Here is a 570121-nt window from a genome sequence, read left to right on the forward strand (position 1 = left end):
AGCACAAAGCAGAGCGAGCTCTTGGTGCGTTCCCCTCGGGGGCTGGCTGGGATGTGGGATATTCCCCACACACACACAGCTTGTAGGGACTCATTTCTTTGGATCCCCTCAGGCAGCCAGCGGGAGTCTCTGTGTCCTCCAGTTGCGGCGCTTGGGCACGGAGCAGCATCTCCTGCCTTGTCCTGCTGCTCGGACGGTGAAACACAGGTAACGCATGCGGATTTTGGGGGTGGGAACACATGTAAAGCAGGGAGGGGTTGCTCCGCATCCCTGTTCCCAAAGGATGCTCTGCTCTTGGGGATCATTTCCCTTGCCGTGGCTTGCGGGACTGGCTCTGGGGAGCAGAAAGGTGCTGGTGGCTCCCATGGGTGTTTTCCTACCTCAGCTCTAGGTTGCATGGCCATGCCTGGTGCTGCATCCCTGGCTCTGCAGCACCGATGGGGAGAGGTTTTGTCTATTGCTCGGCTTCGAGGAGCCGTGCATTGGTTTCCATTGCAAACCATCTGCTGTGATGCTTTCCTCCCTTCCTCGCTGGGGAGGAGCGGGGCCCGGGTGGCGAGCGGTGACCAGGGGAGCTGCAGCACAGCAGAGGAACAGCATTTATTTGCTGCGACAGCTTTGCAACAGATTCCTTCGGCGGCGCCGACTGCAAACTGCAATCCCAAACTGTCGGCCGGCTCCTTCTTCCCAGCCTGGGAGTGTGAGGAAACCAATTTGTTTGGGTTGGAAAACAGTATTAAAAAGCAACACATTTTGTTTTGCAATACACACAGCTCCTCCTGCCAACTCCCATTCTCGTTTCTTCAAGTGAGCGCAGCTCGAATCCCTTCCAAAGGGATCTCCATCACTTCTTTTTTTGTGGAGGTAATTGGAAGGGAGCCGTTTCAAAGCGCTCCATAGGGAGCCGTCGGTCCCAACATCCAGCTGCAGGGGAAAGAAGGATGAAAAGCTTTTGGGTGTCTCCAAACCGGGTGCCTGCAGTGGGGATGCCCAGCCCTGGTAGTCTGGGATGTCTGGAGCAGCAAAGGAAAGTGGCTTTTCCCTCATTGCATCGGGATGCTTTGATGTCTGGAGCTCTCCAGTGTTTTACTGGCTGCTGCTTCTCCCCAGATCCTTGGCTTTGAGGAGCATCCTCCGGGTACCAGCAGCTTCCTTTACTCCTGCATGGGGGGATTGCAGCCTCCTGCTTTGGTCCGAAACGACAACCAGGACCTCCAGGGATGGGCTTGGAACAACATATGAGGGACCCCTGGGGGCTGCAGGTGGGGTTTGACCCCAAACCTCAGGTCTCCATTCCCTCCTATGAGCATGCACACCCCAAGAGGTGCTGCTGGTGGAATGAAGCAGCTTTCCACCCAGGGCTTTGGGAATGACCGTATTCCATACTCCACAACACTGGCACAGGCAGTGAGGGAAATCCATCCCACCATAAGACATCCATCTATTTCCCAAGCAATGCATCTTGCATTCCTCAGTGCTGGCGGCGGAGAGGGGAGGCTGGCACCTCTTCAGCTCTTCATGTTCTTTATGGAGCTGCCTCTTTGCTCTCCATGCCAATGTGTGCCTGTGTCTCCAAATCTCTGTCTCCCAACCTGCTTTGGTGCCAAACTGGTTTTTCCAAGTCAGTGTCTGTGGTTCCTCAAATGCCCTTGGGTTATTTGGGTTGTAAATGGGCATTAACCATTGCTGTGTAATTAAGACACCCCATTTCATTAGGGGAGTACCACAGAACCTTTAGAATCAGGACTATTTCTATGTATTTACTCCCCTTGTGTTCTTCTCAGTGACTGGAGTTCCACCTAAACCAGTCTCACTATGAAACTGTTGGCTCTGAAATAATACCAGGGGCTAAGGCCACCTCCCTGTCCCCACATCTCTCCTTTGGGCCGTCCTCTCTGCATTGGTTTTCCCCCCATGAGCTTCTCAAGGCACTTGATAGAGCTGGTGCTTGGCTCCATGGCTTGGCTCCATCAAGAGTTCCAGGCTCTAATGTGTCTGGAGCAGCTCAGTTGAGATGAAGGGATGGGTTTACAATGGGGCTGGACTGGTTTTCTCCCACCCCATAATCTAAGGACCTTTTGGAGGTGGTTTCTCCCCAAAAAGCCCATCCTGATGTGCCTCCAGCTCTAAGACAACACTACAACAAGACCAAGGGAAACACTTTGCTTTCCCTCCAAGCACTCCTGGGTGATAGATGCATTTCAATATAGGAACAATAGCCATCCTGCCAAGCTAAACACGAGCTGTTCCCAAAGCTGTTGGCATTCTGCTGGGGTAAACAGCCACTAACTCTGAGCTGCAGCAAAGAGGTGCCTTGCTCTTGAGCTAGAAGGGAGCTTGGGCCTGGAGCGTATCCTGCTTGGAGCATCCAGGTTGCATCATCGTATCATCATCATCGTCATCATCATTGTATCGTCATCATCATCATCATAGTCGCTTCTGCGTTTGCCCTTGGAGCCAAAGGGACTTTGTGCATTGGGAAATGGAGGTTTCCAAGCACAACGTGGTGAGCACCCTGGTTTGCCCCAGCGAGGCCAAATCCTGCCCCGTGGCAGCTTTGCCTGGAGCCGGGGTGCTGAGCAGCGTTTAATAGGGAGGTAACTCCCCAGAGGTACCTGAAGTTGCCTCCGTGGGAGCTGTGAGGATGACGTCCAACTGAGCCGGGCTCTCCTGTGCTGGGTTTGGAGGAGCTGTTTTGATGGGATGCTGATGGCTCCTTCCTCATTGGGAATGACGGGCTCTCTCCATGTCCTCGCCGAGTGGAAGCTGCTGCTTTCTGTCATCATTAAGCAAAAAGGGTGATAATGGCTTTAAAAGAGAGCAGCCAGGGGTTGGTCCTGCTGGGTATGGCACAGCCTGCGCATCCCCAGTGATGCTCGCAGCCTGCAGAGGTGGCATCTCCGCCATGGGTCGAGCAGCGTTTTGGGTCACTATTGCGCAGGGTTGGGGCTTCCTCAGCTCGTCTTCATAAAAGAAGAGGTTAAAAATACACACCAATAAACGCCAGATTATCGAGGTGGGATTAATATCAATTTTAAACACCCCCTGCACATGAATAACGACCCGCCATAGCCCAGCTAATGAGATTGGGGCCTCAGCAATCAAGGCGAAGGATTAGAAATGATGAGGATAAATCCCAAATGATAAGAGACGTTGCCCAAGTCTATCCTTGGAAGACCCCACAGCATGGGGCTGGCTGTGGGGGGATGCTTCAGGCTCTTTCTGACCTGGCTGGGGGCTTAGACATCAGCTGCTGAAGTGTTGGAGCCCCAGACCTTGTGACACCTCAGCGGTGCACATCCCACTTGTCCTGCAGCATCCTGTGTGCTCCCATCTCCATCCATTCTCTCACCTCCATCCCTGCTCCAAGGCTGGTTTATGCCACCCTTAGATGTGTTACTCTGTCTCCCCGCAGTCCTTGGGTACCCCCATCAGTCTTCTCCCGCATCCATCCATAGTCTCCAGCTGTGCTCTCCCTTCCCAGCTCCCAGTTTAATCCCCAGGAGTGTTTTTAATGCCTCTGCATGTCTCTAAGCTCTTCTGTACCCAGAAGCCAAATGCTCCTTGTAGGATTCAGATGTCTCCCCTGTGGATTAGATGGGATGGCTGCAAATTCCTTGTAATTTCCTCATGCAGGGTCCATTATCCACTGCTGGGAGGTGCAGGAGGAGGAGGCTCAGGGGCAGCCCCCCCATTTCCCATCTGTATAAGACTGAGTGATCCCTTACTGGGGCTCTGATGGAATTATTCCCCCCTCTGCCTGCTGAGGTTTGGTTCCTTGCATGGTGCAATGGAGGACACCTCATCCCTGCGCTGGGGCAGGAGAGGACCACAGCCTCCCCATCCCTTGCAGCCTGGGGGGAGCTCTCGCCATTCCCAAGTTAGCTTGAGACCTGCTGCCAGTCGTATCCAACCAAGCTGGTGCTTTCAGGTCCTTGGAAGCGTTTGCCTTATCCATATGGCTTTAGGGATGGAGAGCATCAAGTGAAGGCAGCCCTGTGCATCCCACATCCCCCCAGGGCTGATGCCGCCTTCCCAGGGCAGGGAGCCTGGATTTGTCTTTCTGATGCCTCAGTCAATGGCATCGATTGGGCTGGAGAGAAGAATCAATGGTCGTTTGTTGGGAGGGCCCAGTGCTGGGTGCAAGAGGGAGTTATGGGAGCAGCAGCGCCCATTGCCTAGGGAGGGATGGACAGACAGACAGCAGGGAGGGCGAGGGGCTGGCTCCTGCTTCCCAGGCAGCCAGGATGCCCTTTGGCACCCAAACATCTGTAGGCTGATAGGAACAAGGGGGGGGTTACTCTGTTAAGGGGTTGATCCTGAAGTGAGGTGTTTTCCCAGCATGTTTTCCTCTCCCTCTTGCTGCTGGAACAGCATCCCCATCCCTGGGAAGTGATTTTCCCCATGCAGGTTAAAGGCTGGATGCTGGGAGGTGCAAGGGACCCATTGCACTCCCCGACAAGCAATGATGGGTGATCCTGGCAGACATCGGGTCTTGGTAGGGGAAAATGGGACAAATTTCCCTTTCAATCCAAGGAAATAGCTCCAAAAGCCTGGATTCGGGCTGTAGCACTTGGGTGCTGAAGCTTTCCTGGCTTCCCCTTGTCCTTCCATCCACGGGGAGCAAACCTGCTGCTTCCCCCAGCTCTGCCTTCACACTGCAATGGCCTTTCTGCTCCTCTCCAGCAGGAATTACGAGTCCATCTGGATTCCAAAGAGGTTTCTTGGAAAGCTGTTCCTCGCAGAAGGAGGAAGGGGGCTCGTGCTTAGTGACAGCCCCAGCTTTGTCCATGGGGACGCTGGAGAAGCACATCCCGCATCCCGGCTGGGCCGTGGGGGATGTCTGCACACAGCCAGGCTTGGGGGCTGGATTTCAGCGCTGGGTGGGAGGAAGGGAAGGGAAATGAGGATGTAAACTTGGGGAAAAGGTCAGGCGTGCTATAAATAAGTGGCATCCGGGGAAGGAAATGTCAGCGTGTGGCAGGAGCAACACAGCAGTGCCCGAGATGGGGAGGGAATGGTTACCCAGGGGATCAAATCCATGGGAGTCAGGGCCAGGGCAAGAGTGGGGGGGTTCTCCCTGCATTGTGTGTCACAGGTTGTTATTTGGGATGCTCTTGCAGCAAGGAAGGTTGGGAATGTATCAGCCAGAAGCCACCCAGGCTCTCTGTGTCTGATGGGGGATAAAACTGAGGAGCTGAGGGGTCGGCACTGCCAGGACCATCCTCAGCAGCAAAGGATGGGCAGATGGGATATGCAGGAGTGGGTGAGCACCCCTTGGGTGCGGGTTTGCTTTTGGGGATGGAGTCAGCGCCCATCCCCAGGGCATCCCTTGCCCTTCCCAAGGGAGCAAGTCCTGCTCCTCGGGGGGCTGATTGCACATTGTGCCCAGAGCGGTCTGACTGCTGCTTCATCATCATCCCCCCCTCCCGCAGCCCTCTGAATGCAGGGCTGATTGCTGCTGGCAGGGAGGGAGCAGGGGGAAGCTGTCTGGGAGCCAAGCCCAGCTGCAGGGAAGCGATGCCGGAGCCGCTGGGCTGAGTTTGGATGGAGCTGAGGATGAGCCAGCTCCCGTCTCCAGTTTGTGCCAGGCTCCATTGAAGGTGACCTGTGGGGCAGGACCCCCCCCCCCCCCCCGTGTCCACAGCACAGCCCTGGGGTGCTGTCAACGCTCCATGCGATGCCTTATGTGTGTGTAAAGGGGTGAGTGGGGCATCCCCCTGGACCTGCAGGCTGGTGTCACTGCATTCCTGATACCTGGCTTGGGATTCCCTCCCTATGGCTGCAGTGGCACCGGGACATCACCCCTTCACCCCCTGTGAACTGACCCAGTTTGGGGCTGTTGTGATGCTCTGAGCTCAGGATGGGGCACGAGGTGCTGAGCCTCCTGTCCTGGGCTGTGTGTTGGGTGGGGGGAGTCAGCACAAGCTGTGTCTCCTTGAGCCCTTCATTGTGGCCTCTGGGCTGTGGCCGGAGGGGACCCATGGAAGGGCCGTGGGCTGTTTCCACTCTGCCTGGGCGCAGGGAGGTGAGGATTTGCCCACCCAGTGTGGGGCAGGGAGCAGCATCGGGGGGCTGGGCTTACTCCCTTCCCCGCATCCCCTTCTATTTGCTCCCAGCAGCTTGGCTTCCAAAGGCTCTCTGGGAAAGCGATCCCGCAGGGAATGGTCCGCTCATCCCCTGCTGAGCCCCAGTCGGGGATGTGGGGCCGGAGGGAGCAGAAGCGCCGAGGCTGGTGCAGCTTGAGCAGGGAGGTGCGAGACTTCATCCGCTGCCCTCTGAACAAAGGCAGCTCTGAGCCTCCTCTGCCTCTTGGCACGCTACAAGAGAGCCCTTCTCTCCGCAGCAAAGGCTCTTCCCAAGCCTTGGCCAGGCTGCAACCCCTTCCATGAGCCCGTCCCCAGCTGGGGGGTTATTTGGGATGCTATTGCCGCAGAGCAGAGCACGTCCTTGGTGTGTGTGTGTGGGGGGGATGCCACCGCATTGAGGCTCCTGGGGGAGCAGGGCTTGTGCAATGGGGTGCCCCGGGAATGGCGAGGCAGGTGGATGGCAGGGATGTCAGCAGAGTGTGTGAGCAGGGGCTGCAAAGGATGCCAGGGCGAAGAGGTTGGAGCATCACAGGGACAGCATCGCTGCCTCAGCCCCGCAGTGAGTCACCTCCCCAGCGCAGCCGGAGCGGTCCAGCCTGTTCTTCCCTTCTCCTCCGGGAGCTCCGTGCCTCAGTTTCCCCCATGGTGTGTGGGGGGGAACAGCTCCGGGCTGTTTGGGGCCCGGTTTTTAGGGTGTTCTAAGACAAAGTGTGGTTACTCACAGCGATGACAAAGTCCCCCAGCCCCCAGGAGCACGTGCTGTGCCTATTCCCAACGCAGGGAGGTGTGTTCCCGGTGCCAGAGAGCCCCAGTGAGTAATGGGGTGGGTGGCAGTGCCGGGGGATGCAGTTGGTGGTGCTGAGCAGAACATGCTCCAGCATCGTTTTAGGGTTTGGGGGGGGGGACACACACGACACACACGACCAGCCCCAGGGGATGTGCTGCACTGTGGGGCAGTGAGATGGGGGGTACAGCACCCAAACTCATGTTAGAGGCTGGAGAGGGACCCTTAGCAGGGACTGCAGTGATAGGACAAGGGGTGATGGGTTCAGACTGAAACAGGGGAAGGTCAGGTTGGATGTAAGGCAGAAGCTCTTCCCTGTGAGGGTGCTGAGGAGCTGGCACAGGGTGCCCAGAGGAGCTGTGGCTGCCCCATCCCTGGCAGTGCTCAAGGCAAGGTTGGATGGGGCTTGGAGCAGCCTGGTCCAATGGAAGCTGTCCCAGCCCCTGGCAGGGATTGGGACTGGATGAGCTTTAAGGTCCCTTCATCCCAACCCAGGCTGGGGGCAATGGGTCCCTGCTGTTGTCTTGCTGCCCCTTGCTTGGGGGAGCAAACCCCATCCCACGGTGCCTGATGTGGGTCCAGGGTCTCCCACTCCCCCCCCCCAGGTTCCCAGGGAGCAGCGAGGCTGAGCCTGACAGCACTGGCTTCCCCGGGGATGGTGCTGGGATGAGGATGCCCTGCACCATGGAGAGCCGTGTTTTGGCTGCAGAAGGAGGTGATAAGGATGGGGTATCATTACTTTGCTTTGAGGTTGATAAGACAAGACAGACATCACTGCTGCTTGATCCAGGGAGTGCGATGAGTGAGTATTAGTGGGCTTGATGAGTAATCAGCTGTGCTGGAGACCTGCTAACGGGAGGGAGAAGCTGTGAACGTGACTCAGCTGACCCCTCGGTGCTGGGGTTTGCTGTGTGTCTGCTCAAATACCACAGGTGGATCATTCCACGACTTGGAATGTGGAGCCGAGAAAGGCCTGGCAGGATGTTCCTCCTCGCTTGCCAGCCCCTGGTGATGAGCCACCGGTGATGGGAGAGGGAATGAGCCTAACCCCGGCTCGGCGTGAGCTGAGCACTGAGCCCATCTGCCTGCTCCAAAGGTCTCTCTGTGTCTCCCGTGGCAGCCTGGCTGTGTGCAGCGTCGCTGCAGGCTGCCTCAGCAATTCCCTGCTCTGCTCCTGCCTTTCCCTGCCCTGGCCGGGCATCCCGGCTCCAATCCCGCATGGAGCAAGGAGGAGGTGGCAGCTGGGTGATGTGGGATGCTGTGAGACACCGAGTCCCACTTTCGGGCTGTGGGCCGTTGCCTCCCCACTGCAGGAGGAGATCAGGTGTTGTGAGACTCGTGACTCCACCATGCAAATGCTGTGAATAATCATGTACTTGTGCAGGGAGACTCAGCCCCGTGTGGGCTGGAGCATCCCGCGGCCGGGGGGGATGCAGCTGGGTCCGGATCTCCTGCTCTCCACACCGGATCACCGGCAGAGAGGAGCTGGGAAGAGAGCACCGGTGACCCACAGCCCAGGAACCCCCCATTATCAGCCCTTCTCCAATGGGAAGTCTTTCTGCTGCCCCATGTGAAGGTTCAACCAGAGCCTTGTAATGGAAATCTCTGCATTTCCAGCCTACATTTCTATCTCATTCCCAATTTTCTTAAGTCTCAAACCTCTGTTCCTGATCCCAAGAGCCGAGCCCCAGGGCTTGAACACAGATGTCCATGTGTTGCAATGGGAAGAGCTGCGTCCCCATTGTCTCTTGCTCTTGTGTTCATGTCAAGAGTCCAGGTTCCTGCCTCATCTGTCGGAGTTTTAGGAGAAACAAACCCAAAAGCAATTGCTCCACCTTGGAAAGAGAAGGTGCCAGCTCCATGGCTGCCTGCATCCCATGGGAGCTGCATTCACTGTGCCCCACAGGGTTGGATCTTGGGTTTATGTGGGTCTGAGGTGTCCACGGCTTATTCAGCTCCTTCTCCTTTCCTCGGCAGCTCCCATCTCAGCTTCCTGCCTGCTTCCCACATGGACATGGCTGAGGACCGGGATGCTCCTGGCCCTGCCTTGCCTCGCTGCCTTCACCCTCTCGCGGCTCTGCCACCGCAGGCTGACGTGTAAGTACATGGAGTGCCCTGCTCATGTAAATAAACCCAGCTATAAATAGAGGGAGAGAGGTGTGAAAGCAGTGGGGAATGGATTTCAGAAACCAGCAAATTAGGCAGGAGAAACAAGAGCCTCAACCCGAGCCCATAACTCCGGGTTCTGGAGGATGCTGCTGCGGCCCCCGCGCCGGGGTCAGCTTTGGGAGCGACACACCAGGAGCATGGCTGTGTCCTCCCCATCGACCACGGGCTCCTGATGCCTCCCAGGTTGGGCTGAAGGTATCAGTGTTGTTTGGTGTCTATTGTTCTTTAGATGCTGGAGAGGGGCTCTTCGTCAGGGACTATAGCGATAGGAGAAGGGGTGATGGGTTCAAACTGAAACAGGGAAGTTCAGGTTGGAGCTAAGGAAGAAGCTCTTCCCTCTGAGGGTGCTGAGCAGGTTGCCCAGTGTTGAAGGCCAGAGCCTTGGTCTAGCGTGATGCATCCCTGCCCATGCCAGGGGGTTGGAATTGGATGGTCTTAGGGTCCTTTCCAACCCAAACCATTCTGGGATTTCTATGAGTCTATGAAAATGGGGCAAAACCCAGCTAAAGGCATGAATATGATCTAGATGGGAACATGGACTCCAGCTGGACCAGAATCTATCGACTCTGTGTGGCTGGGAAAGGGGTGAATGGAGGCCTCATGGCTTTGAGTTTGCTCCCTCATGGGCCGTGGGTGATGCCTGGGAGGCTTTGGGTGCTTTGGAGCTGGTAGGGCTGGAGCAGGGAGGATGTGAGGTCTGGAGAGCAAACCCAGCCCAGCACGAGGGTCATCCTTGGCTCTGCCACCCCACCTTGTAGATCTGCAAGCTTTCACTTCAGACCTCAGGACTAGGAGCTGAGTCAGGCTTTTCCGAGGCCTTGGGTTTTGCTAGGGAAGCAAACTGCTTGGGAGCCTGCAGGAGCTTGGGCTGGAGGATGCTCCTGTGCCAGGGCTGCACCCAGGCCTGACCCTCGTGGGGCAGAGTGGGCAGAGGGGGTGGGATGCTCCTCAGACACCTGCACCCTCTCCGAGGGTTGGTTTTGGTGCCTCTTTCCAGGACGTGCATGGGAAGAGGTGGGAAGAGCAGCAGCTGCTCAGACCTCTCCCCACATCCCTTCCCAATAGTGTGGGCACAGGGAAGTGATGCTGCGCCAATGCAGGGGCCACATCTGGAGGCAGGGAGGTGATACTGAGCTGGTGCAGGGGGAGCACATCTGGGGACAGGTAGGTGATGCTGAGCTGATGCTGGGGGCAACCTGTGTGCCTGTCACTTAGGGGATATTCAGTGGCCCATTTCTCCTGCTGGCACGCTCCTTGGGGAGCAAGCCAGGCTGTTTGCCCATCTGGAATCACCAGAGGTCTTTGCAGGGATGAGAGGTGGGCTGAGATGGGGGAGCACAGGGGGGGGCTGCCCGTTTGCTACCTCCTTTAATTGAATTGCCCCCCAGTTCTCTCTTTTCAGGTGGAGGGGTGGGCTCAGTGTGGGACAGGGTGACACAGCGGTGTCAAAGGGTGCAAGGGGCTAGGGATGGGGGCAAGTGGATATGACACAGGGTGCACGGCCCTGATCAGGGGGACAGGTCCATTCCCCTGTGCTGACGGGGGTACAAGGTTGCAGTGGCACCAAGTAGGTGGCAGGGATGTGACCGTAGTGGTGCAGGGTGGCAGGGAGAGCTGGCACAGCTTGTGGTGGTCAGGGTGATGTGGAGCTGGGGCAGATAGTGGGGAGGTGACCCCGAGTGGGAGCAAAGTGGGGCTCTTGTGATGGAGAGGTGGTGTGTGGCAACAGGGGCAGGCGGCAGAGGAGGGGACAGGGCAGGGGACACATCTGGGGACAAGGTGATGCTGAAGCAGGGCAGGGGGAACATCTGGTGGCACGGAGGTGATGCTGCACTGATGGACGGGACCATCTGAGAACAGGAAGGTGACTGTCCTGGTGCAGGGGACACATCTGGAGACAGATGGGTGATGCTGCACTGGTGCAGGGGACGCAGCTGGGGACAAGGGGCACATCTGGTGACAGGTTGGTGATGCTTTGCCAGTGTGGGGATCACATTTTGGGACAGCGAGGTGACTGTGCTGGTGCAGGGGCCATGTCTGGAGACAGACAGGTAATGCTGCACTGATGCAGGGGCCACATCTGGGGACAGGACAGTGACTGCACTAGTGTGGGCAATACATCTGGGAACAGGCAGGTGATGCTTTACCAGTGCTGGGGAAACATCTGGAGACAGGTGATGCTGAGCTGGTGCTGGAGCCACATCTGGGGACAAGGAGGTGATGCTGAGCTGGTGCAGGGCCATATCTGGGGGCAGGCAGGTGATCCTAAGCTATAGCATGATACACATGGGGACAGGAAGGTGACTGTGCACTGCTGTAAGTGCCACATCTGGGGGACACAGCGGCGATGCTGAGCCGGTGCAAGGGCCACATCTGGGGACACGGAGGCGATGCTGAGCTGGTGCAGGGCCACATCTGGGGACATGGAGGTGATACTGAGCTGGTGCAGGGGCCACATCTGGGGACATGGAGGTGATGCTGAGCTGGTGCAGGGCCACATCTGGGGACATGGAGGTGATGCTGAGCTGGTGCAGGGCCACATCTGGGGACATGGAGGTGATACTGAGCTGGTGCAGGGGCCACATCTGGGGACAGGGCGGTGATGCTGAGCCGGTGCAGGGCCCACATCTGGGGACACAGAGGTGATGCTGAGCCAGTGCAGGGGCCACATTGCTGGGGCCACAGAGGTGATGCTGAGCCGGTGCAGAGCCACATCTGGGGACACAGATGTGATGCTGAGCCGGTGCAGGGCCCACATCTGGGGACACAGATGTGATGGTGAGCCGGTGCAGAGCCACATTTGGGGACACAGATGTGATGGTGAGCCGGTGCAGAGCCACATTTGGGGACACAGATGTGATGGTGAGCCGGTGCAGGGGCCACATCTGGGGACACAGATGTGATGCTGAGCCGGTGCAGGGGCCACATTTGGGGGCAGGCAGGTGATGCTGAGCCGGTGCAAGGGCCACATCTGGGGGCAGGCAGGTGATGCTGAGCCGGCGCAGGGCCACATCTGGGGCCACAGAGGTGATGCTGAGGTGGCGCGGGGCCACATCTGGGGCCACAGAGGTGATGCTGAGCCGGTGCAGGGGCCACATCTGGGGACAAGGAAGTGATGCTGAGCCAGTTCAGGGCCACATCTGGGGACACGGAGGTGATGCTGAGCCGGTGCAGGGCCCACATCTGGGGACATGGAGGTGATGCTGAACTGGTGCAGGGGCCACATCTGGGGACACGGAGGTGATGCTGAGCCAGTGCAGGGCCACATCTGGGGACAGGGCGGTGATGCTGAGGTGGCGCAGGGGCCACATCTGGGGACACAGAGGTGATGCTGAGCCAGTGCAGGGCCACATCTGGGGACACGGAGGTGATGCTGAGCTGGTGCAGGTGCCACATCTGGGGACACGGAGGTGATGCTGAGCTGTTGCATGATACACATGGGAACAGGAAGGTGACTGTGCACCGCTGTAAGTGCCACATCTGGGGGACACAGAGGTGATGCCGAGCCGGTGCAGGGCCACATCTGGGGGACACAGAGGTGATGCTGAGCCGGTGCAGGGCCACATCTGGGGACACAGAGGTGATGCTGAGCCGGTGCAGGGGCCACATCTGGGGACACAGAGGTGATGCTGAGGTGGCGCAGGGCCCACATCTGGAGACACGGAGGTGATGCTGAGCTGGTGCAGGGGCCACATCTGGGGACATGGAGGTGATGCTGAGCCGGTGCAAGGGCCACATCTGGAGACATAGAGGTGATGCTGAGCCGATGCAAGGGCCACATCTGGGGACATGGAGGTGATGCTGAGCCAGTGCAGGGCCACATCTGGAGACACAGAGGTGATGCTGAGCCAGTGCAGGGGCCACATCTGGGGACATGGAGGTGATGCTGAGGTGGCGCAGGGGCCACATCTGGGGACACAGAGGTGATGCTGAGCTGGTGCAGGGGCCACATCTGGGGACAGGGCAGTGATGCTGAGGTGGCGCAGGGCCCACATCTGGATACACGGCGGTGCTGCTGAGCCGGGCACTGTGTGCACAGGCAGGTGACCGCACCTTGCGGGCCCCGGCCGGCTCGGAGGTGACCGCTCGTCGGAGGTGACCCCGCTCCGCTCCGCTCCGCTCCGCTCCGCCCGCCGCTCCCGGCAGTGCGCATGATACTGCGGCGCAAGGGGGGCCCCCCGTGCGCGCCAACCCACCTTGAATCGGGCCCGGGCCGCGCCGCTAACCAATCACCGCCCACTCCCCCGGCGTTCTGACCAATAGGAGGCGGGCGGGGGCGGCACCGAGCCGCTAAAGGGAGCAGGCTAGGCTGCGCCCCGCAGCGTGCGGCGGAGGGCAGGTGCGGCGGAGGCATGGCTACGGGCGCGGGCATGGGCGCAGCGGCCGGCGGCCGGTCCTGAGCCGCTCCTCCGGCCCCGCGGAGGCCCGGGGAGCCGAGCCTCTCACCCCGGACCGGACAAACCCTGCCCCGCCCCGCCCCGGCCGGGCCGCCCGGCGGGCGGAAGATGCTGCGCACCGGGGACCGGTAGTACTATGATTTGGTATGTGGCCGCTTTGGTAGCAAGTGTGCTCGGTGCCCGCGGGCTGCCCGTGCAAGGTGAGTGGGGATAACGGGGGGGGGGGGTCCCCCGCCGGGATCTATAGGGCTGCGTATGCATGTATATCCTTCCTTCCACCACCACCACCCCCCCGCCCGGTTTGCCGGCTGCGGCTGCGATGCATGCACCGGGGTGGGATGCGCGCACCGGGGTGGGATGCGCGCACCGGGGTGGGATGCATGCACCGGGCATCTTGCGCCGAGAGCGAGTCGCGCTGCGGGGTTCGCATCCTCCCCGGTGCCCGTGGAGCGGGGCCGGGCGCTGCCCGTGTCCCCGCTGCAGCGGGGAGGGAGGGAGGGAGGGAGGGAGTGAATGTGTGTGTGTGTGGGGGGGGGAATGGCGGGTCCGTTATCCCTTGCACCCAGCGCATCTCCTTCTGCCGGTGGTTCGTGCCGTGACCTCCCGGAGGGCAGCGGCTGCAGCAGGGGAAGTTCGGGAGGCAGGAGGTGGTGCGTGAGCCCGGTTCTCCGCTCGAAATTCCCTGTGGCAGAAGGCAACCGGGTGCGAGTCCTTGCTGGGGGCCACCCCTGGCTGGGGCCGGAGCGCAGGAAGGGAATGAGGAGCGGTGCTGGCTCCCCTGTTCCTTCTCCCAGCTTGGGGAAGCAGCCCACAGCGTTTGCCCTTCCCTGCAAGGGGAAACGGGAAAGGGATTCGGTGCCTTTCCCTGCAGCGCCTGGGTTTGGGGGTGACTTTGCTCCCCGCTGCCCAGGGGGAGGTGGCCAATAACCCCCCCTCACCACTGCAGGCTGGGCTGCTGCGCCGGGTAAACTGAGGCACAGGGTTGTCCAAGGTCAGGAGGGAGACAGCAGCAGGGAATAACCCTGATTTTCCTGCTCCGGCTTCTTTTTCCTTGAGCTGCCTCCTCCCTCCCTCCCAGCCATCCCTGCAGGTGAAGGGAAGCTGCTTGCTGCTGGTGCAGCACCGTCTCCATCTCTGCCTTGCCGGGCACGGGGTTATTCCTGCATCCCAGTGGTCCCAAACCGGGATAAGACCCGGGATCTGCACCCTGGTTGTCCCCGAGCCCTTTTCCATGGGGATTCAGCAACTGCTGGCTCCCCGCTCTGCAGGGAAACGCTGCCTTGGTGGGCTGGGATGGGGCACATCAGCATGTACCGGGGGCACTGCAGCATCCCCCCTGCATCACGGTGCTCCTTGAACATGTGGGGTCAAATCTGCATCTCGCCGCGGTCCCTTGGCATTCCTGCCTGGCAGCGTGCTCCTTAGAGGCGGGGGCAATGTCAGGAATGTGGGGGGGATTTCAGGATGGGGCTGCCCTTTTGGTGCCGAGCCGCCTGTAATGCGTGCTGCAGCGTGGCGAGGCGGTGGTTTGCAGCAGAGGGATCCTCTGCTTGGGAGAGGAACAGAGCGCTCGGGAACTTGGAAATACCTCGGATGGGGGCTCCGGAACCGGTGCCAGGGTGGGTGGGTGCCGGGAAGCCCGGGTGCGGGGGTGCCGCGCGTACGGAGCGGCGCAATACGTGGTGAATGAGTGTGCCATGAGTGATGCCCAGGTGGGTGCTGCGTGGGGATGAGGACTTGCTGCTGCAGCCCCATGGCCACAGTGATGCTCCCACCCTGCATCACCCAGGGACGAGGCTTCGGAGCAGGGATGGGGCTCGCCATGGGGTGATGCCCTCATCGGGGTTTTTCCCCCTTTCCATGGCCTTCCTCTCCCGCATTGCATCCTCCTCTCCTCAGCCCCCCTGCCTGGCCTGGCTCTCCGAGGGCTTCCCAGGCGTTAATCGGCTCAAGGGAGGGATGGAGGGCGCGTTATCCCTTCTTACGGCATGGGGGGAGGAGAGCCGGGATGTGACCGCGCCGGGAGTGGGTGTTGGAGGAGGGATCTGGCCTCCTGGCATTCCCAGCCGTGCCGTGGTGCCGAGGGGCTTTTCCTCCCTCTCCCACGAGAGCGCCGCGGCGCCGCGCCGTCAGGGCGAGCGGGGATGCTCATGGATCCATCGGGAAGGAGGATTCGGCTTCGCCAGCGCCTGGTGAAGGCTCCCATGGAAGAGATCCCTCTGGATATCATGGCAGGTGATGGTGACCTTGATGGTCGGAGCGGCTCGCTGCGGGGGTGCCGGAGCTGCATCCCTGACTCGCTCCTGGTGCAGAGCTGTGGCACATGAGGGTTGGTGCCTCTTTGGCCATGGAGGGGTTTGGACCAGCAGCCACCATCTTTGGCTCCATTCTCCTCTGGCAAGGGGATGCTTTGGCACTGGGAGCGGCCAAGGGGTTGGCTCAGCTCCCAGTTCCATCCTTCCCTGGAGGATTTTTGCTCTCCTGGACCTGTTGGATGGGAGGGATGCGTCTCAGTCGCCGACTTGGCTTGCCAGAGGGGTTTTGTGGTGATGCTTTCCCTGCTTGGTCGCCTTTTGGCTTCGCTGGTGATGAGTGAACCCTGCAGATTCCCTTCTGGATCTGCAGCAGGATGGGTTAGCTCCCATTCTCCTCCAGTTCTCTGTCTTGGAGGTCATGGCTGGAAGAGAAGCCCCACAGATGGGTTGGGTGAGCAGTGGGTCCAACCTTGTGCCGGAGCCCTTCCCTTTCCCTTCCCCTGCAGTAGGCATCTCCCAAGCTGGGGCCAGCTGGCCTTTGGAAAAACAACTCCCATCCTCCCGCTTCCCGATGGAGAAGCTGGCGTTGGTGGGAGGGCTGCCTGAGAGCCAGGAACAGCATGATTCAGGAGCTGCTGGCGGGCAGCTCAGAGTGCTGCCTGCATCCCAGTTGCGAAGGCATCATCGGGGTGGCACACGCTGCTCTATGGGGAAGGCGATGCGGGTACGGGTGTGCTATAGGTCTGGTTGGGGGGCACAGTGCTCGCTGGGTGCAGGTCTCCCTTGGGAGCAGTTTTGGCTCTGGCCTCCCTCTATGGCATGCGGAGGGGGCTTGTGTCGAGCTGCTGGGATGGTGTTGTGGTCCCTCAGGGCATCCCTTGTTCCTGGGGATGTGCTTCAGAGCCTCTGTGGATGGGACATTGAGCCAGCCCTCCCAGCTAATCCCGCTCCTCCGTGGCCCCGGGTAACCTTGAGGCACGTCACTTGACCTGCGCTCCGCCCTCCATCCAGATGGAAAATCGGGTTTAAAACGCAGGAATTGCGCTCAAAGCCCAGATGCTGCTTTTCCAGCTGGGGGGAGGGAGTGAGGGCTGTGCTCCCAACCCCCAGAGCTGCCCCTCTCCAGGGATGGGTGCTTTGGGGGGGTTTGTGGGGACTGGGGTTGGTTGCTCTGCTTCCCTGCTGGCCTCCATGTGCCGTGCTGGTGGCCTTGTCCTCGGAGATCCCTGCCGTATCCCGCCTCCACTGATGTGTCAGAGCAGATCTTGTCTCCGCTCGGCAGGGAGGAGAGGTCCTTGCTCCTGCTCCATCAGATGTCCCCATGGGGGGATAGGGATGGGAATGAGAGCCTTGGGGTCGTTGCAAGCAGATTGTGGGACCTGCTTGCCTGTAGCAAGGTGGCGGCGGGATAGGGAGGGATCCGCTCTGACCGTGCACAGGCAGGGCAGCATTCCCATCTGGAAACGTGGCCACATCCTCAGGAAGGGTCCCGCTCCCGATCTCAGCTTCGTGTCACCTTAAATCTCTGCTCTTGGGATGGGAGGAACCGGATGCCCAGACCCGGGTGAGGGTCTCCCCAGCCTCAGCATCCTCCCGGGGAGCCCCTCGGCAGCAGCGTTCCCTCCTCTCCCATTGGGATGCTGTTCAACTCCACCTCCGCAGCTTGTATCCTCGCCTCCTGGCACGCAGCGTGCTTTTATTTCTCCTGGATCTGCTCGGATGACGGAGCCTGTTGATTTACTTGTTTTCCTTTACGAGGCATCCCCCGGCTCCACGTGAGCTCCTGCCCCAAGGTGGGATCTGGGGCTCGCATCCCCTCTGTTATCCCTCTCCCCAAGCTGCACGTTGAGCCTTGAAACCCCTTGGCTGGGGAAAACCAAGTGGGTTTAAAAATACCCCGTCTGTTTGCGCTCTGTTTCTGCTGGCGTCTGCAGGTTGTTTCCAAGCATTTCCCCATCAACGTGGGGGTGAGAAACGCTGCTTCGAGTGGAGCTGCAGCCTCCAGGGCTCGCGTGCCTTCAGCGGATCGGCTTGGGGAAGGGAAACCTGGTCAGGGTTGGCAGCTTGGGAAGTGAGGCCATCAAAGGTCTGTGAGGCATCTCCCTGATGCCTTCCTGCTGTCTCTAGCAGTGGGAATAGGAGAGCAGAGGGCTGATGGTGGGGCTGGTGGCAGCTGGGCAGAGCCAGGGGCTGGTTCCGTGCTGTGGTGCATGGGGAGGTGATGCTCAGCCGTGCGTGCCATTCCCCACCGGCACCGCGGTCAGACACCGGCGCCGCCAGCTCCAGGGAATGACCTATTTTTCCCTGCACCCTGGCATGGATCCACCCTCCTCCCCTGGGACTTCACCCATAGGTTCACTGGGGGGGGGGCTGTGTGTGAGTGTCACTCCCCGGTGCCCATCCCTCGGGCATCAGGGCGGCCTCGTGCTTCAATAGCTGGGTAAGCATCAGCATCCCAGGTTCTGCTTGGCTTGATGTAAGATCCCACCTTGGTACCCCAGGAGCTGAGGGGCTCCATCCTTTTGAAGCAGGACTGTCCCTGTGAAGGCAGCAAGGTGCTGGGGACCTGTGTGTGTCCTTGGATGCTCTTGAGCAGCACGTGATGGCAGCTTGTCCCCTGTGAGCACAGGAGCACGGTGGGCAGGGAATGGGGGGGGGGGGGTCCTAGCCCTGCACTGCAGCCCCCTAAATGGGTGCATTGGGCTCGGTCTGGGTCCTCACAGCTCCTTGCTGGGGTGGCAGGGGAGGGCTGCCACCGTCCCTGCTGACAGGGTGTGAATGCCTGAGCTCATCAGCGATGCAGCGATAAGGAGGGATGGGGAGAGAGGTGCAAAGAGCGGTGTCAGGGTAGGCAGGAGCAGGCTGCGTGTGTGCATGCCTATTGCACGCGTGGGCATGCCTATTGCATGCGTGTGCATGCATAGCACACGTGTGTGTAGCAATCCCCTCCAGCTAGATGGGGTCCTGGCTTTGCAGGACCCCTGTAGTGGGTGTGCAATGCAGCATCTGCTCCTTGCAGATGGTTCAGAGCATCACCCTCCCCATTGCCACCAGCCAGCCCTCCTGGTTGAACAGCCACTATAACAAGTCCCTGTACCTGGCTAGCAGGTGATGCAGGGACTGAGGATGCCTGGATGCAAGGAATGATGCCTGGATGCAGGGATTGATGCCGGGATGCCTGGCCGCCCATCGGGCTGTGCATCCCTGCCGTGCTGCACCATGCGCCACGGAAGGGGTTTTGGCTATGGGGAGCTTCAGGCTCCTCTTTGCCGTGGTGGGACTGGGCTGGAGAGCCCATGGGGTGGCACAGTGCGCGCCTCTCGCCGGTGTGAGCTTGTGCCAGAGCCAAAAATAGCCGGTGATGCTCGGCTCCCGCGGCGGGGATGCGGTGATGTCACTCGCCGCCAATCACCGACGGCCCCGAGGAGCAGCGCGGAGGAGTGGGAACGTGCTTCCCCGAGCATCCCCCTTCCCCTGCATCCCCCTTCCCGAGCATCCCCCTTCCCGAGCATCCCCCTTCCCCAGCATCCCCCTTCCCCTGCATCCCCCTTCCCCTGCATCCCCCTTCCCCTGCATCCCCCTTCCCGAGCATCCCCCTTCCCGAGCATCCCCCTTCCCGAGCATCCCCCTTCCCGAGCATCCCCCTTCCCGAGCATCCCCCTTCCCGAGCATCCGCCTTCCCGAGCATCCCCCTTCCCCAGCATCCCCCCCCTCAGCATCATCCCCATCCCAGCATCCCCCTTCCTCAGCATCCCCCATCCCCAGGATCCCCCATCCCCAGCAGTATCCCCTTTCCCCAGCATCACCCTTCCTCAGCATCCCCCATCCCCAGCAGTATCCCCTTTCCCCAGCATCATCCCCATCCCCAGCAGCCCCCTTCCCCAGCATCCCCCCACTCCATGCTGCATGTGCCAGGGAAAGAAAAGGGGGGTCCTTTCCATCAAGGAGACCCCTGTGCCTGCAGTTCTGGGCCTTGGCTCCAGCCCTGGGTTTCCCTCTCTAAAAGGCCATGCTGAGGATGCAGCTTTGCTGGCTGGGTGATGCCAGGCTGCAGCTGAGCAGGGAGGCACGGCTGGGGTGGAGCGGTCCCTGCCTTTGATGGGGACACCAAAGCCCTCTTTAATTACCCCAGCAGGGTGCCAGGCTTGATCACCAGGTTTCAGGCCTTGGGGCTCTTGGGGATGCCCCAGGATGGATGGGCTTGGCTGGAATGTCAATGCTCTGAGCCTGCTCCCGTGGGAAAGCCAGATCTCCGGTCTGGCAAAGGTCTGTGGGTCAGTGGTCCCAGAGGATGTAAGGGCACAAACAGGACAGCAGAAGCAGCCTTTAACCCGCCACGGGGATGTGGGGCAGCCCCGATGGTGCTGCTAAGTGGGGAACAGCACTGAATGTGCTCTGTGCACCCCCTCCGTTGAGAACAGGAGGTCCCCGCCATGTGGGGTCACTGGGCATCACCTTGCCCTGGTGCAGAAGCTATCACCTCGGGGTCCCATCCTCCATCCATCGCTGGTGCTGGGGTCCAGTGGTGGGCTCAGCCCCGGTTTCATCCTTTGCCCCTTGCAGGTGCCCTCGGCTCAAGGGAAGAGCCTGAGTTTGTGACCGCTCGCGCTGGCGAGAGCGTGATCCTGGGATGCGACGTGATCCACCCGCTCACGGGGCAGCCCCCTCCCTATGTCGTGGAGTGGTTCAAGTTCGGCGTCCCCATCCCCATCTTCATCAAGTTTGGGTTTTACCCTCCCCATGTCGACCCGGAATATGCTGGTGAGTGTAGGGGTGGCGAGGGGGATGTGGCAGGGGTGCACGGATCCGCTCCATGCGCTCCTCCGCCGGGAACCGCGCGGGCTCTGCCTCTCCTTGCTTGCTTTCCACCCAGTTGGTTTTAATTAAGCAGCAGCACTAGGAAGCCAGCTGGGCTGCGTGGGACAGGAGCAAGCGAGGCAGAGAAACCCAGGGTGACACGTGGTGGTGGCGGCGGCTGCTGCTGCTGCTGCCGCCGCCACTGCGCTCCAGAGCATCTGTGAGCCGGGAGGAGGGATGCAGGGATGCTGTGGGGATGGAGCCAGCCCCACGTGCTAGGTGGAAGCAGCAGGTTGGAGCTGCAGAACCCATGTGGCCGCTTGCCAGTGTGCCACCAGCCCCACGTGGCTGGTGGGGATAAGCCTTGATGTGGTTGGTGTGGTGGGGGAGACCCATGTCGGTGTCTCAGTCCCCTTGGGTCTTTACCCTGTGGGGCTTCCTCTGCCCACATTGCTCCCCTGAGGGAGGATGCACCTTAGCTTGGGCTGAGCTCTGCCACACTCAGCTCATGAATGAGCCCAGTGGCCTCTGTGCTCCCCAGATGGGAGCTATGAGGCTCAAACCCATGGGTTTTGGGTGCTTTTGACCCCAAAGGAGATGCTTTGGGTGTCCCCAGTGGTGATGCTCTGGTGCGGGTGGGCACTGCGCTGATGCTGATGGCTGTGCTGTCCCCACAGGCCGGGCCAGCCTGCACGACAAAGCCTCCCTGCGCATTGAGCAGGTCCGCTCCGAGGACCAGGGCTGGTACGAGTGCAAAGTGCTCATGTTGGACCAGCAGTACGACACCTTCCACAACGGCAGCTGGGTCCACCTCACGGTCAATGGTGAGCTGGGCATGATGGGCTGCATGGTTCCTGATGGATGCTGAGCCTTGATGGTATCTTGGAATCCCAGACTGGTTTGGGTTGGAGGGACCTTGAAGCTCATCCGGTTCCACAGGCAGGGACCCCTTCCACTGGAGCAGCTTGCTCCAAGCCCCTGTGTCCAACCTGGCCTTGAACACTGCCAGGGATGGGGCAGCCACAGTTCTCTGGGCACCCTGTGCCAGCGCCTCAGAACCCTCACAGGGAAGAGCTTCTGCCTTATCTCCAACCTGAACTTGCCCTGTTTCAGTTTGAACCCATCACCCCTTGTCCTATAGCTCCAGTCCCCGATGCAGAGCCCCTCTCCAGCATCCTTGTAGCCCCCTTCAGACACTGGAGGCTGCTCTGAGGTCTCCACGCAGCTTCTCTTCTCCAGCCTGAACAGCCCCAATGCTCTCAGCCTGGCTCCATATGGGAGGTGCTTCAGCCCCTGAGCATCCTCGTGGCCTCCTCTGGCCTTGCTCCAACAGCTCCATGTCCTTAAGCTGAGGACACCAGAACTGCACACAGTGCTCCCAATGGGGTCTCAGAGAGCACACACCTTGCAGACAAGGCTGGAGCCATCGAGGGTGGCTGCTCCAGCCAGGGTGTGCCTTAACAAAGGGACATGCTTTTATGAAGGTTTCAGCAGTTTAATTATGAGGTGCTTGTTGAAAGGGCAGACATCAAGGAGCGGGGCTGGGAACAGATCTGCTCCGAGCAGGCGGCTCAGAGCATCCCATCTTTGTTCTCTTGCAATCCAGATTTACTCAAATGACTTCTCCATTTTATTAAGGCTGCGGCTTAAACCCAGCACAAACTGTTCTCTGCATCAGGAGAGAGGGCTTGATGTGGAGCCCAGCAGCAGGGCTCTCTGCCTCTCCTGCTGCAGAGGAGATGTGGGCACCACCAGCAGCTCCTTGGTCTTGCCTGACCTTGAGTGACTAATTCAACCTTTCAGGGGGGTGCTGGGCTGCAGCATGGACCAGAGCCGCCTAATTGAGCCCAATTAGTGAGCAGGAGCTTTGCAAGCCATGCACTGCCCCAGCCTGGCCCTGCCCTGCTGCTGCCTCCTTTCTCCTGCTAATGAGCTCACAGGGTAGGATGGTGCCTGCTTCACCTCCACTGCATGCAGGGATGCTGCAAACCAGCATCCCAATGGGCTGGAAGTGGTTGCCAGCACCTCTGACTCCCCATGGGCTCGAGCCCCTTTGGAAAATGGGGTGTTTTAGCAGGGGTTATGCAGTAAGGGGCATACAGTGGCTTAATAACAACCATAATCCTCCTGGCTTGAAGAGCTGCTTGCAGGGGGAAGGTTGTGGCTTCCCTCTCAGTGCATTACAATGCTTCCTTTTCTTAGGGGGAGAAAACAGGAATCATCTGGGGAGAAACAAAGTGTAATTCTTCTTCTTTTCATCCCCAAGCAGCTTAAATTGCCAACCTGTCTTCCTCCAAAGCGAGCTTTAACAAGTGCTGGTAATTGGGGGCGGGCTGTAATCCTGCCAGCCTCTGGAATCAGGAAGGAGCCTTTCGATCTGCACTGCGGTGTTTTCCCATGTTTTGACAATAGGAAGTTAATGTGCAGCCAGGGGGGAGGCTGTGCTGCAAGCCTGGAGCTGCTGGGGAGGAGAGGGGACGGGGCTGGGGCGCGTGTGGCAGGGAAAGGGATACCCTCGGTGGGTGTTATCCCCATCCCTGCTCCCTTTTGGGATGGTCCAGCCCCCTCCATAGGGATGTGCAGCGTGTTCCCTCTGTCCCTGTGCCTTCCGCTGACCCACAGCGGCCATAGGGGGGTCACAGTGGTGTCCTCTGCCCCCCAGCTCCCCCCACCTTCACGGAGACACCGCCGCAGTACGTAGAGGCAAAGGAAGGCAGCAGCGTCACCTTGACCTGCATGGCGTTCGGGAACCCCAAGCCCATCGTCACCTGGCTGAGAGAAGGAGACCTTTTGGGTGCTAATGGCAAGTACCAGGTAGGTAGATCGGTGGTGGGAGCTGTCATGGGGGTCCTGGGCATCCCACTGCTGGGGATGGTGTCAGTGGGACCATGGTGGCCACAGAGCTGGGTGTTCTTTCTCAGCATCTCCTTGCCGTGATGCCTGTTTCCCCCCATGTCTCTTCCCACCCCGTCCTCTCATGCTGCATCCCTTTGGTACAGGCTAGAGACCCCCCCAGGCTTTATCCCACATCCAAACTGCTCCCTGGGGACTCCAGCAGGGGCTGTAGCCTGGGAATGCAGTGTCTTCAGGCAGGGATGGATGCAGGGATGGATGCAGGGGGGAGGTTTGGGCAGGGAGGATATCCTTGCCTCCCTCCAGGACCCTGTTTGCATCCCGGAGGTTCCCAAGCAGAGATTTCCCCCCCTGAGCTGTAATTGGTAAATCAGGCATTGGAATCAGCGCAGGCACTAATGAGAGTAATTAGGAATCATTTGTTACTAATTGAAATAGAAGGAGGAGGAAGGATGGGGCGGTGGGGGGAAGCCAGGCTGGGAGCGTGGCTCCTTGTGCTTGGGGGTGCTGCTGCCCTGAGGGTGACAATCCCTCACCCATCCTTCCTCTGCTGTGTCCCCAGGGAGGAATTTGGCTTCTGCAGGGTGTCCCTATAGGAAGGATGGTGGCTGAGCCGGGTTCTCCCCCTTGTATCCCAGCCCAGGGGTGGATCACTTGGGAGCAGGGGATGGATCCGTATGAAGGGCTGATGGTGCCGGGGGCACCTGGCAGGAGCGGTTTGGAGCCTGCTTCCTGCCAGTCACTTCTGCAGGAGATGAATGCGTTGTGATGGTTTATTTATTCATTTATTTATTTATTTTTTTCCCTTCCCCTTGGCATCCTGCAGGAATCTGTGTTGGTTTATTAATATCCAAAGCCTTGCCGAGCCGGGGAAACCCGTTTCTCATCCAGCCCTTAAAGCGCCGGTAGCGCAGTGCTGCAGGGAGGGAGGATGCTGAGCTGCGGCTCTAGGATGCATCCCTCTCTCCCAGGGCTCCTTCCCTGTGCTCCAGGGTTTTCCCTTGTCGTTCCCAGGTGAGCGACGGGAGCCTTACGGTGCTCTCTGTGAGCCGGGAGGACCGGGGTGCCTACACCTGCCGGGCATACAGCATCCAGGGGGAAGCTGTGCACACAACGCGCCTGCTCGTTCAAGGTGAGATCTTCCAGCATGGACCCTCCAGCTCCTCTTCATCCACCGGTTTATTCCATAGGGAAAAGTCCATGGACCGCAGGACTGCGGCGCTGTCCTGAAGTGACCCGCGAGCCTCATGGGCTCAGCATCCTGCAAGCTGTAGGATGGAGGAATCTGCTTCAGCATCCTGCCAGCTCCACATCCCATTTGTGGGATGGAGGAATCTGCTTAACTGGGGCATGCAGTGGCCGTGCCGGGCCCCTTTTATTTGGGAAGCAGGGAAGAGCTTGAGGCTGTCACAAAGCCCCTCGTCAGACAGCGGTGATGCATGGCAGGGCCTCCTGCTCCTTCTTTGATTAAATAAATCTTTAATTAGGTCAACAGCTACCAGCAGAGAGAGGAGCACGGGGTGTCCTCTGCTCTGCTTTAGCTGTGGTGCTGAGCTGTGCATCCCTCTGGTTTTTCCCGTGGGTGATGTGGAAGTGCTCAGGATAAAGGGAAGCATGAGCTCATCTGGCCTGGGAGGAGCAGAGCCATGTACCATGGATGCAGGGCCCCCTCCCTAAAGCTGTAGAGAGTATAGCATCCCACACTGGTTTAGGTTGGAAAAGACCTTAGCATTATCTCGTTCCAACCCCTGCCATGGGCAGGGACATGTTCCAATGAATCAGGTTGCTCCAAGCCCCATCCAGCCTTGGCCTTGATGGGATGGGGCAGCCACAGCTTCTCTGGGCACCCTGTGCCGGTGCCTCAGCACCCTCACAGGGAAGAACTTCCTTATATCCAACCTAAACTGCCCCTTGTCCTATCACTGCATTGTCCTGATCAAGGCTCCCTGTCCGGCATTAGGGGGAAAACGGGAATAACAGGGCCAGCGCGCTCCTGGAGATAACCCCCTGCGCTCCATGATCCCAGAGCAGCTCCAAACCAGTGATGCTGGGATGGAGCTGAGCCTGCGCAGCCTCTGCAGGGCCATGTGCTGGTGGGGGTAACACCTATCCGTCCCTGCCTCCAGGACCTCCATTTATTGTTTCCCCTCCGGAGAACATCACGGTCAACATCTCCCAGGATGCGCTCTTCACCTGCCAAGCCGAGGCGTATCCCGGGAACCTCACCTACCTGTGGTACTGGGAGGAGGAGAACGTCTACTTCAAGAAGTGAGTTGGAGCTGGCTGCGTGTCCTTATCCTCCTTTTCCCGCTCCGGGGTCATGGTGTCCCCATGATCCTCCTCCTCCTCTCTTCTCTCGCAGTGACCTGAAGCTGAGGGTGCGGATCCTGATCGATGGGACGTTGATCATTTTCCGTGTCAAGCCAGAGGATGCTGGAAAATACACCTGTATCCCCAGTAACAGCCTGGGCCGCTCGCCATCGGCCTCTGCCTACCTGACGGTGCAGTGTGAGTGTGGGTATCCTAAGGGATGGTGCTGGGATTGGTAGTACTGGGCTCTGAGGCAGCCCAAGAGGCTCTGTTATCCCTGAATCCTATTACAGACTGGTTTGCGTTGGAAGGGACCTTAAAGCTCATCCAGCCCCAACCCCTGCCATGGAGAGGGACACCTTCCACTAGAGCAGCTTGCTCCAAGCCCCTGTGTCCAACCTGTCCTTGAACACTGCCAGGGATGGGGCAACCACAGCTTCTGGGAATCCCAGATTGCATCCCACATGTGTTTGTAGGGTGCAGGCAACAGGAAAGCAAAGAGCCTGAGCATCCTGTGTGGCTTCCACCTTTGATACAGGTGGGTTTTGATTAGGCAGGCATCTCCCCACCACGCTGTCCTCATCTGCATCGCATTGGGCAGGGAAACACCAGCTCAGGGCTCTCGGACCCAGCTGCCTGCTTGTGTTCCCCAGTGTTTATTATGGGGGCATGTTCCTGTGGAGGAGTTTTCTGCTTTGCATGTTGTATTCTGCAGGCTGTAACCGATCTAAACAAGCAAAGGAGAAGGGGCTGGAGCAGGAGCGTTGCTGCCCACGCTTGTTCTCTGGGCTCCCCAGGCAGTAATGGGTAGTGTGCTACGGGTGTCCTGTGGCATTTGACAGTAATGGCCTCAATTGCTGCTGCTCTCAATGGCAATATTACTCTGCTGTAAGAGGTTTATTTTATAATGATAGATAGGCTTGAGCAAAGTGGGCTCCTGATTTGAAGTGTTTTAACTCAATAATGCTGGTTAGTGGGAAGCCCCACACTGGTGGGGAGCTGCCGTGAGAAGGGCCGGTAGGTTCAGGGGTCTCCCTATGGGGATGGATGAAGGGGTGACCAGGCAGAGGTGCTTGGATACACCCGGCTGGAGAGCCTGTGGCCTCAGGCCATTAACTCTGCCCTGCTGCTAATCCAGGACCACTCATCAGGGCTGAAGGCTGTTAAAAATAGCTCTAATGTCAGGAAAAAGAGCCTTTGGGCAACCTGCCCTCCAGACAGCCCTGCAAGGGGGGCTGTTTGTGCTGCAAACCCCTTTCCCCCACAGCAAACCTCATCTAGACCCGGGCTGACCCCTCAGGAGGGAGAATTCCCACCCCCTGAAGCAGCCCTCGCATGGGGACACAGCTCTGGGGCATTACTGAGCCGGGCTGGCCCCTTGCCAGTGACCTAGTAGTGAAAGGCTCGATCCCATTACCCTCTCCCATGCTGCCAGAGCCCTTGATTACATTTCCTAAGAGGTGGAGTGAAGCGGGGGGGGGGGGTAAAGCCCATTCCATATGCAGCGCTTGGCAAATCTGGGTTACGGTGCCATTGCCGGGGGCACCAGCTTGGGGTTCCGTGTTTTGGCAGGCAGGGAGGGAGCAGCACTCCCAAACTGGGTGTTTTTTACCCCAAGGAAGCGCATCTTCCATCCCTTCCTCCCAACCACCTCACCCTTAGCCGCAGCTTTGCGTTTCTGTATCCGCAGCACAGGGATGCTGCAGCCCAAAAACGCATTCATCCATCCCTTATGGCAGTGTAAGCACTGTCAGGGTTTCCCCCCTAACCTCACGCTGCCGGTGTCTAGACAAGGTTGTGGAAATACTCTTCTTATTAAAAGTAACTTCTTTTTTCCTCCTTTTTTTATCAAGCTGCTTATTAAAGAAAGCCTCGATTCCCTCCAACCCACTCACACTTAATTAAAAAGCTCTTAGAAGCACTGGTAATGACACATCCTAGGCTGGAGCATCGCGAGACTGTGTGGGTGATGCAGCGTGGGGGGGTTAAGGTGCATATTTTAAGCTGCTTGCATCCTGTTGGGAAGGCAGGGGGTGCCTGATGCTCAATGTGACCCAGGCTCGATGAGCCGCGAGTACAAACAGACAGGAGGTAAAGGACTCGCTGTAGCCCAGTCATGGATCCCTTCTCCCATCTCTATTGCTGCAGCTGGGAGCTGGGATAGTTTTCACTGCTGCTGTGCAGAGCCAGGCAGGCTGGGTGTGATGGAGCATGCTGAGCAGGGCATGACTCAACGTGGATGTGCCAGCAGATGGGTTTAATGCTGCTTCTTAAATGCATCGTTTAATGAGCCCCAGGTAGGAACACCCTGGGCATGAGTAAAGCCCCCTCGAAATACCAGGTATTACAGTGGATTTGTGTGTAGGAAGCCTGGAGATAACAGCCTCCGGGAGCCAAGGTGGTGTCTGGGCTTGGAATTCATTATCAAAGTGCTGGAGATCGCCTGAAGCTGGGTGGTGGAGGAGAGATGGGCTCTTTCCCCACCCTGACACGGTGATCTCTCTTCTGCTCTCCCAGATCCTGCCCGCGTGGTGAACATGCCCCCCGTCATCTACGTCCCCATTGGGATACACGGATACATCCGCTGCCCGGTGGAGGCAGAGCCCCCCGTCACGCTGGTCAAGTGGAACAAAGACGGACGTCCCCTGCGCATCGAGAAGGTAAGGAAGCCCCCGGGGAGGGACACAGAGGGATTTGGACCCCGTGTCCTCTGCATAGCCAGAGAGCATCACCCTGTGTGTCCATCAGGAGAGAAGAAACCCCATAGGATCAGCAGGGCTGGAAAAGACCTTTTAAGATCATCAAGTCCAACCTTTACCCTGCCAAGTGCATTAATCCATCCCATGGGTGGATTGATGCTGCTGTTCCTTATCAGCTGTGGGCAGAGTGAATTCGGGTTCTTGTGTAGACGTGATGTCTGCATCTCCCAGACCTTGTGCATGCAGCCCTCCCAAGTCACATCTTGATGGCCCTGTTTTTGTTTCTCCAATGGGAATGGATGGTTAAAAGACCCTTTTAATAGGTTTCTGCCATCCTATAATCACAGTTTGATCAGCTGAGCAAGGATATGAGCCATTAAATATTTAAAGGAAACGCTCAGGATCTTATAGTTCCTTAAATATTAATGATCCAAATTTTTAATTGCATTTAAACTTGTGGGCTCCTGCTCCTTGGTGCCCTCAAGCCCCTCGGGTGAAGTTGTCTCCTTGGTGCCACCAGGATGAGTTTCACTTCAGGGGGTGATGGATTGGGATGTTAAGTCTTTTGGGCTACTTGTGTGTTGGGAATGGAATCGGGCATCTCCTGGGGCATTGCTGAGGGGGGGATTGGCTGAAGGGAGAATAAGCAGCAGTGGTGGGTGTGGGATAAACCAGCTCCCTCTTTCTCACTGCTGCAGTATTCTGGCTGGAACCTGCTGGAAGACGGGTCGATCCGGATCGAGGAGGCAACTGAAGATGCTCTCGGCACTTACACCTGTGTGCCTTATAACGCCCTGGGTACAATGGGCCAGTCTCCCCCTGCCCGACTGGTACTGAAGGTAAATTTGCCTGCTCAAACCCTTGCTCTGCAGCCATTGGATTGTGTCTTCTGCCAAGGGATGCTCTAGGGGTTGTGCTGCAGTGAATCTGTGTGTGCTTTGTGGAGATATCTCCTGCTGTAGCCAGGCTTTCTTAACGTAGAATTGCAATGTGCATGTGACTCCTTCTGCCTTCCTGTTCAGCACAGCACTGCAGGGATGGATGAGGTGGGGTTTCTAATCCATGGTGCTTATTTGGTTGTTAATTCAGTGCAGGGATTGAGGATTTACTTTGCTTCTCTGAGTGCTTCTCTGTGAAGAGAGCTCAAGAAGGGCTTTGTGCCCCCAAAATCGGTCCATTACTCACTGTAGCAAAAACCTTTGCTTTGAGCCTTATATCTCTTACCTGTGCTGAGAAAGATGGATGTGGAGCCTCATGAGCATCCTGGAACACCAGGCAGGTATAGCTGGAGCAGTGCCACAGGTTGGGCCACAGCCAGTGTATGATGAGTGTAAGGCTTTGGTAGTGCTGGACCAGGAAATGTGTCCCTGGGATGGCCTTTTTGCAACAAAACACTTGGGCCCTGCTGTCCTGGGCTTGGGTTCATGGTGGACTTTATTAAAGGGATGATTTGAGCTCTAGAGATGCTCCATGTGCTCTTGCTGCATGCAGAGCCTGAGGTGGACTGAGGTCCCAGTGCAGTTCCCACTGTGGCTGGGGTGGGATTTGCTTGCCTCTTCCTTCCCCGATCACCAAGTCCATGCTTGTGAACAGCAGTGATTTATGGTGTCTTGTTGAGATTCATCTGATAACGCTTTGTGTATCGCAAACGCACATCCACTAAAATGGCTGTTGATGGAATCTGATGTGATGTGGGTGGGTTTTCTTCCCCCTGTTGACCTCCTTAAAACTTAAACAAGAAGCCATAGTGCGGTGGCTCTTCAGAGGAAACACCCTCTGCTGTGGCTTTCCTTGCAATGCCTCAGACCAAATTGATTTGTGTTGGAAAAGGGTTTGTGTTGGTGGTGGGCAGCTCCTTGCACATGGTGGAGTTGGCAATGGGTTGATGCTCCTTGGTGAGAGTCATCAGTGGGTTGATGCTCCTTGGTGGGAGTCGTCAATGGGTTGATGCTCCTTGGTGGGAGTCATCAATGGGTTGATGCTCTTTGGTGGGAGTTGGCAATGGGTTGATGCTCTTTGGTGGGAGTTGGCAATGTGTTGATGCTCCTTGGTGGGAGTCATCAGTAGGTTGATGCTCCTTGGTGGGAGTTGGCACAGGTTGATGGATGCCTTTTCCATTGGCTGCAGGACCCCCCCTATTTCACGGTGCTACCAGGCTGGGAGTACAGACAGGAGGCAGGGAGGGAGCTGTTGATTCCTTGTGCTGCTGCCGGAGACCCCTTTCCCATCATCGCCTGGAGAAAGGTACCCGGCCTGCCAGACAAATCTGCAGTGCCTTTGGCTTTTGGTGACTATTGCAGACAGAGAAGCCACACTCTGTCCCGGTAAGAACAAACTGCAGGTACAGCTGCTTCGCTTTGGGCTGAGCCACTGCCGTCCTGTCCCGCAGGTGGGTGGGGGAAGCCCAGTTTGTGGCCACCAAGTCCTTGAATCCCATGAAACCAGCACAGGAAAAGCATCTGCCGAGCTGAGCCCTGCCCCTGTCTCCCTCCTCTTCCTCCTCTGAGGTGGTCACTGGCAGGACGTGGCCACCATTCCCATGTGGATCTCCCATCTCTTGTGCTACCAGAGGACCCTTGTCTGTGTTTTCCTAAGGGGCTGGACCTGTTAGCAGCCCTGTGGCTTTGAAGACCTTGAGAAGAAGCTGTTTTGATGATGCTGAACTCAACATAATGACTGTCCCTTTCTGTGCCATGCAGGCTGTGGTGGCACAGCCAGAGAGCAGTGTCCTCCTGAGCCTTCCCTTTGCTTCCAACCTTGCTGCTCCCATGAAAGCCACCATGCAGGGACCCCGTGTGCTCTCTGTCCCCCTGTCAGAATCTTCTTGCCAAGCTTCATGTCCCCTTTTCAGAGCTCCTGAGAGTGACGCGGTCCCTTGTGTCATCCAGTGGGCAGCAGCATCTTCAGTCCTTATGGTGTGAGATGCTGGATCTCTTTGAGTTCCTTTGACCAGCACGAGGAGGGCCATGGCCTGCACATGGACCTATCTAAACCTTGCTAGCCCTTTAGTCTTTTTCTCCATCTTATTTTTCTCTTCCCTGCCCCTATTCTTATTCAGGTCTCTTTTCAACCCTTCTTGTGCCTTCTGGCCATCCTCTTACTGTCATGACCTTGTCCTTATCCCTTCCAAGTGCTGTTGGGGCTGGCTTGGGCTCAGTTTCCCAGTGCCAGAAGCAAGCTCCCCATCAGCCCACCAGCGCTGACCAGTCTCTTGAAGAACCCCTGAAGATTTGAGCTTGGCACTGGTAATCCCATGTGCTTTGTGCTCATCCTGTGCGTCCCGGCGTGGATCAACAGAGCCCTCCGCATGAAGAACAGCTGAAGAAGACTCGGGACAATGTGGGATTTGCATCATTTGGGTTTACGAGCCTAGGAAGGAGCTGTTACAAGATCCATCTTCCAGGCATCTCCCTCCATCCTCCTGTGTCCCCATGGGGCCCTCTCTGCCCGCACATCAGGGTCCTGCTGCTGGTGCAGGGGCAGGTTGGGCACCTGGGGACAGCCCGGAACGGTGTTTGCTGCTTTGCCCCTTCCTCGGCAGCGGTGCCCATGCGGGTACCATGGGGCTCTCCACTCGTGCCGAGTGCCGAGCACCAACCTCCCTCACACCTTCCTCTCGCGTTGCCCCGCCAGGTCCTCTCGCAAGCGGGGGAACCGGGTGCCCTGCCACGACCGGAGAGACCAGCTCCCTTGCCGGTGGCCGGCGGTGTCCCCTGGGCCACGCAGGTAGCTTAGTGTGACCCCACTGCCGCCTCGCCCTGCCCCACAACCCGCCGCTGAGTCCTCTCTCTTTCTCTCTTTGCCCGGCTCCTTGCCCAAGGTAGGGAAGCCCAGCAGGAGCAAGCACAACACACTGCCCGGTGGCACCCTGCAGATCCGCTCCCTCGGCAAGGATGACCACGGCGAGTGGGAATGCGTCGCCACCAACATCGTCGCAAGCATTACTGCCAGCACCCACCTCACTGTTGTAGGTACGTTACTGGTGGCACCTCGAGTGAAGAAGGTGAGAGCAACCATGCTGTTAACTGGCGGAGCTGCCTTTTTCTGCTCCCGTTTTGTCCTGCTGCTGTTTGGAGCAGGAATTCTGGGTGGCCTTCGGTTGGGGCAAGAGGAGTCCATGTGGAATCGTGGCTGGGAGCTGAAATGATTCATGGGAATCGCTCCTTGTGGAATCATGGGGGCTTCCAGCCCTCTTGCTTCTGCCAGCTGGCAAAGAATCATGGAATGGTTTGGCTTGGAAGGGACCCTGAAGCTCATTGAGTTCCATAGGCAGGGACACCTTCCACTAGCCCACGTTGCTCCGAGCCCCATCCAACCTGGCTTTGAGCACTTCCAGGGCTGGGGCAGCCACAGCTTCTCTGGTTTTGCTCCCATTGACCCCCCCTCCCTTTGTCCCTTGCAGGCACAAGCCCTCATGCCCCAACCAGCGTGCACGTGGTGGTGGCCATGACCTCAGCCAACGTCTCCTGGGAGCCCGGCTACGACGGTGGATACGAGCAGACATTCTCAGTTTGGTACGGCCCTCTGTGAGTCATCCTGGCATGCTTTGCTCTCTGCTTCTTTTCCTTTCCAGCTGACCAGAGCTTCCAGCAGTGGGGAGGACGGAGGGGGGGGGTGGGTTTGGGGGAGGAGGGTGGTGAGGGTGGCTCTGCACCCATGGGTGTCATTAGGGCTGGGTTCCCATTCGGAGAGGTTGGGTGGTGGTGGGTTTTGTGCTGCTGATGATAGTACAAAGGGAGACGCTTTGCATTCACGTAATTTTGCCCCTGGCATCTCATTTCAAGATAAACTGTTTATGGAGCTTAACAGGCAGGGAGAGGATGGGAAATGCAGCCTTTAGAGAGCGCGTCCTGGAAGAGCTGTGACTAAGCAGAAATGATCTCTTCTTGCTCTCTGGCTCCCTGGAGGTGATTAAATCCCAGCTCGCTTCACAACCAGCCACTGCGAGATGAGGGCTGGGTGTGAGCCTGGTGGGGCTGTGCTCCCATCACTCCTGTGCTACCTGGTACCCAAAGCCAGTGGGTGCCTCCCTTGGGACAGGGGAGGGAGCAATGTAGCTGCAGTGAGGCTGGGGCTCTGCACTTGCTCTTGTCTTGCATGTCCTCAGAAACGTGGGGGGGGGGGGTGATGCCTTCCCTTCCCAGGCTTGGGCTGGTGTTCTTCAGCCTTTCTTCTTGCTCTTTCTTTCCTTCCTTCCCTTAATTTGCCCTGATGGAGACTGCTGAGAGTGGAGATAGGGCAGATGTCACCTGCAGCGATTCCTGCTGTGCTCCCCCAGTCTGCTGGGAGGTGGGGAGAGGAAGGAATGGAGCAAGCAGAGCAGTGCAGACCTTGCTGTGATGAAAATGCCCTTGGGAAGGAGCAGTTAAACCTCTCTGCTCTGGAGAGATGTGACAGCTGCTGCTATTCCGGCTCTGCAACCTGCTGCTGGTTTCCTGCCTCATCCAGGCTCTTCCAGACCCCTGGGGAGAGCAGCCAGCAGCAGAAAGGGTGCTCACACCAAGCTTTCCATAGGGAATTTATAGGGTGTTGTGGGGATAGGGAGCCAGAGACCTGTCTTGCCCTGATTGCAAGGGTGTGAGCCTTGGGTGCTATGCTGCTCCTTGGGACCAGGGATCTGGGATGGTGCTGGGTCATCTAGTGCCATGTAGAGAGCTTGGCCATCCCTGTGCTTTCCTCCATGCTGTGGCTATGGGATGCTCAAGCAAAACACAGCTTCATCCTCAGTGGAGCTGATGGTTCCTCCCTCTTCCATGGTTATCAATGCTGGAAATGCAAACCCTGCTCCCCAGAGGTAGCCAGGGCCAGCGCAGCATCCTTCCTGCATACACAGCATCCCTCAGCAAGGATGCTGTCGCATCCCTGGGGGGGTTGGTTCTGCATTTACCCTCCTCTCACCCCAACTCAGCTCCTTGCTGTTGTGTGTCCCCCTGCAGAAGGGATGCGGGAGGGGATGGAGTTAAATGCCACATGGAAACCCACTCCAGGCACTGGCTGCTCCACTGTGGTGGTAGTGGGGATCCTGGGAGGTGTATTCCCAGCTGGAGCCGTGGTGGGACAGAGGCTTTCCCACTGGGTTTGGTGGAGCACGCTGCAGGTGCATGGCTCTCCACCGACTTCCTTGTTTCCATAGCTTGCTGCTGCTTCTCCTGCCTCACCTTCTGCTCCCTTTACAGCAGCATCACTTGTACTTGCTCCATCTTTTACTTCCCACTTGGGAGATTTACTTGGCTGTAAACTGGTGGTTGCAGATCTATTCAGAATAGACCATCTGCAGCAATCCTTCCCAAATCCTCTATTGGACACCACCAAAACCTGCAGCCAAAGGCTGGAACTCGCTACAGCATCCCTCTAACATAAGCACCAGTAGTTGCAGCACAGCGATGCTCCTCTGGGACATGGTGCTTCCCAGCAGGGTGATGGCTTGTGGCTGCATGCTTGTCTATGCTGGGTTGCACTGGGATGGCTCTGGGAGCTCTTTTCACCCTGGGTTTGTGGGTTAGAACCCAGCAGAAGGGCTGTGTCCTGTGTGCCCCACAAGTGCTGTGCTGCTAAAGCCCAAGTGATGCCCTGGGCTGTGCTGGCAGCCCCCGACTTGTGTAGATGTGGCAATGGTGGTGATTTAGTTGAACGTCTCTTGTGGGGTTGCATGGACAGGGATAGAGCTGAGGGAAAACTCAGGTATAAATGGGAACAGGGCCAATCTCCATCCCAGCAGCACTCACCTTAGGAAGAATGTTCCAGCTTCTACTTTCGCCCATGGGAATCTGATGGAGACAACCTCAGAGCAGGGCTGTTGGTGCTGACCCTGCTCATGGGGGTGCAGGGCAGGGGGGAGGCTGGTGGCAGTGTCCATATGAGCTGGTGTGGCACAGCGGGATGCTGACCCTGGTTATCGCCAAGCCAGCTCTTGGGTGGCTGCCCCATGTCCATACACATCACTGCTCTCAAAGCAAACCATCGCTCAGGAAAGCTCCATATTCACTCCAGAAGTTAATGCTGCCTTTTGGTCCTCCCTGTCAAAGACCCCTTTCCCTGAGGATGCTCCCTTCTCTCTCGGCAGGATGAAGAGAGCCCAGTTTGGCCCCCACGACTGGCTCTCTCTCCCTGTGCCAGCTGGTTCCAGTTGGCTACTGGTGGATACCTTGGAACCGGAGACTGCGTACCAGTTCAGTGTCTTGGCTCAAAACAAGCTGGGTACCAGCTCCTTCAGTGAGGTGGTCACTGTGAACACTCTAGGTAGGTCCTCCATGGGCACGAGGGGAGGGATTCAGGAGGGCTATGGCGATGTCCTGTCTGATGGTGATCAGCAGCACTAGTTTGAGGGTTCATGGAGGGTCCTAAATGATGCTTTTGGACTTTGTGGGGTGCATGGGGCTCCTTAAAGCTTGTCCTAACGGGCAGTGCTGGAGAGCTGTGCTGCACCAGTCACCTTTCAGATCTCTCTTAAGTTCAGCTGGGGTCAGGAGGGATTAATGGAGCCCCAAATCACTTGTGTGCAGCTCAGTTGGAGCTCTCATGTGCTGGTACCTGCTTTGGAGCTGTCTCAGGAGGAGGTGGGAGGAAGCAGGATGTTTTCTAAGGCCTTTTTCTTGGATCCACTGCATTGTTAGTCCTGCTTTTTGGAAAGACACTGAGATGGGATGCCTCAGATAGGCCTGAAACTCCAGCAAGCTGAGAACCGCTGCTTCCACCGTGCTCTGTCTGCCCTTATGGGAGAGCATCCTTCACCTCACCCCATCTCAACAGTGTCCCTGTCCCATCTGCTTTGTCCCCAGCATTCCCTGTAACAACTCCAGAGCCTCTGGTGTTGGTTACCCCACCGAGGTGCCTAACAGCCAACCGCACACAGCAAGGCGTCCTCTTGTCATGGCTTCCTCCTGCTAACCACAGCTTCCCCATCGACCGCTACATCATGGAATTCCGCGTCGCGGAGAGGTGGGAGATCTTGGATGATGGTATCCTGGGGACCGAGAACGAGTTCTTTGCCAAGGACTTGTCCCAGGTAGGCAGGGGCTTCCCACCCCATATGTATGGTGTTGTGCTGTGTGCTGCAGCTCTGGGGATGCTTTAGGGGTGGCTCGGGGTCTTCAAGGTTGGAGGCTGCGGTGAGGGACCTGATGGATGCTCTTGGTGTTTCAGGATACCTGGTACGAGTTCCGTGTCCTGGCGGTCATGCAGGATCTCATCAGTGAACCCAGCAATGTTGCTGGTGTCTCCAGTACAGGTAAGGGGTGGTTTGTTCTTCTACCACAAGCATCTCTGCTTCTACAGGTAGCGCTCAGGTCATGCAGCAGAACTTGCTCATGACACTGAAGGGTGGTTGTGTGCTTTTGCTGTGGGCTGGCTGCATGGTTGTGGTCATTGTCCTGGGAATGTTGCTGGCCCCATCTGTGTTTGGATGCAAATGGCGCAGCACCGGAGTGGGTTAGTCCTTCCCAAAGAGCATTATGTTGCAGTGTGACAGCTCTGCAGGGTGCTTGGAGGACAAAGACCAGGCACAGCGTAGCCTGGAAATGGGAATGGAAGGTGCAGAGAGGGAAACGTAGCACTGCAGTGCGGAGATTCAAGGGATAAAAAAGCTTTGGAGCTGGAGACGGCAGCATGCTGCAGCTTGTGCATGGACCTGTATCCCAGCCCAGCTCAGATGATGCTTCTGGAGCAAGGGGCAGGGGAAGCGATGGCGATGGGAAAGGCAAGGGGGAGATGGGAATGGGGAAAACCCTGGGATTATGGCTCTGATGGAAAAGCCGAAGAGCAGCACAGCTCTGCTGCGGTCTTCCTCTGCCCCCAAGTGGTGCTGGCACAGTGAGAGCCTGCCTGCTGCAGCCTGCCTGCTTCCCTGCTCCAGCTCCTCTCCCAGAAGCTTTCCCAGGGGGTTTGGCAGTGCCTGCAGAATGTGTGTGTGATCTTCCCAGCTGGAAGTGGGGCAGGAGCACCGGGGTTTGTGGCCTCTTCCCTGGGTGTCTATTAGCTAAGGCAAAAAGGCTTTTTGCTTCATTGGGCACCCTGTGCCAGTGCCTCAGCACCCTCACAGGGAAGAGCTTCTGCCTAAGAGCTCATCTCAGTCTCCCCTCTGGCAGGTTCAAGCCATTCCCCTTGGTCTGTCCCTACATCCCTTGTCCAAAGCCCCTCTCCAGGTTTCCTGCAGCCCCTTTAGGCACTGGAGCTGCTCTAAGGTCTCCCCTTCAGAAGCCTTCTCTTGTCCAGGCTGACCCAAGCCAGCTCTCTCAGCCTGGCTCCAGAGCAGAGCTGCTCCAGCCCTTGCAGCATCTTAATGCATTTATGTGGTGCAAGGTCACCAAATCCTTTGTCAGTGTCCTGCAGCAGCACTGGATGCTCTCCCTAGGTAGGCTGAATGCTCAAAGAGGTGATCCTGCCCCTCTGCTCTGCTCTGGTGACACCGCACAGGTTGGAAGGGGCTTGGAGCAACCTGCTTTAGTGGAAGGTGTCCCTGCCCATGGCAGGGGTTTGGAACTGGATGAGCTTTAAGGTCCCTTCCAACCCAAACCAGTCTGGGATTATCATTCCTAGTACCAGTCACCTTCACAGTTGCTGTGACGGGTCCCTGGAGAAGACAGCAGTGATTGTGCATGATGACACCCAGTTGTCGTGGTTTCCCCCCAGACGTATTCCCTCAGCCTGACCTGACAGATGAAGGTCTAGCCCGCCCGGTGCTGGCTGGCATCGTTGCAACCATCTGCTTCCTGGCTGCTGCCATCCTCTTCAGCACACTCGCCGCCTGCTTCGTCAACAAGCAACGCAAACGCAAGCTCAAGCGCAAGAAAGGTAAGCCCATCCCCTCTCGTGTGCTTCCTCCCTCCTCCTCCTCCTCCTCCTCCTCCTCCCTCCTCCTCCTGTCTTGTGTTGTGGTGGTAACCGTCTTCCCTGTCTGTCTCTTCTTCTGTGCGTGCGCGTCCTCAGGTGAAGCCCTGACTTCATCCCTCGTCTGTGCCTGAAAGAGCCCGTGGTCGGGAGCGGGAGAGGCAGGGTGGGTGAAGAGGAGACACAGGAACTAGCCTGGTGATAACTCCTAGAGATGGGGTTTAGGGTTGGGGTGTTGAGCCCCTCTCCTCCTCGAGGTCCCATGGAGCTGGGCTCTCTAGTTCCTTTCTGCCCAGCCCTAGTGCCCCACAGCCACATTACACTAGCGAAGACCCCCGCAATGGAGACCCTGCTGCTCTGCTTCCCAAAAGCTGGGGCTGCAGCCACCATGCAGGAGTGGCTCATAGGGACAATGGTGGCTGGAGAGCCAGGAAGGGCAGCAGCTCCTCTGTCCTGGAAGACTAGATGACCTTGGAAGGTCCCTTCCAACCCATGTGATTCTATGAGCTAAGATGCGGCAGCAGGATGGGGCAGGACCCTGTGACGGGAGCTGTGTGTTGTCAGCAACCATTAAAGCGCTGGAGCAATGAAACCTTGGCCTCTTGTTGAGTGTCTTTTGTTGTCTTGATGTTGAGTTTGTGTTGTCTCTGCTGTGTTGCGCCTCCTCAGCTTTCTCTCTTCTTTCCCCTTTTTATTCTCTTCCAGACCCTCCTCTCTCGATAACCCACTGCAGGAAGAGTTTGGAGTCCCCGTAAGTATCTGTCTTAGATGCGGCACCAGGCTGTGGGTCTTCAAGGTGCCTCCTTCCTTACAAGTTGTTGCAAAGCTCAGATGGAAATGTCTCACCTTGTTTGCTTGCTCCTGACGAGTGGGTTTGGGTGTTCCCTGAACTCGTGGGAATACAGCAAGAGACAAATGGGCTTTGGAGCAGAAAAGAGGGACAAATGCAGCTAAGCGATGACCCCGTTGGATCTGTGAACACTGACCAAAGCTGGAGTTGACTGATGGAACTCAATTTCACACCCAGCTTGAAGGGGCTCCTTAGGAGAAGGGTTATCCTGCTGCATATGAGTCCTTCGTGCAAGCCCGGTGTAGGTTTTGGGTGACTCTCTGTTGATTATGGTTTTACTTGGGAAATTCAGGGAATCTTCCACCTGCATCCTTTCTTTTCCCATCAGGAGTGTCCCGCTGAAGCCTCTTCCCACACGTGCCCCAAGGTGGTGGATTGTGGTGTTTGCAGCAGCCACAGCTCCTTGCAGAGCCATCAAAAGCATGTATAGCTGCTAATCAGCAGGAGCATCTTCATGGGAGTCAGATGTGGACACCTCATGCTTTGGCTCCTGGATCGCTGTAAAATGTCCCAGTGCTGGTGGATCTTAATCTTGCTTTATTTTGGTTCATCCACTGCACTGGAATAACCATGCCTGGGCTGGCTTTGTTGGATCTGCTGCCTTTTGCCTTTGAACCCTCTTTGTCCGAGGCTTTCTGGATAGGGATGAGTGAACTATTCTGATGCTCTCTGCCTTTGAGGCTCTCAGCCTTAAGTTGGAGTGTTGAGAATGGGGTAGAAGGTTGGTCTGAAATGATCCATCAACATCTGCAACTGAGATACTGAGTTCTGCAGGAGGGAAACGTTTGCCTGATGTCCCTCTCAGGGGCTTTCTCTGTGTTGATAGCTCAGGTGGACATAGGAAACCTTTGCAGGAGTTGGAAGTCAGCTCTGGATCTGTCTTTTGTCCTTCTGGGGCTGTGGAGCTGGTTGCAAGGTGCTGATGGAGCTGGTTGCAGGGTGTTGGTGGAGCTGGTTGCAAGGCATTGGTGGAGCTGGTTGCAGGGTGTTGGTGGAGCTGTTTGCAAGGCATTGGTGGAATCTGGTTGCAGGGTGTTGGTGGAGCTGGTTGCAGGGCATTGGTGGAGCTGGTTGCAGGGTGTTGGTGGAGCTGGTTGCAGGGCGTTGGTGGAGCTGGTTGCAGGGCATTGGTGGAGCTGGTTGCAGGGTGTTGGTGGAGCTGTTTGCAAGGCATTGGTGGAATCTGGTTGCAGGGTGTTGGTGGAGCTGGTTGCAGGGTGTTGGTGGAGCTGGTTGCAGGGCATTGGTGGAGCTGGTTGCAGGGTGTTGGTGGAGCTGGTTGCAGGGCGTTGGTGGAGCTGGTTGCCTTGGTGAGGGTGCTAAGCTCTCTTCCAGCGGAGCAGGATGATGGGCATTGCTGCTGGTCCTCTGACCGGGCAAGACTTTGCCATCCTGGTTTCTCCCAGTGGTTCCTCTTTGGAGAGCTGGTAGCAGTCTGTTCTCTGGATCCAGCTGGTGGTTCTTCTGCTCGAGAAGACCTCCTTTCCCCTCCGGGTGACAGTCCCCTCTTGGTTTTTCTCCCTTGTGGTCCAGGTTGTCTTCCGGCAAGGTGAGTCCCGAGAGCATCCGCACGCTCCGTCCCCCTTCAGAGTCCTCTGATGACCAGGGCCCACAGGCCAAGCGGATGCTGAGCCCCACCAAGGAGAAGGAGCTTTCCCTTTACAAGAAGACCAAGCGAGCCATCAGCAGCAAGAAGTACAGTGTCTCCAAGGCGGAGGCCGAAGCCGAGGCCACCACCCCCATTGAGCTCATCAGCCGCGGGCCGGACGGCCGCTTCGTCATGGACCCATCGGAGATGGAGCCCTCCTTGAAGACGCGGCGCATCGAGGGCTTCCCCTTCGTGGAGGAGACGGACATGTACCCCGAATTCAGGCAGTCGGACGAGGAGAACGACGACCCCGTCGTCCCCACCTCCGTCAGCGCCCTGAAAACCCAGCTCACCCCTCTGTCCTCCAGCCAAGAGTCCTACCTTCAGCCACCAGCATACAGCCCCCGGTTCCACCGGGCGCTGGAGGGGTCCGGTGCTCTGCAGCCCACCGGCCAGGCTCGCCCACCAGCCCCACGGGCTTTCCACCACCAGTTTTACGGTTACCTCAGCAGCAGCAGCCCCGGGGAGGTGGACCCACCGCCCTTCTACATGCCGGAAGTCAGCCCGTTGAGCTCGGTCATGTCCTCCCCACCGCTGCCCCCCGAGGGGCCCTTCGGACACCCCACCATCCCCGAGGAGAACGGCGAGAACGCCTCCAACAGCACGCTGCCCCTGGCCCAGACACCTACGGGGGGCCGGTCCCCTGAGTCGTGGGGCAGGGCTGAGTTCCCCTTCGGCAGCCTGGAGCTGGCCCCTGCGCCGTTCCCCCACCAGCTCCAGCCCTGTGAGGGGGGCGAGGGCACCCAGCCCACCGGTTGCCTTCCTCGGGGGCCACCCCCTTCCTCCCTTCAGGTGGTCCCCGCATCCTACCCGGGCATCTTGCCCTTGGAGGCACCAAAGAGCTGGACCGGCAAGTCACCCGGCAGGGGACAGCCTTCTGTGCCCACCACCACCAAGTGGCAGGACAAACCTATGCAACCCATGGGATGTCAAGGGCAGCTAAGACATACCAGCCAAGGTATGGGCATACCCGTGTTGCCTTACCACGAACCGTCCGAGCCCGGCGTTCCCAGCGGCACAAGCACATTCAGCCTGGATACCAGGTGGTACGAGCCCCAACCCCGACCTCGGCCAAGCCCTCGGCAGGTCAGGAGGGCCGAGCCCAGTTTACATCAGGTGGTGCTACAACCTTCGAGGCTTTCTCCTCTGACCCAAAGCCCCCTCAGCTCCCGGAACAGCTCCCCGGAGCTGACTGCCCGTGCCCGGCCCCGGCCGGGTCTCATCCAGCAGGCTGAGGTGTCGGAGATCACCCTGCAGCCCCCCACGGCCGTGAGCTTCTCCCGCAAGTCCACACCGTCATCAACGGGATCCCCGGCGCCCAGCAGCCGGGGCGACAGCCCCAGCTTCCAACCTACCACCGCCTTCACCTCCCTGGCCACCACCGGCTACTCCGCTTCCCAAGGGTCCTCCTTGCCCGTGGATACCATGGATGTTTTCGGAGACATCCCTTCTCCAAGGAGGGCCAGTGAGGAGATCCTCCAACCGGAGCCGACATCCACCACGGTAGCCGCCACGGGGTAAGTGTGTGAGCCCCGTGGTGCCTCCCTCCAGCCCCTTCCCTGCTTCCCTGACCCTGCCTCACCCATTCCCTCTGATTCCTTCCCCGCCATCACCATCCCAACTCGTAGGGACTCTCTTGGGCGTGCTGCAGCATCCCTTTTGGAGATGGCATCTCGCGGGCTTTGCTAGGAAGAAGCTTGGTGGCACCAAGGGGTTGCATGGCCACTGCCCAAGAGAGCTGGGGTTTAGGCGACCTTCCCAGTCGGAACGCTTGCCTTCTCCTCCCTGGCTGCTCCCTTGGGAATGTGGGAGCGCCGTGAGGACTATGGGCTGTCTACCAGGCGTGCAATGACCTGGCTCCCGGCTCACGTAGGTAAGTGTCCTGGTGTCACTGGCGGTTGTTTCCTCTTCTAGCTGCTGGCTCTTGGCTTTCTTCGAACGTTAGGGCCGCCGCCGCCGCGCCTCTGTCTTCCTTCCTCTTCCTCTTCCTCCCCGCGGAGTCTAGAGAGCTTTAATGCATGACACGGTCACCGCCCCACCTGCAAAAGGGATGCTGCAGCCCCAGGACGCGGGCAGGGAGAGCTCGAGGACTTTTAGCCACAGCAGCAGCATGTCAGGAGAGGAGGACATAGAAACAGTAAAGTAACCCCAGCGGAGATCGGGAGGCTGCCGGCACGCTCAGATCCTGCCCTAAGAGAGGGATGTGGCTGCACTAGACAGTAGCGGCTGGTTTTCCAGGTACCAGGGTTGCTCCAGGCAAAAAGCGTCTCTCTCTTTCTCCTTTTCTCTCTGTATTTCTCCTCTTTCCCTCTGTCTTTCCCAGCTCCTCAGACCCCGTAGCCGTGCTTTCGTCCCATCCTTTCGTCTCGCTTCATTTTGGCTTGTTGTCTGGCGGGGCTTGAACCCCCTTCCTCTTGTGGCAGAGAGGACCTGGGGGGCCGGGGCCCCCTAGCCCCACGGAGCCGGCGCGGTCGGAGGCGTGCGGAGAAGAGGAATGTGTTTTGGGGAGGGGGGAGGCAGCGTTTCACCACTTCCCCCATTTCACTCCCTCCCTCTGGTACCTGGAAGCGTTATGGCCTTAGAAAACCCCTCTGGCGCAGGGGGAAGGATGGAGGGCTCGGGGGAGAAGATGGGGAGGGAGAGGAGCTGAACGAGCCTGAAATGACTTCTGTGTGCCTTTTGGGAAGCACAGCTCCGGAGTGATGCCGTTAAGCATCTATAGGTCCACGTCTCCAAGCCAGGGCCAACCCTAAGGAGAGCCAGCTCCAGGACAGATCCGTGTTAGAGCCAGCACTGTTGTACGTGCTTTTACGCAGTGTATCCATTCGCTTCGTTGAGTACTGTTTTGGTTTCTTCTTTGTTTCCTTTCTTCTTCTGTTTCTTTCCCCCTTTATTCTCCAGCCTCGTTTTGTTTGTGGTTTCTGTTTGGTTTCTTTCCCTCCTTTTTTCCTTTGGAGTTGTTGACGTGCTGATGTGTTGCGGAGCTCGGCTCCTTGCGGGTGTTGATAACTGCTTTGTTTTTGATTAATCTCAGCTATCTGGGCAGTGTTGTCGAGACAAGCTTCTCCTCAGCTCAATAGGTAAGGGTGATCCATGTCCGAAAGGATGGTGTGGGCGCTGTGGAGGGTGGCTGGGAGCGGGGCATGAGAAGGGGGACACGGAAGGGGCTTTTCCAATACCATCTCTTCCTTTAAAGGGGAATAAGGAATCCGAAAACACTAGGAAACACCTCTGGACACACAGTCTCTGTGGCTTTTGGGTTTCCCCTCCCAGCAGCACGCTGCTGCTCCCCTGCCTTTGGGCTGGAGAACCCGGTGGTGGCAGCAATGTCTTCACAGTGGACTTTGGGATGAGCCAAGCTGTTGTATTCCCATGGCCACCATTCCTTTCCTGGAGGATGGCACCCTCGATCCCGGTGTTGGTTGTGTAGTGTCAGGGAGGTGTGTGCTGTGTCCACGTGATCCAAACCAAGAGGAGCTCAGGGCCACCTTCTGAAGCCAGGTAGAAGGCACAGATGGAGCAGACAGTGCCCTCGGAATAGGGTTCCACAAGGCGCTCTCCAGTTGCAGTCCAGGACATGGGGAATTTTGCTCCCATCAATACCTGGACCTGTTTTGTTCTTCCCACATCCCCTCAGTCACGGAGAAGGGGAGAAGCCAAGATAGGCTGTGTGGTTGGCAGCAGCGTGGCTGCAGTTTCAGGCTGCTGGGGAGGTGGTTCCTCATTCCCATTGGGAAACCTTGAAGAGTTCTTCTGATCCAGCTGTAATTAAAAAGCCCTAAGCAGATCTCGGAAGACTCTCCTAAGAGAGAGGCTGCCTTCACGGGCCCTGTTTCCTGGATGACCATGGGCACCCCTGGGACTGTGATGGAGTAACTGGGAGATGGCTTTCAGACCTTAGAAGCAGAGGATGTCACTAAAACTGCTAAAGGCAGATGGGGTAACATTTCTGACTACAAGGACTGGGAATGCTGACCCCTTTGGCTGTCACCCAGCCTGGTTATGAAAGGAGAGGTTGGATTGCACATGGTGGGTCCGTTTCTAGGGCTTGGCTGTTCCCAGGCTTCTTTAGCACAGGTCTGACAGAGCTTTTCTGCCTTGGATGGACAGAGTCAAGGTCTTGGCTGATGCTCTTCTAACAGCCTGAGGACCCTTGTTGGGCTGGAAAAGAGCCTCATGAGAGAGAGATGGGATCAGGTACATGTTTCCAAGAGAGAATTCCTCCAGCTGACCTGGAGGGTTGTTGTGGGGTGGGCAGAGCAGGAGAGGTGAGGAAGGAGCAGGTACAGGATGTGTGCTCCATGGAGGAACCATTCTCTAGTTTGAGCCTTGTAGCTTCCAAAGGTCTGGAGTGCTTGGCCACCTTCTTCTGTTTTCCCCTGCTGATCCCAGAGCAGGGTATTGCATGAGGAACAAAGCTGGGACCAAGCCTCGGGGAGATCTGGGCTGTGCCAGGCTTCTGGAGTAATAAAGAAGCCCTCAGTGAGGACGTGGCTGTTTTCACTCTTCCTTCCCTGTGGTGCTTCCCTGCTCCGGGAGCATTAGGGACACAAGTAACATGGCTTTAATAGAGCAGAGGTGGATCCGGGCTGGTTTAGTGTGGCTCTTGCACAGATCCTGGTGGGCTCCTGTCTCCAGATGCCGTGGGCTGATGGGTTTTTAGGAGCAGGGTCACATTGCCCAGCAGGATGCTTCCTGAGGAGTAGCCATGCATCTTATTCCAAGATGCTGCAGGGGACTGGAGCTGCAGGAGAGACTCCAGAGTCATTATTCCCCCAAAAGGGGAAGCCAGAAGGATAAATCTCCCTTTAATAAGCAAGGAATCCTGTAAAGAGCCCAGCCAAGTAATTTCTTAATGATTTGGGGTCATAAAATTGTCAGTGCATGCAGAGCACAGGGATTTTTCACCAGACCAGCTGGACTGCTGTACTGCAGTAATAAAAGCTGAGGGAAGGAAAGGGAGAGGCCATTCCTTGAGGATGCTCCATCCCTGGCAGTGTTCAAGGCCAGGTTGGAAGGGGCTTGGAGCAACCTGCTCTAGTGGAAGGTGTCCCTGCCCATGGCAGGGGGTTGGGACTGGATGATCTTAAGGTCGTTTCCAAACCAGTCTGTGATCCTATGGTGTGTGGGCTCGGTGGTGGTTGCAGGCTTTTCCCTGGGTGAGAGGCAGGGATAAATAATGCCATTCCCAAGTCAGCACAGGCAGTTTTCCCATCTTCTTCTCTCCGGATGCATCTCCTAATGGGCTAAAGCAGGGCTGTCGCCTCCGTGCAGAGGGAAACCCAAAAACCACAGACAAAGCACCAAGCACCCATGCCCCTCAGCACCACAGCCTGCCCTGGCTGATCCCTTCAGGACCCCCCTTTTCCAGGGCAGTGCTGCTGATGCCAGGATTTGGGAGGCTCGGCCATGGCGTAGCGTTGAGTGACAAAGGGACGTGGGTGCCAGGCGTGCGGGAGGAGGTCACCCCTCGCTCCCCGCTTGAAAGAAACCAGGTTCCCCTTTAAAGACTGTCCATGTGCTGCTCCTCTGCATGTGTTCCATGCCTCCTCCCGCTTGGAGAAGTTGTGAGTCCGCTTGTCTGAGTGCGTTTTTTTTTCTCTTTTCTTTCTGGATTATTACTATGATTTCCTTCTTTTCAGTCTCTTTTAAGTTCCTTCTATATTTTCTCACTCCCGTTTTTCATTTCTCTTCCTCTCTTCCCTTGCCCCATGACTTTATTCCCCCCTCTTCCTCTCCAGTCCAGCCCCTTTTCCCTCACCCTCTCTCCTCTCCCGTCAGCATGGTGAAGTCCGTTGTGTAGATGAGTTGTGGTGTCTGCAGACCTGGAGAAGGGGACACCCTTCTCTGGTGTGTTCCCAGCCTCTTCCTCCCTCATTGTGGTGCCTTGGCAAGGGGCCGTCACCGCTGTGTTTCTCTAGCGCCTCTTGTGCCGAAGGATCTCAAGTGTTGCATGATGGCATTCCAGGATGGAGGCAGCAGCCTCGGGACAGAGGGGGCATTCCAACTTGCAGGACATCTTATTGGATCATGCTGGACTTTGGGCGTGAGATGGAGCCTTGAATTGAACTCTTCATCTGAGGAGGATGAAGGGTTGAAGAACGTGGTGGGCTCTGGTCCAAGTGGTTGCTCTGTCTGGTCCAAGTGGATGCTCCATCTGGTCCAAGTGGATGCTCTAACATGTCCAAACTATTCCTGGATGTCAACATCTTGACTCAAGGAGAGCAGGAGACAGGGAATGTGTATTGAGACCTCCCCGAGGTGAAATACATGTATTGTGCCTTGAATCTGCTGGACTCTTCCATTTTATATGGGTTCCCCCTTTTGGGTGGAAAGAGGTTAATGATGCTTTCACGGGCCTTTTCCCTTGTGTCTTTGCCTTGTATGTGGAAGGAGGTTTGAAGAAGAGCAGCTGAGATGTGTGTTGGTTTGGATAGCTCTTTTCTCTCAGCTACCTCTTCCTGTCCTGGGGTTCTCAGTACCTTTCTGGTCTCTCCAGTACTTCCCTGTCTATGCAGTTCAGACCCTTGCTCATTCAGAAGGGTTGTCCTTTGAAGACTTGAGAAAGCTTCTGTTCTGGGTGTTTGTGGGACCTTGACCTGGAATTCACGTGTGCTTCTTGAAGCTCCTTTCCTTGGTTCTGCAGTGGAGAATTTCACCCACCTTCCTGAACCTCATCATCATGTGTTCAAGAGACTTCTGGTGCATGGGCAGCTGCCCAAGATATGAACTCTGTGGGCAGGAACAGACTTTTGGCTGAGCTTAAAATGCAAATGAATGTGAAATAATTGGAGTCCTTGGAAGAAATAAAGGGTGGGTAGAGCAGATACGATTTGGCTGCTGAGTAGCATCGTCTCGTCCTCCTCTGTATCTCTTCCTTGCCAGAGGTCAGACTATTTATGGTGACACATGGGTTCATCTGCTTATGTTTGTGTGTATAAATACAAGCCCAATTATGGAGAACAAGTGGAAATGAGCTTCAGGCAATTTCCCCCTAATCCCTCGCGTAAATCTGTCTCATTTTGTCAACGTGCCACAGGAGCATCTTCTTAGAAGGAAAAAAAGCATGGAAAGAGCAAGAGCCTTTTATAAGTTGGGCCTTACTAACAGCAGCAAAGTTAACTGGATGGTGGGAACAGGCAGTAGAAGGTAAAGATGCTGATGGGCAGGATGGTGGCACACATGGGAGATGGAGTGGGGCTGGAGCAATTGAGGTTGCCATTAGCCAAGTACTTGCATGAATGTATTGTGCAAACCAGAGAATGGTGGATAGAAGTGGGAAAAGCCTCTTATTGACTATTCAGGTGGGAATTACTGCAGGAAGTCCTATGTTGTTGGCCTTCTGGGTCAATGTGGTGTTACTCTGAACCATCTTATGTGTGTGGTGTACAGCCCAGTGGCTGTTGGTGTTGATGCAGCTCAGTGGGCAATGCCCCAATGGAGCTTGGAGCTGCCACTTGCAGCATCTTGTTGCCCTTGGGAAGATGATGTTGAAGAACTGCAACTCTCTGGGCTCATAAATGTCATCTTGCCTATGAGGGAAAGCTCTCACTTGGATCCAGCCAGCAGCTTGTCTGACGAGTTGCTTCATCTTCTGTTGACGTGCTGCTCTGCTGGGAGCTCGAACAGAGGCTCTCCAGGAGCATTCCATGCCTTGAAGTTGATGGGAAACATGAAAAGCAGCTCTTCATACCCAGTGTTTGGGTTTCTGTTGCATCTGCTGTGCCCCAGCTGCTGCATCAATTCGCACTGTGCTTTTCTCACTGCTCTCCAACGCGGCTGGAAGATCTGAGAGGCTTTGCAATCACACACCTTCAGAAACCAGCTTCAAAACCAACCCCTCCTGCTCCTCAAGGGGAAAAATCCCTTGGGAGCTCTCTGCCTGTGCCGCTTCAGCTGAAGCATCAGTCACTTGGGATCTGAGACATGAAGAGTTGCTGGCACATCGGGCTCCACAGCAGTGGAAGACTTGCAGAGGGAACCCTGCAGGGTGTTTTCAGGGCCTGCAAGGCTCCTCCTGGAATCTAATGGAGATGAGAAGCTTCAAACACATCGCAGGGGGATGTGGTCTTATACCTTGTGCTGGGGCTCTGTGCTTACCCATTCCCTACTGCTGGCACACAGAGTTTTGGCGATGCTGGATGGGTCCCATCTTACTGACCCACCAGGAAGATTTCATCCACAGCTTCTTGGGGACACTGAGGCAGCTCCTCCACATGCTGCTGGGTGCAGGGCGTGTGCCTTGTGGGGTCTGCTCATCCCAACCCCATCACAGACACCTGAAGATGCAGGAGTTGCCATGCTCTGTGTGGCAGTTTGGAAAAGGTTTGGTCACTGACCTCCAGTTGTGAAAGCAGTAGAGTGTTGTGTAGACAGGCTTGTTTGATGCATGCTGGTTCAAATCTCCTCTCTGGAGCCTGGCTTTGAACACTGGCTCTATTGCAATGAAGGATGTTTTGTGGGTGCTTTCCCTTGTCATCTCTGGACACCTTGCATGCAGGTTGCTCTGTAACAACTCAAGTTGATCCCAGGTTGTTACCTGTAGCCTCAGGCTTCTCCTTCTGCAGGTGCTGGTGCAACATCGAGGGTCCTGAAAGTAAAATAGAAGAGGGAAGGAAATGGGAAAGCAGCAAGAGGGGGGGATGCTGGGATGTGTTATAGGCAAGAACTGGGCTGACTGTTGTCCAAAGGGAAAGGTTTTCCTTGCTACCCTGCTGACAGCAGTCAGCTTTCCAGCTCTTGGGTGGGAAAACAGGTACAGTGAAGAAAACAGAGCAGAAGATCCCTTTGCAAAGGGGAGACCACTTAACCTTGAGCTGATTCCTGTAGAAGAGTTACTCAGGGGCTGGAGCTGGAAAACTATCACTTACAGCTTTTTGCTGTCCTGCGGAAACACCTATTTGCAAATCCCCTCCTTGTCCCTCACGGTAAAACCTCACCATTCCAACATCCTGTCCCACAGGGCAGGAAAACCCAGCTCTGGGTGGGAAAGGAGTAGATGCTCCCGTGCTGTTGCGTTTCTGTTGTTGCTTATAGCAGGGACCTGGGAATGAGGTTCCTGGCTGTCGGCGTGTGCCCTTTGTGTCCCTGTCTGTCGTGTGGCACTCGGTTATCCTGGCCATGGGAGCAGGGCCGGGCAGGATCCTGCCTCCCTGCTGCTCGTGGTGCTGATGTTGTCCACCATGGGTGGCTCGTGGTGCCCGTCTCGATGCTGCCGTGCCGCTTCTGCCTGTCTTCTTCCTCTCTTTCCATCCCAAGGGGTTCCCCCCACCGCTTCCCAGCAATACCTTATCGGACATAGGATCTGCCCCGTCCTTTTTGGTTTAGCTGTGCTGGCATGGCAGGCAGGTGAGCTGGGGGTGCTGGCAACGCTCTTGCTGGACGTTGCTTTTGGGACCGGCAACGTGGAGGAGATGTCGGGGGCCGGCGAGGCCCCGGGTTTCTCACCTTTTCCTTTTCCATGGCACAGCTGGCTGGGGTCAACCGATCCCCCACCGGGGACATCCAGAGGCCGGAGAGTGGCTGAGAGCCGCTGACAATGCCTGTCTGCTTTTTGCTCCCTAGAAACTGTCCATCTCCGCCCGCGGACGCTGCTGCACCTGAGAGGCTTGAAGCTCTGAAATACCAGCGGATAAAGAAGCCCAAAAAGTCATCCAAGGGCTCCTCGAAATCCAGAAAACAATCCAGTGAGTGCAAGGGCACCGTGGTCCCCATCAGCATCCCCTCTGCCCTCCCATGTGCAAAGACCAGGCAGGTCCCTGCTGGCTCCAAACCCATCCGTGGATGATGCCCTCACCCCCTATCCCTAAAGGGACGGCTCCCTTGCTCACCGTGTCCCTCTGCTGCTCCTCCCCACATCCGAAACAAGTTCCCCTTCCATGCATCTCCAGTCTGGTTTGGGTTCTGAGTGTTAACTTTCCATGATGCCCTTCTCACCAAGTGATTAGATTCAGGGCCGGGCTTGTTTTAACCTCTCTTTTACAGCATGCAAAGCACTCTGCTTGCTGCTGGTGTTGCCGCTGGTCCCATCTATCTTGGGTCTCAGGCACTGGAACAGGCTTCCAGGGAAGTGTTGGAACCACCATCCCCGGAAGTGTTCACAAACCATGTAGACAAGGCCCTCAGTGGCATGGGTTAGTGATGGGGAATGGTTGGACTTGATCTTAAGGGTCTTTTCCAACCCAGTTGATTCCATGCTCCTATGATTCCATGCTTCTCTTCCCCCGCAGACGGCTCTGCCTCCCAGGTTCAGCACCTTCCCAACTCTCAGGTACTGTGGCCTGACGAAGCTGTCTGCCTCCGCAAGAAGAAGAGACACCCTCGTCAGGACCCCTTCGCCCGCCTCTCGGCGCTGAAGGACGACCTCTGCCACCGGCAGCTCCCTGAAGACCAGACAGCCATCCTCAACAGCGTGGACCATGACGACACCAGCGGCCACGCCACCTTGCTTTAGCCTAGCGCCGGCCCCACGTGCTTAAACAGGACGGGGTGGAGGGAGCCAACATCGCGCCGCCGGGGGATGGAGGTGATGGGGGACATGGTGGGGGACGCCCCTACGCTGGTGGCTTGTGGTGCGGATGAGCTGGGGGCATCTTGGGGCAGGTTAGGGGGTGGAGAGGATGCCTGGGATCTGCTTCTCCCCCACTGCTCCGGGTGGCTTTGGTGGTGGGGTGGGAAGGGGGAGGCATTGCACCTCGGTTTCGGGAAAGATCTTTAGGCTTAAAAGGCATCAATGGAGCTTTTGATGCCGCTTCCATAGTGTGAGGTTAGGGAGGAAGTGTGGGGTTGAGCAGCTCGATCGCTGGAAGAAATTAAATGGCACAGGGTGTAATTAGTTGACAAGAAGCCAAGAACCCAGCCTGGAACTGGTGATCCCATGAATCCGATTATGATAAAACCATGACCAAATAATCCCAGGAAAGCTGGAATTGTGAAAATCGCCCTGCCTTCCCCTTCCCAGCCTCCTTTTGTGTGAAGATAACAGCAACAAAACCATCCGTGACATCTTTCCTTACCTGTCTCTGAAAGGGAAAACCAGAAAGACCCTGAGCCTTTGAACTGGTCTGAGATAGAATCGCAGACTGGTTTGGGTTGGAAAGAAAGGTCATCCAGTTCCAACCCCCTGCCATGGGCAGGGACACGTTCCACTACAGCAGGTTGCTCCAAGCCTTGTCCAGCCTGGCCTTGGACACTTCCAGGAATGGGGCAGCCACAGCTTCCTTTGGCAGCCTGTTCCTGATGTGAGGAATCATTTCTCTCTGTGTTTGAGCGTTTGTTAAAGCATGTGAGCATGCAGGTATGGGACTGCTGTCAACCAAGGGTCTTTGTGCCCCAGGTCTGGTGTCCCTCAGCTTTGATGAGGGTGGTTTTGATTTATTCCTCCTGACACTTTGTGTTATCAGTGGTGCACTCAGTGCTATGTGGTAATGTGATTTCTTCCTGCGGTAACGTCTGTAATCCTGACTCACAACTGCCAAACAGGGGGGACGCAGGCGTGCAGACCAAGGGGGTTTGGCCACGGGGTCCCAAAAGCCTCCATCAGCAGATGCTGAACCCAGTGCAAGCAGCTGGAAAAGCCCCAGCTCTGCAGATGGAGATGGATGATGGCTTCTTGGAGCATCTGTGCAAAGCGAAGCCTGGCCTTTCACATTGGCTTCAAACACATTGCTGCTGGTTTCACTCTTTTTCCCCACTTCTTTCTCCTGCTCCAGCCTGGCCGTGGAGGCTGTGAGCCCCACCGGGGTTGTGTCCCTCCCTTTGCTCCATCCGAGGAGACCTGCTGTTCCCCTCTTGGTAATGCTGTTGTATCTCTTCACCAGAATGCATTTCACCACACGTAGGGTAGGTTTGGCGGCTGGTGGTTTTCTGGATTGCACAGGCCTTTTGTTTTCCCTTTAGCAGGAAAGGTGTAGCCTGTCTCCGAGAGCAACCGGGCTCCCTTTCCTGCTCTGCCTCCACTCTCTGACTGCGTGGCCTTGGGCAAGTCACTCAACCTTTCTGTGCCTCAGTTCTCCCATCTGTAAAATGGGGATAAGTCATATTTGAGCACTTTGAACAAGCACTTCGGTCACCTACAGACCGCAAGTGCTGCCTAGATGCTGAGTGCTGGTACCAAGTGATCCCTCCCTTTAAGAGATTTAGAGGTTTTGGGGGTTTTGAAGTGGTAAAATCAACCACTGCATCCAGATTTGCACACTTCTTCCTCTGAGTGCTAAATCCTCCAGCCTGCCTGGGAATAAACCACCGCGTGTTTCATGTGGATATTCTTGCTTCCAGCGGATTCGGGCTGTCTAGAAGAAGCATCAGGAGAATCCAAGAGCCTTTAGGCATGGTTTTTGCCCCAGGCTCTCCATTTGCATCTGAAACTTTTGTTTATTCCCAGGTAGAATTGCCAAGAGATTCTCCACAATCTCGCCTTTAATTCTGCTTTGCCTTGGTTATTGCTCTTGCTGCTGGTTGAACCTCCAAGGGCTTAGATGTTTGGACAAAGACGTGAGCTCTCAGCTGGGCTGCAGCACTCCAACCACGCCACGCTCCCTGGGAGCTTTTAGGTTGGAGTGTATTGATCCTCCAGCCTAGAAATACCTGGGTTTGGAGGTTGTGCTTCCTCTTCCAGCAGGACACTGGGCTCCCTGCAACCCCAAAAGGCAGAGCGCTGTGTCTTTTCCAGTCTCAAAGCCCTCACTTAGGTTTGAACCACTTGACAATGAATCCTCTAACTCGATAACGTGATATCTCGGAGCTTTAACATCGTGTAGGTGGTCTTCAAACCGTGAGCAGGTTTGTCTTGGGAAGGAGGGAGGGTGTTGTAGGAATGCCCCTCTCCTTCCAGCCTCTACCAGGGCTTTCTATTGAGTACGTGATGTTAAGAACCTCAACTATCAGAGTGAGAATTCAACCTCGCTAACGGTATGACTGCCAATTTCTTTGCTTTGAGTGTGTTTTTAGGGGGTTTTCCCTAGAACCCGCTCGGATCTGAATTGATTTAATGCCATTCCCCCGCTCGCCAGCGGGAACACTCTGCCTGGGTAACTTCAGCTCGCCGGCAACGTCAGTGGGCTGCTCCTGATGGACAGGTGACAATGGGGGCCGGGGGGGGAGGCTTCGTGCTGACTTGCTCTTCCTTTTGCTCTTGTTGCCTCAACCTCTCTAACAGAAGGCTGGGGTTTTTTTTATCCTTTGAGTGCTTTCCAAGGTGTTTATGACGCCCGTTCCTATGGGCAAGGTGATGTCTTCGGGCTCTTGAGGTCGCTACCTCGGGACTGTGCCCCTTTCCCGTCTTAAGGAGCTCTAGAGGCTTTGGAAGGTTGATGGAGCGCGCCGGCTTGCTGGGTCAGTCTTTTTGAGAGTTGTTTTCCTTTTGCAGGTGTTTTGAGCCACTGGGCCCCCTGCTTTTCATGGTCTTCGACCTTTAGAGGCTGGAGCTGCAGCCCTCTCTCTTTCAGCCATGCTGCTGGAGTGGGAAATCCCGCCCGGGCGCCTCATGGAAGCGGCTCTTCCCTAAAAACCATCCTTAACTCCTTTCCCTGCTAGACCGAGCTACCTTCCGATAGACTCGGGCTGTGCTTTGGCAGACGGGCTCACCTCTTGCTTTGGCAACCTCCTGGCTTCTCCCAGCCCTCTGGTTTCCCCTCTCTCCTCCCGCGGACCTGGGACATCGAAGCTGTGTCAGACGATGCCAAACGCTTCCCCCATTTCATCCCTGTTTGAACTCCGTTTCGCTTTGGTGGTTTGCAAACACAGCTGCTGCTGCTGCTGCTTCATCTCCTTCCTTTCATTTTTCTCCTTCATGCTGCAAAATATATCATGTTTTTTATCTCCCTGGGCCCAACTCTCTTATTTGCTAAGCTTGTCTGAGGTAGATGGCTCTTCCTTTAGCAGTAAGCACACGATTCCTCCTTGCACGTTCTGTACTTGATGCATTTCATTAGGTCCTTTGGCAAATCCTGGGCCAAAAGTGAAGAGATGCCTCTGAATCACAGGAATATTTGGCCCTGGGCTCCACCAAAGCGTCACTGCAGTGGGCACCAACCTGGCTTTAGGGGGTTCCTGCTGTGAGGTGGCCATGGTGGGGATGCTCTGGTGCTGTTCTCCATCACCATCGGGGTGCAGGATTCGGCTGCTGGGTCACACCGAGAGGTAGGTACGGGAATGTTGCTGAGATCCCTTGGGAAGATGGGGTTGTTATGGGATGCTGTTCCTCACACCCTCTCCATCAACCTCGTGCTGTCCCATTGCTTTTCCAGCAGGAGCTGCTGAGCAATCAGCCATGGATTTTTAAGTTGACTTTGCCATGCAAACCCACCGGTGGTCTCGGTTTTGCAGCATTGTTGTGAAGGGAAATGCACGTTGGTGTAAATGGGAGAGAGGGGATGTTTATGGCCCACTTATGGGGCCTGTTTCTGTGCCTGCCATTAACTGCCTCCACAGGAGCGATGGGGTTGTAGGGTGGAAGGTCTCAGGGTCTCTTCCCAGCCCTGCCATGGGCCTGGGATGGAGACCGTGGCAGGAGGCATGGTTTGTGGTCTCATTGGGTACATGTGTAGGTGCTCCCTGAGCAGAGTGGTCCCCATGAGCTCAGGTGATGGTTTTCCCAGGGTAGGTTACTCACTGCTGCTGCTGTGTGTTGGTGTGATTTGGAGGTCGGGTTTGGTCGCTGATGGGCTCCCCGTTGCTGATCTGGTGGTGTCCCCTCAGTGCCACCCTTAGGAGGTTCAGCCCTTCCTTTGGAGGTGATGGTGTTTGGGTGTATGGATGTATAGGGAATATAAAGGGAATATCAACTTTGCTGGACCTGCTTCCAGGGGTGGAGGTGTGCTCTCACAGCAGGCGTAGTCCTGCAGGGCTTAGTGATGGTTAGATATATGCTTGTCCCTTGCAGCCTGTCTTTGGCAGTGATGCAGATATGGGAGTTCCCTGAAGTTCTGGGTTGGTTTCAGCTGTGGTTCTTGGTTCGGGGTGTTCTTCAGCGAGGCTGGACCAGCTGCTGGCTGCCTTCAGGCATTGCCACTTGTCCCATGTGGCAGAGTCGATGCTGTTTGTGGCAGGAAATCTTTCCAAGGAACTGGAGTCAAACACACTGTATATATGAGCTATAAATACATAGAGAAGCGTAGGACAAAGGTAGATGTATGCAGAAGTCCAGTAGATTTGCATGTTGGGGGTATGTTTGTCATTAGGGGGAGAGTATTTAGAGCTGTGCTGAATGGGGGGTGGAATTGGGATGGGCAAAGCTTGGTGGAAGGGTTGGGAGCAACAGGATTTGGGAACGGACCAGGCACTGCAGCCCTGCTGCACACAACCAAATCCTGCTTTTGATACTCATTACCCCCCTCCCTGTTTGGTTTTGGTGCTTTATTCATTGTATGGGACTCACCCTGGGCCGTCACATGGAGAATCAGGAGTGCCAGGTCCTCCCCTCTGCGTGTGCATGGCGTGTGAAAGGGCCATCATGTTGGTGCAGTGGCTTAAAGCAGAGGCAGCACCACGCAGGAACCCTTCCCTTACGTCGCTCTAGACGCCGCTCTGGTGCGGAAGCATCTGTTCTTCCCAGGAAAAGCATGAGTCAGAAGGGATGAGAAGGGATACGGCTAAATTTGTCCCTCGGGATGAGGAACGCAGTGCCAGGTGGGCCCAGCAGTGGCTCCTCGCTGGCACAAGATGTTCTTATCGATGGCTTTTCTTTCCTTTTTGCTTTTTTAAACCTCATTAGCAGGACTGTTAATATCTGTTCTGTAATGAGAGCAGAGCCTGTACTGGCACCATGGGACTGGCTGAATTCAGGCTGGCTGCTCTGCGGGAGCCCATCCCCATGCTGTCTGGGCTGTTAAAAGACAATGAGATGCTTGCTCCCATTACCCCTCTTCACCTTGGTTGTCTTTTTGGCTGAGTATCTTTACTCCTCCCTGCGTGTGTTGGCTGGGAAGTGCAGTTTGCTCCTCTTGGAGGTGAGGGCTGGAATCTACAGGAACAGGGATGTCACCTCCAATCTGGCAGCAAAAGAGGAAACTTGATGTCAAACTCCATTCCCATCAGTGATGTGGAGCTGCTGCTTCCTGGGAAAGGGCTGGAGGTGGGAGCCTGTTCGCCTTCCCAAGCAACTGGGATGAGTGGGGGCCTCCCAGTGCCGTGTTTCCCTGTTTTTCCCTATTTATATGTGCTTTGACTGGGCAGGTTTCTGCTAAGCTGGCAGTTCCTCATCACTTGTGTTGGCAGTGGGCATCTTGCTGGGTGACCTCGGGCCCTGTGCCAACGAGCATCCCCAATCCCAGGGCTGCATCCCCAATCCCAAGGCTCTGGCTGCCTTTTGATGCGTGCATGGATGGATAAAGGACCATACTGGGGAGAGGGTGGGCAGGAGAAACAGGGGCCAGGCAGGCTGGTCCAGGCTGTAGAGGGGGTTGGACATGGAAAGCAGGTGCTGTAGTGGTAGTTAAGGATTTATCCTGGTTGGAATGGGGTGGGACACATGCTATGGAGGAGACTTTGCCCAGATTTTTGCTTTGCCATCAAAAATACCAATTTCTCTCCTAGAGGAGGCTTTTATTCTTGTTCTCCTGAGGTTCCAGGGGACCAAGAGGGCTGCAAAGGGGGTGCCCATCATGCCAGGATAAGGCATTCCTGTGGTCTGGAAGCTCCTCTGATTTCCACCCCTTCCCCTCGGCACTTCTATTATAAAACAAAAGAACTAATTTCCAGCTGAGCCCCAGTATCTCTTATCTAAAGAAACGATATTGGTGTTTGGAACCTGCGTTGTATATACAAACCTGAAACAAATAGATAGTTACTTTCTATTTTAGAAGGGGGGGGAAGAGGAAATATTTAAGTGAATTCCTTAGATGTAGGTGTCAGAAACCTCTGTGCAGCGGGAGAGAGGCTGGCAGAGGTGGGGAGAGTGGGAACAGCGGGAGCAGGGCGAGTAGTTTGCCATCCTCTTGCGCTTTGGCTTCTCTGCTTCTCCATCCACCTATAAATAGACAAAAAGATATATATACAAATCTATCTATATATATATATATAAATTCTATATATCTAAGTCACATAGCTGTTTTATTTTTGTATCCATGCCTAGTGCTGTTTGAGCAATATGGTGGCCAAGGAGAGGAGGGTTGGGTAAGGCTGGGGGGCTCAGAGGGCTCCATTGGCTCTGGCTGCTCTCCCAGCATCGCTGCTGTTTGCTGTTTTGATAGGGAAAAACATGGAAAAGGGAGGGAAAAGGGAAAAATCCCCGGGATTGGGGGGAGCCTGGGCACCCCGTTTGCCGCCAGCTTGCTGGTAAGGAAGTGGTTTTCCCACTGAGGGCTGTGTCTTGCTTGGATTTTATTGCTTCTCCAGATGAATTTCAGCTCCAGGGGTGCTGTTTTCAACGGGAAGGATGAGGCCTGTGGGGTGGCACAGGACGGGGGACACGCTGTGGGGACAGGCTCCCCACGCCACTACCTCGCTGGGTGCCAGCGGGCACCCATCCTCGCCGCCTTGGTGTTAATCCTGATGGATCCCATGGCTTATGGAGCTGCCTGGGTGGCCGTGGTGAGGTCCCCTTAGGTCCCCGTGCCTGGCTGGAGCAGGGCACCTTCTCTGTAGGCACGTCAATACCTCTATAACAAACACAAGATCTCCAAGCATCAGGGTTTTACTGGTGCCGTGCAGGCTGCTGGTACCCGGGGAGGGATGCGAAGCTTCATTCCCAGTGTGTGGAATGGCATGGAGCCCTGGCTTGGTGGGCAGCAGGCACCATGGAGAAGGTGCTGGGGTGCTCAGGGCCTTTCCTGCAAAGCAGTATGGACCCGCTATCCCCTTTCCCTGTGTGGTGAGGGGAAGAAGAGCCAGTTTTGGGACCGAGCAATGCCAAGGAGTGGCAAACCATCCCCTCTGCCTCCTTTAGGGCAGGATTTGGGGATTGCCTTTGGGCAGCGGTGCTTCTGCTCCCCTCCAGCTTGGTCCCATGGTCCTTACCACTATGGGGTGGGGGGGACCCAGATGTTTTTGGGGCTCAGATGTCTCTGCATGGAGATGGGATGGCGGGGCAGACCCTGGGTACTTCATGCCTCTGGGACCAGGCAGAGGACCCTCACTGTTGTCATGGGCTGAGACACGAATGTAATGCCCAGGAGCTGGTCCCCTCATGTCCTCCGTAGGTGTCACCTGTATTTTCCATGATATTTCTGTCTTCTTTGTCGGGATCGGGATGGGGAGGGTGGGGGGGAGGGGGGTGGGGGGGGGGTTGGTGGTATATTTCTAATATCAAGCCAAGAGTTGTTCAGCACCAATTCTTGATATCGAAGCAAAAGCATGTTTGGTGGGACTAACTTGCATTTATTAGAGGTAAATACATAAGTAAGTATTTTCTATGTTAAAACAAGGCAAAGGATGGGAGGAGGAAGAGGAGGAATGAGACTTCTCACTGGTTCGAGGGGCTGCGTTGCCTCCAAGCAGTGGGGCTTTGGGGTAGTGCTGGGGTGGGTTGGGGTGGGTTGGGGGGGGGGGGGGGGGGGGGGGCAGCTTTCTCCTTTCCCTATTTCCCCTGGAATCACTTACAGAAAAAAAACAGGAAAAAGAAGAAGGAAACACAAAACTCAGATGTTTACAAAGCACATTTGCCACCGTTAACCCTCTGGATGCCAAACAGACACGTCAAGAGCTGCTCCTCCCCATGTGCCATGGGATGGAGGGGTGGCTGCACCAACGCCATCATCCTGCTTCCCTTGGGATCATTGACTCTGGTCGTATCTTTTCCTTTGGTACACTCAGCCCTGCTTCCTCCATCCACCTGCTGGCAGGAGCTTGCTTTTTGGGGGGGTGTTTGCTTCCTCTGCCCCCTTTCCAGCCTCTTCCTGCTCGGCTTTGGGAGCGGTGGGAAAGCACCTGTCTCCACTCGGGGAGGTTTTGGCTTGGTGGGAGGCGCTGGACCTGCTTCCTGCCTTCCCAGATGCACTTTAAGGCCAAACTCCTCCTTTTTCTTATCTATGGGGCTGGTAGAGAGCAGGCAGAGGATGCTCCTGTGGTCCTGGAGGGCTGCAGGACCTTCCCTAGGCTGTGTGGGCTCCGGTTCCTTTGCCTTTCCTGCTTGGAAAAGCCCCATAGAAATAGAAATCCTTCTGGACACATCTAAGTTGCCGTAAGTTACTCGAACCATCCTTTTGGGCTTTCAGAGATTGCACATGTGCAATCCCTGGATCCTGGGGGAGCATCTCCAGCTCTCCTGGGTGAGCATCCCTGCATCTCCAGGGAAGCATCTTCACCTCTCCCATGGGAGCATCCTTGGCTCCCCTGGGAAGCATCTCCAGCTCTCCAAGGAGAGCATCCTTGGGTCTCCTGGGGGGCATCCTTGGAGCTCCAGGGGAGCATCCCTGGATCCCATGGGGAGCATCTCCACTTCTCCCAGGGGTGCATCCCTGTCTCCCCTGGGGAGCTCAGACTTTTTACTCCCCTTTGCTAGGTTTGTAGAGTCTCTGAACCCTCATAGATCTCCCTTAGGTAGCTCTTGATTTCATTCCCTCCTAACTCCATAGTGTTTTCCCTAAGGCTGGATTTTCTTCTGGACCCACCAGGTCTCTGGTTGCTTGCAACATCTTTTCCCACTTCTTTAGGAAGAACTTCTTGCCTGTGGATAGAAAGACTAAGACCATCCAACCTCATTTCCATTTCTTGAATGTCCAGTATTCCGATCTATAACACACATTAGGGTGCTCTTTGGTGCTGTTTCAATGGGAACCAGTGGAACTGCCTTTTTTTTCCCCCCATAACAATAAAGGAATCTTTAGGACCGCTGGTTCCATCCTGTTTCTCGTCGTGACTTTTCTTTCCTCTTTCTTAGTTCTTTTTTTTTTTTGGGGGGGGGGGGGGTGTGTGTTTGGGTTTTTACTAAACAATGAGTAGCTCTCAGCTGCTGGAGCTTTGTGGTGTTGATTCTACTGCCTTGTGCACTGCGACCTGCTGCCTGCATGGGCAGGATGGATGCTGCGAGCCGGGTGGGCTGTATCACCCCTTGGGATACAAGAGGATCCCAAGGAGACTCCGAGGAGGAGTTGGGGTCGAATCGTTTCGGTTTGCAGTTGCACACAGCAAAAAGAGCATTGGAGGGGAGCCCGGATGGCAACTAGGGGGTTAATTGTTGAACTTTCAGGTATGTTCCTCAAGAGAAAAATAATAATAATAATAATTAATAATAATAAAAAGAATAATAATAAAATAGAGAAACAAACCACTATTTTTTCAGTCAGCTTTTTTTTTTCTGTAAAGGATTTACAAAGAAATCTGACATGATGGTGCTGTACCAAAGCCTTATATGAAACTTATTCCGTGCTCTATATAATCTCTCTGTATCTGTAATTGTTGCTCTCGGCCTCTGTGCTCACGAAGGCCACTAAAATGCTATCAGGAGGGACCGACGGTGGCGGCGTGCTCGGCATTCCCGGGAATACCCAGCTTCCTACCCGGAGCTGGGCTGGGACCGCAGGGAGGGGAAGCCAAATTGCAGCATCACTCCCCAGGTACGTGATGAGGGGCACAAGTGGGGGTCCCTCACCCCAAACTCTCTTTCCCACTGGGTGCTAAGCCTGCCCTGGGCAGGTAACTGAGACCTCGCTGGGAGCACTGATGGCTCCTCCTGGGCAACCTCCGAGCTCACCTCCAAGGGGATAACAACCCATCGAGACCCTTTGCCATGGGGGTTTTACATCTTCCAGCTCAGCCCAACCTAAGCAGGGCTTGGCCAAGGCAGATCTCTCCTTGCTCTCGCCCTGCGAGCCCTATCCCTGCCCTTCCCCATCTTCCCTTGGGGGTGGACGGGGAGCTGGGGCTGCTTTGATAGCTCTAAGCAATAATCCCACTCTGCCAAGAAAGTTGGGTCCCTTTGGCTCTTGGACTGTTGTCAGTTAATGAGTAAAGGCTCAAAGCCAACACCAATTGGACAACGTGAGTTTGAAGCCCTGCCTTACTGGGAATACTGGTCCCTCGGTCTCTGCCTGTTGGGATTTTAAGGCCTTCTGAGCACTTGATTTTCTCGCCAGTCCCATTGCATGTTCCTAGACTGACTTTTTATGTTGGTTTTCTTTCAATGTCCCCACGATGAGAGAAGTTCTGGCAGTGTTGCAATGTTACGTACAAGTAGCCATGCTGTAGGAGAATGATGGGTTTTGGAATCGATTAACTTGCTCCTCATGTAACATTACCCTGCTTCAGAAATGTTTTGTATTTTGATATAAATAAACATTTGCTAAAAAAAGAAAAGAGGCTTTTTTTTTGCTGTCATTGGTTTGGATTTGCCTGTGGAGATGGTTGTGGAGAGGATGCTGCTTCTTTGGGATGCGGGAAGGATCACCCCCGTCCCCTGTGCATCCCATTCCCTGTGCACCTCCACATCCCCATCCTGTGCACATCCCTTTGCTCCTAGGCCCATCTTGACGCCAGATCATGACCTGGCTCTGGGTTGTGCAGGTTTGGGTGTGCAGCAATGAGGGTAGCAGCCCGTCAGGCCAAAATCCACCTCATTCCAAGCTGTGGAGCTCTTGAGGCCACCCCATGCCTGGGAAGCAGGACACAAGGCTGTGTGCAGCCTGCTGTCAAGGTGATCCCCCTTGCTTTGTCATCAGCTTTACCATCCAGCATTCCCCTTCTGCTTTGTCTTTGCTTTACATTCATCAATATTACCAGCTGATCCTCCAGTCCCCCTCAGTGGGTTTATTAATATTGCCCTCTGATCTGCAGGAAGCAGCCATGCTTTATATTCCATCCCCATCCCCAGCTCCTTCAAGCCCCAACACCACATTTAATTACATTTTCCTCCTTGGCTCAAGCAAACACAAACTGAGCTCCTGCAATCCCTCCCCTGCACTGGAGCTGGTGCCTGGTAGAGGTGGACAGCATCCTCCATCGCTTTAATAGATGGGGCTGGTGCCCATCTTTGGGGCTTGCTTGTGGGAGATTGATGTTTGTCATTCCCTGTGGGTGGCATTGAACTTGGCAGGGAAAAAGGTTTGCCCATGGGGTTCAATGTGGAGGGCTGCTGATTAGCAAGCAACACAGGAGCCTTGGACCATAAATCAGAAGCTTTGCTCAGGGCAGATGCTGCTCCTGCCACGTCCCACCCTCTGTGTGGTGGATCCAGGATGGAGTTAACTCGAGGGATGGATGCTCGCATGGATGCTCATGTGCAGAACAGAAACGCCTCCTGGGGCTGGATCTGCCCTTCTTGGCCCAACTATGATTCCATGGGGCAAGAAGAGGCAAAGACCTTTTCTAACCCCCCCCAGGGTGGCAGCTTGGAGCCCTTCTCACCATACTGCTGGGTGCAGGATCTGGTCTCTGGGGCTTTAGTGCTTTTCCTCTACCAGCCACTGCCTGAGGACTGTGTTTGCCAGAGTCAATAGAATAGAAATTAAGCTATTTATGTGGGGACAGCAGCAACTCCTATGGTGTTATCCTAGGAAACACGGATGTTGGGATGAAGGAGCACAAGGAACGGCTGTTGGCAGCCCCTGGGATGAGGAGAAGCTCAGCTGGGGCTGAGCGAGGACGGTACCAACAGCAGCATCCTCAATGGAGCTGCTGCCAACCAGCTCCTTGGCTTCCACACACTGCCTGAAACAAGCCTTTGATGGTTCTGTAGTGCCTAATATTTTTCCAGCTGAGAAGCTGGTGGTTTTTATTCACGTCCATCCATAACAACGGATGAGATTTATTCCTGGGTGAGCAGAGCTGCACCATGGCTCCATGCAGAGGACCCAAACCCCCTTTTCTCCCCACTAAACTCTCCCCTCCGGGCAGTCCAGTCTTGCTGTTTGCAAAGCAAAGCAAGCTGCACATTAACTTTACATTGACTTTCTCTTAGCAGAGCCCCGGGAGGTTGCTCCAAGGTGTGCAATCTGTTCTTTGGGGGCTTTATAAGCTTTTAGTAGCTTAAAACACAACTAAGTTGGCCCTAATCTCTCATAAAAGCAGGTCTTAGCCCAGTGCTTTCCTTTGCTGTTGTGTTTGTCTGATTGATGGGAAGAAAATGGGCCTCAAATCTCCCTTTGTAAAATCCCAGCTCAAACCCATCCATGGTGTTTGCAGGGAGAAAAAACACTGGGAACATCTATTTCTCCAGGCTTTGCTCCTTTGTTTTGTAAGAGCTTATCCAAGCCTGGCTGGGGTTTCCTCCCAGAGACATCCATGGAAATGGCTTGTGTGGGGTGAAGATGAAGGTGTGGAAGTGGGTGATGGAGGAGCAGGAGAGGTCTGTGCTCGTCCATGGGTCTGCCAGGATTATAATCCCCAAGGAGCGATTCTGATGGGCACTTGTGGTCTCCAGACCTCAGCTTTCACTCTCTGGTGGGTCCGTGAATGCTTTGCACTCCGAAAGGTGGATTTCTGCATCCTGAGTGGGAATAAGCATCCTTCTGGATGTCAGGGGGAACATTGCCTCCTGCAACACCCCCAAAACAATCCATAGGAGATGCCGTTGAGGCCAATGCGGCAGGACCAGCACCATTTTCATGTTACTGGTGAGTTTATGTAGAGGACTGGCTGCAACATGCGAGCACTGAAAAGTGTATTTGTCTTTGTGTCTTATCGATTTATTTCCTGTCTCCTGCATTGCAAGCTCCAGCAGCTGCAGCAAGGAAGGGAAAAGAGCCCAAGAGGCTGCTGGAGTCGGATCATGTCCCCATCAGGGCCAAGGGTCCCTCTGGGTTTGTCCCCTTGCAGGATGAAACCATCAAGCTGAGTGCTGAGAGCATCTTTGGAGTACTCTGAGGATTGGTTTGGTGGAGCAGGAGCCTAGGAATGATTCAAAGAGAGGGGTTTGTTGTGGCTGGTGATAGCAAAGATGCTCATGAAGGGTGATGTGGATGGAGGGGGTGTAAGCAGGGTGTGTACGAGCAGTGCAGCCATGGGATGCAGGAGAATCATTGCAGCCTGGTTGGGAAGCTGTAGCTGTCCCTGTTTCCAGTCTCATTGCACAATACTTGGACCAAAGGGAGATGCTGGGCATGGCTGTGCTGATGCAAGGGGACCAAACCCTGCTCCCACTCAACAGGAGGGATCCCATTCCCCATTTTCCCAGTAGTTTGCTCTGAGAACCATGGGTGGCATCATCATGGCTGGGAGGACATGAGCGTGTGTGTCCTCATCCGGGTAGAAGCACAACCATCTCTCCCTTGTCTCTGTGTCCATCCCTCTGCCCTTTCCACTCATTAACTCCACCATCTGCTCCTTCATTCATCTGCTATCCCCATCAATAAATCACCCCTGCCTTCCCCCTCCATCCATGCATGGAAGTACCTTTGGGTTTCCCCCTCATCCCAGACCCCCAGGACCATGTTTTGAGCTTGGAATTCAGGAGGAAAGCTCCCACGTCCCTGGGAGCTTTATTTTACCTCTTGTGATGGCTCTGGAACGCTCAGGGACATGGGAACGCGTTGGGAGCTGCTCCATCTGCAGGTGGATGGGTCGTGGGTACCACTCACATCCACACTCCACCTGCTTCCTCCTGCATCCATGGAACTGTCCCTGTTCCTCCCGGCTCTGCCCTTTTCCCCAAGGCAGGAAAGGTTAAGCCGAGATCACCCAGCCCAGATTCCTGCTCCCTGGGGCTAATTACGGAACAATATTAGATAAGAGTCAACATATGTTGTAAAAGGCACTATGCATCACTGCCTGACAGCTCCTAACAATGTGCTCATGTAACAGCTGTCAGCCTGCAACGCTTCGAAATGAGTAATATGGTGATTTATGGATATCAGACCTGCCCTTAACACTCACCAGCAACAACACACGAAGCCCTAAAGCTGTGGCACGAGATGGGCTTGGCTCAGCCTCCTGCTTTCTCCAGTGATGCTTCGCTTCCAGATGTGTCTGCATGGATGCTCCCTGTGCAGAACTATCGCTTCTTCTGCCTCCTGCTACCAGCAGCAGGAAGAGCCAGCTCCTCTCCATGGGCTCAGATAGGTCTCAACTTCATTACTATGCTAACTATAAGATGATGTTTGAAATGCAACCAAGAAATACACACCAGAGCCCTGTTTTCCCCTATTCCCTGCCTGTTCAGGGCTCTGGATGCTCAGACCTTTGATTAAATCGAGCTCCATGTCATTTTGGAGCCCTGGGGTCAGAAGGGAGATTTTGTCCACTTATGAAACCCTTGAACCCCAAACCACGTCCCTTTTTTCCCTGTTATCCCAAAGGCTCTGTATTTTGGGGTAAAATAGAGCAGGGGGTGCAAACTCACCAGCTGCATTTGGGAATGGGGAAGCTCCTCTTCACCTTTCTTAGGCATACTTGGAGGGATGCCCTTAGGTATGGCTGTGTGCAGGGGGTTTTGCTCCTTGCTGCTGCAGTGCTTTGGCTTGGATCTTTGGTGCTTTTGGCTCTGTTTGGGCAAGAAAACCAACTTTTGGGAGGTGTTTCTTTGCTGGGTAGAGCTTGGCTCAGGTAGGGATGCTGGGGAGGCAGGGGGGATGTGGTGAGCTGTGCTGGAGAGGCTGCTGGTGTGAGAAAATAGCCCCAGACTCATGTTATTTAAAACGTATGTATGTGTTTGCCTTTCCTCGTTGGTTTTAGCAAGCCTTAAGGCTCGCTCGAGTTGGGTGCTGATGGTATTTACTGGTGGGAATGGGTGGTTTTGGTGAGAGCTGAGATCTGCTTCCATGTGGGAAGGGCTGCAGCAGGCAACGTGACTGGGGGGGATACAGGCTTTAGGCAGCCCTGCATGTGTGGAAGGCAGTGAATCCAACATGAATTAGAGGTGGGGATGAGTTTTCAGCTCTTAATGTCATGAAGACATCATTTTTCCCCTTTGCTTTTCCAGCTGGTGATTTCCAGCGGGATTTGCATCACCCTCTTTGGTTTATTCCAAATCCCTTGTTTTCTTGTATGTGTGTACTTTTCTCCAACCTAACAGTGTGGCTGTTTTCATGGTTTCTGGGGGTAAATATGTCTTTTGGGCAAAAGACATGAGCTAAACCTGCTCTGGCACTTGGTGCTGGGCTCTCATAACCTATAACCACACCAAGTTCCCTATGCTGCAAGAGGAATGTGGGAATCCCACTAAAACTGCTCATTTCATCAAGTTTCGAGGCTATAATGCGACTGGTAATGCAGCTTTATACAAAGTAATAAAGAAAATAAGGGTGATGGCCTTACCCCTGTGTTTTAATCTGCAAAACAACCATGGAAAAGGCCATTTATGGAGCTTCTGAGTGGGTTGGATTGAGCCTTCACAAAACCTCACCTAAACTAAGGCTCCGTTGCAATGTGCTCTTTATAGGCTGGTATTTACCAGCCTAGCAACTCCTTTACTTTGGAAGTGAAACTGTATTTCATGTTTTCTAATACATATTCATTATTTACCAACTTGTTTCCACTTGAATTTTTGCCGTTTTATGCGATTTCTCATGGGGATTCTTTTAATATGCAGATTTCATCTAAAATATTTCAAAGGTGGGTATTTTGGCTGTGTAATTATCCCTTTCTATTGTGTTTAAGGCCAAATATAACTTTTAAATTCCCCAAACTATGGCTCTATTTTGGGTTTTTCCTACTGGGATGGTTGTATTAATCACAGCTGTGTGTGAGACCTGCATGCAGGCGCTCCTGTGTTTCCAGCCCTCAGCAAGCTGTAGTTGAGAGCTGATGGCCCCTCACAGGTGATGCTGATGGTTCTTTATAGGTGATGCTGAGAGGGCTTGCAGCTAGCTGGCATTATACTCCCACATGAATTGGGATGAATAACGGGGTTTGGGACCAGGGAAGAAGTCGATGGGGGTGACTTTGGAGCACATCATCTCACCCTGTGTTAGCTGCTTTGTTCCCTAAATAGAGCTTTGGCTCCTAATTACTACAGCTACTTCCAACCTGTGAGAACACTTGGAACAATAACCAAAGCCAGTCGAGAATGGGTTGAGCCATCTCCATTTCCATTCCCAGGATAAGAAAACAGCTCCAGGCTGCTTCGTTTTGCCCCAAGGGCTAAATAAGCCCCCATGAGTGTCTGCCTTGCCCCTTTACACTGCTGCTCTGATGGGGAAGGTGAGCTGGTGACCACTGGAGGAGCGAGAAGCTTTCTGCAGTGAGGCATTCACAAACCAAGTGTGTGTTAACGGGCTTCATCAGGGCTGGACCAAAAGCCCTATGGCATTTGTAATGCAAATCACCCAGCCATGCCTTAATCATGACCACCGGGAGACAATTAGGGTTAAAATAGAGATTTCTCCACAACAAGGGCAAACAATAGAGAAATAATAAGAAGAAAGGCTTGGTTTGGTTCATTTCCAGCAGACTGTTGCTTTGGTAGCTCTTAGGGCTTGAGTTGGGCTGCTTCTGCTTGGAAAGCATCCTCAACCCAGTGCTTCTGCCCTAATATAGAGGTTAGTTTGAGGAGGAAAGGGGGGTTTTGGGTGAGCTCCCTCAGTTTGAAAGTCAGGGTTGGCTCTTCTTGCAGAGAGCCCAGCAGTGAAATGGGTTAGAAACAAGGGAAACAAATCGGCTCTTGTGGAACGTGATGGCAAATGTGACCTAAAGGAAGAAGGAGGTGAGGAGGAAATGGTTTTTCTTTGCGTTTTGATCATATTGTCGGTTTTACCGTCAAAGTAAACTGGGTGTGGGACAAAAGCCTTATTCAGTGCTGCCCTGAGGCTATGGAAGGAGAAAGGGGCTGGGAGAGCACTGTGGGGCATGGGGAAGTGCTGCTGGGACCCACTGGAGCCAGGCTGTGATGCCCTTTTTTCCCCACCAAGCTACAGCTTGGGAATGATGCAGCCAGGATTTATCCCTATGGACCACACAACCGTTTTCCCTGCCTTTTACCTTCCTTTTGCTCCCTGCTTTCCCCAGACAAGCGCTAAAAGCAAGGAATAGGAGCGTGTGCCCATTCTCCATACTTGCTATGCCCTTCCTAAACCCAAACCCAGTGTCTGAAGTCACCACTAGGACTTTGTAGAACGCTTACCAAGGTTGCATTTAAGACTGTCCCTGTTTTAAAGACAGGGAAAAGACACCACCAACAGTGCTCTTATCTTTACTTAGAGTTTATTAAACCTCTGTACCTCTATACTGCATTGTGAGGGGTGCTTGGATATGGGGTGAAGCTGTTTTGGGAGTGTAATAAAGGACAAAGTCCTTTCTTTTTCTTGATACCTTTAATATATATTTTTGCTACTTTTGAGCTCCAAACAGGAGAATCTTGCACCAATTTTCTTCATTTACATGGGGGGAAGCGTTGCACAAACCCAGTTTGGGATGTCCCAGGGCCCTTCCGTTAGAGCTGGGGGGGGCTGTATCCCTGCAGGGATAGGGGTGATGTCCCACCTGGCTTAGGAGGTGCAAGGAGAGGAATGCTCCTTGCAAAGGGAAACGAAATAGTAGGAAAGCTGCAGTGATTTGCAGCAGGATATGTTTCGGAGCACATACACTGCCCTGCTTAGAGCTTATGCAGCTCGTATTGCATCACTCCTTCCACAAAGCGCATTAATCTCGGCTTAATAGACATGGTGATAACAGCAATGAGTTGCATCCGTGTTCATCACCTCCGAGCACCCATCCCACCCCTGTCTGGGCTGTATCACACTGTGCCATCACTCCTTACACAGAACGGGGGGGGGTCTGGGCATCACCAGCCATGATTTGGCCAGAGGAGGGTGCTCTCTGCTTAGAATTACCCCAGCCTCTGCCTTGATTCGACTGCGAGCACCTCGCAGCATCCTACAAGGTCCCTGTGCAGAGGGGTCCTGCTGCCTTCCCTCCAGCCTGGGTGCTTTGGGCAAGGGGGATGTCAATCTCCTTGTACCCACCCCAGCATCCCCATCCCAGTGTGCGATTTAGGATGAGCGTAGGATGAAGGTAAAGCGAAAGAAAGGAACATCCCTATCACAGTATGGGGTTCTGTGTGGGATGAGCAGGGGGAGAGGATACAGCAAATGAAGAGAACAACCCTATTCCACTGTGGGGCTCTGCTTGTGATAAGCAGGGAGAGAAGGTAGAGCAAAGGAAGGGGTATCCCCATCCTAGTATGGGACTTGGGATGAGCACAGGGAGAAGATAGAGCAAAGGAAAGCGGTATCCCCATCCCAGTATGGGACTTGGGATGAGCACAGGGAGAAGATAGAGCAAAAGAAGGGGGCATTCCCATCCCAGTATGGGACTTGGGATGAGCACAGGGAGAAGATAAAGCAAAGGAAGGGGGCATTCCCATCCCAGTATGAGACTTGGGATGAGCACAGGGAGAAGATAAAGCAAAGGAAGGGGGCATCCCCATCCCAGTATGGGACTTGGGATGAGCACAGGGAGAAGATAAAGCAAAGGAAGGGGGCATTCCCATCCCAGTATGAGACTTGGGATGAACACAGGCAGAAGACAGACCAAAGGAAAGGGGTATCCCCATCCCAGTATAGGAATTGGGATGAGCAGGGAGAGAAGATGGAGTCAACAAAGGGGGCTCAGCTACCAGGGAGGGAGTGTGAGTACATTCATCATCAAGAAAGGCAAAAACAAGAGGGAAACCAGCAACCCAGCATCACCAAGTTGACTGAAGCAAGTGTTTCCAGCCCTGCAGGAGGGAGCCGGGCTGACTGGAATGCTAAAATCCCCTCGATTTGCATCTTTTCCAACAGGAGCCGATAAAAGCAAATACTCCACTGCCAATAATTATAATATTTTAATTGCCTTTCTTCAGGCTTTTTGTTTTTTCCTGAGCCAGACAAAGGCTGCATCCCAAACCCGCAACACAGCATCCCTCCTGGGGGAGCTTTGGGTGCCTTTTGCCTCTGGGAGGGTCCTATGTGTGACCCACAGCACCCTGCAGGGTCAGCTCTGGGTGCGTACCGCAGCACCCACTGTGTGCAGTGGGGTGGATTTTGCCCCTCTTCCTCCCAATTCCATGTGTTCCTCTCGTGATTTGGCAGCATTTTGGCTATAGGTCACCCTCTGGTTTTGGGATTGCACCCCGAGCATCACATATTTGGGCTCACACTGGAGTCCTTTAATCGCCATAAATCCAGGGATCAGGAATGACTTGGTTTATTTAGGTTTTCATTGAAGGCAAGGAAATGAGGTTTGGTTGGTGATTCCTTTTAGGGTTTGTCTTTTGGAAGTGTTTCAGCATGGTGCAAACCAGCACTTTCATGTCTGGACCCTAAACCAGTGATGGTTGGTGGGGTGGAAACTGGGATGGAGCAGGAGGGGATTTTTCCTTCCTTGATGTCAGCATCCTTTCCCTTCCCAGGCATGGAAACAGCCTCTGGGTTCCCCAACCTCTTCCCATCCCTTCCCCATCCCATTTCCAGGTTCACCAACCTTGATGTGAACTGGTACCTTTGGGCCTGGAGCAAACGGGTCATTGTGTTGGGATGGGGTATCAGGAAGGTCCCTTCTTTAATGGCTGAAGACGGGGTTGAGATGAATTTGGCTGCAATTTGGGGGCTCGAGGGCTCTTCTTGCACCATGGCACATCCTCCGTGCATCCATGTGCAAGAAGGTATTTGCAGGGTGAGGGACTCATCATTTAAACTGTTGAGCAAAACAAATAGATGTAAAGCAAAGCCAAAGGCAGGGCGCCGCAGGAGTAGGCAATGCTGTTTGCTTTTCAAACAGACACACCAAAAATACAAACAGTAGCAGGAGGGATGGGGAGATTAAAGTGGAAACAGCAGAAATCCCACCAGGAAGTGGTGTTTTCCATTTTGGATATGCAGGAGATTAGCAACACTTTGTTGCCTGCTACAAATGTCCCTGTCCCCCTGGGAAACTTGCTTAGAAAAGCTCTTTTTGGGAGGGGGAAATAATTCATATTGAAATCCCTTGCAGGGAATGCTGACTTTTGAAATGGGAGCTGCCCCTGCTTGCCTTTTCCATGCAAAAATGGGATATTTGGAAGGAAATGAGATGCTTTCCCTGCAAATCTGGATATTGTTATAAAGCTGATATCTATTAACCTGATATCAATGACCCCCTAGCTCCGTCCTGCACCATCTGCTTCCACGCACAAAGCTATCCCTGCAATAAGTTATTTGCAGGCCCACACAATTCCAGGTGGATTTCTGCTCCCATTCAGACTGGCAACAGCCCTGAGTTGGGGCTGCAGTAGCCAGGGGATGTGCCATGGGTTTTAGCCTATAAAAGGCAGGGAATTGCTTCTTGGGATGCAGGCAAGGGAGAACTTTGCTTTAATGCATAGGAGCCAGGAACTGCATTTCGTAACAGCTCCTTGCCTTTGCTCCTGCTTGGGATCCAAACCCAAAATGCTGTGGAATCTTGAAGTGTTTTCCTAGTGAATATTCCAGGGATGTGCAAACAGCATTGCAAGGGCCAGGGGGGATGTATTGGCTTGTCCATAAGGCAACAGGTTCACAGCTGGGCTGTAAACTGTGGTCCTTGGGGCTTTTCAGTGCTTTTCAGGGTAGCTGGTGCCTGAGCATCACTGGAAGGATCTGTATCCACTGCCATCCTTGTACATGCTTTGCTTGTAAGGGGATGTTTTCATTCTGGTGTGTTTTTAGGATCTCTGGATATTAAACTTTGGAAACTTCTGAAGTGTTTTATTGCACTTTAGAATCAGAAATGACGTCTGTTTTGAAAGCAGAAAGTTAGTGTGTGCTAAGCAAAACTGGGAGTTCTGCTTCTTTTGCATTGGAAGCTCTGCTGAAATGGATGGTTTCACTAAGGGAAAGCTGAGCTTGGTTTGCTTTTCAGTGTTGCTTTTGCTATTTGGTCTGGTAACACCTTTTTCTGGTGCTTTGAGTCACTACTGAGCCCCTGGCGCTCCTCTCTGGTGCTGTCATGTATCCAAAGTGAGCTTGGAAACAGGCAGAGCTGCGCTGGGAGCTTGTCTGCATGCGGGATGATGCTCGCTGCATCCCCAACCTGCAGCCCCCATCCCTCCTCCCTTTGGGAGTCCACGTTTTCCTTGGGGCCTGCCGGGATCCAAACCACGTGCTGGGTGGGAACGGTGTTAGGAACAGCAGCGGGGTGGCTTTGACAAGCAGATCCCACCATCATCCTCACCTTCCCCACAAGCATTTGGTGGCGGCGGTGGCTGCGGGGGGCCGGCAGCGCTTGTGCCCACCCCGCTGCAGAAGGCTGGAGACAGCATTTGAATAATGAATTCTGTTTAAGACTGAAAGCTCGGAGATCCATCTGTAACAAGACTCGGAATAATTACAGCTGATGATTGCCTGGTACCTCAGCCAGAAAAAAAACAGAACAGATTTTGGCCGCCAGCAATTACAAGCAGGCACCCGCTCAAGCACACGGAGAACTTTGGGAATGAATTCATGAATGCAGCGGGGTGGGTTTGAGCCATGGGGATGGTGGTTCGGGGTGCAGGGCTGTGGGAAAGGGGTGTCTGCATTCATACGGCTCCCAGGTTCCTTCTCTGAGGGGCAGGGGTGTCCTCTTAGGGGATGCGTGTTGTCCCCTGCACATCTACAGCATCATTTGGGGCTGGGAGGTGCAGGGCATCAATACCTGGACCAGTGCTTGTGTGGGGCTGTGAGAATTGGTGGTCCTTGCCCATGGCAGGGGGGTTGGAAGTAGATGTTCTTCAGGTCCTTTCCAACCCAAACCAACCTGGGATCCTATGAAATAGGAGGATAAAGGACCAAAGTGGCGTTGCGATGAAGCCGTTCGCAGGAGCAATGGGGTACCTGGAGGTGGCAGGAGCAGTGACAAGTTTTGGGCCAGCCATTTGCCCTGTCTTCCTTTGGCTTTGTCTTGTGGCTTCATGGGCAAGGGATGAGCAGGGAAAGAGGGTTCCTCTCCCCAGCACAGCAGCAAAGCCCTTTAATGGCTGCCAAACCCATGTGTGCTGTCCCCAGCATCTCGGATTTGCCTTGCCTATAATGGGGATAATTTATCAGCTAGTGAATAATACGCTTTCCTCCTTTCATGTCTCCTCCACCTATCATTTCAACCAAGTGAAAATTGTCAAATTAGACTATTTTCCTTGACTGCTCCATTTAGGAGCGGGGAGGGGGAGATGAAGGCTTTGATAACCGCGCTCTGCCGATGCCTTGTAAACCAAGCAGCGAGTAAAAATGTTCCTGCCTGAGACTTGAGGGATTCCCTCCTTGGTAAAGCCCCAGCATTCCCTGCTGAGGTTACATGCTCCTGATTTGTAACAGGCTGTTTTCTTTGCCCCTTAGAGCGTGGCTGGCTGAGGCCTGGGGGAACCTTGGCTTCGCAAGTCACTTGGGGACTGTAAGTACATGGCGCTATCGCTTCTTGCCATCCGCCAAAATTGCGTGTGCTTTGAATTGTCCTGGTGTAATGCATCTATATTCATCACTGCTCCCTTATCTTGCTCGGCTCCAATCTACAAGGATCTGCTTAGTTCTCCTCTGTACCTTTAATTCTCCTTTATCTCAACTGGTGTCACCGCCGAGCCTGAAGACGGCAGGAGCATCTTTACTCCTGCAGCTGTAAAATCCCTGCTCTGTGCCCAGCCCTGCTGCTCATCCTGGAAGGACTCATATTGGCATTGAGGATGTGATGGTCTGTTGTGCATGAGTGCTCTGTGCTGCCCTGATGGGAGGGATGATGCCAGTGATGAGTCCACTTGGGAGGAGGAAGGTTGAAGAGCTCTAAGTGAGCAAGGAGACCTGTGGCATCCCTGGATATCTGGGGGCAGGAAGCACATGGCCAGGTCCTGTGATGCTTTTCCTTAGGGAATCCCGGACTGGTTTGTGTCGAAGGAGCCTTAAAACTCATCCAGTTCCACAGGCAGGGACACCTTCCACTAGAGTAGGTTGCTCCAAGCCCCATCCAACCTGGCCCTGAACACTGTCAGGGATGGAGCATCCTCATCTTGCACTTGAAACCTTACATCCAAGCTAAGGTGAATGCCAAAAAAGGTCTTCCTGGTCTTTCTTTGTGTTTTGAGTTGATCTTAGGTTGCCAGTGGGTTTTTGCAGGTTCTTTATTTCTCTTGTTATGAAGACAGGAGGTTTTAAAATGTTGGTGTTAAGATGGAAGGACTCAGTGATCTAGGTTATTTCCTCCACTGGAGCTGGTTAAATATAACAGGACCTACAAAATGACTTGATGTCCAGTTTGAATTATGCCTCACATACCTGGTTCTGTCTCTCTGCACCATCCTGTTTTGGGCTCAAACACAAGGCGCTGAGTCTGCCATCCTGATCCAGTGCTCTTCCCTCAGCCTCTCCTAGAAATCTCCATTGAAACCCTTCACCTTCCCAGGATATAGGAGCTGTGTGGGCAATATGGACTGTGCAGCATCACTTAACAGGGACCCAGATACATGGAACAGCTGGTTAATCAGTTCAAGTGGCCGGGCCACCAGTTTATGGTATATTAAGTATTCTTTGATTCCGTTTAATTGGGACATTGCAGAGACCCTGATGTCCAGTAATAAAGACAGTGGGAAGCTGATCAGACAGCTCATAAACACTCCATTAATGTCACTCTGTACAGCCCAGCAGTGACTTAAAACACGTCCAAGTGTGGCTGAGGTGCAATGGAATTGGGAAGGCAATTTCCAGCGCTCCCAGTGTGTGCGTGTGTGATTGAAGTGGGTTTAGGAGTTGAAGTGCAGTATTTCGGGGGGGGGGGTGCAGCCGCTTTACACAGCACAGAGCGAGTTCATTTTTAATTCATAAGGGCAATTAAAGCGCACTAAGAATAAAATTCATAAGTCTGGAGCTAAAAACTGACCGTGGTGCTTGTGAAAACTCTTTCTGCTCCTCCTGATGTGGGTGTTTGGTGTGCCTGGAATAATAACCACAGCCAGTTAGTCCCCTTTTCCCTCGTCCTTGTCAATCCAATGCAGGCTTTATTAATCTTACCTACATGTGCCCTTGCGATACTCTGCAACCGCGGTCTTATAGAGCTTCAGCAGCAGGTTTAAGTTTGGGTTTTGGCTGCGAGGCCTGAGAGATGGGGCTGAATTGGGTGAATTCCTGCCTGTGGTGTTTGCTCAGATGCATAAATAGGGCCTGGGAACCATCGTCATCCACTTGAGATGCAGAGAGACAAAGGCACGACTTGGGAATAGGAGTGGTGGCTGTGGCAGTACTGGGAGCCCTGGAAAGGAATTGTATGGAGAAGTGCTAAGGAGCAGTGTTTGTGTGCTCCTTCAGCTCTTGGAAGAGGCATCTTGGTCTGCAATACCTCCCTGTGGCACTGGTGGAGGCAGGTCTCAGCTTTCCCTTCTCCCAATTGCTTTCCAACCCTTTTCCTCTTGGTCCATGTGGTAGCGTGGCTGGAGGGGTGACAGCCAGCTCCTCATTTCCATAATGATCTCTGGGTCTGCTAATGATCCTATTGCTCCTGCACAAAGCAAGTCTAACAGAGAACCTCTGCTCCCGGGGGGCTCAGCTTTGATCAGGGGATGTATCTGGTCCCCTGTGTGGTTGGAGGGGGACAGTTCCCTGTTGGCTGCTTTGTAACTCCAACCATTCATCGCTGTCAATAATGGATTCATTTAAGGGTCTAATTCCCCACCCCCTGCCTTATTCCTTTTCTTTTTTTACATCTGCACACTCACTCATGCAAAAAATTACATGATTTCAGAGGCTCAGCTGACTCTGCTCTTGGATTGTGAGGGCTCCTTAGTACCACCAGCACCATTCAATTAGCTCTGGTGCACAAAAGAGACGTGCTGGAATAATACAGCCTTTAGCTGAAAAGGGGCTTTGTCCCATGGGGAGCTCCATCACTTCCCGGCTGCATGGCACACGCTGGTCCTCGATGCTCATCCTTTGCCTGCGTCCATTGGGATAGTGATGAGGACCAAGTAGGGGAGGTTGGGACAAGTTTGGGCATACCAATAGATGTAACAGGCAGAGATTTAGGTGCTTAGTGCCGCTGGCTCCCAAACAGGCACTTTGAGGGTGCTTGGTTGTGTCTTCTGCAAGACGCGAGATGAGTCCAGCCCTTTGGAGCATCCTCATCCTCCCGACTGCAATATCAGTCCCCAGTGTGTCCAGGCTGGAGAAGCCCTGGCATTCCCTTCTGCATCCTCAGCTCTTTGGATGTGCCCTGGAGCACACAAGGTGTGGAGAGGGCCCAATCTGTTGCCTTGAAAGGAGGATAGGAGTTACTTCTTCCCTTCATCTCTGTGCTTGATTAGGAGCTGATAAAAAGCCAAAGGCAGGTCTGTGCTCCAGCAGGACATCAGATTCCACTCCAGCTTTGCCTGGGAACCATGTGGATGAAATATTAAGCAGCTTGGGCACAACAGGCATAATGAGAAGAGTAGTTAAAGGTCTGGCATCCTTTGGGGCCACGTGTGATTGATCAGCCCTTGCAAACATAAATAACAGCCCTTTAGATCTATGTGGCAAGTTTAAATGTTTAATACAGCTGGATGTATGGTGAAGAAGTTGTCACCCTCTGCTCCGTGCCCGTGATGCTCCAGGTGAATCCATCATGTTCTCCCTCCTGGAAACTTCACATCCCACTGGCAGGCACTTTGAAATTCACATCCCATCTTTAGCTTGCTACAGGACTGGGGATGCTCTGACTCCCACCAGGGAGAGGGGACAGCCCCAAACTGGGTTTGCTCCATGGGACCCCCAGGTGTGCAGAGGGAGTAGGGATAAGACCTGCCATGAGGCTGATACCCCACATCTAACCATACAGAGGGGCTGTCACCCTTTGTGGCTTTCCTAGCCAAGGTTATAGCATTGGATGAGTTTTGGGAAGTCCTGCCTTCCAAAATGCCATCTGCACAGGGTCCATGCTCCTGCTGGAAGCTCTTGGGTAGTTGCAGTCTGCTGTACTTCAGCCCAGGTAGTTGCTACTGATATTTAGTTCTCATGGGGTGTTTATAACAGCATCGGTGCTTTTAAAACTAGAGCTGGCAACAGATCCCTGCGGTGGCTCTGGAGCAGGAGATGTGCTGTTCTCAGAGGCTTATTTCACCTATGAAGGAGGATCCATAGGGAGGTAGCAGTGATGCTCAAAGGTATGGTCAGAGGGAGACACCTCAGCATTGCAGAAGGTCCATCCCTGTGCCATGGCAGGACAGTGGGTGGCTGAGATACCCAAGAGAAGCCCAGCGAGCAGCCTTGGGGACAGCAGGCATCATGCACAGGATGGTGGCAGGCAGAGGGAGCCCCAGGCTAGAAAGCAAAGGGAGTGAGCAGGGAAAGGTGTCCAAGCCATCCAGATGTGCACGGATGCAGTGGTGGAAGCTGATGCTGCCGTCTCCGGTGGTCCCAGCCTGGCAGAGCTGTGACATCCATCCCTCTTCAAGCACTGCTCCCCATCTCTATAGGAGAGCTCATTAAAAGCAAGCATCTCCTGCTTCTGCAGCAATTGAGAGCGATCACTGGAGCTGCAGGGTGCTCTTTAAAGTCTGATGGGTAAGGAGAGAAGGTAAAAGCCCAGGGATGAAGGCCAGCAGCAACGATTAAACAGCACTCAGTAGCAAGCAGGTTTGCCTTGGGCATCCTGGCAGGCATGCAGCCTTCTAGGTAGGATGATGCTGACACGCAGGTGTCATCTACTTTGATTTCCTGATGGCATCTTTAACCTTTTGGAGGCTGGGAAAGCCATCCAGCCCTGCTGTTAGTGCTGGTGAGGATGGCTGCAGGTGCTTTGGGTGAGTTAGGTCATGCATGGTTGGGTTTTTCCCCCTGTACCTGAGGTAAGCTCTGGTAATGTCCTCTGTGACACCCCACAGCACCACCTGAGGAGATGGAGAGCTCGTGGGGTGAATGTGGCCCTGTTTGCATTACAAACCTTCCCACTGGTTTTAAACACTCTCTGGCTGCCAGAGCTGGGCTCTGATGATGACTCCTCGCTCAGGCTTCAATGAGGGATTGCATCCCTCCTGTGCTCTGTGTGTTGCCTCTGTTCCTGTGATCACCAGCAAAGATGATGCTGGAGACGTCCTCTCTCATGCAGATAATATTCCTCCTGCTTTGGGCTTGAGCAGACGAGGTGTTGCGGGGTGAATGGGTGCATTTTGCTTTGTGGTCCAAGGTGTGTGGAGCCCAAAATGCTGCTTCTGAGAGCAAAAAGGGCTTCAGAGGGGAGTGTGAGGAGGCGGAGCAAAGCTGCTTCAGAAGATGATGGCTGTATGTAAAAGCACTGGGGAGGAAGGCAGAAGGTAAGGTCATAACATCACCCAGCTCCATGCAGGAGGCAAGTGATGCCCAGGCATCCCCAGTGTGTTTCTCTCCCAGGTTTTTGGGTGGCACAGTGCTTTTGGCCACGTTTTTGCTCTGCCACAGGCCCTGGATGCTGCTTCCTGACTCATATCACCTCTGTAGGGCTGAAATCATGGTACAAGTGGCATCTGATGCTCGCTCTCTGCTCCTCTTTGCATCCTTCCTCTTGTGACTGCATGTAAAAGCTGCTTTCATCTCCTGCCTCCTTTAGCATCCTCCCTCCCTTTTTTTCTTTCCTTTTTTTTCCTATAAAAAGAAAGATTTTGGGAAATGAAGGGAGAAAGAGACAAAAAAATAAAAGCTCAGATGCGAGGGTTTTTTTTTTTTCGCTCATGAAAGGGAAAGCAGGGAATACAACAAATTAAATAGCCACCCGGCGAGAAAAAAGGGATAACAGTGGAAAATGAGGAGGGGAAGGGCTAGAAACCAGCTGAAAAAAGCAGGTTGGTGCTGGAAGGTGCCAGCCAGGGTTGGTAATGGAAGCGTAGAGTGTGGTCCTTGCGCTGAAGTCCATCACTTGCTCTCTGCCTCGCTACCCCAAGCCTGCCATCCTCTGTTAGCTCCTGCAATGTTGTACCTGCCAGCTCGGTTTGACCAGTGATGAGGAAGGACCAGATTAATTAGGAGATATCTCTTTTATAGAGCCAGCCTGGCTCTGCAGGAGGACCTATTTAAAGGGATGAAGATGCGCTGCAGCAGCTGCCATATCACTGGCTAGGAGCGTGCTCACTCACCTAGCTCCAAATCCATTTCCTTTTGCCCTCTACCAGTAATTCCCAGCATATAAAAGTGAGGCGAGCACTGAGCTGGGCTGGTGAAAAGCAGGAATAGATGAGGAAATGGGAGCAGGATTATGTCTGGATGAATGCTGGGAGTTTGGAAAACTTCTTATAGCGCTGCCAGTGGGAATGGGGCTGTGGGGTTTCCCATATCCAGCACAGACCCAGCCATCAAGGGGTGGTGATGGGAGCATCATTCCACTGTTGCTAGGCTCATTAAGGCCCAGCCTTGCCTTCAAGTGACACAGGTAATGAATCCTCTGCAGGGTGCCTGCTGGCTTTAATAAGCTGGAATGAACTGAGGAAGGGAATTAACCTGGCAGCACTGGTTCGTGCTGCAGCGGGATGCTGGGGATGTCTCCTCCCAGGCCGTGCTGGGAATCTTAACACTTCTCCAGCTTCCCTTTGTAAAGCACCCGCAGGTTCCAGCCCCAGTGAGGCGGTGGGGAGCAGGCAGGGAGGCAGCACCCTTGTTTCCATGCTGCAGGGCACCCTCCTGCCTGTTTTCCCCCTGGATGAGTGATGTCAGCGAGCTGAGATTGGCACATCCAGATGTGCAGCATCCCACTCGAACCGGCTTCCCTCCTGCTGCCTCTTGCCACCAGCCTCCCTCCTGCAAAAGGGACAGGGAGGGTTTAAGGAGCCGTGTGTGTGTTTGGAAGGTGTTTCAGGCCGTGCATAGGACCGCTTTTGGTTCAGGGTCCTGAAGGCTGCTTTATGATAGCACACGGAGAGCATCGTGCCTGCAAACCCTGCTCTTAAAGTGCTTTCGGTTGGGTCTTTTAGCTTCCGTTTTAAAAGGCTTTGTAAGGCAGCCCTGCTGTGGGGCACACTCAGTGGGGCAGGAAATGCGCTTCATCCAACCGGATGGCTGCATGGGAAAGGTGCAGACCCCAATACTTGGCTGCCAGGGGTCTGGGAAAGTAGGTCCCATGTTCTGAGTTGCATTAACACTGATTGCACAGTGCTTTTTGGGAGCACATGTGATGAAGAGCTTTCCTGCTGTCCTTTTCCTGCTGGTTTTGGCTGGAATCGAGTTACTTTTCTTCCTAGTAGCTGGTAGAGTGCATTTAGGATGAGACTTGTTATGATACATCCCCCCTGTTCCATATCATCCTCCCTTCATCTGGCAGGTCCCTGGGAGAAGATCATTCTGGCAGCTGGGTGAGCCCTTGTGGACACCAGGTTGTGTGGGTTATCCCTTGGGACATTGGGATCTGTGGATAAGAGCCCACAGCCTGTTCCCTATGGGAATGGCTGGCTGAATTGCACGCCTGGCTCTGTGGGTGAAGGGGTGAGGGAAGGGTGGTGAGGGATGCTCCCTGCTGCAAGCACAGAGCCCTGTTTTGGCCGTGCTGTCTCCGTGCACATGGTGCATGCATACAAATGTGCTCTTCCTGCAGTAGAGGAGCCTTTCCCTGACTGGTCCCTGAAGAACAGCCATAGGTTTTGAGAACCCCTTGATGGCCTTGCTTGTAATTATAATGTAATCGGTGTAATTGAGAGCCCAGGGGCTGATTTGCATGTTCTTCATGTTATTGAGGCTTGTGGGGTTATCCCTTGCCTTCCCCTGCAATTAGTGAGGTTTAGTGATGCTGGGGTTGGGTCCTTCCTCCTGCCCATCAATGGGGAGCAGGAGATGAAGGGGCTGAGGTTTGAAGGCGTGGAGCAAACAGTTCCTTGTGGCACCAGGGCCTGGGTTTGAGGGCCACCAGAGCCATCCATAATTGATAACACCCAGGCTGTAATGAGCTCCCAGTCCAGACTAGGAAATCATTTGCAAGCTGATCTGGATTTCCATGGAAAGGGCTTGTTCTCTGAAGGGTTTTCAGGCTTTTGGCTAATGCTCATTCAGAGCACGAAGGGGGTGATGTTTAGACCTCTGGGTGGATGAGTTTTAGGAATTGAAGAGTGGATGTCATGTCCTAGGGCTATCTCATCCACAAGATGCTGAGCTGGGGACTGAGCTCCTGTCCCTTGACATGGGCATGATGCTGGTGGCAGATAGAGCCTGGATAACCCCATAGGGTTTTGAAGGGGGTCATTTATGGTGAGTGGAGAGGGTTTTCCACTACTCCAAGTGCTGGTGTTGAGTTTTCCCTAGGAAAAATCTGGGTGAAACACACATTTTAGTTGGGTGATACAGAAACACGAGGGTCCAGCCCAAAGGGCACATGAGGTTGGGCAGGGTGGTTGTGCCTGGCCCACTGTAGTCTTAAAACTCACAGGGGCCCAGTCTTTGCTGGGTAACTTGATGTTCTTAAAGGTCTTTTCCAACCTGGTTGATGCTATGAAAGATGCAGGATTTCAGGGAGTTGTGGGGGGGGGTTCCTGCTTGTTTCTTCCAGCCCAGTTTGCAGAGGAAGAAAAACAATCAGAGGCAAGCAGGCAGGGAGATGCTCTTAAATCCACCGGGGCTTTGAGAGGATATTGTTTGTGTTTCTTGAATAATGGCTTTTGATATGAAATAATAGATTGTGCCCGTTTTGATGGCCGATATTACATTTATTTTAAATGATATAATCAGCCCTCAGCGTCTCAATTGATTTAGTCAATTAAGTTTTTAACCTCATGTCTTCAGTCTCATCTGTGAGTAATTTAAATGTGGTGGGTTTAATGAAAGAACATCTACCTGTTCATTTAGCCAGGCATATGATTGCCCTTTGGATCTCTGGTGGTGGGAAATGTCTCTTCTGCATGGCAATGTTTACCAGGGATGAGGAGACAATAAATGGATTGGCATTTCCAGAGCAATCCAACTATACCAGCCACAGCGATATATTGAAAAGGCTTTTAAGCAGGACAACGGGCTTGTCTCTTAATGCTGGGGTTGTGCTTAACCACAAGGGGTGATGGCAGCAATGAACCATCCCAAGCTGATAGATGCACAGCAGCTTGGAGGGACCAGCCTGAAACCCCCTTTGCCTGGTTTAGAAAGCTGCTTCAGCCCCTCTCATCACCCTCACTTTTACCTCGTGCTACATTCAACACCAGAAAAGGAAGCTGATGGTTTTCAGCCTCCCCTATTGTTGCTAAGAGAAATCAAGATAAATGACCCAGGGCTCCACAGTTACTGGTTTTGCTGCTTTCTCTTCCCCATTGTTGGGCAATGAGCCTTTGCATGGGATGGGTGGTGGGTGTCCCTTGGTTTGCTCGCAGGGGGGTGTCTGTGATGAAGTGATTTGAAACCACACTTAGAAACGTTGGTGTTGACTTTTTGTTCTCGTCTCATAGACTGATATTCCTAAAATAACATTTTCCTCCTGTTTTTTGAAGCAGAAATACTCCCAAGGAGCATTTTCTGTGGTTTTCTCACAGAAGGCAACCTGCCTCCCCCTGAAAAGAGTTGTTTTAGAGTTTTCAGTGCAAAATGCGACCTGGTTTTGATAAAGCGTTTCTATTCATGAGCAGTAGCTCATAGCGACTCGGAAGAAACAAATAGCTTTTGGCAGCATAAACATCTGTGTCGAACAAGGGGATGGGGAAGGTTTGAGACTTGATTTGGTGCAGTTTGCCCATGGAATTTCAGCAATATGAGTGTCAGGGGATGTTTTCCCATCCAACCTAAGCCCAAATCTGATGCTGGTGAGAGCTACAACACTGTTGTGTCAATGATCTTCTTGGCTGTTGCAGTGCCTCGCTCCTTGGAGATCTATTTCACAGTCTCATTGTTAATGGTGCATCTCTTCTTGACCTGGGATATGAAGGTCCTTGGTGCAGGGCAGGTTCTTACTCTCCTCTAGGACACTACCTGGTGTAAATGGTCAATAACACCAAGAAGAAGATGAATGAGCATTAATGATGTGTGATTAATTCACCAGGGTCCTTCCCACGTACCCCATACTTGCACTGAGTCCTCTGCTGCAGTGGAGTACATCTCATCTTGCAGATACCTGGTGTGAACCCAAAGCTGTTGCTCCGGTGCTCTGAGACCAGGTTTTCAGGCTGATGCTGCCTCTCTTCTGCCCAGACTCTCCCAGATGAAGTTTTGGGTCTCATTTCCTTGCTAGTTTGAGTCTCTTCCTCTCCCTGCTGCCATAGATGTGCCAGAGATGATATGGTTTCAGAATATGACCAGAGCTGGCCAGCTGGTCCATCCCCTCTATTCTTGCTTATAAGGAGGATCAATAGTGCTTGAAGGCTGCATAAAAGGGTGTTTCTATCTCTGGTAAGGAAAGAGTATGAGCCAGGGATGCTCAGAGCTGCCTTGGTACCTCCACCTCTTCCCCCACATCCTCTTGGATGCAGCTTCACTCCCCTGCACGTAAGGGAGATGGCCCACACTGGTTTCCTTTAAGCAGGGATTCAGCTGTGGCTCTGAAAGCGGAATTAGAAGTAGGACTTAATCATACAAGCTCTGGAAATGTGGGAGATTAGATCATTTTAAGGAGAGTGGTTAAACACTTTCTTTGCTGTGCAGGAACCTTCCGGGGATTGGAGAGTGGAGAACTGGATTTAAAGCTTAGAAATTCCTTTTCTTTTTAAAGAAGGGTTTGTTTTTTTTTCCCCAGTTGGACAGGAAAGACTTTAAAGGGATGGTTAAAAAGAGGGAGAGATAGGGAAGGATGTGTGGAATGGAGACACGTGTTGAAAATAGACATGAAGCATGGATTGAGTTGTCTGGCCACATTAAAGATGTTTAAGGTCCCTTCCAACTCAAACCATTCTATGATTTGATCTTTGAAGTGCAAGTCTGCTCTGGAAAGTCATTATTGTTGATGGGGAGACCTTTCAGGTGCTCTGTGTTGTTTCTTGCCACCTTTGAGGACAGATTTACTCCATGTAGAAACAGATCTTTGGTAGCCTCATCCTCTCCCCTGCCTGCTGCAGCCTCCAATACAGCAGCTGAAGACAGCAGAGGATGCTGGTTGCTGTGGACCCCCTAAGCTGGGGGCCCCAGGGGTGATGTTGAAGCTGATATTGGTGCTGTGTCTGTAACTGGGGTTTTGTTTCTCAGCTAGGCATTGCCTGCCAGCTCCTGGTCCTGTTTGGTTGCCTCTTAGCTTGCTCAGGGACGTTTGCTTGTGTTTCTTTAGCATTTTTCTTCATTTCACAGAGCTGAAGAGATCGATGGGAAGGTAGGGCTGGGATTTCAGGCTGCCTATAGCATGGATCTGTGACTGATGACCCAGCTCTGCTGCTGCTCTCGAGCATGGGAGCTTGCAGGGCTTGGTGCAGGTGGGATACTGTGTCCATCCCATATGTGCTCTTCTCCAGAGACACCCACATGGGTTGTGATGCTGTGACCACCCCAGAAGAGAGTGGAAGGTTGGGTTTAAAGCCTCTCAATGGCCGAACTGTGCCCTGGGAGTCCTGCGTGGAGCTGCAGAGCAGGAAGAGCCGGTGGGACCACGGTCCCCCATGTCAGCAGAGCGGTGCTGGAGTCACGGTGCCGGCTGTATCAGAGATGCTTGTTGCTATAGAAACACCCTGTGGCATTGTGCTTATTGGGAGGGAGGTGGCATTTTTATGATGGAAGGAGCTCGGTGTGGACACATAGGTGTTGCTTCACTTTTCCAACCTGGGGCAAGTGCTTTTGGTCACTAGGTGGGAAGGAAGGTTTGGCTTGGGTTACTGTGCTGGTAGGGCTGCTGCAGCCGAACCCTGAAGATAAAGGTGATGGAGAGAATCATAGAATCATCATAGAAAGGTCTGGGTTGGAAGGAACCTTAAAGCTCATACAGTTCCAACTCCTGCCATTGGGCCAGGTGTCCAACCTGGCCTTGAACACTGCCAGGGATGGGGCAGCCACAGCTCCTCTGGGCACCCTGTGCCAGCGCCTCAGCACCCTCACAGGGAAGAGCTTCTGCCTAAGAGCTCAGCTCAGTCTCCCCTCTGGCAGGTTAAAGCAATTCCCCATTGTCCTGTCCCTGTATGGCCTTGTCCCTTTAGGTGTTGCTCTGCTGTCATCCCTGGCGCGGACAGTTTGTTCCTGCTCTTTTTGAGCCAATCACTGCTTCACACTCTTAAAACACACTCTGAGCAGCCCCAGATGTCCCCAAGGAACCCCTTTCCATCCCTTGAGCATCCTTCCCCCCCCCCCCATCCTCATACCTGCCACCCTTCCTTTTAATAGCCCACTTCCACTGAGCAAATGAGGCAGAGCCTCGGATCCCTCCCCTCGGTCTGCCAGTGAATTAACACTCCATTAACTTAATGAGGGCTCTCCCGGCTGCCCTGGCCCTGGACATAGTGTGCAGTGCTGCCAGCCAAGGGGAAAGCAGGAGCCAGGCTTGGCTGGACACAGGGGCTGCAGCAGAACACTTGCAGCTGAGCAGGGAGAGCTTTGTCCAGGGGTCTTGGGGTTGCTGAAGCTTTGGGGTGCCTCTGGGGTTTCCATGGTGGGGATGGCTATGAAGGGGAAGGGTGATGGGAATGGCTGGGTGTAGGTTGTGATGTGTAGTCCAGGACGCCGCACAGCTGTAGTGCTCCAGCATCCTTCACATCCCTTCACACCAGGAGGAGTGTGGCCACAAGGCTGAGGGTGGTGATTGCTCCCCCTCTACTTGACCCTGGGGAGGCCACATCTGGAGTCCTGTGTCCAGATGTGTCCTCAGTACAAGAGACAAGGAGCTCTCTTACGAGATGGGGTTCATGTTCCTTCAGCTTGTGCATGGGGTCTACATGGCTGGAGCCTGTTTGAAAGGAGGTCTCACTCTCCTATCCTGTTATTGGGGCACATAATTTCCATCCAAAGTATTTAATCACCCAATTTGTGTTAAGGAGCATCAGATTTCAGTTTCCAGCTGTGCCAGCACAGAAGATTCTACCTTGTTAATGAATCCTAGACTTGAAACACCTTCTGTGTAGGTAGAGGGACATAAAAGCCAAGGAGGGGAGAAGACTTGAGGGTGCTTCAGGAAACTGGGGGCAAGGGCAGGCCCATGTGAAGAGAAGGGACCACCCGTGGATCACCCTGCATTGTACTCCATCCAGTATCCAAGTTTTAGCCTTTTAAGTGAATTAGCAGGTGTCTGTTTGAATTATCCCGACATGAAGAGTCAGTCAGAAAATGTATATTCATTGGAAAGGTCAAGTCCATCTGATTCCTGCATTTGGTATGCGGGGACTTCTCCTTTCAACTCTCCTTTCCTTAATGAGATTCTTGTTTCCAAGTGTCGTGCTGCGGGCGCGGGATTTGACAAAGTCAAGTGTGGTGGAGGCATCGTTTCTGTTAACATGTTTACCCTTTCATCTGCCTGTCCTTTGAAAGCTCCACAGTAGACAATAAGGATGCAGTGGGATGTGGTTGTCAGCAAAACGAGCCTTTTTTTGGGGGGGAGGAGATGTGCTAGCGGGGTTCTGCATCACCACCAACTTTGATTTGTACACGGGGAGGAATGCAATTGGAGGGAGGGCTTTTGGAGGCTTTGAGAAGACCTCGTGGTCACCACGGGTGGCTGGGGCGGGCAGCAGGGTGTTAGCAGCTCCTGCCGTGGATAGAAAGCTGAAGTTGGCCTGGCATGGCAGAATGGTGTTTCTTGATTAAATTAATGCCTATTGATAGTTCTCCTGTTGTTTTGATTTCGCAGGCTGTTTAAATTCAGGCTTGTCACAACAAAATACAAAGGAGGTTGCGCGGAGATTGATCTGCTTTTTTTTTTTTGCATCATTCCCCCCCCTTTAATCCTGTCTCTGAAGAAGAGTGTTTTAAATTTGTGTGTATTTTTTCTCCCTCCACTTCCAGATTGACAGCAGGGATGTTCAAACAGTGGCACAAATAATTATGGTAAATTCCAAGCATACATTAGCGGGGAAGGTGCTCCTTGATTGTAAAGCACAGCTCAGTTTCCTGCGTCATGAAACCACTGACACGGGGGTTGACTTTGGTGGTTTATTCCCTTGGATTTAGTGGCTGCCAACCTGCTTTACCCAGAGAGGGTTTTAGGTTTGATGGGTGAAGCTTTGGTGTCCTTTTTGTTGTCAACGCTGTCTCCTGCCTGCTTTGTGACGGTCCCCTCCAATTCTTCAGCATAGAGCCATTTATGCAAGCTGAGTCCCAGAGCGCTCTGCCAAGTTAAATAATGTAGTCACAAAACCAAATATTGAATAATGACTGAGGAAAGGATTAAGGGAGACAGTCAAGGAACAAAAAGAGAGATTCTCAAGCGGTTTGAACGCCAAATTGAGAAGACAGAGATGTTTTCCTCGTGGAAAGTTCCCAGGGAGGCTTTTCTGTTCGCTTCTAGGCTCACTTGTTGGAAAGGAAACATTCACTTTCTTTTGTTCCTTTGGAGAGCTGCGTCACCAACCCCAGTTCTTGACTTGACGCTGGTTTTGCAGGGAGATTTAAATAAAAGATGCCTTGCGGGGAATCAGATGTGTAATTTCACATGCGCTTCGTGAGGCTTTTCTAGCCCACCTCGGCGTTGTTGAGCTGCGGTAACCATGGGGTGGGTAGTTGTTGGGTACTCATATGGTGAGAGAGAAATAGGCTGAAGGAATGAGCTCCTCCTGATGTTGCACAGAAACTTATGTAAATGCCTTTTGTATAGCTCGAAGAAAATCTAGAGCTCCTCTAAATCAGAGAGTGGGAAATTCTGCTGGGAAGCCATAAATTCAGTAGATGTCTTCAATAAATTCCAAGTATTGGCCAGGAAAGAAGTATCCATGTGGCAAAAGGGGTTATTGGACCTCCTGCTGGTTTCTTTATCTTTTCGGGTCAGTCCAGAAAATGCAGCTTAGGATCCATTGCAAGGTGATGATTTACATGGCAGGTGACATAAGAAAGTGCATTATGCTGGGAGGAAGCATGAGATGGGATGTATTTACTGCCTGTCTGGGTGAATTATCCACTCTCACATGTCTGCCATGTGCTTGGGTAGAGAATGTGTGTGTCCAAAATAGCTGATAAAGTGAGTGTGGAGAGTAACAGGTCATAAATGCAACCCCCCCCCCCCCCCCCCCATGGCTATTGCTGCATCCCTTGTGCTGAACTCTCTTTAACTCCCTTTGGAGAAGCTGGTGCTGGAGGTGATGTGAAGAAGCTGGTTTTGATAGAGCATGCACACAGACAAATCTCACTTGCTGCTGCAGAGGTGAGGTGAGCGTGGCTTTAGCTGGGAAAAGGAGAAGGATCTGTATTTGTGGGGACATCAGTGCTTGTGGCCTCATGCGCTGGGATATTGGAGCTGCAGAGGCCACCTCCTCGTCTCACTTCTCTTACTTAGCGGGGTTAGAATGTCCCATCCCACTGGGGAAACTTCTCATTTGAGATCAAGCAAATTATCCTGTGATGGCTGCTGCTATTTCTCAGTCTTGGCAGGCTGGCTGTGATTTACTCCTAATATTTATCTCTCTTCACTTACTATTTCTTGCTGAATGAGTAAAAACCCTGCGAAAGAATGAAGTGGAGGGGATGAACTCTAAGCTCATGCAGTACAAGGGGACTGCAGCTCGCAGGCAGTGATGCTTTGGGAATTGAAATGCAGGTTTGAAGGCTTGACATCCACCGTGTTAGTTGCTCGTGACCCTTCACGCAGAGGCTGCTTTAGGCCACATCTGTTATGGATGGATGGCTTGTGTTTCCAGAAGGCTTCTTTTTCCTTCCCCCCAGGCGGGTTGCAGGATGATTGCTTTTTATTTGTGTGTGTGTGTGCCCCCACGGAGAGCTCAGGATCTCATCTGGCTTTTAAGTATATACTTCTGTTATCTAGCAGGTGTTGTAGGTGGATGTGTAAATTAGTATACTTCTGTTTACACAGAAATGAATATATAGTATAAAAACAATTTGCTTGCAAAAGACTCATTCTGCCTCCAGAATATGTTTGAATCTTAACACAAGACAAAGTAATTTAATCCCTCCGAACCCATACGTTGTTTGCCTCTCATTTCTTCCAGCGTGTTTTACCTTCATCAAAAGATAAATCAATTTGTAGCAGCTATTGGCAGCTTTTTAAGCCAGCGAACTGAACAGCTTAATTAGGGAAAATATATTAAAGGATCTGAGAGATGCTAACCCGTTCAGTGCCTCCTCATGGCTGCATCCTCCTCCACCCTAAAGCAGCGTCTGGGGCTCTGTGCATCATCTCCAGTGTGCTGGTTTGCTGCTGCCTTTATCTGATTGATAGTGCATGGTGAAGATGGCAGGACTCATCTACTCTCTAAAACCTGGTGATGCCTTTCTTGGCCTGGCCAGTTTTGGGGCTTGAAACTTCATTATCCTCCAGTTTGATTTGGTATCATTGAGGGTTTTTCCTATTTCCTTTACCTGCTGTGTGTGAGCATCCCCATCCTGACACCCTGGCAGTGGCTGCCTTGAGCACAAGACGTAATCACGGTCTCATAGTTTGCCCCATGCCCAAATAAACAGCATAGGAAGGGGGAGCAGCATTCCTCAAACACCCCTTCCTATTCAGCTCCATTCATATGTGTTATTTGTACTTTAAAGTAGAAGGAGCAGGGGGGAAGGTATCCCATAAGTGCAAACCACACTGAGCTCTCATTAGGGCTCATCCCTTGGGGTGGATGTAGCTCTAGGATGCCTAGAGATGAGCAGGCTACAGGCTGGCTTCCACACAGAAGATCTTTTTCTTGCAAAGGCTGAGAATTCACAGAGCTGAAGTCCTCGAGGCTTTTAGTGTGTGGGATGGCGATGGGTTACAACAAACAGCCTCAATGTTTGGTTAATTTCAGCTCCAACTTAAGGTGCTCAGACGAAATGGAGTTGATATCAGGACAGTCTTGCTTAAGGAAGAGTATTGTCAGCACAGACCAAAGCATTCTCCATCTGTTGCTGTAGCTGTTAAGAGCCAATATTAGATATATCCACTGCAGGCTGGAAATCCTGGAGTAAGTGCTCATGGAAAAGCTCCACTTGGGAACTTTCTTCCCTGCTTTACCTTGCTGGAGGTTAACTCATGCCCAAACCAGCAAAACTAAGTGTTCCTCGCCATGTCTAGTACTCACTGAATGTCCCTCGCTTCCCTCTGAAAGGACAGAGCTGAAAGGGGAAGGTGAAACATCAGCTGCAGAGTCTCCTTGTCCTTAGCTTGAAAATCTCCTAATGACCCAAGAAGTGCTTTCCTTGCTCTTGGAGCTTGCAACAAATGGCAGACCTTGATGTTGTTCTTCTCCTACCTGTTCTTTACGTTCCATAGCAACAGAGGGTAAGGTTTGTTACTGCTGAAGAGAAAGAGGAGACCTGGCAAATGAGGTCCAGTGAAAAGCGAACACCTCAGATTGCTTCCAACCTGATATTCCAACACACCTACCCAGTTTTATTCCTTCATTGCAGATGGCTTCTTCCACCATAACATCCATGCCCATGCACCACGTGCATGTGTGCGTACACGCGCAGTTATTCTTGCCTCAGCACAATGACTTCCTAACGATCTCTTACCCATCCAAGACAGATTGCTTTTCATGGTTCAGTGCTCGCAGCTCAGGCATCCATTTTAATCAATAAAACAGTCAAAAGAGAGAATAGATTTACTTGTTTCTGGTTTTTTACATTTAATTGAAAATTTTCGAGTGATTACAAACATAGATATTGTATAGATTGAGGAGTTTAGAAGACAATAAGTGCCAAAAGAAAAATCTCCCTGTAGCCTCGCCTCTTCTCCTGTTGTGCTACAGAATAGATGGTAGCGGTTTATGCTTGGCAGTGACCCTTCTTTTCCTTTCTCCTGCCTTGTAAAAGCTGGGATGGATTTTATGGGGTTTTACCCAGACATTGCTGAGAGCATCTGCGATGAGCACTGTTAAATCCTTTTTACCTGTGATGAGGGAGAATCTCCACTCACATAGAATCATAGAATGGTTTGGGTTGGAAAGGACCTAAGGATCATCTAGTTCTAACCCACTGCCATGGGTTCTAACCCACACCAAGTGGAACCTGGAGATGTCATAATTTCATGAGTCAGGTGGTCATCAAAAGTGTGAGAACAGGCCCTCAAACCTCTCCAGATCCAACAGAAAGGGTTAAATTTTAATAAGAGCTGATAGAAAACTGTTTTTTGGAGAAAAAGAGCTTTTGGTCATTAAGAGGGGACAGAAAATCAATATTTTCTGTTGTGTTTTCAGCACTCTTTCCTCTGAGATGTCAAACCCAAGCGCCTTCTTCAGACAAAAGCCAGAATGAGTGAATAAGAGGGAGGTGGGATGCAAGTGCCAAAGATACCTTCTAGCACCCAAAAGTGTATGCTGCTGTGGTGTTTATCCCTTAGTACCAAGTAACTTAACCCTTCCCTACTGGAATATTGCATTTATTATTAAACCTGTTCAGTGCTGTCAGTTTCCCATGGAGAGATGTGCATCTAAAGATGTGTGTGTTTGTGGGCATATCATATACATAATAAATCTATTGGAATAAATATGTGCATGGAGCACTATCTGTCTGGTTTGTGTGCACTTGGGGAATGGGTCTTCTGGACTCCCATGTTTTCCTAGCCTGTGTATCCGAATGATGCCCAAGAAACTTTGCCTTTCTTCTGGGGGTTCTTTGGGAAAAACAACAAGCCAGCTTGTCTCTCTGGTTGTAAATGTAATATACCTGGAAGCAGCACAGCAGCTGAACATGGAAAAGTCACAGACTGTCAGCTCAAATGCAAGAGAACTTTAAGAACAGGCATTGAGACCCCTGCAAAATGAGATCTGATTTCTCTTTCAGTTGCTTTTAATACTGGAATTACCCAAGATTGGTGTTTACCAGCTAGTAGGCACCTGCTTGGTGCCCATGGTGATATCATTTACACTGGTATTCATGCAATAACCTCTCGAGCACACAGGTCTCCTCACAAATTAAAGCTGAACCTTGTGTGCCGGGTGCGCTCTGTCTCCCAGACGGACAATTTCCTCGATGCTTTTATTGTCATCTCTGATTTACTCAGCTTCGTTGCCTGCTGGAAGCATATTTGTTCCAGCGTGGGCCTAGATGTGACTCTGGAGGAGCTGCTGTCATCCTCGATCTAGTCAAGGGCAGCCGTGCCCCGGTGTCGCTGTCAGCTTGCAATAAGCATGGCTTCATCCCTATCAATCCAAATCAAGGTTGCAGATCGCAGGGAAGAAGACACCAAATAGGTCCCCCACACACCAAGAAGCTGGTGGTAGGAAGGTTTGAAGAGCCCTTTGGAGAAGAAGAATGGGGTTTGGGATGGTTTTGTTCATACAATAATCCATTTTGGTCTTGCTTATCCCCAACATGATGGTGCGAGCTGGAGATCCCCAGTGTGATGAGGGAGGGACATGCAAACACATCCTGAGCAGCTTGCAATGAAATCAATTTCTTACGACCAAAACAGCATATAGATTCATGGCACTTCCTCTCTTGGCAAAATTTTGCCTCTTCATCCCCATTTTGGGTGAGTTTAATCCCCTCCCTGTCCCTCGCCAGAAGAAAATGAACACTGGGAGGAAGAACAGATGCTTTTTGCAATGTTCGTTTCAAACACAACATCCCATTTTCCTGGAGGAAAAATCTTCAAATGGCAAACTCTGACCAGCCCAAATTAGGGGGACTTAATTTACTATGGTAAAACACTTTGAGAGCTGCAGATGAAAACTGCAATTTAAGTGCCTAATATTATAATTAGATACTGATGTGTTTTATTAATGGGATTGAATGCTCGCAGCTTTGTAGTAATGAGCTTTTTTGAAGATCCATATAATAGAGTTTTCTGATGGTAAAGGACCCTGGTGTGCTGTTCCCTCTCCAAAGCACCTTGAAACTCATGGAGTAGCCAGGGATAGGGTTAATTTGTTGACTTGAGGAGTAATTAGGAGCCTGTCTCCTGGAGAAGCCCTTCTGGAGGGGGGGGAGAAACCAAACCTCCTCCTTCAGGCGCTGTAGGGATGATCTGAAATCTTATTGTGGTGGGACAAGTGACTCTCGAGCAAATGAAGTGTTATGGGAACCTTAGAGATGAAAGGTGTCATGTTGACAAATTAGCACTTAGCAAATTGCTAGTATTAAAGATCCGTGGGGTTGAACAGTGTGTGCATTCAGGCCTTTCTAGCACAGGGGGAAGAAATGATTTCCCTGTGCTATAACACCGCTTTAAATGCACTTCTGATAATGAATGGGAACCACAAAATCAGAGCCTTGAGTGTTTTCCTAGGCCAGCGCAACTCCTCCCACCAAAGTTAGGCTGGGTCAGCTCAAACTGTGCACGCTGTGTCAGATTCCATGTGAAAAAGTCCTGACTGATGCTAACCTGAGACTTAAAATGAAGAAAGACTTGCAGACAGGCATCAATTTTAAAGGAAATGTTGAAATGGGAAATCTTGTTGATTTAATTTTTCTTCTTGTAGTCAATTTATCACAGTTGGCTTTCTGGTGAATGAATTTAGATTGAATAAATCAATATATAGTATTAATTATGTTAATAGACACATTAATTTTACAACTGTTAGTACATAAGACTTCCTAAGGCTGAAGAGGGAGGACATTGAAAGGAAAGGGGCAAATTGTAGAGCTTGTTATAGCGTGGACTTGATATTTCTTATGTGCTATCTTTTGACAGGGAAAAAGTGATTTTTCAGAAGACACTACAATATTGTTTATAAATCCTGCTTTTTCTTAAAAAGCTTCTCTTTTATGTGAGACTGTGATTTGCTTTTGATAACTTTTGTATGGGCAGTTCTCATTGTGCACTTTCTCTGGGAGCTGTAGCCACTCTTCTACAATAGGTTTTGAGGCAGTTTTATTTCTTCCCTCAGCATCTTCATGTTTTGCCTCCCCTGGTGTCCTTGGTGCATTCCTTTAGGAAATGGGAAGCCAGGTTGGTGTTCACCCTTCTTCCTTTTTAATACAGTACTATAGTCATATTGTATTTGGCAGCTTGACCTGAGAGCCCAGCTGCTGGGAGATGAGCCATGAGAGGAGAACCAGAAGCTTTGTGTTAATACATGGATTTTGGTAGCCTGTGGATGCTCCCTGGAGCATCTGCTCCTTGGAACTTCCCTTTCCAGCTCAACCTGGCTTTTTCCAGGAATGATGGAACAAGGGTTAGGGAAGAAAATGGGGATGGAAATGGGGAAACTGGGTTGCGAAGCAGGTGGACTTTCACCATGCTACTGAGTGCTGGGAGCTTGTGTCTGCATCAAAGAGTAAATCCTCAGACCCAGTTCAGGACGAAACCTACTTCTGTCCTTTTGAGGCCAAGAAAGCACATCTGGCTTTTGGCATCATCCTCAATGACCTGTGGCAAGCAGGGTTTTGGGTGGGCGAGATGGCAGGAGACAGGAATATCCCTGTCCTGCGTGTTCATCATCTTTGCCTCATCCCTTCTGCTCTTCTCATTCATAGTCACTGTCAGTAATGAGACGGGAAGACTGGGCGAGGAGACAGCTCCAGTGCCACCTTGTCCACCCCGCCATTATCCTGACTTATTACGTTATAATAAATGGAACCATTCCACTTCATTATTTCATATTTGAGGAGATTTATAGATTATCCTGGTGGCTGAAGAGGCAGTGATTAAAGAAGCAGTGTGCTAATGAATGAGCCTCAGCACAAAGCCTTTTTAATTACTGCACAGCCCAAGGGCTGTAAACGACTTGCTGATAACAAGCCTGGCCCATTCAGGACGTGAACTGACAACTTTGCACACGTGGAGACATGGGGTTGGTATTGAAATGCAATTAAAGCTAATAAAATGATTCATCTGCTTAGCCATCGCTGCGGTGCTGGCCCTCCTTTGGAATGCCCGGCCCTTTCTCTGCATTGGAAGTAATGGCAGGTGGAGATTCCATTTGGCTCTTCCAACCTTTCTTCAGTGATTTAATTTACAAGCTGGCTGCTGCATCTGTTCCTTCATGGGGCTCTTTCAGTCGTGTTAGAGGTGGATTTTCACTCCAGGTTTTCCTGAACTTGCATGGAACTTCCCTGAGTCACTTTCTCTGGTGTTTTCCACTGGGTTTCCCCCTATTTTGTTAAGCTTTTCTAATGAAGTGTCTTGCTAGGAAAGAAGGCAATGAACTTGTCAGCAGTTGTCCATCCATCCATCCATCCATCCATCCATCCATCCTTGACTGAGGTCTTGCCAGAGCACTAGGATAAGCAGAGGGTGGGCTCACACGGCTCTGAGATTGGAATGAACTGGACAGGATGTGAAATATCAGCGTGAAAAGGATGTCCTCAAACCTGCCCATGCTTTTAAATGGGTTTTGTGTCCCCTCTCTGTATGTACCGGGATAAAAGACTTGGGAAAGGTGCCTTAAGGGACAAGTCAATCCTTGAATTGACTTGTGATGAACTGGAAGTACCCATGCAGCAGAGCATTGTCCTTGGGATGTTATGAGTCAGATGAGCAGCACAGGTAGGTCATTGCTGCTCTGACTGAATTCTGAGGAATTACTGTGCCAAATCCTGCATGGTGGTGCTTTGGTGGGTTTAAATGCTGTGTCATGGGTCAATCTTGCAGCAAAACCTCAATGCGTTCCAGTAGCACACAGTCCTCATGAGCTGAACCAAACCAGGCATCCCCAATGCTGGCCAGGGCCAGGCATCTCTGCAATAATTGGGAACACTGTTCCTCTGAGTGTCCCCAGTGGACTGAGAGATGGGGAACTTGAAACTTTGGGTTTAAATGGGGGAAGTTCAGGTTGGAGATAAGGCAGAAGCTCTTCCCTTTGAAGATGCTGAGGCGCTGGCACAGGGTGCCCGGAGAAGCTGTGGCTGCCCCATCCCTGGCAGTGTTCAAAGCCAGGTTGGACACAGGGGCTTGGAGCAAGCTGCTCTAGTGGCAGGGGTTGGAACTGGATGAGCTGGATTGTTGGTCCCTTCCAACCCAAACCAGGCTGCAATTATATGAGCCCAAAGCCCAGCATTGTTCCGTCTTATCGGGGTTCAGGGTCTCTATTTCACCAAGTCCCTGAGAGGTGGAAGCACTGTTTTTCAGTAATATGGGTAGAGGACGTGGTAAACTTTGAAAACTAAGTGTAAAAAAGAAAAAAGGCCAAAAAATATAAGTGATGATGCTGGCTATGGCTTGTGGATTTAATGATATTTACCCATGTGATTGATGAAGATGATGAACAAAGCTTCGTGGCCTGTTGAGGGTGAAAAGTCTAAGTACCAGGACAAAGAGTAAATCAATCACTTCTCCAGCTCCCCTGCCAGATGGGTTCATCAGTTAACTGCAGCTCCCAACAGGGTCGTATATTACCCCTGGCTGAGGGACTGCATGTCAGCTATGGCTGCTGACTCTTCTCCAGAGAGATCGATAACCCATGGCGAGTAGAAGCAACACAGCCTAAATGAAACCACTAAAGCTCTTCTCTAACTGTATTATTTTGAGTCAGATTATGTTTGTTAATACATATGTTCCCACAAAATGTCTAGCAAGGGTTGGACTAGATGGTTGGGCCATGAATTGGTGTGTTCTACAGGGCCAGGTAAGAGATTTTAACCGGAGAACGTGGTGCAAAGTGCTGGTGGTTTGTTGAAGAAGCTTCTCTGAGTGCTTGCAGTAACCCTGGTTTTGTTATGGCCTTTATTTAAAGTTGAGGCTGGAGGAGAGAAGGCTCTGGAGAGACCTTAAAGCAGCTTCCAGTGCTTAAAGTGGCCAACGAGAAACATGGAGAGGGGCTTTGGACAAGGGCCTGTAGGGGAGGACAAGGGGAATGGCTTTAACCTGCCAGAGGGGAGACTGAGATGAGCTCTTAGGCAGAAGCTCTTCCCTGTGAGGGTGCTGAGGCGCTGGCACAGGGTGCCCAGAGAAGCTGTGGCTGCCCCATCCCTGGCAGTGTTCAAGGCCAGGTTGGACACAGGGGCTTGGAGCAAGCTGCTCCAGTGGAAGGGGTTGGAATTGGATGAGCTTTAAGGTCCCTTCCAACACAAACCAGGCTGGGATTCTGTGGTTTGACCACTTGCTCATCATTCCCATAGGTGGTTGTGAGGAGCGTTTCTGCCCCTGCTCCTTCTTTAGGCCAGATACACGGCTGCATCCTTATTATTTGGAGTAATATTTACCTTGCTCTGACCATAAGTCAGTGACTTACTTGAGGATGTGTTGGTAAACAGGGGTTGAAACACAGTTGTGCAGAGCTGTGTAACAAGCTCCAGCCTTGGGGTGTTTGTCACCAGTTTGGGGCTTTTCTATTTCCCGAGGTCCACTAAGCCTGTTAACAAAGCCAGTGTGATTTATGGCTTTGGGTTCTGTTCCTGGGAAACTTGCAGGATTTTGATATAAAATTCTCTTGGCTTTAACTATCAGGTTTCACCTGACTCCTGCTTGGAGCCTGTTATTCTTTATGTTGTCATTTCTGAAGAGTCTCTTATAGCGGGAGCTTGGCATTATATAGCACTTAGTAATGGGCAGGTTATACTCCAGAATAAAGAACATTCTGCTATGTTTAAACCTTTTACACTGATCATCGCAGCTGCTGATGGACAGGACAGATGTGCAGAGCGTTTTGCAACATATTCGTGTAGGGAAAAGCCCTTCTGTTTCATGGGTTGTGATTTAGAGCTTAAAGGTGCTGGAGGATTTTCATGCCGTTGAGTTCAGTTATTTAACCCAGTCCCAAGTTGTGCTGGGAGAAGTCTCTCTTGACCTGGTCTATTGCTCTCCCAGATCTATAGTCAGGACCCACTGGCCTTAATATTATGGGCTTAATGTCTTGGTCAGACGGAGATGCTGTCACATGCAAAGGTCCTTGCCAGACATGAAGAACATAGTGGGAATTAAATGGAGGAGGATGTTGCGGTGATGCAGGGATGTAGGAGCTGTGGTCCTTGCAACATGTCCAGACCCTGAGTTTTAAGAACGGGGATGCTGTAGGCCATGTTTGGTCACCATCACAGTGCATGCAGAAGCTGTACACTAGATTTGCAGCCCAAAATGGTGTGAAAATAAGAGGGAAGGTGGCTTTCAGCGGGGCTGATGGATGGGGATGTCTCAGCACTGTTTCTTTCCATGGCTGTGCTGCACACTCCTTCTGTGACCTTGGGGATGTTCTCAGATCTTCCTTATCCCCTTCTATCAGTGCACTCTGCTGTGTCTGTGCTTTCTAGGGCAGGGATTGTCTCTTCTAACGTGAACTTAATCAAGGTTTGCCTCTCATTTGAAGTTTCTGCTTTTCATATCAATAACAATCATGATAGCGAGAGACCAGAGACAAAGGAATGATTCCCAGGAAAAATAGAGCAGTGCTGCTCTTCTGTATTGGTAATTCAGGGGGAAGGAATATAGATGAGTTTTAACAAGAAACAATAAGTACTGGAGAGGTTCGGGCTGCAGTCCTAGTGTGGATGGATAGCTGGTATAGGATGAAACAAGCTTTCCTGACTTCCCTGTGTTCTTTTCTTGGATGGGAGAAGAGGAAGAGGGATGCAAACATTTCCTAGGAGGAAATAGGCCAAGTGCCTAAAAAGCAGCTCTGCCTAGGTGAGGGTTGTGGGACAGGTCCTGAATCACACGCAGGGGTAGACGAATTGGGAAGAGCCCATTTATCCCAGTAAATCCATGCTGCGCCTGATGTGAACTAGAGCTTTGCCAAGTTGGAATTGCTAGCTAAACTCCACGACTTCTCTCCAGCCCAATGTAGTCATTAGAGAGGGGCTTAAACTCATTATCTCCTTTTCATTAGCATTAACCACTAACTCTGGGTAGCTGTGTTATTGATATAAATGTCTGAAACCTTCTGAGCTCTTGGCTTCGAGGTTTCATAGGCTGGTTGGGGAAAAGTGTTTCTTTTCATCAGTTTGGAATTTGTCACTATTTCCATGGAATCAAAGGGGACTTAGTGTGTTGCAAGGCAGGGAGTGTAGAAATACCAGATGTACTTTGTCTCTCTCGTTCATTAATTCATATACATTTATCATTACACTTCCTATTTGTCTCCTTTTTAAGATAAATAATCACAGCCCTTCCAATCCCTGTCATATGGAGACAAGAATGATTTAAGGAGCTGGAAAAGTTCCATAGAGAATAGATACAGGGACTGGTATATTTAGTCTCTATCCTGAAGGGTAGAGCAGAAGATGGAGATGACCAACCTGAGTATGCCATTTCCTCTGCAGATGTCCTGCTGGCTAACACAGGGACAAGAGCATGGATACACATTCCTCTACCCCATTATTTTTGGGCTGCTAACACACTTCTGGCCTGTGTTTGGCATTTTAGTATGGAATAAGATGAATTTGACAGGAGCTGCCTGTGTGGGTCCTGAACCCAGAAGTGGGTGCTGAACGTGTTTGGGTCATTTACTCCATAGGCATGATTTATAACCTGAGTGAGGTTATAGCTGTAGCATTCTCCTAAGATCTGATGTAGATTTGTAATTGCCAGGATTTGGAAGAGCTTAAACTGCTTATTCCTTTCCTCATATCTTGAAGGTTATGCACCCATGTCTCCCCCAGAATACAATACTCTTTCTTAGGGTACTCAAGAGGATCAGAGGAGGGCTCACAGCCTTCACTCTGCATAGCAGCAGCTGTGTTTTAGGGTACTAATCCTATTGTAAATCCCTGCGCTTGGCTACCTCTAATCATCATTCCTGGCACTTGAATGGTGGTTTACACACACCCGTAAAGCAATAGAGTAAATACTGAGCTAATCCTCCTGGTGCCCTGGGAGCAGGCATGTGAGCGCCTACTTAATGCTTGTGCATTTGGAGTTCCAAATGTACATTTGGACTTGCAAGGGGCGGTGGTGGGGCTGCTGTTGCTTCCAGGAGCACGGCAAGGACCCTGGGACCACGCTGATGCCATTTAGGAGGCACGGCTCACCCAGTGGATGTTTTTGGCAGTACCCTCGTGTTCCTCGCTGCTTACAAGCTCGCTGTGAGCTCCGAGGGAGCAAACTGGTTGAGAAATGTCTCCCTGCAGCCCAGCCTCATTTGTCCCGTCAATCTGGTGCTCGCCTTCCCGCGATCGTACTTAGCGCCATTGATTTATTGAATTGCAGGAATATTAAGAACCTCCAACTATTAGTCCTGATTACAACTTCTTGGCAGCTTCATCACTCCATGTGTCTTGCCGGGCTCCGAGGAGGACTAGCTCCTTGGCAGCTATCAAGCAGCAGTTCACTACTCTCCTCTTCCCTGCTCTTGCTTTCCTGAATGTGCCTTTCTTGCAGCCACAGGTATTTTGGAAGGGAGAGATGCAGTGAAATGAAACAGCTTTCACAAGCTGAGATGAACTCTCAGAACCAGGAAAACGAGGTGGATTGTGTCCTTGCCCTGATGCTCTCAATGCACTGGAGCTCGCCTTTCTCCTCTGCTGCTTCCCATCCCTTTGCTCCCTTTGGCCATCACCAGTCCTGCAGTTAGCACTGGCTTTTCTCTCCTACCTTCGATGTGCTCTTTCTTTGAAAATCACATCTTTTGCCTTAGAGTGGCCTGCACAATGTTTTCCCTTCTCATTCCTCCTCTGGCTCCTGGATGCTTCCAGAAAGAAATGTGGCTATCCCAAGTACAGATGGGATGCATTTAGCTCCTCCGGAGGGATGGGGATGCCGCCCTGCAAGCCATGGGTGTTCACTGGTGCTTATTGCCTATTGCTCACTGACACTGGCTGCTGGGGTCTAGCAGGACCTGTACCACCATACAGCAGTGATGCTTTATAGCTGCTGACAAGACTTCATGGGTGGGGGGAAGTAGCCTAAGAAGAGTTCAGTAGTGGGGACAAAAAGAAAGAGTAAAAGCTTGTAGCTGGATGTGAAAGCATCAAGGAGGCTCTTATCTCTGTAGTGTGCATGACACCAGGCACCACATAGGGCTGGTGGTGGTTGGGACCAGGCTCCTTGCTATGGGTTGCCAGCTCTGTGATGCTTTGGAGGGGACGTCATGCATGTCCCATGCTGACTGTCACGGCTGGGAGAGAAAGGCAGTAGTCTCCCCCCTACCCCATCCTTCCTCCTCTGTCAGGGAGAGGGTTGCATCCCACTGCTGGGTGGGTTCCTCCAACAGCACTTCTGGATGGAGAAGCAGGTGCTGGTCCCTATGTGATATTCCCACTCCTGGGCCTCCTTTCCTGCCCTCCAGAGGCTTCCTGGGGAGGTGAGAGATTCAGCTTCAGCCCTGTCCATCCTTCATTGCTCATGGCTTTAGAAATATTTTGGAGAAAGGGTTTCCAGGCTGCTACCTCGAGGGTCACCAGCTCATCTGGTGAGTAATGGCTGGTGTGTGCTCCACAAGGACCTGGCCATTTCCTCATGAAAAGCTTTCCATCATGCTTTCCCAGCCCTGTGGCCTTAGCCTAATTACAGCAGCTCTGCTTAATACACTGCAGCCACCAGCAGAAGGGGATGTCTAAGCTCTGATGGTGGCTTTTACCATCCACTGCAGAGGTTTGACATGCTGCGGTCCTGCTGTGTGGATGCTGTTGCTCCATCCTTCCAGGCTTGGACAGCAGCATCCACCTAGAGTTTTGGGTCCAGCAAAGGGGGAGGAAAATGAGCAGCACATAGGGTGGATTTGGATGGGTAAATGAGCAGTGAACAACTCCTCAGCCCACTTCTACCCCTCGTGCTGTCCTTTCCCATTGTTGTCTGTACTCCCTTGTCCCACAGCTGTGTGCCGGTGCCTGGGAATGCAGCAAACCCGTTCCTCAAGGAGCAGCGAGCCTGCTTAAGGAGCTAAATTTATTTCATTTTCTAAACTGCAGCTGGGAAAAAATAAGGAGCCATTAGGCTGTCAGTTGTCAGAGCTTTACAGGAGCATCAGCATCGTGGTTTGCTTTACTGAGACATTAAATGTGTCAAGACCCATGATGGATGGGCTGGATCAGATGCAGAGGGCAGACGGGATGGCGAGCGAGGGCAGGAAGGCTTTGTCTGCTCTATGGTTGTGTGGTCCTCAGGAGTTCTGTGCTTCCCGAATTGTAAAGGGCAAAGTCCTTCAGCACCAGGGCCTGCTGCCATGTGGATGCTGTCACCTTAATGCCACTGGTCACTGTGGGGATGATGGCAGGTAATGGTGAGGTGGAGGTGCATGGGTGAAGCAGGATTGGGTGTCCTTAGTACAGTGTTTGGGTGAAGATCTCTCCCTCTTTTCTCCCCATCAGAGGTTAATAACTGCCTGACCACAGCAATGTGCTGGGGTGGAGATCTGACAGGGAGGGCAATGCAGAAACTGTGACTTAAGCTAAGGAGAATTCAATGGGAATGTAGGATTTATTATTATCCAAAGCCTAACAGGTCTCTGTGCTTTCAGTTTTGCTTTATATGTTTGCCATACATCCAGAAACCTCCCCAAAGCCTTCACCATCAGTAGGCTATCCCGAATGTACTGTTTGGTCTGCACGTACATGAAATATATGGCAAATATTTTATTTCAGATGCTGGCATATTTGCATTGGTGCTGACTGCATTACATGTGAGTGATGAAAGGCCCTGTATAAATACAGTGTTTTCATCAGTATTGATTGCATTATGATTGCAATTACATTTGCAATGGAGCTGGCTGTATTATGTGTGTCGTTATACTGGCAGGCAGCATCCGTGCTTGCTTGTGGCCACTTTCTTTTGCTTCAAGTCATGCCAGGAGCAAGAATTGACCTCTTGAGGCAGAGCAGGGCTGGCTTTGGGATGCTGACACCCACCTTTGGCACCCAGAAAAGCTGTCCTGCCACCACAAATGCAGGGGAAGCTGGCTGTGGGTGCATGCAGGGTATGCCTACGTGTGGATACTGGACCTGAGCAGGTCTGGCCACTGATGCAGGGGACCAGTTGATGCTTTCCTGGCTGTGATTTCTTAGTACCTTCATCTTCTTCCTCTAATATTTCAAGATGCCATTGAAAAGTTCCTTCTTTCTGCCTGCGCTGACTTCCTTATTGCAGAACCTGATTTCCTTGGATGATCTGTAACAAGCCCATCTTTTCTTCTTTGACTCAACCTCTGTCTTCTTTTGTTTTGTAAGAAGAGGTGCTGTGGGCTCAGAAGCGGTTTTGATATTTTCCAAGTCAATATTCCTTCCCGCTAAGAACAAGATGTAATCTGTGTGTGTGCTCGCAGGCTCACGCAGAGCAAGAATCAAGTTCATGGAATAGGAAGAAAGGGATGTGCGTTCCCCAGACGCAGGTAAGGATGGATGGTGTTGCCTTTTAGTGTCCCCTGAAGCTTGTGAGAAGGATGCCCTTTGGTACCCTGCCCTGGAAATGTCATCCTGGATGGGGAGGGAGTTTCGTGCCTGTTCCTCACCCGAGGCTGAGGCAAGCTCAGTGGTAAACTGATTTAAAGCAGATGCTTTGAGCTCAGGAAGGGTTTTCCCTGCCTGGGCAGGTGTTAATGGGAAAGGTTGCAGGTATGGTGGGAAGTGAAGATTGGAGCAAGAAAGGGCAGACAGGTAAGCCAGGGGGTAGGGACGTTGGGAGAGGGTGAGAGCAACAGGGATGTCTATGGAGGCTGTCTAGGAGGTGAGGAGCTGGCATGGTGACCTCAGCTTGGCCACCCTATGGCCTTTAAAGTGGGGTGTGAATGTGCTCTGAGCTCTGTTCCTAGCCCTCAGGGTGTTTGCCTTCCACTTGCAAGCAAAAGAAGATGAAATGAAGCCACAAAGGGGTGGAAATGGTGAGGGGGAGGCAGGAAGGAGGAAGGGACACAGAATACGCTCCCTCTCTGACAATCCACATGAGTTTGAAGTCAAAACATTCTGTGCATGTCTGCTTTTTGCTTCCCTCGCCACCTGGTAGCTATTATCAGATGACAATTTATTCCAGGCGTTCTCTTGGGGAGAGATTTCATAAGCATCAAGAGTTTAAATCAAGATAGGGCCATGATGTGCATGGTGCCTGCACAAGGCACAGCACTCGTCCCCTGCTTCCCATCCTAGGATGTGTAATCCCATGCAAAACCTCAGGCTTTGGCTCTGAGGTTTGAAGGCCAGGAGGCTCTGATGGCTTTTGGACCAGGTCTCCAGCCATGACTGGGAGGGGAAAGGACTCTTGCATCCTGGGATAAGGTGGGAGATGCTGTGCATGGGATGTGCTCAGTGCGGAATTTCATCTCTTGTAAGCTCCGTTTGCAACGCAGATAGAAGTGGCTGCTGCCAAGGAGCAGGTAGATTGCAGGTGCTCCTGGAAGGGGATGAATCCCACACAGTGATGCTATGCGGGTTGCTCTGATTGAAGTCTTAGCTTTTGCCTTTGCCACAGAGGCTGATTAGTCAAATTAACTGCTGGAATATTACTTTGCTGCTAATGACTTAGTAAGAGGTTGCACTGGGCAACTCCAAAACTCCCTTTATCTTATCAAAGCAGCTTTCCCTGTGGCAGGAAGGCTTCTGTATTTAGGGTATTACTTGTGCAACCTTTTCCCAGTGGCCAAACCCACCTCAGCTCCTCTTGCACTCACCCTGTTGCCTCTCTGCGCACCAAGAGCTTTGCTGGGATTGCACCTGATGGTGAAAATAGACTTGTCATGTCTGGTTTGGTTTGGTTTCCAGCAGATGGATTCCCAGACAACTTCATTTGATGGCAATGAAGGGGAAAGAAAAGCATCCCGATCGTTTCCTTAATGTTATCCAATGATCTAAAGAGCCAACTTAGCAAAGAAGGGGAATAAAAGGGATTGTGAGTAGTTGGACAAGAACGTCAGTTCTTGAACATACTACTTGCAGCACATAATTCAACTGGCTTGAGTTCCTTCTGTGCTTCAGTGCTGGTTCCTGAGCACTGCATTCCCAACACACGGGGGACACAATGGGCATTACAAGATGGTAAAACTCACAGAGCCTTTACTATTGCTCCTAAGGCTTGAGGGAGGATGCTTTGGGATGTCTTTTCCAGCCTGGCTGATTCCATGATTCTGTGATCGGATGGGTTTGCTCTTGGGTTGTCCTTTCTGCTCAGTGCCTGCTGCAAGAGGTGGAAACCCCGGGGTTTACAGGGGGTCAGCGTGGTGGGATTTGTGAAATGAAATGAGTGTTGATCTCAATTTGCTCCCCAGTGCAAACTGGAAGTTCCCAAGTGCACTGAGCACAGCAGGAGGAGGGAGCTCAGGCACCACGTGGGGTAAGTCTCTGCAAGCATTCCATGGCTCTGGTGTGAGATGCTCTGGAGCTCCTTTCCCCTGCAGCTGCATTAGAAACCTGCTCAGGTCCTGCTTACACAAGCCGGAGCCTCGTCAAATCCATCCCTGCGTGGTCCCATAGGAGCGATGCTGATGGCAGTTAGAGTCTTGTATTGAAAACAGAAGAGCTGGGTACTTTGAGCGAAGAGACTGATGTCCAGGGTCCCATTTGCACTGGATTTGAATTGGGTTTTACTTACAAGTGGATTTGTATTGTTGGATGGGGGAGCTGTGACCAAGAGTGGCCATGTCACAGTGATGCTGGGTTAGGTACCATGAAGCAAACAGGGGGAGAATACAAGTGATAAGAAATAATACCATGGGAAAGCTTAATGTGAATTCCCTTCATGTCCTGGCTGTGCATCCAGCAAGCAGCTCTTGTGACATGGGGTTTGGTCAGCAGGACCAGGGCTTGGAGATGGGCAAGGGACAGGACCTGGCTTGCTCAAACACCCCAGGGAGCATGATGCCCTGTCCAAGGGCTCGTATCCGGGTGGCTGCAGGCACAGTGTGAGGCTTTGTCTCTTGTTTAGAGAGCCTTGGCTTTTGTAAGTTCAAAACGAGACTGCAAATTGAATTTATTCATGAGCATGGAGGCTCTCTAGGGTTTCCTCTTTAATTCAGTAGACTGGCTTTAAGGGACTTTGTATTTTAGCAGAAAAAGGATGGGATTGGTGCTTTTATCTTTCTACCTTCCTTTACTGGTTTCCCCCCGACACTTTTTCCTTCTAGCTCCTGCAGAGTCTGTCCGAGAGCAGAAACATCCCCTTCTGTGCTTCCCATCACCATCACAGAATGGTTTGGGTCGGAAAGGCCCTTAAGACCATTAAGTTCCATGGGCAAAGACACCTTCCACTAGACCAGGTTGCTCACATCCCTGAGGATGATGGATTTTAGTGTAGCGGCTTGCAAAGCACTTGAGAGGGACCCATTGGAGGGGCCGCAGCAAAGCCCAGCCATGGTTTTGGGGCTGGTGGAGGACGCAGGGCCATGGTCCTTTCTCCTTCTTCCCCATCCTTTTTTTCCCTGCCTATACAGCTCACCAGCAGCTGGTTTTTGCTGCGTGCTGTCAGTGCCATCCAGCAACAGGCTAATAATGCGTGCCATATGGAGCAAGTGAGGCTGGCTGTGGCTCCCACCTCCCCTGTTCTTCCAGAGAGCCCCAGGGGCTTTCTGAGCAGTGACAGGAGCAGTCACATGCAGAGGGACCTGTTAGTTCCTCTTTCATGCTCCAGCAATCTCCCTTTCCACCTGGTGCTCCCTAGGGATTCCCTGTGGGCTGCAAAGGGTGATGTGGGCAGGGGGAGATGGAGGCTTCAGTGGGATGCAGGGCATCTTTGATCAGGACAAAGGCATGAATTAGACCTGGAACCTCTGGCTCTTCCCAAATATTCCCTCCTCAGGTACTGGGAGAAAGCAGCAGCTTTCCAGAGGTGCCCAAATTCCGATCATTTTCCTCCCTTTTTCATTTGTATTGCTGCTGGAAAATGAAGGAGGGTGCAGCTGAAGGAGCTGCTTCAGCACATGAGTACAGTTTGAGTTTGTTAGTGTCCCAAACTGGGATTCAGGTGAGTTTTGCTGTGTTTATGTTTTGTCATCTTTCTGGGAGCATCAGGAAGCAGCAGATGGGAAGGTGCAGCACTCACATCCATTGCCTGCTGAGCTTGCTGCTGTGTGCGTACAAGCCTTGCACTTAAAGCAGCTCTCTGGGGTTGTAAACCCCATGGAAAGGAGGTGATAAACCCTCAGGAGACTCCCTGCACCTCCACATCTGCTTGCAGGGCTAATGGGACCTCCTGACGCACTTCTTGCTCTTTGCTGGGAAGGTGATGGTGAAGGAGAAAGCCTGATGATGCTTGGATCTTAATGTTTTACAGCTCCCCTGCCTTCGAACAATGCCTAAAAATACAAGTGTATGCAGATTATAAACTAATTTAGATGATGGAACATGGGAATATTGCTCATATTCCCCAAGCATGGCATTTCCAATCATATCTTCGTTTCATTTTTAAGCAAAGAAATCATAATCTTGACATGTTTATCATTCAGTGCCTGCACCAATTATCTCTTTGGGTTCATTCTATAGTTCATAGAACTGATAGATTATGATCATGTTGTTAGGAGAATTGTGCAGTCATTATTCCTGCAGCTGGAGGAGAAGTGGAAAAACAATTATAAAGAATGATTCTCCTTTGGATTGCTTTCTGAGTTCATGAAATCAGCAAGTTCCTATTACCGGGGGGCATGAGCTGCAAGGCTACTGCCACTCTTGGTTGTGAACTCTTGTGATCCAAGCCAGATGGGCTTGTAACACTCATTTTCTCCAGCAAGTTCCTGTTGTAGTTATTATATCTTTATGGGTTGAGATCACAAAGATGGATACCATTGGCCACACAAGAGCTCAACCTCTGAATGGTAATTTCCAGTTTAATTACAGAGCAGGGGTGGTGATGAGGCACCTTTTGACGGTGGGGTGCTGCATTAAGACATTAAGACCCAAGGCTTTGCATCCAAACAACATAACGCTAGCATCTGTGCGTCCTTTTGGCTTGAAATGGGATGAAGTTGGCTCCCTCCAACAAGTTTTTTTTCTCTCCAGATCTTTAATAAGACTCAGGGGACTGTGACCCCCCCCCCACACCCCAAAGAAAGTATTTACATGAGCTGCTGCAAAAGGAGGCCTCTGGGAGTTGGACCTTTGCTTTGATCCCCAGAAGCAGCTCTCTAATCCCATCTATTAACACATTTGGGAAGCTCAGGGGTGATTTGGCAGCCTTCCTTCTGTGATTGATGGTCCCCTGAGGAATACATGGCCTTTGTGCTCTCCCCTTGCCCCAGTTCTCTGTGCACGGCTGTTGAATTTTCAAGTTACTTGACCAGAAGGGAACAGAAGCAGGAAAACAAATGTCTTGACAAGGCATTGCTCCCGTGCAAGGATTTTGCCTCCTTGTCTCTTTAGGGCTTTCCTTTCCTTCCTCATCTCCCAGCTGGGGTTGGGGACAGGAGGAAAAGGCTGCATCCAGCACATTGGTCACCTTTGTGCGTATCCCGTTTGGGACTGGATGAACCCCCCTGTCCCCCAGGCCTTGTTGTTTTGCCTTCTTGAAGCGGTCAATATTGAATGCTTGAGCAGATCTGCTGATCTAATAACGTGCCCTGTCAATATTTATGTAGCTTGTAGCTGGGTATTCCACATCCGTGTGGGGAATGACTGACGTGCACAAGTAACTCTCCACATGTGAAGTGCTGGGTGCCTGGGGAAGGAGGCAGCGGCACTTGAGGGGGGCTAGTGATTCTGTAGTGCCTTGGAGTGGCAGTTTCCCTCTGCGTGCCTGTTGCAGCTTCCCTCCTCTTGCTTTGAACCTCTTCCTTTCCCCTGTCCATCCCCACTCCGGACGCCTGGCTTGGAGTTTCCACTGGAGGACCACAGTAGAAAGTAATACACTTGCTACGAGACCTGCCTTTGGAGACCTGTTAGTATGGGATCTGCTTCCGTTATGTGCCCCATAGCAGAGAGCCCTCAATTAGGTTATTTGGGTGCAAGATGGATGCATCTCCTTAAACTAAGCTCATGCTTTAGTAAGAACCTGGTTTTATGGGCTTGAGTTGGATGGTGGCACCCAGAGTCCTTGAAACTTTAGAGGGAAGATGGAGAAGCAAGAGTGCCTGTTTATTGTAGTTGAACACCCTGAGCTCCCCGCGTTAATGGGCTCCCTGTAGCTCTCTGCTTGCTTGTCTTTGGTAACTGGAGAAGCAGAGTTTATTTCTTTATAAAGGGGAAAGGGTGTTTACGGGTTTTAAACCAGAACAGAAATGCTGTTTTCCATCAGAAGGGTTTTGTGAACAATAATGTTGAAAAAACCCAAAAGTTCTTTTCAACTGCAAAACTGAAGTGCTGGGAAGCATATGAAACGCACACAAACCTGAGGAATTAATGCTTGTTAATGAGCTAAGACAAAAAATGCAATGCAACTGAAAGCAGAGATTTATGCCCAGCACCAAAACCTTTGTGAAGACGGTGCCAGACCTCCAGAGGAGAATGGAGACGTCTGTTTAAAACCAAACCCAGCCACACAATGGGCTGTGACACCTCTGCCTTTGGGAAAAAGAAGCCCCACAGCTTCCAGACATAAGGTGATGTCTTATTAATAGTGGGCAGGGAGAAACTCTGGGTAGGGAGCACTCAAGGAGTTGGCTGTGAGGCTCCTACCTATTCCTCCATGGTCCTCTGTGCTCCGGTGCTGCTATTGCTTTTCTCCAAGTGTATTTGACTGCTCTTTGGATATTAGACAGTAGCAAGAGTATGTTTTGCTGAATTCTCCTTTTGCTTGGAATTAGAGTAGCAAGGGTATCAAAAAAGGCTTTTAAAGCCCAAATTCTGCATGCTGGAGTCAGAGCGAGACTTGAAGAGCAGGTCCAGCCAAAGAGGACACTGGATGTATTTCCACGTACTTCCTGGCCAGCCCCAATGCGAACTACAAATATTACCAAGTGCCAGAGGAGGGAGCCAGCAAAACACAGGAAATCTGAAGCTTTCTGCTGTTTTAATGTCTCTTTTCCTCATGAAATTGGAAGAGATCAAGCGGAGCGACACCAAACTTCGCTTGGCACTTGAGAAAGAGCTGCTACAAGGGATGACTTGGGAGCTCTCGCTTTCCCCTGCTTTTGCAGCATGGAGTTATCCATGTGGATAATTCAAGGGGAGAATTCCACCTTCATGGTGCTTGTCAGGGAGCACTGCTGCTCACCCCACAAGGCAGAAATGCTTTTTTGTTGATGGGCTCTTGAATTGGGCCAAGTTGCACAATATTTGGCTCCACCTCTTGCTGCCAGTGCTCCCTGGGAAAAGCCTGGCATGGAGCATCCCTTGCCAAGGATGTTGGGTTTGCATGGGGAGACGTGGCTCACGGGTGTGATGGGGAATGGGAGAGCTGTAGTTCTGCCTGGAAAAGCTGTGGGAAGCAGGGAAAAGGACATCTGTGAGATGCTGGAGGCATCCCTCCACCCTGCAGCATTGCTGGTGGAGGCAGGGATGTAGTGGGAGAGATGGGGAGAGGCGCGTTCCGCCCTGGACAATGCAGGCATAGACCCAAAATATCCAGGTTCTTCCCTCAGAACTCCTCTTTGGTGTCTGGGATGGGTGGGAGCTGCTGTTGCCACTCAGTTTTGGGCTTTGCCTTTAGATTTACGTGCGTTCCATCCCTCTGCAAATTCCCATTCCCCGTCAAGTCGCGCCTTGCAAAATGCCTGCGCCGCATATGAAATGGAGGAGATAAAATTACAGTATCTCCAAATTGGCCGGGCTCTGTGCAATATATAACATAACAGATGGTTCCACATGATGCCTCCGAAATAGCTGTGCAAGAGCATTTGAAGAAACTGATATAACTGATCAGGCAGCATATGGAAAATACTCTGTGTGCTGCACGAGGATGCGGTGCCCCGTCTCCAGGCACCTGCTCTCCCTCCTCGAGTTAGGTGATGAGCATAGAATCATGGAATGGGTTGGGTTGGAAGGGATCTTAAAGCTCATCCACTTCCAACCCCCTGCCATGGGCAGGGACACCTTCCACTAGACCAGGTTACTTCAAGCCCTGTCCAGCCTAGCCTTGACAGCTCCATGCCCTTCTGATGTTGAGGACACTAGAACTGTGCTGTAAGTGGGGCTCCTGGGGCAGGGCTGCCCTTGCAGTTGGGTGATCACCATTGCAGCACAATGCCAAAAGGAAGCAAAGTGGTGTCATCCAGGAGCAGAGGGAGAACAAGGCAGTTTGGGGGCTTCTTCACAACCTTCTGGAGGTCCCTTCCCCTGGGGGCATCCCAAGCATGGGCCTATTTGCAAGCAACCTCCCCTCTGCTGCTCCTGGTTGAAAACAGGCTCTCAGTCATGTATTTCCCACCTCTCAATGCCTTTAGCAGAGAGCAGTGGATGCTACCTAGAGCAGACAGACCAGGAGAGTGGTCACAGAGGTGGCTTCAGATTGAGGAGGACTATTCATGCTTTCCATCTTGCCTCTTGCTTTGAGCCACATCTAAAGCCTCTGCTGTGTATGTGCTGTACCCTGTATTTGCTGGCCTGCTGCCTGTCTCCCTGGTTGCACCCCCCCTGTCTAACAGAGAGGATGCTATTTCCTCTCCACGAAGCTCAGCTCATATTCTTTAAGGTGCTTTGGGGTCATGGGATGAAAGGCTCCTTGCTGTTTTCTGCAATGAGGCAAAGTTGAGCTAAGAATAGATCTATAAACAAGACAGCAGGGAAAGTTTCCTAGCAGAGCCTCTGGGGACACTGAGAGTATGTCACTGCAGGCTCATTTGCAATGGAGACGTGGTCTATGGGGTGACCCCTCACTGGCTTTGCAATGGAAGGGGAATGGCTGTAGGCAAATCCCTTCGTAACAGGTTGGTTTTGGTGCCAAGGAGAAGTGTTGGGGTTGGAGGCATCCCAGCCTAGCAAGAAGAGGCTCGCCGTGGTGGGTGATGCTGTGGGGAGCAGCTGGTGGGCCCTGGTTGGGCTTGGGAGTGGTGAAACCAAGGTCTTCACCCAGAACCACGTCTCTGTGGGTGCTGTGGAAGAGGACCAAGGGCTGAAGCGAGCTGGGTGTTCCGCCAGCATGTGAGATGCTCTGGCAGGAGGCACTACACTTGGATGCTACCCACACTCACGTAGAGAGGTATTTAGAGCTGTCAGTCTAGCGTGCTGTCTGTCTGTCCATCTGCCCACCCACCTAGGTGGCTATAAAAATCCAGGGTGTATTAAATGTCTGTGAGAGCCTGGACACCCTGAGACGAGGCTTCCTGTATCCCCACATCCAGGATGAGAAAGTTGGGATCAGAGTCCTGGATGTGCCCCTTGCTTCCCGTTTCTGGATTAATCCCCAGAAAATCCCAAAGCGGGAATCTTGCAGAAAACAGACTTTCTCATCCTTTGTCTTTGCTGACTTTGTCCTCTCTGTCATCTTGGCAGCTTTCTGCTTGCTGTCGTGTTTGGCTTTAATCTGGAGCCCTCTGTTCTTACCTGAGCTACAGAGGAAAAGCCACTGAACTCGATGCAAAATGAAAGGAAGTGAAGCTTAAACCCCCTGTTTTCTTTTGCTCTCATTCTTTAAAAGAGGGAAAAAAAAGCCAGAGAAAACCCAGGGAGCAGTGCCTGAATTATCCTTGAACCATCAGCTCCTGCGTCTGGATCAGGATGCATCGTTTCTGCCCTGTTTTCTTTTCATTCCCCCTAACATTCAGTCATTTTGATCAAAGCCAGGCAAGCAAAACTCAATCCATCAATGGGAGAAGGGAATTCTGCCCTGGCTCTGGCGAGTGCATGTTGGGAGCTGATGGAATGGGGGGGACTGGAGCGGTGGGGCGTGTAGAGATGGGATGTGGTGCAGAAGCAGCTTGATGTCTGTGAGGAGGTGTTTTGTACACCATGGCAATGCATAATGGCTATGAGCAAAGGTATCTTCTGTTTCTTTGCTCTATGGAGTGGGCCCATCCACCTTGTGGCTATAGAGGGGAGGAAACTCCATCACTGGCTCTTCCCATGAGGATTTCTTGCAGGAGATGGGGTGTTCTGTGTGGCTGGGAGCAAACTCAAGGGCAACAGGCACAGCTTAAGGTACAAGGAATTCTCTTTAAATGGAAGAAACAGCTTTTCTTATGCTATTGGGATAGGTTGCCCAGGGGTGCTGTGGGGTTCCTGGCCTCACAGTGCTGCCTTCACTGCTGGAGGTACCCCATCTATAGCACGTAGCTGGTAATGATTCCTGGTGGGAATTAGTACCCTGTCCATCTGGGCCTGTTCTGCCATCTAACAAGAGGAGCTAAGTGCACTTAACAACACACCAGCTCTTGTTCAGGCCCCTTCTTCCCAAGCCAGAATCAATAGCAGGTCTCTCCAGCTTTTAGAGACTTAGATCCCACCTTTTCATGTCTCTCTCACTCGTTTTTCCCAAGCAGCATGTGCTTGATTTCTCTGTCTTTTTCACGCTGGGGATATTTTCCCCTTCTCCCTTTCATCTGCACCCACTTGGCGTTTACCCAGCCAGGGCTGCAGCTTGCACACCAGATAAGAAACCCCACCATGATCAGGTTCCCAATCCCGGTCTCCATCTCCCTCCTGGTTCCGAGCTCTCTTTATCTTCAAAGGGCTTTGCAAAGAGTAATTAATCCTTCCAGCACCCTGCTGCTGTAGGTGAGGGGGAGCTCTTTGCCATCACCTTGTCATGCCGGTCCTCTCCTGTGCCATGACATGGCTTTATCCCTCTGTGACATCCCTTGTTTGGAGGAGCAGGATGCGCTCCCCCAGGCAGGGCTAAGCAGGATGCTTGGGGTCTGTGTCACAATGGTGGCTGGACACCTGGGTGAAAGGAGGGTGCCTGCGGGTTAATACACACCTCAAAATGCAGGAGAGGAGCCTGCATCTCCTCTCGAGCTCCAGCCTGCTTCTCCCATTGCTTTTCCTGCTCATTCAGTCGCCTTGCCCGGTTTGCCTTCACCACGGAGCTGGCTGTGTGCTGCTTCCCCAGCCTGGGGTAACTCACCCTGTTTGCCCTTGGTAAGGGATGGGGAAGCACTTGGAGGGAGGAATACATGTATAGGGGAAGGGATGTAGCTTCTACAGTCTCCAAGCTGATCTTTGTGCTGTGCAGGGAGTTGGGGGTGACTAAAAGTGATGGGTAAAGCTGGGGCGCAGTGGGGAGGCAGCTCAGGCTGCTCTCCCCTTTATCTTCTGTGTATCCCTGTAGTAGCTCTGCGTTCAGAGGGGAGGGGGGAATAAAAGAAAAGAGACTTCCCCCCCCTTTCTCCTTACACGAAATGCAAATCAATAGATGTTGTATTCACATTCTAACAAGATGTCAAGGAGAAAAGGGTAGCCTTTCATTCAAGCAAGCGCGCACACACACACACACACACACACACAGAGGAAGGGGGGCCGGAGGGGACAGGAAGGAGGCGGGCAGGAGAGGGGAAAGCCCATGAGGATGCTGGTTTTGGGATACTTCCTCTTCTCCTCCTTCGTGTGCATCCTTTCCTCCCTGCCCCAGGAGCTCAGCACAGCAGGAGGAGAGCAGAGACCCGGTAATAGGAGCACTTGGCAAAGCAGCAGCCCGTTGGAGAGGTGCAGGGGAGTTGGGAATCATTTGGAGCTGGATGGGAAGGGGAATCCCTGCGTGGATGGGGTTGGGGAGGAGCAGGAAGTGCGAACGCGGTGCTCCCCGCGTTTGGGATGCGCTGCACCCCTCTTTTTCTGAAGGAAAGCATAAGGGAATATCGCTATGGAAAACGGAGGTTCTTTACCCTGGAGGCAGGTCGCAGATGTGAACATGCATTGAGACAGTTTGGGATTAAAAAAAGCCTCTCTGAAAACACAGATAAAAATCGTGTTGAAATGTGCCCAGGGACCATAATGTCACCTCCCAGAGCGGCTGCTGCCTGTCAAGGTTGTATCTGCGTTTTAGATTCTCTGCTTGATACCAAAAATGCCCCCAACAACCCTAAATACCCCAGGAAAGCTCCACCAGCTCAATGCATATTTATAGATCTGGGTTTTGGGCAATCTGGGGGCTAGAATGTGTGTTGGATTTGGGTTATGGCCATTGCCAGGTGGGAACTGAAAGGTACGTGGGAGAATTAAGGAATTAAGGTTTTGGTTTGAGGTTTGCCCAAATAGAGCTTTTCTAACCTCTTTCTTCTGAGCCCATCAAACATCTCAGTTAATAAGAAATGATTCCTTAAGGATAACAATATTCCTTTTTGCCTTGGGTGGATTTAGAGCTTCCTGGGGTGGGTTTCGGAGCACAAGCTGTAGTGGATGGTTCAGCTGAGTCCCCTCCAGGGACAGATATCCCTGTCTTGGGCTGCTCATACAGGTTGCAGCCCTAGGGTATCCCAAATGCCTCCCTGCAGCTGGTTTCCCAAAGCACTTGTGAAGCAAAGGGTGAGTTTGCTTCTTGTTGGTTGGTTGGGTATCAATTACAAGGAAATTCAGACCAGGAATCTAGCCTTCCTCATAGGATCAACCAGGTTGGAAAAGACCTTGGAGATCAAGGTGAACCTTTATCCCAAGTCCAACCCTGTCCTTATCTGGAGCAAAGCGATGCTTTGGCTTTTTCAGAGGTCAAAGTTATTGTGAACAGTGTAAATTTACTCCTATTAAAAGAAAACCCTCCCTGGGCATGTTTCCTCCCTAAAGCTTCAGGAGGTGGGATGCTTTCAGCAGGATAATGTGGCAATATGGCTGAGTTAAAAGCTCTGAAAAACTTGTGGCTTATCCATGCAGGGGAGCAAATGAATAAAGATTAATGGCTAAAAGCCAGGGAACGTTTGTCCTTGTGGCTCCCATCCCTCTCCTGTTAAAAGAACCCCCTTGAGAGCAGGATGGATATAGCTTTGTGCATGGAAAATGTCATTCCAGCTCCTTGGTGCTGCCTTTTACGGCGTTAATGTGAGATAAGAAGTGTGTGGAAAGGGATGTTCTTGCCATGTCTGAGTAGTCTGCACCCGGCTGCAACAAGTGGTGAGAGAAACCTGGTGAAGAAGAACAACAGGGGAGGAGATGCTGGGTTTTGGGGCTGGGTTTGGATGAGAGGAGTTTGGAGAGGCTGAATCCTGTGTTCAGCTCTGCGACCCTCACTACAAGACAGACATTGAGGTGCTGGGCTCTTTTCCATCCTAGTTGATCCGGTGTTTCCATGCGTGCAAGTGGGTGTTTGTGGCAGCATCCTCCATCCAGGAATCGCGCCTGGATGTGAAGTGCCTCTTTTCCAGGCACTCCCTGCGATGATGAGTTTAATGCAAAAAGGAATCTTGAGGGAGGGGAAGGTCCAGGGAGGGACTGGGAGTAGTGAGAGGATGCCCAGGCTGATGAGCACTAAGGCAAAGAGCAGGATGAAACCCTGGGATGGGAGATGAGGGATGAAGGAGTTTGTGACCGCAGGAGCCTAAAAGCTTTGGTGGGTTAACAGCTGGGAGTCCAAAGTATTGGCATAAAAGTATTCTTGGAACACAAAAGAAAGGACTTTTATCCCTGATTTAGTGGGGAAAGAGAGAGTTTGGAGCAAAATGAAGCATTTGAGTTTGTCTTGAAGCATTAAAAAACCACTTCTGATTTATTTTTAACAAAGCTGCAGTGAATGCAAAATAAGAAATGTCTTTTTTTTTTTATTTAGAAAACATCAAAAATAAGTGCTGTTTCTTTTGGAAACTTCTTCTTTGCAACCCTTGTTCTTGTGGCACTGCAGCAAACTGAAGCTCTTGCTGGAGAATGCTGTGATTTTGGGGGTGGCTGTGGGAAGGGGAGACGTGGTAGAGAGGTGGGAAGCAGCGTCTGATGCTCTGTGTGGGGATGCTTGGGGCTTGGGAACGTGACAAAGGGGGAAAGCCGGGATTTGAGGGGAACTGTGACAGCCTGGAAAGGGAGGGTTGCATTACAGAGCCTGAGGAAGAACTACTTGGCCTTGGGAATGGGATGGTATCAGTCAGGGGGTCTGCAGGAGCAAGTGCTCAGCATCCTTTTGGGCTCGGTGAGCCTGCTGAAGGGAATCAAATCCAGCTCTGGTTGGGATGTACAGAGAAGATGCTGCTTGGTTTCAGAGATTTGGTGTGAAAACCACCCACTCTTGCTAAAACCCTTCCATCGCTCCCTGCTTTGCCTCTCTTGGCAGTAGGCAAAGCTGCTGATTGCTTCTGGGGAGGAGAGCAGAGCCCACAGAGGGGCAGGGGTGAGCCAGGGAGCTGTAGCTGCCCCATCAGCCAGCTTCAGGCTGGCGACGAAAGATTTCCAAGTCCCTTCATCCCTGGTACCTGCTGCCTCCATCCCTGGTACCTGCTGCCTTCATCCCTGATACCTGCTGCCTCCATCCCTGGTACCTGCTGCCTCCATCCCTGGTACCTGCTGCCTCCATCCCTGGTACCTGCGGCCTCCATCCCTGGTACCGGCTCCTTTCATCCCTGATGCCTGCTCCCTCCATCCCTGGTACCTGCTGCCTCCATCCCTGGTACCTGTTCCCTCCATCCCTGGTACCTGTTCCCTCCATCCCTGGTACCTGTTCCTTCCATCCCTGGTACCTGTTCCCTCCATCCCTGGTACCTCTTCCCTCCATCCCTGGTACCTGCTGCCTCCATCCCTGGTACCTGTTCCCTCCATCCCCAGGTACCTCCTCCCTCCATCCCCCGGTACCTGTTTCCTCCATCCCCAGGTACCTCCTCCCTCCATCCCCGGGTACCTGCTCCCTCCATCCCTGGGTACCAGCTCCCTCCATCCCTGGTACCTGCTCCCTCCATCCCATGTACCACTGGGAGGGATGCTCAGGGGGTAGATGCCTACATTTAACTCCCTGGTTGCAGAGTGAGCCCTGCAGAAGAGCAAGTGAGCGTGTGTCACTCAGCATCTTGAACCAATGGGTGCCTGGTAGGAGGTCTGCTTCCCCCAGTGCACGCACGGAGCCTGGTGCTCCTTCTGCTAGTTGTGTGTGTGTGTGTGTGTGTGTGTGTGTGTGTGCAAGGAAAAATCCAAGCCACTGACTGCCTGCTCCCGTCTGCCTCTCTCCAGCTCACTAACTCAGTCTCCCTCCCTCTGCAAACATTGGATTTAAACCTGCTCAGAATTCAGCGCAGACGAAAGCAGCAGCGGCAGCCGCAAGCAGCAAGCAAATCACCCTCTATCCTAACCGCAGCTCCAAGATGTACCATCCTGCCTGCTGGATCGTCTTCACGGCCACAACTGCCCTCCTCTTCATCCCAGGTAGTGCATAAAGCTTTGTCTCCAGGGGATGGGAAGGTTTCGGCTCACAGGGTGGGAACACAGAGCGCGTGGGGGACCCGGACTTCATGCCCATTGCGCACGATCGCACACATGCAGGCAGGCAGCGAGTTGCTCTGCAGAGGGGGAATTGCCAAGTGCTTTCAGGGAGTGGGGCTCGTGCCTCTGCCCCATGGCAGGGCTGTCTCTATAGGCAGGCACCCGAGTGGTGCTGGCATCTGCAGTGGGGGCTGGCTGGGATCTGGCAGCCCCCCATGAGCATCATCCATCCATCCCCTCAGGCAACCTCCTGTTGTAAATGATGGGCTCAGGGAGCTTTTCCCCCTTCAAAGTTGTGCCCCTCCTATGCCTTCCCTCTTGCTGTGCTATTCCCTGCGCTCCCCCTCATCCCTGCTTCCAAACTCGAGTGCCTGCCCCTCGCTCCCTTTGCCAAGTGAAAATGAACCCCTCAATCTGGTACTGGAGGGGGGACCGCGTTGGGCTGCGGCGAAGGTGCTGCAACCTCCATGAGCTGCAGGTTGCTCCCGAAACGGGCTTCAGCCTCATCCCCATGGCAGGAGGGGAGGGATGCTGAGGTTGGTGGGGCAGCAAGCACAGCCCTGTGCTGCATCCATGGGGAAGGAGTGAGTGATGGGGGTGGACCACAGAGCTGAAAAGTCTCTGGCATTTTTTGGCTGCTGCTGATGATGTGTGCACTTTTAGCAGCTGAAAAGATTCCGGAGCAGGCAGATGGAGTCTGGGTGTTGAAGCTCAGAGCAGATTTTAATCCAATGTAGGGGATTTTTGTGACTGTCAGCGGGAATTCTGTTGGGCTCGGGAGGGCATGGCTGTAATTCCAGCAGCTTTCCATGGTCTGGTTACAGCGCTGTGCTGGGCAGGGCTGGCGTGTGTGGGAAGAGGATGAGGTTGGTGCAGGAGAGGTTAGCTGTGTTAGCTGGCTCTTTCCACAGATGTGATGAGCATGAGGGGACTCGGGCTAAATCTTGCTTGTGGAGCCTCATGCCATGGGATCACCCACATCCCAGGGCAGCAAAGAGCCCTGGAATGGGGCTGGGTACCACTGATGCCCTGTGGGATATGATGTGAGTTATCCTGGGGTGCGTTGGCTGGTTAAGGACCACCACAACAGTGCCTCCAGCAGTGCCTTCAACCAAAATGGTGCATGTCTGGTTGAGCACGTGAGTACCGTAAGGATGATGAAGCTGTGTGAGCGCCCTGACGTTACCCAATGCAAGGGGGTTTATTGGGAATGTTATCCTGAGCTTCACCAAAGCTGTGCTGAGCAGTGTTGGCTCCATCACCCTCTTGCTAGATGAGGTTCCTCTGGGTTGAGATTGCAAAGAACTGGATGCAAGGGTGAATGAGAGGACGTGTGACACTCGCTGTGTTGTCATCAGGATGTCCTTAAGCTGCTGGAGCTGGCAGCGACGTGGCATGGAGCATTTGTGGGTTGCTGGTGCCCGGCTGCAGTTCCCTTGGGATGTGGCTGGGCTAGCTCTGACATCCGTGTGTGCCAGAGATGGAAAAGGTCCATGTGTTTAAGCCCCCAGTAACTTGGGAGAGGTTTCTTGATCCATGCTTAAGCAGTTGTAGCTTTCCCCTCTTATTTCTATTAAGCAGCAATATCTGCTTTGGCTTTTGAATGTCCCCTGAGCCAAACCAGCCCAGGACTTTGCCCAGCTGGGCTCAGCCTTTAATCCACCAAGCTGAAAGCTGCTGCCTGCATTAGAGGAAGGGAGATATTCCAGCGTGCTGAAGGCTGCTGGGTGCTTTGCCTTCCTGCTCCCACACCAACCCTGTTCTGCCTTAAAGGATGGGATTTGACCATCTCCTGTGCCCTTATTTTGGCTTGCAGAGGAGGGATGTTTTCCCTCCCTGTCGCATCTGGCCGCAGCACTGATTTTGCTCGGGGTTTCACTCTTGAGTCACATTGGCAAAGTCTCTCTGGCTGGGAGCTGGTGCAGAGGGAATTTGGCTGGTCCCTGCCAGCCCTCTGATCCTGCACCTTCCCAGAATGGTGGGGTTTTCTGGGAGCTGTTTATTAGTTGCAAGCGTATTCCCACGCATTTGATGCAGGTGATGCTCCCCTGGGATACACAGAGGCTGTTTGTGAAGCCTGAACTCTTCCCCTCTCTGTTTTTATCCAAATCCTGCGGGATTTTCACAGGGGGTTAGAGTGAGAAGGGAACCTGCTTTTAGGAGGTGTAATTAGAGTGAAGGGAAACATCACAACTTGAAGGCTCCTGCAGAAAATAGCATCACAAAGTTATTATTAGCTGTAATAGCTTATTTGCCAGGTTTTATCCCTCTTTCTCTTGCTCCCACCTCTGTTCTTCCCCCCCTCCCTTTTACTTTTGTTAGGAAAGATGCATTTTCCCCATCGAGGCTCATGTCATCTCATTACCAAATTACTCCTGTGGAATCTAAAGACACGAAAGGTTAATGCAATAATGAAACCCTGACCCTTCTGGGTCAGAGGCAGTGTCTTACTCTGCAGCTTTTTCTTCCTTTGCAAGACAAGTTTGCATGGAAAAGGATTTTGAAGGCTTTTAACGCTGTTGTCATCTGGTGCCTTGGGGGAGGCGGGTTCCTGGACATCACTTGCTCTCTGAGGTGGGTTTTTCCTGGTGGCAAGGATGCTGAGGGGTTTTAGCAAGCCCAGCGCTGCAGGATGCGGACGTGGGATGGGGAATTGAATTGTCAAGCTGTTGGGAAATGCTTTGAACTGCTGGGCATTTTGAGTGCTGCTGGTTTGGGATGTACCAGGGTGGGCTGTGATGCACTTGGAGAATGAATTTTGGGGTGGGAGGGAGTCTCTTAGGCTAATGTGTGGTTGTGGTATGACATGATGGCTCTACAGGTGGCAAAAATCAATGCACATCAGCTTCCTCAGACATTTAGATTGCTGCCTTGGGGAAATGACTTGTCATGGCAGCAGCTCCTTTCTCTTAGGCTGAGATAGATGGTCCCAGTTTTCACTGCTCCTGGGCATATGGGTCAAGATAGAGCTTTGTAGAGTTACCCCAGTGCTCTTCCATTGCCTCTTGCACGTGGGACTTGCTTTCTGCATCCCCCAGAGACTGGCTTTGCAACCCCTTCTTTATCCTTGCCTGGGCAGCCTGGCTTTAGTGATGGTTGTAAGTCCAGTCTGAAGGTAAGAAACAGCTATTGCAGGAGTTAAAACCCCTCATCCTGCTGCAGGAGCACAGTCCTCCTGCTGCCACCACTGCCTGTGACATGGCCATTGCCTCTCTAAGGCAGGTAATGTCGACCTGGCAGAGGAGGGCTGCTAATCCCTGCTACCAAGCCCAAGAATAAGTGCCTGGAGCCCATTAGTTCTGCTTTAGTGTCATTTCAATATGAGCAAGAGGGATTTAAAGGGGTTTTCTGTGCTCTTCCAAAGGCTGGGGATGGTAGTGGGTAAGATGCTGCAGCCATAGAGCCTCCATCAGTCAGAGATGCTGGGGGAGAGGTCCCAGCAGGATGGGGAGCTGCCTGGGAATCTGCTTGGTCTTCCACTGCCTACTTCTTGGAGTGTGGTTTCCCTTTTGGAGGTTGATTCCTCCATCCCTGGGGCAGGGAAGAAGCTGATGCTGGCTGTTTAGAAGGGGGCTTTATTTCTGCTGGGGAGAAGCAGCACTTGCTCTCATTTCCAAATGATGCAGGGAGGGAATGGGACAGGAGAATGGGCACACACAGCTTTTGCTCCGTGCAAATCCTAAGTTTTCCCTCCCAGGATACCCAGGAGAATCCTTTTGCTGCAGTCAGGTGGGGGTAGAGAAAACCTGCTAAGTTCTTTGTAACCCTGTGGTCATCCTGGGCTTTGCAGCCTCATCCTTTTACCCTTCCCAGTTAGGCAAAGCCGGACACTGGTCCCCGTCCCTTTTTGCCTTGTGCTCCGAGCATCCCCTGTGATGCTCCCAGCTGCAGGTACGCGCAGGATGGGGAATGATCTCGGCTGTCACACTTCTTCTTTGTTTAAACTTAAAACTAATAACAGCTCTGCTGCGAATCTCCGCGCCTCCCAGTCATCTCTCCCAAATCCCTAATGAAGGCATGGTACTTATAATTACCAGTGCTGCAACAGCACAGAGGTGGCTTTGACACTTGCTGCTCAGTGGGTGGGTTTTTCCAGGGAACTCCTCTTCGTTTCATGCTTGGAGGAAAGAAACACTTTCTAGCCTGCTGCTTCAAAGCTCTGGGGCTGTATTATCACCCTCAAAGGGTGACCAAGCAAGGTGGCTTGCTAGGGATAAAGAAGCGGGAATGGCATGGGATGCATTGCTTTTGGGAGCTGATGGTACCATGAGCCTGGTGGGGTCCAGCTGAGTAGGACCTCAGAGCTGGTGGCTCTTCCTCTAGTCCTGGCTTAGGCTTAGAGAGCATGGGGTGGTTTGGGGCATTGGTTTGAGCTGTATGGAGGCTGTGGGCTGCTGGCAGGGCCAGAGGAGAGTGTTTTGCAAAGGAGGTGTCAGTTCATCTGAAACAGGGCCGTTGCTCCTCATCCTGTCCTTGGGGCACTATTGAAGAGTCTGGCAGCATCCTCCTGGCACCCACCTTTGAGATCTTGTGTGCTGGAGCTGTCTCCATGGGCTGAGCTTCCCAGATGGACACAGCCTTGGGTGAGCTGCAGAAACCTGTCGGTGCATCTGTGTCGAGAGCAAGCCTCCTTGGGAGGCTTTGGGGAAGTTGGCCCCTTTACCTGTGCAGCAGGGTCATGTGCAATCCGAAAACGTGTGACATGAGGCAGGGAAGGGGGAAAAGGGTTATTTTTGGATTTCCTTTTCTGTGGATTCAGCGCTAGGGAAAAGTGCTGGATTGACAGCTCTGGAGGCTGAAGTGGGCTGTGAAGTGCAGGGAAAGGGTAGCCCAGCAACCCTTCCCTTCAAGTGAGCTCCATGCTTTGGGATGGGATGCTGCCAATGGACAGCACAACCATGGGGGGTGTCCATTGTGTTGACCAGAACTGTGCACAGGTGGGGTTTTATGCATGGGATACAAGCTTCCCAGAGGGCAGCTGGGGTTACCTGTGCTTGATATGGCTTCATCCTTTATGAATGCAGTGTTCAAGGCCAGGTTGGAAGGGGCTTGGAGCAACCTGCTCTAGTGTGAGGTGTCCCTGTCCACGGCAGGGGGTTGGAACCGGATGAGCTTCAGGCCCTTTCCAAACCAAACCATTCTATGATTCCGTGATCCTTTATGCCTCACCCCATAGTCATGGCTTCTTGTTGTATGAGGACCAGCTGAAGATGTAGCAGGAGGGCTTGGGCTTCCTTCTGGTGCAGCAGGACCATTGCTGTTCCCACTAACTAAATAGCCCAGGCACATTTCTCCCCATGCTCCTTGCAGAACATGGAAGAAGAGGTCTTCACATGGGGCTTTGATCCATTAGAGCAGCTTCACACTGGTGAGACAGGGGAGAACCAGGCTTGCTTCACCCCACAATGTGCTCTCCAAACATCCCTCTGCTGTGTGTGCCTGCCAGCCCATCACCTCCTCTCACCCAACTGTTTACTTCTGGCTTCTGTTCCCTGGACTTGTTGCTATGCACGAGGCGTGTGGAAGGAGCTCTGGTGAATGTAGGCCACACTTTGATTGTTCAGCAAGCTGGAAAATGATGCTGATAATTTTTGACAGAAGGGAAGGAGGGGGATGGAGATCTCTGGGCTTTTAAATCTGCTCTGTCATAAGCAGGATCTTGCAAGGGCCTTCTGATGACTTCTCTGTCCCAAAGGAAACGGCGTTTGCATAGCAAGAAGGGGTTAGAGGGAACGTTTCTCTGTTTGCAAGGACAAAGCAGCACTTCTGTCACCAAGCACCTTGTGCAGCGCTCCTGTCACAGTGCATAAGCAAAACACACTTGGTGCTGGCCAGTAATTGAATGGGAAGCATCCAAGAAACCTGGATGCTGCTAAAAAACCCCCATCACTGGTAGAAGCACAACCAGGATGCGTCCTTCACTGTGCAGCTCTTGGCAGAGGTTCTGGCAATGTGTTGCCTGCAGCCCAGGGAACATGGGCATTAAAACCACCTTGTGCAGAGTGTCCTGAAACTGGCTGGGAATGAATTCCCATAGGCTTATCCCAAACAGATGGCTACACTTAGGGCCATATACAGTCATAAAATCCCAGCCTGGTTTGGGTTGGAAGGGACCTTAAAGCACATCCAGTTCCAACTCCCTGCCATGGAGACCTTGGGTGCTCCCACCATGCCAGGTCAGTGATGCAGATGATCTCTGTTGGCATCAGCTGATCCCCACTGGATCCGCCCATTTCTTTATTATATTTCATAGCATTGGCTAATTTCCATTGTGATTTTTTGGTGTTTGTTTTAATGCCATCACTCCTAATGAGGCTAATGACATTTAGTCTCCATGGCGGCGCATCTTAATGTGGCCACTGAAATGTCAGCGCGAGGCAGCCACCTCCTATCTACCCGGGACAAGAAGCACCACACACAAAGGGGCTCTGTCCCTGCTTGTCCCTCACCCTCCTTATCTCCAGCCTTCCAGGGACAGGCCAGGACGTTTGGCAAAGCCACCCTCCTGCCGTCCCCTCCTCTGCTGGCACCAGAGGAGTGAAACGCAACCAGCCAATGCGATGTAATTAGTCAGATGTCAAAACCTCCCAGCAAAGTTAGCTTTGACTGGCAGGAGCCTGTCAGATGGGTCCTTCTGCTGTCCATAGAATCCTGGAATGGTTTGGGTTGGAAGGGATCTTAAAGCTCATCCAGTTCCAACCCCCTGCCATGGGCAGGGACACCTTCCACTAGAGCAGCTTGCTCCAAGCCCCTGTGTCCAACCTGGCCTTGAACACTGCCAGGGATGGGGCAGCCACAGCTTCTCGGGGCATCCTATGCCAGTGTCCCTCCACCCTCATAGTGAAAAACTTCCTTATATCCAACCTGAACTTGCCCTGTTTCAGTCTGAACCCATCACCCCTTGTCCTATCGCTAAAGTCCCTGATGAAGAGTCCTTCTCCAGCATCCTTGTCTACTTTGCTACCTCTCCTTTCCATGGCTGCAGTAGCAACCTCCTATAGCCAGACGGGATAAGTCTGTGGGGTCTTCCAGCTTGCAAACCATGAACCAACACCTCCTCACCCTCACTGGAACCAGTGGCCAGGCTGATGCCATGGGGCAAAGCAATATGGCCCTTTGCTGAAATGCCATGGGCATCCCCGGGCTGGAAATGGGGCAATGGACTGGGCAATGGGATAGGAGGTCCATGAGCTGAAAGAGGACATAGGCAGAAGTCAAGATGGTCAAATGCTGTAGTGTGAGATTGAAGTTGGGGTGTCAGGAGCAGCCTAAAATCCAAGGGAGCAATGCTTGGGCTTGGATGTGATCTCTGGGGAGATGACAATTCCTCTGCATTGTGTTGCATTGAGTCCTCACGAGATGTTGAACCTTAGAAGCCTGAGCCATTTTGCTTAAGAATGAGTCCTTTTTTCTGCAATCTGGGCCCAAATGCAGTTGAATTTGATCTGTTCTCCTTTGATGTGTTCCTCCCTCTCCATTCTGTGTACCAGGAATGGATGAAGATTAAAGTGTGCAGCTTCTGAGCAAACTAGGTTGCTCATCACTGCGTGATACCCAATTACCTGCTGATACCTCAGGAGTGAGAAGGTATTGATCCTGCTTAGATTTGAACTTGGTGAACCAAAGAGTCTGGTTGTTTCAAATGCACTGCTTAGGACATGCCATTTCCTTCAGGAATCAAAGCATGCTGCAGGTTGTGTTTCAGTGCCCCATGGGCCTCAGAGCTGATGGGAGGTTGTCTCTGCCACATAGGGAATGACCACTAAGTGATAAATAATAGCACCTGTACTCTCCACAGTGCAGGAGGGATGTAGATCTAATGTTCTTTGTGATGTACAGGAAGGATAAATCTCCATTTACCTGCAAATGAGTCCCCATGAGCTGATTTTCCCCCTGTGTGGGGGGTTTTCTGTGCCCTCCCTGCACACCATCTCTTTGCGAGCCCTCAGAAGTGCCTTTGATGGCATCCCCCATGTGCCTGCCTCCTATCTAGTGCTACCTGTCATGTTCCCAACCCAAAATAGCCCCTTAGTTCAAAACAAACCCAAAACCTCTTCCAAGATTACCTGGTGAGACGAGGCCTGAGGGACTGGATTGAAACATTTATTACTGAAACTTGGTGGTATCAGTTGTTACTTGTCTTGTGGCTGTTTCTAGCAGATCTTAACACGGAGAAGAGAAATGTTGTCCCTGTTTTCGCAGACAGGGAAGCCAAGGAATGAAGAGGGAAAATGACTTGCCCGAGGTATGTGCAGAGACACGTGTTAAAAGACGTGTCCTTGTTGTAGCTCTGTGTTTGAAGTGGAGGATTCTGCACTTGTTATCATGTGAAACACTGAGTTTTGGCTTCCTCTTTTGAGAAACATGGGAGAAAGACTGGGAGTTCAATACATGGGCTCCTAAAAGGCTGGACGGGGCTTGGAGCAGCCTGCTCTAGTGGAAGGCATCCCTACCTGTGGCAGGGGATTGGAGCTGGATGAGCTTTAAGGTCCCTTCCAACCCAAACCAGGCTGGGATTCTAAGATCCCTGTGCTGGGCTGACACAGAGCTGGAGCATCACAATGCTCTTGGGTTTGTGCTTACGTGACCATTGGAGCAGCTGATGCTCTGGTTAGCGTCATCACCAGGAGAGGCTGTACCACGCTTCAGGCAGCGATGTTTGGAGGTAGGAAGATGGGAAGTCATGATTAGCAAGAGAATTAGTCTGGCTTTGTGAGTCGAGGGGCATCCTCTGCTCATCTTGAAGCTGTCAGGAGGGCAGTGTGTGCTTGATCCCCTTGTCTTTCTCTGCCTGGCTTCACCCAGGGTCTGAGAGATGACCCCTGAGTGGAAACCAGGAGATGAGCAGAGAGGAAATTCTCAAGCACGTTCTTCACTCAAGCCTTGGACTCCAAATGGAAATGCTCTTTGTAATCTAACGAAGAGCACATGAGAAACCTGGAGAGGGGCTTTGGACAAGGGACGCAGGGACAGGACAAGGGGGAATGGCTTTAACCTGCCAGAGGGGAGATTGAGGTGAGCTCTTAGGCAGTTGGAACTGTCCCTTCCAACCCAAACCATTCCATGGTTCTATGCCTCTCTTCTGTATACCACTCTGAGGTTGCAAGTCGATGCCTTTGCCAGGAGTCTTTATCTTTATAAAGTAGCAATGAGTGGACACTATAATATATTTCACTTTTAATAAGGTATTGCCAGTTGCACACACTCCACAGAGCAATTAGTGTCAGAAGTAGCTAAGCAATGGTGGGGAGCTATAATTTGGCTGTTTACTGGGTTGGAGGATTTATGGGCAGGCACTGGGGAAAGCTGCGGTCACATCTTGGCTTGGAGGTACAAGAAGTGCTGTGCACTGGCTATTGAGAGTCCTCCTCAGTCGTGGCATTCGTGAGAGGCCCAAACAAACCACTACATTGTTTTGGTGGCCCCCCAGCACTAAGGTTTGGGAGGATGTTTCCAAAGCAGGATGCTGAGCCTGCTCAGGTGGGTGGTTACCCAAAATTCAGGCAGGGAGGAGCCTGAATTGCTCTTTGGGGCCTGGAAGGCAGAGCTTTGTGGAAGGTGGGGTCTGAGGTGGTCAAGATGCTCTTTAAGCATCAGACACTGCAAGTCACAAGTATAGAAAGGAGTCCAGCAGTTGGTGGTGCTCTAAATTCAGTGGTTAGTAGCTGAGAAGAGAATTTATCTGGATTCTCCTCCAAATACACACTTTTGGCCTTTATCAGGCTCCATATTCCATTATTTGAGCAACCTGGTCTCCTAGAAGGTGTCCCTGCTCATGGCAGGGGATTGGAACTGGATGATCTTTAAGGTCCTTTCCAACCCAAACCGTTCTATGAGGTTGTCCTAGTTGGGGAAGAGTCACATCCGGATCGAAGGGAGACCCTGGGCTTGGTTGGCACATGGGCATTGTGCTGATGGGGATGGTCAGACAGGATCGGAGAAGGATGTTTTCAAGTCTGGGGAGGCTTTCGTGCATCATTCCAGCCTGTGAAATACCTGGAATATCCAGAGATGATGGGGGAACATAGTGAGCATCATTACTCCATGTGAGAGTAACGCTGGTTTCTATCGTAGGACTTCTTGCTTTAGTTTTAGGGGTTTTTTAGCATTGGAGCGTGTTGGACAAAGAGCTTCAGTGAGCTCAGCCCGGGGAGGTGCTTGTCTCTGCTTCCTTCCCATGAACTGAACAATCCCCTGCTTTTGTCTGGGACTCTCTGATCATCACAGGTTGTACTGTGCAGTAGGAAGGCAGCTTTTATAAAGCCCATCTGCGTGTTGATCTCTCTGCCGAGGCAGTCAGCTAAAGCGATCCTGCCAGAGCCCTCCTACCCAGATCTATCCAGGCTCCTGCTGGTGTTCCAGAGGCTTGGCCCACAGTCTTTGGCTGGGAATAGCTTTGTGGGTGGACAAAAAGCAGTCTCAGTTTAAAGCCGTGGTGTGGATGGAGATGCTGCCGTGCCTATGGGTCCGGATCGTGACGCAGATGCTGCAGGCTGAATCCAACCTGGATCCACAGAGGGGAAACAAACTCGGTTTGTGTCAGATCTGATTTAGGGGGCTCTGAAATCAGCCCATTGGGGGGTGCACGTGGAAGCTCGTGGTTGCTAACAAGCGAGGAGCGATGCCAGGGATGCAGGTGCGTTTTGCATCCCTGGTCCCCTGATACCATCAGCCCTGTGCACCTGAACCTGTCTCTCAGCACCCCGGCCCCTGTGTCACTGTAGTTTCTAGAGGGAGCACAGGCAGTATTCCTGAGCCTGTAGCCCTGCCTGCTCCCCCCTTTCCCACCCCCTGTTTCTCAGTTCAATAAAGTCCCAGTTCCTTGGGTTTGTTCTCCGAATTGAAAGCCTTCCACTTTCACACCTCTGTAATTGGTGCTATCTGTTGAGAGAAACTCTGCAACTCCAGCCCGCCAAGGTCAGGAGGAGCTGAATTGAATTAAAAGGAGCAGAAATTGGTTCAAGGTGGGCAGAGGACCACAGGGAGAACGATGCAATTTCTCTCCTCAAGGCTTCTGATGAGCAGAGTGAGCGGCAGCTTCTCATCTCAGCCCATGGGGGGCTGACATCAGCTCACCCACACCTTAATGCGCACACCGAGGTGGGCACCTCTCGATTGAAAACAAGGAAATGAAAGCCAGCATCTCCTCCTTTTATCTGGACAGCGGGACAGGGCTCTGCTCCTCTGATGCCTTGTCTTGGATGCTGACAACTGTCACTGGAATGACCCTGCAGTGATTAAATGCAGCAAGGAATGGTGTTTTTAATAAAAACCTAAAGCTGCGATACAAGCTGATGGCCAGGAGATTGCAGATGCTGGGAGTTTAATCCTACCTCTAACTCAAAGCCATGTGGAAAACCCTATGTGCTGTAGGACTGAGAGAAGGGAGAGCATCCTGGTGTTTGGATCACGGCTCCTTAGCTCAATCTCTGCTGGTTTAAGCTGGTGTAAAACCAGCGTAACTTAAGCCAGGATGGATTTATAGCCCCGTGGAAGAGCTATGGCTGGAGGGTGTGCTGGGAAGCTGCGTGGCAATAGATGTGATGCTTATAGCTCTTACAGAGCCACTTGGAAATTTTCCCTTTCCTTTTTTTGGCCTTGCCATTGAGAAATGTCTATTTCTGCGCTCACAGAATCTATGAACACTCTTTCTTTAGCTCTGGAAAGTTTGCTTGTCTTGAGGATGCTGTTTCTAGGAGCAGGAGGAGATCCATCTGCTGTGACCTCCCATCCCTGCTCTGCCCTTATCCTTCAGCCCACACAAAGTGTTTCTTGCCATGGCCGGGCTTGGCTTTCTCTTTTGGAGCTCTTCTATGGGATGTATAATTTAGAAGGGATTTGGCCCCGGGTCTTCCCCAGCCCAGCTTAAATGTCCTTGGCTCTTCAGCAATAGAGCCGTGATGGCTTGGGGAGCACTCGGAGCAGAGTGGCTCCGACAGGGTAGCACAGAAAGGGGGAGATGTTTCAAATGGTGACATTTCAAGCAACAAGGGGACAATTTTCCACCCACTTCTGAGCTGGAGCAAAGCCCTCCCAGTCTCTCTTTCACTCCCCAGCTGGGCTGGCACTGGGGATGTGCCATTTATTAGCAGCAGCAGGAAGGCACATGGCCAAGGTAGCCTTGGAGGATGCCCAGCGTGGTACCCCAGCTGTTTGGAGGATGTCCTCAACCCCATTTTCTTCCCTGGGGAACTCACTGCTTGTGGCCTGCTCCCATCCTTGGGCAGGAAAGGAGCCACTGGCACGGATGCAGCCAGCGGCTTGCCCTGTGACATCCCTGGGCCCCAGCTCTTCCTCTCTTGTAATTTATACAAGCACAAGCTGATGTTCCCTTTTAAATTGACAAAGGCAGGGAATGGAGCCTGGGAAGCCCTCTGACCCCAGAGCCCTGGTCCATGAAAATTACAGCGCGTTTCCTCTTGATGTACTTGCAATGGGGAGACGCTGGTTAATTTGCCAGGACTCAGAGGTGACCTGGGTTTAATAAAGAGGATTAATGGATTTGAGCTAAAGGTCTCGGCTGTTTGGAGCTGATAGCCTTCTCCTTCGAAGACACCAGCCTCTTGCAGGGGGATGTGGAGGCAGCTCTCTTCAAGGGACGTGCTGCTGTGTCTGCAGGTGATTTCCTTATGGCTTGATAAGCAAAACCAGGTACCCTGACCCCATCTCCCTGGGCATGGGCAGTGCTGCTGTGATGCTGCTGACCTGCCCTGTCTGCTGCCTGTCATTGCTGCCTCTGGACGTGCTGGTGCTGCCTGTTCCTTCCCTTTCTGCCTTTGGGACACGCGTGCCATCCCTTGTGCTCAGCCTTGTGCTCTAGCTTTGGGGTTTGATGCTGAATGTGGGCTTAGCTAGCTGCATCCTATGGCTGCTTTAGGGTAGGCGATGGCAGCAGTGCCATCAACCAAGGCATCCCTATGGCAGTGCTGATCTTACCAAGCAGGGTTTGTGTTTCATCCCACGTCTGGCACTGCTTCCCACAGGGATTTTCACTCATCCCTGACCTCTCAGGGAGGAGAGGCAGGGATTTAGGGATGGGTGCACCAGGAGGCTCTACAGTGGGAGGGAGATGGTTTAGCTCAGGGGATGGATGCCTGAGCAGTGTCACAACTGGATGTAGGGATTTAGGAAGGATGAAGGTTTGGTGCTTAGGGAGGAAGAGGAGGATGCACAATAAGGTCTGAGGGGTGGCAGGAGCTGCATGAGGGCAGTTTGTCACAGGAGATCCTTGCGGGGAAGTGCCACGTGCTGTTCTCATATGGGTTAAAGTCAGCCCTGCGAGGATGATCCCACTCGCTGTCAAACCCCGTAGCAGGAGTGATAGGCTGCCAGTGGCCGTGATGGGGAGCAGCCTGAGCTGCTGCAAACCCTTCTCCTCTGCCTTCTCTCTTAATGTTCCTAGTGCTCAGAGAGCAATCAACTTGCCCTTCAGGTCTTTTTTGGGTCGGATGGGAAAGATGCCCTGACTGAAACCCATTTATTGAGGAGAGAATGTGCAATGAAATTACAAGCTGTAGCTCTTACCAGCTCCTGGCTTCTGCCTTGTCTTTTTCTTATCCAGCAGCATACCTCATCTTAGGAAGCATTATTCTCATTAAAATCCCTTTTCTCTCTTTTCAGAGGGACTAGGTAAGCAAACAGCAGTTCATCCTTTGCCAAGCACAGGTAGAAGTGTTCAACAAGAGATACCAGAGTGGAGCTGGGTCATCTCTAACCCATTATTTCTCTCTCTTGGGGCGGACAGTGCCGTCTCTTACCTTTGGTGCTCACCAGGGAAAGCCAAATGGAGGATTTCCATGCAGAGCTGAGCATGAGGTCAAAGCTGAAGGCATTTGCATCCTCCTCCTAATGAATCCCACTGCCCTTTAGGACAGGAAGGGAAAGTATTCAATGTATTGTGGAGAAATTAAGTACAGGAGCCTGAAAGAATGATTCAGCAAATGCACTTGAATGTGATGCTGTTATAATGGATCCTGATGTGCTGCTGGATCACTGCTCCAGGAGGGAGTTTGAAGGGATGTGTGTGGCCACACAAACCCCAAGCATCATCAGGAATGAAATAAGATTTGGTCCATCCAAGCATGTGCTTTGGTTACTTCAGGCTCATGTTGGCTGCTTGATTTTGCCTGAGCACTGTCGCTCCTGAGGAATTTTTAAACAAGCCGATTTTGAAGGTGCTGATGAAATGAAGGAAATCTAATAAAAAGAAGGGAATTGCGAGTTTGCTGTCATTAAATCTCTTGTGCTGCTTCTCCTAAGCAGCCCCCACAGAGCTCGGTGCAATAGCCTGTCTGGCAAATCATCTTTAATGCTCACAAGTGGCCAGGACGTGGGGTTTGTCTCACGCCTGCTTCCTCCCGCAGCCTGGCAGAAAGCAGCATCACCTCCATCCTCATCCTCAGGAGGACTGAGGGCTGCGTCCCTGCCTGCTGTGCTGAGGCTTTGCTGATGTGACATTAGAGATCTGGCTAATGGCCTTTTGCTGCCTTCCTTTATCCGCAGGGCTGGGGACCAGATTTAGCTGTGCAGCAGTGAGGTGAAGCAGCTATTTTGGTCACCAACAGCATGCAAAGAGGAGTGCTTCAGCCTCACAGCCGCTTCCCAAGGCTGCTTTCCCGGGAATGCTATGGTTTGGGATGAAAAAAAGCCTCTTTACAGTCAGGTCAGGCTCTTTCCTTGGAGCTGAGCCCTGCACTGAGCCCTCCTCACCCCACCACGACCTGGGGACCCCTGCTATGTGCAGCGGGGTCTTGCCAATGAATCAGGCTGCAGCAGAGCTGCTGCTTTAATGCATTCAACCCACATTGTCTCCTGCCTGTAATTTATACCTGAGGTTGTCATGTATTATTTAGCTCAGTGCTGGAGATTAGAAATGCAGTTGGTGGGAAGGAGCATCCCCGGCTCGTATGGGAAGTGAATGGAGCAGCTCCATAGTTTGGCCCTTTATCCATGGCTTTTCCCAGGAGAACTCTGATCCTGGGCATCAAGCTGCTGTTCAGCCCTGCAGGAGGAGACCCCGCTGCAATATATTGATGTTATTTTTGTCCTTGCGTTTGAATTCTTTGCCTTTTACAAAAACTTTTTCATCCTAAGAAGTTTTGGGCTGCTTTAGCACTGTGTGACCGCAAAGAGGGGAGAAAAGGCCAGCTTCCAGGAGAAGAGCAACCTGTGGGCACGGTGAAGAATGTGCAAATCCCATTCCCAGGGTCTGAGCAGGTTTTGATGTTGATTTTATATATACAGTGGGAATAGAAATCAGAAGCATTCAAAAATCACCTTTTTCTAGCAGGAAAAACAGGTTGGGAGCAGGAGTCGGGGTTGTGGTGAGCGTGGAAAGAAAGGGAGAGATCCCCAAGGAATTTCCTCTGTGGGTTGCCCAGATTTCCAAGTTTTTCTTTCAAGACTCCAGCATCCCATGCACAAAACCAGCCCAATCTCTCCATGGAACTGATGCCTTTTAACCAAAGTTGGTTTTCATCACACACGTCCCACAAAACATCCTTTTCCAGCCCAAACTGGGTATTCCCCACCACTTTTGCTCTGAAATCCAAGGGATCCCTCAGGCTGTGTCCCTGATGCTGTGACCTTTTCCCATGGCTTTTCCCATCCCTCGCAGCCTCTTTCCCCCCAATGCCAATAAAGGCAAACAAAAATTAAATCTATAATTATCATTACTAATTCCACTTAATTAGTCACAAGCCAGCAGCCAAATTGGCTTTCTCATAATTATCAGATAAGCAGTAAGCACATCTCATAGATTATAATTAACACTACTTAATTAAAATCTAATATACAGACACCCTTTCCTCAACATATGCCTAATGGGGTTCATAGAGGGTACGTGAAGTCTCCATCCCCATTGCTCCCCCTAAAGTTGCCTTGGATGCCGCTTTGGCGTTGAGTTTGGGATGCTCTTCCTTGCTTTCAGACACTTGGGCTTGGAGAAAGGCATCTTGCTGCTGCATTCACACGAGATACTTCCCCAACTTTACTGTTGTAGAGCCTTAATATTGTTATTGCTCCAGCTGTGACCCTGCCATAATCCCTGTCTACGCTGGGCTCTGCAATAATAAAGCAGCTTGAATAAATTACACTTTCCAAGGCAAAGGCTGGATTTTGGTGCTGGGCTCTGGGTATTGATGGCTCTCTTATTTCCTCCTCCTTTTCCTGACTGGGGTCAGGGGGGGCTCTGAGTTTGCAACGAAGCTTTATGCATGAGGGGAAGGAACTCACCCCCTTGCTTGCACCCTCCTTGGCCATTTATAGCCTTGTAAAAGGCTCTCACTGGCCCCATTCCCCTGGGTGTTGCAGCACCCACATGCAAGGAAGACCTTGGTCCCCTCCAGGGCTTGGCTGGGGGTTGAGCATCAACCAGTGCACTGGGGGAGCTTTTAATTCTTCTTTCCCTGCGTTTGATGGATGCAAATGCCTGTGGATGGAGAAGCAGGGGCTGAGCTGGGGAGTCTGAGCATCCTAAGGGCCACCAAGGCTTTGGTGTCCCTTTGCGGATGGCACGATGAGGTGAACTGGGAGCAGTGCTGCCGTTGTCTGACCTTGGGGTGATAACTCCATCCTGTTCCTGGTTTGCTGCCTATTTGGCTGACTGGGAAAAACGGAAACTCCTGATAGTGCTGATTATTAATGAGATCATTTGCCTGCCAGTTTTTTGCTGAGCTAATATCTGACTGGTGAGTTGATTCACTGTGGGAGATTTAGGAAATGTGATTTCCGTCTCAGAGATGCTGAGCTGAGCTCCTTGAAGCCGGGAGGGAGGGAGGGAAGCTCCTTCTCCAGGAATTGGTGCCAGCAACACCTCCTGGTTGTGATGCCAGGAATGGAGACCCCTTCTCTATGCAGGGCAAGAAATGGAGCATCACCGTTGCAAACACTGGTCCTTGGGGATGAGGAACATCCAGGTTTGGAGCACCAAGGCTGTGGGTGATGGAAGGGCAACCCAGTGCCTGTGATGCGAGCTCATCTGGAAAGGCTGTAGCAAGTAAGAGCTTGGCACGTGTCGTGGTGTCAGGGGAGGATTTGCGGATTAGAGATGTGTAATTGTATGTAGTGCATGACAAAACAAAATAAGTGGTAAAAGGAACTCAGTTGTATTAAGAATTCAGAGCAAGTGTTAAGCTTTTTTACGTGAAGGAGAAGGAAAAAAAAGGTCTGCAAAATCCCTTTTCCCTTCTGCAGCCTTGGCTCCATGTGCTCCTGCTCCTGGCTGCAGGTGATGGAGGATGAGGGATGCTCGTTGTCCATAGGAGACAGAAGAAGGACTGACCACTCCTGAAAGCTTTCCCTCCCCAGGTTCTAGACCTGAATGGATTTGCTGATGGGGTCCAAAGGCAGTTGCAGGACTCTCTGGTCCATCCCATCCCTGCCATGCCGTCGAGCATCTTGCTTGTGAGCTCTGCACTAGACCGTGCGAGGCAGCTGTATGCTTTTTTTTCCCATAGGGATTTCTTGCCATCATAAGATCTTCCCAGATTAAGTAAATAATTTCACATTAGCTTAATTAAGTCTAATAGACTCATTAGTTCACTCTTTGCGCATGTTCCCAAGGGGAGATGGCCGGGAACCGTGAAGAGCTGCTGCAGAGAAATCCATCTTGGAGGCAGGAACCAGGAGCAGGCAGCTGGGCTCCTGGTTGAAGGGTGGCTCCAGGAGGTGCAGGAGTTAAAAGCTGACATCCCTGTGCTGTAGCTTGAATCATGGACATGGTTTTCCTGCCCCCACACGGGCTGGCTGGAGGCTCAAGCGTGGCCACCCGTGTTCCAGACCATCCTGGCATGTCACAATAGCCTCTGTGTGCTTGGGGATACCTTGAACTGCTTTGACCGTGGTAGCTCCATGAGACCAGTTTAGCAGCCCCATGAGGTCTGTGTAGTGATGCTTTGCCAGCCCTTTAGTTATTTCTCCTTGATGCTGGCTCCTTGAAACTAAGAGGCTTCTAAGCTCACCGTGATCAGAAGAATGAAGTACTGATCTGATGGGGTGAATGATCCTTCTGCCTGCTGCATGGGAGGGCAGGAGCAGATTCTGGATGGAGTGACTGGTAAGGACAGGTGTTGAGCAGATGTTTGGGGAAAACAGATGGTGATGGGGAAGGGAAAGAGCTGATGGAGGCTAAAATAGACGTGTGTGTGCAGGTGCTTGCCAGGGGAGAGGTGGAAGCATTGGAGGAATGTGGCTTTTCTGTTCCCTGCTTTCCTGGTGGCGCATGGTAGTGAATTCCACTGCAATGCACAGGACATTTTTGTCTGCATTTTAAAGTTACATCAAGGGCATTGAGAGCATATGGATAGATGACCCCTTCTTCCATTTGCATAAATCTAAATAAAACCAAATAAGATTGAGAGAGGAAGGCAGGGACCTGCAAATCTCTTCATTCTAGTGGCGTGTTCCTATCTCCTGCACACAATGCTGAGGAGCAGGAAGCACAGAAGAGGGACGTAGACATCTGGTTTCCCTTTCAGAAGTGTTGCCTGTTCTTTATTTATAAAGAAATGATTGTATTTAAAGCCAATACTCAATCTCTTGTAGCAGCAGAAGAGCAGAGATGGGTGGAGAGATTAGAGGGAAGTGGCTTATGCATATAAATGGGAGTTAATTTTCTTGACTCTTTGGAGAAGTGAAACTTTGCTTTGAGCTCTGGGGCTCTTAGGGGTGTTTTGCCTTCAAAAGCAGTGGGATGAATACTTGGCCTGGTCAGAGGGATGCTGTGTTGTGGTGTGCTAGGGACCATCACCTCTCCTGCATGGCAGAGGGCCAGGATGTAGCCCAGGGTCCAACAGAAAGCCATAGAAGGAGGGAAATGCTGTTCCACTCGTGGTTTTGAGGCTTGTTCCTCCAGATCTCATCCCCTGAGCATGTCTCCTTACCCCATAGCACAGCCCCTGGCTGCGCATCACCTCCAGCGGGGATGGGAATGGGAAGAGAATAGATTGAAATGCTAAATACACCCAGCTGGAGCTGGTGGAAACCTAGAGGAGAACAACGCAATGTTTCTTTTGTTTTGTCTTATTGCACAAGAAAAAAATCTTCCCAGCCCAAACTGTCACTTTGGAGATAATTTGTGGCTGAGGATTTCAACACCCACTCCAATGATATTTTATTCTGACCCTAAACAAAATCAATAGCTTTTTTTTTGCCTCCTCCTTTTTCTTCTTCCTCGAGAAAACAGTATTTTTCAGCTCAGTGGAAGAAGAAAATAGATTCTGCCCAGTGTTGTTAAAAAAGATGGTATAACCACTGTCTCTGGAAGTGTAAAAAGTACATGATCTAATATGTCTGAAGCAATTTTGAAAGGCTGCTTTATTTAAGGTAATGGAGAAGCAGCAGTAAACCTCATAATCTTCCTGGATAAAGAGTGCAGCAGGAGGGTTCAGAGCTGCACAGTTCTGCCCTGCCTGCTGCTGTTCACCTTGCTGAGGTGGGGTTCGGTGCTGGATGGAGCATAGGGAGGTGCTGGTACCCACCAGAGCATGGTTACGCTGGAGGGATTGGATGCTTTGGGGTCTTTAAAGCTCTTGTAGAGGGAAGGGGACTCTGGGATGCAGGAGCATCTCTGGGGGACTTAAGGGAGCCGGGATGGGTGTCCCTGGCACATCGTTTCCAATTCCCAAGCTCTGGAAGCAGAAGCCTTCAACAGTGTTGTTGCGCTTCTTGGGAATTACAGCAAATCTTGTTTGTCAGAGGAAGCTGATGAATTTCCAGCTAAATTATAAATTATTTTCTATAAATTATGGATGCATTTTCTCTGTTAGGAGTTGAGGCTCTGATCAAAAAGTTTCCAAGTGTGCTCTCTCCCCGCTTCCTCAAACTCAGATCTGTGCGCTTTGGCTCCTGATTTGCTTTGATTTTGATGAATTTTTTACTCCCCCCCCGAAACAAATCCTTTGTTTGTTCTTGACGGGCACCAAGGGATAAAACTTCTGAAACCCAGCTCAAACGCTTCACTTGCAATCAGGGTGAGCACTAAGAGGGTGCTCTGTGTCAGCGCTTGGAGAGGGAAGAAGAGGAGGAAAAGGGAGGACGGAGGGAGCTGGTGCTAGGTGGGTTTGACATATACCACTCCCTATTCTGAGGTTGAAAGCAGTTTCTTGAAGGTCTTCCCAAAGGTCTGAGGTTGAAATGCATTGAAGAAACAAGATCCAACAAGTGATGCCACCCTTGGGGTGTTTGCATCCTCCTGTCTCTATGCCCAAGCTTCCAGGGTTTACACCCTGCTCAGGTGTAGGTAAGGACCCAGTTCCTTACAGACACCTAAGACTGGTGCCCAGCAGCACATCGCTGGACCGGATAAAAGGGACTCTATTAGCCTTCCCTTGTGCGGATGACAGGGGCAATCACTCTTGTAGATGTTTAATTAAAATGTTTAATTAAGCACACTTCGAGCAGGCAGCAAAGTTAACAGTGATCCTGGCTGAGTCCCCAGACTTGGAGTTAGTGAAGGTGGGGGGGCCGAAGAGGAGGAGGTGAGCACAGAGGAGATGCATTAGGCTGCTCCTCGGTAATGTTACAGGTCTCCTGCTAAGAGCAGGAAGGGCAGAAGACAGCAGTGACGTGTGTGTGTGTGTGCTGGCTATTGATTCCTCTCTGGTGTATAGAGGCGAGTTGGGGCTTCCTTGCATCTCCTGCTGGTTCTTTGCCTTTTTATTGGCTGAGGTGCGCTCCCAGGTCCTTGTGGGTTTGGACTCTTTTTACCCATTGCAATGGAAGCACAAGTCTTCCATGGGAGTACATCCATCGCTTTAAAAACAGCCTCAGAAACTAGTTCCTGAAATAGCCCGTGGGGAAGGAAGGAGGGAAGGAAAAATCAGTGCAATGTACAGCCTTTCTCCAGGGAGCAATTACCAGGCTGAGAGGAAGCTATCGGTGCTCCACTCCCTTAAGCCGCCTTTCCATGTGTGTGCATCCTCAGCACCTCCCTTCCTGCTGCTCCCCCAGCAGCAGGTAGAGGAGGAACCCCTCCAGAAACATCCCATGAAAGCATGGAGCCGAAACGAACACTACAGGGTTCAAATGGGGAAGTTCAGGTTAGATATAAGGGAAAAGCTCTTCCCTGTGAGGGTGCTGAGGCACTGGCACAGGGTGCCCAGAGAAGCTGTGGCTGCCCCATCCCTGGCTGTGCTCAAGGCCAGACTAATGGGGCTTGGAGCAACCTGGCCCAATGGAGGGTGTCTCTGCCCATGGCAGGGGGTTGGAACTGGATGAGCTTTAAGGTCCCTTCCGACCCAAACTGGTCTATGAGAAGCTGAGATTACATGGGAATAGGAGGAGCAAGAGGACCAGAGTTACCAGCTAGAGAGCGATATGGTCTTGTTATCCAGTTAACACCATGTGGAGCTGAGCAATATTTAGCCCTGGCTAGCAGGAGCCCCAGGGTGAGTAGCTGAGGGTTTGAAGAGCCAGGGCTGAGAATGCCAACCACTGTCCCCAGTTCCCTGGTTAACATCTGTGCCGAGGTCAGCCTTACTCCATCTCCGAGTCGGGCTCCTCTGCTTCCCCTCTCTGCTGACGTGTTTATTTCTCTGATTAATGAACTCTGCAAATTAACCTCCACGCTGCTCTATAATTGCTATTAAAGCTTCAAAAATCACTTAAGCGTTCCCAACGCTGCCGAGCCCATGCTGGTTGGCTGGGGGTGCCAGGGTGCTGCACTGATTGCGGGGAGATGGAGCCCATCTCCTGACCTCCACGTTGACAATTAATTATGGTGTTCAGCACCCAAATTACCCCCGGTGTCCACGTGCTCAGCTTTATCTCTCTGCACACACGAGCTTGGCTTTTAATTAAAGGGCCTTCAAATTAAATGAAAACAAATTCAATTATTGCCTCTTCTTGGAACAGCTCGCTGCAGACTCCTGACGAGCCTTCGATGGAGAACCTGGGGAGCGCTGGTCTCCCATAATCCAGTCGAGCTAAATTTGTCTGCTCTGCTGTTTTCCTTATCATCAGTTGAGCTGTTCTCTTGCCACAGGGTCAGACATGGGTTTGATTTGCAGAGGAAGCTGAGTTTTAAAGGTTATTGCCTTCTTCATCTTCATAGTTCACTTCAAGGAGAAGATGCTCTTGCATGCGGTGGAGGGGTGGGACCGTCATCATTAGTCTTCATTTGGGCTGCAGTGGAAGGTAGGAGACCACAAAATGAGGGTTGGTGCTGGATACCTGACTGCCAGGCAGCTGGTCCCTCACCCAAGGGGACTGTAGTGTTCAGAGCTGTATGTTCAAGTGTGGACTCCTCCAAACCCGTAAAGGTCTTCTCAAAGGGGAAAGTGTCGTATAGAAACGAAGGCAAAAATCTTCCAGGAGCTTCGCTGTGACTTCCATTACTGTAGCAGAGAAAGCATCACGAGTCAGTGTTATTGCTGATGGCCAAAAATAAGTGGCTGAGAAGGTTTCACAGCAGGTGGACACACTGGGAGAGCTTGGCTTGAACAGGAGCTCTTGGCGGGAGGTCAGCTTAGGTTAACCCAAATAGTGCCTTTGAACACCAAGGTGCCTTTTTAAGTGATGTGCTTGCCTTCCACTTCCATCTGCAGCCATCCAGGCAGGGTTTCTTTGCTAGAAAAGCATCTTATCTGTTCCACATGCTAGTGATCCCCTAAAAAGTCCTTGTTCATCTCCCTTGGGAAGGAGAGAAAGCAAATGTGGCTCTGGCACTGCTCTTCCGAGTCATTTTGGTCCTAGTTATTATTTTCCTCTCTTTGTGGAGTCTGTGCTATCATCTGTGCTGGCAGGAGCTGGCACGAGGGACTAGCTGATGCAGAGGGAGAAACCAAAGTCATCAAAACCCAGAATGATAATGAAGGTCTGGGGTAAGGCTCTCTGGTCTTGTCCATGAGCAAAAGCTCCACAGCATTTTGCCAAGCAGCATCGGTGGATGATCAGCCTCATTAGCTTCACCTATGGAAAACCATTCCCTGGTTGGCAGGGAAGGACGCAGAGGGATGCTCTGCCAGCGTGGTTCAAAAAGCTTTCCAGAGCAGCCAAACTCCTCCTAAGCCCTCCTGCTGTGCCGAGCCTCTCTGTCTGCTGCTCTGGATGGTAATAACACGAGATGATATTGCTCTTTAAAAGGCCGCAGTGATCTCCCTTTATTCTGCTTGCAGCCAAGCACCACTGCCTTGCAGTGATTGAAGGTTAGGCTGCCGTGACCGCCTGCTCCCGCCTCCAGGGCAGCCTGCCTGCTCCCAGTACCAGCTTTCCCCTTCATCTGGTCTCCACTAGGAAGCTTCCCCTGCCTCTGTTGCTCACGGCTACACTATCTGCTCTCTCATCATCACGGTGACATCTCTTTCCCCAGCTCTGTGCAGGACGCGGATGGAGGGTGGCAGCCTCTGCTTCCCATCCCAAGTGGGCTGCACGTTGGGAAGTGGGATGCTTCCTGGAATCCAGCCTCAGCTTGGGATAGGGAGCATCCTGCAGCACCTCCTTAGAGGTTTCCTCCTTAGAGGAAAAGCAAGTTTTGCTTCTCTCACCCAGCTCTCTTGCCTCTGACCAGTGTGCACGAGGTGGCTTTGTAATGGAGGCAGGCTCTGGCTGGCTTCCCCCCCCTGGAATGCTGATAGCGAGCTGCAAAGAAGAGGGCAATGCCTGTAAATAACCTTGAACCATACACAGGATCTGTGCTGCCATGGCAAGGGGAGGAGAGGGGAGCAGAGCATGTGGAAAGGGGCGATCCAAAAGCACGGAGAAAGGAAAGGTTAATAGGGATGGGAGGAACGGTGAGGCAGATGGCTGCACTGCAGGGAGCAAGCACTGGAGACTGGAGCAAAGTCATCTCACTTGCCCGTGGGGTGCCTGGGCTGGGTGAGCTGGCTCTGGTGGCATTTCATTTATGGCTGGACTCTGTGTCCCGCAGCTTGGTCACCTCCCTGGGGCAGCAGCAGAGCTGGTGCCTCTGGGCCAAGGAGCAGAGCGGGTTTCAAAGCCAGGCATTGCTTTGTGGTTTCATTTTGTGTTTCCCTATTGCTACCAGCCAGTGTTTGGGCCATTATTAGTTTAGAGCAGTCGTGGAGGATTTTCTGCTTCAGTTCCCGAGTTCCCCCTTTGCTGCACAAGCACTCTGGTGGGAATCTGATTTTCCCTGCGATGCTCCCGCAGACGCTGAGATGTCAGCTGGGGTATCACAACGGATGTCTCTTCCCCATCAAAACCATCTGGAGTGCTTTAATAACATGGGGTGAGATCCCAAAGTAATGCTCCTGTTGCAGCCCAGGATTAAGACAGGAAGTCAGGGCTTGTGTCCGAGGGAATCGGCATCTTTCCGTCAGTGGACCTCAAGGCACGTTAATCCTCTCTGCTCGCCTGTGAGGCACAGCAGGATTAGAATCCTCGGGATGCAGCTTGGGGAGAATAGGAACAAGGGGAAAAATCACTTGTCTGAAGCTGAGTGGTCAGAGAGGAGCCGACTTCCATCAGCTCCATGCCAGCCCTTTGCTGTTCATTAAATACATGTAAAGAACACACTGTGCTGAGCATTGAAGGGCTGTGTGCTGGGAAGCCCACCAGTGTTGGTGCAGCCTGGGATGTGGCAGAGGGGTTTTATCAGCCTTTTGTCACCTGGAGGTTTGCAGTGCATGGAGGAAGCACCAAAGCCTGAGCCCAGGTTTGACTGCAGGAGGAGTTATTAGGCATTTTGGAAAGGGTTTGTTTTGGGCATGTGTTTGCCTTGAGAGGGTCATTACCGAGCGTGAGCCCCTACTTTGCAGTGCAGTGATGGCAAAGTATGGTTTATAGGCCTAATGGAGCAAATTTATCACTGGAGCAAGGAGGTGTGACTCTACTCAAGCCACAGAATTGTCCCCCTGTTTCTGCAGCCTGCTGGTTTTCCTTTCCCCCTCTTTCCTTCCCCATCCATCACCATTCAGGGCTTGCCGCAGTGATTTCCCCAAAGTCATCTACCCCGAGGCTGTGCCATTAACTCACTGGCTTCCGTGTGATAGGTTTGTTTGTTCTTGGAAAGCTATAAATACTGCTGAAATAATGGCCTAGAGGATGAAGCCGGGCCTTTTTGGGGTGTCTGAGTTCCAGGAGGGTGAAAGCTACTTAAAGAATTAAACACATAGCAGAGATGGCTTCATGGTGTGGAAGGAATGAGGGTATTGGGCAGGGGGTTGCCTTGCTCTCCATCACACACCTCACTCCTCCAACTCCAGCTTGTTTTGCTCTGCTGCAGCATCCTAGCTGGTGTCTGCATCCCATCCTGTATCCTGAGCATCCCGTACCCCAGCAAAGCAGGTTAGGGATGGGAGTATACTAAGGAGGAAGTTTTAGTGGTTGCAATATGTAATTTGGTTATCATTTGGTATTCTACCAGAAGAGAGTCTCTTGTTGGTTTATTGGGTTTTTATTGGTTTTTTTTGTTCTGTGTGTGTTTACATCTATGAAAAGTGTTATTGGGATGAGGGCACAGCTTGTTTGAAGCCAGCTCAGCTTCTGTGACTGTAATATACACCTGATTTTGTTAATTAAATCGCTACAACATGAACCATTAATCTCTGGGGCAAGATGCTGCTGGCTGGCTGGCATTTGTGTGGTGCAATGTGGCTATGTGCAGGGTATCTCAGGAGCTTTCTGACCTTTAGAAGTGGTGGATCAAAAGATTAAACAAGGGTTTCTGTTAAAAATGAAGCATTATTGGTCTGTGGGTGCAAATAAATGCTGTGGATGGGGGATGCTGGAGGGTAGCCTGCATTTAGTATGGGTGTCCTTATCCCAGCAGTAACAAGCACCCTCTTTCTATTGAAGATGCTCTCTCAGAGATTAGAAGCAAAGATCACTTGGTTTATCTCCTCAACCCTGCACTGCAGGTAGAGCAGATATCTCATGGGAGCTGGCTGTGTGGGTTGCTTTGGCTGGACTCTCTGTGAATGTTGATGGTGGATGCATGCGAAAGGGAAAATGAAGATGAGGTTACGACCAGGTTTCAAATGGAAAACAGCCTGAATTCCCTGGGTATTCATGGTGGAATATCTGATGGGCTGAGGAAGGGTTGTGCTGCTCATGCCACGGGGATTCCAAGAGATCTGGAGGATCTGCAGACCCTGAGGTCAGGTAAAGATATGTGTTGGTGTACTTGTGAAGTGCTGCTCTTGGCCTCCCCTTGCCACCTAATGGCTCTTTCTGCTGAGGACAGAACAGCTTGCTTGGGAGTGAGAAATAATTTGTGAACCCAGAGGATGACACACGAGAACGTGGGTGGAAAAAGCTGATTTTTGGCTTCTTCCTGCCAACTAACTCTTTTCCCCATCCAGAAAGCAGAAGCTTATTGTAATTTCCAGCCATCTGCATCCCTTGCTTTATTAGAACAAGTGAACACAAGATGGACAGGTCAGTGGTGTGCCTTTGCCTTGGTTGGAGCAGCACGGCTCTGAAGGCATTTTTGCTGTCAGAGACAGTGATTATACAAGGAATTCTGCTTTTCCCATCCTCCCAAGAAGCTGGCACCATAGGCTGCAGCTGTGTAGTGAAGCAGGGAAGAAAGAGAGATAAGATGAAGCGAGAGTGGCAGCCGGGATTGGGTTAGACCTGTAATAGAGTATCTTCCTTGAAAGAGGCTGTTACTGAAAATCGTTGGCTATTATAATGCACCCAGAGGAGAAGTGAGGCAGTGGGTATGGCATAACTTTGCGTGGGGAAGCTTCCATGTAGGAAAGCTTTTAGGAGGGGCTTCTAAGCACAGCTAATTTGCCTGGAAAACCAGGAGTGTTCAGCTCGATTTTACATGCTTCACACAGCTCATCTGCCTTGTGAGTCCTGGTGATGCCTTTGAGCGTGAGTTCGTGTGTGAGGGATGCATGTGCACAAGTTTCCATCCCACTAAGTAAAAGAAAAGCCAAGAAAAGCTTGCAGTGAGCCCAAACTCTATTTGTTCTGCCCAACCTGAATGCTGCCCAAGGCATCACTGAGGTTAAATCTTTCATTTTCATCCCTGTCTTCTGTGAAGACTGGACGACTTGGCTAAGTGTGATTGGAGCAGTTTGTTTTTAAGCTCCACATAAGCACTATGCTGGATTTATAGCGTTTTCATTCTTTCTGAATCGACCCACTGGGAGCCATTAAACTTTTATTGCTCTCAGCAGTTGCCTGGCCAGAGTGGGATAGAGCAGCCCTGCTGCTGGAAACTCTCCATCTTCAGCTGCTGTGGTTGTGTTGGAGAACAGGGACTCTGGAAAGAGGCATTCCCACGTGTAGGGCCACCCAGGGCTTTGCTTCTCAGTACAGCATGCTTGGGGTGCAATGGTCTTCCAGTCCTCTGCAATGCAGAGGAAGATGTATGAGAACATCCTCCTTTAGATCTTGCTGTTTCCCACCTCTATAGACCGAGAATAATATTGCTGCTTGTCTTTAAAAGCTGGCAGAGCAGGAAATCTAAGACTGTTATTCTTAGAATCACAGAATCTCAGAGTGGTTTGTGTTGTAAGGGACCTTAAAGCTCATTCGGGTCCAACCCTGTGCCATGGGCATGGACACCTTCCACTCGAGCAGCTTGCTCCAAGCCCCCTGCAACCTGGCCTTGAACACTGCCAGGGATGGGGCAGCCACAGCTTCTCTGGGCACCCTGTGCCAGCGCCTCAGCACCCTCACAGGGAAGAGCTTCTTCCTTATCTCCATCCTGAACTTCCCCTATTTCAGTTTGAACCCATCACCCCTTGTCCTGTCCCTACAGTCCCTGATGCAGAGCCCCTCTCCAGCATCCTTGTAGCCCCCTTCAGACACTGGAAGCTGCTCTGAGGTCTCCACATGGTTTCTCTTCTCCAGGCTGAACAGCCCCAATGTTCTCAGCCTGTCCCCATGCAGGAGGTGCTCCAGCCCCTGAACATCCTTATGGCCTCCTCTGAACTTGCTCCAACAGCTCTATCTCCTTATGCTGAGGACACCAGACCTGCACACAGTGCTGCACATGGCGTGTCACCGGAGCAGAGTAGAGGGGTAGGATCACCTCTTTTTGCTTTATCCTCCCAAGGATGCCCAGAACCACTGCTGGGGTCCTTGGGTGTGTGTTGCATCATGCTGCCTGTCTTACCTCTTTCATCCACAAGACTTGCATTTAAATACTAATGAAAGACCCTACTTTTTTAGGAGTGGGAAAAGTTTGTCATGTTTGTAAGTGCAGGGAAAGCAAAATACGATTGCTGTAGCCAGAGCTACCTGCCTTGACACTCTTTTGGCACAAGGAAAGAGAGGAGCCTCCCAGTGAGGGCATTGTTCTTATCAGAAAATATGTTTTCAGGGTAGATGAGATGAATTCCTTGTTCAGGTGCTGGTTGTGAAGCTGGGTGCCCAGCTTGTAGGTGGCTAAAGCTGGGGGAGATGTTTCCTACTCAGGAGAGAGGGAACAGGCACGGGGCAGAGCTAGATCAAACCAAGAACCTCATTCTCTTGTGTCTTAGCTGTTTTCCTGAAGGAAACTTCAGGAGCAGCTGAGGAAGTTTCTGGTAGGGATTTATCTTGGCTTTGCAGCCTGTGGCTCCTCTCCCACTCTTCCCCACTGCACCCAGACCTTCATCACCATTGGCTTTCTCTCCAGCAAGGCTCTTCTATGAGAGAAAGCACCATTTGTGGGGTTTTCTCTTTGGCTGAACCTCCTACAGCCCTTTCCCGTGAGAGTTTGAGTGTGTTGGGTGAGGGCTCAAACCCTGTGAGGCTCCAATATTGAACCCGAGCCTGAAGTTGTGCAAACAACAGTTGAAGAGACCCAGTGTGGCCACTTTTCCTGCTGGAGGAAGCTTTCCATTATCCTCTTGTAGCTCCAGGAGGCCAGACTGGGGTACTTCTGTCGGCATGTTTTCTAATTTAATTACTTCTCCTTGTCTCCAATTGTTTATGGTACACTGGGCTATTAAATGTGCCATAAGCAAATGGCTCTTGAAAGAGGAAGAGGATTTATTTGTTTTAGCAAGCACTCCAACAAAAGTCGATTTCCTCAGCTAATTAAGATTCCATTCGCTAATTTAAATGTTATGCTAATTAAAGCATAATTCTGAAACTGTAAAAAGGAACTTAAAAAAGGGGAGGGGGGGGGAGGAAGAGGGAAAAAAGAAGCAGCAAGTAGGAAAGAAATCGGGTTGGCCTTTAGGAATTACATGGAATTGATTGTGGTGGTGTAACAATGGTGAGCAGAGTCATTATTTCATTTGCCTATCATGTGCTATTCATGCTGGTGCTTTTATTCATTTTCCCCCTCCTTCTCACACTTCATCTCATTAACACCCCTCCTCTCCCCTCTAATGGGCATCATCTTGCGATGGTTTAAGATGAATTGTGAGTGGGAGCCTTGCGTTCCTCTGTGAAGGGCCACATGGAGAGTATTGGAGCTTGTTTATCTTCCAAGCCAAGCTGAGACAATGCTCCATGGCCAAACTCACTTCTGGAGTTCCATTGTGCTCGCTTTAATTAAAGTATAAATAACCTAGTTTTGGAAAAGGGGGAAAAAAGAGAGCAGAAAGGAGCCAGGTCTGGTTTGTTTTGTGTTTCTTTTATTATGTCTCACTATCCATGCAGAAAACTTGTTCTCAATTAAGCCACGTAACTCAGCAAATGGTATCGCTGAGCACTTAAAAAGGAGTTTTAATTCACTGGAGACTTTGGTACAATCATTGAGTTGAAGCTTAAACACCTGGGGAATCGTCATTTGAAGGAAGGAAACTGGACTTGCTGTTGTAGTTGAAGGCTGAGTGCAAGAGGTCCATTGCTCAACTTCAGTCTGGTTGATCCCACTGTGGTTCATCACCCACTGCGGGCTGGGGCTTGAGTTGTGTGTCAGAACCACAGCCTGAGCATCCTCTGCTTGCTTTGATTTTTGCCTTGCTGGTGTTGCCTGGTCCAGCGTAGCCACGGGCAAGACTCTGACGTTTGTTCGAGCCCCTGGAGGCCCTGATGAAAGGGCAAGAGCTGTCTACAAAGTGGAGAGAAACCGAGTTCTTGAGAGCAAGGTTGTGCCTGGAAAGAGGATAATAAAAGGAAAAGGGTGAGATGAAAGAGGAGCATGAGGAGGCCTCTTTGGGAGGAGCAAGCCGTGAGCACCAGCAAAATGGAGGTGGTAGCAGACCTGGTTTTATCCCTTCTTGCAGTCAGGCTTCCCACCTTCCTCCGTGTCCTGCTGGGGTATGGAGCTGGGGGATGTTGCCTGCATCAGCCTGTGCTGCTGTGGATGCTCCCAGCTGGACGTGAGCATCTTTGGGATGTTGCACTATATCTGTGGAAGGATGGCGACTGAGGGATGCAGCAGCTGGATTGACCCCATTGCCAAACACCGGTCCCTCTGTCCATCTCCACGCAGCTATGCTCCAGCTGTGAAGCATCCCTTCATCCCAGCTCAACCCTGTTGTGCTGCTGAGCCAGGTTCCCTTGGTCTGGACCCACGAGCAGCACCTGCTGTTCCTGTCCTAATCCACAGATCTATTTAAACTTTGATCCTGATGGGATGTGACTGGTGATACATTAAAGCCATATGTTTTAGATGGAACGGCGAGGACGTTTAAGCTCAGTGATATTCACATCTAGAGAGAGCTGGGAACTCGTAGTGCCACCCACGCTTGGTATTTCTGCTCGCTCTGACACAGCTGTGGAAGGCAGAGTGGGAGCGAGATCTTCTGCTGAAGGGATTGTATAGAGAGAGATGGATGCGATGGAGTTGATGGGAACTGATAGTTTATGAAAATGAATTCACCTGCATCTCAGAAAAAAAGGAGAAGGGAAGAAAAAAGGCAAAAAGGGGAGAGAAAAAACAACCCCAAATGAATTAAAATGAGATTTTCCTGGGCTGTGCTGGCCCGTTTCCTTTTGAACTGGGATCTCTCTATGTCAGCTTGTCAGCAAGGAGTAAGCAAAGCGACGTGGATGATCGGGATGTTTTCTGATCTCCTTTGACTGCCTAATCGGCAGCTTAGGAGAATGAAGTGGGACTGTGTCAGGAGAAGTGAGGAGAACTGTATTGGCCATGGGTACTTGGCAGCATGAAGAACAGAATTGCTTCTGTTGGCTGCGTTAATCTCCGAGGCTATCGGAAGTATCCTGCCAGGAGTGGAATGTAGTGCTGCTAATTCAGCACCCAGGCTGCCATCTCCGCTGCCTGTCATGTTTGGCCACTGAAAGCTTTGGGGGGGGGGGAAAGATGTTAGATAGGAAGGGAAAAATAACCCTTTTCCAGCTTCGCTGAGTCACCAGGAAGATGGGAAAGCAAATCATGGGTGTTTGTGTTGGAGCAGGGTGGTCAGGGAGGATTGCAGGGGGCTTGTGTATGGGAATAGGATTGTCTCCGCTTTGAAGAGCACAAGAAGAATCACAACCTGCTTTTCAAAGGCTTTACATAGGCAAAGGTCCCCCCCCTGCCTTTTGTGTGGTACCAGACAGGCAAGAAACTGCAGCCAGTGCATTTGGAGGGAGGATTCAAGGCCAGGTTGGATGGGGCTTGGAGCAACCTGCCTTAGTGGAAAGTGTACCTGCCTGTGGCAGGAGGATGGAGCTGGATGAGCTTTAAGGTCCCTTCCAACCCAAACCATTCTATGATTCAGGTGGCTATTGGACCTTGGTCTGATGATGGGGCTGTTGGAACAGCCACTCTGGAGCTGGTGGGAGATCAGGCTTTTCCCTTTGTCTAGGTGCTCAAGCAGGGTCTTTCCTTTCTTCCCTATGATGGAAAACCCCATGAGCAGCCTCTCATCCCAGGTCGCTTGTATACCTCCCTGATGAATCCTGTTTTCAGGACAATGAGGGCTAGATAGGTGCCTGGAATATCATCAGAGTAGCAAGGTGCAGGAGCTGAACCATGTTCTTTATTGCCATCTATCAATACTCTTATTGCTAGATAACTATTGCCATGGATAGGCACAGGCAGCTCCTCAAACTCTGCGTGACCTTAGGCAAATCACTTCCTCTCTGTGCTTTGGGTCCTTCATCTAGACAACAGGAATAATAATCCTTCTTTTCCCTCAGCCTGTCGTTCTTTCAATATAAACAGGAATCCTTTGGGCAACAAGCATCTCAGGGAACACGTGAGGAATAGAGGGTGCTTGGAGGTGGTGGTGTGTGTATGAACAGGACCTTTATAGAGGGGCTATATGCAGCTCCAGAGAGGGTTTCTCAAAGGAGGATGGGAGGAAAGAAACCACCTTGGTTTGAAACAAAGATGTAGGTAACTTGAAGCATGTAAGTCTTGCCTTGGAGTGCAAGGGAAGCATCTCTGCCTGCTTAGTTCATCAAAGGGAGGTTAAGAGGTGATTTGGTTGTGGTCTGCATATTTGTCTGTGGGGGAGAAGTGCCTGCAAATAGACAGGTCTTTAATCTAGCAGCAAAGAGTCTATCAGGACTCAGTGTTGGAAGGTGAAGCTGGACTCATTTACAATAGAAGTGGTGTCCAGTTTTTGAAGAGAGGGTAATTAATCATTGCAACAACTTACTCTGAACCACAGCGGGGCTGTAAAGACATTACTTTAAGCTTCCTTAAGCTTTAAGCTTAAGGAAGAAGGTTTCAGAGGGACTTTCAGGAGCTGCAAGGGAAGTTAAGAGCTTGTGCAGGCCATGGGGATGGGGGTGGTGTGGTCCCACGCTGGCTTTTTTGCCTTCAGAAAGCAGGGGCTTGCTCGGGTAAGGGGGTTCAACCCAGTTTCACCCCAGTTTGGATGTCTGCATGGTGCCTGGGCGTCCCCAGCCGCATGAGCGATAGCAGATGCATTAAGCACTAATCACTGTCTAGCCCCCAGGGATGAGGAGAGTCATTGTGCACTTTGGTTCCCCCTTTAGAAAGAGTTTTAAAAATCAATATAAATAAATAAAGAGGCCATAAATCTCAGAATGGCACCCGCAGCTCCCTCTGGACACCTCTGCTTTGTGGAGATGGGTAGGAAGGGTGACAGAGCATTGACCTGCCTGAGATAGATGGGATGATGATGGGTTGATGCTGGAGCAGCTGTGTGCCCTCTGAGACTGCAGTAAATGGGGCTTAAAGGTGGCAGGGTTGCAACACTGAAGGGGCTCAGCATGGATGCTTTGCATCTGGTTTAAGATACAGGACCAATCCCCAAGGGAAAAGCCTGCCTTTAGGAGTGTTATGCTAATTTGGAGGGATAGCTTGGAAAACAAGACCAAGGCAGATGTGAATAGTAGCCCCTTGTCTTTGCTCCCCCTTAACTCATATGGTTGGATATGCTTCTGCAGCGCCTGAGCTTGCAGCTTTGGGGGCACACGTTGCTCCAATCTAATTTGTTTGTGCTGAACCACATCAGCTGCCTCCAGCACAGGCGGGTGGAAGCGATGGGCACATTTCTGTAGGGGGACCCATCCAAGCTGTCTGTCATTTCTGCTCGGCAGGTGTGGGGTTTTCATGGGAATGGGTTTGGATTCCTCCTCCGTGTCTCTGGGAACTTGGGGTTAACAGTGAAGTGCCTTGTCCTGCTGTTGAAAGCTAACTAGGAAATCATAGATTAAGTGTGAAATTCACTGCAGCAGGTCATTCCCAGTGCTCCTTCCTCCACGGCTGATGGTGCAAGCTAGTTAAAACTCCTCCCAAGGGGCAATATATCCTTATAAAACAGAGGATGCTGCATGTGCCCTCTCCTGCCCTGGCCAAACAAATACTACCTTGGGCAAATAAAGCATCTGAGCTAGCTGACATATGCAGCAATACCCTTTACCTGAGCAATGTGCCCCTTGGCATGCAGCAGAGAAGCAGCTCTGCCTTGGCAAGAGGGGGAAATACCTAAGCAGGATAGCTCTGAATTGGGTGCTGGGGGTCCGTTGGAGGAGGATTCATCAGGATCTCAGTATGTTGCATGATTCTTTCTCCCCTCTACTCCCCTCTTTCCCTGCGGGAGGCTGGCACCAAGGACCTTGGTTGTGCTGCCTGCTTTTGCAGCAAGAGCTGCGCTACTTGATAATCACAGGCTGTTAGCAGCCTGCGGAGGGTTGTCCAGCTCAACACCAACACTGCAAGGAGAGATAATGGTAAATAACCAGCAGCTGTTGGGGAAGGTTGAAGTAAAATAAATGGATCCAATTTTCAGTCTTTTTGATCTTCTTTTCTCTGCCTCGCTCTGTCCTTTCTCTCAGTGTGACAGGAGACCAGCTCACGCCCTTGCAGCTCAGCAGGGCTGCAGAGCCCTGCACCCAAACCCGGGGTGCCTTCCTCTTTGACTTGGGTCTCCCCCCGGGTTTCAAGTGCCGAGGTGTTGAGGGGGAGGCAAAAAAAAAGCAATCTGAGCTCTTGTCAGAGGATACGCTGTGAGGGAAAACGCCTGATTGCTGCAAAGTGGATGGAGGAGGGGGAGAAAAAGGGGCTCCAAACGTCTCCTGGCGTCTTAAATAAATCTTTTCCCTTAGTCTTGCTGCCCACACGTAAACAAAATGCATTTTCAACCTGTTCTTCCTCTATCCTCGACATGGCAGAGGCAGTTTGTGTGTGAAGTCCTCGTGGGCTGCTAGTGGAAACAGTGGTGGGAAGCGAAGGGTCCCTGTGCCCCGCGGGGGCTGTGGGAATCGCTCCGGGCGCTGCTGCTCACTGACGTCTGCTCGAGGCTTTGAAATCAACGTGATGGAAACATAATAGTTCCCCACCTTGCACCATCCTCCTTGTCAAAACGGAATCGTTTCTTGCAGGACCACCTCCAGGACTTACATATTCCTCTGCAGCACTTCGCTTTGCTGCTTGACATCCAGCAGCTCTGCTTTCCTTCCTTCTCAGCATCTTTCTCACTCCTGCCCCGCTGGCCTTGAGGAGACGGGAAGGACACGATCCTGATTGCCCTGATGATGTTTTCTGTCAAGGCTTCGGGCTGCATAGCCCCAGAAGAGAAGAGGAGGTGCAATAACTGCATCTCTTTGTCCTTTGCAAAGCATTTTGGGGCCATAGTGAGGTGCTGCAAATGATTTGGGTGCAGCCTCTGCCATCCAGATTGCTGGGTCTCCTTCCTTGCTGCGTGGTGCTGCATGTGGCAAGGAGGAATGTGAAGACACCCCAAGTCCCTCTCAGCATCCATGCTCCATACTCAGCTGTTCAGACAAGAAATCAGATAAGTGTCCATTTTACCCCTCTGCAGGCACTTTAAGCCCTTATTGCAAGCAATGTGCTCCCTGCTGTTTCAAGCTCTTCTACAAAAGTGTGTCAGATTTCCCTTGGAATCACCTGGAACTTCCTGTTCTTGCATGAATCCTCAGTGGTGCTGGGGACACTGGGTGCTGCAGGGCAGGGTCGTTGCCACTCAGTCATGATGCTGCTCAGTCTGTACCTGGGTGTTGCTTGGGAGGGCTTTTGGCAGAGATGCTGCATGTGTGGTGCCTGATGGAGAGCGGCCTGTGTGAGGACATCATCCCCATTGCAAGATGCGTCATCAACCCCATTGCAAGAGGTGTCATCCCCATTGCAAGAGGTGTCATCTCCATTGCAAGAGGTGTTGACCCCATTGTAAGAGGTGTCATCTCCATTGCAAGAGCTGTCATCTCCATTGCAAGAGGTGTTGACCCCATTGCAAGAGGTGTCATCCCCATTGCAAGAGGTGTTGACCCCATTGCAAGAGGTGTCATCCCCATTGCAAGAGGTGTCATCTCCATTGCAGGAGGTTTTGACCCCATTGCAAAAGGTTTCGACTCCATTGCAAGAGGTTTACCTGGGTGTGGGGCTCTGCCAAGGCTGCGGGTATCTGCTTTGCAGCCCTTCAGGAAGACAAGGGGAGCTGGTAAATCAAATAGGATAGGGGAATTTGCTCAAACAGCAAGGTCACCTCCAAACAGAGGCAAGATGAGGAAGCTCTTGGCTTCTTTTTACAGCTAAAGGGTTCCTTAGCTTAGGCAAGGCAGCCTTGCCACATGCCCACTCTTAAAACCCAGGGCACAGCTCTCATGGCCCAAACTCTCTTCTCACCCTTCTAATGCTTCAAGTTTCCATGCACCTCTGCTGAAGGGCAGCTTCTATAGAACAGGCATAGGGAGGTGAGAAGAAAAGGGTATCCTCTCTCTTCTGTAAGGCCCTGTTCTTGCCCTTTTGTGAGTGAAATTCCATCAGGGCTCAGTAGATGAGCACTCGCCCAGAACTCTCATTTCAGGTGTGAATATGGAGACGTTTTTCATTAGGCAACATATGGCGTTAGGGTGGAAAAAAAGAAGAGATGAAGTTTGACAGCCAGGAACAAAGCAATGAAATCAGAACTACAGGTGGGCAAAGCCTCCAGCAGAGTTTGCAAACAACAAAACCAAGCCAGGGGCTGTTCAGATCCAAGCGTTATTGTTGCTTACTAAAGTTGGTGAGGAGTTTTTACAGGGAAATGAGGGTGGTTTTTTTGACAGAAACTTGGGTTTTCATCCAAAAGTGCAGTTTCCATGGGAAGCGTTCACCTTCTGCAGGAAATCTCAGCAGCTGGGGGGAAGACAAAGGAAGAAAGGAAGGGAAAAGGCAGAACAAGTCAGAAAGCAGGTGATGAATTTCTATGGTGAGTGGTGGATGAAGTCCTCTCCCTGTCACTAGGGCAGGGTGGGAACAGATACAGACTGGACAAGTAACCTGTGTGTAACTGGGTGGTTGGTTGCTCAGTCTGTGCTGAGGAAGAGCTGATCTGAGCTTCAGCTCATGGGATCACTGGTGTCAAACACTGGTCTGATCTCCCTGCTGCAGCAGCTTCATCTTGAGTTAAAAATGGAGATTCCCCCATCTAGAAGAGGATGTTTCCTTGATACTTCTTTTGGGACTTTGTGGAAGTCTTCTGCATCCTCATCTATTCAGAGAATTCCAAACTGCTTTGGGTTGGAAGGGACCTTCAAGCTCATCCACTTCCAATCCCCTGCCATGGGCAGGGACGCCTTCCACTACGCCAGCTCGTATTTCTCTTTTTGCTTAGTAAAATGGGGCCGAAGATACTAATATTCTTGGTGAAATACTGGGGAAGATGCTGGTTATAAGAGCAGGATGGGAGGTAGATCCTTGATGCTGGAGGGTTGTGCTGGCCTCTCATCTCTCCTTGGGGCTCTGGCAGCAAGTTGTGGTCGGGAGCCAAATGTCATTGCTGAGGCTCTGCTTTCTTCTCCTCACTTTGAATGCTGGGTCCCGAGTGGCATTGCAGTTGATGGTGAATATTTTATCCTTCCACAGGCTGTTCTGTGGAATTCCGCTGTCTTGCCTGCTGTGCTTCCATCACTCTTGCAGGACAGCTGCCTTTGTTGTAGGTGTCAAGCTTGACGAGGCGGCGTTTTTCCAAATGGATAATTCTGGTTCCTTCACCCTCGAGGAAATTGTTTCCTTCCTGGAAAGGCTCCTCTGCTGCTTAAACGAGGAGAAAATCTGTCAAATGCCTGCAGGTGACCTTGAGAAAAGGCACGGATGGGTGGGTTGAGGGCTTGGCTTCCTTCTATTCCTTTCACAGTCCCCTTTTGCAGCTTGTTGGGACTGGAAAGAGCTCCAGTACAGATGGCAAGAAGGCACAGAGAGGGTTATCAACCCCCCATGTATATCCATTCCCATAGGCAAGGCGGCATGGGGAATGAACTGGTGCAGGGGGAGGAAGTTTCTCTTCAAAAGGGAGAAATCTCAGGGACTTTGAAATAGCAACCTTGAAAAGCAGCATGCATTTAAATAGGCAGAGAAGTGGCATGAGAAGCAAGTCACTAGAAAAAGACAAATCAGACTTCATAGAATAGTTTAGGTTGGAAGGGACCTTCAAAGGTCCAACTCCAACCATCTAGATGTGGAGTAGGCTGCTCATCTTCCAATTCAGAATCACAGCCTGGTTTGGGTTGGAAGGGACCTTAAAGCTCATCCAGTTCCAACCCCTTGCCACAGAGGCAGGGACCCCTTCCACTAGAGCAGCTTGCTCCAAGCCCCTGTGTCCACCCTGGACTTGAACACTGCCAGGGATGGGGCAGCCACAGCTTCTCTGGACACCCTGTGCCAGCCCCTCAGCACCCTCACAGGGAAGAGCTTCTGCCTTATCTCCAACCTGAACTTCCCCTGTTTCAGTTTGAACCCATCACCCCTTGTCCTATCACTGCAGTCCCTGATGAAGAGTCCCTCTCCAGAATCCTTGTAGCCCCCTTCATATATTGGAAGGCTGAATTTCACCTTCTGCCTTGTAGATAAAACAGGCTCGATGCTGTGGCAGTGGAACCAGTCCTGCCGTGTACCCCTGCAATGCAGGAGGAGGATGGAGCCCAGCCAGCATTCCTTGCTGCTTTAAGGCTGGAGCATCACACTCCTCTGCAGGTGGCTGCATCCCAGTGCCCTCGGCATGCACGCTCCCACCCCATCTGCAAAGGGCTTTGACTTCAGGGACCTGTGGGATGAAAGGTGCCATAGAAACACGAGTTGTATTTATACCGTGGAAGGTTGCCAGTCATAATGAAAGCCGTGAGAAGCTTGGCGGTTCCACTTCATGGAGCTTGCTACAAATCTCTCTGTTGGGTTTGATCCATGCTGCTTTGTAGCCACTTGGTTTCACCTTGCGCTGCTGAGCTGCATGAGGTCTACTCGAAGACCTTGGTGAGCCCTTGCTGAGGTGCAGCAGGGCGAGCCTTAACGTGATTTGAAGGCTGACAAGCCAGCCAAGTTTTCCTCTCAGTGGGGCATGGCTTGCTTGCAAAGTTAGGAGAAATTGGATGGGAGGGAAGTAACTTGGAGAAGTCAGTCAAGTAGTGCCTTGTGTGGGATTTCACCAGCATATTTCCCTCTGTCTTGGAGAGGAGGAGTGTGGGGAAGGAGCAGACTAAGAAGAGGAGGCAACCTTTGGGAGCTGCGTGGAGATCTCTCTCCTCCTTCCCCACTGTTGCAGTAAGCCATCTGCTGCAGCTCAGCAGGCTTTAGCCCAGTCAGGCTGGTTTCCCTCCGCTTGTAAATCACTGCTTGTGAATTGAGGCAGGTCATAGGATCAGTTATAAACACACTGGTTTAGAGGACCTCATTGCACATGTGGTGGGTATGAGGATCTGGGTTAGCTTCATGATACCTGCTGCTTTTAGGCCCCTAAAAGTCCAGTCCATGTGAAGCCCTCAGTGACATGGGTTAGTGGAGGAGTTGGCAGTGCTGGGGTAGAGGTTGGACTTGATGATCTTAAAGCTCCTTCCCAACCTAGTTGATTCTATAATTCTATGGTAGTTGTCCAGGTTCCTCCATGCCCATGGTAGTGGGATTGGATTTAATGTCCCTTCCAACCCAGACCAGTCTTTGATTGCATGATTTGTTCAACTGGGAACCTAACATTTAGAAGGCAAAAGCTGAATGAGGTGGGGTTTTAGGAGGGGATGATCTTCCTATTTGAGCAATACCCAAATGGAGGGAGCAACTGAGAGCTGTCTTACCCTTAAACTTTGAAGCTGGCTTTATTCAGCTCCTAAGGACTTGTCCCATCCTTGAAGTCCAGGGAATGGGGATGATGACTTAACCTCAGTATGGCAGAACTACTTGTTTCAGCATATAGTAACTACGATACCATCCCAGTGGCAGCAGATGGCTCACCCCCAGGATGATGTGCGCATCCCCTAAATTCCTGAAAGCCCTTCCCTCATCCACACTGTTGAGATCCAGCCTGGATCCAACCTACAGGCACAGCCACGCTGTTCCTCCCCTCTGTTCTGCAAGTTAAAGATATCCTGGAGCTCTGCAACGCTGCTTGGAAGGTGGCTTTCTGGAAAGCGCCTCCTTCTTTCTCAACAGCGGCTTCCCAGCCGCGTGCAGTGGGGTTGAAACTGGAGACAGAGATGAAGAGCTCCTTCCATCTGTTGCCCACCTCTCCCTGCGGATCAGATGGGAAGGAGGCACCAAAGGGGGCACAGCTGAAAGCACGCCCGTGGGAGTCTCGACGCTGAGGCTGCGGCATGCGGGCTATTTATAACGCTGTGTGCAGCCAGAGCTGGCAGAAAGTGCCGGATTGCCAACCCAGCCAGGAATTCTGGGCTCGTGAATTGCCAGGGAGGGAGCTGAGGTGTGAATTCAGCGTGCCACGCTTTGTTCCCACTGGAAAATGAGGTCCCCGTGCCGTGCGGGGACCTCCTGCCTGCATGGAGAGAGCTGGAGCATCCCTCCATAGGCGAGCCATGTGGAAGACACCCTGGGTTGCCTCAGGCATGGGTTTTGGGGCAGGCTTCCCCTCTGAAATGTCCTACAGCAAATACCCTCTCCTCTGTGGCCATGGAGTGTGGTGGGACCTGTGTCCTCAGCCCACCTCAGGTCCCTGAGGATGGTTAATGCGATGAAGCAATGCCAGCCTCTATGGGTTTTGCTGTTCCTCCCCAGCTGAAAGCTGCTTCCTCCTCAGAAACAGGGCTTTAGCTTGTTCCTGACCTAGAAATCAGGCCAGCCACCTCGAGGTGAAAAGCTCTGCCTCCTATTCCCCATCCCTGGAGCCTTTTAATCTTCTGAGCTGAAGATCTTTTGATGTGAACAGCTCTGTAGTGCAGCCCAGTCTGGCCGGGTGGTGTTGAATGTTTAAAACCCTCAGCTGCTCTCACTACAGGGGAGCAACACAGGATAAAACCGGGTCTGTGGTTCCTCCTGTGGCTGGGTTGTGTGTTGGGGAAGGGGGGAGGACCGTGGCACTTGCCAAACGCCTTGGGTGCCACTTAGCAGCCTAATACCTAATGGTTGGTCCCACGCAGGTGCTTTGGGCTACAGCAGCATCCCTGGGGCTTGGGGATGCTCTCCAGCAATGGGACAGGAGTCAGGAGCACATCCATCCCTGCAGAGCCTTTAATTTCCTTAGGAAACCCCTCTATGGTTCTTAAGTAAGCTGGCGCCTGAATAGCTCCAGAATGTGGGGATAAAGGCTTGGGGACTGCAGTGCTGGCTGGGCTGTTTTGCTGAGGCCCCCTTAGGCTGCACCCCCCAATTGTGCTGCCCGCTCCATAGCTCCCCCAGAGCAGAAAGCTGATGGGGAAAGAGGGTCTGGGAACTGATGCCATGTCCTTAGAGCCAACACAAGAACCTTTGCCTCTGAAGCTGCACATCAGAGCTACCTCTTTATCATCAAGGGGTATATTCTGGAGAGCTGTTACCCGTATGGTGAGCTGCTGAGATGTTTGTTTAGTGCATAAAACACTTTTCTTGCTGCAAATAGGTGCTATTTAGCAGCCTGGAGTGGTTTTAGGGGATGCTTATGAAGAGGGAGGTACAGCCTGGCAGGGCACAACCTTGGACTCTGACCTTACAGCGCCTTTGCACGATGCTGGCTGCCTAATGAGGCTTATGGGGAAGATCAGCTATTATTGGAGTTAGTGCAGATGATTGCAGTAATGATTTGCTTCTCTCTCAAAATACAATTAGTCCCTTCTACCAGCACAAGGAGGGTGAGGAGGGCCTGAACTATTTGTGGCTTCTTGCTGAGGAAGCTGAAGTCTGAGTCCTCTTCTGGATCTCAACGACTCAGGATGAGCTTTGCCTTCTGGTGGCTTTTATTGCTGATGCTCTCATCATGTTGTGTGTCACACCACTGCATCCTTAAGCGTCCTTAGGCTTGCAGTCATGTCCTGGGTGTTGGGTGAGGTGGTGGAGGCAGGTGATGGGTGTTGATGGAGCCAGACCACGGGCATTGATGGAGCCAACTGGGTCCATCAGTGATACAGCAGCAGTAGGGAATGGGAAAAGAGAAACCACTTGCCAGAATCCACTATGGATGGGGCTGTTATTTTGTCATTCCCTAGAGTGGTTTTACATGCATGCAGCTGTATTTCTTCCCTCTGGCTTGTGGGGAGGTTTGGGCTCATCCCTGCCCTCTCTGCCATTGCCAGCTCTGCCCCTGGGATCGTTTCTCTCCTCGGTGGGAGCTAAGGAGCATCCTTGTCTGCTGGCAGGCTGCCTCCTCGCTTCACAGAGCTGCTGGCTGCAGCTTTGCTCATTTGTAGGTGAGCTGTGGCTCGGCTGGAGCCTTGCGGAGCGATGCTCTGTGCCAAGAAGTTGCTCAGGTGAGATCCTTCCTGCTTTGGTACCCGATGCCGGGTGCTTTAAAGGCGCCTTCTTCTCCCTGTGCTGCACTTTACCTGTAAACGTGCCTGGTTGGTAGTTGCTGGGAGTCTGAAAGTGCCTCAAGTCAATTGGTGTTTCTGAAAACCTTAATTAAATGCTTTTTGCTTCTATTGAGCCCCTGCCCTTTAAAAACCAGCCTTGAAATTGCAGTACATTACCGGCATCTTAAGGTTTCTTTATCACCTTAACTTTCTGCTTACAGATCCTTTCTTGCTGTAGCAGTCACTTCTCCCCCTTTAGTTCCCTCCTCCCTGCCTGCCAGCCACTGCTCCCCTTGGAATCTCCCTGGATCTCCCAAGGAGGGCTGCATGCATCCCTGTGGAAACCTTTCTATGCCTGAACCCTGCCAATTTGGCTGTAAAAATGCAGGGTCAAGGTGATGTTTTTATCCTACTGAGGTGCATTTAGGTCTGGGGGCTCCTGGGACTTGAATGTGTGCAGCATCTTCAGGCTGCTTTTGGGATCCAAGTGAGATTTGCAGGGTTTCTGCTTAGCTCCAGCCTCCCTTTCCTTGGCATGGGTATCCCGATGCTGTGATGCACACGCTGTCACCAGCATCCCTGCCCTGGTTTGCTCTGGTTATCTTAACTCTCCCCTCCTCCTCCTCCTCTCTTCTTATTATAGCAATTGTATTGTTTTAAGCTGTAACCACGGTACACTGTGAATGTTCATAAAGGACGTGTTGTGGAAGGGAATTGTGTTGTGGAAGGGAATTGTATTGTATATCCTGGCTGTGTGCTTCCTTTGAAACTACACCCCTGTCACCAGGCAGCTTTCTACAGGTTGGTTGCTGAGTGGAACAGCTGAGAACCTGTGGGAAGACCCAAATGGCACTTAAATTATATTTGCTCTTTGATTTCGAAGACATTTAGTACCATTTAATAGAATCAGAATGCAATTTAACTCTGCCAAGTGGGGGAGGCTGCCTCGGGAGAAGTGCCACTGCCAGAGCTGGGGAAACAGGGAGCAAACCAGCAGGGTCACGTTTACTATCCACATAATGAGTATTAAATAAAGAGCAGAGTGGGACTGTGTCTGTTGGCTTCTCCATGCACTCGAAATGGCATTAACCACTTCAGCGCTGTGGGATGCTCTGGGTGAGACGCGCTGGGGGGACACCCGTGGATGTGGCATCTTGAAGAGGCTGTTGTGGTGGTGCGTTGATCATCAGAATGAACCCAGGAGCTTTCAACACAGCCTGATTTTAGTGTTTTAGAGTCTTGCTATATCAGCATCTCTCCTAATGCTCGCATTACCCTGGTTGGGCTCACTTCCTGAAGCATGCAGGAGGGCTTTAATATACTGTTCTCCATCAGTTATTAAAAGAATAACACAGGAAAAGGGAAGTTTCTCCAAGCCACAAGCTGTGCTGGCCACGTTCTCCAGCACAACTAGGAGACAGCACTGTGGGAAGGCCTGTCTTCCCTGCCTCCCTGCTTTCTGGCTTAGAATATGGTCCCCATGAGGTGCTTGGGGAGGATAAGTCTATTAAAGGTTGCGAGGTGCTAAAGATGCTTTATTTACTGACTGGGGGCATCCAAGTAGCTATCTGGTTTAGGCAAAGCTTTGCAGTTGAGGAATAGGGAGAGTGTCTGTTTTTCTTGCCTGCCAGCTCTGGCTGGCACCTGGAACTCAAATTGAGTTGTTAACATTTGTATTTGCCTCAGATGTGATATGTGTGGTGATGAGGTATTTCATTCCTCAAGCATGTTTTGGTAATAGCCCCAAGGCTTCTCACACAGCAGGAAACACACCGAGCTGCAGGTGTGGAAACTGAGGCACTGACAGCTGAGGTGATGGTACTCACCTACCCATAGGGACATAGAATCATAGACTGGTTTGGGTAGGAAAGGACCTTAAAGCTCATCCAGTTCCACGGCCAGGGACACCTTCCACTGGAGCAGGTTGTTCCAATCCTCTGTGTCCAACCTGGCCTTGAACACTGCCAGGGATGGGGCAGCCAGAGCTTCTCTTGAGTGTTCCAGTGCCTCATCACCCTCAGAGTGAGTAATTAGTTCCTAAGACCTAATTTAAATCTAAGACTTGATGTTAGCCCTTAGCATCCTCCAGACCCAACTGCCCAGGAGAGCAGCAGGTCAATGCACCCCAGGACACATTGAGTGAATGAGAGTTGGTGGGAAGCCAAGTTCCCCCTCAGAATAGTCAGGAGTCATCTTCTGCTTTGTTCAAGCACTCCAAAACTCTCTGCTCACTGCAGAGAGTGCTGCTGGGTGTCAGTATGGGCACGTAGGCAAGGGCTGCTTGATGCTCTGAAGTCTTTGGTTGCTCCAAGAGAGTTTTCCCTGGAAAACATCAGGTTTGTACGGAGCAGCCATGCCAGACGCAGGCATCCCTCCGCCAATAATAGGTGTGAGTTTCCGTCTGCTTCTCTAAAACAGCTCGATATGGCCAATCCTCCTGGATAAAGATGAGGGATTGAATTATTACAAAAGGACAATATTTCATTTCCTATAAGTGCCTTAATCTCGTGGGTAAATATTACAGCTTTGTGCTCTAATCCGTAAGCTGGTATATCTTTTCCCTTCCCAGTTACCTTTTGTGTTGATTTACTTTTAATATGTTGCCATTAAATCTCTTTCTCTCCCCGAGGCCTATTCTAAGTGCAGTATTTATTCTGTTGAGTCTTTTTTAGTCACATTTGTATTGTATTCTAATGTGCTCGCACAAAAGGCTGCCGGGCACATTCCTGAGATATTTGCATCTTTTTCTTCCCTACTTTTGTCTGTGCTGCTGCAAACACACGCTGCTTTGGCCCTGCATCTGCAGGAGTGTTCCTCATACTGATGAGATGCCTGCAGGAAAGCCTGGCTGATAACTCCAGGGCTTGCTTGGGCTGCTGGTCCTCCTGGTAGATTGGAGCATCCTGCTGCATCGAAACATAACTGAATCACCCCTGGACATCTCCATGTCCTCTTTCATCCTTGGGAGCAGGGTTTGCATGAACCCAGTTGATTCATGAGCTTGGTACAAGGGAGTTTGGCAAAGGTTTGCTGTCACCACCTGGGAGATGTTTTGATTGACCTCCTGGAGTGTGTGTTCCGTGAGGATTTCCCCAGCTGCATGGAATTGACTGAGTGTTGGCAAATGGGAGGGATTGGTTTCAGTGATGGCTGCTGGGTATTTCATGGGTGCAGCTCAAGGCAGGGCACTTAGTAGTATGGAGGGCTTGCAGTAAGGCAGTTTTGGGTTAGCCTGAGGGGTTTTGGGCTCCTTGCTCTGACAGTAGGTCTGTCTAACTTGCTCCCCAGCTATCTCCATAGCCAGTTGGTGCTTTGTGGAGGGCGTGATAAAGACTAATTGTAAGGTTTGACTGAGCTGGGTGGCAGAGGCTGAGCTAGAGGTGGTGGAAGGGGATGTTCTGTGTCCTAGGGGATGTGTAATTGGGGTTACCATTGCCTCTTTTTCCTCCCTGGAAGAGAAAAGTGCACACAGCCTTGAAAGCAGCATTCTTACTGCCTTGGGGAGCATTTTACCTGCTTACTAAAGCTCCTTTCCCTGCCCTCAGCCTCTGCTTTCCATGGCCACTGCTCCAACTCACTTGTCTCTAGCCTAGCTGCTTTTTGGGTGCTTTACCTCTGATTTCCAGGCTGATTCCCAGTCTTTGGAGGCAGGTTTGAGAGATGGGGGTGTGTATGTTGCCTGCATTGCTGATTTCCTTGTGTAAATCCCTAGGCTTTTGTATATCCTTGTTCTTTTCCCCTCTTTCCCCTCAATATAATAGCTTTGCTCCTTTCTAAAGTGCTCGGGTCTCTACAGATTAAAGGTGCTCAGGAAGAGGTGTTATTATTGTGATGTTTTTATTGTATGGAGAGGCTGAGATATTAAAGGACTCCTTCAGTTTAGGCTGTTAGAGGTAGAGAAGGTTGGCAAGAACAGATTTAGGTGGAAGCATCTACCCCAAGAGACGACCTGAAGCAGTGAAAAGCTGAGATCATCTGCCTGGCTTGGAGGAGAGCCTCATGCTCAGACTGCAGATTGCCACCAGCAGCCTGAATGTCAGCTCTTTGGAGCAGTGCTAAGCTTCCCCCTTTGCAGAGGGTTGTGTTGTAAAGCACGAGGTCCCACAGACTCAGCTCGCTGTGGGGGAGCTGGAAATAAAGCCTGTCCCACATGGCTGGAAATAAACCCCATGCAATATGTTGACTAATGGTCTTAATCACATTAAAAGCGTGCTCTTGGGTTCCCTTGTCACACACCGCCGCCATCACATCTGCTAGGATCTGTTAGCAAAGTCAATGCCGGTTCATCTGCTGGGGTCACTCCATCCATTAGCGTGGACTAAGCATCACAGTCAAGCAGGCCTTTCCCTATGAGACTTGAGGCTGGGATTAAGATCCTGCAGGATGTAAAAAGAAAACGAGCCCATCCCAATATCCAACTGCAAAATGGCTGGTTCCGAGCTGTGCCAATGAGGCATTGAGCAAAGGAAAGAAAACCCCACCGCTGGCAGTCAGGGGACACAGAGAAAGGAGGCTTTTATCTCTTTTAAAATCAACCTCTTCTATTTGCTTTTAAATCTTCCATCCTCACCAGAGCCATTCTGCTACCCAGAGCTGCCGGGGGAGTTGGGGGGGGGGAGAAGGAGAGAAATTAATTGAATCCTTACGTTTGAGTGATGGCTACTCCAAGAGCTTGTCAACCTGATGGTGAAGCTTGGGGGTGTTAATTGCTTTGAAATCCCTTTCTTCTTGTCAGCAGTTCCCCACCTTCCACTCAGACCCCATCTCCCTTGTGCGCTGCCTGTGGCATCAGAGGAAGGCTTGGGGTGAAAGGGAGAGAAACCTTTTCCTCCTTCTGTTTCAAGCGGCTCCCGTTTGCTGAGGAGGTGAATTGATTTCTTGGGCTTTAATTAAGGAAATCCAATTCCCACTTAATGAGAAAGAGTTTTGGTGTGACACGTGTAAATGGCGAAGTGACGAGTGCCCGATGAGGACAGAAGGAAAGGAGGTGGGGGTCCCCCATCTCGGGTATCCTCCTCTTCTCCCCAGAGCAAGATGCAGCCCACTGCTCCATCTTCTGTGGTACCCACGTACATTAGCATCTGCCACCATATTCAGTGGAGCTTTGATGTCCTTCAATGATTGCACCCTCCCTGTTTGGGAGAGAATTGACCCTGGGATGGGCAATACACTTCGCTGCTGTTTTTATTGAATCGTTGTGGTGAGATTGGCAAGGCTGATGTGTGATGGATGGCGTGAGGGTAGCTCTGTATTATGGATGGGGGTAACTCTATTGGTTTAAAGCATGGTGGGTTTGGTGGGGGGACCCATCTGGATGAGTGCATCCCTGTGTTCTTTGTGCCAAAAAGGTGTGTTGCCCAAACCAACATCACCCATCAGAGAGGCTCTGGAAGAGGCTCCCATGGGAGAAGTGACGCCCTAAGGCAAGATGCTGGGTACCAACATCATCTCAGCCCCGCATCCCCTGTGCTCCCCAGTTAGCATCAGGTTGTCTCTTTTCCCAGCCCTCAGCTGCCTTGTTTGCACTGAAACTGGTATCAAGGGGGGGGGGGGGGGGGGAAGGAGGCTGGCAGACAGAGTCACTTCTCATCAAGTTGATCAATCTTTCTGCTGTTGAAGCCTCTCAATGAGTTGAATGTGATTTTCTCTGCTTTCCGCGCGAGGTGCAAGTCGATCACTTTCAATTTTCAGCATGCAGAACCCTCACTCTATCAAGCTGTTGCCTTGCATAACCATGATTGCTGCTGGCGAGGGCTTCCAGCACGCCTGGAGCCGTGCTGGAGGCGGGGGGGGGGGGGGCTGGATGCAAGCAGCAGTTCTTCTGCTTCAGTGATGGGGGCTCTTGCTTGTTCGCTGCCTGCCAGGGTGACAACCGGCTCCAGTGGCCGTGAATGACAGGCTTATGGGAGGAAGAGGGAAGGATCTTTGCATGGGGCTGGGCAAGATGCTGTGAGGTGGGCAGGCTGTGGGGTGGTGTTTGCAGCAGTGGCATCTCTTAGTTTCTTCTTTATCACCCCAGTATTGCAGACAGAGAACCCTGTTAAACTTGTTGTACATAAGCAGGGAATGGGAAAGTGTTGAGTGGCATTAACCTGCCTGGGAATGCAGAGATGCTCTTGGCTGCCCTGAAATTTCCTATCTCCTAGAAATGCATCCCAAAGGATGCTGCACGAGCACCAGCAGGGCTATTGGGACGGCACGTTGTTGTCAGCAGCCCAAGGGGGTGCGAGCGGTCGGGGAGCCTCCTGCCTGCCGCACACAGGCCAGAGGCTGCAGATAAGAGAAAATGATTTCTGGTTTTAATTAACTGAGCTTTCATTTAAGAATAAACAAAGGCCATGTTTGTGTGCTGACAGCTGGCTGTCCTTCTGGGTCAGATAAGAAGGCAAGTTATTGCCTCCAAGCTGAGAGAGGGACCAGGAGAGAGTCCAAGAAGCAGGGAAACGTGAACAAATGCCGAGCGAACCTACATGCCGGCAGCCGGGATGCTTTATTGTGCGTGTTAAATAGCGAGCCTTGTGCCTATTCATCTGCCTGCCCCTGGGTAGGAGCTGCCATCCTGCCATTGTCCAAGCAAATCCCTCAACCAGTGGCAAGTGTGTTGGGGTGGGCAGCCTGCAAAGCCAGGCTGGTGCTAGGGGATTTGGGAAGGTGTTTGCCCATCCCTGCATAAGCATCGCTCTTTCTGAGGCTTGCTGGTACCCTGAGGGTGCAGATGTCCCCACATGTGCTGCGGTAAAAGGCAGGGCACTGATTTGCTTTAGCTTGCTTCAGAGCAAAGGCTCCTTCAGGAAGAGCTGGGAGTACCAAATGCCAGCCTTGTTTCTGTATTGCCTTCAAGAGGGATTAAATGTTTGGAGACCTGAGACATTGCAGCATTCCCAGCTTTGTCATCTAAACAATTGCATTCAGTGCGGGCAGATTGAGTGTTCCTGGGTCATCAGCAGCCACGTTCTGGTAGGTAGCAGTTACACTGATAGAGGAGTGAAAACACCTCTTGGCAGCTGATGATTCAGAAACTCAGTCAACCTAAGTGGCACCTTTCACCAGTACTGTTCTCAGCCTTTGCCACCACTATTGGTGGTGCTCCAGCTCAGTAGAGGCTGAGGAGAGCTGGAGTTTGGCCAGAGCGAAGGACGTTGCTCCCTATAGGTCTCATACTCACTGTACAGGCTTCTAAGTGCACTTCAGGTGGATCAAAGCACCAGGAGAGTCACCTCCAGGTGACTTGGCATGCTCAGCAGATGTGCTGCTCTGCACATCTGGAGGCGATGGGGAGCAAAGACCCCACCGCAACACCGAGTTCAGCTCCCTTCAGATGCTGAAAGGAAGATGCTTATTCCCTAAACTAGAAAAGTTCTTTACATTCTATTTTCCCACTGCCAGAAAGTCTTTTTGTGCCCACAGCTGGAAGTTTTTGGTAGGTCAAGGTTTTCACTTGTCTTTGTGAGAAAGGAGAAGGCAACTCCTTTTGTTCCTCATGCTGTGGCTTGTGCTCACTGTCCCTTCGAAACTAAATTAAACCAGGGATCTGTTCATTCCTTAGCTAATTTTCACTGGATTCTGTTGCTTGTTCTTTTTCATTGAGGAGAAGCAAAAAAAACTTCAATGATTTTATGGGAGATGGAAGAAAAAAGTTGGGTTTTCCTCTAATCTTCAGCAAAACAAGTTGGCAGTTTTGGTCCACTTCTAGTCTTGGCACATTTTCTCCTTGTGCCTAATTTAAGGTGACCGCTGTAAGATCTGCTCTAGTTTCACATTCCTCAGCCTCATGTTTTTACACTTCCAAGCCTGTGTGATGGATCTTAAGGAGCCTGCATTATGCAGCCCTGTATCCATCTGTTGTCCTTACAAGTTAAACAGCGTGGAGAAAAAAAAAGGGATTAGAGCCTCAGCTCCTCTAATGAAGCAGCAATTTGTCTCCAGATCCTGATCCAGGTATAGGAAAACTAACGAGCCGGCTGGCCCTGAGCCTCAGGGAATGTTAAATACGTGCTTTTGGTGGAGAAAAAGCTGGAGAGAGAAAGCGTTGGGAAGAGGGAGGGGGGGGAAGAAGAGCAAAGGCAGGAGAAACTGGGAAGAGGGATGGGGTCATCTGCGCTGAGCATCAGCCATGGAGCAAAGGGAGATGTGCAGACCATGTCAGGATTCCACTCCAAGATGTCTTTGAAGGCAGTTCCAAGCAGTTGTTATCTATCCAGTGGTGGTACATGTTACAGGGAGCATGGAAGGAAGGAGACAGTCCCACTTACACCACCTGGTTGCTACAAGGGGCCACCAATGCTTGCACGAGCTGTGTCTTTTGGTGACTCTCACAGGGTACAGGTTAATGGAATAGGTCCCCCCGCATCCATTCCTGCTGTTTTCCAGGAGAGAAAGCAGGTGGATTTAAGGCAGGGAAGACCAGTGGTGAGAATATAAGGAGGAGAGAAGGTCTCATTCCATTATGTGGGAGAAAACGCCTCCTAATTAAAAAGAATGAGCTGAAAGTGGTATTTGTGGGGAGTGAGGAGGGGATTGTGCAGGGAACCGTTGCCATCAGTGGGGGTGATTTACCTGCAGCAGAGTAGCAAGATGCGAGGATGAGGAGGATGGTTGGTAGGGCGGTTCTGTACATGGGGAGGAAGATGTGGTGGTGAAAGCCAGGAGAGGTTGATGGAGAGCACGTTCCATTCAATGTGGAGAAAAGGAGCATGAGAGAAAAGACGAGCCCGAAATGAGGCTTAATCTTAATGAAGAAAAATTCTCCTCTAAGTAAGGAGAGTTGAAAGGGAGGGGAGAGGAGGGTTTGAAAATGATAGGAGCCTGACATGCTATTGTGGTGGAGAGATTTCCTTTTCTTTCTTTTCCCTTTGGTTGGGAAGAAAAAGCAAGATAATAAAGACAGTAGAAGGTGGGGGAGAAAAGAGAGGAGAGATGTAATAAATGAGTTGCAGCACCTGAGAGGAGGTGGCTTTGTGGGAACTCTGGGGTTCTGCTTAGGACTCTGTGTGTGGGATGCAGATGGCTTTTCTTGACTATTCCTTGATGTGCTGTGGGGCTCAGCCCAAGCCTTGTCCTTGATTCTCACTTGGAACTGACTTTCTTAATGGGTACCAGGAAGCTTGAAGTGCCTCAGGGGCCACCTGATGGATGGGGCCATGAAGAATGATGAGCATGAGGCCCTTGCTGCTGCCTGGGGCATTATGGCCATGCTGGGGTGGGATGTGGGGACAGCAACATGCTGCACAGTGGGAAGGATGGATCTGGTGCTAACCCATTAAATGAAGTGGTTCCTTTACTGGTATACAGGATGAATTTCTGGCCCCTTGAGAGTTGACTGCACTTAGTCTCCATGCTTCTGCTTCTTCCCAGCTCTTCATTTCCATTAGAACAAGTTAAAAATACATGAATGATTCCCTTAGCTTTGCATTGTTTGTCCTTTGAGAATAGTAATTGCGCACAACTGTGGCACAGTCACTATGGAGGAGAGGTCCAAGCATGGTCTGGTTGCAAGGTGATGTTCCTTGGGAGCAGTTGGCAGTGCCAAACCCATGAAACCCCTTTTGCAGTGGTATATATTACTCTGGGTGCTGATGGAAATGCACCAGGATTCTTTACTACCTTCAGATATGCTTGAGACGTTGCTAGGAACCTGTTGCTGTTGTCGTTCTGGCTGCCCTTGGTTTTATGGGAATTACTGGGTATTCCATAGATTTAGTTTCCATCTGTTTCACAGATTTCTGCTCCTTCCTCACATCTCCTGCTTGGCTTCTAGCTGGTGGGTACCCAGATTGAGAGCACAGAGGGAACCACAGTTAAAAGCCCATCTCATCTGCACTGCAGAACTTGGTTGGTTTAAGGCTGATTAAAAGAACAGCAGCACATCCTCTAGGAACAAAGAAATCTGTCTTGCTTCCAAATGCTTTTGTGTTTATGGGTACAAATTCAACTGCTTGGCAATACCTAGCCCAGGTGAAGCTAATGTATTCCTTGCTCAGGTGATTTTCAGTTCATGCAAGCTTCTTGTTCTTGATGACTAACGTTTAGTAGGTGTTGAAGTAGTATTTGTGTCAAGCCAGCTGAAGAAAAAGGAGGCAAAATGCACCTATTGGCTGGTTCCTAATCAACAAGCAAACAAGGAACTCCTGGGCAATGGGGAATTGCTCCCTCCTTTCCAAGCTCTTCCTCTTCACCAAAGTGTTGGCAGATGCTTCAAAGGGAATGAAATGGTGTTTTTGCTTCCTGTGCTCCATCTTTTTTTCCCTCTCCAGGAGATAACTGTGTGGTGAATGCCAGCCTGTTTCTGGAGCAGTTTCTTAAGGGATATGGGGAGCCTGGGAGGCTCTGGCAATCTCTGGATTTGTTCTGCCAGGTAAAATGCTTGCTTCCCTCTGATGGGGTCTGTGAATTTGTTAGGAGAGCGTCCATCCTGTGACTTGTGGGAGGTGGCTTTGAAATGGGGTATGTAATCTCAGACTTTGGACCTTTTTTCTCTCTAATCCAAGGCTTAGATCCTTGATTTGGTGTGGATGATTCCCTCTCCTTTCCCAAATCCTTTCCCTTTGAAATAACACCTGCTCACATCCTTGTGTCTGTCACGGGGAGGCAGAAAGATCTTCTCTCATCATGAGGAAGCGCAGTCCTCTCCATCCCCCCTACCGCCACACATCCTCTTCCAGAATACTGCATAATGTCAGCCTAAATCCTTATCAGAAATTTTAATGAGCAAAATAAAACCTGAAATCTGTGTGATTAAAATCAAATCTTCCCTCTTCTGCTCTGCTGGAGCTGGCTGCCAAAACAGAGGCACAATGCTGACAGTGGGAGGCCCCTTGGATTTAATTACCTTCAGCTTCAGTGTGCACTTTAGATAGATGTCCTCTCTGGTCCCTGCTGGGGCCATGGACAACCTCCTAGAACATACGAAGGGTGGTTAAAGTGGTCTCCACTTAGGACAATATTTGTCGGTCTGTTTTGGTGGAGATGGCCCATTTTTGGCACCAAATAGAGCCCGGTATTTCCAGTTGTCTCTAGAGTTGGCCAACCTTGACCCCAGATGTTGCTTCCCCTCCAGTTGTCTTTTCCTACCTCAGAGAGATACCCTTTTCCCTGCATTGGCTACCTGCAGGCTCTTGAAGAGATGTCGTAGATCTTTGCAGTTGCCATGATAAGAGTGGACATAGTGCTACCAGCTACCATACAAGGTGGTGGCTCACCAAAGGGAGAAGTAGGGGTAAGTTCTGGTGCTCTTGCTGTTGTCCACCATGTCAGTGTCCTGTTCCAGTTCCCCATCCCCACTGTGTGCAGGGCAAATTCACTTTTTAGCCTTTTTACTTGAAAATAGGGTGTCCCCCTGCTCCATAGTGGCTTCAAGCCTGCCCTAGGCACTCCTTGCAGCAGACTTCCAGTCCCAGGTCCATACTTCAGTGAATTAATGGACTTCTTTCCCTGTTACTTCTGTTCCTGGATGAATTCCTTGGTTACCTTCAGAATCACCAGCTGACTTTCCCAAAGTCTCTTGAATTATGTCTTCACTCGTATCCTCTATCGTTTGTCTCCTTCCAAGGGGTTGTTTCATTTCATTTGTCCTTTGAAGGGAGCAGGAGCATATTTCATGAGCCGTGGAATTGAATCAAATAGAAGAGAGCAGGGAGCACTCACCTGAGCTCAGACCTTTCCCCATTAGAAAGAGATAATGAAGAGATATGCAGAAGGTGCAGCCAACCCGTGTTTCTGGCAGGCATCCTGACTAAGGATCTCTATCTGCTTTGGCCAGGATGCTTAAATTATCATCATTTAATGGTAATAATATAAGGATCTCGATAGAAATAAGCTAGGGCTTGGGTAGCAATGACCTTGCTGCGTCTTAAAACCTGATAAGGCATGGTGACTTGAGCTGGTGAGACAGTAATGAGATGAATATATGCAGATGGCAGTGTCCTCTTCAGTTCCTTGTGACATTGTTCACAAGCAGTTGGACAGGACTGCTGTCATGCCTTGTCTTGTAGGCAGCTGGCTCTGAAATGGTGGCGTGATGGTGGGATATTGACTCCTTATGGCTCTTCCCCTCTCTCTTTCTTTTCATTTTGGGTGTGAATTGGGAGGTAGGAGTGCCAAGCTTAGTGCTAATCATCCCTTGCAAACGGGGGAGTAATTTCTGAAGCAGCAATCATAGACTGGATTGACTGACTGCAAATCTGAGAGGAGCCACCCAACTGTTGTCCTTCAAGCATAAGTCTCCTTGACCTCGTCAGTCTGATGTTGCTCATGTGTGGGCAACAGTGGGTCAGAAATCTGTAAATCAGCACAGAAATCTTGTCTTGATTCATGGCCAGACAGTCTCCCTTTGTCCATAACTAATCATTCAGCTTGCTCAGTGTGCTGGGAGAGAAATGCTTGGCTTATGAGACAGCTTCTTGTGCGCTTCACTTGATGTTCTCCAAGCCACGACCAGGAAGGCTGGGCTGGAATAAAGCGTGTCTTGAAAAGCCTCATAAAACTGGATAGGAGAAGAGGCTGCAATGTTTGTTACATAGGGCAATGTTTGCAGTCCCTTGGCTCTGTGGGTTTTTTGCAGCAAAGCTTTATATTGTAAAGGAGCAGAGACATCTCTTGTGGAAACTTGTTGCCTATTTGTCCTCTCCCGTAAGTAAAAGCCTTGTGGGACTAGAAATGTAGATGCTCCCTTGAGGAGCAGAAATCCCTTCCTCCTATTCCTCTTAATTTCATTTCATTGGACAATAATAAAATAGAAACCTACAATTAAATCCCTATTAATAGCTACAGTTGCACACAGTCATGGGTGCTGTTGAATTAAGGTCCAATCCTGCTCAGTTCTGAGTGTCTTTCCTTACTGTTTGACAGCAGTGGGGACTTGAGAGCTCAAGGCTCTCATGTGGGGTACTCAGCATCTTGCAGGGTTGGGGCTTTTAATTTTGCAGCTCAGCAAAGGCAAACCAATTCTTCCATTATCAACGCTTGAGCTTGCTGCTGAGTAAATGAGTATTACCATGTATCAATTAGTAGTCTCAGATGCCCTGAGATGGGAACAGAAGAGCCTTCTATTGGGATGTGCCTGGCATCTGTGCTTCCAGTCTTCAAACTTGGGCAGCGGGTGCTCAGATGTGTCAAAAAGTGGTTGTGGGATTTGGTTGAGTGCTTGAGAGTTTGACTTCATAGAATCATAGAAGGCGTTAGGTTGGAAAGGACTTTAAGATCATCCAGTTCCAACCCATGGGCTGGGACACCTTCCACTAGAGCAGCTTGCTCCAAGCCCCGTCCAGCCTGGCCTTGAACTCTGGAAGGGATCAGTGGGTTCAATACAAGAAATGTTTTGGGATAACCAGCCTTTTAGAGTAAGAAGTTTGATGGTTTAGGTTTCTTTTCTCCCTAGTTAATCAAATGGGTCTTTCAGCCTTTCATGACATGGGGATGGAAGGATGCTGAGATCTTAGGCTGACATTGCTGTTGCAAGGAGCTGTGCAGTGTAATCAAGGTTAATGGGATTATAAGTGATGATGAAGATGTTAATTCAGCAGCTGATATCAACACCTCGGATGCATTTTGCAAACAATTCCCCCTTTTTTGCCATGAGGAACCTGAGTCCGTTTGTTTGCGATAAGGTGCCGCATCCGTGCTCTGGTTTGCATCCAGCTGTTTGCAGGGGAAGGGATGTGCTGAAGCCACCCTGGGGTTATGTTTTGGGACATTTATGATGACTTGTGCTGGAGTGGCAGAAGCTGATCTTTCCTCATCTGTGTCCAAAGGAATGCGGCAGCATCTCTGCCTTTCCCAGCCTCGCTGCCTTAAATGTTCCTGGCATGTTACATATTTAAGGAGTGTTCATATAGCATCTCCAGCTGTGCACCTGAAGGATTAGAGCTGATCTTTGTAGCAAGAGTTTAGTGCTTGATACACGTTTATTATATATTTGAGCTAAATTGGAGTAAATAAACTCTCTGCATAAATATATATGAACAAAACACATCCCCTCCCCAAACAGGCTATTTCCTATGCAGGAGCTCTAAAGAGTTGCAGGGATGTCTGATTCTTACTTCTGTTGTAATTGGCATTAAAATATAATACCCTCCCTTGAAAGAGAGGCTCCCATACTGTGAAAATGCCTTTTCTGGCCAGGCAGGGGCCAAATAATAGCAAATTATAAGCATGGAAAATACTTAGAACAAAAAAGAGGACTCTCAATTATCAGAGCTGATCCATAGCTTGCAGTCTCGTCCAATTTGTCTTTTGAGTGCACCATATGAACCAGCTATGACTAAAATCAGTCAATTTAACCCCAAATCAATGTTCTTTTGTAGAAGTGTTTGAAATCTGAGTGGAAGGGAAAGCTTTGAAGCTGCCTATCCCTCGGTAAACGCAGCACTTGAACTCCACGTTTGATTTGAGCACAAACTCCCTTGGTCTCCCAGTGCCCAACACAGCACCTTCATTAGAAAAAAAGTGTGGAAAAAGACTAAATTGATATATCTTTAATAAAGGAAAACAGTGTTTTCCCTTTCCATGTGCTTTGCTGCAATGAGATTGTGTACTGGCTCCCTTGGGGTCTTGTGCCAAGACAATGAATTACTTGGGACACACATCCCCTGGCAAGGGCCATGCACGTCTTGTAGGAAGCGCGGAGCTGCCTTTATCTGCCTTGTGCCTCCAGGGAAAGCCCATTGCTTCTCCACCTTGGGAATGCTGCCAAGGCTGGGAGCGCTGGCAGCCGCTTGCTTCTCAGCAGGTTGGCAAGCCTGCATCTTCCTAAGGGATACAGGCAGGCCAGGTTGGCTCTTGCTGCTGGATTAGAGTCTGTGGTGTGATAAAGACATGCAAAGTGGTTCCCCTGTCTCCCTTTGGGAAGGAAGCTTGTGGTCTCGCAGGCACTGGGGTAACTGCACTGGTGGAGGTGGTGTTTGGGCTGGTGTGGCTCTCCTGGCTTTAAGCTGTTGCCCCCTTGGCTTCTCTTGTTGGCTAATGGCTGTTTTATCCAAGCCAACTTTGCATCTTGGACAACATACTGGTCCCTGTGCAGTGCAGATGGTTGAAACCCCATTGAATGAGATGTTTGGAAATGGATGGGCTGTTTCAGCCAAGGAATTGGGGCTGACAGGTCACTGTGGAGGTGCCCAGTGACCCCTTAAGTCCAAGTCAGGAGCTGCTGCGATTCAGCAGCTGTGATCTGGCAGGGCTGAGAGGACTAAAGGTTGCTTGGGTCATGCTGAAAGTTCTGCTGTCATATCTTGGCACCTCACACTGGTAATGTGCTTTCTCTAAAGCATTCCTGAAGGAGATGCTAACCCTGCTGGGAGCCAGGACCAAGGAGGCTGTGTGATGTTCTCAGGGTCTCACTGGGAGGCTGTAGCAGAGAGGAGAGTGATCCCTTTATCTTGAGTCCCTGACCCCACTTCCATCAATAACACCTCTGATCTTCCAGCTTCACCCATTAACCTGTTACAGTGAGTTGAGCAAGGGTTTTCCTGAGAGAATTACAGAGTTATGGTCCATAAGTTGGTTTTCCTCCTTCTGTGGTGAGAGGTTGCTTTAATGAGGCAAAGTCTTGGAGATCAACTGAACAATCTGCAGTCTTGAGGAGGAGGAGGAGGTGGTTGGTGGTCCTGGCCTTGGGAGTCCTTAGGTATCAATTACTGAAGTGAAAGGTTTTGTTCTCCCTCTTTGTTGCGATCAATTGTTGATGAATAGCTCAGTGCTTGTGATGGATGTTGTGATCAGAAGTCTGAACTTAGCCTGGGCCTGTCGCATTTGATGTATATCAGATGTCTGCACTAATTTATACAAATGCTTTGCAGCGCTGGAAGAAAGCAAAACCATAGGGTTGGACCAAAAAGGACCACCTTTTCTCTCTTGTCCCCAAAGACCTTGTGTTGGTTTAGTGGTGGACAGTGTGATGATCATGGTGTTGAACCTCGTATGCTGGTAGGAGTTATGTTAATGACGAGAGACCCCAGCCAAAGTCAGAGTCCTGCAGTGTAGCTGCTGCATCCATGCATAGGAAGACACAATCTGTCTTCCAGAAAGCTGATTTCAAATTAGACACAAGCCTTATAGGGGAAAAGAAGGGAAGGAACAGCGGGACATGACTTGCAGGAGGGCGTGCAGGTGGTTGGTAGCGTGGCTGTGAATATAACCTGGTCTCCTGCAGCTTTGTCTTCGCTAGATCTGCCTCTTTCATTTCCCAAGCTGGCATTTCAAGCAGGTTAAGCACAGAAATCAAAAAGCAACTCAGACTCAATTCTCTAAATAAACACATTTTGTGGCTTAGCCTATTTATAGCCGGATGAGTGCAGGCAGCACTCAGTCCGAGAGACGTTGGGAGGTTAATATGTATACAGCTGGTTTGGCCAAGCGATTCCTCTGACCGTTAAATTCCCCTTCTGAAAGCGTTGCATGCCCATTTCAGTTGATGCATCTTGGATGGCAGCGCTCGAAGCTTTGCTTTGTCTCCTTTTGAGGCAATAAGATGGTGCTGGTGAAAGGTGCTGGAGCTAAACACGGCGGGGTTTGTTTTGTTGTTTCTTGTTGGGTTTGTGTTTTAATTGGCTGGCAACTCCCAGCATCCCTCCCTCCCTTAAACCCTGATTTAGTTGCGTGTGTAATTCCATGCACAATACGCGCACGCTGAGGTGTGGTTTCAAGGTCTTAGCGTGTTTAGCAAATATTTCAGCCGAAACGATCTGTTCAGCTGTTACATTGATTGCCAAGATTACAGCACGACAACAAACAGTATTTGGGGGATCGGAGACGAAATTACAGCCCACTCTCGCCGGCGTCTACAGCGAGGAGCAGATGCACCGTTAATTTTGTGCTGCAATGGCCATTACTCGGCGCGGCGGTATGGCCAGGCATTAGCATTGCAGCCAGCCGTGCCTGATGGCTCCTCGCTGGAAGGAGCCAGGCAATTCCAGGGTGGTTGTTGGCTACCAAGGGCTGTGGTGGCCAAGGCCAGAGCAAGGGAAGCAGAACAGGTGGTAGAGGTTGGCAAAGTCCTGGTGAATGGCTGGGATGCAAAAAGAGGTTCTTGAAATGGGGACAGAGCTACGGTGCTGCTGTGGAGTGGGGGATGCCAGGCAGTGTGGCACTCTGGCCATGGCAGGTTGGTTTTTTTCCATAAGCATAGCTGATGTTGGACCACAGAATCATAGAATCCCAGAATGGTTTGGGTTGGAAGGGACCTTAAAGCTCATCCCGTTCCAACCCCTTGCCATGAGCATGGATGCCTTGCTCCAAGCCCCTGTGTCCAACCTGGCCTTGAACACTGCCACAGATGGGGCAGCCACAGCTTCTCTGGACACCCTGTGCCAGCACCTCAGCACCCTCACAGGGAAGAGCTTCTGCCTTAGATCTAATCTGAACTTCCCCTGTTTCAGTTTGAACCCATCACCCCTTGTCCTATCACTACAGTCCCTGATGAAGAATCCGTCTCCAGCATCCTTGTAGCCCCCTTCAGACACTGGAGGCTGCTCTGAGGTCTCCACGCAGCTTCTCTTCTCCAGGCTGAACAGTCCCCATTTTCTCAGCCTGTCCAATTGAACCAGTTGTACAACTGAGTGATGATAAACCTATTTGCTTTGGAAGGAGTAGTGATGGGCAAATCAATCTATCCTGTCCTGGTGAGCTGGCACAGTTCTGGGGACATGGCATTGGGGCACAGTTGTGTTAGCTTAGGACTCGAGCTTCTGCTTGAATCCAAATCCATTGGCTTGCAGACTGCGTGTGACTGAAGTGGAGGAGCTGCAGAGGGTGGAGGTGTTGGGCTTTGGCTCCATCCCTGCAGGATGTGTGAATGCTGCTGACGCACACACGATCTGACCTTGAGAGCTGAGCTGGAAACAAAGTGCAGTGACCAAAACTCAGCAGAAACCTGGCTTATGCGAGCCAGCCTGCCTCAGTTTCCCCATCCATACTGCAGGGAGTGCCCTTCTGCAAGCATGCAAGGGAGCCACGTGCAGTGCTAGCACATTGTGACCTGTGATGCTTGCACGTCATGATGCATGACGTTAGGGCATAGTGATGTGCCTTGGCACGGGGTTGGACTAGACTGTCTCTGAAGGTCCCTTACAACCCGAATGATTCTGTGCTTCTACGTGCTGACATCCAGGGTGCCAGAGAAGGACCATTTGCAAGGGAGAAAGGGAAGCAGGGTTCTTGTTTCGTCCTCCCTGTGCAGGGGAGCAGGCTGTGCAGAAGGAAGGTTCCATCCTTCCCGATGGAATTCACTGCTGTGCCTCTCCTAAATACAGGCTTTTCACCTCTCATCTTGAAAGAATAAAGTATCTCCTACACCACATGAAGCTGGTGCATGCAGAATGAGGTCACTGCGCTCGATCTCTTTATGAACTGTCTTTTTTTAATGGTTAGAAGTTGAATATCATCTGTGTAGTTAAAGAGGAGATAAAAGGAATACGGAGCCTAATGCACATAAATGCCTTGAAGTTTGGGGTAGGGCCTTTGCAGTCCCAAGGATGAGGCTGGATTCTCTGACCTTGAGCGTGCTGCTCTTATCCTGCCTGATGCTCTCCTGAGGTTTCTGGCAGGGAGAAGCAGCCCAGTTTGAAGAGTTCATTGGATGAGATATTTCTGCTTCTGATGCTAGCAACGGGGTCACCCTGCTTATTAAAGTTACATTTATTGATAGCTCTTCAGGAGGCTGTATAGAGTTAATAAGTGGTTAGCAGATGTTAGAAACATATTGCAGATATTAGGAGTAGATTGGTATAAATCCATCAGTAGATGCTATTGGTGGCTACACACTATGGGTATAAGCTGAGCACTGACTCATTGGCTGAGTATTTGGCAGCCCATTAACTGTTTGCCTCTGTTATGCCTGGTTTAACTCCCTGTTAACCAGCTGAAAGTCCCTCTCTGGGAAGTTTGGCTTGAAATAGCCCCAGATCTCTCAGCATGTCTGCCAAGAGCTTGGGGGGCAAGTAATTTGTAAATCTGATTCACGCCCTTACCTTGGATCCTGCTTGGAGCTTCTTCCTCAGCCCGTATCTCCCATTTATGAAGCATCTTTGTCCTAAGAGTGATAGAGGCACAAAAAAGAGGTGATCAAAGGGAAGGAGCAGGCTGGAAAGAGATCAAATATGCAATTTCTGACTGTTTTCTGCTAAGTGACAGCCAGGGAGCAGGAATGAATTGAGTGTCCAATATTGCTGCTTTCAACAGCTTTCTCTTCCAAATGTCACCGCGAAAAAATACAAGCGAAGGGAAAAGGGAGAAGCCAAACAGCGAGAGGGACGCATCACGGCCCTGTTTCTTGCTAAATAACACTAGGATGGTTTCAGTACCTTTTATAGGAGCTGCTCCCATCTCGGCAGAGTTAATGAGTATCCAGTTTTCACTGCCTGCTGAGTAATGTCAAGGCTAAAATACAGCAAAGCCTGTCTGAGGCAGCCACTCAAGGGAGCAACAACTACAGGTTGCTGGCAGAGATGGCTCGGAATTGCTCTCCATGGCCCCAGTCTTCTGCTGTGCCCAAGGAGCTCGTCTGCTGGTGGCAAATGAGGAAAGCTGACAAAAGCAGCCTGGAGCTGCAGCCTTCTGCCTCTCTCTGCTTGTCTCTTCCTCTTTGATGGCCCTTTTCCTCCACCCAAGCTGGAGGTCGGTGTAGCAGCATCTCTCGCTGGTTTCCTTCTGTGCTGTGGATGGTCTTTAAGCATTCGAACACTGCAGTTTAGACTTGCCTTGGTGATTGCAAGAGGGAAGGAAGCCAGGGAAATAAACCTACATAATTATGTTATTATTATTGCTATCATTATTACCTATAAAACTATTAATTGGATGGCTCACGGATAGACCTTGTCCTGACATCTCTCTTCTCTACCTCCTACCAAGCCTGCATGGCCCAGTCACTCTGGGGATCTTGCACCTTGGGCACATCACAGGATCATTCGGGTTAGAAGGGACCTTTGAAGTTCGTCTAGTCCAGAACATGCTCTCTTACACCTCCATGCCAGGCTTTTGGGTCCTAGCAGAGGAGGAGACCTGGAGGACAGCTCACACATGGCGTTCAGTGGTGTGTTCTGGTGGGGTGGCATGGGCTGGGGAATTGTCACTGGGGAGAAATGCTCAGGAAGTGACTACTGACACACCAACACTCACAAGAGGGAGTTGGGAGGAGAACTGAGGTTTGCCAAGGGCTGTTAGAATCATAGATTGGTTTGTGTTGGAAGGGACCCTAAAGCTCATCCAGTTCCAACCCCCTGTCACAGGCAGGGACACCTTCCACTAGAGCAGCTTGCTCCAAGCCCCTGTGTCCAACCTGGCCTTGAACACTGCCAGGGATGGGGCAACCACAGTTTCTCTGGGCACCCTGTGCCAGCGCCTCACTGCCCTCACAATAAAGAACTTCTCCCTTATATCCAACCTGAACTTGCCCTGTTTCAGTTTGAACCCATCACCCCTTGTCCTATCACTACAGCACCTAATGAAGGTCCCTCTTTAGCATCCTTGTAGCCCCCTTTGGATACTGGAGGCTGCTCTGAGGTCTTCATGCAGCTTCTCTTCTCCAGGCTGAACAGCCCCAATGCTCTCAGCCTGTCTCCATATGGGAGGTGCTCCAGCCCCTGCTCATCCTCGTGGCCTCCTGTAGACTTGCTCCAACAGCTTCATGTCCTTCTTATGTTGATGACACTAGAACTGCACACAGTGCTGCGAGTGGGGTCTCATGAGAGCAGAAGTGTCATGTCATGAGAGACGTTGCCCATCGTTCATCTGGTGTTTGAGAGGAGGTTTGCTCTGAGATCTGTCTGCATTTCTGCTGAATAACGGAGGCATGGGGGAGTGTGGGTGGGTGTAATGTCTCCTGTTTCCATGGCATCTAAGTGCTTCTGCACCGCTCGTGTCTCCATGAAATGGGTCGGTGTTATTATTCCCATTAGACAGATGGGAAACCGAGGTGTGGAGAACTCGGGAACCAACTTGGGCTTAGTGATATTGTCACTATATTAGAGTGGTAGCCGAGCTGGGACATGCTCTTCCCACCTGAAATAGCACCCTTCAAACAGGAACTATTGCTCTCCTTGGGAAGAATCACTGTGGCATTCTCTTGTTGTGCCTCTTGCCTTTACTTGGAATTGTTTATTCAGTTACTTTGGTAAGTCCCCACTTCACAGAAGGGATCTGCACCTAAGGAATTAGTGGCCTGTCAAGGCAATTTCTCACCCTCTTCATCTGGGGCATCTGGTTAGTTGACATTAGGGAATTGCTTGGAGCCCATAATTCGTGTATTCTTTACTTCAAACCACTCATGTCTGACTTTGCCTCTTTGGAGTTTTCCCGAGTCTGAGGCAGTTGACATTTGCTGCAATTATTTTATCCCTAATTACCTCCATTTTTGATGCAACAGAATTAAGGCGTAATCAACATCCCCAAAGTATCTGAAGGCAGACAATTGCAGCCTGAGTTCATTCCCAGCAACGCTATATATCACTGGGACAGCTTCTTCTTCTTTTAATCTTCTTGTCTCTTCATTGCTTATTTATACAAAGCTCATTGTATCTATTCCTGTAGCATTTTGTAGCTCTCGCCTCTGTTTTTCAACCACTGGTGTCTGGGGTGAGTGGGGATGTTTATATTGAATTTCATGCTCACTTATACCCAAGCCTGGTTTTTGCTTTGCTGACTGACATCGCTTTAAAGAACCATGGATGGCTGCATATGGTGTTTCCTATTTCAATCGGGTTTTGCTCCTTCTATGGAGCCGTTTTCAGGCACTGTAGCATGCCGCCAGTTTATTGCACAGGCACTTAAAATGCCCCTGTCTTGTTAAAAATAATAAAGGTTTAAAGTGTTATTCTTGGAGTATCTTTAGCTGGTAATGACCTTTCTACGTGTGCCGAGCGCTCAGGTGAAGGAAAGACGCCGTTGTTCTTTATTACTGGAGGAGCTTAACTAAGCTGCTTTTGCCAATGTCAAATTGCTCGTGGGCTGGTTGACCTCCTATTTACTTCTAATTCCTGCAAGCTGTTAGTAAGAGCTACACTAAATCAACCTGTCATTTGGGTTTGCCTTCTGCGACCATTGCTGAAAGATTTTTATACTTACGAGCATCAGAGAGGAACTGCATAAAACTCCTTAAGAGCGTATTAGGGTTTACAAAGTGTGTAGGAAGTTGTTCGGGGCTATAAATGGTACAAATTACAGTGGGAGAGGAGAAAAGCTGGTGTCTAGCCTGTGTTCCTCTTGCAGGGGAAATGTAGGGAGCAGCAAGGGGAAACACAGACTTTGAAGCAAGATTTCACCTGGTGGGATTCCACCTTTATTCTTACTCCGTGGTTTCAACACCGATTATGGGTTTATAAGATTTATTCTTTTGCCTAACTGCTGGAGCTGCAAAATCAAGCTGCATTCACCCTGCTTCTTAGCTCATCCCTACTAATAAAGATCCTTCAATGGGAGTCGAGTTGACAGTTGTGCTGAGGACAGTCATCGTGGGAGACGGCACCAAGAGTGAGAGCACGTTATTGTTTGGTGTGAACCATTGTACCCACATCACACAGCTCGTTCAAAGGCTCTTAAAACGCTGCTCAGTTGTTAAGCTTCTCAGTATCTCTGTTAGGGAGCTGGTGCTGGAGATTCCCTGTGGTGAGGGAAACGGAGGCAAAGGGAGGATGAAAAGGGAGATGCAAACCTGAACATCGATCCTCCTGTATCTGCATCCGAGTGGGGCATGGGAGGCGTGGTCCACAGGGGTTGTGGTCCATGGCAGTCATAGTCCATAGTTCTGGCATTTAAAGTGCCTTAATTTTTATCCTTTGAAGAACTGCTGCAGAAATATTAGTCTGGGAAGCGCCTGTGCATTATGGAGTATGGGTGCTGTGATGGAAGCACGGTGGAGATGGTGTTTTTCGTGCTGGCCAAGCTTGCTCTGCTGTACTTCATCTGCTGGAAAGCAGTCTTTGACCAGCCACCAACTTTTTCAGAGTGTTTTTAAAAGCCTGATATTATAGTGATGTATCTGTGCTTGCAAAATGGTGGGTAAAAGGTGTTGCAAAGAAAACTCACTCTATTAAAGTATTTACTGATATATTTATACATAAAACCAGAAGACAAAGCCGTAACAAGCCCCTTTCCTAGCTATTTATGGTCAGGTTCTGCTGTGTCATTGTTCCCACTCCTCTTTTTCTCCTTGCAGGAACAACCTGGGGAGCAGAATGTTTCATCTTATCATAGAATCCCAGCCTGGTTTGTGTTGGAGGGGACCTCAAAGCTCACCCAGTTCCAACCCCTGCCACGGGCAGGGACACCTTCCACTGGAGCAGCTTGCTCCAAGCCCCTGTGTCCAACCTGGCCTTGAACACTGCCAGGGATGGGGCAGCCACAGCTTCTCCTGGCACCCTGTGCCAGTGCATCACCACCGTCACAGGGCAGAGCTTCTGCCTAAGAGCTCATCTCAGTCTCCCCTCTGGCAGGTTAAAGCCGTTCCCCCTTGTCTTATCCCTGTGTGACCTTGTAAAAATCATGGCCACTGATGCCACTTAGCTGGGCATCAGGTGCATCTTGATGGGTTTGCCTGAGACCAGGGCTTGCCTGCTTACCTAGGAGAAAAAGAAATGCTTTTGGAGGCCTGTAGACCTCTGTGGGCCACTTGTTTCTCAGTGTCAAGAGAAGGGGACCAGTAAAAGACAGAGTTGCAAGCCAAGATAAGGCTGGGAAGGAAAAATCCTGACCTATTCCATTGTGGAGATAAGTGAGGTATAAAATTGGGTCCATATTGAAGTCCAGGGGAGAATTGCTTTCCATGGGTAAGGGCATGCTCTGGCCAGCACCTAGTGAAGTGCTGCTCAGTCTCCTAATTGGGCTGTTACAGCATTTGGGAACAAAAATGTGGTAATAACCTTCCTTGAAACAAAGCTTGAGAGGAGAGAAAAGATGTGGAAGTGTCTTAGCAATCTGTGCCCGAGTGCTTAGCACCAGGTGCTTGGATATGGGAAAGATGAGGGTGATATCTGTCTCCAAAGAGATAGCAGCGTTGTGAAAACACAGCAAAGTAAATCACTGCTCGCGAAGCAGAGCCAGCCCCTATAAATCAACAATAATATCTCAGTCCTTGCTGAGTGCACGTCTGAGGCACTGTACGCAGCTCTAGTCACCGTGTTACCAAGAAGGAAATTACAGCATAAGAGAAGGTGAGAATTAGGGCAACAAGACCAGAGCTCTGTGAATATCAGAAAGGAGGGGGTTTTTTTCATAGCACTTCTGAACAATTGGGGTCAGGTTGGTTTTGATTTCTCCTATAGAATCAACATAACACCCAAAATGAAATATCAGACAGTGGAAAAAAAAATACCCCCAAATGTATTGAAAAACATCACATGCTTCTCCGGGCATGGATTTTATTACTCTGGAAGCCAAAAAGCATCATTCACTGGGACTGGCATAAATGTAGTTGGAGTTTCAGGAGAGCCAGGTGTGAACTCCTGGTGGAGCCAGTTCTCCAGACTCCAAAATCCATTGGGAAAAGGGTGATGGATGGGGGATCAAAGCAACCTAAACCTTGTCTAAAGACCAGAGAGAGTGGAGTTGATGGATGCTGGGCAGAGGAGATCAGGGCTGGTTGCAGTGTTGGTGGGAGCAAGGGAAAAGCTGGTTTGTGCCCTAAGGGGCTCAGATAAGGTAAGGGGAAGGAGAATGTTAGAAGCTGGTTTGATGTGCATAGCTGGTCAAGGCTTTTAAGTAAGGCTAGTGTTTCTTAGGAACACTGCCTTGCCCTTGGGGTTTTGCATTGAGCCAGCCTAGCCCTATTTAGCCTGGTTGGCTGCAGCAGCAAAACCCAAACCCTGTAGGTCTGGGATGCAAGAGACTACCACTTCGATCATCTCTCAACAGCAAAGGTGTGAAATGCAGTGTTGCTGAGTGATATGTTCATAATAGGACTCCTTTATTAATGCTCTGCAATGACCTTGCTGGGGCACAGTTGAGTTCTTTGTCACCTGTTGGTGGGATTCAGTGTGGGGCCTGTGAGTTCCTCTGTATCTTGGTTGCCATCAATATTGCGTGTTGGCATCACGTAGTCATGATGGGCTTGTTCCCAAGGGCCCGGAATATGTCTAAACCCCTCTTCGTGACTTGCTATTTTTAGAGTTGCATTTATAAAACAGAAAAAAACCCTAGTCACAGCAGACCAACAGTGTCTTCCCTATCAACAGCAGATATATCAGAGAGAAAGTCTCCTTTCTCTTTCCATTTGCTGGTGCCACGCGAGGGAAGAAATCCTGTTGATTCATGGGCTGGGGGAGGCTCGTGTCTCCAAAGCCTACTAATCACTGGTATTAATGAAGCCAACTGGAGAAGTGGGTCAGGGCTTGGCCTGAGTTAGCAGGAGTGGGTGTCACTGGAAAGAAAAATAGGTGGAAAGCTGAGAGATGATGTTGGCAAACGGATTTCTGCTGGGAGAGAACCGAGAGTGGAAGGGCTCTGATATCTCCATGAGCAAACATCTTGTGCTGTTGTGAAATTGAGTTGCTTGCTTGTAAATGTTAAAAGATAATGTGTTTCTATCAATAACTAGAGGCTTAAAAAATAGTCTTTGGTCTGGCTACCCATTTCCTTTCCCCATTGAGGGAGAAAGTCTCTTAGAGCAGCAGGGAAAGTCTCCATGCAACAGCTTGTATCTCGCTCTATCACACGCCGTATCAGTGAGTGTACTACAAGTTCCTGTACCGAGTCATCATCTTTTTCTTTGTCTCTTCATTCTCTTCTGTGCTTTTATTTGTGGTTTTTCTAATGTTCCTTACAGGCAGATAACTGATGGCTTAGGTTGAATCTGTCCCTTGGATTCAGCCATTGCAGAGGAGCTGGAAGGTGAGTTACAGAAACCATGTAGACAAGGCCCTCAGTGCCATGGGTTAGTGGTGGCCTTGGCAGTGCTGAGGTAAAGGTTGGACTTGATGATCCTAACGGTCTTTTCCAACACAGTTGATTGTGGTTCTATGATTCTAAGCAAGGCATGACTGTTTGTGCATGTGGAGAATGAAGAGGATCCATGCCTGTGTGCATCCCAGCATGGCTATAGGAGTTTTTGGGGTCTAGAAAGAGCCAAATTCTCCTCTTTTCAGACATTCCTGTGTCTGAAAGCTTTCAGTAGCATCCCTGTTGTTTTACATGGCTGAATGTTTCATGGCCCGTCATGTTTCATTGGCTTTTCCCCTCCTTTTCTGGGAGACTGAAATTGCAGTGCGGGAAACCCATGTGGTTTCTTGCAAAATGAAATTCCAGCTGGGAATATTTGTATACAGTTCCGGTGTCCTCAACATCAGAAGGATATGGAGCTGCAGGAGCAAGTCCAGAGGAGGCCATGAGGATGCTTAGAGGCTGGAGCATCTCCCGTATGGAGCCAGGCTGAGAACATTGGGGCTGTTCAGCCTGGAGAAGAGAAGCTGCGTGGAGACCTCAGAGCAGCTTCCAGTGTGTGAAGGGGGCTACAAGGATGCTGGAGAGGGGCTCTGCATCAGGGACTGTAGTGATAGGACAAGGGGTGATGGGTTCAAACTGAAACGGGAAGTTCAGGTTAGATCTAAGGCAGAAGCTCTTCCCTGTGAGGGTGCTGAGGCGCTGGCACAGGGTGCCCAGAGAAGCTGTGACTGCCCCATCCCTGGCAGTGTTCAAGGCCAGGTTGGACACAGGGGTTGGAGCAAGCTGCTCAAGTGGAAGGCATCCATGCCCATGGCAAGGGGTTGGAACTGGATGAGCTTTAAGGTCCCTTCCACCCCAACCATTCTATGATTCCTGTTGCCTGCTTTGTGCCCCACTGCTCCCCTATTCAAATTAGCGTGACTTGTGAATCAGTGCAGTGCAGTGGAAGGGACAAGGCAAAGAAAGTCCGAGGCTCCAAACAACAACTTCTTGAATCAAGCATCTCATTAATGGCTGCAGTGTCGCTGCTCTGCTCTGCATAATTAAGTTTCATGGGGCGTTACAATTAACAGTTGTGCCGCAACGTAGGTAGGAACAATCTCCCGTTTATTTACCCTGGCTCTATCTGAAAGTGCTGTGTGGTGAATAAGATGCATTTACAAGTAGATTAGGGTGCATTCTGGGTCATAAATTGAGTAAGGCTGTAATTGCTTCCCAACAAAGGAGAGCTGCAAATAAGACAGGCTGCCTCTTTTTTTTCCTTGCTTTCCTTTCCCCTCCTGAAACCCCTTTTTTCCTGTTGATGTGTGTCTGAAAATTCTCATCCCCAGCTAAATAACACAGTTACGGCATTGAAAACCTTGTAGAAGCTTTTTCAACTTGACAGCTCCTACTCTGTAATATTTCAAGGCATATTTTCCCCCTTCTTCTTCTTCTTCTTCCTTCTTCTTGAGACTCTGCGGCAGAGACTTGTTTTAAACCCGCATATTAGGGCTTTTTTGTATAATATCAGTCAAATATCCGCATGTGCATCCATGATGGGGAGGGGGAGCTGGGTTTCAGGCACTTGGAATTAACTGGGAAAGAAGCCAAAATGTCATTAGAAGCACTCGGATACGGCAGAATGCAAACCACCTCCAGTCTATATTCAGCTACGAAGGCAGGCCCAGGAATTAAACATTTATCAAGGCAGGGGGATTAAAGCCTGACCACAAATACTCTTCTTCATGAAGGGCTTTCCCTGTGAGGAAGGAAGGATCTGGAGAGTTAGCACTACCGCTTGCATGCTGTTGAAGAGCAGGAGAAGCTCTCGCTGCCTGGAAACTCTCTAGGCCAAATGAGCTTTTCTTGCTTCAAATATTTCTTAATCGGAGTTTCTTATAGGATTATGAAGAGGCTGGTGGAGAATGTTAAAAAAAAATGGGTTTTTTCCATCCTCATGAGTAGTTCTCGGGTGGTTGGTAAGACTTGGAGCCGGAGTAGCTCGAAAAGGGGGAGATTCAGCTCTCGTCCAATTCTCCTCCTTGTTATACACTTAAAGAAAAGCTGCCATTTCCTGCTAAAGCCCCATTTGTCTTGCAAATTTCTCTAATGAGCAGATTTTGGAATAAATACCATGTAATCTGCAGTGACAGTTCTCTCATTTCTTTTTTATTAGCTCAATCTTCTCTGCATCTGAAACACGGAGTGGTGGAGTCTCGCAAGAGGCTTCGGCAGCTCTGTGGGAGTCGTTTTAACACCTTGGCACACAACTCTGCCACTCGCTTTCCCATTGTATCCCTCCCCTCTCTGCTACCTTCCATTTATTTATTCAATTGTATGTTTTAGCAGCATCTGGCCGTAGCCCCAGGCACCCTTTAAGTAATTTAGAGTACACACAGTCACTCATTAGCAAGACGTGCCCGTCACGTCATCTTCGATTCCTACAGCAGCCCATGGAGCAACAGCCAGATGGGTACAGGCGCTGTCTTGCTCGGTTTTCCACATTCCCACATGCCTGGGGGGGAAATGGAAGGCCTTCTCATGGATCTTGAAGGGTTGTCTTAAGATTTATCCTATTTAGGAGGTGGATTTTGTGATGGGGGATTTCTCTTTGTCCTAGAGAAGGTCAAACTGGTCTTTCTACCAGTGAAGGATGAATAGCTTGTTGGGTTTGTCCCATGGTTGTGGTGTTGGCTGGTGGGCTGAGCGTGGGTGTAGGACATCCCATGTAGAGGGATGAATTACTGCAGTTTGGGTAGGACATCCCCATTTGGAAGGATGAATTGCTGCAGCTTGTGTAGGACATCCCCATCTGGAAGGATGAATTGCTGCAGCTCGAGAAGGAGCGAGTCTCTGTTTTGATTTAAGTTTTGGGGTGAGAAAGGGCAGCTTTTGCCTCTGAAGCTGCATCCTCGTGTTCTGCAAGCCTGGATCAGAGGAGGTGGAAAAAGCAACTAAATGAGACTGTGAGAAATAAATAAGAAAACAAACAGCCTGCAGGATGGCCTCTGTAACCATGTGCCATTCAAGCTGACCTTTACCAAAGTGTATTTAAAACTGGAGTTTTTCCCTTGTGTTTCCTCCAGTCTCCAAGTGAATTACAAAATCCCATTGCTTTTAAAGTACATAGTGTTGTAATGCTTGGTGAACTTTAATTTTTATTTCTTCTTTTTTTTTTTTCTCCTAGGTAAGTGGCATTCGCTTAATGTTGGAGTACTTGAGGGTCCAAAGTGGGGATAAAAAGCATTCCTGCCTGGCTGGAGGTTCCGTGGTAGGCGAAAACCAAATCCTTCTATTTCTTCTCTTTCCCTTATGTCCCCCCCAAGCTGTTTTCTCTCTCTTCTGATGGTACTGAAGTGCTGATACTGCAGGGGAAGGGTGTGAGGCTGTGTGAGCTTCATTCACAGCTCACTGCTATGAGGAGTTGAGTTGCAATTTGGATTGGCAGCGCTGTCCGTCTTCCGTACTGGGTTGAGCATTGCAGTGCATGAAAGCAGAGGTCCCAGATCCCATGGAATGGCGATGCTGAGACATACTGTCTTTGCCCCAGCTGCTTTTAGCCATGCTGCAGTGGCATGGAGCCTGTTTCCATCGTATAAACGGGGGGGGGATTTGCTCACATAGTGCAGTGATTTTCACAGGCAATAGCACTTTGAAGCAGTTTTCTCCCTCAAGCCCTTTTAGCCCCAAACCCCACATGAGGAGCTGTTTTCTTTGCTTGGAGTGCACCCCATGGTTGTGTGCAGAGCCCTAAAAAGCCTGCGTGAGATACCCACATCCCAGGGCTGGGAGTGATGCGCTGAGCAAGGTTTCACCCTGTCACATAACTCTGGGTGGCTCATTCCCAGCATGTCACTTGTCTCTCTGCTTGGCGTATTATCTCTCCCTGGCACACGCAGCGAGGTAGAAATACAAAGCTATTTGCAATGCAGTTTAGTAAGACTGTGGTTTAGAGGTGGTTTGAGGGAGCACGGGCTGGAAATGTTAATCGGCATCTCTGACAATGTATTGACCTGCCTTCTGCCTTACTTCAGTGCCTTGGGGAGCTGGAGCGGAATGCCAGGTAGGATATCAGTGGTAGAAGGAGGGGAAACTTTTTGCCTGTGGAAAAGCAGCTTGTGGGTGGGGAATGCAGAAGGAAAGAAGTTTTTAGTTTAGTTATTTTAGATGGTTTTTAAGGGGTTTTCTGGAGACTTGTCTTGGTGGGAGAAGGGAGCAATCTGCCCGCATGGAAACAAATGATCCCGCACGACTACAGTGCTGCCTTCTCCTGCTCCACCTGAAAAGCTGTCATTAGTTTTCCCCTTTTGTTTTAGACTTCTGTGAACCAAAAGGGCTTGAGGATTTTAATGGTCTATCTCAAAGATTGAGAGGCCCTTTATATGTCAAGCCACAATCCCATCCTAGGCTGTACTGGCCTCTGTTTGATTTTATGAAGCTTATTTTGGATAGATGGTATTTTTATGGCTCTTGTCTTGCTTCACCGATGGCCATATTGATGTAGTGCTACAGGACAGGGCTAATAAATAGTTTATAAAACTGTAGGTTCATTCTCCCAAGTGATCTACAGCTGCTTCTGAGCTGACTACAAATCATCCCAGTGATGCTGAGCCTCCGTACCAGCACAGCCCTGGGCAGACCCATGGCACACCATGGAGAGAGAGGAATGAAAGCAAAGCAAAGCTTCCTCTTGATGAAACTCATGCCTGTGTCCTTTAGAGTGACATTTTGCCCCAGCAGCAGAGCATGGAGCAGCCAAGTTCCTGTTGGTTTAGAGCAGGATGTCTTGGTCACCATAGGAGCAAGCCTGTGTTGGGGTGTCATTGCTTTGGAAAGCTACCTTATGCTACCTAAAGCCTGTAATGATATTAGCAAAGCCAAATTGACCACGGTACGGACATTCCCAAGCTGTAAAGATGGGGTCATAATGAGCTTGTTATATAAGGACCTGTGACATGACCAGAGTTTGGGTGTAAGGACATGGGAAGTGAAGGATAGATGACAGCTTGGATGTCATGAGCTCTAGAGCAGGAGTTAATGAGCACCTATCCCTCTCACCATTGCTCCTGCTTTTCCTGAGCTGCACTGGTGCCTGTGCCATCCTCCTACACTTGACTATGCTGTTATAATAGTAGTGATTATTTTTATGGCCTTTATTTTACACCAGGAGATTTTAGGCATGGCTGCCTGATTTTATGCATGGCTGGAAGGAGGTCAGTAGGCTGGAAGGGGAGGTCTGTGGGGTAAACCTGGCTTTCTGGCAGGAAATAAGCATGTTCCTTAGTGCAACCATCCGTTTCCTGGATAACTCATGTCCTGGGAGATACTACCCACCTTTTAGAGTATTTCTTCCATGCTTTGCATGGGTGCATTACTTCCAACCTCTTCTTTAGGAGAGATGCGACCAAGGTGTCTGGTCCAGCCTGACCACAAGGATGTGGCTTCCATCCTTCGCTAGAGTCCATCTCTCTGGTGTATGTACATACCCGTGGGTGTACGTATCTATCATTTAGCTCTGAAAGCATCTTAGCTGCTTGGTGCAGGTAGTGTTTGTGTGTAGATTTGGGTTTAGGGGCTGTATGACCTGATAGGATCTGCAGAAGGGCTTCTTGGTGACCCGTCTCTGACCATGGTGTATGAGGTTGTCCCTTTGGGAGCTGGATCAGATCCAAGTAGAGCCCTTTTGGAGATTTGGTTTGCTTCTAAATGCTTGTTCAGAGAGTTGCCTTTGAGTCTGTTTTAAGTGCTGAGGTCTGATATCTGCTTGGCTTGTTCTTCGTTCTCCATAGCTGTCTTTTTACTTCTCCCCTTGAGCTCCTGTGTGTGTGAAAACCCACAGCTGTCTGCTTGGATCAAAGGCTTTAACATGTTGCTTCCTTTTGGGTAGTAGAAATAGGAGCCTGCTCCATTCTTCCACTTTGCAGTCTTAAAATGCTTGAGGTTGAAGAGCCAATGAGGCTTCCTCCTCGTGGATGGTGGCATACTCTGTAATGTCATCCTGCAAGGGATATGAGGCATCTTTATTAGTCTGTGTGTTGAAGTAGGGTTTGGTTTAGATCCCAGAGCAGCCTTCCAGTGTCTGAAGGGGACTACAAGGACGCTTCATCAGGGACTGTAGTGATAGGCTAAGGAGTGATGGGTTCAAACTGAAACAGGGCAAGTTCAGGTTAGACATAAGGAAAAAGTTCTTTATGGTGAGGACAGTGAGGCGCTGGCACAGGGTGCCCAGAGAAGCTGTGGCTGCCCCATCCCTGGCAGTGTTCAAGGCCAGATTGGACACAGGGGCTTGGAGCAAGCTGCTCTAGTGGAAGGTGTCCCTGCCTGTGACAGGGGGTTGGAACTGGATGAGCTTTAAGGCCTCTTTCAACCCAAACCAGGCTGGGATTCTAGAAACACAGGGCTTGATTAAGGTGCATGTATGAAGAGGCAAGGGCAGTGTTGTCAGGGTGAGATGTACCCAGACACATGTATATATTGACTTTTGCCATGCCAGAAGTGCCATGCATCCCCTTTATGGTCTGTGCTCACTTTGGAGGGTTAGCAAAAAGAGTTCTCCCGGCATGACTAAGGGCTTTATTCCTTTGCAGATAGCTCAGAAGAAGGAATAAAGCAAACGCATCCCATTGACTTCCCTGCACCCCCCATCCTCTCCCCACTGGCATTTGGCAAATGATAAAATATTAAAGCCATATTTTTCCTTTACTGCTGTGCTCAGTTACCACGTTGTCCTTTTCTTTGGAAAGGAAATGCAGTTGGGGAGACATATGGAGGTGCTTGTTCTTCTTGTTGCCATGGGTATGTCTGCAGTGTCCTCAAATGCGCGGCTCTGGGTGCCCAGCTTTGGCTTGGGCTCCTCAGCTCCACCACTGCCACACACCTACCTGGGGTCTTAGGTCTGTGTTGCTGGTGCATTCCCCTCTCTAAAGGGCTTCTTATCCTGTATTAGGGTACGTTTCCCTGTGAGCTGTATAATCCGAAGGTTAATTTGGCTATTACTACACTATTGCTATAGTGTTATTACAAGGGCTTACTACAGTCGCTGCAGTGATTGATATTTTTTTAGGTACATCTTTGTCGTAGCCTGGCTTAGAGACAAGTAAGCTCTGTTTTATCCAGGGGGAGCGTGAAGCATCCACAACCTCCAAAAGCCTATGTGGGGTGGGTGGGAATGTTTAATCAAGAACCAGAGCAACTCTGGTGCATCCAAAACTGGGATGTCTGAAGGACTTCTCGAAGTGAGTCTTGGGCTCTTCGGGAATAACTGGCTGTAAGGGATGTGTGGGTGATACTGATAGAGCTGTGTTGCAAGCATCTGTCATGTTGGATGCCAGTTTGGCCAAGGAAAGGTGGGAAAAGACCCATGGGGGCTGTTGTGTCTTTTACTTTGTTACCTGAACCAGCCTAGGACAAGTTGGTGTGTTGGTGTAGGAAACCTTAGGCTGTCCCTGCTTGTTTTGTTCCTTGTTGTAACTACCTTACAGTGAAATTTCAGAGACTTTGAGTCTCCAGGTAGCTCAGGTGAATGGTTTTCTCTTTAGTGCTGTGCATAAAAGAGAAGCGCAGCCCTTCTTCCAGCTCCGCAGTGGAGTTCAATGAGAGAGATTTGGAGTTGCTGCATTTATTAGTAACATCAGGGCAGAGGAATGTGCACAGATCCATCACCAGCTCCATGCTTTAAACTGACATTTTTCCCCTTGATTTCAATTGCTCTCACTCTTTTCTGAGCTGATACAGGAAAGCCCCAGCATGGGATGATGAGATCAAGTGCACATTGGTGGCAAACGCAATTTGTAAAGCGCTGGTTGGATAAATGACATTGTGTAGAAAAGAAATGTTGCAACACAACGGTACTAATGCAGCCATGTGACACCAATTTAATGCATTTTCCCCATTAAGCTGCTTGTTCAAGACATCTTTCGACCATTTTGAGTATAGCAGTGGTGTGTAAGGCCTCTATTTTCTGAGTATTACTCATTTTGCAGCTAACAGATGTCAGGGTCTATTTGTCCCTTATGGAAAAGTCCCTGTAAAGTTCAATAGGGATTAAATTTGTCAAGCTCTATAGAAACATAACAGGATTCTATGGAAATTACTCTGCAATCCTATAGAATGTAATGGATAATCTCCTCGTCTCGGGAGGAATTTTAACTCTTGCATAATTGTGGGCCAGAATAGAAAATCTTCATTGAATTCCAACGCGACGGTTCAAAAAATCCGATAGGAAAATTATTGTTCCGCGTTAAAATCAGGAGGACTTTTTCATCACTAGGAGGTTTTATTCATTTGCCAATTCTCCTAAAAAGTGTTTTGTCAGGAGGCTTTGTTCTAGGGAACAGTGATTTGTACATAAATGATGCTTATGTCCAATACTCATATAATTTATGGCGAGGCACTAAATTCCCTTTTGGAATAACTGGAGCAGGAGGAGGCTTTAAACCCTGCAGGGGGAGTTAAAATAGGGATTTTGGAGAAGGGTTCTGCCTGTGAAAACACCTTGGAGCGCTGTTATGATGTTATAGGGGTCGTCAGCAGCCCAACAGCAGAGCACAGGCAGGGTGTTGCGTGCAGGCATGGATGTGCCGCAGACACAAGCTTTTCTCTGTCATCTCTCTGGCTCTGGCGCTGCTTATCTGAAGTGTTCAGCCCAGGATGCTGCAAATTAATGTTGGATTGAAGCTCTGTTTCTGTTAAACTGCCCGTGGCCGGTTTTGAATGGCTCTGCTGCCTCTTTCTGCCCTTTTTGATGGGGTGGCCTAGGTGATTTGGGGCACTGGATGTGCCGAAATCAGGGCTTTGCTCTTGGAGGTTGTTGGTGGTGGAGCTCAGCCAACACATGGGCTGGAGCAGTTAATTACGGGGAGGAAGCTCTGTGTGTGCATGTGAAAAGCCACCCCTGAAAGGATTATCTTCCTTTTCCTCCAGCCTTGGAAGGTGCTGCTGTGCATTTTGATGAAGGCAAAGCACCCAGGTCATGGCATGATCATCTGCTGTGGTCCGGGTGGCATCAGGGCATCGCTTGAGCGTTGGTGCTGTACAAAGGGGCAACCTCCTAAGGGAGCTTGCTGAAGAGTGGGGACACAAGCAGTGTGGGCATGGGCACGGTGGGTGGATGATGCTGGGGGGAGCAGGTAGAGCTGTGCCCATAACTGATTCAGAGAGGGGAACGGTTGTCTCTGCGGCAGACTGACACGGCAGCGTGATTGCTCTTTTCATGGTCCATTGTGTAGGAGGATGAGTCATTTTGGAGAAAGGAATTGCAAACTCCTCGGGGGTATTTACTAAGGATGATTTCAGCGAGGAAGGTTACTTTATTTTGGCAGGGAGAAGGACTTTCTTCAAAGGATGGCAAATCAACTTGTCAGCAGAACGCCGGCTGCGCTGGTGCTGTTGCAGGGGAAGGGGGACAGCATCCTGCACTCTGGTTGTGCTGGCGTCTGTCCTTAGCAAAGCCCATATAGCCCTGTGTTAAGAAGTTTCATTCTGATGTGACCCAAATTGTGCCTCAGCAAAGGATTGCACCCAGTATACACGTAGGGAAAGTTTGGGACAGATTCTGTATATGAAACACAGGACACAGATGGTTTTTGGTTTGTCCATGGAACACAAGACACTGATGCATCCCTCCCTGTGGTGGGGAACAGGTCAGGGAGGAAGGTTTGCATAGCAGAGATGGGATCAGCTGATAAAGTTGAGAAGGTCCAAGGCCAGGAGAAATTTAATGCCACAAGATAAAGGTCAGGATGTGCCTCTTGATAGGGTGAGACATAGAGACCAGGAGCCAGGTCCAATTTTAAGTGCGTGAATTCCTTTGCACTTCCCAAAGCGAAGAGTCTAAAAATCAATTGACACAACATATGTAACGGGCTCATTTACTGGCGAACAGAAATGTGTGTAAATCTGGCATTAAACATGAGTTTACACTGCTCCCCTTCTTGGGAGAGCAGTGATTGACGGCGCTGTGTAAATGACATGACGATGCTGGTAGAAGCTAGGAAACATTTACCCTTCCGAGATACATGTGTACATTGGAGAATTGCCTCGCCTCACCGTGAGCTTTAAAGCATCTGGAGGGATATCTTTTTGCACCGGTCTTTGCTGTTGCTTACAATTAATACCTTTGCGTGTAAGAATGAGTACACAGAGAAGCAGCCCTGTCTTGAAGAAGTTATAACGGGTGTTTTCTTTCCCTCCTAGAAGGTGCTGGGGCAAAAGCTCCTGCAAAGCCATCAGCTTCCCAAGCTCCAGAGGCTGAGAGACTGCGCAGATACGGAGGGCTGGCTCCTCTTGCTGTGCCTGTCAGGCTGCTAGTCCGTGTGAAAATCCAATAACAGCCATTTGAGATTAAATTCTGAGCACTTGAGTAATCTAAAGCCAGCAAGGAGTCAGTGTCTCAGCAGTCAGTCGAATGGTCGGGGCCGTCATCTTATTATAGAGGGAGAGAGAAACTTTGATTTAACCCCAGACCCTTAATTTTCCATCACGTTTCCTGACTCCCACCGGCTGTTGATGTTTCACAGAATCTTTTGGCTTCTCAAATTTGTGGCTGTCTTCAGGGTTTCCACTTCTCACGCAATTTCCTTTTAGCAAGAGGATCCATCCAGATCAGTTAATGGAAGCAATAGGCTGCATGGGTGTTTGAAGGGGGGGGGAAAGTGCTAGAGCAAACACCCTGGGCTTAAAGACAAAGGAGCTGCCATTAGCAATGTTAGGATATAACAGTATAGGAAGGGGGAAAAAAGAGCTCAGAACTGCATAGAGCTGCATAGAAAACCCTGCTGAAGTTCCTCCCAGCCCTAGTGACCTGGGTTTCAGAGCCCTCTGCAGAGGTCTGGGTTTAACTCCATGTTCTGGGTGCACCTCAGTCCCTGCCTGGTCCTCAAGGCCTATGTTGTGTTAAATCACTGCCATCCAAATGTTAACTGATCACAGCTTCTGAAATGACTGGGAATTAATTGCAAGCTTAAATATTGCCTTGGCCTTTAACTCTGCTCCGTACTGAGTGAAGTAAAGGTTTTGTCTCATCAGAAAGACATCTTTCTGAAGAAGAAGATGTTCTTTTTTTTCCCTGCTGAAATTCATTTTCCTTTTAATTGCTTTGTGCAATGCCAACCATGGGAATCAGCCCTGAGTCTTTTATTTATTTAACTATACATGATTTCATTGCAAATTCCCATTTTCTGGCTGAGGAGGTTTTCTTTCACCCTCAGAGGTGTTCTTTAACAATAAGCCCCATGTCCTCTCCGTGTTTCTTCCCCGTGCTCATGAACCAGGAGGGCAGCCAGCAAAAAGGTGTGAATTAGATTTCAGTGTTGCAGCACAGAAGCTTCAGCTCAATCCTTCTGGAGCCGCTCGCTAGAGCATCTCTCCACCTTCACTGCTATTCTTCTTGTGTGCGTTACCTTCATTTCCATAGCACATCCAGCACCCCGGCTGCATTCTCATACACAGCTCTCCCCTGTAATGAGTGACCTAGATAGAGCTTTCTTTTTGGACAAAGCAATAAACAATAGCTTCACTAACAATGTGCTTGGCTGCCACTTCACGCTGAGTAGGGCTTGGACTTAGCATTAGAGAAATAGTCCCTTGGAGCCAGATTATCTAAGGTACTCGGATGCCCCCTATTACCATAGTATGTGAGCGCCTTGCAGCTTTTGAAGATGCTTATTTTTGTGTTAACCCTGTGATGTTAGCCTTCTTCTTTATTTAAAGACTGGGGACTGAAGCATCAGGAGTGTATCTGTGCACAAAGTGGCTTTTTTGGGGGAGGAAGAGCATTGCATTTACTTCCAAATAGGCTGTGTTGAAGTATGAAGGTGGCTGTGCTGAACGAGATGCCGTGGGGTATTAATGTCAGGACTGTTTTGTGCTGTGCCCCTTCCATTCAGACCCTGTCTGAATGATTTTCCCTTCTCTGGGGAAAGCCGATGTCCCCCTTTTCCAGCTGGCACAAATCAATGGAGCCCAGCTCCATTGCCATCAATGCGATCACCCCGTGTCTCTAAAACTCTCTTAGATGTTTCAAAAGGCTCCAGGGTCTCTTAAGCCACATCCTCCTTCCTGATGTGAAGCCACCAGCTTGTCGTCAGTCCCATCCACCTGGAGATGTACTTCCCTCTCCTATGCCACATTGCAGGGATGATGATTTACTGTACCACACTGCTTCCTTTATCTCCATTTATACTCTCTTAATGTGGTTGGGAATCCACAAATTCCCTTTTACGCTGTTCTGAATGTAACCTCCTAAACCTTAATCATGGTTTGGGGAGTAGTAATTCTTTCTGTTATATGACTCTCTTTTTCTTCTTTTCTTCTGTAATTTTTCCTTTAAGAAAAGATCATTAATCCATGTTTCCGAGCCTTCCCATCAATCTATAATTGAATCGTATAAGAAAGGCTTGGTTTTACATCCCTCTAAGAAAGAATCCAATTCTCCCTAATGCCTGCAGATTTATAAGCCTTAAATCTCCTGATTTCCCTTATTGTTTTTAATTTCCCTAATAACCCAGATTGTCTGGAGTTCTCAACATGAATTGTGAACCTGAATATACTGTGATCTGCAGAGATCAGTTATCTTTTTCCGTGGAGGAGATGCCAACAGCTTAACAGGCCCATCTCACAGGGAAAACAAAACCACTTCTAATAGCTCCCTAACCTTGGTGTGTTGGGAAACACCCCTCGCAGGCATCTTCAAAAGATGCTCACTTCATTATCACATATTGCACTGCAGGGCTTTCCCCCTCTTTAAGTCACAGCTCTGCTGTCACCTCCTCCTTTCAAAGTACAAAGGGAGCACATCCTGCCTTGCTAGCTCTTGTGGCCTGGGAGCAGAAACTGCCTTTCCAGCCCCGGCTCTGCCACCAGACTTGCTTTTAAGCCTAAGCACAGTTATTGCTATTGCCTGGTTCAAGGCATCTTCTCTTTTTAATAGCAGCAGCCCCCTGTGGAGAGCAGAACCCATCCTTTGGCTTGTGTTGGATGGGTTATACCTGCTGGGGTGGATAGCAGGCACTGCTCTGGGCCCTGATTTTGAATCCTGGAATGGATTGGGTTCGAAGGGACCTTAAAGCTCACCCAGTCCCAACCCCCAGTCCCAATGTTCTCAGCCTGTCTTCTTATGGGATGTGCTCCAGGCCATTTTTGGATGAGTACAGCTTTAGCACACCCCATCATGGGGGTTTGCCATGAGGCTGTGTAGTGGGAAAGGGAGACAGTGACCAACACTTGCAGTCGAGTCTGTCTGGAGCTGGAGTGGAGCGGGAGCATCTGCATGTGTAAGACATGCAGGGAGGCAAATGGCTTTGCTAACCCCTTAAAAATAGGGGGTTTGTCGTGATGGGGAACTTACAGCATTGCCAGGCTTGTGTATCCCATGATTTGGGTGGTCCATGTTTTCAAGGGGAGCAGCGTTGACTAAAGCAGCCTTTGGCATCTGATCGAGATGCTGCCTTGCCTTCTCCTTCCTCCTCCTCCCTTCAGCAGGGAGGAAGAGAACAGCAGGTAATTGTGCTGTCTCCTGAGACATGAATCGCAGCCAGGGCGGCTGTTTGAAGCTGTTTGGAGCCTCGGCAATGGCATGTGAGTGGGAAATTGCTCTGAATTCCTGCTGCAGCCTCATCTATGCTGAACTCCTGGGCAAGGTGTTGAGAAAAGCAATGCATCCTGGAGTGGTTCTAAGCTTTCTGTGCTGGAAGGAGAGTGAAAGACAAGGTTTTGCTCTAGGTGCATTTACCAGCTGCCATCCCTGTCTTCTCCTATAGCCTCATGGCCCCAGTTGATAGAGATGTTCTTTTACCCTGTTTTCATGCCATGTCTGCACTGCAGATTCATCCTCTTTAAGTGAGACGCAGGGACCCATTAGCAGGGCGCCTTCCAAACACATCCTTTCCCTTTTCCCCCCTTTCCCTTTTCCCTTCTTCCCCAGTAAGAGAGGGCTGGATTACAGGCAGGTCTGTTGGAGCACTGGGGGTACAACTGTCGCTTGGAATAGCTGCAGGCAGTTCTGTGTTCCTTGTGATTCATTACTTTCCCTCCCTGCCTCCATTTTCCTAGTTGCTTTCCGAGTTTCAGATGGATTCTCCAGATTGCACAGCCCAAACCCTCTCCTGCCTGCCAGGTCCTTCTGTTCCCTTCCAGTTCATTCCTTAAAGCATTCCTTGCAGCCTTCTTTTCTCATGGAGCACAGCTCGCATGGGTGCAGAAACAGCTCCGTGCACCCACATAATGTGGGTGTCAGGTCACCTTGAGGACACCCAATTGTCCCACCAAGGTCTCTGCTGGTAGGCAGAGAGAGGATAGGGCTTTTTTGGGGTGGCTTTTTGCCTTGCTTCCTTCTCAGGAGGGATGCTTTGTGCTTCCTTAAGCACAAGCCTTCTCCATGAGGCATGCTCACTGTTCATCCCAAACCAGGAAGGATAAATCCTTGCCTTCTCCAGGTTTACTTTCCCTATGCCCACAGTCTCTTTGGAGAGCTTTAAGAAACAAACCAGTGTTTGTAAAGATGGAAAGGGAAGGAATGATGGAGCAAAGGGATCTCCAAGTTGCTTTATGTCCCCTTGTCTGTATGGGTGATGAGTTGCCCCTACCCTGGCACATGAGGGTCCTGTCACGCCATTAGTGATTCCTCCTGGATCCTATGTGGGATATTGCAGGCTGAGAGACTGGAAGTGCTGCTGCAGTGAGAGAAAAAAAAGGGGAAAACCACAATATTTTCATCCCTTTCTCCTTTATTTTGGAGGTAGACTCAGGAATTTGGAATTGTGGCTTTTCCCTTGAGGAGTTCACTCTCCAGGTCATTCCTTTGCTGCAGCAGACAAGGGGATGTTTTCCTCTCAGGGAAAAGAACAGACGTGACCATCTTTCTGTATTGATTAAACACATCAGACATCCTCGAGTGCTCCTGGGCTCTGTGAGGTGGAGGGAGAGAACAAAACCCAGCTCTGCCTTGGCTCACCAGCATCATGAGGCTTTGCTCCGTGCTACCTGCAGCACCGGTAGGGAAGAGCCCCAATGGGGTCCACCATAGAGGGTCTCTGCTGTTAAAACACCCCATAATGAACCTCTTGGCTAGGGTTAGAGGGGGAAAAAGCAGCTTGATCTACTGACAAGGTGGCCATATTGTAGCTATAAGACACAAAGGGCTTTGCTCTTAGCCTGCCTTGTTTTCCCCATCAGCAGAGGTTGCCATGTTCTTTATGGTGTGTGCAATGCTTTGTACCAGGGGAGTAATCTATGTGTAGAAAAGCACCTGAAGTGCATGCCAGGTACATAGATGTGTGTGAGAGAATTAACATCTCTGCCTATTAAATGCAGGGGGTTGTCCCTGGTGACATTACCACGCAATGAGGCAGATTGGGGGGCCCCCAAAACTGCCATTTAGGATGCTGTAGAGGTGTGAACCCAGATGTTAAATGCTTACTTGTGATGACACAGCCCTGCCTTGCTGGTGTTTTCAGTGGATGACGGATGACTGCAGAACAGCTGAGATGCTTTGAAGTGTTCTGCTTGCTGTCAAGCCCTGTCTTTCTGCCTGTCTATCCATCTTCTCAGCGTAGCTGCGTGCTGCAGTCTTCTTGCACACATGTTCAGCTCCATGGGGAGACCCTGGAGTGGGATAACAGAGGCACTGCAAGGATTAAATTATTCAAAGCAGCATTTGTGATGCTCTTCCCTCCTGAGGGTCTCAGAGCAATTTGCTGAGGTCTCTTATACACATGGGGGAAGCAAGGCAGGGCCCGGAATCGTGCACTGAGTCGGGGGCAGTTTGGAAATGGAGCTCAACTGTTCTCCATCCAGGACTGAGAAGAGCAAAGTGTGCTTCAGAGTTGGTAACAGAGGTGTCTGGTGGGCCCTGTAGGGAGGCTGAAAGATGGCAAAGTCGGTAATGTGTAAGCAGTGATGCTAGTTCCATCCTCCTCCTCTTGCTGCATTTCTCTTCTTTGTGCTGCCCCTCTGGGAGTCCCGTTAAGGAGGGAAGAAATTGCCTGGAAAAGCCATCAGCCCACGTCTAATTCCCTTTGGAATTGCTGTTTCATGCTCTGAGAGTTTGCATTAAGCTGGCAACTTTGGAATAACAACTCTGTTTTTCATCAGGAGTTGGTTCTTCCAGCTCCAAAGGCTCTGGAGGCACCAATCCCCCAGGTTTGGGCTTGGTTTCCCACTCAGGTTACCTGGGGAAACATAAAACAGATGAGAGAGAAGCAGCGCTCCTCAGCTCTGCTACACAGGAGCTCCTCAAGGCATTGAGATGCCCTGCAATTAGGTATTAAATAAGGTGGAAATGTTAATATTAAATAGCAGGAAGCAAGTACCAACCTTGGCGTCACAGACCAAATACTCTGAATTACAGGCTCGGTGCTTTGGTTTGGTGGGGTTTTATCTGTATGAACCTGGTTTGAGGAGCTTTGCATGAGTAAAGCTGTGCAAGAGGGTGTCTGTGTGCTCTGGTTTGTTTACTCCAAGTTGGAAATATGTGGAGGTTGGAGAAATCGTTCTCCCTCAGAAAGCCTGTTTTCAAGCGGGTAGGAAGAGCTGGGATTACAACGAGGGACAGAGCTGGGTATCTGCAGCTTGCTCCATCACTTCTTTGCTCTTTAACTGGAGGGATTTAGCCTCACCTCCCTCGCTCAGGGTGGCTTCTGCAGTTTCGAATCATGGAGTCAATCGGGTTGGAAAAGACCGTTAAACTCATCCGGTCCAACCATTCCCCAGCACTGCCAAGACCACCACAACCCATGGCACTGAGATCTCGTCTCCATGGTGTGTGAACACCTGCAGGGATGGTGGTTGCAGCGCTGCCCTGGGCATCCTGTTCCATTGCCTGAGCACCCTTTGGGAAGGAATTGTTCCTCAGCTCCATCTAAACCTCCCCTGGTGCAGCTTGAGGCCGTTTCCTCTTGTCCCATCCCTTGTTCCTTGGGAGCAGACCTGGCTCCATCCTCCTGTCAGGCACTTGTAGGGAGCCATCAGGTCCCCCCTGAGCCTTCTCTTCTCCAGACTGAACCCCCCAGGTCCCTCAGCCGTTCCCCATCACACTTGTGCTCCAGGTCCTGCACCAGCTCCATTGCCCTTCTCTGGTCCTGCTCCAGCACCTCAATGTCTCTCTTGTAGTAAGGGGCCCAGAGCTAACCACAGGATACTTAAACACAGTTTAATTAGCAACTGCCACTTCCCTTGCAGGAGAGTCCCGGAGAGTTCCATGGCAATGCTGCTAATGAACGTCTGTGGAAATCACTGCCGCGACATATGGTGATGAATATTTCTGTTGGGTTGGGTGCTGCTGTGACAGGAGCTGCTTCCCCGTTTTGCTTTGAAAGTCAAACGCTTGCACGGGCTCTAATGTGGCTCTAGGATTTTTCCATCGAGATGAAAGGGGTGAGAGAAAAGAAGGAGGATTGTTGATCCTTAATTACGGGCTTGCTTTAATGACAAGAAGCCTTGGTATCAAAGAACAAAGTCGTTACCTCCTGCTCCCCTCCCTACCCCTAAATACATAAATTTGGGCTCCTCTGTTATTTTCCCTCATCCTAGATTACCCAAGGTATGTTTTTGGCCTGATTTTTGGCATGGATCATTCCTATTTCCCTCTTTCCCTCCAAACCCCATCGCACCAGCACAGCGGGATTTGCTCTGTTGTGCCGCTGTGGCACAGGGAAAGCTGTTTCCATGCAAACGGCCACCACCTCCTGTCATTGCAATCATGTTTTGAGGGTTTGATAGTCCAGAAGTTAAGCTGCAGAGTTTTGCTGCACCATAATCAGGGTCTGATCTGAACCTTTGGGAAACGGAGGTATCCTTCGAAGGCAAGAAGCAGTGACAAAAGGAAGCTGCCCACCTTTGATGTAGTGCTCCTTCTTTTTCTCTATTACCGTGTTGGGAACTGTACTTGGGCCTGTTGAGAGAGGGATGCACAGGAACCAGGGTATGTCTCATGTTTTTCGCTATCCCAGGTCTTAACGTAGGTAGAGCAGCATCCCTGGTGATGCCAGAGCTTGTCAGCTTGTTTGGGATTGCAAAGGAAAGGATTTCCTATATCTTTTGGGGCTGGGAAGCTTGTTCCAGATGCTTGAGTTTCTCCTAGCTGGTGTTGACCACTTGAGCCCCAGGAGCACTGAGTCTGAGTGAGACACTGCCCAAGCTGCTGGGTGCTATAATGCAGGTATTTCACTGTTCAACAGCCCTACGTGACTTCCTTACAAGTCAAAACCTCCACCTGTGTGGGTTAAAGGTCCATCATCCGTTGGCTGATGACCTCTGTGTGGATCAGGGGGTATAGTGGGCCTGGTTGGACCTGTACTTGCAGCCAAAGGGGACATCCTTTCTTTCTTTGGATCTCTCTGTTGAAGTGCCCAGCTTCCATAGCAGTGCTTTGCAGAGGAAAAGCTCTTCCCTGTGTGCCAAGCCCACTTCTGAAAGATGTTGTGTAAGCTTCTTGGCGAGCAAGTAACTTTTGTACTTAGGCTGTAATTGGCTTTAAATTCCAAAGGTCCATTGCTAATGATAATTCAGAGCAGTTTAATTAAAGGGGCACTGTCAAGTGCTTCCTTTATAGTTTGTCTTTCGTGTGCTTGTAATACCCTTTTTATTTTGGTACGAGCTTGAAGGTAATAATTAAAATAATTCTCAGCTGATTTTGTCCTTTTCTCTTTGGCAAACTTTGATCCGTGCTTGTTTTTCAGTGGAGATGAGATTAATGTGGCCACTTTTGTTCCAACACATTCCGGCTCAATGCGGCGCCTTATTGCGCTGGGATCTCGCTGTTCCTGTGCTGGTGGCATCACTTGGAGATGACATTGATGCAGCTTTGGGGAGGGTTGCTAAGGCAGCCACAGGGCTAGTGCTCTACCTAAAGAGTCTCTGAGCTGCCTTATACAGAAAAGGAACCTGGAGCTTTAGTGAAAGGTGAGGAGGTTTTAATTCCTTAAAGTGGGATGAAGGCAAGCCTCTCCTTTCCCTTACTAGGAAAGCCCATCTTTGTAGATGTCATAGTGTTTTCCAAGAAAAAAATGTATTTAAAAGGTGTCAGCTCATAAAAGAAGCCATCTCATGATCTAAATTATGAAACCATTCTGTTGAATCTGTCCCTTTGGAGATTTCCACTCCAGATTTAAACTGGGGACAAATAATTCATCTAGGACTTCAAAACTCCATGTTTTCCCTGCTTATTAAAGGAAAATAAACCTGGCTGAAGGATCCTGGCTGATTGTCCTACAGCCAGGACCTTTTGCAGCAGCTCAGCTTGCTCTGTGCAGTTCCCTTCCCACATAGCTCTTCCACAGGAATTGCTGTGGGATGCTTGTCCCATCCATAGCCTTTTCCCTGAAAGCACTGCCTGGAGGAAAGCTGTGCTGTGCAATGAACCCACTAAGGGAGTGGGTGGGATGGAGCAGGAATGTTTTGCCTGAGTTTTAGGCAGTGATGTTCCTCCTTGGGAACCCATGAGGTGGGTCAGGAGGGAAATAGCAACCAGCCAAAACTCCTCTGTGCTCATCAGCCCCTGCTCAAAGCTGCTCTGTCTTCCTTAGAGCAGCCAAGTGTGGAGAGTGCTTTTTAGATCCAAGAGGATAAGGCAATAACCATGGAAAGAAAGATACTCACAGTGGGTCAGGTTTGAAACAATGAGAGTGTTTCTACATGGCAGCCTCTGCCAAGAATTCCTTGTAATTCCTTTACCTTCAGTGCTGCCTTTGCCTTCTCTCCTTTACAGGAGATGCTTTCCCCCAGCCACCGCGCTCGCCTTTGTCCCCACCTCATGCTGAGCAGGAGTTTGTTTGCAATGGGGTTTTTCACTGCAGACACTGTAAACAGCTCGATTGCATCCAGAGGGATAAAGGGTTCCTGTTTCCCGTCTCCTGCATCAGATTGTTTGGCAGCTGGTTACTGCAGCAGCACTGAAGGCACGCAAGGTTCATGTTGAGGTGGAGCTCAGCACTGGAACCAGCAGCTTTTCTTCTCCAGGCAGTGAAGGGAGGTGCTAAGTGATGTGTCTGAGGGGAGGGAAGAGCTTTCTGGGCTAACCTGGCCAGTGGCATCCAGAGGTTGCATCCATAGGGAAGGGTTCTGTGTGTTCCTGCCTTGCAGCGGAGCACACACTTCCTAACTGCGGTTCATCAATGGGGAGTATTTATGTGCAGACAAGGAGACCATGAGCACCTAAGCTTGGCATCTGCCTGCAAATCCCCACTCCATGCCTGGGTTGCACCACCCTGTCTGGATCCAGCGCTGAGGAATTTGGGGAATGCTTCAGGTTGGAGATGCTGCTGTGCTCCATGGGAAATCACAGAATCCCGCAGTGGTTTGGGTTGGAAGGGACCTTACAGTTCACCCATTCCCACCCCCAGCCACGGAGAGGGGCACCTTCCACTAGAGCAGGTTGCTCCAACCTGGCCTTGAACCAGGGATAGTCCCAGTGGGTGCAGGCAGCAGGCTTGGTGGCACCCTGGACTTGTCCTCTGCTGAGCCACCCAGACCTTTAAGCCGTGCTCTCCTTTAGCCCATGAAAGTTGGCTTCCCTTTTCCCTGGTGAATCAATTTCTCAGTCTTTCAGTGGTACCTTCCTTGTGCTATAATCATACAATAGGACTCCTAATGAATGTCTCAATTATTTAATGTTTGAATCGAGTAATTATTTTCTTGAGGTAGCAAATTGAGGTTTTTCAGGAGGAAAAATGCCATCTCCCCCTTCCCCCCCTCATTCTTTTGCTGCTACATAATTAAGTAATTGTATAGCCAGTGATTTAATAGCTACAAGATCAGGAGTGACATATTTTATTCATTTGAAGCAGGAGCGTTCCTCATTTCTCCTCTTTCTCTCTAGGAGAAACCCTGGCCACCCTCTGGGAAGGCAGGGAAAGCACCTGCAAAGCCTTCCCATTGCCTCTGTGGCGTTTCTATAAGCAGATAAAGAGGAAGACCAGGGAAGAGCTTCTGCCTAAGAGCTCATCTCATCTCCCCTCTGGCAGGTTAAAGCCATTCCCCTTGGCCTGTCCCTACATCCCTTGGCCAAAGCCCCTCTTCCAGGTTACTTGCAGGCTCTTGCACTTTTTGCTGTGTATCTGGAGGGAGGGGAAGAGCCCGATTGCTGACTCGGAGCTGGTTCTGCAGTCAGACACCACCCGGATGAGGAGATACCTCCCTTTGGAGGAGACACCCACCGCTGGTGCAGAGCATTTGTCACACATCATCCCCATCTCGCTGGCGGTGAGACATGCAAAGTGACAGTTGTTCTGGTGAAAACCTCTCCACTCCTATTTAAATAAATAAGGAAGTTAATCACTAGGGAATTACCGTGCTCGGATGTTGAGACATCCTGGGCATGAAACGAAATGTCTAAGGAACAAGCACATTTACTGTCGACTGAGTGTATGTCTGAATTACCTTTGCTCTCTTGCCTGTTAGCTGCATGTGAGTGAGAGCATGAGAGACCTTGGGTGGTGTTCAGAGCAAATAATTCATCTTCCCTCCTCGTTTTGCTTTTGCTTGTGCACGGAATGTGGTTTCTTTGGAGCCGGTTGCTGTAGCTGTGGACTCGATCTGTAGCGCTTGGTTCTCTGTCGTTGCTGAATGTGTGATGGAGCTGCTGTCTCCTGTGACAGGGTTAAACTGCTTTGATGGTGAGTGATTGCTCACCAGATGACAAATGAGAAGAGGTTTTGGTGACATTCTTCAAGGGCTTGCTCTGCTGGTAAAGAAGTAGTGACTTGCTTGTAATTCTTTAGTTAAAACTTTGTGTTCTAATGGAAGGTGTCTCTGCCATGGCAGGGGGTTGGAACTGGATGAGCTTTAAGGTCCCTTCCAGCCCAACGTATTCTATGATGACCAGACACAGTGTATTAGCCAGCCCATGTGCATGCAAGATAGATGTGGACATCTCCAGCCACGACTTTGATTTTCCCACTGGTTTTGAAGCCTTCTCAGAGGGCCATTGTGGTGGCTTTGCCTTTGAAGCCCTGGGGATTCCATAGCCCTTAGGTGTGGTGGCTCCCTGTAACATGAGCAGCGGTGATGTCTTCACAACCTTTCCCAGGTACTTTCAAACGCTGCTTTCTGGTGTCCTTATTTAACACGCACATTATAATTAAGAAGAATTTCCTGTACTCCTCTGGGGCTCCAGAGAAATTGGAGAGCTGGAGGGTTTTGTATGTTATGTTAACATGCTTGTTAAAAAGAATAGGCCTTGGCAGGGCTGAACAGAGCTCAGACACCAGCTGGGACATGTAAAACGATGGAGGACCTTTGGGAAGCACAAACATGAGATGGATTTGGGCGTGCAGGACGGACTGCAGCTATTTGCCTTAGAGCTCTTCCAACCCCTGCCCCTGGTCCACTAGAGCAGGTTGCTCCAAGTCCCATCCAACCTGGCCTTGAAAGCTGCCAGGGATGGGACATCTCACATGGTGACCCACCTTCACTGCTGGCACTGAGTTGGAGGGGAGCTGGTGGATGCTCAATGTCCTGGCTCTCTATTTCTGCTTATCCTCTGTGTACAGCAAACCTTCCCATCTCATCAGATGATCTGAGTCATCCTTCAGCATGCCCATGACTCTGTGTTCCTCTACCCAAATGAATGTAGCTGTTAGGTTTGGTGGCTCTAATGCCCGCTGCTGAGAACCTTAGGGTTGCACCAGGGATAGGAGTCACTCAGGTCCTCCTGGCAGGGCCTCCCTGCATTGGCATTGTGGTGGTGAGAAAGCTTGGATTTATGTGTTGTGACTTCCCATGCCCACTTCTGCAGCTGGTAGACAGCCTTGCCTCTAAGCTACGTCTTACCCTGGCCTCAACACATCCCCGAGCATCTCTGCTGCCGTCAGCGCCGGGTGAGTTCCTGGGTGTCCCTATGGATAACCGTTACCAGATGTCTACACGCCTTGAGATGTCATCACCAGGGCTCTATTTTTACACTTCATTTCATAAGGAGCATTTGTATTTTGCAAAGTGAACTTCCCTCCCTAAATCCAGCTGTTCCCTGGGGTCTTGCTGTGCCATGTACTCGTGTATTCCAGCAGCCGCTTTCCGTGGTGGGGCACTGGGATGTGCAAGGAGCATCCAGCTGTGCAAGGAGCATCCGGCCATCCTGGATCTAGCTCCATGACTCTTTTGGGCACCTGAGTGTTGGTTTAGGACTGAGAATGTCAAAGGGAGGCATATTATGGGGTTGTTTAGTCTGGAGAAGACAAGGCTCAGGGGGACCTTATTGCTTTCTGTAGCCACCTGAAATGAGGATGGGGCCAGGAGGGGCTGGGCTCTGCTCCCAAGGAACAAGGGATGGGACAAGAGGAAACAGCCTCAAGCTGCACCAGGGCAGGTTTAGATGGAGCTGAGGAACAATTCCTGCCCCAAAGGGTGCTCAGGCATTGGAACAGGCTGCCCAGGGCAGGGCTGGAGTCACCGTCCCTGCAAGTGTTCACACACAGTGTAGTGGTGGCCTTGGCAGTGCTGGGGTAAAGGTTGGACTTGATGATCCTAAAGCTCTTTTCCAACCTGGTTGATTCCATGATTCCCATCCTCTCCAGTGGCTTTCCCCCTAGATGTGCTCTGTAGGGAAGCTCATCTCAAAGTGATAGCACTGGACATAATGTGCAGTGTCTGTGTGGAGAGAGGTGGCTTTGCAGAGCAAGGACAGCTTGAAAATCCACTCTGGTGTGCAAGACCAAAGCAAGACACTGTTGTTTTGAAACGTCCCCCACATGCAAGGCTTTGTTTGCAGTGATGCCAGTTTAAATCTGAGATAGATCTGAGTTACATAACATTTTGGAGCTGTCATTGAAGGCCCTCTTCTTGGGTTTGTTTCTGTCTCTTCCTGAAGGTGAAAGCTGAAGGAGGCCCCAGTTATCTTGATTTCACCTTGAGTAGTTTTTGGCTGCAAAATTGTGGGGTTTGGTTCTGGAGAGATGATAAAAATCTAAGATTTCACTTGTGAAGGCTTAACTGGGCTGAAAGTCCCTGTTGGATGGGGAATGTGGGATCAGACCCCTCATAGAGATCAATGGTTCATGGGGAAAAAAAGGGAGACAGAGATGAACTCTGAGCCTGTGAAGAAAATCTGGTCAGGGGATAAGGGAGGGAGGGGGAGAAGTGAGTTAATGAAAGAGAGCTATCTCCAGCCTGGAAGTGGATAAAGGGAAAGGGAACGTATCACACCTCGTCCTCCTGGGATTAATTTTGAATATCAAACACTCGATCTCGAGCTGTTCCTCAGGTCGTGTCTCTGTGAAAGCTCTATTTTGCCACGGCTTTTTCTGCTGCTTTAAAACGGGGGAAAGCAAAGCAAATGACCTTATCCTGCTTTGCATTATGTCACGCTCAATGATATTCTTTTGCGGTACTTGCAGCTAGCTTGACACATCAAGGCAGACAGCCCCTTATTATTAAATCTGTTTGCAAATGGGCTCGGATCGCCCTTCACATCCAGCCCTGGTTAGGAGCGGTGGGAGACCATGGCTGCAAATCACAGGGCCCCACAACCAGGCATCGAGCTGCCTCCCCTTCTCCCCACCTCCAGAGAGATGGTCAACAGTGTAGGAATTACTCAAGTGTCCTACTGGAAAAAGAAAGTCCTTTCTTCCCCCTGCATGGTATATAAAGGGATGGATGGGTCCGTTCTCCTCATGCCCTTTTCCCATGGGTCCTCCTTTGCAGCTGAGATCCAGACCTTAGGAATCTGCCAGTGCAGCCATCCTATAAATGGCAGTGAATAGCTCAGTCCCTTTTAAGCTGTGTCATATCTCCCTGCGGGTCAGATCAGGCCACGGGTGCTTTCATTTCTTGTCGGTCAAAGCTGGATCAATAGTGCCTCATGCTGCCGAGCTTTGCTATTGCTGCTGCTGTGAGGAGCTTCCCTGGGAAAGGCCACATTGTTCACTCCGGTTTCCATCCTTCGCTGAGTAAACCCACCCTGCAAAGTGCCTCTGTCGTTGTCAGCATCCCTTGATTCGCCTCCAGCAGCTGTCCTTGCGCGGATGTCTCCGATGCCTGGCATCCTGAAGGGGAAAAGTCCCTCCTAAAAGACAGCAAAGGGAATATGCTCTTTCCTAAAAACAAGCAGCATCTTTTTCCAGAGGAACACCTTTCCATAAGAGACAAGCTGGGCTGGGTCAGCCTGGACAAGAGAAGGCTCCTGAAGGGGAGACCTTAGAGCAGCTCCAGTGCCTAAAGGGGCTGCAGGAAACCTGGAGCGGGGCTTGGGACAAGGGATGTAGGGACAGGACAAGGGGAATGGCTTTAACCTGCCAGAGGGGAGACTGAGATGAGCTCTTAGGCAGAAACTCTTCCCTGTGAGGGTGCTGAGGCGCTGGCACAGGGTGCCCAGAGAAGCTGTGGCTGCCCCATCCCTGGCAGTGTTCAAGGCCAGGTTGCACATGGAGGCTTGGAGCAAGCTGCTCCAGTGGAAGGGGTCCCTGCCCGTGGCAAGGAGTTGGAACTGGATGAGCTTTAAGGTCCCTTCCAAACCATTATAGGATTCTGGGATTCTAACAGGCTTGTAGTTGGCTTTGGACCTCTACGAGGAGCTGTTGTTAAATAAATAACCAGGCTGCCCAAAAAACACACATAGGGGAGACTCCCAAGAGTCTTTTTGCTTTGGGCTCCGTTTGGATCCTAGTAGATTTTCCTCCTGCAAGCAGGTCTTTGGGCTTCAATATTCATGGTTTTGTCTGATGCTGCTGCAGAACCCGATAATCTCCGTGCATCACTGGTAGCTTGTGGCAAAGGCTCCCCAAGTGGTTTGGGCTTTTCTGCTGAGATGTTGTCTGCTGCTTCCAAATTTGTTGGCTTTCAGAGCCAGTGAAAATGCATTTTCATTACAGGAGGATGAATCAAAGGCACCGCTTAACCTTGGGTTTTTTTGTTCTGCAATCTCTTTTCTCCTTCCTTCTCCTCCTCTGGAATGATACAACCCCATTTTGTTTGCAGTCAGTATGGAAATGGTGTAGGATCAGAGTTTCTGGTTGTTTCTCCCAATCCCTTTTCCATACATCTGGAGCAGGCACTGCAAACGGAGAATGCTGTTTTGTTCTGTGCCAGCACCACAATATTTTCAGTTATTGTTCAGTCTCACTTGTCTTGTTTTCTTGGCCACCGATGTCTGTTGATCAGATGTTTCTGTTAAGGTGTCCAGAGTGATGTGTAGTGGTTTTTTCCTTCCCCTGAGTGCTTACAATGAAGTTAGAAGCCATCGATGTGTACATGAGTTGTTGGAAATAGTGCTTTTGATAGGCATTCCCTTGTACTTGTCTGTATTAAATTTCAGCTGTCATTGTTTTCTTAATTGCCTGTGTTAGATAATGCTGAATTTCGCACAGCCCTCTCCTCCTGCCTGAAATGAATAGCATTTGTATCACAAATGCTTCAAACTTGACACCTTTTTTCCCCGATGCCATTGAAAACTTCACCTCAGATTGGCTGATTTAATCTGCTATCAATTTATCTCTTGAAGTCATTGCTTGCTTGCCTTTCTGTCTCTGCCCGTTTGCTGCTCTGCTGTCCTGTCTATGCACCTCAGGGCATCTTTTTGCCATGGGAGGTGTTCCACACACCTTGGATTTATCCAGGATGGGTAAGGAAAGCTCCACTTTGCAGGAAGTGCAGGAGCTCTGGGACATGGCTTTGGGTTGTTAAAACCTGTTTTCTCAGCTTGAATCCTGCTAATGTGCGTGTCATCATCTCTCCTCCTTGGCTCGTCAATGTCACGCTTGGGATCTGCCTGATCCAGGGGTGGCAGAGCCATGACTCAGGGTGGGTAAGGAAAGCTCAGCTTTGCAGAAGGTGCAGGGATGAAGATGCAGGAGCTCTGGGACGTGGCTTTGTGTTGTTAAACCATTTTTCCCAGACTGAATCCAGCTAACGTGCATGTCATCATCTCTCCTCCTTGGCACATCAGTGTTGTGCTTGGGATCTGCCTGATCCAGGGGTGGCAGAGCCATGACTCAGGAGACGTGGCTTTTCTTTTTCCCTTTCCCACATCCCTGCTTTGTGCGGCTTTCGACAAGCTGCTGCTCCTTTCCAGCTGCTGTCTGGTTTATGTACTTTCCGCTCCAGATGCCTTGTTCAAATGACATCCCTTCACAAGGCATCTGCAGGAAGAGGGTTTTCATCTTCTGAGCCTGCTGCTTCTTCAGGGGAGCTGCTTAGTATTAATTAAGACAGTTTTGAAGGTCCAGTAGATTATACCTGCCTCTCTTGAAGGTATTGTTGCCTTCCTCAAAGTACCCTAAGAGATCAGAGAGGTGGGACTTGATTTGCTGCTGCAAGCCATGCTGTTTGCCATCTCGTGTTCTTCTAGGTCGTTTCTTATAACTTTCAAGCCCCTAATTTAGCAAGTTTACTTCATGCTGAAGGAAGCCTTTGAAGTCTGAAATTATCTGTTCGCTACCAAAGCAAGGAGTGATCTTTTCCATGCCAGCAACAATTACCGAGGGAAACTGGGTGGTAATTTTAGTCTTAATTTAGCTTTCAATCTCTGCAAGTTTCTTGGGGTTTTGAAGTGACATGGAAGGATCTGTTCTGTGGTGCCCCGAAATCCTTTACTGCAGCAAACGAAACCGTTTGGTACTGTGGCATTTTTGAGGAGCTTTTCGTCACACCTATGAACACCTTTTTGATGAAGAAGTGGATGGTTGGATGGCAGCCCAGCCCTTCAGAAGGGGCTGGAGCACCATAAAGAGGTGGAGAGACCTCTGGCATTGCTCTTGAGGCAGGTGAAAGAGTTTATGGAGGGAGTTTATGGACCCATCTGCAGGAAGAAGGTGTAAGCTTGCCGGTTCAGTGAAGCTTGGTTGAATCCTGCCTAGTCAGGGTAGACCCAAAGCTAATTGCTAGGAGGTATGTTGGTATTTTTATCACTGCATTTATATTTTATGGAACCATCTGGTGCCATTAAAGCTTTTAACGTCAGTTTAAGTTGTATTGAGTTGCCCAGGAACTGAGAAGAAGAGGAGCAGGAGTAGGTGAGGTGTGGGAATGAAGCGTGTCTCATTGCAAACCAAGTGCTGATACTCAACAGATCATGGGGTGAGAGGAATGGTACAGATTTAGAGTGCAACATTTAAATCCTGACTAGTGATGGGGCTTTGTCTCCCCCCAAGGTAACTGGTTTTCTAGCTGTAGTGGTGCTGTCGATACACCATCAGCATCTTCTCCCCTGGGGTTACTCAGACAGCCTTGATAACTCTTTGTCCCATCGATGGCCCCATCCCCATGGGGTGCAACTATCTCATTTTCCATCTTTCCTCTCTCATCAGCTTTTCCAAAGCTGACTGAATAGCCAGGAGAGGAACTGCAGCCCTGGCTCTGGTCCTTGCTCTTGTGCTTGGTGATGCTGGTGGTGCCAGTGGAGCAGCTGCAGAGTTATGGAAACTTGGAGCTTTCCCCTTTTCATTTCAGTGTTTGCTTGCTTGGGGGAAGGCTCTTGGAGCCTGAAGGTCTCTTCCCTATCCTGCACATTGCCTTTCCAAGGGATATGGACTGGAAAAGCGGGAGCAGAGGAGCGTACATGGACTGAATTGCCTTCTGCTCGACAGCACTGGTGGCTTTCCCAGAGCTGACCTGAGCTTTGGTGGTGGTCCCAGTGCTCCCATATGAAGGGTATTATTGATCCTCCAAAGAACCAGGAGTGAGTGTCTGAGGAGCCCCATGGGGTGCAGATGAAGGTGCCTGCAAGGGAGCCTTGGGTTCCTTGGCAGAGGCAAACCAAGGGCACCTCTTAATATTTCATGGGAATAACTTGGACTGTCTTATCTTGGTCCTAATCCCTCCTCTTGCCTCTGAATACCTCAAAGCTGCTGCTAACGCTGCAGCTTTGGGGCAGCTGCTCTGGAGCAGATATGAGTGAATTATTAATGTAAGCAACTTACTAATTGAATTCATCAGTCTCAAGCCTGGGCTGTGTCTGCTGGGCAAGTTGCTGTTTCCTTCAGCTTATTACGAGTGGAGTAAGATGCTAATATCCATTGGAAGTTATGTGGTAGGAATTGTGTAATCCAGAAAGCTGGGCTGGTGGCAAGCTTGGGATGACAAATGTGGGCTGGTGTCCTTCTCCTGCTAGGGCTGCCTTGAGTCAGTGGATAGATGCACACTGGCTGTCTGCAGGCTTCGTGGTTGCAGGAGGTGTTGGAAATGAAGGGGATGATCTTTGCTGATCGCTCCTGCTCTCTGTGGAGACCAGGGGCTCTGGGCTTTGGAAGGAAGAGAGGCACAAGCTGTTAATAGCCTTAAAATAGTGTCTGCACAGGGATTTTCATCCACCTCTACTCCTCAAAGGCCAGGGAATTGGAGCTCCTGTTATTACTGAAGTGTCTTTGGAGCTGCTCCTCATCCTGTCATCTCACTGCCTGTCTCTGATTAAGGACCAGCCTCTAAATTCCACTGCTTCCCTCTCTTCGCTTAATTCCCGTCGTTTCCCCTCCTTTTCTCCCCTCACACAAACTGCTGATCTAAATGTTCAAAGTAATTTCTGCTGAATAATGGATGGAGATGCATAATTTATAGTGCCACAGGGTGAGGCAAAGCCATGAGGCTCTTCCTCTGCTTTATGGCCCCTTGTGCCATCCCATGGCCTTTCTCCAAGCAAACCAAGGAGGTGAGGACACCAGGTTTGCTGGTGGCCACTCTTCAGATCATGTCATAACTGACAGAAGGGATTTAACAGCACAGGGGTGTTGGAAGTGCAAGATACTGGCGTTCATCAAAGATAACAGGGTTTAATGAGTTCTTCCCATGATGTTCTCCTCCTTTTGCCTCTCCAGCAGGATGGTGCTTGGGTTTCTTGGGTTTGGGGTCTTGCTTTGCATGAGGAAGACTTTTGGGCTCCTACTCTTAGTTATGCGGTTCCTTTTGGCGAGTTGAGGCAATTTTTGCCTGACTTTTATCTTTTCTTCCCAATCTGTCTTCCGAAGGGTCTCGTCTCTAATTATAATCTATTGAAATGAAGTGCTTCAACCTTATCAAAAGGCACATTTTGATAATTTTCTGCTGAAAATGTCAACACAATCAATAGGTTCTGGCAAATGTTTTGATTTCCTTGCCTCCAGCAGATTGTTCTGCTGGCATGTGTTAACCCCCCCTCAATAGCCTTTTTTCCATATCAGGATGAACTTCGATAATAAGGTCGCCTTTAACAAAGCCACATGGTGCTGAAATAGAGGTTTTTTTTAAGCACCAGCCCTCTGTCTTCTTTAGTAAAAGGATGAAAGAGTGGCAGAGATGACTGAGACAGGGAAAGAAAAAAGGAGAGATGGAGAGACATCATTTTTCTCTATCCAAGTTTATTATCCCATCCATTTGCCTCTGTCTTTTTCTGATGGCTTGTCCATCAGCCGGTAAAACTTAATTCTGTGAGGAATAACTACAACTTGAGTAAATTAAGTGAAAAGGCTGCGCAGAACCCAATTACTCTCCGTCCCCTGGACACTTGGGAACAGAGTTCATTTCCCTGTAATGAACAACGTGGTGAGTGACAGCCTGGCAAAAGGAGCTGCGGCTCAGAGCTGGTTCCATCAGGGTAAACGGGGGGATATGGAGTGGTTTGGAAGGATTATGTCTGTGTAGATGGAGATGTGGGGATGCAGGAGCATTCCTCTGGGAGACTCCAGCCCCGTCTGGCTTCCCAGGATCATCTTTATTATGGAAACCACATGTTAATAAAAAGCAAAGCAGCAGTGAAAGGCGCCCAAGTGTTTCCCTTCAGATTATCCTGCTTCTATTTGCTTGAAGGTCTCAGCTTCCAGGCAAGCGCTGTGCAGGCAGAGCTGTTCTCTGTGATGAAGGAGATAAGGGAGAACTGCTCGAGGCAAGGAGCTGCCTCACAGCTTGCAGGGAGGAATACAGAAAGATGCAAAGCCAAAAGTATATAGGAGCTAGAAAGTGGTGTGGCAAAGGAATTGACCTGCACTACCACAGCCATGACTGGGTGACCTGCAGCAAATGGTTTCAGGCTGTTTCTCTCTTGCCCGACAGCATGTCATTTTACTCACTCCTCTCCTCTGATTGCAGCAGGTTTGGGAGAAGATGGTGTGCTTCGGTGTGTGTATTGAACTTTGCACAGAAGCCTCTCGTTCCAGCTGGTGCTGTAATTCATGGAGCGTGCTTTGTAAGGAAAAGGAGCGTGCTGGCATAAGGCAGGTGGGAACCCACGGTGAAACCCTCTGCTTGTGTTTCGTTCTGTGTGTTTAAAGTGGGAAGCCAAGAGCTTGCTTATGTCAAATGGACATTTAAGAGTTTCCTGGGTTTTGGGAGCAGATGGGGTGCCACGTGTAACAGGAGTCAATTTGGTTGCTGTGATGCTGGTGAACGCAGAGTTGACAGTGCATGTTGTTCCCGTAAGAGTGAAGGATCTTGCCCATTCCCTTTACCTTTCTGGCTTTCATGCAGCTTCCTGCTTGCTCCTCCAGCTCCAGAGGGATTATTCAGGAGGCTGGACTTGATGGGCTATCACCCTATGAGTCCCTGCAGCCCATACCTGGTCCTTTGCTTGAAGTTAGGGATGCCTGCAGCAGGTTTGAGCCAGCACAGCTTGTTTGCAGGAGCCGTTGTGGTGCATCGAGTAATAACTGCATGAGAGAAGGAACTTGCAGCGCTTTATTATGCATAATATCCAGCCCATGAAAGACAGCTGCTGCTGCTCTATGGATTATTATATCCCCCTAATCAATATCAGGGAGGAGGAACTGTTGGGCAACCTGTTTCCTATTATGGGCGCTTACGCAATGCTTGGGTTGACAAAGAACCTTGTACCAACTGCAGGCAGCACGTGTTCAACATGCTCCTCATATATCATGGAGCGAGCCAGCCAGATACCCAGATGCTCTTTACAACTAACTTTGGAGAGGAGCAAATGACAATGCAGCAGTTTCCACTGGGTGAAACTCCTTTTGCTTCGAGTCCTCTGTGATCCCCTTTGCTCAAGTCTTGTGACCCAGGGCAGGGAAACGATGGTCCTACGCAATAAAGCCCATAAATACCAGCTATGTAGGCGAGCCGAGTGGTGTGATCTGATGTCAGGTGTGAAGGACCAGGAGCCAGCACTGCTGGGCTGTTTTTCTGCTGCTGCCACTGATTCATTTTGACTTGGAGCAAGTCATTTAATCGCTCAGTAATTAATCCTATTCATACAGCTAAATTGAGTAGTGCCAGGTACACGAGCTCTTGCTGCAGGCGCACTGTGGCCATTCAAACAAATCACAGCAACACCTAGAAGAGAAGGTGTTTGATTTCAAAGCATCCTGCCCTGCCACTTGGATCCTTCCCATCACATCCCTAAAAAGGGCCTGTGGCAGGTCTCTGAACAGCTCTGCTTCCTTAATGTGGGAAGGAGTGATGCCCACTGGCCAGAGCTGGGGTATCCATCACCTACCTCAACAAATACGTGTTAATGAAGTTCGTGGGGAGCCTGGGAGGGCTGGCACTAGGGAACAGCAGATAATTTGTGCTGGCTTAGACCTGATCATCACCCTGGCCCTTTGGTTTGCCAGCCTTAGGACCTCAGCCCCTCCTGCTTTCCTAATCCTGACAGTGTTTAACCACAGAGCCACTGAAGTCAATCAGAGCCAAGTGTTTGCAGGCAGGGCCGGTGCCTTCTGCCCAGTGTTTTTATTAGCTCAATACAAACTGCAGCAGAGCACTTATTGATTCCAGTGATCCATTGCCATCAGGAGCATCGTTTGTAAACTTTTTGGGAAGCAGGAGTGATAGCAAAGCCTTGCTCTATGATCCGAGTCCCTTGGGCATACAAAGTACCTTTACTGAGTGGAGCATTTACTTGCTAAGACTTGACTCCAAGCTTTGCTGGTGGGTTAGGGAAAGCAAGCAGATACAGACAGCTGCAAAGCCTATTGTTACCCACAGCCCCAGCTGTGTCAGGCTGGAGGCCGTTGCCCATCCTGCTTAACCTCCATGTTACATGGGAAGATGCAAGACCTCTCACATCGAATTAATGCAGTCTGGGGATGCTTTCTTGTGCTCACAGTGAGTCAAATTCAACATCTGTGGACCTTTAGCTGCAGTACAGGGCTTTGCTTAAATTCCTCTGTCCTTATTCTTGCTCCTGGCAGACCCCTGTAATTGTTCTGTGTTTCTCCCTATAATTATGCATGTTATTGTATCTCAGTCTGCTACCAAGTGGACCAATTCGTTGAATAAAGCTGCTATTTGGTTGTGCATTAAGCAGGTTTTGCTGGCCAGATGTGGCACCACTGCTGCTCCATCAGGGAATAGTTTCCCTTCTTTGGCTGTTCTGGGTGTACATGAGGGATGTGAGTGTTTAGGGCTCTTCATAGATGAAGCATGCACACAAAAAAGTGGGATGCTGGGATAAGCAGATAAGCATCTTCTTTATTTAGCTTTGGAAAATGACAGATCTCTATCACTTGGAGGAGTTTCTCAGCTAAATAGTGGCAGTAGATCCACTGGGGAAGCAAAAAGCTTAATACAAAGTTGGTACAGTTTAAGGGGGATTTACAAACCTACCCAGTGTGGGTGAGGGCTTTGGATGGGAATTAAGTACTCCAGTTCCCCCAGGTGGCTTAGAAAGTTCTGTTATTCTCCAAAAACAAGCCCTGGAAAGCCACCAGTAAATGTGTTTTGCCAGAAGAAGAGGGAATTTGGGCTGCCTGGCTTTTAGCTTATTAGTAGCTATGGGAGGTTGTGGCTAAACAGAGGATGCAACTGTGAAATAGAGCTCTTGCTATCCCCTTCAGTGCAACTTTTACCTGCAATTGAGATGTCAGTTTGTCCAAAGCAATTGAAGAACACATAAATCCATGTGTATTTTCTGTTTTCCTTACTATATCTGTATAGGTGGTGGACCCATATGGACTTTTGGAGACACTAAATTGCATTTAGGAGGAGAAAATGAAAGGGAAAGCCACGATGCTGCCAGAGGTACAGCATGTGGATTAGCTTTGCTGGCACAAACAATCTGGGCTACTGACTTATTACATAGACATCATCTTTCCTTCCTTTCCAGGTCCCCGGGACCACAATTCCAGGTCATTTCCATAGTCCTTTCCTCAACTATACTTTCCTCTGCCTCCTTCCTTTCCCTTGATTAGAGATGGTGGTGTCTGGTGGAGTAATTGCTCTGGGGATAGCACCGGACTCGAGATGGATTGGGAGCCATCCGACAGTATCTTGCCTCTGGTCCTGGCCTCCACAGGGGAGTTTTAAGCATGTTGAAGTGGTGGCTATGCACGAATTCCCAGCTGCTGGGATGTGTGTTTGGGCTGGCTGGCTGGCCAGGAATTCATGAGGAGCTCTTGTGTTTGCAGCTGTCTCTCGGATTATATCTGTATCGATCCTGCCCGTCCACGGCCAATGGGAAATATGTGGAAATGATGAAGCTCTTCTGAAGGGGAGTTCATAATCTTGCTCAAACAAAGCCAGGCCCCCAGAGGGCAGGATGAATGGTCTGTGTATAGCCTATTTTGAGGAGATATGGCTATCACATCTTGTTCCCCTTGTTTTACTGGGATAGCATTCAATTACCCCTGCCAACAACAGCTTCCCGTAAGGGTTGTTGAGACATCTAATCACTTGCCCCAGTTACTCCAGATGAGAAATACAAGTAGTCTGCAAGTCTGCCTGGGGCTGAGTGGATCTGATTTAGGACTCGGCAGTGGTATCCTAAAGACCTGGTGTCTGGAAGAGGTCATGGAGCTGGAGGTCAGCTTTGGCCCCAGCTCTGCCGTGGCTTTGCTGCGTGACATGGGCAAACGGCTTCATTTAGAACCATAGAATCACAGAATGGTTTGGGGTGGAAAGGACCTTAAAGATCATCCAGTTCCAACCCCTGCCACAGGCGTGGGCACCTCACACTAGAGCAGCTTGCTGCAAGCCCCTGTGTCCAACCTGGCCTTGAACACTGCCAGGGATGGGGCAGCCACAGCTTCTCTGGGCACCCTGTGCCAGCACCTCAGCACCCTCACAGGGAAGAGCTTCTGCCTTATCTCCAACCTGAACTTCCCATTTCAGTTTGAACCCATCACCCCTTGTCCTATACCTCCAGTCCCTGATGCAGAGCCCCTCTCCAGCATCCTTGTAGCCCCCTTCAGACACTGGAAGCTGCTCTGAGGTCTCCACGCAGCTTCTCTTCTCCAGGCTGAACAGCCCCAATGTTTTCAGCCTGGCTCCATGCGGGAGGTGCTCCAGCTCCTCAGCATCCTTCTGGCCTCATTTTGTGGCAGGGTTTGAGCAAAAGGCTGTGGGTGATGGTTTAGGGGGTTAAGTTAAGGCAGAGTTCCTGCTCCTTTGCCATTCATCAGCTGAGAAGCAGCAGCATCTTCTGCAGGGAAGCTGCTCTGTATCCCACGCTGTGTGTGCAAGACCTCAGCAGAGCTGTCAGCAGGTAACAGCCTTCACTTGCTGTTAAGCTAGGCTGGATTTGTGTGGGCACCCCAGGGCTTTACCTCTCTAACAGCCCTGTATCAATGCCTGACAGCACCTTCCTATTTGTATACCCAAGAAAGGAGACAACTTGTGAGACACCCGCACTTAGCCCCTGCCAATGCCAAGAGCTTGAGAAGTCCCTAATGTATTTAGGGAAACACACTGTCTTGCCATGTCTGCTTTGGAGAAACCACGCTAATCCTTCCTGAAAAGCCCAAAGGGGGATCCAAAGCAGCTTTTCATTAGCCAGACAAGCCCTACAAAAGACATACAACAGGAGGGATGCTGCCCTGCGGGCTGACTGGTGGGGGATGCTGTGTGGAGGGAAGGAAAGAGATGCAGCCCTTGTGCTGGGAGTGGGGAGAGGACTGTGGGTACCAGCATCACTTTGGGAAGGTGCTGGGAGCTTTGCCTTGCACTGATGGGTGGGAAAAAGTGGGATTCCTCCCTCAGACTGCACTGTCTTTAGGGGCTGCAACCCCTGGGAACAGGTACGTGCTCTTTTCCCACTGGAGCCTGTCCAGGCTCATTCCTGGACAGCCTATTGATGGATAGCCCTGACTGCTGCCTGCAGGCAGGCAGGGCTGCCTGGCGTGTTTCTCTATGCATGTGCAAACAAGCTATCCCTGATGCAGCGACTTTATGGCAAAATAACTATATCCAATGGATTGGGCTGTGCTGTTTCTTGCTGAGCCAGTACAGGAACTGAGCATAAACAAGTCCAAACTGCATGGAAAGCACTTATTTAGGCTTCCTGCTGCATTTAGGGAAGGGTTGGGAATTCATTTCTCAATGAGGCTAGCTGAGCTCTTGTTGATAGCGTATATCCTCAGGACACTGCAAGCTGCAAGGTCATTAACAAGGCTGTGCACATGTAAATACTCTGCTGCTTGCTTTTCTTTGGACCTGCTGTGCATCAGACCCCAAGCTGCCCCAAGTCTCTTCTTCCCCCTCATCTCTCCAAGCTGATAAGAGCCTTGAGCTGCAGGAGGTTCCATTGCAGCCAGCTCAGGATCGGGCTAATGGGTGATGCTAACAGGTTGTGGTTGGAAAAGGATGCGTTTTCCTAGGCTGGAGTAGCTAAATCTGGCTGGACGTGACTTGCACACAATCCCCCTCTTGCAGTAGCTGGGAGGGGGGCTCTGGTGTTATCTTGCAGGCATGGCATAAAATCATTTCCAGTGGTGGGAAGTGACTTTGCTGGATGGATAAAATCTTGTGAAATGACTCGGAGGGGAAGAACAATTTGTTTCAGTCTCCTTCTGCTGAGATACTGATGCTGGAAACATCCAGATGTGCCAGACCTGCTCTCTCTGTACCTGTTTAAATGCTGGTTTGGGGCTTTTCTGTTGTTGTTTTGCATGGGTGTGATTGTGGCCTTGGGGACAAGGGTTACACTAAAGCAGATAAAAAGCTTTTAAATCCCTAGGCTTGCTCTGTGGATGGGTAAGCACCTTCTAAGGTGTTCTGTGACTAAAAAGAGGTAAATCCTACCAAGGCCAGGAGAACTGGGTGAAATTAACCCACTGCTGAAGAGCTGGGTATATATGTCTGCATGCATTAACATATGGCTGGATATCTGCTAATATTTATATATAGGGATAGGTATTTAGGTGTGGCATGGTGCAGGGGTGTCTGGGTTCTCCTGCTGACATGGGAAGATGAAGTCAAGTGAATCTTAATGGAAATGGGGTTTTCTTCCCATTCCAGGGTTGTTGGGGTGTTATAAAACATCCAAGGGATGTTTTATGAGGGAAGAGCATCATCTCACACAAGCGCGGATGGGTCTGGCTTGTGATTATCCTAATGGAATTGGGGGCTCAGCTCTGCCTCTGTGTGGCTCCTCTCCTTCTTTTAACGTGTTTTTCTCCCACTCTGTAGCTTGACAGATTGACACCAGAGTGCCTTTGTTATCAGGAACGGGAATGGCTGTGTGTAAGGGAGAGCAAAGCGATTTTTCCTAGGATAAGAGAACCCAAACTTTCCTTCCTCCCTTTTCCACCAGCACTGCCTGTCAGTGGTCCTTGGTCCAGGAGTGCTGCTGATGCTCTGAGTGCCTTAAATGTGCTGGTAGCCCCAGTCATCAGGGATACTGGTCCCATTGGATGTACCTGATGGCTCCTTCAGGGAATGGTGCCCAGAGCCTAATATCATTTGCCTGGGCAGGATTTTCTCCACACATGTCAGTGATTGACTTCAGAGCAGAAGGGTTTACATCTCAGATGTGTTTTGATCTAATATAGCAATGAGCTTCCTTAGGGGTCTTCTCCACCTCTTAGCTTCTGTGGAGCGCTGTTTCTGCTCCTCCATCATCCCAGGCTTGTCAGAGGCAAGTGGGATAAAGAGCCACAGACCTCTCTTGTTAGAGATGTGCTTCTGTGGCTTTCCTGAGGGCTCAGGGATTGCACTACGAGCACTCTCAGAGAAGCAAATGCACTTTGTACAACATGTTTAACCTCTCTGGGCCTCTGTTTCCCCTTCATAAAGGTGTAATACTTGCAGAGATGCTGTGAGGATCAATTACTGCTTGTGTGTTGAGATCCCTGGATAAAAAGGGTAGAGAATTATCCTGCCAGTCTGCCTCAAATCTTGTTTTCATTAAGATTAACACTCTTCAGTAAACAGACCCGTTAAAGCCATATTAGGTGTTTAATAAGTAATATGCAGTTGATATCCCTCACAGTGTCTTTGTGTCGTGGGGAAAGCACAGTAACAAGCCTGTTGAAGTGAAGCATCCCACTCTAATTGCTCTTCTCTCTGTATTGGATTAGTGATACTTGGGGTTACGTGAGGGTGATTGGGTGGACCTCATCACAGTTCCTCATCTCAAGGGCATGGAGGTAACAGGAGACACAGGAACAACAGGACTCTGGAGGTTGGTGAGGCTAAGATAGATAAACCTAACTCTGCCTTGCTATTAGCCTCCGAAAGCTGGAGGGAGGCAGCTCAGGACAAAGAGGGTGACTGGGGAACAGGCAGAGTGTTGTCGAATCCTGCTGCATTTGGCATCTGTTCCAAAGAGAATCATCGGGTGCTGTGTTTTCCCCTTGCCTCCAGGCAGTATCTGCACATACTTGCCATGTAGTTATGAAATAGGGCTGCTTTAAATGGGGTGCTCACCACAAATGGAGAGTCAAGTAGGGCTTCATTCACACCCATTGTTGAGCTCTGGGGGGGTGGCCAAGTCCACAAGAGGAAGAATTCCTGGTTTGTTGCATCACCTGCTCTTTCAATTTACCTTCTTTGTTGCTGTTTCCCGTGCACCCAGACCCTTCCAGGCCAGCACCTCTCAAATCCTCCTCCTCCTCACTCATAGGGACTGCCCTACAGCCTTGACCATGCAAACAGCTCTTTGTTTCTCCCTATATCCGGGGTTTTCTTGCCCAGACTTGGCTGACAAAAGCTATGGAGCTGAAGAAAAATAGAGTTTTCAAAGTCAACAGCCAGAACTGGGTCCTCAGCTGGGTCAAGCATAGAGCTGCGCTGATTTACACTTGGCTGAGGTTCTGGCCCATAATCTTTTGTGATCCATCATAAATATTATGTTGATTTAAAATGAAGAGGTCTGTCTCAAACCTGGCTGAGCTTTCAGTATATAGTGCAACCTTTGGGAACCTGCTTCCATTTTATTCTTGCTGCCTGTGCAGACACAACTCTAGCTCTTGTAGTGAGGGGCCCAGAGCTGAACACAGGATTCAAGGCGCAGACTCACCAGTGCCCAGTGCAAGGGGACAATCAATGCTCTGGCCCTGCTGCCACACTGATGCTGATCCAGGCCAGGATGCTGGTGGCTTCTTGGCTCCCTGGGCACAAGCTGCTCATGTTCAGCTCCATCAATCAGCACCCCCAGGTCCTTTTCCCAGTTACTCTTCCCCAAACCTGGAGCGTTGCAGGGGGCTGCTGTGGCCAAGTGCAGGACCCAGCAAGTTTTGGAGAAATGATGAGAGAGGATGCCCTGACCCCGTGTGAGTGCAGACCCATCTCTGTCTTGAACATTGGGTGGCATTCCCAATCTGTATGCCATAGACTGATGAAGACAGCGGAGATGCAGAGAGCATCTCTGCCGCACTTCAAGGCAGGCGTGAAACGACTGTAAGGCTTTGGCTGCAGGTTCCCTCCCTGGGGAGGTCTGTACTGAGCTATCACTGCCTCAGAGTACTGCTCTCTGCTAAGTCCCAAGGAAATCCCATTCTGCCCACCAGCCTGGAAAGGAGTCTGCAGGATTTCTCCCAGCCTGGAAATAATGGGAGAGTAACAGCAATTAAGAGGACAGACTCAGCCCGTCTCCCGCTGCTCAGCAGAGAAGATCAAGGCAGGTTTGTCACTGTTTGAAGACTGGCCTTTGAGAAACTCGCCAGTGAGGATGTTCTGAAATCACTCCAAACCTTGTAAGTCATTGCTGCTGTGAATACATATGGGTTGAATGGAGTTTTATCTGGAGAGGAGCTCACAGGGGGTCTTCCCTGCTGCCTGGTGAATGGAGATAGAGCCAGTGGGAGCCGAGTCCTAGGGTGATGTGCTGGGAGGAGAGGCATAAACTGGTGGTATAGATGTGTTTGTGTTTTGTCCTGCTCTGATAGTCTAATATAGAGTCAGTGTTTAGCTGGGCATCACGTAGCACAGGCTGTCTGAGAGAGGAGAAAGAGAGATGTAGGAAAGACCTTAGAGCAGCTCCCAGTGCATAAAAGGGCTACAATAAACCTGGAGAGGGGCTTTGGACAAGGGATGTAGGGACAGGACAATGGGAATGGCTTTAACCTGCCCGAGGGGACACTGAGATGAGCTCTTAGGCAGAAGCTCTTCCCTGTGAGGGTGCTGAGGCGCTGGCACAGGGTGCCCAGAGAAGCTGTGGCTGCCCCATCCCTGGCAGTGTTCAAGGGCAGGTTGGACACAGGGGCTTGGAGCAAGCTGCTCCAGTGGAAGGGGTCCCTGGAGCTGGATGAGCTTTAAGGCCCTTTCCAACCCAAACCAGGCTGGGATTCTCTGATTCTACCTCCATCATGTCTGTGACTCTTTAGCGAAGGTCTATGAGCAGGTTTTGGGCTGACAGCAGTGTCCCAACCTGACACAGTGTCCCTAGCTGCACTTCTTTATGGGATGGAGCATGTGTGTGAAACCCCAGGTTTTGACCTAAACCCCAAGACCCAGCAGGCACATCTGCCCCTGGGTCACCAAGCCATCCATCTTCCCACCTTCTCCATCACGCAAGGAGCCAGCAAGAAGCTGTGTGGGCAGCGTGTCAGCCTGCAGCCCCTGTTGTTTGCAGCCTTCTGGCACATGCATGGAGCTGCCCAAAGCTCCTCAGGTTGAGCAGGCACGTTTTTAACTCTGCTGCTATGGTGTCAGGGCATCTTGATCTTTCAGGGCCCCAGCAAAACCCTGCCAGCCCTTGGGCAGCAGTAAATCCTCCAGTGTGGGACCTGGCACTGCTCTTTGCCAGTTTCTGGCTGTTCTGAACCAAGGCATTGCATCTCGAGAGCAGCTTTAGCTGAGCTCCCTTTGATGCTCACCAAGCTGTACCAGGTTAAGCCATCTGAGCGCCTGTGTTAAGTCCTGGCCCCAGGCTTTGGCAGGGGGGGAATGCTTGCGGAGAGAATTCAGTGTCCATCACTTGCTTGTGTATCAGTGCTTGGGCTGTCTGCACCTCTGACCCCATTGAAACCCCCATTAAGGAGTTCTCCCCTCCAGAAGCCGAGCTCAAGAGGTGGCTCCAGCAATATGCAGGGCTGAATTAAACATGTGTGGTTGCTTCTTGCAGGCTCTGGCTGGTTTTGGGGCAGGGAGGGTGCAATTGGCTCCCAGCATTCTTTCCAAGCAATTTTGAGCTGTTGGAGGCTGCTAGGGTCAGTGTGGTTATGACTTTTATCCCTTCTTGTCTTGAGATACCTGTTAATCCATGTTGGTCAGGCTCTCATTACTGGGACATTCAGCTAACATCGGTTTCATTTCTTTTCCTTGCTCCATGTTCATTTAGTTCAATAGTTTCTTTCCCTCCGGTAACTCAGATGCAACATCTGGGTTTTCAATGAGGTCCCTCTAGGTTTTATGGCTGCAACAGGCATTTGGTTTTCCAGCTGTGAATAAAACCAACCCCTCTCATTTGAAAGGACAGGTTTTCTTTGTATAGTGGTGCTGGGTGCTTTCAGGAAGAGCAATACATGAGAAAAGGCTGGAAAGGCACTAGGAAAAGCTTCCTCTATTAAAGATGTCCATATCCCAAGGAAGTTGGTGGACCAGTGGCAGCCTTGGGGATGGTGGGTGGATGCAGCCACCGTAACCATGGCCTGAGGTACCTTCTTGACCATCTTGACCATGTGGCTCGTGTGGCTTGTCTGGTGCAGGGCTGTGGAGGAGGACGGGAGGCAGAGGTGCTGCAGGGAGGGACAGCAGCCGCTGATGGAAGGGAAAATGCTGCCATAAATTAATCAAACGAGGCATCTCACAAGATTGAATTAGCTCCTGATTTATGACTGCAGTGCTGCTGCTTCTGCAGTGCCTCTGCTCCTCGCTTATCCCTCGCCCCCTGATTTATGGGGAAGCTCCAGCTGAGAAAGGGGCTCCTATGGGAAGAGTGGATGGCTGATACCAGCCATCACATCATGTTTTTCCTTAGGACTTCACCTATTTGAGTGCTGCAAGAGCTTGACTTCTAGGTGTATTGTATAGCTCCACAACAGGAGTTGCCTTTAGTCCTGCCTCTTGCTCATCCTCTGCCTCAGTGCCACCAAGAAAGCCCCTCTGAGCATCTTCCTGCAAACAGCTTCCCCTTGGCCTCCTGCAGAAAGGTCTTTCCAGCCCCTTCAGATTGGAGTTGTCTTCCAAGAGATGTTTCTCCTGTGTGGGATCCAAATCCCTTCTGAGAGTTCCTGTATCTTCCTTATTGTGCCTGTATAGAAGAGTATGGTTTGTTTGGACGTGCCCAACACGTTCACACGCTGTTCAAGGCAGCAGCAGGTTGTCAGAGCGTGCAGAGGGCTGAGCACGGGTGGCTCAGCCCACTTCATGTGGGAAATAGGGATGTGTAGTTTGGGATGAGTTAGAAGAAGGGAAATGCAGAGCATCCATGGAGAGGACGGGGATTTGGAGAGAAATGAGGTTCTGCCTACCTGCGGGCTCTCTTGTTTGCATACTGTCTGTGTAGGATTCATTCAGCTGCCTTCATTCCACATAGGAAAAGCATTTCCCAAAGAGCCAGCCCTTTCCCTGGCAGTCAGTGTTCCTCTGTGGGGTGGGGAGCAGGAGGGCAGTAGCCCACAGGCCTGTTTGCAGCGATGTTCCCTGGGTACCCAGCATCAGAGATGAAGAATAGAAGCAGCTCTTCTGTCTTCCTGCAGCGTATTGATTTTTTGCTCCCTGCTCCGGCCTTTTGCTCGTCCTGGCGCAGTGGAATGAAATATAAGGTTTGAAAAACTAAAAATACAGAAAGTGACAGCTTCATTGCTCCGAGTGATGGGATTTCAACGGGAAGCGTGACCTGAAAAACTGGAGATGATGCCATCCTGGCCTGTCTCTGCTAGCCTGGAGACAAAGGGAGCAGTGAAAGGAAGGGGGCTCAGGGCTGGGATGTGGAACTGTGGCACTGCCGTGCTTGGGAGCAGCCCTGCTCCTTCCATAGAGCCAGCTCTGGGTTGCTTTGGAGGTTTGGGAATGGAAGGGATGTCTGTAGTCATAGAATCAGGCTGGTTTGGGTCACGGTAAAGAAGTCCTTCCTTATCTCCAACCTGAACTTGCCCTGTTTCAGTTTGAACCCATCACCCATTGTCCTGTCGCTGCAGTCCCTGATGCAGAGCCCTTCTCCAGCATCCTTGTAGCCCCCTTCAGACACTGGAAACTGCTCTGAGGTCTCCAGGCAGCTTCTCTTCTCCAGGCTGAACAACCCCAATGTTCTCAGCCTGGATTTGAAGTCCCAGGATATGGGATGTGCTCTTGTCCTGGCCACACGTTTTGAGTGTAATCCATCCGTGCTATGCCCTTGTGTCCCCATCTGGGAAGTGAAGGTGGGTCTGGGACGTGATGGAGCAGGGATAGCCCTGATGAGCTGTTGCTGTATGTCTTGCACTGCTGTACCTGGCACTGTGATTTTAAAACCTATTTGCATGCTTCTGAGAGGTTAATTAGCAACTGCTGCAGCTCTCTGCAACGCAGCAGCCTGGCTTTGGTCAGAGAGTGCCCAGCAGGGTTGAAATTGCTTGTCATTTGCCTTGTTTTCCTTGGCCATTTGAATGGTTGAGTCTCTCCTAATTGGCGGCGTAACCCCTGGGGTGATACACTCAGAGGTTCTGGGTTGAATTCCTTATTTTTGGAGGGGGGAAGCCAGGCAGATGCTGCAGAATTGAAGCAATAGGGTTTAATCCCTTTGTGTGTTTGAGCGGCGATGCAGAACCAAGAAATCCTTTGGGTTTTCCGTGTTAGGCTGGACTCATTGTGGGATTTGGATGGTGCGGGTAGAGGTTAGGTGGGATCTTCACCCTTTTTATCCTCCCGGGTGCTGTGGGAAGGCTGGAGCCATGCAGGTTGCAGGTACCAGCAGAGACGGGCTATTTTGGATGGTGTTTCAGGGTGGGAGATGAGTTGATTCATGTGTTCCTAGCAAGGAATTACACAGAAAACCTAAAGCAAGCATAAAACCTGCATCACAAGGACTGCACGGTTGTGATGGGTGTCTACCAACCTCCTCACTCCACTTATTGCTGTCAGGCTCCCAAAACCAAGGGGTTTAGGATCCATCTGAGCCCTTGGGAGTTTCTGTACCCCACTGCAGAGCCGAGCTGAGCTTGTTCTGATGCAATCTGATGGCGATGAATGGGACATGACACCTGCGTCTGTGATTTAACTCGAGTCATCCCATGCCACGCTGTAAATCAATAAACAAAACGTAGCCGCTGACAGCATTTACAGTTCCCCCTATTACTGCCAAGCAGCCCATTTTCCGCGCATGAAAGAGGCATTTACACCCCATTTAGCTGTGCTTTGAGGCGGGATCCTGTTCCCGGCAAGAGCGGAGGCTTTGACAGGTGACATTAGGAGAAGGGGAGATCTACAGCACTCATTTGCAAGAGACCTGAGCTAGGGGATGGGAAACGTCTTGTCCATCACCCTAATGGCTGATGTGCAGGAAACAGAGGGTGGGCAGCTACGCTGGTATTTCCCTATGGATCACATTCCTAGGAGAGAGGGAAATATGTTTTCCTTTCTATCCCGGCTTCGGAAAGGTGTTGAGCTGAGTGACAGGAAGAGAAAGGACAAGGGAGAAGCAGGGACATGCACCGAGAGACATCTTGGAACACCTCAACTGTCCAACTTGATTTTATTTAATGGGCTTTGCAATCTGGTGATTAATCTGGTAATCAGAGCAAATGGTACAGCAAGGGCTGGCAATGAGCAATAGAACCTCCAGTAGATACAAACCCTCTTTTTCTTCTCCTTGCAGAGAAATTGGCGTGTTGACATCTCTCCCCTTTATGAAAGGCGGCAGGATGGGGAGGGAGATGCGTGGCAAAGGAAAAGCAGGTCCCTGTGATAGGAAAACCATCTCAGCAGGGCTCAGAACACTTCCCAGCTCCTCGCTGAGGCAGGGAGCAGCTCCTCCACCCTGAATGTAGGCAATGAGCATCAATTGGTGCAAGTATTCTTGGGGAGGAGGCAGAGACAGGGATCAGATCAGCTGCTCTCAGAACTGAAAATGGAAAGTTTTGTCTTATTGCCTGGAATTCCACCAAATTCCTGAATTATTCCTCCAAGAAAGGCCTCACTTTCTCCCTGCCTGCCTTTATTGCTTGATTTTGTTGGTGTTTTACTGCTGCACTTGGTTGAAAAGGGCACTTTGTGACTGAGAGGGAGAGCCATGGTTAGGAAAGAGCAAACGGGAGCAGGGAGTTTGCAAAATGTGCTGCTCGAACATCACTTTGGCAGGGGAGGGACATAAATCCAGGCATGTTTCTCACATCCCCCATCACATTTTGCTGCAGACTTCCACCAAAACGAGTCCTCTAAGCCACAGCGCAGCTTGGCGAGAGACAGAGCTGGTGTTGATGCTGGAGGAACAGTATTCCCATATGCTTTGCTTAGTCCAGATCTGCTTCCAGTAAATACCCTCAGCAGCCAGTACTGAAGTTCGACTGTCTGCCAGTCATCCTCAGCTAAGTCTTGCATGTATTTAGCCATTGCAACTCCCCTGGTGAATATCTGGGGCTGTTCTTTCCCCACCTCCTTGAGCTTTTAGTGTAACCCTCGTGGGACCAGTGAGGAAGCTCCAGTCCTCTGGTGCTAAGGGATTCAGGGATGGGGATGGTGTTTCCACACTGACTCAATGCCAGACCCGAATCTGCAGGATGGAGCAAGCTGTCAAATGTGAAAGAGCACTGAAGAGCATACAAGAAGTGGGAAAGAGAATGCTTAAGTGCAATTTCTCTTTCTGAAGGTTAAATATATCAAACTGGGTTGTTTCTTCTTGTATGAAAGGTTGGTTTGGATGCTTGCTTTCAGATGAGAAACCAGTCATGGGAGGTTTTGGAGTCATGGAATGGTTTTAGTTGGAGGGGACCTTAAAGCTCATCCAGTTCCAACCCCTGCCACTAGAGCAGGTGGAAGCCCCTGTGTCCAACCTGGCCTTGAACACTGCCAGGGATGGGGCAGCCACAGCTTCTCTGGGCACCCTGTGCCAGCACCTCAGCACCCTCACAGGGAAGAGCTTCTGCCTAAGAGCTCATCTCAGTCTCCCCTCGGGCAGGTTAAAGCCATTCCCCTTGGCCTGTCCCTACAGGCCCTTGTCCAAAGCCCCTCTCCAGGTTCCCACTTTAGGCACTGGAGCTGCTCTAAGGTCTCCAGAGCAGAGCTGCTGAAGCCCTTGCAGCATCTCCATGGCCTCCTCTGGACTCACTCCACATCCTTATCCTCTTGCATACTTCTGGGTTTCAACCCCCAAAACCTTAATAACAGCAAGACATCATCCCCAAACTCATTAAAGCTCCTGGAAGGTGCTTCCCCACCCTCTGACGCCCAGCACCCTCATTAACGTTGCCTGATTCCACCTTGCTGCCTTGGCAAAGATGTCCTGTGTGCCCTCCTCTGCCCTTCTCCGGGTTGCTGAGCACCGTGCTTTAACTTTGATGGAGATACACCCATCTTTCCGCATCTTTCCCGTCTTTCCTTGGCTGTCTCTCACCTTTTGCTGCCAAATTTCCTGGACTGTGAAATGAAGCTTTTATTATCCTCCAAGGGGGGGGTGGGGAGGGGGGGTTGGGAGACAGAAATTAAATTAGTGAAATTAAAAAGCTGCTGATGATGACGATGACTGTAACCCAACTCGCACCCTTTTCATTACGCCTCACGGAGCGAGACAGCAGGCGCTGAGCTGGGGCTTCTGCTTGGATTGCTGTAAAGAACCCAACTTTTGCTTTCAAATTAACCTGTCAAATCCTATATTTCTAAAGGAATTGAAGGCAGGAGAATGAGGGTCCCGGATATTCCCACGCATCAATTAAAAGGGGGAAAATTAATTACAATTTACCGGCATTACCACATTAGAGCTCTCTCGATAAAGAGCAGAGCGCTCTGTGCTCTGGAAGAAGTTAAAAGAGGGGGGGTGGAGGGATGGAGGGAGGGCCTGGTGCGGGCAGCCCCCTCCAGAGCACTGCTTGGGGTTGGTGTTTCCTCGGAAGAGCTGTTTTGGGGCATGAGGGCTATGGATGCTCTTAAAGTCATTCTTTAGACCTTGACAGAGCCCATGGCTTGGGGCATGGAAAAGCTGGTTCTTCTTGCTGGTTGTTTTTTGGGGGAGGTTTAGCATTCCTGGTATCAGCCATGAGCAAAGATGAAGTTCGTAGGCTCGGAGAGCTCACATTTGGAGGTCGGATCTCAGGAAGCGATGTGAAATACTGTGGTGCTGAATCCACACTGTGAGTGGAGTTGTGTGTTGCTGGAGATCGCCCTGAGACCCAGAGTTAGCATCCCTGGGAGTTAAGGGCTGTCTTATGTCCATATACAAGACTGCCCTGTGTGACAGTGCCTGTTTCCAGGCAGCTGGGACACGGATGTATAGTATTTGCCCTGAGGAGGTGAGATGAGGTGTTTGGAGCAATGATCCAGCTCCTGGGACTGGTCCCAGACAGCTCATTTTTCCCCCTCTTGCAGAACAAGGGTTGCTTTATGGCTGGGGTGTGCCACCTCTTATCAAGGACACTGCAGATGTGGCACAAGGTGCCAGGGATGCTGTGGGATGGTAGGGAGAGCCCAGGGCTGCCTGGGCAGGATCCAGCCTCTGAGCTGCTGCTGTGATTGGAGCTGTGCAGGATGGGGAGGTGAGAGCTGCTGGGATGGATGCACTGGGAAAGAGGCTTCTTTTCTCCTGCAATCCAGCTATGGCATCTTCTGCTTCCCCAGAAAGAGCCTGAATCCTGCTCCTTGAAGGACAGCCCTGCCCTAGAGTGAGCAAAATACCCAGTGAGCCTTCATCCATGGGGTACCACTGCAGGAAAGGGCTGCTTAAACCCAATGCCTTTCCTCCCCTGTTCCTAATCCCCAATTTCGCTGTTTCCACATGGGTTACACATGATCTATTCCAGTTCCTGCAGGAGGCTGCCAAATGCTTTGTGTGTTCCATCCCTTGGCGTCCTTGCCCTAATACGAGCTGTAGTCCTATGGGTGAATCTCCTTCCTGTATGTCCCCTCCAGTGTATGCTGTAATGGGTGCCTGGGGTGGAGGGGGCCATGCCCTTTCCTGGGAGCTGTCTTGGCCAAACTGGGGGGCTTGGGGCTTGCTCCTCTGTGTACATCCCCTCATTCCCCTTTAGTGCATCTGACACCAGCCATGAGGCTGCGTGAGCAGTGAGCAGAGCTCTTCCTCCAACCTGATTTACACCAGAGAAGGATCTGGTCCTCCAGGGGAGCCAAGGGTGGGAGAAGCACTGGGGTTACAGACCCCGAAAGCACAAACATCCCTCTGACAAGCTGTTTGAAGCCGAGTTGATCAGAGCAGGTGACAGCCCTGCCACATCTGGGAACGGTCTCGCTGTCCTCCTCGCTGACAGGAGGACTTTGATTCCTTTAATATATGATGTGTTCTGTCTTTTGCAATATTTGTTTTCGCCATCGTGGGGTTTATTTTATTTCATTTTTAGGGTTTGTTGTGGTTTTTTTCTAACCTCTGCTGCTGCTTCTCAGCAGCAGCTGCCTATTTGCAATCTGGATGGGAGCTCTGGAGATGCCAAGGGATGGGGAAGCAGGAGGATAGCAAAGGTGATGCTCGGCTACCTAAGAATTCTGCCTGACTTATGAGGTTTCTGCTGCTTCTCCCCATCCTCCTCCATCCACCTTTCCAGGTGGAATTAGGTGGTTGCATCCTTCCCATGTGGAGGAGGAGGGCAAGGGACCACATGTGCCCATGGGAGCCCTGTTTGCCTGTGTCCGTGGGGCTCCCACCCCTAGGAAACACAGGGGCCAAGCAGGCTCTGGTGCTGGGAAATGGTCCACAGGTCCCTTTGGATCTGTCCTCAGCAGTTCATGGGTGTTTTGCTGTTGTATGAGGAGCTTCAGGCTGGGTGACAGTGCATGATGTGACATTGACTGGTGAGGCTGCACCTCAAATCCTGTGTTCAGCTCTGGGCCCCTCACTACAAGAGAGACATTGAGGTGCTGGAGGGGGGCCAGAGAAGGGCAATGAAGCACAAGTGTGATGGGGAACGGCTGAGGGACCTGGGGGGTTCAGTCTGGAGAAGAGAAGACTCAGGGGGACCTGATGGCTCCCTACAACTGCCTGACAGGAGGATGGAGCCAGGAGGGGCTGGGCTCTGCTCCCAAGGAGCAAGGGATGGGACAAGAGGAAACAGCCTCAAGCTGCACCAGGGCAGGTTTAGATGGAGCTGAGGAACAATTCCTGCCCCAAAGGGTGCTCAGGCATTGGAACAGGCTGCCCAGGGCAGGGCTGGAGTCACCGTCCCTGCAAGTGTTCACACACTGTGGAGACGAGGCTTTTCCTCCTCCTGTTTGTGGTCTCCTCCTGTGTCACTCAGCTTGAAGGAGGGGAAGTACCCTCCTGGGAAACTCTTGGACCATCAGATTTCAGAGCCCTTCTTCCCAGCCCAGCCCCTGCTCCTGCAGGACAACAAGCTGCCAGCAGCTCCACTAGAGCATTTCCAGCAGCTGGGTGCCCTTGGGCTCAGCACAGCAGCTGTACTGATGCAGAATTCCCACTTAAGGGATGCTGCGCTCCGCACCCAGCCCCTGCCATTACCCATGGCTGCTGTGGATGGGCAAAGCTGCTGCCTGGAGAGCCAGATTTCCTGCAGTTCCCTCTCCTGGCACATCCCTGTGGATGCAAACGTTCATGCAGGTTGGAATGTGGAGCTGAGAGCAGGGGTTGCATGTGCTGATGGATGGGAAGATTTGGGGAATCTGTGTGTGGAGCAAGCATCTCATACGGGGTCTGGAGAGCCCCTGCAGGCAGCAGGACAGGGTGGAAAGGGCTGTGCTTTTCCAATGGGCTCCCAGGGCAGGATGAAGCTTGGGAGTGTGTTCCCCTTCGAAGTGTGCTGCTCGTATTCCTGGTGGGAAGGCAGGAGCAAGACCCCAGAGGGGATGAGGGAGCGCTCAGCGCTGGCAGGGTGAGCTCCCTCCCATACAAAGGCTGACATAAATTCAAGTGGGTGCTGCAATTACCGCAGGCTCTGACATCTGAAATGAGCAGAGCCACCCTTGCTGTAACTCATTGCCACTCTGATTACAAAGCAGAGCAGGGAAAAGTCAAATTAGCCAACAAAGCAAGAAGAGAAAGGGAAAAAAGTCGTGCCTTGCTCTGGAGGTCGGGTTGTCTGCTGGGGCAGGACAGGAAGCAGCTCTGATGCCCTTGACGAGCTCAAGTGATGTTGTTCGTGCTCAGGTTTGAAGGTCTTTCACGTTGGGCATGGTGGGATGGAGAGGTTCTTCCCTGGGGGATTTGGAGGTGCTGGTGTGAGACAGGTGAGAGCAGAACAAACCAAGGATGAGCACTTGAGGGCATTTGCTTGAGCAAGTCAATTCTAAGGGTGTTGAGGCGCTGGCACAGGGTGCACAGAGAAGCTGTGGCTGCCCCATCCCTGGCAGTGTTCAAGGCCAGGTTGGACACAGGGGCTTGGAGCAAGCTGCTCCAGTGGAAGGTGTCCCTGCCCGTGGCAACAGTTGGAACTGGATGAGCTTTAAGGTCCCTTCCAATTCAAACCATTCCATGATTCTAAGCTCTTTCTGGAGAAGCGGGGCTGACAGGGGAGCTGGATGGGATGGAGATTGCTGCCTTCAGGTCAGTGATACAAATCATGCTCTCTGGTTGCTTACTGAAAGCCAGGCATGATGTGCCTGACAGCAAAGCTGTGCTTTGAGCCTCTTAAAGCTCAACAGCATGAATTTCTTCAATCCCTGCTCCCAAGCGCCTGGCTGAAGGATGCTGGACAACCAAACTGCAGCTTCTCCTTACTGTCAGTGCTGCTGAAACTCTCTTGCTTGCATTTCCTAAGGGATTTTGCTCCTTCCTCACAGGCTGGGAGGAAGAGGGAGGAGGAAGGCACTGCTGCACCACTGGCTCCTTCACACCCACTGCATCTCCTGCATCCCATGCACATGGGTAGGGAGCAGCGGGGAGCCCTGGGTAGCTGTCACTCCTCATCTGCTCTTCTCTCCTTTCTCCTTTCCCTCCTCCTTTTCCCTTTCCTTTCCCTCCTCCCAAGGTTCATTTCTACATCTGTTGGACTCGGCGATATGCCAGCTTGGTTAATTACAGTCTGCTTACCTGAATTCCCTTGGGCAATTCCAGCTGGATAATGGTACCTCTCCCTGCCTGCCCTTAAAGAAACAACAAGCAGCAGGACCCTGCTGCTTTGGGGTGTAAAAGTGGGTTTCTTGTTGCTCTGAGCACCCCCAGGGCAGCAGGAAGGTGGTTGTAGTAGTTTTCCTAAAGGCTTCAGACCCGCTCTGCTGCTTGTTTGTTCATCTTGTGGCTCTTGGATGGATCCAGCATCCATCCGTCCAGGAGAGGAGCCATCAGGATGGTGGCAGATGTACCTGGGAGCAGAGCTGGAAGCCACGAGCATTGTAGGAGGTGAATGAATGCACTTTGTGAGATCTCTAATGGTTAAGTGGACAAGATAATGCGATACTTATTTTTCCTTATTGGACCAACAGCTCAGTTATTAATGCAGGCGCTCGCGAGCGGTGCCTCTGATTTGCATGGATACAATAGAACAAGATTGCCATTATTTGGCTCCATCAAGGGCTGTGGAAGGGAACTCGGGGCTGATGTTGTGCACTATTTAGTGTTCTTCGTTACTAGGCGCCTTGTCCTGCCTCAGCTCAGCGCCTCTCCAGCAGAGGAGAAGTATTTCCCATGTGTCTTGTTGGATGATGAAGTTATCAACATCTGCAGTCGCTTTGCTTCAGTTTTGGGGCCTGGTTCAGGTTTTGTTGAAGGCAACGTGCGTGATTTGCACTCACCAAAGCACTCGCCTACTGCACACGGGGCGAGATCTCTTATCTTGGGCTTAGGTGTCAGCATGGCAGGTCCTCTCCCCATCACCCCATCCTCATCATCCCTGGCCCCTTTCAGGCCAGCAGAGGGCCAAAGGCAGAGGAAGGGGGTGTCCTGAACCCCCCATATCTCTCATTCATCCCATGCTTGGTGATCCCCATGGAATTCCATCCATGGAATCCCATCCTGGTAGTTGCCCATACTCCAAAGCAGCTTTTGTTTGATCTGACTCTTTTTTGCACTCTGGAAGCCAATGCAATCTCTGTTCTTATTGACACTATGGATCTTTATTGAGGATACGGTCCAGGGGAGATGTTGGGAGCCAGGCCTTCAGTTTACTGCAACCCCTTTATTATATCCCATTGCAATTCCTGCCTGCTCACAAGCTGGCTGAGAGCAGTGTTTGCGGCCGGACCACAGCAGGAGTCCTCAGTAATGGACATAGATTGGGAATGGCATTTTCCTTGCTCTGGCAAAACTGGGAGAACTGAGAGTTTGGAGGCAAAGCAGGGCTTTTCCTAAGGAAATGAAACTGTGCTTCCAGAAAGGGCTTTAATGGGAAGCTGTACTTGCAGGCAGATGGCTTTCTCCTGTGCCACCAAGCTTGTCCATGAGATGCTCTGAGCCAAGCGCTTTAAGCTCATCAAGTCCAACCTTACCCCAGGGCTGCCAAAGCCACCGTTAAACCCATGGCACTGAGGGCTTCATGTGAACACTTCCAGGGTTGGAGGCAGAGGGAGGCTCTTGGAGCGGGTCAGCCCTTTGGCATATGGAGTCGTTGTGGTTGGGTGCTTTGTTTTAAGGAGTTATCAAAGAACTCATCCCTCTGGGCTCCCCCACACCACTGCCGCTGCAGCAGGATCCCAGCAGATGGTTTGCAAACACAACAGCTTTGGCTGACAAAGGGAAGGAGAGCTGTCCAAAGAGGCTGGAGCTCATTTCCCAGCTCCACAGGCACGGAGTCATTGCAGGAGCATCTTCCCTGATGTCGTGGTTTAAACCCAGTCAGGTAATTCGTTCGCTCACTTCCCCCCCTTTTTCTTGCCCTCCCCCTGCTCCCGGAGGGACGGAGAGGAGAATCGAAAAGAATGCAACTCCCACGGGTTGAGATAAGAACAGTTTAGTAACTAAGGTATAACACAGATCACTACTGCTACCACCAATGATAATAATGATAAAGGAAATAACAAGGGAAGAGAATACATCATCTCACCACCAGCCAACCGATAACTCGCCCCCCCAGCCCGACCAAGCTCTGACCGATACCTCCTCCAACCCTGCCGTCTCCCAGCCCTTCCGGCTCCCAGTTACCTCCCGGGCATGACGTGCTGTGGTATGGAATACCTCTTTGGCTAGTTTGGGTCAGGTGTCCTGTCTCTGCTTCCTCCTGGCTTCCCCTCCTCCCTGGCAGAGCATGAGGCTCACAAAGTCCTTGGCCAAACCAAAACATCGCTTGTTATCAGCTCTGTTCCCGAGCTGAAAGTCAAAACATTGCACTGCACCAGCTACCAAGAAGGGGAAAAATGACTGCTACTGCTGAACCCATGACACCTGAGATGATGTGAAGCTGCATGGAGACCTCAGAGCAGCTTCCGGTATCCGAAGAGAGCTACAAGGATGCTGGAGAGGGACTCTTCATTAGGGACTGTAGTGATAGGACAAGGGGTGATGGGTTCAAACTGAAACAGGGCAAGTTCAGGTTAGATCTAAGGCAAAAGCTCTTCCCTGTGAGGGTGCTGAGGTGCTGGCACAGGGTGCCCAGAGAAGCTGTGGCTGCCCCATCCCTGGCAGTGTTCAAGGCCAGGTTGGACACAGGGGCTTGGAGCAAGGTGCTCCAGTTGAAGGTGTCCCAGCCCGTGACACTGGATGAGCTTTAAGGTCCTTTCCAACCCAAACCAGTCCATGGTTCTATGTGCTGGTGTGTGTTTGTGCCCCTACAAACCTCCTCACAGCTGCCCTCAGAGGGCTTTAGTAGCAAAGATTGCCCCAGAGAGCTGGCTTTGCTTCCTTCTCTGTGCTGCTCCACATGGGCTCATCCCTCCTGGGGCTTGTGAACATGGGATTGCTTTGTGAAGGCTGGTGCTGAGCAGTTTAGGGAAGGGCTGATCTGCTGCCTGCATTCCCTGCAAATCCTCCATGCAGTGGCTGACCCTGAGATGTGACAAGCTCCCAGCTCTTGCCAATAAAAGCAGTGACTTGGTTTGAATAATAGCTGACAATTACGTGCTGAGCCCCAGCATTATGCAATATTTATGCATGTGTCTGGACTGCAAAGCAGTGATTAGCTAAAAGGAGTAATTGTTTGCAGTCTTCCACTGAATTTCTTTCCTCCCTTGGCCTCAGAGAGCCACACTGTTAATCAGTGCCACTTGTTAAACTCTTACACTAAGACCAGAGCCACCATTAGCACCACCATTAGTGGAGTGTTAGAATCACAGAGTAGTTTGGGTTGGAAGGGACCTTCGAAGCTCATCTACTTCCAACCCCCCTTCAAATGAGCATCAACTACATCAGGTTGCCCAGAACCACATCCAGCCTGGCCTTGATGCCGTGGCACAGTGCTTTGTGTGGGGCTGGGCTGGAGCCGGTAGCACAAAGGTTGGTTTTACTGCCTGGTGTTGTCCCATTGCTCCGACTTGGGAAGCAGGGGGAAGTAAAGAGGGAAGTAAAGGGGCGCTCACCCAGTGCCAGATGAGCTGGGGTGGGAAAACAGACATTGATGTAGTGAAGGGCAGACATATGTATCAGGTACCTTGTTCTGAGGCAGTGGCCAAGCTCTCCTTCCTTTCCCCCCTTCCTTTCCTTCCTGGACACATTGAACAGCTCAGTCATGAAGGGCCTGGAGCACAAGTGTGATGAGGAATGGCTGAGGGACCTGGGGGGTTTAGATCTTAAAGGTCTTTTTGAACCTGGTTGATTCTATGGTGCTGCCATGCCCTTGAAGCAGAGCAGTGATTTGAGATCCCTTCCTCACCCTTTCCACCACAGCAGCTGCTTGTGCCTGCCTTTGATTTCACTTTATTTCCCTCTTCTTTTTCCAAGCATTGTTTCCTGTCAGCCTGAGCTAGGAGGGATTCAGAAAGGCAAATGTGGGCTGTCAGAGAGGTGGGAAGGAGAGGGCAATGAGAGGAGGTGCTGTGCGGCGCATGGAGCCCCACTGCTCTGGGGCCAAAGGGGTGATGCTCATTTCTGCAGCACAGCAAGAGAGCAGCAAAGTCTCTATTTTGGGGGAGGAAGCAAGCTTTGATGTTCATTCATAGCTCTTCAGAGGTGGCAGTGGGGCAGAGTGGAGCCTGCACTTCCCCAGCACCAGCACAGGAGATAGATCCCAGTGTAATCCTGCAGGGATGCTCGGATTTGAGGTGGAGGAAGGCTCAGGGGAGGGGGAATTGGCACTCAGGTGGTAGCTCTGAGGCAGCAATGTGGCTGGTCAGCAAAAGTGGTGGTGGAGATGGAGAGGGCAGGATTACCGCTGCCACAGCTTGTTAACATAAGCTAAGGCTGCTGCCTTAGATGCAGGGAGATAGGGGGGGAGAAAAATGGGAAGCGTGTGCAGGAATAAGGGCCTGGATAATGAACCTGGCAATTGAGAATGCAAAGCAAAGCAAAACCAAGCAGGAAGGAATGCTTTTTGTTGTGGGCTCTGTCAATTCCAGCTTCTTGCTGGTATTCATTGTGCTGGGATCGCTGCTGGGGTCCCCTCTCTGCCCACAGAGTTGTGGGAATAGGGAAATATCCCATTTGGAGTGGTGAAATGGCTTTGGGCTCCTGCAGCAAAGAGCAAAGCAAGATCTGTCCCTCTTCCAAAAACATTTGGGGTGAAGGGGGTCCTTGCGCATCCTGGCATGGGATGGATGCATGCAGCATGGGATGCAAGAGGGCAAATGATCGCCAGCCTCTCTTGTTTTCAGTATGAAAAGCAAATTCAGAGCATGTGGGACCAGGCTGAAAGGCAATACCTGTTAGATGAAGTGTTCCTGCTCGCCTGAAGGGTCCTGGCTTCTCACAGGTCCCTCAGCCACGGACAATTCATCTGGTTTTACGGTGATGATGGAAGAATCCAATCTGGCCAGTTCAGAGCCACGCAAGGCTGGTCGGGGAGGAGAGCAGGGTTTATGGACGATGGGCTGGGATCCTGCGGGTTGTGTGAGAGGAATCTTGGTAATGGGTCCCTTGGGCCACTGCCTCCTGACTCTGTCTTGTGCCCTTATTCACCAGCCTCAGCTCGTCTGGCTTCTGGTTTTATTACTCCTGCTCTTTTCTGGTGTTGTGAGGGCTTTGGAAATGCAGAAGGGAAGGACCCAGGCACTTCCCCTTTGCAGTGTGGTAGAACCAGCCAGGTTGGAAAAGACCTGAAAGCTCATCAAGCCCAACCATTCCCCAGCACTGCCAAGGCCACCACTAACCCATGGCACTGAGGGCCTCACAGTGTGTGAGCACGTGCAGGGATGGTGACTGCAGCCCTGCCCTGGGCAGCCTGTTCCAATGCCTGAGCACCCTCTGGGGAAGGAATTGTTCCTCAGCTCCATCTAAACCTGCCCTGGTGCAGCTTGAGGCCGTTTCCTCTTGTCCCATCCCTTGTTCCTTGGGAGCAGACCTGGCTCCATCCTCCTGTCAGGCAGTAGTAGAGAGTGAGCTGTCCCATCTCTAACGGTGTGCGCTTTGGTGTCAGAGACCACTGCAAAAGATGTCTCAGGCTTCATGATGCACTCTGTCAGTCCGCAGCAATGGTCTGACCTCCAAGGTGAGCAGAGAGCTGTTGGGCTGCGCTTCCACGCAGCAGAATTAGACCTTGAGGAAAGCATCCCGTGGCCTGGTGCTTGGTGGGGAAATGGTGATTGTCAGTGGTGGTTGTGTTCTGCATCCCAAATTGTGCAGCCTTGTCATGGCAACCTGGTCTAGTTGAAGATGTCCCTGCTCATTGCAGGGGGGTTGGAAGTAGATGAGCTTTGCAAGTCCCTTCCAAGCCCAGCCATCCTGTGATTCAATGACTAGTGATTCTCCCTTGAGGCAATCTGATTGGCATCGCAGGGTTTTCGGAGCAGGCTCCAGCCTTGCAGTGTGGTTTTGCTAATGAATTGCTGGTTGGAAACGTGTGACAAACAAACAGCCACCAGGAATCAAACCCCCTCACATGGGCATTAACATTTCATGTCGCCTTTCTTGTTTGCTTGCTTTTAAATCACAAAACACTCTGATACATTTTTAATCGACAGCGCTATTGGCTCTTTCCATCACTAGTCCAATAACTTTCTCGATGACAGGAAAGTTCAATACAGCAATGTAATGGGATCCTTTAGGAGGTGGGTGATGGCTTTTTGACAACCATTTTCATTTCTACAAAGGCCCTTTTTGTCAAGGAGAAATACATTTTAAAACATGCTTATTTGGAAAAGCAAACCAACGTTCCGAGCTCTCAGGATGCTCTTTGATGGCTCTTGGCATCTCCGTGCCGTGCGTGATGGGACGGCAATGCCTGCATGTATTTAGCATTTAGCTTGTATTTAGCGTTGATCTCTTGGGTCCTCAGCCCCTCGAGGGGCTGTTGCTTTGCAATCACATTCCAAGCCTTCCTTAAGGTGCTCACAGATGAAAATCCTCCCGCCAGGCTAAACCCAGCGACTTGCACATGACTTTCTTATCTTGAAAGCTTAACGCGGGTTGTTTCACCTCTCCTCTCCTTTCAAGGCAGGAGATGAAAGGCATGTTTCTGCGTAGCCGTGTGTGTGTGCAAGCACAGTAAATAGTGGGTGGGGAATATTAATACAGGGTAAACCCATCCCTGGCATGATGCACAGGCAAGACATATGTTGCTACAACTTTCCTAAGGGGGTTCTGGCCAAGGTAGATACCAAGTGCTCCCTGGAGGGAAGAAGTGGGGAATGACAGCTCTTTTCTTTCCAAGACTGATGTAATTAAAGAGTTAGAATGTCCTTTCACTTCCCTGCCCTTGGCACTGTTGTGCACTGGTGTATTTATTTATTATGATGTTTTTAGCACTGATGAGTGCCTAATAGGCTTTATGGGGAGAAGCAGGAGGCTCAGAGATACAGTTCAGCATTGCAAAGAGAGAATATTATTGTGTTTCCCTGAAAGTCAGCATCCATCCATCCATCTTCTCTGTGTGGCTGAGCATGAGGTTAACCCCCCCCCCCCCCCTGCCCCGTCCTTCCAGCTGATGGTTAACACTGAACTCCATAAATGAAGCTTAATTTAATGGAAAAACACATTCTACATAATCCTCACCATAAATTTCCCTTCCATCTGAAGGAGAATCTACTCATCGAACGCGTCCTCCCAACCCAGCCCAGCTACCTGCAGATTTGTGGCTCTGTGGCTTAAATAATAACAATAACAATAGCAGGAGCAATAATATCCTCTGCTGCTGTCCTTGAGTGACAAAGATGATGGAAAATGAAGTTGTAGATAGCTGGAGATGACAATGTGAGTATCCTCTACCCATCTTCCAGGTTATTAGCAGGTGTCAGTCACTGGAAGGAATCCAATCATTCCCAGATGCAGCGATGTCTCCCAGCATCAGCGCTGGTGCTGGGGCTGCAGAGGATAAATGGGGTTTATGGGGTGGATTCCCATTTCTGCTCAGACCTGACACTACAGGCAGTAAGGTGCAGGTGTCTGTGGCCACATCTCATCACAGAGAGGGGGCAGACACCCTGCTCTTGGGTGTAATTCTTGTAGCACCAATGCAGATTTGCACCACTGATCCTTTCATGCCTTGCTCTGTCCGGCCTCACACACTTCTTCATCCTTCATCCTCAGTGTTTCTGAGACACATGGTGACGGTGAGGCTGTTCAGCCTGAAGAAGGAAGCTATGTGGGGACCTCAGAGCAGCTTCTAGTGTCTGAAGGGGGCTACAAGGATGCTGGAGAGCGACTCTTCATTAGGGTCTGCAGTGATAGGACAAGGGGTGATGGGTTCAAACTGAAACAGGGGAAGTTCAGGTTGGAGATAAGGCAGAAGCTCTTCCCTGTGAGGGTGCTGAGGCGCTGGCACAGGGTGCCCAGAGAAGCTGTGGCTGCCCCATCCCTGGCAGTGTTCAGGCCAGGTTGGACAAAGGAACTTGGAGTAAGCTGCTGTAGCACAAGGTGTCCCTGCCCAAGGAACTGGATGAGCTTTCAGGTGCTTTCCAACCCAAACCAGTCTATGATTCTATAAGTTATAGAGGCAAAAATTGCATTGCTCCCTTTGACTTAGCATCCTTGATGGCTCACTGTATAAACACACAAGAATAAGTGGTTTTGGAAAGGACCCATGGGTGGCAAGGCTTGCTGATGTGGGGAGTCTTGCTCCCACATCTCTTTCCCAGAGGGTCCAGCTAGTCTGGAGAAGCTGGAAAACCACAGGAGTTCATTGTTTCCCAAGCAGGTGGTGCTTTGCAGGCTGAAAGTGAGCACCAGATGGGCAGAGATGATGAAAGAGGCATCGGCGTGAAAGGCTTCCCTCTAGGGTGTTAAATATTACATCTACCCAGCCCGCTGCACTGTTGAAACCAATAGAACTAATTAGAGAGACGATGCTGGGAAGGACCTGCCTTGGCTAAAGGCTGAAAGAGATGCCAGATCATACAAACCCCTCCCTTTGTCTGCCCCAGCATCTCTTATGAGAGTGGCAAAGAGGGCATGCCACTTGCAGCAGCTTTGGTGTCCTCAGCTTAAGGACACCACAAGGATGCTCAGGGGCTGGAGCACCTCCTGTATGGAGAAGAGGCTGAGAACACTGGGGCTGCTGAGCCTGGAGAAGAGAAGCTGCTTGGAGACCTCAGAGCAGCTTCCAGTGTCTGAAGGGGGCTACAAGGATGCAGGAGAGGCACTCTTCATCAGGGACTGTAGGGATAGGACAAGGGGTGATGGGTTCAAACTGAAACAGGGCAAGTTCAGGTTGGAGATAAGAAGTTCTTTACTGTGAGGGTGCTGAGGCGCTGGCACAGGGTGCCCAGAGAAGCTGTGGCTGCCCCATCCCTGGCAGTGTTCAAGGCCAGGCTGGATACAGGGGCTTGGAGCAAGCTGCTCTAGTGGAAGGGGTCCCTGCCCGTGGCAGGGATTGGAGCTGGATGATCTCAAGGTGTTTGCCAACCCAAACCACTCTGTGTGTCTATGATTTTAAGTCATCCTTTGTGGCGGAGGTGTGGTGCTGGAAAGGGAACATGTCCCATTGTCCCCGGGCTCATCTTCCAGCGTGGATAAAGCCTGGGAAGTGAAGAGTGCACTGGCTCCTTTGCAGCAAGTATTCCCCCCTCCCCTTCTCATGGGGGTGTTTGCATGCTTTTGGATAGCTGTGCAATGTCCTATGCTCACGTATTAAGTCTGTGAAGAGTTTCCAGGGGGTAGAACAGAGCTTGCTGGGGTCACAGGGGCTCTGGAGAGCGTGTTAAAGTCACCGTTACATGGTTGTCACCCTAAAGACACCACAGTGAGTGGTTGCTCCTCTTTTTGGGTGACAGATCAGGCTTTGTAAGCAGAAAGACCTGCTGAACCCATCAGCAAAGGCTCAGCACGGCGTCTTGCATGGGTTTTACTGTATTTAAGATGCTATCCCCAAGGCTACATCTCAGCAGAGCCCTCAGTGGGAGGCAAGTGGGCACCACCACACACCTTGGCCCCCACAGATCAGTGTTCCCCCAGCTTCTGTCTCTGCTGTGGAAGCTCCTACCATGGTAGGAGCAGGAATCAATCCATGCCTGTGCCCTTGTCAAACTGGGGTCTTTTTCTCTTAATGGGTTTGTTAAGAGCGTGTGTGCCAAGAGCTGCCCTGAAAGAGGGTCAGAATTAGCTGAGCCAGCCCATACCATCTGTGGCCTCAATTGGAGCTGCTTCATGTCCCGTGCTCTGCCACTCCCTCCCTGGCAGCCCTTACAACAGGAATAATCATACTCCTAATAGTAATAATAAAAGGAATTAATACAAGTAGGCAAACAGAAAGATGAGTTGCTGCATGGCGTCAGCGCCGATTCTGATCTCAACGTCAAGGGAGCATCATTCCAGCCTAATGGCATCTTGCCGTGCAAGCCCTTTGTAGCAGTCATAAATAAACATGCCGGCTGAAAGACAGGAGAACAAAAACCTGGAAACTGAGGCACCCGGGGTCTTTAGTATTGAGCGGGCAAAGCGTCTGTGATTAGGAAGAACAGGGGAGAAGGGAGGCTGCAAATAAAAGGCATCCGATTGTGTTGCTGCCTTGTCCGTGTCAAGAGAGGATCTAGCTGTGGTAGGTTGACAGGTTGTCTGGATAAGTACTTTGGGGGCAGAACATAACATTTCGGATGGAACTTTCTCTTTTACAGCCGAGATCAGGAGCTCCAGAGGTACTGTCAAGGACGGGCGATGCTCTATAAATCAGGACAGGCTTTTTTGTCTGTCTGAAAAGTCTTATCTCGGAGTTCGTCCAGGCAATTTTTTGAGGTCTCTCTAGCTTCCTCCCTTTTCCCTTATCAGAGCTCCACAGCTTTAAATGCAGATAGATACCCTCTAATGGAAGCACAAGCCAGAGCCCTCACTCCTTGTAAGTGCCAGCTCGTAATTTAGTTGTGTGCCCTTTGGCACTGGCGCATCCGTCAAGGAAAGCGGAGGCAGCATCACCTCCTTGCAGTTCCACCAGTGACCATGGCGAAGGGGACCCAGCTTTGTGTCCTCTGTGCTCAGTGTGCGATGGGACAGCAGTAAAATGGGTTGATACTGGTGGTATTGGGTTTTTTTGCCACGTTGAGGGGGTTGGGGAATGCTAAATCCTTGCTGGTGCCTGAGGCAGCAGAGTGGGGATGTGCAAAGTGGTTTCCTAACCCTTTTCCCTGCATCTTGGGGACTTTTCTCTTGTTGGGTCTATTTTTCCCTCCGGTGTTGGTATTTAGATGGAATTACTAGTGAGGAAGGGATGTCTTGGCAAGCTGGAGTCCAGAGGGATGACATGAACCCCAGACTAGAACTCACCAGCATGAAAACCATACTGGGTTGGGGTTCTTTGAGTGGTTTCATAGGGGAAGGTGTCCAGCAAGCCCTTGGCTGCTAGAACCCTCCTTAATCCTCCTCTATCCTTGTAAAAACCATCTTTTCTAATGGCTTATGGCAACATCTCACCATTCCAGACAGCTCCAGATTGTAATTCTCCCTGTTCTCCTCCCTCTTTGAGTAGTGTTTCTCCTTCTGGCTAGCTAGTTGCATCAGCCCATGAGCTCCTCACCTATGCCCATGCGAAGGGGGTTTAATCGGTTTCTTCTCTTTGCCCCACTGGGCTGTGACTGGGAGGGGAGACAAAGCCACATGAACTGTTAATTGCTTTGGCCCTGCAACTCCCAAATGATGGCAAAGATGAAAAGGGAAAGAAAACAGCTATTCTATCTCTTTCTTGCAAAAAAAACTTGCAGGATGAAAGGCTCATTAACATCATTAATGTTTCATTAACCTTTAGCCAGACAAATAAGCTGGAGGTAATTTAACAGCAGAGGGGAAAAAGCAAGGAAATTAAGAATTACCCAGGTGGAGGTGACATTCTTCAGCTTCCCTTTGGGGGAGGTTTGGGCTCTGCTGCCTGCCTGCTGCTTGCCTGTGGCTTGGAGGTAATGAAGAGCAGGGAAAGTCATTGATTGTGACAAAAGGGGATTCATTGGAACACGGCAACATCTGCAAGCTGGCAAAGGAATGTGGCTCCCCACAATGGTGACTTAAAATACAGAGAATTAAAAATAGAGGGAAGTGAGGGGGGGGGAATAAACCACTGGCTGCAAAAGGAGTTTCTTTGGTGCAGTAAAACCCGTTCTCCCCTTGTTTAAACTGTGGTGGGGGTTTAGTTGCTTTTTCTCTCTCCCTAAGTCTGTGTTTCACCCTCGTCCTGCTCATCTCAAGTCCATGTGTGTGTGTGTATGTACATGTATTTATGCATCCGCAAGTGCAGGCACCGATTGCTGCTTTGTGCCCCTTGTAACTCATCCCGTCTTCCACAACTGCCTTCTCTTTAGCAAGACCTTCTGGTATCAAAGGGATGTTGTTAGCTCCTCCCTGAAATCTAAAGATGGATTGAAAATGTCGAGGAATTGCAGCTCCTTTTGTTGTAGTGTGTTCTGGTAGCTTCTGGAATTGCTTAAGAGATCTGGATTGTCCATGAGCAACTGACAAGAGGTGGTTTCTGCTTCCAAGAGAGTGGAGAATAAGGAAAAATAGCCGAAGGGAGATGTTTCTCCCCATCCATCCCATCCCCAGTTGCAGAGGGATGAAGGCGACTTGCCCAGGGTTACCCTGAGGAGATCACATTGGAGCTGGGAATTGAACATGCTCCTCATGGATCCCAATCCCACATTTTCCCCTTGTTCTCCTGTCCCACAGTCTGGACCCTGCGCAACTTCCCTTCTCCCCTGTGAGGTTTGCCTGCTTCTAGGTTATCTTTGCTTTGTGGCTGTAGAACCAGCAGGTTTCCTGCTGTTATCCTTGAGGATGGGAGGAGGAGAGCTCCACTGCTCCGTTAGTTCTCATCTTGGCTCTTATATTTGCTCTGTGGCTTTGATTAAGGTGCTTAACTTCCATAGCTCTGTTTTCCCTATCCATGAAATGCGATAGTAACTCACAGTGTTATTAGAATCAGGCCTTATGGAGAACTTTAAGTGTGAAATATCATGTTAATGTCCATTTTCATGTCTTTACCCACTCTTAACTGAGACCAGAAATCTCAGCAAAGTAAATGGGGGTTTGCTTGAACCGAGGTTGCCATCAGGATGTTGTCCAACATAAGGAAGGGATGGGAAATGCTGAATGACATTGCACCACTAGCTCTATAAACTTGGCTTCTGCTTGTTCCTGTCATGCCTGTGAGGATGGAATGGTAGATAGAGCAGGTAAAATATCCTGGTGGGAAAGGCTCTCCCACATGGACTGCGAAGGGAAAACTGCAACCCAAAGTAGGATGGGAGCAGAGGGATGGATGTGTCCGTGCCTTATGTCAGGTACAGCTTGCAAATCAATGTCTGCAATGGCAAGGACTGCATCAGCAGTTGGATCCTTCCAGGCAGTCCTGGGGAATGATGGTTGATGTGATGGAGGATGCAGCCTCCGACCTTGGTTAGATACCCAAGCATAGCACAGTCTGCAGCTGCAGCTACAGATGTGAACCCTGCTTAGCCCGATGTAGTGGCAAGTCTGATTCTCTCTTTAGGCAGGGCAGGCAAGGTAGGAAAGCTCCGAGGAATGCCTTTAAGCATCTCCAGGTTAACCTGTATGATACAAAACTCGGCCACATTTCCTGTGTGACTCCATATTGAGGAGTTGAGCTGAGATTCCTGAGAAAGGGGGGTTTATTTGGGATGCTTGTCCAAGCAGGGACCTGCTTAGGAGCAGTCCTGAAGAGCCTTGTGGCAATCTGGGGCCCTTTTTTTGCTGGATGAGCCCTTCAAAAGCGACTGTGTTGAAAATCAGATGGAGAAATCTTGCTCTAATTTTGCCATCGTGAAACAGCATCGCCTGAAACACTATAAAGATCATTTTTATTGCCACCTATCAGTGTTTCTATCTGTGTTTCCATCCCATCCTTTTGACAACAGTGTATAAGCAGCCAGGATTTATCCTTCTGAGCGAAATCTCTTTCAACCCATGCAAGGAGCCCAGGAAATGAGTTGACATAAATATACAGTTCACCAAAATGATTCAACCCTCAAGCGTTCAGGTTTAGGTCAGTGTAAATTTGGAATAAATATTTGTTCTGGTTCTTATCTCAGCCAAGCTGATTTATCCAGCAGCAGCTGATAACTCCTTTTAAATTCATTGCAGAATCAGCTTCCAAAAGCTTATTCCATCTTTTCCCCCATGTTCCTGCCTAGGTTTATTATTATTGTAGGGTGGCACAAATGGGCACCAGATCCTCAGCTCCCTGATTTTCCTTTTGGAAAAAGCAGGAGTGGAAAGGTCCTTTTTAATAGAATCTCATCCCCAAAAAATTAGGAAACGCTTTTCCAACTTTCCTTTAAAAGCCCAATTGGGAAGGGATGTCTGATTTGCAAATATTAGTGTTTAGCTGCTTTCACTTGTTCAGCTTTAAAGCAGTTGGTTGGCTTCTCCTCTGAACCTCAGTATTTCCTTCTTCAACTCATCTTGAGGTTGAGAGGGCTTTGGAATAATGTTATTTACCCATTTCTGTTTCTGTGATAAGACTTTAGAAGAGCTGAAAACCAGGAGCTGCATTTGTACCAGCTCCTGCCAGCTCTTGGGCTGAGCCACCCCTTTCCCACATCTGCCCTTTGCTTTATACAGTGCAAGAGGATGAGGGACTGCAAAGGAGAGTGGTCTTGGAGCGTTCCTGCCCTGCATCATCCCTGCCTGCCTGCATCCGTGCCTGCATCCCTGCCAGCATCCCTGCCCGGCAGTATCCCTGCCTAGTATCATCCCTGCTTGCCTGCATCCTTGCCCTCCTGCATCCCTCCTGCATCCCTCCTGCATCCCTGCGCGCATCCCCGCCGTGCCTGGGGAAGCAGCACCATCTCGTGTCTGTTCGCAGCCAGCACATCCCGGACACATCCCTCCTCCTGGGAAACCCAGGGAAATGCTGGCAATTGCCTCATACTGGCCCCTCAGCACCTGGACCACAATTCCCTCCTTTCCCCCCCTCTCCTGTTTTTCGAGGGCATGGATTTCTGGAGCCTTCTGGTAACTGAAATGATGCTGAACGGCTCAGGAATGCATCTTATTCCCCAGGGAGGGCCTGGTTTAGGACATGAAGAGGTCCTTTAGCCTCCCTGCTCTACAGCAAAAGAGAAACCAAAAGGCTAAGTGAAAATCATGGTTCTAACCAAAAGCACAATTAGGGCAAGAATTCCTTATTTGATACCTCTATGAATTGATCTTTGGCTTATTCAAGTGCATTATATCAACCAAATATGAATTTTAAGGAAGTTCTTTGGATAAATCCGAAGGAGAGAAGGAACAAGGGGGAGAAAAAAAACACTAAATCAATTTAAGAATTAGGCATTGAAAGGATATTTCTGGACCTTCTAAGGAGAAAATGCCCTTTAATGAACCACCCCCCCAAACACCTCATTTACAGTCACTTGCAGACACTGGTAGATGAACTTGTGTGCAGATTTATTTGCTGTTGCTCAGACTCCTTTTACACCAGCCTATTTTATACCTGTCTGAAATAATAACTACATATAATAGAATTAGGAGGCCTGTTCCTCTGGAGCTGTGTTTTTCAAGGGTATACAGGACACTAAAGGAGGTACCACATCCTCTGAGGGAGTTTTATCCTCTAGGACGTGATGCCTAACACTGGGAAATGGTGGGTTAAAAGGGGTTCTGATGAAAGCAGGACCAGGTCCAACACAAGGTCCAAAGCAGCTTGTTTCTATCAGCTTAAGAGGAGGATTTCTAGTGCTGTGAGATGCTGAGAGGAGAAGCCAGTGGGTAGTAGCCAGGAGTTGGATGTATTGCAGTTGCAAAGAGCAGGACTTGCAGCTGAAGGCCTGGAGATGGCAGGTCTGAGCTTTAGCTGCGTGATGCTTCTCTTCTTAAAGCTGGTGGAGGTTGTTACTGTGTTGGAAGCAGCAGAGCTCAAGCTGACACCGAGATGCTGCTGCGTGGAAGCGATCAACTCGGTCCCTGCTTGGGAATAGCATGCTTTGAGGGGAAACTGAGGCACGTTTAAACCAGCTTTGTAAAGCAGCCCTGGGCTGTGGGAGAGTGAGCTTCAAGGGGGTTCTGCTGGGAAACCTTGCACCCCATCTCTGGGAGCCCTGTGGGTCATGCCAAGGGGTTAGGAAGGAGCTTCCTGTGCTCTCCTATGCGGAAGCAAAGGGCTGGAGTAGCTGCACACTTAGCTCCATGCTAAGAGGCTCCCTGCTGAAACCCTCTTCAGCATCTTCTTTAACCCAGGGGTGCATCTGGGCTGCTCCCAGCAGCTCTTGGAACAAAACGGTTGGAGCACGCAAGGTCAGGGAAGCTGCCGGTGGCACAAGGGGATGGTTTTTCCAGGCTGAAAAGGTGTGGAAAACCCAATCACAGAAAACATGCAGAGAAACAAAACGCTGCAACCTCCTTCCCACCAGAGTGGGGTTAGTTTGTCTGTGTCAGATTGAGATCTTGGCACTTGAATTACACCACAAATATATACATACATATATATATATATATTTACAGACAGAGCCTTGGAAGATGAAACTTGTAGTTTCAGCAAAAGAAAGACTGAAATAACCTCATGTTTTTGCCTTTAGTTTCCCATTCTAGTGAAGAGTCTGTTATTGGCACAAGGAAAACGCCAGGCTGGAGAGGTGGAAATGGTCCAGTATCATATAGATGGAGAATAAATACCATTCCCTCTCTCATCACCCTTTTTTCTTCATCGTGGTGGTGTTTGGTGGCAAATACCCTTCTGCTGTCTCTTTAGGTTGTTTGATGTGCATCATGTTGTCTAAAGGTTTAGTTGGCAGTGGTGGTGCTGAGGAGGCAGATCTAGCATTATGGGGGAAATGAAGAGCAGCTTTGGGTACCACAGTGCTTGGGGGCACTTTGTGGCCAACTCTGCTAATGCATCAGGGCAAGAAACTCCTCATGGAATGGAGCAACTCCCCATGCAATGGAGTTTGCTTGTCCAAGGCTCTCCCTGCAACCCAAAACCTGCTCAAGGGGTGATGTAGGACTTCCATGGTCCCCAACACAGGTGACAACATGAGGGAGATGGCATCGCCTGCAGCCAAGTTTTGCTGCCCGAGGGGGGGAGGCGAATGAGGGGCCACTATTGACATTGAAAGTTGGCTTTTTGAAAGGCATTAGAACTTCTGCTTGCTGCAGAGCTAATTATTATGCAGATTCATGCTAATGAACCCTGCCTTGCATGTTGTTGAGAAGCTGCCTTCCCCGGTTAACATACCAGTAATGAGAGGTAGATTTGTAATTCAGATGCTAGCAGTAATACCCGAAATGACTCTGTGCTGTAATGGACTTTATTTCTTGCTCCCCTCAGCATCCCCCCCAGTCTGAATGTCAATGCAAATCACTTACAACCTCCCATGTTCACTGCAGGCGTATTTATTGGTGATACAGGGGGGAGACCCTCAGCTAAACCAGCTCCCTTCAACACTGCTCCCATGCTTGGAGGGCATCAGGACGCTTTGCATCCTTCCTTGCTCCAGCTCTCACATTGCTTTGGGTAATGGAAGTTTGGGACTCTTGTTTCAAAGGGCTTTTGTCTCCTTTGTGCTGGCCAAGTGGAGGGCTGACCCTGACTTAGCTTAGCCAGTTGCATAGGCTGGGCCAGGAGGTGATTGTGCTCCATAGGACAAAGCAGCAGCATCTTCCTCTGGACCAACATCTCCGCTCCATGGTCTATTTTGTTCCCAGGAACAGCTCTGGAGCGGGAAGAGCATCTGGTACTTTTTTATTCATTAATTCCTCCAGTGTGTGGTTTTTACATCACTGCTTATTCCCTGCGTTGGTTGAGATAACCGAGGAAGAGCGGATCATTTCCAGGCTAAGGTGGGATTTAGGGCTGAAGCTAGTGAACTGAGCCTTAGATTAGATGGCATCAGCCCTCTGTAATCTGTCTCTGGAAGATTTTGGCCCAACTTTGTCATCTTAATCAGTGGAAAATCATGCAAGTCAGCTGTGCTTGACGTTCCAGCCACCACTGAGCTGCTTCTGAGCCAGAAATACCCTTCTGTTACTCATGTAGCAACGACCTAAGTGTGGGTTTCTTTCTGCAACCATGACCCTGTGCATAGCAAATCCTGATTTGAGGCCATCTGACAGGGAAGGAAAAGCAATCTCATCCCAGATTGAGTTGTAGGTAACCAGGGGTAAGCAACTGCCTCTGTTTGGGGTGAACGGAAAGGTCCTGCTCCTTGCTGGTGTTGGGCTTTGAGCAATGGAGGAGCGGTGCTGAAAGAAAAGAACCCATTTGTATTACTTCAGAGTTTTGTGGGATTTGGTTTCCCAGCTTCATAGTTTTCCCTAGGAAAACCTTGCTAGAGGAGCAGGGTTTTGTTCATGGCATTGCTCCAAGTCCCAAAGCGTTTCCTTCCCTGGGTTTGCTCCACGGCGTGCAGCCCCATTAAAATAGCCCAAGGTGCTCCGGGTTGAGACCCTGTGGGAGTGGATGCAGAAGCAGAGGAACCTCCAGGCTTTCCCAAGTGAAACACAGAGGGGTTTGAAACCTTTGAACATTTTTACTGGGCTTCCATTTGCATTCTGGCTCCTGCACTGGGAGAAAGCAGCTGAGCTGAGCAGAGAGGGAGAGGCTTTTGAAAGGGACTCAGAAATGCTCCTCTTCCTCCCCATGTTCTCCCAGGCATGCAGAGGGATGAACACTATGCACCCAGTGCTTGCTCTGAGTCCGTGCTTACATTGTTTGCCAAGGCTCTCGTAAAGTTGTCAGAACCAGCACTTCCAGCCTCAAAATATCCATGAGGCACTGAGGATCAAAGGGCTGCAGAGCCAGAACATGGGTAGATAGACAGTAGCCTTAAGTGTGTTATTTCCAGACCCTAATTTGCTTGTGTGGCCCCTCTGCCATGTCTCAGCTTCATGCCTCTACCTTGCAGACAGCCTGGCATCCTTGGATGCATCCTTGTGCATCTTTGTGCAGCCTCATGCATCCTTGGGCATCCTTGTGCATCCTCGGGCATCCTTGGGCATCCTCATGCATCCCTGTGCATTCTGGCATCTTGTGGTGGGGATACCAAGTGTTGCTCTGCCCTAAGCAGGGACCAAAGGGTGTACCGTGGTGAGATGCCCAGGGAACACTGAACTATGTGATGGCGAAGGGCTGGGAGCAATGTGCAATGGTGGAGCTCTGCCACACGGTGCTGATAAAACTCCACGGTAGACAGAGAAGCCTTTAGATTATCATTGGTTTCCCCTCCGTAGCGCTGCTGTAGTTTCCCCCATCCCATCCAAGGGTGACAGTGCTCCCTGGGGAGGGATTAAACTTGACCCCAAGGATGCAAGAAAGAGGAATGTCGGCTGTTTAGGCTGTAGCTCTCAGCTCCCTTGATTACTGTATGGTCTGCAGACCCTAAATGATGCCCTAATGCTGTTGTACCAGCTCTCCAAGCCATAAGGTTGTCCAGGGTGGACAAGGCAAAAGATGTTTCCTTCCATTTTCAGGTCAGAAGCTGAAGGGCACATCCATGCTCCGAGGCACAGCCCAAGGACTCCTTATACGAGCTTTTGGGGGGCTTGGACGCAGTGATTTCTTGGCTTCATGGGGTGGCAGAAGAAGGGGTGAAGCCTCCTCTCGTGACTGTGCTCAGCAAGTGTCTGCAGCAGGTTCTTAATTGCTTCCTTACTCCTCTTGTGTTGGCAGTGCCCTGGAGGAAGGAATCCCTCTGGTGCAGTAGCTCTTGCATGCCCAAATTAGCTTGCTTTTATTTAATATTAGAGAAATGGAGGTTTCTGTGAGGGCCTCTCAGCATCTGGGACCGTGCGCTTCGTTCTGCGGGTGCTCTTCTTGAATGGGTGTTAGTCAGCCTTGTGAAAGCTTTTAATGTTCCTTGCTGCTGCCCTCTGTCACCCTGTGCCAGTCAGGCTCTGTGCCTGTAAAACGTGGGTATGAATACTTCATCTCTCCTGGCATATATCGGTCTAAGCTGGTTAGAGCTGACACTCTTCAGGATGGGGGTACAGGCTCCGGTGCATTCTGCTGTCGTGCAGGGCTCTGAGTGGGGTTTACAGGGCTTGGACCCCTGCCTGTGCTTAGGCTGAGCCCCAGGATTGGGTTGACCTGGGGCATCAAGGTGGCCCATTCCTCATATGGCATGGGAACGTCACTTAGGACACCCATCCCTCAGCTTCTTGCTGTTTGGGATCACAATGGGATGACATGGGGACGGTAACAGCAGTAGTCCAGCATGGAGAAGGCAGGGAAGTGGGACATCAAAGTGGCCAGAGAGCCCTTTTCTGCCACTCATTCCCCGTATGGCAAGGGAAAGTCACTTAGGATGCCAGTCCCTCCGTTCAGATTGGTGTTTGGGATCACGATGGGATAACATTGAGATGATAACTGAAGTAGTCCAGCATGGAGAAGGTAGGAAAGGGTCTTAGATGAGCGGGAGCCGGAGGGATAAGGGCTGGAGGATCTCACTTCTTGCAGACTTTGCTGAGTACAACATGCACGTGTGTGTTTTACATAGGGCCCTCAAATAATTTATGGAGAGCTTCTCCCTTTCAGCAGAGGAGGTGGTCAAGATGAGCAAATAAATCTTTAAAAGAATAATGTTTTCAAAATCAGGCTCCTTGTCCTCGAAGCCTTTGATGTATGAGAGCAATAGTAGGTAGGACACGTAGTAAAATATACATGAGATCTCCCTGGAAGAGAATAGCAGAAGGGAGAAAATATTAGTGTTTACATCAAAACTCAATTGGAGCACTCGTTTTGAGATGATAGTTTATTAGACCCAATGCAATTTAGTCCCACAAGGATGTTTCTTCTGCAGGTGACAACAGGATTTGCCTCCTCCTCCTCTCCAGACCTGGGCTCTCTGTCTTTGCTGCGTGATTCATGCTCTCCTCCTTGCTGCAGTCTCGGGATGGTTGGGAAGGGAAAGGGAAGAAATCATCAGCTTTTGTTTCTTGGAGGCCTGCTGATGGCGATAGCCCAGGATGTCTTGACCCTGGGTTGGGAGAGGTGTGTTAAGGGGTGAGAGGATGTAGAGGGAACAAATCTCTGTGGAGAGCTGATTTTCAGGCCACGAGTCATAGAACCATGGAATTATTAGGATTGGAAGGGATCCTAAAGCTCATTTATTCTATGATCCAGCTCCAACCCCCTGCCATGGCCAGGGACACCTTCCACTAGAGCAGGTTTCTCCCAGCCCCATCCAACCTGGCCTTGAACACTGCCAGAATGCTTTTAAATCCAAGCCAGCAGCTGTATGGCCATGGTTAATGGATGGGAGAGCTTTACTCCTGCTCTCAGCTCTGCTGGGAGCTTCACAGCTCTTTGCTAAGCCTGAACATGAATAGATCATCCCCAGGCTACACTTGTCAGTCTTCAGGTAGCTTAACATTGCCCTGTGAGAAGGGGAGGGTTGGGGAGAAGGAAGGTGTGTGAGCCTCAGCATCCTCCAGGAGTCCTGATGGATGGGGATGGAGAGCGAGGTGTTTTTGGAGAGGTGACCCAAAGAGATCTGCTTCTTCTGCTCCAGATGTGAAGGTTTGCAGTCTGCTGGGTGCATTTAATACACTTCTATTTGCAGTGGGTTCCTTGATGCACAGTTCCATGTGCTTTGAGCAGAGCATCCTAGAGGGCTCGCCTCAATCGCACAGGTACCCATCACAGCTTAGGTGACATGGGGCAGCCTGGTGTCACCCCACAGCTGTATGTGAAGCCCCGAGGAGGACAGCTTAGTCAAGGTGGAGTATATCTGAGTGCCTCTGGGGCATGTGGTGCAGCAGAAGTGCATCATTTTGTTTGCTCTCCTTCTTCTCAATGCATTTACCTCCTGCTTATGAAGAGCTGTGTCAGAACTCCCTCCTGCCTAGTGCATTTATTAGCAGTATATTAGCTGGTCTGGATGGTGGGGATCTAACTCACTCTTGGCTGTAATCTGTGCACATTTCCTGGGCTTTCAGTTGATGTGATTCCCCAGGGCTGGGGCTGTCAGGGCTGGAGAGTGTGATTTGCTTTCAGGCAGAGGATGAATGCCCTTAGCAGAGTTATTACTTCCATGGATGCTTTGCAGAAGAGACTGCCTTGGAGATGGGTACCAAATCCTACCTGCGTACCCCCTAATTACATGAGATCTGAGCTCTCCTCTCTCCTCCCCTTCTTTGTTTGCTAATGTGCAATTAGCTCTATGTATGTAAATGACAGGAGCGAGGGAGATGAGCGTGAGATTTAGTTAAAAATACCTCAAAATATTCATTTATTCCAGTGCAAATGTTGTTTTTTGTGACCCTGTATCCCTCAGCACCCTGGGGTGGGAAGAGGAAGGCAGTGATGGAAGCACTGAGCAGCAAATGGGAAGCAAAGATGAGATTTCAAAGTCACCTGGGAGGTTGGGCTGCTCAGTTCCCATTAATTTTAATAAGCAGAGGACATCTGTCTCGTCGCTGACTTTGAAAATACCAGCCCAAACTTTGTCTAACCCTTAGTTCTTTCTCCACCTGATGCTGTCTGCTAACAAAGCTTTGATGGCATTTAGCAATCAAAGCGGCTTTTAAACACGCGGGTGCTTCCTCACCAGCTGCTGGGGTGGGCTTAGAGGGACCTTGTTAAAGGGAGAACGTAGGCTTTTCGTGGTTGCAGAGAGAACATCGATTGGTTTTCCGGGGAGCAAGGGATCATCTCACTAATACTGGGTCAGGAATATCTAGAGGGGCTACAAGAAACCTGGAGAGGGGCTGTGGACAGGCCAAGGGGAATGGCTTTAACCCGCCAGAGGGGAGACTGAGATGAGCTCTTAGGCAGAAGCTCTTCCCTGTGAGGGTGATGGGACACTGGGATGACTTGAACGGAGAAGCTGTGGCTGCCCCATCCCTGGCAGTGTTCAAGGCCAGGTTGGACACAGGACTTGGAGCAAGCTGCTCCAGTGGAAGGTGTCCCTGCCCATGGCAGGGGTTGGAACTGGAGGAGCTTTAAGGTCCCTTCAAACCAAACCACTCTATGAATCTATGATCTTTAATTTAGTTCATAATCTCCAAAAGAGGAATAATCTGCATTCTCCCAAGGCACCTGATTCCTGCTGGAGATACGGTCTTCCTTGGAACCAGCATCCCAAACTAGACCCTCCTTTGCAGCCAAGCCATAGTCAACTTGTATTTGCCTGCTGATTGTCTATTTGAGCACCCTGCGCCGCAGTACCACTGTCTATCCAGCATTTGATTTCTTCATCCTAAGTGTATTACTTTGCAGTTGTCTTTATTGAATTTCATCTCACTGATTCTTTTCCAGCTGTTTGTCTAATTTATCATGAGCAGTTTGAAGTCTCATCCTTGCTTCTGGAGCATTTGAGGGCTCTCTCTGCAAGATCTCAGATGCTTTCTGTTTTATTATCCCCATCACTGCTGAAATAGAAAGCAAACAGACTCGAACCCATGGGAGACAAGGGGAAGACGTTTGAAATGCCCTCCATGGTGACGGGGAAAAGCTTGGCAGCTATTCCCTACATTGGTTCAGTCAATGACATTCACATCCTTGGTGCTGCCCGAGCTTTCTTCCCAACATCACTCATAGGGAATTTCACATGGGAAGACGTCAGGCACTATAATGAAGTCAAGGTATATCACATCTGTTGCCTTCCCCCCCCCCACCTCCTTTCTGCTCCATGACACCAATTACACCATCAAAAAAGGAAATTAAGTTGGTTTGACATGATTTGCTATTGACAAATCCGCAGTGGCTGTTTCTTATCACTCCATTATCTCCTCAGTGCTCCCAAAATTGATTGCTGTGTAATTGGGCCCTGTGGCTCGCAGAGGATAGGGCAAAATGTGCACAACCCCTTGGGCAGCAGGGAAGAGGAGGCAAAAAGGGGAGTTTTCCTCCTTGGCTTTCATCTTTCTGGCTCTGTGTGTGCTCACGTGTTGCTGCTGACAGGGAGGGTGATGGATGCACCCAGACAGGGTCCTCCTGCCCTCAAACAATGGGTAACTCTGGTAGATGTCTTGGTCATTTCCATTTTGACAGTGTTACAAAAGGGCTGTGTGCTTGGCTCTTTAGGGATCTCGGGGCAAGTGCTGATCCCATTTATCCCACTGATTCCCAAGCCCCTGGAGACCAGAAGCAGATATCAACTCATTGGACCCCACTGTGGCCTCCCTCCACGTTTACTCTTCTTACAAGCACCACGATTTAGGTTTATGACCTAGAGATCAATTCTCCATCGGGAGCTCTGGAAAAGCTACCAATGTGCTTTGGATAACTGGTACATCAAGGAAAATATCTCTGATCCCATCCTATCGCTGTCTTACTTCCTTCTGCACCTCACCAGCCTTTTGCAAACATCTCTGGGAGGCAGGAACAGGGATTCCTTGTTTGTTTGAGGCATTAGGAGCAAGGGGATATTGATTCCTTGGGGATAGGAGGAGCGGTGGCAAAGGAAACTCATACAACAGAGTCACTGGCGAGGCTGTTGGTTGCTTGCAGAGACAGGGAGCACACGCCATAGGTTTGTGAAGAGCGATTGCACTGAAGTTAGAAATGAAATGAGTGTCAGGGAAAATAACTGGAGGCTGATGTTAATGATTAAGCTTTCTAATGAGAGCATTAGTTTTATTCCTGTTGATGGATTCAGCCGTTACTGCCCTGGCATTGCTGCACATAAACCAGACTCTGTTTTCCATCTGCTTTGTTGCTCAGGATGAAACCCAGCGCAGGCAGCGATTCCTCCTCCTGCCTTCTGTGATGGTCAGGCCAGAAGAGAATGGGAACAATTGCATTTAATGTGAGGAGTAATGGTTTTAAACTGAAGCAGGGGAAGTTCAGGTTGGGCGTAAGAAAGAAGTTCTTCCCTGTGAGGCTGGTGGGACACTGACACCGGTTGCCCCAACCCTGGCAGTGTTCAAGGCCAGGTTGGACAGGACTTGGAGCAACCTGCTCTAGTGGAAAGTGTCCCTTGGCAGGGCGTTGGAATTGGATAAGCTTTTATTTACCCTAATAATTCCATGATTCCATGAGGATGGGAACAATTGTATTAAATGTACTCCTGCTCCATGGAAGTTGAGTCCAGTCCCTGCAATCCTCCGATTTCCTTGACTGTGAAATGGCCTTTAAGGATCCTGGAGCTGGGTGGGTTTTATGGAAAGAAGTCTTTTCCAGAAGCAACCTGGGTTTCACTGAGATTTACATTTGTGCTGGTAGGAAAAGACTGGAAGCGGGAGCAGTATGCTGCACTATTTTTTCCTCTCCTGGTGAAAATCCAAACTAAGACATGTTGTTTGAAACTGGCACATCAAACCGGTGCAAATGTGGTGTGGTACAACGCACAGGTTTGATGAAACTAAGCAAAAAGTCCCCATTTCTGAATTTCAGCCTTGTGGAGCTGATGATTCCAGAAAAAAAAAACCACCCTTTCAACTTCTCACCCTATCTCAAGATGAAAATAAATGTTGAACTACTGAGATTTCCCAGAGGAAGGAAATTCTGCTTTCCTAACACCTCCAACACTTCCTTTTTGTTGTAAATCATTTTGAGCTCTACAGATGAAAAGCTCGTGGTAGATGCAAAATATTGCTGCTTTTTATTTTATTTATTATTCATCATGATACTTTGTGCCCAAAGAGGAATTCGTAGACTTGCTTTCTTTCTTAGCTGCTGGGACCTATGAAAATCACCCAGCTACAGAACCCGAATGCTTGCGGTTGGGAAAGAAACGGGAAATTCAGTCAGATTTCATCATTTCTAGCTTCAAGTGTTTGCTTTATTTGACCAGCTCTGTTGGGGGTTGTCTTCTGGCTCCCAAAGACCCAATGGGATTTGCTTTGCAAGCTCGGACCTCGTCGTACGTGCTCTTGGCATGTTATGGGAGGGAGCACAGGAAAAAGAGGGGGGACCCGTGGGAACTGGGGTGCTTGGGCTGGATGGAGGAGAAGGAGGAGGCAGCTGATGAGCTTTGCTAATTGCCAAGGTTTGCAGGCAGCTAAACCCCATGTGGCTGTGGCAGGACCGTGTCTTTTCCAGCACCGTTCCAATCGGTGCTGGAAGGAGCATTGGCATAAGGCAGGAGCAGCACCTGGTTCCCACTAGTCCCACAGGCACAGGTAGCTGAGAAAGGGGGAATATTAAAAAGCAGCCTGGCAAAACACCCCTATGGATGAGGAGGGAGGGAGCCTTCGATGAAGTTTCGCCCCCAAAATGCAATTAATTTTGACTTAATAAGACATTTATTGTATAATAACGACAACTGATTCATGCAAAAATATTTATTGAGGGTTTACGGCTGAGTAATGAATTTGTAGCTCAGTTTGCCTCCACTAGATTTATTTACATAGCAGTTAAACCCCAATCAATAATATGCTTTTAATAATCACTATATTTGAGGAGTAGTTCAACAATACACTATAATTAGCCTATGAATTCCACTGCAGTTCTTTAGATTTAGGAGACTTTGGGGTTCAAAGTCTCTCCTTGATCACGATGCAAGAGCTCCATTAACGTTAATTAAGCGCGTGTCAATCAAGCAGAGAATAAACCTCACTCTGTGTGTGATCTGTTGGTGCATAGCAATAGAGAAGTGGGAGAGAAGGAGCTCAGGCTTCCTGGGATAGATAGCAAGCGTTTCGCTTCAGCATCCTTTGCTGGCTCATAGATCTTCAACTCAGACATCACTAGGTAGGAGGAGATTCAGGGCAGAGACCAGCACTGACGGGCACATTTCCATCCACCTACACCAAGAAGGCTCTGTCTGCCTTTGAGATTAAATTGCTGGTTTATACCCATAAGTTACAGCACAGGTCAGGGGCAAAAAAGTCCCCAGGAGCTGGGTTTGCTGGATGGATTTGCTTTGTCTCCAGGAAAGCAGGTCCTGAGCTGGGTGGTGCATCACAGGGGATGCAGGATGCTCATCCAGTGTGGACTGGACATAGGTTTGTGTTGGGTACATGGAATGAGTTCTGCTATTTGTAGCTGTTTAGATGCAAGGCACATGGCTACAGGGCGGTCTGGTACTTTGCTTCCCTTTACCCAAGTCAGTTTGAGCGGGGCTTTGTAGTCAGGTTTAGTATTCTGCTGGGCACGCTGATAAACGTGAGCGTGGAGTGTGTGCACTTCATAGCACGATTCTGCACAGTTTAGCTCTATTTGCAAGGCACTTGGAAGTCTTTCTAGATGAATTACACTTTAAATCCACATTTTTCTCCTGCTCTTGGCTGCTGTGTCTAATCTCTCTTTGTCTCAGCAATTGTACCTCCTGTCTTGGTCTGATACCGCTCCTGAGAAAGATACGGGCACGTATGTTTAGAAGTTGTCTCCTGCCTTCCTCTCCCACAAGGGACACTGGAAATGGCTTTGGGGGAAGAAAAAAAAGCACCAAAAATATAGCCCTTCACTTTCTTCCTTCTGCCCTACTAGAACAGAGCTCTGGGCAGGAGAGATGCCACAGAACAGTGCACGATGGCAGGGCTGGCAGGATGCTCTGATGAATACGTACTGCACCTGAAGAGAAGCTCCAGCACTAGGAAGGACTTTCCTTCTCTTTTTGATGCTGTAAATCATCTCATGCTGCATTTAAAGAGTCACTGCCAGATGGGGCAAAAACCTCAGTGGGGTTAAAAGCTCCATGTGGGAAGCTCCATGAGAGCTTTTGCTGGATAGGAGTTGCAGAGTTGGGAAACGAAGGCAGGCTTCAGGCAGGGAAGAAGGATGTGCTGTGTTATGGTAATCACTCTTCTTAATTGCTTTGACTCCAATGACCAGTCATTTCTTGTTCTAACAAAGACATGATGGCCATCCGGTCCTGATTGCAAAGCAAATCCCAATGGGACCTCCAATTCTTGCTCCATCACAGACCCGAGCTGCCCGGTGTAGCCCCATGGTGTAGCTGTTGGGACATAGCAGCGGCTGGTCTGGGGGTCGTGGTATTGGAACCATGGAATTGGAATCACCATCCCTGGAAGTGTTCAAAAGACATGTATGCGAGGCCCATGGTTTCTTGGTGGCCTTGGCAGTGTTTGGGTAAAGGTTGGACTTGTTCTTAAAGGACTTTTCCTACCTAGTTATTTCTATGATTCTAACATATAAAGAAGCAAGGCAGGGCCACTTCCACTTGTATGTTACCAAACCTCTTTGAGCTAAATAAGATTCTGATGCTCAGCTCTACAATTTACACTGATTCCTCAGTAAACTCCTGGTCTAAACCGAGCAAGAGCAGGTGGAGGGATGCCTGCTGCTTTTTAGCTGGGCTTTATCCAGCACAGAATAATTGCCTTGACTGTTTCACTCTGTGCCTGACAGGTCAGGCCTTAGAAATCCACCCCCCGAAAAAGACCTGCATATAGAAACATGACTCAGAGCTCAAAGCAAAGCTGCAACTGGCAGAAGTGCAGATCTTCAGGCTCAATCAGATGCAGAAAGACGGACAGGCAAAGCTGAGCTGGGAATATGGTGCTTCGGCTATGCTGACGTTTTCCATATCAGAGAGATGCTGTACAAAAAGGGATGGTCTGGCTTGGGGTTTGCAGGGAGTGGAAACAACAGCAATGATGAGGGCAGCAACAAAAAGCTCCCCCTGCTTTCCACACTGGTGGGAATTGTCTGTATATTCCTTTCCAGAGCCAGCTTTCTCCATGTACGAGTCCAAAGCATCTGCCCTTGGTGTGTCATAAGCTCTAGCAGCTAGGGTGTCACTGGCCAGTGAAGCCGTGCATCCAGCCTGGTTGTATCACTGGTGTGAAAGCCAGCCTGGGAATGTGTTTGCACTCAGAGATGCCTGGACTGTGGAAAGCGGCTGGCAGAAGCAGTTGTGGGTATTGATTTATTGATTTGATGGAGAATGGTGATTTGATGCATTTCTCCTCATTGCCATCAGTGTGCCTCTGGGTGATGAAAGGAGCGGTGGGAAGGTACTGGCCATGCTCTGAATTGTGCTGGAGCTCATCAGGATGAATGTGAGGAGGGGAAGGATGCACACTGCTGCTCTGCAGGAGGTTTGAAACCACTCTTAGATATTCAGTCCGAGCCAGAGAGGTCATATTTTACAAGGGGAAAACTTTGCTGCTACCAGCACCAGTAAAGAACAACTTACCCAGCCTGCTTGAGCAGTTGGGAAGCCAGCAATGACCACAAGAGGACTTTGGCCTCCCTATTCCCATTAAAATTCCCCAGGCATTTCAGTGGCGGTGGACACTCGGACATCAGTTGCATTAAACATCGCGTCAGTCATTGCCTTGCCTTCATTCTTTGTCTGTAATTCTGCATCTAATGGTAGCAATTAGTCACTGTCCAAGAAGGGATGAGCAAGCTCCTAGCTCATCCCTGCTTTCTGATGGATCTGCTCCTCCAGAGGGATGGAAAGGTCATTAGCAGAGGGCTAGTTATTGATCAGCTTGGGGAGGAGAGAGGGTCTGGGGGTGAAGCTCAGCATCTAAGTGATGGGCCAGAGAAATGAGAAGACATATAGGCTGGCAGCAGCCCCTGGAGCCCACAGCCACCGTGCCATAGATGCAAAGGACAAATGCCTATTGATTGGAGAGGTGATTTTTGGAGGGAGGTTATTTCTTTTTCCTCCCTAAAGCAGGGAGCAATTACAGCTTTGGGCTGGCAGAGACAAATGCCAGAAGTACCAAGCCTAGATTTCCTAGTGCATCTCCATATGGTGCGGCTGCAAACCTGCTGTGCTGAAACAAACACCCGCCTTTTACTGCATGGAACATAGGAATGGTGTCCCAAGACATTTTCTGGTACGTTTCCATCATGTCCTGTTTGGCCTGGAGAAGAGAAGCTGTGTGGAGACCTCGTAGCAGCCTTCCAGTATCTGAAAGGGGGCTACAAGGATGCTGGAGAGGCACTCTGCATCAGGGACTGCAGCAGGAGGACAAGGGGTGATGGGTTCAAACTGAAACAAGGGAGATTCAGGTGGGATATAAGGAAGAAGTTCTTCCTTGTGAGGATGGTGAGGTTCTGGCACAGGTTGCCCAAGGATGTAATAAATGCTCCTGGCAGTGTTCAAGGCCACGTTGGACGCAGCTTGGAGCAACCTGGTTTAGTGTGAGGCGTACCTGCCCATGGCAGGGAAGTGAAAGTAGGTGATCTTAAGGTCCTTTTGAACCCAAATCAGTCTGGGATTCTACGAGGAGGGGAATGGGGCTGCTTGTTGCATGCACTCCTCTGCTAGTTGTGCATGAGCTGCTCTGTGCTGTGGTTTGCAAAAAGGCCTGGAAGGAAGCAGGTAAGGAATAAGTCAGTCTTGTCTAGGAGAAACATGAAGCAAAGGAAACCCTGAGCACTGGGCTGGTGAAGGAGTGGGGTGCCTGGGGCAGATGCTGTGCTGGAGAGAGGAGAGAAGGATCCAGGGCAGATTCAATGATTCAATCACCTCATTTCTGTCACTGGATTTAATTGAGTTGTGCAGTAGATAAATTGAGGCCATTGCCACGTTCCTAGGAGGGATGCAGGAAGGAGCTTTATGGTGGATGAGGGCCAGGCTTACACTGGGGTGAGGAGTCTGGGGCTGTCCAATGGGCTGATGGGCTCTTCTCCCCCTCAACCATGAGTTCAGGGCCTGAACACCCTATGACCTCCTCTTCCATCATGCCCACCTCATAGGATGAGGTTACTGACTGTGTCAACAGGGCTGATAAATCACAGCCTCTGAGCCCACTGTCACAGCACACCACAGCTTGGCTTGGGTTGCATCTTCTCTGCCCAGCTCCAATGGTCCCTCCATGGGTATGGAGACAATGGTCCTAAAGAGACATCAGTAGTGATTCTTCATGCTGCCAAAGCTCTTCCTTAGGGTCTCAGAAGAGTTTCTTCTCATGCCTTACCCATCCTTTCCTCTTGGCTGGACAGTGGTGACTTTGGTTCCCCAGCTCCTGCAAGGCTCCTTTCTCTTAAAGAGAGGCATGAAGGTCAAGGACTGCACATGAAGACAGGACACAGCAGAGATCAGGAGAGCTGACAAGCCCACCCAACCCTTGCCAATAGCCCTTTGGTGCCCAGTCCCTTCAGGATGGTTGTCAGGCAAGGTGGAATCAGGGATGGCTTCATCTGTGGGTGAGAAGAAGGCGGGCTATCTGCATCCTTTCCATGGCTTCTGTTGTCTCCACGTTGCAAGTGATGGAGTGCAACCCTCTCCTGTGTAGTGATTATCCTGTCCTCGGAGACTTCTTTGACCTTCAGCACCAGATGGATAATGCTGCGGGCAGGCAGGAAGAAGGCTCAGGGAGCGCTGCCTTCAGTACGGCTTCACCCTCCTGATTTATATGGGGAAGAGAGCGGTGCTGATGCACGCTGCTGCTCATAGATTATCTTCATTCCAGCAGCAGGCAGGCAGACAGGAGAGGTAAACGGAGAGCTATCCGCCACCCTATCTGTCACCTTCCCTCTGGCAGTGGCTTCTGCGGAGCTGTCTCTTCTAGGGGAAACTTTCCCTCTCCATCAAACAACACAACAAAAAGTCGTATTCTGCAAGCAGGTCCATGCATCTCTAAAGAGCTTGTCATGGTTATGTCTCTCCCAAGTCTCCCTGAAGGGCAGGGAAGGGGGGAACAACATGAAAATGCTGGAGAGGAGCCGATAACCGTGGTCTCAGTGGAGCAGGACTCAGGGTTGAGGTCTGTGTTTAACCCAGAGCAATGCTGGGGCTGCATCTCAAAGTCTGCTTATGGTAGTTGAACCAGAGGAAGGTAAATCGAAGGTGCTGGAGACCCAGTGTGATTTCTTGTGTTGCTATTGAGGTTTTTCCACCCCTCTCCTCATCTCCCAGGCTTTAGTTTTCTGAACTGGGATTAATCTTAATCTTACTTACCCTCCTGCTAGGGGAGCAGGGAGGTTTGTTTTGTTCATGTCAGGAAAACACTTTGAAATCCTCCAATGAAAGGTGTTGACAGAGCACCAAGGATTTCCAGATGGAGAGATAATGGGATAAGGGGGCTGAGGAAGCTGTGCCACCACACTGCATCCTGCTCTGATCGGGCTTTTTGGGCCGGGTTGGTCCCTGTGAGACCTCTGGTACAAAGCACACCAAGAAAACCATTTTAGAGCAGAAAACAGGAAATCCTGCACTGGTGCCAAGCAGGAGCATCTCAAGAGGGAAAGGGGGTGGGAAGCCTGAAGGCAAGTTACACCTTTCTTCTCTCACTGCCTCTGAAAACACATGAATTTTCCAGCCTTTGCCACCCGGAGACTAGGATCAAACCCAGATGTGCAGAGCTTTCCTGCTGAGGTTGGGATGCACTACAAGCATGGTATGGGGTGTGCAGGCAGGAAACCCAGCGCTCCCTCTTGGAAAGCATCATGTGCTTTAATTCCCCCTTTTCTTCTTTTTTTTTCTCATCATTTTTTTAATACTCATGCTTTAGATCGTGGTAGTGTTTTTACTATCATCTGTATGCAAAATGTAGACCAGTAGCCCCAACGTAATGAGTTCACACAGCATGGAGCCAAAGTAGTGTATGTGTAGAGAGTGCAAAGCCCACCTCGGTAAGCGCCATGTACTTGTTTGGTGTCTCCAAACCAAATCCTTCCACCTAAACTCTGCAGGCTTCAGGGAAGATAGAAAACTCTATATCCCAGCCCTCCTTATCCTCGGGAGGCCCCTGTTTCTAGCTCAAATCTGATCAGCATCCCACGGCCAAGCATGCTGGGCTTGGTGCATTCAAAAGTGCCCTGCGGCATAAGATGAGTAGAATTTGAATGCCTGGTGAGCAGCAATCCATAGAGTAGGAGGATCTATTACTCCAAATGGAAGTAATTCCTATTGCTGGGGAAGAGAGTGGCTTGTTCTGAGCTCTTGCACTGGGCTGCTTGGTAATACGCGTGGTGCAGATGGAGGGGCAGCGAAAGCTCAAGTCAAGTTGTTAAGGAAGAAACATAGAAAAAGGCAGGAAACAGAAAGATCAAAGTTGAAAACCATTTACATTTCGTCAAGAACTCGTGGGAAAAGGACAAGAAGAAATCCCTGTCGGTGGTGCTGGGTTTTCAGCAAGGGGAGGACGACTGAGACAAGGAGGAAAACACGGAGAATTGACGTTTCCCTGTATTTTCCAAGCGCGAATTGACTGCTGAGCTGCAAGTGTGACTTGAAGTGACATTTGTGGGCGCGCTGTGAAAATCCTCAGGCAGCAGAAAGCCTTGTTCAGCACAAGGCAAATGTCACCCTGAAGCTCTTGCGAACAGTATGATGGCAGAAATGTACCCCGGGATCCAGGGCCTTGGAGTGGGTGGTGTTGGGGCTATAGAATCGTACAATGGGTTGAGTTGGAAGGGACGTTAAAACTCATCCAGTTCCAAGGGCAGGGACCCCTTCCACTAGAGCAAGTTGCTCCAAGCCCAGTCCAACCTGACTGGGGCAGCCAGAGCTTCTCTGGGCACCTCATCACTCTTGCAGGGAAGAATAATGTCTCCTCTAAATCTCCTCTCTTTTATCTTAAAGCCCCTTTTTTGATCCCCTCCCAGCCTTTCCCCTCTGTTTTTGGGATGGGGAGAGCCCTAGCACCATCCTGAAGCTGGTGTGCAGAGGGAGAAGCGAGCACACCAGCGTGATGCAATTTGTCCTCTTGCTCAACTCCTTTGAAGGTTCACGTATCGTTCCTCTATCTGTAGCATTTTAATGCCACTATAAAATGTTTCCTAACGACAGAAAGATAATTTGGCTAATGCAGTGCTGCACAATTAGGTTCCCTAGTTAACATCATGTTCCTGTGTCAGATGCCCTTTCATCTCCCAGCCTATTTTTCATCCCCTCTGTAAATATGGTTAATAATCAATTGACATATTATTAAGGCACAATAACGATCTTGCTAAATCAAAGCTTGGTCTTTACTTGAGACACTTACAGTAAATATTGACTGTTGTGCAGAATTATGGCAGAGCCCTGAGCACTCTGTTCCAGTGGGAACTGGATCCATTTTTTAATACCAGTTATTGATTTTCAGCAAGCAAACTGCCTGGAGGCATCTGTGGTTTTCCTCTTCCTCTGTGAGCTCTTGAGAGGTGATGGACACACAGCAAAGAGACAATTTCCCTCTGCTCCATCAATAGTGCCATCGCTAGAGATGGGCAGAGCCTCGTGGGGTTTCTCCATCTCCCTTTGGTGGTTTCTCTATAGGTAAGGTCGCTGCCATGCCCATGGTGCTAAAAGGGGCCTGGTATTTCCTGGTGTGCTCCACCGAGGTGACAACTGCTTGCTTGAAGATGCTGCTTCAATCTTCTGCCCTTAACTGCTGCTAAGGAACAAAAATAGGCTCCTAAAAATGGTCATTTGATGACGATTCCTTCCAGCTCCCATTTTCCTGCTGTCTAGTGACCTTCTTTGCATACTAGTTCAGATGCACATCCCCATGAGTGAGCCCGCTCTCATGCTCTTATCTGATGATGGTCCCACCAGCTCCATGTGGTTGCTTTCCCTGAGGAATGGGTTTTAACTTTCCCCCAGTGCTTACAAAAGCCAAGGGAATAGCAGACATCTTCATTTTTCACTCTGATGGGAGAGGAGGGAGATGGAAATTAATCACATCCCATGCAAGATCTGTTAGGAAATGCCTCAGAGGGAGCAGGCAGGGTGGGTTTTCCCTCTTGTTTTGCAAATGCTCTGTGTTCTTCCATGGGGAGAGCTTTGGAGGGAAGATTGTCTTTTAGGGCTGTGATTTACCATGTGGATGTATTACGCACATGGAGTTTTGGGGGAATGTCATCCTTATGATCCTTGAAGCTAGCAAAGGACAAGGAGCATGTGAGTGTGTGAATGCAGGGTTAGCTGTCCATGCCCCGAATCCACAGGATCTTCCAGTTGTGCACAAGCCCTTAGAGATAGCCCCTTGCAAAGATAAGGGCTAATTCCCAGGCTGTGGGCTTGTCCCTATGCCTGCAGCTGAGGAAGAGCTGCGCCTTGCCCATAACTCATTGAGATGTGAAGCCCATTGGCATGCCTGACTGTCTATGTATATTTATGTAGAAGACTTTGGGGCCCTGGAAGGTGCTGTTGCTTGTTATTTTGACTGATTGCAGGAGAGTGACTGTACTACAATAGCGGGAGCCACTCATTAGCTTTGGAGTAGGGAGAGAGAAATCGGATACTCGTTCCAGCCATATCCACCCCTGGAGGTGAATATTAAACAGGAATTGATCCTGGATAATGAGAACACAGCCCGGAATGCTGTGATTAGCACTGCTTGAATTGTAAATAGTTAATTATTACAACAGACAAAAGGAGCTTGATGAGGGTGGGTGAATGTGTTGCCTTCAGGGTGGATGTTAAGGGAGGAGAGTTGGTGTGGTTGTAATGAGTTTGGGAGGGGGGGGATATGGATGGGTCATGGTCAGGGTGTGTATATGGCAGGATAACCAGGGGTGCTGCCTGGAGAGCACTAGAAGGGCTTTTACCTGTGTGAGGAGGCAAGTTGGAGGTATGATCTTGGCGCAAACAAGTTTTGGGCAAGGGTTCAAGGAGCTGCTGGAGATAAGGGTGCATCTGTGTCCATTTCCAGCCTCTCCAGCCTCAGGCTGGTTCAAACCCAAAGGACTCAGAGCAGGCAACAGGTCTGGGAAGCTTCGTTGGGAATATATTGAAGTGAGTTTTAATTGTGCTTCCCATCTCTGCTGGCTTCCTTCCTGTAGAGCACTGCACAGAGACAAAGGGAAGGCAGGAGGGTACCCAGGGGAAGGCATGCGATCTGCCTGGAGACAGGGGAATTAGGCAGCTCGAATAAATAACTTTCAAAAAGAGAGGAAGAAAGAGAATTTCACCCTTCTCCTCACCCCATGCCTCCCAAAATACCAAATCACCATGATTAAAAATTGACTCCAATGGACATGCAGGCACAGTAATTGATTGTGGCCTTTCATTCTTGCAGCCACACTTCATTAACCTTTAGACTCAAATACCAAGCACTGGTTAGACAGAAAGGTGTAGGCAGGGAAGAAGGCGACAGTGCCTGTTGGGAGGATCTTGGGCTGTCAGAAGTCCTATGGGGTAAAGATGCCTGGATGATGCCGGGATGCTCTGCGGAAGAGCAGGCTACCCGATAACGCAAGGCTTACGGGGGCTGGAGGTTTGTTTCCCTTTGCAGAGAGCAGAAGGCAGAATAACCCTTTTCCAGATTGAATTTCCCCTCCCAGGGTGTTCCAGCTTGGCTCTATTTCATGTTGCTACTGATATTTATGGCTGTCGTCATATTTAGGACCATAGGCAGGAGCCAAGTTGCCATCAAGCTGACAAACTGTGCCCCATTGGGTTTGTCTTGGTGCTGGGAGCATTACTTTGGGGGGGGGGGTAACACCCCAAAGGAGTGTGACAAATGGACTTTCAGGTAGGAAAAAGCTGTTATTTGAAGGGTGCTCTTTTTGCAGTGATGCATCAGGCTTGGAGAGGTCGGCGCTGATTTTGATGGTTAAGATGCTGCAGGATTGCTTTGCTTGTGGTGACCACCACTGACCACTGCAGTATCCCAGAGCATCTCCCGTTAAAGCCAGAATTGAATGAGTGGCAAGCAGAGGTTACTGAGGCATTTCCCTTGGGAGAGGGCTGGGGATGAGAATCTGAAAGCATCAAGACTAAACGTCCTCACGCCTGGCTGTGTGGAGCTTGGACTTCCCACAGGATTATCCCCTTGGCAGACATTCCAAGGCTGGTCCCCTGAGGATCTGCAGGTGCAAAATGGGGGTTTTTGTCTCTTTGAAGACCTGCCTGCTCCTACACATCACCCTTTCAGCCATGGCCCCTGTGTTTTATGCTCATGATTATTAATGCAGAGAGGCTCTGGCCTCCTTACAGCAAGAGTTGTCTCCCCTCCGCAGTGAAAATGTGCTTTGACCTGGAAAATCATTGCCAGGAGCAGATGGAGCAGCCCTGCAGGCCAGCTGGTCCGTGCCCTGCCAGGTGCTGTGGTTGCTTTGGATTTCAATGCTTTTGGTTTAAAGAAACTTCGGCTGGAATTGGGGATGTATCAGAGGAGAATTGGGGTGAGGCATCAAAAGGAGGTTCCTCATTTCAGAAGAGACAGGGATGAATGCTGAGGAGGCTCCGGGTGGATCTACTGAAGGTGATGCACCTTTGAAACCCTTGTGTAGTGTTGGATCTGGTTTTCAGATCAAACCCTGATTCTGTTTAAAGCCAGGCTGATTTGGAGAGCGTGGCTGAAACCCAGCAATGTGAATACAAATACCTTGTGTTGCTTGGCATGATAAATAGGAAGGATTCCTCCAGGAGCAGTGGCAGCTCTTGAATATCTGCTGGAAATCACTTGCTTCCAGATGTCTGAGCATTAAGGAAGCCTGGTTCTGCATTTTTGGACAGGGCTGTGATGAGATGGAGCGATGCCTGGGCTCAGCTCCTACTCCTAATCCTTGCGGTGAGCTGGATGCTACCTGCAGCTCTTTTTGTATGCATCCCCTTGTTTGGGGACAAATTGCATTTGTGCGTATCAGATGGAGACTTAGGGGGCTTTGGAGCAGGATTTCTCTGCCTTTTGTCTTTTATCATTAGGAGTCAGGGATGGAGGCGACAACAGAGCCATGTCTGAATGCAGAGTAAACAAAGCTGTGTGTGGGTTTGATGACATGTTTCTTTTGTCCATAATCTATTCATCCTCTGAGTGCTCCAGGGTTATGCATTTAATTTGGTGTGCAATTGGCAGCTTGAGGAGTACTTCAGCATCCAGCTCTCCTAAAAATAACTGAAAAGCAAGTGGGCTTCTTTGTTTTTCGTTCAGGCTAAAGGAAAGAGAGGTGGACCAAGGAGACAAATGTATTCTGCAAGCCAGGAACACAGCAAATACAAGGAGAGGAAGAGTAGGCTGGTGGTTAGAGCGCCAGCCCAGGATTTAGAAGCTTTGGGGCTGAATCTCTCATTTTGCTTCTGTCTTTCTGTGTCATCCCAGCGGTAATAACACTACTTCTGCACAGGGGTGTTGCAAGAGTCAATATATTAAAGATTGGGAGGCATTAAGGTAGTGTGGGAAGGCTCCTGCAGAGCAGGACAGTGTGCACTTGCAAATCTCAGTGGCTCAGAGGGGTGATGAAAACAACCTCGACTTGATTATATTTAATATCTCATTATTTCAGAGTCAGTTGGAAGCTTCTGAGCTGACCTTGGCAGGGAGAGAGACTTGCCTTGTCAGGTCTATGGCAGACTTCACTCCTTCTGTGCCGTTGGGTCCTGTCTCTGCCTTGCATTAGAAGCAGGACCCATATGAGTATCGCCAGCCCAAGGTGGATCCCATACCCTTGGTGCTGGCAGTGTGGGCTCTCTCTTGCACTGTTGACTGAATAATCATAGAATCACGGAATGGTTTGGTTTGGAAGGGACCTTAAAGCTCATCCAGTTCCAACCCCTTGCCATGGGTGGGGACACCTTCCACTACAGCAGGTTGCTTCAAGGAAGGCATTTGGGATGCACAGCTTTCTTCTGCCTAAGATCTCATCTTAATCTCCCCTGTTTCAGTTTGAACCCGTCACCCGTTGTCCTGTCACTACAGCCCCTCATGATAAGTCCCTCTCCAGCATCCTCGTACCCCCCTCAGAGACTGGAATGTAATGTAGGGCTTTGTGTTCGTTTGGATGCTCAGCGCCCCTTGAAACCTGGCTCACATGGCTCACAGTGCTAGTGGCACCCACCATCATCTCAAAGGGCTATGCAGCGTGTGGCTGCAGAGCTGTGGACCTGGTGCTGCAGCAAATTGTGCCTTGATGTGTGCTCCCAGCTCTGCTCTCTGTCTGTATCTACCAGCAGCACCGTGCAGAAGCAGTTTTTGAAGCCTTTGCAGCCGTGTTTTGGCAGCTGATAATGGGGATGAACTTTTTGTTTCATAGCCTACAGAAGTTTGGAGCTAAAAAACCTTGGGAGCCCAGGGCCTGAACCCCCAGGAAGATGAAAATTCCCGACTCCTGCTTTACAAAGTGTGTCTGGCAAGACAGGTTCATTAACAAATTAATAGAATAATCAGCAGGGCTTTGTGTGTGTTTTACAGATAAAGAACTGGTAACAGCATTCTTTGGCTCTTTAATGGGCTGATAAGAGGCAACTATCTGCTCCATGGCGGGGCTAATCACGGAGATAACAGAGGTTAAATCAACTGCGGGGGTCTGGTGAGGGCAATCGCAGAGGGAGCTGGATGGAGGAGGGAGAGCTGGGGTTTAAACATGATGAAAGGGAATAGGCAGGAAGGGGAGGGAAGGGAAAGGAGAGAAACAAGCACCAGCTCCATGAGTATTTTTAGGAGGATTGTGCAAAGCCCACAAGTTCCGAAGTGGATGCTTAGGCTCTAGGGAGTTCCATCTGCTCTCAGGTGGTTTGGACACAGAACGAAGTGATTGTCAGCAGCTTCCCTCTCTGGTAAGGACAGCAGGGATGTGTTCCTGACAGGTCTGGAAGGGAAGAAGCAGGCTGGGCTACAGTCCCTCTCCAGCATCCAAAGATGTCCCTCTCCGGCAACTCCAAGTGCAAGTTCGATCCTTGGCCTTGCCTCAGGAAAGCAGAGGGGGAGAGGAGTCAGGATTCAACTCTTGTTTTGCTCTTGAAGCCTCTTCCGTGGAGGTTTTGAGGTGCACCTGGTAATCAGGGACCTCTGCTTGTGCATCGTGGTCGCGGTGGAGGGTTTGTCCTCGCGTCACCTCCAGTGGTTTGCTCTTGGAAGAGGAAAGAGGCTGTTGGGGCTGTGATGGGAAGCACTTGCCTCTGTCTTTCCCAGAAGGGCTATTAATTTATACAGTATTTGCTTTGTTAAAGAAAGGACATTGTCAGGCAGCTTTCAAGTGATGTGTGAAAGTGACTCTAATAAGATATTCCAGGGAAGCCTGCAGGCAGCACCGCCTCTCCTCCAAACCTCTTCAGGTCTTCTTTGAAAGGAGCATCAGCAACCTTGATCCTCCTCCTCCACTAACAGAGGCACTCGTTGCACTCACTTGCAAACTTCTCCGGAGTGGGGAGCCGGAGGCGGAGGCGCTGGGAAGAGCGGGAGGGCCGGGAAGCGGGGATCAGCGGATAATTGCACGCGTCTGGCTGCCAAGGAATCGAAACGAGGAGGAGATGGCACGGAGGGGTGGGAGTTTGCTTTGGAGGAGCAGCTGCAGCTCAGGGCTGGTGCTTGGCTAATCAGTGCAGCATGGAGAAGAGTGCAGATGAGACCTGGCTTTGCTGCTATCGCAGGCTTATGGGCTCGTGGTAATGGGGTATGCCCACAGAAAGGGGTCTCCCCTCTTCCAGCATCCTTTGGGTGTATGCCATCACCACCAGCTTGTCCCAGTCCTGGTGCCAGGCTCTGGCTGTCTTTGAGGGGGTTTGGTGCTCCCTGGGGGGCTCCCTGCTGGCCTTGCTGCAAGTTAACTGCTATTGCTTGTACACCACCTTGGTGGGATGGTGTGTAGGGTGGTTGGTTATCCCCTTGCGTGTCATAGAGTCATAGAATGGTTTGGAAAGGACCTTAAGATGATCTAGTTCCAATCCTCCTGCCATGGGCAGTGATACCTCTCACTAAACCATGTCACCCAAGACTCCAACCAACCTGGCCTTGGGATGGAGCATTCACAACTTCATTGGGTACCTCACCTTTCACCCCAGAGCCTTCAGTCCCATTACAGATATTAATGAAGCTTGTAAGCAGAGGGATATGTGTGGCAAAGGGGTAAACGGAGGCATTGGGCCAAGCTCTGCTCACTCCACTCTTCTGCTGTCAATCCCAAAGGAGGTCTCCAACTGCCTCAGACTGGGCAGGGTGGTTAATAAAACATCAGAGCCATTAGAATCTAATGGGTTTGGGAGATAAAAAGCCTCTGCTTCCTGGGTCCCTGAAGAGATGCTTGTACCTTGGTGGGGGGATTAACTTGTGGAAGGGACTTTTAGGAGGTGAAGGAAACTAAGTACCAATAAAAAGCCCAAGGATGTAGGTGAGAAGCCTAATTCTGCACGGGGAGGTGGTGTGAAGGTGCCATCTGCTAGCCCAGAGCAATTTAGTTCAAGGGTAAGGAGCCTTAACTGGCAGCAACAAAAAAACCTTGGTTTTTCCCCCTTTTCTTCTCTTTTCATAAGGGCTCTGGTGCTGTTGGGGGATTTAGCCAATTAGTTAAGATGTTTTCCACTGTTATTGTGCCTCCCTCAAAGGCTTCTGACGGTAAATTCTCCTCATCAAGTGGAAGATCTATTAAGTACCACTTATTGAAGTTTGCTAATTGCCAGCTAATAATAATAATGCTAATAACAATAATAATAATGCTGATTAAGAACGCTTTTAACCCCACTGTTGATTTCAAAGGGGGGTTACATGCACTGCACTGATTTCAGTTGGCATTTCTCCTGCTTTGTGGCTGAATGGGGTAAAAAACAGGTTGGTGGCATTTGATTTTCTTGTTCTGGTGCAAAGAGCAGCTTGGTTTCAGGCCCGTCTACAAAAGCCTAAGTTCAGAAGCAAGAGATTTAAGAAGGAGTAGAGAAGTGCAGGAGGAGAAGGCAACATGGAGAAGCATTTCATTAATTCCCTTGACAAGTGTAATTTAATTTTAATTATTTATGATTCCTCATAGCCCGCTAGTGAATGTTGTGGAGTATATTCTGTAAAACTAATGAAGTCTTAGTAATGGGAGACCTTACTTAAGCCCTGCACGGAGTAGTGGGAAGATGTAGCTTGTCTCTTGCTTTGTGGTTGCTCCATCTCGGTGATGCTGTGGGCAATTATCCTTCATAGATCCCACCCAGGCTGGAATGCTGCTGTTCCAAATGTGCTCATTGTGTGGGAAGTGGATCTCGAAGCTTTTCATGTGGGTTTGCTGTACAACTTTGTGCTTTTTGAGCTGCAGTGATGGGACAGAGGGACCCTTTGTGGGCAGTTAGAGCATCCCCATGAAGTTATAATGAAGTTGTTTATCCCCCTATGTTATTCCATTTGGATTTCTGCTGCTAATTCCCAAGAGGGTAAGGAAACATGGAGCAAAGAAGGAAGGCTGCTGGCTTTGGAATTCCTCAAAAGGGAAGAAAAAGCTTGTTCCTCCACCAGCATCATGGCTGGGGTTTGGGATAGGTGAAGGATGCTGGTATTCCTGAGCACTGGAGTTTTGGTGGACGGATCCTCGGGGTGGGCATGCCCAGAACAGCACGGGGGGGGGGGGGGGGGGGGGTGTTGAATGGCAACCTAAATTTGAATGTTAAAAAGCTTTTGTTCATTATTGGTGGCATATCCTCCCCCTCCCCATTTGTCACTTGGAGCGGAGCTGTCACTCTTTTAATATCAAACAAATAATAAGCTCCTTCTAAAGTGATTTTTCTGACAAGGAGCTCAATATATTAAACTTTATCTATATTTTAATAGCCAATTTCACACCAAACTGCCTTCTTAATAATGTATTTACCACCTGGGGATATTATTCCAACCCATCTGGAAAGAATTGGAAATTAACTGTCCCTAAACTGAGTCTGTGTGTGCTTTAGATGCAGCGGAGATAACAGCGGTGTCATTCCTAGGGGAACTGGGGGAGGAAGCTCATCATGCACTGAGCAAAATGTCAGCAGCAAAGGCAATAGCTGGCGGGGAAATGAGTGCTCTCCTCTTCGCAACCGAGAGCCCAGCCCACCTCAGGAGTATTCAGCTGCTTGGGAAGCAGCTGACAGCACCTCAAGGGCTTCTTCTGCGCTTGTAAGAGCGGAGGGTTTGGGTTTCCAAGGATGCGGCATGGATACAGGGCTGAGGGGAATGCCAGCATCATCATATCATAGAATCATGGAATGGTTTAGTAAGGAAGGGACCTTAAAGCTCACCCAGTTCCACGCGCAGGGCCACATTCCACTAGACCAGGTTGCTCTAAGCCCCATCCAATCTGGCCTCGAACACTGCCATGTATGGGGCAGCCGCAGCTTCTCTGGGTATTCCAGTGCCTCACCACCTTCCCAGGGAAGAGCTTCTCCCTAAGAAAGACACCCAAAAGAGGGGGAAAGGTTGTGTGTTGCTAACGGGAATGAATCCAGTTAGGCAGCACTTTCATCTTGCTCCAGTTTGGAATGCTCCCCACCAGGTCGTTCTGATCCCATCTGAGCCCACGCTGTCTGATGCAGCCCAGGCAGACTGCAGCATCTGTTCTTCCTGTGGACATGCAAGTGTGTGTTTGGAAAACATCATTTTGTTCAGTCTAAGTTATATATCTACGTGGTTACTGTTGCTGTTTGTTTACCTCCTGCAGTTTCAAGGGGTCGAGCAGCTCGTTGATGCTCAGTTGTACGTGATGGTGCCAAACCTACGCCTCTGATGTCCCCTCCAGACAGAAATCCATGCGAGAGAAAATACATCTTGTGGCTCCTTTGTCCTCTAAATAGGAGAGTGATAAGGTGCTTAGTCCACAGAGCAGTGTCATCCTAACCACAGCTTGCCAGGCTGGGTTTAAATCACATTTTGACTGTATTTCTTATCACATAGAAGCCTACCAAGGTCTATCTAGGTGACATTACTCATTCCTGGCTGTGCAGAGCATCCTTTGCCTCTGTTTCATGGCAGTGAAGACACAACAGGGATGGCACTGCCCGGGACATCAAGTCCCAGCAAAAACCCCTTCCTGAGCCTCCTAGGTGCATTTGACAGGGAAAAACATCCCCATGGCACAGTGGGACAGCACAGACCTCCCTTGCACTGCTCTTCTTGGCAGGAAAATCCCAAAGGATGGGAAGTTTGAGAGTTTCCCTTGAACATGACACCGTTTGGGGGTTTGGTTGTATTATTTCTTCATGTCGAGATGAAGCCTTGCAATGTTTCCTTTGGGGTTTCAAATAATTAAGGGCAGCTACTACTTCAAGTCGACTAAAACATCCTACTTTAGAGATAAAAGTGCCTCGTGTTTGTTGTTGTAATGAGTAGTTTGACATTGAGATGAAAAGCTGCTGCTGTTTGTGTTGTAAAACCAGGGTTTGACGCTGTTCTTGAACAATATCAAACTGTTTCCTTCCATTTGGAACAAGATAGACTTTGATCTAACACCCCCCCCCCCCCCCAAGATGTTTCAATCAGAATGGAGAAGCAGCAGCCCTAATGATCTGAAAATAGGATCAGATTGTAAAGTGTTTCCATCATGATGTTATGTCACTTAATAACACGCTCGGAGCGGTGCTGGGTGATGCTCGGCATCGCGTTTAGCATGGTGAAATGTGGGAGAAATCATTCCAAAGCATCTAAAATGCGGAAATACAAAAGTGAAATTGCAAAGTGAGCCCTTAAAGTCCTTAAAAATCTCATTTCTGGCATTTTGGGGTGTTGCTGAGCTCAAGGGAAGAAAGGATGCGGGTGCTTTTGTGTCGTTTCAGTCTGAAACAGAACTGAAAGCAAAGTGTTAAGAAGTTGGAAGCTCCTTGTGCAATGGACCTTAGAATCATAGAAACAATTCTATGAGAGAATTCTCTAAATCCACCTATTTTAACCATGATCCCAACATGAGGGGAAGTGCTGGGAAGGAGGAGTGGGACCCTCTGGACTGTGTCTGTGGATTTGGGCTGAGTTATGTTTGGAGAGGGGTGGATTTGCACATCTTTGCTCCCAAGGAACAAAGGATGGGACAAGAGGAAACGGCCTCAAGCTGCACCAGGGCAGGTTTAGATGGAGCTGAGGAACAATTCCTGCCCCAGAGGGTGCTCAGGCATTGGAACAGGCTGCCCAGGGCAGGGCTGGAGTCACCGTCCCTGCAAGTGTTCACACACCGTGGAGACGAGGCCTCAGTGCCATGGGTTGCTGGTGGCCTTTGGCAGTGCTGGGGAATGGTTGGACTGGATGAGCTTAAAGCTCTTTTCCAACCTGGTTGATTCTGTGACCCCTGTGTTAAACTGGCACTTTGGGTACCTTTGCTCTTGTGTTGCTTTGGCATTTTCCCATTGGGGATGCCAGGAAATGAGAGGGATGGAGGCAACAAGGTTTGGGGTTGCATCCTGCAGGCTCCAGAGGGCTTGCTGCTGTGGTCCTTCTGGATTTCTTAGTGTTGCTACCTGTCTGGGAGCAGGGAGGGGGTGATGGCCATCTCTGCAGTGCCCAAACCATCAGCTAAGCACACAGAGTCTGTGTGACAGCCAGGTCAATGAGGAGAGGTGCAGAAAGGCTGCTTTAATCCTGCAAGGGGAGGATATGAGTGCTGACAGTTACCTGGGGACCCTGAGATACCACATTCCCTAACTTAATCAGACAGATAACGGGAGCAGCTAGAGCTGAGGCAGGAGCAGGAACTGCTGAACAATAGGAGCAGCCCCCCTTGGGCCCCCGTGCTGAGCTGGAGATAATCAACTCTCTCCAAATCTGTCACCGTGCGATAAGTGATGAATTAGAATCAATTATATGTTTAAAATAATAGACCTCCCCATGGTGTTACTCTCCACAACAGTGACAGCATCAGCCTGGCCGGTGATGGCAGCTGCGCTGGCATTGGCACCAGCAGGGCTGGGACACCTCGTGTGCCACCAGGGAGCTCAATGTGGTCTTTTCCAAAGCAACCCATTCCATAGCAGCCTTCCAATATCTGAAGGGGGCTACAAGGATGCTGGAGAGGGGCTCTGCATCAGGGACTGTAGCGATAGGACAAGGGATGATGGGTTCAAATTGAAGCAGGGGAAGTTCAGGTTGGAGATAAGGAAGAAGTTCTTTACTGTGAGGGTGCTGAGGCGCTGGCACAGGGTGCCCAGAGAAGCTGTGGCTGCCCCATCCCTGGCAGTGTTCAAGGCCAGGTTGGACACAGGGGCTTGGAGCAAGCTGCTCCAGTGGAAGGTGTCCATGCCTATGGCAGGGGGTTGGAACTGGTTGATCTTAAAGTCCTTTCCAATTCAATCTATTCCATGATCTATGATTCTATTTGTAGCTTATAGGGATTTACCATTTTTGTTGCATTATTGGCCGCTTCACACGCTTGGCCTCGCTGCTGCTCTCTGTGTGGAGCAGCTATTTCTGAGCTGCTGAGTGCTGCTCTGCTAAATAGCACCATTTTGAGTGCGTTTTTCCTCTCCCTCAAATGCCAGGAGGACACCTGAAGGTGTGAAAATGCAAGATTAACCTCGTGAATCATCCATCAAATGGTGCACAGTTGGTTTGCGAGTGCTGGGCTGGCAGGAGAGGGGAAAAGCATCTAGACTTGAGTGGCCTGGTGCTGGTTGGCAAATGCTCTTGTAGGGTGGTGGGAAGAGCGTGTCTGTCCATCCCAGTACTTAATTTGGGTTGAAAACAGAGATGTGGGGCTTGGATAAAGAGGAATGGCTTTAACCTACCAGAGGGGAGACTGAGATGAGCTCTTAGGCAGAAGCTCTTCCCTGTGAGGGTGCTGAGGCGCTGGCACAGGGTGCCCAGAGAGGCTGTGGCTGCCCCATCCCTGGCAGTGTTCAAGGCCAGGGGCTTGGAGCAAGCTGCTCTAGTGGAAGGTGTCCCTGCCCGTGGAACTGGATGGGCTTTAAGGTCTCTTCCAACCCAAATGACAGTCTATGATATTTGGTCTTTTGGCCATGCTGCTTGCAAAGGGTCTTAGGAAGAAAACTGGGGCCTGGGAGAACATCTCCCCTGGAGGCTGTGGCTGTATTTAAGAGGTGGTCTGGCCATTTTGACGAGGATCAGACTGATGTGCTTGCTTTTCTGCCAGAAGCTACAGTGCTGTAGCTTGTCATGGTCTTGATGCAAAGGGTTTTGAGACCCCTGGGTTCAGTCTGCGTCCTTCCCAGGCACATTTCCATACCCAGCCATGTAACCTTGCTCAGGTGTTCTCAGATGGTTGTCATAGGATCAACTTTCCAAGGACAATGACTCCACCACTGCCCTGGGCAGCCTGTTCCAATGCCCATCACCCTTTCCATTAAGGAGTTGCTCCTAATCTCCATCCTAAACCTCCCTTGGTGCAGGTTGAGGCTGTTTCCTCTTGTCCTGTCACTTGTTCCTTGGGAGCAGGGACCAGTCCTCTCCTGCCTCCATTCTCCTGTCAGGCTGTTGTAGGGAGTGATAAGGTCTAATTGAACTGGAAGTTCCCCAGCTCCCTGCAATGCCAGGGGGGGAAATATTCCCTGTCCATCCCAAATTGGATTGGAAACCTGTTCCTAGCCTGCCTTGCCTTATTACTGTGTGAAATAGCACAAGTTGCAGCCATAAAGCCCCTGGAATCATGTGCTGAACAGGGGCGTTGGGACCAGTTCTAATGGATTGAAGCAAGCGGCTCACCAGCCACAGGGGTGCCCTGGGAATTCCCGTTTGAATCTTATTTACATTCAGCCCTAACAATAGCTCCCAAGCTCGGCTATAAATAATTTCTAGGCAAGAGTTGTCTAATTAAACGTACAACAGCAAAGAAAGTACTTTTAACCACAAGGCTGGTGCCCTAATGAACGTAATCACTGCATCGGGACAGCTTAGGAAACAGAACTTGACATCTCCCGGCGGAGGCAGAGAGATGGAGGGGAACCATACTTGGGGAGAATTCCCTATCAATATTTAATTGCGTGGCGTGTAACGCGCCGTCGTGTTTTGAAACATCAAATGGAAGCCCCACAGAAACTGGAGAACCTTTAAAGCAGATTTGAGGAGGGGGAGCCTCTGCTTTTACAGCTGTCTGGGGAGGGACCAACATCGAAGTGCCCCTGTGGGCATGCAAATGGTTCTGTTGTTGGGAAAACAGCGTGAATTTGCAGCCTTCCCTCACCCACCACAGTCTTCTTCCGCTCCTTGGGCCTCAGTTGTGTTGTCTCTAAGGGGAGAATACAAGAATTCCCCCGGCCCTCATAGAGGCCCATCAGGAATGGGTTTTGAGACTCACGTTATCCATAACCAGCCCTGTGCCACAGTGCTGTACAGCTAAAACAAGCAGGAGCTGGTGGGATTTGGTGATGGGCAGAAGCGGTGTGCTGCAAATAGGTAGATCCAGCTGGAGCTTGGGATAGCAGAGAGGATATTGGGCAGAGCCTGATGCTGACCTGGGAGGTTTAGAGACATAGAATCATGGAATACCATGCTGGAAGGGACCTCAGCGATTATCTGATCCAGCTTTTCTTGGCGAAGATAGATGTCCCAGCACCTTGTCCAGCCAAATCTTCAAGTGTCCAGTGTTGAGGATGGAGGTTATTGTCCATGTAGTTTAGGGGTGATGGAAAAGCATCTATGGCTGGTTCCCATTGGCTTTGTAATGGACTCAGCGCCTGTGTCTAGGGGTGAAACACAGCAGTGCAGCCTATGCATGCTGCTGTTCACCCTGCCTAGAATTTGGGCTTCTCAAAAGACTCGGGCACAGAATGATGGGGCCAACAAACGCCACCTGCATTTGGAGCAGAGGTGCAGATTGATGCCAGTAGGTCCATAATGTTTTCCATCAGGATTTGGGAATAACACAGCCCTGAAAAGCATATCCCTTGGTTTGTGGTGGTGGTCCTGGCAAGAGATGCTGTTGCAGCTCCGTCTGCCAACCCTTGGTGAATGCTGGCTTCATCCCTAGAGAACATACCTCAGCTCTGCTGCGATTAATCTAATCGGCCACTGGATGTCAATGTTGCCTCATCCAATTCCAAGTGGGAAAGGCCTGCGTCTTCAGAAAGGGGAAGAAAACGCTATTGTCGGGTTGGATGTTGTTTTCTTCTGCGAAGTCGGCTATTGAGCACAGCTGAACGAAGGTACTGGGAAGGAAACAGTCTTTGCCCTTGTTTTGCTCAGCCAGGGTGGGATTTGAGCCAGTCTAAACCCTGATTTAAGACAAAAAGCCTCAGCAGAAGGAAAAGCTGGATGCAAAAGCGTATCCCATCCTTTGAGGCACAGCTCCATGCGAGTTGTTGGTGGTTAGCATCGGGCTTTTACCTGGTGTTCAGGAGGACGGTGATGGTGCAAGGGAGGTTTGAGGATGTCTAGTGAGAAAATCCAGCTCTACAAGGGGAGGTTTCTCAGCAGCATGTCAAAGCAGAGCTGGATTTAAGCATTGCAGCTTGGTCTCCTCTCCGTTATCCATCTCCTCATCCCAGGGAAGCACAGCAGCAGCTGCATCCTGCCAAGATTCATGAGCAATAACGCCTCTCCTCCACCTCCTCCCTTCCTTGGAGAAGTCATTTAAATCCGGGCCCTGGTTGGGATGCAGGTGCAGCAGCTGGCTTCTCCAGGCTATTTGCACGCTCAGATGGGACATCTTGAGGGGGAACTTGGGAAGCATTGAATTTTGATGTAGGTCTAAAGGTATGGCCCCAATGGGGGGGAGATGTGCATCTTGGTCCTCTATGTGCAAGGATGGGGAGAGGTGCATCTTGGTCCTCTATGTGCTCTGATATAGACCTTCCCACCAAGAATATCTGAGGTTGGAGAAGCTGCTCATGCCCTTTGCTTGGGCAGCACATCCCTGGCAGTGAGACGTGAGGGCTGGTGAAGGCTCCTTGCCCTCGCTGCCACCTCTGCAGCAGTTAAAGGCAGGACGCTGCTTCCCTGAGCTGTCATCTTGCTCCTAAAAAGGGAGGAAAATGGATTTGTGGTTTCCATCCCTTTGGAATTGCCTCCCTCCCCATCCCCCCTTCACCCCCCTGGGTTCATTTGAGCGCGTTAATAGCTCAAATTTAATGATAAGTCTAAGGGAATTCATTTATAAGATAAATAAGATGTTATTAGTACATTAGTGGCAAAAAATGCACAAGGACACTGCTAATCTAAGGTGAAAATGCCTTCCTGCGTGAAATTTAATTAGCAGATTGTGTTCTATTAGTGACTTTTATGGGGAGTTCATGAAAATGAATACAAATATGATGCACGCAGCCTCTCGAGTGCAGTGAGAGCCTGGCTAATAGAGCCTCCCTCTCCCTGCCACACTGCTGCTAGCATGGAAAACACCAATGTGTGTCCTACCCCCTTGCCACAAGAGGACTTTCTGGAGGCAGGATAGCCTGGGGCCACCTTGATGGGGCAGCCACAGCTTCTCTGGGCACCCTGTGCCAGCGCCTCAGCACCCTCACAGGGAAGAGCTTCTGCCTAAGAGCTCATCTCAGTCTCCCCTCTGGCAGGTTAAAGCCATTCCCCTTGGCCTGGCCCTACAGATCCTTGCCCAAAGCCCCTCTCCAGGTTTCCTGTAGGCCCCCATAAGGCATTGGAAGGCTGCTCTAAGGTCTCCCCTGAGCTTTATCTTCTCCATGCTGAAGCCTGTCCCGTAAGTTGAGTGAAATGGAATGGGGCAATCGGAAACATCCCATCTTTTCCCTCTGCCTGCACAAACAAGCTTGTTGGAGCAGTGTCTCTGTGACAAGAGCAGTGATCTCCTTCATGCTTTGAATTCTCTCCCCAGCCAGATGTCCTGTAACACTCAAGACTGGTAGCAGAGGATGCCAGGTCCTGCAAAGGGTCCACCACAGAGCTTCAGCCTCACGCTGCCGTGTGCTGCTGTTCGTGCAGGGCTGTTGGCGTGCGGTAGCTGCGGGGGAATGGATCCCATCCAAGAACATCATACATCTTTTAAGGACTTGTGTTCCCTTAGCAAGCCTGAGGGTGTTGTGCAGCTGCTAGTGCCAGGTTGTGCTGGAATCAGGCTGTAGACATGTCACTTTTGGTGTCCCTTTTCCTTCTGGCTCACCTTGCAGAGCCGGTGCGGCGTGGACTCCCATGATGGATGATGGGTTGGACTTAGAGGATCCCAGACTGGTTTGGGTGCAAAGAGACCTTAAGGCGTATCCAGTTCCAACCCCCTGCCATGGGTAGGGACACCTTCCACTAGAGCAGGTTGCTTCAAGCCCCATCCAATGAGGCCTTGAATACTGCCAGGGATAGAGCATTCACCACTTCTTTGGGCAGCCTGTTCCAGTGTCTCACCATCCTCACAGGGAAGAGCTGAGTCTTCCTTGGTTTTGTGCTTGGGGTGGTCCCAGAGCTGGAAAACATTCCTGTGCTCGATACTGTTTTGAGACCTTGTAGATGACTTAGGAAGGGAAAACATCTTGGCATTAGCAACAAAAAGAGAACGAAATGAAAGGGATTTCTGTTCTCAATCTTTCCTGGGAAGACTCTTCGTACCTTTGGGAATCCATCCAGTGCATTTCAGCCCATCCAAACCTTCTGGTCCCAGCCACTGTGTGAGGCTAAAGGAGGTATCCTTTAGTGATGCTGCTAGCCAAAATCCAGGTGAGATTCAAACTGGTGGTGGACACCATGCAGCAGGTGATGTGATGCACATGCGATCTTTGAAGGTGATAGTGAGGGTGTTTGGCCACCAGAGCAGCAGAGAGAGGCTTTGTGCACTGGGAAATAGCCTAAGAGCACTCACCTTCCCCATGGAAGACCTGTCCCATCCCTTGTATTGACGCAGAATGAACCTGATGAGGCTTTTGAGGCTGGGGGGAGAGTCCCTCGGTTACTGTTGCTGACGTAGGAGGCATCTGGTGGTGGTTTGAAGGATGCTCTCCTCCCATCTGCGGGTGTAGGATCCAGCTTTTGCTGCTTTTCTTGCCGAGCAGAGGCAGAGCAGCGAAGCAAATGCATGAGGAGTCATTACTCATGCAGATGATCCTCACAATTCAATAGAGGTAATTAGGAGAATGATGGAGGAAATTAGCACTTTCAGTGGCTTTATTAATATTAATAAAATGATTCCACGGTTAAAAATAATAACAATAATAATATTAATAAAACAAACAGCAAACTGCACAAGAGCTCTGCCCAGCTACTGAGGCTGCTCAGGCAGTGCTCAACCAGTAGCTTGAAGCATCCTTCAGGGACAGGTTGCCCTCTCTAAACACACTGTTGTAGAAGGCAGGATGGGTTGGGGCCTATTTGAGGGTGATTCCTTGTTCATCTTCCACATTAGGGAGAGGAGCCGAAGCTCAGCCCATCCTTAAGGCATTAGGAATTGAGTGGCTTGTCTTTAATGTGCCAGTGGTCTTGACAATAGGGTGTTCTGATGCCTCTTGTCTTCTTGCATCTTCACCTGCTTGTCTCTAGTGGTCCTGGCAGGAGAAACTTTCCCATGTCTCCACTTGCTATAGGTTTGGTGTAATGTGGTTCCTGCTTCTTCCATGCAGACCCATTCCCAGGTCATGCTCCCAGCTCTCTTTCCCATTCCCTCTTGTATTGATGGCAGTAGAGGGCTGTGGAGCACTGCCACCAAAGAGCCTTGGGATAGCTCTTGAGCTCCCTGTGCCAGTGACACACCAGATATGCAGGAGTATTTGGAGGAGGTTATTTACAGGGGGTGAGGAGCTGATCACATTAAAGGCAGCATTATTAATGAAAAGAGATGACAAATGTATTTAGACATGTAAAGATTTAATTAGGCTTTTTATTATTAAAACATTGCTGAAAGTGCTTATTGAAGCCCTCTGCTTTCTTCTGAGATCAAGGATTCTTGCATCCTAAGAGGAGGATTTGGTGTAAGGAAGGGAATAACTGGTACTAAGTGGATTTGCAGAAGGCAATAAGACTTTGGCTTTGGATCTTGGACACAGGATTCAGGCTGGCTGTACCCATGGGGATACCTGCCTACACTTGACTCTTTTGGGGAGGCATTTTTGCAGTCATTGGAGCACTTTGCTTGCTATGAGGGACATCTGGAGAGGTGCAGTGTTGGGCTGGGGACTGTGCTTTATGTGGAGGATGGCAGCAGAAGAGACCTTGGAAGGACTGTTGGACTTGTGGCTCCTTCTCCATCCATGCATATGTCTAAAAACCTTCCTGATGGAGCAAAGAGAAGATGCTCAGAGACCCACTGAGGTCTAAGCTGTGTGCCCGGGGCACTGGAGAGCAGCTCTGTTTGTTGTCACTCCATGGGGAGCTGTGACTATGCCAGGAACAGCTCTCTCCTGCCTGTCCTGATTGCGCTGGTGCTCCTGAGTTAGAGATGCCTGTCTGGTGGGTGGTGCCAATTCCCAGAGCTTTCTCCATCCATCTTTATTTAAATGGGAAAAGATCAGAGCAGCTGAACCCATTGCTTTAATGATAGATTCCATTATATCAGACTGTAATTGCCAAAAATCAGTTGCTGTGATTAAAACCTCACAGATATGGTGGCTTTCTGCTGGTGCTTTACGTAGGATAGAATCACAGAATCCCAGACTGATTTGGGTTAGAAAGGACCTTAAAGCTCATCCAGTCCCAACCCTCTGCCACAGGCAGTGATACCTTCCACTAGAGCAGTTTGCTCCAAGCCCCATCCACTTGGCTTTGAACACTGCCAGGGATGGGGCAGCCACAGCTTCTCTGGGCACCCTGTGCCAGGGCCCCAGCACCCTCACAGGGAAGAGCTTCTGCCTTGTAGCCAAACTGAACTCCTCCTGTATCAGTGTGAACCCATTACCCCTTGTCCTATCACTACAGTCCCTGATGCAGAGCCCCTCTCCAGCATCCCTATAGCCCCCTTCAGACACTGGAAGCTGCTCTGAGGTCTCCACTCAGCTTCTCCAGGCTGAACAGCCCCAGTGTTCTCAGCCTGTCTCTGTATGGAGCTGCTCCATCTCCTGAGCATCCTCATGGCCTCCTCTGGACTTGCTCCAACAGCTCCACATCCTTAAGCTGAGGACACCAGAACTGCACGCAGTGCTGCAAGTGGGGTCTCATGAGAGCAGAGGGGCTGCATCACCTCCTTTGACCTGCTGCTCACACTGCTGGGGGATGCAGCCTAGCACACAGGGGGTTTCTGCCTGCGCGCACACACTGACGCAGGTCACGTTCAGTTTTGTATGGACCAGAACCCCTAAGTCCTTCTCCAAGCATCTCCAAAGACTTCCATCCTCTACTCCTTATTGCTGGGGATCCTCATGGAACCCAGTGCGTCATCTCCAGTGAGCTGCCCCTGCAGCTCTGGAATCGGGAGCCAGATGGGTTTCCCTCTCCATCCATGGAACCATGCCCAGGGCCATATATCCTGCACTGAGGTGACAGAACCAGCAAGGGGGGGGGGGGGGGGGGCAAGTATTTCCATTCCTGAGGAATTTGCAAGGCTGGCAGTTTGGAGGGAGGAGGGAGGGGGGAAGCAACCCTATCTCCCAAATTGTAAATTAAGCAGCTCTGGTCAGGAACTGTCACGGCAGCAGAAGAAATATGGAACCTCTGGGGTCGTGTATGCAGAGTAATTTTTTCTGACTGTAACTCTACTTAAAAGCAAAGATAGGATGAAAACGCTGAGAGCATTTTAAATGGACTCAGCAGAGATCGGATTCAGCTTCAGGGGAGCCTGTCTTGGGTGTTGGCTTCCTCTAAACTCCCTGACACCAGAGCTTCGTGTGTGGCTGAGAGATAAATCACTTAAAATAGTCTGTTTTCAGTGGTTTTAGTCAGTTGTGGTGGGTTGCAATGCAAGAGGGTGGTAGTGTTGAGGTGACGCATTGCTGCTTGCTCCCCACCTTGATTCAGGGTGCAGATAGGCTCGGAATGGGTGAGGTTTCTGAGTGATGGAGACCCCAGTGAGGTGAAGCTGACTTGGCAAGGTCTGGGTGTGCATCAGGCTCCCTGGAGAGCACAAAGCAGCCATGTGAGAGATGATGGGATAAGGCTCATTTTAAGGAGCTATAAGAGGAAAAGGGATGAGAACTTCATAAAACATAACCCAACGTGAACTTCCCTCGGGAGTGAATCAAGCTCCGGTCTTGGTTCTGCTCCTTGGTCTTTGCCTTTGGCTTAAAAGCAGTGAACAAGGTGCCTGGCTTTTCCCTTGTGCTGTGCAAAGCAAGCCTGTTTGAAACTCTGCTTTAAGCCCTTTGAAACAAGCCAGGACCCTGAAGCTGTCAATCTGTGGCGTGTTGTATTCTAGGACATGCTGGGTACAGGGAGTTTAGGGGGAGGGAAGCAGGAAAGATGCATCATCACCTCTCCTGGGCATGTAAGAATAGGGAAGGGCTGTATTTTCCTCCCCAGTCTCTGTCAAGGCAGAGGCAGGATCTTGGGTTCACTGGGGTGATGGACAGAGTGAAGAGTGCGTTACTCCTCGATGCATCTCTTGTGAGGTTTGTGGAGCTATTTTGGACATTGCAAGGCCTGAGGAAGGGAGAAGGAAAAGTTTGGAGTTCATGCCCGTCTCTGTGTGAGATGCTCTCTGTGGTGGTGCTCCTGCCTCCCTTGGCCATCCTCGCCACAAAAAGCAGGATGTCTGGACCAGGCACATCATGCTGGGCAGCAAATGAGAAGCCAAAGCTGTGCGGAGACCTCAGAACAGCTTCCAGTATCTGAAGGGGGCTACAAGGATGCTGGAGAGGGACCTGCATCAAGGACTGGTTGGTCCTTTCCAACCCAGATTAGTCTGGGACTCTATGATTCCATAAAATGTAATTCCCTTGGGTGGGAATTCCCTTGGAGTGACAGCCAGGCCAAGGTGTGCTCCATCATGATGTGGTTCATGGAGAAAGACGGGACAGCCAGCCCCATGGGCCCATCCTTCTGCTCTGGCATCAGGCATCCCGTTTCAGGGGAGGTTTCTAAGTGCCTGGCTTGCAGCCGCAATAGGTAGATCCTCCTTTTAGGAGCATGGGAATGCCCCAAATCATTGTCCCATAAGATATTAATAAAGGTGGGTTTGGTGGCTGGGAAGTGGCGAGTGCATTCGTGTATGCCCCCAGGAAATGCAGCATGTAGATATTCAGGATAATGGTGTGACAGGAGGAAATTGGGAAGGGGAGAAGAGTGACAGCCACCCCAGCTTTGCCCTCTCTTCCCTCCATCTTCCTCCCTGCATCCCCTGGATTTCAGTGGTGCCAGATTTTCATCCCGTGTGTTGGAAACAATATCTTGGAGCCATTCATTTCCCATTTAATTGGCTATTGGGGAGAAAATAACCAAGGGAAGTCATGCAGGGGAAGTTCTCTTCCATGCTTTTTTTGGCAAGAGAGTCACAACAGCCTTAAATTTATTTATTTAATTGCATTATTAAAAGCATAAATAAAAATAAATCCAGGAGAGCAGGCGGATCTCTGCTTTGCAGCTCTAAAATAGAACTATAAATGCCACGGAGCACTGGGGGAATGATTTATTAGCCTGTTATTGTGAGTGACTGGGATGCTTTCGATGGAGTCCTTGCTAATTTTTAACAGCTGCATTAAATCACAGCTGCTATCAAGCTGTTATAATATAATCACCCAGTGGTCTGCAACCCAGGGTCAGTGCTGGAGCCCTTCGTTTGCTTCCCATCTCAGCCCTCCGAGGGGAGGGCAAATAAATAGGACTCCTTGTAACGGCCTCATTTTATCATCCAGGAGTTGATAATAAATAAAACCTCTATAAAACTTTTCCTAAAAGGAGGTTGGATCAGAATTTGCAACGAGGAGAAAACCTTGTTTTGTGCTTAGATATGGTCAGGACTCCTGGGTCCTATTTCTAGGGCTGGAAGGGAGCTTGTCGTTGCTGATTTATTGGGAAGATGGAGGAATTTGGCTGCAGATGGGGCTGGAAGGAGGGGAGAAGGACCTGAAGCAGGTAGGAACGTCTGTCTTGGCTCCTTTGCCTTCGTTGTTTCAGACGAGTCACTTAAATTTCCCTACAGCTCGCCTGCTTTCCCCTCCTTTGACAAATAACGTGTGTGTTTATGTGGCTGGGCTCCGGAGGGGGTTAATACTTGGCCTGGAAATCTCTTTAGAAGTGCCAATTTGTAGCAACAGAGAAAACAACAATGAATAAGAGAGCCTGGGAGGTCCAGAAGTGAGCAAGCGGCTGCTTATCAGGCCGGTGGCTTGCGGAGCCAGCCGCAATAGCAGGGATGGGTTTAAAGGGTGAAGGAGATAGGAGGGAGGAAGGGGGGGAAACCTCAAGTAAATAAAACCAAAGCAGTTAGGAAGAAAATGCCACCCATCTGCAAGGCTCCTATTTTTCTTGATGTGTTTGCTTAATGTTTGAGCAGCTGCTTAACATGACAATAGAGTCGTGAGGAGATGCAGGATGGGTGAGGAAAGGATGGAGCTTTCCAGCTCATCCTGCTCACTGGGACTCTGACTCTGATGAATATCCCTGGACAAGGGGATGCTGTGTCTTGAACCCAGCCTGGGAAGTGTTTTGGAACGCTGCTGTTGCAGTGGTTTGTCCTTGTTGGAATTGGATGGGGGTAAAAGGGGCTTTGCCCTGAATACAGCCAAAGGAACCTCAGGGCTACTTGGTGGTGAAAGAACCAGCTCCTGGTGGCTGCTCCAAAGCCATGTGCCCCTTGGGAATGGTGCACAGAGCGATGCTTTGGAGGGACCTTTGGCTTCCAGGGTGGCTTGAGGCAGGTCTCTTATTCCTCCAAAGGAATTTGGCTTCCTTTGTCTTTTCCTACCTCGTTATTCTCTCTGCGGAACGGGATAACAAGCTCTTGCAGCTTGCAGGCTGTTTCCTTGCTGCGGTATCGGAGGTTGTCGGGTTGTCAGCAACCTGGAGATAGCAGGGATTGCTGACAGCAGGCAGAACTGTGTACAGAAACCTTGCTCAGCCTTTGAAACCGCAGGCAAACCTCCCCCAAGGTTACTCTTCTCGTAAAACGTGCTTAGTTTTGTTTGCTGCAAACCTGGATTTTAATCCCAGAATCCATTCTCTTTGAAGAGAATTGGGTTGGAGTCACAAGTAAATGGCTCAGACCAGGCTGACTGGAAAAGATGAATTAAAACTGACCTAGGAAGATGGAGATGTTCCCATCCCCACCTCGGCTTTGCCACTTGCATATTTATCTCTTTGTGCCCAATACCCCTGAGAATAAATCAGCAGTGAGATGTGCATGGAGCAGATCCGCTGGTTCAGATAGTGAGGTCCCTGTGCTGGCATTTACCCACAGCTCAAATCAAACTCCCAGTGAACTTATCCAAAGCCCGCAGGAGCCAAGATCCTTCCTTCACCCAATGTTCCCCCTCCCTTTCAGCCCTTAGAAACAAGTATTTCAAAGGAGGAAAAAACATCATCTGCAGTGGGCACGGTGAGGAAAGACTGCAAACACTGAGAATTCTGATTTCCCCTGGGATTTGCAGCCTGGGAAGTTCAGACAAGCGACGAGTAAGTGTTTTAGACCTTTATCTGCTTAACGCAACAGCCCAAGCTACCCACTGCAGGGGTGAGAGGAGGTAAAGAGACCCTGCTCTGCTGCCATCCCTCCTGCCTCTTCCAGCAGACAGCACAGGCAGGAGATGGCTGCTCCTGGAAGCCAGCTTGTCCCATCAGTGAGATGTTCCAAAGGCTCATGTGTGTTGGCCTGTTGCCTCGGGAAGGAGAGCGGGTGAGAAATGAGTGTATCAAGGCAGAGGCAGGATTCTGGGCTTCCTGGTGGTAGACAGGCTGTGCTGCTCCATGGTGAGAGCCATGGGGCTGCTAGGGACCATCCTGGGAGGAGAGGACCATATTGGAGGGGTACGTGGTGGGCAGGTTGAACACTGTGCAGTGCTTCAGCTCTCTACAGCACAAGCTGTTGCTTGCAGGGGAATCCAGGTTTTCAGTCGATGGAATTAGGCGTATTTTCCTCTTGCTTTCCCTCTTTAGCTTTACATCTTGTTGTCTTGGCCACTCTGCTGATACAGAGGCAGAGCTGAGGGTGGGGTTGGGCTGCAAGCCCTGTAGCTCTACAGTTAGACATGCCTGCATGGCATGGGGATAGGTTTGATGCTCAGCCCAGAGCTGGGGAACACTGGTCCTCCTATCCCCCAGCATGGGAGAAGTTGTTATCCCAACCAGCTCTGTGATGAGTGGCTCTTGTGTCACCCAGGGGTGCAAAATAGCAACACCCACTGAGCAGAACAGGTAGATACAGTTTTCCTTCCTGTCACCTTCTGAATGGGTGCTGGGGATACTGCTTCAAAGCCTCCCAGGACAGCCAAGAACGTGGTTTCCTTCTTCCAGCATCTCGTGGAGGTGGCACAAGTGGGTTCTGATCGTTTCCACGTCTCTGTATTTTGTAAATAAGCCCAGAGGCTACACGGTGTCTTCGTGTTTGGAAATAGCATCAACAGGGCTCTGCGCTATCTATTTATTTGTTCTTTTATTAGTTCAGTTAAGAGCTCGCAAAACACTTTGCAAGCGGCGATGAAATGAGCCTTGTAATGTTGGCAGGAGAGGGAAGAAATGTTCCTGCTCCGCTTGGCAGTGCCTATGCTTGCTATAGGGATGTGGGGAGCTTTTTGAGGTGGCATTTGGGGGAAATGGGGCCGTTGTGTTGCCTCATGCTTGGTCACACTGATGGGAGTGTGCAGTGAGCTGGAAACAGCAGCAGCTTGTCTGCCCCTGCTACTCGTAACCTACAGTGCTTCTAAATAGGACTTTGGGCCATAAGGGGATGGAACTGAGGCTTCAGAGCAAGAAGGGGCATTTTGCAACCTCAAACCTGCTCTTGTCTTGGGGGGAACATGGGCTCTGTCACCCTCGAGCTGCAGCATGCCGTGTTCCCATTCCCCTGAGCATCCCTGCTATAGAAACCCCATATCCTTTGGGCTGGTATTGAAGCACGAGGCTTTTAATCTCTGTAATCCCCCACCCTGCACTTTCTTTCTCTTCTCTACTCATAGAACAGCTTGGGTTGGAAAGGGCCTTAAGATCATCCAGTTCCAGCCCCTCCAGTTCGCTCCTTTTTGCCCCATTCTGGTTTTTCCCCTCTGTTTCCCAGTGATGTGGGAAATGCAGGCTTGCTGGAAGCATCTCTTCGGCAGATGCCTGCAAGGACTATCAATGCAGTGGGGTTTTGTTGTGCTGTTTCGATGGAGCAGCCTGAACTTTGGTGTGTTTTGATATGGAAATGTTTTGGCACTGAAGCAAAATGTCACATGTCTGTGATGCCCCCCCCTCCAGCCTCTTCCCTCGAAAGTTGGGTTTGAAGGGAAAGACCGCAGGGGAGCTGAACACATGCCCAAAAGCACGAAATACCAACAGGAATGGCAACAACAGCAAAAAAATCTTGGCATCGCAAATGAAATCTTCACATTTTGCTTGCCTTAGAATAAAAAGAAAAAAAATCCTGGACCGTTGTCAGAAATCCTGCTGGAAAATGAAATCATGGGATCATGGAATGGTTTGGGTTGGAAAGGACCTTAAAGCTCATCCAGCTCCAAACCCTTGCCATGGATAGGGGCACCTTCCATTAAACCAAGTTTCTTCAAGCCCTGTCCATCCTGGCCTTGGGGATGCATACACCTCTGCTTCAGCTGGGGTTGCACGATCCTAGAAGGATTTTATGGAAGATGGGAGCTTTTACCCATGCATTTAGGTTGCGAGGACAGTGTTGGAGGGGTGTTCATTGCTAAATCAGCCCCACAGTTGGGCGTTAGGGAAGAGAATGGGTCTTGAGTTTGCATTTTCTGCCCAGGAGAGCTCACGACCACGATCAGGTTGAGGAATAAGCTGTGTTTTTTTTTGGTCACAATTACCTCAGTGTGTTTTTCTGTTTGCTAAATTCCTGCGATAAAATGCATTAAATGTAACAGCAGAGAAAATAAAAGTTCCCTTTGTACAGAGAGCCTGATTGAGTGTGAAGATAAACCGAGATAAAACAACTGGGAAAATTAAGTGGGAGAAATAAATCCTGCTGGAGAGAGGCAGGGGGATGGAGGGGGAGAGCTGTGTGTGTGCCATTGCCTGGGCAGCGGTCAGTGCAGCTCTGAATAGCATTCCCAAAGCTTTGATCTGAGGAATGGGGGGATGCTTTGCTGCACCCCGGTTTCAACGTACTGGAGGATGCTCAGCTTGTGGCTGTTCAGCCTGGGGTAGAGAAGTTGTGTGGAGACCTCAGAGCAGCTTCCAGTGTCTGAAGGGGGCTATAGGGATGCTGGAAAGGGGCTCTGCATCAGGGACTGTAGTGATAGGACAAGGGGTGATGGGTTCAAACTGAAACAGGAGGAGTTCAGGTTGGAGATAAGGCAGAAGCTCTTCCCTGTGAGGGTGCTGAGGCGCTGGCACAGGGTGCCCAGAGAAGCTGTGGCTGCCCCATCCCTGGCAGTGTTCAAGGCCAGGTTGGACACAGGGGCTTGGAGCAAGCTGCTCTAGTGGAAGGGGTCCCTGCCCGTGGCAGAGGGTTGGAATTGGATGAGCTTTAAGGTCTCTTCAACACAAACCAGTCCATGATTCTATGGTTCCCTGCTGTGCCAGGGTGTGCGTGCACAGGGTAAAGAAATGGAGACTGTTTGGCAGCAACTGGGGAAAGGAAGAAGCAGGGCTGTGGGGGAAGAGGTGTCTGGAGGCAGTGCCAAATACGCTGGGGAAAAATTAGCAGCTGCAAGTGTGCAAGAGAAAAGGTGGAGAAGAGAAGGGATGGGGACAGATGGAGAGAAAGAGGAGGTGGAAAGGAGGAGGAGGTGGGAGAAAAGGGAGGAGGGGATAGTAGTGCAGAAAGATATTAGTTAAAAATCTCATAGCCCCGAGCCCAGATGCCATCTGCACGTAGCAGGATACCAACAAGATACAGCGCTCTCTATTCACCATGGAGTTGTTATGTGTATCTTGGCCAGATAGTGTAGCCAGGATGTTCAGGAATAGAGATTTCACATGCCCCAGGAGAGGGATGCCTTGAATGACCCCGGTTTTTGGGAAGCACCAGCAGCTCTCTGCAGACAGGGACTGGGAAGGAGCTTTGAAACAGCTTCTTTGGGCTTTCCAGAGGGAGATCTGGGAACTTCCACCAGTGCTGGAGGGTGAAGGATTAGCTCTTTGATTAAACAAGGCCAGGTCCTCCAAGGACTGCTTTCCCCTCCAGCTCTGCTGGGTTTTTGCTTCGATGGGTTGCTTCAGTTGTGAGTGGCTCAAAGTTCATTTTAGGGGAAAAAAAGGCAAAGAAAACCATTTTCCATTCTATTTTCCTTAAGAATTAGTTGTCTTTGCCTGCTGAGGACTGTGCTTTGCACTTTGACAAGGACGTGGTGGTTGGTTGTTCTCACCACGGGAGATGATGCTGTCCTGGTGCGAAAAGTGGATGTGCTTCATAGTGTTCCTCTCCCCAGGCAGGGTGCTTGTGGGAAGGTCCTAAGCTGTGAGCATCTGTTTCTGGTTTGAAAGGAGTTAGAAGAAAGCTGGAGAGGGGCTTTGGACAAGGGATGTAGGGACAGGAAAAGGGGAATGGCTTTAACCTGCCAGAGGAGAGAATCAATATCCTTTAGGAAGAGGCGGTGTATCAGAGGGTGCTGGTGAGCAGTTAAGGCTACCCAAGTGTGTGCGGTCCTGGTGTTGTTGCAGTCTCCGTCCCTCACTGCATCCATCTTAAGGGAGATGGACTGAGAGCATCCCAGCATGCCCTAAGATGCGTGGAGAAGGGGAAAATAAACGTGGAGCAGTGGTGGGGCTGCAGAATAAAGCCCAGTGTTGCTGTACATTGGTCCCAGTATGGTGCTGGAGCAGTGCTGCCACTAACCTGCCCCACAATGGGCTCTGGTCCCTCACTAATTACTTCCAAGCCTGGACTCTTGGCATTTGCAAGCTCCTGATGAGAGCAATGAGGGAGAAAGCTTGGAGGGAGATGGAGACCAAACCGCACCACTGATAGAAGCGGAGATTGACAATGGGCTGGGAGGTGGAGGGACTCGTCCTTGCAATCTCAGTTCCTTTCTGAGCCTCTGGGATGATGAGAGAAGGTCAGGACTTGTTAACGTCACTCTGAGGAGCAGGATCAGCCGCTGCCATATGCCTGATGCCCTCAGGGCCTGTGCCAGCCTCTCAGCTAGCTGGTATTTTTAGACATGGACCTGATCTAAAGCCACCCCATGCAACCTCTGGTCTGCAAACTGTCTGGGCACAGAAGTGGCTCTGCTTTCATGTCTGCTGCGTCCACGTTTTGTACCCTCCTGGATTCTGAGTTCTTTTTCCCTTTGCCCTTTCCTCCCCCATGTCCCAGCTTGCTCCCTCTGTTTGGTGGCAGTGTGCTTCCTCAGAAGGTAGCTTTAACCAGAACTGTGATGGGGTGAGCCAGAAGACAGAGGCAGGAAAGGGTGCTCTTTGACTGCCTGCTCCCGCTGTTGAGTGCCCAAAGGGGCTTCACTGAGGCATACCACCTGCATAGCGGTGCCAGGTTGTTGTGTCCTACCCAGTTAGGCAGGTTCTGTTCCATAAATATGGACAACGTTCCCTTCCCTTTCTCTTCCCTTTTGGATGCCCCATATATGCCAGTTCAGCTCCCTGTCTGTCAGTTTATACCTTGCCTTTACATGTGTCTGCATCTCTGCAGCCTCCTCAGAGGCTCTTTTGAGGCAGACAGGCTCTTTTCCCCCTTTAAATCTCCCCTTTGCTAAATTACACCATCTCTGGCAGGCTTCCTGCTACACACGCTCTATGTCTACAGCTTCCTCTCTCAAGGGGTGAGCACTATTGAACCCAGCACAGCTTCTGGTCACTGCAGCATCCTCCCCCTTGGAGCTCACCCTGCTGCTGGAGCAGGCTCAGGCTGTCTCACTGTGGGGAGCTGCGATGGGTTTGTGCTCACTCCTTGCTGCTCCTTCTCTGCCAGCAGCCATGGCTCCTCTGTGCCAAGGTGGGAGCACATCGGGAAGGAGATGGGGTGTTCTTCCTCTCCATCCTTCCCCCCCAAAAGGATGCTTCGCATTGAAGCAGCTGGCTTGTGTATTCAGGGTTAAGGCAATTTTCTATCAGAAGAGCTGGAAAACTCATCCCTGTGCTTTTCCCTGCACTTCCCTTGGCTCCTGGGCTGTCCTATTTATCCAAGCTGCAGTCAGCATCCCTCTCATGCCTGCAGCCATAAGCTGGTGCCAGGAGTCAGCACACATCTCTGCAGTGCTAGCCTGTGGCTAGCAGTGTCTTTAGGGTCTCTGCATCCCACTGCTATATAGAGAGGATCTTTAGTGCTGATAATTTGTCTTGAAATCACTGAAAAATCCTTGCAAATACCTCTTGATCAGTTGTAGAAGCTGTATTTGGGTCTCTGGAGAAGATTGGGGCCCCAAAATAGCTTAAACTCTTTCACTGGTTGTTATATTCCTCCTGAAAGGGGCATGTTATATTGAGTAGGAATGCATCCAGTTGAGGACCATGCCCGTCTCGACTTAGGGATGAGGAACTGTACAGCACAATGCAAGGAGGTAGCAATGGGAGGTTGGTTTCCTTTTGTAGGCACAGAGATGGATGTGTCTGGATGGTCACTGAGGTCTTGGTGCCCTCAGTTGCTGCTTGAGGAGGTAAATGATGGTTTCTTCATGTCTCCAAGACCACCTCCTGTGCATAACAGGACTGCAGGGGGACCAGGGAAGGGGTTGGTGCACTCTGATGTCAAGCACTGCCCTGTTTGGAGTGATGGGGTGGAAAACCATCCTAGTGCAAGGCTGTCTGTGTCCGGAAGTGAGGACAGCAGGGATATGGAGTAGGGAGATCCTCTGGAGCTCCCTTCCACAACAAACTGGTGGGGCAAATATGTGTCAGCAGGACCTTGTTTCTCACTGCCCTGCCTGCAGACAGGCTCCCAGCCACAGGGGAGCCATCCCTGAATTCAACCATGCATTAACAAGTGGATGGAAGTGTGATGAGCAACGGCTGAGGGGCCTGGGGGGTTTAGTCAGGAGAAGAGAAAGCTCAGGAGGGACCTTATGGTTCTCTACAGCTGCCTGGCAGGAGGATGGAGCCAAGAGGGGGCTGGTCTCTGCCCCCAAGGAACAAGGGATGGGGTGAGAGGAAACGGCCTCAAGCTGCACCAGAGGAAGTTTAGATGGAGCTGAGGAACAACTCCCTCCCCAGAGGGTGCTCAGGCATTGGAACAGGCTATTCGAGGCTCTCAGTGCCATGGGTTAGCCTTGGCAGTGCTGGGGAATGGTTGGACTGGATCTTAAAAGATCTTTTCCAACCTGATTGGTTTTAGGGATGCAGGGAAAGATGCAGCAAGGGCGCTGTGGTGGCCGAGGGGACCAGCATCGTGGTGCTGAGCCGGGCGAGACGTGCGGGCTTGAAGCAGTTAAAGGGGGGGGCAGTCCCTTGGGCTGGTGGGAGCCTCTCGGTGCCGCTGCTCTGCGGGAGCTCGGTGCGGCGGGGGTTAAAGGCTGGCGGGTGAAGCGCGCTCCGCCCGCCTCGCTGTGTGTGTGTGTGTGTGTGTGTGTGTGTGTGTGTGTGTGTGTGTTCGTGCGGGTGTTACCGGGGTGTGCGGGAGCCCGATCGCCGGTCAGGGATGGAGCCGCTGCCATGACAACGGCGGGCAGTCCGCCTGCGCGCCCGGGGATGCTGCCGCCCGACCGGGCCGGGATGCTGCTGCTGCCGCCGCGGTCCCGACACCCTTCCTCCTCCTCCTTCTCCTCCTCCTCGCTGCTCAGCTGAAGGGGGGACATCTCTGGAGACCCACTTTTGGGAGCCGAGAAGCATCCCGTCCCCGGCCTGGGGGGGGAAACATCGCCGGCAGCTCCGCGGGGAAGTTTCGATCTTGCGACAGAACCGGCATTTCGGGGAGCTTTCGGGTGTTTTAGGGGCTTTGTTTTCCTTTTCCCGTTATCATTTCAAAGAGCAGCAGCCGGCAAACAGCCAAACTCCCCTGTTTTTGACTGGGTTTATGGCCGCCCTCCCTTTCGTGCCAGAGCCACGTTTCCTCCTTGGGTTATAAACTTTTGATGCCAGATCTCCGCAGCGCGTGCCCAAATGAATCTTAAAGTAGCGTCTGGAGCAGGCACACATCTGTGACCTTCATCTCTTGCACTGCATCTTCTCTCCTCCTCTTCCTCCTCCTCCCCTCCGGCCCTCCCGTCCTCCTCCCTCACCCAAGGATACTGGGGACTCCCTCCGGATGCCGCTCGGCAGGCTCAGCGCTCGCATCCTGCCTTGCCGGGGGCTCTCCTGATCTCCGTGGAGCTCCTCATCGCTCGGCCCCGGTGGTTTTGCTCCCCTCCTTCCCCACACACACGCACCCCATCCCTCCTCTCTCCCCCTTCATCCCCTTCTCTTTTCGCTCCCGGTGGCCTGGTCGGGTGTGTTTTTTGCCTGTTGGAAAAGTCCCTGCTGCCCAGGATGGGGGTCGGTGGGTGCTTAGCCCTGCCCTGGAGGTGCCTAGTCGTCCTCTGTCTCAGGCTGCTCTTCCTTGTGCCCGCAGGAGTGCCCGTGCGCAGCGGAGATGCCACCTTCCCCAAAGCCATGGACAACGTGACAGTGCGGCAAGGGGAGAGCGCCACACTCAGGTAGGAGCACCTGCATTGATGCCTTGGGGGGGGCGGCTGAGGAGGGGGGTCTCCATAAGGCTCATGGGGGATGCTGTGCGCGGTGCGGGGCTCCTGGAGGGTTCTGGGACCTCCTGGAGACTTCGTGTGTGTGTCCCGTTGTGTTGAGGGGATGCTCTGCGTTAGTGGTTTTGGGGCGAGCGATGCGCTGGTGCTGCGTGGGGCTGCGGGTGCCAGACGAGGAGCTGACACAGGGGTTTAGGTGGCAGACAGTGAGTTAGTGCCGCCTGCCGCTCCCAAAGTTGTCTCTGGATGCGTGCGGCTGTGTGGGAAGGGAGGGAAGGGGAGGGGGGGGGGGTCTGTGCTGCTTGCACCGATGCCAGCCTGCATTGCCAGTGGGTTTCCAGGGCTGCGATGCCTCCGAGGTGTCAGTGTTCTGCCTTGATCACTTTATAGTCTCTGCACGAATCTGTTAATATCAAATCAATCTTTTACTCCAGGGGTGCATCTTATGAATTCTGATGGATGCTTTTACCTTACTCTGTTTGCGGGGGGAGAAAGGCAGGCGGCTTCTATGCAGATGGGCCACTTCTCTGCTACACAATAGAGCAGAGCATCCTTTTCTTATTCCCTGAATGAGTTACAGGTGTACATGGTGCATTAGCCTGTGTCGGATAGCAGCTCTCAATAGGCATCACAGAAGCGCGGTCAGATGAGCAGATAGCAGCCCAGCCTTTTCTCAATGGGTGATGGGGACTCAGGTCGTGTCTGGGGCTTTGGGTTGTGCTGCGTGTGCTTCAGGAGGACCTGAGCTGGTTAATCCATGTGGAAAAGTGACCCTGTGACTCGGGAATGGAGCGCTGAGGGTGTGAGCTTGGAGAGAGAGAGAGTCTGGAGAAGTTAATCTGCTGCTTTCACTGCATTAGGGAGCAGTGTGTAACCCCGACACAAGCTCAGACCATGGAGGAACAGGGCTGCAGCAGAGAGCAGCTCTTCCCAAAGCCTGGCACAGGGATGAGGTGCGTGCCATGCTGTCTGTGAGCAAGGATGAGCCTGGAGCAGAGGACGCTCTGCTCACCTGGATATGGAAGGATGGACAGGGAGGGTTGGGTGATCTTCCCCTTGTTGTGGGGGAAATGGTAGTACAGAATGTGATGGTGGGAAACAGGCTCTACGAGTTCCATGTGAGAGAGGTGCTGGTCTCCCAGCATGGTGCCTTCCACGCTTTGGGATGTTGCCTGTGCCTAGCACATCCCTGTTCCTCACTCCCAGGCAGGGCCCTGCTTGTCATCACCCTGTGTAACTGGGGGCCGTGGCACTGCAGAGGGCATGTGTCCTCTTCATAACTGACTGCAATGATGCTTAACCTGAGCTGAAGTGAGAAGGCAGGTTAAAGAAGGGAGCACAACCCCTCCGAGAGATGCCTTTGGCTTTGGTGCTCTTTTCCCCACCGTCGGAGCAAGAGGATGCTCATTGGGGTTTGAGCAGGATGGGTGCTGAGCCCCCTCCGGGGGCAGCTCCTGCAGCTCCAGCTGATCCTATTGCCAGCAGAGGGCTGACTTGGATCTCCTTTATGTATATTTTAAAGCTTTTGGCCTCTTTTCCGTGCTGTTTGCAAGAGGGGATGTTTGTGAAGCAGCCAGCTCTGGAGCACTGAGCTATTTTAGCCTCCCCATAAGAGACGCTGCATCTCTTGGTGTGACTTACAGGAAGCTCTGCCCCAAAAGCACTTGTTTTCTACCCATTTCCCCGCTTGGCATCTGATTTTTCCACGCTCACCCCATCCCTTTTCCTCCTCAAGTTTAGCTTTTGCTTGCTGCAGTCAGGTTTCTGGCCTCCAGCTCCCATTTGCCCACACTCCCTTCTTGCATTGCTGTTTCCCAATGGTCTAACTCCTCTCTCCCATTCTTATCCCCTGTTCTGGGTATGCAGCAGCCCAAAGGTGGAGTTCTCAAGGATGCAGTTGGCATTCGTTATCAGGTTGAAATACCCTACAGAGAGCTGGGAATGGGAAACTGCCCAGGACAGGCTTCCCGTGTGGATGATGCTTGGGTAGGTGTCTAGTGTGGGGCCCTCAATAGGGTTTTCACCCAGCAAACGGTCTGTGCACCTGTAGTCGGAGCAGATGTGGTGTCCTCTGCTGTCCTCGCTGCAAAATGGCACTTGTGGGGCTCAAACCGAGGAGAAAAGCTCCTGTAATTCCAGTTTATCGCACTTATGGAATTAGCCACAATCCTGCAGGGATTGGACTCGCCAGGTCCTCTCCCACCCTGCTGCTACCTGGTCATAGGGCGGGCTGAGCTGTGTAAACTCCCTTGGATTCAGCAGGGCTGGTGGAAGCTCTGAGCTCTTTAAGCACACGCATGGCACTGCAGAAAGATGTGAGGGAGAGCAGAACCGCATGATGGAGGAGGAAACCTGGAGGCTTTTCAGGCTGTTTGTGGGTTTCCTGTATTGGATTTCGGGCACATCCATTTCCACCTCTCCACCCTTTTTCTGAGGGAAGCTCAGTGGAATCCTTGTAGAAGCTAAGGCTAACGTTTACAGTCGAGTTTGGGGTCATGTTAGATCAGCAGCAAATGAGTCCCCTGTTTTAAGCAGAGATTGTTGGTAATTCACTGCTTCCTATTGTAAGAACAAAGAATTCCCATAATAGTCCTGCACCTTTCCTCTCCCAGGAACTTGAGGCAGTTTGCAAATTCTCTGTGTAGTATTAAAGAGAAAATCGAGCTGCCTCCTACCTGCCTCTGAAGCGCAAAACCTGCTATGAAGAAGGGCAGATGTTTAGGTGGTAGCAGTAACCCGCATTAGCCACCAGTCTGGGACGTGGAACAGAGCAAGGAGCACACTCGAGGTTGAAGAAGGTCACTTTTTCATTTCCCAGCTGGGATTTGATGTGGAAACAAGGATTAAGTTTGTGCTTGTGGGAAGAGTGCCACCGAGTATCAGCTTGCTATGCACGATGCTTCTTGGATGCGTGCCCTGCAGCTCGCAGGGCCACAGGCATCTGTCCCTTGGGATGCTGCAGGGGCATCGCTGGCAGGTCCCCAGCATGGTCACTAATTCCCAATGGGTTGATCCTAGCTAGAAACCTTGGATTATGTTTTCTCCCAACTGCTTTGCAGTGCTGGAAGCACCGGCACTGCTGTTGTCAGAGCTCAGGGTGATGCAGGCAACGGCTGAACCACGGGTACCACATCTTGATGCTGAAATGGGGGATGTGGAGTAAATGGGATCGTATTCCTTGTGCCGCCAGCAAGCCGACCTTTTATAACAGGCATCAGTACAGTTCATAAAGACATAAACCAGCAGCTGCTCCAAATTTCAAGGCTTTATAGTTTTATCTGTGTTTAAGAAATATTGGAGCTTTATTTTTAAGGCAAAGAGAGCGATGCAGTGGTTGGAGGGAATAGCTGGGCGATGGGATGTGCTGGGTTTGCTCCTTGGCTATCGATGTGGGGACACAAGGACTTGAGAAGGCCTTTCTTGCTCTCTGCCTCAGTTTCCCCATGTGTAAAATGGAGCCAACAGCACTGGTGTGGTTAGAGGAGGGGGATGAGAAGAAATGAGCTTTCATAGGTGGTGCTAAGATTGTACAACACATGTATAACTAAGCTTTTGTCTAAGATAAATAATACAGAGAGGCTTTCCCCCTGCATTTAAAGGCAGATTTTCAAGTCAAATCACCCTCTACCTTTATGTTCACTTCTGGCCTCCCTATTGCTTGTCCAAGGAGACCAGACAACCAGGGTGACTCTGCTCATTTGCATCCAAGACTTTGCTCCTGGCTCTGTTTTGTCAATTAGTGACTATGAGAACAATTCCAATTAAAACTAAGAAGGTAGAATAAAAATGCCACTCTTCCATTTATTTTTGCAATTATAGTTTTAATTATTCCTGACAATTCTGCTCTTTTTTTTGGGGGGGACAGGAGGTGTAGTAATCTACCGCACTTTGATTTCCCAGCACGCAATGAGGCCCGAGTAAAGTAGAACCAGCAGGAGCAGGACCACAGGCTCTAACCATAGGTTTGGGAAGCTGGGAAATGAGATTTCCCCCCCCCTTCTTGCTCAGTCAAACCACCAGCCCTTGAGTTTTCCTACCTGTTAAATAGGGGTTGTGACACTCACCCGTGCAACCAGCATAGAAAAGACACGGTAATGCAGCCCCGTCTCTCCGCAGTTAAGTCCTTGCTGGGAAGTGGGAAGAGAGTCGCTGCTTTTTGTGTGCAGATGCTAAAAGCAAGGGGATTAGTGAAGAGCAGATTAGTGAGGACTTGCTCCATCACTGGCCTTTCCTCCTTCTCTTTCCCCCCAAAAAGTTTTCTGGAGTAGCTAAATATATACCTGCTGTTTCCAAGGTAGAACTCGCTGCGTGGTGGAGCTGTAATTGGCGACTCAGGGAAATTACAGCCATGGATTCTGGCATTTGGATCCTCCTGGCTGGCATAATAATTTCTCCCTAGGTAGCTGGTATTTAACTTGTCTTATCTGCTCCTGATAGTTATAATTACAATGCCCACTAATTTCACTTGTAACGGTGCAGCCGTTGGAAGGGTGGTTGGAGAGAAAAGGTTGAGGGGGTTGTGGAAAGGTTCCCTCCACCCCAGCCCGGTGCATGAAGGTGAGTGGTGATGCTGAGACCATGCAGTTGGTGCCCATCCTCCCCAGGTGGTGGTCCCTTCCCACCTCGGTGGGGTTGGAGCAGCCCTGTGCCACGCTGTTGGCCTGGCTGGCATCAGGAGAGATGCTGGTGGATGTGAATGAAGAGAAGGCTCAGGGGAGACCTACACAGAACCTGGAGAGGGGCTTTGGGCAAGGATCTGTAGGGACAGGCCAAGGGGAATGGCTTTAACCTGCCCGAGGGGAGACTGAGATGAGCTCTTAGGCAGAAGCTCTTCCCTGTGAGGGTGCCCAGAGAAGCTGTGGCTGCCCCATCCTTGGCAGTGTTCAAGGCCAGGTTGGACACAGGGGCTTGGTGTCCCTGCCCGTGGAACTGGATGAGCTTTAAGGTCCTTTTGAACCCAGATCAGTCTGGGACGCTGTGTTTGAACTCCTGGTGTCCTTGCTATGGGATGAATCTAAGTCTCCATCTGGGGCTTGCTGGTTTGTGTAGGATTTCATAGGGACAGGTTGCTTGTCCCCACTCAGGAGCGCAGTCGTGTTGTGCAAGGAGGAAATACGGGGCTGACTTCGGGGCATTCACCTTGTGCTGCTGGTCCTTTTGCCCAGTACAAAGCCAACCCCCACGCTAAGTTTCTGAGCTCCACTCACCAGAAATAGCTCCGAGTGGTGATGCTCAGCTCCAGGGGATGAGACTGAACTGTGAGTAATCCTTTCTCTATAGGGTACACGAGATCTTTTTGCAGGCATAATAAACTCCCCGGGATTGCAGGCAGTAATAGCTGTCCTTCCTCTGGATCACACGCACTTCTCCAGGAGCTCAGGGTCTTTGTTTCTAGAAAAGGATTAGGTGTTAACGCTGCAAAATGAATCCGGGGCACAGTGGCTGTCTTTCACGTTCCTGGTTCCCAAAGAGTTCCTCTGTTCCCTCGACTGCTCTCACAGTTTGCCTCCTCCTTGTGTTTCTCAGCCCTAAACCGTGGATGCTTTTTACATCAGCTGGACATATTGTTTTAAGTGATAATCTTTAGATACTGCAGCCAAGCAGGCAGTTCGTAAGGGATATCTCATTCAGTGACTATCATTTTGTGTGTCCTTGGAAGCAGCTTTTAAGGGTGAGGATGTGCCGGGTTGATTTCTTCTTTTTCAATGAACAAAATGATTCCCCCAACAGCCCTGCCAACAGTTTTTAGCCTGGAATGGGTTGTTTACTACAGGTTTGATTTGCTGCGTAGGTCTTGTCTTCCCTAACAGACAGAAACCCTTCGAGATTGGTTCTTCAGTGCAAAATACTCACTTCTGTTTTCCAATGACTGTATCTATCCCAAGGTTTGCTTCAAACGAGTTGTTTCCATGACTATACTCTCTTGATGCACTTGTTCCTTGGGATACAAATGGGTCTCCAAGTCTGCTGCTCCGTGGATGGGCGAGGATAATGAGAACAACAACTGTTGTGGTGGAGGATCAGATGAGTAAATTGTGCTGATGCTGTGCTTTGTGCCATCTCCAGTGCAGCAGAGTTCAGGGTAGGGAAAGCCAAGGAGCCATCTCATGGAGCATCTTGCTGCTGCTTCTCGTATGTGGTGTCACCTCCTGGCTGGAGCTGGAGAGAAGAGGGATGGGAGGGCAGGAGGGAGAAAGAGGGACAAGGGAGAGGGGGGGGGGGGAAGAAGAGGATGAGGAAAGAGAAAAAGAGAATGTTGGAAGGATGAACCAAAGCAAACCCCATGACTGGTTAACTCCCACCGTGTGAAGTTCAGTGCTGTGGGATGAGTTCCTAAATCAAAGCGCAGCAGTCAGCATGGGGTTGAGATGCAGGGATGCTGGGCTTCATCCAGCTGGTACCCAAGCCCCGGGGCCAGTCCCGCTGAGGCAGTGCATCCCCCTGCCTCCTATTTGGGATGTTTTTGCTGTATGTGTGCCTGTTTGTGCGTGTATATATATAAAAATCTAACAAATTCCTAACCCATATAAATCCAATTACCCATGTTTTCCCTGCAGGGAGCGAGGGAGATTAATGTTTGGTATTTTGGCAGGAATGTAAAAAGAAATAGGTGGTAATAACAATGAAGGCTCATAAAAAGGAGCCGATAGCCGTGTCTGTGCCCGGGAACCCGGCTGTAATTCTCATGGGCATTTGCCAGCAGGCTGTCCTGCTCCCATGGAGAGGCAAGAAAAGCCAGGAATGCTTCCTGGGCACCTAAGCAGGGCTAACAGTAATGTGATAATAACGAAGGCTGATAAAAAGAAATGCTGTCTGCTCCCAGGGCACCTCCTTGTAACACATCCCACTTGTAAGAGCCATGGGAGCATCCTGCTGTTAGCCTCATTTTACAGAGATAGGAAGGAGGATGAGTGGGATTTGTGGAAGGAGTTTGAGTCTGTGGTCGTGTTGGTTCTTGCAGATCTGTCTCAGACTGACATACCTGAGAGTACCAGAGTGGAGAAAACAGCATCTCCCTCCATCTTTTCCTCCACTCTAAGCCCTTTTCTGCCACGTCCCTGCGTGCTGAGTTCCCCCCAACTTTCTTGAACAGGAACCCAGGCGCAGGAGATGACTTTTTCCTGCAGCTTTTGGTCAGGGGATGGTAATCTCAGTGCAAGGCCTGGAGCACAAGAGTGGTGGAGAACGGTTGAGGGACCTGGGGGGTTCAGTCTGGAGAAGAGAAGGCTCGGGGAGACCTGATGGCTCCCTACAACTGCCTGACAGGAGGATGGAGCCAGGTCTGCTCCCAAGGAACAAGGGATGGGACAAGAGGAACCGGCCTCAAGCTGCACCAGGGCAGGTTTAGATGGAGCTGAGGAACAATTCCTGCCCCAAAGGGTGCTCAGGCATTGGAACAGGCTGCCCAGGGCAGGGCTGCAGTCACCGTCCCTGCAAGTGTTCACCCACGGTGTAGATGAGGCCCTCAGTGCCATGGGTTAATGGTGGCTTTGGCAGTGCTGGGAAGTGGTTGGTCTTGATGAGCTTTCAGGTCTTTTCCAGCCTGGCTGATCCTATGATTCCATGATTCTGCGTGGTACCAGGCACCTCTCCTCCCTCAGCTTTGACACTGGAGAACCAACTACTCATCATCCCTCATCAACACCTTCCCCTCTGCCCGGGTGAGGTCCCCTCTGCTCTCCATTTCCCCCCCCCATCACTGGTTCAGTGCAGCGAGTGGCATCCTGCGCTGCTCTCCCCGTCACCCATGGTCATGTATTAATCACAGTTCAGCTACTGCATCCCCATAGTGGCTTCTGCCTTCTCTGCTGCCTTTGCATCAGGCTCCTTGCTCTTCGTTTATTACCACCACAGGTTTTATAACCCACTTTATCAGATGACTTTTTTCCCTCTTTCTTAAAGAGCATAACCCATGAACAACTCATCGCTGCAGAAAGAGGATGAGTGCCGGTAGGAGAAGAGAAAGCCTCCATGCTTACACCTGAAATTAAGAGCCTGCTTCACAGTGGCATTGCATTTAATTCAATCAAGGCAGCTAAAGCTGAGATCTCAAGGCCTTTGTGTGATCACAGGAGTTGCTGTGGTGCAGCAGCAGGTAGATTGAGCCCATTTCCGAGGAGACTGGAGGTAACTGGTGGAAGCAGCCAGGCCTGGGGCTTAACTGCAGCGACAGTGGAAAGCTCTTAGCATTCACTTCGCATCCTGTCTCTCTCTCTGTGTCACCCTCCCTCCTCTTGCTCCCTCTCCCTACATATTCCTTTATGTGGAATTGATTTGTTTGGCTTTTTCCTATTTTTAAACTGGGGGGAGGTCTGATTTTAATTAATATTTGTAACTGGAGGATAATTCCACCACTGGTCCCATCGCTGCCTGAGTCACCTTCTCCTCCCTTCTCCTTGGGAGAAGGCTGCTTGGACTTAATTAAAGTCAAGGATTCGGGCTAGTGGGAACAGTGGGAGTCCTGCAGGGCTCTGGATGAAGTGATTGCTGTGGGGGAAGCAGGTAATTTCTTCTCAGAGCTGTAGACTGTGATGCCGAGACACTGTTAGACCCATCTGGTTTGACCACCTGCATTACCCAGGCCGTTGCATCTGGTCCTGCGTTTCCCATCCTGAACCCAGAAACTCCTGAGTGCTCGGTCCACTGATAATCCTCGTGGCCTCCTCTGGCCTTGTTCCAACAGCTCCATGTCCTTCTGATGTTGAGGACACCAGAGCAGCACAAACTGAGTTCCCCATGCCCATTGCCACTGGTCATGATGGGCGATGCTGGAGGGATAACGGCAAAGCTGTATGTACCCAGTGCATGTCTCAGTGCTTGTGCTTGCAAGACAGCACTGCCACTAGAGCTCAAATGCAGCCTAAGCAAGAGCTTAACAAGCTCTGAGAGCTGTCCAGAAAGTTATCTTGACACCAAGTGACAGACTCTCAATTGAGATCCTCTGGAGACTTTGAAGTCACTTCCGCGAGGTTTCCAAAGCTGGTTTTTCTCATACCTGAAGAATCCTTTATCTGCTGCGACGCCTCCCCTGCCTTGTCTCATTGCTTTTGACGTTTCTCTTTGTTGCCTGCTGCAGCACAGGTAAACTCCACTGCAGAACTCTTGAAGAGGGGGGTTTTCTTGCTCTCTGCTCCTCCTCCAGTCTGCTCCGCTCTCTTGCTGCTTTTCCCATAGGAATTGCTTGGGCTGATGCTTGGATCTGTAGAGAACTGGCTGGAGTGATGTCAGGACTGCTTCAGCTCATCTGGGAGGGCAGGGGATGCTCCAGACCACTGGGGAAGGACAAATATAGTGTCTAGTGTGGAAAAGGGAGGAGAAACTCCTAGATTGCTCACCTTCCATCCTGGGAAAGCCCTGGAGCAAGGGAGGGACAAGAAGCTGTACCACAGCCAGCAGAGGGATTGGTCACAGAGGACTACTCCAGTATCCTCTGTGTGGCAGTGGGACAAACCACATGGGTAAGGAGGAAGCAGAAGGTGCCTCTGTCAGTGACCCAGGCAAGGCTGTAGTGAGCTGATGGGAAACCTCGGGTGGGAATCAGTGTCTGGGAGCAGGCTGGAAGGAAATGGACTGGTCCTTGTAAGGGGCTTCCCTGCTTTTGAGACCCAGCCCAATATGGACTCTGTGCCCAGCAGGTAGGAAAAGCTGTCTTTGCAGTACTTTGAGGCTTCAGCTGGCTGATGATGCCCTTCTGGATGGTACCAAGGGCTGAGTGACATCCTTTATGTCCTAAATCTCGCATAAGGTTCCTGGTGTGTGGGTTCATAGCAGCATCATGCTGCAGGGCTGGTGTTTTGGGATGGCATTGAGGACTTAGAGGGTCTCTGAAATAGCAATGTGCTTCATGATGTCTCATTATGTGCCCCATCCCTGGCAGTGTTCAAAGCCAGGTTGGACGGGGCATGGAGCAACCTGCTCTAGTGGAATGTGTCCCTGCCCATGACAGGGGGCTGGAACTGGAAAAGGTTTAAGGTCCCTTTAAGGTTTTTCCCTTTAAGGTCCCATAGAATCGACCCATTCTATGATATTCTCTGCTCTGTAAGGTTGGGTTGGTTTTCCTCCCAGGCAGTGGGTGGCCGCTGGCCTCATCCTGCTGCCTTCTGCTGCCTTTTGGTACAGTTGCTGGCAGCAGCAGTGCTTTCCTCCCCTTCTTGCAGAGGATGTCATGCTCCAGCCCCCCAGCAGAGTGCACCAGCCCCTTCCCTGGTCCCCGGGCAGTCCTGATGTGCACAAGAGAAGGTGTTAAGAGGCAGCCGGGGCTTGCCCAGACTCTCTGGCCGAGGCTGCAGACTCTCAGAGGTGCACTTGGAGCATTTGTCTTGCCTTTGCTTTTATTGCCTAATAAATCAGTGCTGGGCACAGCCCATCAGTGGGAATTAGCTTCCTTTGCTAAAGGCGCTGGCTCTTCCTATTGTAGCTACACCCAGTGAGGGTGTGTGGTGCCTTCTCACCTTCACCAGCTTTTCAGCAGCCACTTGTGTGACTGGGAGCAGGGAATGAGCTGCAGCCACATCCCTCTGGGCAATGCCCTGATGCCAGGTCAGTGATGCCGACTCCCAGCTGAATCCCTTTGCCATCCCTCTCCGAGGCCACTGCCCCAAGCCAGGAGCATTGAGGGTGGCCAGGACCACATGGTCCTGGCTGTAGGCTCATTCTGGGTAGCATCTGCTTGGCCTCACTCTCTGAAACTCATGCTTTGTGCTGCGATTGCTGAGCTTGCAGCTGGTTTTCAAGTCTCATCTGCACTTAGCAGGGTGCTGCCAAACCCACTGAGTCCAGCAGGTTATTTCCCTTCAGAAGCCATTTATCTTTTCCCTTTCAGATGCAGGGCTTCAGTCTCTCATCTTTCTTTTTCCTCCCACGTGGAAAAGAGCCCGTTCTTCCCAACCTTCCCACACTGCTGGCTCTGGGCATGGGCTCGGGCCCCATCCGTGGAGCATGGGGATGTCCTGGGGAGCAGAGGCAAGTATAGGGAGTGGACACCATGATCGAGATGGGCTGCTTGACATCTATTGATTCCAGTTATTTAGAGGGAGATCACTTCAGACTTCAGTGTCTTGTGTGTGTCTTTTCCAGTCAGGATTTAGGGGGCTTGCACATTGGAAAACCCCATCTCAAAGTTACCTTCAGGAGCACCATCTCATTCATGCAACAGGAGTACGCTGTGCGATGGTTCCTAAAGTTTAACAACTGTGTCTGTTACCTAGCTGCTAAATCTTTATATGCCTTAAATAATCAATTGCTATTCAATTAGCATACAGTACTGTTAGTGCCTTCCTAAATCTATAATGATAAACCAAGTTACAAGTTCTTGGATGTTAATTACTATCTGATGATTAGGAACAGCAAGACATTTACCAGCTTCATCCCAGCTATAATACAGCGTGTCCGTGCACACTGCAGAGCTAAACCCCACTTACTGTCTCTTAATAATCAATGGGTGTTTAACATGCAATATTTGCCTAATTAGCACTAAATGAAATCCTCATTGACAACACTTCAGGGGAAGAGATCTGCCTCGAATATGATGGATTAGACACGGAAGGGCTGTTATTGTAAGCAGGAGATGCGTGTGTCGTTTGCTTTGCTTGTCATGGCTGGCACATGTTTCCCTGTGACTGGCAGCCTGGTCCAGGGGGGATGCAGTGATGTCTTGGTGGTGGATTGACAGGCCCAGAGACCCCAGCTCTCTCTTTACTCAAGCAGCTCTTTCCAACACCCTTTCCTGCTTCCAATCCCCACTCACCCGTGGATATACTTGTTCCTCTGCCTCAGAGGATGCTCTTTGGGGAGGCTTCCTGCCTCTGGTGCTTTATCTGCAAGCAGAGCTCTGGCCACAGCTACCATAGAATGCTTTGGGTTGGAAAGAACCTTAAGATCAACCAGTTCCATGGTGTCCCGTGGGCAGGGGCACCTCACACTAGACCAAGTTGCAACCATTCCTTCTGCATTTTGGGCTATAAGCTAACCTTTGGCGAGTCTCTATTTGGGCAATGAGGGTCATGGAGATGCTTGCGGCCATCTGTTTGACCTCAAATTGGGGATGCTGGGTGGAGGTGGGAGGGCTGCGGGGCTCAGAGCAGCCCCGAAGCCTGGTGCTGAGTGGAAAAGCTCCCTTGGGAAGTGCTGTGCTGCAGTTTGTCAGCAAAGGTGGAAGCTGTTGTGCGAGAGCAGCGGGATGGATTGCACAGCCTCCGGCTCTTTGCAAGCATCAGCCTGTCCTTCACACTCAGCGTGGATGTAATTAACTGTGCTGATGGGATGTTGTGCCAACAGCAAAGCAGAGAACACCACGAAAGGAGGAGGAAGCAGTACCAGGGCTGTTTGGCACATGCTGCACAGCTCACCTCCTGCCACAGGAGCATCCTCTGGGATGGAGGGCAGGGTCCATGCTATGGAGAGGAGTTACACAGCCACAGAGTCTGGAATAGCTAAAGGATGCTCCATGGGAGGTGTTTCTCTCCCTGGGTGCGTGATAGGTATGCCACTTCCAGCTCTTTCAGTCCTTTGCAGGCGATCTCTACCCTTGTTATGTCAGGGCAGGTTTCTCACCACCAACTTCAGGGTTTCACCAAAGGCCTCTTGAAGCCTGAGCAGCTCTTTGGTTCTTTAGGGGTCTTTCTCTGCCCCCCAGAAACCCCATCCCTGCAAAGTGCAGAGCTGGGATGGGAAAGAAGGAAGGGAAAAATAATCAGTAATAATAAAGAAAAAAGTCTTTCCATTAACAATTGAAATGGTTCTTAAAAGAATTTGCCTATTCTGCAAGGAATGTTTAGTAACTGATAGCAATTTCTAGCAATTAAATACAAATTAATCCGTGCTACTGAGTAGTGCTTTATTTATGGCTCTGTATTTATGGGCCCTCCCTCTCCTTAAAACATCATCGTTGCTTTTGATAAGTAATTAGAGTTTCCTGGATAATCTCCCAACGTAGGTATGAATTTTAAGTAAGTTTTAGTAGCAAGCAAGTGTTCCATTGTGATGCTGAGGGAGGGATTATCATTATTCACACTCTAGTAGGGCCAGGAGGCTGGGACAGGCACTAGCAAAGAGGTAGTCCCAGCTCAGTGTAGTTTATGGTGATTTTTATGTCTTGTCCCTCCACAACAGGCTCCTGAACATGCTTTTCCAAGGAATAAAGGTCATTTGTTGTTACTTGCACCAGGGCAAGTTAGGGAAGCTGTGCATCCCAAATGCCTTCCTTAGAGTGGAAGGTGTCCCTATTTGTGGCAGCAGGTTGGAACTGGATGAGCTTTAAGGTCTCTTCCAACCCAAACCATTCTACGATCCATTGGGCTGTGCTGGTGAGTGTGTGATCCCCTCTCATTCAAAGGCTGTGCTTATCCTGGCCGTGGCTGCGCAGCCTGTTCTGGCTCCTTTCTGGCTTCATTACTGAGCTTGATGAAATGGTGCTTGTACAGCCAAGGGTTGGGAAAACACACAAAGGGACTTTTCTAGTCACCTGAGGCACTTGGATACTGTGGAGATGGATGCTGAAGGGACGGAGGCAGTGTTTGACATGTAATGAGATGTAACCCATGAAGGCAGCATCCTCCTGGGGTCCAGATGCCTCCAAGGAAGGGAAAGGGTTGAGACAGAGCCTTAGGACCTGGAAAAGGCTCCCTTTGAAGAGGAAAAGAGTGAAGTGGAGAGTTACCCTGTCCTTGAGAGGAGTTGGGGAGACATTGCTTTTGCAGAGGATGGGGTTGGGAGCAAGTGAAGGTGAGATGGTTTTGGCCTCAGGATCTTCTGTATCTTGTCTTATAGTATCTATGTGTGCAGCCAATGGTGTTACTCATTCTGTTAGAGCACTTCAGGCACCACCTCATGGGATGTAACATCATGGCGTGTGTGTCACCTCTCCATGAAGTGAGGGGCAATCTCCTAAGCCATCAGGTCAAACTTGTCTTTGAAGGTGGCAAGAAAGGGCGAGTTTGGCCAAGTCTGAAGTTGCTGGGTCTGGGGAAGACCATGGGGTCACCCCAAGTGACAACATGAGGCAGTTGCCTTGGCAAAGACCAGCATGAGAGTGACTTTGAAGGGTGAGGAACAGCGTCAAAGCTACTGAACTCTCCTGGTCCGGCAGTTTTCCCTTAGATTTCACAGTGCCATTAGTTTCGTGCCATCCTTCCCATGCTGGAGGACTGGGGACCTTTGAAAACCTTATCTCTTCAAGGTTTTCCTTTTGCCCATCTCCTGCTGCATTGAGGGTCTGGGGCATGGTGACAGCTTTTATCTCCTCTCCTTTCTTGTGCTGAATCAGAGCTGGTGGCTTTTGGCCTCTGCACTGCAGGTTTATTAGCTGTTGCGAGGTGCTTTGTGGTACATGGAGGAGGGATGCTGAGGACTCTTTTGGGTTAATCAGCTGTCTGACTGGGAGGGATGAGCCCCAGTGAGCCAGCTGGTCCCCTCTGGGGGCATCCTAAGAGCCCCCAGCCTTCACCCTGTGATTTAAGCACGGTGGCACCCGGCTCGTGTCTGAACATGGAGATCTTAGGTTCAGACTTTTGAAGGGCAGTCTCTGACGGCCCCTGCTCTCCCTTCCAGCAACACAGATGCTCACTTGTGTGATTAACTTCACATCCCAAAAGTCACTGCCTCTGTAAAGCTTCAGGTCCTGCCTGGTGCTTCTGACTGCTTGAGTGCCCTGCGAGTCTCTAGACAAGGGTCAGCTGCTGTCAGAGAAGCTCAAAGGCTTTGGGTTTGAAAGGCAGGAATGAGTTCTTGGCTCTTGGAGTTCAGACTGAAGTGTCTGCAGACTGCAAGGGGCATAAACAGGGAGTTTGGGCTCTTGTCATCGCTCAGGTTTTGTGCTTGTGTGCAGAGGGATGCTGGTGGTGAGAGGAACCATCCCAGAGCTGTGTCCTTGGGGAGGTGGGCGAGGGGAAGGAGCTGAGCTATTCAAATCCCTTTTGGAATGCTCACAGCTCCCTCGGGCGTCTCATTGCTCACCCCGTGATTCATCCTAGAACTAGGGCGGTTGTCCTTGGCTCTTGGCTAACTCGGGAACAGGGGAGGGAGGACTTGTCATCTTTCGGGGAGCCTTTGATGGCTCTGAAGCGCCACCATGTGGGTAACCCACCCGTGCTGGGGAGTGAGAAGAGGAAAACGGAAGGGCAGAGGTGGGCTTGCTGCTGGCAACGGTGTCTCGTTGACTACACATGGCCAAGGGATGCTCCTCAGCTGGGTAGTGATGGGTGGACACTGATCTGGGGGGCCGAGGTGCCTGCTGGTGGCTGCAATGGGATTTTGCCCTGGCCTTTTGCATTGTGAAGCACATAGAATCATAGAAATGGTAAATGCTCCATCCCTGGCAGTGTTCAAGACCAGGTTGGACAGAGCCTTGGGCAACATGGCCTAGTGTGAGGTGTCCTTGCCCCTGGCAGGGTGTTGGAACTGGAGGAGCTTAAAGTCCTTTCCATCCCACACCATTCTATGATTCTGTATTAGAACCAGCTTGGAAAAGACCTTTAAGATCATCAGATCCCAGGACTGCTAGGACATGGGTTGAACCTTCTCCGTTGCTTGGCTCTAGGGAGATGCTGGTTGAAGCCTCCCTGCCTTCCTTGCTGCCTTCCCTCCACCAGCTCACCATTCCATGCACGGAGCCCGTGCAAAACACCAATTAGCTCTAAAACAATTATTATTTCTTTTGAAATGCCATTTTATATATGCAATAACCCACCACAGTAATCCCGGGTTATTTAACAGAGCATTTACCATGAAAACAGTCATTACTCTTTAAACGCCGCTGCCTGTACAAGCCTCTTAACATGAAATGGCAAGTGAGGCAGAAGTCTTGCTGTCACGAATGCTACATTCCCCTGAATACATTAGAGACACGGCCACCAGGAAGCCTCCTGAGTGGGTTTAGTCATGTTTGAAGAGGGGCCTTTCCATTTGGATTTCCATTTGGATGCTGGAGAGGGGCTCTTCATCAGGGACTGTACCAATAGGACAAAGAGTGATGGGTTTAAACTGAAACAGGGGAAGTTCAGGTTGGATATAAGGAAGAAATTCTTCCCTGTGAGGGTGCTGAGGCGCTGGCACAGGGTGCCCAGAGAAGCTGTGGCTGCCCCATCCCTGGCAGTGCTCAAGGCCAGGTTGGACACAAGGGCTTGGAGCAAGCTGCTCCAGTGGAAGGTGTCCCTGCCTGTGGCAGGGGTTGGAACTGGATGAGCTTTAAGGTCCTTTCCAACACAAACCAGTCTGGGATTCTATGTGTCTATGTTCAGATGGGTTCAGTCCAACTCTGTGATGGCCCTATAGCTTCCCTTTGCCCTCATCCCTCTCTTCTGTACCCCTTCTGATCTCCAAGGGCAGCAGCTGTATCCGTTATCCAACCTAAACCCAGTGGATTTAACTATTTTAATCTTGTTGATAGGACCTCTCATACTGCACAGATAAAGACATTCTTGCTGCTGAGTCAATAATGAATTTAGGAGCAAATTCCGCCTTTCCCCCCCTTTTTTGTACTTCTAGAGAATTGTGCTGGATGACTGTTACTTACTTTGTAGACCTCTCTGAGATACCTGGCGCGAACCCAGGGGACCAGATGGAAATACCAGTCTCAGGCTTTGGTTTAAGCAAAACAGTTGTGTTTAAAGATTAATTGAAGATGTTTTAAAAATTGAGCAGCCCATCCATTTTTAATATTGATTGATATCATTATAAAAGATTCAGCTGCAACTCTTCTCCCCAGGACCTCTCTTGGCACCTCTCACTCAGCGCCTTTGTCTGCGAGGGACATGGAGTAGCTCTTTTTCATCTTTGATCCTCACTCTTGTGAAATTTATGGGAAGCGTTGGCTCATGTCTGGCACAGCAGAGCATCCCTGGGATGTGCTGGAAGGATGTGATGGTGGGTGGTTGAAGCCCGTGTCTCTGCTGGAGGAAGGAAAGGGGATGGTACATCTGAACGTGGTGATGATATTTAGGTTGGATATAAGGAAGAAGTTCTTCCATGTGAGGGTGGTGAGGTGCTGGAATAGGGTGCCCAAAGAAGTGGTAAGTGCCCCATCCCTGGCATTGTTCAAGGCCAGGCTGGATGGGGCTTGGAGCAACCTAGTCTAGTGGAAGGTGAAGGAAAGGGGATGGTATATCTGAATGTGGTGATGATGGGCTGCTGTTGGTTGAAGACCAAGTCTCTGCTGGATTGTACATCTTACTGCAGTAGCATCACAGAGCTGGGAGCAAAGCTTCTTCCATTAAACTGGAAGAAGCCTCAGTGCAAAGAACACTGAGGATGTGAATAGGAAGAAGATAAAACCATCCCAAACAGCAAGAACATTTGGTTGTTCTTCCTTCAACCCCCCCGTATGTTATTTTCTGTATTTAACACTTCTGAACATGGAAGTGGAAAAGAAATACCAGCAGAGCACCCAGGCCTGGTGCCTCCTTTGCAGAGGCCTCTTTTAAGAGGGTGGTGTTGGCAAGTGGAAACACCAAGCAGCCACCCCACAGCCCTGGAGGGGCTCAGTTTGCTGCTGAGGACTAAGCCTCCAAATGGCATTTATTTCACAGGCAGAAAAGGTCATGAAGTGAAGGGAAACAAGCACTGGATTCAATTAGACACCTCCATCCAAATAAATCTGTCAAGATGGCATTCCTGCTGAGGAATCAATTGACTTGCAAAAGGAAGGCTGGTGGTGGTGGTATTATTGTTGTTATTATTATTATTAGCTGAAATTAGCTCCAGTACCTGCCTGAGTTGAAGTGCCTGAGCAGGTTCACATAATCTATCACTCTTATTAGATATTAATACAGCCTCCTCCACCTCACATTTAGTGGCCTGCTAATGGTCAAGTGGCCCCAGAGTGCTTCCAGGGAGGTTGATAGGAATGATTAGTGATGAGAAGGGATGGTGAGGCTTTTTCTGGGCAGAAGGTTAAGGGGAGGAAAAAGAAGGAAAGAGGGAGAACAAGCAAGTGTGCTTGCAGCCAGTGTGCTTGGTCAGATGGGTTTCTTGGTGGGTCTTCATCAACCTGAGTAATATCTTGATGTGTTCCCTGTTGTTGGTGTGAGAAGGTACTCAAGTATTTTACCTTGTGGCTGGGCATTGAGAGGAGCAATTCCTTCCCCAAAGGGTGCTCAGGCATTGGAACAGGCTGCCCAGGGCAGGGCTGGAGTCACCGTCCCTGCAAGTGTTCACACACCCTCAGGGCCATGGGTTAGTGGTGGCCTTGGCAGTGCTGGGGAACGGTTGGACTTGATGATCTTAAACCAACCTGGTTGATTCCATCAGTCTATGAAAGGGTTTGATCTCCCCATGTTGCTGCTGCTCCTGCTTCCCTGGGTCTCCTGGCTCGGGTTGGCTTGGTGTTTGCCAAAGGGTGCTATATAAGGATGGGGTTAAAGGAATACGGTCCATTAGGTTGGAAGGCAAGGAGAGGAGGAAGTGGGCAAAAGCTGAGATGTTCCATTAGGGAGTAAATGATTTTGCATTTACTGTTGGAGAGATCTTGAAGCTTACGCAGTCCATCATCTGAGCTATTTAAAACTTGACTTGAGAGAGCACTGGAGAATACGGCAAAGGAACAGGCCTCTCCCAGCTGGATGAGAGCCTGGATAACTCCGATAGATCTGATCCAGCTCTGGCACTTCCCACTTTGCTGCTGTCAGCCCTTGGTGGCTAAGCTGGCCTCACCTCCCTGTGCTCCCAGGGATGTCCCCTCTTTGAACATGAAGTATGGGGACATCAAATTTGAAGGTTTCCCAGGGCAGAATTTGCTGAGAGTGTGATGGGAAAGGTGATGAGAAAAGTTTCCTTCATCTTTTACCAATGGTGAGGTTTTCCTTTCTACTGGGCAGCCTTAAAAGAAACCCACACAGGAAAGAAAGAAAAGCCACCAACCTCCTTTGAAGAAAGACTTTATCATATCTCTGCTTTCCAAGCGCCTTCAGCTTGGTGCATCTCATCAAGGAAGCTCTTCCCACACTGTAGGATTTGCCCCGGGGTGGGTGGTCCACCTCATACAGCACCAGATCCTCCTCTCCTCCTCGTCTCGCTGTGGTTGGAGTTAGGTGGCAGGAAGGATGTCCCTCCTGGACGTCATGTAGGTGCTGGTGCCGTGTCCCAGCTGGTATCTGTGTGTGTGATTCCAACCGTCTCCCCTATACGCCCCCAAAAGTCCATTATGTGGTTCCTAGACCTCTGCTCCATGTATTGAGATGAGTGTGGCTATGCTCACCTTGAGACTTTGGGGCAGGGGATGTGTATTCAGAGCAAGGATGAAGATGCACCCCTTGGGTGCAGTGTGGAAGACAAGGGACACTGACTGTCATCACCACCTCCTGTTGCTTGTGTTTTATTGACTGGTGCTGACAAACTGGTTTATGGCCAGATCTTTTCTCCCCGCCAGGACTCAGCAGTTATTTCTGAGATGATGCTTTGCCTCGGAATCTTCCTTCATCCTTCATAAATCTTGAGCGAGGCTGCTGCATTCAGACCAAGCTTAATATTCTTCTTGCAGATCTCTGCACCAAAATGGCTGCATCTGAGCAGGGAGGTGTAGACTCATTCTCCTCCACCCCTTTGCTCTCCCCAGTGGTGGTATGGCCTCTCAGAAGGCTTGGGGTACCTTATGGGGGAGGATGGTGCTACCCTGGGGGGGGGGGGGGGGGGTTGAGGATGCAGTGTGTGGACGCAAGCATCCTCTTCCCATTGTGAATAATGGGTTGGAGTATGGAGGTGGTGTTAATGAGGGAAGACTGAAGGAGAGCAACGAGTAGTGGGAGTAAGGGCAAAGAATAAGGAGGATGTAGCAAAAGAGACTTGGTTTGTAGCTGTTTGTTGCTGCTGTTGGCTTTTATTCAAGTAAAAAGCAGAGCAAGAGTCCAGCCCCTTCACTTCACCTCTCCTCCGTTAATGCATTGGGTTGCAAAGGACAAATCCCATTCACTTGCCCTTTCCCCTCTCCTCATTAAGTCCCATGACCCTGAGGCTGTGCCTGGAGCAAAGCGTTTATCCCAACAAAAGGATTAGCCAAATAAGGACCCAGTTTTCAAGGTGGTCACATCCCTCAAGGCCAGGCGGAGGCAGAACCTCTGCGCTCAGCTGAGCTGGGTCAGGCTTTTCCTCCCTGTGTGCTGAGTGATCAATCCCACTTGCTCTCACCTCACCCATGAGCATCCCCTCTCCTTTGCCATCCCCCTAAGAGAGCGTTTTCCTGGGGCAATGCTCAGCAGCAGCTCTATTCCCTGCGGATGCTGGAATAGCCCCAGGAGCTGTCATCACTGTTCCCCATCCCAGGGCATCCCAAGAATCTCCCAGTGGGATGTGCCCAGCAAAACAAGCCCCCAGACTTAGTTTAAGTTATTCTTAAGCCCCATTGGTAGGTCACTGGAGAAGTTCTCATGTAGACAGGCTCCATAAGATGAAAAAGCAGGAGCTTGTGAAATAAAAAGCTGAAGAAGGCGGGTAAGAGAAAGAACACTTAAGCTTCCAATAAATCCTCAGCAGCATCAAGCCAGGGTGGGGAAAAAGCAGCATCTCACTGGTCTTTGATAGAGAGGAGTTAAAGGTATGCCATGGGATGGGAGAACAAGGTGCATGTGTCCTGGGAAGGGTGAGAGAGTGGTTCTGCAGTCATACACACGTATATGTGCAGACAGAGATGGTTCCCAGCTAAGCCACAATGCTGTAACTCCAGATCTTGGGAGTTAATAATCCCTTTGCTTTTCATATCCTTTGGGATTTCTCACGCTCTGGTTTGGTTCAAGCTAGGCTCAAGAGGGAAGGTTTTGCCCCGAGCACCTTCTTTAGCAGATGGTCTTTTTTATCAGGTTTCCAACAGCAAACAAACATGTCTCTTAGATGCTTTGACTGCATCCCGAAAAAAACAAGCAATAAAATCCATCTTTGCCTGCCGGGAATGAATCTGGCTGCTTACAACAACCTTCCCCTTCGGAGGCTGTCAGCAGAAGCCAGGCATCGTGCACCCAAGATTTGAAACCCAAGTGATGAACTGCTGTGAGTGTTATACCTGTCTGGTGGAAGGACAGAGCTGCTGGAGGCTTTCTCACATTACAGGGGGAGATCCTGGTTGGGAGCTGAGCTCGGCTGCTCCACAATTCCCTTCTGCTCCTCGTTGCTCCGTGCAGCTGGAATAGGGGGATAAAAGCACCTGCCTTTGCTGCCACTGCCTGAGTGAAGTGTTACCAGGCCTTATTCTCCCTCCTGTGTCTCTTTTTCCCACCCATGTATCACAAAGTGTCTCTTCTCATCACACATCCCATGAAAACTCTCCCGGAGCGTTTATCTAGTTGAGAGAAATAGCATGCGATAGGGTGTGATTTAGGAGGCTGCGTCCTCGCTCCGTCTTTCATCCCTTCTCTTTGACATGATGGAGCACCTCCCAAGTTGGAAGAGCATCTCTTTGTGCTGCTGCACCTGCTCCATGTGCGTGCAGGTGGGTGGTGGTGAAACTGGTGAATAATTTGCCAAAAGGACCCATAAAGCTTTCAGTTATTAACATCAGTCTCAGCTGGGAGGAGAGATGGTGGAGATGTTTGCTTTGGCTGTGGGCTCCGACTCCGAGTCAGGGTGGTGGGAGCAGGAGAGTGGTTCTGGAAGGGCTCTTGCTGCTGCAGATGGGTTTGTGGTGATGTAGGGGCGGGTGGGAGCAGGAGCCAGCGAAATAAATACATGAAAAGATCCAGAGAAGCACAAGAACAATCCTGACAGCTTGAATTATTTAAACGGGAGATGCCTTTTCCTGGGAAAGAGGGAGAATGATGACCTCGTGTTGCATTGCTGGAGAAAAGACATTTTCTTTCACCATCACCCTTTATTCACTCAGAGGCAACTGAGCTGATGATTCCTCTCCTGGAGCCAACACGGGGCAGCCCCTTCCCAACCCAGGGATGGATGCAGGGCCCAGGAGGCTTTACCCACCATGACCACAGCCAGGGATGTGTCCCCATATTCCATTTGCTCTCCTTTGCATGTATCTTTGTGCTGCTGTGGGATTCCCCTTGTATGAGGTAGGTGTATCTCCCCCTGGAGATATACCCAGGAGCTACAGCCTCGAGCCTGGACCTGGATGCTCCTCAAACATGGAAAATCCCAGCTGCTTTCTGCAGCAGCTTGTGAAGGAGATGTGGGGCAGGTTGGAAGCTGTACCCAAGCTGGTCTGCATTCACTATTAGGGTTGGAAGGGACCTCTGGAAATCATCTAGTCCAGAGGGCCAAGGCAGGGCCACCCAAAGCAGGTTACACAGGAACACATCCATGTTGGCTTTGGAATGTCTCCAGAGCAGGAGACTCCACAGCCCTCCTGGGCAGCCTGTTCCAGTGCTCTGCCACCCTCAATGTCAAGAAGTTCTTATTTATGTTGAGATGAAACTTGTTGTGTGTAACTTTATGACCGTTGCTCCTCATCCTGTTGCTAGGTACCACTGAAAAGAATCTATTCCCATCCTCCTGGTACCTGCCTTTGAGCTATTGATCTGCACTGATGAGATCCCCTCTAAGCCTGCGCTTCTCCAGGCTAAATAGGCCCAGCTCCTGCAGTCCCTCCTTATCAGAGAGATGTTTCAGACCCCTGAGCATCCTTGTGGCCTCCACTGGACCCTCTCCAGTAGCTCCTTGTCTTTCATGTAGGGTCACCACTTGACCTCCCCAAGTGCAGCAAGCCAGGCCAACTCCGAAGCAGAAAACATCCCTCTGGAGGTGGGAAATGGGGAGCATTTGGTTACTGTCTTTCACTGGGTAACGACAGCATCGCATGAACCTGTGCTGATCACAACATAGTGCTGCGTTGAAGGGGTTTAGTGTACTTCTCTCCTGGTTTTCTTTCTTTCCAAGCATGCCAAGAGCTGGGAGTTAATTCTGGAAGCATCACTTGTGTGAGGATGTTCCTGGCAGGCTCGGGGTTGCTAAGTGTAGCTACGTGCCTCGAGCATCTGTAACTGTTCTGCTCCCGGTTTCTTTCTTCCCCTTTCCCAAATAGAAACTTTCTGAAGGAAAAATCAGCGTCATGCTGGTGCATGGATGGGTCAGGGTTAGGATGTGCAAGGGTGGCAGCTTCAGAGGGCGGAGATGTACACTCACCCCCCTCTCTGATATTCCACATTAATCTGGGGTATTGGGTTTGCATTAAATCATAGGACCCCAGACTGGTTTGGGTTGAAGGGCCCTTAAAGCTCATCCAGTTCCAACCCCTGCCACAGGTAGGGACACCTTCCACTGGAGCAGCTTGCTCCAAGCCCCTGTGTCCAACCTGGCCTTGAGCACTGCCAGGGATGGGGCAGCCACAGCTTCTCTGGGCACCCTGTGCCAGCGCCTCAGCACCCTCACAGGGAAGAGCTTCTGCCTAAGAGCTCATCTCAGTCTCCCCTCTGGCGGTTAAAGCCATTCCCCTTGGCCTGGTCCTACAGGCCCTTGTCCCAAGCCCCTCTCCAGGTTTACTGCAGCCCCTTTAGCCCTGGAAGGTGATGTAGGGGTGAGCTGAGCCTCGTTCCTTCTCTAGCACAATGAGGGGGTTGGTATCGCTGAAGACTCTGGATGAAGGAGCTCATTTCAGGCACGATGTGATTTGCCTCTGGTGTTTTAAGGAAGGATTTTGAGAACTGTTTAAATCTGGTAAATTGCTGATTATTTAACAGTGTGTTTCTGAGTGAGGGATAAAGAGAAGGCTCCAAACCTTCGAAGTGGGTTTTAACAAATACATATTTCATTTGTTATTAACATCTTGGAATTGCTTTGTGAGGTGTTAAACGCTGCTCTTTGTAGTTGTTCCAGCTCCTTGTTCTATAAGTCTAGGAGCCAGCCCTGTGTAATGCACCTAAACCCCAGAGCTGATTGGGTTTGATGGCTGCTCTTAGTCTCATGGTGGGTTGGGGCATGAACTGGATTCAAAAGCATCATTCCTGTCCTAAAGCTGTGTGCATTTCCCAGCTAATTCAGCAAAGCAAATCCCCTTTTGCCCCTCTCCTTTTCCACCATCTAATCCCATTTCCAGGGGACCAAAAGGGAGAGAAAGACCTGAAGCCTCCTCTACCTGCCTGCTTCTCGTGTTGCAGAAATTAATAACCAGCTTCAGCTCCTGAGACCTTCCTCCTAGAAGTTTATTTATACCTGTTCTTGGTGTTGATTCAGCTGCAACCATCACTCAAATTCACAAGAGTCCTTATAGAGAGATGAAACCTACCCCTCTCCTGCCCCTATTTCTTCTTGGTTTAATCTGTCCTGCACACTCAAGGCACTAGGTTTTGAGCACTGGGGAAAAAGATGCTGTCCCCATATGTGATTTCAGAGCCCCCAACCTTTTTCCCTGCTCAGGGCTGGCTTCACAAAGCGAAGAGCTGAGATTAACACATCCTTGCCCCTTAGAAAGCCTGGCCCTAGTGCTGCCCACATCAAAGAGGAGAGGAGAAAAGACCCCGCAAGTACCTCCACGGCCTTTCCAAATATCCCACTGTCGGCACATTTGTGTTAGCTATTGATTTCTGTTTAATAGAATAAGCCAGGAGGAATCACACTCTTTGTTGGCGTTCAAGGGATAAACCATAAAAGCCATTAAGAAGTACTGTAAGCGGCGGGATGATTAATGAGGCTTCAGGTGCATTCTCCTGACTGCTTCCAGATAATGTCTTTGAAAGATCCCGTTGCTTCTGGCTTCAATTCAGAGCTATTTATTTGCAAGGTGAAGCTCTGAGGAGCTTCCAACACCAGCCCTGCCTGATGCCGTTACGGAGGAGGACTGAATGCTCCCCATTCCACATCTCCGGAGGGATCTTTGTGCTTTGCTGTTTGCTTGGCAGCTTTGCCAAGATACTGGAGAGGTCAAGTGATGAAAGACACTGCATCTGCCCTCAGATTGCTGCCTTAGGGAGGGCCGTGGGGTTTAAGGCTTGTAGGAAGGAAGCCTTTATCAGGAGACATCGATCCTGTTGGAGTTGTTTTTCTTGGTGCTGGTGCGTCTTTCCATAGCTCCATGGCTTTGTCCGAGGGAGCTCTTCCGTAGCTGGGCTTGTGCACCCAGAAATACCCTCTCAGATCCAGCATAGGCACAGCTCACAGCCGTGTGCTGCGTCATCCGGGGCTGAAGCCCAGCCAAACCCATCTACTGGGTGTCTGTGTGGTTCAGCATCCCACCACAAGCCTCAAAGCCATGTGCCCGTTGGCACAGCATTCCCCTTCCCTGGCAGAGCATCAGGCACCAGAGATGCCAGCAGAGCTGGAAAGGACATTTCCTCCCAACCCCTTCCATGGCATGCCCGTGGGGTTTTACTCTCTGGGGTCCATAACTGGGTTTTACAGGAACTGCCTGTTCCCCATGTGCTCTCCATGGCAAGCAGAGACTTGGTTTCTCTTCCTGGATAAAAACAAGGGGGCAAAAGGTGCCTCAGATCTAAGTTCTAATCCCTTCTTTCCCCTTTCCCACTTTGCTTTCCCAGCTGCCGAACTTGCAGACCTCAGGGTGGGATGTGTGGAGGGATGGGGTGGCCGGAGGCATGGAGCTGCTCTGCAGAATGGGAATGTATGGCCCCATATCCCAGCTTCCCTCCTGCTTTGCTGGGTCTCTGGTTTTCCTTGGGATGTGGAAGTTATTATCATCACAGCAAATCCTGCTTATTTCTAACCCAAGGCAAATAACAACCAGAACCCAAGGAAACAGATCAGCAGAGATAAAAAGAAGCTGTACTTGAAATGGTGTGTTATTTTTATCCCTTGGGAATAAAAGATCCTTCCCCGTGGTGGGGCAGGATATGGGAGGCAGGGATTTCCTATTGAGGGAGTGGGAGCTGCCAGAGTTTGTCACCAGGAATAATAAATACAACCCAAAGATGATTGACAAAGTGTTGTTGAGGGGGTAAGGAGGATATAATCCAGAGGAACAGGGCAGGGGGGCAGGCAATATCCTGTCTTTAGTGAACAATAGTGCTGGTGGTAGAAGGACAAGGACCCAGCTCTGCTGTGGCCTTGGTGGTTGCTGCAGAGGCAGCTGGAGAGAGAAACCCACCTTCCTTAAGCAGGGGATTGGTTTGCCCTCTTAAACTCTGCTGCTCAGTTGCTGCCTCTGTTTTCATTCACAACCCTCTCCTCTCCCCACCGCCACCTCCTCCTGCTTTTCTCCTTCATTTTCCTCTCCCTTTTCTCCCTCTCCGTGCCTCTCCTCCATCTTTGTTTCACTGTCAATCTCTTCCTCTTTTCTAAAGCTTCCTTTCTTTCCTCTTCTCTCCCACCTCCTTTATTCCCTTTAAATCCACTGCTGCTTCTCTCTCCCAAGCCCATCTCCTCCCTCATCATCCTCTCCCTCCTCACCACAAGGCATTGCAGTCTCTGCTTCACCAGCCCTTCCATGGCTGATTTATTGGCTTGTTTAGAGAAAACTAGGCTGGTTTTGGATCATCCAAGGTGCTGGTGGTGGCCAGAGGAGCACTAAAAGGGTGCCAGGTTTGTTTTCAGCATCGGGGATAAGTGGGTAACCTCTCCTGCAGGCTGTGTGTTTGGAGAGGAAGCTTGGATGCTCTCCTGGCTTTCAGCATCCTCTCCCTTTCATAGCTGCCCTCCAGCCATGAGCTCTGGAGCGAGGTGCTCCCTGGGCTTTGCTTCTTGCACATACTCAGCACTTAGTAAGCAATAGTTAGTAAGAAAAACAGCAAGTGGAGGCATGTGTGGGGTTGGGAGCCCGGAGGTGGGGGATTTATCATGTTTATGAGTGGCGGGTTTGCCTCCGCCACTGCCTGCTGCTGGGGATTTAGCAAATCCTTTAATCTCTCTCCTTCCTCAGTTTCTCCAGTCGGTTAAGTGAGGATAATGAGCCATAACTAACTTGCAAGCTGTCGAGGGAATGGTTTAATTAGCAGCTGATCTTACTAGGTGCTGTGGGGCTTCGGTTCGCATCATGGTACGGGAGCATGGATTCAGGCATGAGGAGGCTCCAAGGGGCTGAGGACCTGCAAGATATTTGACTGCCTAAATGCTTGGGCTGATCCAAGCCTCAGCTCAGCTCCTACAGCCCTCACTGTTGTTTCCTGGGGGGAAAGGGGCTGTGGGGATCTTGGTGCTTGTCTCTGCTGTGTATTTTGCAGGCAGCCCTTTCTCCTTCCCACTCTGTGTGTGTGGGGGTTAATAGCCTCGTGCATCTGCCAGCCGCAGGGCTTCCCAGCCAGCACTGCTCTTCCAGGAATAGAGGCTCTTGGTATTCAGCTCTCAGTCATAAATCCAAAAAAAAAGAAGGAGGAGAGAGAAAGAAGAGAGGAAATTATTCCTTCTTGCCGGCTCTGGCTTATGTGACTCATTAGATACAGTGGTTTCTTATGGAGTAAGGGGGAGGTGAAGCAAACAGGGTGGAGGAAGACCAGTCACAAGGTCAGCTGTGGACCTTCACTTGTGTATCTTCCATCTTTCCCTTTCTTGTTATCCAGCAAAGAACCTTCCTCCTTCCACTATCATGATGCTTGAGGTGGGGTCGGTCTCTGCTCCCAAGGAACAAGGGATGGGACGAGAGGAAACGGCCTCAAGCTGCACCAGGGGAGGTTTAGATGGAGCTGAGGAACAATTCCTGCCCCAAAGGGCGCTCAGGCATTGGAAGTGCTGCAGTCACCGTCCCTGCAAGTGTTCACACACCCTCAGTGCCATGGGTTAGTGGTGGCCTTGGCAGTGCTGGGGAATGGTAGGACTGGATGAGTTTAAAGGTCTTTTCTCGCCTGGTTGATTCTATGATTCCTTTGGATGCTCTCTAGAGCTTGGCTGCCTTCCTATCACAGCCTGCACTTGATTATTGTTATGAGATCCGATCTGGTTTTTATTTGGAGTGTGTTTCTCTTACTATCTCCACCAGTTGTAACCACACACTATGGGTGTATTTACTACCCCTGCTCTCTTTGATGGGGCTACATTGCCTGCATAGATCCTCCGTTCCAGAGGATTAGCTGACACCAAAGCAAACCCTATCCTCTGCCTTAGTCCCTTAACAAACTCTGTTATATTTGTCTTGCACCAGCTTTTTGCTTGAGATGAGCCCATGCTGACTTGTGTTTCGAGGCCCATTCTCTTTTCCCCCGCCAAAAACACAGGGGAATGGTATTTCACATCAAAGCCTTTGAGAAGCAAAGAAGCTCTTGAAATCTCACCCTAGAGCGACCTTTTTTCCCCTTCCCTTGAGCAGGCAAAGGGCGTTGTGTGACCCGTCCACTCAATCCTGTAAATCGCTTTTTATGGCCATGTAAAATAGTGGTGAGAAATACTTCATCCCTTTAAAGAGAAAACCAAACAGTCGCTCTCATCATTATACAGTTTGCAGGAAGGAAAGCACAGCTGGTATTGACAAAGCTTAAAAAGGGGGCGGGGGGGGTGGTGGAAGAAGAAAGCAAGCCCAAACCCAAGATGCTGAACTTCTCGCAAAACAACCTGCCTTTGATATTTACCCATGTGTCATTTGCTCCTTGTCGGATTTGGTGTGAACTCGTCATCAGCAGGGCTGTGTGGGCACGGGGAGATAAGGTCCCCGCTGTGCATGAGCTCATGTTTGTCACTACAAAGCCAGTGGGAGGTGTTGAGTGTCTTGGTGGTCATTTGGTCTCTGGAGAGGGTGATCCACTACACCCTAACAAGTTGTCTAAAGCAAGAGGGCTTGTTTAAAAGGTGCTTTAAAGGTCCCTTCCGACCCAAAGTGCTTTCTGATTGGGGTTGGCCATCACTTTCTCAGTTTTGAGCAGGAGCCTGCCCAGGGGATCCCATTTGGGATACCAGAGAAGGGCTCTTCATCTGGGACTGTAGTGATAGGACAAGGGGTGATGGGTTCACACTGAACCAGGGGAAGTTCAGGCTGGATATAAGGAAGAAGTTCTTCCCTGTGAGGGTGCTGAGGCGCTGGCACAGGGTGCCCAGAGAAGCTGTGGCTGCCCCATCTCTGGCAGTGTTCAAGGCCAGGTTGGACACAGGGGCTTGGAGCAAGCTGCTCTAGTGGAAGGGGTCCCTGCCTGTGGCAGGAGGGTGGAACTGGATGATCTTAAGGTTCTTTTCAACCCAAACCATTCTATAAGTCTATGGTTTGGAAAGGGCTGGAGTTAGCTGAGCTCTGCACTGCCCTCAGTGTCCAACACAAGGTGCTTGCCTGGGATTTTTCATGGCTGTGGCTCCATCTGGTAGTGTTTTATCCCCCCAGAATTCACTTTCCATCACCTGGGATTGATTTCAAGATGCGAACTTGACTTCTCCTGTGACCTGTAGTTGACTGCGTGCTCCATTATGTTTCAAAGTACTCTGAGAGTGGTAGAAATGTCTTTTGCCATTGCAGTATTTTCATTCCCTGCTTCCTGGGTTTATTGCCTTTGAATTGTGTCAGTGCTTTTGAAGTAGGGATGAATTTTAGCCATGGAGTTTCATCTCAGGGTGTAGATCCATGCTCAAAGGAAGGAAGCATTCGCTATGTTTTCTGTTTCGGTTCAGCCTGTTGCAGAGTTGAAGCCACGCTGTGAGATTCAGATGTAAATTCCCCCTAGACCCAGCCACCACCAGGCATGGTTTGGTCACTCAGCTTTTAAGCTGGTGACCACCAGTGCCAAGCAAGGAAAAGCTCAGGGATGTCTTACTTAAAGATAGAGGTGACACTGTGTTACTCTGCATCCAGAAAACAAGCTGGGAGTGGGATTGCTATGAAGCCACAGTCTTCCCATCTCCAGTGTCCCAAAAAGGCAGTTTCTACCTCTAAAGTGAGTTAATGATGTAAGAGATGTGCAAGGTTATATTGAAAGTGATGGGAGACAAGTGAGTCTCTGGCAGGGTGAAACACCCCACACAGTGATCCATCTAAAGCACGAGACTTTGCCTCCACTGCATTCCCTGTGCTGTCCTTTGGCTCAGCCCCTATGGATGAGTGGGAATTCCACGTGGCCTCACCAGCAGAGCTGCCCTCAGCCAGTGGCTAATTGGCCATAGTCACAGCTCCGGGTTCGCTCCATTTATATCCTCGAACAGGGATTACTGGGAGCCGACCGGCTTCAATGCCAGCTGCGGAGGAACGGAGGAGGAGAGGGGAGAGCAGCAAATGAGCCGTGCACATGTTGGAAAGTGAATTAGCCTTTAAGAGTGTTTTCCGTGACAGAGGCAGTGCAGCAGCCGAGGTAGGAAGGGAGCAGGATGCTGACAGCATCCCTCCAGCAATCCCTCATATTTACCAAGGGATTGAGATGAGTTTGTTCTCTTCCAGCGGATCGAAGGCTATGGGGATTGCAGAGCTTCCTAGGGGTGCATGGCAGGGCTTAATAATAAAGAATGAGTCAGGGCTTCAATATTTTACATGAAGGTATCAGGCTTAAATAATAAATGAAGCAAAATTAATCAAGGTGTAGCTGAAAGGGGCTATGCTGGGAGCTTGGGCTTGGCTGGGCAACCGTCAACGTGCAACAGGAATGAAGTTGCTCCTAAACAACTTCAGTCTCTAGATGTTGGTCCTTTAGTATCATTTGTCCTGAGATTTGGTGTTAATGACCCACTGCTTCCCAGGAAGACATCCAGACCAAGAAAGGGGCTTCTCTTGAAGAAGTTGTAGTGCTTCACAGTCCCGGTCTCGTCTGGTGTGTGGAAGAGGTGAGGGAATCATAGACATAAACATGGAACAGAGTTGAGCATCTTGAGTGATGCTGAGTAGGTGAAAGTTGAAGCTGGGCTCTGGAAAAGGGGAGATGCCTGAGGTACAGAGTGTCCTCTATGTGCTGCCCTTTTTCATCCCTTTCCTACCCTCCAGTGCTGCTGTTTCTCCTGCTGATCCCTGCCAGCCTTATACTGCCTTCACATCATGTGTTGCAGGTTATATATAAGGAAGCTCTTCCCTGTGAGGGTGCTGAGGCGCTGGCACAGGGTGCCCAGAGAAGCTGTGGCTGCCCCATCCCTGGCAGTGTTCAAGGCCAGGTTGGACACAGGGGCTTGGAACAAGCTGCTCTAGTGGAAGGGGTCCCTGCCCATGGCAGGGGCTGGAGCTGGATGAGCTTAAGGTCCTTTCCAACCCAAACCATTCTGTGATTCTATGTGTAGGAAAAGAGGAGAGAAACAGGATGGATCCCAGTCACTTTTCCCTCTGTGTTTAGTACTCTTTGGAGCAGACATGAAAGCACCTCACCTTGTTTCCACTTAGGTGGTTCAGAACAGCCTTGTGGGCTTAGATGTTCATCGTCCTTTGACTTTCAGCAGGCTTTGGGTGCTGACTCTCAGATTCCTTTGCAGATCTCAGCTTTAAGCCTTCCAGCTTTCCTCTCCAGCAAGAGTTCTGTTTAACCTTTCCTCTTGTCTGAAGCAAGCACATCACGTTAGCCCATGGAAAACTGAAGAGGATCATTGTCCTTTCCCTTCTAACATAGCGACTCAGGGATCCCCCATAAGGGCTGGATTTCCCTTACTAAGCACTCGGAGGCAAAAGGCATGCAAGGTAATTGGAAAAGTAGCCAGATTTGAGATTCAGGTTGTTCCAACAGCTGAAGACAGTTGTGGAAAGCTTCCCCTCTGGCTGATTTACATAATGCTCCAACCCATTTCAGGAGGAGTGTTGGGAATCCCATAATGCAAATAACCCCTGAGCCTATATAATCAAATGCTTTCACCTGCTCCACGATGAGCGCAGAAGCAAATTTGCCACATGTTTTACCCAGCTCAGCAATGTCTCCTCTGCAGCCGGAATTGCTAACAATATTCCGACCTGTTGGAGCACAACATTGAAACATATAGAAACAAGACCTGCAGCCACGTTCTGCAATTCAATCTCGTCTTTATTGCGGCGGTGGAAGTGTGCTGCATATTAGCAAGGCTTTTTTTTCCCTGACTAACCTTGGGGAGGTTTCATTACCAATTCCTGCCTCTGCTAGGAATCAGGCTGCATGGGTCCTTGTCTCAGCGATGGGAAGGTGACTGGTTTCCCATCCTGGCTGGGGATGGGATGGAGAAGCAACACCAATCCTATAAACCTGCAAAGTATCTCAGCTCCCACTGAAGGTCCAATGGAATCACAGGTGATGGGTGAGGACATGCTCTTACCTTTTTGGGGGGTTAGAACTAGATGATATTAAGGTCTTTTCCAACCCGAACCATTCCATGATGCTCTGGATGACAGCAACGCTGCTGTAAATTGATGGTGCTGTATTGACTGCAGGGCATATTCACATTAGATGTAAAGAAGCTCTTCCCTGTAAGGGTGCTGAGGCGCTGGCACAGGGTGCCCAGAGAAGCTGTGGCTGCCCCATCCCTGGCAGTGTTCAAGGCCAGGTTGGACACAGGGGCTTGGAGCAAGCTGCTCTAGTGGAAGGTGTCCCTGCCCGTGGCAGGGGGTTGGATCTAGATAACCTTAAGGTCCTTTCCGACCCAAACTGTTCTAGGATTCAGTGCCCCTACACACATTTCCCCCTGCTGAGGATCTGTGCTCTAATCCTCTACTTACTTTTATTTCCCCCCACTCTTATCTTCCAGAGAAGAACAATATATCTCTTACCCGCTCGGTAGTTTCCTCTTCATTCCTCGATTGAATTATACAGAGGGTGCACTCGAGTGATTTTTAAATCTAAATGAAAATGTAAAGCACCCATTGCTGTAGTACCAACTCCTGCAATAAGGCAAATTGTTTAACTTCTTCACACCCCCATCTGGCTCTAATTGATTCTTGTAACCCAACGGTGATTTCGAACATGTTCTAGTCAGAGAAATCTACCGGCACTAATTCAACACGGTGAGTGTTGGTCCGGTGTTTAATGTGATGATGAGATCGATGTCCCTTGCCCGGCCATGGGAAGCAGCAGCTCTCAGGCAGCACGTGGTGGTAGAAGAGGTTTTTGTCCAAAACTTTGTGTCTTAGGATGAAAAGAGAAGCTTTTCTTCATCCTTCTCTTTCCTCACTCATGTACTTGCAGCTCTTTCTTTTCCCATTGAAATCCTACAGGAGGTAGATGCTCTTTGGGGAGCAAAGATTAAAAGCATTTTAGATGAGCCTGCACTTGCCATACCCCTGCTTGTGAACCCCAGGATGTTCTGGCATTTGGATTCGGTGTGTGGTTTGGGTAAAGGTTGAATCCTGTTTCTCTGCAGTGGCTTCCCTGAGCCTCAGCCCTGCTGTGCACAGCAGGGATCCAGGGGCTGTCGTCCAAGGATGCTTTCACTCAGCATTACAACTTGTATCCTCTTGAGGCGTGCTATGAATAAAAAGGTGGCTTTTTACTTGCTTCTTATTTAAACTAGGGTAAAAATATTGTCTTTCTGGATATCCTTGTCTTCTTAATAAATGGGGTGAGAGTGTAGACCTCTGGGTCTCATCCAGCTTTTGCATTGTGCTGTTGGGCATAGCAGGAGTCCTCAGAATGAATTCAACCAGGTCTTTGGAGCTGTGGAGGAGCTGGCTGTAATTTCTCTACCTCTACAGCTTTCTGGAAGTGGCAACGTTTATCTCCTTGCTCTGGGCTTTGGATGTCAGTGAATTGGAGTCATATTTTAAGCAAGAGGAGTAAGTGCTGTGTTGGTGGGGATACCTACTTTTCCACTTGAGTAGGTAGGTTGGAGTTGTAGGAGAAGCCCTTGTGTAGGGCGTCTTCATGGAAGGGAGGTGGATGTCCTACTGCTTCCATACAAGTGTGCAAGAAATGCCTTGTGGCATGGTGATGGGAGGCAACACTCCCCCACCTGAAGCTTGGCATCAGTACAAGGGCATTGCAGTTGTTGTCTTGGTCCCTCATTGCTTCATCTTCCCCTTCCCACCTCTTTTCCTCCAGGAGGCATTTCTAGCTGCCAGCACTTGGTGAAAACAACGTGGTATTTTAAGGGCTGCCTATTTTCAGGCTGCATGCAGTGTGACTGGCAAGTGACAGCCTGCTTGATGGCAGTGACTGGCAGGAAGGTGGGTTCCCAGTTGCAGATGACAGGTCCAGCCGACACCACACCATATGTGTGGGCTGCTCCTTAGCAATACTGGGAGGAAGGAAGAGCATTGCCACTTTTGGTCAATGCTTTTTAACTGGCAGCAGTTGCTTTCTCTTCCATGTTGCTCCCCTTGGTTCTCAGTATGCCAGAAGACCAATCTTCTTTGGCAAGGTGATGGTTGGAGGCTTCATTTTGACCACAGTCAACCAGTTGAGTTGACACCGGGTCTTTGGCCTTAGAGAGCAGTTGCCTTGTCCAGGCTCTCACTCTCCCATGGGCTGGGCACACAGGTTTGTTTCTGTGCTGCTATCTGTGTGTGATGGTGGGTATGGCATGGTTGGGGGGCAAGATCATTCTCTCCCAAAGCAGATCTTACAGCATCAGCTCCAGGGTTGTTTGCTGTAGTTTCTCTTGCAGTAGCTACGCTGAGATTGAAAAAAAGTAGGAAAAAACCAGATGCAGGAATTTCTGAGACGAGATTTACATATATAGGAGACCCAAAAAGCTTCGTTTTTGATTGGGTTTGTTCCTGTTTGTTTGCTTTCTTACTTTTATGACTGTTTTTTCACATTAAAAATTCAAGCTCTGTCTGTCTTCTTTTTTTCTGGAAGGCTCAGAGGACATCTGGAGAACTTGTTAGGATTATGTTGTTTGAGACATGATTTCTTTAGAGGACGAGGGATAGCTGCCTGTTTGAAGCTGCGCTTTTGGGGGTGGATTTTGTTGTCACCTCCTTTTCTACTGATTTTGGAGGGGGGAGAAAACCTTGTGAGTGAAATGTTCTTGTTCAACCCAGCCCTGTGAAATAATGGCTTAGAAAAACCTCCACTTTGGGGGGACCTCTAATGAGGCAGAGCTGTAGATCCTGGTTTTGTCTGAGGGAAATGTGGAAAAAAGAGGGAAGTCAACTATGGAAAAGCTTTTTTCAGTTCAAACCTGAAGAGAACAGGCAACCTCAAGCCCCAGCTTTCTGTATGCGCCGCTTGTAAGTCAGGGAAGAAAGGCAGCCCCCCACTTTTTTTTCCATTAAGCTGCTTCTATAATGTATTAATGGGGAATTATCTCCTCGCTATAGGGTTATTAAAAAAGAAGAGAGATAAAAATGATAGAAATGAATCCGTGCGCTATTATGTGGATGACAGTAGATACACTTAAGCCTTGCAGCCCTGACCTTGGCACATGTTTCATCTCAACTCTCTGAGAGTCTGAAATTGATACACTGACACTTAGCATTAATATGAAGAACCATCATCTTCCCCCAAGAGCATGAAAGGATGGGAAGTATTTTGCCAGTGCTTCGAGGGGCAGAGCAGACCTCTGCTTGTCTTAGTGCAAAGCCTTATGTCCCCCCTTGGTTTTCCTTTAATTAATTCATTTTTAATTATACCTGCCCCCCCCCCAGGGTTTGTGTTGGATTTGTTCCCTTGCTCCCCACTTGATTGTGGAATCACCGTTCCTGGAAGTGGTCAGAAACCCTGTAGATGAGGCCCTCAGTGCCATGGGTTAGTGGTGGCCTTGGCAGTGTTGGGGCAAAGGTTGGACTTGATGATCTCCAAGGTCTTTTCCTACCTGGTTGATTCTATGGGTTGGATTGAAGATGTTAAAACCCATTCAGCTCTCTGTCCCAAAGGCCAGGCCACTTTGGCAATGCGAGGGGACATCCACTGCCTCCAGCTTGTGGCACATGGATGTGTGGGTGATGGGTGTTAGGGGAAAGGTTGTTTGGGAGTGAATGAGATGAATGCTCCCATATACTGAGCAGTTTGAGTCTCCCCACATCTGGAGGCAGCTGTTACTTCTTCCCTCTGGTGCTGTGCATCCCTTGTAGCAACACAACAGAGGTGGTACTCAGAGTCCTCATCCCCTCCTATAGCATCTCTCCCTTGACCACTGGGGTCTCCCCCTGAGCTTGGAGAGGGGAATTTGTTTTCCAGGAGCTGCCTCTGACCTCTGCATCACAGAAGAGGGGCAGGTTGCTGCTGTGGGCTTGTGTCCATCATTGATGCTGGCCAGCATCCTCCTGGCTAGGGCTGGGTCTGAGCCTCTGCCTCCCTGTATCCCAACCCCACACAGCTTCCCCAGCAAAAGGTTTCCACTCTCTATTCCTTCCCCAAACCGAGTTTGTTTAGCCCTTAAGCTACAGTGAATATTGAGAGGGAAAAAGAGCTGTGTAATGTAGTGACAGCTCTGCTGTGTTCCCGCTAACGTAGATATCATTTGATCAGTGTGATCCTCAGCAACCTCTTGTGAGGATTAATAATGAAGAAGCTTCTCTGGTGTGAAACCTAAGGAGCAGCAGACTTTGTTAGCAGTGCTTCAGGTGGGAGCTGGCTCCAAGCACTACTTGAGCAACGGTTTGTAACAGCTCCTATCCCACATCACCTCTGAAGTCCAGAAAGCGGGGTTGGCTGCAGCGATTCCCCATCCCTGCGCTTGTGGGCATCACCATGGGATGCTGTTGGCTGTGCATGGAGCCAAGATTGGAGCATCCAATATCCACAAACGGATAAATGTAGAATAATCAGGAGGGAATTCTCTCCAAAGACCTCAGTGTGGCAGCTTAGCCACCTCTACACACCACGTGGGCTTCTTTCTTTCTTTGTGTCTCATTTTATTTATAAACTTGGTTGGCTTCTTTTAATTATTACTCCGATAACTCCTGCTGAGCTGTGAAGTCGTTGAGGAAAGAAAGGATAAAACACTAGGACAAATGCATCAGGCAGCTTCAACTGGCTTGATACAATCAGCTGCTGTTCCTGCATCCGTTGCTGTCTACCCATAGTGCCCATGTGCATAGGGATGCTCTCCCTCCTCTCAGTTTCAGCGTCAAGAACTTTATTGGCATGACAAGATATACTGTGTTGCTGGAGTTAATACAGTCTCAAGTGTGTATGTCTGAGAGAGGTTTTCACACTAGTAATTGGGTTTTATACAGTGTGTCCAGTTCTATATTTGGTGGCTGAGGCGCAGCTATATCAGGAAGCCATTCCTGCCACCTCTGCTTGAATTATGTAGATGATCAGTCCTGTTTTCCTCGCTTTTAAGGGCAAAACCAGGGCTGTTTGTGCTGCCAGTTTACTCCTTGCCCACCCCACTGGACCCCTTTGCTTCATATTTATCCCTCTCCCTTAAGGCTTTCCTTGTCCCCCCATTCCTCTTTCACCCCCCAAACCCATTGCAGACACAATGGCACGCACGCTGTTTGCAGAGCTAAGGCACAGAGCAGGGTGGAGGACAAGCAGTCCGTGAGACGAGGAACCTTTGCTCCAAGAGGTGATGGAAGGCAGTAGAATTGGAAATGATTTGATTTCAGTTAGGCTTTAATTAGCTTCTGTTTCCATGCCAAATAATTGCAAAACAACAATATTTGCATGTGGTGCCTCGAAGAATAGCTGGGTCTGATCCAGGGCAAGGGAGGGTTTGGGGAGATAATTCCCAAGGTCAGCTGGTAGTTCAGTGTGGGCAAGTTTCTTGCTATAACCCTCTGTAGCTTCACACTCATTTTGCAGTAAATTAATGCCAAGCTGGCATTTGTATGGATTTAATTAGAAGGCAACACAGTTTTAGGACCCTTTTGCAGTGGCAATTGAAACCTGATGGCAAAGTTATTAAAGGCAGCCATGTGGCTGCTTCCAGGAGTCTACAGGGACTGAGGTGCACTTAGGCTATGCAGTGGGTTGATGCTGCTGGAGCTCCTCATGGCCAGGGTGGACAGATAAAACCACACTGAACATGGTGAGGGTGGGGTCAGCTGAGCATCTGGTGTGTGCTCTGTGACTGGTGCTGGCCATTCATCCTCCTAGGAGGTCATGGAACCAGACTGGTTTGGGTTGAAAGGGACCTTAAAGCTCATCCAGTTCCAACCTCTGCCACAGGCAGGGACACCTTCCACTAGAGCAGCTTGCTCCAAGCCCCTGTGTCCAACCTGGCCTTGAGCACTGCCAGGGATGGGGCAGCCACAGCTTCTCTGGGCACCCTGTGCCAGCGCCTCAGCACCCTCACAGGGAAGAGCTTCTGCCTAAGAGCTCATCTCAGTCTCCCCTTGGGCAGGTTAAAGCCATTCCCCTTGGCCTGTCCCTAGATCCCTTGTCCCAAGCCCCTCTGCAGGTCTTCTGCAGCCCCTTCAGGCACTGGAGCTGCTCTCAGGTCTCCCCTTCAGGAGCCTTCTCTTCTCCAGGCTGACCCAGCCCAGCTCTCTCAGCCTGGCTCCAGAGCAGAGCTGCTCCAGCCCTTGCAGCATCCCCATGGCCTCACTCCAACAGCTCCACATCCCTCTTGTGCTGCTGCCCCAGAGCAGGATCAGGGCTGCAGGGGGGTCTCACGGAGCGCAGAGGAGGGGCAGGATCCCCTCCCTGAGCTGCTGCTCACACTCTCAGATACAGCCCAGGATGTGCTTGGTTTCTGGGCTGAGATCAGAGATGTTTGCTTTCAAATCTGCCCCAAATTCCTCTTGCGCCCATATCCAGGTGGCTGCCGCATGGTTTTTACAGTAGCTACAAATAGCTGGGAGGTGGCGTAGCCCATAAAAGCCAGCTCTCTCCTCTCAGCACATGCAGGCAGAGCAGTTTATGAGCAGGTCTGTTGTCTGTGGCAGTAATGTGTTGTGTGGTCCCTGAAGAGAGCCGCTAGAAATCATAAGATCAGGAGTTTCACAGTGCATGGATCAGGAGTTTCACAGTACAGATCTCTAGCTGGTGGCACAAAGAAGCGGGTTAGTAGCCTCGGTTGGATTACAGCTCACATAACTCTTGGTGGGCACGGTGTCAGTCCAGCTGTGGCTTTAAGAGTGGAAGAAATAGCTCTGCAGCAGGTGGATGAGGCTGGATGGCCACATTAAAAGTATCTATCCATTCTGGAATGATGGGATTCCTTTTTAAATGCCTGTGGAATGAGGCTAGGTCTCATTCTCCCAATAATTGCATTTAAAATCTACCTGTATCTATGTATGTATGTGTGTATATTGAAGGGGAAATGCAATTCCTGACAGAGCAGATTTAATTGTCTTTGTAAGAAAAGGGAAATAGCAGCTTTTAATGACAATGGAGGGGTTTGTGTGGCAAGTCCAGACCACCTCTGCAATCAGCCAGCGAGATTGTGTCCTCCATCCTCCTCTCCTCACATGTTGGGAGGACAATGGCAAGTCATTAACAAACTATAATGGGAAAAGCCATATCTAAGGCTTCCATTCTCTTAACCACTGGTGTACTTTCTCCTTCCCTTTTCTCTTTGCTAATAGCCTTCTTGCTGGAGCCACTCAAAGGCAGCCCAGATGCCGGGCTGCTCACTGCTGTGCTTGGCTTCGGGTGCTGCGTGATTGAGTGCCCAGCTCTGCTTTGCTGTCTGTTGCGCTGTGTAGATCTGGAGTCGCTCCACGGGCTTGCATTTGTCTGACATAAACGGGAGCAAAGCCTGGCCTGCTTCAGCCCCCTTCCCTGCGAGCTGGAGGAGAGCTCTGATTAATGATTGATTGCTGGTATTAATTTGTTGCTTGTAAGAGGTGGCCAAGGACAAGTTTGAAACGGATCCTGTGTATCTGAATGCAGTCAGGAAGCGCTGATGGATTCAGCAGGAGCTAAGCGCTGGCAGGCGCTTACCCGAGGGTGACTGAGACGCAGGAGCCCCTTTGGGGTGGTTTGGAGTTATTCACACCTAGAATAACACCTGTGGAGTTATTCCCTCCTAGAATCCTCCATGCCTGTACCCATCTTAGGTCCCTGAAGACATAGCCTGGTGTTCAGAGCTGCTGGGCAAGCAGTTTTCCATATGGAGAGAAACTATTGAGCATCCAGCATCTTGAATGTGGGGCTGAGATACTCAGGGGGAATAAGGTAGACTCTGAAAGTCCAGCTTCCATCCCACGGGTCCAGTGCAAGGAAAGGCAGGTGCTGGCATCATGGAGGAGCTATTTTTGAGGTCTCGGTCAGAAAGAGCCCAGCTTTTAGACACTCTGGTCCCTGAAAAAGTGGCTGCTGTGACCAAGCCCCATCTCATTTCTGCCTTGTTGGTCCCTTCTGCCAATCTGAGCCCGGATCTGGAACAGGGCGAGGTGGGAAAGAGGAGAGAAGAGTGCTAAAATAGTTGGGAATGCAAGAGTAGAAGCTCTGAGAGCTATTTGCAGATGGATGTGGGTAGGAAAACGAGTGAGAAGGCTATTTGCATCTTGCAATTAAAATAAATCTGAGCAGGAGAGGAGATGGCAGTGCTGAGTCTGTTGATGTGTGTGATGGAGCCCAGCTGATTCACCTGGAAGTTGACACAGCTGTGTTAATGTACCTGCAAAGAGCAGCTCCTGCCTGGGATTAAGCCATGATGGAAGGGCTGGCCTCTCACCTGGGGACTTATAAAGGCTGGTTCCTCCCCTTCAGGGGGAGATGGTTTCTAACTGGGTTCTCACACATGCACCTGGCTCCTGCTGCCAGCCGAAGGGGCAGCACCCATCAGTGTGACACATTGGGTCCAGCTCTGCTAGTGGAGAGCAAGGTACCATTAGCAGTGTAAGCACTGCAGTTGCCACCCCTGGCTTTGTTTCATGGGCAGAGGGGTGGGAGGAACTCCGGATTGGAATTTTTTGGATTGGAATTGCCCCTTTTGCTCTTATGAGCACGGGTAAGCTGCTAGGCAGGGGCTTAATGCTGGTGGCACTGGTGTTGGAACCCAGTGCTGTGTTTAGGGAAGGGAGGAGGCAAATGAAAACCCTCCTTCATGGGGGAAGAGGATTCACACGTGCCCCCCCATGCTCTAAAAATACCCTTTGGTGACGAAGCTCCTGCTGCTCACCATCGCGCTGGCTCCCTTGCTGCTGGTGCTCGTCACTCCCTCAGGGTATAAATAGCAGCACTGCAGTTGTTGTTGTGGCATCCCTGTCGCTGTGAAGGTACTGATGGGTGGCACCTCTCCCTAGCACCCAGCTTCCGCATAGACCTTACTGGGAGCAGGTGGCACCCACGTATGGGGCGTCCGATAGGAGAACTGCAAGGGTGGAAGGAGATGCAGGTGTGTGTGCGTACAGGGAGCTTAAAAACTGCTTTATGAAGTCTTTACAAAGGCCTGTAAGGACAGGGCAAAGGGAAAGGCTTTAACCTGCCAGAGGGGAGACTGAGATGAGCTCTTAGGCAGAAGCTCTTCCCTGTGAGGGTGCTGAGGCGCTGGCACAGGGTGCCCAGAGAAGCTGTGGCTGCCCCATCCCTGGCAGTGTTCAAGGCCAGGTTGGACACAGGGGCTTGGAGCAAGCTGCTCTAGTGGAAGATGTCCCTGCCCATGGCAGGGGTTGGAACTGGATGAGCTTTAAGGTCCCTTCCAACAGAAACCATTCCATGATTCCTATCGCCCTAGCTAGAAATGTCCATGTAGTCTGTTGGATGTTAATTCCTGCATCCTTTCCCACCCTGTATCCTTTCAGCTGAGGGACTTCAGCCTCCCCCCCGACATAACTCATAAAGCAGCAGGGGAGGGAGGCAGCAGATATGCAGATCAGCTCCTCTCTTTGCTGGGTGCTTCCAGCAACCCTCCAAGTGCTTCTTGAAGTCAAAGGAGGGAGATGTGATCTCATATGTCACAAGTTGTTAGAGAAAACAGACCGATCGATCGCTCTCCGTGTCCACCGCGAGACACAACAGGAAGGAATCAGATTAATCTGCTGTGGGGAAGATCAAGGTTAGATATTTAGGAATAGCAATCTCTGCTAGTAAGCATCAGAAAGTGCTATGGCACTGTAGGCAAATACATGGTGGGGATGGGAGTCTGGGAGAGGTGGTTTTGTGAGGTCTTTTCATGAGCGTGGACGCGCCGTGATGCTGCTAGATGGGCGCGCAGCAAATGAAGCTGCTGTGATGCAATGCTTAGGAAGTAATTACTAAGGGAAGCAGAGGGGGTGTCTTCAAACTGGCTGCTCGGCAGATTTCCTATGGAAAACTGTCTCGCTGACATCCAAACGTCATCAGTCAGCAGCAGCCGAACAGCCTCTGCGAAGCCCCCGAGTGGGACGTATGCGCTGGTTCATTACAGCTGTCATCCCGCTGGTGCTTGGGTTTATTTGTGGTGGTGGTGTTCACAGAGAGCCTCTGCTCTGCTTTTTGGCCACGAATGCTGACTCTGGGGGCTGGAAGAAAGCTTCATCTGCTCTGAAGACAGATGCTGTTTCAGCGCCCACCTTGGTTTCCCAACCCCACTCTCCGTTGCATCTTCCTTGCTTGCTCTGACTTATTCGCCTTGGAGATGATGGAGACCTTGCAGAAGGGGATGAGAGGACCAGGGTGGCTTTCCAAAGGTGCAGTCCTTATGGCAGCTGTGGCTTGGCTTTCTCCTGTTCCTGGTGGTGGTTTGGAGCCAATGGCATCCCAGTAGTGTCCCATAGGGTAGGTGTCCAGCTTACAGCTGGGACAACAGCTCCTCCACTTAATCAGAAATGGTTTTACCTCCTAAAGGGGATTTCTTGAGACCTCCCCATAGAAACACGAATTCATCACCCCCCTGCACATGAACATTTGCCTAAACTCTTCCCCCATGGTACGCTGCTGGTTTAAGAGTGTTATTCCCCACTGCAGGGTATAAAATGTGGAGCCAGGCAAGAGGAAACCTAATGGTTGGGTAATTAAAGGACGTGCCAGGGGGTAAATGGATGGATAGAGCAGAGGGAGAGTTCAGAGGGTCTATAGAAACACATTAATACATGTATGAAGGAGAGATGGATGAGAAGATGAATTTATGGTTGTTACTGTCTGTTATTATTCTGAGTCAGAAGCTCAACTCACATCTGGAAGGTCTCCAAACCTGTCCCCATGCCGTAAGGTTAATACAAGGCCAGTGGTTCCACTGAGATTGGCTGGGTTTGGGGCTGGATTAGCCAAACACCAGCTGAAACCAAAGGTGGATGGATAAGAGAGTGAGAGATAAGAGGCTGAGCAGTGGGGTTAGAGGGCTTCGTGGCTGGGATTAGTGAGTGATAATATGGGGTGGCACTGGCTTGGGGTCATCTCAGAATAGGAAATCATCCAGGATGGTGGCAGTGGAGAAGCTTGGGCTCGTTTTAGGAGGGAGGAGGCAGTTGGTTGTATTCCCTGCTTCCTAGGCTGGCTATATTTGGCTGCTGCATCTCAAATTCCTCTCTGTCCCAGAGGTGCTTCAGCGCTTGGTGGCAAGTAGGGTTTTTGGAAGCCGCTGCTGATGTCCTGTTTTGGCTCTTCTATAACAACAGTCTTGGTTGAGTCTCAGAAGCTGGTGAGCATTGGAGGACCTTGTTGTGTGGGGATCCTGAGTTAAGACCAAAGGGAGAGGTTATTCTGCTGTAGCCTGGGGGAATAAGATGCAGATACAGCCTGCTCCTGGCACCGTTGTCCTGCAGGTTACCTGCCCCAAAATGGCCTTTTCTTGGTGTTGCCATTAAACAGCTATGTTGTTCCCTTTCCCCTCACACCTCAGCTGAATGCACTCTTCTCATTCCAGCTTCTCAGCCTGGATATCCTGAGCAGGATTTCCCTTTCAAATAACACAGCGGGGGGACGGGGGACACCCCTCCAACCCAACTGGAGCAAGGTCAGGGTTTGTCTGCTGGAGCCATGACCTAGGCAAGCTCCCCTGGGTCCAAAGACATGGGAATGGGGCAGCATGTTTGGAAGGACAAGGGCAAATGACTGTTTGTTTATTCCCTGCTTTAATAATCAGCTGCATTTTCATTTGGTTTCAATGACAATCAGATTGAGAGTTGGAATAGCCACTCACACCTCATAATTGTCATTAATTCCTTCTCTCTCTTCCATGTGAGGCAGGGCTGGGGTTGGCAGAGGGTGCCTCAGATCATGGCGCTTAGCATATTGATGAGCCCAAGGTAGTGCCTGACACAAGCAGAGAGGGAAGAACTGGTGGGGAGGGAGAAGGGGGTGAGGAACAGGGGGAAAATCCACCTTAAATCCCAGACAAAGGCAAAGTGGCCGAGTCAGCACAACAGCCCTGCGAGCCTAATTACCATAACGATGTGAAAGAGCCCAATCAGCAATCTGGGGCTAATCTTTCATGTATTCCAGGTCTCTCTTTTCGGAGCGCTCCATAGCTAAATGCATTTTTAATGAAGATATTCCTAGACTCGCAGATAATTTCCCACTCTTTACAAGGAGGGGATCAGAGCTCATTAAGTGGGTCGTTCTTCTTTTTATATATATATTTATATATGTATCTGTGTGTGTGTATATATGTATATACTGATTCTTTGGGAGGCTGGTGCTGCTGGCAGTGCAGGGAAGGCATTCCTTGTCTCAGGAAAGGAGGGATGCTACTGGCTCTTTCTGGGGCAGTTTGCTGCCTTCATCTCCTATGGGCTTAGATTCTCCTGGTGCAGCAGCATATAATGCAATATAATCAAACCGTAACAAGAATGGGGATGCTGGGGGTATCAGGCAGTGTGGGGATGGAGGTCACTCAGAGGAGGATGGGTTGTGGCGAGGCCAAAGCCAGAGGGGGAGCAGTGGGTGCAGTTATTGCATCCTCGGCTATGGCTGTTGAGGGACTGTGATCGCCTTATTGCTCCGATGGTGCTTTCTCATCCTGCTTTTTAAAGGGCTGTCAGATGAAATGTGGCTGGGAATGAAGGGGAAAGCTGAGGTTGAGATATTTGGGAAGGGAGAGGGGCTGTGTCATCCTGCTCCCCTTAACGCTCGTCTTGCCAGCATCTCGGAAGCTTTTGTGGGGAGAGAAGCAGGGAAGATTGTCTTTAAAGCATCAGACAGCTGGCTCCTGACAGGAGGAGGATGCCGAGGGTGTGTTTCCAATTATCTCTGTAGATGGGGCTAAATCCCAAGGGGGGATGAGGAACTGCAAGTCAAAATGAGACTGAGGAATTGCCGGAGAGAACCGGGAGCGATGATGGGTCTCGTCCGGCGCTGCATCTCTGAGAGCTGCTGATGTGGGGAACGTCACGGGGCTCAATTATAACCTGCCCAAAGGGAAGAGGCTTTGAACTTGAGGGAAGAAGCACTTGCTGTGTGCCTGCAAGCAGGAGGGTGTCTGAAGTGCCTATCTGATGCCGTCGCAACACTGGGTTTTCTCTTGGGCTGTGCATTGCTGAGTCTTTGAGCCTCTTTAGTGCTGGGGGCTCCTTCCCTCTCGGGATTGAGCTCGTAAACCTAAAGATGGAAAGGCCTCTGGAGTGTAGGGCTCTTTGAATGTGTTCTGGAGATGTGGTGTGCTGAGTCTGATAGCTCACTTTTGGGTATGAGCCTTGCAGGAGGTCGTTTTGGCCCATGGCTGGGCCAGATTTGGTTGCCAAGTTCCCTGCTCCTCTAGTTTCTGTTTCCAGCCTGCAGGGAAGTTTGGTGTCTGCTCGGATTCATTTCTGGCCTTGTCCCTCCTTGGTTTTGGGATAGCAACCAGCTTGTTGTCAGGGGTTATAAGGGCAAGAGGCTTCTGTTGAAGGCAGGACCTTGATGGGTTAAATGTGTCAGTGAGGGTGCTGGGAGCTGTCACTTGTATGTCCTGGGGGAATGGCTTCCCTCCTCAGCCCATCCTGAGGAGAACCAACTGGAGACTGCAGCAAGGGGTTAAAGAGGTAGAGGAGTGAGAGGACAGCAGGAGTTTGCAGAGATGATAAACCCCAGGATGAGGATGATTTCCTCTCCGCAGAGCAGGCCATTGATCTGTGATTAGAGTAGCTGAAGCTTTTACGATCAATCAGGTAGAAAATCACACTCTTGTGGGTTCAGAGGTTAGAAACTGGGGAGAGCAGGAGAGGGAAATGCTGCTGGAGCCTTTTGGAGGGCTTTGGAAAAGCAAGGAGGAGCTGTGTGCAGGTGCTAAGCTCAGGCACAGTCATCTCTCCTGTGCGTGTCCACTTTGAGGGTCCTCAAGTCCATTCATTCATTGGGGCTGTGTTGTCTGGCCCCAGGAGCACTTGCTCCAAGCTGTCCTTTACTTGAGCTGAAGTCCTGCAAGCACTTGAGTTTAACTGGGGCTGGGTTAAAAATACCTCATGGAGCTGGTGCTTGCGATGCTGAGCTTTAATACTGTGAATAGATTACGCATGTGCTTCTGTGACTGCTGTAAATAACTAGCTACTGTAGCCAGGTAGGTGTTATGGATTAATTCAGTAATTGGTCCATCTGGAGCATCTGCTTACAATAGCAATTTATCTACATACCTTGAAAGAGGCTTTAGAATAATGCCCCTAGCTAGGTGGGAAGGGAAACCAAGGGAGAGCTTGTTTAGCAAGCAGATGGAGAGGAAGGTCACGAGATGAGCTAGCAGGTTGGTAAAGGGTTACTCTGGAGCAGATCCATCACGTGTAATCTGGCCTTGCACTGGGGAAAGAACAGAGATAACAAAGGTAGGGCAGATTAACTAGAGGACAAAGGCAAAGTGTGTGATTCCAGCCTCTCCTGTCCTGCTTCCTCTGTCACCGCAGCCACACCTCTCATTTTCTGCCTGTTATTCTGTGCCTGGCCTCAGCCCCGTGGTTTCTCAGCAGGGTGTTTTTAAGTTATGATATGATTCTGTTGCCGTCTGTGTTTGGAGACCCATAGCAGGCACTGACCTTTCAAGTCTCTTCATGATTAAAGCTCTTATTAATTTCCTGTGGGGCTGCAGACACTGTTAAGTGTTGGGAGTTCATTAACATGTGGGGCTTTAATTAGCCGGCGAGAAATCCTCTCTGTCCTGATTTGACCAAGGGAAAAAAGAGGAAGGGTGGGTAAAAAGAAGTGAGAAAATGATGTTAAAAGAGTCACAGCAACTGTCTTTTGCAGCAGGAACAGATTTTAATGCTCCCAATCTATTTATCAGGCACTCTAGACCTGGCTCTGTGTTCCCTTTACAAACCATCAGTGGCAGCCCTTTATATAGGGATGCTGACATGCAGGATAACAATCCCGCTGGTACCCAGAGCAGTAAATACCAGCAGCAGGAAGGAAATTGGTTTGAAAAGCAAGGAAAGGAAACCCATGCAGCAGCCTCCGTGCAGCCGGGTGCTAGGGTGCAACGAGCCTTGGTGCATTGGGCTTGATCCTTCCCCCATGTGCCTTCTTCAGAGGATGGGGCATCCCTGTTGGAGTAGGTTTAGATGGAGTGGGAAGCAGCCCAGGAGGTTTACTAGCCACGGGAACACAGCATCAACATGTGGCCCTGTTATTTATTTAGACCTCGGGTGAGATAATATATGTTTGATTGCCCAGTTGATCTATTTGTGACAAGTGTTCAAACACATGTGCATTGATTTTCTTGGAGGAGCGTATTTCTAAGGGTAATTTAATAGTGGTATATTGAGCATAGCTCTTACTGGCCACGGAAAAGGCAGAGGGAGGGGATGGGGGATTAGATGAAGAAGAGAGAGCCGCTAATGGCGTTTTCACAATGCAATTGCTTAGGTCAGTGAAAAGCTGTCACAGTTTAATGCACTCGCTTGTTGGGGATGTTATCATAGACAGGATTAAGCCATTCCAAAACATGAAAACAAGAGCAGCTTGTTAGTGGGGGAAGCTGTTAAAGAGCTGCTGTTGCAATAGTTATGATCACTGTGCAGAGGGAGGTACGTTGTGCTTCTCAGCTGCTGGGAGTTGTGAGAGACTGCAGGGATGCTCTTGTATTCTGGGACCGGCTAGTCTTCATCTCCTTTCTTCCTGGAGGTCCTTGGCATTTGCATGGAGATTTTGGATTGGAAAAGGTCATTAGGTGTTAGGTGTAGAAATGCTTTAGCCTTGGCTGGGTAAATCCATGTACATCACTTGGCTTCAGGCTGAGACCTGATGTGCTGACGTGCTGTCTTGTAATGACGTTGGTAGCAGCTGAATCTCGGGTTCTTTAGGCATGTTCCCCATCTGCCAGGGAAACAGAGTCCAATATTCACACACCCAGAGCCTTAGCAGGTTTGCATTTTGGCTCTGGATGAGGCAAATAAGATCTGCTGCCAGCCCAGGCTGGGATTGAAAGTCAAGCTGGTTTCTTCTAGCTGAAATATGGTCTTTATCCATAGCTTGTCTCCTGTGGGATTGCAGAGCCCGTGCTTCTGATGGCGATACTGTTGTTCGTCCTGCAGCAGTCGGGTGGCTCCAGCTCCCTTCTTCCTGCCTGTGTTGACTGGGTTGACAGGAGTAGAAAGCATTACAAACTTGTCTGTGTCACCAAAAATCAGCAGATCCGGCTTGGTATATGTGCAGGGAGCTGTTTGTGGAGTAGGATGGAAAGGCTGTGTCATCTTCCCATCGGCATTTTGTGCTTTAGTCTATCCCCTTGCTAGCATGCAAGCTCCTCTCTACCATGTGTAATATTTAATCCTCCATCCAATCTAGTTTGAGATGTTAAAAACAATGGAGCATCTCTTCTTTCCTCCCAGGAGATGGTTGCACAGCCCTGTAGAACTTGGCATCAAGAACCTTTTCTACATTTATACTTGACCTAAATTCTCTCTCTTTCTCTCAAATAGCCCCAGTTTTAGCCCTCTGGCACCTATACCTCTTCTTTAGAGTTTTCACACTTGAAATGCTTACAGGCTGCAATAACACAGGTACCTTTATATGTATCTTAACCAGGCTATAAATCCTACTAGCTGACAAGGTTATTGTTATCTGGCTTCTGCCATGACCCACTGTTCAAATACATGACATAAATTACACAGAACATACCATACAAGCCATTTTTCCTCATATGAAGCCTGATAAATATTAATAGCCCATTGCTGTAGCTTTGTACCGTGGTAGTATTGGAGTCAATGAGGTTGATCCGAGGCATGATAATTGCTGGTGGACATGGACCCTGGGCAGCTGCTGAATTAACTCTCCTTCTAAGCACAATGTACTTCTGGAGCTCCGAATTGGGTCTTGAGGGGTGTTATTTATGGCCTCTGCTCTTTGGAACTCTGTGTCATAGATGGGAGACCTAGGTTGGATGAGACGAGAGTCTACCCAAGACTCTTTCAATGTCTTTGCTGCTTATTTGTCATCCTCAGTAAGGCTGTGTGTGGTATTACACGTGGGCATCCCTGCCCACACGGCGAGGCAGCAGCGTGGATGTCCCCCGAGTCCCCAGACCCTCATGCCCTTGGGACTCGTTGTCCTGCACCTCCCTTTATCTCCCTAATCTCAATTCGAGGCGCCTGCATCCTGTAAATGCCACTTTATCCAGTGGAAATGTGAATCCGCTCGGTAGCGCCGGCTCCGTCATGCTTATCACAAATACATTATCAGGAGGGGATTAGACAGAACCTCGCTCTCCTGTTGCTGTCCACACTGGGTGAATAATGAATAATGAACATTCCAGGGACCAGAGACAAATGCACTTGACAGGCAGGGAGGCACCTGCTTCTTACTCGCATTAATAAGACAAACATGGCTCGTTGGAGCTCTTTTTCACTCCATTCCCCATGGTATGGTTTTTACCTTGCATTTCCCTTCCTTCCTCCCATTCCTGCAGCCCTTGAGCCCCTGTGCCATGGAGAACAAAAGGGTGAGGATGGATTGAGGCAACCACAGACACCCATTGCCAACCCAGTCTGCTGGAGACCACTCTGTGATCAGCTCATGTAGGGACACCAAGTGATTTGAGTCCTTACCTGCTGTGAAATCAAGTTGTATTGTGATTGTTGTCGGCTAATAGAGGGTGCTCAGGCATTGGAACAGGCTGCCCAGGGCAGTGCTGGAATCACAGTGCCTGGAAGTATTCAGACACTGTGTAGACAAGGCCCTCAGTGCCATGGGTTAGTGGTCACCTTGGCAGTGCTGTGGAATGGTTGGACTTGATGATCTTAAAGCTTTTTCCAGCCTGCTTGGTTCTATGATTCTGTGAGTCTCTCATAAGCTTTCAGGAGAGGACAGAGTGTGGCAGAGGCGTCATTCTGCTCACACGGCCCTTGCTTCTGTCAAGGTGAGTTTGGTGCGGATGAGAGAGAAGGATCTGTGTCTTCCAGTGCATTAGTCCTGTGTTCTTCAGTGCTGACCTTCCACACGCTCTTATGTTTTGATTCACCCTCTAGACCTGTCTGTGCCTCGTCCTGCACAGCTGATATCTTGGTTATCTCAAGTCCTCGCCGTTTTCTCAGGGTTGGTGGATGCTCTGTTTCATTCTGTCTTTTACCATCAGCAGCATCTCTCTTGCCTCCTCTTCCTTGGTCCCAAAGAGAGCAAAAACTTTGCCTGGCACTGACCGTCCAACTCCTTTTCATGGTCAATTAGAAAGGGTACCAGCAAGGTTCTAATGCAGCATTCCTGGGATTAGAGAGAGTTTTTCCTGCCATCACTGTCCTCCATCTGCCTCACGTCCTATGTTATGTATGATTCACACATACGGATGGGTGGACGTGGGCTAAGTAGCAGTGTACACCCTGGTACAAGCGGCTGCGAGCAAGCTCTGGTCCTCCAAAGCCTCTGGACATGCTGGAGCTGACCTGCAGAGTAGGGCACTTGTCACAAAGAAGCCAGCAAGATGGAGCACGGAGAGGAAGGGGTTCTTCCCAGCCAGGTATGGGATTTTTCCCAGCATACAGGTCTGGCCTGCCTCTTGTCTCCTGTAAATCAGCCGTGGCGATGCCATCTGTAAAGGCTGTCTACAAGCGACGCGACTCCAGCATCGGGGTGTTTTGTCCTGCCAGTTGTCATCGAGAAGCATGCAATAAATTTTATGGACCAGGGTTTATCGAGCACAGAGGATGAGGAATTGAGCTTCCTGGCTTGAATCTGAAGCGGGTGTTCTGGAGGGAACCGGCGCTTTCAGACAAGTGCTTCGATCGCTCACTACCCACTTCGTGGGGGAAGTCAAATGGCCACATCCCATGCTGGCATTTCCCATGGGAAAAGGAGAGCCCTGGTGCCAGCCACCCCCTGCTTCTGCCCTGTCTGTCATGGGTGACATTTGCCTCTTTCCCAGCCTGTCTCTTTTAGAATGAAGGCAGCCTGCTGCTGGGAGGCCGGCTCTGCTTGGCACCGGTGCTGACAGTCCCTCTTGATGCAGTCTTCCTGGATGCATTACACCGACTCCGTGACTCCAGCTCTTCCTCCCATCCAGGAGGCAGGGAGGGAAGAAGGAGCTGGGAGCCCACAGCACATCTGCTGCACAGTGTGAGCCTTTGCCAGTGAGATTCCTGCTAATTAATGTCAAAGTGATTTTAGCAAATAATGCACATTAGCTCGTCTTGCGGAAGGGGTTGGTGCCAGCACCGATCCCTGCGGCTCCGGAGAAGACGTGGCTCAGGAATATCAGGGTTTAAGCATGGAGCAAGGCAGGGATTGCTCCATTAGGGCTTGCAAATGCTCCTGGGATTCTTGGCCGATTCCTAGCCATCCCTTCATACACATGAACCCAGTTTGTGGCACTGGCTGGAGCAAGGACAGCCTCTGGAGTTTTGGAGTCCTCTCCAAAGGTGTGCTCCTTTGCTCTTCATCTGTAGCAAGAGGTTTCTTGGCTTTTCTCTTTGAGCATATGGTGCTCCTCCTATAAGGAAGCCTGAGGGAGAAGCAGAGCAAGCCCCAGTCCACTCCTCCCTCTCCCAGTGCTGCAATATTCAGTAGTTGATGCTTGAGGAGGGATTTGCTAGATGACCACTACCCTGACTCCCTGACTATCACAGAGCAGGAACAAGCTGGTGATTTATTGTTAAGGGCAGACAAACAGAACTCAGGCTCAGGAAATGCTAGCAGGGTTGCTTCTGTAAGCTGAGACAGCTCACCTGCTTCAGCAGAGCTAATACTTCTAAGACTGCTGCTGTTAGATGGCTATTATTATCCGCATTTTTCACATGAATCAATTGAGACCCAGGGAGAAAACAAGCAGGAGGAGCCAAAAAATAGTCACATATCCTAGTGCTGAGTCTTGGGCTTGTGCTGTTTTGACTGGGGTGCCTCTTTGATGTGATGGCTGAAGGCAGCTCCTTTCTCCTTGCCCTATGTCCAGGCCCTAATGGTCTGCAGTCCCTGGCGCTTAAGGTTTTGTGCCTTCAGTGGAGTCTACATGTGGTTTGCCCATAGTGTTTTAGCAGAGTTACATCCTCTTCTAGGTACAACGCCATATTTTGGCTCTAGCTGTGGGCTCCTTCAACCTCATGGGACTTTGACTGGAGAAGTTCCTGCAAGTTATTTCCTCCTGTTAATGGCAATTTCCATTCTTGTGCCATTGCTGTAGATGTGCGAGGCTGGGTGACCACTCGAAGCAGACCTGTGTGCTGGGATAGCCCCGAGGATATACTCTCTCTTGTGCTCTAGCACAGGAAGAGCTGTGGGAAACCTGAAGAAATCTGGGATTAGAACTCAGAGAAAGATTTCCTTCCCAGCAGAAAAAGGCTGCTTTTGTCAAGAGACCCTGATGTGGGACACATCTGTGCAGTGCTAAAACAAGGAGGGGAAAGTGCATGGAAGCAAAGCCTCCAGATTTATTCTCTCCTTTTCCCTCTGCCTATTAACCAGCAAAAGGGGGATCTATAGAATATGAGCATATGGGTGAAAAATAATAAAAAGGTGAATGAAATGAAATGATTTTCTGGCTGGGCAGCCGGTTTCTTGGCGTTGGTTTCATTTGTGGATGGCAGAATTGGGATGGGGGGGAATAATGTAGCGTCTGGACTGGTGTAATGGCATAAAACAGGCAAAGGTGGAGCAATTAGATGGAATTAATTGCAGCCCCATAGACTGGATGTGGAAATACCACCATGTTCAAGAGAGTACATAAGAGAGTAGTGGCACTGCCTGATGTGCCAGGTCCATGCAACCCCAAATCAACCCTTTTGTGTTAAGTGGGCCTCAACTAACCCCTCACTCACCATACCCCGTGTGTGAACCCATTACAGTCCCCTTGAACTGGAGCAGCTCTGGTTGTGATGGTGGCAGGGCACAAAGCAACCCACAGTTAGAGCAATCTCCTAGTATAGCACTAGACATGTAGCATTCTTAGCAGATGCTGTGGCTGAACTTCCTGCTTCACTTGAAGTGAGCAGTGATGTTTCTCTGCCATCCTAGAGGAGGGGAAGGAGTGGAATCAAGACCAGAAGCTGTGATCTTATGTAAGTGATAGCACGTCAGGTGGAAATTAAATGCCTCTTCATCTCCTCCTCGCCTGCTGCTTGAGCAGGGCGGGGGGATCATCTCCTCATCACTCTGCTGAGCTTGTTGTTCCCCAGGGTTGATGCCACATCGTGTGTATGGGCTGTGTGGTGGTTGGCAGAAGTGAGGGTGAGATGTTGTGTTTCTCTGATACAGGGCTTGACACGAGCCCTTCACTCTCGCTGGTGGTGCGGTGGTGCTAATGCACCTCTTTGTCATTGTCCCATCTCCTCCTGACAAAGCGGTCCTTATGTTTCAATCAGAGGAGAAATCTGTCTTCATAACTTGAGAGGAGAGAGGGAAACAGATCAAAGCTTGCAGAAGGATACGTAGGATGTGATAGGTCCCCCACCCTGAATCTCAGAGATAGCGATTAGAGATGGCCTTTGCCAACTGGTAGCTGAACCTCCGTTATGTCTGGACTGTGTGCTGATCTTGGAAACCATCTCTTTGGTCGTGATGTGTGCCCACAGCTCATGCGGGTCATTCTGCAGGTCTCCTTGGAGGAGCAGAAAGCACCAGGGGTGTTAGTGCAGCTGAGGGCAGCAGAACCTTAGTGTCTGTATGAGCCCTAGCATTCTGGCCGTGCTGCCCTGCGTGTGGTGGCCCAAGGACCATGTGTGTAAGCACAGCTGCTCTACAGTACCCATGAAGATTGGGCACGGGGCAATTACTCTTTAATAAGGTCTCCAAAACCTTAGGAGCAATATCCCAGCTTCTCCTCCTGCTTTACCATCCCTGCAGGAGGGCTCTCCTTCCCGTAACCTCTATGCTCAAAGTCCCAGCCCCATTCCTGGCTCTGCAAGGCATCTTGTTGGGAATCAACAGGGTTGGGGTCCTTTGTTTCCCTGCAGGCTGGAAACTTGCCTGTGGCCCCTGTTGCGCTCGCCTTCGGAGTAGCAGCTTCTGCTGCTCATTAGCTCATGAGTAATACAGATCAGCAGCGTTCAGAGCTAATTAATGTTGTGAACTGAACCAGGGTGAATGGGGTAATTGCCCATGGCGCGTGTGGACCTTCAGGTGAGGCCTCCTGCTTTCGCCCTTCTTGTTTACCAGCTCCTCTGCTTATCTGCAGCAGCGTTTTGGTCCCCTCTCCACGTGAGGAAGAGAAGCCACATGATCCAACCCAGAGAGAGCGCAGCAGGCGCTGAATATGAAATGAAAACACATCGTCACTTACAGGCACAAAAAGCCCCCTCCAAGCTGGAAAGGTTAAGAGCTAAGAGAGATGCTCAGAACAGTCCCTGTCTGTTTGGAATGCATTAATCAGACCATTAAACGAATCTTTTAATCTGAAGTATCCCTTTCATTTTGGTACTCTGTAAAACAAAGTGACTGGAGTAGTGAGGGAAGTAGTTTACCACCACTGGGCTGTACTTGTAATGCAGAGCTGGGTTGGTGCTGGCGCTTTTCCTCCCTTTCCTCCTCTTTCAAAGAGAAAAGTGGGGTTAGATAAAGCACCTGAGTGGGGCAAAGCGGGCATGGAGGAGAAAGGAGCTCCCATGGCTCATGAGGTGTTATGCACACCATGGGCAGAGAGTGCTTTTTGTCTCATGGAGAAGAAAAAGCTCAGGAAGAGGCAACATCTCAACTGGAGATGAATAATACTGGGAAGGTAGCATGGGGGAGTCTTGGGATGGGAAGTCTTGGGATGGTGAGCCTGCAGCAGCGTGGACAGGAGCGTTATCTATGTCTTGCAGCTCAGAATGAACAGGAGAGGGGAGCTTTCCACATCAGAGCTGGGGAGATGAGAGGCTGGGAGATGCTCATTTGGAGGCTGTCTTTGAGATCTGTGTGCCACAGGCTTTCTTCAGGCAGGAGACTTAGCATCCTTCTGTCTAAGGAAGGGTCTGTGAGGATGTGTATGTGGCAAAGTGCTTAGAAACTCTGTGTCCTACCATAGACAACTCTTGTGTTTCCAGACTGTTGCCTTCCAATGCACAGAGATGCATTGAGGCCTCCTGAACTGTGTTTTTAAAGACATTTGCAAAGCTGGTGGTGCTTTGAACTTCCCATTCCTATACGTTTAGCTGGTATCTGCAACCTTAAACCTGGCTTGGGGTTTGGGCGCTGAAAGCAGCTGCCAAACTCAGTGGGGATGCGCTTTTCTGCCCTTCCTTTCCCCTTTATATGGATTTTTAAAGCCCTTTCTGGCCTTTTTTGCCTTCTGAATCCATGCAGGGCTACTGGGAGGACTTAACCTAGCAAAGGTCCCACCACACGGCCCCATGCTTTGGGCCTGGGGAGGGAGACCTTGCACCCTGGTTGCCTTTCACCACCTCTCCCTGCTATCGCTCTCACAAGAGTTGAGCCAACATTCCGACCTGCAGGAGAAGAAAATGAAGGGAAGAAGCAGAGATAAAGGGAGGGAAGACTCAGGGAAAAGCAGGGAATCCTGTTGCAAAATCAACTGTATCTTCTCTCTTTTGTTGTTGTGATTATCTGTTTTCTCCCTTTTTAACGCACTCTTCAAAGCTTGCAGAGATTAAGTGCACGATTTATCTTCCCCGAGTTGGAATGTTAAAAGGAACAGCCGACTGTGTGATCCTATTATTAATATTTATACCTCGTCAGAGAATGTTGACAGATTAATTATGCAAGATGGTATAAAAATCAGCAGGCAGTGTGGGAGGGCAGTGCCAAAGTTCATGTATTAATAACACAGCGGGGTGGCTCATGCTCTCCCTGTGTGGCTCCTTGTTACCAGCACCACATCCGTCGAAAGCACCTTCATCCCATGAGGACTCGTGGGGATGAGGATGTTGCAACACAAGCAGGAAAGGTTGGGAAGTCCCAGCCCGTTTTTGCACTGCTCCAGGAGCTTTCTTAGGGCTGTGAGGAGCTTTGTGGCCATTCTTGATGTTAATTTGGCCCAAAGAGCATCTAGAGGGGACTCTGTACAGTGGAGAATCTGGGTCGGGAGTAGGGGGTTTCCTCTGAAGCTGTGGTTCTTCTCCTTATCTCTGTAGTTTGCCCTTCTCTTGGCAAGCCCCTGTTGCCCAAATCACTTCTTCCCCATGTGTCTGTGGTGGAGGATGCAGTGTCCTCTTCTGAGGTCTTGGCTGGCACGAGGCGCTTTGGAGGAAGGCTTAAATCTTCTTTAGTGGACAAATACGAGATGGATGGTTGCAGAAGGAGACGCTTTTTCTTCCGCTAGAAGCCAGCTCGGGTTGTCCGACAACATCTGATAGATTTATGTAGGGCAAGAGAGGAAATCATCACTGTGCGAGCCCTAGGGGTGGGAGCAAAGTCGTCTGACAGCACCTTCATCTTGTTGGGTCTGAGCCTGGCTGTGGAATTGAAGAGTTTGTAGATGCTTTGAGGAGCATCTGGGATCTTCTCGGAGCCTGCTGGCTTTCTCTTCAAGATGTGTGGACCTGTCTGTGCCTCTTGGTTCGCTTCGACTCTTTTAATGACTCAGAGCATCTCAGGGGGGATGTTTCTTATGAAGCCATTTGCATGATCCTTTGTGGATGATTTGAAGCAGTGTCCGGGGGGATGTACTTAGGCTGGGTAGAGATTTCTTTGTCAGCAAAGCCTGGCTTTTTGAGAGGCAGTGAAGGGATCAAAGGTGCTCTTGTTCCACCCTGGCACAAGCTCTTTGCTAAAAGACCCGCTTGTGTACAGCCAGGGGAGCCAGGACTTCAGGGGAGCTCTGCAGAGGCATTTCAAGGCAAGTATCGTGGCTCTGATGAGGTGTTTCACCCACCACCAGCAAAGAAAATCATTTATGGTGGGCTTTTGAAAGCCGTGGTGAGGATTTCGCTTCTCGGTTTCCATTCAAATGAATTTTCCCCCTTCCTAAACTTGCCAATACCTCTTTTTTGTTCTTCATTAAAACTTGGAGAAAACAAAGACACAACTGAGCAAAGCACTTGAACAAACGGTTAAAGTTACAGGTTTTCCAAGGCTTTCAGTACAGGCTTTGAGTTGCTTTAGGGCTTTGCTCCATGAAATTGGGGTCCTAAAGCCAGTGGCACAAACCCCTCTCGCTTTTTTGCCCTCAGACGCAAGAGCACATTGATGGGAACTGTTTGGATCCACCCAGAGCAGGTTCTGGTCTCAGAAACTTGTGTTTTATGTGAAGGTTTTCTGCATTTTAATGGTTTTCCTCCTTAATGGTTTCCATCCAGTGGGATGGAAACAAAGGCAGAAGCCTCAGAGTTTTTGGGAAGTGAGTTTCCTGCTAACGGCAAAGTTCATCTCCTTTGGGATGCACGGCAAAGATGTTGTCAGAATGTCCATTAGTTGCACAGAGAGCCCTTAAATAGATGGGAAAATGGAAATGCAAAGGATTAGCTATTAACAAACGGAATTTGGGAGCAAGAGGTGAAGGGAAAGACAAGGAATGTCCAAAATGCCAGTAGATAGAGCCATCCCTGCAGCTTCCACATTGGAGCTGGCTCTTCCTCCAAGCTCCCTCCTGCCTTTCTGGCTGAGAAACATTGGGTAATTGATTTATTCCTGTCTGCTCCCTGCTTCCCCTGAGTGCCTGCAGGCACTTTCCTGGCCCTGCTCGAGCACTTTCCCACCATGTGAGGACATGGTGGCTTGGCAGGGAGCAGATGGACAACCCGTCCTGTAGACATCAAGCGTGAGAGGCTTAGTGCTGAGCTCTTTGGAGGTTGACGGCTCCCAAGACATGGAATGTTGCAGGGAACGTTGGAGACAGGGCTGGTTGTCGGTGGGAAGGCTGTTTTGCTGGCTGAAGGTCCTTTTCCAAGTAACCCTCAAGGTTAAAGTTGGATGCTCCTTCCAGATGGTCTCCATCTGATGCATCTCATTACGGGGTTGAGCTGCCTCGCAATCCCGGCCTCCCAGTGCCAAGAATAACAAGGAATGGGAGCCAGCAACAGCGATCGCTGCTGTTAGAAGGGCATAAGAAGATTTAAGGGTCAAGACAAGACCATATGGCCCATCAGGGCACCATCCCAGAGGAATATAAAACAACTTACATTAGCGATCATCCTTGCTGCTTCCTACCAAGGCTGTTTGCTGTAACCTTTGCAAGATCACTTCCCCAGCTCCTTCTTGCTCTGATTTATGCCCTGAGCTGCTTTCTAGCTCCCTATGGATCCACTTATGTGGTGTCATCCCTGGAGGGCAGTCAGAAGGAGCAGAGGCACCCCTGGGTTTGTGGCTATGGGCTCAGTCCTCCTGTCACCACATCTGATGACATGGTCTAGTGTGAGGTGTCCCTGCCCATGGCAAGGGGTTGGAAGTGGATGATCTTAAGTTCCTTTCCAACCCAAACCAGTCTGGGATTCTATGATTCCATGATCATATGGGCAGCCACCCCTTGGGGCCATGGCTTCTCACCCCAGTGCCATGCCTGGGTCCTGTTTTGGTGACAGAAGAGCTGCTGTTCTCCACTCCCCACTTGTCCTGAGCTCCATTTGCCCAAGGGAGTACTTAAAGCGCTGACCTTAAAGAGCAATTTCGGGCGAGTATAGAGCAGCTCAATTGTTCATAAAGCTGACATTTATCTCTCGGAGATTCTTCCTCTGCAGGATGCACTGCTCTTTATGATTTTATCAAATCAAATGCCCCTTCACCCCCCAACCACCCTCTTTCTCTTTCCCTGATGTTTTTGTAAGGCAATCACTGTGAGCAGAGAGCTTGAAGGCATTTGCAGTGGCCTTAATATTGTGGTGCAGAGAGGGGTAGGGAAGTGGTTGTGTATGCATTAGCTACTGTACTCTGCTCCTCTAATGTTGGTAATTACTGAGCAGGGATTAGGAGATTGCACTTGGCACACGGAGAGAAGTGGAGTATTAAATGTAAACAGATCAAACTACCTGATGGACCTGCAAAGTTTATTCCCGTGATGTTCTCTGCTCCGCCGAAATGCTTCCTTGTGCTTTCACATCATTTCCCTGCTCTTCCTGGGGATGAAACTCTGGCCTTGTGGTGGGTTTCGGAAGCGTGTGAACCAACATACCATTAGTGTCATCCCCAAATAGCTGTGAACCAGGAGGCAGGATAACTAGTGGGATGCAGGAAGCACATCTTGCTTCCTTTTGTGTTTCAGTCTCGCAACGGCAGCAGCCAAAGCCGGTGGTACCCATGTGAGAGCAGCCTGTGGAGGGATGCTGCATCCCGTCCTGGCCCGCGGGGATCACAATGGGGATCTGTGGCGTGGGGCAACACTGCTCCCTGTCATCTCCTCTCCCTCTGTGCTCAACCTGCATCCTGTTTCCTTCCCGCTGGACACACAGGGGTGAACAAACCCCACTTACTCTGCGGAGCAGAGCACCTTCTATCTAGGCTGTTTGTATCAGCTCCACATGGAGAGCTGGCTGCCCTGGAAGTGTTAATTAGCTTTCCCCCTCCTCCTTCCCATTATTTTTCCGCCTGGCTCTTTAGAAGATCTCTGAACCAGGAGATCAATGCCTCCTACTAATCTGCTCTTCAGCAGCTTAGACAGGCACCGCAGAATACTCTGTTTAATTCTCCTCTAACACCTTTGCTAATCATCCTTCCCAACCCCAGAGCCCCAGGCAGGCAGCGAGACGGGAGGCTGGATGGGGAGCGTGGCACACGCTCATGTACACCCAGCGTGGAGTTGTGGGGTTACCCGCATGCTGTGGTGGGGAGAGCAGGATGGAAGGGGACAAAACAGGAGAGGAAGGAGGGGAAGGTCCCTTCCATGGTCTTCTGTAATACAACATCATGGTGCTGCCTTTCCTCAGGTGTTTGGGTGGGGGCTGTGTGCACTGGGAGCTGTGCCCATCACCTTGAAAGCTGCTTGGGTCCCTGTGCTGTGACCATCTTCCTCCCCATGGGAGCAGGACTTCCCTAGGGTCACTCAGCTTTGATTCACGTGCCCAGGGAAGTACAAACCCCAGAGGGGCTTAAGTAGCCCAGAGTCACTCCAAGGGTTGTACACAGTCCCCTATGGGTAACGGTACCAGTGCTTTGACTCTTTGACGTGGTGTTTTGGCTTGTGCTGGGCAGGTTTCCCAGTGGCTGCATCTCTCTCATTGAGAAGACAGTGGCCTGGATTTAGCGCCGAGGACCTCACTGAGCCTTTCCATCACCAAGTGCCGTGCTCCAGCTAAATGGCTGCAAGCAAAAGCCCACGTGGAAATGAGAATGCATACTAATAACTTGTGTTGCCAAAACCAGAAGGAACCAACTCTACAGGGAGTTTATACTTTGCTTTTTTTTTCTCCCTGCTACCCAAGTTCAATAGCAGTGAATTGCATATTTCTCTGAGGCTTCTCAACAAACAATTTACAGTGTAAATATATTTGTTGGCATGCAAATCACTCTGCATTATGAGGCTTGATTAATAGTATAATGTGTTGATGAAAGCCTGTAAGTGCTTCTTGGAAATAAGGTTCCTGACAAAGAGTGGCTGTTTGGGTGCCCAGTGTGTGTGGAACATTACATTAGGGTGGATATTTCCTCTTGGGTTTGGTTTTTTTCCCCATTCTCTGTTGTTTAATGACTTATTTCCTTCTCCCCTCCCTCTGGTTAAGACGTGCTTCAGACCATGAATGCAATTGAGCTCTTACCCGCTCCACTACAACCTCTTTCTCCTCCTCAAGCCCTGTGTGATGAGGATGCTGCTGAGCTCCTCCTCGCTATGGTGTGGTCCTCAACCCCTGCTGCTGGTTTTGGGGCTGGTTGGGGTTGTGTCTGCGGGTGATCAGGGTGGTGACTGTGATGCTGAGGAGGGACATGCTGTGATGCCGAGGGGATACAGAGTTATTAGCAGTTCCTGGCTGTGTAAAGCAAGCTGATGGGCAAGCAGCAGAGCTAATGAAGCTTGATTGCCTATGGACATGTCCCCTGGGGCTGTGCTCTTTTAGGACTCTTCTCCTTCCCCTTAAACGAGACTACCAAGTGCTTTCCAAGACCAAAGCAGCTTCCCCTCTGCGGCAGTGCCACAAAGGTGTCAAGAGGTGCTGGGCTCTCCTGTCCCACTTCCCCATCTCATGAAGCACCCCGAAAACCCTTCTCTCTTTTTCCACTACATCCTCCTTGCCCAAAGTGGGCTGCTCCGGGTGCTGGCTCACCTCTGGGAAAGAGGATGTGTTTCCAGCCCTTCCCTAGCATTTGCTTGCGGAGACGGGAGATCTCAGTGGGGACAGGCTTTGGGAGCCATCCTCCCTCCTCTGGCTTTTATGACAGCTCCTTTCATTGCCGTTGCCAAAGGTGTAAGGACAAATGCCACTCGGTACAGATGTGCTGGGAGACGGTGCCCAGGCAGGCAGGAGCAGGGAGAAAAGGCAAGGTGGGGAATGAAAACCCTCTTTAGAAGGCAGCAGGTGAGGGTTTAGTGGCAGCTTCAAGTTGCGATCGTTGTTAACTGCTGTTCTGCTCAGAGGGTGACAGGAAGCACCGCGAAATACCCAGCTGTATGTTTGTACCTCTCTGGAGAGCAGTGCAGGTTGTGCATAGCTCCCCTGTCTGTAGGAACAGGTCATCTGGGGGCAGCATCTCCCCTTTCAGCAGCTTATTACACTCGAGCCGGTTCTTGGGTTTGCTCCCCTCCATCCCTGTGCAGTCCTGAGTGGTTTTCTTCAACAGATCATGGATCATTGCCCATCCAATGGGAATGGGGGGTGACATGGCCATCCCCACCTTGCTTGTTGCCCTCCAAGGAGCCAAGCCGGGCAAACACCTAAAGGTACCTTAAGAAGAGACCAGGAGAAGGAGGGGGAAAGAGGGAACAAGCGCACACACACACCTTAAAAGAACATATTGCTTCTCCCCCCCTCCCTGGCTCCTTTTCCTTTTCTTTCTTTCTGAAAGCAGCTGTGCCTTTTTCCAGCACTTTTAAATGGTTGCCAGGGAAACAGAGCAAGGGAGAGTGGAAAGGTTAGATGGATATTGGACAAGGCTAATGCACTTGTTTCAACTAAGAATTGACAGGTGCTTAGGACACTGAAGGTCCTGATAACTCCTCATTTGCACGGCTCCTCTGCAGAGCCTCCAGTACCTCCCTCCCACCGTTAATTGGGTTTTAATCATTTGCAAATGAGAATCCATCTCCATCAGGGGATCGCTAATGGTGGGTTTATGGAGCGCGGCCGCATGTTCCTTAGCCCTTCAGGGGTACTGGGGATGAAATATTGGGTACCTTGGGCCCTGCCTGGATGACTTGGTCTGGCTTGAAGGGACTTTGATGTCAGCAGAGGTCCCGATGGAAAAGGTGGGAATTGCATGCCAAAGGGGCTGTTGTGTGAGAGGTGGTGATGTGCGCATCCAGGTAGAGCATCCCCTCAGCCCTGCATCAGGTCCCTGCAGCTCCCTGCACCCTGGCAGCTCCCATCCAGCCCCTGGGCTACTGGGACCTGTGGTCACCAAGCACTTGAAGCCCCGCTTGGCTTTTTGACCTTCCTGCTGGTTAAAAACCAAAGAGAAATGTCTCAGGATAGATTTTTGTCACCAAATTCCTCCCCCCCCCCATTTCTGCTTTAGGTTTTGTTGTTGTTTCCTGTCTGTCTTGTCTAAAATAGCAGCTCCATCTACGGTATAACCAAGGGGCTTTAAACTCAGGCTGTTCAGGATGAGCCTCACATCTGGTATGCAAAGCAGTGAACGATAAATAGCGCCAGTGTTGTAAACCTCAGTCTCTGGAGAGGCAAGGGTGGCTGCTGAGGCTTATATTACTCGTGTTTTGTTAGTGTTTTCCTAAGGAGGGCAGAAGGGTATTGATGGAAAAACCCACCACAAACCCCACTTGTGTTTGTGGGTGTGAAGATGGAGGCGGAGAGCGATGCTGCCCCTTGATACCCAGAGTCCCATCCTGCATCCCTCTGCGCATCCATCGTCTCCGAGTACTGATGGGTGATGGGGCTTCTTCCTGCCTTCCAGGGTGCCTTCAGGTGACTCTTTCCTCATCCTGCCTCCCCCTCTGGAATGCCTGGATGAGACCCCCCCCCCCCAGGCCAGCTCAGGGCCAAGCTGTGGCCACCTCTTTCTGATGTGTTGTGAGCCAGGGAGAGAACGGGGTTTAGTCTTAGCTTCTCGCTGATCCTTCTTGTCAGTAGCTTCCCAAGCCTGGAGGGCCTCTGAATGTAGGGTTTAAGCCCTATTCACTTTTCAGCTTTGGGGTTTGTAGGGAAAAGTGTGATTTTAGTTGTGGTGCAAGGAGCCAGGTGACACCACCATGCCTGATGTGAGCCTGACTCTTCCAGGAGCCACTGATGAGCAACAGCACAGGAGGATGTGCTGTACCCTTAAGAGGGACTCTGGAGGAAAGGCAGCAGAGCAACAAGTGCTGAGCTACCTGCTGGCACTTGGAGTGGGATGTGAGCTGGAACAATGCCTGGCTCCAGCTCCTTGGCACCGCTTGGCTCCATGTTTGGAGCTTTAGGTGAGTTCCAAACCTGGTTGCTGGGAAGAAGGGACCTTGTTAACAGCCCGAGTGCCTCCTTTTTGGTGCCATCCATCTCTCCCAGTCTTGTCCCCTTGGCAGAAGGTTGTGCCTTATGGTGCCAAGGTGACGGGCTTCATGAGCATTATACAGCTTGAAAGAGAGATCAAGAACAGGAAAGGGGGTGGGAGCAAAGGAATGATTTATGAGGCTTCGCTTGGCCAAGCAGGGCATTCTCAGCATATTCCAAAATAATTCAGCATCATCTATTCCGCCTGCAGTGGGAGCTTGGTGCGGAAAAAGAAAGGAAAGGCACAAAAAAAGGCCAAAACCACGCAAAAAACACAGAAAGCCCCTGGATGGGACGGTTTGAGCTTGAAGTTTCTTTGTCCTGAGGGTGATTCTCTCCTCTCCCAAGTCCTCTCTGTAAATCAATCGCTGATGTTGGATCAGTGGCTCTGTCTTTTCTGCAGCCGCTTCCCCTAGGCCTCCCCATGCACTGAAGGGATGTAATCACCACCTCCAACAGCTTGAAGGACACAAGCTCCAGAGCCGGGAGGACGATTTGTAGTGAATAATTTAGTGGATGAATTTAAAGCTTTTGTTCTCGTCACAAATTACCTGCGAACTGTATGGGAAGGCTTTGATCATACAAATTCATTTTACAGCATCTCTGGCTGCCAACAGACCCACCTACCTCCTTAGCTGGGTGTTAACCAGTGTATTTTTCCCCTGTACATCAGTGTATTTTGGGGTTGGGCTGCACCCTTCCTGTGCCTCTAATTAATAATTCATTTAGGCTTTAATTCCCAACGTAGGATTGTGTCTTATCTGGGTTGAGCTAGAGTTTGGAGTGTGGTGTTTGGAAATAGGGATGAATCGGTGGTGAAATGGGGATGAATTTTTTGGTATCCCCTGAATATCACAGGGTGTTTGCCAGCCCTCCAGGCATCTTGCTTTTAGCTGGAAGAGGATGAGATGGGCACAGGATTGGGATGCAGGCAGCAAGGAGTGTTGTTGTGGGCAGGGATGCACCGCTTGAATGCAGTTGATGTTGCCTTCCCCCTCCTCACCCCATCAGCTCTCCCCTCGCTCCATCTAAAGGCTTTTCCCTGCATCCCCTTTGTGCTCAATGCAGACGGTCGCATCTGAGGCTCTCTTCGAAACGAGTTTATTTAGGGCTGGGGAATTCAGCAGAGGCTGCAGGCACAGGAAATGAAGTTGTAGCGCGCTCCGAGATCAAATCATCCTGCTTGGTTTTCGGGAGCGGACTCGCCGCAGCCCTGTGCGAGAGCTGCCTCCTCCTCCTCGGCTCCGCTTATATCCCGGTCCCCTGACAGCGCTGCAAATGCTCCCTCATCAGGGCTTGCTCTCAGTGCTAATGGCCCTCTATAAATAAGCCCCAGGAACAGTGATAGAGAACGATCATAAAAGGCAGGCGCATAAATTAAAGCCGATGTTATAATAAACTAGACAAGCCCTTCATCGAGAGGGTTATGTTTCTCCTTGAGTCGGCAGCTTTGCCAGGAGGAGATGATTCCTGCATGCCTTGTGCCTGGCTCCCTGCTCCATAGGCATCACCATCCACTTATTTCAGTGTTCCGGGTAAAAAAAGCCTTGGGAATTTCCCAGAACAGCTCTCAGCTCCCCTTAACTCAGGTCCTTAATGTGTGACAGCACCACAGATTGACTGTCCAGGAAGACTTTGGCCACTCTTTGAAGCTATAAATGAAATGGGATGTCCCTGAGTGGCTGAGATTGCCCTGAACCTCCAGGGAGAGCAGAAGTTGTTTCGTTTAGCTCAGTGATTGTAGGCAAACCTCTGATGTCTGACCTCCAACCCTGAAGGGAGATGGTGGAGTATGAAACAGCAGCATCTCTGTGTGGATGGAGAAGCATGTGTGGTACCTCTGAAAGGCTGCTACTTCCCTTTTACCCTAAAGCATCTCAGTGGCTGGAAAAGCATGCACCAGTGGCTGGCACACAGGCTTTCTTCCATGCCTTGGGAATGCTATCGATACTGTGCTGAAACTCCTGCCTCTCCCAGTGAGTTCATAGCTGTCTCTTTGCATCATGTCCTGGATGGCTGGAACTTGGCAGAGCGAGTGGAAGCATCAGGAGGAGCCACCCGTTCCCCAAGTGCAACTTGCCTGTTGTCTGAGAGACGTAGGGACTCATGCTATGGGCATGGGGCTGTTCAGGGCTCTGGTGTGTGACCCGCTGAGAGCAGGATCTGGTCTGGCAGTGAGGATGCAAACTCCTGCTCCAGGCTCTGAGCTGGTTTTCAGCCCTCTCCACCCATCCTTTGCAGTCCTTGCAATGAAATGCAGGTGGTACGCTGAGGATGGGGATGCATCAGCAGGTTCCTGGGGTGCTCTGAACGTGCTGCATTTTGGCTTCACATAGGCATGGAGGGGAAGGAAGAGAGTGAGGAAGGAAAGGAGGGAGACAGATGGAGTGAGAAAGGGAGGGTGAGCAGGTAGGCTCTGCTTTCTGCTCCGTGCTCCTTGCATGCTCTGGCCTGAGCTCCCTCTCGTGTTCAGCTGCACATTACTTCTCTGTTGCTCTCTGACAGCCCTCTCCGGGATGCAGGGATGTTCAATCTCTCCTACCACATTTGTGCTGCAGAAGCTGGACCCTGCTGGCTGCAGGCTTGCTTTTCTCCATCACCAGAGCATCCCCCCCTTCTCCCTAGTGCAATTACAGCATTGGAGGCACCTCCAGCTTTTCCAATTATTCCCGGATGGTCAGAGGAGCTCTGGTGAGACCCAGACATCCATAGTGTTGATCGCACAAGGGGATGCGGGTGTGGGATGATGGGCTGGGATGCTGTGCCATGCCATGCCACTGCAGTATCAGTTCCCTCCGAATGCTTCCTGTCCTCTCTATTTCACCCATTAGCCCCTCACTGGTCTCTCGCAGGACTGATTTCAGTTCCATTTCCTCACCATTCCTTTAGATCCCCCCTTGAGCTCTCCTCTTGCTGCTTCATCATCCCCACTGCGATAGAATCTGAGTGCAGGATCCCAGCTCCCCTCGGGGTCTGCTTGCCCACATCACCCATGTTGGATCAGGAGCCGCCTGCCCTTGGCACGATATGTATTCCTGGCCTCTGGGGTGCTAATTTGCAAGGGCCATTACTCAAAGGAAACATTCAAATGGCTGTCCATAAAGCAGAGCCTTTATCCGTGCCTCCCCCTCGGTCTGAATTCCCTGCTCCAGGTATAGGTTTCCTGTCAAGCCCAAGAGCCAAAAGCAAAGATTTATTGATAGGTACCTTGGCTCTGGGCTGTTTTTAAATGATGTCGCCCTCAGCCTGTGCCGAGAATAAACTCAGGGCTATTATAGAACTGTAGAATCATGGAATGGTTTGGGTTGGAAGGGACCTTTAAACCCATCCAGTTCCAATGCCCTGCTGCAGGCAGGGACACCTTCCACTAGAGCAGGTTGCTCCAAGCCCAGGTTGGACGTAGCCTTGGGTGACATGGTCTAGTTTGACGTGTCCATGCCCGCAGCAAGGGGGTGGAACTGGGTGATCCTGAGGTCTTTTCCAACCCAAACCATTCTATGTTTCTATGGTGCATCCCCATCTCTCAGTGCCTTAGTTGCCCTTCATGTGGTGGCTCCGTCTCAACCACTCCCAACCCGCTGAGCTTGTGGGAGGGCAAGTTTTGCCCTGTGGTGGCCACCTCAATTCCCTGGGGGTGGGAAGCAGAAAGCCAGGCTCAGCGACGTGCTGGATCCTAAACCGCTATTTGAAGGGCTGGATTTCACACTGGGAGCAGAGCCGTGGCAGCGGGAGGAATCAAGAAGCCACGCTTGTCACCGGAGAGGAGCTGAGATGAACTTGGGGCTTTGCTTGTTTATTTCCCATAGATGTTTGTGTGTATAAATATTCCCTGTGTGTGCCAGACGCCGCTGGTGTGTTGCTTAATGCTGGTGCATGGTTTGACCTGGTGCTTTCCCAGTGGGTGTGATGCATAGTTATTAGCAAGGCAATGGGTAGGAAGGAATTCCTCACTCCTGCAGTGTGGCAAAAGCTCCCTCAGCACGGCTTGGGCTAATAGGAACATATAGCCCAAGCAGCAGGGCTGTGGCCACATCTTCCTGTGCTGACTTGGACAGCAACCACTTTTTCCTGGGTTGGGATGCAGAGGAGATGCTCATGGGTTGGTTCCAGCAGAATCCCTGTAGGCACCAAAGCTGGTTCCCTGCCTCAGTTTCCCCATTGGTAACGATGCTGTGTAGAAGTGATGTAAATCTCAGCCCTCAGCCCAGGGAGGGGAGTGCCATTTCCCTTCATTAATAAGACCAAAGTGCTTTGATATTTTTAGATGGAAGTGCCACATATTGATAGAATATTACTGTACCTCATTTGACTTCTTTCTCGCTTGCGAGCCCCCTCTTGATCCCGTTACCTGCAGGAACAGTTCGCGGGCTATATTTTATCATCTGAATATTTCAATTAAACGACTTTAAGGGAAAGGCAAAAAAATCCTCCGCTGAAGTTGGAAATGATCACTGTAGCACTCCAACTTCCCTCCATTCCCAGAAGGTTAATTGAAAGGCAGCCATCTTGGTGACGTTTAGACAAATGAGGATAATTATGTGTTCTCCAGCTCTTTGCGAGGTTAATTGCTTAGATGTACGAAGACTTGAAGAACAAAGAAGGAATAAATCAGCAGCAGGACTATGATCTGATAATGTAATTTGGGATATTCGTGGACAACTCAAACAAATAAACCCCCTAATTGAAGGGAGTTGGGTAGCTGGGATCCGGGCCTCAGTGATGCTCGGGAAGGGACAGGTCTTCAGGTGGCAGTTGTTATCTCTGTATCAGCACCAGTGTGGCAGTGATCGTCCTGTGCTGGGCACTGATGAGGCCACACCTTGAATCCTGTGCTGGGCCCCTCACTACGAGAGAGACATTGAGGTGCTGGAATGGGGCCAGAGAAGGACCTGGAGCCCAAGTGTGATGGGGAACGGCTGAGGGACCTGGGGGGTTCAGTGTGAAGAAGAGGAGGCTCAGGGGGGACCTGATTGCTCCCTACAACTGCCTGACAGGAGGATGGAGCCAGGTCTGCTCCCAAGGAACAAGGGATGGGACAAGAGGAAACGGCCTCAAGCTGCACCAGGGCAGGTTTAGATGGAGCTGAGGAACAATTCCTTCCCCAAAGGGTGCTCAGGCATTGGAAGTGGTGGAGTCCCCATCCCTGGAACAGTTCACACACCATGTAGCCAAGGCCCTCAGTGACTTGGGTTAGTGGTGACCTTGGCAGTGCTGGGGAATGGTTGAGTCTTTTCCAACACAGTTGATTCTAGGATTCCTGGTGATGACTTCTTTATCTGGTGGTGCCATGCAGCTGTTGCCCAGCTCCGTAGGGGAAAGCATCCAGCCTTCATCCTAATAGATGGAAAGGAAAGGGGTCATTCAAGGCTTAGGGGCAGTGAGCAGAGGATTTCCTCTGCTGGCTTATTATACTTTGCCTAATTGCTGGTGAAATCTCTGCAAATTGGCCATTCTAATCTTGGGCTGATGGCTTACCCAGGTCACTTACAGCACTCGTGTCTGGCAGGAGCGCTGCGCGGTGTTCGCCATGAAATATGGCTTCACCTTCCATCAGGAGAATTCCGTCTTTTGAGTGGTTGTTAGTTCTGCCTGCGAGGGTTCCACACCTAAATCTGCAGCACCAGCCTGCAGGCACCTGGTTTTCTCCCTTTCTATTTTCCTTTAGTGATTGGGGCGAGGATGCTCATGTCCTGGTCAGTTGTTTGGGATTTGGTTTGTCTGTTGGCTGCATCCCACAGGGATGGGGTACATAAGGTGTTGGAAGTGATGCCCAGGTATGAGGGGTATGGATGGAGGGAGCTGATTTTCCTCTCCTCCTTCCCTGCGTTTCTGCCCACTGGCGTTGCAGCATGGAGCTGAGGGCTTGGAAGGTTTGGGCTTTTATAGAAGGCTCAGGGCACTGTGAAACACCAAGTTTTCCAACTGGGATCAAGCAGCACTTAATTTTTCAGCTGGAAGGGTCAGAAAAACGGTGCTTTTTTCCCTCCATTGTGCTCGGGGGTGAAACATCTTCATCAGGCATCGCCTTTCCCCCTCTGCTCTGTCCCTGTAGGAAGGCTGAATTGATTTCAAATGAGAAAATGCCTCCTCACCCCTAATGCATGAGAAGCCCCGAGCCTCGGTGTCTGAAACACCACCGAGTGGTTTTCCCACCTATCTGTCAGGCCTGTCTGCAGTTGCAGTTGAATTTGCTGTATTTGCTCTTGTATTGTGCATTAAGATGCAGTGAGTTTATCCAGCAGTCCAGCTGTTTTGAAGATAATTACTACAGAACTCAACCTGATGTAAAATAATCCTCCCGGGCAAGCAGCCAAGAGCCTGAGACTTATCCTCCAAAGACTGAAACCTCTCCATTACCCTGAAGAGCTGCAGAGATAGAACTGGGTGTCTCATGACAAATATATTTTAGGTGGAATTACTAGGGGGGTCTGGAGAAGAGTTTCCCTTCCTCCTGACTTCAATTGGACACAGCGACCAAGAGCGTGAGGACCACATGTAATGGTGACGTGGGCAGGTTTCCATCCAGAGCCCCAAGTGCCATCTAAAGGACCCATTGTGGGGTTGTCACCATGATCACTTCTGCCACCCCTCTCACTGCGTTGTCACCCTTTAGGTCAATTTTCCCTCTCTACAAGGCAGGGGCAGATGTAAAGTTGCTTTACCCAGGGTGTTCAGGAGCTCCTTATGTCACAGATGCCCTTGGCCTGTGTTTTAATCATCATCCTGTCTTCTTTTGTGACTGTGGGATACTGCTGGAGCTGCATCTACCTTCTCCTAGGTATCTCCTTGCCCAGCTGAGATGTAGGTGCTCACCAGTCCCATGAGGATGCCTGAATCACAGCAGTTGGAGCCTTGGATTGCCATGTGTTAATTACCAGTAGTTAACTACATGCCTAAGTGTGACAGAGGAGCGGCTATTTTTGTCTCTTCTTGCTTGGAAAGTCAATGAAAAACTAGGAAAAAGCAATAGCAAGGGGAAAAAACAACCCCAAACCCCACCAGAGGTGTAGAGGGCTCCGGGTTCGGCTTTGCAGGCATGGTCAGGGCTAAACTCCACTGTTCTTCTCCTTTTGATTGAAGAACACTAGAAATCAGCCATGGCGCAGGCGCTGCAGTGTGTTAGATTAGCACTGATTGAAGCCATACAGGGGCACTGATTGAGGCATGGGGCTGTGCTGGTGCTGGATGGGGGGAATGTTGCTGGATCGTGGCCCTTAATCAGCATTCTTCAATGGTGGTGATGGGGTTGGTGGGTGTCTCTCGGTCTTTTTTGGGGCGTAGTTCAGAGCCCCAGTGTAGGGAGAGGGGAATGTGGCAGTGAAAAGAAGGGTCTCTGTGCTGTTTTCTAGGGCAGGTAACAATCCTTTGAATCCTTCAAATGCTTGTAGGCATCAGTCATCTCTTTGGAGAGGAGCTGGAAATGTTCCAGCCTTCTTCAACCCACAGTGGCCATGAGCAAGATGGAAATCGGTGCCCTGCTGTGCAGGAGACTTTGGAGAGAGAGTGCTGTCACTTGGGTACTATTTTGGGCAAGGAAAGATGCCTCACTGCACCTTTTCCCATGGCCACGGTTTTCCTGGACTGGCTGCTCCCGCTCAGTGCCTTCATTTTCATCTCTATTTGGTAGATCAGGTGTTGCCAGCAGCATCGACCAACTCTGATGTTAGCATTTAAGTGCCACCTGCGCTGTAAAACACCTCCATTGATTTGCTCTATCCAAAGTTCTCTTTATTTCTCTTGCTGCCATCTCCTATTTCCTTATGAAGATTTCTCTCAAGCTAGTAACTGCTGTCAGCCATCAGGGCTTAAGCAAATGCCTTCCGACCTCCCTTGGGGCTGCAGACGGCTCCCGAGTTGTCAGGATATGGATGAGTTGTATCCCAAACAAGGGACTTAGAATGGGAAGATCAAGCGGGAGCTGAGAGCAGAGTGTGCCGAGCATCCCACCCCATCACACCACTCCTCCCATTGCAGTGATGTTGTCAGGGCTGCATGTGTCCCCGCGAGGTGGAAGGAAAAGCAATAAAGAGGGAAAGAAGGGCTTTAGGAAAGAAACAAAAAGCTTAGCTTGTTGTAACAGAGTTGACTGGGCTTTCTGGATTTGCTCCATGGGGAGCATTAATTCAGAGTATCCCACAAATGGCTTTGGGGAGAAGATGTGGTACCTGGGTCTGATTCCCAAAATGGGATGCAGGGCCTTCAAGGCCAAAGGGGGTGCAGACCCTTCCCCAGATTAATGTCACCTTCAGCTCAGCCACAGCCCAGCATCAGGCCACGCTTTGCATCGATCAGGTCATCACAGAGGCCACCAAAATCCTATGGATGTCAGGGCTGCACAGAGAGTGTTAAGTCTGGACTTGGGATGCTGAGCGTAGACAGCTCCCGCCCTCCTCATCATCTTGTTATCAGTCTAATGTCTGGGAGCTGCAGTCATGGACCAAAACACCATTAAACTATCTGAAATGGAGCAACTCGACAGCCCCTGCCCTCGCAGGCTTATTATCTTTGCAGATGGATATTTTATATTTAGCAACCTCTAATGTATCAGTTGGGGCTTGAATCTGTCACAGGGAGCAGCTTCTATTCTAGTGCTTGGGAGCGTCAGACAAACCAGAGGGGAAACTTAGAGCAGCTTCCAGTGCCTAAAGGGGCCACCAAAGGTGCTGGAGAGGGGCTTTTGACAAGGGCCTGTAGTGGTAGGAGAAGGAGTAATGGGTTCAAACTGAAACAGGGGAGGTTTAGGTTAGATGGAGAAATTCTTCCCTGTGAGGGTGCTGAGGCGCTGGCACAGGGTGCCCAGAGAAGCTGTGGCTGCCCCATCCCTGGCAGTGTTCAAGGCCTGGTTGGACACAGGGGCTTGGTGCATCGTGCTCTAGCGGAAGGTGTCCCTGCCCCTGGCATGGAGCTGGAACTGGATGAGCTCAAGGTTCCTTTCCCACTGTAATCATTCTATGCTTCTATGATTCTATGTTAACAGGGTAGAGAAAAAGAATTTAGGGTAACCAAGCTTCCTGAGCATCCCACACTTCAGTTTTCCCATGGGAGACGTGGGTGCAGTGGCAGGTTGGGAATCACCAAGCAGTGAGGACTGGATGGGAGGTGGTCATGCTGAGTGATGCCAAACGGCACATCCTGGGTCCCCTCTGCCCTCAGGGCACTGGGACGGTGTGGGAATGCTGCGAGGCATCCCATATCCGAGCACTGGAATGGATGGGAGAGGTGGGAGAATAGATAACTGCGGGTGCCGTAGAGAGGGTGGCAGTGGAAAGGAGTGGGAATAAAGACAAAGTGCCTCCCGCCCTCTGCATGGAGAATAAATACCAGGGATGACAGTGAGGGAAAGGCGGGCGGCACAGTCCTGCCCTGGGGGAGCTGTTGTTCGAGACCTGCCGTCACACGCTGCAGATGCCATTGTCCCCGCAGCTGATGTGACGCCTCGCATTGTTGGGAGAGGATTAGCGGAGCCGGCGCATGTTGATGGCCTGCTTCTAATTTGCATCTTTAACGAAGTGGGAGCCCAGCCAGGTTCTGTTCTTTTGTGTTTACTTCCAATGATTACAAATAAATCTCTTTGCTCCAGCTTCCTGGAATAAAAGGCATTCGGAGCCTGTTAACTCCGTAGTTGGGGAAGGAAAAGAGAAACCCCATTAGGATTAGGTGACTGTCATTAACAGTTTCTTCTCAAAGACAAGGGTGCTGGGGCGTTCCCTCTGCCCCTGTGACAGGTGCTTTTGGGTGGTAACTTCCCAGGATGGAGCAACACCCCGTCACTGCTGTGGGGCTTTGCTCCCGATGCGGGTGAGCTAATTTAGCCACTGAAAAGTGGGTCATCCAGCCAGTTTGGGACTGGTTTTGGCATCTCCATTTGTCATGTTGACAGGAAGCGTTGCCTCCAGGACAGAAAAGCAGTTTGGGGCTGAAGGGCTGTAGAAGTATTTACAAGTAGAACGTTGTGGTTTGCATAAGGAAGGGGGAGGGTTTGGGGTTGATCCAAACACGAACATCACCCTGAAGTCTCCACACTTGGGGTAAGAAGTGGTCTCCTGGACTGCTTGGGTTATGCATTGACATTTGGGGGTCACCAGCATTCCATCCTCTGGGATATCTTGCTTTATGCCTTCAACTCTTCACCTGCCATTTATCCTTCCAAACTAGTGCCGGAAAACTTGTGCTGACGTTGGACACAGTATTTCCTTCACCATGGGGCAGATGGTGAGGGCAGCCCCAGGCTTCGCCCTCATAACTTGTCTGAAGCAGCAGCGATAGAAAGGTCTGTGATGGGGACAGGGAAAAACAGCGAATGAAGGTGGCACATCCAACACATAGGAGAAGTGCTGTCAGTGTCATTGATGGGGCCAGGCAGGACCCCGCTGCGGGAACGACACGGGGGTCTCTCCTAATAGATCCAAGAGGAGGGAGCCGATCGCTTTGTGGCGCCGAACACAAAGAGCGCGTCGGTGGAGTTATTTGTATTGTTGACACTAAGTGAAAGAATTCCTTGGCAAACTTCACAATTAGCATTTAAGGGTGAGGAATTGGGGCAATTAGAGGGGAAGCGGTGCTGCGCCGGTGGCCCCCGGCTCCCTCCCTCGTGCATCTTCTTGTTCTGCTGTGTTCAGGTTCATCGCCCTCATCACTCCAGCAGCTCTTGGCCCCCCTGAGGGAGGGGATCAAGATGGGTCTTGGGATGTGGCATCTCCGGGAGGCCACATGTATCACTGTGTGCATCGCCAGCATCTGAGGCACCCCAACAAGCTGCTGTAGCAGAGAGAGGTCATGGTGGCAGGCAGCCAAAGGGCTGCACGTGGTGAAAAGTCTCTGCTCAAGGTCAGAGCATCTTAGGCAGAAGCTCTTCCCTGTGAGGGTGCTGAGGCGCTGGCACAGGGTGCCCAGAGAAGCTGTGGCTGCCCCATCCCTGGCAGTGTTCAAGGTCAGGTTGGACACAGGGGCTTGGAGCAAGCTGCTCGAGTGGAAGGTGTCCCTGCCCATGGCAGGGGTTGGAGCTGGATGAACTTTAAGGTCCCTTCCAACCCAGATCAGTCTGGGATTCTATGATCTCAAACTGGGTACGCTGGGGAGGTATTTGGAAGTGAAAGGGCAGAGAGGGTCTGAGTGTGGTAGAGATGGAGGAGCAGATGTGTTGGGTGGTATCACATGAAAAAGACCTGTAGAAGAGAACTGGCATAAGGTGGGTGTCGGGGTTTGGGCTGACAATATCAGTCCCAAAATCTTCCCCCTGCCTTGCTGATGGTTTTTCTCCAGGTGAACTGCAGATCCAGGATGGGTTTATTTCCCTCCCATCTGACAGGCACTTTATTGTCTTTGGTCCCTTTCAGACTCATGAGGCAGGGTTTCTTCTGGAGATGGATGTGGCGCCTTAAGGAGACTGTTAATGGGGGTTTGTCTTTGTTCTTAATTAGATCCCTTCAAGGGAAAACCTCCTGGCCCGCTTTATTCTCCAGCTTTGTCAGAGCCTGTCTGCTTTATCTAAACACTTTGCAGAAGTCTCTTTACCTGTTTGCTTACCGGAGACATTATCATAATCCTGGTCAATTGGAAAGAGGTAGCTAAGATGGCTCGGCAGGTGAGGGAGCTTAGCAGCTAATGGAGATCATTCTCCAAGCTAGGTAAAGAAGGTAGAGGGGTGTTGCTCACCTCTGGGTGTTGTGTATTTGCCTTTAAATCCTTTCTGTGCCAGCTGATGGATGATGGCTCTGTTCTGATAACTTGCAAGGAGGCAGAGGAGGGCTGGTTGAGAACCAGGGGGGTTTGTCTGGTTCCTCACCACCTGTAGCTGCAGGGCATAACCCAAGCTCTGGTGGAGAGGAGCAGGATGCTCAGCAAGCAGAGCCAGAGGGATTCAGTCCCACGTTAGTTATTGGGTGGCAGCAATTGAAGAGTGCAATTGAGGGATGGGGAGAAGGAGCCTTCACGTCCTTGCTCTTGGCATGAATCTGTAGGAGTCTCCATTTGCTCCTACCCATTTACTCCAAGTGGTTTTGAGGCTGGTACCAGTCACTGGGAGCTATGGGTAAGGGTGGGTGATGCTGTCCTTGCCCTTCCTTGTGTGTGTCCTCCCATGTTATGGGCATCCTCGTGCACTTGGGATCTGAGCTGAAAATGGGAGCTATGAATGCAAAATGAGTGACTCCAGTCCTCAGGGGTCCCCGAGCACCCACATTTCCCTGGGAAGCTCACCCAAAATGTGTTGACATAGGGATGTGTTTGGTTACGGCACGAGCTCCTCATCCCTCTCACTCTAAACCCTTGTCAGTGTGCTTCACCCCTAATGAGGGAACCCAAGAGCCCCTCGCAGGGCTGTAGCCTGGCTATTTATGTGAGCACAGACATGCAAGTTGCCTGTTCTACATATTGCTGCCCTGATTTTTCAGTGCACATGATGAATAATTTACAGAAGCCGTGTGTAAGTATCTCTTTATTATTCATTATAATGAAGTGAGACAGCAGTAATAGTCCACTAGACTGGAATCCCCCAGGGCCGAACTTAACTTGGCTCTGCTTAGCTCTCCCCCAGTTAATTTGAACAAAGGGAGGGCTCCGCTTCCAGACAAGGATGCTGCTTGCTCCGGCAGAGCAGAGCCAGCATCGCTGCAGGAACAGGGGCACGTCTGCAGCCCGGGCAGGCTCCTGGCATTCCAGGTGTGGAGAGCAATCCATCTTTCCCACCATCCCTACGCGATGCAGCTGGAGGAGACGTACAGCTCCAGCAAGGGGAGCATTATTCCTTTGCAGGAGGATATATGGCTCGTGGCTCCAAAGCCAGCGCCCGGAGGGACCCTGAAACATGCCAAGTGTCACCCCTTCCCTCCACCCGATTTATACTATCGATCGAGGTGGCGCTTTGCCATCCCAGCAAGGGAGGCATATAACACCCTGAAACCCCTGCAGGAGAGGTGCTGTGGTGGGGATGGGGACAGGGACAACCCACCAGCCCATTTCTGAATTTACAGGCATGTGGAAAGGGACTTGTTGTGAGGTTTTGATTGACTGTAGGTGCCTTTTCCTAGCATCTTGGCTGCACAAAGCTGCTGGCACAAGCTCACATCAAGCCTGATTTTCATGGTTTGCTAGGGGAAGGTTTCCTTTCTGTGGTCCTTGGTTGGGAAAGATGAAGCTCCTGAGAGGTGCTGGGCTCTTCATTTAACCAAATCCTTGGTGGTTTTGCTGCTGTGGCAGCAGCAGAGAGGCCACAAGTAACAAGATGGAGAAAAATCTATCAGACGAAATGAAAAAGCAGTGTTCTGCAGGAACATTTTAATTCCCTTTTCCCCCTTCCCTTCCCTCTGTTCTTTGCCAAGCATAAGTCAGCACCACGGGCCGGAGCTGCCGCGTCTCAGAGCAGGGAGGGTGGGAGACAGGCAGGAAATAAATCGCAGCAACAACCGCGTTGTGTTTTCAAGGCACTTGCAGGATTTACAGCTGCTTGTCCAAATGTTCTCTTCTCTTCCCTGTGCACTGGCTCCAGCTGTTTCTCTTCTTCCCCTCTTCCTGTGTGTACTGTGGCCCCTGTGCCCCGGCAGCAGGTGTATCTGTCACCCTGGGGATGGCTCAAGGGCCACGCTGACAGGCTGAACTGTCAGCACATTGACAGCTTCATCTGGATGTCTTGGTATGGAGCAAGGGTAGATTGAGGAGGGGAGGTGGACATGGCTGAGATGAGATCCTCCCCCTCTACTAAAGCTGATTGAGGCCACGCCTGGAGTGCTGTGTTCAGTTTGGGGCTTCTCAGTGTAAGAAAGCTACCGGAGAGGGTCCAATGAGGCCACAAGGATGCTCAGGGGTCTGGAGGAGAGACTGTAGGAGCTGGGCCTGGTTAATCTAGAGAAGGGCAGACTTAGAGTGGCAGAGCATGGGAACAAGCTCCACAGGGAGGTTGTGGAGTTTCCTAACCTGGAGACATCCAAACCCACCATGGACACATTCCTGTGGAACCTGCTCTGGGTGACAGGGGACTGGACTGGATGATCTCCAGAGGTCCCTTCCAACCCTAATGATTCTGGGACTGTATGGGTATGGAAAGTCTGTGTAGCATGTGGAGATCAAGCAAAAAAGGATTTTTGGCTCTGGTTCTCCAGCTCTGTATGAAAGAAAAATATGGTTTTTTTGGTGGACGTGTCATTTCTGTGATGACGTGGGACATGGGGACAGGGTCGCATGGCCACGGCGTGTGCCATCTCCATGTCTGCCCATGATAGGGAGCTCCTGTTGTGCTCGTGTCTGCTTTTTGGGAATGGGGGCGCTCATTGTGTGATCTCCTCCAGGTTTGTGACCATCTTGTCTCTTCCTTTGCAGATGTACTGTTGATGACCGGGTCACACGGGTAGCGTGGTTGAACCGCAGCACCATCCTGTACGCCGGCAATGACAAGTGGTCTATAGACAACCGTGTGGTCATCCTCTCCAACACCAAGACCCAGTACAGCATCAAGATACACAATGTGGATGTCTATGACGAAGGTCCCTACACCTGCTCCGTGCAGACAGACAATCACCCCAAGACTTCACGTGTCCATCTCATCGTGCAAGGTAGGTATTTACGTGACTCATGCTGTTGCTGCGTTGACTGTTGGATATGGGAAGCTGTATGGACTTGGGAAGGGTTTGGAAGTGGTGATGGAGATGTAGGAATCAGACCAACACCCATTGCTTCAGGGATCAAGTGGTGTGGGAATGGGGATGTGGACCAGTGCCGGCCATGCCAGGACTGGATGATGACTTGTGTCGTCTCAGCCTCGCTGTGTTGTATGGACATCATGTGTAGCAGAGCTCACCTAAGGACTGAAATAGGGTCTGGTGTGTCCTGCTGGGAATTTGACCCACCTCCATTGCTTGGGACCATGTTGCTTGGGAAGCAGTCAGCAAGGCTCCTGGGCATGCATATGAAGATGCTTTAGGAGGGCAGAAAACAAAGCGTGAGGCTCTGTGAGTTTGGGAGAGGGAACAGTTTGCGTGAGAGGCTCAAAGTCATTGCACGGCCATAAAGGGCTTTTGCAAAGGGCTTTGGAGGTTGGTGTAGCAGATCCTGTTGGGTTGCAAAGCAGAGTTTCTCTGCTGGGCAGAATCTGGGTACCAGCAGCCCTGTAGTACTGTGGTGGATTCCACTCTGTATCCTTGTGGCTTTACATCAGCTCCCGGCTTTTGTCCGGCCTCTAGATTAATTTTTCAGAGTTAGTGTTAGTTCAGGTTAGATAAAGATAATGAAAGTTTCCTAATCCTCTTAAAGAAGATTTATCTGGCTGAGTAGAAAGCTCTCGGAATACAATAAAGCGTGTATAAAACCAGGACCTAATCTTGCCTTTAATTTCAAACAGCTGATGGGTATTGATTTAGCAATGAGCAAATCTGAAACATTTCTCAGCCTCGACATGTCTCTGAGAAGCTTCCCCCCCTCCTCGCATATGTATGTATTTATATATCCTTCTCATTTGGAAGAGGCAGGGTTTGATTTAGGCCACTCAGCCAAGGGATTTTCCTGCTTGGTCTCAGCAGGGATGTGCTGGAGAGCCCTGAGAGAGGGAACATTTGCTTTGGGAAGAAGTCTGCATCAGGGACTGTAGCGATAGGACAAGGGGTGATGGGTTCAAACTGAAACAGGGGAAGTTCAGGATGGAGATAAGGCAGAAGCTCTTCCCTGTGAGGGTGCTGAGGCGCTGGCACAGGGTGCCCAGAGAAGCTGTGGCTGCCCCATCCCTGGCAGTGTTCAAGGCCAGGTTGGACACAGGGGCTTGGAGCAAGCTGCTCTAGCGGAAGGGGTCCCTGCCTGTGGAACCAGATGAGCTTTAAGGCCCTTTCCAACCCAAACCAGGCTGGGATTGTATGATTCTAAGAGCAGAGCTCAGCTCTGCTGGGAGCATCCCCTTTCATTGGGCCTTTTCCTCCTTTTTGAGCTGCATGTGAGCAGTGTCTGTGAAGTTTAATCTGTTTATCCTGTCTGCTCTCTAAGCGTGCTAATCCGTCCTGTCAACACAGGGAAGTATCCGAGTGCTTTGCACCTCATGGAATCAGGTGAACTGGCAGCTCCCGCTCCCCTTGTCCCATTTTCAGAGCAGGGCTTGCCATGCAGGCACTTCCCAGGCTTGGATGAGTGAAGGCGAGGGATGCTTTGCATCCAGAGCATCTGTCTGGAGCTGAGACAGTCCTAGCTGTTCCTGGAAAGGTTCTTCCCTGCTGTGGGCATGTGGCACATCTTATAGAACAGCTTCTGTGCAGCAATGACTGTGGTTCTCAGCTGTGTTGCAGAGAGGAGCTGGGGTTCTGTGGTGATGCAGGTACAGGTCAAGTGCTCCGTGCTGAGAAGCTTCTCTGTTTCTCTTTTGATGCATTAAGATCAAGCCACAGGGTTTACTGAAGTGGGGCTGCTGTGAAAGTCCATCTGTAGGTACCACCTTGCTGTCCTGTAGATGGTGGTGGTGGCCCAAGCAGCAAATCCTTCCCTTCTCTGTCCCTGCTCCAGCCCCAGTGCAGTTCCTTGATGAATAAAACATGCCTTCTGACCAGTCAGCAACCGTGTTCAGGGCAGTTCATTTCTATTTGTGTTGTGCAAAACTCTAAGTTGGCTGGATGGACTATTGGCTCTTTGTGTTCAGTTGGGTTTTAATGGTGTTTCTGCCTCTCCCCCACCCAGCAACCCGGTGATAAATCTGCCACGGAGCTGCAGTCAACACGAAACGTGTCTCTTAGTGTTGCTATTAATACACCTCTTGGATTGGATCATAGCAACAGCTGTTAACAAGGGTTTATAAGAGTGTAGGTGGCCGGAAGCCAAAGGGGTTTGTTTTGTCTCCCTTTTCCTCCTTTTTCTCGGGGGCCACCTCGTGATGATGGGATGGAAGCTTTTAGGAACACACGTGATGTTTGTGGCTTGCCAGTGTGTTTGGGGGAGTTAGGCATACAGAGAGAACTGGCATTGAATCTCATGTAAGTAGAAGATCATAGAAGCATCGTAGAATCCCAGACTGGTTTGTGTTGGAAGAGACCTTAAAGCTCATCTAGTTCCAACATCCAGGGTCACCTAGACTAGAGCAGCTTGCTCCAAGCCCCTGTGTCCAACCTGGCCTTGAACACTGCCAGGGATGGGGCACTGTAGACCACAGGCAGGATAGACCCATGCCTCCTTGGTGTGCACTGTTTAAGGACTTTGGGTGTATTTTAGCCTGAAAAGTGGACTTCAGGGAGGATGTTTTGCTTAAAGCTGTGGCTTTTGTAGTCAATGTCCTCCTTGTAGTAGACACTGTAGGGAGGAGAGAGTATGTGCTGAAGTGGCATGGCATAGCATAGCTTTGCTTTGGGATCCACACAGCTCCCTGGGTGATGGAGCTTTCTGTGCTGAACACTGCAACACTCCATCCCTACCTGACAGTGGTCTTTGGTATCCCTCAGATGTCCTCTGCTGCTGCTTTACGTAGTGAAGCCTCCTTTGTGTGGCCTTAATCCTACTCACCATAGATTCCTCTTTAAAACCCCTCCTGGCTGTCAGCATTGTTACTTGGAGCTGCTGGTCGGTGCAATCCATTTTCCCATCCCAGTATTTGCTGCTTTCCTCATGCTGAGAGCCAGGATGGGTTTCAATGGACCGTGGCCTTTGTTTTCAGTAGGGAAGTTGTGGTCATGTGGATGGCTTTCCAAGTGCACCTAAGGATGCTCCCTAGGGCTGCCTCGTGTCACTTGTGGCATCCGTCACTTCTCAAAGCATCACTGATCCACCTGTAGCTCCTCACCAAGTGTCTCCAAAGCAAACTGATTCTTTCTTTCTGCCTTCTGATAACAACCAGCTCCTCAGGTCTCTGACAGGGCAAATCCCCCAGCCCTTGATGGCCCCACTGAGCTCTTCTCTGATGTAGACTGAGCTCTGGGCTCCTCTTGGCACCGCAGATTTCAGGATGGCTCCAGTTAAGCTCACTTTTATCCCGCTGCCTTTGGTATCCAGGCAAGAGCTGAGGCAGTGACACTTATTAAAACCTTACCAGGAGGCTGATGGGTGTGTGGTGAGCTGAGGAAACGCAGGGAGAGGCTCAGCTGCCTTAGGTTGTAGGAAAGAGCCAGTAATAGGCTGTAGGCATAGGAAGTGTTTATTAGAAAACATATTTTAACTGCTTGGTGTTTAAGACTTGGTGTGAGGAGGGGGTGTGTGGAGTACAGAAATAGCCTGGAGAAAGGAAAAGGGGAGAGAAGGGAATGCTTGCTAGGTAGGGACCTCCAGAACGGGCTTAGCTCCCTCCTCATTGGATACTTAAGCCCTTATCAACTGGTGTGGGGTTTTTTGATCTACCTAAGAAGTCTCTATCACAGAGGTAACAGTCTAAGATGACCATATCTAAGCATGATAGAGAGGACGGGCAGGCAATGTGATGCTGTTGGTAGATTCAGGTTGCTTTATGTCATGTGCTGGGCTGGCAGGATGCGGTATGGATGGGGAAGCAACTGCCCTCCATCCTGCTGGCTGCAGCAAGAGGGTGTCTCAGGAGGAATGCTGCTCCTTGCACCGAGGTCTCCAAAGGCTTAGGGCTCAGAGCAGGTCCTCTTGGCATTTTGGAACAAATGCACAGATGTTACTGAAAGGTGGCTGAGATCTTCAGTCAGGGTGACAAAGATGTGAGATTTCTCCCCTCTTGGCAATGGAAGTTGTCCTCAGTGGGGTGGCAAAGTGGCCAGTGATGTTTGGGCATGTGTGTATTCCTTTGCCTCTGGGTCTAGCCAAATGATTTGAAGCTACTTAGTCTGGAAAGGCGTCTTCCTTGGCATGTCTGTAGTGTTTATAGTCATGTTTTATGTCCTTCTCTGGGGACATCTGAGTGGGCATCACATCCCTGGACCATGCAGTGGTGCCATGCAAGGTGTCATCACACCAGCAGCTCACGGGGAAATGCTTTTCCTCCTGAGATGGAAGCAGAGTGGGATGTGGCATTCAGGCCCTTGCATGTGTTTGCAGGACCAGAAGCAGAGCTTGCTTCCACCCTGGAGCTGATGGTATCTTGTGAGAGCAGGAGAAAGGAGGCAGTGCTAGAGGCTTACCTGGAGGTCTGGATGCATTTCTTCAGCATCCCACTCTGTTTGGCTATTGTGAGCCTAAAAGGGTAAGAACAGGATGCTCAGGAGTATGGAAGGATATAAGTGGTAGTGCTGGACCTGAACCAGGGTGGTACAGGTTGAGGTTGTGGCTGTTTGGTGAGGAAAGGAGAAGAGCATGGCAGGGTTTGGATGCTTGTGCTGCCAAAGGGGGTGGCTGATGGCCACAAGTATCATCTAGCACAGATGGAAAGGAATCCTTGTGATAAGCGGTGTCCTGTCTTAGGATGGGAAAAGGGTCCAAAAGAGCAACCAGATCCATATGACACCATTCTTCCCTCATTGGAGCAGGAGAGGATGGGCCAGAAGGCAAAGGCAGGCAAATAAGGAAGGTGCAGCAGTGAATTTATAGCTGAAGGAAGACAAGAGAATATCTGGAAGGAATAGCAAAGATTGAAGGGAGAAGGAACTGGAGGGGGAATAAAGCCGAAGAGGATGAATAGAGAAGCTCAGAGAGTCATAGAACAAAAGGAAGAGAGAAGCAAATGTGCACATGCAGGAAAACAGTGAGCATCAAAAGGGGATAAATGAAAGAGTAATGAAGGAGTGAGGGCACAGGGAGCGGGAAGCAATGGAAAGGAAACAGCACGTCCTGCCTAGGTGGGAACAACCTTAAAGAGGACATGGACCTGAAATCCAGATGGGGCTGTGGAGGAGGGATGGGATGGGATGGGATGGGATGGGATGGGATGGGGAACACCCAGCAAGTCCTCGGCCTCCTGTTCTCGAGGCTTCTGAAAGTCAGGGAAAAGGATCCGGTGGGACATGCCATGGGATTGGGAGCTGCTGGAACAACAGTGGGGTGGTGGCTGATGAATTACTTCCAAAAGGGAACATGGGGAAGAGGGGGAGAGAACTGGAGATGTTGTTTCCCCATTCTATTGCACTCTGGCTTCCTAATTGTTCATAAAGATCCCAGGGGGTTGTTACACAGCGGGTAGAACATTGGGAGTTTGGGTTGATGGATTTCCCGGGCTCCATGTAAAAACCTGGAGCACAAGAGTGCATGGCAAGGAGTTGGGAGATGACCTAAGATAGGGTAGTCAATGCCCATGTTTCATTCCTGTGATGGCTTGCGTTTAGTCCCTGATGTGGATGGATTTTGCATCCCCCCTGGCTTTTAGATGCCTTTATGTTGAATTCCAGTGTGGGAGAGACGTGGTTGCTGAGGGAATAGCAGCCAGGCTGGCAAATCTTGTCTGCACAGCAGAGAGGATGTGTCTGAAATCTGTGTGTGACGATCCTGTCCCATCAAAGGAGCACAAAAAGTGGGTTTTGCTGGGGGAAGGCTGTGAAAAGGGAATGGCCTAGAGAAGGGGAAGGGGGGATCTTTTAGTGTGGAGAAGAGAAGGCTCAGGGGGGACCTGATCGCTCCCTACAACTGCCTGGCAGGAGGATGGAGCCAGGAAGGGTCTGGGCTCTGCTCCCAAGGAACAAGGGATGGGACAAGAGGAAACGGCCTCAAGCTGCACCAGGGCAGGTTTAGATGGAGCTGAGGAACAATTCCTGCCCCAAAGGGTGCTCAGGCATTGGAACAGGCTGCCCAGGGCAGGGCTGGAGTCACCATCCCTGCAAGTGTTCACACACCCTCAGTGCCATGGGTTAACGGTGGCTTTGGCAGTGCTGGGGAATGCTTGGAATCAATGATCTTGAAGGTCTCTTCCATCCTGGTTGGTTGTGTTTGTAAGCTCTTCCCTTGCAAACGAAGCACCCAAACTGTGTGTGAGGCAGTGTGTGTGTGGCACATAGCTTGCTTGCCTGGGACATTTTAAGTAAGTCATTCTGTTGAATGAGGCACTCAGCTTTGGATGAGCCTCTCAGATTGGGCTGTCATAGGAACAGGTTTGATGGGAGATGATCATCTTTGCTGCTGAGATGCAGCATTTTGTTCACGTTCCTCATGTCGCCTCCTTGCCCCCTAGGTGGGATGTGGGGGCACTTTGCATGCCTGCATTTCTTCTTTAAGGGCATCAGCCCCAAACAGGAGCTTGCAGCATCATTGGCACCTTTGTGCTGGTTTCTGTAGCTAGTGACTCCTTGTGCAATGACAGCTCCATCCCTCTTACACCAGGTAGGCTCATGCAGATCTGGAGGCACTGGGCACCATGATGTCTGTGGAGGCTATCACCTTTCCACTGGGTGCTCAAGATGGGACGTCCCCTTCTGTAGGCAGAGCAAGTCTCTGTGGGGACCTGTTCCTTGGGTAGAGGTGGGTGATTGGTTGTCGTCTGGTATTATGTAGAGCCTGTAGGTAGCCATGTGTCATTTCACCCTACTAAAGGTGTAGGAAGAAGTCTCATTTAATGGCCTAGGAGCCAAGGATGCGGAAGGAGGAATACAGGTTGCGTGTGTCAGCTGCAGTGCTCAGACAGGCTCTGCACTCTGAGGCGTCCATCAGGAATGATCTGGTGGCTAAATATAGTCCAGGGCTGCGGTGAGTGGCTCCAGTCGGGATCGATGTAAGGAGCAGCTGGGAGATGACTCAGCTCGCATGTGGTTGTGTGCATCAGCATCACATGGAATCAGTGGTCACGCAGTGATGCCTGCCGTGCTGGCTCTTCCCATGTGGTTTAGCAGGGAAAAGGGATTGCCAGTGACACGGGCTGGACCTGTGCTCTCGGCTGGGGTGGTGGTGGCTGTCCCTAAGCACGCACCGGGGTGTCTGCTAGAAGCACACGAGGCTCAAGCTCCCTGGTTGCTTTTGTCCCCATATGGGGAGGCTGTGGAGCACATGCAGAGCTTGTGCCCGCAGGAAGAGCATGGACTGGCTGGTTTGGGGAATGTCACAAGGATGACTTGTCTATTTGCAACCCCTGGTTTAGGAGGCAGGGGCAGGGATACTGTGTGCTCCGATGGAGAGCAAACCGCAGCCAGCAGTTCAGGTTTGGCGCGGTAAAGGAAGGAGATAAATCACAGGCTTATTGTTATTGAATTTAGTGGCATCGCTTTCACATTCCATTTCTCTCGCCGGCTTTCCAAGCAAACAAGAAATTACAGCACAAATGCATTCTTTTTGGCCCAGCAAACATTATGCATTAAGTTACTCGTGATTAATACCATGCAGGGTCAAGGAAATCCTCTGTGGGCTGCTCCCCGATTCCTTGGGATTTAATCTGTATTCAGTTTGCTTCTAGTCGCAGTCTTTTACAAGGAAGGCAGGAGTATGAATAAGGGGGGATAGGGACCTTGCTAATATCTTCTCTGGCTGCTTGTTAGTATGTTCCGCTGGTTCTTAGTATGTTTGTGTCTCATATATGTAGTGTGGAGAGTAACAAGTGATGGGACAAGAGGAAACAGCCTCAAACTGCACAAGGGGGGGTGAGATGGAGCTGAGGAGCAATTCCTTCCCCAAAGGGTGCTCAGGCATTGGAACAGGCTGCCCAGGGCACGGCTGGAGTCACTGACCCTGGGAGTGCTCCCAAACCATGTAGACAAGGCCCTCAGTGCCATGGGTTAGTGGTGACTTTGGCAGTGCTGGGGAATGGTTTGAGTTGATGATCTTAAAGGTCTGTTCTAACGTGGTTGATCCTATGAATCTATGGGTTACTGTCTTAAGTCACGGGTATTTGCTCTGTAGGGGATGCAGGGCAAGTAAATGTAAAGAAACAAAGTGAATCCAAGGAAAGCATGCTGTCAGTAGGGAAATGATAGGAACAGCATCCATAATGGTGCTGGTGGGCTGTGAGATATTAGTAGGGCTGTTCGTGGCCTTTGGTGGCCAGGAGAGCATTAGGACTGGCACCCAGCCCTGATCCCAACCGGACCCCATCTCAAGGCACAGCAGGATGGCAGGATGTGCTTGTCAGGGCAGATCTGTGCGTGCTTTGGCTGCACCCACCTCATGGTGTTTATGGGGCACAGCAGGTTGGTTTTAGCTGCACAGTCATGTTTGGTGCTGGATCTATCCCTCCTGCCAGCACTCGTGTCCTTGCATTTGCCTGGCTCCCATCCGCTCATCCCATGGGATTAAACCTGCTTAAAGGCAAAGCCAATGTGCCCTTGAGATGCCGTTGTCCTCAACAGCTTGGCTGGTAGGATCTATAGAAATGTAATCAAGGTCTTTAGATGTTCTTCTCCAAGTCCTGGTAACCTCATAGGCAACGATCGCTGTCGTGGCAGGGTATCAAGCCTCATCTGCCCACTGTGTCAGCATCCTTTGCTAAGGGAAGGGGGCTAGGGCTGATGAGTGTATTGATAGTGGTATTTTCCTGCTCAGGAGCAAAAGTATTTCTGTGCCTGGGAGGAGCAGAGGTTCACATCTGTGTCCAGAACGCTTGTTTCTGCGTGTCACTTTGTATGTGTGGTTTAGGAGTTAGGGGATGGGAAAGGGATGCTGACTGTGAGCTGGGAGAGGGCTGGGAAGCTCCAGCTTACACCCACCCCCCGCATGTGTGACCCCTTTTTCAGCCTGGGAGAGTAGCCCTGTCCTAAGGCTGTATTGCTGGAAGACAGACGGTGATGGTCCAGGGGGACAGCCTAGAGTGGGACAGTCCTGGCTGTGTTCTGAGCATGCAGCACCTCGAGTTTTCGAGTTGGTTTTAGTTGTCCTGGGCCACCTGCCTTCCTCTGGCAGGGTGCATGTATACCTAGTAAGGATGTGAGAAGAAGATAAGAAGATTCTCCGTCATCCATGGCTGGCACAGCCTTTCAGGTAGCGTGGAGTGTAGAGCAGGGTGTCACCCCACAGGGGTACCTAGGGGGGCACTCATAGCTGTGATTTTGCTGGTCCTGCATCACCCTCATCCTGCTCTAGAGCTTCTGTAAGTAATAGCACACATAAGACAGCCAGGCTGACTTGTGGCTCAGGGGTAGACATCCTGGGCTCCCACCAGCTGCTGTCCTTTAGGTCTAGCACTGCTTGTGAGGAGTGCTGGTTTGCAGGCTTGTGAGTGAGTGACAAGGGCCCAGTGGTGGGAGGGCTTTTATGGGATGACGTGGCTGGTTTTAGATGTTCCTGGTACCCGCTGAGGTGCTGTTACTGATAGAGCGAGGTGCAGGGAGGCTGGTAATAGGGGATAACGTCATCTCCTAGTCCCAGCGAGGAAGGGCCATCAGAGCTCATCGGAGTCAACTGGCACCACTCTGAGCGTTAACTACATTTTCCAGCAGTGCACACTTTTCATTTCCAGATTGCTGCTTCCCCCCCCATGAAGGACTTAAACAATCTTCCTTGCTATAACAGACCGTGTACTTCTGTATTCATGTGTCAAGGTATTGGGCAATTCACTGCCTTGCAGGGCACATCTAGCTGCAGAGACTGGTCTGTGGCTTGTCCCACTGAGGGAGGTGGTTGGGAAAGCAAATGTAGGGTGTTCTGGTTAAGGTTGGGATAGAGTTAACTTGCTTCGCAGTAGCTGGTACAGTGCTGTGCTTTGGATTTAGGCTGAGAATGATGCTGATGACACAGTGACGTTTTAGTTGTTGCTAAGTAAGTAGTACTTACCCTGATCTGAGGACTTCTCAGGCTCCTCCAGTGAGGAGAGGCACAAGAAGCTGGGAGGGAGCATTATCCCCTTTTAGCTTTATGTTCTGTCCCCATGCTTACTTCCCTTAGCATTATTATTATAGAATACATTATGATGTATTTTATATACATTGTCTATTTTATATTTTAGACTGTTAAGTTCTGGGCCCCTCACTGCAAGGGAGGCATTGAGGTGCTGGAGTGGGGCCAGAGAAGGGCAATGGAGCACAAGTGTGATGGGGAAAGGCTGAGGAAAGAAGGCTCATGGGGACCTGATCGCTCCCTACAACTGCCTGACAGGAGGATGGAGCCAGGTCTGCTCCCAAGGAACAAGGGATGGGACAAGAGGAAATGGCCTCAAGCTGCACCAGGGCAGGTTTAGATGGAGCTGAGGAACAATTCCTGCCCCAAAGGGTGCTCAGGCATTGGAACAGGCTGCCCAGGGCAGGGCTGCAGTCACTGTCCCTGCACGTGTTCACACACCATGTAGACAAGGCCCTCAGTGACCTGGGTTAGTGGCAGTAGACTTGGTCTTAAGGTCTTTTCCAACCTGGTTGATCCTGTGATTCTACGATTGTACTGGAGTTATAAATGCTCTTCTTATCTCAAGTTGTGGGTATTACACTCCTATGATTCTCCTCCCCATCCGACTTGGAAAGGGGGAAAAAGAGGGATGAGTGAGTTGCTGCATTGTACTTAGTTGTTGGCTGGATTAAAACAGCAACAGGGGACCCCTGATGTCCCTTTCCAGGCAGTGTCTGTATCGGCTGTGATAGATTTCTGACTCTTCCCACTGGGAGCACCCTTGTTTCAAGGGTCAGGTATGTGATGCTGTGTGACCTCGGGTCTGCTTACCTTGTATGCTTTAGGAATGGGACTGGGACAGTATTCCTGGTGTTGCAGAAGCAGTGTCAGGGCTCAGTCACTCCAAGGGAGCTGTGTCTGACTGCCCGGAGAGCTGGGAAGCGGCGTCAGGGAATGGGCTTTAATTGCTTTTTGCCAGGGCCTGGGTTATTTATGGATGTGCAGATTGCCAAGTTATTTATTAGATGGAGTATCTGGGGATAGAGTCCTATAAATCACCATGGATGGTATTGAAGGGAGCAGACGCTCAGTAATTTAAACAGCTTTCTTTAATAAACATGCTAAAAGATGAGGCTTGTTGCAGGATGTAAGAAGAGCTGGATATTGGGCTCTTGGATGTGTGTGTCTGGGGAGAAAACCAGTGTATCTGGTCCCCACTGAGCACTGGGGACCCCTCCGTGCTGGACTCCGGTCTCATACACTGCGTTGGTGACTGGACAGGGCAATGGGGTGGATGCAGCCAGCTGGTGATGGGGGTAGGTCTCGCTGGTGTGTTTGACAGCGGGTTTGCTCCTGCTTGTGTCTTGCAGTTCCCCCCCAGATTGTGAACATCTCATCAGACATCACTGTTAATGAGGGCAGCAGCGTCACCCTCATGTGCCTGGCTTTTGGGAGACCAGAGCCCACCGTCACGTGGAGACACCTCTCCGGGAAAGGTGAGACCATGCTCAGGGTTCTGAGGAAGGATCTCACATGGGAGAGATGGGGATTACAGGGATGCCAAAGGACTCTTCATCAGGGACTGTAGTGCTAGGACAAGGGGTGATGGGTTCAAACAGAAACGGGGGAAGTTCAGGTTAGATATAAGGAAGAAGTTCTTCCCTGTAAGGGTGGTGAGGCCCTGGAATAGGGTGCCCAAAGAATTGCTGAATGCTCCATCCCTGGCAGTGTTCAAGGCCAGGTTGGACAAAGCCTTGGGTGACATGTTCTAGTGGAAGGTGTCCCTGCCCATTGCAGAGGGTTGGAACTGGATGAGCTGAAGGTCCTTTCCAACCCAAACCAGTCTGTGATTCTATGGTTTTATGTCCCTGTAGAGGTGGCCAAAGGCAGTGCAAAGATTTCTGTTGCAGAGGGTAGAGACGCTGTGCCTAGGTATGGGTTGAAGATGTCCCAACCTTCCTGGGTGGATGAGAGACCAGACTGGGGGCTGTCAGAAGAGGGCAGGTCTATGGGTGAGATCCCAGCACTGGTGACAGTGTGATCTGTTTGGCCCATCTCCCAGGGCAGGGTTTTGTCAGCGAGGATGAGTACCTGGAGATCACGGGCATCACTCGGGAGCAGTCCGGGGAGTATGAATGCAGCGCCGTCAATGACGTGGCTGTTCCCGATGTGCGGAAAGTTAAAGTCACCGTCAACTGTGAGTTCAAGGGCCGGGGGAACGGTGGTGGGTGGTGGGATCGTGGCACAGGGTGACATGGCATGGGATCTCCACAGACCCACCGTTCATCTCCAATGCCAAGAACACGGGCGCCTCGGTGGGCCAGAAGGGCATCCTGCAGTGCGAGGCCTCGGCTGTCCCCGTGGCAGAGTTTCAGTGGTTCAAGGAGGACACTAGGTGAGAGCTAAGGTGTATGGAGGCAGAGTGGGTTCAACACATTGTGCTGGGTCTAAGTGGGTTGTTTCTTCCAGAGGCAACGGTGGTGGCTGATAGGGTTGATGTGGGACGCGTAGCTTATGCAGGGAGACGGGTTAGGGGATGGAGCGCTTGTCAGGGCTTGTATTGGTGGGATGAGGGAAGTCTGGAGGGGGAATGTGTGGGACTTAGCTGGTGGGAAGGGCAAGAAGCATGGCGTGTTGCACTCGAAGTATCATCAGTGTGGCTTTGAACCCTGCAGGTTAGCCAATGGACTGGAGGGTGTGCGGATCGAGAGCAAGGGACGCCTGTCCACGCTGACCTTCTTCAACGTCTCAGAGAAGGACTATGGCAACTACACGTGTGTGGCCACAAACAAGCTGGGCAACACCAATGCCAGCATCATCCTCTATGGTAGGTACCCTGGTTTTGTTTGCAGCAAGGTGTAAGGAGGAGGAGGAGGAAGAAGGAGAAGAGGAGGAGGAAGAAGAAGAGGAGGAGGAGGACGAAGAGGAGGAGGATGTGTGGCCGGCGATGAAAGGGAGTGGGTTTTATGAAACAATGCCATCCCATCGAGGTGCCAAATGGCATCAGCTCTGAGCGCAAGGATACATCAGAGGATGGTGAGGAGACCTGCACTGGCTCATGCAGGAGGGCACTGCTTAGCAGTGCTTGGTGGTGGTCATGGTGGGTGTTTAGGGTGGAGAGACAGGACATCATTGGAACACAGGCACAAGGAGAAGGCCCCAACAGGTAAGGGCACACTCTGGGGACACAGTGAAGGGTATTTGCAGGTTGTCCCCTTGGCAAGGATGCAGGCAGTTGTTAAGGGGCACAGGTAGTGGCAGATTGGGAAGTGTAGGTGTCAAGCTGGGTATCATAGGTGGCACTTGAGGTAGTATAGGTGGCACTTTGGCTAGCATAGGTATCAGGTTGGGAAGCATAATTGTTAGGTTGTACAACATCAGTGTTAGGTTGGGATTTAGGGGTCACTTTGGGTAGTGTTAGATTGGCACTTTGGGTAGCACAGGTGTTAGTTTGGGTAGCGTAGGTGGCACTTCAGGAACCATAAGTGTTAGGCTGGGTATCTAGGTGGCACTTTGGGTACTGTAGGTGTTAGGTTGGGTAGTGTAGGTGGCACTTTCAAAACCATAGGTGTTAGGCTGGGTAGAGTATGTGGCACTTTATGTAGTGTAGGTGTTAGGCTGGGTAGCATACTTGGCAATTTTAGGTTGGATATCATAGGTGTGAGGTTGGATACTGCAGGTGGCACTTTGGGAGCCATAGTTGTTAGGCTGGGTAGCATAGGTGGCACTTTGGGAACCATACGTGTTTGTGTGGCACTTCTTTAGGTAGTGTGAGCGTTAGGTTGGGTAGCATAGGTAGCAGCTGGGGAACCATAGGTGTTAGGTTGAGTAGAGTATGTGGCACTTTAAGTAGTGTAGGTGTTAGGCTGGGTACATTAGGTTGGGTAGTGCTGGTGGCACTTGGGATAGTACAGGTATTAGGTTGGGTGTTGTAAGTGGCACATAGGGTAGTGGAGGTTTGGTAGTATAGGTGGCACTTGAGGTAGCACAGGTGGCACTCTGGGTGTGCTCATGCAGCTGACTCGGGGTTAGCACAGCTTTATTAGACTGGTGACATCAGTGTAGTGGGTTGTGAATAGAGGCAGGGGAAATGGGGTGGGGGGATAGGGAGCAGAGGGACCCCCCTACCCTGCACTCTGTCAGCTGGCACCAGGCACCATAAATAATCCCATCCCACATGGGACCTCTTATAAGAAGGGAAGGGAGGGGGAGCAGAGGGACACCCCTGCACTATGTCAATTGGCACCAGGCACCATAATCCCATCCCAGAGGAGACTTCTTATCATAGGAAGGGTAGGTGTAGGAAAAGCTAACTCCCAAGGGATATGGGGAGGGAAGGAGTTAGTTGATGGCTCTAAGCCCTCCCTAACCCCCCCAAGCCCTCCATCCCCTCCCCTAACCCTTTCCGTCCCCCCAACCCCTTCCTTCCCCTCTGGAAGGAAGGGGCTAGGGGGAGAGAGGGGGTTCTTATACCTGTCCAGAGTCCATCCCAAATGTTGTGTCCCTTCTGGAAACGCAGCTCTCGTCGCCGACCATCCCAGGGTGCCCGACCTGCAAAGAAGAGCACCCACTGCCACCATCATCTCTTCATGTGTTGGTTGTTGGCCACCTTTCCTACCCACCACCAGGCCCATCTGCTTCGTCCAGTCCTGATGGTTGCATGGTCTCCTCCATCATTACGTCCTCCATCGTTGTCTCCACCACAAAGATGTGGTTCTGTGCTGTGGATTGAGAGCTGCTCGCAGGTGATACCTGAGATGTCCTAAAAGAAAAAGTCCTACCTATCCAGATAGTCCTCCTAACTCCCTCTACAACAACTCACCAGTGCCTACATCTCAGCCAGAGGATTCATAGTGACTCCTGCTAGGATGTCACCTTTTGTTTCGCTTGGTCTTCACTGGATTTCCTCATACTTCCTTATGTTCTGGGTCTGGAACCTCCTTCTCTGGCTGTCCATCCATTTCTGTCCATGTGGGCCAAGCTGCCTGGGGAAAAACCCCTCTACTCTATCTGTCTACCAAGCTTCCTCACCACACTCTTCAGCTTGGTGGCATGCCTAGCCCTACACCATGGCCATGTTCCAACCTTATATTTGTCCTTCATCATCTCCTCCTGCCTCTCCATGCCATGTGGAGCATGGGCAGACCTGTGCCTGGTCTCTCCTCCAGGCCTTTGCTTCCCTGGCTCTTCCCAACTGGCACCCACATGCACCCACCTACCCAAATCCTTCCCAAATAAGAGCCTTCATCCTATGAGATTCAACAGACCTCCATTCCACACACAGACCTCAATGGCTGCATCATCTTTGTCCTCCTCTTCCTCCTTGCCTGCTTCCTAAGAACCCCTTCACACCATGACATCAAAACATTGCCATGCACCTGACAGTCCACATGTCTGGCCAATGCCATCTCCAACTCATGCTCAGCACCAAAGGCTGATGCCTTTAGTGCTGAGAATGAGTTGGCCCACTTCCAAGCACCTCTGAAATGGCATCTGATTGCTCTTCTTCCTCACTGCTGCCACCACTATCTGTCTGTCCTGGCTTCTGCTGGGGTTAAACCACGATGTTGTCCTAGACATGTGTCTGATAGGAAGAAACCCCACATCAACCCCCTGTGATTGCCCTGGCAACGCCAACTGGTCTCCACGAGGCTAACTCAAATATTGTCCCTTCCCATTCCATGTCAAAGCTTAACCCATGGCAAACAGCTTGCAAGTGTTACACCTCACCAACTAACTCTGCCGTCCAGGACCAAAAGACCTCCAAATATAGCCTGTGAACCCCTTAACATCCCCAGCCACAGGGGGTCCATCCTACCCACCCCAAGACTCAAGTCCAGAATGGCCAAGAGCACTCAAACCAAGAGACAACAGCACACTTCTTTCCTCACCCTTGTGCTCCTGGCTATAGACTTGCCTGCACAGCCACACTCCAAATAACCGATGTCCTCTGCCACCTTCTCATGCCTATGGGGCCTCACCAAGCACCTTCCTCCTCCTCCAACAAAGACAACGCCTCCTCTAAACATCCCTCAAGCTCTTTGCCTACCTCCCCAACACCACCACCAGCAACGCTCGCCGAACAATGCATAAACTAACCTCCCTAAGAGTGGGGAATGCAACACCCCAGGAACACCCAGCGCATGGGGTGTGGGATATGAAGGACACTGATGAGGTGGGTCACTCGTGGTCACCTGCACTGCCCTTAATGCTCGCCTTTGTCTTCTTGTCTCCCCTGCACAGGCCCCGGAGCGGTGCACGACGGCGGCAACGCGGCGTCCCGGGCGGGCGCCGGGCTCTGCCTTTGGGCCACCCTCCTCGCTCGTCTCCTCCTCGACTTTTGATAAGGGAGCGGAGGGTCCCGGGAGGCCCCCGCTGCCCCCCACGGCACCCGGGGACTCCTCTCCATGGGGCGGGCGATGCGCCAGAGGATGGGCGCTGAGCAGCCGGGGATGGGCCCGTCTCGGTGCCCTTCTCGCCGCCGGTTATGCTGTACAGACCCCACCACGTGCCACCAGACTGTCACCCACCGATGTCACCCCAGGGACGTGGTCCGGCACAGACGGGGCTCCCCACAGGCACGGAGCTGTCGCCAGGGATATCCATCTCGTTGTTTCACTAAGCCACCTATGCCCGAAAAGACCCCAAGGGCTGAAGCCCCATGGCTCTGCCTTCAGCCCTCTTGGTCCTGAATGTCACTTCTCGCTGCCAAAGCTCCTCCCTAAGCGCCCTCAGTGGCTCCTTCCAAGGGGCTCAGCCCACACAACCAGGGTCAAACCCCTCACATTAGTCCTTCTCCCAGCTACCATCTTCCTTACCCAAAGCACCATCGCATTCCTGAGGGCAGGAGCCTGGTCACCCAGGGATGTGAGCCCTGAGGACTGCCACCAGCCCTCCTGGGGACCTCCTGCTCACCAGATCGGGCAGCCAGGCTGCCACCCCTCTTTGCTCCAGACCCCTGTCCACTCCTCTGCTGCCCTCCCAATGTCAGGGCCTGCCCCATGGCTCTCGTCCTCATGTGCTGCCAGCACTTAGAACCATGGAATCAACCAGGTTGGGAAAGACCTTTGAGATCATTAAGTCCAACCTTTTTCCCAGCACTGCCAAGGCCACCACTAACCCATGGCACTGAGGGCCTCGGCTACATGGTTTGGAACCACTTCCAGGGATGGTGACTCCAGCCCTGCCCTGGGCAGCCTGTTCCAATGCCTGAGCACCCTTTGGGGAAGGAATTGTTCCTCAGCTCCATCTAAACCTCTTGAGGCCGTTTCCTCTTGTCCTATCCCTTGTTCCTTGGGAGAAGAGACAATTCCCCACTTCACTAAAACCTCCTTTCAAGCAGTTGGGGAGGTTCCTCCAGGCGTGTTTTCCCAAGCACTTTCCAACCTGCCCATCAAAAGCACAACACCACCACATTGGGCAGAGGCACTAAACGACACAGCAAAACACCAGGTCCTGACACTGGCACCCAGAGGGGATGCGACCACTCTTCACCTCCCTGTTCTCCCATGGTGGCCTCTCCTACCATTTGGCCAAGTATCTCTGCTCTTTGAGGGGTGGAAAACACATGGGTGCACACTCTGAGCCGTAACATCCACATTCTGCCTTTTCTCACACACACCACGTGCCCCTGCCTGAAGAAAGTCCATCTAATGCACTTGACCCTATGGAGGAGGCTCTGGCTCCATCACTTGCTGCAGGGACAAGGACAGCTCTCACGCCCTGAGCTTGCTACTTGCCAATCCCTGCTGCTGCTACATGCCTTGGACACCAAAATGGATGCAACCAGACTCTACCCTCTGCTTTCTCCCCTGCTACCCGTGATGATGGCCCCATAACCTCCCTCCCTACTGAATCACAGCCCCAACAGCATCCTGCACCACAGTCCTGTATGTGGTGGCAGCCCTGAGCCTTCCCAATGCCCCGTGTCCACCTGGGAATGCACCAGGGATAGACCCTCCTGTCCTGCCTCTGCACAGTCACCTACAATGCCAGACCCTATGCCTGGACACAGAGCTTCAGCTCTATAACACAGCGAGCAAGCACACAAAGCATCCAAGTCCTGCCCTATGCCTCCCCATACCTTGTCCCTTCCTTCTCCTTCCATAAGTGACATGGCTTAAGAGCAATGACCATGCACACGCTGCCTTTCCCATGCAAACTTTGCTGCTACCACAACCTCCTTGCTCTGCCATCCTACTGGAGAAAGCTGGGGCTGATGGTCCTCAACGCACAAGACCATAGAATCAACCAGGTTGGAAAAGACCTTTAAGATCATCAAGTCCAACCATTACCCCAGGACTGCCAAGACCACCACTAAACCATGTCATTGAGGGCTACACCCTCTAGCCAGAAGCCACCATGGGCCACCTCTCCATCCGTTATGCAGCCCCACAAGCACAGGACCTACACAAAAAGAAAGCAACAACTACAACATCTCAGTGGATGGTCCTGCCTCCACACCCTGGATGTTCAACATGTACCATGGCTGACTGCTAAAACCAACGCTGCCCGATGCGCTGGCTTACCTGATGGATGAGGATCCAGCACAGGGCTGACCTGGAGAGTCCATGTCCTGCAGTCCCTGTGGTCCTGCTCCTCTTCTCCAGCAGTGAGCTGGGTCCTAGCACATGGCCCTGGGTGGCACCATCTTCAGCCAGCACGGCGACAAGCACATCCTTCTCATGTGCCAGCTCCAAAAATCCCCTTGGGCGCAGGAGATACCTTGCCCCAGCACCTCCACCAGTCCACACCACCCTGTGACGGCCCCTCACCACCTCTCCGTGCCCCTTCCCGACCAGCCCCATATGTCCCTGTCCCCACAGTAAACGCTGACATAGCCCCAGATGCACAAGGGCAGTGGCATATTGGAGGTGACGACGAGACACCATGATGCCAAGCGGACCTGGCGCCGGGGCCACCCCATGCCCAGTCCTCCTCCTCCTCCTCCCTGGGTTGGGGTTCCCCCATCCTCTGCCTTGGATGGTGGTTGACATTCCCGTGCCATGTAACGTGCCATTGTGAGGAACGTGTTGGCTCTTGGAGGCCGGCTCTCCCCGTTGGGACGCTCGGGGGGGTGGCCGGGCACCCGGGATGGGGGGAATGTGGCTCCCGGGTCTCTCCGGCTGATGGCCGTGATGGCCAGTCTTGAGTTTCCGTCATTGTATTCCAAGGGTGGCTCTACTACCTGAGATTTGTGCATGTTACATTGTAGTTGTAACCTTTTCTAATTCGGCAAGAATAAGAGATGGTTGTGATTGTGCAGTGTATCAATAAAGTTTGACCAACTTTGTACCTTCGGGGCTTTGCTTCATGGACCCCATAAACACCATGATGGATGCTTTGACCTCCCCCATCCCAACCAGGGGCTGTTCAAGTGTCCCTCATCCCATGTGTCTCCTCTGGGGCCCACACGTACCTGTTGATGGAGACCCTGCAGGGTAAAGACCAGCTTTGCTCTTATGGCTCACCTAAGTTCTGCAGAAGCTGCTCAGTTGGGAGCTTCCTTTGAGCAGTTCCTGGCATCTTCTCCATTGTCTCTTAACAAGACCTGCTCCAAAAACTAAACCTACCCACAAAGTCTCTGTGGACAACACACTCCTAAGGGTGGTTTGCTCCCATTGGGATCTGACGGTGTGTGACATGGACAAAAAGTCTTCATCAAAGGACTAAGACCACAAGGACCGGGAGCAGAAGAAGCTGGCTCCCCAGCGCAGCTATGATCTCACCCTAAAAACATGGGGCTGGGATAGTCCCCGGGGGATGCTTCATGTTTCCACCCCATCTACTGGGAGAAAACATTCAACGAGCTCCCCTAAAGGGGGACAGGGGACTTGATGACCCCCTTGAGTGATCCCAGCAGTAAGGTAAGTGCTTCCTCAGGAAAGGGATTTGGCAAGGAGTGAGCTGCCCTACACTGTGCATCCTCCCGGGTGTCCCAAACGCTGCTGTCCCTGGGGTGTATGAGCCTGGCAGAAAGTCTCCCTGCCTTGGATGAGCTACATCCTGACCCCATGCTCCTCTACCCGAAAGGCTTTCCCCAGTGTTACCATGGGAAACCCTATGTGCTTTGAGCCTCTCCAAAACCAAATTGCTATCAGGGAGCTAGGACTACTAGCCTCTCTATTGCTTCCCATCTTACCGTGCCAAGTTTGTTGGGTATCTAGCAATGGATCAACTTCCATGGGAGATAAACACCTATGGGCAGCCTGATATCCCATCTGCCAGCACACCTCACTGACACCATCACCCAGCACCAGGGATGTAGCGCAGCCCCTTTCCACATGTCCCTGGCCTTGGGTTGCCCATTGGCTCCCTTCCTGGTTTGGATGGTTTCCTCCCTGGCCCTCAACAACACCCAACTTGTGCCTAAGGACAAGGGTCTCAGCTGCTAGGTCCAGAGGGATGGAGGGTGTATATTCACCCTATTCACCACCAAGTGACACCAGTACATATGTCAGTAAATACACACAGAAATACATCCACGGAGCAGCCTTGCTCTCAGTCTTTAACTTGCTCTTTGTCCCTCAGCCTCTGGCATCACACTCCTTGATCTCTCACCTAGAGCATCGAAAAGTTGACAGTTACAGAGAGGTGAAGGAGACGGCCCCATTACCTCCATCCCCATTATGAGTATGAGCACTCCCCATGCCCCCCAGGCACTGCCTCTGCTGCCAGGCTGGTTCTACTTGTCCTGGCAGCCCCAAGAGCTGCACAAAGCCCTCCACCACCTTTCTCCCTGGGAGAGATGGAGGTACATCTGCTGCAGAAGACAAATCTGGCTCCAGTGCTTGCTCCTATAAACCACATCCATAGGAAAGGGCTGGTTCCAGCCTCCCCATACTGGGGCTGGTCTGGCCAGATGCCTTCTCCCAGTGCCATCCTGACCCTGGGATGCAGGAAACCGATCAACTGTCTTGTCTCTACAACCTCATTACCCTGTCTCTTACCTGGGACTTTGCCCTTGATCCTAGAATCAAAAAGGTTGGAAAAGACCTTTAAGATCATCAAGTCCAGCCTTTACCCCAGCACTGACAAGGCAGTGACCCATATCACTGAGGGCCTCGGCTAAACGGTGTGTGAACACTTCCAGGGCTGCTGACTCCAGCCCTGCCCTGGGCAGCCTATTCCAATGCCTGAGCACCCTTTGGGGAAGGATTTGTTCCTCATCTCCATCTAAACCACCCCTAGTGCAGCTTGAAGCCGTTTCCTCTTGTCCTATCCCTTGTGCCTTGGGAAAAGAGCCAGACCAGTTTTGCTCAGCCACTATATGTCACAAGGCAACTCCTTACCATGCCTTTTGCTCTCTCCCTCTTCTCCATGTGCATCTCTTGGGTGACACAAACTCATCATAAGGCCAAGAAATCAAAACCCCAACAAAAGCGTCCTGCCATCACTAACAAGCAGCTTCTGATCCTACAAGAACATGCCAAGCAGCTTCAGGAAAACCAGCACACGGAGCCAAAGACCAAAAGCACCAAGTAACCATCAGCAAAACACCAAGATTGATACAAGCCAAACTCCAGCCCAGGACACTTCACCCTGTGCTTGGCATCCAGTTTCCTACACTCACCTCATCACCGCGCCTCCTTCCCATGGGACTCACTTCAGCCGATCCATGAGGCTCATGGGAAGCTTTTGGGATACCGAGTGGGATCCTGCATGGGGGAAACAGGGCAGAGCTACCCCCCCCGCACACTCCCCATGTACTCACCAAAGCCTTACCTGTGACACGTCACTGGTGAGGTCCAGGGTGCCTCCTCTCCCGGTGTCCCTCCCCATGTCCCTCCCTGTTACCCAGGGTGGGAGAGCACGGCAATGAGCACCACAACCAGACGGAGCGGCCACATGGAACAATCGTTTTAATGGATAGGCAGAGAGAGCCCCCCCCTCGCCGCCCGCCCGTGCTCCCCGCGTGCCCCCCGCTGTCAGCTGCAGGCAAGGAAAGGAACCCAAAGGAGGAAAAGTGACCGCAGGAGAGACCCACCACTGCAACATTCCCAATCCCACGGTTCGGGGTGGCCGGGTGCCCATCGCTTCGCCGCCTTTTCCTTATATCTTTGTTGGTTTTTTATATATATATATATATATACACACACACACACACGCAAACACACACACACATATACATACATATATATATATATATATAAAAATAGAAAACTGAGCTACATAGATCTCCCCCTATCCCTGCCCCATGGCAAAAGGCGACAGAGATGGGCCCCGGTCCCCCGTGGCCCTTTGTCACCGGTGACCCGAGAGCAGAAAGGTGAAGGGGTTTGGGGACATGTGGACCAAGACGCTGGTCTCGTTGAGGACCAATACACACCTAACTCCATATACAGCATGCAGTAATGGCAGCGGAAGGACCCAGCTGGGAACCGTGGCTAGAAGGCTAACCAAAAAGAAAAATTATATATATATATATATGTATATTTATATATACTGTATATATATATCCCATAAAAAGATTTAGCGTCTCCCTCCGCCTCGACGTGTGGCGAGAGTTGCCCGTGCCCTTGGCAAGAAATGTTCAGACATCAGACTGCTTTTCGGGCCGGTTTTGGGGGGATTTTGCACAGGTTTCTTCCTTCTCCTCCTCCTTCTCCATGCCTCCTTGGCTGCGCGGCGCTTGACAACTTCTCTCTGCTCGCTCCTCCTCTCCTTTCTTCCTTTCTTCTTTATTCCTCCTTTTGATTTTTTTCTTCCCCCTCGGTTTTTTGCATCTCTGTTTTTTAGGAACTAAGAGTTCTAGGCTCGTATCAGAAAATACAATTAATAAAATGAACCATGATATAGAATCCCTTCTCATTCACAATGTCCGTGGGTGGTACGATGAACGCGTGGCTCGACGCCGGTCTCCTTCCTCCCTTTCTGTCTGTGGTGGTGTGGTAACTGTTGAAGATCTATATATCTATACATATATATATATATATGTATATGTGGATATATATATATATATTCTGGAACACAAATGGCGGCACAGTCCTTGAGAAGACGGGGAAATCTCAGCCAAGAAGAGAACCGGCACGGTTCTGCATGGAGGGTCCCGTGGGAAGGAGCGGGCGGGTGGTGGGAAGCGCCGTGCCCCATGGCCCTGCTTGTTCTCTGTGGGCAGAGAACAGCGAAAAAGGGGAGAAAAAAGGCCTGGGAGACCAAAAAAAAATATAGGGAAAAAAAGAAAAGAAGACTCAGTTGCGTTGCATCTTCAGCAGGAAGCCTGGGATTTGTTCTGCTTTTGTTGCAGTTTCTCTCCTTTCCAAATTCTCATTGCGGTTTGTTGCATGGTTTGGTGCTTCTCTCCCCCTCCCCAGGTGGCCTGGCCGGATACTCTCTCAATTCTTATGATTATTTTCGGAAACGGTGAACACATCATCTTCTTCTTCTTGTTCTTCTTCTTCTTGTTCTTCCTCCTCTCCCTTCTGCTTGCACTCGCTGGCCATGGTCATCGCCGCCGCTGCTCCGCGGGCCGGCTTCTCAGGTCAAAAGTGGAGGGCGAGCTGGGCGAGCGGCAGGGCCAGGAGCCACACGCAGCCTCCTCGCCGCCACGCGCCGTTGTTCCCATCGTGGACTGCACCAGGACCTGTGGATGGGAGAGGAACAACCCCGTGGTTAACCACAGAGCCAATAAAACCCACTAAAACCCAACTACCTGAAAGGAGGTTGGAGTGAGGGGCTGGTCTCTTCTCCCAAGGAACAAGGGATGGGATAAGAGGAAACGGCCTCAAGCTGCACCAGGGCAGGTTTAGATGGAGCTGAAGAACAATTCCTGCCCCAGAGGGTGCTCAGGCATTGGAACAGGCTGCCCAGGGCAGGGCTGCAGTCACCACACTTTTGAAGTGTTCAAAAGCCATGTAGATGAGGCCCTCATTGACATGGGTTAGGGGTGGCCTTGGCAGTGTTGGGGTAAAGGTTGGACTTGCTGATCTTAAAGGTCTTTTCCAACCTGGCTGATTCTGTGTTTCTATGAAAAGAAAACCAACAAACCCACATAATTTGGGCTCCTGGTGTCATGGCTCTGATAGCACAGTGGGTATCCACATCTGCCCATGCCATTATCAACCCCAGCCTCTGGGACATAATCCCCTCCGTAAGCCCACTATGGTCCTGATACCCCATATTGAGCCTATCCCCTGCTCATCACCACCAACCAACCTCTCTCAATGCCCTTTGTCCTTCCCCCAAAATCTGTCCACATTTCCAGTCACACTTGTAGAGGACAAGATGGGTTTGCCCCAACACTGTCCACACTCTGCCAGCCCCAGTGAGTCAGCACATAGGGCTGACCACCCTGTTATCTCCCTTCCTTGTTGTGTGGGGGCATAATAACTCCCTGCCCACCCAGCAGAGACACTGCCACTAGTACTGCATTCAGAACTTGGTGTTCTGTAACTCCACAGAGCTTCTGTGGGACTCACCACCCATAAAGTGCTCTGCCCATGGGCCCACACTATCTTGTGAACAAACTGGTGTGAGGAGGGTGCTCAGGAAGAGCCAAGTCCATCCATGCCTTTGGGGATCACAGAGGGTGAGGAGCTCATGGCTCAATGTGGGAAAGGATGTGGGGGTTCCAGACCCAATGGCTTCCATGAAGACACCCCAAATAGTTGGCCAAGGGGAATACTAGGCTGGAGAAGCTCTAGGGAGAGCAGGTCCTGATGTAGCAGGGCTGCCCACAAGATCTGCTCAACCTGCTTTAGAAACCCCAACACATCCCCTCACTTCAAAGCCTGAGTGGAGCACTAAGAACCATTAACCACTTGGTCTCCCACCAGTAGCACTCACAGACACCTTACAAGGTGTTAGGGTTGGGGCTTCCCACTGAGTCCTGGCTCCTGCCATGGCCAGGAAGCCAAACACAAGGGCAGATCTGAAGATGTGCCTGTCCCTGTGCTACTTCCACAGCCCTCCCAGCATCTTTAAGCCATCCCAAGGCATCACAAATAAAGCTGCATTGCTATGGAACCCCAAAATCAAGATGACACCGAGACAGTTGCTCTTATGATAAGCCACAGATAACACCAGAAAGAGGACCATTCACCTTTCCACCCCTACAGCATAAGCACTAGAAGCATCCCAGAGAAGGCAGGACTTGCCACAAGACTCAATTACACAGCAACACATGGAAAGCAGACCAGAGACAACCCATCTCCACCCCAGCAACAGGGAGAAGAGGGGGGGGACATGCAGAAGGCACAGACTACACTGGACGGGCACAGTAGCTGGCAAAGAGGAGGAGGAGGGGTGGGAGGACAACTACACAACAGCAAGAATGCCCTAATTCATCATTATTCCAGTGGGAGCACTGGGGTTGTGGGGCAGGAACTCCGGCTGGGATGAGTTGGGGTGGGAGCCAGTGGGGCCCGAGGGGAAACGGAGCGAGGGGGAGCGCTTGGCATAGCAGGGGTCCCCAAATTACTGACCTTTCCAGGGTGTCAGGGCAGTAGTTGTCTCTTCTAAAAATTAAAGAACAAGGGAAAGTTAAGGCAAAAGGGCAATGGAAAGTGCAGGCTCGAGACACTGCGCTCGACCTGGGGCCAGGGAGAACAAGCAGATGGGGTAGAAAGCGTGGTGCTGCTGCCCAAATCACAGCCTGCTCCTCTAGGGGTACGGTTCCCCCCATCTGGGGATAGTGGTCCATGAGCTGAGACAAGCTGGGGACTGTGGGAACCCAGACTGGCAACGTCCGTGGTGGTACCCTGACAAAGGGCACAGCACAGGGGCTGGGATATGGGGAATTCTGGGGGTTCAGCTCTTCCTTCTGCTCCTCTTATTCCCCTCTGGCAGGGTTCAGGGCCCATCCCTTCCAATAACCCTGCAACATCCCAAATGGATTTCTCAGTCTCTGGAAGTGGACCACTTGATGGAGGAGAAGCAGAGGGATTGTTCTCTCCTCCCTGACTCCACACAACGCTGTGGAACACTCCATCACCTTCCAGACAGCACCAAATGAGCCGCTGCACGAGGCAGCAGGCCTATAATAACAAGTGCTACATGTTAAATAAAGCACTAGTTGACCTTCCTGAAAAATGAGATTAAAAGAAGGATTAGAAGATGTAACACTACATTAGCCTCTGTCACTCAGCCCCCAAAAAGCTCATGTCATGGGATCCGCTTGGATTAAACCTTCATTTGAGGGGAGGAAATGTCCAAAAGACTCGCTCAGCTGTAGCAAAAATGGCATGCTATGAAAACTGTCCCCCAAAACATCAGGTCCATGGTGGTTTAGGGCAGCTCAAGAGCCATCACCGCCAGCGGCACTCAATTAGTAATGCTATTAAATCAATATTGTTCTATGGAAATGATGGGTGATCAAAGGAATCCAAGTATGTTCCCTGACGGGATTCACAGGCATAGAAACAAAGCTAAGAGGGATCATAAAACAAGCTTAGGTTTTAGTGGGATGCTTCCCTGCGTCCTGCCTGACACTGCAGTCACACAGAACATCACCCATGGGTTAGAAACCAACTAACAGCTCGCAGAGAGCCAGCAGCAGAAAGTCATCTTCCCTTTTGGGGGTTCATCCAGCCAAACTGAGGTCACACATTAATTAAGATTTAGCCTCAGAAACCCCACAGGGAGCCTAAACCATCCAAGCTAAGGAAGAACATGTGGCTCGGGATATGCTATGCAGGCAGCAGCATGGATGGAGCTGGGCCCAGGCAGCTCTGCAGTGCCATTGTCCCTAAAGAAAGGGGGTTATTTGGGGCACCAATGACCAGGAAGGCTGGAACTGAGTTCCTAGGCAGTGATAATGATGGTTTAATGGGCAGGTAGAGATGCTGATGTTCATCACTTGGATGTTTTGGGAGAACAAATGGGTGTTAGGCTCATGAACATCCAAGGTTAGCTCTGCATCAGGGGTGCAGGCACAGAGCCAAGCATCCCAGATGGGACAAACTCCCCTGCCACAGCTCAGGGAAACCCAATACTGACACTAGACAGGTTGTCCATCTGCCCCTTCATCCCTTGAACCACATCCAGCTCCTCCTCAAGGATGGTGAGAAGTGGATGTTGCTTCGCAACATCTCCATATGCATCCTGTGCTGCTCCAGCACCTTAACAACCCAACCTGTGCTTTGGGAATGCCACTATCCCAGGGTACTTTGCATCACTGAGAGTACAGCCTGCTAGCCCTGAGCCACCTCACCGATGGCTCTGGAATGACGAAGCTTGTTCCTGACCATGCAATAACAAGGAGAAGACAACGCGGGTGGCAAGGAGAGATGGGAGAGGATTTTGGGAGAGGGCAAAGGTCCCCAAGCCCTGCTTTTCCCATATGGTTCTCACCCCATATCCCCGGCAGGGAAATATCCCTGTGGAAGTGGCCAGAGACAAGGTCTGATGTCCACCTTCAGCTCTTGATGGCCATGAGAGGGATCTGGGGATCATGGCCCCTGTTCCGGCTCTGCTTGATACATGTTGAGCAATTACTGGACATGAGCAGTATCAGATGGATGCATTGCCCTCATCCCAATTCTGGTACACAGAGAAATCAGTCCCTAGATGAGGGTACACAGGTTCTTCTCCTTCCTGCATTCTACACCTTCCCATCTCCTGGCCCTCTGCACCTTTCCATTCCATCAGTAAGAATATACCTGCTTGGCAGGAGGGGAAGACATGACCTTGAAGGTGGTGGAGCCCTGGGAACCTTTAAACAGAGATTCTCCTTGGTATTTGTCACAGTGAGAAGATAGAAACCTGCAGTCAAGTCCTAACTTGCCTTTGACAGATGATCCCAAACCCCTCAACACTGGCAGACACAGGACCTGAATCAGGAGGGAGGTTTGGAGGTTTTCCACTTCTCCTGAGCTTACCAGGACCTCCAACCCATGCTCCAGAGCAGAAAAGATCAGCACATCTCCCCCAAAAGACAAGGAAGACCCTTCCCATGTCTCTCATGTTGGTGGTCTCCCTGTTAAGCTGTTCCCCATCCATCTCCCTCAGCCCTACTCACCATAGAGGATCATGCTGGCGTTGGTGTTTCCTAGCTGGTTGGAGGCTACGCAGGTGTAGTTGCCATAGTCCTGCTCGGAGACGTTGAAGAAAGTCAGCTTGGAGGAGAAGGCTTTGTTCTCCACCTTCAGTCCTTTCTGACCTTCAGCCAGCCTGGGAGGAAAGCAGAATGGGAGAGGGTCACTGCGATGGCATCAGGAGGAGAAGCACCAGGTGTTTTCCATGACCTGCCATCCCCTGGTCCTGCCTGTGAGTGGGGACATAGAGCTTGGGGCAAAGATCAGGGATGAGGAGGGAGAAGAGAAGGTATTGAGAGAGATACGGGAGATGGATGCTGCTCTGCTGGCCCTCATCCCTTAGCTGCCAGCCCACACCATCCCCATCAGGGGCATCCATCAGAGTCACTGATGAAGGGGTTGGGGCTTCCCAAAAGCCATGCAGAGGGAGGGATGCTCCCATGCCCCGGAAGGGAATATGGGAAATGCTCCTGGCTTCCCACTTACATCAGCCTCAAGGACTTTTCAGTCCTCCCTGCTCTGTGGGGTGCCTTCTTGCTCCTTCCTTCACCCCTCACCCTGCCACAGCACCCATGCCTTTGTGTGGACCATGGAGCAGGGAGGCATTCCTCAGCTGACACAAACCTGAAGCATCACCCAAGTGCTTTGACATCCCTGAGCCGGTGTCCCCCTCCTTAGCTCCTGCAGCTCTTTTACTTGCTAATTCCTCCCAGGAGGTGCTGCATCTCCATTCTCACCCCTGCTACACTCTGAGCACCCATCTGCTTTGCAGGCCCTCGTGATGTGACCTACTTCTGAGTAAAGCCTTTCATCTGCCACGCAAACATCCACTGCTTTTACATTCCTCTTCCTCCTTTCCTCCCCCAAAAAGGCAGCTCCAACCTCTCCTCTAGCTCCTGGAGCATCTTTTTTGGTTAAAACATGCTTCTTTTTAGTGACCTAGGCAGCTTGTGCTGTGTTCAGCCACACTACAGCCCCTCCGGGCTTCCCAGGGAGAAGCAATGGAAAAATGGAATCACAGAATCAGCCAGGTTGGAAAAGACTTTTAAGACCATCAAGTCCAACCTTTACCCCAGCACTGCCAAATCCCACCAATAACCCATGTCAAACAGGTTAAAACCCTTTGCCTGTGGTCATCCGCTCCAGAGTGGGATCCTTCTCTGTTCTGCTTGCTCCCAAGCCACATCCCAGTGCAAACCCTGTCTCTCAACACCTCATTTCTTTTGCCTTTCCAAGAGCAAGGAGCTGACTCTGCCTTCTGGCTAAAGTGTTTAAAAAGATGACAGGGATTTCATCCTCTCCTAAGTGCTTGGATTTGTGCTGCCAATATCACTCTCGGATGTTATGCTTCACCTAAGCAGGGATTTACCTTAAAACAGAGGCACGGGCAGCAGTGATCCTGCCTGTGCTACCTGCACAGGGAGGGAAAACCTGTCTGGATGAAAGAGGCTGCAGGAAAAAAAACCCTCCAGTATACCAGCATCCCAACCTGGCTTGTGCTGAGGGTTACTGGGAATTCAACTGGTTATTATGGCCCCATTGAGGAAGCTCCCACACCAGGTCCCCTACCCAGTTTTGTCCCCCAGGATCTTACCTTTTGTCATCTTTGTACCACTGGAAGTCAGCAGAGGGGACAGCAGAAGCTTCGCACATCAGGATGCCCTTCTGCCCCACTGGCACCCCAGTGCTCTTTGCACCCGAGATGTACGGTGGGTCTGTGGGGAAGATGGGAAACCTGGGTCAACACCTTGGGGCATCTGACCCTCTGCCCTTGCTCCTCAAGTTTCCTTTCATTTCTCTGCACTTAGGAAGGGGCCAAAATCATCTCCAAGCCCATGTCCAGCCCCTGATGCTCCTGTCCAAGGGGTTTGGGGTTCATGGGGGACCCCACGTTGCAGACCAGTGATGGTTTCTCTGAGGACTGGAGTCCCCATCCCTTGGGTACCATGTGTGTCCTTGTGCTAAGCAATGGGTGGCCACAAAGGGGTTTAGGAGGGTCTTCAGCTCTATCAGAGCATGAAATATGCTGTTTGCTTCCTCACTCTCTTTCTTTCTTTCTCTCTCTTATTCTTTGTAATGGAAAAAAAAAATCCTATTTATTGCTCACTTCTCTCCTCTCCCCAGAGGTTATCAGCACAGCATCTCACCATGGGTGGAAAACCCAGGTTGATGGAGACAGCTGAGGAGGAGGTGACAGGAAAAAAAGCAGCTTGAAAAGAAGGGGGGGAAAAGGGCAAACCACAACCTGTCCAAATAAACTCTTGCTGCTCCTGCTTCCCAAATCCCATTCCCTCATAGGGTGGCACATCCAACCCCATCCCTGCCTACTCACAGTTGACAGTGACTTTGACTCGCTGGACCACAGGCGCTGCCACATCATTGGAGGCGCTGCATTCATACTCCCCGGACTGCTCCCGTGTGATGCCCGTGATCTCCAGGTACTCATCCTCACTGATGAAGCCCACGGCTGCAGGGACAAAGGAAAAGGGCCATGAGTGATAGGGAAGCATGGCAAAACTGTATCTGCACAGAGCACCCAACCCTTGTGTGTGTTCCACCATCCCAACAAAACCCCTGCCAGAAAGGTGTTCCCAAGCAACAGACCTCTGTGGTGGCTTTGACCCCACCAAGAGCATCACTTGCTGGAGACAATGTCCTGAGGGTGGGCAAATTGGTCCTCACCAAACCTGCACCAATCTCCACATGCACCCTGCAACAATGACCTGAAATCATCTCTTATTGGCAACTGTACATCCCACCTCGCCATCCTGTTGGGTTCATATAGAATCATAGAGTCACCCAGGTTGGAAAAGACCTTTAAGATCAAGTCCAACCTTTACCCCACCACTGCCAAGACCACCACTAACCCATGTCACTGAGGGCCTTGGCTACATGGTAAAGGAACACTTACAGGGATGGAAGAGTTCAGACCCTTCAAACAGTGTTCAGACATGGACACCCATCTCTAATTTTTCAGCTTCAATTCATTTACAGCCACTTTATTCCCGTTAGTTGCGGTGTCAACACCTCCCTTCAGCTGAAACACTTCATCCCATGACCGCTCCAGGCTCATCCCATGGGGCTTGCTCCCCTTTCCCTCCAGTTTGGCTCAAAGCCACACAGATGCAGCCCCCTCTCTTCCAAGAGTCTGCTTCACTTTGAAGCATCCCTGGAAGACCACAGTGTTGGACCACAACAGCCTCCCGGTTGGAGATCGCGGTGTTACAACAAAGCACAGATTTCAACCAAGAAAGCTGGCAGCTAGAACACATCCACATCCCCAGGAAATGCAGCAGGAACAAACAGCACGGACAACTTTTCCCTTCTCCCTTCTTTTTGTTCCCATCTCCCTACCAGATCTCCCACTGATGGCCGAGATGCTGTAATTACTGTGCAAAGCATCTCCAGGACCGGTGTCACACTTAATATTCCTATAAATTTTAAACGCTAGTCCTTGGTACATATGTGTGGCAATTGGTGTCATATTTTAATTTGGCTTGCCCTACACCATCTGAAATTAATAATAGCTGGAATTACCAGTGTAATTTATAAATTAACATTGCTGCAGCATTAGGAAATAAATTAGCTCTGGACAGCTGTTGCCAGCAGTGAGTGCCAATGGCACAGAGGCCGAGCACAGGTCCCTGTGGGATGCAGCCGGTGGATCCCGGTGATCCCACCCTCACCCTTGCTTTCCACCTGATGGGCCACAGCTCGCTGCACTTGACCAGTGAACCGTGTGCATCTTGCTCCTGATAAATCCATGCAAATTATCCACTTGGGATGCTTCTGCCAGGGCACATCCTGCTGCTGAGCCTTTTGTAGCATCCCTTCACATGGTACATCAATACTGAGTGTGGCCACACGCCACCACCCACCGATGTGGCTCTTTGGGAAACACACAAAGCCCTGGTGTGATTTCTGTTACACTCCTGCACAGCTCAACAGGGTGAGCTCCTGCAATAAACACCCACTGGGATCCTGCTGCTGCAGTCCCAGGTTTGGGATTGTTCAGCATCGCAGCCGGGATAGCCCAAACTAGTGCAAAGATGCTCAGCCCTAATCATAGACCCATGGAATGGTTTGGGTTGGAAGGGACCTTAAAGCTCATCCAGTTCCAACCCCTGCCACGGGCAGGGACACCTTCCATTAGAGCAGGTTGCTCCAAGATCCATCCAACCTGGCCCTGAACACTGCCAGGGATGGGGCAGCCACAGTTTCCCTGGGCACCCTTTGCCAGCGCCTCAGCACCCTCACAGGTCTCTATCACAGAAGGATTCTGATATTCCAGCCACTCATATCAGGAGCAAGCGAAGTCTGTCCATCCAGCTGATAAATGACAATACTGACAGCTATTCTGTTACAGCACCTCCTAGACATGGGAATTTGCAGTGTGCAGGATGCCATGTTCAATTCCTATTCCATGATCTGCATTATGGTCACTGATATCAAGATAAAATGTCTTTGTATTCATGAGTCACAAGTTGCTTGTGGTACTTGCACTGGCAGTAGAGATCCATTCAACCCATAAAGGTAGGACTTAACATCATCTTTAACTGGAGCCAGGGAATCATGTTTCCAAAATAAATACACCTTTTCTACTGCTGCATACCCAAGTAACAGTCTCTAAAACACATATAGCAGGGATATGAAATGTCAGGAAATCACAGCTTGGCTCTGCCCTGCAGCAAACCTTATGGGAACCCTGGGACTTCGCCCACCCACTGAACTGAGGTCCCTGTGTCCACACACATGGATCCCACCATTCCAGACCAACCCCATGAGCTTCGGGAAGGGGGGAAGCAGCTTTTCCTGTGCATCCCATATGATGAGTTATGATGTTCACCCTCATCGCCAACCCCACCGAGGGCCTGACAGGCAAAGCTGCTGAGCTCATCATTCAGCACAACCGAAGGGCAGCATATGAAGGTTTTACCCCAAAATTAGTTGCAGCCACACAAATGCCAGCGTTAAATCCATCGGGCTGGCAGCACTTTGCTGCAGCAAAAGGAGAGAGGGGAGGGAAAAGTCATCCCTTTTATAGCTGACCCAGAATCAGCTTCCCTGTAGCACAGCGCTGCCTGCTGATAAAACAACGCCACAGCCGGTGGCCTTCAGATGCTCCGATGAGCAAATGTGAGTCAGGTTTGTGCAAAGGCTCAGATAACACTCTGCTTCCAAACTCTCACATACCACTCAGCTTCCCAACTACCCAAAGGTTCTTCCCTGAGTGTTCTGGAGCCAGCTCACACACAGCAAGAATTAGGGCTCTCTATAGCCAAGCTGTAGTTTGCGGGCCCAGTTTGATGTGTGAGCAAAGCAGCTCGAGTGTGTTTCATTCCCTGGCAAAAGACTTCATTAAAGTAACTGCAAGGGTCAGCTTTCCACCTGCAAAAGCTCCGAAAATTGAGAGATGAAGGTTTCCTCTGTGCCTGTACTGGAGTCTGAGATACGCACATAGTAAGCAGCAGAGCACAGAGTTCAGGGCTTGGAGTCTGGCACCTTGGGTTTTCAGCTGCTGCCCATGGAACTTGGTGTGCAGAGCCCACCCCATACCAAAATGGAATGCTCTGAGCCAGGGCTGACACCTGCACAATCTGGTATTACTCAGATAACAACGATGATAGCATTAGGAAGGCCTTCCCGCATGAGATGCTGGCCACATCCTGCTTCCTTAGTGCAGGCTACAGCATCTCAAGGAATAAGGTGACATTAGTGATTCCTGCCCTGAGGACACCAGGTGAAGAAGCCACTTGCTGTGTCCCTCCATCCCCTTCTGCATAAGGGGATTTGCAGGAAAGCTGGGTCCAGAAAGTCACTTCACTGCCTTATTGCTCCAGCTGCCAAAGGACAAAGGCATGGCCACAGAGTAATTGCCCAACAGCTCGACTCCATGGCCTCTGCTTTCTTGCCTGTTTATAATGGGAAGCCTTCCTGACAGCTGGACAAATCTCATTCATTAGTGACTGCCAGAAATAGAAACCCAAATAGATGGGACCCAAGGAGCAGGGCCGGGGCTCAGCAAACACAACCTGGGATAAACCCAGGGCTGGCTGATAAACACGGTCTCTGCTTTAGGTGAAGCTCAATTCCCTGGTTTTAGGAGCAAGGCAAGCCCTAGGTGGGCTTTGGATGGGGATTATTTCTCCAACACCTCACATGTATCCCTTTGGGATTGCACTGCAGTCATCCCTCCACCCCTCTGAAACTAGAGCTAAAGCAATGCAGTGGGGACCCAGCTCCCTCCATCCCGACCTCCAAAAGCACCCAGAGCTCAGGGATGTTCAGGGATGCTCTGGCCCAGGGCCCTGCAGCTCCAGGAGCTCCTCCAGAGCTGGAATTGATGGTGGGAACTGTTCAAGGCTGCCTCTGCTTGAGCACAATTAGGAGCTGAAATATTGCAGGAATTAATGGGAGAGTGCTCTCATCTCCTCAGGAACTAGAAAACCAGCACAGCCAGCACCCATCATTATTATTATTAATACTAATAATATAATACAGGCCAGAAATGGACTAGGCACAAGTGTAATCCTTGCTCAGCAGCTGAGGATGATAAACTAACCCAGTGAAAGCTGGAGAGATGGAAAACCGGAGCCTGAATCCACCTAGATGGCATAAACCATCACATGCTATATAGGACTTGGGGTCCCACACAGTGTGAATGGATGAGGACGGCAGATGCCTCCTGCATCCATGTTCCTCCCTTCTTGCCTTTACCCTTTGCTTCTCCGGGTTTTCCTGGCCTGACTCGTCTCCCTTCTGCCTCCTCCTACCCATTTGCTTCCATTGAGCCTCTGACAAGATAATAACTCACCAGAAAGTGAACACATGCTCCCAAATTAATGATGTGCCGCCGTTCCCCCGCTTGCTGGTGCAGCATGTTCAGAGCTCTAGGACACAGCCCTTATGGCATTCCCTGCAGAATCCTGCCCATAATGCCATTAATAAACAAGGCAGAGAGGTCTTACTCTCTGTCACAGTGCCCATCATTGCTTCTGTACACCATGGTATCTTCTGAGGACCAAAACTCTCACGGAACAGTCCTGCTCCTGCCCTGAGTCCTGTGGTATATCAGCAACCAGCAGCCACAGCATACCTTCCATGCTGCCATGTGCCCACAGCAATTCCTAGAATCCCAGCCTGGTTTGGGTTGGAAGGGACTTTAAAGCTCATCCAGCTCCAACCCCTGCCACAGGCAGGGACACCTTCCACTGGAGCAGCTTGCTCCAAGCCCCTGTGTCCAACCTGGCCTTGAACACTGCCAGGGATGGGGCAGCCACAGCTTCTCTGGGCACCCTGTGCCAGCGCCTCAGCACCCTCACATGGAAGAGCTTCTGCCTAAGAGCTCATCTCAGTCTCCCCTCTGGCAGGTTAAAGCCATTCCCCTTGGCCTGTCCCTACAGGCCCTTGTCCAAAGCCCCTCTCCAGGTTTATTGTAGCCCCTTTAAGCACTGGAGCTGCTCTAAGGTCTCCCCGGATCCTTCTCTTCCCCAGGCTGAACTCCTTGCACATTGGACCAAGGTAAGATCCCCACCAAGGCTGTACTATTTCCACCTCTAAAGCTCCAAACCCTCAGCAAAGCATCCTGCAATGGGTTTGATGCCCAGAGTCCTAAGGCTTATCCTTAGGCACCACCATAGCTCCTACACTGATCTGCAGCATCCTCCAGGCACCGATCCTCCTGCCCAGGATGGGCTGGATAAGGAGAATATTTTATGGAGATAATTTTATTAAAATGTTTACAACAATGCAGATATTGACATCTGGCTTCAATCAATAGCACAATTTATTGTCCTTCAAGGTGAACATTAAGCCAAGCTACCCATTAGTCAATATTTACCTCTAAGGTCTATAAATCTTTATATGGGCTGCAGCGGATGTTGACAGCGGGCTGATTCCAGATAAGTAAAAGGAAGAGCGTGAAACATTGTTCCTTTTGGAGGTGAAATAGTAACTAGTTAATTACAGCCCCTACAGCCATTCTCAACTATCAATTTATGGCTACTTCTGGCAATAAAAATTAACATTGTGCAGACTCCCTGCTCCGACTGACGTGCTAAACCCAATGGCTGTATATTTCCTATGTCACTCCCATAGTGACGGCCATTGTAGGACAGTTTAGAGTAACTAAATAAACCACACAAAGGTACTAAGAGGGAATTGTTGGTGCCCAAGACCTGCTTCACCTCTCCTCTGTGGCACAGCAGGCGGGATGATGTAGGGTGGGTGATTTAGTAGCATCACACAGGCAGCGCAGCGCTCTGTGTGCAGGGAAGGAGGTAGGGAAAGGAATGGAATCACCCCAAAGCTGAGTGCTCAAAGCAGGGGCAACACAGCCCCCAGTATGTATGTGGGCAGATAGAACCAATCAGTTAGGTAAGACCTTTAAGCTCAGCAAGTCCAACCTTTATCCCACTTTAACCACTAACCCATGCACTGAGGGCCTCGGCTACACCGTTTGGGAGCACTTCCAGGGATGGCGACTCCAGCCCTGCCCTGGGCAGCCTCTTCCAATGCCTGAGCACCCTTTGGGGAAGGAATTGTTCCTCAGCTCCATCTAAACCTCCCCTGGTGCAGCTTGAGTTCATTTCCTCTTGTCCTATCCCTTGGGAGCAGTCACCAGTCCCCTCCTGGCTCCATCCTCCTGTCAGGCAGTTGTAGGGAGCGATCAGGTTCCCCCTGAGCCTTCTCTTCTCCAGACTGAACCCCTCAGGTCCCTCAGCCCTTCCCCATCACACTTGGGCTCCATTGCCCTTCTCTGGCCCCGCTCCAGCACCTCAATGTCTCTCTTGTAGTGAGGGCGCCAGAGCTGAACAAAGAATTTGAGGTGCAGCCTCCACCACAGGAGCACAATCACTTCCCTGCATTTCCTGCTCCCAACTGCTCAATTAAAAACCAAGGAACAAAGTTCAGGCCTTTCTAGAATTCCCTTCCCAAATCTTTGTTTGCTGAAGCAAATGAGAGCTGCCAGGGCAGCATCCCCTCCATGCATCCCCTCTTTCAACTCCCCGATGCCAGCCTGCTCCAGCTGAGAAAGGCTGGGGAGAATTAACCTGCTGGAAACCATCCAGAGCAATCATTAAAGAAATGATTTTTTGAAGATTACCCTATCGACCCATGCAGGCACGGATGTTCCTCTCCTCCTCTTGGGAATATTCCATCCCTCTACCACCGGCTCCAGTCTGTAACCCCCCTTACAATCATAGAATCATAGAATAGTTTGGGTTGGATGAGACCTTCAAGGTCATCTAGTCCAACCTACAATGAGCAGGGACATCTTCAATTAGACTGAGTTGCCCAAAACCACATCCAGCCTGGCCTTGAATGTCTCCATCCACCACCTCTCAGGGCAGCCTGTGCCAGGGTTTTACCACCCTCATTGTAAAGAATTTCTTCCTTACATCCAGCATCGATCTCCTTCTTTTAGTTAAACCCATCACTCTTCATCCTATCACAACAGGGCCTGCTAAAAAGTCTTTCCCATCTTTCTTCTAGGCCCCTTTTAAAGGAGTGATGCCTTTAGAATCACAGCACGACCAACATACAGCAGAAATGGAGTATGAACCTCCACTTCCTCATTATTCACAAGCCTTCAGAAGGACTGCAACCCCACAAACAAGCATATCAGAGACTGCATTGTGCTTACACAGGGCCAAGTCTCTCTCTTTTTGAGGTTTCCTGATTACAAGGAAAGAAATCTCTCCTCTTACATGTTTTTCCATGTTAATGAGCATGTTTCCATGGTTGTGTAAAGACCCAGGGGATTACGCTCTTGCTGCTTGGCTTTCACACAGTGCTCAGAGCTTAGCAGTACCTTCCTCCGTTGCTCCCTCCTCATCCTCACACACCAGGGGTGGTCACTATCCCTAATTGTGCCCAGTGCCACCAAAGAGAGAGGAAATACCACATTCTCCTTACTCACATCCTTCATTACATTGGTTTGGCAGAACTCTCCCAGCCAATGCTGCTCTGTGCCCTTGTATGCACAGGCTACGAGGGAGAGGGATGCCTGGTGCTGACCACTGCACCAAAGGTTCCTGATGCACCTCAGGCAGATGAAGGCTGAGGGATGAAGTCATAAAGTCCTTCTCCTGCACTGGTATCAGTGTCCCCACCTGCCCTGGCTGTGCTCTCCTCATGCACGGCCATGAAGGGCTGTGGCTTCTCTTCTCCTTCCAGCTCGTTTGAGTATAATGGAGCTGATGGTTTCACCTTGAGAGGCGTGATTTGGGCTTGACATGAGCAGCGCTGACTATAGCTGAGAGCTCCATCTCTGGCTGCCTGTGATTTCAACAGACACCTTCTGAATGCAAAGCACCAACCAGGAACCATTACAGGAACCATCACTGCTGCCAACCCTCTGCTCTGTGCTCATTTCTTCAACTTCTTGCACTATTCAGAGCTAGATCTGAGACAGGACCCGCTGCTGAGACCGCACTTGGGGCTCACATCTCCTACAACAACTCCAACATTCACCTATTCAGTGGGCACATCGAAGCAGTCATTGGGTCACACAACTGGTGTAAAACCTCCAGACACCACCCTATCTCCTATATTCACAGCCTATAACCAAGAATCACCTACAGCCAGCCTAACTGAAGCACAGCAAGCTGAAACACCTTGGGCTCCGCCAGCACGACCACCCTGCTCCGTGCTCAGGGCCAGACCTCCAATGCAAATCTGTGCCAGGGCCGCCTGCCCCGTTCCCTCTCGTCTCCTCTAACGGTGCAGCCGATCGAGCTGCCCATTATAGCACCATTGTAAAGAGTTTTGAGCTTAAAAGTCCTTGAAAGTTTCCCACTGTGACTCGTCAAACAAGATCTTTTTCACTTTGCCTCTATTCTCCCCCTAACAATATTTATACTCATTTCTTTTATTGAAATCTACCAGCCGCCTGTTCTATTATAACCACCTGAGTGGCAGCTCCTATTCTCCAGGAGCCTGCAGCCCATCTATTCTCCAGACAATGAGGTACAAGCAGTCTATCTTCTATTGTGCTTCCCAGCCTTTGGCTCTCAAATCTTCCATCGCAAAAAGGCAGCTCAGAGATGCCTCCATGCAAAACATAGGAATCCTGGGTTGTGCAGAGGCTTCCCAAGCTTGCTGCCCTCCAGTATCCAGGGAGATGCTACTGTGGTACCTGTGATCCCTTAGGAATGCTTCCCCCTCTGTCCCCGTGCACCACAAGTTGGCCTTAAGGATACTCGGGTTGCTGCCGGGATGTTGTATGCCTCAGACAACTTATTTGTTAGTGGGAATAAAAGAGGAGCATTAAACCCTTTGTTTGCAAGAAGTAGTTCCTTGGGAAATAAAAGGATTATGGAAATTAATATTTAAAGAAACAAAACAAAACAACTTGGAGACCAACCACCCTTGAACGAGGCTCTAATTCAGGAGGAAATGAGTCGAATCAAAAATGAGCCCTTTTATTTCAGTGCAAGGGAGAGTCAGGCTCAGGGCTCACTGGAAGCAACCATACTCAGCCTCTCCCAGTCCCTGCCTCCTCCTGGGCTGCTGGTAAGGATGCTGAGCAATAGGAAGGGGTCCAGATGGCACATCCCACCCTGTTAGAGCACATTAGCAATGCCTGCAGCTCACAAAGCACCTATTTGGTGTTCAACTGGGTGCATAGATGAGTGCAGGGCTCACAGAGGGCTGCTTTTCTTAATGCTATCTACCTATTACCACAAGCATGGAGCAGGGCATCTCCTGCTTGGACCTTGGGGTCCCCACGCTCAGAGGTGGTGACCGTCATGGTGGCACAAGGATGGATGCTCTGATCCGCTTCATAGACTCATAGAATCAACCAGGTTAGAAAAGACCTTTAAGCTCATCAAGTCCAATCGCTCCCCATCACCGCCAAGGCCACCACTAACCCATGGCACTGAGGGGGTGTGAACACTTGCAGGGACGGTGACTGTAGCACTGCCCTGGGCAGCCTGAGCACCCTCTGGGGCAGGAACTGTTCGTCAGCTCCATCTAAACCTGCCCTGGTGCAGCTTGAGGCCGTTTCCTCTTGTCCCATCCCTTGTTCCTTGGAAGCAGACCTGGCTCCATCCTCCTGCCAGGCAGTTGTAGGGAGCGATCAGGTCCCCCCTGAGCCTTCTCTCCTCCAGACTAAACAGACTAATTCTAGGCAGCATCTCTGCCTCCTTGCAGGAACCCATGCCAAGGGTACATAAAACCCAAGTATCAAGCTAAGCTCTCTCCAGAGGCTTCCTGATGAAACAGCACCTCCCGGCAGTTCTGTGCTCCCACTGAAGCATCAAAGGTGCTCTCAGGACACCTAAGCCTAAAGCCAGACCCTAACAAGCCACCCAACAAGGATTCCTTTTTCCTTTCTTGCCTTCCTTTTTAATTCCTCCTTGTGCTTTCTTCCCCGTTGCCACTTGCAAGGTGAGAAAGGACAGCGTCGCCAGAATGAAAGATTCTCCTGCGTGCCCTCTCCCAGCAGCGGCCCTAATTCATTTTTCATGGCCCCTTGCAGTGACAAAAGCCGCTGCTTCTCTCTTGTAAGCGTGAGCCATGCAATAAGTCAAAGCTGATGTGCATTTTCCCCCTGGGTGCCAAAGCTGTGCTTTTGATTTAATTTCTCCTGTTGTTTGGCGCTCAGCCTTTGCCGGTGAGTTCCTTTGGAGAGGAGGCAAGGTAGGGCCCCATCTGTGTGGAGGGGCTGCCTGACAGATGGGGTACAGTGGGTAGTGTTTAAATAATTTGCTGCAATGATACCAAGACGCTGGAGAGTGACAGATGCTGCCGGAGAAAATCGCTCAGACAAACAGGAGCATCCTGTTTGCAGGAGCGCTGCTCCTCGATTAAATCCTGTTGCAACTTGGTTTTCCTGGAGCCCATCCCATTGCTGGCAGCTTCCTCGCTGTCTCTCGGAGAAGCTGCGCTGCGCAAGGCTTGGCAAGGAGAAAAGTGGCTCAGGAGAACGTCAAGAAAGCAGAGAATCCCAGACTGGTTTGGATGGAAGGGACCTTAAAGCTCATCCAGTTCCAAGCACCCACTATGGGCAGGGACCCCTTCCACTAGAGCAGCTTGCTCCAAGCCCCTGTGTCCAACCTGGCCTTGAACACTGCCAGGGATGGGGCAGCCACAGCTTCTCTGGGCACCTTGTGCCAGTGCCTCAGCACTCTCACAGAGAAGAGCTTCTGCCTTATCTCCAGCCTGAACTTCCCCTGTTTCAGTTTGAACCCATCACCCCTTGTCCTGTCGCTACAGTCCCTGATGCAGAGCCCCTCTCCAGCATCCTTGTAGCCCACTTCAGACACTGGAAGCTGCTCTGAGGTCTCCACGCAGCTTCTCTGCTCCAGCTTGAACAGCCTCAATGTTCTCAGCCTGGCTCCATGCAGGAGGTGCTCCAGTCCCTGAGCATCTTCGTGGCCTCCTCTGGCCTTGCTCCAACAGCTCCATGTCCTTCTGATGTTGAGGACACCAGAACTGCACTCAGTGCTGCAAGTGGGGTCTCATGAGAGCAGAGCAGAGGGGCAGGATCACCTCTTTTGACCTGCTACTCACACTGCAGCCTCTTTTGATACTCCTGCCTTCTATGTGCAGGAGGCTACAAAGCACCTTAAACAACGTCCTGGGTCTCCCCAGCTATGAGCTCCACACATGCCCTATCAACCACACATCCCTACGTGCAAGACAGAACATTCCATCCCCTGCCAAACTCCAGGCATCTTGTTTTCCTCTGGATTTAGCAGAAAAACAACTGCTGGTGGCCAGGACCGTAGGGTCCCTCCGGCTGCAAACTTAAACCCAAAGGCTTTCTCTGTAGGACAAGCTCTTAAGAAGCAAATGCAATCCCAAGCGTTACTTGGCTGTAACCTCAGTTAAGCTGCATTTCAGCCGCATTAAGAAAATATCCCGCGGATGGGAAGCAAGTGGCATAATGGCATTAGAGCGAAAAAAAAGAGGCATCAAGTACCAGCTAAATCCAGCCCCAGTGCTGCCAAGAAGCCATGGGGAGATGGGAAACTTTCCCTTCTCCCTGCGTATCCCTACAGGTGGCTGCCACTGCCACATCTTTCTGCACGTAGGGAATCTTTTCCTCCCCTCCTCTTCCCCACAGGACTCCCTGGTCCCTCTTCACCCCCTTCTCCCTCTGACTCACAGCAGGGTGAGACTCGCTCTTGCCTCTCCATCATCTTTAGCCCCTCTTTATTTTTGCAGCCACGCTATTTTCCAGCCCAATGGCCTTGCTCTGTCCCTCGTGGTTTATGGCACTGATGTCTCCATTTCTGAGGAGCATCAGTGAGAGACATTGCTTTGCAAGGAAAAATCCATATTAAGTAACAGCAGTGTTTCACAGGAAGGGGAAAAAACCCCGGGCTACGGCATTGCTCTGGCTTTAAATTATACTGTAGGAGAATAAAACTACAAGAGAGGAAGACAGAGAGAGCAGGAGGAAAAAGAATTGCCATTGTTTTACCAAGCAGATGGGAAAGTTCAGGGGATCACAAAAAGACTATTATTATCTTGACTTGACCGAGAGAAAATGGGAAAGGAAGAGGAATTTTTTTCCCCTTGCAGTGCGGAATGCTGTGGCTGAAGTCATTTCAGCAAAGAATTGGAAGGAAACGGTGCCCTTGGCTCTGAGCAGCACCCGAGCTATCCCCAAGGCCTAGGCAATCCATTGGGATTTGGCTTTTTGTCCCGTTTTCCCTAGTGATGCCTGCTGTCCCATGTACTGCGATGGTAAAGATGGGTGCATGAAGTGGTACCCAGGGCGCGCATCCCTGCCTGCCTCCAGCTGCTTCTCCAGATGTGCTCCTGCCAGCGGTGCTGCAGCTGCGGGTACCCCTCCATGCCCATGGCTACTCAGAATCCTGCTGCCCTGCCCCAGGGAGACCACTGAATTTGCTACAAACCATGAAAGAATACTCAAAATACACAACAAATCTTCCTACTTCTCCTCCTTCCACATAACCACGGTTCTCCCCCCTCCAGACCCATGTGCCATGCCCTTCTTCTGCATGTGCAACAGTGCCTGCAACTCCAGAGCGATTCACTGCTGTTCTTTAGCTCTGCACAGGGCAGGGAGCAGCTCCAGATCGTGAGCACGTTTCAGCTCCTTGCCCTTACAAGCACAGCAGCGTTCCTCAGCCTCACCAGGGACAAGGAAACTCTCTTTCTACCCATGTTGAGGCTCGAGGAAGGGCACAACCCCAAAGCCCACAGCACTGACCGAGCGTAGACACCAACAACTGATTTATCAAGCGGAGCAGATGCTGCTGTAACATCTTCCCTGCCAAGTAGCAAGGATGTGGGACAGGGAAAAGAGGAGGTGGAGGACAGGTCTGCTCCAACAGAGCATCCTTCACCTGCTGCATCACTTCCTGCAACCACTCTTCAATTTTCCTCCTCTTTATGGTTTCTTTCTCTCCTCCTTCTTTTCCTCTCCTCTCTCCACCTTCCCTCAGTCCCTACACTTCACCTTGTCACCAATCCTTCTCTGCACCCACATCTCTCCCAGGCCCAAGGGACACGGAGAGGGTCTGGCAAATTGCCCTGCTTAATCCTGCCTCCTCGGGCACTTAATATTCACGACAGAGAGCAACATTTCATGGTGAATTGGACGCACATTCAACTGGAAATGGACATTTTATGACTCTCCTCACTCTGCGCCACAGATTACACCAGCTGAGAAAACATGGAAGCAAATGAACAACCTGTGAACTGTAAAGTATATTAATAATGAAATCACAGCCCGGGAAATGAAGGCTTTATTCTGTTTATATTCTGCTCCATTAATAGAGAGTGTTCTCTCTAGCTCCACCCCATTAGCTGGCAATCTGTGCAGAGGAAGAGTGCAAGGACAGCAGAAGAAAGGTGTCAGGGAGCAGAAGCCTCCTTCCCACATGGACAACCTTTGCAAGGGCAGGAGTTTGAATCAAAGCATCTCCTTGTGCTATATCCACCAATGGATGGTGCAGCAGGAGAAGGCAGGGGATGCCTTTGGCCTTGGTGTCCTGCCCTGTGCAACCTCAGCGAGCAGAGGAGACTTTACAAAGAAGAGAAGGGAGTAAATGGTGATGCCAGGAAAAAGAAAGGCACGGATTTGGAGGGGAATCAGCTCCAACAACACAAGAAGCCCCCCCAGCATCAAGAAAACCATCCACATGCAGAGCTCCTCGCTGTGCTGCTTACTCCCTTTACCTGCCTGCAGGTTTGAGCATCTCCACCACCTCTCCGAGCATCCTTCCCACTCTTCATCACAACATCCATCTCTCCGGGGATGGAGGGACCACTGTTGTGCATCCACAGCCCTGAGGCCACACCGATGGCCATGGCAGAGTGGGAGAAGACCGAGTCGGGCTCTTTCCTCCCCAAAAGCAACTGCAGCAGCTTATGCAAAGCACATCACGGGGAGCTAAAAGGAGCCGGAGCAGAGTTTTCTATAGCAGAAGCGACCCAGTGTTGACAGAATGGGGACGCGTTTTCACAGCTCAGGTTTTTATAATAATACCTCAGGGGAGTTGCTGTGGAAGTTTGGCCCAAATATAATTAGTTTGCAGAGCTATTAGGAGCTGATAAAAGGTTTTAATTTGTGTGGAGATCTCTGGAATCTCAGACACTCCCGTGCTCTTCCTCACGCCAGCCGAATGAAAGGCAAGTCCCAAGCAGGGAGTGGGATGCCAGCACAAAGCCACACATTTACCAGGGAAAAAGGGAGCTGTGTTAAGTGCTGATAGAAGAGAGAAAATCCAGAGGCTTGTTGGGTTTTGTTCACCTCATCCCACCACACCAAAGGAATACCTAACATATCCCTTTCTTCCAAGGCAAGGTGCTGCTGGGGATGGAGAAGGGATGCTGGCTTGGGAAATGCTGCTAGTGGTGTGAAAAACACTGTCTCTGCTCAGAACTAAAGCATGGGATATGAGGATTGAGAGTGGCAAGGGTGTTATTCCAGGAAATGGGAATGAACAGAAACTTCCCTGCTTCCTTAACCTGGTCCCACCACTGCTTCGTGCACAAGGGCTGACGAGACTGTTGTGCAAACAGGCGGACTTAGGTGCAAGAAAATCAATCATAATCTGGTTTGGAGTGTAATAAACCTAAAATTCATCTAAATCCAGCCCCTGCCATGGGCAGGGACACCTTCCAGTAGACCACATTGCTCCAAGCCCCATCCAGCCTGGCTTTAAACACTTCCATGGTTTTATACGGGTACCAGCTCCCTTGCACTCGGCACGGCAGTAGCACAAGGGCCCTTTGCAATACCACAGTGGGCCTCACCTTCCCAGATCATGTAGCCAGTGATCGATGGGATAAGCCAAAGGATAAAACCTGAGGGTGCAGGCAGCTGCCTGCTTTTACCCCTCTCTCCCCCACCCCAAGTTGTACAGTGACCCTAACCCCAATCCTAACCCTGTTGTACAGTGACAGCTGCTCCCCAAAAGCAAGCATCCTACCTGCATCCCCAGGCTGCGATAAGGAGTGGAGCACGCTCTGCCTCAGGCAAGGAGGGAATGTGTGACATTGCAAAGCTATGTTTAGGGAATATGCTGAAGCCAAGAGAGGTTTTTTTTCACCCTTTTCTTAAGGGAAAGACATTGCCTCATTTGTAGCTGGTAGGGGGCTTGTTATTTTTGTACCGAGGTGCATATTTTAGAGGCAGCAATGCCAAATCTGCAAACAAATCAGCTCAGAGAGTTGATTTCCACCATGCAGGGAATCAAAACTATTACTTTTATGTATATATATACACGTACAAGTACATAATCTCCCAGTGCTTCGAAAAAGCAGGAGGAACCAGGGCGCATCAGTGGAAGGAAAATGCTAACAGGAGCATCCCACAGCCAAGCGCTTAGCACCCAGCACACAAAACATGTTCCAGTCATTCCCTGGGGAAAGCCAAAGCCATGGTGCAATTCCACCGACTGCTGCAGGGCATCAGTCTGTTCCCATGGGAGCCAATGGGGATGCTACTGGCACTCAAGGGGCTAATACCCTGCTCTCAGCAGGATCCTGTTTTAGCACGTGTCCACATGCTTTGCAAGCAGCCCCTGGTAATACCAGCTGCCAGCTTCTCCATCACTACACACAAAACTCGTGTCCACCTCAAAGCCCTGCTTATCCAAGAGCACTGCAACCTGTTTGTGATGCAAACACAGCCAGGCCATTGGTGACCCTATTCCCAGCCGATCCATTGGGCATGTGCTGGTGGAAGCGCGGCTCAAATCCGGTGGCAGATTTCCAGGTTAACAATGATTTAGTGGAGTGCACTGCAGCCAAATTAATGCTGGCTATAATGTAGTTTACCTCATTAAACAATGCACACCAAGATCCTGTCTGTTGTAAAACAATTGGTCTCTGAAGCCTAGTGTTCATCTTCCAGGGTTGCTGGGAGATAATAAATGGGTAATATTCCGGCGGTAATGGTAATGGAGTCACGGCTCAGAGCTAATATTATGGCAAAGCAGTAATTATTTCAACAGTAAACAAGGGGATGGTTGAGCTGCCGACAGGATTGGAGCTGGTTGAAATGCTTCAGTTAATATAGCTCGAGTCCAGGCCTGCAACTGCCTCTTGGAAGGAGGACAAGGCTCTCTGCCACCAAAGGAGTTGTCTGAGCCTTGGTGAGATACTTGGTTACTCTGAGATGCATGAAACATGGGGAGGAGGGATGTCACATTCACTGTGGTGGCCAAGCCAACCTAAGCCAACACTGCAGCGCTGCGACCCATTGTATAGCTGCCGTAGGAGGACTCTCATCCCTTCTTTGAGACACAACTTGGGTTGGCTCACACACTGTCTCAAAAGGAGACATGAGAGAGTGCAGAAACATAAGCCCCAGGATGAACCAAAAAACAGCCTTACGCAAACCATCTGCTCTCTCCAAGAGCTACTGCCCTGTTAAAAGGACCAGCAGAGAGCATGGATTTCTGGCCTTAAGGTAATAAGGTGACTTGAGGCAGGGTTTTCCCACCAAAGTGCATCCCTTTTCTCTCTGTGCCTCCCAACCAGGCTCCAAACCCAACGTCCAACCTACAGATATCCTTTGCCTCCCGTCCAGAGAGGATCCTGGAAAGATGAAGACAGCAAGCAATGTGCTGCACGGCCCAGCCTCCGGGGAGGGAAGACATGTCCCCTTCCCACGGACAAGCAACAGTTCAAACTGGATTCTTTTCTGCAGTTGCTTGTCCTCGTGTTTTAAGGCAGAGAGAATCAATATATCCAAATCTACCAGCCTTCTCCCAGAGTCCCTTTGCTGCTTTGCTGCTCATGTATAGACAGATGATCTCATGAGACCTCTGCCACATCAGGCCACCGGGCCTCATCTATCTTAAGTGCATATACGAGCTGTGATTACTGCTGTGTCTGAGAGCTTCATGTCTTGAATCTATTTATCCTCCCATCGGGCTTGCAAAACAAGGGACTGCTATTGTACCTCTTGCAGGGAGGACATGGAGGGCCACAGGGGTTAAATGGAATGATCAGGGAGGATATCCGGGATGTGGCAACATCAGCATCCTCCAAGCACCTCCCTTGTCTTGTCCCTCTCCCTTGCAGAGGCAGCGCCTATTCAGCAAATCACAGCTCAGACTCCACATGGGATGTAGCTTTCAGCACCCAGCTTAATCCTGACATTAATGAGGGATTCTTGCTCTAAAAACCTCTCCATCAGACCTTTTATGAGTAAATACACCATGCAGCCAAACCATAATGTTTTCCTACCCTGGCAGCTGCTGTCTTCAGCCTTACCCCAGAATCCATCATCCTACAGCAATAATCAAAAAGCAATTAGACAAAAAACATGGCAGAAAAGTCCATCAAGGGTTGTTAAGGATGATGACTTGGATGCAGGCTCTGGCTTGGGATGTCTGAGTGTGGCAGACTGATGTTGGCCAGACAGATGAGCCATGCACACACCTGATTTTACATCCTTTCCTCGTGCCCCTGCCTCCATCGTGGCAGGATAGTCACACTTAAGCCCTTGTTATTATGAGAGATGAAAACCAGCCTGATAACACAGCAATTGCCATGACAACATCAGAATTACCCCCAAAATAAATACAAAGCCCAGTAGCTATGGAAACACCTGAGTGACCAAACCCAGACTATTGTCTAGAAGACCTCTCTGCAGTTTACAGATGACATTGGCACCGTGAGACTGAGGACCCTAAGACAGCCTTGGAAGTGAAGAGATGCTTAGCACCTGTGAGTGCAAAGCCAAATGTGTGTGGGCACACACAACACTGACTTTCAGACCCCAGCTTCCAAGTCCTCAGCACAACCTACACCTCCTCTGGAAAGATGCTGCTGCCTTCTTGCTGGATGTTATATATATCTACATCCTTCTCTCCCTCTTTGTCCTCCTCCCTCCCTTCACCTTGCTGAGGATGCCTCTCTTGGTTGCCATCCCAATGGTCCTGGCACTGCAGGGCTGCCAAGGAGGGATGGATCTGCTCTGTGGCATGCCAGAACTTGGCTTTCTATCATGGTTTTGGTGACTGTGTTTTGAAGCCCCAGTGCCTGGCAGCTCTGGTGGTAGTCACATTGCCAGCTGGAGCATCCGAACCCAGGGCAGTTAAACCTCTTCCACTGATGCAGAAGCAGCTGTGACTACACCAGATCCTCATCTTTATCCACTTCAACCCATTCAGCTGCATTACTGGGAGAAGAAAAAAGCAAGGACAGAGAGGACTGATGCAAAGGGATGGAAAATGTCATGCATCTTGGTTGGACTGGCCACAAGGTCACAAACCCCTTCGCTAGAGCCAGCATCCTGCTTTTACTCATGGCAGGAGGATGAGGATGGGCACAGGTTCTGAGCAGGGATAGAGGCACCAACAGGGCCAGCACTGATGTGATTCACTTGCAGAAAACTCTTCCTCAGGTTCACTCAGCTTGAGTTATCCAACAAAAATTCTCCTCCTCCTGGCTGTGGGGAATCTTCCAGGCAAACAGACTCAAACCCAGATTTAACAGCTCCAATCACATACCAGCTACTGCAGACACAAAAGTTACCAGACCAAACTCATATTACACCAGACCCGAGCAATGCACAGGAGAGAAAACAACAAAGTGGTCAAGGTGAGTGACTGCAAAAGGGTCTTGAGTGAGCTCAGTCACCAGGGAACCGGGTTGCTCTTGGTATAAACCCACCGAAGGACGCAACCACACACTCCATGGTGAGCAAACACCTCTTACATTGCCTCCATTTCCCACCAAGAGCTGCACAGAGTTGGCAAGGAAATAATAAAGCCCATGAAGAGCCTTGCACAGAGGAGCACTCACCAGCTTAAGCACAGGGACCGGCTCCTTCAGCTCCCGCTCTGTTCGTGCTTGGCACAGACAGTGCTATCAGAGCCTCCCCCAGTGACACAGGTGAGAGCTGTTACCATCAGCTATGTAAACCCTTCAATTATGCACCAGCATTCCCTTAACCAATCCTCCTCATCCCTTTCCTCCACCAATCCAAGCAGGATGGGGAAAGGCAGGAAGCAACTCGCTTGAGGATGAGCAGACCTGAAATCCAGCAACGAGTTTTGGGTTCTTATTTGTTCCCAGCTCTCCAAATTAGACTATATCCCACTCGGGAAAGGGTTATCATCTCAGCACCTGCTACAGCACCTCTGGGCACCTGCCCTGGCTCTCATTTTGGTCCCCAAACTTCCAATCCTCATCCCTGCTATGTGAGCTGAATGCAAAAAAGAAGTGAAGGTCCTTGTTGGCAGCTTGGCAGAGCCAGAGAGAGAAACAGGAGCTGCCTGTGGGGATCTGCAGCTACCAGAGTTGTCTCGGGCCACCTCTGGGCTCAGCACCCTCCATCAGCATGAGGCCAGACTCCAGTAAATCTCTGTGATCATTTGTTCCCTTTGAGTTTTGAAAGCAGAATGCCTAATCATGGCCAAAATCAGGTAAGAGCTGCTGCTGCAAATTACACAGCACCACAGGTAATTTCTGATTAGCTCACTCTTCCTCTCCTGGTGCATCCTCAGTTTCCATAGCAGCTAAATCCTAAGTAAAATGGAAACATCTGGTTCAAGCGCAGGTAAAGAATCCCTGGGGGAAGAAACCTGCTGGATGGCAGCAAACATGGAAAATAGCCCTCGCAAAAGACAGAGGCATTGGAAGCCAGAGCCTGGTTAGGAGAGGATGGATAGTGCGTGGGAAAAGGCAACAAACGGCATGGGAATGAGAGAGGAGGGTCCTTGGGAAGGAGGGGATGCAGGGAGGAGAGCAGGGATGTGAGGGAAACAAGGTGCATGTGAAAAACAAGCAATGAGGAGGTTGAGTGAGACAAAAATGCCTTGACAGCGCAGACAAGGGGAAGAGGACAGAGAAGAAAAGGCTTCAAGGCAGGAGCACACGGACTGCCGCCACCATAAATGCCACCTGATGGTGACAGCTACACTGACAGCGACTTCATAGACACCCAGGGATGGAGACGAGCGCACGGATCTGCGCCCCGCATTTCATCATTCATCAGTCCCTGACCGAAGGCCACTGTCTCGGGGACACAACCACCTAAAGCAGATAAACCAACATGTGCACCGGGGGGGAATATGGCTTTTACAGAGGCTGCTGCTGTCAGGGGAATGGGCTGAGCTGCCACCGCCTCAGCTCGCTCCCTGCCTGAGCTACGGAGAGTGATGGCTCAGGCCCAGCCGTTTGCTTCAGAGCAGACAAACAGCAAAAAAATCAATGGAGCTGCACCAAGGCGCCGCAGCCATTGTCAGGCAGCTGAACAGAGAGAGCAGACACGGCCCCATCCATCACTGCCGCCGCTGCGCCGGCTCCTCCGGCTGCCGACAGCCCAGCCGGGGTGTCCCCGAGGAGAGCTTGAGGCAGACACTGGTAAAACCTCAGGGGGAAAGCACCTGGGGTGGGATGGGAGCGGCAGAAAGCAGGCATCACCCCCTTGGTTTCTGTTGCTCCCCGGCAAGAACAGGGCAGCAAAAACCAAAGCAAACCCCAAAAAGCATCTGGGAACCCGTTTGGCAATAACATGGGCACACATGGGAATTGGCTTCCCCGCTGGCACACCCACACAGCTCTGCTCAGGCTTTGCATATCAATTCACAAGGCCACCAATTAATGCTTCCTGGCTTTTCCTGCTCATTTGCACTAGTTACAGCCTTCCTTTAAAGCAACAGGTGACAATATCCCCCAAACATAGGGCTAGGCGAGCACATTCAATCCCTAAGCAAAGCAACATCAACCTGGTACCTTCAGCCAGAATTCCACATGAGCAAAACCATCAGTTCCACCACCAAGATGGATGTTTCTCCACCAGAGTCATCAACTGCTGCATTAAATCCCATCGCTTTGGCTCACATCATCCTTTCTTCGCTACGTGAACCAACCAACAACACCTCCCCAGCTGCTTGCAACCAACTTTGTGCCTTCTACAGAGTATTTATGGTAAGGTTTGGCTCTTACCTTTGGGTGAGATGTGCCTCCAGGTGATTGTTGGATCTGGCCTGCCCGTGGCTATGCAGGTGAGGCTGACGTTGCCGCCCTCATTGATGGAGATGTCAGAAGAGATCTCGGTGATCTTCGGAGACACTGCAATGATAGAAAGAGGGAAATGAAAATGCAACCGGTTCTGCTCCAACTCCAATCCCAAAATAGGGCTAAAGGAGGCTGAGTTTCCTTCCTCCACCTTGACAAGCTCTGCAGTAGCTCATCAGTGTCATTTGGCTTGATGGGATCCTGCAGGGGAAGGGGGGACAGAGAAGACAAAGGCTGAAGTGGGAAGAAGTTATAGGCAGAAGGGATTCAATCACCATAGGGACACTCAAGACAGCTCCTCCTTAGCACCTCTCTGTGTGTGAGATGGTACTTCTCCCACACCCTGCTTCCAGGACTCATCCTGTCCTATCAGCCCTCTCTGGCAGAGCTGCATCCTACTGAGGAAACACCATCCACCCCCTCCAAACTCCATCAAGAGCACCCAAAACATGCCTGTGGCTTGCAGCTCTTTCTGCAGGCTCTCTTGCGACCAGGAAAGCACCAAAAGTTGCTGGCTATGAATACAAGTCTACCAAGGAGCCTTTAATGTCCAGCACTATGCAAAGGAAGGGAAATGCAACTGGGATGAAAGCCATCCCAAACCATCAAGAACACGGAGGAGCGGGTTAGATGCAAGGGATCCAGACCCAAACTGAGGATGCATACACAGGATGGGGGGTGATGAGAAGGGGAAGGAATGAGGAGCGAGCAGGGATGCGGCTGCCAAGGGAGGGCTGGGGTTTCTACAGCTGCTGTTAGCAGCCTGCACCTGCACAACATAATAAAGACCATCACTTTCCTTGAATTATTATTTTCCAGGCCGTTCTCTGGAGCTGAGCAGCATCAACATCCCTCTGAGGTGCTGTGCAGGAGACTCACAAATCACTTCCAAAGCATCCTGCTCCTTCCACCCTCCCTGGATGAGCCCAGCCATTGACCTGCTTGAAGCTGCAGCCCTTTGCAACCCCCTTATTCCTGCCTTGGATCCTGAGCACGTTTTTCCCTGTGTATCTCTGTTTGCCACATCCTTCCCGGGGCTGTGCCAAGCTGGAATGACTGCAATGGCCTTGCATGCATTGCCTCTGCTGTGCAGGTAAGTAATTTATTGATCCGTAAAGCACTCCAAGACACTCTGGAAGGGATTATGTCATGCCAGTGCTGTGCAATAAAATAAAAAATGATGGATTTTTTGTGAACATGAGGGTGATTTAGGGTTTGTAGTTGGAAGTGTAGTTAAAGTACATTTTAAGTGGAAATCAAGGTGGGTAATGAATTATTCTCTGTTTTGAAGGGCTTCTGGGAGTTCATTTTTTTGCTGCTGTGGGCACAATGGTTAATCTACTAATCATGCACTAGGGATCAGATGCTCCCAAAACAGCAGGAGCTCTGGGGCAGGACAGTGGAGGGCACAAAGATGACACCAAAAGACATATTAATATGCATCAGTGTCATTAAGCCCAGTGGAAGGGGACAGCACATGTCTCCTGGGACCACGCACCCCTATAGAGCTGGGAGATGCTCTGTCAAATGCCAGGTAGTCCATTGAGGAGATGCAATTAATTACAATGGTGTAATGATTGCCCTGCAAGGCTGGGATTGTCGGTCAGGAAAGCCACGTGCACTTGAAAAAGCCCAATCTAAGTCTGGACAACAAAAGTAGGCCTAGAAGGTATTACTGATGCCATTTCAGAGGTGGAAAGAGACAAGTGGAGGCACAGTGAATTGTCTGCCATCACCTGGGAAGAAGAAATAGCTTCCAGCTGAACGTACCGACAGAACTAGAGTAATATCCATCATCATCAAGGTGATGCTCGCTAAATCACAGAGGAACCTTTCTGATGTTTTTAACTACTGAAGCCACATCATCCCATTTCAGCTTGTTTTGCAGAGCTCACCGAGACTTCAAAAAGGAAATCAAGTCAGCCTTTGCACCGTGACTCTGGTGCTGCACCCACAAGGCAGGAGACAAACATCTGCAATCAAATCAGGTGACCAGATTCTAAACCATAATCAAAGCAGATTAAACTTAGATTTCTCTTAATAGGAGCATTATATCCTCCTCCTCCTCAATACAGAAAGAGATTTAAATGTTGCTCGGATGATGAGGAGAGGTGATTGTGGTGCTGCTCTGCTGGGCAATGGGAGACTTTGCAACTCCAAGTGCAAACGCAGCTCAAGCCACCTATACAGCAAGGAAAAAGCCCATTACACTTGGGACGTGCTTGGGAAAAGCCAATTTGCTGCAGCCCGCCTGAGATGAGATGAAGAAGGAACGGTTGGGAAGTAAAACCAGAGTGACCACATCAGCAAAACTGAAGTGCAATGTGCAGTGGTAGGATTTACCATGGCAGTTATTGCATGCTAATTAAACGTTTGAATAATTAACCCCAGGGCTATGTAAAATGCCTTTCTGGAGACTCATCAGGTAGGGGGAAGGCTCTTCCCACACTAGGGAGGGAAGCCTTAATAAATAAGGGTTCACAAGTACCTATTTAATCTTATTTAATGGTCACTGGTCCTCCCATTCCCTCTGCATTCAAACACTTCCACCATCACTTGGCATTTCTGCAGCCATGGGGCAGAGGAGGAATTTCTTCTGCTGAATGCAGGATGCAGATGGAGCTGTGCTCCTTTGGGAATGAATAAATACATAAAGCTAAATAAATGCAGGCTTCCCAGGCGGGAACCCTCTCCTTGCGGGCAGGCCTTTTATGCTCAGTATCTCTTTTGCTTACAAGTGATTAAACATGGCAGTGTTGGCCAAGCTGCTCCAGTGACACAGCACAGATTTCCCCAGGGGCAGGCTGGTGTTTGATCGATCTGGCTCCTCTTTTCCTCCCCTATCCTTGCCATGATAATGGGAAAGGGCTCTGGGCTGCTCTCAGCCCCTCTAGGACATGCTCCCAGTTTGCCCAGCTGTGGTTCCTGCTCACACACATGGAGTCCCCAGGCCAGAAAGCAGCTTACTTAAATATTTAACCAACCCATATGGCACGTTGCATGTTGGAGGGTGTTCAGTCAGGTGATAGATGTCTTTACGGAGACAAGCATATGTGCTTGCCTACACAGATACATTCCCTGGCGCACAGACACCTTCCTGCCACTGGCACAGACTATATCCCCGCTGTGCCTTCACCTCAAAACCCTCATCCCAGAGCCAGCACTGGTGCAAAATCTCATGCATCCCATGATGATGCAGTGGTGAGCCCAGATCTTCATGTCCTAGGGATGCAGCAGGGCATCTACACCACCTCCTCTGCCATGGTACCCACTGTGGGACCAGTGCCTTCCACAATTACTCCTCCAACTCATTAGTGTTGGAAGGGACCTCTGGAGATCATCCAGTCCAACGCCCTGGCAAGGCAGAGCCACCTAAAGCAGGTCACACAGGACCATGTCCATGGTGGGTTTGAATGTCTCCAGACTAGGAGACTCCACAACCCCCTTTGGTTTGGGTTGGCAAGGACCTTAAGTTCCAAACCCCTGCCATGGGCAGGGACACCTTCCATTAGAGCAGGCTGCTCCAAGCCCCTGCCTGGGGCAGCCTGTCCCAGTGCTATGCCAGCCTCAACATCAAGCAGCTCTTCCTCATGTTGAGGTGAAACTTGTTGTGTCTCTCCACCAGAGACAGGGAAGGAGCCCTCAGATGAGCCTCACCAAGTTGAGGGCCCTCAAGGAGTAATGGCATTTTTTTGCCTTAACCACATCCTTTCTCCCCAATTTTTGGAGCCAAACTGAGTAGAGTTCGGCAGTGCATAAATACATATGTGACCTTTACAGACCTGCAAGTCCCTTCTCATGCTGGAGCTGAGCGGGGCAGTGCAAAGGACTCAGCCCCAGCAGCAGCCTGCAAGCGAGCCCAGCATCTCCTCGCTTCCCCCTCATACATAACACATGCAAACCTCCATCCTCCAGCACGAGCAACATCTGCTCCAGATCAAAGGCAACAACAAAGAACAGCTATAAATGTGTCTCGGAGAAAGAAAAAGAGGGAGAGTCAGACTTGCGTTCTGCAGGCAATCTGTGATGTGCACTGCCAGCTTCCTCAACATCAGGCTGCTGCTGCTCCTGCTTTAGTAACAGCTTCTTGCTGCTGTCACCTCCAGAATTCCCTGTGTTTTACAGCGTGCTGCTACCACAGGTCCTATCCCTGGGGTTTGATGATGCTACAGGTTGATGCAAGGAGTTGGACCCACACTGCACTCCCCCATCCACCTCCTCCAGGTTGTAACTAGAGTAGCTTGTCTCTCCTCTAGTGAGTCAGGAGAAGGTCCAGCACCCGGCTGATGCAGTGCCAGGCATTGCACCTTCTCTTTCCTTTGTGTGCCAAACCTTTCTGTCCTTTTTAAAGGAGGCAGAAAGCAAGTTGAGAGAGCTGTGCCTCCAATTATCCTTCTGCTCAGGAGCTGGGCAGGGGGGGCAAGGAAGGGCAAACACAGCTTTAAAGCCTTTAAAGCTTCCACCTACACTGCTCGCTTGTGTAGGCTTGTACACAACCCCTTTACACTACAAGTGCTGATCCTGCCCCTCGGAGATGCCTCTACCCTGGGTCTCCACAATGATCCCCTTCCCCACTGGCATTCCTGGTTTGGCTTTGCCAAGAGACTGATCCCCCTCTGTGCAAACTTGGAAATGAAGAGGACATCCATAACCACCTTCGGAGCAATTAATAACTAACTAATGGCAATTGCCCGTTTGAAAGCAAGGTGTAATGAGATATGTCATATGGCACCGGGATGTGCCTAAATGATTTCCCAAGCAGGAAACAGCTCCTGTTGCACCAAAGCTCTCCCGAGCTTGGAGGACACCAAATTCTTTATGCCCATGTCTGCAGCAGGTTATACAGCACGGCAGCGTGATCATTCAGAGAAAGAGAGGGGAAACAAGACGTTTCCAATCATTCATTAGGAAAGGATTTGGGAACGTGGCTATAATTCACCACAGAAGCAGCAGGGTTGCTGCAGAAAAACTTTATAGCTAAATGCCAAAAAGAAGCCCAATCTGATTCCACTTACGACAGCATAAATCAGCAAGACTCCTACTGCAGTCAACAAGAGATATGCCAGAAGAGACATGGCACGGAAGGAGAGGCAGGTCTCCATCAGAAGGACTTTTCCTGACTTTTGGATGGGTCCAGGTCACCAATCTGGATTTGTGTGTGCCACCCTAAGGATCCAGGGTAATTTGGTCCCTGCTTGCAAGGCTCTGAAGGGATCCACAACCTTTCTCCTACCACAAAAAGGAAGAATCACCTGACAGCGAGCCCCACACCTTTGGGGAATCAAACAAGGCTTAGTAGCTTAGCATCACTGTTAACAGCAGCCTCACAGAGCAGGCAGAATTCCTCATGCAGGGAGACCTGAGTTCTGCTTTCACATGATGATTCCCACAGGAAGTTGTGGGACTCTCCTCCCTTCTCTAAAATGAGTCTAAGGATGATGGATGAAAACGAAGGGAAAAGAAAGCTGTACAAGGAAGGTTTGTGCATTGCTACCCATGAAGATAAGCAGCCAAACACAGCCAGGTTGGTGGTGCAGCTCCCAGATCTCATTTTCAGCTCCACACACATGGTCAAGGATCTTGTTTCCAGCTTTTGCACCCCAAGCCACTTGGGATTCCCCCGAGAAACCAAGCAACACCTCCTGAAAGCCAGAAAATTGAAGGATCTCAAAGCCTTAAGAGACCTGCATCATCTCCCCAGCATTATTGCCACCTCTCCTCAAGGCATGCCAGCCTCTCACCCAGTGACCATCAAACCGACAGCAACCATCTCACCCTGCTCAGGGACCCCGTGCCCTCAGCTGCATCCCTCCCATCCCACCAGACATCGAACGGAGGCTCCCAGACCCGCTGGGAAAAGCGAGGATGAGGCAGAGCGTGTCCAGGCCACCCGAGGAAGTTGGAAGGCGCCTTGTGGTTAATACAGAGCTTGTCAAAGGCATCACCTCGAAATGCTGAATGTCTTTATTAGATTCCTTTATCTCCCCCCGAGATCGGAGGGACACGATGAGATGATTCTCAGTGGAGATGTCATCATCCAGAAACTAATTAAAGGCTGAGCGGGAAGCTGGGCCCCGCGCGCTCGGGAGAACAAAACGCATTAGCAACCCGAGTCAAGAGGAATATTACAAGTGAACTTCAGAGCAGAAAGGGCGAGCTAAGGGGGTGACAATAGCTCTCCTTTCCCTCCTGCTCATCCTCACACTCCCTCATCCTTGATAGCAGAAGCAAGCTGCCCGGGATCAAGGCCAGGTTGGACAGAGCCTCGGGCAACATGGGATAGAGTGAGGCATCCCTGCCCATGGCAGGGGGTTGGAAGTGAATGAGCTTAAGGTCCTTTCCAGTCCAAACCATTCTATGATTCTATGCCTGCACTGCTCCCTGCCTCACCAGAGTAGTCCTGGGCTAAACACTTGGTCTATTTAGGTCCCATCTCTCTATCAATGCTATAACAAGTATTTCTCTTCCTTGCAGGCTTGTTAAAGACAACAGCATCTAAGACCCTAATCACGTTGAGGTCACATAATGCTTGATCATTTACAAAACAGAAGTGCTCAAGGCCAGGCTGGACCGGACTTGGAGCAAGCTGCTCTAGTGGAAGGTGTCCCTGCCCATGGCAGGGGCTTGGAATTGGATGAGCTTTAAGGTCCCTTCCAACCTAAACCATTCCATGGTTCTACAATATGGGGGGTGTGTGTGTCTGTGTGTGTGTGTGTCTCCTCATGCCCCCCTTGCCCCATATCTCTGTGTCCACAAGGACTGGGAAGCACACCGAAGGCTGAGCCACTTTGCTCATCCAAAGGAGCCAGGCAGGAACAAAAGAAGCTCAAACCTCCTTTCCAAAGGCAAATCAGCTGCTCTAATGCAGCCTGCGTCTCCAATGAATATAGGGCAGGTGCCTCTGAAGTGAAGTATTAGTTAAAATGATGCTCTTTAAATTACATTTCGGCTATTTCAGGCAGACAGGTTGTGTGTGGGTTGGGATGGGGTGTTTTTTTTAAGATCTATCTAGAGGCTTAAAAAGACACAGAGAGAAATAAATCTCCCTTCCATTAAAAACACACTCTGCTCTTGCATATTTGTTCTTATCGCCACGCTCTCTCCCCCGACTAGAGCACAAAGTGTTTATGATTACACTTTCCACACTGACACTCATCTAATTCGAGGAGCCCGTGCCCAGGCAAGGAGGATGAGGTTTTTACTTCAAAACCCATCAAGCTCCATGGCTTTAACGTGGAACCAAATAAAAGCCCCAAGTTTTGATTAAATCGAAGCCTATTTCTCTCTTCTGGGTCTACCTGTGTCCTTTTTGCCTCTCTTTAGCTATCCCCCTTCCATTCCCAAGCTTCCCTATGACATCTTTGATACCCTCAGACCCTACTGCACTTGGGTGCTGCACCAATAGGACAGGGGGTGATGGATTTAAACTTAAACAGGGGAAGTTCAGGGTGAATATAAGGAAGAAGCTCTTCCCTGTGAGGGTGCTGAGGCGCTGGCACAGCGTGCCCAGAGAAGCTGTGGCTGCCCCATCCCTGGCAGTGTTCAAGGCCAGGTTGGACACAGGGGCTTGGAACAAGCTGCTCTAGTGGAAGGTGTCCCTGTCTGTGGTAGAGGCTTGGAACTGGATGAGCTTTAATGTCCTTTCCAATGCAAACCATTCCATGATTCTAAAAGCAGAGCCTTTGCCTCATGAACACAGGAAGGAGTAGATGAGTGTAGTCTGCGTCCTCAGCCTGGAAATCATTGTTTGCAAACTAACTTTAGGCATCAAGTTTAGGGATGGGACAAAATGGGGAGGAAGAGGTGGACGTGGAAAGAGATGTGCAGGAGGCAGAGGTGGATGCAAACAATCTCTAACCACACAAGTGCTGTTGTACCCCTACAGCCCCTTTCCGCCTGGCCTTCCTGAGCCCTTAGCATGGAGCTTAACCCTGGCCCGTGTTTCCTCCTGCTCCAACCAGAGCCTTTACTTCTGCTTGGGCTCCTTCCCCTGCTTGCCTTTGACTCCAGTGAAAAATGAATGGAGCAGACAGGGAGCATAGCCCTGTTATTCTCCGATTAGGTGATCCGGAGGCTGCTACTTATGACCAGACCCTCTCCTTATAAAGTGGGAGGTCAGCAAGTCTCAGCAGTTCAGAATGAATTGCAGGTGAGGTGATTTATGCCGCTCTTCCTGTCCCCATGGGAACGCATCTCTTCAGACAAGACTTATGAACCCATCCATTGCTGCAGCAGAGGCAGCTCTGCCTTCCCAAAGATGCCCTGGTCCAATCCTTCCTCCCCTCAGTCTCTTTACACAGGTCTGCCCTTGCAGGCTCACCTCCTTGGGCTGCAAGAGTCCATGGAGTACTCCTCATCTTTCACCCTACCCAAGGCATCTTGTAGCATCCACCCTGTACCAACACCCCAATTGCTTCAAAGCCAGGGGATCAACCCAAGGCTTGAACAAAGCTGCCAGAAAGAAGCAGGAGAACAAATACCAACAATCCAGAGGCTGTGCAGCCATAGAATCATAGAATCAACTTAGTTGGAAAGGACTTTTAAGATCATCAAGTCCAACTTTTACCCCAGTGTTACGCAGTGTGGGCATTAATAACCTCATCATCAAATCACCCTGGTGAGATAAAGGAGCATCATTATCCCCACTTCATGGCTGGAGAACTGAGACCCAAGATTAAATGGCCCAAAAGTACCCATTTGCTTTTCAGCACTTGCTTTCCAGGCTCTTTGGAGCTCAGGAAAAGGCACCCAGAGAGCTGCCAGGACAGGTATATCCAATGGTCCACATGAGACCATTACAGTTACAAGTTAAGTTATCGGGCTGTGGAGAGCAGAGCAGGATACCCAGGTACACAGAGAGGCAATTTCCATTTCAGTACCCAATTCCAACCCAAATAGGCAGAGTTAAAAGCAAAGACACAGAATAACGGACATGGACATGCCAGGAGAATGGGGACTGTTCTTCTCCATTAGGATTACTCCTTCATTTCCCATTTCTCCTAAATAAAGTTCTCTTCTTGGCCACCCTCATGCTTTTGGGAACACCAGAAAAGCCCCAGGGACTTATCCCCCTCCAGAGCATCCTTTAGCATCGCTGTTTGTCTTCCTCACACGCAGCCTCGTCGCCAGCACTGTTTATTCCCCGCGTGCTCCTGCTATCCATGTCAGGCCTGGTTTTACCCCTTCCTTCTATGCCTCCTTCTCTTTTTGGATGCTCTTTATGCCCGATTTCCTTTCTTTCCTCCTTCTCTTTCATTTTTCAACCCTGTGGTTCCTCCGCTTCCAAATCCTGACTGTTTTTAACTCGGCTCGAGCCTCTTAATTAAGTTACTTTCCATTATTTTTTATCTAGTCCATTTGTCTCCATCCCCCGCACCCTCCCTTATTCTCCCTTTCCTCCCCAAGGCAGGCAGGGGCTGAAATCTTCCATTTCCATTTGGCTAACAATCACTTTGAATTTTTAACTGCTATTAAATTGGATCACACCGGTCACTGGACTGGAGTTGTCGAGCTGTGATATTTACTGGTGCCCGTCAAAGGGAAATGAAATTGTGGCTGCACAAAGGGAGAGGAGATGGGGAGCACAGATTTATTCTGCCCGCGGGACTCGCAAGCAGGCACAATCCCTTTGGATTTCTGAGCGAGTTCAAAGGAAAACCCTTAACGCTCAACCATGAATGTATTGTAATGTCTTTAATAAATCAATTATTTGTTGGCAGGAAAGTGTCACTGCATCTCCAAGCCTTGTAATCACCTTCCTTGCTGTGTTTTAAGTGCTGAAAACCCGACGAGGAAGACGGAGAGGCAAAACCACGGCAGTCCAGTGAACCCCAGTACCAGAATGAGGAAATGATGGTGCCAGCACTAAAGGAGTTGAGCCTCACTCTTGCAGGTCATTTGCAAAGCAGTGTTTTCCTACAGTCCCCCAAAACAACCCATAGGTCTGAGCTTTGTGCTCCTGCCTTCGGGAGGATGCCGGTATTTTGGTTATGCTAAAAGAGGCTTTTTCCCCACTCAAAAATGTGCTAAAAAGAAAGAGGATTTCATTACAAAGCATCCCTGGCCAAATCCAGCCCCTCCTCCTCCTCCTCCTCTCTCTCTGCTGACAATATCCTCCCTTCCACAACAACAATCATCTGAGCACAAACAGACAACGAAGCTTTTCAGAAAGTAATGAACTCCAGTCGGAGCCAAGGCAGGAAGGGTTTAATGTTCAGCTCAGAAAGCTTGGCGAGGCCATCAATTATATAGCCCTGCTGCTGAAGGAGCAAGGGAAAATAAAATAGCATTTCAGGCAGGCTCTGCCAAAAAAAGGGAAGATAGGGAAGGAAAACACTGCGGGAAAGATTGAATTCCATGAGCTAAGTGTTTGCAAAAGAGGAGGAGGATCAAAGGCTGCAGCTGAGAGGAGGAGGGATTACAAGGAGGGCAAACCACAAAGAAGATAGCTCTGTTGACCCCTTGTCTCAAGGCTGGCCCAGGCACTAGATGCTACCAAGGGAAAGGAGAGCTGAAATGTTCTGGGCATCCCTATGTGATGGGACCAGTAACCCAGACAGGCAAAATGAGTGTATGGGTCCCCCTAGAGGAACACTACCTCCTCATCCTCCCATCTGCACCCGGTGGGGCTCTTCCAGGGTTCCAAACTTGGTCTAAGGAATAAAAGCCACCTTATTGCTGAGGAACAGGGCAGAGACGTATCATTGCTATCTCACACCACCAGTTTCTCAGACCCCAAGCCAGCCAGACCCCCAAAATCCAAACCAGGAATATGCCAAGATGACATTTCCACATCTTTTCCAAAGATCCTTGCCTTTTTGTTCTCCACTTCCAACTTCTCTTTCCCTTTCTCCTCTTCTACATCTCTTTCTTTTCCATTGCAGCACCAGAACAGAAAGGAAAAGGAGCCCACAGCTCTCTCAGTGTTTCGGCACAACTCCTCTGTTCCAAACTTCAACCTCTCCTTTAAAATCCAAGCAAAAAGAGTGTGGAAAACACCACGTTTACCTCCTGATTGCCCCTTTCATTCTCCCCTGGGGCTCAGTGACCCCTTTCAGCCTGTCCTTAAGCTCATGGATATCTGCTGGAGGTTTTCTAGCACGTGGAACCCGCTATGGGAGATGGCAGGGTCAGGCTGGCTCTTCAGCAGCTGTTCCCTTGGTCTCTCCTTTATCTCCAGCATTGTGTTCGCATCTGCTTCCCCCTCTGCCTCTTTCCCTGCCGCTGGGAGCCTGGTTTTAAATCACTGCTCAGCACCAGGCGCGGGTTTCATGTCCTGTTTGGATGGGGATCCAAAAGCCATTTGCAAGCATCCCTCTGCCTTCCCCCCCCCTTTTTCCTTACTTTTTGTTATCCTCCCCACTCTGCCAGCACTGCCACACAGCTTCCCCCTCCTCCCTTTTGGCTGTGGAGTTATCTTGGCTCTGGAAACATGTTCAGACACCTGGTTGCTGGCAGGAAGGGCTTTGGCAGCGGTTGGATGCGTGCAGCTCGCTGATAGGGAAGGGGAGGCGAGTGGGGCGCAGGCGGTGCGGGTCACCATGACCCACCTTGGCTCTCAGGGACATGCTGGTGGCCACTTGCACTGCTCCTGCCTGGCTGGTGGTTTTCCTCAAGCCTGGCATCCCTGTGGCTTTGCCTGGAGCTTTGGCAGAGGCCAGCGTCTGCTTTCACTGGGGATTTGTAGGGTGAAAGAGCACAGCTTTGTACAGCAGCGCCCAGGAGCTGTGTTTTGAGGGATGCATTTAGGACAAGGCACTGCCATCTGTGGCTTCCTTCCCTTGGCAGAGAGCATGGCTCCTCAGCACGGCAATTTTGGCAAAACAAAGCAGCGAAAAGCCTCGGGAGCAAACTGAGTGGGGCATGTGGAAGGATGCCTCACTGCCACTCTGCCCATGCCGCGGCTCCAGCCTAAATTCCCCTTTCCGATTGCAATCTGTCCATGCTATCACAAACCAGAGAGGCCTATAGCCCTGACCAGCTTAAACTCTTCTCACCGATGGTCTAGACAGGATTACAAGCCACGATCCCCATGGATGCCACCAAACAGACCAAACTCCCTTGGGAAGAGCCCCCTGCTCCTGCCCTTTGAGTCGCCAGGTCTCTGCAATAGGCTTCTGGGCTTGCCTGCAGTGGGACTGGCAAGAAAAAGCAGCTCTAAAGGCCAAAAAGAGGAGCCAGATTAAAGTATCAAATCTGAATTTATGCTCACGACTTAAGGTTTAATAATGCAACAGAAAATCAATATTTAATAAAGCAAATGATGGGGAAAAACACTGAATGGGAGATGAGCCGCTGCTCGTGTTTTCAAACAAGTAACTCTCGGAGGAGCTGGTTTGGCAGGATGGATGCAGGACCAGATTGCCATGAAGAGCTGGCATGAAGGATGCCCCAGGTCCCACCAATTCCAGCTCCAGTATCAAGGGAGCTCACGGGTCTTTTATTAAAGGACAAACAAGGAATTACTGTGGTGGTCAGAGTCCAAATACCCATGGAGAGAGATCAAATGCTGATGCACAAGGGAAGCCAAGCAGCTGCCTCACTGAACAGGTCCAGATCTGAGCTAGGGCTGGAGCCTGGGCTTGTGAAACTCAAAGAACTCACCCAAATTTGGGTTTCAAATGCATCAAGAAAAGCTGTCAAGGGATGGATATCCCCTGAGAAGTTGGAAGGGAGCACAGGAGCTCAAAGAGAGGATAAACCCCTGACTGCCAAGCAGGGTGTTGCTAATTCAGGGGTGCAAGTGGCACGGTGAGTGCGCATCCCTGGAATGCTGGGCCTGGGCAGGATGAGGGATGCGCCTGGGATGCTGGAGGCAGATTTGTGGCAGCTTGGACTCCCTCCCCTGGAGGATGGAGAAAACTGCAGCGAGCCCGAGCACGGCACAGAGATGTCGGGAATGGATCGTACCTTGAAGCTCATCCAGTTCCAGCCCCCTGCCACGGGCAGGGACCCCTTCCACTAGAGCAGCTTGCTCCAAGCCCCTGTGTCCAACCTGGCCTTGAGCGCTTCCAGGGATGGGGCAGCCACAGCTTCTCTGGGCACCCTGTGCCAGCGCCTCAGCACCCTCACAGGGAAGAATTTCCTCATATCCAACCTGAACTTCCCCTGTTTCAGTTTGAACCCATCACCCCTTGTCCTGCTGCTACAGTCCCTCATGAAGAGTCCCTCCCCAACATGCAGATGCTGTTTGATCCACATCCCACCTTACCATTTACAAGCCTGGGGCTGCTAGAAAGCTGATGCTGAGATGCAGAGTGTCCCTGCAGCCAGCACTGCAGTAATAAATGCCTTTTGCAGCAGTAATCCTCACTGTTTGCCTACCCCACCTTCTCTGCTATGATTTTCCAGCCCTAAACACAAGCTGGGAAGTGGGGACTTTTCCTCATGCCCACCCAAGCGAGAGTGGGATGCACAAAGCTCGGGATGCACCAAAACCCCTCTCACGAACTTTGAGGGCTCTGTATAAATCCTGTCCTCCAAGGAGACCCTCACTTGCACTGGTATTGGTGCTCAGCTCGCTTCAGGGCAGCAAAATGAGCTCTGGTGCCCTTGGATGAAATCCTTCCTTTAGCACGCCGGGTTCCCAGCCTGGCCCTGCAGCACCGCAATAATTTGTAGCTTGTGCTGGGATCCTTCATGATGAAAGATGACATATAAATATAAAACGTTATCACTCCATAACAGCCACATGCTATAAAACGCCGGGCAGAAGGATCTGGAACTAGATGGAGGCAGTGCTTTCAATCCTTCCCTGCAGAGTACTGCTGCTAAAGCAACAGACCTGCTCCAAAAAGCCCCGGAAATGGAAGAAGGAGGCACAACCCTCTAAAAACATCACAATTGTGGAATGAGATGGATAAAGCAACCTGCCACCAGCATGACCTTCCTGTGCTGACAGCCCTGGGTTAGGTGTAGCACTAACACACCGATGCCACCTCCTCCCATCCCCTAAAGGGACTTTGGGATGCTCCGTGTTACTGTAGTAACAACGCGCCGGTAGTAATGTTACACTACAACGAGTTGACTCTGCTCCCGTGACAGTGATAACAACGCTGTTACTGTAGTAACATTCCATTGGTGAGGTCTCACCGTTCTCCCCTTAATTTTATTGTCATCAGATTAAATTGCAATAATGTTATTGAGCCGCCATTAGGGTTGCCATGGTGACAATACCATTAAGGTACCGCTATCGCATCACAGTGGTCCAACCGTTCCACCACAAATGTTTTAATGTAGTAAAACAAAAGAGATGACTGCAGTAACATTAAACTGCAGTGACCTCGATACTCCCCCCCCGCCCCTGCATCCAACATGCCTAACAACTCTGGAAACCAGATGTGGTTATGGAGGCATCATACAATCAGAGTCTGGTTTGGGTTGGAAGGGACCTTAAGAGAGAGAGCTCATCTCCATCTCCCCTCTGGCACGTTAAAGCCATTCTGCTTGTCCTTTCCCTGCATCCCTTGTAAAAATTCCCAGCATGCATCCCAGAGGCGCAGTGCAAAGTTCCACCACGCAGGGGATGAACACAAGACCCACAGACAACTTGAGTCTGGCCAACAAATGGCCTCCCACTTTCACCCTCTCTGCAGAAGAGATCAGTGCAGTCACCATTGAATGGCTCCGGGTGATGCAGCGACCTCTCCCTGAAAGCCTTTAGAGAGGATGGGTCAACAGGGCTAAAGGGAGCTCGTGCTTTCAGAACAGCTCTTGCTCTCTACAAGAGGAGTGATCAGAAGGTGACCTCCATGGTTCTGAGCACCTCTGAGGGACTAGCAAAGAGAGTTACCTGCCCTGCCACAATAGCACAAGCAGCTGGAGCTGAGGAGGATGGAAATAAAGGAGCTATAGGGTACCAGAGGCAGAAATGACCCCAGTGGGCACCATTATGCTGTCCCAGTACAAAGACCTCACAATACACTGGATGACAGTGTTGGCACTTCACTGGGGGAGAGAAACAGAAATTGGCCACAGCCTTGGTGTACACAAGAAAGGAAACCACAAAGGAAATGAAGCGGTCTGTGCGTCCTATGAATCACCGGTTCTTCTTTCCCCTTCCTCCATTCTCCTGCCAATTATTTCTCCTTGGGATGCGTTCCCTTTCCAACCAACCTAACCTAACCATGGAATGGTTTGGGTTGTAAAGGACCTTAAGCACATCCAGTTCCAAACCCCTGCCATGGGCAGGGACACCTTCCACTAGAGAAGGTTGCTCCAAGCCCTGTCCAACCTGGCGTTGAACACTGCCAGGGATGGGGCATTTGCCACTTGTTTGGACAGCCTGTGCAGTGCCTCACCACCCTACTGCTTCTCTTTCTAATGAGGACAGTGCCAACACACTCGAGCCCTGTTCACCTCCCCATCCCTCCCCTTGCACCACTGGGGCTCCCTTCTGTGCTCCAGGAAGGAGGACACTGCAGCGCAAGTGGGCCACATTCCCAGCGGGATGCAGTGTGCTGGCTTCCTCCACCAGCAGCATGGAACTGGGGCAGCCCAAAGTGCTCCAGTCCAGGCTCTGGAGTCCCTGGTTTCCCCCCCTTCCCACCCCACCATGTAATTGCTAATTAATAATAACGTTTAGCTCTCAGATAGCACATTCCATCTTCAAAGACCTCTGTCGACATTAATGAATTAATCCTCATCAACCCCCCTGTGAAGGAGGTGACAATTATTATCTCTGCCTCACAGATGTTAAATTGATTTGCAAAGAGGTCAAGTGGCTTGGGGGGAAGGGGGGGAGCTTCCAGAAGGCCACATGAGGAAGAACATCAGTGGGTTAAACCCACAGACTGGGCTGATGGAGAAGACGGAGCTGGTAATCTCAGGGGGGAGACGGAGAGATATGGGGGCAGCAACGGATGTGGGACCTGCAGAGATGCTTCCTATGGGAACAGCAACGCAGGGATACAAAGCCAACAACTAGGACAGTGCGAGAGAGAGCGTGGGAGACCTTCAGTCCTCCACAACAGCTCTGCTACAAAAGGAAAAGATGCTTTGATGGACGGATGGCTATTAGCAACAAAGGGAGACGGGAAGGAACGCATCAGTCACCGGAGCTGAGAGCGCGGGCGAAGCGAGGGAGGATTTCCATTTCATGCCGCTGGTTTCCTCCCCTCCACCCATTTAGGGAGGCTCTCCCAGCTCTCCACACTCCTTTCAGAAGGTATTATCTAAACCTGCTTTTGCTTCTAGAAAGAAAAGCTGCTCTCATGGGCAAAAAGTTACGGATGCACCCGAAAAACCCATGCCAGAAGCTGTGGTTTCTGCTGGGATTCATCCTATGCAGCATGTGACCAACTAAACTGAGTCACCAAAGAGCCCTGTGCGAATCCCTCTGCACCTTCTCACCCCATTGTGGTTTTGGCAGTGCAGGGGACAGGCTCGGCCCCATGGGGACCCTCCCAGCTCCGTTAGTGATGCCCAAGTTCTTTGGTAGAGAGTGGTTAGGAAGGTTCTAAGCATCCCCAGTAAAAACCAGGCACAAGCAATGCATTCCCACCCAGCCTGCTTTCCCTACAAGCCACCTTGAGGTCTTTGGACCAGAGTGATGGTGACTGCAGGGACTGATCCTTCCTCCCAGCCTCCCTCCACTCTGCAAGGCAGGCAATTCCCATGCACCCCAATGCAAGGCAGGATAGAACCATCAAAAAGTTCTCCTTATTCTCCCCCGAGTAAAAGGTTTGAAACAAAACCCCACCGGTGGCTTTATCTCACCAGCACACACCTTAGCAGTGATGCTCCCGGGGTGGCTTTGTCATGGGGTGAGGTGCCACCAGCATTGGAGTGTCACCCCACCACCTTCACTCACTGCCCCCTTACTTCAGCAGCAGGTAATTAACTCCCTAATAAAGGCAGGGATTTCCAGCTTAACCCCAGGCCTGAGAAAGAGTGGGAAACCTCATTTACCTCCAACAAAAGGGGAGGGGTGATTAGTAGCTCCAGTGACAACAGCAAGAGCCAGATAGGGCGAGGGGAACTGATAAAGCAGCAGAAAGCGCTAATACCCCTCAATCGCCCGCCTTTTCTTTCCCCTCCTTCTTTCTTTCTTTGGAAGCACTAAAATTCCACCATTTTCTATCATGCAAATTTGTGTGCCTAAGTGAGATTAAACTCTGGCAGTACTGTGCCTCCTTCCCCAAGTCCATTTCCCGTGCGGAGATAAGGCCAACTTCCCTTAATGCATCTTACAAGGCAGTGGGAGTTTTGAAGGCACGCACTGGAGACGGCTTATTATCAATACAAATAAGAGCTTTCCAGATACTGTCCTTCTCCTCCCTCCCCTCTCTCCTTTAAACCCAGGAACCCAGAGAACAGCTTCAATAGCAGAAGTGTCATGCAAGGAGCAAGGAGAAGGGGGAGGCTGTGCCTGAGATGCTGCTGCAGAGGCAAGAAGCAGGACCAGGATGGGATACAGGAGAGGAGAGGAAGGGAAAGCATCACTTCTCAGAGGTCAATGGGGCCTGAGTGTTCTCACTCTGGGTTTCTGCCTCCCTCCCAAAGCTTGCCTGCAGTGAATGGGGCTTCCCTGGGTTTTGTCCCTTTGGGATTTTCACCCCTAAACCTCTCACTCTTCCCAGGGTCCAAGGCAAACACAGGCAGTGCTGCTCCCCTGAGCTTTGTCTGGCCTTATGGCAACTCCTCTTAAGAAGAAACGAGTGCTGAGCAAGCAGGACAGGCAGAGACCAGCTTCCAGACACACGGACACCCACTGAGCTGTTCATTGTAGTCTGAGATCTTCAGGTGCTAAAAACCTCCTTGGACCTTTTGCAGCTCTGTGGTTGGCTTGCATCAACTTGGCTTTACCAACACTGAGCCTGACCCCATTTAAAGCAGTCCCCAAAATAGCAGGTCTGAACTTTGATGCATTCAATGCCAAGAGACTGTTGTCTCGTTCCTGGGGCTCATTGGTCCCATATCGGCACAGAAGCAGCAGGAAGGAGAGATGCGCCAACGTGCTATTCCTGGAAGCAGTCACCTTTTGCCTTTTGTAGAGGATTTTAAGACTGACAAGTGTTTCTGAAAGCCTGACCGACAAGGAAAGGTGGGAGAAACGGGGCTTGAATCCTTTCAGGGAGAAGTTGCAACACGATAACAACCTTCCCAGAAGCTAAAGGTTGGTACAAAGAGGACACTGATCAATTGTTCTCCACATCCTCTGGGGATAGGCTGAGAAAAACTCCACTTGCAACAAAGAAGGTTGAAGTTGGATATTAGCTATACATTTTCTAATTATAAAGGTAGCGAAGCAATAGAATAGATCGTCAAGGGAGGCTGAAGAACCTGCTTTGTTAAAGAGTTTCAAGAATAGCTTTCACATGTGTTTGCCAGTGATGGCTCAGCCTTGTTGCAGAGGGATGGGCTAAATTAGCTCTTGAGGTGCCTTCTACCCACCTATTTCGGGCTCTCAGCCATCAATACAGTCAACCTAGAAATAAATGTGCAGCACTCCCCTTGCTGCAGCGTGGACATTCTGATTTCCTGGTGGTTTCGAGCTCATTCCATCCCTCTGCCTTGGGGCACCATCCCCAACCCTCATACTCTAAAGGAAGCTCCTTCTCTCACCTCTATCCCTCTTCTAGTTTTTGCTCTTTCCCCCTAAAGCACCCCCTCCTCCAGCACCCCACCTTTCTAAATCCCTCCATCCATGGCTGTTTTGAAGTGATATTCCTTAAAGCTGTTGAGAAGGAGGGATGCACAACATGGGATCAGGGCTCCTGGACCCTGGCTGATATGCACCCATCAGGCCTGCTTGGGGGAGCATCAGGCTGCTGAAACCCTGGCTGGAAGGGGAAGAGCACCTTGTTTGGAGAGCACAACATGCCCCAGGGCATGATTTAATTGCATCCTGAGAGGCTGGAGTGCTCCTGCGTGCCCCCAGGCCCTTTCCTGGTGCAGCAAGGGGAAAGTCAGGGCAGGGTTATAACACATTGCATATTCATTGGGCCCATTTTCCAAGGGAGGAGAGTTAATCCTGGTACCCCAGCCAAATACTTACTAAGGTCATTAAGGCTTCCCTTTACTTAGACACAATATTCACCTTCATGTCCTGCTCTGGCACTTTCCATGCAAGAAAGGGCTGGTTGAGCCAAGCTTTTGGAATTAGGAGGCCAGTAATTCTGTAAGGATGTACAGTATGGACATAGTACTGAGCCCATCACTGAATCCTACTGAAGTGCACTGCGGCAAGGAGTTAAGAAACAACCTTTTCCTCTAGTACCCAAACATCTTTTCCTAACGATACAGCAAGACACAGGAGGGATGGGCCTGGATGTCTGGTGATATGGGGAAATTTAGGAAACAGGCATCAGAACAGAACAGATAGAAATTGTCCTGCATCACCCCAGCATCTGATAGCCACTTCAGAACTTGCGGGTGATCGACTTTGGCTTAAGAAACTAAGGCAGGTAATAACAAGTATTGCAAGATAAAGAGCAAGGAACTGGGCTGGCGATGCATCCGCTTCCTTCCATGGTTAATGGAGATGGAGGAAGTCTGGCTCTGTTTAGTTTGCTTGATTGCTCCAAGAGGAAAGAGAAAACAGAAAGGGGGAGGCGGGGGGGGGAAATAAAGGCTCTGGGTTTGGGTTTTCCCCCCTGCTTCTATTCATTAGGCTGCCAATAAAGCTTGGGCCTGGCGTATCGATGGTGGTTGAGCTCAACCTGACTCTGCATACAAGACCAATGGCTTTTTAACCCAGCTTGTTTCCAAATCAATACAGCCATCAGCATCTGAAAATTAGCCCCAGACGAGATTCCAATACTCAAGCTGGTGTCTCATGCTAAGAGTGCTCCCGCTCAGGGCACAGAGGAAGGAAAAAGAGCTTGCTAGCAAGGGATTAGAAACTTGCCATTAATCTTCCCCAAGGCAGCACATTGCAGCCCGAATGTCCCACCACGTGTGCTCCTCCTTTCCCAGCGTCCTGCAGCACAGACACGGATTGGATGTGGCATGAACATTCATTTACTTGATCATCATGTGTGCCCACACATGTAGGTCCCCTCTTAAGAGGCCCATGTTGCTTGTATGCTTGCCAAAGGAAGCACATACGTGCATTGTGCATCATCGATGCGCACTCAGGGACCAGCACCAGCAGGATGCTGCAAGAGCTCTGCCACCCCATGCCAACCTTCCTCCTCCTCCTCCTCCTCCTCCTCAGAAGTACAGTTTCAACACACAAACACATATTGTTGCTAGGCTTAAACACACCCCCACAGAGTACACAAATCTGCCAGCTCGCTCTATTCCCTCAACACAAGTTTTACTTCAAGCGTTGCCTCCAGCATGGAAAACAAACACAACCCAACATCAAATCACAACAACCAGCATCATGGGTTTGCCAGTGACTACTTCAGGAGGCAAAGCTGTATCAGCCCTCCGTGATACTCCAGTAAAACTGGCTAAAGGCATCACCCAGCTTCACTGGGGCTCTCCAAGCCTCTGCATTTGCACCAAGTTGTCTTAAAAGCTAGAAGTAGGAGCAATGGGAAGAGAAGACACCAGGGCAGAAAGGAAGAACAGGAATCAAAGCAAGCCCAACCCCTTTATGAACTCCTTTCCTCTTACCTTGCACGATGAGATGGACGCGCGATGTCTTGGGGTGATTGTCTGTCTGCACAGAGCAGGTGTATGGGCCTTCATCATAGACATCCACATCTTGGATCTGGATGCTGTACTGGGTTTTGGTGTTGGCCAAGAGCACCACCCGAGGGTCCAAGCACCACTTGTCATTGCCGGCATAGAGGATGCTGCTGCGGTTCAGCCAGGCCACTCGGGTGACTCGGTTGTCCACGGTGCACCTGGGGAGAACAAAGAGGTGACCCATCAGTGAGCTGCTCTTGGATGCTCTGCCCTCCCTTCCCCAGCCCCTCCTGGTCCTTTGGGCACTGTATTTAGCTTTGCTGCCAGCATCAGTTTCAGAGACCAAGTGCTTTCAGGGTCCAAAGAGGACAATGTTGGCACTTTACCTGCTCAGAGCACCAATATCCATCTAAACTGGTGGCTCCAGAGATGTGCCCAAGAGCTTCACAATGATTTCAGACAGAAAGAGGTCAGAGCCACGCGGTACCAGCCACCAACAGACTCCTCTGTTCCCATTTGCTCCTTTGCAAACTCAGAGACAAGTTAAAACCTCCATCCTGAGCCCAAACCATGCTTTTGGGGGGATGCAGCTCAGTTTCTTCTGCCCAAACCCATCACTTGTCATTCTCTCAGACCCGCATATCCCTGTGTCAGGCAAAGAAATGTGAAGTGGAGCCAGGAAAGCAGCTCAGGCTGCTTCACAAAGGAGCAAGGAAAATTTATCTGAGGAGGAAGCCAGCTCTATCACATCTCTAAACAGGAAGCTTTTGCTTCCTACCACTTCTCCCTCTGTCAGCTCTTCCTTCCCTACCCATCATCTGCATCATTGCATCTCCCTCACTTACTGCACCTTATCCCAGCTAAACATTTCCCTTGTCAAGTGATGCTTTGGAGGTGGAAATCTCTATCCAGCTTTATTAAACAACTGAGTCTACACCACGGTGCAAACCAAGATGATTCTTTGCTCCTGAAGGAGATTATTAATGCCCACATTAGCAGGGGCCACTCTTGTTCCTCCTGAAGGTCTCCACTAGCTTGTAACCCACCATCCTCACATCCCCAAGCAAGGTTTGAAACCTCTGTGTCCACAAATCATCTCCAGATGAGTGAGCAGCAGAAGCCCTGCAGCCTTTCTGCTGGCCCTGCAGGGAGCTGCAGCCCCCTCCCAATCCCAAGCTAGTCAAACCCCTGCTTCTCACGGAGCAGGTTTGGGATTATGGAGCCATTAGGATTTAGCCGCGCTTTGCTGGATGCAACAACAGAGGATAATGTCCCTGCATAAAACCACTCAGCCTAAGATCCACTGTTTATATTCTCCCCAATCTACTTCATTACTTGTGCAGTAGCTTGGATGCAAATTAACTTCAGAGGCACCAAAAAAGAGCACAGCAGCTTCTGTGAGGTCTCACACGGGGTAACCTCAATGAATACAAGAGGCTTAATGGGCTCTTCCTGCCAGGCTGTGGTAGGTCAAGCTGTCTCATCTCACCCAGCTTCTTTACGGAGCCTCTTTGGCTCCAGAATGACAGCAGAAGCTTAAATAACCCACTCAGCCTCCACACACAACAGAGAATCAAAGCATCAACTGGGTTAGAAAAGACTTTCAAGATCATCAAGTCCAACCATCCGCCAGCACTGCCAAGGCCACCACTAAGCCATGGCACTGAAGGCCTCATCTACAAGGTTTGGGAACACTTCCAGGGATGGTGATTCCATCATTTCCTTAGGAAGCCTGTTCCTTTTGGAGGTTAGGGATGATGGGTCCCCATGCGGTGATGTCCGCAAGGTGAGAAGGGTAGGGTGCAGCCCAGGACTCGCCTGCTGATCTGTTAGGCAAGTACCCAAGTTACTGCACCATCCTCCTCCCTCTCCGGTGTGAAAAACATCTGAGATATTAAACAATTTTACTGCTGTTCCATAATGATATTACGATAATAATAAATTACATGTGAGCAGATTTTTATTATCTACATAAAAAGAGGCAATAGATTCAGCCTGGGCTGAACACCAAGAACTTGGCTCTGGTTTTCAGCTCTGCTACAACTGGAGCAAGTCTTGAGAGTTCACTTGCTCAAGTTGAGCAAAACTTGAGGGTTCACCCCAAAGGATGGTTACTGCATCTTGTACTCTGAACCTCAACTCTGCTGGGAGCTCAGACCTGCTGGGCTCAGCTTAATGCAGTGGATATTTGGTGCTGGGCTCATTGCAAGGCCATGAAATAAGCTCCTGTGGTGACAGCGAGCAGCATTTTCTGTGAAATGCATCGGTTTGGAGATCCCTGGATAATAATGGAGCCAGACAGTGTGCAAACCAAGCATTCCCTCTATCATATGAGCATTTAAAGTGCTTTTGAAAAGCAACGGGGCTGAGGTAACGCATGAGGCAACAGTGAAATAAGTGCTTTTGCCCTTCACAGCACCCGGTCACAATCTCTTATCATCCAGACACGCTTCTCTGTCCCTGGGATGGGCAAGCTTGACGTTGTTATTGCATTTTCTCCCCTCCTTTCAAGCTCCTGAGTTAAAATATATATAATAAAGCACAGAAAGAGCTCCTGGGGAAGACACACTTTGACCTCTGGGTTTGATGTGCTGTTTAGAGGGTGGTGGGTTGTGCTTCTGCCCAGGCTCCTTCCAACCACTGCGCTAAACCCTCCTCCTCCTCGCCTACGTGCCGGATGGGATCCCCGAGGCCGAGGCTTGCCGCAGCGACCTGATGCTCTTCCAGCCCTTCCATCTGCTCCCCATTCCCTCCTCCAGCAGCTCCCCTCTCCAGAAGCCGGGATGGGAAGCTCTCCTCTCCCGTACACAGGCAGCCGAGCGGAAAACCTTTGGCTTTGGATAGGAAGCTGGGCTCCAAGCACAGGTGGAGAGCAAATGCACTACCAAGCCTGCAGCCTCCCCCCTTCCCACCCTGTTCCTGGCAAGGAGCAAAGCCCTGAGATGCTTCCTCCACCTCGCTGGAGGCTCTCTCCCCATAATGTGCCAAGGAGGGAGGGGAGCGAGAGGTCCTTGGGGTGCCAGAAAGCAGCTCCTGCTTCCAAAATGATGATGTAAAAACAATTAAGCACAGATGAGGTAATTTTCTCCCTCAAGATCCTTAATCCTTGTTATGTTCCTGCTCAGAAGGCAAGGCCTTCTCCTCCAGGAGGATGAAAAACTCCTGCCTGTCAGCGCAAGGAGGAGATGCTGCTGCTCTCCCTCTCTCTGCTGTTTCTCTCCTGCTAAACCAAACCCCAAGCCTCAGGGTTTCTCCTTCTGGAGACGCTGCTAACACGCGACTCCTGCATCAGGTAGTAACGGTTTGCAGAGAGATGTAGCTCCTAATGCTACATCAGACCATCTGCTCCCTGCTGCCACTCAAATGACCACAAATGACGGAGTTTGGGCATCTTAAGACAGTTGCATGCGTCGAGCAAAGGTGAGACTTGTGAGCATCCATCTTCCCTACCTGTCCCAACATCTCCGGTAGCCAAAGCTTCTTGGGTTTGCTATCTGCCCTCAACAAGCAAGCCGGTCCTTTAGGGACTGGCTGCTCTTCCCCACAGCCAAAGTCCTCATGCCTGTACCCTCCTCATCCCATGCAAGGGGCCCATGGGTGCAGTCAACACCCAGCCTGGCTGCAGGGACACCAGTCAAAGACAGAAACTGGAATAGGGAGAACACCACCCTCAGGTTTCTGCCCAACTTAGGTAACGCAAGCACGAAGACGAACAGGGCTATAAATGCCAACAGAGCCCTCAGTAGGGATAAAACAAGGAGGAGCAGGATGCTTTACAGACGCAGATCTGCTCCCAAAGGGCTCACCACCAAACCGCAGCCACCACTATTGAGTATCAGGAATGAACTAGCAACAGGGTGCCAAAACTGGGCTCCCTGATGGCTTCCCACAGGGACCTCCCTGTGTTTTTGGCATGGACACACAGCGATGACAATGAAATCCTAAATCCCTCTCGTTGCTTTCCTGAGTTTGCACACAGAAAATGACGGGAGAGGACGTGGCCCAGCAGTGGGAGGAAGGAGGTTTTTAATTACTCAAGTGTACTAATTGGCACACAGCACTTTTTGGTTGCCTCTCAATGCAAATCGCTGGTGTTCCAGAGGGCTGGGCTGGAGAGCACAGATTGTCTCAACCCAGCAGGACACACAAGCCATGAATCATGCTAATTAGAACTGAAAAGAGCTCAGTGAAATCACCAACCTGATCGCTGCTTGCTTTGCACTTAGCAGGGTACAAGCTCCATCGTGGGGAGGCAAAGCTGGGGCTAAGCCTGGCTCACCCCATTCAACTCGGTGGCCCATCCAGGAGTTGTGACCAAGCTCGCTTCGCCTTCCACCACCGCCACCTCACTCTTTGTGCCCACCCCAGAGAAAACAGCTTCCCAAATCCAAACTGATGGAATTTCACATGCGTTGCACCACAGCATTGACCCCTTATCAAGCATCTTTAGATGTCTTTTTGTTTTCTTCCCAGACACTGCATTTTGAAGCAATCCCTTCTCCACCAGTAGCTTTTTGTCCCTGCTATAGGTTAGACCAAGCTGGAAATCAGCTTGAAACAACTCATTTGGGGTCAAAAAGCTCCCCAAATCTCTTTGCCTGTGGTTGGGCAAGGAGACAAGCTGCTCTGGCCTCAGCATCTCATGTTCCAGACATCACCTTGCAGCCTCTGCGCCATCAGCTACGTTATAAATGATCAGCTAAACCAGACCGCTGCCAGAGGCAGAAGCTTCACAGTGCAGATTTATTTCTGTGATTATCACATTTTATTGTTATTTATTAGGATTAATTAAAGGCTGGGCTGTGAACAACTCAATCCTGTTCAGGCACAGTCCCACTGCTCTCCTATTCTTTCCTATGATGTTTGCGCACTGGTGGCAATAGATGTTTGGCCATCAATACCGAAGCAAAGGGAAAGTTAGGGTCAGATTGTCCCATGCTCCCTGGCACAGGTGCTGCCCATGATCCTATATGGATGCATGGACAGCCCAAGGTGCGGCTATCATAGAGAAGCTTTGTTACTAGTAAATATTAAGCCAAAGCTCTCATTACCACAACTCAATCTGGTTTCCCTCTCAGTGCTTTTTTGCTCTATTGGGTTAAGTCATGCACGAGCAATTTCTACCAGTCTAGGATTTACAGCATCTGCTCCCACAGACCGTGTGTGCTTGCAGCACCGTCTGCCACACACCCCCCAACATGCAATGCACATACTGAGGGCACACATGCTCATCCACATGCATGGTGAATAGCATGTGCACCTCCAGCAATAACCCTGCTGACCCCTCCTGCAAGCAGGACATAGAATCATGGAATCAACCAGGTTGGCAAAAGACCTTTCAGATCAGCAAGTCCAACCATTCCCCAGCACTGCCAAGGCCACCAGTAACCCATGTCACCCAGGTGGTTCTAACAGGGGGCTTAAGGCTCATCCCTTTTGAGGTCTGTGTGGTTGACAGAGTGGTAGGGCTTTTGGCATGCCCATGGGGTTGGACTAGATGATCTCCAAAGGTCCCTTCCAACCCTATTCTGTGATCAGGACCAGGACCACCCCAGCCATCCTCACCCTCAACTCTAAGATCAGCTGAAGGGCATCCCTGCAGCTCACACTGATGTGACACTACCAAAGATGCAGCCTGAGGACTTCTCCATCACTCACAAGACCAAAACCTGTTTCCCAGCACAGGGAGGATGCTGTCTGCCAGGCAGGATTTGACCAACAGATTAACTCAGCAGTGGGATCTGATAGAAAACAGGAGACCCTGCTGGGGTTGGCACCTGCCTCCAGTCCCCTCCACAGCAACCAGAGCATCGCCAAAGGCTGGGGAGTGAGCAGGTGCCCTCAGATCCGCTGCCACCCCAAAGCCCCTTCACAATCCCACTGAGCTGGTCAAAAGCAGTGCTCAGAAGTGGAAAATAAACCCCCTTTGTGCTTCCCTGCCCAGACAAGAGTTTCATTGCTGTTGGTGCAGAGGGAGTTTGTGCTCTGGCCTGGGAAGTCCTGCTTTTCCCACCAGTTCATGTCCCTGCCCTTCGCTTCTGCCCTCTGCCAGGCTTTAAAGGTATTTGGCACTTCCTTGGCAAGGAGGGTGAGTTAATGTGTGTTTGTAAAGCACCTGATCCCCCGGATTGGAAGTTTATACATGCCAATGATTCCCACTAATGACATTAATAATAACATACTGGGCTCCACAAGATCTGCCTTGGTTCAGTGCCTGGGATCTGCAGAGCTGCAAACAACTCCCAGTGTGCTGCCTTAGACTGAGCTATTGGCAAACACCAAGGAAACAGGAGGAAACCAGGCTGGGGAGGGAGGAAGAGCTGCAAAAAGAGCCAAAGCTCCCACTTTAGAGCCCGAGCATAAGGGTACGGAACAGCCACGGGTCCCACGAGCACCTCTGGGTGCACCCAGCACCCCACCAGTCCTGGCAGAGGTAGTGGCAAGGATTGGTGCTGCAGCAGGCAGGTCGTGCTGCAGCAGGCAGGGATGGCTTGTCTGGAAAAGTCTTTATCTCTCTGCAATGCAGCAGTGCACAAGCACCTTTCCAAGTCCCATGCTTGCCTCATCCAGCCTTTCTATTTATCCTCCTATTGTCTCTGCTAACAACAGGGCTCTGCACATCTACAGCATCTTCCATCTCAGCACGTGAGGCAAAGCATCAATGAGGGCAGCAACTCTGAGACCACACATAGAGGAAGCGTGTCCCAAACCTGGAGCTGACCCGGGAACGTGCTCCTGGCCCATCTGCTTGGGTGCCCTCCAAAAGTGCTAATGGCACTGGGAATGGGGGTGATGCCAGCACCAAAATGCCTGTAGGCAGCTGTGCAGGGACACGCTTGGTTTACTAATGATGTCCACCAGTCAGGGAGCTCCTGCAGTGCTGGGATCCTGCTCGGAGCTCAAGGAACAGGTTGGTCCTCCTTGTTTTCTCCTTGGTCACATTCCCAAAGCCCAAGTGGTTGTTCAGGGGGCTCCTGGATGCCAGCAGGCAAAGAACCCCAGGTGAAAGCCACCCCTTTCCCAGTTGTGTTCCAGTGTTGTCTACGGAAGGGTCTTCTTCCGCATGGAGGACACCACCCTAAACCAGGACCAGGCTTTGGCAGTTGCCTGCACACTGGCTTAGAGGCTTCAAAAGGAGGTGTGGGAAATGCCACGTGAAGAAAATAACTCCATCATGATCTCATCCTCTCCCCTCAAGTGTTACAGAGCAGCCTAAACCCTGTAAAATCAGGTCTCCTCATCGGAGGAGGTGTGGAGAAGAAGCCTCCTCTCTCTGCCTCCAAAAACCTGGAGACCTCCCTCCTCACTATACACTTTTCTTGGGGAAAAATGCTCCTTTTCCACCAAAAATCCCTAGATTGAGCTACTTGAGACACCCCCAAGTCCGCATCCTGCTCAGCCCCGCCAGCATCTCCTCCTCCAGGCTGCGCTCCCAGCAGTTAGTGCTGAACTCTCCCAATTACAGGCTGTGCCCCTGAATAATTCCTGCTTCTGCTTTGCTCAGTTGACACTAATAGCCCAGGAATAAAGCGGTGCCATCCACCCCACCGGCCTGCAAAGGAGCACATTTAACTAAGTACCAGGCAAGGGACTGCTGAGCTTAACTGCATTGCAAATGTATTCCAAAGGAAGCGATGCACTTAACTTCTCACAAGTGGGAAATTATCACTGAAGTGCCTTTTCCTTAGAAGTTGAGGCACAAAACAGGAACGGTGAGGGGTGAGAGCTCTCTATAAGACCTGTGGAGAGGGAATGAGGAGGGATCTGGAGCTGGCTGCTAAAGGATGCTCCAGGAGGCACCAGGACAGGAGGAGCAGGCACAAGAGGGAGTGAGAAGTGCTGCAAACAGAGGCCTGAATGCAGATAATGTGGGGAAATCAATCCAGGGAAGAGCATAAAATGAGGTCCCAGGTTTTCAAAGCACTGGCAGAGCTCTCCAGTAGCACATAATACAGTACCACAGGGTTGCAATGAGAAGATGAGGGGAGCTTGCACTGGTACTGGTGGCAGCTGACCACCGTGGAGCACATACATGCTACTACACATATGTGCATATATCTCTCTATATATAAAAATATATATATACACACATATACATATAAGCTAATATATTATCATCTAATACATGTATATTTGTAGCATAATCATGGGTTACCACATCACTTTCCTGCACCGGTTCTCCCTCATGCTCCTAACTGCAATCTCACCACAGCACCCAAGCTTCTATTGCTTCTACAAGGAGATGGGGAGAGATGGACAGAAAGAGGACAATGAACAATCTCTTAAGATGGAAATAGAGAGGTGGTCCAGGTACCACAAGACCCCATGGGAGGAACAGGACACCCTAAGCCTTTGGGAATGAATCCCTACGCCGTGCACCACTGCTCCAGGTCCCAGAATGATGGGGAGAGGATCTTCCCCTTTGGTAAGAGAAGAGGCTTCCCACTCCGAGGTCCCAAATGACCAAGACAAGAAGGTAACCTGTGCCTTTTGCTCTGACAGCTATCTCATAGTGACCAGCTTCCTAGCAGGAACCTACACAGCCTCTTATACTTGAAACCCACCACCCATGCAGATCTCTCCCCAGAAGGTTGTCTGCCACATGAGCAATGTTTAAGCACCTTGTCTCATGACCTCCCACCCCAATGGGATGGGGACTTGTCTCTGAGAGAAGCCACCAAATGGTGCAGCGAAGGAAGTGGAGAACCAGAGGAGGGGAAGTGGAGGGACAGGAGGGATGTCAAGGAAGGAAACAAGATGGAGCCAAAAGCACATAGACTAATCCCAACCATGCCACTCACACCAATACCCACTCCCCATTTATAAACCAGCACAAATGAGACTGAAAACAAGAGTGGGACTGAGGTAAAGGCCCCTTCCCAGCACACACCCCCCTTTTCCTTCCCTCTCCCCTTGAGGACATCATCCTTAAAATATATTTCATTTCACAGCTGCATTATGGTACCACAAAATCCTGCGAATCCAATTTAAGAACAGATTACCTCCTCACTTACTTCATTTGAAGCAATTACATGTTAATTTTCATTGAGACCAGCCTAATGCATACCAATCTGATGCTGCAATCTCATTTGAATACTTGAGGGAACGTTAGTTGGGCTCCGGGCTCCGGAGGCTCATATTTAAAGGGCCACTTCACATTTCCTTTCCCTTTTCCCCCTGTTATTTACACCTCCATTGCACTTGTGGTGCTCCCTCCCTCCCTTCCCAGCATTCCCAAGAGCTGGTACCACTCGTAAGACCAACTACAAAGGACAAATAAGCGTTGTGGCAAAGCCTTCAGAGCAATGCTGTGCTGCTTCCCCAGCCCAAAAAGCAGTAGCCCAACATCCTTCTGCATCAAGAAATCACCTTCCAGCATCACCCATTGGTAAAAGGTGTTGCTACCACACATCTCTCTGCAAAACAACTCCTCCTCCTCCTCCCAGACCAAGAACAGTGTCTGCTAGGTTTGTAGCTGATGGTTATCTTCTTCTCCCTCGCGCTCACTTATCTAGCCAGGCCCATGGTATCGATTGGTGTCTCGGACACCAAGGTTTGAGTAATTAAGAATGCCAGGAGAGTGGGGATTCAGCTCCTGGATGTCGCTCCGTCTCGCTGTACACATCCCGGTGATGAGCATTCATGTTGGAGGCTGCACCTTAATTAGATTTTGCAGATTGCAAAAGGCCCTGAGACGCTTGTGCAGACACCATATAAATGTATATTGCATTGTACTGTAATTAATCCAAGGTGACGCAGAGGCAGATGGAGCAGGAGCAAGGGACCGATTCACGGCGACAAAACCAGCCCTAAGACTTCAGCACAGCAGCTGCAAACCAAGAAAGCTCCTTCTGCCAGCCACAATGTGCTGATGACCACATGTTGGACAACAGTTAGTTGGACATCATGTATGGACATCAGATGTGAGGGTCTCAGAAGCAAAAGGCTTCCTGGGGCCTCCTCACCAAGTAAAAGCTCCCACTATTAATGTTGCCCAAAGAGATGGGGAATGCTGCATCCCTGGCAGTGTTCAAGGCCAGGATGGACAGGGTTTGGAGCCAGTGGAAGGTATCCCTGCCTGGAACTATATGAGCTTAAGGTCCTTTCCAACCCAAACCACTCTATGATTAAGCAGACACCTTTTCCTCCGCACAAGCAGTTGAGCAGCCAGAAAGACAATAAGGAATAAAGACAAGCACAGATTAACTGCAGCTCCTCCTCCCCCAAAGAAATCATTGATCTTTCTTGTTATCTATTGCCTATGCCACTGCTGAAAGCACCCCGGTGTCACAGCCCTGGGGTGCATGAGGGGGGCCCCAGTCCCTCATGTCCCACAGCACACGGCCAGGATGCTCCACGGGCACTGATGGAAGTGACTGCACCCATGCGAGGAGGGGTTTTACATGTAAGGAACTGTGGGATTTACCCTTAGGCCTCTTTTTCCTGACTGTTTCGAGCTCTCCTGGAAAACAGAGATGCAGAATCCAGTTTTGGCTGGCACAAAGCTGCTGTCTGTGCCCACGGGTGCTTTGCCTGCAGCGGAGAAGCTCTGCTGACCTTGAACACACACACACACACACACAGAGACCTCGAGATGAGCTCCCTTTGTACGTGACTGCCTCACCGTGACACTGCTCCCTTTGTACTGGGCCAGCCAAGAGCTTTCCCGTGCATTTGGGAACTCCCTTTAGTATAACTGATGCCATACAACTCCTGCTGCTCCAGCCCAAAAGGCTTTGCCTCCAAGAAGCCACTTGAAACACTAAGGAGGTGTCAACCTGAAGCTCTACTACCATCACATTGGACCCTTTATGCACTGTGAGACAGGAGACCCCTGGGGAACATCATGGCTGCTGTCTGTCCCTACACCCTGAATGATGGTCATGGCCATCACCGAGATGCAGAAGGAACTGACATCCCATGGCTTTGCTGTCCTTCCCTGGGGAACATCTCTTCCTGCTCCATCTCCCATCACACTCACTTCCTAAAAGCTCCTTTGCAGCAAGCAAGGAAGGAGATGCCTCTACTGGCAGGCAGGGATGCTGACGCCAAGGTGATACAAGGACACAGTGGATGCTGGCAATGCCAGCACCCGACCTCTTACAGTTTCACCCTTGGCGAGGTGGGTACCACAGCATCCTCCACATCTGGCTGCAGAACGTGTTTGGCAGGAGGAGAACCAGCCATGCTCCAGCTGCAACACAGGGTTGTGGTGTGTCAGGGACACCCTTTCACAGCACCAGGAGAGAGCCCCTGCATGAACCTTTGAAAGTGGGTCCTTTATAGTTTTCCATTTTGATGTCACATCTGTAAGAATATATTGTGGGGTTTCCTTTTCTTCTCCTCGCCCTCTCCTTTTCCAGAGGAGATGTCACGCTTTGAACTCTAATCTTTATTTATTTTATTTCCCTAGAAAAGGTTTAACTCCCCACTGAGCACAGAAGGACGAAGAGAAAAGGGAGGTGGGGAGGAAGCCATCCAAAAGTGCTCAGATTTAATTTTGTATCAGAGGGACAGAAAGAGAAATTTGTGCTTGATCAAACAGATTGAAATACCTGACACCAAAAGGACTGTCAGTAAATGGAAACTAGTTAAGGAATTACATGAAAGGCATGGGAGATGCTCGAGAAGCAGAAAAGATGCTGTAACCAAGTGGAAAACCAACCCCATCAGTCCCTAACCACCGGAGCAGCGCGAATCGGTAGGTGAAGTATTTGCTCTATGAAAGCAGCAGGCAACGGAATGTGAATGGGGGGTTTGATGAAGTCCTGAGCCAGCTCAGCACATACTGTGCCCCCACAGGAGCAGCACTGGTGGTGTTTTTAGCTCCTCACATCCCTGCATAGTTAAAACAAGCCCAGGCAGTCAAAGAAAGGGCTGCAGTGCTTTGTAAAACAGCGCCCTGGGGGCTTTGTGTTTTCCTTCTCCTCCTTGGCACCTTCCAGCTTGAGTGTGCTTGGTTTATAGAGCCAAAGAGGGTGGGATTGGGTTATCTGTTTATTTCTCTCTCTCTCCTGCTTTGGTTTTTAATCCGCTAACAGTGCTTTGCAACTGGGGCTGGGATCTGAAAAGCCAGTGGAGCCCTCCCAGGGCAGTGGAATACAGTGATTTAGGGAGGGGGAGAGCAAGAAGAGGAGGAAGAGCACAGCAGCATCTAAATAGCCTGTGGCAGAGTCAGAGGTGGACATGATGGTGACCAATTCATCCTCAACCTCTATCCCAACCCCTCCTTGCCAAAGCCTTGGAGCGTCCAGATCCTATTGCTGCCTAAACTGTGACCTGCCTGACTTAACATGGAAATCTTAAACAGGAAAACAGCCACCGTTTGCTTTCATGCAAAGCAAAGCCCAAGGGTTGCATCAGATTAGCAGCCTGGCTCTTCCCAAGGCATGGAAACTTTGATCATTTAATATGTATGCTCCATGTCAGAGCAAGCAGGTCTCCAAACCCCTGTAAATGTTTTATTAGGGCAACTCTGGCTTTCCTGGCCAAGCCTTGTTCCTTTTGGACTCTGGGGATCTTCTTGTGATGGGCGAGACACTGCTCATCATCTCCCTCTTTCCCAAGAAGAGCCATGCAGTTCCTGCCTTGCTTTTCCCTCTCATCATGCTTTAAATGCTTTACAGTAGCCTGAACACTCCAAAACTGCCCCTAAATTCCTCAAAGCACCTCCTCTTGCATCCTGAATGGGTGTGAATATAGATCATAGCTACAGCAAGGCTCAGCTCTGCCTCCTCCAACACCACCAAAGCCCTTGGGGACATATTAGAATCACAGAACCATAGAATGGTTTGGGTTGGAAGGGACCTTAAAGCTCATCCAGTTCCAACCCCTGCCATGGGCAGGGACCCCTTCCACTAGAGCAGCTTGCTCCAAGCCCCTGTGTCCAACCTGGCCTTGAACACTGCCAGGGATGGGGCAGCCACAGCTTCTCTGGGCACCCTGTGCCAGCGCCTCAGCACCCTCACAGGGAAGAATTTATCCCTAATATCTAATCTAAATCTCCCTTTTGTCATCTTAAATCCATTCCCCCTTGTCCAGTCACTACATGCGCTTGTCAAAAGCCCCTCACCAACTTACTTGCTGGCCCCTTTAGGCATTGGAAAGCTGCTCAGAGGTAATTTGTGGTTGAAAATGTCATCTTTGCCATTAATTCCAAGGAAAAAAAAAGGAAAAGCTTAAGTTACCCCTTGTACTGCCCTTCTCAATTCAACATGAATATAACATCGCTCAGCACTGTATTTCCAGCTCCCAGAGCTGGGTTTCAGATTAGGAAACAGTGCATGAAGAAAGAACGGGGCTAGATATGATCTCAGCCTACAAGGACTCCTATTCAGAGGACACTGGACCAGGACTGTAAATACAAGTGCACATCCCCACATACATCTGTGTCTCAAGAAGCCCTAGAAGAGCCATTCTGGGGGAGAAACGACACCGTTTGTGTTCTATTAAAGCAGCTCCCGTTTATATTTTCCTGATTCTAAACCATATTTACATCCCAAAATGACATGAGAAGCCTGGTGCCAAGAAAACAGGGGATTTTTATAGCTCTTGTTGCTGCAAGAAATTACCAAGACAACAAGTCACTAAGTTCTGAGAAAGGATTTGACATTTTCCTGAGTAAAAATAGCACCTGAAGTGGCATCACTTGGGATAACACCTTATGGGCAAGCGCTACCAAAGCCACCAGAGAATGAAACCCTTCCCACAGCATGGCAAAACTCACCTATGGGATATGCCACCAGGGATGCTTCACTGCCTCCTTGTTCTATAGGATTTGACACTGATTTGCACACAACCATATTGGTCTTGTCCCTATTAAGTTTGATTCGATTGGGGGGGGGGAATTACAAAGGCTAGTGATTGTCTTGCTGCAAGGCATCACCAGCTCAGAGCACACTGACAATGGACCACATGGTGCTCCACTGTACAGAGACGTGTGTTAAGGGTTTTTTGGTTTAAGCACAAGGGCAAGCTTATTTCTTTCTTTCTTTATTTCCCCCCATCAGCTTTGGATTAAATCCCAGGTGAGATCTGCCACTAAAAGCACACTCCAGTGATCCAATTCACTGGTGGATGCAGGAGCAAGAGGGATGGATTCAGGTAGGATAGGACCACCTGGTCCAGGTAAAGGATGCATCTCCCAGAGATGCAGCTCTGGCAGTTTTATCATTCACTCTTTTAAAACCCAAATAACCACCAAGACCTAGCACACCATGAAAAAAGGAGACCAGAGGCCAAGCCAAAACGCAAGGGAAAGCTACATGAGGATGCTGGGATTTTGTATAAGCATTATGGCCATGCCAGCTTTAGAATCCTATAATGGTTTAGGTTGGAAGGGACCTTAAAGATCCAGCATCCACTTCCTGCATTTTCAACCTCCAGACAACGGATGTGTGTAGAGAAAGGTGGATCAGGAAGTGTTTCCAGCCACTACAACGTGCAGGTAGGATCCAGGAACATGCATCCATCTCCTGGCCCTGAAAGCAGGATGCAGCCCAGCTGCATCTCTCCTCTCTGGGAGAGCTCACATCTCCACAAGCCACAGTCATCTCTTCCCCCTGACTGCTAATTAATACCCAACCTGTTCAGTGACTAACGAGCCCCTGCCTGTGCACACATGCCAAGTCCCAGGCATTGACCCAAGGCCAACACTGCTTCCCACGCCTCGGATGCAGCCGCGCCAAGCGGACGGGGAGGCAGATGGATGGGAAGGAGAGGCAGAAGCATCGGCAACACAGACCCTACAGGGAAAGCCAAGGAAGGAGAGGGGTGTGCCTTCTCCTAGGTGCTTTTACACACCAACACGCTGCTCTCCAAGCTCCTTTGGTGAGGCCAAGCTGCCCTACCACACTGCTCCGCCTCACTGATGCCGATGTGGAGCTTGACCCTATTTATCCAGATGGCCCAAATCTCCCAAGTGCTGAGGCTCCTGCTGTTTTCAGGGAAATGCCCAGTGGTCTCATTACATCCAATCTCTTCTCTTTCAACTAGCCCAGCAAATACACTCCTTCTTCCCTGCACATCCCCAAAGTCGGAGGAGCAGAGGAGAAGTAGAGACCAGCAAGGAGAGGTGGGGATTTCATCTATCAAGGGGTTTGCTTTCTTCCTCTGTTTTTAAAACGAGCATAGGAATGTGTTTATTTATAAATCAAAATTCAAACTAATTATTAGATGGAGGCTTTCAAGTAAATAATGTAGGTCATGCAATATCCTGTGGAATAATAGCAACGGTTTCAGCTTCAGGAAGCGCATAAGTAACGGACACTCGTGGACACATCCGCCCTGCAGGTCAGGAGCTCCAAGATCAGGTCTTAACACAAAACTGGGTATCATTTCAACCTCTATCCCCCGCCTTCACCCCAGCCATCCTCTTTGCCTGCACATGAGGAGTGCAGGACCAGAGCCATGTGGTGCTCACCTCAGCAGCCAGTCAGGCTTCTTATGAAGGGCTCAGTGCAGAGCAAACCCAAACTCACCCCAAAGGAAAAGCTGGACCTAACAGTTCTAATGCTTAAAGGTAATCATTGATAAAATCAGTTTTCAAACAGACAAGAATCATGGAGACTCCGAAGACAGGAGCCCGGGATACATGTTTGAAGCTACTTCTTGAAACAAAGGTGAAAGCACGGTGGTACCTCCCTCTTCCTGCCTCTCAGCCATCAGAACCGACTTCATTCATTGCACAAAAGAACCTCTCTTTGCCTTCTCTAAGAGGAGCCTTCCTAATGTTGGGATGTAAAGAGCTGCAGCTTTCCCCCCGTGCCTGTGGGCAGCAGATATCAAAGCCAGGGAAAGCAAAACATGGAGTTTACACCTAAGGAAATAGTTGGCAGCGAGAGGATCGTTGTGCCTGCACCCATTTGGAAGGAGCAACCAGAGGAGGTGACTTCCCAGAGCCAGCCCAAGTGCCCGAGACAGAGCTCATTACAAACGTAACCTACTTGCAGGGAGTGATCAAGGCTGAACAGGTTGCCAATTAAAACTCATGATTTCAAACAACAAAGAAACCTGTGGACATTGTTTGATCGTCCCCATTCTGCATGAGCTAAAAATAGGCTGGATGCCGGGAGCCAGATCCTCAGCCCGGCTTCAGGGAGTTACAAGCTTTACCTATGCATTGGTGTTAAGTTCTGCTCTCTATTGAAACTTGCAAAAAGGTTTTCTTTTCCTGCATAAATACAACAATCTTCCTTCCTTTCCCCCAGCCCTCTCCATCTTGGAGCTCATCTCTCCTAAAGCAGCTCACATGATGATGATCAAAACTAAGCCCTCCAAGCCTAAGCTCACTAACATTCATTTCTCTCCTGCTAATACTGGACTTCTTACTGTTAATCCTTAACTATATCCTTAAATAAGAATGACAGTACCTGAAGCGCCTAACAACCCCGCGTCAGAAACAGACACAGCCTCTGCATTTCTAATTTAGCTTGCCACAGGAGAGCTGACACTAATCCCAGCTCCTGAATCCCGGATAGCGCCAATGTAAATGCCATCACCTTGCTCACCTTGACATTACAGAGCAGCCTGAACTTCCCTTGTCCTGCTCAACTTTCCTAAGTGCTTGTTGGTTTGCTCCCCTGGGGACATCAACCTTGGCTGATGCTGAGGGTATGAGACAGCAACCTGCTTACAAAGCAGCCTGTCTTGTGGCCATCTGCATGGCTCATGGGGGCAGAAACAGAGTGGTGGGTAAAAGGAAGGGGAAATCAAGATGATGACACTGGCTCATGTCGGGCAATGCACCAACAATTGCCGGGTTTTGCCATCTGCAAGTTGCAGGGAAACCCTTTTAGATCCGAGAGTCCAGCTTTCAGAGGGCTCCAGAGCAACACAGAGCAAACAGAAAGAGCCTCTCACTCAGCCTAACTACAAGTTACCTGCACTTAGGATGCAGGAAAAGACCCCTTGACGTTTTGCAAGGACTCCAGAAAGCAAGGGAAGAGCAGCTTCACAAACAGGAGCTCGCCCATCCTTCCCCGGTGAATGGTACTGGTTGGCAAATACAAACAGGCAATCTGAAACCAAAAGGCTACGAGGAACTGCAGCTGGCTCCTGCAAAGCACCAAACCCAGGGACTAAATGCAGTCTTTCACAGCAAAAGCAGAGGGGAGGGAAGGATTTTAGCCTCTAAGCCAACTGCAGCACAGATTGAACTCTACACCAACTTCTGGGGCTTGCAGAAGAATTATCCCCATCAAGATGAGGGTTAGTACAAAGCAACCATGAGCCAGAGACAAGAAATACCAATGGAGCAGCGAGAAGTGCCAACAATAAGGCAGGCACAAGCCTTAAACTTCATTGCAAGCCCCCATGGACCCTGCAGGCACCTTCCAAGATGGCAAAGAGAAGATGCCAAAGCCTGTCATCCTGTCAGCAGCATCCCCCTGCAAAGCATCTGCTGCCGAGGTGCTGTGGTATGAATAAAGAGTCAGAGCAAGGGCTTTGGTCTGGTCCTCTGCGTATTTGCATTGTATGAGCTATGGGCACCCCAGAGCTGAGCAGAGCATCGGATCTTTGCAGTCCAAATTGGCTCTGCTGGGTTTTACTGCATCATCCTCTGTTATGGTGTGGGCATCTGTAACTGCTGGAGGGACTGGGTTCCTGCTGCAAGGGTGTTTGGAAACCCCTGACCCACCGTGTGCTCACTGCTGGGTGGCACAAGTCATGCCTATGGGTGCAAACGAGCTCTCCTCACTTGCATTCTCCTCCTATGGTAAACCAGGAAGGTTAATGCCTGCCTAGCTCCCAAAGATTGTTAGTTCTACAGTGCTAGCTGCAAAGCAGCAGCTCTTCCAGCACACAAATGCTCATCGATTTAGAGACAGATAAATGCCCCCGAGGTTCACACCTCTGCAGGACAGGGCAATTGTGCTCCAAAGGTCAGGAGCTGCTACACAGGAGGGATGCAGGTTCCCAGGTTTGGGTCCTATCACAGCTGAGATAAGAAGCAACCGCAGTGTGGGAGCGGGTTCAGCTTTCAGGCTTCCATTCAGAGCTGGGGTTTTGTTTTGGGCCCATCCCCAGCCACCAGTGAAGTGGAACAAAATCACTAGAAGGAAGCATGTGGTGCCTCCGTTTCCCTGGACAAGGTCTGGTTCTCTCCCGCTCGCACTCCGGTGGCTTAGGAAAACAAGATCCTGCTCCTGCTGTGTATCACATCCCGCACACAAATGGGAACTGGCAAACGTCTCCAGCACTCACCAGCAATTACTGCTGGAGGAAGGAGCCTCAGATCTAAGCATGCCTGTGCTATACACAATTTACATCCTACTTAGTGACTCAGAAGGGGACTGCGCTGTGTTTGCCTTCTCCTGGACCTGCTTTCATCCTCCTATGGAGCACATGAAGCTTTGTTCTCCGCAATAACACCCAGGGATCTTTCTAGACACTGCCAAACCTTACAGCATGACCCAAGTATTTCGTAACCTCTCGCAGTTTCCTTTTAAGCCCCGGCTCTCAGGCATAGGTGGTTACACAAGAACCTCAGCTTTCATTACAGAAAAAGAAGCTGTTCACACTCCTCCCTCTCCCCTTTCCAAAACACCCCTCAACCCACCAAAAAAAACCCCAAATCAAACACAAAAGACCCAACAAAGCAACAATACAACACTTCAGAAACCACCTCCTCTCTTCAGACACTTGGTTTTAAAAGCCCGGCTCCAGGTTTTGAATCTTTGCTTACTCCAGAGTGCACAGGAGCCCCTAAGAACAACTCTCAGGCTCCTTTCCTGTCTTTAATCTGTCTCAGCAGGCACAATAAACAACTACAAATGGAATAACAATATCAAAAACGAGGGTTGGGAGGAGGGGAGAAAAGATGCTGTGCTGCAGAGAAGGGCTGAGATGCTGGCGAAGGCTTTTAAGAGCCATATATGTTAATAATGGTGTTAAGAATCTGCCAGTCGAAGGGGCTGGATATTAAATGGAATTGGCTTGAGATGACAGGTCTGAACTGGGCTTCAAAAAATTATTTATTAAAATGCTCTGGATACAAATTAATGTTCTTAGTTCAAAATGTATTATTGTCTCTCTGGCTTTGATGTGCAGAGTGCTTTGAGCGATGAATGGGGAAGGTTGTCAAATTCCCCTCTGCATGCACTCTAAGCGACTCCGTGATGCTGCTTAGCAATTTCCTTCAGCAATTCCTCTCCTGCCAGCCCTGGGAAGATCTGCCTGCAACAGCCGTGCCCTACAGCACTGGGAAGGAGGCAGGATTTGCTTCCCACTCCTCGTGCCCCATGGCACCGGGGAGGATTTGCTTCCCACCCCTGCCTGAGCAATGCGGCTGCATCCATTGCATGGGCATCACCCTCTTCTCCCAAACAGTTCACCCTGGAATTGGCTAGGCTTTGAGCCAAGCTCCTTTCCTCCATGTCCTGCCTGTCCCTGCCTGCTCCAAGGTCTGCAGCAGTGTGCAAGGCCAATCCCATGGTGAACCATGGTACCCTTTCTTCCACGAACTTGGAAGAAAGAGCAGGAAGAATTGACTGCTTCCATGCTTAGGAAAGCTTGCTGAAGCCAGGGACAAGGGGGTCTGACCCAGCTTTTTAAGCAAGCTTTGGATCTAAGAGGCAGGATTCAGGTTTGCCCGGTGAAAAGCATCTTTGGGAAGGTCTCTGCTTTTCCCTCCTGCTGAATGCAAGCGGATGCTTGGTCTGTGCACATCAGTCAGATAATAATGAGAAATAAAGGGTCTATTCTAGGAAACCTGAGGTTGAAAGGTGTTATCTCCAAATCGTATAATCCCAGACTGGTTTGGGTTGGAAGGGACTTTATAGCTTATCCAGTTCCATCAGGCAGCGACACCTTATTTCCCATCAGGCCAATTCACCCATCGCCTCCAGCAACCACCACCAGCCCAGGGCTTTGGCTCTCTCTAGAGTTCACTCCACTTGGTTCCCAGGTCACCCCCTTCCTTCCTGTTTTATGTCTGTTGCTTTTTCATGTTTTCATTCCTCGTCTCACGCCACAATGTCTGTACAATTTCACTCTTGATAACGCACAAGTTAATGAATCTGTGATCTCTTGGAGACAGGTTGCTACAAGGAGATAAGAGGCAGCTTCTGTTCCCCATAAACAGCCGAGTTCCTCACCACCTTCTGGGGATTTGCTGCCTTTGTACAAGGAGACAAAACAATCGTTGCCAATGAAACCTCTTTTCCCCACCATCAGTGAAGCTCTTGACATCGCCTTCCCCAAGATCCATCCGGAGGAGTTGAGGCTGCAGTAGTGGGACGTGTGGCTTAGGGGACATTAATACCTGGAGTTGTAGTACGCCAGATAATGGGGTTAATAAAAGCTGTGCTGCTTGAAAGACAGAAGCTGTTGCGTTTCCAATGGAGTCGTGTCAATAATGTGGGTTTGGGGGGATGAATAAATGGAAGGAAAGAAAATCCCAAGGATAAAAGATATCTCATGAGCTATCAGAGATGACTTGCGGTTTAGAAGGGCTTGGTGACATGGAGCCAGAGGGTTTGCAAGGGCTTTGGAGGGATAGGACTGGAACTTAAAAGGTCTCAAAACAACGGAGAAAGAGTCTGATGTGAAAAGGAGGAGATTTAACAGGAAAAAAAAGTGAAGCCAGATGCTGAAGTCAGGAAAAATCAAAGCAAATTAAAGCAAGACCAAGGAGCTTTGCTCTGCTCAGCACAGGATGCATTTGCTCAGCTTCCTGTGCACAGCACAACCACTGATTTTTCCCTTTTCTCCCCCATTTTCACCAACAGGATGACACTAAAACACCAGTATGGACCCAGAACCACTCAGAACACGCAGACAACAACCCTGACCTCACTCTGTACCCAAGGCTGCGGGACACACAGACCCAGAAGTAAGAAGGAACATGGAGATGCACAGAACCCATCTCATTGCACCCATTGTCATTGCAGGGCTGGGTGCTGGACCAGCAGAAATGACCAAAATGGGAGGATTTGAGGTTTTCACACCCATGGATGCTCAGCAACCTCCTCTTGGGCTGCTCTGGTTCCCAGTACAATTACCTGAATAGCACGGAATGGTTTAGGTTGGAAAAGATGGAGTTCAACCATTAAGCCAGCACTATGATGTCCATCACTAAAGCATGTCCCTAAACACCACAGCTACACATCTTTAAGATCCCTCTAGGGATAGTGACTCCTCCACTGGCCTGGGCAGGCTGTTCCAGTGCTTGACAACCTTTTGGAGAAGGAATTGTTCCTAATATCCCATCAATCCCCCCCCAAATTTTACCTGCGACACCAAGCTCAGAGCCAGGTTATCAATCTGCTGTTTCTTCCCTTCTCTTTCCATGCAACTGGAAGGACAGGGGAGAACACTGCTTGTGCTCCTGACCCCTTAACCAGTCATCCCGAGGCCCTGAAGTCTCTCTTGATTGCCCTCAGCCTTCTTGTTGCTGCTTTACCAGTGCCTATCATCAGAGATACGCCAGGACCTTCTCATTAAACACAGTCATTTTGGCTTGGGGGGTGGAGAGAGGAGAAAGCAAAGGTGGGGGTTCCTTTTTTATTCCCCTTGAATGTGGCTTTAATGATTTTAAATCCCTTCAACCCAATTACAGCTCTGTCTCCTGATTAGGGATTCGGAGCTATTGTGCACCGGAGCCATTATCTGGTGGCCCATAGAAAAATTAGTACCTGGAGAGGCTGTGCTGGGAAATAAATCTTTCCCTGACATTTTGGGACCAATTCTTGGCCAATTAGAGCACACTTTAGCAAGGGAGGTAATGTGTATCCAAACTGCTCTCCCTGCTGAAAAGGCCAAGCAGAGAACAAGTGTAATCCATGCAAAAGAGAAGGACAAATCACCCGCTGCAGACTTGCAACTCCCAGCCAAGTTGCGCTCCCTGCTGCAAAGAGCTGCCTCCCACAGCAGCGACCAGCTCCTCTGACCCCAAAGCCATGGGGCACGGAGCAAAAAATGCTGCTGGTCTTTGTGCTACCACTTCCATCCTGCTCCTCTCCTGATGGCTGAGCTCAGAGCCTTGGGCTTGTCTGAGATATTGCTTTTGCCTGCAATCCCTGAGCCGCAGATGGCTCTGGGTGCAAGCATGAAAGATGGATACAGGCTAAAGAAGGGGACTTGGTGTGTGACAGATGTGGCCCAGCACGACCCTAAGGCTTTTGACGCTCCAATGTTGACAAATCCATCCAGGCAGTGAGGACCTGGCCAACAGAGCTGAGCTGGACTTTGCAGGGAGTGGTGGCAGCCCTGGGACACCCCAGAGAGGACAGGAAAGTGCCCAGGTAGATCAGAGGTGGGATGGAGCAGAAACCTGCTCCATCATCTGCAATGAAAAATGGGTACCTGAAACAAGCCCCTGCTGCACACAGCAATGGGATGTGTAATGGGGACATCAGACGTGGCCAGAGGGAAATCAAAGGCAGCAGTTCCCACTGGTTCAATAAGAGAAACACATGAGATGCTCCTTATGCACTCCAGGTCACTCGGCTCCCCTTCATCCCATCCCTCTGCTCTGCAGTGTTTCCAGAGCAACAGGGAAAACCAGGATTAAACCAGAACTGAGGAGATGATCCCAAATCCACCATCTCCTGGCCAAGCAAAGGGATCTGCTCAGCCCAAAGACCTACCACAGGAGCTCAGACAAATGCCAGAAGGAAGGTGAGCACCAGGCACAGCACTGCATGATGTTTTGAGCGTGAATCAGCCCTGATGGGGTCAGAAATGGCTTTGAGGAGGTCTCCTGCTATCTGTTCCTAGACAGCCATGGGGTGGATGCATCCTCTGGGATAGCTCCTTGATGTTTTTGGGAGGTGGGAAAAGCCCAACTCCACCTTCTAGGTGGGTTTTGAGATAACCAGGAGGCCTGTGCTCCAGAGCACGGTGGTCCTTGAGCACAGTGGTCCAGCTGTGCAGGCACTAATGGCACCATTTGCAACTGAAACTGGTGCCTTGTGTTGCCTTTTAACACCTTCCTCACTCTCTGGCCCTGGGAAGAAGCAGGAGAAGGAATGGAGGGTCTGTGGGCTCATCCCACAGTCACAGCATCATGGGGAAGGCTCAAGAGGGAAAGCACCTACTTGGGCTGGATCCCGATGTATGGGGTTGAGTTAATGTTGCATGAGCATCTTGATGTAACTTTTGGTCTATAACACTAATAGTGAGGGTTCAATTCATCCCTGGGGAGAGATGAATTGTCATCGTTAATGGAATTGATGCAAGGTTTCAATTTGCCTCTTGCTGCTTGGTCCTAGCAACTCCCCACCCTCCAGAAGCATCAAAAAGATGGAGTTTGATCTTTCTTCCCTTGATACTCATGTGCTTCTCATAGAATTCACCATCTGGAGAAGAGAAAACCCATCAGACCTCTGGGCTCTGCTGCAGCACTGAGAATCAGACAATCTGGTGCTGCAGCCACCATGCAAAGCCCACATCTTCCAGCTCCTCCTCACCTCCAGGCTTGCAGAAGCAGAGGTTGAGTCTGTGCAGCTCAGCACATGGTCCAGCACCTTCTGGCAAAGGGCTGAAGGCAGGAGAGGTTGGCAGCACAGGGTTTATATGGCCACAGCACTTGCTGGCATCTTTTGGAGCATAAGCACCCAGAGAAGCCACCAGACCTTATGTAAATAAGGAAGAAAACCATGGACACAGTCCAAATTTGGGGATGCAAGCCTCAAAGTGGAAGGGTTTGGGGGTTGCTGGAAGCAGTGTGGGTGGTTGGGATGGCTGAGACGATGAGGAGCACACCCATGGCTAAAAAAGCATGGAAAAGCTGTAAGAGCAGCCAGGAAAAGTCTGCTTTAAATCGACTGGGAGAGCAGAGATTGGTGGTGGGGGTAAGGAAAAGAGTATCAAAACAAGTAGAGGTGTGCTGCTGCGATGAGATTAGACCAGTACCAGGTTCACTCCCGTGCCAGCTAAATCCCCATTAAATCTGATTAATGCAGATGGTCTTTATGTAACTGACCAAGATCAATAGTGCTGTTGGGGAAGGGAAAAACTTGTCCTGCTCAACAGAAACACATCGATTACCAGCAGCCACCTCCTTGCTCAGGACTACCACCATGAGGCTGGATAGATCAAACACATCAGGATTGTCCCCATAAACTATTGCCACTCGGAGTATGTGTGTGTGTGTGTGTGTGTAAATGAGGCTTTTTCTTTCTTGGAGGGAGGAATTTCAGGGCTTCTTCCCTTGCAAACAGCAGGGAAGTCCCCCAGCAGCCACACTTCTCATCCATCCACTTTTCCTGTGCCAGCAGCAATAGTGAAAAGCAGCATCCCATTCCTAAATGAAAGCCACAAGGACGTTTGCTATTATTCCCCACTCTTATTAATCCCTCTTCCACTTTCTGCTGTGGACAGAATTACCTCTCCCTGCAGGACAGGTAGCAGACATGACTAGAGCATCCCCTTCCCAAAGCCTCCCAGCTCTCCAGGATCCAAGAGTTTGGAGAATAAAAAGGGGAAAAGAAGGCAGAGGAGGAAAGGAGGGAGGGAAGAGAGCCTGGGATTCATTTACCCTGGAGCCATTGTGCTACAGCACAATTAGCACCTGGAGATACAAATCTTCCTGTGGCATTTCAGGCCTGATTCCCTGCCAATTAGAGCATCCTGGCTCACCATGACAAAGGTCAACCCCAAAGGATGGGAAAATCCACCCGGAGGGAAGAGAAAATGATGCTGTTGCTTTGGAAGAGGGCAATGAAGGGATGCAAGCGGCTGGAGCCAAGCATCTCCCCTGCCAGCCTGGTCCTCCCCATGCTCCCACATCACACCGGGCAATGGGAATTGTGTCCACTGAGAGCTCATCCAAAAGCCCTGGCCCAAGTCTAAGCTTTTCCAGAGTTTGGAGAAGCACCCAAGAGCTCTGGCTCCTTCTCTCCCCATCTCATCATCAGGGATGGATGGGATGCTCTGCAGACAGCACTGGTTTTGTTATTCAATCCTAGGTTTGGAAGCATCTCCACAAACATCCCTTTTTGGTCTGGTTCTTAATTCAAAACTCTGATGTTTCAAACAGGCTTTTGCTGCAACCTTTCCTTTCCATTTGCTTTATATCAGCCCTAAATCTAAAAGCTCAAAAGCAAACAGAAGACTACTTTGATTTTGTCGAGGCAAAAGAGTGAAATCCAGTCAGAATATTTTCCTGGACTTTAAATCCAGTGACATTTTGGAACGTTTTGTTTCTGAGCTCAACCCAAATGGTTTGGGTTTTTGGTCACTGCATCACCACAAGCCTCAATTCCAACCTCAATTCCTGCTTTTCCCTAAACAATTTGCTCTAACTCCTCGCAGGGTGATCCGCATGGATCACACGTGCTCAGCATGAAGAGGGTGAGCCATAAAGGTCCCTACCTTTATAAAACCAACCCCGTTTTCCCACATTTGACATCCTCCCACCAAACCTGCAGAGCTGGGGATGGCGTGGGATTCAAAAGGGCTTAGCCCTGCTTATGGAATCTCCCTCATTGCTCATAAAGCTAAAACTGATCCCAAAATGCTTCCCCAGGTAGGGTTTGTTTGTCCCTCAGGGAAATCTATCACAGCATCAAAGGGAAGACATCTCCAATGGCAGATGCAGAAACGCACATGCTTTAGGCATAGGCAGCAAATCATATAGGCTGCAACCCCCCTCCCCACATGCTTTTTAATGTATTTTGGTGCTGTTTCTTTATTTTCTGTTTTATTTTACATTCCTTTTTTTGGGGGAACAAACGGAAGAAATCTCAAATTTCATTTGATCATATTTGCACCTCCTCCCTGCCTGGAAATGGCTTTCCTTCAACCCCTACAGTTTCCTCCTTTGCTGGTTTCCTTTGGCTAACGCTGCCTACTTCCCGCTGGCTTTCTAAGGGACATGCAAGACACTGGTTACATCCTTTATTTGTGCTCTAACAGCAGCGAACACAGACTAAAAGCTGCTGGGGGAATGCAAAGGGATGCAGGAGGGGGAGAACAGCACACAGCGTTGTTTTTTCCTTCCCTCCATCCTAGGGAGATGCTGATTCAATCCATTTTTTAATTGTATTTATTCCTCAGCAATGGGTGGCGGACATGGAAGTGACAGTGCCCCTAGATAAGGCAGCTAGTAAGTACCAGCATTAAAACCCCCCTGTGTGTGGATGCAGAGGGCTGTAAATCAGTGTCCGTGCAGGACAACAGCCTCATCTGCCAACGTCCCATAGCGCAGCTCTCCTCATACAGTGCTCATGGAGCAGCAAAGGCATTTAAAATGCAAAGACCACCTCCTGCTTTTACAAGCTCCTGCGTGTGGAGGGCAGAGGTAAAGCTCCTGGATCAGCAGCTGGAATTGCAAATCCACTCCAACACAGCGGGCGATGAGCATGAAAGGAGTAACCCACCTGCTCAAGGTGCCCCTTTCCCCCCTAAAAAGCAGCCATGCAAACCCCCCCCTTCCTGCAAACAGCAAAGGCAGCCTCAAAAACATCCCTTCTGCAAGCCAGGGGTTTGTTACTCTAAATATACTCTAATTGCAGATTGCCAGAGAGAGTGAGGAGACCCTGCACCGCCGAATGAATGCTCCTTGATTGGCATCGCCGGCTCCGCTGCGCTGTGTTGTAACAAGCGTGTAGCGTGTTTGCTGATGGGAAGATGGGTTGGCTTTGGGGGGGCTTGGGATTAAGGCTCCCTGTGAAATCAATGCAGGCCTTGCCCGCAATCAGGGACACCAAGGTTACTTTCCTGATTAGCTTGGAGAAGTACGCCTCAGGGGTGCAGGAATAACCTGCCTGTTGTTCAGTGAAGTGATGGAGAGATTTAGGTTTGAGGCAATATTTGATTTCTCGCAGGGAAAGGGACCTCTGAAATCCTCCTTGGTTTTGAACAGGTTTGGGAAGCTCTGTGCTGGGCTGCTGAGGAGGATTCGCAGGTGTCTCATGGAAACCTTGCTTTTCTATGGGGGGGGGAAATGGAGTTTTTACAATTGTCTGCTTTCAGAGAGATTTTCTTAAGAGAAAAAGCAATCCCACTTGACCGTGTCCCTGGCTCCAGCAGGCTGCTATTTAACCCCTTTGCCACCCATAATGTTTTACTGTGGGGTTACTATAGTCACTTTAAGCATAGAGTCACACATCGCAGCAACTACCATGCTGGTAACCATAATGCTGGGAATGGATTCACAGTGGATGGGTTTGAAGCAACCTGCTTTAATGGAAGGCATCCCTGTCCATGGCATGGGGTTGGAACTGGATGAACTTTAAGGTCTCTTCCAACCCAAAGCATTCTATGAGGAGCAGGACAACACTCAGATCGCGAACTAAACCCCATCAGGCTCAGCATGGCACGATGGGGGAAAGGGAAAGCGACTGAAAGACGGAGCTCAGGACTCACAAACAAGACCAGCAGGAGCAAAACCAGACACAACTATGTCTCTCCTTCACCTTCCTTGAGCAGCTTGCATACATGGTACTCTCACTTGCCTCCTCTCTCTGCAACACCCCATCGAGTCTTCGCATGGTGATGACCATGCCTGTTGTCTGAGCACATGCACACACTTGATGTTGCACCTTCTAAATCTAAACTATACCTAGCAATTACTGAGTGGAGAGAGTAGGACTGGAGTTGTATTGACTTACAAAGCCCACGCAGTTGGAAGGCAGCCCAAGCAAATCAATGGCATATTTAACCAAATCAACTGCTCCAGCAAGCTGATGGCTCCAAGGCCTCCTTGCACTCACTGCTCTGGAGGCAGAGCTTACTGGAATGCCCTGTGGTTTGCTGGTAGAGCAGTTTTAAAAGCATGAAGCAAGCGATCACTGTGGACCTGAATTCCGCACCACAGGATGTTCAACCAGCTGACATCCAAGAAGTCTCGTCCAACTTGAGTTATTACATGATTCAGCCCACTTACAGTTATGAGAGCATGGCCCAGATGTTGGCAACCACCCTTCCCCAGTAACATCTGATAGCAAATAAGGATTGGCGACACTGGTCTGGGGCTCATGGTTCTTGCCTAGAAGCCAATGGGAAACCAATGTTACTGAGGAAGAGGAGATCTAGGATTGAATTGAGCAGTGGAAACACAAGCACATAGCTCAGCTCTTCCAGAAAACCCAGCTCCCAGGTTGCAAGAGTCCCTGTGCAAGCACCAAACAGGTCCATGAGCAGACTGGATCTGCTTTTCCTATAGCTTTGAGTCTAGGGACCAAAACAATGTTCCCCCCAGAAGCAACAAGTCGAATAACTTGGGCACTTGAGGTCAGCTTCTCCAAACCCTTTAAGAAAATACATTATTAAACAGGCAAATGTCAACAGAAAAACGTAATTTGGAAAGAAAGCCCTAAAATGTTTGTTTTGCAAAGTGATTTTCAAACTGGAGGTTTTCCAGGCTTTTTCGTTTTTCCTTTTCTTTCTTTCTTTCTTGGCTCAATCTCTCCGCCACATTTGGCAGGGCTTCACAGATGGCGCTGCCCGACCCACAACTGAATTCGCTGAGAATAAGCAATTTGTCCAAAAGAAGAAAACATGCCCAGATTTACCAGGCTCCAACCCTCTCCCACGCTGCTCTCCCTGCTGCTGCAGCCATCGGCTCACCCACCCCACAGCAGAGGCTCCAGGGAGGAGGAAAACTGCTTTAGAGCAGGTAAGGAGCTACTTCTTCATCACCAGATGGACAAAGAGCATCTCTTGCAAAGAGCATCTTTTTCAACAAGCATCTTTTGCAACGAGCATCATCTCTTGCAAAGAGCATCACTTGCAATGAGCATCTTCTGCCAGCAGCAGGAAGAACACCCAACCTCTCTGCGCTTTGCTTCTCCTTGTACTTACTGAGCACCCAACAGAGCTCTTTCCTTGCTAAGCAAGATCCCTTGGTCTCTGCTGCCCACAGATGGGATGCAAAGCTTGGCCTGGGCACACAGGAATGCTCGTGATTTGCAAGTAAACAAATGTGCTGGGGAAGATTTGCTCTATCGCTGCGCAAATCCGCTTTGATTCTGAGCCTCCGGAAGCCGAGCCAGTCAAGGAGACTAATCCCAAGAGCCCCTATTCAAGCTCAGCATTGAAGCTGTCTGCAGGGGTCGATGCTCAGGGAGATGTGGGCTCTCAGCACCTGTCAGGATGTAGCCCTCAAGCTTACCCTGGTGTCTAGGAGGGCTGGGAGATGTTCTTTAATGGCAACTAGAAACCTCCTTAAGCCCCACAACAGGAAAGGAGAAGAAAAAGTACTGCTAAAAGCAGGCAGGAAGGGACCAACACCATGTGCAGAAGCCACACAGGGGTGCCAGCAGCAACCCTTTTCCACTGCAATAGCATGATCCCAAAGGCTCCCTCCTCACGCTGCCCTGCATTCACACCCACCCAGACCTAATCCTGATCTCCTTACTGAGCTAACGCTCCGCCTTTCATCCCCAACTGGGGAAACAAGGAGCATTTATCCATGCCCGGGAAATCTGGATCCTATAAACGTGTGCTGAAATCCCCACAGGAGGGTTGGGGCAAGTATTGCAAGCCCTGGAAAAGCAGGCAGGCTCTTCCCAGAAGGATTTCCTAAAGAAGGTAGGAGAGACTAGGGGAAGTCTTTACCAATCTGACCCTTAACTCCATCAGTATCCTACGCTACAGCACTGGCTCAACCCACAACAGCACTGTCAGGAGCATCATGTTAATAGCTGATGCATATAAAGACAAGCAGAGATTTGCTATAGCTCAGTGGAAGCCACCACATGGCTCTGTCGTTTGCAGCTTGCTGGTGGTGTTTGCTCACAAACAATATGTTCACCAGGATTCAGCCTCGTCTCTCAACTATAAGATTTCCTTATGGAAGTTCCTCTGCGGGGAGCAATGCCATAGAATACTCATGGCAGGATCGGTCTGGCATCCAAAGCTCCCAAAGAAAAAGCATGGCCGGTGCTCAAGTCACCTCCTCTCCATCAGATCCGTCTTTCATAAACTCAATATGGCTTCAAACCATTGAAATCCCTTTCCCTCCTTCCTGAAGTGCCCTGATGCTGCTATTACCCTGCTGGTGAGGGCCCCACAGAAGCACTTTTATGGCTTTTTATTACACTTGCACTTAAAAACCAAATAAAATCAACTCCGCATCTATCTCTGGTTATTTGTGTGTTTGCTTCCTGACACGTTCACACCTTTGCTGTCCCTTCAGAGGATGCAGCAAACACTTGTGATGTACCAAGTGACCTGGAAGCGGCCCCAGCTTGGGCTGCGAGGCGATACCCAGTGCATGAGGAGCAGGAGCAGCCTCCTCTTCCCAGGAAGCCGCAGTCACCTGGAGGGAAGGTGATTTTATGACTAGCACGATGATTTTCCTGCTCTTGAGATATACCACATGGCAGCTAGCAAGCAAAATCTATTTATTTCTCTTCCTTAGGCCTAGAGGACAGATACAACTCGGCTCTGCAGCGTGAGCACAGCCGGGGAGATCAGCATCCCCATCCCGCAGCCCCCCAACCCTACCTGCGAAGTCAATTTACTGCTTGGGTTTAGTTGGCAGGGAGAAAATTCCCCATCCGTGGAGGCATAGAGGGAGGAGGATGGTAAATCTGATGGTTCCTGCTCCCATCACCTCCCTGGAGCTGGCTATAGCTGGAGGGGTCCATGCTGCTAAGGGAGAGTTTGCACAGCTTGGGATGAAATTAGCTCTTCCAATTCATTTCTATGACTGCCAGCTCTTCATTTTAGCCCCTGCCTGAGCTCCTTGGAAAACCTTCGCCCATAAAAGCAGTGGAGCTGTTCTTGGAACGCCCAAGGATCCCAAATGCGGTTGTTTCCAGCACTGTCAATAAAGAAAGGCAAAAAACTGCTCCCTTGGGCACTGCAAACCTGCCCCCTTGGACCCACAGGGATGCCCACAAAGGCACGGGCTCCAAAATGAATCTGAAGTTCTGCAAAGCACCCAAACCTTCATCAGCCTTGGGCCCAGTTCAACTTCCAGTTTATAGGAACACTGACTGGTTTGGGTTGGAAGGGACTTTAAAGCTCATCTAGTCCCAACCCCCTGCCATAGGTAGGGACCCCTTCCACTAGAGCAGCTTGCTCCAAGCCCCTGTGTCCAACCTGGCCTTGAACACTGCCAGGGATGGGGCAGCCACAGCTTCTCTGGGCACCCTGTGCCAGCGCCTCAGCACCCTCACAGGGAAGAATTTCTGCCTTACACCTAACCTGAGCTTCCCCTGTTTCAGTTTGAACCCATCACCCCTTGTCCTATCAATACAGATGAAGAGTTTATAAGGAGAACGGTGCCACCCCTCAAGCAACAACCTCTATTGTGTTTTGAATGACAAGTTCAAAGCCTCCACACAACAGGCTGCATTCCCAGCTGTGCTAGGAAGCCAAGGGGCCATGGGGCGTGCTGGTTCCCCCTCTGTTGTGCAGCATCTCATAATGTCACGTCCATTTGCAGATTGCACATTATTGGTTTTTATTTGGCAGCCTCGCTTGACTCTGCCCTTTAATTTATCCATTAGACATCCTGATTAATTGGCCGATAAAGCTCTGTCCAGTGTTTTAAACCAAATTCCCAGTCCATTTGCTTTTAGTGGAACTGCGAACAAGCAGTTTAACTCATTACATTATAGAGCTCGTGCTGGAGGTTCGCTGCGGAAGGAGATATTTCAGGATCATACATATGGAAAACAGCTCTGATCTGCATTAATAATCCCTCAGAGCGCTGGGGCATGGGGCTGGTTAGGGAGAAATCCCACAGCTCTTCCAATGAGCTGTGTAGGAATCATGGAATGGTTTGGGTTGAAGGGACCTTAAAGCTCATCCAGTTCCAACCCCCTGCCATGGGCAGGGACACCTTCCACGAGAGCAGCTTGCTCCAAGCCCTCTCCAACCTGGCTCAAATCCCAACCATTCAACAGGAGCAGACCCTTCCTCCTCATGTTCTATCCATGCCTTGATGCCAAAGGAATGATTAATTCCCCTAAAACCAACTTTTGTACCTCTCTCTTTCTAGTCTTCACCACCCTACTGCCCTCTTTTGTAATGAGCCACCACCAGGCTCCCTTTCCTCTTTTATCCCTTCTTTTAGGGTTGGGAAAACATCTCCTTAACCCCCTAATGCCTCTTCCCAGCCACGTCTCCTCCAGTAGCTCCATCTTTCTGGCTGCCAGAATCAAACCCAATCCTTTATATACGAGGATATCTCCGAGCCCAAACAGCCCAGGATGTGGAGGAGGATACACACTGCCCATGGCAGATGCCTCTTTGCACATCCCTCCCTCCCATGCTGCTACTTGCTTTGTGTGCAAAAAAAAAGCCCTCTTTTTTATCTCAGCACCCAAATGTCAACGTGCCAGCCCTTATTCTGGGGGCAAATGAGGAGTGACACATGCAGAGAGGAGAGGAGAGAATAAAAAGCATGAAAGGAGGGAAGAAAACCAACCCGAAAGCAAACGCCTTTCCCCCTGCATATGAAACCAGGAGTGAATAGCAACGGACTTCCATAGGGCGCCTTAATTCCCACCTGTCAGCCTCGCTGCCTTTTCTCCCCTCAAAATGTTATTATCTATCACTCTCCCGGTGTGAACAGCACTGGGTGCATCTCTCTGTCTCACTAGCTCAGCTGATAAGCTTGACAGACCTGGGCACTGGTGACAGCATTCACATTTCCAGTGGATAAAGTGCCTTTTAGATGAGGCAAGCGCCTGGTGATTTTCCATCAGCTGGGACAGAATGAGGATGGGAACAGCTTGTAAACTTCCCCTCTGGAGCAGGGATTGGGCTTTCTTCCGCTTGCCTCTTTTTCTTGGGGTTTTTGGGGGTTGTTTTTGTATTGAAAGGGTAAAATCTGGACCTTTTCCTCCCCTCGGGTTTCTAAACAGCACCAGGAACAAGGCCCTGGCCCTGATTAACATTCCCAACGTGCCAGAGGTTGCAAAAATCTCCTGCCCTGAGGAAAACAAGCTCAGGGGAAAGTCTGGCAGCCCATTGGAGGTGGCTGTTGTCGAGGGGATTAGAGGGGAATTTGGCATGCTCCCTTTTTCCTTCCTTCCTTCAGACTCCTGCCTTATAGTTTTCAAGGATCCTTCTTTAGAGCACACTGCTTTCTTCTGGAGGAGCTGGTTGGGTTTTAATGTTCCCTTTTGTCTCCCTGACACTGCTGCTTTCTTTGCTTTTTACTTTGCAAACCCCTGCCTCCCTTAGGCAGGAACAACCAGTGGCCAGTTCCCACAAGGAAAACCAGGGGAGCTGGGAAAACACATCCTCGAGACACATTCTTTCTCTATCAGCTTCCTTATGCCCTCATATTCTCCATCTTTCTATCCCAGACAAGCTGCACCCATCAATATTTAAGGGAGAGGGTGCTCCACACCCCTTTTGGACCTCATTTTGTCCCATTCCGCTATGGTTTAAGTGGGTCTACAAGGCACGGAGCCATCCCCAGGGCTGTGGGATGCAGCAAGGATGCTGCCCCAGCACTAAGCTGTATAAAATAGCTGTAAGCCCCACTGCCTGGCTCCCAAAGCCCCCAGAGATCCCAGACAAGTCACGTCGGGAGCAGCCACGCCACCAACACAAGTGAAACTCCATTTCTGGCAAGCGTGATGGAGGCAATAAAGATCTCCAACAACGCTGATAACCACCAAGGTCACCAGCTTACAGCACGCTCTGCTCTGACAACCAAGGCTTTATTGACTTAAAAGTATAAAAATCTCTATTTTTCCCCCTTTTTCTTTTAGTTTATCCCTAACTTATTTGCAGGCCTTGTTTCCAACCAGAAGCCATCAGCAGGTGAGTCCCCATCCAACTGCTTCTTTAGCTCATGGCTACCACATACAGAAGACCCTGTGGCTCCATGGAGGAGATGAGAACTGGCTCAACAGCAGCAGCCTTAGAGGTTCATGCATGGCAAGATGGGCAATGAGAGGAGCACAAACCTTCTTTCGGTCTGGAACCAAGCAGACACCCACTGGTTGGCAAATAAACAGCACGACTGATTCAAAGAGGAAAATCTCTTCCTATCTCTTCCTTATCTTGCAGCACGACTCTACATTTAGGAGGGGTTTTAGCTGAATATTAAACGTACCTATTGCTCTACAGCTCCATCTTCCTTTCTAGTTGGGAAAGCATCAAGATGAGGGGAAAGCCCCACATTTTTATCATCAATACCATCCCTCTTCACTCACCACAAGCACAAACCAAGCACTGACATCAAGGACCACAGGACACAGCCATAGATGGAGCATAGAAATGCAGTACAAGCTCGGGAACAGGAGAGGGAGTAGCAGCGGTGGAAGAGGGAAAAGGAGGAGAGGTTTCACTTTGCTTTTGCCCTGTTTCATCTTGGTACCAGCCCATCACTGCTGTAAAATTGTCTGCTTGGGTATCTGCAAGGCGCTGGAGATAGCAGGGATGCTCCAAGCCATTTCCCATGGTATTCATCCCCCAGAACATCATCCACAAGGATCACTTCACACTTCAATCCCTGCTGGGAAGGGCAACATCTACCTCACACAGGGTATCGGCCCTGCAGCATGTTGCTTCCGAGGCTGTTACCCAAGGATGTCCAGTATGTGAGGAAAAGCGGCTCTACCTGGGGCCGGGCACAGCATGGGTGGGAGGATGCTGACCACAGGAGCTGAGCAGCAGCTGTGGCGTTCCTCTGCCTCAGTCATTAATCATGAAGACACAGGGAAGGTTTACAGTTACTCCATGCAGGCAATGAGCCAGCCATAGAGGAGGAGGATGGAGGTCCCCTTTTCACCTTGTCTCCTTTAGGGCTACTTCTGGAAACGCCAGGAGAAGACTTTGGCTCCATCCCTTCCCTCGAGCAGCAATTCCAAAGCTCAGGAGGTGCAGCAGAGCAAATGAAATGGGAGAAATGTTCCTTTTCTGCATAGCTCAGCCTGGCAGGAGCTTGTGTGGGGAGGAGCTGCTCACAGAGAAGCCCGTCTCACCCCCTTGCCTTTGCTTCCTCCTCTGCTAAAACCTGCCTGGACCAGCCCCTCAACATCTGCCGTGCTGCTCCTCTTTTGCCCCTTACCTGCTGTTCAGACAGAACTTCCCACCCATCTCCAGGCTGGCTTTTTCCAGCCACATCCTCCTCCTTCAAACAACCCTGCAGAGCATCCTCATTCCCACATCCTCCTGCTGCCGGACACAGCGAGAGCTGGAGGGGCTGCAATCTCAACCTGCTTACTCATCTGCAAAACCAGGATTTGGGAGACACGATGCTCCAGGTCCTGTTTTATTCATCCAGACATCTGCCTGGCAGAGGCGGGGGGTGAGCTAATAGCACAAAGCCTGGGAGAAAAAGCTCATTTTCCACTCTTTATATGAATTCATACCATCCGCACCTCAAATCCTAACCCGTGGGAAGGTGATCATAGGAATTCACAGACCTTTCCGCATACAAACAGTGCATGGACCATGACAGCCTCACAAACTGCACAACACAGGTAAGAACAGAGAAGGCTCCAGAGCCTAAATGTGCTTGGAAGCTCCACCTTGCTTTGGTTTGCACTGCAAAACATACCCACCTGGAGTCCAGACTCCCAGCTATGTCCCCATCTATGTCCCCAGCCATTCCCTCACAAAGTCTTACTTGTCCTGGTGCTAAGGAGGGTTATTATTCCTTCCTCCCAGCATGCGACAGAAATGTTTGTGCAGAGAAAAAACTCTCCCCCAAGTCAGTACATTAATGTCCTGCAATGAAAAATAGGTCTGCCTAAACATGCTCAGGGTAATTCAGAATACATTTGAGGTGATTTCAGGCTCTAAAGTCTGCCTGGAACAGCAGTTCAGGCTGTGTTTATCAGTGCTTTCCCCCTGCACTTGCATTTTCTTTCTCCCTGCTTATTTTTATAACATTTGCACAACAACAGAACAAAATGATCACAGGCTGAGGGTAGAAATCAACCTCCCAGCAGCAATGGAGATTTTACCTTCCCATTTACCGAAGCCAAAGCAGGCTGGGGTTCAGCTCAGGTCAAGGCCTAATCCTTGTCCTACAGCAGCAGATCTGCAATGAGTACCCTGAACTCAGCCAAACCAAAGCCAAATTTCAACCTGGGTGATGCTGACACCAAAAGTCAGACATGGCCTTTGTGGCTCCCACGTGAGAGATCCCATTTAGGAGCTAAACCTGAGGATGTTCCTCAAGTTTCAGGAGGAGGATACGTTCCTCTGCTTTCTACCACCCCAAAGACAGGCCCACATCTGCTTCAAGATAAACCTTCCCCAGCCAAAATGCGTGCTTATCCCTCATATTTGCTGCTGGGAAACACCTGTATTCCTGCTTGGAGAGCTTGGAAAAGCTCCTCTGGGTGCCCCAGACATGATCTTAACCCTCCCCACTGATTCACTGCAAGGAGACAGGAGCTTGAGGGATGACCCAGAGCAGTGAGCCATACATCCTGGAAATAACCCATCACACTGGCTGTTCCCAGTAACAGATCACACTGGCCAAGTTGTACAAAAGCCCCTTACACACAGACACAGCTTTGGGGATCAGCACGTTGTCCCTCCCCGAGCTGCAGCATCGCATCCTACTTGCAGCGAAGAGCAGAGATTTGCAGCAGGGGGAAGGAAATCAAAGCAGAAAGAGGCACGTAGGCAGCTGCAGGGCTATTTCCCCCACATGACAAAGAGGAATTCAGGGACTCAGAGCCAGTTCTGATGTACTACCTGTGGCAAAAAGCACCCGGCACAGATCATGCACTGAGAAGCCACTGCGGCAGAGGAGAGCGTCTGTGTGTGTCGCGCACAGCTCACACGCTGCTCTGAAGTACCAGTTTGGAAAAGAAACAAAGCGAGATGGCTTTGGGCTCAAGGGGACCCATCTGTTTTTGAGGAGTATTCATTTATTTATCAATTAATGTATCTATTTTACCTTGTGCTTTTGCACCAGCTTGAAAACAGGGAGGCGTAATATCCCTCAAGCAATTCTGCCCCTTATCCATCTGGTAAACAGCCATTCTGCTTTATTTTCTTGGGATTTTAGGGCTCTTTTTAAGCTCTCTGGTTTCTAACAGAGCTGAAATCCACCCATTTCACAACAAGGACATCACCATGAATGAGGAGAGCAGGAATAATGCCTCCACTGGCAGATTTCAATCCATTTTCCAGTCACCTGCAAGCACCCATCTGAGGGAGCCAAACACGAGGCTCATTCAGAAACTTCCAGTGAGAAGCTGAGCTTTTCCTCCAGTCCCAAGACAAGCCTTTAACTGGTTATAAATAGGAACCAGGGTTGCCAGCCCCTTTTCTCCTGGTAAATACAGGCTATCACGTGTGTGTGAGCTCAGTGACATTTTCCCAAGCACTTCTGCAATTAAACCCTTTCTCTGGCTTTATACTGGCTTGGTTTAATTACCAAGAGCTTTTCAGGAGCTGGAGACTGGGGTTTGCCAGCAGAGGGAACCTTCCCATTGCAGGTTGGGATGAGGGAGCCTGCAGATGCAACGGCAGCATCGCTTCTACCAGCTTCAGGGCCGTGGCGAGCACAAGGGTGGCTTGGGACCCGCTTGGGCATCCCGATGCATTCTGAGGCAGTGCAAAGTGCCTCCCTGCTGTGAATACTCTGCTTGCTGGGGTGGGATACATCAGCCTGGAGAAGGGAAGGATCCAGGGAGATGTTAATGCAGCTTCCAATGCCCAAAGGGGCCGACAAGAAACTTGGAGAGGGGCTTTGGACAAGGGATGCAGGGCCAGGCCAAGGGGAATGGCTTTAACCTGCCAGAGGGGAGACTGAGATGAGCTCTTAGGCAGAAGCTCTTCCCTGTGAGGGTGCTGAGGCGCTGGCACAGGGTGCCCAGAGAAGCTGTGGCTGCCCCATCCCTGGCAGTGTTCAAGGCCAGGTTGGACACAGGGGCTTGGAAGGTGTCCCTGCCACAGGTTTGGAACTGGATGAGCTTTAAGGTCCCCTTCAACACAAACCATGCCTTGATTCTATGTGCACGGGTGATGAACCCAGCCCCAGTCCCAACCACTGACAGTGAAAAAAGCCATTTGCATCCCTGGGACACATCCCTGCAAAGCTCCTGCTCCCCCAGCAGCCCCCACAATGAAAACCCCACATCAGGGTGAGCGTTCAGCTCACAGCCCTGTGCCATGGGGCACAGCCACTCACTGCGGGGGGGAAGGAGCTGCTGTCTCGGCCCCAGATGTATGTGTCGCAGCACTGTATGCTCACATCCATTATTCATGCAGCTCCCCCTAAGGCTATAAACCGTTCCTTTTTAAAAGTTTTTAAGTAAAACCAAGTCTCTAAACGACTGACACGGGGTTAAACTATCTCTATTTCCCAGCAAAAGCCATTAAATTATAACATATATATATATATGTATTCCCTCTGAATGATGGAGCTGGTGCTGCAGCTGGAGGCAGGGCCAGGGATGGAGAGACACATGGGATTTATAGCCTCAAAGCCTCCACCAGTTGTTCCCAGCATCAGCTCCCTGCGCATTAGAAACCGGTCCCCATTTCCATCGCAGGCACCGATTGTACTTTGCAGTTATGAAGTTGTTTCCCCTTTTCCTCCTCCTTCCCCTCCTCCTTCCCTACTATAATATTTAGTCTGCAGCTCTGCTTATTTACATACTTAATTTCAGTTCTGTTTGCAAACACAAATTAGTTTTGTGCAATTACTTTGTGCACGGACATGGAGTTTATCCGCTTCAGCGGTTTAACAGCACTGAAAGTGACTGCACAGGACCATATGGCTCTCTATATATAACCACGATATTACCTGCGTGTATTAGTTACATTAGAAGTACGTTGTAATGAATGTGGTTCAAAGAGGTTCAAAGAGAAAAAGGCAGGAGAAGAGGAAAGGGGAGGATGGGCAAAAGGGGAAGGAGAAAAGGAAAAGGAAAGAAAAAACTGGGAAAAGGGTGGGAAAGGAAAGGAAGGAAGAAAAAAGGGTGGGAAAGCAGCAAAAACCATCAACAGAAAAAGAAACAATACCAAAGGCAAAAAGGGAAGGAAAGGGAAAAATCCCACCAAGAAAAGCCAGGCAGAAAGTATTCCCGGTGCGAGGGAGAACAGAGCTATGCAGGGCATTGATTTCCTGACACAAGTGAAAAATCAGGTGAAAAACTGCTCGGGTCAACTGAAATGTTTTGCTCAAGCAGAAAAGAAAGGGTTTGTCTCCTTGTCAGAGGCTCACGTGGTTGTTTGGCCTCGACAGCAACAGTTTGATGCGTTTTTATAAGCAAAACTCACGCAACAGCAACAAAATACCCCAAAATAAAGGTGGAAAATGAAATACACATTTCTAAATTGTGTTTTCCTTTCCCCAGCCTAAAACTAGCGACCTGAGCCTAGTGCAGTGATGCTTCCAGTCCTCTCTTCACCAACGAACGGAATATCAGCATGGAAACCTCTTATGGGATCTAGTGGATGGAAGCTTTTAGCAGTTCCTTCACAGGGGGTACTGGGATGGGGTTTGAAATGATTTCCCAAATTTTTCCAGTTTGGGGTTTTTTTTTTATGGGATTCTTTTAAAGTCACACTCTGAATATCCCCGTTTCATTGGCTGGAAAGTGTTTTAAGCACATCTAGATCCCTAAAGCCCTCCAAAAGCCACGTGATGCCTGTGACCTTGAGGCTGGACTTTCACATCCATTCCCATCCCTGGTGCCACCAGGATGATTGGACCCGAGAAGCATTGAAATTTCCCATGGACAGCAGGGTTCACATCCCTGGCTTCCCAAAGGAATGCCTGAGGGATGCTCTCCTGCCTTGCTCCTCCTTGTACCCCCTTTATCCCTATGGATTTGCAAAGGAGGTTTCAGCCCCTCTGCAGCACAAAGGCTGTGGATAAGGGACCAGTTAACCCTGTGAGCATCCCAGTGCCGGTACCTCCTTGCACCACCTTTACCACAGCTCCATCTCCACGGCCCATTTAATCACTGGGCTTTCTGTACAAGCAGCCAAAGCCCCCATGAGCGCATCATATTTTATGGTCTGCTAGGAAGCAGTGTAAGAACACAAATTCATTTCACGTGCAATGAACAGCCTCCAGATTGAGAAACCTGCCAGCTGGGAGCATGGGAGACTCTGACCTACTCACCCAGCATCCTGGGCACCTTTTCCCAAGGCCCCTTTGGGTGCTGGAGTCTTTAAATCACATCAGAGCATCAGCTATTCCCAGGAAGAGCACAGAAACCTCTTCCCCTGCTGCTTGTGATGCGGTCTTTATTTATATCATACATTTCCCATCATTGAGAGCTCTACACAAGTATTAATTACCAAGCCCTAGGTGGTAAATTATAAATACCCATTCTCTCAGGAGTAAAACCCCCCCACATTTAATAATAATAATAATGCTACTAATAATAAAGATTGCACTGTGGCACGGAAAGTGCTAGAGGAAGGAGGATTCCTTTGCTCCCACGCTGCAAGAAAACACACTAGACCCCAGAATAAAGCACAAGACCCTAGAATAAAACACACTAGACCCTAGAATAAAACACACTAGACCCCAGGGTGTAACACACTAGACCCAAGAATAAAGCACACTAGACTCCATAATAAAACACACTAGACCCTAGAATAAAACACACTAGACCCCAGGATGTAACACACTAGACCCAAGAATAAAGCACACTAGACTCCATAATAAAACACACTAGACCCTAGAATAAAGCACACTAGACCCCAGAACAAAACACACTAGATCCAAGAATAAAGTACACTAGACCCTATAATAAAACATGCTACACCCTAGAATAAAGCACACTAGACCCCAGAACACCTAAAACAGAGAACAATCAAGGGTTAGGCCACCAAGCTGGGTGGTGGACACACAGCTCCATAGGAAGAGCCTATTTACAGCCTCGCAAACCCAGAGATCTGATGCACTGCAAATGATGGAGAGGGGAATAAATCCTTGCAAGCAGCTGGCTTTGCAGCCCCTAAGCATCTCTGCTCTGCCTGGCCTTTAGCGAGCAGCTGGAAACGGGTACCCGGCGATAGCTCTGCTGATACCATCTCGTACGCAAAGCAGGGCAGCATCCCCTTGGCTTGTCTAACACTGATTATTTCCAGCAGGATTTCTGTGCTACACGAAGTGTCAGAGTCCCGACAACATGATGATGGACTTCCTGGCTACAAGGCCAGGTGGAATAAGGAAGCAGCTGCTTTTCAGTTCTGCTCGGGGATCTCTTGTCCTTGCAAAGCACAGTTCTGGGGGATACTTGACACTTGTTCCCCAACTGAAAACAGCCACAGTTGACAGTGAGGAGCACATACAGTGGATGTAAGACCCTGCAGCAATAAGAGACCCAAGGTTGATGCTGCCTGAGGCAGTCCCCAGGGATGCTGCTGCTTCTGACGGGTCCAAACACATCCAATGAGAAACTGAACTCCAAATCATTCTGGTTGCCCTGTCACAATGACACAGGACCCTGACTATGGGATGGCTGAAGTCCACCCATAAATGGATGCATATATCTTTCATACCTTGCTGTGTAGATAGATAAAGTATATAATATACATCTTACATACATAAGATAACTATCTAAGGGACGCACCTTCACCAAGATAAGGAGGAAGAAGCAAAACTCCCTCCCCTCAGTCAGTCTATCTCCAATGCACATCATGCCACACTGTCTCCATCAACCCCAAACACCTCAGCTCTCCTTCCTATGTTCTTTCCAACGCTCTCTGGGTTTCTCCCAGTGTTACAGCAACCCCACCAGCCACTGCTCACCTCCAAAACCCCACAACAGGAGCAGCTGGCTGCAATTCTTGCTCTTTGCAGCCCTTCCCAAGCCCGCTGAGCTTCAGGTCGAGTACTCAAGTACATCACTTCCAAGCTGCGGATGGTACAAATGGGGCAGATCATTTAGAACTCGGTCTTTCAACATTAGCATTATTGTTGTTGTTATTATTGTTATTATATTATTATTATTACTGGTCTTAATTCAGATTTTCCTCGTTGCTGCCTGCTGGCCTCCCCTTTCTTGTGTAGCTCAGAGCAATCACGGAAGAGGACAAAGCCCCAGCTTCCCAAAGCGGAAGAAGCAGGCAATCAGAGTGAGTGGAAAGGCCATGCTGGGAAGTCAATGAAGATTGGAAAGAACATTTACAAACCTGGGACTCAGCAGGCCCAGGGTACTTTGCCTGCCTGTTGGAACAGTGTGTGCTCCTCTTTCCCTTTGAGCGCAGCAAACAGCTGGTCTCTAAGGAGGGTACCTGAGGATAATGATGCTGGGATGAGCACTGCAGCAGCCTCCATGTGCTTCGACTGGGATTTCAGCCTGTGCAGTTTGCTTTGTACGTGAGAGGTGCTTAACGGTTTGCCTCTGTCCACTAGTTACCTTCCTGCCAAAGCCCAGCACTGCTTCATGTCTCTTGAGCAGTTCTCCATCCCCATATAGGGCTAAACTGCTCTGCAAGGAGGCTGGACACAGCAGCCTCTTCACCTTCTCCTCCTGCTGCCCTCATTTGTGCATGAAATATGAAGCAGAACTAGACAGTGGCTCAGTTTGCCACCTCATTTCAAAGGCTGGTGCCTCCAGCTGCCTCCTCAAACCACCCTTGTAGAGGAAGGAGGCTGAGTTGGGCATTTGTTTAGCAAGAAAACGCATGGATCCTACAAAAAAACAAGGGCAGGATTGTAAGAACTATTTACTGCTCAGTGCCCACTGCAGCGCTATCAAGCATCCTCCCCAGTAGACACATCCCATCCCCAAGGAATAGCCACAGTGAAGCACAGCACATCTTCAGAGGCATGAAAGGGAGAGACACAAAGAGGGGGACAGGGGGGGAAACATCTCCAACTACAAAACTGTTTGACACAAAATGTCTCCTATACTCACACAAGGAACAAAAGTAACCATTCCCTCTCAGACAGATTGGGGGGTTGACATTGAACCCCCCCCACTTTGTCCCCCTTATGATGCTTTATGTCAGGAAAGCTTTTGCCTTCCTCATACATAGCCCAGGTCCTGCTTAGCTACATAACTCCCAAGAAGAAGGCCAAATAGGACATCCTACAGACTATGATACATCAAGACTTATGGAGAGCATTAAAAGCACCTACACTCATAAGGGCTTTGCCCAGCCCTGATTCCTCCCATCACCCAGTGCTAACCCCTCAATTCTCCTCCTCTAGCCCCAGCTGTGGTCGATGGGTCCAATTTCACAGCTGCTGGGTTCCAAATTGGACTTGCACTTCCCAGCTGGACTCGGACTCCTGCATTTGTTTGCCATCAGCTTTAATTAGGAGAGCTTTCATTGCCTGACACATCCAAGCCTCTGCTCCAGCTCCTCCAAGGCCACCTTCCTCACCCGCTCCATCCTGAGCGGCCTGAAAGCTTGCAGCCGCTGCCTTGGAGCCATCTCCTGCCCTGCCAGCTAGGAAATAGCATGGTGGGAAGGCATAGACACCCCTGCCCTACTGATGGGCACCTCTGCCAGGTCTCAGTGCTGAGCCCTGAAGCAGAACTGAGCTGGAGAAATCAAAGCTGATTCCAATCTTATTATCCAACACGGCCCTATCAGCTGAGACAGCGACATTTATCACATTAATAGGAATGATAGAAGAAAACTGGGATCCTGTCCAACAAGAGCACTTTATCACATGTTGCACTGTCTTACAAATCCAATTATCACCAGCTGAAGGTCTTAACGGCCCTCCAAGAGTGGCTCTGGAAATCTTAAAAGACTATAAAAGCACTTGGCCAGAGCCTGCAGTAGTGTTTTGCCAGGGCATGGGAGGAAGCATCACATGCTTTTCAGGAGGCTGGAGCAGCTTTATCCCTTTAAAAGAGAAGGCCAGAAAAGGGGGATAATCTCCATCATGGCAGGGGCAAGGAGAAAGAAGGATGAAAGAAGGAAAGGAAGGATTCAAGGAAGGAGAAAGCTAGATGCAGCTATACAGCATGAGGAAGGGAAGGAAGCCCACCAAGCAAGTGATGCTCTCCCTGCAAGCTACATCCCAGCCTCTGGATGCTGCCCGAAACCCATAGGATTTGCCTGTGCAAAGCACAAGGTGTCACCCAAAGGAGAGGCAACAGGAGTTTTCTCTTCTCCTTGGTGTTATAGACCAAGAACAGGCACGATCTCAAAGGACTTTGTTGCTCTCTTGGCCTTTCCCTATGAAAACACTCAAGCAAAGCATTTCTCAGTTCTCACTGAATGAGGAACAGTCAATTCAGCATCAATTCCCGTCTTTCCTTCAGCTGTCAGTTATTAAGGATTCATTCCAGCTTGATCCAAAATGATCCCCCCATTTTCAATATTGCAAGAGAATCAAAAGGCAACAGGATTTGCTTTCCTTTCCTTTGCTCTAATGATTGTACCTTAAATAATTTATCCACTCCTCTGACACGTTCCCACCCTTCTCTCACCATCACCCAAGCAGGCTTCAGCAGTTCTCCTTCTGCCCCACTGCTCGTGGTCGGAGGACCAGGGGATGCAGCACAGCAGGACAGGCTTTTCATCTCCTTCTACTCCACTGAGCATCTACAAACAACAGCTCTTATTTTGACCATCTCCATCCCTGTGCTATTCTCCTGAGGCATGAGACACCTCGGAGAGCCACCACGAGTGAAGCATCAGGGCACCATTTGTGTCTTTGAAAGCCTCCTTTGAACTTCCTCACTGGGATGCTGGGACCAGACAGGCGTGATGACAGGAGTGAGAAAGACAAGGTGCAGGGCAGTGGAAAATCCAGGCCACGGGAGTGGGAAGATGCTTCCCAGCAGCTGGGAAGAGCAAGTTCTCCTCTTTGTGCTTCCTTAATGCAGGGAACACTTGCTTAATGGCACATGGGCTTTAGGATGGGTGCAGGGAGCTTGAAGAGGGTTAGGTGCACCTCATGGGGATGGATCCTTAGCACCCTGGGGGAGAAGAAACAGGATGTGTGTCCCCTTTGGCTGCTCTAACTTTTGAGGGGTCCTAAAAGCTCTGCTGACAGCACCTTGGAAGTGCTCAAGGCTAGGTTGGACACAGGGGTTTGGAGCAAGCTGCTCTAGTGGAAGGTGTCCCTGCCCGTGGCAGGGGTTTGGAACTTGATGAGTTTTAAGGTCCCTTGCAATCCAAACCATTCTGTGATTCCATGTCCTTCATCCTGTTGTCATCAATATGAGTGGGTTTGTGGGATCAAGCCAGAAAGCGTGGCCTGATTTTGTTGAAGCAGAGGCTGGGGTCATACAGACTCTACCAGGCAGGACTACAGCATCACTTGGATCCTGCCATAGAGGGATGATCCATCACCAGATCAGGAGACAGGGATGTATTCTAGTGCAATATAGCACAGCCCCTAATCAAATACAAAGCTCATGGGCACAAGCACAGCTGGTCCCTATAACCTGGATTATTTCTGCCCACAGGAAACCCACTTTCCAGGCACAAAGCTGCCATAAACTGAGCTTTACCCAGCTGAAACCTGCAAAGAAATAACATCTTCTGCCTCACATCATCCTGGCAGCGCCACAATGAACCAATGTACCCATAGACCTGAGGTGGGAATCTCATCCCTATTCACTCCCCCCCTTGCCAGACATTACTACTAAATAAAACAACAACCAGACACACTGGGTGTCTGCAGCATTCCCCTCTTTGTGTGGCTGTTGGCACAAGAGGAATGTGCTTCTCCACACCTGGATGGCATTTCCCCTGCCGGGAAGCGAGGGGTCTCCATCGCACTGCTCGTAGCTATTTAAAGTGATTTAATGCTTGTCATTCATTATTAACCATGGTTATTAGAAGGATGGCTATGAACACACAGAGAACAGGATCTTGTGAGGCTAGACATTGCACAAACACTGAGCAGAATGTAAAGGTCCCTTCTAGGAAAAGCCCTGCTCTGATAAAACAAGCACTTGCGGGAAGTATTTGGTAAGGAGAGACACACACACACATGCATTTTGCAACAGCTTGTCTGGCTTTTAATCCTTACATATTTGATAGTCTTAGCAGGACTTGCCACCCTCTGCTTACTCTGGGTGCTCCTCTAAGGGACGTGAGCTCCATTGTATGGGTGAAGGGAAACCAGATGCTCCCTGTCTCCGAGCATCCCCCACTAGAAGACTCCAGGCAGGTATAAATGTAAGTGAATTCACAAGGCAGAGGGGAAGAAAAAGCAAATCATAGAGAACTGGGGATGTGCAAAGCAATAAAGAGAGGTCTTAATAAGCATCGTAATGGAAATTTATATCAGGGTCAGCAAAATATTACAGATGGCAGCTTATGAGGCACTTGTATTCAAAACAAAGGAAATGATCTTAAAACACTAGCTGAAATGATTAAGCATACAAAGAAATGAAGAGATCCAGCAGCAGATGCACAAGCCAGCTCAGTATCCTTGCCCCAGCATCCCACCGCTGGATGCTCCCCCTTACAAATCGCTTGGTTGCCTTCACACACCAAGGCAAAAGGTGGTCTTGAGCTTTGTGCAACAGAAAGGACCCTCTGTGTGTGTGTACTGAAAAGGGATGGATGACACCGAGGAGATGGAGGGGAGGGAAAAGAAACCAGCAGAAATACTGGGATTCGGCGAAGCTGAGATGCGCGCCAGGTATCCCACAGGAGCAGCCTGTGTTGTCCTGGCATCCGTGCCCATGTCAAGCAATTCAGCTCATTTCTCTGCCCTGAGAGGGCTGAAGGACTTGGGGGTGGCTTGAGAAATGAGATCAAACAGATGCTATTGAGCTTCCCCACTTCTCCCCACTTCCCTAGGAGGCTGCCTCCTTTTCCATTGGTGAATCCCATTTGTCACAACTGGGGGGGGGGAGAGAAGGAGGAAAAAGAAGAAAAACCCAAAGCTCATGTGGTTTTACACTGTTTTCAGCCCATCAAAGCACTTACAAGGTGGATTTTCTTCCATTTCCACAGAGCCCTGCACAGTGATGCTGAAAGCTCTGCTAAGAGGAGCTGTCAGGGCCCATTATCCAGAGGGGCTGCTGCCTATGGAGAAAGGAAGGTTGAAACTATGAGAATGAGGAGAGAAGACCACTGAATGGGATGTGCATTAAAATAGGGAAGGACACCATCAAGTACTTGAAAATCCATTGGGAAACCTCTTGGTTGGGTTTGGATGGATTGACAATGCACCAACCTGCTGCAGGTTGGGCATAGGGCTTTTTACCTATGCTGCAACCACCATCCAGTGGCATTGCCTCCTTAAAGGTGGGATTTGTCTTTCCAACCAAGATGTCTAATAGCATGTTGCTTGTATCAGTGATCATGGTCTAAGGTCCTCCCCATAGCATGAATGAGTCCTACTAATTCTCTTGAACACCTGATGCAAGGTGGGATGATGCTCTCTGCTGATCCCTGATGGGGCTCAGAGGACTTCCTCACCCACCACCAACCAACCCACTTGGATCACTTTGGTCAAATGAGTTTTGTCCTGAACACGTAGTTGCTCTGCTGGCAATGGAACATTCCTTTCCAAAAGGCACACTGCCTCCTTCGTGGTCTCCATCAGCAGCCTGCTTCAGGAAAGCAGCAAGAAACAGAGCTGGTGCTTCATCTTTTGTGCTCTTATTGCTTGTACAGCAACGACTCCCCCCCAGCTACTGACCCTGAGACCAAAATCCAGCACAGCAAACAAGAAGAGGCACAGATTTGGCCACCCCCTAAAGCAAAGCAGTTATCACAGCATGTCCCTGCCTCTGCCCATGGACAACCACCAGGACACAGCAAGAAGCCCCAAGTTCTACTGTGTGATTACAATCACTATTCTATTATAATCAGAATTCAATGATTACAAAAATAACCAACTTTGAGGGAAGTTTGATCCAAACCCCCACTGCTGAAAATCCAGTCTGTGGCTTGAAAAAGATTTCACAGCCCTTTTGCTTTTAAACAGTGTATAAGCCTGATACACTCATGGGTAGTCTCATTCCCTGCATTAAGTACCTAACTCCCCTCAAAACCAAGTCATGGAGACAGAATTGATCAGAAGGGAGCACAGCAGCTTGCCAGGCAAAAAAGCAGCAGCACATCACCAGGACAGGAGAAGGAGGAAGAGGACAGGAGGGGTACCCAGGACTCAGCTCAATCCTACAAGTCACTGCGTCTTCCATCTAAGGCCCCTGTTATACCTGGGCTCATTTTAGATGGGTGTGAGGATCAGCAGCAATTGGAAGTCTGGAGTCTTTAATGCCTGCAGCCTTAGCTTTCTGCTGTCAGCACTCAAAGGAGCTCTGAAAACCCTGCTCCAAATCACTGAAGGTCTCTCTAATTGGCACAGTGCTGTATGAGAAGAGAGAGGCCCAGGGTAGGTATAAGACAGCCAGGTTGGGTACCAGAAGTTAAGAGCATGGCAACACTAAGCCCTATCCCTGCAGTCAATAAGGTGTGTTAGTTTGTTAAGGATACCCCAACTAATTGGGATGAGAGGCTTCCCACAGCTGCATCAGGACCCTGTGGATACAAATGAGTGCTGGGCAGCACCTCTCCTATATAAAATCATAGAATGGTTTGGGTTGGAAAGGACTTGAAGATCACCCAATTCCAGATCCCAGATCTGAGCAGCCCGGAGCTGTGTTGTGCTCCCAATGCAAGCGGAAGGCTTAAAGAAGGCAAGCAGGGCACAGCTCAAAGGCTGTTTGGTGAGCAAACACAACCCTGCCTGGTGAATGCTGCCCAAAAGAGTCATTGACCCACTGTTTCTCCATCCTCCATGCTGCAAAGCTTCCTAAGAGGCAGCAGGAACTGGAACATCTCTTTTGACAAGGAGAAAGTTGATATTATTGGCGTTATCGAGTGATTGGAATGCCTGGCCTGTCTAAGTCTTTGCTATAATCCATATGGCTCCCTACTTTTAGAGCTGTTCAACACTTAGATTCATATATATTGCTGCCGATCCCAAGCAGGCACAACCCACAAAGGGAAACAACAGCCCAGGATGAATTTCTCTACAAGCACCATGCTGGAAACAAGGAGAAAGATGAACAGCTCAGTCCTGAGGAGCTTCATTTGGGGAGATAATAAATTAGAGCTCAGAGGCAGGCAGGAGTGAAACATCAGGGTCTAAAGACCATCAGTGGTGATTGTCTAAACAAAGGAGTATTCATCTCCTCCATGCAGGCTCACTGTACTCGGCTGAGCATCCTTCATAGTAAAATACCACAGACCTGAGGACTGGGGACAGCATTACACTGACAATGTAAACACATTAAGAAAGCAAAGAGTTACCAGCTCAGATGCTGAGTGTCAGAATCACGTCCAACCTATTTAGCAAATAACGTGGAAAGAAGACATGATGGATAAAGAGGGAATTAATGACTGAACCAGTGCTCAGTGATTATCAAGAAACTAGTGATGAGGACCTGATTACATTCACAACGGATAATAAAGGCTTGCCCCAATCAGTAATATATATACTCAGTGCTTCAAAAGGACTCATTGCCAACGCCAGGGAAAATTATGGGAGAAATTGGCTGGAAGGAAAAATGTCAACAGAGAAATGTGGGCTCATAACACAAAACTTATTAGAGAGCCAAAAAGTCAGGCCACCACAATGCAAAAAAAGACAATTTTGGCTAAAAGCCCTATTCTTATTGCTAAAGCAGCAATCAAGCATAACACAAAACTAAAAGGAGAAGGAGACAGCAATCACTGTTCATTAGAACTTATGAAGTGCACTGATAAGGAAAGCTGCAAACACCACGGGGGAGGCAATTGCTGGCTGGTGTTGAAATCACCATGGAGGTGATTTGAACAGCACTACCCAAGGCAAGCTGATGTCTCACCTCAAGGTTTCTCTTGGTTAAAGGCATCACCAGAAACAAATCAGCTTTGAGACCACTGTAGGCCCTCTGCGACCCCTTCCATGCCATGTCACCCCTCTGCAGCAATGGGTACAATGAAAGCTCCCATCCCTGTGCTTGGTGTGCCCTTCAAGCAATGACTTATCACCACCAATGGGGCTGCACCCTCCTGCAAGTCCAGCACCCTCGTCAACAGGTCTAGAGCCAAATCACATCCTAACAAACACATTCCCAACCATCGCCAACAGTTTGGGCCCAAATCCCCTGATTTTGACTCAGATTTTGACCCAAAACTCATGGTTTTGGGTCTCATGCCTCTGGAGTCATGCCCAGAACCCTTCTTTTGGATGTTGGTTCAAGCCTTTTCCCATAACAAGACTGAATTTATTACTAACTGCAACTCATTATGCCTGACGCAAATACTACAGTGCTAATACTGGGAAAGAAGGGGCTGCCCAGCTCATTTCGCCTTCAGAACTCCAAATCCCAGCTTAGTTTTAGCTCAGGTAATTACAGTCCATCTCCCCAGATGCTCAAGCAGAGGAAGATCCCTTCCTCCCACCATCCCTGAGCAGCTGAGCTGGAAAACTTCACTGACAAACAGATGTGCCAGGCATTGGTATTATTGCAACGTCTTTGGAGCAATTTGGATCCCCAGAACGATGCTAAAGAGACATTGTATGGCAAATAAATTAAAGCATTTGACCATAAAGTCCATAACAGACAGAGAGAAAGAAGCACAGCCATTGGAGGAGCAAGAGGGTTGTAAATGAGGTTAAAGATAGATGGAAAGCCAAGGAAGGGGGAAAGGAATCCTAAAATACGATATATATTAAAGCAGCAGCAAAGATGCTCTGTCTGGGGTTTGTAGCTACAGCTCGAACAAAAGGGAAGCCCATTTGGCCAGCGCACAGAGATAAGAGGTTAAACTCTTTTCAACACCTCAAGTGGAAAATAGAAGAGGAGAAGAGGGAGAAGAGATGCTCAGCTCCCCGCCCTGCTTACACATCCCTGCTCAGCTGGAGCAGGAGGCCCAGGCAGATCCATCACTCACACAACTGGGACCATTTGCTCCCAAGCAGATAGGGGTGAAATGGCTTAAACCCTGTTTATATTAAGGCAGATGGAAAAAGGGAGAAGGGGAAGGAAAGGGAGGGGGGAAGGAGGGAGATCCATCCATGTGCCAGGTGCCAACAAGGGGGAAGGAAGAGAAAAAGAGAAATCAAGCGTGGAAAATAAAAGAAAATGTAGTCGGAGATATAAAGGCTGTCAAATTGGCTGCAAACAGTAACAAAAGCAAAGGAGAGATAGTTTTCTCTTTAACAAATGCTTTGATCAGCTCTAGTTGATATAATTACTATATAAAGCTACAGCAAGACAGAAATAAGATACATTTATCTTGGCAGAGCAAAGAGAACCTTTCTGATCGCTTCCTTTCTTCCCAAGCTGTAACAAACACATGCCAGGCTGAAAGGTCCAACAGCTGAGATTCGCTGGTCCTTCTCTATGCGGATGTGGGACCTGAGCCTGGCTCCTTGGGCTTGGCCACTGGGAGCCACCATTGCTCCTGCAGACCATGACTGAAGCAGATGCCCATGGAAATGAGAGATGGGGAAAGGCTTAAGGTGAGTGGTGGTGTGTACACCCAGCAACCAAGACCTGACCTTGCCATCGCCTTGCATGGTGCAAACAGGACAAAAGAAGCTCCCATTGCAACACCAGACCTTCTTTTTGATGCTATGACCGCTCCATAGCTCGAACCACACGTGCTTCACCTCCCTCCTCCTGCTACACCCGACCCTCACTGCATCCCTCTTGCTTGTAACTACTTCATCACACAGCAGGGCTGATGAGAGTGCCAGCACCAAGAAACAATTCCCTACCCCAAGTAGTGAGGGAAGGCAGATTCCACACCAGGAATCCTCATTTTCAGATCACACCACACCGAAAGGTCTGATTCTGTAGTTTCAAACATCACATCCAACCACTCTTCTTTATATCGTTGTCACCGGGTAACGTTAAGGGGCGGAAAAAAAAGCCACAACAAGCAATTCCTATGAAGTCGTTCCCTTTTGACACACTGACATTGCTCAGTGGAAACACAACTCAGCCAAAACCAAGCCTGCCGAACCCCAGCAGCTCTCATTGCAACCGTTACCATGTGCTGGGCTCTGTCCCTGCATTGCTGACAAGTAGACTAGCATCTGTGCAGAGAAAGGAGGGACTATAATGCCACTGGGGCTTCAGTGTGGGGCATGGGGGACAGGAAGGATATTGAATCATGGAACAGCTTGGGTTGGAAGTGACCCCAAAGGGACTGAGTGTTTGGTGGGTGCAGGGATGGTGCGAGCGTGAGTCCTCATAAAGCAAGCTGAGTGATGCCATGCCCAGGGGAGGCAAGCACGCAGCAGCAGTACCTACAGCCCAGCAGGAAGCTCTGCAAGAAGTCTTGGAGCAGCAGCACTAAAGACATGCCCATAAGGATGACAGAGCACAGAGACTACTAGGAACTGGGGAGGAACCAGGGCTAAATGCACTGGGAGCACACGCGTGTCCCTGCATGCACGCAGCCCGGCTTGCAAAGGGGCGCGGGGCTCCTCTCTCATCCTCCATGCAAAGCCCTGATTTATTTAGACTGGAACAATTTGTTGGTGGCTGTAATTTTAACTACCTCCGTGCTGAGGAGCCAATCAGGGGCTCTGCTCATCGAGGCTTTTATGAGTTCCCATAAAAGCAGCAAAATGAAAACTCAGGGGCCCTTAAAAATATACTCCACGGGTTTGTGCAGTGCAATTGGAGGCTTTTATGACTCCTGTCAGGGCTTTTATGACCCTGTAAAACTGTGCAGCAGCCTAGCCGGCGATGAAAAGTGACCTCAGGTGTCTTAAAAGCCTAAATGGTCCTGTACATTTACAAGACCTGTTGGTACAATGCAAGGAAGCCCTTAGGGGATGTCACCCTAGCTCTGCGTTGCCACCGCTGAGGAGGACAGGGATGCAGGGATGCACCGCAGACCCTTGTCACCTCCCTGAAATGACAAATAATGCAGTTTTGCTGGAATAGCAGGAAAAATCCTCAGCTGCCCTCCTGTCAAAGGCAGGGCAGAGACCAGGGGAGATGTGCTGCTAAGCAATGAGCTCCCTGCCTCTGCAAAACATGATTTGCAAGCAGGCAGGATGCAAACCTAGCCTATCTCCAGAATAAGTGAGTTTGATGGCATCACTCTCTCATTTCCCAACACAAACAGCATTTGATTTAGCAGAAGCAGCAGGGTTTTGTTTCCCCCCTCCCTTAAATGAAGCCAAGGCTGTAAGATTAGGGATGCTGCAGGAAAGCAAAGAGAAAACCCATCAGGCTGGATGTGACAAAGAAGCATTAATAAACAGCACGAGGTACGATATGCCATGCAGGAATAAGGGAAAGGAATGAAGAGCAGAAAGGATAAAACAGATTTGGTGCTGCAAGCCAGGGCACAAGCACATTGGGTCACTAAGGCACAGAATTAGAGCAAATGGTGCAAATAAAGCCTGTAGCACATTGCAGAGGGCATTAACTAAACACACACTTGATGCCATAAAACACCAAGCCATCTTCCTATGCTCTCTTGAGCAAGAAAATACACCGCAGCCTCTTACTATAAGAAGAGTTGCTTCATGCATGAGGAAAATGCTAGTATATCACAAAGAGAACTTCCCGTCTCCTACATGCCACCACTAAATAGCTGTTTTATTGCCCTGAGATGATAGCCCAGCCCCAGCGGGGTCAGACCTTCAGCTTTGTCATCCAGCAAGAATGTGGGATACACACTGATACACACCAGTATCGGCATCAGCTTCTCCCCTGGATGATGGGGGGACCCACGGCGTGGCTGCAGAGTTAGCATCACTCCCCCCAGACTTTGCTTTTTGAATCTAAAGGTTTGAATTCAAGCTCAGAAATCAGTTCCTAATAAATATCACCCATCGAAAACCCCACAGCCTTTGGGTCCACTTCAGAACATGCTCTTACTGCCTTCCTCCATTGCTTCAGCAGCTTTGGCATGGTGCAGAAAGACTCACAGAGGTCTTAATTCCACTAAACATGGATCCACATGGAAATGCCAATGGATCGATACCACGCCAGACTTAGCAAAACACTGCAGTATGCCTCAAAGTGTTCCTAAGCAACTTTGCACACCTAGCAAAAACAAACCCCATGGGAAAGCTGGTATTTAGTGGCTAAGTTGGTGGGCCAACACGTGGAAAACCAGGGGAAAGTGGAAAAGGAGGGATTGTCTTTATTTTCCTTTCCTTCTCCCTCCTCCTTTTATTTCAGGAAGGGAGCATGGATGTGGAAAATAGCCTATTGAGCCCACTTCCCCGCCTCAGAGGAGCTGCAAATGTGATCCTTTGCTAGCTCAGACAAAATCTGCCATGCTACATTAGGCTTGATAGCAAATTTGCTACTTGCAAGCTTTTATCAAAACTGTATATCTAAAAATCCTCATAATCCAGAGCTTTTGGTTGGCCTTTCGGGTGCTTCTTCCCACCCCTCCGCATCCTTCTTCCCGCCGGGCGCACGGGGCTCTGCTTGGAACCAATTCCCAATTTGGAGCTCAGCGTTTTTAGCCAAGCAAGAAAACAGAGCATGGCAGAAGGGGAGGGAAGAAATCCACCACATCTTGATGGTTGGGATGCATTCTGGTGTATAAAAGACCGAACAAGGACCGAATGCTTCTTCCATCCCGCGCGCGACCTATTTCCGAGCCTTACAAGTTCATTTCTGACTGAACAAGCCATCTACAGTCAGTGGAACAAATAGAACATGGGCTCTACAGCCACGTTCCCCAGAGGATGTTAAGGTGCAAGGGCTGGTCAAAGATATTTGCTTCCCCTGAAATTGCTTATACAGAAAAGTCTTTCTGCTCAGCCAGTGCCTGACGTTTAACAAAGCCTCTGCATATACCAGAGCCCCCGTCTCAAGGGGCTGCTGTAACAGCCAGTCCCTTCAACACAAGCTCTTCTTTTAATGAAATATATAGAGATTTAATATCTTTGAGATCTCTTCCCTTCTGTCAAATTGGGTAGAAATTGGCCAGAAATTGGCCAAAGGGCTCAGAAACTACAGAGAGGAAGGAGCGGGAAGGGCAGACAGACGGGGACGGCGGGATTGCAGCGGCTCCTCTCTGGAAGCATCCAAACTAAAAATCAATATCTTTTGCTTTTGTCTCTATGGTTTTGTCTTTCTTTTTTTTTGGTTTTATGAAGGTATTTTTGACAGAGAAAGATTTGCCCTTCAAGAAAGGAAATATGCTCCGATGAAAAACTTCCTATGCCATGTGCCTGATGGGAAGCTGTCAGGCAGCATCACTTAGAGCTGCAGAACAAGCTTTGGAAAGGGGAATGTTGTCACTCACTCCTTTCCCTCCCCAGTGCACAACACCTTGGGTTTTCCTGAGTCCCACGATGGCAGAAACTACAAGACTAAAGCAGAGAAGGTTTTGTTCCTAAAGCAAAGTGTGGACAGCCACGTTGGTGCAGGACACCACAATCAGAGGACCAACTCCATGTTTTGGGTCTGGCTGAGGTGGAGTTAATCTTCCTCGCAGCAGCTTTCGGGGAGCTTTGTGTTTTGCCTACTAGTGAGTAGTGTTCCACAGCATCAAGGCTGACTCTAACACCCCCCACATCCATATACCAGTGGGCAAGGCCTTGGGATGGAACGCAGCAGGACACCTGACCCAATCTGACCAAGGGAATATTCCATACCATAGAACATCTGATCAGTTATAAAGAGAAAGCAGGAGGAGAGGCAGAATTCTTTATGAACGATGCTTGTATTCTGGAGCAACCGCTACACATCAAGCCCTACTTCCTGGGAATTGTCTGGACAACACATGCTGATAGAAGCAGAGAATCAAATCTTATGTTTTCCTTTATTTAACACATGACTTTTGCTTTATTAAATTACCTTTTGCTTGACCCACGAGGGTTTTCTCCATATTATATTATCCCCCCTCCCTATTGTGCTGAGGAAAGGAGCAATAGAATGGCTAGGTAAGCATGCAGAGTCCAGGCAAGGTCAACCCATCCCAGTGCTTTTTGGCATCCCACGTAAGGCAGAAGAAATTTGAGATAAGGATTGGGAGAGGTGAAGGGCAAAACACAGATTGAATTATATTAGGGAGTGGAATGATCATGGGCGATTCCTATTGCAATTGTGGTGAAAGAAGGGAGATCGAGATGAGCTCTTAGGCAGAAGCTCTTCCCTGTGAGGGTGCTGAGGCGCTGGCACAGGGTGCCCAGAGAAGCTGTGGCTGCCCCATCCCTGGCAGTGTTCAAGGCCAGGTTGGACACAGGGGCTTGGAGCAAGCTGCTCTAGTGGAAGGTGTCCCTACACATGGCTTTAAGGGTGAGCTTTAAGGTCCCTTCCAACCCAAACCATGAAGGGATGAGGGGTGGATTGTGCAAGTTGTCCACTTTTATTTGGTGGTGTGATGCTGCTGCTTTGATTTTGGCACAGGGAATTCTTTATTTTTGTGGGTGACAGTAAAGATTGTGTAATGAATGTGCATTTGAATGATAAGGCTTATAGATGTGATTCAGAGAAGCAAGGGGTGGAGCGTATTGGGTTTGTTTGGTATCATGTGTGCTGGAGCAGGATCCTGGCAGGAATTGTGGCCCCATGGAGGGAGAAGCCCACACTGAAGGTGGTTTTCTGGCAGGACTTGTGACCCCATGGGAGACCCACACTGGAGCCCTCTGTTCCTGAAGGATGCACCCCATGGAAGGGACCCAGGCTGGAGCAGGGGAGGAGTGTGAGGAGTCCATCCCATGAAGAGGAAGGAGCACAGGGACAATGTGTGACCAGAATCCCCATGCCCTATTCCCCATGTGCTGTTGTGGGAGAGGAAGTAGAGAACTTGGTAGTGAAGTTGAGCCTGGGAAGAAGGTAGGAATGGGACAGTGATTCTGAGATTTGGTTCTATTTCTCATTATCCTGTTCTGATTTGATTGGCAATAAATGAAACTAATTGCCCCAAATCAGGTCTGTTTTGTCCATGATGGGAAGTGGTGAGTGACCTTGCACCATCCTTATCTCAACCCATGAGCCTTTCATTCTATTTTCTTCTCCCTCTCCAGATGAAGAAGGCAGTGATGGAGTGGCTTTGATGTGTGACCAGCCAGGATCAACTCACTACCCTCCATGAACTGCAACAAGACACTTCACCTCCCCAAACCACTCCATAGAACACTCAGTGCAAAAGCTCATTCAGCCTCAAAACCCAAGAGAAACACAAGGAAAACCTTTGTGGAGTCATTGAAACTGCTGCTCCAGGTTCATCCCCAACTGCACCATGAGCCACACTGACCAGCTTTATGTTTCAGGAGTGAATCCCATCACCCAGCAACTGCCAGAGCCAGTTGGGAGCTGCAGGGTTTCCTTGACTTCTGTTAGGGGGATAATCTCCACACCCTGGCTCAGGAAGCAAGGGGAGGTCTTAACTCCATTACCAAAGTCGATAGAGCAGATGGATGTAAAGCTGCCCAGCACAATGGATGCTCTGCAGAAGTCCATGAGCTAAACAGGGCAAACACAGAGGAAACCATCCGAGACTGCTGCGTGGGTCTGCTGAAATGCAAAGGACTCTGCTTAATTCCTAATGGAAGTTTGCTCAAGCTTTCGCAAAGGACAAAGCCTTCCCCTCTGCAAGGAGCTTGATGCTCTTGCCAAGTACAACAATCTCTGGATTTTGTAGCTTGCCCAGTTCCAGCAGGCCAAATCCTCAAATAATACTTAAAAGATATTCTCCAAGGCTGCTCGGCTCGGCACACGGGAAGCTGCTGTCAGAGCTTGCTATAAGGAAGCTTGCGCAGGCTTCCTATCTGAGGGGCAAGCAGCTCTTTGGCAGGCTGGCCTCAAATGAAGCTTTCAAAGGGTGGCTAATGAGATCCCTTCCTCTCCTTTCAGCCCCTTCACAAACGCCTGATTGAGGGTGAGACCTTGGGGACTCGAGCGTTTCTTTGGGTTCCCCTTACAATATACAGAGGGAGAGGTCCCGAGGAGCTCTTTATTCTGCTACAAGGTTTGATTCAGAGATTCCAATGCCTCCATCCGCCCGCCCTGATGCTCTCCTCACCAAAGCTGCCCAGCATCAACTTCCCAAAGCAATAACGAAGCATGGAGCTGTCTGGTTTCTCCCAGACGAGTCACCGAGATGAGGGTTTTTGCCACATTAACCATCTTATTCCTCCACTGACAGATTAGTTACTATGCAGGAATGTGTGTACCTCCATTAGGAAAGGAAAGAGATGATGGAAGCATGCGTTTCTCCGGGTTAATCTTGCATTTTGACACTGTTATTTATAAACCCAACACACAGTCTGCAAACACGCTGCATCCTGCTGGGAAAGGCAAAAGCTCGCCCCAAAACTCATTCCATAGAATCCCAGACTGGTTTGGGTTGGAAAGGACCTTAAGATCATCCTGTTCCAACCCCCTGCCATGGGTAGGGACACCTTCCACTAGACCAGGTTCCTTTGTACCATCCCTCTTGGCTGCTCAATGCCTCTCAGGTTGGCACCTCATGCTCTGCCTCCATCCCTCAGCCATGCTGCATCCCCAGCAAGGCTTTGGTCACAACCACGTTCCTCCTCCAGCACCGCTGATTCCCCTCAAGCACAGCAACCAGATAAGACCTTTATCAGCTATTTCTATTCTGCAACAGGGAGAACACAGGGGGAAATTCAAAGAGGTTGCAGTTGGACTTCATAAAAAGGGCTGATTACCCGCTTCACGAACCAGAGCAAACCGCAGCAGCTCCCTCAGCCTCTCTGTTTTCCCCAGGTTGGCTTAGAGGAGGGATGCTCAAACAGGGAGAGGGCTTCCCTGCTTCCTTCTCCCCCTTCCCCAGCCAAGTGACATCTCTCTTAGTCCTTCAGAGGCTCCCCAGACCTGTGGCTCCCTGCCTCGTTGTGCTCCTTACAATGTGTGGAGCATCTCTGCATTTCAACCACTGAGCTAAAATTCCTTCAGGGAAATCCTTAGGGATCAGAAGGCTTGAGAACCCCTCTGCTACATAGCAAGCATCTCCCAAGGGAGCTATTTCCTCGCCCTGCTGCCCTTCTTTGCACATGTTGAAGGGAGCAGGGGACGTGGTGTGGCTCAGACCCAAGTGTCACGTCCGAGTCTCACTTAAAAATGAATGGTTTCTTCTATTTCCCTGAGGAGAAAGGAGCTCACACCTGCACAGACACACACCCACACACACACACAATCAATAAGTCATTGGGGCTCAGGGAACAGCTCTTTTAATTACAACTCTCCTCCTAGCTGGATGCAGGGCAGGGTCTGCAGGCTGGCAAGATGATGCTGCAGTGGCGCATGGGGAAGAACAGTCCCAAGGGATGTATAAGCACCAGGGGGACCAGAAGGGATGCTGGAGGTAGAGGGGGGAAAAAATCACCCTATTCCCCACATAGGGACTGCCCAGATCAGATCTTGCACCCAGCAAGTGCAGCTGATGCCTCTCCTTACCTCGGTGTGAACCTCAAGCTAGACAGCACCATGCTTGCTATTTATCATAAAGGGACTTAATCCAAAGAACCTTTTGCTGCTGGCTTGATCCATCGCATTTGTCTGCTGATCTCTCCCCATCTCATCTCGCATTCAGCACAGCCTCCCCTGAGCTGCAGCTGGTTTGTGAGCAGCAGGCATAAATCCTGATTTAATACCTGGGAACGGGGGGCAGCGCCCTTTTCTAGGGAGCAACAGCCGGAGAGATTCCTTCGCAAGGATGCTGCCAGCCCCATTGGGATGCAGATCCCTGCAAAAGCATTGCTAGAAGAAAGGCTGTGTCTTCACCCTAAGTCTCCCCTGGCTTCAGCCAGCTCCCCCATCCCTCCTCCCTCTTCACCTGCTCCTTCTTTAACTCTGTTTCCAAGTGCTGAGTTACTATCAAGGAAGGTTTAATAGGATCCGGGATTTTAAAGCCACTGGTAACACAGTCTGGGCCTTTTATGGTTAGTAATGAATAAAAGAACCCAAATCACCTTCCCCCCCCCCACACCCCCCCTTCTCTCTTAACAGTCTCTGCCTACAAATTAAAGTCATTGTGCTCCTCTCTCTGTCGCACTCCTTTTGTCTTCCTCTAACACCATCCAGCCCCATGCAGCACGAGTCCAAGATGTGCCGTACCCTGCTCCCTTTACCCCCTTGTCTTCCATTTGGCAATACTGACCCCTTTTTCCCTCCCTGTTTGCTCTAATTTTTATACCACCTTTTCTCCTTCCCCCTTTTTTTCCCTTCTTTACCCCCAAATTACCCTGCGAGAAATGACATTTCGGAGCCATGCTGCAGAATGAAGCCCTTGACTCCTTCCCGTAGGGCTGGCAAGCAGCCCTTCACACTACAAAAAGCCAAAATTGCTACTATCTTGTCACCCATGCTGGTTATTTTTAGCACCCTTTCCCTTAAAGCACCAGCTCCCTGAATCATGTGATGGCACCAGGAATCTTCTCTCCCATCTCCAAAAGTTTCATGCCCTCACAGCTGCCGAGAAGTGCTGGGAAATATGAGTCAGGCTTTCAAAAGCACGCAGCCAGCCTGAGCTTAAGTGCATCTTGTTAAAACCATAACTCAGAGGGGCACCTAACCTCACTTATTAAACACTCCTAATTCAAGGCTGGGGAGAATCAGCCGTCCCAATGCTGTCAGGTGGCTTCTCTCCCTTGATTAAGACAGCACAGAAGATCTTCATATCCTTTGGGTGAAGCATTGGCTCCGTTGGACGGTTTTTCATTAGCTTCCCCCTAAATAAGATTTCAAGACTTGGCATTTACCACCGGAGTAAAATGAAGAAATCAACGGGAAGACAAAACCTTTTGGTAACCACAAGTGGATTTCAAGGCAAAACACACTCTCTTATCTTCACATTTATCTTTAGCCCATTGATAAAGCGCTATCGATGTCCGGCAGCTATCTGATAGCACACTAACAGCTCTATTTGTAGCTTGCAATGAGATAGCCCTGCTTTCTCCCTGCCTCACCGGCAGATTTTGTATGACAGGAACATTACACGACCTTTTCCTCTACTTTTTCACCCACCCTGGACTTGTTCTGCATGCAGAAATGCTCAACCTCAGCGAGCCCTAAATAGCGCCTGGATCCTGCTTAAATGGGAAGTACAGCCTTATAATATATAAGCCAAGAAGGAAAAGGACAAGAAGAAGAAAAAGTTGAACCTCCTGATCTCCATCTCATCTCTCTACAAGATCCTGCCTCATATTTACCCTTCTCACATGTGCTTTGAATTTTTCCTCTGTAAAGCGTAAGGAGATGGACTGAATGACACAGGATATAGAAGTACACAGTTTACTACTGTTATTTATTATTAATAACAATAATGCTAACTCTGCCCTTGTGAGCACCTCGAGGAGGGAAATAGTGTTTGCAAATGTCAATAAGCAGTTTCCCAATAAGGCCCAGGCATACAAAGCAGCTCCTTCCCTCTGTTGTGAAGTGGAGGCACATCCCTGTTTCCATGCCCTTTGGTCTCCATGTCCTTTCTCTGCAGGTGGGCTATAGCTGGGTAGATGCTTCCTTCATCCCCCCAGAAAATGTCTTGAAACTAACCCCAAAATACTATTTCCCTCCACTTGAACCTCATTTTCTTAACATTCCTTCCAAAATAACTCTGAGTTAAGCAGCTGGATTTCCAGTACACTGTGTGCTTGTCCCCCCCTTCTGCCAAATGACCCACTCCAACATAAAAAGCCATTTTTGTCTTTTATTTTCCATGCTTTCCCTTTCCCCCAGATAACTTGAGAGCCCTGGGATGAATGGGGAAATGATTTCAGATGGTCTAAAAGAGGCGTTATTACTTGTGCAGTGGTGGAATTTGTTCCGCCTGCCACAAGAAGAGAGATCCCATGTCCAACTGACTACATAGGCTGGTCTATGTAGGACATAAACACTTCAGGGATATCAGAGCAGCACAAGGGCTTTGTCCAAGCTCCATCTGCCTCATGGTGCCATCACCACAACCACCAAGGCCATCGTGGCGGCTCTTGGTGAAGGGGACCAAAACCTTTTCATGAGAAGTCCCTGGGATTTTAGATCCATTATTTGGGATCCACAAAGATTCACCTTCCAGCATAAGGATTTGTTGGAATGCTGCTGCCTGCCAGAATATGGCTGCACTAAAGGACAGCTGATGCCTGACATTTATCTTCATGACTGAAGACTGTAGACCACAGAACATGAGAGGCAGAGTTAGTTATCTTCTCCTTACCCATGATTGACAGTACATGCCAGGAAAGATTAGTTATTCTGCATCATATACATGCCACGCATGTTTTCAATTCTCCTGCTGCTCCAGTACTATTCTCAGGCGCAGTTGTAATAAATCAAATGTGCTTTCTTTGCCTGAAGAAGAGACTCTGCAATCATAAGAAGACACGCTGGTCACCCGCTGTACCTACTTCACATGTCCTCAGCCCAGCCAGGGCCTTCCCTGCTCTCTATCTGTGACCACAGTACCTTCATTTCAGCTAAAATGATGATTCAATCCATGTGCTGTTTGGGCTGCACCTTCCATCAGGATGGATCCCACAAGACAAGTTAATAAGTGATTCTATGAAATCTGAAAGATGCTGTAAGTACCACCTTTGCCAGCAGATATAAAACATAACTCTCTGGAATAATTTAAGCTGCCTACTCTTTCTCACAGGTCATCACATCCCTAAAGGCACTGGACATCCTGTCCTTAGGAATCAACTGCTATCTCTAGTCAAGGAGCAATGATACCACATCTTGACCCTTCTGCCTGGTTGCTCTTTTGGTATCACCCTGCCTTGCTTTGCTATTCTCTTTTTGGGGTCCAAGCCAAACAGCAACCAAGCCAACTGATTCCAACCCAAAACGTTGAGACCCCTTGAAAACCACCTTCAGGTCAAGGCGGTTACCATGCGTGCTTTGTTTCATCCCCCATCCCTGTGTCAGTGCTGATGTTTGCAGCTAGTCCTGCAAGCTGTCAAGGGGAAGCATGGAGAAGCCTGCAGCATCTCCGGAGGGGCACCACGTCCCTTCCTAATGGCTTTCATGTCTTCCTGTCTCTTTAAATAATTGAAATCTCTTTGTTGCTAAGTACATCCAAGCAAAGAGGGCACTAAAAGTTTTAAACCTCTCTGGGGACGCCAGGGCCAGGAAATCTACACAACTCACAAGATGTCCTGCCACCAAAGTACCTTGTCTCCTGCAACGAGACCAACTACATCGCTCCTCCAAGCTTGCTCGCCTTAATGGCTGCTCTCTCAGGATGCTTGTTGCTACTCCAGGAGAGGCGTCCTCCTTTACTCGGAACAGCATTTCTAAATCCAGTTTAAATAATCATTTCAGAGTAGAGCATGATGTCTACACAGCGCTCCTCCAGGGAAGAAGGGGCAGCAGGGTAACTTGAGGCTCCTGTCAAGCAGGAAGCACAGCACGTAGCTGCACGTGGCTGGTCCTTACAAGATGCATTACTCTGCCTAAAGCAGCTATAGCCACGGAGAGGCAGTTTGCATCTTTCTACCCCATGAATTCCCCAAGAGGAAAGAAGACCTAAATGGTTCCCAAAGCAGTGGTAAACGCTCCATCCCTGGCAGTGTTCAAGGCCAGGTTGGACAGAGCCTTGGGTAACATGGTCTAGTGTGAGGTATCCCTGTCCACGGCAGGGGGCTAGAACTGGATCATCTTAAGCTCCTTTCCAACCCAAACCATTCTATGGTTCTATGACCCAAAGGGCATGATTTCCTCCCTTGTATCAGAAGGCAACCCCTCTACAAGAGGTCAGGACATTGCAACCAGGAGAAAGCTGGGGGTCAGATCTGCAGCATGGGTGGACTGTGAGTGTTGCTTCCTCAGGAGGCATCACTCCAGTTGGAATCAGGTCTAAATCTTGACCTGAAAGTCCATATATCTTCAGGTATATGTCTTATTAAATCATCTCTTATTAGAGACCCTAACAGCTTGTTAATGACCCCAAAATCGTGAGCACATATCCCCTGTCTTACAGAGGAAGAAGGTGAACACCAAAGAGGTGGCTGAGGCACACAAGTGCCTGGGAGAAATGACACCAAACAAATGTCCTTTGCCTCAAACACCAGTTCAGCCTTCCGCTAACTAAATCCCTGTGCATCACTCCTGCTGTAAATAACTATCCATTTATAACTCGTTGTAATTACCTGCTATCTCTGTGGCCCGCCTTCATGAGGTAGTCTCTCTGCAATTATAGTTAAGTGCCTTGATTGCTACTGCATATTTCAAGAAACTTCAGCAAAAAAAAGACATGAGACAGGATAGTCTCACAAGGAGCCCTATGGGGACCGACACAGGAAGAGTTAATATTGAAGCGTGTGATGTATGTTTCATTCCTGCCACCAGAGTAAGTCCTTTGCATGTGAAAGCCCTACCAGAAGCCCAGACTTGAATATTGACCACTTCTGTAGGAGGCCATGGAGCTTTCTCTGAACAGAAAAACCCTGAGAAGCAGCTGAAATGGTCCCTTGCAGATGTTCCTGGTACTAACAGCAGGTTTACATCCTATTACCTGCACTAACTTTAACCCATAATCCACTCATCCTTGGCCAGGCTTGAAATGACCCAGGGTGGGACATTGGGGTATTGATTTAGTAAAAGTAAGCAAGCCCCAAGGGCTGTCCCCAGAACCTGAGCAGTCATTAGTGATACCAAAACACTCCCCTCCCTGCCGTGGCACTTCAACACAGGCCCATACGGCAAGCCCAGCTCTGAATGCCACCACAAGCCATCAGTGTCCTCGGTTGCCCTCTTTTCCCTCCTTGCGTATGTCTCCTGGCTCCCAGTGCTGGCCCTGATGGTGTTACAATCCCTAGCTGCTCCTCAATGGGAAGGTCAAGCAGAGCAAAGCCTCAACCACAAACCCTCAGCTCACCTCCTTTCAGAAGGCCATAAATCACTCGGGCTGTCAGGATGATAAGGCAGCCCAGCCTCCATAATAAGGAGATATTCAAGCTAATAACTTCCCATTAAGCTCCTTGGAGCTGGATGTTTTCCATGCTTTTCTGCAGGCCTGCTGCCAGGGCTTGTTTGCTCCCCTTACCCAGCTAACTCTTGAAGGGCTATGGCTTGAGGCACTGTTGTAAAAGAAGCCCTGCCTGGAAATCCTTGGCAAAGCTGGGCAGAGAAACCACGAGCTCTGGGTTTTTGCTCTGGTGCCAGGTTAGCCTTCCTCCTCCAAAGGAGGATGACAGCACTCAATGTTCATTTAAGCAGAGTAACATGGAAATGAAAGAACCATCTCCATCGCTGCTGACCAAGATATTGACTGCAAGCTTGCTGCCAGCGTGCTCAAGGCAGAGCCAGGGAAGGCCGGCCAGGATGCTACTGAGTCTATATTCCACTCTTTCTCCCCTTTGAAGGAGCTCACTAACCTTCAAATGCCCTTCATCACAAACTGAGAGGTGAACCATGAGCATTCTCAAGTTCAGGGTTAGTTTATGACACTGAGCTGAGTATCTGCATTGCATCCCTCTACTTCTGCAACCCATCCTGCGCCTCCTTCCCAGCAGCTTCTCCCAAAGCACTCCGTGTCCCATGTTTCTCAAGAGTGTGAAACTGGGCTGGAGTTCTTTGGGGTTACCTTCACCTCATAAAATGTGCTTGAGATGAAAACTCTCTGAGCCATTAATGCTTCATAAAATTTTTACAAGGTTTCTGCTAAAGGAAGGCAAACAAACAGAGACGGTGTCGGCATCCAGGCACTCTTTAAATCAAACATTCTTTCTCTAATGCATTAGTTTTTATAGTACCCATCAGGAAAGCAATCAAGCATGAAGCCCACATCTCCCAGTGCCTCCACTTTCCAGCATCTCAATGTTTCCCAGCTCAGGACATCCATTCCCAGTGCTCCCATCAACCCCATGCTGCCTACAACAGTGTGTCTCACACTGCAAACCACCCCCCAGAAAGCCAAGGGCCCAGCATCCTGACAAGGATCCTGAGCTCCAGGAGAGGTCTTTGGATCAAGTTAATTAACTTTACAACACCAACATCCAGAACCGGAGTGGGATTGATGCATGGAGCGCATGGGGACTCAGAGCATCCTTCAAGCACGTGGGGATGGGTGAGGGAGACAGGAAGCTCCCACCCTTCTCTAATAAAGCAGGAGCCACCACAGCATTAACAACTCCTTCATTTAAAAAGCAGAGCCTGGCCTGCTTTTCCAGCAGGGAATGGTGCAGCACGGCTGGGCTAGCAACAAGAGATTTGCCATTAAATCAGCAGCTGAGGTCTAGTCCGGGCAGAAACATTTGGAAACCGGGTACCTGAGTCAGCTCGAGACCTGTCTAATAAGTCTGGAGAAATGTCAAAGGTATTTCTGCACTATTCACCATCCAAAAAAGCCCCCATAATCCTTTTTTTTTCATCCCTTGTTTGTGTGTGCTGTTATTTTTTCCGAGAGCTTCCCATTTGCTGCAGACACGTTGTGCTGCAAAAGTACATCCTTCCCCAAATCAGGCTTCTTCATAAGCAGTATATTAAAAACCAACCCCCCATAGAAAACTCTGCAACCGAATCCAAAGCAGAGTTATTGAAGAGCTGCACAGTGACAGCTAGCGATGAGAAACAAGAACATGAAAGGGGGGCATTAAATATCTAGCATCCAATGTGTATCTATAAAATATACATAAGTTTCATAAATCAACATTATATCTAGATATACAACCTTAAATATATATTATTCAACTTCAAACTTCAATTTGAAAAGCCAGTTTTCATGTATAAATGGGTTTTTGGCTCTCTCTTCTACCCGACGTGGATCCTGAAAAAGGGAAAAGTTGGTTTTCCTGAAGAACTATGTAGAGATTTGGGATAATTCCTAAGGGATGGGCTGCGGGCTGGAAGACTGAAGGAAGCAAGCAAAGCTGGTGAGGGAATCACCAGCATCTTGGGTACCAGCAGTGAGATCCATGCCTATTCCTGCCCCTATTCCCAGAGAGGAAAGAAACCCTTTTGACTGGAGCTGCTTTTAGTGGAGCAGCACCCTGTTTCCTAGCACTATAAACCCCCTCAAAAGCTCACTCCACACCCCACTATTCACAGCCTGGCCATGCTCCATCCCTAAGGAAGAGCTTCACAGACTGGCAGTGAAAGCATCAGAGCTACCAAATAAAGCTAGAAGAGATGGCTTCTCCCATCCATCTTCCCCATGGCTATTCGACAGAGCTCTCTGTGGACATCTAAGCTGGTTAAATAAATAGGGGCCTCCTAGAATTCACACTGGGGGTAAGTCACATTAGGGGAGCTTCATTTCCACCTCATTTTTCTTCTGCTCCACACTCAAACCCCTCTCCATCTCCCAGGCTCCAGCCAGAGCTTTAGCAAAGAGAAACAGGAGAGAAACACAAGGCAAAGGGAAAAAAATCATCAACAATAAAGCTTTTGCTGCCTCCATCCCTACTCTGGAGAGGTTGGGAGGCTGGTTAATGCATGTCAGTTCTGTTTCCATTGAAGAAAATGAAAATCAATGAAAGCCTCTTAGGCAGGCAGGGCACAGCTACACGCCTTGTGCTGCTTTACCTCTTTAGCACACACCGCCCCAGCCTGAAAAGGAGCTTGCACCCACATTACCCAAGACAAGAAGCAGAGCCAAGAAGCCCTATAGGGAAGCGGAGCATCCCTAAAACCCAACCCTCAACGCTGCTTCTTCACTTCCAGGTGCTTATTCCTATGGATTTCTGCAGCAGACTTAGCGCTGGGGTGGGAAGAACCTCTTCTCCAAGTGCCACATTGCTGCGGATGCAATTAGAAAAGATGCAATTATAAAGATCAAATTCTCTCCTGAACGCTTTTGGGTTTGGTTTGGGGCTTTTTATGCTCCTGTGGTTTTGCCACACTGACACAAATGATGCTTTGCTGGCAGAAGGGGCCAGCTCCGGGTGGTCTCAGCAGCACTGGAGTCTGATTTTTCCCTTAGTGCTAATGCATTTTAGCCTCTCATGCAGAAAAGATGCAGCTCAGACATTTCCTTAGCACTCAAAAGAATACTAATGAACTTGCAGGTTGCTGGGTGAGGTACCTAATGACAAGCCACGTGCAGAGTTGCTTAGCTGGAAGTTCGAGGGATGAGAAACAAATGGACTACAAGATAAAATCACCAACAAAACCCATTTCTTCCCCTTTTGCTGCTTACTGAAGTATCAGGTGCATTCCTCCTGCTTAACACCCTTCCCTAGCTCCATCACCATGCCCTGATCAATGCTAGGTATTCCCTATTTTGATCCTATGGCTTCCTCTATGGCTTAAGCTGGGATTTATCACCTCAACATGCAAGCTAGCCTTTCGGACCCTTTTTTGTAGCAAATGGAGAGAAAAAGGCACTGCTAGGACACAATCTGTCTGACCTATTTCAGACACCTGCCTTAGACTGGGATGAATTGCACCCTAAAAAGGCCCATCGCTTCTCCAGCAACTACAAAAGGGGACTAGACAAACACACTCAGATGCAGACATCCATCATCTCAGACACCTGCAGTCACAGGAGCAAGAAGCCCAGATTGCTTTTGCTTTTCTGGAGCCATTTCTGGGCTCCTACAGGAATGTTAATGGATCAAGAGCCACCCAGCCTTTGAGGTGGGTTTTGATAGTTCCTTTGCTTTTGCTCTCTTGACAGATGCATTTCATCTTGTCTTAGCCCACACTGGTCATCAACATCCCCCAGTTCTAAAAGACGGGATTCTGGGAGATGGAAAGTTCTTTCTTTCCAAGACTTCCTAGATCAGGCATCCAGTTTCTGGATCAGCTAGTACTGATCACACTGGGAACATCCTCAAGGAGACGTTCTTATGTCTCTTACACCTTCTTCCCACACACAACCCTCCCATTCAAGGCCAGGTTGGACAGGGCTTGGAGCAACCTGGTCCAGTGGAAGGTGTCCCTGCCCATGGCAGGGGGTTGGAACTGGGTGATCTTCAGGTCCTTTCTAACCTTTCTATGACTGTATGAAAGAAAACACAAGGCAGCACATCCTACCCAAAGCAAAGTCCATCTCCGCAAAGGAGCTTTCTACAGTACCAAAACCCAGACCCAAGTCCAATCTGTCCCATACTGGGGAAAGGTTGGATGTGGATCCCATCTCCTCAAGCTGCCTTGTCTCCAAAGAACGTACCCTGATGCATTTTTAGCCTTGGGTCCTGCTGGCATGAGCTCATGCAGCCTTGCTCTTTGCCTCTGTGCCTCCGTCTAGCAATCTTCCCAATAATTTGTGAAGCCCTTGGCCAATTTTGACTGAATTTGACAGAGGAACAGATGGCTCAAAGACATTAAATACCTGCAAGTCTAGTACAGATAGGCAGCCAGGTACAGGAGAGGGACTCTGTGAGTGCCCCACGGAGGAAAAGGCCACGTAAAAATGAGATTCAGCCTCATCTGAACCTCAGAGAACCCACACAGCACAAAGCCTTTCCAAATGTCCCCACCGCAGGAGGCAAGTCATTTACTCCTATCTTGGACCAAAATGAAGCAAACTTGTAAGAAATCTGCCTTTAATCTGCTTCCATGCCAGGCAGAGGATGGGGTTTGCATATGAAAGCAGAGCCTACGTGACAACCTAGACAGAGGATGAAAACCAACGAGGGAGGAAAGTCAAGTTGCTGTTGGTGCCAAGGCACTGCTGGAAACCTTGCACCAAACCTTCTCCCATCTATCCCGTTGCCTTGGACCATGCATCTGGGGTAAGGGGATGGGGTTTGCACCTGAGTTTGGGTGGCTTCATGTGGATATATTGCTTTGATAGAGGAAGAGCGTGCAGCACATCATCTCAGGAGCACCAGGGTGACGTGGCATGCTACCCACCGGTAACAGAGCTGCTCATCTCTTTCCCATCACTGTAGCTTTTTAATGAAGGAAAATGGCTTTTTAATAAATAAAACCTCACACCAGAAATAGCAGCACGGTCATCTATAATCCCCTGAAAACTTCTCAAGGCTCAAAGTTGAGATGCAAAGCACAGGGCAACAGTTAGCAAGGGGGGGGGGGGGCATAAAATAAGGCAGCTAAAAACATACACACGCATGAAAATGCCTCCCCCATCACCAAAATCATGTCAAAAGCATTTTGGCTGTGAATACTCATAACTTCCAAAGGCTTAAGCAAGTATTAAATCTTATTTCAACACAAAGAGAGGCAGAGAGCAGCAAAATGACTTCATCCAAAAGGGGAAGCTGTGGTACAACCAGGGTGCAGGATGGAGCAGCTCCCCATGCCCTTCCCGAGCCAAAGCCAGGGAGGGATGAGGCACGGAGCCATGGAACCACCTCCCCTTTTCTGTCTATCAACACCATCACCCCTTCCCTTCCCAAATAAACCGGATTTGTCCACAGAATCAGCTCCGGGTGGCACAGCCTCTCCCAGCAGGTACAGATGGACTCAGTGACCAAGATGGATTATTTGGCACATTCAAACGACCTGGATGCAATCACAGAACAGGCAACACCTCCCCGCCTGGGACACGAGGGGACCCTCTAAAATACAAAGGACCCCAACATCTGGACCCCTTTGCCACTGAGGTCTGGCTTGTTTGCTTCAGCAAAGGCCCCTTCCCAGCTCTCAGACAAGGTTAATAGGGTAGAGAGGGAGCATCTGTTTATGAGAAGGTTATCAAGTGAAAGGCACTAACACAGCCTCCAAACCAGCTTTGCAAAGCCTCTTCCTTATTATTTAATTTGGCTCCAGGACGTGAAATTAGGCTAATGGCTGTTAAGTGGTTAAGGCATGAACATTGTCCATCTGCCGAGAGGGCTCTGGGCCCTTGTTCTCTTGCAAAGACTAAGGAGGAAATATAATAGGAGAGCTGCTTGCTGTTAGTTTGAGAGCTCAGAAATGCATTTTCTCCCTCTTGCCCCTGCTTTTTGATTCCTTTTCTCTCCAGCACTTTGCCTCTTGCAGCATTAGGAACTTCTGGAAAGCAAGTTCGTGGCTTGCCTGTATTTTTGGGTGTCATCGTGCTGTGTTTTCTTATGTTGCTTGCCTTTAGTTTTCGGATGGGTGAGCCACTTGGTTTGAGCAATGCCACAGCAACCAGATGTTGCTGTCTCCTCATTCAGGCAAGCCAAGTGCAGCATTCCCTATTTGATATCAGGAGCATTAAGCATGAGCTTTTGTCCCTTCTCCTTGTCACCAGGACCGGCAGCCTGTCTCCATCACCACCGCATCATCACTGCAGTTTGCCTTGCACTCAAGCCTTCCCCATCCAGACTCCTTGCTGTATTTAATGAATAACTCTACACATACCACGGAGAACACGTGCTTTCCTACACATATCAGTCTTCAAGGATGCAAAGGCTGGAGCTCCCCCTTCCCTTGAGTCTTGCATAGAGTGCCCACGCAGAGTCTCGGGTGTCTCGTACAAGAGTTGAGCTCATTCTGCCTGGCGACTAATGACATCTCTCAACCTCTACGTGCCTGTTTTGTACCTTGCTTCTACAAAGATCTGAATGACTTCTAAGCAAGTAAGCTAGAAATAGGGTGGCCAAACTGCATGCAAAACCTGGCCAACCCTACTCAGAAGATCTATAGATCTCAAAACCACCTCTACATTGACATCTTTTGGTTCCCAAATGCAGTTTGCAAGCTCTGCCTCACCCACAACAGGACAGCACTTCACTGCTGGGTAAAGCTATTGCCTAGCCAGACTTGGGTTTATTAAAAGGGGGTGGACACAGAAGGATCAGGCAGTAATTTGGGTATTTTAAGCACTTTGTGGCAATCTCCCAGGAGCAGGCACTTGGCATTGCTGCTGTCCACCTCCTAAAGGCTCATACTTTGGTCACCACTGGGATTTGACTTAAAGCTGGGATGAGCACCAAAGCAGCAGCTTGGGTTTGGCGATGCAGCGGTAAAGCAGGCTCATACCCAAGAGCTGAGGCTCTGGGAGGAGCAGCCCTGGGCACAAGCAGGCTCTGACAAGGTGAACTACAGGCAGGAAAGGGCTGTGGCAAAAGAATAACAGCTCAAAACCCATCTCTCTCCTGTAAGTAAGAGCCGAGGCGTCTTCGAGCGAGAAGGGTTATTTATGGGGACGTGAGGAAGGAGAAGGTGGCTGAAAAGCATTTCTCATTTCCCTCCATTACTGCAACAACCCCACTTGAAATCCAGCTTTATTTCTGCCTTCTGAAGCCAGGGAAAGAAAAAACCAGACTGCTGCAAACAATGTCAGCATTCCCTCCTTGTTATCCCGATTTTGCCAGAGGTGAGTGAGGCTGTTTCAGAATCACAGCAGGAGAAACAAGCAGCAGTTGGCACCTCCGGGAGAAAAGATATGGGCATTTACTAATGGGTTTATCCCTCTAAAGCATCCACCTGGAATTCCCACCCATCTCTTCTTTTTGCTACTTGTTTCCTGGAATTGATCCCAAACTGCACTACCCAAACTCTGCTTGCTGGGGGAAAAAGATGAGGAAAAAGGAAATGAAGCTATGGAGGAGCACTGATCACGCTGCCTGATGTGAGAATAAAGCTGCTCTGCACTGGAATAACCACCAAAGTGAGATGCTCAGCCTATGTCCTGCAGCTCTGCACCTGCTTGCACTAAGAAATAAGTGCCCTGCTTGCAAAGCTGATGGGAATTATGGAGAGGAGAGTGGGCTTCATGGAATTGTGCCCGGATTTGGCTGTCTGGTGTGGAGAACTTCCACTGGTGCAGCAATCCCCATTGGGAAGGGGGGAAATGAGCTTCTGCTCTATTTTTTCTGCTGGCAAACCCCTGCTTTGACGCATTTCTGTCTGTTCTGTCACCAGTCCTGCTTATTTCCCTTGCATGCTGGTAGGAGTTATTAAGTTCTAGCAGAAATGTGACACCAGGAGAGTTTTGTGTGACTAGCATATCCCAGGCAATGTGCAGGATAGAGAGCATCTAAAAAGCAGGTTAAGAGAGAAATCCTGACAAGCCCTGACTGAAGAATAAAAGAGTCTTCCTTCAAACACCACAATTGCTATGGTTTTCCCCCAAAACAACGCTGAGCCTTGTTGATAGGCTTTGAGCCACATGAAAGACCATAAGAAGGATGCAATTCCCAAGCCAAAGGACTCAGGAGAACCTTGCCAGGGTTTTCCAGACCCTTCAGCCCAGAGTATGGGGACCTTCCATCTGTATCTGGGAGGAGAGCTGGCAGGGCAGGACTTGCAGGAAGCCTCTTTTGAGAAGTCCTTAGCACCAACACATTGCCAGGGAGCATATGCAAGGAAGGGAAGCATTATAGCACTTTGCTGCTGCTCACCACTGTTTTGAAGGCTTTTCTTGGCCTTGGTCGCCAGCAAACTTGGCAAGAGGTTTCCCAAGCCCTGAGCTGGCAGCTATAGGAAAGAAGGTGGCTTTATCCAAGACATAGGAATCCAGGGAGATGGCTTTGAACTGAAGATGATGGGGGAGAAACACAAAAGGAAATGTCCTCGTGAGCACAGCAGCTACTTGGGAAGCAGGAGGGAAAATCTGTGAGGTGAGGATGAGCTTAGAGAAGAGGAGACCTGAGGAGAACAAAATCCATCCTTTTCCTATGATTGCTTTAAGGAAAGGAAGCTCTGACCTCCTCCTCTCCTCTGATGGGAGTGGTGAAGCAGCACAGGATGCTCCTGACCTTGCTGTTGGGATGGGAAATCACTGGGATCCACAGCCCGGGCCACTAAAGGGAGTGATGGATGCAAGGGAGGGAGAGGAGGAGGAAGCTGTGTCTTAAGGCTCTGCAGCAGCAAATGGGCTCAGCGATTAAAACTGAGTGGGCAGCTGTGTATCACTCTAGATTTTCTGCCTGTTTCATCACTAGCAGTGACTCAGGAATATTCTTCATCGCCCTCAAGCGAGGATATGATCATTTTCTGCCACTTGAGATGAAACTAATTTTACAGCAGCTTAGAAAGAGAGATGTCATGTGCTGATTCCTATACTGCCTGCATCACATGTCAGCACAGCAAGGCTATAGGTGCTGACTGCTGGAAGTTATACCTGATACTTGAGAGAGAAACGCCATGGGCCAGGAGAGCCTTGTTTGGAGCTGCAAAGATGAGAGAAGAAAAGCAGCAGAGGATCAAGACTTCCCAGCAAGAAGAAAGACCACAGCATCCCCTCTCCAGTGAGGCTCCTTAGGGGGAGAAGCATCCAGACTGCCTGAAGGTTTTGAATGTGCTTCTAATAGGATAAGCGAGCTGAGCAAGACTGATGGGCTCAGAGGACAGTTCTCTCTGCTCAAATCCAACCCAGTCCCAGAGAGATGAATTTACCCAAACCGAAGCTTGATGCAGTGAGGAGCCCACCCTCCAAGGTGAAAAACGCTCCTGGTCCCAGCGCCAAATTGTTCCGTTGGTGCATCAAACCCAGGTCTGGTTGGGATCCCCATCTCACCCTACCTGGGCTCCCCACAGGACTGGGATAAGGCAGGAAAGGAACTGGCAGTGCAGTTTGGGATCCCAGCTCTCCAGCCACATTCAGATGGGTTTTCTCCCTCCCGGATCAGGCCATTTATTTAGTTTGGAGATGCAAAAAGCTGCCTCACACCAGGCCCTGGCAATGCCTTGCTGGGCTCACTGCATGAAGCCATGGTCTCCCAGCCACCGGCCGGCATGCCATTCCTTGACAGCCCTGGCTTCAGGAGCTAACTGGCAGTGGTAGCTGTGTTTGCAGGGCAAACGGAGCACTCCTGCCAGCTCCTAGTGACAAAAGGAGTGCTTTGAACCGGCGTGGTGACAGCTGTCCCAATGCCACATTTATTGACAAAACCTTAGTTAAATCACTGACAGTTGGCACTGCAAAGGGAAGCCAAGAGAAGAGCTGACATCTCCCCATCACACCAAACTGAGCCCCATGGCACAGTTCTGAAGGCTCCCGTCCCACCATGGCTGCAAACCCGAGGCGTTCAGGACATCACTGGACTCCATCCCTTCCTGCTTCAACTCCCACCGAGCCAGAGGGTCAGTCCTGGCAGGTTGGGTGAAGCTTCTCCTAGGCAATGCATTGCCATCAAGCCTTTGGTCTTTTCTAGAAGGACCAAGAGGATATTTATCACCTTGTGATCATAGAATGGTTGGACCTTAAAGCTCCTCCAGTTCCAACCACTGCCATGGGCAGGGACACCTTCCACTAGAGCAGTTTGCTACAAGCCCGTGTCCAACCTGGCCTTGAACACTGCCAGGGATGGGACAGCAACAGCTTCTGTGGGCACCCTGTGCCAGTGCCTCAGCACCCTCACAGGAAAGAGCTTCCCTATATCCACCTTAAATCTCTGCTGTTTAATTCTGAACCCATTACCCCTTTGTCCTATCACTGCAGACTGATAAATAGCCCCTCTCCAGCCCTTCAGGCCTTGGCTGTTTGTTGAGGCTACTTAGGGCAGTGCCACTTGAGTGGATGGAGGTCATCAAGCAGACATCTGAATGGCCAAAAATACCTGGCTTGCTGGTTTTAGATTCATGGAGGTGACTGAGGTTAAGGGCCCCATGTCTCACTAAGCAATGCCAATGGCCTGTGCGCTGCTGGCTTGAAACCAACAAGGAAATTGCAGCTGCCACCCTCCCCGAGCCAAGGACAAGCAGAGATATTTAGGAGGCCCAACTGACGCACACCAGTGAAGGCATCTCAACCAACCACCTCCATGACAAAGCAATAAGAACCCAAGGCGAGACGCTGACCTTCTGACCATGTCTCACCACCACAAGCATTGAGAGAGGCTTTCGTGAGCACACAGGTCAAGGCTAACAGACACCTTCTGCTCCTACTGTTTGTAGAGGACTTGATCACATCACACACTCATAACCCAAGAAAAACACCTTTAAAGATTTGGAAAACACTCGACTTTTCACCTTGGTCACTCTTCCTTTGAACTCCTCAAGAGCTTTGTAAAGGCCAAGATAAAGATTAGCCTGGAATAAAGCCCTACCACCTATAATTTACTGGATTTGGAGGACTTAAGGGTAAGAACCCAACTATTAGGATCTGTGGGTCCAAACCATCTTGAGATTTGGAAGTGGCTCTGAACCTGGAGCTGCCCTTCTCGTACCTATGAGAATGTGCTTTCTCAACAGCTCTCTATCCCTAGAAGAGATGCACAAGCCAGAAAACCACACCAGAGGATGCGTAGCTGGGAAAATAATGATCCCAGCATGGAAAAAAAACCACAGGAGAAATCAACAATCAGACTCCAAACCCCAGAGTAATGAAGGTTTGGATCGCGTCCGGGGCTCTGCATGTGTCTGATAAAACAAACGCAGGTGTCAGAGCCATTTCTGGTTGCAAGCACCGAGCTGGTCAAAACCTCCCATCTCAGGGAAAAAAACCACCCTGTGATATTTCACCAGCTGCTCCTGTTGGAAGGTGCTTTGAGTCCTTATTTGCTCTGGCCTAATTGAGATGCAGAGCTGGACTTGCTCGTCTCCCGTTTGACCCTTGGTGTCCTCTCCTATTCACAGCACCCTCCCCAAAGGGGTCCCCACCTTCATACCAGGCTCAGCTCTCCAGCCCTTTTCTCCTTCTCACTAACACGGGCTTTTCCAGGGGAGAATCCAGCTGCAAAGGCCAGTTTGCCTCCAGCCTTTCCACACGAATCCATTGGCTTTCTGCCTCCTCACTTGGTGTATAAACCAAGGACCACTTCCCAGAACCACCACCACCGCTCACCACCAGCTGAAGGATCCTTATTTAAAGCAAGACTTTCAATACCCTAACGCTTAAGGTGCATTTGGTGCCTCAGCAGATGCTGCAGCATCCACACAGCTAAGCCCAAATCTCAGACTTGGCTCTTTCAAAGCCTTGCACCTCAGAAAACGAAGCCTAAGGAGAGCAGAAGGTGTTTCCCATTTGCTTTGCTAAGGTGCTACATGCAACAAGGAGCAAACTTTCTGTTCAGAGAGGGCTTCCTGCATTGCTATGCCACATGCAACCCAGTAACAGTTTGCATACTGTAGCAAGACTAAAACACCATCTTCCAACCTGATCCACAGTCCATTACACTTAGGAAAAAGACTTGTGGTGACATTAATGAGCACTGGATCAACCCCTTTGCTGGCATAAATCTCCTTCTAGCACTGGGGGGATTGCATTTTCCCATTTGCTTGTTAGTTAGGCTCTGTATTCGCATTACAATTTCTATTAGGTCCTTCTGTCACTGATGTGGTCATAGATTAGGGCCTTCATGATATTCCCCTTTTCCTCCTGGAGGAAAATAAGGATGGCTGAGCTCAAACTGGCAGGTCTAAGCAGATCTGGGAGGAGGAAAGAACAACTCTGCTAGACCAGGCTGAGATTTTACCAACACCACAAGCTGGACTAACTCCAGTGAAGCCACCAGAAGAGGCAATGATTTAGGCAAGAAGAAGATGACCCAAATCCCAACCCACTTCTTGTTACGATCTCCATAGAGCTGCCAGTTCATAATGTCCAATGCCAAGCAATGGTCTGCTCCTTGCCCAAAGCCCTCTGCTAAGGCAGAGCAGGGCACTACAGGGAGCATCAGGATGGCCAAGACCTAGGGATTGAGGCTGGTTGCCAGCCCATGGACTCTCACCCACGAGTCTGAAGCTTAGGTTAGCTGATGACCATGATGCCAGCAGCTTCTCAGCTGAGTCTGGGGCTGTGAGTAGTCCCATGGTTGGGAGTGACACTGCTTTTGCTGGTCCCAATCCCTAATTTTGCTTTGGTTCTTACCTAATGAGCATTACCCACCAAGCAGCTCTGCAGTACCGCAACCATACCCCATATAGCTCTGCAACGACACCTCCATCTAAGAAACGCTCACGCTAGCCTCTCCAAACCCTAGGCTGGAGCAAGACACAGGTGGGTATCTGTGGTGCCCTCCAAAAGGATGCTCTTCGCATTTTCCTTACGGAATGATGCATCCTGCCACAAAAGGACAGCAACGCAAGCAGATGACTCACAGAGGCAGAGAAAGGAAGCGTTGCAACTGCTGCACACGAATAGACACGAATAGTTCAGAGGACTCAGGAGGCTGCCTAACGTCACATGAGGAGTCACAACAGGGCTAAGAACCCAACCTCCGTTTCATAACCGTGGCTTAATGAGTAGAAATGCCACCCCAGCACCACTCCGCTGTCCAGATGTCACCCCAAAGGATGCTCTGCCCTCCCTTCTTCTCCCCCAAGCTCTTCCCATCCCAAAGGGGCAGGGTACAAGTGTGTATGACTTAAGTCTTTCCAGAGCTGGTAGACTGGAGAGGATTAACCCTATGATGGAGATGACACTCCCCTAGGAGACACCAGCCCAGACAGCTCCAGTGAACTAGAGGCAGCAGCTCTACCAGGAGAGCTATAAAGGGAAACCCTCCTCTGGCGCAGCAATCAGGAGCTTGTCTCATCTCAGATGGAAATTGCACTAGGGAAAAAAGGAAAAAAAAAAGGAAAAAAAAAAAGAAGAAATAAACCATAATCCATGCATATGACAATTTTTTCCCCCACTTTAAGCTGATTCCATCTCCGAGATGGGAGAGAGGTGGCGGAGATTTGCTGACATGTCACTTGAGCAATAAACTCCTCTTTCTGAAACATGCCATCGCAAGCAAAGCGACAAACAGCCCACAGCAGCACACATGGGCACTGCTCGGGACTTCTCATCAGCTTCAGCGAGGTGGAAAGAAAAGCATGGCCAGAAAGGAGGACCCAACAATGATGGGAAGAAGCGAGAGGCAGAGGTAAAGTTCTAACTCTCAGTCCTGCTCACACTTGCACTGATTTATAGCATCCCAGTCTGGTTTGGGTTGGAAGGGACCTTAAGGCTCATCCAGTTCCACAGGCAGGGACACCTTCCACTAGAGCAGGTTGCTCCAAGCCCCATCCAACCTGGCCTTGAATGCTTTTCCTGAGTAAAGGCATAGATGCAGAACACACTCTGCCCCTTCTTCACCTTTATATAGGAAGGGTCACCACAGCCCTGAATTTATTCCCTAACCCTCAGGAACAAAAGGAGAAGGCAAGCATGCTGGATACTGAAGGAGTAAGGAGAACAAACTTAGGCTGTTAATATGAGTGCAGCTTAGCTCCATCCTCACCCCATGCCTGCAGGGTTGTTGAGGGCTGCTCCCCATCAAGGCCAAGAGCTCAGAAGTCCTTCACTGCTCAGTAACAGAGAAAAGCAAAGTAATTGCACCTTGGCCTCCACAGCCAAGCTATATTCCTTTAGTCCAGGCTTGGGAAGAGAGCAAGGAAGCAACCAGGACCTTCATCTCTGCCAGTCAGCCCCCCACACACCCCGTCATTCAGCCTTGAGGCTGCAAGGATGGCAAACACCACTTCCTCAGGGATAGAAAGCCTGGAGCAGGTCCTTCTGCCTTCGGTTTCCTCTCACCAACTGCAAATGCAGCTGCCCAAAACCTCAGTGGGGACTCAGCATGGCCCAAGCCCTGGCAGGAGCAGTCCTGGGCATGGAGGGGGATATGCAGCCTCTGCCAGGTCCCAAGCAAAAGGAGCATCACACCGTTATCCATCAGAAACCAACCCCGTTCTTCAGATTAAGAACATGAAAAGGCAAATTCCCATGGATAAAGGTGCAGGCAAAAGTCACAGAAAACAGACCTATTGCTGAGAAATATTCTTTTCTGCTTCACAAACAAGTGTATTTTGCTTGCATTCATCAAACACACGCTTTATTTTTGGCTTGTTTCATGGCCAACTTATCATTTCTCCTAAATTACACCAGGAGCACAGCAGGGGCAAAACCAATTGGCGAAAGAGGTTGAGGTAAAGCATGGCAGGTCTCAGTGGCAAAATGCCTTTCAAAAGCCTGAGTGGAAACCATGGGCAACATCAGGGTTAAAAGAAAACCAGCTTGGACTCATGTAAAACTCAGATTTGACTTGTAGAGCTAGAATCAAAGGGGGCACAAATAAAGGCATCACATCACTCTATCAAGACAAGCAGAAGGGATGAACAGAGGAGCTTGAGAAAGAATCAGCTCTCACCCTACAGCCAGATCCACTCTCCATCTGCCTGGGGCACCACTGGATTTGGGGGATATCACGCAACATGCTGATGGGATCATCAGAGCATCGCTGTGGGAAGCGCTGAGTGATGCCAATTAAAGTGGCATCATAATCAAGCTGCTTCTTTTGGTGCTGAGAGGACTGCCCCAGAGGTCTCAGCAGCGCCTGGACTCAGCTCAAGCACTGGATGAATGCTCACGATAGGATTTCTCCAGTGTGAGCCGCTTGCTACTGGTAAGGGCAGATGCTGAACACGGTGGGAAGGCACACAAATGGCCTCATCCTCATGATGTGGCCTTATGAGATCCAGCAAGACAACCACCTCTGACCAAGACAACCACCTCAGACCAAGACAACCACCTCTGACCTTTGCACATGCACAAGCTCTTGATGTAACCCCACATAGAGCAGCCCCAGCTCAAGGACCTTCACATCCATCAGTAAAAGCACCAAGCTCTTGGACCCCCAAACCCTCTTCCTATTCCTGCAGGTTTTGCTGCATCCAGGAATAAATCCTGCCCCTCCTATCCCAGCAGGTAGCTCTATCCCAGGGTCTAAACCTAGATTTAACACACCCATCTAAAGCGCTGGTGCTGAAGCAAGGCATATAATATCCCCTCTAACAGACATGGCAAGATGGAAGGAAATACCTGAACATCTCTAATGACTCTGCTCCTAAACTGACTCCTAATGGCGGATTTATGGCAACTGGGTTTGCATGGAGCAAAGCCTGCACCCTATAATGGGAAAGTCTCCTCACAGCCTTCAATCCAACATCTCTTTTACGTGCTGAGTTAGCTCTGCTTGGAGAGGTGGCGAGGATGGAGCTGAAAGGAACCCCCTTAGCATGGCAAGCTCAGGGTCCTCCATGCCGCACCACCCCATATATAATAACCTATCTCCTATAGCCAAAACCCCTCCCTCGATGGGGAAAGGGCTCCTGAGCACTTCAGAGAAGCAATAACTTCTGCTGCTGAGTTTTCAGCTTGTTTTCCCTGTTGTTGGCTCTGAAAACCTAAAAAGGGACCTCTAGAAACATCTCTTCCCTTCCAAATCCTTGGCTGCGACTCCCTGTCCTCCCACCTCGCATGGAAATGAGTGGAAAAAGAGGAAATCCTACTTTTTAACCCCCTCCCATGCACCCTTCTCTGTCTGCCATTGTTACAGGGCTGGGGAGAGGACCAAAAGCAGTGGTGGAGCCACTGAATCCTTTGTGAGCAGCATTGCTATTCCAAACAAGTTAACTCCACACCACAGATCGATGGATACGCTGGGCTGGGAGGGGGAGATTCACGCTTCCTTAATTTCCTCCTCTGGAAACGTGTGGTTTTCCTGTGCTTTTGGCTCCTGCCACAACGCAGCACGGCTGCAGGGATCAGGACCGACCAAGGGATGCAGCAAGGGACCATCACCTGCCACACTAACCCCTCCCATCTCAAACCAGAATGAAACCACCTCAAAACACCAGTGCAAAACACAGTCTCCCATCTACTAAACCAGTGCTCCACGTTGGCAGGAGCAGCAAGGCACTGATTGCCTGCTCTAGGGGCAGGACAGCAGGAATATCATCCGCACAGACTGCGCACCCCAAAGCCCACATCCTGAGGCGCACTCGGAATGACGAGACGCCTGCATAGGGACGCAGGCATTCCTTGCCACCATCCCAGCCGCACTGGGATGCGCATAGGAAAGCTTTAGGGTGATGACAAGCCTTCCCTCCCCGGCACAGGATTTGTCCCTCTTCCCACCAGGCCTCTCCAACAGAAGAACATCCCTCCTGCTGACTCACCCCAGCTTGTCTTTGTTCTCCCATCAGCACCAGGTGAGCACCCAGAGCCTACACTGGGCGAGCACCAGGATGATGTGTGCTGGAAGCCCTTTGCCGAACCCCACTACCAGAGCAATTCGCTTCTTTCCAGTAAGTTTGCACAGCACCCGTGTTCATACCACCCTGCTGCTCCCATCTCCCTATGTGTTTTGCTGCCCAGACCCTAAATATCCCCCAAATCCTCTCTTTTTAATACCCCCATGGCAATATCTGTAGGATTTTTGGTGCTTGGGAGAGCTTTACACTTCAAGCAAGGAAAGGAGCCGCTTAGTACTTAAGCCAAGCTCAGTTATGTAAATTAGTGAGACACTTCATCCTCCAACCTTTGCCACCCATTTTCCAGCCTCTTCACCCAAACACGACACAAGACAAAACCAGAGGAATGGCCATAACACAGCTCATTCCTTCCCGGGAACACGCAAAGGGCTTGGGAAGGGATAAGAGGTTCGGCAGCCGAGAGCTGAGTTTAAGGCTTCCCACTATTCCAAACCAGACCTGTCTGGAATTCTTCCACTCGCTGGCATCAAGCCGGAGTGCGGCTTTCACTGCTCACACCCAGCTGGCCCCGCAGATGTTGGTGTCACCAATGCAACGCACGGAGCAAAGTCACTCGCTCCCGAGCGTGCTGGAGCCGCAAGCGCCGCTTTCCCAGCGCTGCAATTACAACCTGCCTTTGCTTTTTTAATATCCCTATCAAACATCCTCTGGGATGACTGCGCCCATCTGCTGCGAGGACAGGGATGGGGATCCGGGTAGAAGACACCGCAGAAGTTAGGCTGATTAAAATCACAGTTTCCTTGGCACCCCTCAAATTGCCGCTGCAGGCAACAGGACCCCGGCGCAATGCTCAGCCCCACATTTCCCTTTACCACAAAGAGTTAATCCTGACAGGGAGCAGCAACCCGTGGAATCAGGAGGGTTTAAGGAAGCGCAGCACCATCCTGCACTCCCTCATCGCACCAGGTCTGGATAAAATCCCACTGGGGGGGGTCAACAACAACTGCTTTCCATTGACTGGGTTGCTTTGACACACGCGAAGGAGCAGAGGGGTGTTTACCCCCACAGAACACAGCCAAAGTGCCCAAGCCATGCCTACAGGCAGCAGGAGACCAAGGAGGAATCATACTCCCTTGTTTTCATCCCCAGTAACTTTCCAGAGACAACTCAGAGCAGGGGGGGGCTAAGCCAAACCCCATCCCTTGGCATCCAAAGCTCCTTCTCGCTTGCTGCAGCACCAACAACGCATTCCCCCATGGGGAAACTGAGTCACATTCCTGAAGGCACAGGTTGCCTTCCCGGTTCACGAGTCCCCCCCACTCCAGCCCCCCCAAGGCATCAATGCAGGTGCTCCTACCTGAGCGTGGCGCTCTCCCCTTGCCGCACTGTCACGTTGTCCATGGCTTTGGGGAAGGTGGCATCTCCGCTGCGCACGGGCACTCCTGCGGGCACAAGGAAGAGCAGCCTGAGACAGAGGACGACTAGGCACCTCCAGGGCAGGGCTAAGCACCCACCGACCCCCATCCTGGGCAGCAGGGACTTTTCCAACAGGCAAAAAACACACCCGACCAGGCCACCGGGAGCGAAAAGAGAAGGGGATGAAGGGGGGGAGAGAGGAGGGATGGGGTGCGTGTGTGTGGGGAAGGAGGGGAGCAAAACCACCGGGGCCGAGCGATGAGGAGCTCCACGGAGATCAGGAGAGCCCCCGGCAAGGCAGGATGCGAGCGCTGAGCCTGCCGAGCGGCATCCGGAGGGAGTCCCCAGTATCCTTGGGTGAGGGAGGAGGACGGGAGGGCCGGAGGGGAGGAGGAGGAAGAGGAGGAGGAGAAGTGGCAAAGGTGCTGGACGCTGGGCGAGCCGGCTCTTCCCGGGAAGCAGTCCGCGGCTCACTTGGATGAGGAGGAAGCACGGGCGGGAGCCGCCCGGCTGCGCCCCGCTCGCGCACTCTTATCCCGAGCCCGCAGCGCGGAGCGGAGGCAGTCCAAGGGGGGAAAAAAACAGCGAAAACCCCCCAAAAAACACCAAAACACGCCCGGAGCGAGCGAGCCAACGGGTCCAGACGCAAGAAGGCACAAGCGGGCAAAGGCAGCCCGGCAGTTCCTCTCCCCTAGCCCCCGCTGTCGGGTCCCAAAGGTGCGCTGGTCCAGGCGGGATGCAAATGCAGGATGCAGGACACAGGACACGTCGGGTGCAGGATAAGGGGTGTCAGGACGGCGGAGCCCCCAGCGTGTCCTCAGCGGCGGGGCCGCGGCGGCGGCGGCAGCAGCAGCATCCCGGCCCGGTCGGGCGGCAGCATCCCCGGGCGCGCAGGCGGACTGCCCGCCGTTGTCATGGCAGCGGCTCCATCCCTGACCGGCGATCGGGCTCCCGCACACCCCGGTAACACCCGCACGACACACACACACACACACACACACACACACACACACACAGCGAGGCGGGCGGAGCGCGCTTCACCCGCCAGCCTTTAACCCCCGCCGCACCGAGCTGCACAGGGACCCCTTTCCCCCCTTCCCTTCACTCTTACCTGCACCCAGCACCTCTAACATTGCCCTCCTCTACCTCTGCACCATCCCCGCCCTATGCAGGAGGGGAAACTGAGGCACGGGTCCATTCCTCCCCCTTAAAGTTGGGCAGGAGATGCCCTCCTGGTTCTCTGCACCTCCCAAACACACAGCATGAGCTTAAGTGGCAAATTCCTCCCCAGCCACAAGCACGGTCCCCGCGTACTTTTTATCGGCTCATAATTTAACAAACAGCACGTTTGCTTATGCCTGGTAGTTCCTCCTTCCCTCCGCTAGTGGCTAAAACCCATTAATATTGCCAGGCAGAGTTTCCTGCTGGAAAAAGGTGCCTGGGAGCCACCCGCAGAGCACTAAGTCCCAAAGCAAACACAAAGCCAGGAGGTAAGTGGTGGCTTTCGGGGTGCTGCACTCGTGGAATCCCCCCCCCCGAGCCCCACGTTAAGGGAAACCAGAAGTCCTCCTCTTTCATCCACTGTTCCCAATGACTTCCCTGCAACACGGGACCATATCCAAAGTCCTCCCCACCGTGCACTCGGCAGCTATTACACTGCACCAATTATTCCTCGTTTTACAACTCGCTGCCAACCTGAGCAGGGTTCCAAGTGGTGACCTAGATGTGAAAGGATCCATAGCCCGTTACTAATCCCTGGAGCCTCCGAATTCCCTGTAAACTACTGCTTAATTCACTAACTGTGCTATTTAATCTCTACAACATTATGAGCTGCGCCGGGCCGAGGAAACACTCAGTCAAATAAAGCTTTATTACTACTGTGCGTGCTGATAGGTCATAGGAGAAGGGGGTTGCTTTGCAAGTCTCTGCTTCTTCCTTGTCTGAAGGCTTTCTGCTCCTTGAATTTAGTACTGGTTTCCCCAGAGGGCACAGCAGCTTTCCCATCTCATGGCAGGAGGAGTTCAATCTCGGCAGCTCACTCTGGCTGGGCTGATAGGGGAAGGATAAGGCCCTGCCTCGAGCAGCTCCTTTGGGCTCACAAATTACATGGGAGGGCTCTCTGAAACCTCAGTTTAAAAAGCAAGATCAGTGGTGGGGTGGAATGGCTTGAATAGGATTGTGGCATTGCACAGACACTGCTTTTGGTGATGCTGCAGCATCCAAGCACCCCTGACAGGATGGGGACCCTGCTATCCTACCTCCTCGCTGCTGGACCAAGAAGCCATCACCACTCAAGAGGCTGTTCTCTCTGTGAGGCTGCAACTCAGGATGGGCAGGGACCACCTCCAGTACCAGCAAAACCCATGGGATTCCAACAACCAGAGCCAGTTAACATTTCATTCTGGGCCATCATTGCAAGAACATCTTAAACCATGCAAGCAAGCACCTGTCTGCACTGAAAGCATGCGAGGTCGGGGCAGAATGTGACCTGATGAGTGGCTTCAGCCCTTGGAAAGGCTGATTTTAGCCCACTGTTGGGAGCTTGCGAGGCTGTGTGCTAAACCCCAAGGAATTTAAACCCAGGATCGTTGGCTCCTGCATACTACAGCCCAGCAGAATCCTTGGTCTGTCTCCCCCCTCTCTCCCAGACATACAATGTACATATAAATCAGGCTGTCACAGCTCGTCTCTTTCCTGACAGCTGTAATTGCTTCAGACTATAAAAATATCTATAGACAATAAACACAAGGCACGAAAACAGCAAAGAGAAAAGCAAATCAAGGTTCCTTTAAATAATTCAGTTGCTCCAGCAGCAGAGGAGCCAGCAACTGAGTCCAGCTGTGAAGGTTCGGCAGCAAGAGAAAGAGAGCTTTGTAGCCTCCTCTGGGGATGAGGGAGTCTTTATTCCTTCGCTGGGTTTTGACCGCAGCAGCCGAAGTGCCGAGCTCAGCCGCTTGCAAAGCAGCACCAACCCGAGCACGGAATGCAGCTCCTTGCTTTCAGCTCCTTCCCTTTCTTCCCACTTAGATAAAAGTATTTATTCTTTTTGCTCTTTCTCAGTGCGAGCAACAGGCAGGAGATGAGAAGCAGCAAAGCACAGGCACGCTTTAGCTGTATGCTCATCTCCGTATCCGTCTCCTTCGTTCCAGCAAGGCTAAAGGCCCCCCTCTCCTGGCAGAGACCACAAACAGGGCAGCAGAAGCAGAGCGAGCCAGGGATGGAGCTGCTCGGTGGGAAGAGCAGCAGCAGGATGCGTGGAGGAAGGGAAAGGATTTTCCCTGGGGAGACGGCAACTGGAAGGATGCTGACACCACAGAGAGGGATGGGGTTGGAAGAAGCAACAGCCTGTGCATAGAGATAGAGCATCTCTATCAGAGCAGGGAGAGATGGGGAGGGGAGTCTTGATGCAATAAATCAGTCCCCAAAACTCCCTCCTACTGAAGAACCATGGCATTTGGCTTCCCACAGATGCTAAGGGACACCAAAAGGACTGCACAGCCTGGGAGCCTTGGGGCAAACACTGCCCCAACCTCAGGCTTTTTGAGCAAAACCAAGCCTAAGCTTCTAATCTAGAGATGTGAGTGGTCCCGAAGGCTGATAACCAGATGCAAAACTACAGTTCAGGTTCCTTATCAAGTAAAACACCACTTTCTGCCGCTTTCTCAGCATCTCTTGTGCCTGTAGCTGCTTGCAGGGCTCCCACACCCCCTGTGCATGTACACCTGCAAACATCTACACAGCCAATACTAACCAGCCCACACCGAAAGGTTTCATTACTAAAGAAACTCCTTTCGAGCAGGTCATAGCAAGGCAATTTGTGCAACCAGATTTTCCCTTTTAAGTCCCTTTCTTCCTTTCCAGGAAGCTGAGAGATGACAATCTCTAACCCCAAGTCGAAATTGAATCGGAAATGGCCAGATATGAGCAGAAACATCATTCAGGCTCATTCCTTCAGAATGAAAACGTTCCTTCTATCACATATCCTGCTATTCCTTACTGCCCAAGGAGCTCAGAGTGGTGAAAGTGCTTAGTTTTCTTTGGTTTCAGTCAGGTGAATGGGCCTGGGGGAGCTTTTCCTGACTAACTACTGAGCCCTCAATGTCTACACCCATTCAATGCAGACACAAAGGGCACTGACTCATTTATCCCTTCATTAATGGTGGCCCAATTAAGAAACAATGCTTGAGAGCCTTTACTTGGCTGGAGCCATTTGGAACCCCTCAGGCCCCAAAGGCATTCCGGTGCTGAGCTGGAGAAACTGCCTGGGCAGGGCTGGTTTTAGGCCGGTTTTCTGAATGCAAGAAGCATCCTCATGGGCACTCAGCCCTCAGTCCTTGCACTGGAAGAAGTGGGGGCTACCAGCACCCTCTTCACAGTGTTTAAAGGGCAGTCCTATTAATCCCTGCTAAAGATGTTGTTAATGTTTAACTGGCATTTCTATAAACTTACAGTAACTGTCCTATTAAACGTGAATAGAGTGGGCTTTTGGGAGCCTTCTCTAAAGCCATGCTGGGATCTGCTGCACCAGGTAAAAAGGAACACTTTGCCCTTTAAAGCAAGCACGGGGATTGGTATCTTCCAGTCCAAGTTAACGCCTGCCCTGAGCTGAGAGGGAGGACCAGCCACCCTGCAAGAGGCTGCAAAAGCCTGTCCCAAGCTGGTGCTTTCAAAGCTAAAGCCACAATAGGATTTACCTCCCTGCAACATCTCAAGAGGTAACCTGAGGAAGAGGCAAACCCCATCACCAGCTGCCAAAATCCCACGTATAACACTGACATCCTTACTGCACACAGGGATACAGGGCAACATCCCTGAGGATGCGCTGATGCTGCAGATGGGTCAGGCAGCACTGAAGCTTGGACACGAGCTCGCAGAGGGATGAGCAGCCAAAGGCCTGGCTTTTCCTTTCGGATTACTCCTTTCTATCACATGTCTCAGTCTTTAAACCTTTTACAACAGCCCAGCCAACACATGTGTATTTATGAAGGGAAAACCTTTGTACATCCAGTCTTAATGTTAAACATCCATACAGGGAGAGAAAGAAAATTAATGAGGAGATATTGAGCCACGCTGGCATGGGGAAAGTTATGAACTGGGATCGATCCTTGCTACAAATCAATATTTCTTTTCCACAAATCTGTTTCTTGTTGTGCTGCTGTGATGCACGTTGCTGTATTAACACCCTGCAAGACATCCTATACAGCAGCATTTGATCGGCATCAATCAGGTGCCAGAGCCAGCTGATGACAAGGGATAAAATCCTGCCATTAGCCATCTAATAGCATTTTATAAGCACATGACATTAACCCTGTGCTCCACAACTCAATCCACTTTATGTTTTAATAGGAGGATTTGCACATTGGAAGAGTGAGAATGCTGAATAGGCTGAAAAAGCAAAGCCAGCCACGTCCCGATTCCCACCATAGCCAGCACAGCAACCTTAAACGTAATAACATGAGCTTCTCCCCCCAATTTGGGGGTATTTGTGAGTCCTGCTCTGGAAAAGCAGCTCCAAGAGTTGCTGTGCTATCTCCTCGGATAGCCCTAAATAAGACAAACCAAGCCAAGCCTTTCTCAGCCCATCTGGATATCAACACACGCATCCTAAACTCCAAGGAGAAGCGAGAAGATCGATGTCCCTGGTTGATAATGGCCCACAACCACAGTCACCCCCTTTCCACCTCATTTTGCCCAGCAAACCCTTACCAGAAAGCCACCAGGTCCAGGCAAAGCAGGCATCAGGAGAGAAGCAGGTACCTTGATTTAGACCATAATGATCCATAAAAAGCAGATAGGAAAAACAGAGCCCCTGATATCCCCCTTTTATACCACTGAGCAAACCCAGTGAAGCCCCAACCCACTGCCCGGTGTTTGCTGCCTTGGAAAATGAGACTCTCCTGCAGACACTGATTAACCTTTAGCTGCAACTGCCTTTGGACCTATATCAGTCACTTGAACACTGCCAGGGATGGGGCAGCCACAGCTTCTCTGGGCACCCTGTGCCAGCGCCTCAGCACCCTCACAGGGAGCTTCTGCCTTATCTCCAACCTGAACTTCTCCTGTTTCAGTTTGAACCCATCACCCCTTGTCCTATCCCTACAGTCCCTGATGCAGAGTCCCTCTCCAGCATCCTTGTATCCCCCTTCACACACTGGAAGCTGCTCTGAGGTCTCCACGCAGCTTCTCTTCTCCAGGCTGAACAGCCCCAGTGTTCTCATCCTGTCTCCATATGGGAGATGCTCCAGCCCCTGCTCATCCCCTGGCCTCCTCTGAACTTGCTCCAACATCTCCATGTCCTCCTTACGCTGGGGACACCAGAACTGCACACAGTGCTGCAAGTGGGGTCTTCCAACCATCACTCGAGTGCTCCTCATGCTGCCTGATCACTTGTAGCTTTGCTGCTGGGCCTCTGCCCCTCGCGGCACTCTGCATCCAAGAATAACATTAATAATAGTCCTGCCATTAAGCAGGATGCTTGGTTGGAATCAGGAGATTCTGAGCAATGAGCTCATAAATTTAATTCCCGGGGTACCATCTTTGAGTGGTACCAGGCACGGTCGCCTCTGAATGCTGGGAAATGAGCATAATTACATGGAGATCGACAAGGCACAAATGCCAAGAATTCTGTTAACCTTTAATACTGCAAAAAAAACTCTCCCCTTGTAATTATCTCTTTCCTTTGTCTTAAATGTTACTGATGAATATTTAGTGGGATAAGCAAATAAAAGGAGGCTGAGGGGCACGAGGAAGAGCAGAGTCAGTCTGCAAACCTCAGGGCACCACTGTGGGATGGGTTGGGACCCGAGGTCACCAAACCTGCCACATGGGGCAATGACATCCCCATGGTGACACGCAGTTACCAAACTCCAACTGAATCACCAAAGGTACCCCCTAATCCACATTAACCTCCAAATACACCTTCACCCAGGGCCGTGGTACAGCATGGAGTGATGCCATGGTCCTCAACAGGATGCTGTGAGGTGTCCTTTCCCCAAACTGAACTTAGGCTTGGAATGAAACTTCCTGGCTGCAAAACACATCACCTTTCAAACATATCCTCCCCAGGGCTGCAAATGGCACTGCCCTCTTGCTGCACATCGAGTCTGATGGGAAGAAGATTTTCTCCCGGCGTGAACTGCATTAATATCTGTCAGCACTGTGGCATTTCTGCCTATAATGATGAAAAATACGTGCAGAGGATGCGGGGTGCTCTCAGCATCCCCTCCGTCCCCATGAACTGAAATTAGAAGCAGCTGCTCCTGCTCCCGTCCTTCTTACAACCCCATGGAATTCTCCCTGGAAGCTTATTATTTGGGAGATAGCATGGAGCTAACGGAGCCTCATGACCTATCCACATTCAAGATGTGCCTGGCTGCAGGTGGGGGCTCAGCTCTCCCCTCCCTGGAGCTGGAGACCAGTGTAAAGGTCACTCTCCTCTTTTAATGTCGCGTCAGACCGACCGCTGCGTGAACAAGGGAAGGGAAAAGGCACTTCTTCTCCTGCCGCAGGGAGGAAAGCCAGCTCCACCTCAGGAGGAGCGTGCCAGCACGAGGAGGTCGGGCTATAACAACCTGCAACACCAAATGCTTTCAGACCTCCGTCCGGGAGCTATAGGAGAGGTTGAAGGAGCATCCTCCTGGCTTTGATGATGCTGCGTTTAACTGCATCCCAACCAGCACAGCCCCGCTGCTTGGGATGAGGGAGGAGGCAGAGAATGGGGATGGAAGAGGGTGATGCAGGATACCTGCCCCAGAAATGCTGGAGGCATTCGTGTGCCTTCAACTGGTGTGTGCTTTCTAGGCCCCTAGCTGCTTTTATGCCTCTTTCAAAGGTTATAAAAGCTGTCTTTATATCCCAATAAAAGCATATAAAACCAACCTTCTTTGCAGTTCAATAAACGTGGTTAAGCCTTCTCCTCATTAAGACTTTTTGCCTCAGGGCCATAGGCATGTGTGGGCTGCTGCAGGGCATGAAAGAGGAGGGGGCTTTGGGCAATGAATCCCAAAGCAGGAGACAGCAGAGCATCCCAAGGGAGAGGGACCAAGAGGCCAAGCAGAGATGGGCATCATGACCTGAGATTCACAGTCCAAGCCATGGACTGTATACACAAAGGGTGAGCAGTTTCCTAGCAGGGTTTTGCCTCTCCCAGTAAAGCCCCTTTGAATGCACCTGATGATAAAGTGCATCCTGGTCAGCATCCTTCCATGAACTAGCTCGCAAGCCATCTAGGACAATGAGTGTCAAAGGACACTCTAGCAACCCTCTGCTCCTTCAACATCCATTTGTACCTTAGGGACTATGGATCAGGAAGTGTCCCTCTAAAAGCAGCAGTGCCACACAGAGCATGGCAGGACCACAGCCTCCAGACACAGTCCTACTTATTATTTATGCCATGGCTTGCAATCAGTCTTCCTCAAAAGCCCCTCTTTCCTTGGAAGAGGATCTAAACCCACCCAACAGCCTCTCAGGGCACTAAACCAAGGAGGTCTATTCTTTTTGGTGACAGCCTGTTCTACAAGGTGAACAAAACTCATCTGAATCAACCCAGCTTGAATTTCATCCATCATCCCCCAGCACCACCAACATGAAGGGCAGGATACAGAGCAAAGGAGCACGTTATCACTGGTGATCTATTAGTGACCAGGAGGCTGCAGGGCAGTAAGCTTGTGGCTGATGCCAGAGGAAGAGGAGCAGGGGAGATGTGAGGCCATAAAGTGTTCCTTGTGTGAGCAGCTATGGGGAACCCAGATTGAAGCCCTGCAGCAAGGCTTTCCAGTCTGTGCCATCACCTAATTCATCCCCTCCGTATCCCTCCACAGGTGCTATGGGATGGGGACCAGCGCAGTCTCTTTACCAAGAGGCTCCTTGTCCACACACCCTCATTCCACAGCCCAGCATTGAAGCTGAGCCCTCCCTACCACTGCCAACTAATTAATCCTAGCTAATTGCCATTACCAGGCTCCTGTTTGAAAGGAGAAAGATGAGGGCAAAGGAAAGGTGAACATTCTTCCCTAGGGAATCCAGAAGTGTTTACAGTCCCTGGCCCGAGAAAATCCATACTCATCTTGGCTCCAGGAGACAGGGCTGCCCCCCCACGCTCTTATTAGCAATTCCCAATCATCTTTTATTAGGCCTGCATTGATTTGCTGCTCATTTCAGGGGGAATAAAGGCCTAAGAGCCTCAAGTCTGGAATCCAGGCATGGAGCCAGTGGTGCCGGGTGGGGAGACAAGGGCTGGGATGCTGACACGGGTCCAGAAGCAGAGCAGAAGCTTTGCCGTTTCCAAACAGACTTGAACATCCCACTGGGTATTTTCCATATGGAAGAGGCACCAAGGGACTGAGAGCTCCTCTGGATCTTTATTTAGGGAGCTCATTCTGCTCTCAAAGGGGAGTTTTGTCCTAGCAAGGATTTATGGAGCCTTGTCCCTGCTAGAAGAAGTCACACTAATCCCACACTCCAAATCCCAACTCAGTTGTTATCCCCTGGGAGAAACAGGCTCCTAACACTATGCTTCTGTTTCCAAGCCAACATTTCCAAGTAGCTTCTGAAACACAAATTCTGTTAGGAACCATCTGAATATTGTGTTAGGATAATGCCACAACACCAGCGCACACATTAGCACACACACCACCCAGCAAAGAGTGTTGGAACAGCAAAACAAAGTGAATTTGCAGGGTCTTGGAGGGGGTTTTCCCTCCCCCTCCTGGCAAAGGCATGAAATTATCAGTTTCCAACTGTCTGCTTTTCCACACATGTCCCTGCTGTCACCAAACCTGTCGCACTCCGTGTCCTCACATAACCCAAGATGCGCATGGGTACCAAAGGACCTCACAGCCTCGGGGGAGGAGATCCCAGGGCCAGCAGGGAAGAAGCAAGGAGGGTGGAAGCAATATGAGCCCTGTAGAGGAGATGGTGGGAGATACAAACCTTTGGGTGGCTGAGCTTCAGGTATATCCCCCTCTGCACCCATCAGCACCCAAGGGAATTTTGGTGACAACCTCATCCCATCGCAGCACATAGGTCATCATATCACAGCACCCGCCTCATCCCACCACAGAACCTATGCCATCACATCACAGCTCATCACGCCCCCACCAGCACCTATGTTATCCCATCACAGCACCCATCTCATTCCATCACATCACAGCTCATCACACCCCCCACCAGCACCTATGTTATCCCGACACAGCACCCATCTCATTCCATCACATCACAGCTCATCACACCCCCCACCAGCACCTATGTTATCCCATCACAGCACCCATCTCATTCCATCACATCACAGCTCATCACGCCCCCACCAGCACCTATGTTATCCCATCACAGCACCCATCTCATTCCATCACAGAACCTATGCCATCACATCACAGCTCATCACACCCCCCACCAGCACCTATGTTATCCCGTCACAGCACCCATCTCATTCCATCACATCACAGCTCATCACACCCCCCACCAGCACCTATGTCACAGCACCCATCTCATTCCATCACATCACAGCTCATCACACCCCCCACCAGCACCTATGTTATCCCGACACAGCACCCATCTCATTCCACCACGGCACCTATGTTATGTCAGCCTCATTACCTATGTCATGCCAACCACAGCACCTATGTCATCCCATCACAGCACCTGTCTCACTCCATCCCTGCAACAACCTCATCCCATCACAGCACCCACCTCCTCGCATCACATGCTGATCTTCTCAGCAGACCAAGGAGGGGGAGATGCACTAAAATCCACCACTTTGCTGCATTTAGACTAAATTACACATATATTTTTCAGTGCCCCTGCATTTAGAGAGCAAGAGCCTCTCCCTAAAGCGCCCCAGGTGATATTCAAATGGCAAAGCCAGCTCAGAGGAAAGCGGCTCCTGACTGCCTGTGGTGAGGCGGATGAAAGCCCAGGGCTGCAAGCCCTGGATGTGCCTCACTTCAGGGGGAAAACACTCTTAAAGCTTTGCCCCAGATCTGCCAGCACGGAAAGTTCCACTCTGCTTTGAACCAGGCAACTGAATCATCTCCCCAGGAAGCAGCTGCCTCCGGGCAGTGACTGGGAAGCGATGGGAAGCACTTGCTGGTGCGGATAACGGCGAGGACCAGTACTGGATTGGTGGGTGGTGGCCAAAGGGATGCTGTGAGTGATGGCCTTGAACACTGCCAGGGATGGGGCAGCCACAGCTTCTCTGGGCACCCTGTGCCAGCGCCTCAGCACCCTCACAGGGAAGAGCTTCTGCCTAAGAGCTCATCTCAATCTCCCCTCTGGCAGGTTAAAGCCATTCCCCCTTGGGAGATGAAACATGGAATACCGACCTGAAGTCCTATAATGAGCATGTTGCTTGATTCCCTCTTCTCTCCCCATTAGTGGACACTTCTACCCCACACCAAAGCACCAGGATCTTTTGTCCCGCAATGAAATTGGGCTGTCAAAGCCCTTGCTGGCACCCACTGTGCCTTCTGACTGGCATCAGCACGCAGCTACAGGCCAAATTCCTCCCTGGTGCAGCTTAATTAAATGCAGTGATGTTACACCAGGGAGGAACCTGGCCCACTGTCCTGAGCTGGAGTCCGCAGCAAGTCCAGCTGGCAGCTCAGTGGCATCAAGAAGGATCCCTGGCACTGGGAGCAGCGCTGGGAACTGTATCCTGCATTTACGAGTGGGAGACAGGCTCAATAAACACAGTGCTAAGTAAACCGGATGCATAATAAATAACAACAACCAGCAGTTCACCTCTTCCAAATGCTACGCAACCGGACCAAATTGTCCTCCCAAGTCCCATGAGCGGTGGGGACGTTTCATCAGCCCGATTATACTGACAGGGAAAGAGGCGCTGGGAGCTTAGTAATAATAAAACCCCATTATGTTACAGTGCTTGTGCATCCCAACAAGCTCCAAAAGGCAAAGAAATGGCTCTGTTCGTTTTAATGGAGTGGAGGGGATGGAGATGTCCAAGCAATAAGCTTCAGGTTGCTCATAAAGCCGGACTGAGCGGTGCCACTAAATCGTGTCCATTGTGGGCTGATGGGCTTGAAGCCTCAAGTGGGATGGATCACACAGGATGCTGTTCCACAGGCTTTAAGCAGAGGAGGTTTGCACCTCACTGGAGCGATGTGCAACAGCTCAGCTCCCTCTGCCCAACCAAACCGGTGCCAAGAGAGTCAGGGGAGCTCCCACCAAAACTTGAAGGTGGTTTGCATGCTCACAGCATAAGGGGTGCAATTACCCTGCAGTCGTGGTGTGATTATACAGTAGCTGAGCATCCCACACCTGTAATTTCCACTCCTCTCATAGAACTCCAGGGCTAGGAAATTAATTAGAGTCTAAGTGCAGAATCAGTGGTACCACTGAATGCTAAAACCAGGCAGCCCCGGTGCCCAGGAAGCCAAAGGCACAATTGTGGAGATGGAGGTAACCTTAAGAGTTGCAATGTAGAGAAATTCCTCTTACAGGGACTAGTGGGTGGTGATGAGGTTATTCTAAAGCCTTACCATGGTGTAATTACACTATATTTGTAAGGTAATTACAGCCCTGCTATTATACATGCTACAACCCTCTATTTCACGCCTAATCTCATAAGGTAGATGCAGAGGGATAAAAGCACTTGACTTGCAAAGGAAAAGAATGGACACACGTTGACAAGAGCATCAAGAGAAGAGGTAAGAATGGAAATGCTCCAGGCATCTGCAGACATCCCTAACCCCACAGGGATGCTCACCCTCTGTGGTCCAGGGGTTCAGGCAAGGAGGAAGACCTGCACTCAGTTGCCTGGGAGGTATAAGCATCCATCAGAAGCCAATGTACTTTTGAGAAGCTGAATGAGGTGGGGAAGGAAAAAACACCCAGCCCTGGCTGCAGGGATGGGTACACCCCTTCCCCAGTCACACTGTGCTCCTTTGGGCATCTATCCCAGTGCTGTGCTGGTCACCTCTGATGGAGGGATGTGCTATCTGCTAGCCATGAGGCCACCACAAACAGGGGATGGGTTTGAGCACTCCACTCAAAAGGAGCAGGCCCCAAGTTCCCAACCCAGAGCCAGCTTTCCAGGAACTTCCAGAGTTTTCCAGGTGTTGCCATGGCTTTCTGCTGTGTAGACAAGGCCTTTAGTGACATGGGTTAGTGGTGGGCTTGGCAATGACAGGGTAAAGGTTGGACTGGATGATCTCCAAGGTCTTTTCTGACTGAGTTGATTCTGATTTGAGTCAATGGGGTTTTGGCCCATTGAGCTTAACCAGCACCTTTCCAGGGCTTCCCTATACCCAGACCATGAAGCCAGGTAGATATCAAGCTGATAACTTCCACCCAGCTCCATCAGACCCCATTTGGACCCTCCAGTGTTGCACGAACTAACAGGTTACTCAACACAGCTAGGCAGACAGACCTCATGTAACTTCTGTGTCTCCTACTGCTCCACATCTCCACCCGATCCTATTTCCCTGGTGCTATTTACACTTGCTACAAGGTGGTAGATGGGAAGATGCAGGCATAAGAGGGGACGTGAGGGATTGTATCCATGGTGGAATTCAGCCAAGCCTCCCAATAACCCAAACCCTTTCTGGTGCACATCACATCGCTGCAACGAGGGACTATTCCCTCCAGCATTCCCAAAGATTTATGCAGAGCAGATGTGTGGGCACAAAAATACAATCACAAACTGTGATTTTGCTGCTTTTCTGGGTTAGTTTTGGGTGGTTTTTTCCCCCTCTTTTTCTTTGTTTTAGGTCTATCCAGGCTAAATTCTCTATCAGCTGCCTCTGCATAAGCCATGCAGAGCACAATTACAGAGGAAAGCAATTCCCTGTGGGATGAGACCACATCCCCAGGGAGCAGCTCATGGAATTGCATCCACATGGAGTGGCTCGTGGCTCTAGTCCCTCTGGGTGCAGTTTCACCCAGGGAAAGCCATCCTTTGCAAGGAGCAAGCACACCTTCCATGAGAAATAAGGGCTGAGCTGTTGCAGGAATGACTTCCCCATCTCCACTAAGGGCTCAGCTAAGCCATGAGGGCTGGAAGTTGACGATATCTTTCATTAGGAATGATGTTTTTAAAGTGGGAAACACTCATTTTCTTTAGTGAGGCCACAGAATAGGGTCCCTATGGAATGCATGCAGTTGTGAGAGTCAAAATTGAATTGATATTGGAAAATTTCCTGAGGGGAATAAAGAAGTCAGACGCTGACTGCAGAAACAACATCACATTGAGAGCAGATGGAAAGCCACTGAAACTTAAATATATATATTAATGAAAATAAAAGCATAAAAATCTCCCCTAACTTCCCCATCTCAGCAAAAATCCCCCCCCCCCCCCCAAAAATATTTCCATGGAATGCACCTTTTCCCTCCCTTTGGAAGTAGTCTTTTAGCCACTACAAGGACTTCCAGCTCATGGAATAGCCATCTGGCTTTCACAAACTCCCTTTACAACATGGCACGTTGCCTCCTAAGTGGGTCTGGGAGGAACAGGGATTCCCCATTGCTCCAAACAGGCCAGCAAGGACAACTCCTGGCTTAGCTGTTAGATAGCCAAACCACTGAGCTCCTTCCAGGCAACCATCCATTCCCTAGATTTTGGTTTTCCCAATGGAAAACCAATTTCTCTGGGGGAAAAAAATGGAAATTCTCCCAGGAAATTGCATGGTTTTGTCATAAAGGTTCCTTTTAAGGGGAAAAGTGCTTCAATGGAAGATCCAGAGTTTTCAAAGGTGGCTTTCTGCATCCTTAAGGATGCCCTCATGCATTTGGGAATGGGCAAATAGGGGCAAAGAGAAAAGGTGGGGATGTGAACACCGTGACAACCTCTCGTGCATCAGCCTCCCACCTGACACAAGCACCAGGAGCTGGTGAGATGCAATGTGCATCCACAGGGATGCATTCACAAGGGGACCCTTCAGATCACATTAACAAAGAGCCACCTATGGTGACAATTCCTGCTGTTGCCGGCTGATTCTTTACTGGGACAGCCCCTGGAAAGGGACATGTGTTCTTTTGGCTTTCATGCCCTGCTCAAGCCAAGTGAAGTGGTCATTCCCTGGGGAATTCAGCCTTAAGGCAAGCTGGAAGGATGCTGCCTTCTCATCCCCAACCTTGGGCATTGCTCCTGGACACGCTGCTCATCCCAAACCACCTGCATGGCGACACAGCCTCAAATGCCATCTCTCCCTTGCCTGTCACCAATTTGCTTACATAAAAGCATTCAACATGGTTGTGTGCCCTCCAGGGACCACGGAATCACAGAACCCCAAACTGGTTTGGGTTGGAAAGGACCTTAATATCATCCAGTTCCTACCCCCTGGGACACCTCCCACTAGAGCAGGTTGATCCAAGCCCTGTCCAACGTGGCCTTGAACACTGCCAGGGATGGGGCATTCACCACTTCTTTGGGCAAAGCTCCCCATCCTTCACATCCCCAAGCCCTACAACACAGCACCATCCCTCCATCATTACACCTCCCCTGAACACATCCGTATCTCTCCTGCTCCCCCCCTCCCAACCTTCATTTTGACATCTAGAATCAAAGCACCTATAAGGAAGATGGGCTGGTTTTATTAGCCTGCAGGTTCCCCTCATATTCCTGTGCTTTTCTGCAACCCCAGCATCTCAAAGCTGGTGCTAAACCAAAGCCCAGATTCCTGCAGTTACCTATGCCAGTAATATTAAGGAAACATCAACCCTGATGACACCTATGAGACCTGCAGTAAAAATAGGAGGGCTGGTAGCACTGCACACATCTGCTGCCAGCATCATTCCCTGCACCTTCAAGCAGCAGATTCCTGCTCTCTGGGTTGGTATCAAAAGGGGTCACAGCACTATCAAGGAGCCCCATGCCACCCCATCTGATCTCTGCTTTCATAGCCCTGTTGCCAAATCAGCCCTTGGAGAAAGCAAACTCCAAAGACAGGCTCCTAAAGGCAGCTTGTGCAGATCTGCAAGGCAGCAGAGGTCAGAAAGGGAAAAATCCATGGCAAAGAGGAGCCAAGACCTCAAGAGCCCATGCTCTGAGAAGGGAGCTAATAAAAAGGCATCATCCCTTGGCAGACAGTGAATTGTTGCTTAAACCCAAGGATCACAGACAGCCCTCTCGTCTTAAGGGGAGCAGTGAAGTGAAGAGATTTCCTAGCCATTAAGCCGAGCTATAAAGTGCCTGCAGTAAAGTAGGGTAAGTGGAATTTATCATGGCACTGTATAGACTGTAGGGCCAGGAGAGAGCCAGTGTGGGTCAACAGGCTGACCTCTTGCATTGTCTAAAGATCCTTCCCTTCATCATCCCATTAACATCCCGTCTCCCGCGCTGCCGCCCGGCGCCTGAGGTCCCTCCTTGGGGAATCTCCTCTTGCTCGACTGCAGGGCACTTTCTTAATGGCCAGGCTGGAAATCTTCCTCTTCCTTAGCTCCAGGCCACTGTTCCTTGTCCTGCTGCCTTTGGAGACAAGGGATTATTCCTTTCTTCATTCCTAACATCACCTGGAAGGTATTTATAGGCTGTGATCACTTCACACCTCCTCAGGAGGCTTCTTCTTTGCTAGGCTATAATTTAGCACTAGAGCCAGGCAGCCCAGCTTTGTGATGTGCATGCTCAGGGAAGCCACCTCCCCAGCTTCAATAGTAACCATCATCCTGCTCCTCCCAGGGACTGACACAGCTTTAAGGTCCTTTTTGCTCATGGCCTTATATCCATAAATTAAAAGAACCCCAGATGCAGCCAGGCAGGGGAATTTGGGGTAATGCTTTTGCATCAGGGACGGCAAAACCCCCTCTAAACCCCTGGGATCTGAGACCTGCGCCATTCAGTCTGGTTTTGTTTGGCATCAATGACTTTGCTCAGACCAGAACCAACCAAGCCCACAAGCACAGCTCATGTTTAGTATTGAGGATGTTTTCTCAGTGGCAGCTGCCTGGAGTTATTCTCATTTCTGCCTTTTTCTATTTCCTAGCAGAGACAAGGCAGGAGCCGAGAGAGCAGAATAACCAACAAGAACACAATTCCCAGGACGATTCCTGCCTCGTATCCGAGGAGCCAAAACATGCAGGTGAAAACTCTGCCAGTGTTTTGCAAGGGAACAGGAGCCCTTTTGAAGGTGGCTGATTTCCCAGCACAAGCATTTAGTCTATTGCTTTGCAAAACAGTCGGAGCCCCACAAATCAACGCTCAACAAGCCCCCAAACTGTCAAAACATTGTGAAGGAGGCTGAAGTTTTGTTTTCATTGCAAGAAGAACCATCAGCACCCAAGCCCAGCAGACTGGCAGCTGCATAAATGTACATATAAATAGGGGAGTTGGTGCTTCTGCTTTCTCCATGCAAGAGCCAAGGGGTTGTAAAGCTCCTTTCTCAAGGGTCACCTATTCCATGCAGGGAACAACGTCCCCATCAGTAGTATCACTCTGCATTTAATAGATGCTCACTGCCTGACCAAATCCATCACTGTTGCACCAGTGGGTACAATCCAGTCTGGTCCAGCCAGCATCATCTGGTTGATATTCAGCTTCTCCCAAGCCATTAATTCTTTGGAGACGAGGAAAAAACTACCCTCACCCAGACTTAACTTGTCTTAAGACAAGGAAGGAGGACAGCATTCAAGGCAACAACCCCTGTGCTCACCCACAGCCTCATTGTGCAGTACCCGAAAAACACCTGATGCTGTTTTGCTGTTGCCCCCCCCCCCAAAAAAAAAGCTGATCCCTGCAGCAGCCACATATCATGAGCTTGCTGCTATGCTGCTTGCTCTTCCTCCTCTCCACATGGCTGCTCTGCCCGCCCGGCTCCTGCCAAGAGCATTGATGCGAAGGGAGCGCCGGATGGATGGGCAGCAACTGTCAGCAGAGCCAGCCTTGCACAGACGTGATGAACACGTTCCGAGGGGTGCCTGCCAGCTCTGGACCTGCTGTGCTTACAGCATTCCTCCTTCCCCATCCTCTCACCCTCGTTTCATGCTCTGGCTGGGGGACCCGCCTTCTTGAGGAGCAAGAAAATCAAACCACCGCACCACGTTCAGCAGGAGGAATAGGGATGTTTCCTTCCACTCCTGGCTTGCTTTGCCAGGCTCAACCGGGCTAAAATCAGGTCGATGTGGCCCCGGACCTGCAGTCCCTTCTATCCCAGATTGAAAGCAGCACAACCTGTCTCTGTGCTGGCACTAAACAGGATGCAGGTACCCAAAGCAGCGTCCAACCAACTCTCAAGTGACATCCACCCTGATTTGCCTCCCATCCCCTTTCCCCTCTCTGTATCCAGCAGCACAGGGCTGGGAAGCAGCCGCTTATAAAAGCCAGCTGGAAAGGAGGGAGGGATGGATGGATGCAGGGAGGGAGCTGCTGCTTTTCAACAAAGCCAGAATGCAGCTACAGTGCTTATGAGCTTCTCCTCCCCATGTGAGCGCTGAGAAGAGGATTGGTACCCTGGGTGCAGCAGGCTGGGGGCTGATAGGATGCATCAGCTAATTTGCACTAATGGTCCCAGAAAGGCAGGGAGTGCTCTCCAGAGGAGAATGCACTTGAGCAGTAACCTAAATAGATCCGCGTTTCCAAGCAGAAAGTCCTTGAGGAGGGAAGAGAGGCCCCTACAGTTGAATTTCTCTCCCTGCCTGCACCAAAACTTGGCTGGGGATGTTGGAAAAGAGCTGCCTGGGCACGGAAAAACACTGGATCTGCAATGTGGGGAGCAGCACTCGGAAGAAGCTGGACCGTGGCTGGACATCCAGCCCCACGCTTGGACAGAGTGACGGCAGCTCTGGGAAGAGCCAAGCCCAGAGCACGTTTGGCCCCATCATCAGCCCAAGGCAAAAAGTCCGCCCATCTGTGCTGCGACAGGTTGATATAGAGGGTGAAATGCCTAAGTAAAATTCCACAACAGGGCATTAAAAAGATGTAATAAAATATACACGAGTTATTAAATATTGTCATCAAGACGAGCCATAAATCAGAGATTTTATGGTTTCTGATTATAAATTCCATTTATTCTGTAAGCGTTTAAAGAAAGAAAAATGGAGCCTGGGTAAAGATTTAAGCCCAGCCTTGATGCTGCTGCTATTTCACTGTTGCTTGTGGATGGCACATCTATGGGAGCCAAAGTTGGGTACACAGAGTTGCGCGGAAGGATGCTCTTTGCCAGCCTGTGGACCACAAAACACCCCAATGTCCTTAAGGACACCACTAAAGATGCTCCTGGCCATGCAAATACGATGGTGGGGTCCCTGTGCTGCCTTCTCCACATGCACTATGCATCTGTACCCTCTGCTTCTCCTCCCCACCTCTTGTTTATGGGTTGTAAGGCAGGGTTTACTCGTTCAGACAGAGAAATCAACATCGTTTCAGGGAAGTGAAGGACAAAAGCAGTGAACACATGAAGGAAACACTTTTCCCCCTTTCAAATGCCAAGAGAAATATCATAGAAATTGCTTTCTTGGAAAGACCTGAGGGTTCACATAAATCGGCAAGTGACAGGGATGCTTCTCTCATACCTGGTATTTCCCCTTCTCGCTCAGCCCCTGGGGCAGAGGAGATGCAGAGGGACTGAGCTGCCCATCCTGCAACCATGAAGAAATAGCAGGAGAAGCAAACCTCGGGAAGGTTTCCATGGGAAAACTATCCCCATATCCTTGGGGAACACCAGACAGCCTCAAGGCAGCCTGAAGCTTCCAAAGCTCCCCTCTGCTCTAATATTTTACAGGCAGCAGTACCCAGGAGCCTCCAATAACCCTGCCACATCCTAGAGGTGCTCCTCCTAAATGAGTATTTCCCATATTGAATGCCCAATCCCGTTTTTCAGCCTCACAAACTGGCGTCAGACAATCCTTCTGCAGCCCTCAATTTGGCTGCCTCGATCCCCAAAGTGCATTTTGCAGCTAAGACCCTTGCGGAAACACACAGTGCGATGTCCAGCTTAGCACAAGCTGTTTCCGTTCACCTTAATCTATTCACCATCCTATTGCACTCCATTTCCAGGGGGACCAAAGCCCACGGATGCAGAACCATAACCCCAGCAGTTAAATCCCATCCTAGAGATAGGCTGGGTGGAAGGTAGACCACAGGGCAGATCCTGTTTAATTAGGGCTCATAAAACCAGCTCAGTACTGCACCGGAGAGTGGGGCTGATTTGCAGCTGCCTTTAAAACCAAGCAGGGTTACTGCTTCAGCAGTTTTCCCAGCCAGTTTTATGGATGCAACAATAAAGCAAAAGAAGTTTGGAGTGCTGAGAGTTTTAGTGCTGCAGCACATCTGATAACGTCACGCCAGCTTATCGCGGCATCGAGGGAAGGAGAGCGCTGGGATAGGGAGCAAAGACACAGACAAGCTGTGTGAGGGAAGGAAACCCAGCCTTCCTAAGCCACAGAAGCTTCTCAATGGAGAGATAAGGCATGCTTAAAATGAGCTTTGCCATATTTCCAAATAGCCTGTGCAAAGGTTTATATCCTTCCAGATGAAGCAGTGATGGGCTGACAGGTCCGGGAGCTGCCGGCCTGGATTTATCTGCCCATCAGGGAGCAGCTATTCATGGTTGGGGTTTATGGGGTTCGTCATGAAAGGAGCCCTATAAAGCACTGCAGGAAAACATCAGGGTACATCATCAGCACCTAATAAATAAGGATTCTTTAATTCTTTCCTTAAATTACTGGGTAGAGATGCTGCCTCCTCCTCCCAAACTCCTCCTGAGCATCCACTGGGGACCAGATGATCTCCAGAGGTCCCTTCCAACCCTAATGATTCTGTGATCTCAGGCTGCATCTGCCCACAGTGCACATTGCCAGGCCAGCTCTCATCCTTGCAGAGTATGTCTGCAGAGGGCACTCGCTGGGCTGGGGATAGGAACAGGGATGAGTTTATTCCTGATGCCGAGCCCTTGCACAAGGGGCACTGGTTTGTCCAGCAAGACAATCCAGGTGGGTGTTTGGAAAGGCACCAACAGATCAAGAAAACAAGGGGGGAAAAGCAGCACATGAGGTTTCTGGGATAGGAAAACCACCAGAGGATGAAAGCTTCCCTCTGTGGCTGCACTCAACCAGGGGAAATCAGTGCTTCCCTCCCTGCTTTGCCAGCTGCGACTGTGGGTATAAATGTGATGAAGCAAGCTTTGTGCGTGAGAGAGGACAACGTAAAACCCACACAAACCAGGGCAAGCGTAAGGAAGACGAAGAACAGAGCGAGACTGATGGGGTCAGGGCACTGCTAAGGATGTCAATACCCATCACTCACTAATAACCTTTCTGTAACTCCCGACCTGCAGCGGCTGTCGCGAAACGGCAGCGAAATTAAAGCAGAAACGAAGCAGCATCAGGTCCTGGCGAGAGGAGGCAGCTCTGACAGGCAAGGGAAGGGCCTGCCATGGACATAAGAGGGGGCATGGTGCTGGACCTGCCAACCTGGATCCCCCTGTGATCCCGGGAAAAGTGCAAGGGATGCAGGATGCAGCAGGAAGGGGAAGCAGGCTGGATGTGTGGTACCCAGCCCAGCATGGAGCAGGAGGTGAAGGAGGCAGAGGAGGAGGAGGGGATGTGTGGTCCAGCTGACAGCAGCATGCTGACGGAGGCGAGCATCCTCCCCAGGGAGAGGAGAGGGGAAGGACAAGGCTGATACAGACCCAACAGAGTTGCAATGCCATCAGCTTGTGTTGTGGGGGATTTCTGCTAACGAAAGGCTGTTTTCCCAGGTTCCAGGTGGGTCTGGGGGCTGTGTTCCATCCATCCATAGAAACAGCCAAAAAAGCAGCAAAGCTCCCTCTGCAGCAAAGCTCAGCACTACCCTCCCTTCTCTTCCTGCCCCCTGCTCTCTGTGTAAATTTAAAGCATGTTCCAGATATGGGCTGACCTTTACAGTACACATGAAAAGGCAAAAGGAGACTTGGAAATGCACAGAAGGGAAAATATGCCTGGGAATGGAAAGCAGAGCGTGCATATCCCAGCCAGCAGAGCAGAGCAGACAGGGCAGAAAGGGACTCTGGCCTGGGATCAGTCCCAATTCAACCCCAAATCTTCATCCTGCTGCTATTTGAACCCCAGAATGAAAGTCCCAAGGGCAGAACCTGAGCAGCTTTAACCCAAAAGCACACAAGGACCGGCTTCTCTGCCAAGCAGACCTGCTATCACCCTCACTGCACTCCCCCAGAGCTTTGAAATGAGCCTACCAAGAGCATCAAACCCCTTCAGCAGGGTTGTTCTTGCTGGGAAGCATCCCTAAGGCTCATGTGCAAGGATCTCTCAGCTGTTTAATCAGGCATGGGTAAAGATATTGAGGGAAGTGAATTCCCCAGGCTGGCTTATGGAGCAGTAGACCATGGCCAAGTCTCTCCAGCATTAGTTCACCCATCTCCCACAGCCGGCAGAGCATCCTCCTCCCTCCCCATCACATGGATACCTGCCTTTCTGCTTTACCCCCAACTCCTCCAGCCTGCTGTTGTGAGAAAGGGAGGACAAGAACATCCCCCCTCCCTGTGCCAGTGGGTCTTCCTCACACCAAGCACAGCTCTCACAGAGCAAAAGCACATAGAGGGAAACCAATCAGGAGAACCATGGGAGATGCTCTCACACACACAAACAGCACCGACCCCGCTGGGTACCCGTGGACACGTGTATAGCAAGAACACACAGGTTCCTGGGGTCAAGTTAAAGCTCTTTCAGCTTTAACTCGGGCCATGGTGAGGGCTCCCCCATTTGTGGGCATGACCCTGCCTTCATCTCCCAGCCCAGCAGCGATGTGAGGATCAGCTCAGGCTCCTCTCTGCAAGACATCCAGAAGCTGAGACAGAGCTGATCCATCTTCCCTGCTGAAAGAGTGTAAACAACTCAGCTGCAGGCTTGGAGTGCAAGAGAGGACACGCAGTTGGGAACTTTAAGGGCCAATTTACTCAGTAATTTACTAAACACACTAATAATTGACATTGCAAGCACCATACCGCTGCCTCCCCCGCTCCCACCTAATACCCGTAGCAAGAGGGGAAGAACAGCATTCCCTGTCCTAGCTGCTCTGCAAAGCTTCCTCTGCCAGACACAAACCCGGTTGCCATCTGGGCAGCCTCACTCCACTCATTCCCAAGCAACACAACAGCATTCCTGGCAAACCCCACGCTCCTGCTTAGCATCCGTCTTTCCCAGCGCTGATTCCACCTGAGGAGCTGTGCAAGGGAAAGGTGTGTTGTAATTACCAGCCCTTCCCGTGCTGTAATTAAAGACAAACTGAAGGGAGTTCTGCCCACTCTCCAAGTTTCCCTGAAGCTTTTCCCAGTGCCAAAGCAGCAGCTCTGCAGGAAAACTCCCAGCAGCGTCTTGGAAGAAAAGCAGCAGCTCAGACTGGAGTTACAACCTGTTTCAGTTATGGTACTTAGACTAAACTTCCCCCATCCAGCCAAGGATGATCCCCAGGTATCCCACATCCTTTAGGAGGGGGTATGACCTGTCCTCTCTGGTCAGAATGGTGATGAAATTTAAGCTTCCCTTGGGAATGCGTTCATTTGGACAAAATCATCCTTATGCTTTTATTCCCTCTGATTCCCTTCATTTCATTTCATTTCCAGTTACCTTTGCTGGTTTTTAGTGGTTTATATCCTCATCGAAGAAACCTTTCCTAGTGCACTATAGGCACTATGAACAGTGGGTTGCAGAATAGAATCCATGCTCAAAGGACTAATGAACTTCTTTCCCTTTATTTCTGCCCTACACCTGGCTGGATCCATACAGTACAAGAGAGGATGAAGATCTGATGAGTAGTGACTCCAACTCCAAAGGTGTAAGGGTTTAAAGACCCTGTCAGCCACAGCTTCTCTGGGCACCTTGTTCCAGCACCTCAGCACCATCACAGGGAACTTCTTCCTTGTATCCATCCTGAACTTCCCCTGTTTCAGTCTGAACCCATCACCCCTTGTCCTATCACCACAGTCCCCGATGAAGAGCCCCTCTCCAGCATCCTTGCCCCCTTCAGACATTGGAAGCTGCTCTGAGGTCTCATTTGAGCATCTTCAGCCTGAAAATGCCTCCAAACTTGCCACTTCCAACAACTCAGGTCACAGCTTGCAATTAATCAGTCACTTGATTGAATGCTTCCTTTTCTGCTGCTGGGTGGCCTGTGAGTCCCTGTGGGCAACAGCACCCTGCCAGGGTTGTTATGCCAACTCTTCCCACTGGACCAGCAAAACATGCCTATAAAGTTGATGGGGTTTTCTTTTTGGCGATGCTTTTCTTTCCTTTTCTTTCATTAGGAGATATGTTCATTAGGAAACTATCAGAAACCTCTGGGGCAGCTTGTGCTTCTTCTAATTCATTTTCCACATGGATAATGAGCCAGGAGTGAATTTTTTAGGGTGAATTTAATTGACCTTTGCAGTGGCATTAGGCAGATTGGCTTCAAGTCTATTAGAGCATAATGTAACCTAGTGAGATTTTAGGGATGTTTTTTGGATAGAACGTTTGAGTTGGACTGCTTTGCTCCTTTCCTCCCCTTAGCTTCGTGGAGAAAAAGAAGGACGGCTTGGGAATACAGAGGGATGAACAGACGGGGAGAGAATTAAAAGGAAGAATGAGGAATAGAATAGGGAGAGAAGAGCTCGGATGCTTGGGGACAGGCAGCAGCAGCCACCAACCAAGCAGCTGGCCCATTAGCTCAGTGACACGGTGCCAGCTTACACCAGCTGAGGATCAGGCCCCGGGGTGATGGATGACATCCCAGCTTTGCAGGGATGGCTCGGGAGCTGCTGGTTCCTGCTGTCTCATAGGGAAAAAGGGATCTGCAAGGGCTGGCAGATGTCAGGCTCAGTGCTCAGGATGGATGCCACAGCCAGGGATGTGAGCCTATCTGCTTAAAGCCACCCTTCTGGGGCAGAGTAAGCTGACCCTATGGAGGCTGAAGGAGGCAGGGAGTGACACATCCCAACTCACATCCAAAAGGATACATCAGATCTCCAGTGTTGCTAATAGGGGTTCTCATGGGACAGCAGGAGGTGAAACCCACTGAATTCCACTCCAGTGCCGAGGAGCAGCACCACGGGTAGGCACCATGCTACAGAGTCACGTCCTGCACATCCCTACCCCTCTGCTTTTGTGTTCTCAGAGCACACTTGGGACCCAAATGTACTATGGTGTGACCCTATACAGCACCCCAACAGCCCCAGGTGGTGTTCAGAGAACACCCAAGCCTTGCACCAGCAATGACTTTCCATCCTCTGGGTTCAAATCCTGCTTCCAGCCCCTGCAGAGAAGAGGTTCTCCCCTTTCAGCATCAGCATCACCAGACCAAAACCCTTATGCCAGGCTCTGGGACAGCAGGGATGGGGAAGAGCACATCTGCTGTGCATCCTCACCCCTTTGCAAGCCCTCTTATGATAAAATAGCAGCAATCAAATGCTCTGGGAAAAGCAGGCTGCCAGGAAGCCAGCACGGCATAGATGATGCTACCTTTCCCCATTCACAACACCAGCATGCCCTGGAGCTTTAGCTGTGCTAAACTCCCATCTGATGGGGCTCTCACAGGGATCACACGATGGGGACCCAGTGCCCCAGCAGAGGCTCCCAACAGCATCCTCTAGAAGCCAACATGAGCAGCCCAGTTATCACAGCCCAGCACAGGGGAGACCACCAGAAACACCCAGCTCTAATGTGGCAGCACTAAAGAGCTGTTATCCCTTGAGTGGGAAAATCTGCTTGGGGGTGTTTTGAAGCATCACTTGGTTTCCATTGGTTTTAATCCCCACCCAGCATGGATAATCGTATGGATAACCTCAACCCCTGTCCACACAGGGCTGGGATATGAATCTCCAGTCTCTCCCAGCCCACAGCATTCCAGTTTAGTGTGCAAGCATCCCTCTCTGAACTCATTCCCCAACCACTGATGAGGCAATAGGATGAGAAACGTGCAGCTGAGAGCTCAGGGCAGGGCTGAGGGCAGCAAAACCTGGGCTCAGGCTGGTGCTGTGGTGTTGAAACCATCCCCATCCTCCATCCCTGCCATACAAAGAGCTCCTGAGGGATTCTCTGCTCTGTGCCATGGCACTTGCTTTCCCCCTGCTGTGACATAAATGAGATTTCAGGCATCCTGAGTTCCAGCTACAAACCCTCCACTGGGCGCTGACCGATGCCTGTTGTGCCACCAGATCTTTGCTCATGCACCAACCGGGCCGGAGCATGCTTCTTACTGCTCCCCATGCACCAAAGTGGCCACAAAAGGGTTAATGACCTGCTCTGCTTTCCAAACTTTGCTGGATTCTGCTCCTCCCCTGAGAGGCTGCAGCGAGGGAGAGGAGGGTTTCAAAAGAGAGCCGGAAAACGAGAGCAGAAAGGGGAATGTTTCAGCTGGATGCAGTGGAATGGAAGGCTTTGTGGTTTAGAAAATTAAGGGTGTAAGGGGTCTCTTTGTGCTAAATGCTCTGGATGGGATGAAAGTAAATAGAGCTCAGCTGGGCAGGGGAGTCAGGGTGACACCGAGAACATTTATGAGCCCTGTTAGGTATTAATTTCCCATACATCATCTGCCTGTCCTCTGCCTGTTTGAAGTGCTCAAGGTTTCAGGCTTCAAAGCACGGCTGTGCACAAAGCTCATGGATCCGTGGGGAGCCACCTCAGCAGGTTCCAGCCCTGTGTCTCAGCAGGACCCCCCTCCCAACAAGGCCATTGCCTTCCACCCGCAGCCAGGATCAGCCTATGGCTTGTGTCACCATGCGGTGAGTTCCTTGGGTCTCTGCTGCAGGAGGGAGCTGGGAAGGAGGGGGGGCAAAGCCCAAGCAGATGAAAGCAGTGACCCACTTTGTAGCCCAAAGCCCTCATTAAAACCCAACCACATGTACACAGGCGCCGGGAGGAGCCGGTGGGGTCAGAAACCCCATCCCTCGCATCGCTGTCACTGAGGAAGCACCCAGCAGAATCAATGGGGCTTTGTTAGCTTGCGTCAGCTAATGAGGATAAGGCCATTTATTGTTTCAGCACCACAAAGGAGGCCCTTTGCCTGATGTGGAGCAGGCAGCCTGCAAAGATCTGGGGGTTTTCTAGGGTGATTTGGCTTTGACAAGAGAGTTCCGTCCCTTAGCAACATCCCCTGGCTCACGGCGATGTCAGAGTCCCCCTTCATCTGTCTCCCCTGGATTCTTCCAATCCCCACCGGATTCTTCCAGTCCAATCCCCTAAATTGCTCTGCAGTGACTTGATAAGGACATCGGTGAGTTTTCCTCATGGCATTCCCAATTTGCTTGTGGGGGAGCAGCAGCACGACTGACCAAAGGGCAGACGGTGGAGCCGAATCTGACCCAAAGCCAGGCTAGGCAAAGCCCTACCATCTGCCTAGTGCAAAGCCAAGCGGGCTGAGGTTACTTGATCGAAAGAGCAAGTGGATAAATAGCCAAGAAAACAAACAGCAGTCATAATTAATGGCAAAAAATCATCATCCTTATAAAAGCCTTTCCTTTTTTGCTCCTGCACTTTGTGGCCACGGTGCTCAGGGCACATCACACGCCAGAGTAACAACTAATTATAAGCACCAATTACAATGATAATGAAATAATCTCCCTTCCAAAGCTGATTCCCATTCATTTTCCCTGCTGTAAATAAGGGTAAGCGCTGAGCGGGGTGGGTTCTACCTGCCCTGCATTCCAAACCATCAGTGGGAGACAGCAGCATCCCCAGGACCATCACACAGCAGTGAGTTCTGCAGGTGGGCACGAAAACCATGCAGGGAGTTTGGGGTGGAAAAGCAGCAAAGCAACACTGAGCCCACCTGACTTCTCTCCTCCTTCAAATGACTGACACCAAAGTCAGCCCAAACACTGTTGGAGATGAAAAACAAGGGGGTGAAGGAGAACGCTTTGGATGGCGATGCTGAGGAGCAGCGTTTTTCCCCTCCTAGACTGTGACTCAGGAAAGCACGTGGGCACAGGCTGATGTGTAAGCCAGCAGCTAAGCAATAGCCTGACTGATGAAGTACTCGGGGTTTGCACTTCATCGCTCTCCTGAGTCAGAGCCAGCATCTTGCTCCTGCTACCGACTCATCTCACATACGGCTGTGGATGTGACTTGGCTGACCCACACCTCCATTAACCCCAGGGAGAACAAAGATAACGATGCTAACTCATAGCTCTTCCTTGGTGCCACCAAGAAGCCATAAATACACCCTGCTTTTTGGCTTCAGACCTTGATTTCTGTTGCAGAGGACTCAAGTAACTGCATTGCATCAGCCAGGATGATGACCAGGCCCTGAAAAGCTCTCCTCCAGCCTTGCAGACAGGCACCAAAGTGCGCTAAAGTCATAAATGCAAAACGTGTGGGTTGCAAAAAGGGAAAAGCAAAAACTCTGCATGCCACAGGGAGGGCACAAGACCCTCGTGTCCTTCAGGGTTTTCCCAGTCCAGGATTTTCCTGGCTCTGCTCTGGAGCCAGGCTGAGAGAGCTGGGCTGGGGCAGCCTGGACAAGAGAAGGCTCCTGAAGGGGAGACCTTAGAGCAGCTCCAGTGCCTAAAGTGGGAACCTGGAGTGGGGCTTTGGACAAGGGATGTAGGGACAGGCCAAGGGGAATGGCTTGAACCTGCCAGGGGGGAGACTGAGATGAGCTCTTAGGCAGAAGCTCTGCCCTGTGAGGATGCTGAGGCACTGGGATGACTTGAACAGAGAAGCTGTGGCTGCCCCATCCCTGGCAGTGCTCAAGGCCAGGTTGGACACAGGGGCTTGGAGCAAGCTGCTCCAATGGAAGGTGTCCCTGCCTGTGGCAGGGTTTGGAACCGGATGAGCTTTAGGTCCTTCCAACCCAAACCATTCCATGATCCAAACGCTATTGAGATATAAGATGTGCGGAAAACCACAGGGCTGGGGCTGCACCGAGGAGCGAGCACGGGCTGTAGGATTTATTCTCCTCTTTGTTTTCCACTGTGTTTGCTAGAAAATGTCATTTCCAGGCACTGAAACCGTGTGTGGATTCAAGTCAGGTTTTGCAAAGAGGTTTTTTTTTTGCAGAAAATAAATAGAACGGGGAGAGGAGGCAGCTGAAGAGAAGTCAAAACATCTCACGGTGATGTTTCTCGCGTGTTACAATTCAATCTCTCCCTTGAAATGTCATTGTCATTCCCCAAAATTGACATTTATAGAAAGGTTAAACCAAGGCTAAGGCAGGGTTTATTTTCAGGTTTGCATAAATGGTTTCATTCCGCTTGACAGAAACGCTGCCTTTACTCCATGAAAACCAAACCCCAACCACAATTCCCTACTTTTTTTCCCCAGTTCACCCCAAGCCAATGTTATTTCTTGGTTCTGGCCACCAACTGAGCTGTGAAAAATCACTTGAAAAGCCATTATTCTCCCAGCATTACATGGAGTTGGTGAGCTTAAAGTGGCTGCAATTCCCAACAGAGGGAATCTTTCGGAGCACTGTAGGTGTGCAGACACCCCTGCAAGTCAAAAAGGAGTCTTTATTGCTCTAAGGGAGGATGCTAAACCTACAGAGGTGGAAGAGAAGGGGTCAAACCATGCTACAAGCAGCACATGCAGGGAGTATCAATTGTCCCATACATCCTGACTTTCACCCTGGGAAGCCTATGGAAGTATAACCACCAGCTCCCATCAACTTAATCCTGTGATAATTATAACTACAATAGGACTGGATGATCTTAAGGTCTTTTCCAACCCAAACCATGCTTCCAGGCTGCCTTTTTATTCCCAGACCCTGGAAAACCGAACAACCACCACCCTGCACCTAAGGCAGAAAAGGCCCTTTCATCCAGCCTCTGAATTTCCCTGTGGAATGGTGAGCCAATGGGTCTTTTGTGATACAGCAATCCAAAACTTCCAATGGGAAGGGCACTGCAGGGGAAACATTCAGCCAAACTATAGGAAGATGTTTGCTCTCCCCTGCCTTTCTCAGGGCTGGAAATGGAATTCCCAGCCTGGGGTGGTGGGCAGGAGAAACAAGCTGGAAGCACTGAGGTGCCCACCTCCTGCGTGCATAGTTGCATCTCCAAGTCCTGTTGGAGCACCAGCACACTGAGCATCCCATTCTTCCCTTCATCACCTCCTACTCCAGTACCTGAGAGGAAAACACTTATTTCTTAGCAACTTCAGCAGGTTCTGCTGATAAATTAACTGCTTTAACAGCTCTGGCTCTTCCTAACAGCAGCAAACACTGAAATCAGAACAAAAGGCAGGTGAGTTTAGCAGCAAAAGTGCTGGCAACATTTCTGATCCAAGTTTCAACCCTTGTAGCTTGTGTCAACTCTTCTCTTTTTAATTCTCTAGTTGGTTGTATTTGTTAATATGTATTTATTCCTTTTAAACCAAGCTTCAAGAGGCTTACAACAAGGATCGCTAGGGTTTCCTGCTCTGTACTTGGCGGATTCTCAGCCCCCTGACAGAGGTGCTACCAACATACCAACGGATAATTAATCACCATAATTGTGCCTTGGGTGGCTTTTATTCACTTCCATTCTCCTCTGTGGTGTTTCTTCCAAAGAAAAGAGGGGGAAGAAAAGGAAAGAAGGGAGAGAAAAGCAATCTAGTAGAGAAGAAAGCCCCTAAGCCTAAATGAGCTGCAGGGATTTATGGAGAATTAGTTTAGTCTTAGGGACCTTGTGACATGAGAGTCCAACCAAACTCCATTCTTGGCTTTCTGATGTTTTCAAGCCCCCTCAATGCAATTATTTCCTTGTCTCCCTACAGCCCATCCATTATTCTCTCTAATAATATGTTTTCTGAAACTCCTTTCCATAAACAACTAGAGCAGGCAGCGAGAAACCTCATTGTTATTGATATCATGTCACATCACCAGTAAAACAGCTTATGGAAAATGGGCTGTGAATGGAAGATGGGTTCCATTTAAAACATCCCGACCTTTTCCATCACTTCCAAGATAAATCAAGCTTCATGTGCGGCGATGTCACGTGTGGAAATTCAAACCCAATGGTACCAGCGACGAGGGGGTCACTTTGGGGACAAGGTTGAGAAAAATCTTGCCCTGCATCCCATGTTGTTGGTAGGAAATGGGTCTCCAGAGGGGTTTTCCTTGCTCCTTCCACTGAATCTGTCACTCCTGGCAAGCAAAAGCTCTTTGCTCAAGTGGCAGCCATCAAACTGAAAAGCAAAAGGCCACAAGCGGCTTTGTCCTTGAACACCATGAGGAAGCAGCACAGCTCCCAAATAGCCAGCAATGCAATAAAATGGGGTTCTTCACCATACATACTGAATCTGACATTCAGTAGCACACACGCAGCTCACTTAGAACAGACATCAACAATCCTCCCCCCTGCCAAAACATCATTCTGCGGAGGTTCAAGCCCACAATTCTCATTATAATAGGTAAAATCACAGCAGTTGCATGGTCTAATTGGTAGTTTTGGTGGCAGTATCACAAACAAAGTGTATGAGATGTGCTTAAATGTGTAATAGCAATGCTTGCAGCAATGCTTACTCAGTATGGGACTGGATGGTGGACTCCTGGAGGATGGGCAGATATACTTGGGCTGTAGTTTTAGCCACAATGATGTCATCTTTACATGGATCAAGCTCACTCAATCAATACAGGGCAGTTACGGTGCTGACAGCAACAAATAAGAGAGTAATAAACTCTCTATGCTTTCTAGTTAGACCTAGGAGTCTATCTGGCCATCCTACTACCCCAGAGATCATTGATGGTCTTGAAATGACCCTGCACCTTAAAGAGAGACCTGTACAACAAGGACAATGGAATCAGCCTATTCATAAATTCAAGAGCAAAGATTTCATGTTATAAGACTAAGAGAGAAAATTACTTGTTTGCCACTCTAGAGAATAAACCAAAAAAGACCCAAGACACATAGAAGCAGCCCCAGGGGCTGAGGTAACTGATGCTGGAGGCCCTGCCTCCTTCCTCATCCTCCTGTTCAGTTTGACATCCCTGCAACAGCAGCAGCCGAGGCAGCGTACTTCCTGAGAGACCAGATTTTTATCTTCCTAATCATGGTCCGGGACCAATACATGGAAGCATTTACTGGTCCAGAAAGCATTTGTACAGTTCCAGTAACTAAGCACTTTTGAAATGCTCTTTTCCACTTGATTGTAGGAGCTGATAGCTCGTGAGCCGCTAGCCAGAGATTGATGCTTCATATGTTTGAAAGCTAAAACTCCAAGAGGAGGATAGAGCACTGGGTTTCTAGCTCTAGTGGTTTTCATAACACCCAGCAGCAATATCATGTCAGAACAGCAGCTGCGAAATCTGCTCTTCAATTATTGCCAATTCCAAGTTCAAGGGGAGCTAAATCCAGGGGTTTGGTGCAACTGGGTGTAAAACACAGCTCCTAACAGGGCTCCTTTGTTTCCTCCCCCCCCATACATATTTCAGGAGCAACCAGGTGTCTACATTGAATTAGAGCACACCAAGTTCAAAGGAGTGCATTGCTACAGGCATCCCCTGCCATCTATGGCTGAACTAGATGGGATAAATGGCACAAGCAAACAAAACCTTATTGCTTTCAACCTCAAAGGGGACCTTCAACCCTTCCCCTTTTACAGCCTGTAGAGGGGTGAAATGAGCTGCAGAAAACGGTGGGTTGAGACTGGCTCTCTTGCCTCTGCTCATTTAGCCCTGGAGAAATGCAAAGGAGATTTATGCCACTTTAAGGAAGGACAACCTGCATCGCATCATCTTCCACCTACAACAGCATTAGAGACTGGGAGCGGCTCTAATGGGGGGACGGGTGCGTGCTAACCCTGCTGGCCCCATCACTTTCAAGCCTGATTCTGAGCTTTCCCACCATTCCCAATGAACAGATTTTGCCTCTTAAAACCAACCGGATTAGCCATGTCTCCGCAGCCAGATTGTTTAGACAGCAAAGAGCTATTCAGACAGCAGTGACGCTCGCAGGCTTGTCCTGAGCTGTTCTGGGGATTTGATACCACCATCAATGCGTTTTGAGCAAAACCCCACAGCAAAAAGCTCCATTTAAAGTCACCTGAGTAACCTGTGCAGAGTATTAAAGCAGGGGAGCAGGATATGCTAATTCTATCACTTTTGCAAACAAAAATGAATGCTTTTCAAACCCTGGAGCCACCAAATTCTCCTGCAGGGCCTGAGAGCAGAGTTCCCTAAAGGCACGTGGGAATTTCATGCAAAAGATGAGGGTTTAGCACATAGGGAAGCTACATAAGGACACAAGACAAAGGCCAAGATGAGTTTCCATCAATCCCAACGTCAAAGGCCAGAAGAGACAATCAAATCTGACAGCCTGAAGACGTCAAGCCAGACAATTTCACCCCGTAAGCCCTATAGCAAACAGGAGGATTATTCCCTTGCGCTCAGGCAAACGCTATCAAACCTGATAACTTCTTGCTGATGCAACGGGCAGGTTGTAGAGGGACAATCAGTCTTGCTTAAAAGACTTCAAGTGATGATGAATTTACCATTTCCCTCACATAATCAAAGGATAGCTTGGTTTGCATCTGGCTTTCATTTTAGCTGAGTTTAAAAGATGTATTACACAAACCAGCCTGGATTTAGGTCATGTATCACTGACATCTCCATCAAAACAGTACGGCTTTGCCAGCATCTACAACCAAGGGTTGGAACTGGATGATTTTAAGGTCCTTTCCAACCCAAACCATTCCATGATTCTAAAACTCCCCTTCCTCCAAACCAGCCTCTGGGTGCCCAGGACAGAATCATGGTAGCATAGAATCCCAGATCGGTTTTGGTTGGAAAGGACCTAAAGCTCATCCAGTTCCAACCCCTGCCACGGGCAGGGACACCTTCCACTAGAGCAGCTTGCTCCAAGCCCCTGTGTCCAACCTGGCCTTGAGCACTGCCAGGGATGGGGCAGCCACAGCTTCTCTGGGCACCCTGTGCCAGCGCCTCAGCACCCTCACAGGGAAGAATTTCTTCCTTATATCTAACCTGAACTTCCCCTGTTTCAGTTTAAACCCTTCCCACCTTGTCCTATTGCTACAGCCACTGATGAAGAGTCCTAGAAGCCATCCTAGCCTGGGGATGCTGAAGAGGACACATCCCCATCTTGCCTTGACAGCAGTCTCCAGCCTGGGAAGCTACAGAGAACCTCCACATGCTTCCTGAGACCTCCATGCCACAAAAAGACGGGGCAAGAGACCCCAAAACCTGCTGCAATGGTCACCTTGGACCCAAAGCATCCTCTGAGATCCATCTGAGAGTGCGGGGATGGGAGAAACATGGGCAAAATAAATAAAGGAAGCCAATCTCCATTTGGAGGCACTAAATCCCCACTCGTTTCCAGATGGCTGGGAGATTTCTCCCAGGTGGTAAATATATTATTAAGAACTCATTTCACCGTGAAATTGACTATTCAAAACACAGACAGAAGTTAATATATTAGGACAACCTGTCTGAAAAACTCCTCTTAAAGGGAGTTTAGTTTTGTTTAATAGAAACCGTGGTACTACACGCATGGCTTTCCGCAAGCTGCACCCCAATGTGCCTTTCTATGTTGGAGCTACAATAAGACAAAGAGCCTTGGATAAAGTCAGCATCATCTCTGGGGCTGCTCAGGCAGCAAGGACATCGTCACTGGAAGGTGGTACCTGTGCCTTGGCTGAGATGCTGCTCCTTGTGAAGAACGTCTTTCGCAAGGGCATCATTTAGGTTAGAAGATCCCGCTGGAGATCACCTCACCTAGTCCCTCACTCAAAGCAGGGGTAGGCTTCAACCTGAAGTCAAGCCTAAACTTGCTCACATTTAGATCAAGCCTACATTTTGTTCTATGTAAGTACCAAATGCAAAGGCTTAGGAAGGCTGGAATGTAAGCAGGGGTAGACTGGGACCTGATGTGGAGCCTAAACTTGTTCAAATTTAGACTAAGCCTGCACCTTGAGGCTATTTCCATTTGCATACCAAATCTAAAGCCTTCTGAAGGCTGGAACCTTTCCTTACTACCGTTACTAACTGCACGATTAATGTATTATTGCTTATTAATCATTGCCTAATAAGAAGATGCCTAAACTAATGTGTTTGCTAAAGGGTTTTCTAGTTGAGTCAATTGCTTTGATTTGGGTA

At 50.4% G+C, this 570121-nt stretch overlaps 3 protein-coding genes and 1 long non-coding RNA gene across 23 annotated transcripts in view; 3 read left to right on the forward strand and 1 right to left on the reverse strand.

Annotated features, from left to right (window-relative positions):
• Positions 1-13437: 13437 nt before the first annotated feature.
• IGSF9B (immunoglobulin superfamily member 9B) lies at positions 13438-51587 on the forward strand. 8 transcript variants are annotated; one of them, XR_009965099.1, is made up of 22 exons: positions 15381-15674; positions 20258-20455; positions 21169-21315; positions 23154-23305; positions 24359-24476; positions 25471-25612; positions 25707-25852; positions 28172-28314; positions 29052-29192; positions 30481-30597; positions 31987-32079; positions 32174-32324; positions 32756-32879; positions 35417-35592; positions 36132-36358; positions 36496-36580; positions 37981-38142; positions 38884-38929; positions 40562-42193; positions 42591-42914; positions 43711-43756; positions 50241-50331. XR_009965099.1 is itself a non-coding variant. In XM_062619922.1 (21 exons), the coding sequence occupies exons 1-21, from the start codon at positions 13576-13578 to the stop codon at positions 51127-51129; spliced, it is 4410 nt and encodes a 1469-aa protein (XP_062475906.1). In that variant the 5' UTR covers positions 13438-13575; the 3' UTR covers positions 51130-51587. The 8 variants fall into 8 exon arrangements, 6 of the variants coding, with proteins under 6 accessions (XP_062475906.1, XP_062475907.1, XP_062475908.1 ...); XR_009965098.1 differs by lacking the exon at positions 42591-42914 and adding an exon at positions 50906-50920 and having other exon boundaries at positions 15382-15674; positions 50241-50362; XM_062619922.1 differs by lacking the exons at positions 15381-15674; positions 42591-42914; positions 43711-43756 and adding exons at positions 13438-13639; positions 50906-51587 and having other exon boundaries at positions 50241-50362.
• A 4304-nt stretch (positions 51588-55891) lies between these two features.
• On the forward strand, positions 55892-60453 carry LOC134164310 (uncharacterized). The gene is made up of 2 exons (XR_009965092.1): positions 55892-59881; positions 60016-60453. It is a non-coding gene; the product is annotated as an uncharacterized LOC134164310 (long non-coding RNA).
• Positions 60454-73831: 13378 nt separating this feature from the next.
• On the forward strand, positions 73832-399614 carry OPCML (opioid binding protein/cell adhesion molecule like). Of its 7 annotated transcripts, XM_062619950.1 has the most exons (9): positions 73832-73847; positions 118064-118255; positions 302374-302458; positions 380061-380293; positions 391691-391816; positions 392383-392517; positions 392595-392715; positions 392996-393147; positions 396564-399614. In XM_062619950.1, exons 2-9 carry the CDS (start codon positions 118195-118197, stop codon positions 396662-396664), a joined length of 1014 nt encoding a protein of 337 aa, XP_062475934.1. In that variant the 5' UTR covers positions 73832-73847; positions 118064-118194; the 3' UTR covers positions 396665-399614. The 7 variants fall into 7 exon arrangements, with proteins under 7 accessions (XP_062475934.1, XP_062475933.1, XP_062475936.1 ...); XM_062619949.1 differs by lacking the exon at positions 73832-73847 and having other exon boundaries at positions 117950-118255; XM_062619952.1 differs by lacking the exons at positions 73832-73847; positions 118064-118255 and adding an exon at positions 136211-136367.
• A 2785-nt stretch (positions 399615-402399) lies between these two features.
• The window catches only part of LOC134164327 (protein CEPU-1), a 332330-nt gene continuing 164608 nt past the window's right edge, over positions 402400-570121 (reverse strand). For 2 of the 7 annotated variants that reach the window (XM_062619944.1, XM_062619942.1), the window contains exons 2-9: positions 535118-535202; positions 452327-452559; positions 431690-431815; positions 410625-410759; positions 409887-410007; positions 408277-408428; positions 405743-405775; positions 402400-403902 (exon numbers count right to left, since the gene is read on the reverse strand). In XM_062619944.1, the coding sequence (XP_062475928.1) occupies positions 403802-403902; positions 405743-405775; positions 408277-408428; positions 409887-410007; positions 410625-410759; positions 431690-431815; positions 452327-452559; positions 535118-535202 (986 nt within the window). In that variant the 3' untranslated portion in view covers positions 402400-403801. Of the gene's footprint in view, positions 403903-405742; positions 405776-408276; positions 408429-409886; positions 410008-410624; positions 410760-431689; positions 431816-452326; positions 452560-535117; positions 536160-536287; positions 536647-570121 lie in introns of those variants that run through there. The other 5 variants (XM_062619945.1, XM_062619947.1, XM_062619946.1 and 2 more) reach the window with 5 other exon arrangements.

This window comes from Pezoporus occidentalis, unplaced genomic scaffold (assembly GCF_034315485.1).
Source record: "Pezoporus occidentalis ecotype Australia unplaced genomic scaffold, CSIRO_AGI_Poc_V1 ctg216, whole genome shotgun sequence".
NCBI lineage: Eukaryota > Metazoa > Chordata > Aves > Psittaciformes > Psittacidae > Pezoporus > Pezoporus occidentalis.

What these genes read in the sequence shown, in the direction of transcription:
- IGSF9B (XM_062619918.1), top strand. Translation starts at nt 15,428, where the DNA reads ATGGGGGGAGGAGAGCCGGGATGTGACCGCGCCGGGAGTGGGTGTTGG. An exon ending in GGTCCACCTCACGGTCAATG is followed by an intron (nt 21,316 to 23,153) that starts GTGAGCTGGGCA and finishes TCTGCCCCCCAG; the next exon opens with CTCCCCCCACCTTCACGGAG. An exon ending in GAGAACGTCTACTTCAAGAA is followed by an intron (nt 25,613 to 25,706) that starts GTGAGTTGGAGC and finishes CTTCTCTCGCAG; the next exon opens with TGACCTGAAGCTGAGGGTGC.
- OPCML (XM_062619948.1), top strand. Translation starts at nt 302,292, where the DNA reads ATGGGGGTCGGTGGGTGCTTAGCCCTGCCCTGGAGGTGCCTAGTCGTC. An exon ending in TGTCCATCTCATCGTGCAAG is followed by an intron (nt 380,294 to 391,690) that starts GTAGGTATTTAC and finishes TGTGTCTTGCAG; the next exon opens with TTCCCCCCCAGATTGTGAAC. An exon ending in GAGACACCTCTCCGGGAAAG is followed by an intron (nt 391,817 to 392,382) that starts GTGAGACCATGC and finishes CCCATCTCCCAG; the next exon opens with GGCAGGGTTTTGTCAGCGAG.